A 443899-nucleotide genomic window follows, 5' to 3' on the forward strand; every position below is an offset into this window, starting at 1 on the left:
CTGGGCTTGCGTCATCCCAGTTTGATACTTCTGGAGGAAAGATCACAATTTCAACTCCATATAATAAATCCCAGGGGAGGACTCTAAGTGGCCTGGCTTGGGTCACATGCTCATCACTGGAGCAATGACTGCGACCAGAGCAAGATCTATGGTTAGAGGCACAGGATACTGTAGTTAGCAGTCCTGCCAGGACCTTGTGAGACTGGGAAGTGGAGGAGAGTTGCTGTACCCAAAGAAAGGGGAAAGGGATTCTGGAAAATCAAAACAACAGATGTTCAGTGCCCCAACAGTCCACGGAGTCAGCAGTTACAACGCTAGGAATTGGTATTGGAGATGTCCTCGCACCTCAGTTGTGTACAAATGTATTCTGTCCTAGTCACAGCACTCTGCAAGCATCATCTGGACCACACGTGGAAGAGGAATGCTAACAAATACAATGCTCCCAGAGGAGGGGTCCCCAGCAGGGAAGCTCCGAAAATTGAGTCATTTAAAGGAAGAACAAAGCAATAAGACTGTTTTGCCTGGAAAAGAGATGTAATAGAGAGATGGTTCAATTTAGAATATTTGGAGGAGTCTTAGGTAGAGAACTAAGATGATGAAGAAAAAAGGCAAACTAGGACCAGTGGGGGAAGTGTCCAGAGACTAATTCCTACTCTGTGCTGAGAACTTTTCTTTTTTTTGAGACAGGCTCTCACTATGTCATTCAGGTTGGCCTTGAACTCCCTGTGTAGCCCAGGCTGGCCTCAAACTCACGACAATCCTCCTGCCTCAGCCTCCTGAGTGCTGGGATTTTAGGCGTGCACCACCACCCCCAGCAAAGAGAACTTTCTAATAGCTGTACAACAGTGGGCTAATAGCTGTGCAACAGGGCTGCCATATAATGATTGTGAGTTCTCTTCATTGGAAGAGTTAAGCAGGTGTCATAGTTGTAAAGGGAATTCTTACATTAGGTAAAAGGTTGGATCAGGTTACGGCTCAGATCCTTTCCAGTTACAAAAGTTTGTGGTTTAAAAAGTGATCAAGATGTGTTATGTCCGTGTACCAACTTCCAACAAGGATAGTAAACATTATGGACCGCAAATATGTACTAATAAAAAAAAGATGCAGGCCGGGGATTTAGTTCAGTGGTTCTGCCACCTGCCTTGAAAGCTCAAGGTCCTGAGTTTGATCCCCGGTACCAAAAAAATAAAAAAAATTTTAAAAATAAAATAAAATTCACACAAAAAATGATGGGACTCAACAATTGCGAAGCTGAAACAGGAGAATCATCACCAGTTTGAGGCCAGCTAGGGCTACATGATGAGGCCAAGGTCAGCCCGAACTACACAGCGAGACCCTGTCTCCACCAACCCAAACAAACAAATAAAGGAAACATAAAAAGAGGATGGGGATAAAAGTCTGAGGTTGCCCGTGGAGACCTATGGAGGCTTGCTTCTAGGAAGAAGCACTGACTTGCCCAGTGTTTGGGAGGAGGGAGGTGGTGAGCATTCCTTTTCCTGCCTAGATGTTGATAACCTGTTCTCACAAACAAGGATCACTTCCAAACAGCAGGCAGGGCAGAGCCTCAAATGTCCTCAGTTCTGCGGGACAGACTTGGGGTGGGAAGATCCCAGAAAATCTCTTGTGCTGTTTTAGGATCTCTAAACGCATCCCGTGAGACAAGGGCTTGGACCTAGGCGGTTTATTTTAGCAGGTGGGCAGGTGTGAGGTAGTAAGGAGAATGAGAGTTGGACCCGCTGTGGGCAGTTAGAGCTCAGTCCCACTTGTATCACCCCGAGGCACCAACAGTGTCACAGCTGTCCAGAATTTCCCCAGTGAGTGACAAGAAACTCTACCTGTAATTCCCCCGATGGCCATCTTTCATTGGTCTAGGTCTATCCTCAGGAGGTGAAGCCCTTCCCACTTCCAGGGTGCCCTAGAGGGGATGGGAAAAAATTCAGTCTTAGACGAGGCAGAAAGCTGTGGGTGTGCCTAGGACGGTCCGCTGCAGCTGCAGGTGTGTGCAAAGGGATTCGGAGCATCAACAACATCCATCACAGTCCCTTCGCCACCCAGTCTAGGAGCCACCTTCCAAGACAGTGCGGGACCTTCCGTTTCCATGTTCCAGCCTCTGTGGCCCAGTGTGAGGAGAAGTCCTCCTGGCGGAGCCTACTCCGAATGCCCACCCATGGCTCTCTTAGGTTCAAGTCTCCCTTCTGGGCCCAGTTATCCAACTGAGCTGACTGGGTTGAGATTACCAGGGCAGTGGGCACTCCAGGCTGCCATGAGTTCAACTTAATGCCCACAATGTGACCTTGGTAAATTAGGGGCACTGACTCGATTGTGCCTTCTACGCTGTAGTCAGAGTCAAAATAGTTCAAGAGCTAAATGGGCCCCAGAGTTCCTGTGCTGATGGTCTGATTATTTTCTAAGAGGAAAACACAACCAAGAATTCAGGGACTCTGAGAGACCTGAGAAACATTTCAAAGACGAGAACTCATGGCACTCATGTTGGAGGCAGAAATTCTAGCCAGGTCTGAGGATTATCCAGCAGGTCCACCATGCCTGTTACTTCCGCTCTCGTCTGCCTTGGTCAGAGCTCTGCAAGCCCTCGTCCTCTCCCCCTCTAACCCCACACTCCTGACTGGTCCTTAACTACTTCCCCAGCTGCCTCTTCCTTTCATATTAATTACCTATAAGGCTTCCTGATGTTCACATTCTTTACTTCCTAAATTTTGTTTCTTTTTTAAAAATCATCCCAGCTCAGTATCCTGATGCCCATTTCATCTCCTGGGAAAAGTGAGACTGAGGGTGGGTATTTATGATAAACTTGGGGTAAAGGAGGGGTGTGTGTGTGTGTGTGTGTGTGTGTGTGGTTTCCCTCACACCCTCTGGCCTCTGTCCCTCCTCACTTTCTCCTTCATGGTCCTCCCTGTTATTCCTTCACTTAAGTTCTCTCTCCCTAGGTTGTCACAAATCCCCTGTGCCTCCCTTTATCCCCTTTTCTTATTTCCATCTCAGAGTCTGTTGTTCTGTTTGCCCCTCAGCCTCTGTCACTACCCACTTTCTTGCCTCTTCATCTTCTTGGTGCCTTTGAATATGCTCTCTCTTTGGGTATGCCTCTGAGTCTTTAGTTTTTCTTGTCTCTGTCTGTTTGAATTCCCAGAGGCCCTGTAACTCCAGTTCCCCTGGCAAGAATGGCTTTTCTGAGTGTGGAGCTTGGGACAGTCACCCACGGTGCAGGGCAGAAGTGGCTGAGGACATTTCCAGCACAGCAGTTGTCATGGTAACAGCCAGGAAGGGGTTGTGTTCCACCGCCTGGGCTTGACCTGCCTGTGGGTGTCGGGTTTGAGTAGGAGCTGGGCAGGGCTGAGGTAAGGGAGAGGTCTGGGAGCTGGGGCAGTTGTCAAGAGAGTGAAGAGGAGAGGCAGGTTTAGCCTCAGTTTGGGAGGCCCGTATGTATGTACTGCTCCTGCTCCCAGGTCTCAGCAGCAGACTCCCATTGCAAACTGACTGGAGGAGGGCAAGGGGCTTCCTTCTTGGGGGCTCAGCTCTTGCCTTGCCAGCTGCAGCTCTGGTGGGTGGGTATTAAAGGTCAGCTCCCCATACTCAGAGCTCCCCCAGACTCCTTCAGATCAAATGTCACTTTTTCCCTATTGCAAAAGCCTTTTATGGCTCTAAGGAAAGTATGCTAAAATAACAAGGACCAACCGATTCTTTTAAAAATAGAAGTATCATAAATGCAAAAGTCCAAAGAAAGACAATCAAAATAAAAAGCGTTCCAATGCTCCCCGACTGCCCCCAGCTCTGAAGTCTCCTCTCCAGTTGTTTCTCCCAGGTCAGGGAAGAGGGACAGGCCTGGGCCCAGTGGCCACTTCTCTGACAAGGACATAAGAAAGGAAGCCCAAGTGGCTATTAGCTGAGTGTGAACCGGCTGGATCTCCCAGGCCCTCCTCTGTACTCACCTGTGAGGGGGACTTGGTTCTCTCCACCATGCACCGGGGGGAGGTGCCCACTTGTACCCTGTGACTCCTTGAGGGAGAGAGAAAGGGTGCAGGTTGGCTCCACGGAGACCACAGCTCACCTATGAATCCATTTCCAGAGATCTCATGCTTTCTGGGACACATTGCTATGGAAATAAGACCACAGAATCAGAATAGAAAATAGGGTCTGGTGGGTTACTGAAAATCTACATTCAGGAAAGAAGTGAAGGGGACACTCGCCAGCCGAGGGGATGGGGGTGATACCACACCACCAGTACAGGCTTTTTTTTTTACAGGCTTTGTTTTGTACAGGAGAGCAACCCCTGGTCCCCTCGAGAACTGCCTTTGTGCATTCAGAAGGGGGAAGAGGATCATTGCGAGGGCAGGGTGGAACAGAGCCTGTGGGCCTGAGTGTGCACACTTCAAAAGAGCAGTATGAAACGGGAGTGCCATATAGGGTTGAAAGTGATCCCAGACTTACTGAAGACCCAGCCCTTTGGGGACTCTGGCCTTTCTTTCTCTGATTCACAAGTTACGTGCTGTGGGTCTTTGGGAGCTGATGGTTATCACTCTCTAGTTCTGCCCTTACAGAACCCTCCTGCCTCTTTCCTGGGTTCTGGGAACCTTCAGTTAGCTGTGCCCTGGGAAATGATGCACAGAGGAGGGAGGCTGTTGGTACTCTGACACCTCAACCCCTGGGCCTCAGGACACGTGGCCTATACCATTCATCTCTCCTAGCTGGTCACTTCCCTGCAGAAGTGGACTTGATCCAGTGCTTTGTCACCTCTGTTTTCGTTCTGCCTGAGCTCCTTCCCCAGACTCTGCCTTTTCTCTGTCAGGCCCTCGATTCAACTCTGCTCCCTCTTCCCAGCTCAGCACCTGAGACTGGAACAGCTCCCCAGAGATCCCAATGAAGGTGAGGAGCATTTTGGGGCACTTGATGGGGCGAGCGTTTGATGTGGGTTATCTTGGCAACTGCTCCTGTCAGGCCTGGACCTCTGATGGCTTCACTAGAATCCACCCCATCCCTCTCCAGCCATGCTCCAGGTCAGGCCCTGTCACATCTGTTGGCTGCCACCCACTGCTTTGTGCCCTTTGCCATTGCTCACTCTATTCTCTTTGTCCCAAACATTTTTTTTTTCAGTGACTCCTTCTTCTATTTCAAGCCTCAACTGAAATGCCACCATGCAAGTGAAGTGCTTTTCAGTGTACCCAAGGCAACTCTAGGGCTCCATGGGGCTTTTTCTTACCATTGTCACAGCAGTCGAATCTGACTCCTCACGGGACCATTCACTCTGGGGAAGGGACTGGGTCCTACTGACCTGAGGACCTCTAGAGCACAGCTTGGTGTCACTCAGTGAGTATTTGTTTTTTTCGTTTTTGTTTTTTTTTTTTGTACCAGGGATCGAACTCGGGTCCTTGCACTTGCTAGACAAGCGACGGAACCACTGAGCTAAATCCCTGGCGAGTGAGTATTTGTTAATTTTGTTGGCCCTTGCCAAAGAGGCCCTTGGTCTGCAGTGTGAAGTGAAAAGGGTCCCGATTCCTCAGGGACAGTGGGGTGTTGGCATGGCGGATGGTGTATGCTGTGCTCCCGTCCTTGCAAGATCACAGTTTCATCCTGTAGCCCCATCCAGCAGCAGGTGGGTTGCAAGGCAGGACAGCCCTCACCTCTGAGAGAACTGCTGGCGCCCCAGCAGGGACAAGCGGTGGAGCTGGCAGCTGTCTTCTGTGGTTGTTCCCTCTACCCTTGGCCTTTCCAACCACCTCACTGCACTGAGAGAGGCTGGAGAGTGGGTTCCGAGTGGAAAGGGAGGGCCAAGGGCATCTTTCCTGTCTTCCCGATCTTCTTCCCAGCCACTGCAGCTGTGCTGTGCTGTGGAGCTGAGCACAGACTTAATTACCACTCAGCCCTGCTCATTAGTGCCTGTGGAAGCCCCAGGTAGAAAAGAAGCCTTCATCACAGTGGAGCCACAGGCCTCCCAGGTGGGTCCAATAGCCCCAGGTCTGGGGCATGGGGGCTGTGTGACTTGGGGTCCCTGGGATGGGGGAGGGAAGGCAGTGCCCCCTACAGGCTCTCATTTGTGTGCACGGAGTGTCCTGGGGACAGCATATGGTAGGAGACGTGAAGCTCCACTGCTATCAGAGAAGATGAACAAATGTTTAAATAAACCAAATGCACTGAAACGCAGCACCTGGATGACTTACCTGCCTTGGGAGCGGGTTAAGAAAGGAGGAGGCTGGTGTGCTGTTCAGCCTGCTTTTTTGTTTGTTTCCTGCAGCGAAATGGACTGAAGAGCCATAAAGCATAGGAGAAAGAATGTAAGGGGGCTGAGGGGAGAAGGGAGCGGGGCTGGAAATGACAAACACATGGATCAGATTTCAGGATCTAAAAAACGTCCTTCACAAATACCACCTTATAAACGCCGTAGAACTTCAAATGAGACAATGCACACGAAGGCACCTTTTGAACTGTAAAGGGCTTTAGAAATATAAGGTGTTCTTCTGTAATATTTCTGCTCAGTGCAGACCATAAAACAGATGCTGTGGAGAGGCTGGAGATTTATGATAATGGCTCATCACCCATGAGGCACTCACACAATTTGAGCAGTCTCATTTAATTAACCATCTCCTCTCATGTCGACTCTGGGAAAGCTTTCTAAGTGGCCTCTCCACCTCCACCTTCTCCCCCTGTTCCATTCATCTGCATGGTGCTGCCCATTTCATCTTCCTGATGCGCTGCTCTGATCAGACACCTGTACTGTTTCCCTTGCTGACTGCAGAGAGCCTGGAGTTCTTGGCTTACCAGTCAAGATCCTCCACAGTCTGATCCCACAGGACTTTCCCAGCCTGATTTCCCTCTGTCCATCCTGGCAGATGTGGGCTCAGAAAGATTGAGTCCCTTACTTAGGACTGCAGAGACACGGAGTGACAGATAACAATCCCCCTTCATGCCTGGGCCTCTGATTCCAAGGCCATCGTTCCTTCTAGGCCATCACTTTTTCACATGATGTTGCAAAGAATTTGGATATTTGTGTCCTCCCAAAATTCATGTTGAGACACTAATCCCAACATGATGGTATTTAGAGGTAAATTACTTTGGGGAGGTAATGCACAAGAATGGATCCCTTCTGGGCCAGGGATTTAGCTCAGTGGTTCTGCCACCTGCCTTGAAAGCACAAGGTCCTGAGTTCCATCCCCGGTACCAAAAGAAAAAAAAAAAAAGAATGGATCCCTTCTGAAAGGATTAGTGCCCCTTTAAGAAGAGGCCAAAGAACCAGCCAGCTCTCTCTTGATTGTGTGAGGATATAATAGAAATTGACAGTGTGGAACCCACAGAGAGCCTTTCCCAGAACCTGATCTGCTGCCACCCTAATCTTGGATTTCCAGCCCCTAGGCCTGTAAGAAATAAATATTTATTGTTTAAACCACCAGTTTAAGGCATTTTGTTATGGTAACCTAAACGGACCAAGACAGATAGTTACATCTTAGACACAGATAAATAAGGCTTTTGTTTTTGTTTGAAGTTTTTTGACTATTGTGGTAGAATATTTTCCATGTGTCAATACACTTTGTATTTTGCCTTGTGTGAATTTTGTTTGTATCTTTAATAATTATTAAAGTATTCACATTTCAGAAGCTGCAAGTTTTTTAAAAATCAAAGAAAAGGCAATCTTGAAGAGCTGATAGGGTGGACTCCACGAAATCATAACAGAGACCCCTGTCTAGTTATATATAGAAATTCTATCTCAAGTCTTTAAAAAGAATGAGGGCAGCTGGGGGGTAGTAGAGGACTTGCTTAGCTTATGTGAGACCCTGGGTTCAATCCCAGCACCACAAAGATAAAATAAGAAAGAATGAGGTCAACTATGAGTTGTGACAAAAAAAATACAGTGAATGTTTAAATTTCTAAAAATGTATTACAGCTGAGTGTGATGGCACATGTCTATTATCCCAATACTTGGGAGGCTGAGGCAGGAGGGTCACTGCAGGTTCCAGGCCAGCCTGGCCTACATAGTGAGTTTAGGCCAGCCTGAACCACACAGCCAGACCCTATCTCAACAAAACAAAAGTATTACAGCAAAAGATACCCTGTCATGAATTCCCCTCAAAGTACTCCGCTTTGCTTTGAACACACTTATTCCCTCATTCTTTCTTGAAATTAAAAAAGTTTTTTTTATCCCCTCATTCTTGCCACTTTCTGAAGCAGCACTGGAAGTCTTTCAGAAGTTTCTTTCGTTGTGCTATTGTGGCTACCTCAATACAGGGAAGTGATTCAAAAATGTTTACTTTTCACGGTCATTTTGACTTTGGAGAAGACCCAGAAGTTGCAAGTTGTGTTGTCAGATCTGATGAATAAGGTGGATAAGGACACACTGTAATGTTTTTAGGAGCCTGCCTTTCTGTTAGGTGTATTCAGCAACAGCTTTTGCTGCTTTGGTCATACTTTATAAAGACACAAAAGGAGAGTTCTAGATCTGCTTCAGAAAGTGGCAGGAATGATGGGATAAATGTGTTCAAAGTGAGGGGGGGTATTCTAAGGGGCTTTAATGGCAATGTGTCTTTTACTGTAATAAAGTTTTTTAAATTTTTTAACTTTATATTTTTATTAATACATATTTGTCATACATATTATCACATTCATCATAGGGAATTTGTAGCTGTACATAATATATCTTGAGTGTTTTTTACCTGTCCCCTGCCACCACCTTCAACCCTTCTTCCCTTCCTTATTTACAAAAGCTTTGTTTCCATTATTTTCTTCTATTACAAATTTTTAAGTATTTGGGCCGGGGATTTAGCTCAGTGGTTCTGCCGCCTGCTTTGCAAGTGCAAGGTCCCGAGTTCAATCTCTGGTACCAAAAACAAAACAAAAAAATTTTTTTTAAGTATTCACCATATATTTTGATCATACCTGTAACTCAAAGTACTTTAACCCTAAACTTTAAAGGAAGAACTTAGAAAAGTTTCATTTTGGAATCAGAATACACTTCCCTGACCTTGTCAATGTACCCTAACATCATTCATTATTTAATTTCAGATTCACTTTGGAAACTATGTAATTGTACCAGAATACCAATGCTTTATGTTTTATGTTGTGTTTAAAAATATTTTATTTTTGTTGTTGTTTTGGTTTTTTTGGTACCGGGGATCGAACTTGGGTCCTTGTGCTTGCACAGCAAGCAGCAAAACCACTGAGCTAAATCCTGGCCTGAAAATATTTTATTTTTGATTAAACAATGTATACCAATGTTAACAAAAATCAGAAGACATAAAAGGGTATGTGGTGAGAAGAATGTCTCTCACTTTCCCTGTCTTCCAGTCCCTGGAGACACGAGGCCTTGCGTGTCCTTCCAGGGAAACTTTGTGTGTGTGTGAGACTCTACGTGTGTTTCTATTAGAAATACAGAGTATGACATGTGCTGATCCACACGTGGCTGTTTTGGAAAATATTACCATCAATACATCGAAAGCTTAAGTACATTTTAAAAACTGAAGTATCATATCATGGGTGTGTTTTTCTCCAGGAAAGCTGATTTTTAAAAAACCCAGTACACATGTACAATATAAATTTGTAAAAGGTATTTATTTCACAAACTGAGTCTGTTCCTGTAGAAAAAGGGTCCTCACTTCCCTTCCAGGTTGCCAGCATGAGAGGAAAGGCAGCTCCCAGACTCCTAGGTGGGGCAGAGCAAAAAGCGGCCTGTGGGGCCAGGCCAAGTGCAGAAGCTGAGGTCAGTGACAACTGGCCCAGGCTCTCAGAGGTAAGGCAGACACCAAGGGTCTTCTGCACTGCCCTGAGCGATCTCCTTCAGAAAGTGAAGGGACAGCAGGAATGCTGGCAGAGGGATAGCTTGGTAGGGATAGCTCGGTAGGGATAGCTCGGTAGGTTGGGTCAGGACGGTAGGGAGACTGGACACACCAGAATCCTGGCAGTCTCTGATTTACACACCAGAATCCCTTGTAAAGGCGATCAGAGCTGCACATGCACACATAGTGTCCCATGTAGCCTCACAACAGCTCTGAGGGGGGTATAGTATTTCACTGATCCATAAGTCCTTAGTTTCACCATGGAAACTCCATCTCTCACACTCAGCACAATTAATAAAGCACCTGATAAAAATGAGAGATAGGAATAGCTGATACACTTGCAGGAGAGATCTGGAGGGTGGACTCACTATTTTTAATCAGATTTACTGAGGTGTGATCGACACAGAAGGAAATGTACCCATTTTAAGTGCAGGTGTCCCTGACTTACAATGGTTTGACTGACAACTGTTCAACTTTTCAGTGGTGAGAAAGTGACGCTCATTCGGGGAAAGCATACTTTGAATTTTGAGTTTTGATTTTTTTTCCTGAGCTAGGGATGGATAGGGATGGATGCTGGGCAGCAGCAGCAAGCTCCAGCTACCAGTCAGCCCTGAGGTAACAAGGGTGAACAGCTGATGTTTTGTGGTGTGCTGTGCTGTTCAGGAGGTGAGGTACAATACATGTATGTGTGACCCACAATATTTTCAGTTTACCATGGGCTTTTCAGGTCATAACCCCGTCAATAGTCAAGGAGCATCAGTACATTAATCTTATCTTATGATGAATGTATCCAGTTTAAATACATTCAGGTTTAGGACTTTGCACTTGCCAGGCAGGCTCGGTGCCCCTGAGCTAAATCCCTAGCCCAATACATTCGTTTTAATGTACATCAAGTACATTAAGAGCATCTTGGTGAGATTTCCTGAGTATAACCACGTGTTACCACCACCCCAGTGAAGACAGAGCCTTTCCATCAACCCCTCAGTCCTGCTCATTCCAGCTCTGCACTCACTCTGGCCCCAGGCAAGCATGGATCTACTTATGCAAGTTGCTTTGATCTGTTCTAAAATTCCATATGAATGAAATCATATGTATCTGGCTTTCTTCACTCAGTGTAATATTTTTAAGATTCATGGATTTGTATTCATAATTTGTTCTTTTAAATAATTGACAAGTCTTTAATTGTATTGGCTATATTATGATTATTTATTTGTTTGTTCTCTTGTCAGTGGAGATTTGATTTATTTCCAGTTTTTGGCTGTTGTAAATGAAATTTCTTTTTTGTGTGTGTGAATAAAGTTTCTATAAACATTCATGTATACATCGTTCTGTAAATATATGTTTTAATTTCTCCTGAGTGAATACCAGAGTGGAATGACTGTCATGTTATGCATGTTAACTTTATAAAAAACTGCCAATCTAGGGCCGGGGATTTAGCTCAGTGGTTTCACTGCCTGCTGCACAAGCTCGAGGACACGAGCTCAATCCCTGGTACCAAAAAAAAAAAAATTGTCTATACCAGGAAGAAAGCTACATTTGGGCCGGGGATTTAGCTCAGTGGATCTGCTGTCTGCCTTGCAAGCAGAAGGACCCAAGTTCAATCCCCGGTACCAAAAAAAAAAACAAATTGCCAATCTGTTGTCCAAAGTGCTGGTCCTGTTTACCAATCCCACCCACACTGAGTGAGAGTTCCCATTGTTCCACAACTGCATGGTATTGTCAGTCTTTTTTATCTTAGCCATTCGTGTGGGTGTATATCTCACTGTGGTATTTGTATTTTTCATTTGGCTAATGATATTGAGCATATTTATTAAGCATTTTTCATTTGTTTATTGACCATATCTTTTTTTGTTTTGTTTTGTTTTGTTTTTGAGCAAGGTCTCTCTATGAAGTTCAGGCTGGCATTGAACTCACTATGTAGCCCAGGCTGGCCTCAAACTCACAGCAATTTCCCTGTCTCAGCCTTCTGAGTGCTGGAATTATGGGCATGGGCCACCACACCCAGCTGTATATTTTATTTAATGAATTTCTATTCAAATCTTTTGTGTATTTTTTTTCTTTCAGTGCTGGAGATTAAACTCAGGGGCTTACATATGGCTAGACAAGGCATGTACTCTAGTACTGAATTAATTCCCAGACCTTTTTATTTTATTTTGAGACAGAATCTTGCTAAATTGCTCAGGCTGGCCTTGAATTTACTATCTTCCTGCCTCAGCCTTCTGAGTAGCTGGGCTTTCAGGCATGTACCACCACATCTGGCTTGTATAGTCATTTTAAAATTTATTATTATTATTGATTGACTGATTTGTTTGTTTTTGTTTTGTTTTTTGTTTTTTTGAGTCAGTGTCTCACTATGTAGTCCAGGCTGGACTTGAACTTGTGGTTATCCTCCTGCCTCAGCCTCCCAAGGGCTGGGATTATAGGTGTGTGCCACTGGATCTGGCTTTATTCATTTTTTTATTAAAAATTTCATTCAACATTTTTGCTAAAATAATTGAGGCAAGGAAAGAAAAGAAAATCCAGAGGAAAATGTTTACCTAACTATTTTTTACTATAGAAAAACAACAGCTTGTGGCAACAATCCCAAGTTATTCTGAGCACCTGTCTATACTGCAAGGGATTGGGCGGTCACCCTCAAGCCATTCTGAGGGACATCTACATGCCACATAAACATTATTCAAGGTGCCCAGATGTTTGAGAACGAACCACAATTTTTTGATATTTTTCTTCCTGTCTAGTAAAAATAAAATTTAAAAAACAGAAATGCACCTAAATGAATGGAAATATGTCCCATGTTCATGGATCAGAAGACCTAATATGGTTAAGATGCCCTTGTTCCCCAAAGTTATCTATTGGTTCAATGCAGCACCTAGCAAACTCAAAGCTGGACTTTTGTGGTAGAGATTGACAAACTGATCTTAAAATTCATATAGAAATTTAGAGACCCAGAGTAGCCAAAACAATCTCAAAACAGAAGAGCAAAGCTTTCAATTCTAAATTTACTACAAATAGGGCTGGGGATTTAGCTTAATTGTTCCGCTGCCTGTTTTACAAGCACAAGGACCCGAGTTCAATCCCCGGTACAAATAAATAAATAAATAAATTTACTACAAATCCATAGTAATCAAGACAGTGTGGTGCTGGTATAAGGACCGACATAGAGCAATCAAATAGATTTGAGAGTCCAGATGTAAATCCTTATATGTATTTATGATCAATTGATTTTCTTTTTTGGGTGGGGATACCAGGATTGAACTCGGGACCTTGCACTTGCGAGGCAGGCAGCGGAACCACTGAGCTAAATCCCCAGCCCTGATCAATTGATTTTCAACAAAAGTGCCAAGACAATTCAATTGAGGAAAAAAATAGAATTTTCAACAAATGGTATTAAGACAACTGGTTATCCAGTTGCAAAGGAATGCAATTTGACACCTACCTCGTACCCTATACACCATAGATTTCTTAGAAGAAATCTAAGAAGAAAATACAGCAATAAATATCCACATAACCTGGGTGTGGGCAAAAGCATGATTGACAAAAGAAAAGGATGAACTGAACATCATTAGAATTAAAAACTCCTGTGACTCAAAGGACATCACTGGGAAAGTGAAAAGATAGTTCAAAGAGAGTTATAAAATATTTATGAATTACATATCTGTTAAGGAAATTCTATCTAGAATATATAAAAATGCTTATAACTCAGTAATAAAATAACAAACAACCCATTAAAAATAGGCAAAAGTAAGCACAAGAACCCGAGTTCGATCCCTGGTACCTACAAAAAAAATAGGCAAAAGTTCTGAGTAGACATCTCTCCAAAAAAGATATAAAAATGAGCGCTAGTCATCAGGAAAATGCAAATTAAAACTACAAGGGATTACCATTTCACACATATTAGGATGGTTGTGATAAAAAAGATACATAATAACAAGTGTTGGCTAGGCTTTGGAGAAATTGGAACCTTCCTATGCTGCTAATGAGAACGGATAATGGTACAGCTACTTTGGAAAACAACCTAGCATTTCCTCTAAAATACTAAACATAAAGTTACTGTGTGACTCAGCAGTTCTCCTCCTAGGTATGCATCCAATGAATCTGTCAGCTTTCCATCATTATAACAAAATACCGAAGGCAACTGACTTATAAAGAGAAAAGGTTTGTTTTGGCTTTAGTTTATTTTGGAGGCTTCGATCCATGATGAAGTGGCCCTGGTGCTTTGGCCTCTGGTGAGGCTGCATATCATGGTAAGACTGATCTGCTCACCTCATGAGCCAGAAAACAAGGAATGACAAGGAGCTAGGGTCCCACAGTGCCCTTCAAAGACACACCCCCAACAATCTAAGGACCTCCCATACAGCCCCTCCTGCTAAAGGCCCACAGCCCTCCCAATAAGGCCACCCTAAGGACCAAGCCTTTAATATGTGGACTTTTGAAGACCATTCAATATCTAAACTACACTACTCAAGAGAAATGAAAACATCCACATAAAAAATGTACACAAATGGGACCAGGGATTTAGCTCAGTGGTTTCACTACCTGCTGCGCAAGCACAAGGACTGGAGTTCGATCCCCGGTACCAAAAAAACAAAACAAACAAATGTACACAAATCTCCATCGCAACATTATTTGCAATAGCCCAAAGTGGAAACAACTCAAATATCTGTCAAAATACATACAATGAAGGCTGAGTGTGGTGGCACATGTCTGTAATCCCAGCACTCAGGAGGCTGAGCAGGAGGATTGCTGTGAGCTCTAAGCCAGCCTGGGTTACATAGTGAGTTCAAGGCCAGCTTGGATTACATAGGGAGACCCTGTCTCAAAAAATAAAAACAAACACAAACCAAATATAAAGGATTATTTTGCAATAAAAAAGAACAAACTACCAATACATCTTACAACATGGATCAACCTTGAAAACATCATGCTAGTGAAAGAAGCCAGTCACGAAAGACCACGTATTGTATAATTCCATTTATATGAAAGGTTCAGAATAGGCGAATGTATCAGACAGCAAATCTGTGCTTGCTTAGGTCTAGGAAGAAGGTTTGGGGGAAGTGAGGGGTGACCGCTGATGTATACAGGGATTCATTTGGGGGTTGATAAAAAATATTCTGTAATTAACAAGTTAAAATTTACACTTCAAAAATAGATGACTCATTTTTAAAAGATTGAATAAATGTCCATCTTTATAAATTATTACATTTTTTAATTTCAAAAAACTTTTGTAAATATAATTACTCTTTTGTGGTTTTGCATGTGTGTGTGTGTGTGTGTGTGTGTGTGTGTGTGTATATGTGTGTGTGGTACTGGAGACTGAATCTAGGGCCTTCACTCTGAGCTACATCCCAACCTTTTTAAAAAAAATTTATTTTGAATCAGGGTCTTGCTAAATTGCCCAGGTTAGACTTAAACTTGTGAATCTCTTATCTCTGCCTTCCAAAGTGCTGGGATTATAGGCCTGGGCCACTACATCCAGCTTATACTATTGTTTTTAGACAAGTGCATTTATTATCAGCCTACAGAACAGAAAACACAGTCATGTCATTTGTGTAACACACCTCACATTGGTTATTTGTTAAATTAAATCTGTGTGGTGCATTGATCCTGCTTCAAAGGCAGGTATAGAAAGGATTTCTAATGCATGAACTGAAAAACAGAAGAAAATATGGACAGAATTGAGTATGAAGTGAATGGTGTGTTTTCTTCAACATTCTGTACACATTGTTCTGAACAACAACAACAAAAAGAACATTCTAAACCTAAGGAAAATGATACAAGGAGTCAAACATGCAGAATGCATTTTGTGTGCACGGGTGGGGGACTGGGGTTTGAATTCCTGATCTTTTCACTGAGATACATACCTAGCCCTTTTAATTTTTTATTTCTTGAGACAAGGTTTAGAGTACTGAGATTGTGGACAGAATAGATTCTTTTTTTTTTTTTTTCAGAATACATTCTTAAAAACATCTAGCAAGGCATGGTGGTGCACACCTGTAATCCCACCACTCAAGAGGCTGAGGCAGGAGGATCACGGGGAGTTCGAGGCCTGCCTGAACTACATAGTGAGACCCTGTCTCAGCAAACAACACATCTGTGTACACACACACACACACACACACACACACACACTCTGGCAGCCAAGGCCGCCTATAGCCCTGCTGCTGCGTGGGGAGGGAGGAGCCTTCCCGCTTCATCCAAGGAAAGGGACATTTCTGGATGTGTCATCTCCCCTCCCCTGCACCATTCTCACGGTCCATCCAGGCTCAAAGGTCGGGGAAGGGAGCGGCCGTGCCTGTCACCTTGTCGCTCCTTTCAGGGTGACTCCCACCTGGCCAGAGGGCGGCCAGGAGGACCTTCTCAGGGGTGTGACAGAAGCGCTCAGCCCTAGGAGCGCGGCTTCCGAGCGCAGCACTGCCACCTGGTGGCCTGGGCTGGTCCCGCCTCTGTGGAAGGACCTGGGGACCCTCAGTGGGGTCCCTTCCATTCTCCAGAAGAGAACATTGATCATTCAGTAGCTTTCTTTCAAATATCATTTTAAATGTTTTCTTAATGGAAAAATAATTCATGTCCACTTCATAAACCTTAGAAAGTACAAACATGGAAAAAGAAAGTAATAAAAATTACTTGCAAGTCCAACTCCCAGAGACAATCAAGGTTAGGCACTTGAGTGTATTGTTTTCCAGTCTTTTATCTAAATGTTTTTTGAACAGAAGTTGAATTATACTATGCATATTGTTTTTCATAAACTTAATACATTACATAGCGCATGAGTAGCTCTTCTTGTTACACATTGTTCTGTAACATCTTTTTTTTAATTAAGGAAAATTTGAAAGATATGCAAAAGTAGAAAGTCTAGTAATGGGTTCTTGTATATAAATCACCTGGCCTCCCCTATTATTAGCATTCGCCTGATCCTACAACATCATTTTTGATAGTTACATTGTATTCCTTTCTTTGGGTGAATGAGTTAACAGTTTAATATTTAAATTATAGCTGTTGTAGCCAAGCATAGTGACACACCCATATAATCTCAGCACTCAGGTGGCTGAGACAGGAGGATCACCGCAAGTTCAAGACCAGCCTGGCCTACATAGTGAGTTCAAGGCTAGCCTGAACTGCACCATGGAACCCTGTCTGAAAAAAATTTTTTTAATTAAAAATATTAAATCAATCAATCAATCAATCCTGTTGTTTTTAACCAAGGCAAACAATGCTGGAATGAAGATCCTCATTTCTGAATCATGTAGAAATCCATAGTTATTTGCTTGGTCAAATTCCCAAGTCAGTGTGAGTATGAAGTTCGTAAGGTGTTGTATATATACTTTATTTTTATTTTTATTTTTTATTTATTTATTTTTTTTGGTATCAGGGATCGAACTCGGGTCCTTGCGCTTGCAAGGCAGGCGGCGGAACCACTGAGCTAAATCCCCGGCCCTATATATACTTTATTAACAGGACTTCCTGCTAGTAAAGAAACTCAACAATGATTTTAAAAAATTATAAATTCAGAAATGTTTAAAACTAACTTTTATTTTTATTAGTTACAGCTACACCTATACACTTTTAGTTCCAATTGTCTATTGTTAATTTTTTTTTTTTGTACTGGGAATTGAACCCAGGGCCTTCTCCCTGAGCTACATTCTTAGCCCTTTTAATTTGACAAAGGATCATGCTAAGTTGTCCAAGCAAGACTCAAACTTGAGATCCTCTTGCCTCAGCCTACCAAAATTTTGAGTTTATAAGTGTGTGCCATCGTACCTAGGTCAATTTTTTTTTTTTTTTTTGTATGGGGGATTAAACTTGGGTCCTTGTGCTTGCCCAGCAGGCGGCAAAACCACTGAGCTAAATCCCCGGCCCTCTAGCTCAATTTTTATTGTAAAAAATTCCACAGACAGGGCCAGGGATTTAGCTCAGTGGTGCTGCTGCCTGCCTCACAAGCACAAGGTCCCGAATTCGATCGCCAATATATAAAGAAGAAATTCCAAAGACAAAAAATTGAAAGAATAGTATATTAATGCCCCTGTATCCTCCACAAAGCTTCAACATTTATTTTTAACATTTTACTGCTATGCACATTTTTTAGAACCTTTTGAAAGTAAATTGCAAACATCATGTCATTTCACCTTTACATCTATTAGCATGAATCCCCTAAAAGAAGAACATTTTCCAACATGACTACAAATCATTATCACAACCAAGAAGATTAACAATAATGCTATAACATCGTCTAGTATTTAATATATATGAAAATTTCCCCCAATTGTAGTTTTTTTAAAAATCAGATTCAATCCAGGATCATGAATTTCTGTCCCATTGAATCTGGAATAGTCCCTTCCTTCTTTATCATGACATTATCTGTTTGAGACCTCCAGGCCAGCTTTCTCATAGCATGGCCCACAGGGTAGGTTTAGTGAGCCTTCACATGGTGCTCTGTAACTTGTTCCTCTGTGCGGTCTTTTCTGTAGGTGGAAGTGAGGTCCCAGGCCCTCTAGAAGAGTTTGTACCATAGTAGATGGGGTCATGGGTCCTGACTGCATTTTGTTCCTTCCTATCCAATGAGTATGTAGCCCTTCCCTGTGCTGTGTGACTTGCAGCCCCACTTTGAGGGGAATAGACTTGATTCCCCTGTTAGCACCAAGCACGCCTATGACTTCATGCGCTGGCCGCCACAATGTGGCTGGAGATTAAGGTTAGGGTTACAGTTACAGCTAACCCTAGCGAGGACTTCTGCCCTTGCTTGCAGAAGGCTTAAGAACTACAGCAGGCTTTGTCCTACCTCTTTTTACCTTTATTCTTTTTATTAGTAAATATTTGTCAGACCCCTTGATCACATTCATCGTAGGGATTTTGTACCTGTACGTAATATATCTTGATTCTTTTTTTCCCCATTCCTTTCAACCCTTCTTCCTCTCCTCTTTTACAAAAGCTTTGTTGCCATTTTTTTCCTTCCATTCTCTTTGTTTCCTTTTCCCTTCCTTCCTTTCCCCTCCCCCCTCCCTTGTTCCCCTTCCCACTTGAACATGTTCTTCCTACTTCCCATTTTCCATTATGCTCCTTATTTACCCTTTGGGTTCCTCACACGAGAGAAATGATGTAATATTTAAATTTGGATGTCTGATTTATTTCACTTAAGCTTAAGGCCTCAAAGTACATCCATTTACCTTAAAATGACTCAAGTTTAACTTTTTTTTTCTTTTGTACCGGGGACTGAACTCAGGACCTTTCAAGGCAGGCAGCTGCACCACTGAGCTAAATCCCTGGCCCAAGTTTAACTTTCTTTATGGCATAGTAGTACTTCATCATTCATATGTTAATGGGCAATATGGGCCGTTTCCAAGATTTAGCTGTTTTAAATTGTGCTGTTACAAACATGGGTGTGCATATATTGCCGTGCTATGATGCTTTTAACTCTTTCAGGAAGATACCTAGAAGAGGAGCACCTGGTTCAAATGGAACCTCTAGTTTTAGTTTTTGAGGAATCTGCACACTGATTTCCATAGTGATTTACACTCATACCAGTAATGGAGCAGAGTTCCTTTTCCCCTACAGCCTTGCCAGGATTTGTTATTGATTGATTGCTTGATGATAGCCATTCTTTCTGGAGTGAGATGAAATTTCAGTGTTGTTTTAATTTGCATTTCTTAAAAGACTAGTGATGTTGAGCATTTTCATATATTTATTTGCTGTTGGTACTTTTTAATCTGAGAAATGTATATTCATTTCAGATGCCCAGTTTTTGATTAGGTCTTTAAATTGGGGGATCTTTTATTGGTATCAGGGATCGAACTCGGGTCCTTGTGCTTGCGAGGCAGGCGGCGGAACCACTGAGCTAAATCCCCAGCCCTTCTTTAGTTCTTTATATATTCTAGGTGTTAGTCCTTTGTCTGAGGAAAGCTGGTAAAATATTTTCCCATTCTGTGGGTTGTCTCTTCACTCTGTTGGTGGTTTCTTTTGTGTACAAAAGCTTTTTCTTTTTGGCACCGGGGATCTCGGGACCTTGCACTTGCAAGGCAGGCAGCGGAACCACTGAGCTAAATCCCTGGCCCTTCCAAAGGCTTTTTAATAAGGTGAGGTCCCACTTGTTGATTCTTTGTACTATTTCCTGTGAAATCGAGGTTTTGTTCATAAAGTCTTTCCCTACACCTATGTCTTCAAGAGTTCTACCTATTCTATCTTCTAACAGATGAGTGTTTCTGTTTTTATGTTTAGATTCTTGATCCATTTCAATTTTAGTTTAGTGCCTGGTGGGATATATGGGTCTAGGTTCAATTGTCAACCTGTAGAAAGAGTTTTCCCAGTAACATTTATTAAAGAGGCTTTCTTCCAATGAAGATGTTTGGCCCCTTTGTCAAAGATAAGGTAGCTGAGTTCACTTGGCGTTGTTTCTGCATCTTCTGTTCTGTTCTGTTGATCATTGGGTCTGTTTTTTGTTTATTTGTTTTTGTCAGTACCACGCTGTTTTTATCATGGTAGCTTTGTAGTATAATTTCAAATCAGGGATTGTGTTACCCCCTGCCTTGCCCTTATTGTCCAGAATTGCTTTTGCTGCCAGGGATTTAGCTCAGTGGTTTTGCCGCCTGCTGCACAAGTGCAAGGACCCTAGTTTGATCCCCAGTACCAAAAAAAAAAAACCCTTAAAAACAGAATTGCTTTTGCTATTATTGGTCCTTTTTGGTTCCAAATGAATTTTAGTATTGTTTTTTCTAGTTCTGTAAGATATGCTATTGGTATTTTGATTGGACTTGCATTAAATCTGTATAACAATTTTGGAAGTATGGTCATTTTCACTATTTTGGTTCTTCTTACCCAAGAACAAGGGATATTTTCCATTTTCGGATATCTTCTTTATCTCTTTTTTCAGAGTACTGTAGTTTTCAATGTACAGGTCTTTTACTTCCTTCATTAGATTGATTCCTAAGTATTTCATTTTTTCTGATGCTATTGTGAAAGATAGTTTCCCTAATTTTTCTCTCAGTTTGTTATTTGTGTACAGGAATGCTATTGATTTTTGAGTGCTGACTTTGTATCCAGCTATGCTACTCAATTTGGTTCTTAAACTTAGAAGTCTTTTGCTGGAGTTTTTTGGGTCTTCTATGTAGAGTATCATGTCATCAGCAAATAATGATAATTTAACTTCTTCCTTTCCTATCCATATTCCTTTTATTTCTTTCTCTTGTCTAATTGCTTTGGCTAATGTTTCCAGAACTATATTGAATAGGAGTTGTGATAGTGGGCATTGTTATCTTGTTCCTGATTTTAGAGTGCAAATTTTCAGGTTTTGACCATTTAATATGATGTTGGCTGTTGGTTTGTCATAGATGGCTTTTATCACATTCAGATAATGACCTTCTATTCCAATTTTCTGTAGGGTTTTAAAATGAATGTGAGGGGCCAGGGATTTAGTTCAGTGGCATCACACCTGCCTCACAAGTACAAGGTCCTGAGTTTGATCCCTGGTACCAAAAAAAAAAGAATGTGTATTGGACTTCGTCAAATTTTTTTTTTGAACTGGATTTCAACCTGCCAAAGATTAAAACTAGACCCATACCTATCACCATGCACTAAACTAAGATCGAAGTGGATGAAAGATCTAAATATTAAGACAGAAACACTAAACTTGCTGGCAGATAAGTTAGGTAGAATTATTGAAGACATTGGCATAGGAAAAGACTTTATGAACAAAACCTCAGTAGCACGCGAACTAGCACAAAGAATCAACAACTGGGATCTCATCTTATTAAGAAGCCTCTGCACTTCAAGAGAAACCACCAAAAGAGCTAAGAGACAACCTACAATGTGGGAAAAAATTTTTACCAGCTGTACCTCAGACAAAGGACTACTATCTAGAATATATAAAAAACTGAAAAAAATCAGACTCCCCAAATTCAAAGACCCAATTCAAAAATGGGCATCTGAAATGAACAGACATTTCTCAGACAAAGAAGTAAAAGCGGCAAACAAATATATGAAAAAATGTTCAATATCACTGGTCATTTGAGAGATGCAGATGAAAACAACACGGAGATTCCACCTCACCCCACAAAGAATGGCTGCTATCAAGAAATCAACCAATAACAAATGCTGGTGGGGGTGTGAGGAGAAAGGAACCCTTCTCCATTGTTGATGGGAGTGCAGACTGGTGCAACCACTGTGGAAATCAGTGTGGAGATACCTCAAAGAACTAGGATGAGAGGTCCCATTTGACCCAGCTATTCCCCTGCTGGTATCTTCCCCAAAGAATTAAAAGAATCATAGCACAGTGATATATGTGCACCCATGTTCATAGCAGCACAGTTTGTAATAGCTAAAGCTTGGAAACAGCCCAAGTGCCCATCAACTGGAAACTGGATAAAGAAGATGTGGTTTCTTAATAAAATGGAGTACAACTCAGACATAAAGAATGAGAAACTAGAGACATTTATAGCTAAATGGATGCATATTGAGACGATCCTCTTAAGTGAAATAAATAGGACACATGTGTAAATACCGAATAGTTTCTCTGGTGTGAGAAACTGAAAGTGTAAATAAGGGTTAAAATGATTAAAATGAATAATTGATCATTTGAAATAGGAAGAAAAGGTCCAAAGGGGTAGGGGTGGTGGGAGGGGAAGGGGAAAGGAAAGAAGGGAAAGGAAAAATTATGAGAAAAGAAAAAAAAGAGGAAATGAAGTCTTCGTAAATAGGGAAGGGTGGAGGAGGTGAAGGGAGAACAGGGAATGGGAAAAAAATAAGAACCAGGATACATCATGTACAGGTACAAACACCCAATGATGAATGTAAATGTATTGTATACCTAAAATGTACCAATAAAAGAATTTAAGAAAAAAAATGTTTTCTCTGCATCTACTGAGATGATCATGTGGTTTTTGTCCTAGTTTTGGTTAATGTGCTGTACTACATTTACTGACTTGCATATGTTGAACCATCCCTACATCCCCGAGATGAATCCTACTTGGTCATGGACTATGATCTTGATTATTTGCTGCATTCTGTTTGCCAGTATCTTATTGAGGATTTTTGCATTCTGTGTTCATTAGGGAGATTGGCCTGTAGTTCTTTTTTTTTTTTTCTTTTTTCCCAGTACCAGGGATCAAACTCAGGAACTTGTGCTTGCAAAGCAGGTGTCATGCCACTGAACTAAATCCTCGGCCCTTGTAGTTCTCTTTTTTGATTGGATCCTTCTCTGGTTTTGGTATCAGGGTAATGCTTGCTTCCAGGAATGACTTTGGGAATATTGCTTCTCTTTCAATTTTATTATAGAGTTTGAGAAGTGGTAGCATTAGATCATCTCTGAAGTTCTTATAGAATTCAGCAGTGTATCTGTCAGGACCTGGGCTTTCATGCGTTGGTAGTTTTGTTTTGTTTTGTTTTTCAGTACCGGGGATTGAACTTGGGTCCTTCTGCTTACAAGGCAGGTGGCGGAACCACTGAGCTAAATCCCCGGCCCTGGTAGTTTTTATTTAAAAAAATTTTTTTTGGTAGCTGGAGTGGAACTCGGGCTTGCCAGGCAGGCACTGAACCACTGAGCACCACTCAGGCCCTTGTTGGTAGTTTTTAATTACTTTTTCAATTTCATTGACTGATATTAAGTTATTTAGAATTTTTCTCTTCTCTCTTTCTTTTCTTTTTCCTTCCTTCCTTCCTTCCTTCCACTTTCTCTCTCTCTCTCTCTCTCCCCTCTCCCTCCCTCTCTCTCTTTCTTTTTGTACCAGGGATTGAACTCAGGACCTTGCACCTGTCAGACAGGTGCTGTGTTGCTGAGCTATACCACTGGCCCCAGAATTTTTCTATCTTCTTGATTCAGCCTTGGTAATTCATATGTATCTAGGAATCTGTCCATTTCTTAGGAGTTTTCCATCTTATTAGAGTACAGATTCTCAAAGTAGATAATGATGATCTGGGTCTCTGCAGGATCTGTTGTGATTTTACCATTTTCATTCCTAATTGGATGGATTTGGGTCTTTCCTCTTTTTGATAAGGTTGGCTAGGGATTTGTCTATTTTATTTACGCTTTCAAAGAACAAACTCTCTTTTTTTTGGTACTGGAGATTGAACTCAGGACCTTGTGCTTGCAAGGCAGATGACGAAGAACCAACTCTTTGATTAATTCTTTGCACTATTTTCTTAGTCTCAATTGCATTAATTTCTGTTCTGATCTTCTTAATTTTCTCCCTTGTATGCAATTTGGGTTTAACTTGCTCTTCTTTTTCTAGAAACTTGAGGTTGAGGATTAGGGTATTTCTTTGCACCTACTCTGTTTTTCTGATGTGAGAATTCACTGTTACAAATTTGTCTCATAGGACTGCTTTCATTGCATCCCATATGTTCTGGTGTATTGTATTGATATTATCATCTAATTGTAGAAACTGTCTAATGTCTTTGTTAATTGCATCTATGATCAATCAGTTGTTCAGGAGGGTGTTAGTTTCCATATGTTTATGTAATTTTTGTGGTTTCTTTTGCTGTTGATTTTTCAATTTCATGGCACTACAATCTGATAATGAGTATAGGATAATTTCAATTCCTTTGCATTTACTTAAACAGGTTCTATGAGCGAGTATGTGATGTATTTTGGAGAGAGTATTGTGTGCTGCTGAGAAGAATGTATATTCTATTGTTGTGGGGTGGAACACTCTGTAGATAGCTACTAAGTCCGTCTGTTTAAAGGTTTGGCTCAGCTCTAATATTTCTTTGCTGATTTTTTTTGTTCAGTTGATCTATCTGTTTGTGATAGTGAGGTATTGAGGTCCCCCATTACACTTGTATTAGTGCTTATCTGATATTTCATATTTATTAGTATTTGTTTTATGTAGCTGAGTGTGCCAGTATCTGATGCATATATACTTATGGTTGTTATCTCTTTCTCTTGGATTGGTCCCTTAACAAGGATGTAGTGACCTTCTTTGTCTCTTCTGATCAGTCTTGGCTTGAAATCCACTTTGTCTGCAAGTAGAACAGCTACCCCTGCTCTTTTCCAGGTTCCTGTTGCATGGAATACTGTTTCCCATTCTTTGACTTTCAGTCTATGAATTTCTTTTTGAATTAAATGTGTTTCTTGTATACAGCATATTGTTAGATCTTGTTTCTTGATCTCTTCTACCAATCTGGGGTTTTTTTGGTACCGGGGATCGAACTTGGAACCCTGAGCTTGTGAGGCAGGCGCCAGAATCACTGAGCTAAATCCCCAGCCCTCAATCTGTTTCTTTTGATTGGTGAATTGAGACCATTTACATTAATGGTTGTAACTGATATGTGTTGACTTATCCTTGTCATCTTATTTTCCTGTTGTTGATTCCCTTTCTTTCTCTTCTGTTTAATTTTTGCCTTGCTGGTAGATTCAGCCTATTGGGGTTCTTGGAATTGTCTTTGTTGTCTTTTTTGAGACTAGCCTTCAGAACTTGTTTTGGAGTGCTGGTTTGATGGTCATGAATTTATTCAGGTGTTTGGGTTTTTTTTGGTACCGGGGATCAAACTTGGGACCTTGCACTTGCAAGGCAGGCAGTGGAACCACTGAGCTAAATCCCAGCCTTATTCAGGTGTTCTTTATTGTGGAAGAATTTTATTTCTCCATCAATTTTGAAAGATAATTTTGGAAGGTACATCAATCTGACTTGGGGCTTGTTTTCTTTAGGGCTTTAAATACTTCACTCTAAGCTCTCCTTGACTTAAGAGTTTATATTGAGAAGTCTGCTATGATTCCAATGGGTTTTCCTTTATAGGTGATTTGTTCCTTTTCTCTAACAGCTTTTAGTATTCTCCTCTTGTGCTGAATTTCTGGAATCTTAACTATCACATGCTGTCATGGCTTGTGTCTAGATGTCCCTCCAAAGCCTCATGTAGTCATTGGAGCTTTTTCAGAGGTGGCTGAATCTAGAGTGTGTGACTGATTCATGGTGCAATGCTAGGATTAACGCTGCTAGGATTAAGGGTGGGTGGTTACTAAATCAGTCCACTGATTGGTTTGGCACTGTCCTAATCTCGATAGCCTGGATACAATATAAGGGTCAGAAAGGGGCTTTTCTTGTTCCTTGTTTGCTTGCTTTGCTACCTTCTGCCCACCATGAACAGTTTCTCCTCTGTGCTGCCTGTCTGCCATGACACCCTGCCTTGGAGCCAGCCCATTATGTACTGAAACCTCTATAAACTGTAAGCTAAAGAAACTTTTCCTCCTGGGTATTGGATATTTTGTCTTAGGAACAAGAAAAGTAACTAAGACACATAGCTTGGTGTAGTTTTTTCTGATCATGACTATTTGGAATTCCATATGCCTCACTTACCTGTATCTCAAATTCTTTTTCCATGCTTGGAAAGTCTTCTGCTATTACTTCTGTGAACAGGTATTTTATGCCTTTGTGTTATCTTCTGATTTTTCACTGATTCCAATTAGTCTTCTTTGCATCATCTAATAGCTGTTGGATTGATTTTTTGTGGTCCATTGCTTTTTTTTTTTTTTGGTACCAGGGATTGAACTCGGGTCCTTGTGCTTGCACAGCAGGCGGCGAAACCATTGAGCTAAATCCCCGGCCCTCCATTGCTATTTTTAAGAGGTCTTTCATTTGATGATTGCTAACCACAACCCTGTCTTCTAGATCTTATATTCTACCTTCACATTGGTTGACTCTCCTGCATATACTTCCAGTAGAATTAATCTCCTGGATTTCTCTTTGAATCTGTTTTATGATATCCAGTTCTCTTCTATGTTGAGCATTCATGGTTGCCATGTCTTTCCTAAGCTCTTCTCTTTTTTTATTTCCTTCATTATGGTCAACATTTCTTTAATTATCTCCGTTTTGGTTTTGTCAAGAGACTTACTCTTCTGTTTTGTTACATCCACTGCTACCATTTCATAAAATTCAGCTGGATGGCTTTTGATTTCAACATTCCCTTGATTGTCTTGGGTGAGTTGGGGGTTATGGGTTGCATCTTGCTTCTGTGTTTTCTCATTTTCTATTTTTTTCTACATTGAGGCTTGTAAATTGCTTATGGTAGGTAGCTTTATTACTAATATCAAGCCCTTTTTAGGAAATGAGTACTTTTTAAAGATGTCTTCTAGGTATATCTGGCTTTTGGCTTTTGAGTCTGTCCCAGGATCCTGCCTCTTCAATTTATTAGGGATGAAAGATTGCTGCCTGTTTGGCCTAGCACTTAGTTCTTTGGCATTGGACTTTAAAGTAGTATGGCCCCCAGACAATCTAGGTATTGGCATATAAGGAAGATCAATTGGTCACAGCAACTATGTCACCTTAGCTAAAGTAGTACAATCAATAATAACAGCATCTAGCACAGACTGGAAAATAACAGACTGTGATAACTATTAATTTTCCACCTTTAACCTTAAGTACAAGACTTATATAACAAAATCTAAGACAAATCAGAAAATTATATACAGTAAATATCCACCTAATACAGCGATTTTACCCTAAGGGGAGACATTTTAAAAAGGGTGAAAGGAGCCAGGTATATAGCTCAGTGGTTCCGCTGCCTGCCTCGCAAGTGCAAGGTCCTGAGTTCAATCCCCAGCACAAAAAGAAAAAAGGATGAAAGGAAAAAAATAGAGAAAAAAAAGAAGAGAAAGAGATTAGAAGCAAAGCTGAAGGACAAAGGAAGATTACCAAAACCTCAGGAATCTGGTGAACAAGACAGAAGGGAAAAAATGAAAGAAAAAAACAGAAACAAGAGCAAAACAAAACAAAACAACAAACAAACAAACAAACAAACAATAAAAAACCCCAAAAGTTAAAGAAAAAAAGAAATAGCTCTGTGATTTCAAGTCTGTAGTCATCTTCTGAGGTCTACAGTTGTGTGGTAGTGTCTAATTTAGGGTGTGACTCTGCTTTTGCTGATAAAGGAGGCAGTTAGAGTCCAAATCCATGCTAGATAATCCCAGAAAGCCTGCAGTATGATTAGGGCAGAGTGCTGGTTCTGGTGCTTTTTTTGAGTCTTGCCAGGCTGGCTTTGAACTCGAAGTGATCCCCTTGCCTCAGCCTCCCAAGTGCTAGGCTCACAGGCATGAACCACCACACCTGGCATCTTATACTTTCAAATCCACAGAAGTTCAGGCTGATCCTGGCCTCTGGTCATGAGGTTGGGGCCTGAGTTGTTTAGCTTATAACATCCTGGGTGTCTCTTGTCAGCCTGATCATAGCTCCCTAACCCTGGATGTTCCCTGTAGTTTGTCCCTCATCCAGTCACTGTGGATTTTTAACACTGGGAGCCCTGAGATGAAGCCAACTCACAGCTGCTCTGAGTCCTGGGTTCAGTGGGCTCCTCCCTAAAATGGCATCTGACAAAGCTCAATCTCCAGGGGACACTGCAGTCACTTAGACTGGATTCGCTTACCAGCTGTTGTAATGCACAGCATCCACTGCTCCATTCCACTGATGCCTTCTCCCTGGAGGCCTCTGGAGTCACCTGCCCTCACTGTGTCTCTGTAGATTTGATCCTCTTCTCTCACACCAGGAGGCAGGAGCCAGGGGGAAAAGTGCAGTTTGCCTCCTCCTTTTTCTGTGTTGAGATCTGTCTCTTCACTTTCTCTATGGGCTCAAATTTTCCCTTCAGATCTTTCCTGGGTCCTGGGAATCCACCTCTCTCCTTCTTTTCTTCCCCAGATTGTTATTTTCCAGTGTCTGGATTCTGAATCTTGGAGAAGTTGATTTGTTGTTTCTTACCACTCCACCATCTTCCCAGAAGTCCTCTTCTACCTTCTTTTCCCCTCTGCCATGAGGTAGACATGTGTCAGATAGAGGCTATGCCTGCTGCCTGGATCCCAGAATGGAGATTATAACACAGTGGAACCACCAGTGACTACAGTTGGCAAAATGTGCATGAGGAAGAAATCTTTGGGTTCTTCATTGCTACAGTACAGTTTAGGGAAAGGTAATTAAAACAGAAACATGTGAGCACTGATATTTCATCACAGGAAATCCTTGCTGCATCCCTGGACTTGAGGACAGGATTTGTGACTCTGTATAACATCTGGGCCCTTAGGTTTCAGAACCATTGTGTCTCTGTATCAGATCCTGCTCTTGGGAAGCTCAAGAAATGGCTTCAGGGATTGTCCACGTTGACCAAAGAAAGGGTTCAATGGAGAAGTCGGGTTCTGAAACAGTGTGTATATAACATTCTTTTTTTTTTTTTTAATAAATGAGTGATTTGATTTGGGTTTTCAAGAGCCAGTCTATTGGTCATTGATGATCTTGAGGCCATTTTGACTAGGCAAGCAAAATAAGAAAAATAAGGGTTATGTAGTGAAATTTTCAGAGTCAATTTTATTTCATTTAAAAGATGTGTTAAAGGCCAGGGATTTAGCTCAGTGGTTCTGCCGCCTGCCTCATAAGTGCAAGGACCCGAGTTCTATCACTGATACCAGAAAAAAAACAAAAAAAAGATGTGTTAGTCGGATGTGGTGGTGCACAGCAGGGGGGAGGTTAGTCGGGAGGCTGAGGCAGGGGGATCACTGGGAGTTCAAAGCCAGCCTGGGCTATATAGTGAGACCCTGTCTCAAAAAAAATAATAAATGTGTTAATTTACTTGACAAATTATTTACCTGACTAGTTACAAAAATAATAATTTAACAGCGAAGAGACTTGGTAGCCAGAAGTTTAACCAAGTGGTCAGAATTAACATGTCCTTTTTTTTTGAGACAGGATCTCGCTATGCCATGAAGTTCAAGCTGGCCTTGAAATCATGGTGACACTCCTGCGTCAGCGTCAGCCCCGAGTGCTGGGATTCCAAGAGTGTGCCGCCACACCCAGCCTTAAAGTTAACATCTCTTAAAACGAGATGAATCACTGTCATGTGCCTTCTGACATCATGCCCTGAGAAAGGCCACATCATTTTTGTGGTTTTTTTGTTTGTTGTTGTTGCTTTTTGTCAAAAATGCATATGTGAGTATGTTTATGACCAAACATCAGAAAATTCCAGTGGAGGGACAGTCTACTGAGTAACTGGCCGGCACTTCACGCGCGCACACACACACACACACACACACGCAGGCACCCACACACACATGTGCGCGCACACACACACAATCAATGTCATGAAAGACAAAGACGGAGGAAGTAATTGAAGGATTAAAGTAATGAAAGCGACACATCTAAGAGCTATGTGTGAGCTGGAGTGGATCCTGGGCCAGAGAAAACAGCCAAAAAATGAAAAGAGAAGGCAAAAGGCAGAGGAGAAGGAGAAGAATGGAGGAGGAGGAGGAGCAGGAGGAATAAGAAGAGGAAGAGGGATGGGAGGGCAGCTCAGTGCTTAGTGCATCAGTGTACAACACCAGGCTCAGCCCCCAGAACAACAACAATAACAACAACAAAGCATGAGGAAAAGGAGAAAGGATGGGCAAATGAGCAGAGGAAGAAGGAACTGGGTGAAAAGGGAGTGGCAGTAGGCGGGTCAGGAGGGGACATTATGGGAATAATTGTTTTGGGGTTTTTTTTGGTACCAGGGATCAAACTCCTCCAGTAATTGCGCTTGCAAGGCAGGCAGCGGACCCACTTAGCTAAATCCCCAGCCCATTATGGGAATAATTGGCAAAATTTTAATTAACGTGGCACATAGATGAGAGCATTGCACCAACACATTAAACTTCCCGATTTTGATGATAGTTCTGTTTAGTATTTCAGGGTAAAGAACTGTGACATTTACAATTTAATCACAAGCACTTCAGTGCAGAAATGCCTTCAAGATGAGGCCTGCTGGTGTGCACCTATAGTCCCAGTAACGTGGGAGGTAGAGGCAGGGGATTGCATAAGCCTAAGTGTTTCGAGACCAGCTTGAGCAATACAGCAAGATTTGATCTCAAAAAACAACAGAAGTATGTGATCCCAGCACTCTGGGAGGCTGAGGCAGGAGGCTCACAAGTTCAAGACCATCCTGGGCAAGTTAATGACTTAGCAAGATTCTGTCTCAGAATTAAAAAATAAACAACTCCCAGTACCACAAAACAAACAAAAAGTGTATATACTTTCCTTTCACTTATGTTCTCTCCCATTCCTCTGTGTCTGTGTGTGTGTGTGTGTGTGTGTGTGTGTGTGTAGAAAGAGAAAAATCATTAACTAAATATGACAAAATACAGTCAGGTATGGTGACACACACCTATAATCCAAGCACTCTGGGTTTTTTGAGACAGGATCTCCATACATAGTTCAGGCTGGCTTTGAATTCACTATGTAATGCAGGCTGACCTTGAACTCATGGCAACCCTCCTGCCTTAACCTCCCGAGTGCTGGGATTACTGCCATGCTCCACCACACTGGACCCTGCACTCTGAGAGGCTGAGGCAGGAATCACAAGTTCAAGCCCAACATGGGCAGCTTAATGACTAAGTGAGAACCTGTCACAAAATAAAAATAAGAAAGGGTTGGGGATGAGGTTCAGTGTGAAGGCCCTGGTTTCAAACCCCAGTACTAAAAGAAAAAAAAGGCAAAATGATAATTACTGAATCTGGGAGAAGATTCAGTTTTATTCATTGTTTTATTCTCATGAATTTTCTGTAAATTTGAAATTATTCCAATATGTTTCTTTTTTTAAAAAAAAAAAGCAAAATTTCATCAATTCTGAAATGATATTATTCTTGGTTTTGTTTTGGGTTTTTTGGTAATTAAAAGGTCTGTTTATAAACAGAATGATGGTGATTATAAATGGCAATGGTTTTCAATGAACTCCCTTGACAAACTAAAAATATAGTCACCTCCATGGCCCCTCCCTCAATGTTTTTGCTTGTGTAAGAAACCCTAAGATGTGGCAGAACTATTTCAAGTATGGACCCCTGGAAGCATGGAACCTGAGTTCATCTAGGCCCAGGGCACAGTGTGTCCTCTGAGACCAGGGACAACAGCTCTGTGAAGGCCTCCAGGAGTAACAGGGCCCAGTGAACACACATTCAGCCCCGCCCTGGCACACAGCCCCAGTGCCCCTGGGAGGGCCTGGCCTTGGTGCTGTGATGGGCTGGCCGGCCTGAAGTGTAGTGGGTGCTGCAGAGGTAAACCAGAGGGACAGAGTTACATCCCCTGCCGGGGATTTAGCTCAGTGGTTCTGCTGCCTACCTCAAAAGCACAGTGTCCCAAGTTAGATCCCTGGTACCAAACAAACAAAAAAAAACCAAAAGAAACTTAGCAAGTCAGGGAAGAGGGTAATGATCCACCCTTCTGCAGTCCTCTTCTTACACTCAGCAAGCACCCAGAAAGTGGCAGTGTTGTCCCTCTCTACTTGGAGAAAAGGAGCAGCCATGAGCCCTTGTTTCCTTTACCAGTTCTCGGTGGGAATGTTCCAGTGACTCACCGGAAGAAATCCTGGGTGTGCCAGGGGAAGGGGGAGGCCAGGTCCCCTCCTTCGCCTTGAGACTCAGGTAGCCTCTACCTCAGGAGGATGCAGGACTCCACGGTGGCTGATCCTAAGGAACAGGGTCCAGTTCCTCCAGCAGAAAAAGCAGGGGGCCGAATCTGCTCTGCTGGACTCGAAGAGGACCCTGCCAACCTCAAGATCCCCCTATGGCTCTGTGAGCACACTCGTGGGTGGAGGCCCAGCTGGGGACTGCAGTCTCACAGGAGGACACTGCAGCCAAACAGACGCTATCAGGCCCCATCAGAAGGTGCTCCTGGGGATCCCGTATTCAAGGTTGGATGGGGCCTGAGCCAGGAACCATGACGACCACAAGGGAGACCAACGTGAGGGGAATGTTGGGGTGGAGAGTAGTGAGGTGGAGCCCAGAGAGCCAGAGAACTACAGAACTGGTTAGACTGGGAAGGAGTTGAAAATGGGGGTGAACAGTGACTACTACCAGGGTTAGAGCTGAAGGAGTCCGCACTTCCAGCAGCATCGTGCTTCGGCAGTGAGGCTGATGAGGGGCCTGGGGGACACTGGGTCACTGGGGAAGAAGAGATGGGAGGAGGAGGAGGAAGCAGCAGGACAAAGGCCAAGTTTGGCGACCGAAGGTAGAGGCCCGAAGAAAGAGGGCAACCTCAGGTCTGTGCAGACTGACATGCCGCAGGTGAAGGTGTCAGAGTCAGGAGCGTTCCTGGTTATTTCCAAAACAGAGGTTTGGGGCGCAATGGGTAGGGTGCCGTCGGGGGAGGGGTCAGAAACGAGCTGCTTCGTGGGTCCGCAGTGCTGCCCTGCAGGACAGCTTGGTTCTCATCAGTCCCTGCACCACCAGTTTAGATCCTGGGCCCTGACCCCGTTTTTCCACACGCCTGTCCCAACACAAGCAGCAGGCGAGAGTCAGAGTTAAACCCCATCTGGAGCAATCTGCTCTGATCAGGCTGAGCGCAGGCCCGGGCCGCGGCCTCTGCGCCTCCTGGCCCGAGGTCAGCGTGGTGCCCCGTCTGGCCGCGTTGGCGGCGGCTAAACCGGCTGCGCCAGATCCGTGCGGGGGCGGCCGCGCGTTTCCGCAGGCTCAACGCCAGGGGGCGGCGCCCGCGGATGGGCCGAGACCTTGACCCCGACCTGGCCCTGGGAAGCGCGCGCCGCTCCCGCCTCGCGCCCCTGAGCCTTGGGCGGCCGGGCTGGGAGCTGGAGTCACGCGCGCCGCCGAGCCCCGGCAGCCTACGCGCTCGGGTCAATGTCCCGCCGGCCACGCGGCCACAACCAGCGGGAAGCTGAGTGGGGAGCACGAGGGATCATCAGCGCCCCAAAAGGGGAGAGTTCGCCAGTCCACGGTGAGGCAGAACTGGAGCCTACTGGAGCCACGTCCTCACCGCACACCGCCCACCCAGACCAAGACTCCTTTGTTAGCGGAGAAGCGCTTGGGGTAGGGCCACTAACGTGAGCCCGGGGCTGGAGCGAGGCTGTTTCCTTTGCCAGACTGTACACAAACGTGACGACCTAAGATGTCTGTCACTTACTAGGCACAAACCCTGAGCCCAGAAGGCACGGAGTAAACCAGATGTGGGTGTTGCAACCTGCCTTCCTCCCTTGCCCGCACTTGGAGCACGGCTGAGCAATCGTCCCACTTATTCTTGGAGAGCCACTTACACCAGAGCTGTAGTACTCACGGGGATTTTATAGAAAAGCCCGAAGCGGGGATCTGACACCTCAGCACAGGGCCCAGCCTTTCATTCCCCTAGATACGGCCTTCCTTTCCGCCCTTTTGGCTGTTTCTCATAGACCCTTTCTCCGAGCACCCTCTGATCTTGCCCAGCCCTAGGTGCTCCCTCCTGATCCTCCGCGGGCTTCTCTCTCCCCTTTCTCCCGCAGAGAAGAGCCCTGGGTGCCGCCCCACTAGCAGTCACTCTGCCAGGGTGCTCAGAGCGCCTTTACTTCTCTCATTTATTTTACAGATGGAGAAATCGAGCCTGGGGGGATTCAATAACTTCCACAAGGTCACCTGTGATGTGACAGAACCAGTATTTAAACCCAGGTGGTCAAGCTCTTTTCCCTCCCCAAGGCGCCCCACAGAAAGAAGCGTCTGGTGTGGTGTCTTCCTTCCGGTGCAGCTGAGAGTTCCTCCCAGGAACTGCTGCCTATGTGGTCTCCAGGTCAGGAGAATCCAGTCTTTTGCATTCTGGGCTTCTTTGCCTTCTGGACTTGAAGCAGTGTTTCTCAGATATAGAGATTATGTCAGAAAGTTAAACTGAGTGACAGCCATCCACACTGGTGTTATGTTGTGTTAAATGCAAATTTGGCTGAGGTAATGATTGATCTTCACACCCGTTAGGAGGCTGGGGACAGTGGTAAAGAGATTCTTCCCTCTTACAAATGCCCTGTATGGAAAATTCTGACACATATTACTTTCAAATATAAGTCTTTCCACAGTGTCTCAGATTTTGGACCAATTTGTATCTGTGTGCCAGGCACCACTTCTAAACACTTTATGTGCTTGCTAACTTATTTAATAATTACAGCAACCTTATTATTTCAAAGATATTTTTCAAAGATTTTTTTTTTGGTACCGGGGATTGAACTTGGGTCCTTGTGCTTGCGCAGCAGGCGGTGAAACCACTGAGCTAAACCCCCAGCCCTCAAAGATATTTTAAATTGGAAAAAATGGAGGTTTAATGTACATACAATGAAGTGTACCAGTTTTAGAGTACAGTTCTACGAGTTTTGACAAATGTGCTTTTGAGATAGGTGGGTGCTATAGTGTGTATCCGCAGGTGTCCCCTCCACCCCATTGCTGAGTGAAGTGTAGGGCTCCAAGGTATCAGTGTATCACAATGTGTTATTGTATTGTTGATGGATCCAGTTGTTGTCTTTGGTTATTTTGCATAAAATTGCTATGAATACGGGCAAGTGCTTCCGTGGAGGTAGATTTTTAACTTTGCTTAGATACTCAAGAGTTAAATTGCTAGGCATAGAGTAAACGTAGATTTAACTTATAAAATACTACTAAGTAGTTTTCTAAAGGAGTTGTAAGTTTAGTCTTAATACAAAAGTGGAAAATGAGGCCCAGGAAGGTTAGCCACACTGGCCCAAGAATGTGTTCTGGAGTCTGTAGCTGGGAATGCACAAGAAAGGGGGAGCTAGGGCTTGGAGAAGAAAAGGCTATAGGGCAGTAGAGAAGAGATGCTAAACCCAGGGGAACCAGCCTTAAACTACCCTCCCTCAGTATGCGGTTCAGGGAACAGGGCTTCCCGGGCTAAAGCACCCCTGGCCAGTTTCTTGGGCCCTCTGGGCCATCACTGTTTGCGGCCCAGATCCCCCACCCCACCCCACCCCACCCCACCCCTTGCAGGAAACAGACGAATCCAACCGCGGCCATCGGCCATCATCCCTTTACAACCGGTCACCCAGAAAACACGCGGTGGGAGTGCTGTGTCTGGAGCAATTCTCCGAGTGTCCTGCAGGGGCACCACTCCCATCACCAGAAGCTGGCAGAGGGGGGGTTTCTACCTCTGGGAGGGGTTGCCGGGCTGGGGGTTCTGGCCTTGACGGGAGTGTTTCAGACGCCTGCTCCCTGTCACCCACCCCATCAGTCAGCACAGCACACGCTGGACTGTTACAGCCGCTCTGATTTCGCCTCCCAAGTGATTTTCTTTCCTTTGGAAGCTGCTCACATGGAGAAGTGAGATCACGTTTGTATCATAAAATCAAACCTCTCACCTGAATTATCCTTTGGCTGGAAAGGCATCAACTTGCAGATTCTAGCAATAGAGTTGTCGACATTGAACTGGGAATGGAGGAAATAGATTTTTAAATGTTGGTATTTTACACAGACAGCCATTTGAACCAGAAAATACCATCTAACACAATGGGTAATTGAGTAGAAAGCAAACACATTTTCATCAATAAGATGGAAACTGCCTTTTTTCTTTTAACCTGAAGATACACTCTTAGGAGATCCATTTTACCTGGCAACTAGGTGCCTTTCTGCCTTGTTCTACTACTCTAATATTTTGATTTCCTTGAAAGGAAGAAGTGGAAATAATAAGAGCTTGTGATGAAAGGAGATAAAGCCTGAGAGGCCTGATCAGTCCACCAGATGTCCTCAGGTATCCACTGGGTAGCCGGGTGAAACACCACCTAGGCCCAGAGGAAGCCAGGGCTGGTGGAACCGAGGGATGCTGCTCAGGGTAGAGGCCCTGCGCTGGACTCCACACCTAGCACCTCCCAGTGGTTCCCAGGGGAGGCAAGACTGAGGGACAGAAGTGACTGGGGAGCCCTGCAAGACTGTACCAAGCAACTGTGCCGCCTCATGAAAAATCACTCTTTCTTAATACCATCATCCTACCAAAGCTGAATTAAAAGCTTGGAAGTTTAACTTTTTTGAATAAGCTTCAAATGCAAAAAAAATTTGAAACATTTTCATAAAAGTCTCCCTCTTAAGGCAACTTTTGGCCACCGTCCCCTCTGCTCTCCCTCATTGTTTTTTTCCTTAAATTCTTTTATTGGTACATTTCAGGTATACAGTACGTTTACATTTATCACTGGGTACTTGTACCTGTACATGATGTATCTTGGTTCTTATTTTTTCCCCATTCCCTGTGCGCCCTTCCCTATTTACAAACACTTTGTTTCCTTTTTTTCCTTTTCTCATAGTTTTTCCTTTCCCTTCTTTCCTTTCCTCTTCCCCTCCCACTTCCCCTACCCCTTTGGGCCTTTTCTTTTTTTTTTGGTACCGGGGATCGAACTCAGGTCCTTGTGCTTATGCAGCAGGCAGCAAAACCACTGAGCAAAACCAAATCCCCGGCCCTTGGGACTTTTCTTCCTATTTCAAATTATAAGTTATTCATTTTAATAATTTTAATCCTTATTTACACTTTCAGTTTCTCAAACCAGATCTCCATTGTTTTCCTTATTCTTTTTTTTTTGGAACCAGGGATGGAACTCAGGACCTTGCACTTGCGAGGCAGGTGGTGGCACCACTGAGCTAAATCCCTGGCCCCTCTCCTTCATTGTTAATGGGCTGAGCCCAGAGGGGTTTTTTTGGTACCGGAGATCGAACTCGGATCCTTGCACTTGTACAGCAGGCGGCGAAACCACTCAGCTAAATCCCCAGCCCAAGCCCAGAGTTTTTTATGTGCCAAGAAGCACATAGGAATAACCTTTCCTCTTTTTTACCCAAAATACAGCACACTTACACACTGTTCTCTATCTTGCTTTTTCCTCTTAATACATGACTAGAAGATCTTTCATGTCAACTCACAGGGAACTTCCTCATTTAAAAAAATTTTTTTATAATATGATAGTATCCCCTACTATGAGTGAACCATAAATTAATTATCCAGTCCTCTTATCTATGGGTCATTTAGGTTGTTGCCAGTGTTTTTGCCATGACAAACAATAATGCAGTGAATAACCTATTGTACGTGTTGTTTTACATGTAAGTTATATCCTTAAGATAAATTTCCAGAAGTGGAATTCAGTGAGTCGAAGGACATGAATTTTCAGTTTTGAGAGATACTGTCAAATTACTTTCTGAAGTTTGTCTGACTTTATCTTACTTTTCCAACTCATACCCTTACCTAAGAAATGGAAGAAAGGGCCTGGGGATTTAGCTCAGTGGTTCTGGTGCCTGCCTGGCAAGCACAAGGTCCCAAGTTCAATCCCCCAGTACCAGAAAAAAAAAAAAGAAAGAAAGAAATGGAGGAAAGGATTGTTTTTGCTAAACTTTTAGTGAAATATGTTTTCAATGTAGTTTTCATTTTACTTTTATCTTAGAAATAAGGTTGGACATTTTTCCATATTTTCTTATTAGAAAAGGTCTTAAAAAATAAAAAAATAAAAGAAAAGGTCTTGCTGGGCCAGGGGTTTAGCTCAGTGGCACCACATCTGCCTGCTAAGCGCAAGGTCCTGAGTTCAATCCCTGGTACTAAAAAAAAAAAAGAAAAAAGAAAAAAAAAGGTCTTGCTATATAGTTCAGGCTGGCCTTGAACTCACTGTCCCAGGCTGGCATTGAACTCATGGTGAATCCTCTTTCCTCAGCCTCCTGAGTGCTAATATTACAGCCATGTGCCATCATGCCCAACTACTTTTAAAAATTTTTATTTCTGTGGTGCTGGGGATCAAAGCAAGGGCATGCTGTCACAACTACACCCCAGCCATTCATATATTTAAAGCTTATTGTGTTTCTTCTGTCTTTACTATCCTTGCTTATTTTTTATGGGGATTTTAGTTTTGGGTTTGGTTTTGTTTATTACTAAGAATTCTGTATATAACTGGTGAACTTTTTGTGATGCAAGTTAGAAATATTTCCTCAAAGTTACATTGTCTTTTGTCTTTTTGCCATGTAGAAGTGTTTTTCTTTGTAATGTGGTTAGGTATATCACTCTTTTCTTCTGGGACTGGTGAATTTAGTCATAGATAGAAAGGTCTCCTCATTTGAAGGGAGGGGCTAGAGCTTATAAAAATGGCAAAACCTGTATTTTTATAAGACAATATACAGTAAGGTATTCCATGGTGTTGCTCTCTTCTTCTGGCCCACATTAGTACGTAAAGGAATCAGCATGAAAAAAAAAAAATCAACAAGCATGTATGATAAAAATGATTCCTCTTTCATCAAACAAATGCCCCTATCGAAATATTTGTAGACATTTTTGTTTATTATATTCTTTTTTTTGCCATCCCGGGGATCGAACTCAGGACCTTGCGCTTTCAAGGCAGGCACAGCACCACTGAGCTAAATCCATGGCCCTTGTTTATTATATTCTAATTAACATAAAGAATAGAAATTTAGCTTAGCCATTTTCAGAGCTATATAGCAGATTCAGAACTGAAGACATGGGGAAAACCTCTGTTTAGGCTACATTTTTATAGAACGTACCCTTTTCACATCAGAGAAGGGATAGCCATGAAAAGGATTAATGGCCACAATATAGATAAAAAACTATTAAAATAAGTATTTTAGATCAGAATATTCAGGTAAGAATATTCAGGTAATCATAACAAACAATCTACGTTAATCCATCAGAAATCAGTACTGTACATATTCAGTGGCTATCTGCTGTGGCAAGGCACTGCTGAGAACTGGGTAACAGGGAAATTGATGGGTCATTGTTCATGTTTCTATTTAATATTCTACACTACCTTGAACATATTTATATGAGAATGCAGGCATTGAGCCATCTTTCCAAGGTATTTAGCTGGCAAGTTCTCTAGCAACTTTGGCCAAGAAAGAGCAAATATGAGTAAGCATGTAATCTTTACAGGTGACATTAAGAGAGAAAAACAGTTGATGCTGCAAGTGAAGAGAGGTGAGGCCTGACCAGGCTCTGCCCCATGCTGGGGTCCGCCTTGGCCGCTCTGCACCTGCCCCTTGATGAAGGGCTGGGTGGGTAGCAGTGGTCTGGCACGCCTCCCTTCAGCCCCTGTGCCCGACTCCACCCATCCTTGGGGGATTTCTCTGATCACTGCCTCTGGTAAAAAAAGTAATTACCCATCTTCTGTGCTCCTATTATTTTAGGCAATGCATTTTCAGAGCTATTCATTTACCTATTAGTTTGATTCTGGGAATTAAACCCAGGACCTCAGGCATGCTAATCACACTAGCTACCACTGATCCACACCCCAGCTTGAAGCACAAAAATATACTTCAGCATGTTACATGCATCCTTCTGGGGATACTTTCTGTTTCTAAGTTGCAGCAGAGGTAGAGATCAATCACCAGACCATATGCTCCCCTTTTGGAGCAATGCTAAGAGGGGCTCCCACCCCAAAGCTGCGATTTCAGCTTCCCTTGTCCACAGGTGTCCATGTGATAAGTTCATACGGATGGACCCGAGTGGGGGTAATTGCATCTTTCCTTGAGGCCAGGCTGAAGAAATGTGGGTGCCTTCTCCAAGGAGACTCTTTGCTGAGTGGCAGCAGAGGATAACCAGGTCTTAGGAGATGGCAGAGCCAAGTGATTGAAGAATTGCCTGGGCCTGAGTCACCTGAAGGAGGAAAAGAAATTTAGCAAGGAACTACTCTGGGCGGGAGCAATAAGCTTCTGTTGTGTGAAATCTCTGAAATGTCGGGGTTCATGCATTACAACACAGTGTTACCTTCACTAAAACAAAAATCCTTTCATGGCTTTTTGCACTTTTCTGGAATATAACTTTAATATGGAATATAGCTCAGTCCTCTAGTTTGGTCCCTCTATCCTTACAGAGGTTGTAATTTAGTTGACTGTTCCATTTTTAGCTGAGTCTTCTTTTGGTATCTGGTGACCTGAATGAACAATAGTCTGAAGTGAGATTTGCAGACAAAAAAAAGGGGGGGGGCGGCTGAAAGGGATGGCAGTGAGAAAAGTCAAGATCCAAAATTATCTGGGCTGTAATGACGGTCAGTAGCAACAAGGTGAAATTTAGGTATGGATTAAAATTCACAGACAGCTGTTTGAAACAATTGTCTTGATCTAGACATTATCATGAATTGGGATTTGTACCGTTTGATAAGTAATGGGGGAACAAACACATTTATTAGAAGAAGTGAGCACCACAGACTTCTCTCTAGTTACCTGAGTAAGGCATCTGGGTCAGGCTGGGGGTTGTAGCTCAGTGGTAGATCACTTACATAGCTTGTATGGAGCCTGAGTTTGATCCCCAACACTGCGAAGGAGAAAGAGAAAAGAAGAAGCCTGTGTGGTAGTGCATGCCTGTAATCCCAGCTACCTAGGAGGCTGAGGCAGGAGGATCCACTTGAGACCAGCCTGGGCAACGTAACAGGACTTTGTCAAAAAAAAAAAAAGCAGCAGGCTCAGAACACTTTAAATTGTGATGCATATTCTTTGAGTGGTAATTTCTCCAGACATAGAGACTTGCCTTTAGTTAAAACACCCTATTTATTTGAAAAACAACAACAAAATACAAATCAAATAGATTCAAAAGATGAAAATCTATAGTTTTTTATTCATTAAAGCTCACATTTATAGAAAAAGAGAGGACTCATTCTGTGTCAGACTCTGTCTAGGTGCTGACCTTAGTGGTGAAATGGAATATTTGCTTGAGTGAAATTAACATAACAATAAATCATATTTATAGGCCTCTAGAGCAGTGCTGTACAATAGAATGATTTCTGGTAGCCATGTTTTAAAAAGTAAAGAAGTGGCAAAATTAATTACAGTAATATATTTCACTAATATGTCAAAAACATTATCATTTCGGGCCGAGGATTTAGCTCAGTGGTTCTGCTGCCTGCCTCGCAAGCACAAGGACCCGAGTTTGATCCCTGGTACCAAAAAAAAAATTATCATTCCAGTATGTATAGTCAATATGAGAGATTATTGAGATATTTTGCATTCTTTTTCAGACTAAGCATTCAGAATCAGAATGTGTGTTGCACTTAAAACACATCTCAGTTCAGACTAGCTGCAGTTCAAGTGCAGTAGGTGTGTGTGGTAGTGGCTGCTGTATCAGCACGGTTCAGAAGAGTTCATTGGCATTGTTTTCTTGACTCTTCACAGAAACCTTGTGTCCTAATATTGTTATTCATATTTTACAGATAATAACATTATTATAGGAGTGACCCCAGGACTCATAGCTGTAATGGAGGAGCTGGGGCTCAAACCCAGCTTTCCCAGTGGCCAGTGTATCCCAGGGTTAAGTGGTTTGATGTGGAGTCAGCCAGAACTGGCCTCAAATCCTGCCTCTGGACTGGGTGGGATGGCGCACGCCTGTGTACCCAGTACTCAAGAGGCACAGACAGAAGGATCACAGCAAGTTTGAGGCCAGCCTGGGCTACATAGTTCGAGGCCAGCCTGGGCTACATAGTTCAAGGCCAGCCTAATAGCAAGACTCTGCCTCAAAAAACAAACAAAAAGCTGTTACCTCGGGCATTTTTTGTCACATGGACACTTGGTTTTATTATCTGAAAAGCGGCAATAATAAGAGCCTTCCTGAGAGATTTGGGATTAAGTGAGATAAGCCATGCAAAGGGCTCAGCATACAGCTCACCCACAGCAAGTGCTCCCGGAAGGGACTGGTTATCACCTTGACAGCCAGCTATGCTCTTTCTTACTGCTTCCCAGGAGCTTCTTTCATTGTACAAGCTCCAACTTATGAGCCTCCTGCCTCAGCCTCCTAGAGTGCTGGGATTACAAGCAAGCACCACCATGCCTGGCACAAGGTTCATTTTTTTATTTTTGGTACCAGGGATCGAACTCAGGACCTTGCACTTCCAAGGCAGGCAGTGGCACCACTGAACTAAATTTCCGGCCCTACAAGGTTCATTTTTGATGTGTTACTTTTACTAAAAACCAGTGACCTGGATGGTGATTTTGACTCTAAGTCCAGGCTCGTCTCTTTACATCACAGCTGCTGTGTTCTTTTTTTTTTTTGGTACCAGGGATTGAACTCAGGACCTTGCATTTTCGAGGCAGGTGTGGTACCACTGAGCTAAATCCCTGGCCCTGCTTGCTCTATCTTTCGGTCCCACACAGTGTCATCATCTTCCCCCAGCACAGGGTCTGCAAACGTGACAAACCATAGGCAAAAACAGTCACCTCTGAAGTCAGACCACATGGCACCATCCTGAGACACCTGCAAAGAACCACTTCATGGCCTCAAGGGTTGTAGGAGTCCCAACACTTTGTTCTGGGACTTTTCCAAGCACTTTGCTGTCTGAAAAGCTGAAGCTGAGGAGGAAGCCTGTCCCTTCACGGGAGCTGGCACGGATGTCCCCACTTATCTGTAGTATCGTAACATGACTCCTTCCCCCAGAGCCAGGTGTAACTGCCTGCAAGCCAGTGAGTGTGTTTTTTACCACCCTGAAAGAAATAACTGTAATAAAATGTGCAGTTAGATATTGAACCCATAGGTAGAAATATTGTGGTGCTCACATACCCAACATCCTGATGTTAGCCACTGTCTCCCAAAATGTTTTATTTGCCTACATAGGGAAATGGGTATGCTAAGACAGATTCTCCCATAATGAAGTGAGTTATAGTTTAGTTATTCATTCAACAACTATCAGGCTCCTACCACGAGTCAGATGTGCAGGGTGCTAGGGGAGCAAAAGTAGACAGAATTTCTGTCTTCCATGACCTTATCTTCTGGAGAAGATAGATATAAATCAAATATAGAATTACAAACTGTAGTAAGCATTAGGAAGGAGAGGGACCCAGTGATCTGGTAGCAAACCACAGAGAGACCTGATCCTCCGGCCTGCAGGTCTGAGGAGGCTGCCCTGAGGAAAAAGAAAGTGACAGAGAAGTCTGAGGAAAGGAACTGCAACAGGGTCACCTCAGGGTCTGGGATAATGATAGTTGGCTGTCAAGAATATCATCGTCTTCATCTTCTTCATCATCACCTTGCAGTGCTGGGGGCTGCACACAGGGTCTGTCACAGGCTAAGGAAGCTCTCTACCACTGAGCCGCGTCCTTCACCCAAGAACACTTTTTTTTTTTTGGTACCAGGGATTGAGCTCAGGGATTGTGCTTGCCAGGTAGGCACAGTGCCACTGAGCTACATCCCCAGCCCTTCAAGAACACTTTATTTTTGGTACTGGGGATTGAACTCAGGACTTTGCACTTTCAAGGCAGGCGGCAGAACCACTGAGCTAAATCCCTGGCCCTCGAGAACACTTTTTAAACAAAGAACCACTGCATGTCCTGTGGAGATGGTAGAGAGGGAGCTAGGATTCAAAACTGACTCTCCTAAATAAGAATGGTGGAAGAATGCTGCCCTGGACTAAGAGAAGTAAGCTGAGTGGCCCACAGCTCCCTGGAATGCTATCCAGGGCCACTAACTAGTTTCAAAAGACCTGGGCTTCGTGGCAGTGGAGGAGCCATCCCACAAGGGCCAGGATGGTGACCCCAGTCCCTTCTTGGCAGTGAGTGGCTAGAGCACACTCACAGGAGAAGAAAGGCAGGAGCAGGCATGGTGCAGCCTCTGCAGTGAGTGAACAAAGCCACTCAGCAGAGAGGGAGGAAGGGCGTGTGGGTGAGGTCACATCCCAGGACTCTGGTGTGGAGGCTTGTCATTAGAAATCACAGCACTCGAATTATGCCTGACGACTGACCTCCAAGTTGTCAGGTCTGAAAACATGATACTATAGCTTTAAAATGTCCAGCATTGGGAGGAATGTGTCCTCAACACGACTCTCAGTCCTTGAAACAAGGGCAGGTACCAGGGAAAATTTCCTGAAGTGATGATGAGTCATGGGCATAGCAGCCTCCTGGCACAGTCAAAGGTTAAATAAGACTTTACCATCAAAAACGTTGAGGGCCAGGGATTTAGCTCAGTGGTTCCTTCTCGCAAGCACAAGGTCCTGAGTTCGATTCCCAATACCAATAGAAAAAAAAAGCATTGTGGGGCTGGGGATTTGGCTCAGTGGTTCCGCTGCCTGCCTTGCAGGTGCTGGGTCCTGAGTTCGATCCCTGGTACCAAAGAAAACCAAACTAAAAGCGTTGCGTACTGTAGGCTCTGACTATTTGGGTGCTTGCCACTCCCTCTTGTTTATAGATGCACTCTTGATTGAGACACAGAATATGAGAGAAAGGAGACTTTACATTTATGGCCATTTAAGGAAATATAAATACAAACCCATGATAGTACTTTAAAGCTTGGGCACAGATCAGATCAGTGGTAGAGCACTTGGCTAGCATGTTTGAGGCCCAGGGTTTGATCCTTGGTACAAACAAAAAAACTTCTTTAATGAAAATTTAAGAGCCACTTTTATTGTTAAACAGGTAATATTTTTCATATTTGCAACTGCTAAGAATCCATTCTAAGCTAAAGGTACAAAGGTGGGTAGAATTAGACACTGTCCTCGTCAACTTATAGGAAAACAATTTTTCATTGCTTTGCTTTTGTTTTTGTTGTAGTAGGAATTGAACACATGCTAGGGAAAGGTTCTACCATTGAGCTACATCTTCAGTCCCCCCCCCCCCCCCCCCGCACCTACACACACACACTGGGGATCAAACTCAGGACCTTGCACTTGCTGAGCAGCCACAGCACCACTGAGCTACATTCCCAGCCCCTCGTCAACTCATAGGATAGTAGAGAGATAGTCATTAAATAATTGCACTATAGATATGCAATCATACTATAGAAATATAATAACAGACAGGGTGCCACAAAGTGCATCTCAACAGAGAGCTTATGACAGGTCAGAGTGACCTACAATAAAGGCTGGGGAGGCTCCCATGACAAGGTGGAGATGAAGAGATCAGAAAAGTCGGGAGTTAGCCAGGCACAGGGTGGTGGCCTGGGGAGGGGCAGTGTTTCAGGGAGAGGGAACCACAAGTGTGGGAGGCAGAGAAGCAGGGCTTGCTGAGGACCTGAGAGGCCCTGAAGCTGGAGGAAGTGTTCTAAAAGAGGGAGGCTAGGGCTGGGGATTTAGCTCAGTGGTTTCTGTGCCTGCCTTGCAAGCACAAGGTCCCAAGTTCAATCTCCGGTACCAAAAGAAAAAAAAAAAGGGAGGCTAGAGAGGAAGATGTGCTGGACCACACAGAGCTGTGGCTATGCGGGTGTCTCGGGTTTTCTCCTGAGAGCAGAAGGAAGCTATGGAAGGAGATAAACAGAATTGGGCCGGAATATAGACGATGGTGATTTGGGGAGATGAGGAGGAGGCTAGTGCCATGGTTCAGACACAGATGACATCAGTCATCACCTCAGTCGTGGCACAGGGAGAGGAGCAGAGACATGAAGGCATTTGGGGGGTGAAACAGAGAGGATTGATGATTGCCTGGAGAAGAAGATGTTTGGCAAGATTCTCAGTGTGTGGCCTGTGGAATAAGATGCATAGAGTCATGTTCATTGTGACGGACAGGGCACAAAAAGCAAGACTTGCTTGTTATTTTATTTGTTCCTTTCCTTTTCCTTTCTCCTCCTCTTCCCTTCTTTCTTCCCCTCCTTTCTCTCTTACCCTTCTCCTCTTCTTTCTTGGGAAAAAAAATCATGTATTTGGGACATGTCGATTTGGAAGTACCTCTGAGATAGCCAAGCGGTGATATTAATTGGCCTCTAGATATATGAATTTATAATTTAGAGAGGCAGGCCTGATCACTGGTCTGTATGGTACCGGCAACACTGGGCATGAACCAGATGGCTGGGGGAGAAAGCACAGAGTCACAAGAGAGAGGGGCCTAGGAAAGTTTGTGAGCCTCAACATTCTGATTTAAATGAGTCCCAAAAGGGCCAGATGAATGGGAATCAGAGAGAGGAGGAGCTCAGGAGAGGGAGTTGTCTGGAAAGCTGAGGGAGGGGGTATTTCACCAGAATGTGGTCTGCAGGGGGTTGTGCACTGCTGGAAAGTCAAGAATGAAGCCTGAATATGCCCTCTGGGTCTAGTCAGTCAAAGGTCCTTGGTGACCACAGGGAAAGATGTTTCTGTGGATTCATGGGGGCTTGGAATTGAAGAATGGATAGGAAGTTAGGAAATGGGGCCAGTGAGTACAAACAACTCTTTTCAGAAGCCTGCATATTGGGTTAGAGCATGCGATTGTTATGTGGAAATCTTTGCATTAGAATTCACCAAAGCAAGTGTCATATTTCAATGGAAAGAGAGCCACCCTTTGTCAACGGGAAACCCACAGACTGAAACAGAATTGGCACCCTCCCTTAATGAACCTGTGGTGCCCTAATTCTGATGGGACTGCTGCAGGTATCATGGCTGCAGCAAGACAGATGTTCTTCATTTGGGGTGTGCACCTGTAAACCTAAGCAGCAGGATCTGTGTGTGCAGATGGCGTGGTAGACGATTACTGATATGGAAACTTTTTTAGCCTGTTGAACTACTAGGAAAAGAAACTAATCATGCTGAAGTATGTGTGCATCAGAATTCCTGGCTCACAGCATGTATCAATGGTACCCATCATTGCCAGGGACCTTTCTTACAGCCCTGAGCCATCTTAAAACCAAGAGGTGGGTCGGCTATGGAGCACGGGCATGTGGTATTCATTCAGTTAGCAAATGAGAGCTACAGGGAATGGAGTTGTAGATCGAAACACACACTAAAACCCACAGCTTTGATACATGATGTTGGAACAGGAGATTGTTTCAGTCATTCTGGCCTTTGGGCTTCCGACATTCTGACCGAATTGCAGACATTCACTCAGTGCTAGTAGGATCATCATATTTTTCTGATCTTTGCTGTACAGTATATGCCCAAAAATCTAACCCTAATTTCTGACACCCGAAGTCGCCCCTCCTCTTCTTTTGTCTTTTTACCTGGAAGAAAGCAGATCCTGAGAAGTTGAAATACTTGTCAGGAGAATAGAGAGTGCTTGAAACTTTCAAACTGGTGTTCAGGAAGGCAAGAACCTCAGCGGGCCGCGAGTCCTGTCGACCACAGAGACGCCTGGCAACAGGAACATCAGTATGTACTTTAAAAACAGCCTGGGGCACACTTGAAATGCATTTATTCCTAGACTGCGTACATTAAAACAAAAGGTTCTCAGAGCCAGTTATTTGACAGTAACTGTTTTCTATGTTCAGACATCTGGTGCCTTCTCCTTCCCACTTGTGAGCTCTTTGTTGGGTTTAAGACAGGCACCAGGGCTGCCAAAATATCTGAGACCTGCCACAGATTCATCCTGGGGTTCCCTGGCAGAGCCTCTCGCTGCCTCCAGCCAGGGATGGACAGAGTCCAGCTCTGAGGATGCTCTGGCAGTGGGGTGGGCCAGTGACAAACTACCGTCACAGAACTCCCTGCCTGATGTAAGGCCCGAGTGCCTCTAACAGGAGTTAGAGTGCAATTGTCCTTCCCAGAGTAATCCAGAGATTTCAGTTCACTCTCAGGTGTAGAAATCTGACTGGGCCTGGAGGAGAGTGGGAGAAAGTCCACGAAGGGCAAAGGGTGCTGCAGCGGTAGGGGCTGCATAAGGGAGACAGAACGCACACGTTGCCTTTAGCTCAGGGATGAGTCAGAGAAGGAGGGTGAGACCATGTGGTGGGAGTGGGTTCTTCCTATACTTAGGAGCCCCAGAAAGGTGATGAGGCTTGGCTGGGTTGTTGGACAGCCAGCATGTCGCAAAGGTTTGGCCATCTGGCTGCCCTCTCGGCTAGCCTGGGCACTGGCTTTCACAAAGATCCTCTGCAGTCTTTGTAGCCACCTTGACAACTTTCATGAAACACAGGACCTTACAATTGAGAGAAAGATACCCTTTTCAGAGCATCTGCGGTGTGATCCAAATATAGAGTGAACATTTACATTTTTAAAAATTTATTATAATAAAAAACACATTGCCTTTAATACTCCTCAAGATAATCCCCCTTACTTTGAACACACCTATCCTACCCTTCTTGCCACTTGTTTTTTGTTTGTTTGGGATTTTTGTTGTTGTTTTTTGAGACAGGGTTTTGCTATATAGCCCAGGCTGCCCTTGAACTCACTGTGTAGCCTACGCTGGCCTCAAATCCATGGTGATCTTCCTGCCTCAGCCTCCTGAGTACTGGGATTACAAGCATGCACCACCACACCCAGCTTCTTGCCACTTTCTGAAGCAGTTCTAGATGTCCTCTTTCGTGAAAATCTTTCCGAGATATAGTTAAAACTAAAATAAATGCTGCTATCAGGTTCCATCCAGTGGAAAAGCAGGCTTGTAAAAACACTAACATGTGATCTCATCTACCTCATCCACCATTATCTGGCATTGTGCAGCTTCTGGCCTTTCCTTAAAGTCAAAATGACGATGAAAGGTGAAGGTTTGGAATCAATTCATGACATAGAGGCACCCATGACGATGCAACTAAAGACTCATGAGAGAGGACTTTCAGAACTTCTTCAGAAAGTGGTAAGAACTGGGCTGGGGATTTAGCTTAGTGGTTTCACCACCTGCTGTGCAAGCGCAAGGACCCCAGTTCGATCCCTGGTACCAAAAAAAAAAAAGAAAGTGGTAAGAAAAATGAGATAAGTGTGTTTGAAGTGAGGGGAGAATATTGAGGGAAAATAATAGCAATGTGGCTTTTACTGCAATATCTTTTTAAAATTTAACATTCACCATAGTTTTTGATCCTACCCCACGTGCTCAGGAGACTCAGACCTGTTCACCACTTTTACTTTCTGAAGGAAGTTGGGTGGGTAGTTGGTGGGGACCAAGCCAGACTTAGAGGCAAGAACCCACTGAACTCTTCTAACTTTAATATTACAGGCTTTGCATTTGGCCATATCTTCTTTTTTGGTTTTATGTATTTGGGGTTTTTTTGGTGCCGGGGATCGAACTCAGGTCCTTGCGCTTGCGCAGCAGTCAGCGAAACCGCTGAGCCAAATCCCCGGCCCCCTTGTTTGGTTTTTTGACACAGGGTCTTGCTATGTAGTTCAGTCTGGCCTTGAACTATGTAGCCCAGGCTGGCCTCGAATACAGTAATCCTCTTGTCTCAGCCTCCTGAGTGCTGGGATCACAGGTGTGTACTACTACTCCTGGCTCTGCACATATCTTCTTAAATAATGAAGCTTTTAAGAGTTTGTATGCCTGTGTATGCACACACTTACCATTACTATCTTAGAATGTTTGTTAATTTTAAAAAAAGACTTTAATGACAGACAATATAACCCAGTATTTAAGGGAGTAGGCCCAGGAGCCAGATGGCCAGAGTTTAAATTCCTGCCTATCTTTGCTAGCTCTGTGAACTCATTATGTAGCCCAGGCTGGCCTTGAACTCATGCCAATCCTCCTGTCTCAGCCTCCCTAGTGCTTGATGCTTATAATTTAAATTCTGAACTAAAAGAGGGGGGTGTGTTTGTGTACACACATGCGTGTTTGCCTGTTGTTACTATTATTTTTGGAAGTGTTTTGTGGTTGTTATTGCGTTGTCTTTGTGGTTCTGGGGAGAGTGAATCCAAAGCCCCATGCATGTTAAATTAGCACTGTACCCCTTCCTGAGCTTCACACCAGCCCAGGAAGTATTATTGGTCATGCATACTGGAGTTAAAATCAGTCAAGCGCTTTCTAAATACCTATGGTACAGCACTTGCCTGGCATGAGTGAGGCCTGGGTTCAATTCCCAGCACCTGACAAACAAGACAGCTGAGAATTGGGTCTTGTGCTAGTTAAGCGGGACAGGGAAACTCAGTGTGAGGGTACATAGAGCCCAAGCACAGAGCACAGCCGGGCCTCCAGAAAGCCATGGGTTAGGGTTAAGAAGGGGCTTGGGAATCAGTCTCTGCGGGACTGCTTCTTGCTTTGCCTTCTCCACACTCCTTCTGTGCTTTGTCATGCATGGGGTTAAGAAAAGGTGTCTGAACCCTTTGAACCAGTGGGCAGTTGCCTGTGTCATAACTGTGGCTATGGGGTTGGGAACTGGGGAGGGAGAGGCCAGGCGACAGGAATCTCAAGCTGAGCTGTGGACCACTGCATGCAAGCTGAGGCTTCCCAGGGAGTCGAGGGAGGGCAGCTGTGGTGTGTGCAGACCCTATCTCAGAATAAAAGGTGAGGAGGGCTGGGTATGAAGCCCACCAGTCAAGAGTCCCTGGGTTCATTCCCAGGGAAGAGAGAGAGGAGGGAGAGGAAGGAGTTGACACATTGACACAAGATGGTCAAATTTGCTTTTTTTTTTTTGGTACTGGGGATTGAACCTAGAGCCTTCACACTGAGCTATATCATTTCTTTCCCACTTTTTCTCTTTCTCTTCCTCCTTCTCCTTCTTCCTTTTTTTTTTTTTTTTGGTACTGGAGATCGAACTCTGGTCCTTGTGCTTGTGCAGCAGGTGACAAAACCACTGAGCTAAATCCCTGGCCCTGGGCTTGAACTTTTGGTCCTCCTGTCTCAGCTTCCCAGGGTGCTGGAATTATAGGTGTTCACCACTACATCTGGCTAGGGATATTATTTTAATGTTTGCAATCCAGGTAGTGATTTCCAGGAGGTAAGGGGTACATTCAGTTATGAAAAACAGAGTGTAAGATCTTGTTATTTGACTTGTAATTTTAATCAGTAAGATTTCATTAATGACAATTACACTAACTTTTCTTTTTTTTTTTTAGTACTGGGGATCAAACCCAGGGCCTCATTCATGTTAGGCCAGCAGTCTACCACTACACTACCTCCCCAGTCTCTCTATAAAATACGTTGCTGTCCCATTAGCAGCTTAACAATACATGATGCTAAGAAAAGTGTGTTAACAAATTGTGAAGCTGTCCGCAAACTATTTGGACACCACCAGGGAACACGCATGGGTGCAGTTTCACCACCCAAATCCCACACCTAACACCACGAAGACAGCAGCAGTTGAAAATGATGCTGGCCTGTCCTGTGGGACTCAGGGCCCAGGATGACCACCACCACCAGGGACTGGAGAGAAAATGGACAGGCTTGGGAAGAGCTGACGTCTATCCCAGGGTAAAACACGCCCACTGCCATAATCGGTCAAAGCTCCATGTGTAGCAAAGTCTCGTACAAAGTGCAGATTAAGACAGCAATATTTAAAAAAAAGACAGCATTATTTTCCCCAAGATGTCAATAATGCTGAGAATCCAACAGCAGCAACATGAAATACAGAGGGAGCTCTCATCTGAGATTCCCTGATCAGGACAAATCTGCTGTGCGTAGCTGTCACTCTCAGCTTTTGTGGAATGTGTGATTGGGAGCCTAATTTGCAGTCTCCTGAGAACCTTCCTGTGTCTAATCAGAGATCAAGGAAAAGAGCTCAGAGGCAGACACAGATTCAGGGTGCAGCACCCTGAATGCCACTGAGAGATTCTGAGACCATGGGGTAAGAAACCCTGATCCAGGGGCCAGGAATGTAGCTCAGTGGTGCTGTGCCTGCCTCCCAAGAGCAAGGTCCTGAGTTTGATTCCTGATACCGAAAAAAAAGAAACCCTGATCCGACAATGGCATTTTGCAGAAATAGAAAAACAAACCTAGGGGCCAGGGATTTAGCTCAGTGGCACTGCGCCTGCCTGGCAAGCACAAGGTCCTGAGTTCAATCCCTGGTACCCCCCCCCAAAAAAAACCCCTAAAATTCATATGGAACCTAGAAGGACCCTACATAACAAAAAACCACCTTGAGAAAGAATAAAGCTGGAGATTTCATACTGCCTCACTTCAAAACATATTACAAAGCATTAGTAATCAAAATAGCATGGTACTAGCATAAAGACAGAATTATAGACAACAAAACAATTCAGAAATCCTATAAATATGTCCCCACATATAGTCAAGTGGTCTTCAACAAAGATGCTGAGACTTCATAATGGCTTTTCAACAATTGCTGTTGGAAATCTACACGCAGAAGAATGAAGATACTTATACCATAGACAAAAACTAACTCCAAACAGATTTACATGTAAGACCTGAAACTATAAAGTTCCCAGAAGACAACACAGTAGGAAAGCTCCATGACATTGGATGGCCAGTGTTTCTGGGATCTAACGCCAAAAGCACTGGCAAAACAAAGATAAACAAATGAGACCACATCAGATTCAACAGTTACAGCACAGGAAAGGGAGCAAGGATGGGAGCAAAAGACAAGCTATGGGATGGGGAAAACATTTGCAAAGCATATGTCTGGTAAGGATTAATATCCAGAAGATATTTTGTTAGAACTCCTTGGTAAACACCTGTAACCCCAAGAGTCTGGGAGCCTGAGGCAGGAGCACCACAAATTTGACCCCAGCCTGGGCAATAGTGACTTAGCCAGACTCTGCCTCAAAATTAAATAAAATAAAGGGCTGGGATGTAGTCCAGTACAAAGGCCCTGCTACAACTCAATAGCAAAGCAACCAAATAATCTAACTGAAAAAGTGGGCAAGACACTTGAATGGACATTTTCCTGAAGAGATATTCAGATGTCCAATAAGCATACGAAGAGATGTTCACTAACATTTATCCTCATATGCACATCTTAGCCACAGTGACGCACCCCTTGACATCCGTTAGGATGGCCACTATCAAAAGAAACAAAAACCTTGTGGGCCTCCTTCTGCCACTCCTGGAGCTGCTTGTGTGCTCATTTGGTGTGGACCTGGTACCTCTTTTGTGAAGCGGCAGCTGAGAAGACTCGGGCGCTCTACATGGCCAACGAAAAGCCCAAGGAAGGAGTCAAGACTGAGAACAACAATCATATTAATTTGAAGGTGGCGGGGCAGGATGGTTCTGTGGTGCAGTTTAAGATTAAGAGGCATACACCACTTAGTAAACTAATGAAAACCTATTGTGAACAACAGGGTTTATCAATGAGGCAAATCAGATTCCGATTTGATGGACAGCCAATCAATGAAACAGACACACCTGCACAGTTGGAAATGGAGGACGAAGATACAATTGATGTGCTCCAGCAGCAGACAGGAGGTGTCTACTAAAAAGGGAACCTGCAACAACTCTACTCCAGAACTCTGTGCTTACAGACCAAGAATACATTCTCAATTAGAAAACTGCAATTTGGTTCCACCACATCCTGACTACTACAGTACAGTTTTCTCTATTTTTTCATTTACCCCTTCCCCATTCCTTTATTGTACATAAAGTCTCTGGTGTATGTGCACAAGCATATTGCCTTGTTTTTACTAAATGGCCAACAATATGTTTTGATTGACATCAGATGGAGACGGGATGGGGAGATACTGGTTCTGTGAAAATAATTCCCTCTCTCCATTAGTGGCATGCTCATCAGCTCTTATCTTTATATTCCAGTAAATTATTTTGCTCTCACTGTTTTAACAGAAAAGACATCAGAAAAGACAAAAACATAAAAATCCTTGCATACCTTGTTTGGAGAATTTTAATGTTTTTATCATTGTAAAACGAAGGACATTTCATAACTTTTTTGTACGTAGCTGTTACATGTAGGGCAATCTGTCTTTATGTAAGAGTAAATTACTCTTTAAAAGAAAAAGAATCCTAGTTTTCCCTTTAAGTCAAGTGTCTTGTCGTTTAAATAAACTTCTTGTTTAAAAACAAAACAAAACAAACCTTGTGGAAGGTGTGGAGAAATTGGAACCTTTGTACACTATTGGTGGGATTATAAAATGATGCAGCCACTATGGGGAACACTATGGAACTTCCTCAAAAAATTAAAAATAGAACCATCCTATTATCCAGTAACCCCACTGTTAGAAGAATTGAACTCAGGGCTTTAAAGAAGTATCTGTACACCCATATTGGTTGAGGAATTATTCACAATAGTCAAGATATGGAAATAAGCTAAGTGTCTACTGTTGGGTGAATGGATAAAGTAAATACAATATATATGACATATATGAAGATTATCCAGCCTGAAAATGCTACAACATAGATGAATCTTGAGGATATTCCGCTAAGCAAAATGAACCAGTTTCAAGAAGACAAATACTGTATGATTTCTCTTTCTTTTATGGGGTATCTAAAGTTTTCAAACTTACAAAAATAGAAAGTAGAATGGTGGTTGCCTGGGGTGGGGCAGGGAAGATGGGAAGATGTTCAATAGACGTAAGGCTTAAGTCATGCAAAACGAAAAGTTACAAAGCCAGGCATGGTGGTGCACAACTGTAATCCCAGGTGTGGTTTTGGCGGCTGAGGCAGGAGGATCACTGCAAATTCAAGGCCACCCTGGGCTACGTACTGAGTTCAAGGCCATTCTAAACCACACAAGTGAGACCTGTCTCAAAGAAAGAAAGAAAGAAAGAATTAAGGAAAGAAAGAGAGAGAGAGGCAGGGAGGGAGGGAGGGAGAGAGGGAGGGAGGAAGGGTTACAGGGATCTACAGAGCAACCATGTGTGCAGTTAGCAATACCATACCGAACATTTAAAACTTGTTAAGAGGGTAAATGTGTATGGTGTGCTTTTCGCTACAATTAAACATTTTTTAAAAAGGACTCTGCTTTAGAAACTGCCTCTGATATTGCTCTGGGTGATGTTCCTCAGATAGTTTTCTCCAGCCATGCCTGGGAAACTTATTTTCCAAGTTCCTTCTAGAAAAAGAATGTCAAACTAAAAGTTTTCTGGACTCTTCAGGAGCCAGAATGACAGAAGAGAGTCCACCCAAGTTCAAAGTCAGGGGTGGTGGCTCAGCAACTAGTATTCGCAAGGGAGGATACAAGAGCATGGGGAAGGTGGCAGAGGAGAAAGCAAACACCAGCGGGGTGTGGCAGAAGTCATGCCAGGAAAGGTACGGCCAGAACCCCAAAAGACACAAACAGCATGACCCCTGATGTTGAAATTGCAAAAGATCAAAATTCAAAATGTATAATTCTGGAAAAAGTAATTTTAGAAAATTCTTAGAAAACACATTTACATTTCAATAGATTTGTTCAAGAAACATATAAAACCACAAAAGAACACTTCATAGGGCACTTTACACAATAAAATTGGCAATAATAACATGCATATTTTTGCCAGTGTAAACACTCAGGTATACTAATGATGATTGTACTGGTATAACGGTTCTGTGCAGGCAGACCACATTTATAGACAAATAGCTTACAAAGCAAAATGTGTAAATGTATATCACTATGGTTGGTAATTGTGTGCACCTAGCTCTGCAACTGTGGCCCTCTGAAATCCTGGCAGACAACCTAACTCTTTTGATGAAGTCAGTCAAAATGTTACCTTTTACAAGTGCAGATGTACCAAAAGTACATCTTTTCATTTATTGAGGAAGCTTCCGTGTTTTACACACACACACACACACACACACACACACAGTGCTGACAGAGGCAACATGGTGATAATGCACTTTTCAAAAAAAATACATAAAATGAATTGCAGTGTTCTACTAGTCTTTACAGAATTTATACCCCCAATATTGGAAATGATGCAAAGATAAAATACACAGTGGAATGAGTTATAAAAATAATGCTGACAGAGCTAGGGATTTAGCTCAGTGGTTTTGCTGCCTGCTGCGCAAGCGCAAGGAGCTGAGTTCGATCCCTGGTACCAAAAAAAAATAATAATGCTGACATCATACCATATATGCACACCCATGTTTACAGCAGCACAGTTTGTAATATATCTTGGAAACAGTCCAAATGGCCAGCCATCAACTGATGAGTGGATAAAGAAGTTTTTTTAAAACAGTAGAGTACTACTCTGCCATAAAGAAGGATGAGCTTCAGACATTTATAGCTAAATGGGTGGACCTTGAGACCATACTCTTAAGTGAAATAAATCGGACACATGTTTAAATACTGCATTATTTCTCTGGTGTGAGAAACTGAAAGCGGAAATAAGGACTGAAATGTACAATGGATGTTGGGAAGTGGGAAGAAAGCATTCAAATGGGAAGGGGAACAAGGGAGGAGGGAGGGAGAAAGAAAGGGACAAGAAAAAAAGTGAAAATAGAAGGAAAAATAGAAACAAATCTTTTGTACATAGGGAGGGGAGAGGGCTTGGGGGGAAAGGGATAAAATAAAATAAAAATTGTAGGGAACAGGGAAAGGGGACGTTACAAGAACCTCTGGAGTAAGTCCTAGTCTCCTGGGAGCCACGGCAGCACAAGGCGAATTACAGGAAAGATAAAAAAAAATGAGACTGAGAAGAAGCTGAGCTTTGGGTCTGATTAGTGCTGCTCTGGGTGGCAAAGACAAAAGCCCCCAGCTTACCGCACCTTTTATTCAGTACATCGGGATAAACAAGATGTAACAGTCCAAGAACAATGAGGAACTGAGTAGATGTTTGTGCCTCCCAGGATGTTTTCAGCTCCCAAGATGTTTCTTGTCCTGGAGAATCACAGACAGCATCACCGGATCATTGAGGCCTCAACTGTGACCGGAGGCCAAAATGGAATTGTGTCTGGAAATTCCATAGCTAGTAGGCAGGAGAACTAGGCTAACCAAATGATTTTTCCCTAAAATTATGTAGCATTGCTCCTGACAAAAAATTATTTTTAAAAAATTTAAAAGCCACAATCACTGTGGAAAACAGAAAAGTAGAATAAAATTTAAACATAGGAAAAAAAAAATAATACTGGGCAGGGAATTGGGCTCAGTGGCACTGCACCTGCCTCGCAAGTGCAAGGTCCTGAGTTTGATTCCTGGTACCAAAAAATTAAATAAATAAAAATAATACTGACAATTTAAAATAGTCAGGGGGTAAAAAAGAAGAAAAAACTCAAAAAAACCTCTTCAACATACAAAAAGTATATTTTGGGGATAGATTATGGACAGGGGTAGTGTGCAAGAGCTGATTGAGATTTATGATCATTAACTGTATTTTGAAACCTGGCATTGACAATGAAATAGCTACTTTTTTCTCCCCCTTTGGAGCATCACTGTCTTCAGAGAATCTATTCACATTTGTTTTCTCCTTGAGTTGCTCTGATTTGTTACATGCCGACCTGAGCATTCCCCGTGAACAGCTTCGTCTTCTGTGCCATGCTTTGGTGTTCTCCGGAGACATGGAAATCCATTCTGCACACTCTCATAGACAGGCCCCAGACTTGGTGGAAACAGCGCTGGAGATGGAATTGCAACACCGCTGCTTTAATGTCTTCTCATCCTAGTGTGCACATAATTATTTTGGAATCATTCATTCAGTGACTTCACTGGCTTCTTCAGGCACATGTGGCTTTAATTCACTGGAAGCTCCTAGGGTTGGGGGTAGTACTCAATGTTAAAGTGCTTGCTTAGTGTGTGAAAGGACCTGGGTTCAAACCCAACGCCACAGCAACAAACAAATCGAAATCAGAGAAACTCCTATAATTCCATCAGCTGAGAGGAATACTAATGCACAATAGGATGCATCTGTATTTTAAATTTTTTTAATTTATCTATTATTTTTTTGTTTTCTTTTTGAGACAGGGTCTTCCTATGTAATTCAGGCTGGCCTTGAACTCACTATGTAGCACAGGCTGGCCTGAAACTTTCAGTGATCTTCCTGCCTCAGCCTCCTGAGTGCTGGGATTACAGGTGTGTGCCACCAACCCTGGCTAGAATAGGATGTATTCTTTTTTTTTTTTTTTTTTTTTTTTTGGTACTGGAGATCGAACTCAGGTCCTTGCACTTGTGAGGCAGGTGGCGGAACCACTGAGCTACATCCCCGGCGCTGCATTCTTAGAGCTTTTCTTGTCTTATCAGGTGGCCAATCCATTCATCTGAATTTCCCATCAATGCTTTGGGCTGTATGAAAAAAAAAAAAACTTTGCTGGTAAACACTTTGAAATTCACTTTCAGAAGCCTTAATTGCACCAAATTCCAAATCTGTCATTTTGATTTGAGAGTTCAATTTAAATCCATCTTCTTCTGTAAGATCCACTAAATTTTCAAATAAGCATTTATAAAATGCTTTGCTTTTTCCAATCATTAATATACAATGAGTAGATAAATGCTAGAATTTTCAGATCCAACAGGGGCCTGAAATGTATATATTTGATAAAAAGCAGAGGGGACAATTTAGAAAGTGTCATCCATTAGCCAATGGAAACATGTGCTATTTTTTCTGTATAAGATTTCATAGTAAACATAAAAGTCCTGTTTTTTTGACAGCCAAATCCCTAACCAAGAATCATCCACCATTTAATGTTCTTTGTCACACTGGAGAAGTCTGGGAATGACCTTGCATGCTGGATGGGGCTAAGCTCCCCGCAAGCTCTGCACATCATTTTAAAACTCCAGCATGGGTCCACTGCTTGATAGCCAGTCTTTGAAGGTGTCAAAGCTAATCGTTCATTACTTCTTTAAGACAGATGTTAGTCAGACCTCTGACACATTGTAGGTTTTCTAATTTTCATTATAGCAAGTACATTACCTGCTATAGATTTTTAAATTTATAAGTATAGAAAAACATGACTTAAATGCTTCCTAGAAATAGGTTAGGAAAGAGGAATATTTCACATACCCCACGTTCAGCCCCGGCTATCCCTTTGAATTCATGACGGGATGACCCCACTTATGGTTAGTGCTTACAGCACAAGGAAGCCACATCTTAAGAAAATGAAACAGCACTTCAACAACACCATCATAAAACCACCCACGTGCCTTAGTCCTAGAAATGTGCAAGAGCAACTTTGGACCACTAAGGAAATAACACAGAGATAACACACTTGACAATTCCAGAAATTACTGGGCAGTTTGCTCTTTAATTCCAAACCAGAGAAGCCTTGGAAATCAAGTTATTTAATGTTTGAGATCCTAACTCAGTTACTCTTCAAAAGATAATCCCAGCTACTTTGGAGGATGAAGCAGGAAAAAGGTTGCTTGAGCCTGGAGTTCAGGACCAACTTGAACAATACTGAAAGACCTTCTCTCTCTGTCTTTTTTTTTTTTGGTACCGGGGATCAAACTTGGGTCCTTGCAATTGCAGGGCGGGCAGAGGAACCACTGAGCTAAATCCCCAGCCCAGGACCCTATCTCTTAAAAGAACAAAAAACCAAAAATTAAGGCTGGGCATGGTTTTACATGTCTGTAATCCCAACACTCAAGAGGCTGAGGCAGGAGGATTGTCATGAGTTCAAGGCTAGCCTGGGCTACTTAGTGAGTTCATGGCCAGGCTGGACTACACAGTGAGACCCTGTCTTAAAAACAAACAAAACAAGGGCTGAGATGTAGCTCAGTGGCACCGCACCTGGCAAGTGCAAGGTCCTGAGTTCAATCCCCAGCGCAAAAAAACCCCAAACCAAAAGAAAGAAAGAAACAAAACAATAGCAACAAAAATCTTCCTTGGATATTTGACAAAAACTTTTATAGCCTAAACTTGAGGCTCTTAAGCTTTTTTGTACCATAGTCTTGGTACAGTCTGGTGAGGCCTCAGGCTAAAGTTTTGCATAAAAAGTACATGGGATTGCAAAGGAAATCAATTATATTTAAATTTAGTTTATAAAAATATTTCAAAAAACAGAAATATCAAATTCATCTGGATTCTTTAGGAGCACATTAAGATGTAGCAACAGGGCAGGAGGTTTAGCTCAGTGGTGCTGCCGCCTGCCTCACAAGTACAAGGTCCCGAGTTTGATCCCTGGTACCAAAAAAAAAAAAAACGATCTAGCAACAGATCTAGCAGCTCCTGTAACGTCTGGGCTGAGGGTCTAAGTAGAGTGCTTACCTAGAGTGTGCAAGGTTGAGGTCGATTGCTAGCACTACAAAAATAAAAATAATTTTTTAAATGATGATGGTGTAATTGATATTTCAACAGCTAATATAAAAGTTTGTAGTTTCTACAAACAAAAAGTCACATTTTACTAATATTTCATAAAACCATGGATTTGTTAATAGTTCATAAGTTTCAGAAATGATGTAAATTTTTCCCCAAGTTTACCAACTCCCTGAGTTCTGTCCACCGACTCCTAAGGGGTCTTGAGGGCCTCAGGTAAGGACCACTGACCTAAACCCAGCCCAAATGAAATGGTTCAAGTTATATACAGGCACTCAAGATTAATCACCTCTAAGCCACGGGGCTAAGATCAAACTTGGCATCTGTCTTATCAGTGTAGATGCATAGAACAGCAGGGTTGGCTATTAAAGATCTGACCAGGTCTTTTTTCTTCCCCTCCCCCTCCCCCTCCCCCCTCCCCCTCCCCCTCCCCCTCCCCCTTCCTTCTTCTCCTTCTTTCTTCTCCTTCCTTCTTCTTTTTTTGGTGCCAGGGATCGAACTCCGGTCCTTGCGCTTGCAAAGCAGGCAGCAGAACCATTGAGCTAAATCCCCGGCCCTGGACCAGGTCTTTTGTAGAGAAGCACGCTCGGCCAGAAGGTCTGCAAGGCTCAGCAGAACCGGCCTCCCTCTCCAGCCTTGAGGTTCTCATCCAATCTTCTCCTTTCACCCTTTACTCTTCACAGAGTTCACCACAGGGGCACTGTGACCCTGGCTTAGCACTACACAGGCGGAGCCGGTTGTTCCTTAGCATACTTGCGTGGTTCCCCAGGTCAAGAGGAAGGGCCCTGAAGAGACTGCTCATCCCCTGTGAGGAGGAGGGCAGCTCCCCATAGGACAAAGACCTCCTTGATTGGTAGGTCACTGGCCATGAGGAGACCCCCAGAGCAAGAAGGATCCAGCTCGTCTTGTGGTTGCCCCCTCCACCCACCCTCTGGCTGAAAAGGGCTGAAGTGTCCTAGAGTTGCTAGGCAACAGGACTTAATTCAGTGATGACTACCCAGAGGATTGTTACACCCTCAATAGTGTGCTGCGTGTGGTGTCTGTATGATGTGACGCATCGCTTCCCTTGGAGGTCTAGAAGAGGGCAGAAGAAAATAAAATTCCTACAGTGGCCTGAAGGAGTCGGACAGGGCTGACTATGGCTCACTGAAGAGAGAAGGCTGGAGGTGTCCTTTCCCCTACATACCCTATGTTTACCACACCAGGACCTGTCAAAATGTGCTTTTCATTTGTGCCCAGGGTGCTGTAAGGGGCTGATAAAAGAATCCTTCAGAAGAACCCAACTGATAAAGAGTCCACACTGCTCCTTGAAGCAGACAAGAACCATGGTCTCTGCCTCCAACCCCAGGTCAGCCTCCCTGTGGCGATGTGACAGCACTCTCTCCGCTCCACCCTCTACCTCCATAAAAATGAAGTAGTAAAACCCATCAGAGTCACTACAAGCATTAAATGTACAGGCCAGCCTGGGACTAGCATGAAACCAGCAGAAAAGAAAAACTGAGGGACATTCGGCAAAACAACTGACTTAAATACTTCAAAATGTCCACAGAATAGAACCACACCTCCTTCAAAAAGAAGTGGAGAACTGTTTTAAAGGAGACCGAGAAGCCATGACAACACAGTGTGGTGCACCAACCTTGATTAGATCTGGGATTTTAAAAAAAGTTATAAAAGACATTCAAACAACTGCAAAAATTCAAATGTGAATTTATATATACTTTTTTATCACATAAAATGTCTTAATTTTGAGGATGCCATTGGGTTATATAACAGAACATCCTTTTCTTTAGGAGATACATGGTGAAGTTTTAGGGGGTGAAGATCATGATGTCAGGAATCTATTCTGAAGTGGTTTAATAAAACATACATATTCAGGGAGACAAACAAAAGTGGCAAATATTAACTGAGGAATCTAGGTCATGGGTGTTCATGGTACTATTTTTATAGCTTTTTTGTAGGTTTGAACAATTTTCAAAATAGAAAAAATGGGAAAGGGGTGGGAGACATCTCTTAGCACAGGGCCAGGCACAAGAAAGCAGTCAGTAAATAGTAGCTCCTTGTTATAGTCGTTGACTTTTTTTTTGTACAGAGGATAAACTCAGGACCTTGGGCTTTCGAGGCAGGCATGGTGCCACTGAGCTAAATCCCCGGCTGTTCATTGACTTTTGCACTTACAAAGGAATAATTTCCTGAGCCACGAGAATGATCTGTAGAGTAGTGGAATGACAGGTTTCTGCCAAGAACTTGGGGTGCTGGAGCCCCTCCTTCTCTGCCTGGCCTTCAAGGACTCTAAACAGTGCTTCCAGACATAGAGAAAGATTCCTCTTGCTGATGCCAGCATCCTGCTCTTCACTTGTGTAAGGAAGATGTCTGGGCCCACTGGGGTCAGATCATCAGCCAAGTTCACAGCCTGGTCTTTAGACCTCTCCTCTGTGGAAAGTAAGAGGTTAAAGCTGGAAAGGAATGTTTTCTGTCCCAGGTTTGCTGGAGGGAGCCCTTTAGGTGCAGAACCTGGAGCAAATGGTCCTGTTACGGTTTAGATCTAAAATTCTCATGCTTTTGGAAGACGATTGGATCATGGGGGTGCCATACTCATCAGTGGATTCATCCATTGATGAGTTCATAGCTGAATGTGTTGTTAGGAGGTGGAGCCTTACTGAAAAAGGTAGGTCACTGGGGATGTGACTTGGTAAGGTGTACTCTTGTCCCAGCTCCTCCTCCCTTTTCTCCACTTCCTGTATCCCTTGGGTTGAGCAACTCTGTTCCAACAGACCCTTCTACCATGTTGTTTCTGCCTTGGAGCCAGCAACCCATGAACTGAACCCTCTGAAACTGTGAGCTGAAAACTCTGTCCTCTTTTAAATTGTACATGTCAGGTGTTTTGTACCAGTGACTAATACAGTACTTTTGTGACAGTAAGAAGAAAGTATTCTTTCCTCTGGGAGACCCAGCCTGCACCTGGCTGCCCACTGCCCAGCTGCAATGGCAGTCCAGATTAATCCCTTTTCTAGAATATTGCCCTCCATTTATTGAATGTTAGGAACTTTCAGTGACTTATTTTGAAATCTTACAACTCAAGATGTTATTTTCCCCATTTCACTTTTAGGGAAACAGGCTCAGAAAGGTGTAGGGACTTAGCGCCTGAGCAGTTGAGTAAGAATCTGCATCTAGGACTTTCTGACTCCTGAGCTGTCATAGCACAGCTATACTCAATCCTCCTGGTTGTCACAGTTTTATACTGTGCAAAACTCCCTCCCTATGTGATCTGTAAGACCCTTCAGGTAATGAAAGTGACAGGTTGCCTCCCGGAAGGCGGTTCGCGAGGCAGGCTCTGCGTGCGAGCGGTCTCCGTCTCCGAGGGTCTCCGTGGGGCGCGGGGGTCCCCCGTCCGTAACCCCGCGAGGCCCCGCGAGGCCCCGCGAGACCCAGGCCTGAGGGACCAGCGCAGCGCGGGCCGTGGAGCCGTGGCCGGGGCCGCAGGCGGGGGTTGCACGCGGACCCTCTCGAACCGCCCCCCTTAGCGTCATAAGGCTTGTGTGGTGGCTTTACTTATTTGCTCTAATTTTGCCTTTTCTGTCTCTTCGGGCTAAGATCAAGCGGCATGAGAGTAAGAGCTGATTTTGCTAACTCCTTCGTCCCCGCGCCCGCCCGAAGACCACCCACACCTAACCAGCGATCAATGAGTACTTGTTGAAAGAACAAATGAGCCGGGGATGTAGCTCAGTGGCGCCGCCTGCCTCGCAAGCACAAGGTCCCGAGTTCCATCCCCGCTACCAAAAACACCCAAAACCAAAAACCAAGAACAAATGAAGTAAGGTGGAGGAAAAGCGCGTGGCCTGTAACAGAGCCTCGCCGCCCTGCCTGACCCCGCTCTGGCCCGAGGCCTGAGAAGCATCCAGAGAGGCTGCTGAGTGGAACCTAGAAGGTGACAGACCCCGGGACACGTAAAAATAAACTGGACACTGGCAGATCATGGCTGCAATAGAGGAGGTTCGATGCCCCGATGGTCCTCTGATGCTGGGTCTGTGCACTGAGCCAGGGCCTGCAGGAATCACAGCCAGCCCCGTGAATCCAGCTGGGGCGCGTCAGGAATCGGCCTCACCTTGACTCACCATCATCACGGTCACCTGCCTGCCGTCTCCCTGCCGGCGTCCTGGGCCTGGAGGTGCTGTGGGAGGTCAGGTGAGGGAGGCCTGTTCAGCATGGTGCTGCTGCCGGGGACTGGAGGGCCGTCCTCAGGCAGGCCAGCCGCGGCGATGGCCCCTGGCGAGGAGAACGCAACGCGGAGCAATGGCAGAGAGGGTGGGCGCCCAGAAAGGGAGGAGGGCTCCGGGGGCGGGAGCGGCTGGCTGCTGCTGACGGGCGGCAGAAGAAAGGCCACGCGGAGGCCCAGCGAAGGGAGGGCTGGAGGGAGAGGTGGGTCCTCAGCAGCCCGAGCCCCTCGGACTCTCCCAGCACAGGGGCTCCAGCTGGACCCCGCCTCCCTTGGGGTGAGGCCTCGTGCGACCCCGCCCGCAGGGGCCCTGACCCTGCCGCTCACGGGCTCTCAGGCGCCTTCGCCGAACCCTGGGGAACTCGTGAAGGTGAACTCGCTTCCTCCTGCACGCGGGCTCTGTGGCTTCGGGCGTGCCCCTTTCTTCTTAACAGTGAAACCGAGGCTATTTTATTGAAAACGGGAGTGGAGGAAAAGTAATTTTTTTTTCTCGATAAAACTCTTTGGTCTATATAATTTCTCTGAGTTTGAAATAATGAGAACTCACTCCAACAAAAAAGTAAATATTATTTTTCTCCAAAAAATTTAATTGCAGAACTATTTACAGTGGCTAAATATCAGCAGTCCAGAAAGTGAAAAAGGATTATTATAGAAGAGATTAGGGAAATGGAAAATATTTTTCTTTCAATAACTGAGAATAGAAAAACGTCATGAGGTAAAAAACGTTGAAAAAACTTCTTAAATGACTTAAAATAATGACTGGCATTCTGATGAGAAGTTATTAACAAGACGCAAGAGACAACTGAGATGAAGACCACAGGGAACATCCGGATCGGCATCCTGCACACCACTACTCGGAATTTACCGAAAGAACCATAAAAGCACGAGAAAGAATCACACAAAGTGGTTTCATTTCTGTGACTGTAGAGATGGGGTATCGGGTGCTCTGTCCTTGCAGCTGATATGAGTTGCTGTGTATATTTATTTATAGATGTACTTAAATGCTTTTGTCTTGGAAAAAAAGAAAAAGAAAGTGAGAGGTGTGGAGAATGAGACTCAGAGAAGGGACTTGCTCAAGGTCGTGACAGGCTTGTGGAGGAGCCTGCAATGGAACCCAAGAATCTGTTCACTCTGTGTCCTTGATACACCAAGGGACTCCCTCTCTAACAACCCTCAGAGCTTTCCTCTAAAAATCCTGGATGGTTATGAACAAACAAAAATGGCCTCATACTTCTGCTTTAGAGAAGCTATTTGATTGCTGGAAATTGCTCCCTTTGGGGAATTCTTGTCATTATCCCTTGGTCCCTGGGCTCCTTCTGTGGTTCTACCTTTCATGACATCTGTCTCTCACCTGGCTTTCTTCCTGCAAATCCACTTGTCACTCTTCCCTCCTACATCTCAGCAAGTCCCAGTCCCAAGGCTGTCTGGGCAGCTTCTTCCATCTTGGACCCTAAACATGCTCTTGCTTCCTTAAGGAAACATCTATTCTTCCAGATGTCTCCCCTTTTTAAGACACAATATGCTAACTGCTAGATTTCATTGTGATTATTGATTTCTCTCTCTTTCTTTTTTCTGTACAGGGGATTGAACTCAGGACCTGCCTTTCAAGGCAGGCGGTAGCACCACTGAGCTAAATCCCTGGCCCTTGATTTCTCTTCTTGCAGATGTTCTTCCTCTATTCTACTTGCTGTCTACCCACCCACCCATCCATTCACTCATTCATATCCATCCATCCATCTATCCATTCACACACACACACACACACACACACCCTCCACACACATACACACTCATTCAGTCATCTGGTTTTCTATTGATTCAACTTTTATTGTGTACTTAGTATGTACCAAATATAAAGAGAAACAAGGCCTGCCTCTTGCCTTTTGGGAACCCTCAGTCTATGGGACAGAGTTGAAAGCTCTCCAGAAGAGCTCTCCACAAAGTAGGAACCACAGGACTTGAGAGGAAAGAAGGGTCAACTGGTCAGTGGCAGAGAAAGGCCGTGGGGAGTGCTGGCACTTGAGCTAAGAGGATGAGTCCTCTTTATTTCTCCTCTGAGGCATGCCTCCCCCAATCCTCTAGCTGGTCACTTTTTAACCTGTGGATACCTGGGCTGAGGGGAGTCTCTGACCAAAACTCAGAGACCCATTCCTCAAGATCCTGCAGGAACTGGGTTTCCTTCCCACTTAGACCAGCTCTTTCTCCTGTCAGAACAGCTCTCTATGTTACTGGGCACTTGCACCCAGGCTATAGGAGCTCTCCCAGGGGACTGGCCTGCCTCAGTGTCCAGCAGCTTCTGTACAAGAGGCTCATTACAGCTTCTCATCAGGGGCGGGTGAGCAGGGGAGCCCTGCAGCTCTCCTTAACCCCTCAACCAGAAAGCCTTCTGCCCCCCCTCCACCCACCACCAAACTCCTTGGGCTGGTCTACAGGCAACCCACATGGGCTGATCTCCAGCCGCCATGGACCCTTCTGCTCTGATGGCCCTCTGAAAACAGTGCTTGGATTTGCATTATGCCACTCTACCTAAGGCCCAGGGCTGAGAACAGAAATAATAAAGGGGAGGGTTGATGGCCTCCTGCCCCTGGACTATTGTGAGGTTAATGTCTGTTTCCCTCCATCTAGAAGCTGGCAGGGAAGCAGGAGCCCAGGGGGCCTTGGGAAAGCGCTAAGTCATTGGCAGAGATGACCTCACAGGAGCACCTCATCTCTTTCTGTCTCCCACAGCTCCAGCCCAAGACCAGGGCTAGCACAGCTCTCAGGCTGGAGGGCTGGAGGCAGTGGGCGACCAGGCCTGACCTTGGTCTTGCCCCCCTCACAGTGGCAAAATCAGACTGACTGTGATTTTCTGCCTCCATGGGGACCTCTCTGTAGGGTCAGGCAGTAGGCAGCTGTAGAGGGTACTATAGACAATTTAGCACTGGTGCAAGTGGATGCCTGGGAAGTTCTGTCTGGGCAACTTTCCCTCCGGGGCTGCCCTGGAGTTTCAGTCCCACTGGAGGCCACTGAGCTAAGTCCCCAGGGAGGTCCACAGCACAGTATCTAGACTCAACCTCTGGCTGAGTGTGTATCTTAAAAGGACCTCAGCCTCTGGGAGAGGAAAGCCAGCCAAAGGTCATCATCAGTGTCGACCTGATGAGAAAGGCACAGTCCAAACAAAACCTGCAGGGAATTGGGTAAACCACAGAGAAAACACCCTGAAATCACAGGGTGGGCATCTATCTGGGCACAAGGTCGACATGTTTTCTTTTTTCTTTTTTTTGGTTTATTTGAGGCAGGGTCTCCCTTTGTAGTTCAGGGTGGCCCTGAACTCACTATGTAGCCCAGGCTGGCCTCGAACTCACAGCGATCCTGATCCTTTTGCTTCAGCCTCCCAAGTGCTGGGATTACAGGCGTGCACCACCATGCCCGGCTTGACATGTTTTCCAGTACCTGCATGAAGGCCTGAGGCAGCAGTTCAGCTACAAGACCAGGGATTGCCCCAAAGAAGAGTTTAGTTCAGGACCCATGGACACCCAGAGGTTAAGAGGTCAGAAACTTTCCTGAGTGTTCAAAAGATCATTATGTCAACAGAAGCCACACGCTTGAAAGTTTGAGTGGCATGCTGGGTCTGTGGGGAGCCATGGAGGCACAATCTGCTGGGAGAATGGGTCTGGTGACAGCCCTGCCACTGTTCCTTTCTGCCTGCTGCTGCCTGGGCTGCTTCAAGCCCATCCCTGAGCTAGGCTGGGGATGTACATGGGGCATTTCTACTCACAGAGAAGGCCTTTGAATGGTTTTTCTTTTTAAAACTTCATTTATTTACTTATTTTGAGGGATTTTTTGGCACAAAGTCTTGCTATGTGGTCAGGTTGGCCTCAAACTCTTGACTCCCCCTCCCTCAGCTTCCCTACTGCTGGGATCACAGGTGTGCTCCAACACACCCTGCTTCAAATGGACTCTTTTCCCTGGCCTGGGACTCCCCGCCTGCCGCTGAGGGTTCTCTGAGCCCATTGAAATCCAATTCTTCCTTTCTGCTCTCTGTTTCCAGGCCTAAGCTTTCTGCTTCCCCTTGTTCCTTTCCCCTTTACCTTTTCCAAGTGTTTTCTCCAGTGCAGTGTTTGTCTAACTCTATGCACACCTGCTTCTCAGACGACCCGACTGACAGTCCAGTACATTTATGATCTGGGTTCCATAGTAGATTTTGGAAAAATTTCTTCATCTGTAAAATGGGAATAGAGACCATAATGTTAAGGGAAATAGGTCAGACACATAAGCTTAAATATCACATGGTTTCTCTTATGCGAGAAACCCAACATTTATTTACAATAAAGAGCAAAATCAAAGATAGTAGGAAATAGGGCCGGGGATTTAGCTGGAGTTCAATCCCTGGTACCAAAAAAAAAAAAAAAAAAAAAAAATAGGAAACAGGCAGGTAGATCTTTTGGAAAGGGGAAAGGGATCGAGAGATGTAGGGAGAGGAGAGGAGGAGAAAGGGAAGGGGATGAAAAACTAATTGAGATGTGTTATGTGCACGTAACAGTGCCTCCCAAGGAATGTGATCATTATATACTGTAAACACGCACTAATGTAAAATAAAAGCTGAAAAACAAGTAGAATGGATGTAGTTTTACTTACTGAGCTGGGTTGCTATAAGATCAGAGAGATATACTGTGTAATAGCACAGATGCTCCCAATTCAGAGCAACTACTGAGCTATTGTTAGGGTTGGTATTGTTGTTGGTGGTGTTTTTTGTTGTTGTTGCTTTTTGTTTTGTTTTTGTTTTTTTGGTACCAGGGATTGAACTCAGGACCTTGACCTTTCGAGACAGGCTGTGGCACCACTGAGCTAAATCCCCTGCCCTGTTTGTTTTGGTACAGGGGATCGAACTTGGGTCCTTGCGCTTGCGCAGCAGGCAGTGAAACCACTGAGCTAAATCCCCCGCCCTGTTTGTTTGTTTTTTGAGAGGGTCTTGTTATGTAGTTTAGGCTGGCCTTAAACTTATGGAAATTCTCTTGGCTCAGCCTCCTGAGAGCTGGGATTACAGGCATGCACCATCACGCCTGGCATGTTTTGTTTTGTTTGAGACAGCTTCTCTATATAGCCTAGGCTGGCCTTGAACTCATGATCTTCCTACCTCAGCTTCACAAGTGCTGGGAATATAGATGTGTACCAGCACACTCAGTTTAGCATCTTCTTTCTTTTTCTTTTTTTTCCAGTTTGGTTTTTTTTTTTTTTTTTGGTACCAGAGATCGAACTCGGGTCTTTGCGCTTGCATAGCAGGCGGTGAAACCACTGAGCTAAATCCATGGCCCTAGTTTGGTTTTTTGAGACAGAGTTTCACGGTGTAGCCCAGGCTGGCTTTGATCTCACTTTGTAGCCCAGGCTAGCCTTGAATTCTTGGCGATCCTCCTACCTCAGCCTCCCCATGCTGGGATTATAGGCATGTGCCAAAAAATCCGGCTAGTTTAGTGTTTTCTTTGAAGAACAGAAAGAAAGTCTTCCTCTTGCTTGAGGCCAGGCAGGGGCAGGTTTGAAAAGAAAGGCAAGGGATCCATCCTGGGAGTGGATGGGGGCCTGGCCCTTTCTGGTGATGGGCCCTTGGGAGCGGGGAGGGCTGTGCATTCGCTCAGGTGGTGGAGTTGCAGCTCCTCTGCTATTAGGGTTTCCTACTGGTACAGGTGTAGTGTCACCTCCTGGGGAGGAAAAAGGAAGAAAAAGAAGGAAAGGGAGGAGGGAAAGGACGTCAAAATATAAGGTGGTTTCTGTGCAGTATCTTCACACAGGCTGAGAAGCAGTAAGAGCCCAGGCCTTGAAGTCCAGACCCTTGGGGCTTCCTTTCCCTCTGTTCAAGGTCCTCAGCCTGAGAGAAGTTAGCAATGCCACCCCCACCTCCTGTGCCTGAGCTGATTGGAATGGGCATCTTCTAACAGAGCCCCTGTCCTCTTAGGAGCCAGCCTGAAGCACAGGGCTTGGCTTTGTGGGGATCAGAGCTGACCCAGAAAAAGGAGAATCTCAGAAGACAGGGTCCTGAGAAGCCATGTTCCCGGTGATCCAGAGCCTGCAGGACCCTACAGTTCTGGTCTGGCTGCCAGTCTAAGGCAAGTCCCACAAGCACTGGCTTGACCCCGTAGCTCCTTAGTAGCTTTTTTTTTGAGAACAAGTCTTACTAGATAGCCTAGGTTGGCCTCGAACTTGAAATCCTCTTGTTTCAGCCTCTGAGTATTGGAATTATAGGTGTGCACCACTATGCCTCCCTGGCACCACTACACCGTCTATGGAGTCCATTGCCCAGAATGGAAGGGTAGATGACAACTTGTTGCTAACTTGTTCTTCAGGGGCTGCTTCTAGGCAGCCTTGGTCTTGCTAATCCTCTCTTCCTCCTCCCCACAGGTACCCAGTTCTGGCCATCAGGACGCTCTGTGGTCCAGCATCCCTTTCCTACCTGGGGGAGAGTGGCCAATAAACTAAGCACATCAAGGAACTTCATTGTTTCCCACTCCTGCAGGGCAGGGACTGGTATGCCAGACTGGATTGGATTCTTTGCAAATGAAGAAGCGAGAAGGGAGAATTTTGGGAATATCCCTACCCACAAAACCATCTTCCCTTCACCTAAACTCGCTTCCTAGTTCCTCTTCTCTCTGCTCCCACCTTCCACGAACTAGCTCTCCCAGTGTGGATCCATCTGTCCCTGTCTCTCTCTTTCCCTATTTGGGAAGCACTCGATACCTTGGGCAGGTTACTTACCTTCTTTGTAAAACAGGGCAATACCTACAGCTGTTCTAGGATGAAGCTCAGCATTCCCTGGTTGGTCTGGATTCCCTCCTGAAGACCTCTGGGCGGGGGACCAACTGGCTCCTGTAGTCTAAAGTCCATAGGTCCCAGGCAAGGAGGAAAGAGCTGGGTGGAGGGATTCTGAGGGCCTGGCAGCTGGAAAAAGGACTGACTCATTGGGAGAGGAAGTGAACACAGGGTTCAAAGGGCCTCCACCCAGACCTTGTGACTCCAGCACTGGGCTAGAAAGTGTCCTGGCTTCTCCCTCATCCCCACAAGTCTCAGAGATCAGGTGCTCAACCAGTATCTCAAAGAATACCCAGAACTGGGCCTGGGGTGGGCTCTTTTGCTCATTTTGTCTTCATTAGTCAACACGAGATAGACGTTATTATTCCCATGCAGTGGGGAAATGGAGGTTCAAAAAGACAAGACAGTTGGTGAGTAGAGCTTGGGTTTGACCAGTGTCAGTGAAGTCCCCCGAGCTGAGAGGACCTTGACACCGACGGGGGTATCTGGTAAGGTCTGCGGTGAGTGAGAGCAGAGAACCATGAGTGCCCACAGAGGCCTCTCCCCCAAATCGGGGGAACAGAGACAGTGCTCCTCTGCAATGTCAGCCCAACAGCAAGGCTAGGTACAGATGGCACCTGCGAGGACCCCCTTCACCTCCCAGGGGCTCTACCTCTTACCACAGGATAGCAGTATAGCAGTATAGCAGTCCCCACCAGGGGCTAGGGAAGAGCCAGCTCTGGCTTTGCATCTCTCGCATGGGCACAGCAGGTGCAGCCTCTTGTTCCATCCCTCGGTGGGCCTGGGAGCTGTGCAGGGCAATGGGGTGACAGGCCACACTAGGTCCTATCTTCTGCTCTGACTGTATTCTTCCCACATTGTCCACAATGTCCTGAACCTAAGGCAACTCCTTGCCCCTTCTCTTGCAGTGCTGAGGATGGAACCCAGGGCCTCATGCAAACCAGGCAAGTGCTCCAGCCCTTTCCTTGAATTCTCAGTGCCAGGAAATAACCCTCCCCTTGCTCATTTGAAAATTCTCTGGGGGCACTCAAGAAGTATGCCTGAGCTGGGTGTGGTGGCACACAATGTAGTCCCAGGAGCTGGAGGGCCAAGGCAAGCCTGCCCAATCCCATCTCAGGAACAGAAAAGGATTGAAGTATTCCTGCCTAAGAAGAGGCAGAGCCTCCCACTTCCCCTTCCCCTTTGCTCCTTTCGGGGAAAGGAAAGAAGGGAATGGAATTAATATGAGAAAATGAAAAAATGGAAACAAGGTGTTTGTAAATAGGGAGGGATGGAGGGGTTGGAGGGAAGGCAGGGGAATGAGGAAAAATAAGAACCAAGAGAGATTATGTAAAGGTGCAAATTTCCAATGATGAATGTCATTATATTGCATACCTAAAATGTACCAATTAAATTAATGAAAAAAAAAAAAAGAGTCAGAGCCCATGTCTCCTTCATACTCACTTCTTCAGGAAATAACCCAGGTAGGTATGCTCTAGACCTGGGGCCTTTCCTAACCCAGACTGCACTTTGGTGGCATCTCAGATCCAGTATGTCCTATGAGAAGCCCCCAAGGGATCCATGGTTTAGCAGTGGCCCACTGAACCTGCCCAAGCAAGTTATACAGTTATACCTTGTTTTACTGTCTCTAGCTGCAAGCTGTCTTTTGACCTGGAGGGATAGACATCTAGGAGGCTTGCTCAACCCACAACAGTTCAGAGGAGCAATCACAGAGAAGCTCACTTTGTGTACAAACAGCTTTATTAAAAAATCAGCTACAGGGGGTAGGCTTATAAGGATTCTATCAAAAAGTACAAATTTTAAATAAATGCATCAGAAAAGTGGCAGCCAGAAATGTCAGCCACAGTTGTTTCCTTAAAGGCCTTGCAGGGAAGGGAGAGAGGACTACGGTGGACATTCCCAGAGCTCTAGGAAGAGGCTGGGTATTTGGATGACTGCAGGGCCAGGTCCTGGAGCTACCAGTCAAGGGCCTTGCTTCAGTTTTCCTTTCCTTGAAAAAAATGGACAAAATTCTGGCAAGTGTAGTGAATTTTGTCTGAAGCAGGAAGACACCAAAGTCATTTACAAGGCACAACTGCTCATTCCAGTCCTGAGGCACATGGGGTGGGTGAGTCAGGGGTCAGAGCCCAGGGTCAGCGCCCCTAGCTGGTGCCACCTCTGGGGTTGGCCACAGGTTAAACTAAGGTGGACCAGGTGGCACAATCTCTGCAGCCAGGAGCCCGAAGTGTCCCTGGAGTAGATGGGACAAAACAACCAACTCACACTTGCACTCAAGATCCCCCCAGTGGGGAGCAGCAGCCTCCTGTCTCCACCTGTCTCTGAGCCACTGTGGGTACCCAACTCGGCCTAGGAGCTCTTGGGATAGTCCCTGCCATCCTGGCTTCTGGAAAAGCCCCAACATCCAGAGCCAGAGTTTCTCTAGATGGTAGGTGGAAGCACAGGAAGCTGGCATACCAGTACCCAAAAGCTGCTGGCCTCACACCCATGGTCACTGGTGGCAGGCCTCCCTGGTGACATTGGGCAGTGGGTAGGCAAAGAGGGAGAAGTCCAGGATGTACTTGGGGAGCACGTCCTGCAGCAAGGCCCGTGGGACACTGCACAGGTGGTAGTGCAGGCTTTCGGGGCTGGCTGGACGGTACCAGGCCTGGCGAGCTGGGAACCGGACATGGGGTGGTGCCCCCACCCACTCCAGCACCTGGTTGGCATCAGCCTCCAGCCTCTCATAGGAGCCCACAAAGTTGTAGTGCACGGCACAGGGTTGGCACAGGTGGTACACAGGCATCCAATGTTCGTTCATGCGCTCTGGGTCCTCTTCCACCAGGTATCTCAGAAATTCCTCGAAGGTGACATCATCTCCTGCTGGGCTATGTCCGGCTCCAGGCCGGTACCGCCTCACAATCTCGGCCCCGTAGCGCTGCTGGTACTCGCGGATCTCGCCAAACTTGTTGCGATAAGCAGAGAGGAGGCGTTCCAAGGGGTCCCGCACAAACAGGAACTTGAAGTAGTGCTGCAAGCGGTATCGAATCTCCTCGGGCCGAAGGTCTGCCAGGAACACCAGGTCATTGCGGTGATCCATCTTGAGACGGACGTCCACGCTGTCCAGGACGCCCGCCAGTACCTTCAGCACCCGCTTCCAGTTAGAGCAGGCCACCTTAGGAACGTAGCAGTAAAGGAAGCGGTGGCGGTCACTCACGAGGATGTGGCGCAGCAGGGTGCGCCGCTGACCCACCGGCAGGTCCCAGGGGTCCCTTGGCATGCCTGGCTGCCGGCACACCCCCCGCAAAGTCCGGTTCCGGACGTCCTGCAGCACTCGCAGGTCCGAGTCCCGGGCCTCCGGGGATGGTGCCCCAGGCTTGGAGGATGCAGCTCGCCAGCCCTCGCGGCTGGGCGGGTGCAGGGGAAGGGGTTTCATCTCGGCCAGGATGCCCCGCTCGATCATGAGCAGCAGCCCGCTGGAGGCCACGATCACCGCGAACATCAGCATGGACGGCAGAAGCAGGGGCGGACCCCCCGGCCCGGTCCGGGCCCGCCCCAGCGGGGCGCGTCTCGGCGCCCGGCCCCGAGTCTCGGCGCCATTTGGGGCCGCCAGCGGGGTCAGCGGGCGGGGGAGCATGGTGATTAGGGCAGGGGCTGGTGCAGGCCGGGCCGGCCCGAGGGCTGCTGCGGTGGAGCGGCTCCGGCCGGGGTGGGGGGCGAGGGTCCTGGCTGGGCCCGCAGATGGTGAACCGCTCCGGACTCGGTACGAAGGGGTGGCCGGCTCCCGGGCCGCAGCGCCGGGGCGGGCAGCGGGCGGGCCCGGCAAGGGACCAGAGCCGGATGTCCCGCCCGGCCGCGCTCCACTCCCGGCCCCCGCCGTGACACAGGCGCGGGGGCGGGCCCACGCCGGGGCGGGGAGAAGGGCGGGCGTCCCTGCGGGAGGCGGGCTACACGGGGACCCCACCCCACCCCCCACCCCTGGAGAGGGCACCAGAGCCAGGGCCTCCCCGGACTTCAGGCTTGGGGACAAGAGCTTGGTGAGACTCCGAGGGCGGCGTGTGCCCCCTCAGGGCTATGGTCGAGGCCTTGCATCCACCACCCTGCCCCAGACTCCTGTCCAGTCCGGCCAGCCCTTCCTTCCACTGGGGTCTGGAGGCCGGGAGGCCGCAGGGTGAGAGAAAGACGCACCGACCGACAGGAAAGAGGCCCGTCTTTCTGGCTGGAAGCAGCGTTCCCCAGTATGCTTGCCCCAGGTGCCTTTATCTCCCTCAGTCCAGCAGGTCCTGAACCGAGACAGCCAAGCACTGGCCAGTGTCCATGCTGGCCCTGAAGCTTAGCAGTCCCTGAGGACTGTGATGCTTATCCCCTGGGTAATGCTGGAAACAGAACCTCTAAGCCCACATCAGTGGGGAAACCAGGACACTCTGGACAGGGGCTAATGACAAGCTGGTGCCTCAGGATCACTGGTGTCTGGGCCAGGGCACTTCTTGAAGGGTGAGCTGGGGGCTCAGAGCAGAAGGGAACAGCAAGCAGCCTCCTTGCCTCGTGCCAAGTGTGTGCTCATGGCTGGAGGCAGATCAGGAGTGTTCTGGATGTCTGCAGTCAGCCATCCCTATCGAACTGGGAACCCAACTAAGAAACTACACTTGACCATGCTGAGTGTAGGCAGCCCCGGTAAGGCGCCGAAGCAGAACAGCCGTAGGATTGAGGCAGGTGCCTGCCAAGTATTTTTTTATTGCCTTTTTCTCTTGTCACAGCCACCCTGGCTGGTAGGTACCATGGGCAATGTACAGCACAAGTAGCAAAGGGGCTCTGGGAAGCTGAGACTCAGTGCTAGTTGGTCTTATTCTAGAACCTTAATTCCCAGTTAGAATCCTTTAGAGATTAATGGAGCATGGGGAATGGATGGGAGGAAGTAGATGACCTCAGGATGAAAAAGAACAGAAGACACCATGGTAGGGAGAGATGGAGCTAACACTGATCAGATGGAGGGGATCTGGGGATGAGATGAAATTACAGGGTGCACAGACAGCTTCCTGGTCCCAGGAACATGGGAGCATGCAGGATAAGCGGGAGGAGAGAAGGGGATTCTGGAGGCCTTCTGCATCCCCCTCTGAAAGCTGGGGTACATCTCAGGCCTTTAGCCTTCACGGAGCCTGCTTCCAATAGCACTAGAGATCGATTTCTGGTGGCAGGATTAGTTTCTACTGCTATCATTTTTTCTCCTAACAATATGGAGAGGAGAAAAAAGACCTTTTATGCTGGGAGAGGAAAAAAAGAAAGGTGTTTTTTAAAGTTTTTGACAAGTTGACCTCGTGTGCACTTCTCTGTTGGAGTGCAGGTTTTATGTGCTAGCAGTCAGTGAGGCAGTCTTTCTCACTGAGGGGGAGGGGGGTGCCTGGGCAAGGTGTTTATCTGTGTGCCGGTTTCCTGTCTGTAAAAGGATAGGCCACCACCCAGGTCCAGGGACTCTTGCAGGCAGCACATGCTGGCAGTGCTTCGTCAGCTCCACAGTGGTGTCTGTGTCGCTGAAAACTTCAAGGAAACCGAGCTCCAGGGCTGAGGAGCCCTGCGTTGCCTTCCTGAACCCCCACAGCATTAGAATCAGCCCCCCTTCAGCCCTGTCAACACTGACGCTTTGGGGCTGGGTTGCACCAAGGGCCAGTCCCTCACAATATGGCCTCCACTTCCTTAGCAATTAAAAAGCACAAGCTACAAGGCAAAGGCCCTGGGACAGCTTCTGCTGGCCAGACCCAGAGCGTGACCATCTGACTTCACATATCCTTAAGGACAGGCTGCCAGGTCACTGGCCAGATGAGGGCTGCCAATCCCAGGATTTCACACACCCAGGCAGATGACTGTGACCACCATGCTGTCAAGAAGTCAACCTCAAGTTCCTCTTCTGTCTACCTAGTCTCACTCTCTTTTCCCCAGTTTTCCTACCCTCATTGTTGAGTGGCCTCCATGAGCACCTGTGCCACCAGAGTTGAGCAGGACCCATGCAGTAAGAGCAGGGAGTCCCTCCACATTTACATATCGAAAATGACAGGACACATAGGAAACAATCCTTTTCTAAATCAATACAATTTCTCAAATTTATTTTGTTTTCTTAAAGAAGTACTTCTAATCTCTGTCAAAAGGAAGGTGAGGAAAGGTCCCCCTCCCTTGTAAACACTGAAATACAGATCTGGGAAACCAGGGTCAACACACACAAAAAGTGCATTTTACAAAATATCAACTAAAATATATTTTACATGGATTATGCTTCCATTGAAATTCTACCAGCTGCATTTTCAGGTTCAAAAAATATTTCCACATCTAAGATTTCAAAAGCATTTAAGTCCTGGGCAGCAGACCCTGCCTTCTGGGAGGATGGGCCTTGATCTCCTCTCCTGTAGGGGAGGCTGAACTCCTTGGCAGCACCCTGGGGATCAGGAGGCTCTAAGGCTGGCTCTCCAGGGTCCCGACTGCAAGTCAGCCAACCTCTTTTACTGCCCTGCCCTCCCAGGCTCATGCCTTCTTCCAAACAGCTTATTCAATACAAGACCAGGTCCCTTCCCTGCAGGTGTGGGAAATGCAGCTGAGGCCTTTAGGCCCAACCCAGCCCAATGACCAATCAGGAGCAAGCCAACTGCTAAGATCAGGACAGGGTCCAGGGGTGCACTCAGGCTTCACTTCCACCTCCTTCTGTGGTCCCTGTGGACTGTCCTCACCCACTGCCGCCTCCGTAACCTGCTGGGCCTGTCTGTCCCTCCCTGGGGGAGGACCCAGTGCTACCTTCCTTGGCTCCCGCCCTGTGGAAGTTTTCAGCTAGCAGGTTCTCAGCACCTGGTCCAAGCCACAGTGCACCCACTCCTTTACCCCACCATGCTCCTCTTTGGTACAAACAGGGAAGAAACAGGCCTCTATCCCCCTACAGAGAGTCCAGGATCAGGGCCGGTCTAGTCCAGGACAGGACAACAGGGGGCTGAGCTGCCTCATCAGTCTACTCCAGGGAGCAGCTTGAGGTAAGAGCAGGGCTTCTGGGCACTGAACACACTGAAAATGCAGGTCTGCAGCGCCTCGAGTCAGTGGCTGCAGCTCAGCAGGTCTGTGGACTGGTACAGTGTTGATTCTGGCTGGGATGTAAATTAGTGCAATCTACAAAAGACTAGGGGAAGGGGTGGCAGGGCAAGGGGAGCCACAGCGCTCCTTTGGTTTGATTTCAGGTGGGTGTGGCTTGAAGAGTCACGTGTGAAGTTCTGCAAGAGGTTTCCCAGAACCTCCAAGTGTAAGGCAAGAGGAAAAATCTTCAACGAATCAGGTAGTCATTTTCCTTGTCCCCTGGGCCCCCCCCCCCCAGTACCCATCTGCCCTCTCAGACATGACCCATTCCACAATGATCCGTTAACTTTCTGGGAAGCCAGACCTTCTGGGTAGCCCTCAACAGGAGGTGGACAGGAAGCTGACTCCCGAAAGTGAGCCGCCTGTGACTGTTAAGGGCCACGTCAACTTGTCCCAGCCACCAGTGGCTACTGCAGGGGCAAAGGAGGAAAGCCAGGGAGAGGACCCAAGTCCAGAAAGAGGAAGTCAATGCTCTGGAAGCCAGCCCCTGGCTCTCTATGCCTCAAAGGAACAAGCTCAGAACTGTGCTAGAACCTGGGAGAGCCTGGTCCCAGGGTGACAAGGGAAGCAGCTGGTCACAGTGGGTGAGGTAAGCTGGCTCCTGCCCACCATGGAGGGCTCAGGGGAGGCTACAGAAGGGCCTGGTTCCTGGAGGATCTCACTCCTCCTCCTTGGACAGGCCCCTCCCTAGCCTGTGTCTCTCTGGCGTAACCCAGCCTCAGGGAAGACTGCTTCTTCAGGAGTCTCCTCCCAGGAAGCCACAGACAGGCACCTTGGGCCAAGCTGAGGCCCCTGATGCTTTTCTTATACCCTGACCTTCCCTTCCCTTTCAAGGGCCCAAAATCCATAGGGGCCCCTGCCCTCACCCCCCAAGAAAACCACAGGATAGCGACCTAGACACTGTGGCCCCTTATCCAAGTGCTGTGCTTCAAGCAGTGCCCCCTGCCCAGAACCCTACTTGCTCATGGGCAGCCCCAGTGTGGGCACAAGGAGGCTACTGGGGGTTCTTGAGGATGCGGCCATGGCGGAAGTCGTAGACATGGCGGCAAAGGAACACCAGCTCAGGGTCCGTGTCCTCCGGCACTGTGCGGTGTGGCGGGGTGGAGTAGTCTGCAGACGGGGGCACTAGTGCTGTCTTCCGGCTGGGAAGGCCCTCACCTCGGCGCTTGGCCATGGCACAGAATCTGTAGTAACAGACCACTTGCTGTCTTTACCAGAGCCACTTTTACAGGTAGAACAATTCCTTCCCCACCCTGCCCAGAGAGCTGATACAGCCCTTCCTGCTCCCAAGGGGGCCTCCTGCCTGTCTTGGGGGCTGGGATTGCTCTGCCAACCACCAGTTCATCTTCTTAGATGTGGGAGAGGTACACTGCCAGGGCCTCTCTTCCAGTCAACTGCCAGTTTTCCTAGATTTTCTACAAGAGGAGTACTGTCAGCCCCCAACTCTGCTCCAAACATGCTATCTCAGTGGGGCAACAGTTTTTCTTCTTCATTCTAAAACAATTAGATGATGGAGGCAGGTTGTAAGGAAGAAGTTCTGGGATATTAGGGCTGGTGAGTGAGACTGGGCCCAAGCAGAATGCCCTCTCCGTGGGGATCCCATGCTGCCCTCCCTACAGACCCATGGAGTCCCAGGAGAGAGGGTAGCCAGAGGCTGCAGGGCTCCACCCACCTGCAGTATTCGGCAAAGGTCAGCACGTAACATTTCTCCTCGATGCAGGCTACACTGTTCTGGTCCTGATGTCGAGATGCAAAAACTTCATTCTGCAAAGGCTCAAGGTAAGACAGGAAGAGGCTGGTTACCAGCACTGAAAGGCACCTGACTCCAGGAGATGCAGGCATTACCCTGCTGACCTAGGCTGACTCCAGCGAGCTTCTCACTAAGTGTGCCTCACTTACTGCCTCCAGGTACTCCTGCTGGGCTCCTCCCAGGTCCCATCCTACCCAGAAATAGTCCACTACCTGCTCTAGTTCCCAAGACCTTTAGATCCCTGACTGCCCACCACTGTCCACCCTCTGCCCACAGGAGGAAAGAATTGCTCCCCATCTTCCCCATTAGATAAAAATCAATGCAAAGGGAAAGGAAGTAAAAGGTGAGCCTGGACAACCGGCAGGTGGTAGGAAGAGTCTCATCTCCTGGCTTTCTCGTGCCGCAGGGAATACCAGGGCTAGGTGTGCAGCCCACCTCACCTGTTCTATGACGATGACACACCCTCACTCCCATGTGGCAAGCCCTGGCCTCAAGGGCTCCCTTTCTGCCCCCTTTAAAAGATAAAGGTTCCTTTGAAACATGAACAGGGCAGTGCTGGAAAAGGGCTGAACTCTGGTGGTTCCCCGGGTTTTCTGGAGTACCAGGTGGCAAGCCCAAGGACGTGGCCATGCATGGCTGCCTTCCCCCCGCCATGTCTCAGCACCATGATCTCATGCTCTGCCATGCGCCCTCCCTGCCCCTGCCAAGCAGCTCACCTCATGCATGCTGGGGCTCCGGCCTCCCTGTAAGTGCTCAGGTCTGTAATACCACAGGAGGCTCATCATCAGCTCTCCTGAGGGGATGACAGAAGGGATCACGCTGGAGGTGGCAACCAACCCGGCTTGCTCAGGCAGACAGGCCGGCCACCTGCTCTACAGGCTTGTCCAAGCTCGATGCCTGGCCCCGTCTTGAAGGCTCCAGGTATCATATCCCCTGCTCCAAGGCAAGCTTTCAGTGGCCGAAGGCTGTTAGGCATGGAGGAAGCCAGGGGGAGGCACTGACAGGTGAGTATGGGGGACAGGTGCTTCGCTGGCTGACAAACCAAGCCACCAGGTCATCACAGCCTTGGCACCAGGCAGACCCCAGCTGAGTGGAACACAGACTCTGTATGGGGACGGGAAGAGCTGTGGGCGGCCAAGGTCCAGGCAGGGGGTGCCCAGTGGCCTAAAGTTCTAGTGAAGGCAGCTGCCCCTGGGGTCTCCAGTACAAGGGATGTGTACCTGACTCCGGGTTCTCCCAGAGGGCAGAGATCTTGGCCACATACGGTGTGGATGTCTTTCTCGGGCCCGACTTGAGGAGAACAGTGTCCCGAACTCGGATTGTCTCTCCGTGCCGCTCTACTGCCTGGTAGCTCTTTCGGATGGCTGGTTCTGGCTCATCCTAGGCAACAAACCAGTGACATCGACAGGCTTTCAGAGCCGCGCACAGAGGGAAGACAGACGAGGGGAAGGAATGGCCTTCTCCCTAAAATCTCCTCAGGATGGTCTAATGACTAAGCACACTGGTACACTGGGCCTTTCTCTCCAAGCTTGGTTTTCAGTGATAGGGTGGGGTGGGAATTCTCATGCTAAGAGAAAGAAAGGGAAATGGACAAGGGTGGGAGACCAGACCAGTTTCTGGGCTGCTCTTACCCAGCTGGCTCTACAGAACCTCAGCAGAGGCACGTGACCTCACTCTCTCACAGGACCAGTGTCTGAGTTTAAACCCAAAGCCACTGCTTTAAATGGCACAGCCTTGGGCGAGTTCTTGAATCTACTGCTAAGCTTCAGGCTTGTCATCTGTAAAATGGGGATGATTACAGGACCATGGGGTCTACACCACAGAAGACAGAGGTGACACATGCCAAGTGCTTAGCTCAGCTGTGGCATCAAATTTAACAGGTATGCGAAGCATTTTAACTGACACTCTTCATTAGCACTGATATTCTCATACCACTAATTTTCTCTGCCCATTCCAACTTCCCCTATATATACTTGCCAAGAAAAATCTCCAGAAAGTCTTCCAATTTATAAATCGAAACTGAGTGATAGCTTAGGATGGAAGGGACAAGGTGAGCAAAGATGAGATGTGAAGAAACATCAGGGCTGCACCAGGAGTCAGCCAGATAGAAACCACCAGCCGTGAGCGGTGCAAGGCTCGGGCAGAGGCCTGGACCAGCAGAACTGGTTTCTGAGGTACAAGTGAGCTGCCAATCTTTGTCACCTGTGCGGAGCCAGAGCCATCTCACTACAGGTCCCATGTCCCTGTCCCTCCCCATCAGCTAAGAGCTGGCACTCACCAAGACATAAACGGCCTTCTCACAGGCAGCCCCCACAGGCACCCAGCCATTGGTGCGGCGGCGGCGGCGGCGGCGAGGGCGTGGACGCTGGGCACGTGGCTGCTTGGGGTGGCTGGGCCTGCGGGCAGCCTTGCTCCTGGCATTGTGCCTGCAGCCTGAGCCTGTGCGCAGACCTGACTTGGAGCCGCTGGGAGGCTTGGCGCTCTGAGGGCATGCACGGGCTACCGTCTGGGGCTCCGAAGTGGGGGTCTGAAGATGGGGAACGGGCTCCGCTGCAGGTGGCACGCTGGGCACAGGGCATCCCAGGAGGGGGTGGGCAGGTGAAGCTGGGTGGCCAGCTTCTGGGAGAGGAAATTCCAGCTGGCCCAGGGACCTGCAGCCTTCTAGAAAAAGGGGACAGTGGGTGAGGTAAGGACAAGCTGTAACCCTGCTTGCCCATCTTCTCTCAAAGCCTGCTCTTCTTTTAGTTCGAAGTGTGCACACAGAGGCCCCAAGGTGGCAGGCAAGACAAGGGTCGCTGCAGGGCTCGTCTGAGTGACTACCCAAGGCGGCAGATGTTCCGTCTCCCCTTCTAGGTGAAAGGAGAGGTAGAGGTGATCGTGTCATCAGTCTGACTTGAGCTCCTCCGGGGCTGCCACAGAGCTGAGAAGCAGGGGTCAGGCAGACAGGCTGAGGGATGAGTCCCACACCTGCATCTCACAGGTTGTGGGACTTCAGGTGAGCCTGTCTGCCCTCACTGTAAAGCCAATACTAGTATTATATAGCATTTCTTGCTTATTTTTCTTATAAACACATTAACTCATTTCACCCTTAAAACAGTCTTATGAGATAGGTCTGACTACTTTCACTTTACATGTCAACCAGTTAGTGACTTGTCTTAGGGTAATGTGGACAAGGAGCAGGGTGAACATTTCACTGCAAGCAGCCTGAAGCCAAACTAGGTGCCACACAGCCCTCCACATATAAAGCACTTAGAATGGTGCCTGCTACATGGTGTTTATTGGTGGGCTTGTTGTAAGGGTGAGCGAGAAGGGTCTAGACCTGGGGAGGGGCACAAAAGAGAAGGAAAACTCCAAGAAACAGCCTGCTCTCAGGTCTCAGTGCTCAGACTCGTGCCAAAACCTGATACAACAAGTCTGGCCAGAGCCAAGTGGTCTATAAAGTTGTTTTATAGACCCCTGCAAGAAAGGGTTGGGGGGGTGGAGCGCTGGGAAAGGCCTATCCCTTGCCTCCCAGGTAGCACAGACTTGCTGGCCAGGGCAGCTCCAGTCCCCTCACGTCCACCCAGAAGTCAGGGAGGCAACCTGGAGAGACAGGTGAGGAGACCCCTACCAGTCTAGGGGTGTTTCATCAGCTGGGTCACAGCCTCTCCAGTGTTTGGGTCTTGCTAGGAAAGCAGACACCATAGCTGTGGGCCTGGACACTACACCAGCCATGCCAGGGACTCTGCCTGTCTGTTCTTGGCATATGCTCACCTGTCCACGGCTAGCACGGTGATGCTATGTCTGGGCATCCCTTCTCTTTCAAGGCCTGTATGGCCAGGGCAAAGCTGCTCTACCACAGATGGCGAGACCTCCTGAGCCTGTAACGCACCAACCTTTGTGTGAATGCTGACCTTAGCCAGCATGCAGATGGTCTGGGCTTCTGGAAAGTAAGGAATCCTACCTTCCCTGGGTGGTAGGGTGGGGCAGAAGGCACATGGAAACAGCCTGGTTAAAGCCCTAATTTCTGTATCTAAGAGTCTACGAATGGAAATCCCAATGGGGAGGAAGAAGAGCCCTCCTGCACCCTCCACACTGCAATGCTACCTTGCTGCCAAGCCTTACAATCTCCACTGGTAGCCTGGGCAAAGCAACCCACAAGAGCTAAGCATGGAGCCCCTTTTCTGGAAATGCTCCTAAGCTTGGAGCACAGACTGGGTGCCTTCTCAAAGCCCCTACCTTCCAGGTAGTAGCTACATTCAAGGGACCCCTGCCGGGAACCACAGCTCAGCCCCCGGGGTACCAAGTCCCAGGAACTTTCCAGCACATCCCATCCTGCAGTACTTACCTGCTGCAAAAGGCATTTTGTAGAGGCAGCCATCACAGGTAGTGCCAATTCGGGTGAGAGACAGAGGCAACACTCCACATATACTATAGCCATTCACTCCGGTGTCCTCACCAGAGCAGTAGCGAGAAGAGCTCCAGGGAGGGTGCTGGAAAGGGCTGCCTGAGGGCACGGAGCTTGGGGCCAAGAGGAGCCCCTCCTTAGGGGCAGCCACTGGAGACAGCTTGCCTTCAGGGAGCATGGGACAGGGGGAGTAGCCCCCACACTGTAGCCCATCCTGGCCACAGTACAGGTAAAAGCTGCCGGGTGCAGTGAGCTCAGGCCCTCCACAGAGACCACTGTAGTCGGCAGGGTTGCCAGGCATTGGTAAGGGGGCCAGCTGCGGAGCAGGGAAAGAGGGCTGATGCAGTTCCTGCTTCGGGGCAGGTGACTCCTCGCCTGGGCGCCCAGGCTCTGGTTTCAGGGCTGCCTGACCTCCCATCAAGAGAGGCAGGTGGGGACGTAGCCCCAGTGGACTCTCCAGAGCTTTGCCCAGGGGCTCATAAGATGGCTGGATGGATGCCTCTCGAGGAGTGGCTGATGGCCTTGGCTCATTAGGGCGCCCTTGCCAGCCTGTAGCCTCCCCAGAGCCAGCCCCATGACGGGCTTTGGGATAGTTCTTGCCATTGATCTTGGCCCACTTTGGCCTCAGGACCTTGGGTGCTGGGGGCTCAACAGAGCGCACATCTGCTTCTGCATGGGCACGAGGAGGCCGAAGGGGCAGCTCTCGCTCCTGGCTCAGCTTTAGGAAGGCGGCTGCATTCAGGCTGGCCAGCCTCTTGGGAGCGGGGTCTCCATCTCGGCGGGCACTTTCATCAGGTGCTGGCTCTGGGGACAGGTCCCAGCTTCCTTCTCCAAGGTCCCCCAGCCGAGGCCGCTTCTTGGAGGAGGACCAGCTGCCAGTGGCCTGGTCTCGGTCTCGACTGCGGTGTGGGTCCCCCCCTCGATTGCGGCGGGTACCTGTCACACTGCTGGTGTCTTCCCGCTCCAGCAGCAGGTTGTTGAGGGCTTCAGCATTGAGGGAAGCCAGGCGCCGCTTTCGGGGCTGTACGAGGCCAGCGTCCTCACTAGATGGAGCAGGGCTGGGGGGCTTGGGCAGGTCAGGGGGCAGCTCGTCGGCCTCATCTGCACTCCGTGGACCAGCCACATTTTCTAGGCGAGTCAGCAGCACTTTGCAGGCCTTGGGTTTCTCTGGAACCAATGGGCGCTTACGCAGTGGGTAGTTCTTGCGGCGCCCAGAAAGGTGCCCGGGGCTCTCAGGAATACCTGGCTCCACACTCTCGGCCCCCTGCTCCATATTACTGTCTTCCATTTGCAGGGGCTCCTGGCGGCCAGTGGGGCCAGAACTCAGCATGGGAAGGGACTTCCTCCTAGTGTGTGTCATGGAGTCCCTCCAACCTGCAGGACACAAGTAAGGTGTGCAATGAGAGGAGGCTGCTCTGGCCCGCCCCTCCCTCCTTTCTCCCCCACTGCAATCCACCCAGCCTCACCTGCAGGAAGTCTAGCCATCCCTACTGTGTCCAGTCTGCATTTTCCTGAAACCCCCTTCCGGAGTGCAAAGGTCCAGAGAGATCAGGCTATCAGGAGCTGTACAGGAGTGATTCCTTCATTAGCCTTGCAGGCCAGGGTCCCTCTGAACGATGGCTCTGGAGAGCCTACAGAGCTGTATAGACCCCAGAGCCAGGGGACAGGAGGATCTCAAGGCAAAGCTCTGGCTTCCCTGCCTATTTTCCCACTAAAACAGCGATGGTGAACCTATGTCACACATGCTGCAGTGGGCTGTTTGTATCACTGAAAGCACTCAAAAGGTTCACCATCACTGCACTAGAAACTCACTGCAGGGCAAGAGGAGGCTCTGAAGACAAAACTAGGACAATGACTTGGGTATCAGAAGCCCATCTATTCCTTCAAAAGCATTTCCAACTCTTCCTGCAACTCCAGGCTTCTGAGACTAGCCAGCAGAGGGTAAGAACAGGGACAATGAGTTGAGATGGGGAGCCTTACTGCTGGGCCATAAAGAGGCTAAGTCTAGCCACTGAGGACCCTGCCTAGCACATCAGCCAGAAAATCCCTAACTAGGTCTTGCTGGAAAAGCTGAAAGGGTAAGGAGCCCATGGTCAGGGAGGTCTCCGCCAGCCCTAGGAGCCAGCTCCACTTCTGTTCAGATTCCAGGGAAGCACAGCCCAAACACTGCCTGTACTAGGAAAGGGCATCAGTAAAGTTAAGATCAGCACACTCCCGGGGAAAGGCTAACTCAGGAGACAAAGAGGGCTCCCTGTCAATCCAGTGCTGACCCTTGGTTCTCCTTCTTGGTAAGCAACAGGAAGGAAGGAGTCTCAGGAGGCCCAAAGCTCCTGAAAAGATGCCCACAACCAGGCATGATCTAGCTTAGCCTGGGGTGGCAATAAACACACCAGTAGTGATGGTAACAGCCAGAGCCCCAGTTCTGGGGTGAGGCAGGCCAGAGCCAGCTTTGCCTTGCCCAAGAAAGGCCAAAGCCAAGGCAATGCAGAACTGTATGAAGGAGGCAGGAAGGGGCTGGTGGTTAGAGACTTTGCAACTGTTCAATGCCTACCTATTCCCCAACCCAGAGCACAGGCACTGCAAGGTGAGGTGCCAGACAGGGCTGCCCTCACCAGTGGCCAGGTGACCATTCCCACCCAGCAGGCCAGGCTTTTCAGCTTAGTTTCTCCACTACTACTTATAGTCACACTCAACTCTTCTCAGAGCTGGAAGCAGCCCTTGCTGGGCCAGGATTTAACTAACCCTGGACGTCCCACGCCTGAGGACCCCCCAAGGGTTGCTGGATCCCTCCTAGCTAGCTAGCACCTGTGGCCTTGGGCCAGAGGGTGGGGTCACTGAGCACCTTTTCTCCAGAGATATGCAGTACTAGCTGAGAGGATAATCAGAAAACCTAGCTGAGGGCAGTGTGGGCAACTTTCACCCCGAGAAAGGATTCAGAAAAGAAAAGGGTAGACAGAACAGCATGCCAGGTTTTGCTCTGGCCACATGCAGGGACCTGCTACTATCCAGAGACCAGACCCCAGGCAAAACAGTCCCAGGAGGCAAATCCATTCATTCCTAGAGCATAGACAGAGCACTCCAAAAAATCCTAGGTATCTGCTAGTCTCCGTAAGACTCTTTTCTCTGAATCAGGGTGACTACTGTCCCTGACTGCCCAGCATGCTTACGAGTAATGCTTCTTTTCCCACTCAAAAGCATCCCAGCCTCTTCCAAGTCACAGGCCCTTGTCTCCAAACCAGGGCAACCCTTGCCCTAGGGAAAGGAACACACAGCAAACAGCAAAACCCATCCGAATTTCCTAGGAAAATCCAGGGGCCCGGAGATGGAAGCTGAGTGGACAGACCATGTCGCTGAGCACAAGCCCAAAGTTAGCAGAAGGGTTGGGCCTGGGAACGGCTGAGGGCCACGGCTGAGGTCACCTGGGCCTGTGGCCTTTGAGGACATGGACACCAAGTACCAAGCAGGGAGGGATTGGAGGGGAAAGCACCAGCTAGGCTCTTAAGAGGGCTCCGCAGGAGTGGGTGGGACTGGCCTATTTAGGGGCCACTAGGGTGGATGGTCCAGGGGTCCTGGCACATCTGGCCCCACTCAGTCTTTTTCTCTCACCACACAAAATGCCCTAAGCAGGGAGAGACGGGAAGGGAAGGCAGTGCCTTGACTAACTGCTCACTCTCAGGAGCCTGTGCCCAGAAGCTGAGAATGCGTTCCCTGTAGAGAACACTGCTCTTTATCCTCCCTCCGAATTCAGCACACCAGTCCCACAGGGATACCCACTGTGCCCAGGGGGTGGGCATCTGGAGAACCCTCTAAATCGCAGTGTGGGTCTCACTTCCAAATCAAGCACAGGAGCCTCCTTCTAGCCAGCCCTGAATCTACCCTGTCACCTGCTAAAACCACCCAAAGCCATCAAAGGACATTGCAAAACAACTCCCAGCTTTCATGTGACGCCTCAGGCGGCCACATCACTGTCCTAAGAAGCTGGGGTCTTTGCAGCCTGCCTCTGCTGCACTCCTAGACAGATGAGGAGGGCACATGTGAGTCATGCTTTGAAGCGCCTATGAGCCTGTGAGAACCTCGGCTGCAGCTTTTCCCTAGGCTGGGCCGGGTAGAGGGGCTCTGGGGCTGCCAAGGCCCCTCCAACCTGCAGGGGATGGGCCCAGCTGGGCTGGCTGGGGGAAGATGATCTTACAGTAGCTCAACCAGAAACTTTCTACCAAAGCCAAGGGATAAGGCAGGCTGGGTCTCCTCAGCACTGGTCTCCCATCTGGGAAGCCCTGTCCTCCCAGGTACCAGTAAGCCAGGCCCCTTTGAGAGAAGGCTCCCAGGAGGACTCCATGTAGATGGTGTCGAGCAAGGTCCCACTGGAGAAAACTAGTCTTAGTATCCCCAGCTCCAAAGAGCTGCCATGAAACACAGCGGCTGGCCAGTGTGCCTCCAGGCTGAACCCCAAATCCCCACAGTATACTCCAAGGTCAGCTAACAGACTGATCTACCATAGGCACACCATGGTTTCAAAATTAAGACAGAGATCAGCCCAGTTCCAGTGCCATGGTGGAGTGTGGGCCTTAGTGCCATCTAAGCCTGCTCAGGGCTGGAAGAAGTTGTTTCCACAGAGACCCAAAGGGTGACATGTCCTGTCTCTTACCATCAAGTTGCCAGGCTGAAGGTAAGAGCATGGAAGCCAGGCCTAGAAGGGCTGGGCAGTGGCACTGCTGAGAGGAAAACCAGGGTGGGGCCTGAAGGGCAGGGCACACCGCACAAACTACCCCCACCCCCACAAGCAGAGGCTGCCTCAGGGCAGAGGCCTTTGGCCTGGTCCCCTACTCCCTCACTCTCTCAGTTCTGGGTAGCACGCAGCCCCCCATTCTCTCTTGCCTGGGCACTGCTCTTCTCAAACTCTCTTACCTACTGTACTCAGAATTCTGCTTTATTTATTTTTATTTATTTTTATTTTTTTGGTACCAGGGATTGAACTCGGGTCCTTGTGCTTGCAAGGCAAGTGACGGAACCACTGAGCTAAATCCCCAGCCCTTCTGCTTTATTTTCGATGGCCGGGGAGTGTTTGGGGGTCTTGAATAAGGGCAGACATGTCACCTGGGTGAGGGCCAGAAAGGGTACTGCCCAGCCACCTGCCTCCAATCACAGTTCAAGCCATATGACTGGGCTGAGCTGAGCAGGGATAAGTTCTTCCCCCTGAAAGAAGTCATGTGTGTCAGAAGCACTAAGTTTCTTGAATCTTCTGTCAAAGAAAAGCACCAAGAGCACAAAGGGAGGCTCTTTCTTCTAAATTTACTTGCGCTTACTGCATGGAAAAACACGTGATGTTGCTGTAGTTCTTATGGTAAAGCCAGGTAAAGGCCCTGGCATCTCGTGAATCTCTTGAAAGTAAGAAAGGGAAAGAACCAAAACTCTGAGGCAGGCAGAGCTAGATTTAAATGTTAGCTCTGGGGTAGGGTGTAGCTCAGTGATGGAGCACTTGCCTAGCACATGCAACAACCTGGATTCAATCTCCTATATAGCAAAAAAATAAAAGTAACTGCTGGCTCTGCCCATTATGAGCAACTTACTTTACTTCTCTGAACTTTGGCTTTCTCCTCTAAAATGGATATACCAAAACAAACCTTAATTAAGGATGGTGGTAAGGAAGTCAAGTCATTGTGCCCAGCAGTGAGAGGGAGCCTGGGCAGCTTTAGCGGGGACGCCAGTCTTCTGCAGCTGTGAGAACCCTGAAAACCCAGGCTACACCTGAACTCTGCTCTCCTGCTGTGCCCCAAACACCCAACCATCCACCCTAAGGAAGGGTGACTACACTGCTCCTCTTCCTTGCAGAGCCAGTGTAGAGTGAGTGGTGGAGGCAGGCGCTGGGCTCAGTTTACAACACTGCCAAGAGGGCAGGGCAGATACTATATATCCCAGCAGACCCAGACAACAGTCCCATGCCTCAGAAGGTGAGTTCCTCAGAGGCCAACATCAGCATCAAATCCAGGATGAAGTGAGAGAGAGTACACTCTGCTGGTCAGGCATCTGACTGAAGTTTCACGGTTGACACCCACAGACAGCACAATTCTCAGTTCTGGCAGCACAGGGCTCCACCCCGGGCACTGCCTGTGAAGAGTAGTTGTCTGGACCACCAGCACTGCCCATAGGTTGTCATTCAGTCTTAACTGCTGCAGGCACCCAACTGTCCCTGCCACCAAGCTACGGCCTGGACACACCTGGGTGGAAGCACAGCATACAACCAAACAGAACTGGTCTGACCTATATGGACAAAGAGTTGAGTGCCCTTAGATCTGGTAGCCATCTGAAGATCCAGGCCCTTCCCCCGGAGGCATCAATCCTATCTATCTATGGCCTGTCATGCCATCTGCCCCTCACATGTCACAATGGGGCTCTGGGAGCCTAGAGGCAGGAGTAGCCATTCAGGGAAGGTTCACACCTATCCCATGCAGGTAGGCTCTGGTCTGCCATCCAGCTCAGCCCTGCGGCCAGGCCCTACCTGTGGGTCCTCCTGACCACTCTGGCCACTCCAATGTGAGAGTCCAGGCACACAGGACCTAAGCCCAGGGCTGCACCCAAGGATCCAGAACCACTGCTTCCTTCTAGCTTCGGGAACAAAGCTGGACATCCCCCTCCGTAATCATAAAGGCACACAGACCTGGTAGGGGTGAGGGGAGTTCTAACTTATGCAATAAACTCCTTCAGGTGTGTTAGAATTCAGGTTCAGCAGAGGCAGGTAGGAACCACCTAGCGGAGGCAGGGCCACTCCCATAGGTGGGGATGGGGTGGAAAGACAGGAAGGCTTTCCTCACATCTCCAAGTTGCCACACAACAAACAGCCACTGAGCAAGGGCAGTGGGCAGAGAGCACTATAACTCAGCTGTACTACAGTGTTCTGCTTTAAGAAACTATAATCCGCTGAACATGGCACCACATACCTACAATCCTAGCTACTTGGGAGGCCAAGGCAGGAGAATCACAAGTTTGAGCCTGGGCAACTGAGCACAACCTTGTCTCAAAACTTTAAAAAGAAAAATTTTTTAAAGGCTGGCGATATAGATCAGTGGTAAAATGCTGCTGAGTTCAATCCCCAGTACCACCAAAAAGGGAAACAAGAACAAAAAGAAAACCCTAAACTGACAAATTAGAGATAATCACATGCCAGGCACAGTGGCCCATGCCTGTAATTTCAGCTACTCCGAGGCTGAGGCAGGAGGATTGCCAAGCTCAAGGCCAGCCTGGGCAACTGTGACCTTGTCTCAAAAATAAAAGGGGCTGAGGGCTGGGGATTTAGCTCAGTGGTTCTGCTGCCTGCCTCACAAGCACAAGGACCCGAGTTCGATCCCCGGTGCCAAAAAAATAAAATAATAAAAGGGGCTGAGGCTGTAGCTCAGTGGCAGAGGGCTTGCCTAGCATGCACAAGGCCCTAGGTTCCATCCGCAGTACCCCCAACCCCCCAAAGGCAATCACACTCCCATGCAAAACTGGTGTTGAGGGCCTTTCCTTAAAGGCTGGACTACATTAGGTGGCCTGTCTTCCCGTTGCTCTTCCTGGTGCACAGCTACTGTGAGCATGAAGCAGACCTATATCCACAAGTGCAACTCCCGACATAAGCCAAGGCCCCCGCCACTTGTTCCCAGGCACAAGGCACCTCTTGTGACCTTTGCCCATTCAACCAACATGCACTCCCCGCACCCAAACAGCAGATGGGAGACCCGCCTGGGGCTGGAAGCTACTCAGGCTTGGTCAAGGGCTTGAACTCTGAGCTCCAGCTTTCCTGCCCACAGAGCACGTCCATGGTGAGGATTAAGTTAAAGAAGAATGTACATGCCTAGCAGAGGGCCTAGCATACAGCAGATGCTCAGTAGAAGTCAATCCTTTTTTTCTTTTCCCCCTCCATGTAACAGGCTGAGAAACTAGAGTGTGGACAGGCAGAACACAAGTCAAGACACCAACAAGGCCATGGTAAAGGGCTCAGACTTGGCTGAGAGCTTTCCAGATGGCACTTTGAGCTGGGTCTTCATTCAGAAGCTTAGGGAGGGCCTACTTCATGCCTGGTGGATTATGGAAACAAAAGTCAAGTGAGGAAGGTGGCGCTCTACTCACATCATTATTTTGGGATGTGGGAAGGAGCAACCAACAAAGGCCGAAGTCTCAAGGCAGCAGGCAAATGCCAATTTCCCTGGACTCAACCCTGTGGGCTCTGTGGATGATTATTTCAGGTTAGGGCACGAGGGCTTTAGGCTGAGGCACTCAGATCCTTCCACCCAGACACACACTGACCAGGATGGGCCAGAAGCAAACTTGCCTGGAGCAGGAGCCATTTGCTCTGGTCAGTTAACAGAGTAGGAGAAATAAAACAGAAATGAGGATCAGGCACCCCAATGTAAGCAGTGAGCCTGTAACAGACCTGAGGGAACTCTCTTACTACTGATGCAGCTTTGTCTGTGCGCATGTGCATATGTATGGTCCTGGGGATTGAACCAGGGGTGTTCTATTACTGAGCTACATTCCCTAGCACTTTTATGTTATTTTTTATTTTGAGATGGAATCTTGCTAAGTTGTCCAGGCTGGACTCAGATTTGTGATTTTCCCACCTCAGCCTTCTTTGTAGCTAGGATTACAAGTGGACCATTGTGCCTGGCTGATACATTCCTCAAAAACCATGCCAACCCACTTCATGCACCTGCCCAGGTGTGGCAAAAGATATGCACCCATTCAATCACCAGGATAGTGCTAGGGATGCAGCTTAGTAGTTGAGCGTTTGCCAAGTATGTGTGAGGCCCTATGTTCAACTCTTAGCATTATAAAAATAAAGTTTAACCTGGGTATGGTGGCCCAGGAGTCCAAAACCAGCCTGGGCAACACAGTGAGAGCCCATGTCAAAAAATGGCACAACCACAGGAACACTCCAGGAACCAACAGCTTACGTTCAGGCTTTTACAATGGCTTGCCAAGACTAGGGGTGCCATGTGCAGTAAACAGAACTGGCCACCCTGGCCAATATGGAGCTCTGCCCTAGACCTTTCCAACTCAGCAGAGACCTCCAGGACAAGCCAGGCATGAAGGACAAATGCTCAAGACTAGGCCTTCCTAACACTCCACTAGCAGAAGCAAGCCGAAAGCCAGACTCCACCAGAGTCAGGGGCACACAACAAGTTCACCTCTAAGTTAAGTGACCACTGCCACCCCCAACAGGACACAAGTTCTATGGGGATGGGTAGGTTCAGCCTTCTGTACTAAATCCACAGGGCTTATAAGAGTTTATTGAATGAATGAAGATCTGGCTGCCCACCTGCTCCACCCTACATTGGTCAAGAATCCCTTATCCAAAATGCTTAGAACTAGAAGTGGTTCAGATTTGATTTCAGAGTTTTTCGGATTTTAGAATTTAGTATATACACTTTACCAGTTGAGCATTCCTAATCTGGCAATCCAAAATCTATATCCCTAGCCCTTAAAACTTTAAAAAAAAATTTTAAGACAAAGTCTTGCTAATATGCTTAAATTGCCCAGGCTGTGCTCAAATTCACAATCCTCCTGCCTCAACTTACAGATGTGTACCACATTACCTGGCTTCAAATCCAAAACTTTTTGAGTGCCCTCGGAGTTTTGTTTTTGGATCAGGGACCTTCAATCTGTGTAACTTTTCCATCATAGACTAATGGCACCACTCGGAGCTCAGGACAAATACCCTGACCCCAAATTCTCCCCTATCCAGAGTTCACTGTGTTTCTTCAACTTAATTCAGTCAGCATATTTTCATATTTACATAGCACTACCGTCCTTTCTTCTTTCTCCCAATGTGCCCACTGTGTAACACCCAAACCACTGAATGAGTGGACTACTTTATTACTAGGCATCCTTGTGTCAAGACAAAGAATGGCAAAGACATGAAGGTGAAACGAGCAGCCAAGAACCAGAGTTAGCACTATCAAGCCCCAAAGTCCCCTAAGAACGTAGGTCAGGGAGCTCTTGACCACAGGAGCCTCTGTTATGACAGAACAGCTACCACGTGTCAGATATGCACTCACTCACTCCGAACTGAGCACCACCCCTTAGCACTGACACTTACCATCTCACTGTCCTCACAGAGCCCTGGGAAGTAGCTGCCAGCTTCTCACCAGGAGGCAGGAGGTGGAGCCAGATAATGGAATTAAAAGAACCTGCTGTGAAGGAAGGCAAGGGAGGTGCGGTGCACCAGGGGTCCATCCCAGAGCTCACATTCCCACATTCCCACCTCACCACCCACTGCTCCCTCTACCTCAGAGAACAGCTGCTGGGTGGCAGACCAACAAAAAGACAGTTCACTCATTTAACTTACTTTTTTTGTATTGTTTTAATTATTACCATTATAACATATTATTCATTCCCCCCCAATTTTTACCACAAAGGAATTGAAGATGACTTCCATTTAAATGGCATCTGTGGGCTGGCCAGGGAACATAAACAAAACTTTAAAAAGTGTTTCTATAGAAGTTTGCTCAGAGGGCCAGGGATTTAGCTCAGTGGTTCCACCACCTGCCTCAAAAGCAAAGCACAAGGTCCTAAATTCAATCCCAGGTACCAAAAAAAAGAAAAAAAGTTTGCTCAGGCTGGGCATGGTGGTACAAGCCTGTGATTCCAGCACTTGGGAGGCTGAGGCAGGAGGATTGCCATGAGTTCGAGGCCAGCAAGACTTGTCTCAAAAAAAAAGTTTGCTCAAAGTTCTCATTAAACTCTTACATGGACTTTTTTTTTTTTGGTACCGGGGATGAACTCGGGACCTTGTGCTTTTCAGGCAGGCAGCGGAACCACTGAGCTAAATCCCCGGCCCCTTACATGGACTTTTGAAACAAACCTATTTTTGTCCTAAAAAGTGCTGAGAGCTCCAAAGATATGTGGTTCTAATTTCACAGTATATCCAAAAAAGGTGTCTATAAACTTCCCCAAAGCAGCTATACACATCCTTTGCCCCAGCTGAAATCCTCTTCCTTCAGCACAGACTGAAATGAAGACTGACACTGGTCATCACAGTCCAGACAGTTACCTTAACAAGCAGAGACACAACTCCCACTAGCTACCTCTCTTTGGGGCAAATAAATCCCAGTACTTTCAGTTTTCTCTATAGATCATCTCTCATAATCATCTTGCATTTTTAGAATTCCTTTCTATATCCTGTCCAAACTGTGTGAACCGCTCTAGGCACAGAGCAGGGCACATCCTTCACTCCTGGGGAGAGTCCAGCCCACCCCTGCCACTCTTTCGGCAATTTGTCAGGATCTCCTGCACCAAGTGGCACCCTACTAACAATCTTCTCCCAATTTCCACAAAGAGGGGCTGGGGATTTAGCTCAGTGGTTTCACTGCCTGCTGCGCAAGAACAAGGACCCAAGTTCGATCCCCGGTACCAAAAAAAAAAAAAATTTCTACCAATTTCTACAAAGAGTCTCCTAAAAACAAGAATTCTTCTCTAAACCTCCCGGCCACATGGGAATGTGATAAACAAACCAAATTATCCCCACACATTTCAAATAGGTAGCTACAATTGAAGGAGGATAAAAGTCTGGGCCTCCCTCTCCTCTGTGGCAGGAACTAAAATGGCTTCTTCAGTGAGAAACAGGGAGTCCCTGAGATCTGCGGCGTTGTAAGAAAGGCAGAAGCACACCACATCCCATGCCCTTACCCACAGCCAGAAGGGCAATACACCTCTCCTTGCTAGAGCCACTGGAAAAGGAACTAGAGTAAGTTTCTGCCTGGCACTGATACTGCTCAGAACAGGCACACACTTTCTCATTCAGGTAACTCAGTCATGGTACCTTAGAAGTAAGTTCCCAATCCACACTGGCCAGGCTAAGAGACAAACCCATTTTCCCCCTGGTGGACCGGGCCTGCAGAGGATCTCAGGGACAATGCTATTGGAGCGTTCGGCTGGAGGCACTGAGCCCAGGGAATAACCATCCTGCAGGTACTTTCCCACTGGGGGAAGCAGAATCCAATGACCACCCCTAGGATGTAACACAAAATCCTGGATGCGACTGCATTCTGGGGCCTACTCACCAAATCCACAGGCCTCTGACCCCCAGCTTCCAGACCAGGTCACTGGGGGCAGGACATTCAATCGCCATTAGGACCCGGGGCCAGGCATTCAGTGGGAGGGAGGGTGCCTGTCAGACCCGCTGGCCCTGAGGAGGCCATCTGCAGCTGCTCTTCCTCCATCTCCCTTTTAGCCATTTTACTGCTCATTAGTGGCAGTACCAGGAGGTGGGCTGGGGAAACATAAAGGAGCTCAAATTCAAACCAGTCCGTTTTACTCTAGTTAGGTGCCTCCTATAAACCTAGGCAGGATTTCATCATCAGGACCTCCCCATACCCTGTCCTGGGGAGGTCTAAGCAGCCTGAGGGGTCTGGAACAGCAGAACGTCAGGACCCCAGGCATTAGGAGCTTAGCTTCTAATTTTCATCCGCTCTTGATCATACAGGGGATTTCTCATCTTTCCAGGGTTAAAAAGCACTTCAGTCCTGAGCTGGCCTATCAAGTCAAGGCTGAGAGACTTGCAGGGCGGGAGTGCTGAGGCTGCCCTCAGAACCCAAGCACACTCTCCTTGTCCCTCCAGAGTCCTCAGCACAATGGCAAGTTCACAAAGGAAGTGAGCCTTGCCAGACTGTGCTAGCAAATTCCCATAAATACTTGGGTCGGGGTAGCCCTGCTTATGTAAAATGTTTCCCCATTGAGAGATGCTGCTTTATTTACATTCTTCACAACCCATTCATAAAAAGGAGGCCCTTTAACGTAGGGGCTGTTCATATAATGCTCCATAAACTCGGCAGCTTCAGCTGGCAGCCGGAGTTTAGCACAGGCTACTTCTCAACTCCACTTTCTTCCTTAAGGGTTTTTCTCCTCAGTGATTCACCTTGTGATAGGGACACTGAGGCCAGATGTTGCCAGGTTAAGGTCAAAAGGAGTAAGAATAGATAAAATGAAAACATGAAATCCTTTTGGATGCTGGGACAGAGGTGGGGAAGAATGAAAATAAATAATTTGCAAATCCCCACAGAACTCCAATTTGAAGTATGCATGCGAGGAGTTTGAGTCTCTTCCAGGTCTACAAAAATTTCCTTTGTGGATGTCAAACACTCCTTACCTCATACCTCTAAATACCAGAGAAGGTGTGAAGGGCACTTTTTCTATCTCAAAAGGAAAAGAGAAAGGAAGCCTCTTTCCGGTTTTTAATATGCACTGTGGATGAATAAACAGCAATTTTCTCTCCTTCCAGGTAAAAGTGTTCCAGGGTCTGCTGGCTCCGAAAAGGGGAGCCCAATTTGCTCAGGGTAAAGAAACTCAAGCAATCCTCACGAAAAGAGGAAGGATCGTGTTCTAAGACACACAGCCAAACATCATGAGCAGCTGAAGACAGCGCCCAGGAGAGGCATTCTGAGATAGCTCTTCTCTTGCTACAGTAGAAGTAGTAGGGATTTTTTTTAATTGACAAGGGAGAGGTCTGCATTGCCATGACAACTGTGAGGGGTGGCCTTCCCCTAGAAAGGGAAATGCTGGTCCATTAATCAAACTGGGGCACAAAAGGAAGGTATGGGGGTAAGGGGTGGGTACTGAATATGTTTCTCACTGTCCAGCCTCACACCAGTCACCCCATCAGTCCTCTTTCCCGTGTGTCCCAAGGCTGATGGAGAAGTTCTGAGAGAGCTGGGACCACAGCTTTCCTTTCTGACAGGTCCAGTGTGGGGTGAATCATACGCCCAGTGTCTGTGATGCCCTCAAAAACACCTTCTACAGCCAGGGATTTAGCTCAGTGGTTCTGCCGTCTGCCTCGCAAGCACAAGGTCCGAAGTTCGATGCCCAGTACCAAAAAAAAAAAAAAAAGACACCTTGTAGAAAATGAACCCTAAACTCCCATCTATCCACAGGCCAGACCCAAGGGTTATTGTTCTTTTCTATTCTCAGAATGTTTTCTCCCTCATTTACACCCAATTTGAGAAAAGATAAAACATATGGACTCATTTAGCACAGACAAGGAAAACTGCCTAAGAACATGAACAGAGACCGGGCTGGTGGGGCAGGAGGAAACCAGGATTATAGTCTTCTTCCAATTCATGTCTACGTGGTATCCGGTGAGCAATTCACAGTGTACTGACTTCACCAGCAGCAGTATCAGAAATGGCAGCTAAATTCCCGTGTTAGAACACCCAAACATGCCCTGCCTATGTGCCTCTGACAGAAAAGGTCAGAAATCCCCAAGGACTCCACACTGAGCATTCATGGAGAAGCCAAAAGATTTTCCCTCTGTTCCCACCCAACCAGGCAGCCAACTGCATCTACTCATTCAGCAAAAACATGTCGGGACTGGGGGTATAACTCAGTGGTAGAGTACTTGCCTAGCACATGCAAAGCCCTGGGTTCAATCCCTAGCACCACACACACACACAAAAATACAAAACAATGTGCACAGCACTGTATGAGAAATATGGGAAGGTTCTCACACCCAAGTCCTGCACTCATATTGTCCCCCTTGTTATCTGCAAAACCACTCAAGATACCATGTTAGAAAAATCCCCAAGCTCAGAGGCAGATGACTATGTTGGCCTGGAGTAGCCTGAGCAACAGCAAGACTACAGATAAGTGGAAAGAAGAGAGGGTAGGAGCAGAAGGAGCAAAGGTACAGGGAGACAACGTGCATGGCAGGGCTAGGGAAGAGCCTCAAGGACACTGCCTGGGGTCAGACTGCAGGGAAGGGAAGGAAGCCATCACAGTTCTGTGGGTAAGGGACATGCAGAAGGGGTGCTTTAGGAAGAATGATCTGGTAGCTATGTACAGAAGGGCCAGAGGAAGCAGGAGGGAAAAGGAGGCTGTGATTACAACATAGGTCTGACAGGACAGTGGAGCAACAGAAAGGAAGAATGGGAGGGAGATATCAAGAGAGTGCCCATCACTGGTTCAGTTCCCCAGAGTCAGTCCACCTAAACACTGGTCTGACACGAAAGCGTCTCCAGCCAGGTTAAGAGCCCTACCTATCAAAAAAGGAAATGTTATTTTGGCAACTTCCCCTCACACAGGAGCTGGACCAGGTCACCCCTTTTGATGGCCACCAAAATAAATCACACATGGTGTAACCCCACAGAAAGCACAAAGGCTTTCTGCCTTCTCTGGATTTTAGGCATACAATTAAATTTTCTCAGAACAAACTTTTAAGTCTCCTGTGTGAAGTAATACTGCTCTTTCCTGCAAGCCTCAACTCCAGCCAAGCAGGGGTCTATACCCTTCTGGGAAGGGGTGTAAGGGTGACTATGAATTAATTCCACACCCTACGCCCTCTGGCACCACTTACAGGCAGCTTTGCCAGGGTGGGCTTACAGCCAACCACAGCTGAGAGCAGTTCCTCACCTGCCCTACTATGGTGTGACTTGAACCCAAATCCTCCACAAAAACACCCCTTGAACAGCCTGGGTTTTTCTGTTTTTATGATCCTGGGTCCTCCTTCAGGTGTGAGCTCACGTGAGGGGCACGAGAGCTGAGAGTGGTTTTTACAAACGAATAAACATCCAACTTAGACAGCTGATCATGGATAGGGTTAGAGGCACGCGTGGCTTAAGCTAGTGGTTCCCAAATGTGCTCCAGCTGGCCAAGGACAGTGGTATCCTTCTGAGACATGTGGTTCCTCTGAGGCCCTTTTCTGCTTTTCTGTGGAAGTTGTGGTGGTAAGGAGGGTAGTGGGGGGGATGTCTCAGGTGGCACAAAGGAAAAGGACTCTTGGAAACCTTGTTTTATTTTATCATTACATTTCTTCCTGGACTTACAAACTCATTTCCCTACCTGGGAGCCTTTTCAGCAAAGGCAAAGCACTGCCGGTAGTTGTGGAGGGATAGTCGGAGCACACTTAGGGGCTGTCTCTGGTACCACTCAAACTAGTCTTCTGCACCCTTAATTCCCACAATGGGTGACCAGGAGACATCTAAGTGGAGTTACACCTCTCCCTGTAGGCAGACTCAGCTTGCAGAAAACACCTCAAAGCCAGGCTCTAGAGCAGCTCACAGGACTGTCGCCTCGGGTGAGTTCAACAGCTCAGCTCGGTCGCCACCGGCCAGGGCGCACAGTATGCACACCCCCACCCTGCCCCTCCGCCTTGGCCAAGTCGACCCCACTCTTCCCAGAGCCTCGAGTCGATCAGAGCGGCTGGAACCTCCGGAGAGCCAGTGCCGCAGCTCCTCCCGGCGGGTGCCCGGGCCCCCGCAGTCTCGGACAGTCTGGCCATGTCGTCGCCTACTCCTCAGGGTGGGTGCCCCAGACCTGCTCCCCTCCCGGACACCACTACCTGCGCCCGCTTGGGCTCCGCCTTTGTCCAGCTCTTCAGCGCCAAGCGGGCCCCTCGGGCCCGACCTGACCCGGCCCCCCGCGGAGGAGAGGCGGCTGGGTGGTCAGAACAGGACTAGGCCGAACCGAGAGCACGGGGTCCCGCTGTCACTTGGAGGCGGTCTGACAACTTCGATTCCCCCCGCCCTACCTCGGACTCGGTAGCCGCCCCGCACGGTCCCCGCCCGGCCTCCCTCGGCCCACATTCGCTTTTCGTACCGGTCCCCTTCCGTCTTCGGCGCCTCCCTTCCTCACAGCCTGATTGGATCAGGTCTACACTACCCCCAGCCCTGGTGGCCCCCATCCCCGCCCCCCTTGCAATAAGCGGTCAGCTCGGAGCGTGGGGGGGTGCCCCCCACCCCGGGCGGGCGATCCCGCGTCGCTGGCCCTGGCCTCGGCCCCTTGCCTCGGGGACCGCGATGGGGGAGGGGGCGCGGCAGGGACCTCTCCGCCCGCGCACTCGGGAAGCCGGCTCCGTAGCGGCTAGGAAACGATCGGAGTCCTCCCGCCCTCTGCAGCCCGGGACGCCCGCGCCGCCGCCGCTGGCCGAGCTGCCACCGTGCGGCCGCCACCCACCCAGCCCCCGGCCTGCGAGGCGGGCAGCCCCCGGGGGCTGTCACCTCGACGCGCGCTGCGCTCCCCGATGGCGGGACGGTGGCGCTGGACCCGGGAGAGGGAGGCGGCGGAGCGGGCGGGCGGCCGCACCTGCTTCGCGTCGTCCGTCTGTCCCTTCCCGGGCTGGCGGGGGCGGCGGCGCGCTCGGTGGGGCGCGCTGACGGGCGGCGGGTCCTCTCCCCTTCGCTCGTCCGCCTACCTCGCTTGCTGGCTCCCGCCCGCTCGCCCCTTCCCCCTCCTCGATCTCGGCCCCTAGCTCACCAGGACGGGCGTCACGGACTGCACGGCTCTGGGCGCCCGCAGGCCCCGGCCGGGCTGGAATCCGGCGGCTGGAACCCCCCGGGGGCGCTCAATTCCCGGGCTCCACGCTGCTGCGTCAGCGCCTCCTCCTGGGGGCCGGGGCCGGGCGGGCGGAGCGGGGGCCGGAGCCGGGCGGGGCCGTCGGAGGGGCGGGCGCGCCTGGCCGGGGCAGGCGGCTGGCGGAGGCCGGACGGGCGGGGCAGGCAGCCGGACGGGCGGGCAGCGGGGGCTGAGCTCCGGGATCCGCTACGCCGCTCGCGGTTCCCCCACAAACTCCCCGAGAGCGGAGCCTCCGCCGCCCTCCTTCCTGCTTCCTCGTCCCCAGCCAATCGCGGCGCACCCCTCGGCCAGCTCCGCCAATCAGCCGCCCCGCCCTCCGCTGGCCCCGCCAGCCAATCCGCCCTCGGCTCCCCCTCCTGGTCTCCGACCAATCAGAGCCGTGGGTCGGTCGTCCCAACGCAGGGGGCAGCACGAGGCGGCCGGGGGAGGCGGTGCGCGGAGTGGTGGGGCCTTGGGGGAGGGGTACGGTGCCAAGGGTGGTGGCGGGAGGTGATTTTCTTTACCAGCTTCTTGCATTTTTCCCTTCGTCTCCTGAGCCCGTATCCCATGGTGACCCGACCCTGAAACCCCAAACCCCCGCTGCAGCTCCCCCTCCTCCGAGAAATCTCACCTCGTCCCCCGCCGTGACCGTCACCTCTCCCACATCCCCTTTTCCCCCTTATCCCTCACTCCCGCGCCCGCTGGAGAAAACTGCGGGCCAAGGGACGTCCCACCCTCACCGGAGGCTGCTGCCCCCAGGGCAAAGCTTCGGGAAGACTGGCCGAAAATAAGGCGAGAACAACCCCCCTTTCCTGCAGAAAGGGCCCCAGACTACAGCAAAAGGGCCCCCACTGCTGAGAAGCCCCTCCTGCCCTTGGCTCATCTTTCCGACTTCCCTGCCTGCCACGTCTCCTTTCCTTTCAAGCAAGGTCGGTCCTGGCTCGGTAGTCCTGCACCCGCATCTCTTTTTCCTCTTTCGGCCCTTCGCCCACCGCCCTCACCCCAGCTCCCAGTTCACCCTCTTCAGAAGCCGAGTGTGGAACGCTCTTCCATTTCCAGCTGACAGCAGAGCCTGGTCTGTGAGTCCTTGACACCCACACAACCTCTTTCACCACCTCGGGGAACATCAGAGCTCTCCGGGGGAGGGGAAGGGACGGGCAGCCTGACAGGCGCGGCTGGACTCCCTCCTTCGCGTCCCCAAGCCAGGATGGGACCAAATGGAGACACTCACCTGGCTTCCCCTAGTCGCTGACTGCTGTGGCTCTGTCTCACACCCACAGACGTGCCTTTCCAAGCGCAAGCACGCTCTCGGGGTCAGCAGGGTGGGTGGGCACCGCAGGCTCAGGTCACCCAGAGGCAGGGGAGGTCCCTACGAGGTGCGGAAGGGGCTGTGTCCTGGGCTCCTAGGAACGAGAGAGCCTGCGCAGGACTTCACTTCCACAAGCACAGGATGTGCACACAGTAGGTTCTTAAGAAATGCTGAGCCCACCCCTGAACAAAGCCTCATTCCCAATTCAGGCGGGGGAGGGGAGCTTTGGGAGGTGAAAGGACCGGCTGCGAAGGGTAGTGTCAAGTCCCCCGGCGCTGGGAGCAGCCGGGAGGGGCTGGGCCCAGGAGCGCCTTGGGCACCGAGGAGCTCCCTGAGTGCTGAGTGCCTGGACGAGCAGGACGAACCCGGCCTCCATGTGACAGGGGGCTTCTGAAGCCTCCAGTCCCCAGGCTTCCCCAGACCTTGGAAGTCAAGCCCTCACCCAGGCAGCCTGTTAGAATCAAGGCAGCCAGCCACTATGGTTAGGAAGGAACACCCCGAGTCAGCTCTCTGTCTGCCTCCGAAAGGTCAATGGGAGCCCATCCTGTCTTAGCTGTTCGGGGAGACATTTAAAGGAAGGGCCTAAAAAGACGTGTAGCCTGGAAGCTTTTAAGGGGCTAAGCTCTCCTGGGACAACTGCCTGTCCTTCTTCCAAGTCCCACCTTTGAGGAAAGCAAGATCCCCCGAATGTATAAAAGCAGGACATTAAAGGATTTCTCCTTTCCCTGAGCAGCCCAGGACAGATTCCTAGCAGCCGTGCTCCTCCTTCAGCACACACGAGGCAGCCCTTCTCCCCACCTCACAGCATCTCCCTCCCTGTCCTAGTCTGTCACCAAATCCACAGAAGCCCAAGCCCCTCAACAAAGACGAGTGGTGGAGGATAACGGCAGTGGTGGCCACTGGAGTTGAGCTAAGCCACAGGCTGAGGCAGAAGAGGGCACAGGGCTCCTGTCAGCAGACAAGCCTCGACCTTGGCGACTGCTTCTCCCTGGGTAATACACCGGGATTGAGGCTGAGGGTTAAAGAGAAGTGTACCTGGTCATAGGGAAGGGGACCCGAGTGGCAGGAGGGAAGTTCAGCCTTAGCCTGGGAAATAACAGAGTGAGGTTGCAGGAGTGGACTCTCGCTGGCATCTGAGGGTAAAGATCCAATGGTCTTGGGGTAGGGAGAAAAGAGAAGTCTTATCTGGGGTCTGGCTGGGAAGGAAGTCAGGGATCTTGACTGGAGAGGAGGCAGAGCCCACTTTAGCCACCCAGCCTGCCCAGCCTGCTTGGCAGCTAGAGGAACTCTGCCGAAGAGCCTTCCATGTGGGTGGCTGTCTCCTCTGCCCCAGGAGGCTCTGGCTCAGTGGGCTGTGGTTTGGGGACACGGGCTGGCTGAAGGCACTTAGGGTTCCTTCTGTGCTGCCCAGTGATCTACCCCTGCATGCCTGTTCCCCCACCATGCTGTAGGAGATGGTCAGCAAGTCAGTGAAGAGGGGCTCAGGGGAACACAGCCTGCCTGTTTCCCGAGGGGGACCCCTCCTATCCTTCACCCCATTTCCAGGGGACCTCTGCACCTGGGCCTCTTGCCTTCCACACCTGGAAACAGCTCCACCTCTTCCTGCTTCCCTCAGCTGCTCCATCCAGTTCCTGACTGCCCCAGCATGGGTTGGGCCCATTAGCTTTCCTCTCTGTCCCTGGTGGCCCAGCAGCCCAGAGGTCCCACACTGAAAAGGGTTTGCCACTTGGTCAGGAAAGTGGAATGGATCCATCAGGTCTCCAGGGCCACCCCTGCTGTGCACCCAGGCAGGGGTTCTCTCCACCTAAGCACCTCCATCGGGAAGGGTTAACTGCCTTGCAGCGGGAGAGTGGAGGGAGACGGGGAGAGGAAAACGTCCAGGGCCAGAGAACACGCTGCACACCCCTCCCCCACCGCACACCACCAGACCGACAGCTAGGACAGACCGGCTGCTCCGTCATTCCCAGTCCAGCCACCAGGCACCTCCCCCCACCGCCGCTGCAGTCCCTGCAGACCGCATGCCCTCTTATCCAGCCACCTGGCACCGAGTAGGGCACCCCAACGGGCAGCGAAGTCCCTGAGGTGGTGGCAGTGACCACCTCCTCTTCCCTCTATTCAATGCCCAGGTCCTGCTTTCTTTCCTGGGAGTAGAAAGAAAGGTTCCTAGGTTCCCACCCCACGCCATCCCTAGCACCTGAATCCTAGATCCCAGGGACTCTGCCCCACTGGACAAGGTAAAGGGCACGGTGCTCGAGGGAGGGACACCAGGGCAACAATTGAATTCGCGGCAGCACTCGCCCCCTCCCCCATCATAGGAAGCCCCCGGGGGTGGGGGAATAAAGAAAGCTGGACTTTTATAGTCCTTTTGCTGTGACCCACCGTCTCTTAAAGGGATTGGAACACCCCTCCTTAAAGGGATCTCCAGAAATTATTTTCCCCCAGGCAAAACCAAGTACCGCTGGAGGGCCCCCCCATGAGGCAAAAGTGCTCCTCCTGCGACTGAGCAGAGGGGCAAGGTCCTCTCTTGTCATCAAGGAGCCAGCTGTTGAATGCCTGGCAAAGAACAGACCTCTCCCTCCCCTAAGGGCACCCACTGCCACAGCCTGGGGTTAGATCAAGGTGAGGTAGGACCCAGTTTGTGGGACCCAGTTTCCACGGGAGAAGCTATAAGGGGCTACATGTCCTCAGACTTTGGGGACCACGTGCCGTGGTGCTGTGTCCAGAACCCCTATCTGTCCAGCGCTAGCCTACAGACTGCTGGCCAGGGTAAGTCTTTGCAGGCTGCTTCTCCCAGCAAGGGCTGTTTCTGCATTCTCCTCTCCTCTGTGACGCCCGCCCAACTCTTGGCCTCTTTGGGGCCCCAGGCCTTCCCCATGGGGTGCATTCTCTACCCCTCACGCAAGTTGCCTCCACTGCAGCCCCAACACCTGCCGACTACACCCCATTTCAGGTTCCTTCTTGCCCTAGTCGGCGTGTCCCTGGGGTCCATCTCACCCGCCCAGCTGCGAGCACACCACACACACACACACACACACACACACACACACACACACGTGTCAAGGGTGGGGGATGGGCACGCCTCGGCTCCCGGGAGCCCAGCAGAGCTGCATCCTCTCCCCGCCGCCTACTGGGCACCTAGCCTCACCCTGCCCTTGGGGCTGCAGGGTTCGAGGAAGGGTGGGTGTGGACAGCGGGGAGGGGTCCGAGGGCACACCAGCCTGAGAGGGGCACGGTAGGAAGCCACCCCATCTGCTCCCCGCCTGGCACCGAGGAGGATGAGGGTGGCGGGGGAGGGAGGGCGGCCCGGGAGCCCGCCGAGGCCCCGGCCCCCGCCACTCCCCGGAGGAGCACTCCCCCGAGGAAGGGAGCGGAGCCCTCCCCCGGCAGCTGCGGCAGCCTCCGGCGGAGGTCAGGCTCCACCCCTTTCTCCGGAGGGAGAGCGGGGAGGGTTGTTTGTTGTTGGGGTGTGAGAGGGAGAAGGTTCGCGATCACCTGGCTGGGTGGGCAAGAGTCGAGCATTGCGAGCGTGGCTGGGTGGGCCGGGTGCCGCAGGCGCCTGCGGCGGTGGGCGAAGAGCCGGCTCCCCAGCCCCCACCCGGAGGTTCTAGAAGCGCCCCCCATCCGCTGCCCAGTGGGTTCGGTCCCCCGACCGTGCCCTCGCCGGGCGCCCCGTCCCTGCCCGGCCCGAAGGTTACTACGAGGAGCCGGGCTTCCTACTTTCAAGACGCTTCCAGTCGGGACTGGCGTGGGGTGTGGGAAGAGGGGCAGGGAGACAGAAAACTGGGCGATAACTTTAGGACAGCACCCCAAAAAGGCTGCTGGGGAGGGGCGAGGCTGCCAAGGTCGCCTGCGGGGTGGGGTGGGGTGGGGTGGGGCGCGGTCTCTCGGGAAGGGGGTCCGAGCCGCACGCCGACTTCCGGAAGGAGCAGGCGCTCTCTGGTAGACCCTCCTAGCAGAAGCTCGGAGCTGGGAAACCAAGTGAGGCGGGGGATGCGGCTGGAGAGGGCCCTGGGCTACCCGAGCTTCCTGAGACCCACTGAGGAGCTCTGCGGCGGCACTGGGACACTTAGGATTTTGAAGGAAACTCCTGGTCTGAGATCCTGAAGGCCGGATTAGGAGAATAGTGGAATGTGTGAGCATGCGTACCTGGGGGCTGAGGGGAGGGGGCCGTGCCTCAGTTTCCCCCCTGGCTCAGTCCAGGAATGTTTAGCCCTAGAGCCCACACGCCCAGGTGAGGGTTGGGTGCAAAGGGTCCCTCTCGGGGCGGGGAGGAAAGAGCCCTCTCTCAGGACTGCTGCCAACCCCAACCGCACCTGTCCTGCCTAGCAAGGATTCTACCCTGCAACTCCAGGAGAAACCCTGCAACTCCAGCCTCCCAGCCGAGACTGGCATCCCTGCCCACCCCAAATCAGTGTTTCCTGGAGCAGCAGAAAGACTGGGAAACGGAGATCCGGGTCACCCTCCACGTGCTTTTTTCACACTCCACTTGAGAACAGAACTCTAGGAGTGGACATTGCTGATAAACCCACATAGGAATGGAGGTAAATGGCTTCAGGGGTTAGTTACTCATGCCCGAGCCCTGTTGGTATTCGAAATTACTGTCACTGTTTCACATATTAGAAAACTGAGGGTTAGAACAGTTCATGTTTATTCCTGCTCACATGAGGGAGCATACACCCAGCATGCCTGACCCCCATGTCCAGGCTGGGAGTCTGGCTGGAGTTGTCCCACTTCCCCCAGCCCACAACACTGCCTTCTTGAGATTGGAGGCCTTGAGCTGGACATCTACTGGCTTTCCCACTCTGAGATCAGTTTGGGATTGCTAGATCAGTGGGGAGCATGTCAGGGTGCCAGCGAAGCCTCATATTGTATCCCCACTCTCTGCAGGGAGTCTTCCCATGACACCTGGAAGCAGATTCTCTAGGTCTTTTCTTTAGGGTCTCTAGCACAGGTCATACCCATTCATCTTTGTTTGCAAAGTTCCCCAGACTCTGCCTCTGGAATTGCCATCCTCAGAATCAAGCCTGACTTCCTAGAAAGGCCTCCTGAAGCTCAGTTCTACCTTGTACAATGCTGCCAAGCTCTGGGAGTGCCCAAATGTCTTCTGTTCCTACCTTCCTGGCCACCTGTTGCTTTGCCTGAATCTCTGTATGGGACTATAAGCCTCCGGAGGGCAGTGCTATGGCTTCCACATCCTCTTTGTTGTTCCCTGTGAATCTAGTACAATCTTGGCCCCAAGAACAGATGCCATTCCAGGTCCCTTGGAACCTAATGCTGTGACACACATCCCTCCACATCTCTCTTTCCACAGATCCACTTAGGGGTCCCAAATCCACAGCCTCTGAGCAGAATTCAGCAGGCAGACAAGTTCTGTTTGGCCCTCGCAGGACTTTCAAAAAGGAGCCAATGCTGAAGTTTTTGGAGATTTAAAACAAATATCCAGTTGAGGATGGTGGTGCATGCCTGTAATCCCAGCGCTATGGGAGCCTGAGAGTTCCTGGCCAGCCTGAGGTACATAGTGAGTTCTAGGTCAGACTGGACTGCATAGCAAGAAGAAAGAAAAAAAAAGAAAATAGAGCTCCAGTTTCTTTTGAAGACTCAGCAGATCTGTTACCTTTAGCTCGCATTTCCTCTTGCAGTGATAGGGTGGTGCCCTGAAGCAATGCCACCTTTATGGGACAGGCATGGTGCAGTTTGGTATGGTCTCACTGTCCCCACTTGAGACACTTAGACCTGCCTGAGCTTTGAAGCTTTTCAGGTTCTCAATCCTGGACATGCACCGTGGCCACAGAGTCATGGTTGGATATCATGGGCCAGGTACTTGGAGGGTCCACCTCCCTTGGACCTACTTGGAGAGCCTTGTGGCATTCTCATTCACATCTCTAAAAGTACCTCATGATCACCCCAGGATCAGATACTTACTGAGCAAATTTCTTCCAAGATGCACAGACCATGCTGGAGATGAAAAGGGAAGTTTTTTTCTTTCTTTTTTTTTTTTTTTCGTACCTGGGATCGAACTTGGGACCTTGTGCTTGCAAGGCAGGCACCAGAACCACTGAGCTAAATCCCCGGCCTTAAAAAGGGAAGTTAAACAAGAGACAGTTTGTGGGTACTTCTAGATGACCAATCCCGAGAACATGGTGTACTACCTGGCAAATAGTACGTGCCTAAAAACATTAGGCGAACTGACTAGTGAATAACTGGTAAATAGCAATGGAGTGAACACGTGGCAAAGGGAAGTCCATCCCAAGAAGTGTAAGATGTCTGTGATGGTCTAGGTGTGGGTTGCTTGGGACCTCAGCTTCCTCGGGGTCAGGTCTTTGACTGTTACCAGAGTGGGACTTCCCCCCTGTGAAATCTGGAAGTCCTGTGGCCTGGTGAGTCCAGACCCGTGGCCCCCTGGATGATAAAGAAACCAGATCTGGAATGGGCAGGGTTTTGAAAACCCCCAAAGTTGGGGTTCTTATAGAAAGCAAGGGCAGGCACCCAAATTCCTTTATTTAATCCTCAGCAACTGTATTAGTTAGCTTTCTCATTGCTGAGACACTATACCCAACACTTACAACTTAACGGAGGAGAGGTTTCATTTGCTCTTGGCCAGCTTTTGCAGTGGGCTGGCTCTGAGGCAGAGACATGGCAGTAGCCATGGCAGAGCAAAGCTGCTTAGTTATGGTGGCAAGGGAGCAGAGCATGCCAGAGAGAAGGGGCCAGGGACCGGACAAAGACCCCAAGGCCACACCTCCTCGATCTATCCCAACACACCCAGAAGTGTGACTGCCAATCTCCAGGGCAGATTCAGAGCCAATCAGGTTGAAACTCCACCCTAATTCTACATCCCCGCGCCTTCGGCTTGCTAGTCAAACACATCTCATCCTCACTAATTGGTGGTTATTATTCTCCAGCTTACAAACGAATGAGACTGAGACCTAGAGGTCTAAGTGTCTGCTTGAGATCACACAGGCTTGGAGTGGTTCCAGCACCTTTGCTTTTTTGATTTGGCATTTAGCATAAAGGTTAAGCAGAGGTCTCACCCTTTGTAGGTCTAAAACCTTTATTCTTTATACATTTTACAGTGTAATGGTTAAAAGTACAAGCTCTGAAGCCAGACTTCCTGAGGAGGATTCCTGGCTCTTCAGCTTCTTAAAACATTTAGATTACTTAGAAGAGTCCCTAATCATAGCCAAGTGCTCCCAAAGTATTAGCATTTGCAATCTACTTCATCATGCCTGGGTCCAGCCCTGCCTGCAGCCAGCCCGCTTCCATGGAATCCATTCCTGTAATCCCTGTTTGCACGCCCTGGCTCCCATCTGGCCCTCGGCTCCCTGGTGCCTGTGGCTGCCTTCTGTCTACCTAGCTGCAGCATACCTCACTCTGTCCTCAGACAGGCTGGATGGCCCTGGCCTCTCTCTAAGGCTTCCCCACTCCAATGCAACATCGCGGCTGACTCCCTGGCCTCAGATATCTGCCTTCGGAGAGATTCTCCATGCACCCCTAACCATATTCCCCAAGGCAAGGTGGCTCCACCTCCTACAGGCTTCTTGGCAAGCCACCAACCTCTCTAATCTCCCCAAACCCAGAGCCACGTTTATTCAACTTCTGTGAATCTGCGCTGAGAGCCAGGACCAGTCCTTCCCAGTAGAGTCCACAGTGTAGGCCACAAGGATGATGCTCACCAACCTTGGTGCCGTGCGTGTCCAGCACTGTTCGGGGACCAAGGGCCCTAGGAGGTCATGCAGACAGTGTCGTTTCTAGTCCTGGGAAGCCTCACCCTGGAGAGAAGAGACTCTGAGAGTCAAGAGCTCATCTTCCTTTTTTTTTTTTTTTCAGTACCAAAGATTGAACTCAGGTCCTTGCATTTGCGGGGGCGGACCAAAGAACTAGTGAGCTAAATCCAGGGGCCTCAAGAGCTCATCAAAGAGCCATATTTTGGTACCGACTGCTGTGAAAATCCTCTTATTTGGTCCTTTATGCATTCTGATACAAAATTGGGTACCGATAGTCATCATTTGTTTGACACTTGGCATATAAGCTAGAACTTGTCAGTGTCACTTGCCTCCTGACTCACTAACCCTTTCCAGCCAAAACAGTTTGGTACTTGTCACTTTGGGTACCTGTCATGCCTCCCTGACCAATTAATGATGAGTATGAAAGTACCACTGTATATGACCCAGGCAAGATGGGGCAGGACAATTGGGCAGGACAGGTATCATAGACTTAAATACAAGATCTGACCAGCATGCTTCCTGACTTAGAAATATTATTCTTTTTATTTTATTTTTTTTAAGTATTTGTGAGCTGGGCGTAGTGGTGCATGCTTGTAATCCCAGGACTCAGGAGGCTGAAGCAGGAGGATTGCCTCGAGTTGGAGGTCAATCTGCATTACATAACAAGTTTAAGGCCAGCCTGAACTACGTAGTGTGACCCTGTCACAAAAAACAAAACAAAACCAAAAATAGTAGTAAATTTTTTAAAAAGTATTTGTGAAAAGCACAGTTACATATCAGGCATGGTGGTGCATGCCTGAAATTGTAGCACTCAGGAGGCTGAGGCAGGAAGATTACCATGAGTTCAAGGCCAGCCTGAACTATGTAGCAAGACCTTGTTTCAAAAAAAAAAAACCCAATTACATAGGCAATGACCCTCCCTCCCTCCCTCCCTCCCTCTCTCCCTTCCTTCCTTCTTTTCTTTCTTCCTCAGGCTGGGCTGAAGATTTAGCTCAGTAGTTGCACTGCCTGCTTCGCAAGCGCAAGGTCCCAAGTTTGATCCCCTGTACAAAAATATATATATATATATATATATATATATATTTGTCTGTCTTCCTTCCTGCTAAGGCTCAAACCCAAGGACCCTGAGAATGCTAGGCAAGCACTGTACCACTGAGCCACATCCCCAGCCCCAACTCTCCTTTTTTGAAAAGCATTGTGAGGCTGGGTATGGTAGCACATGCATGTAATCCAACATTCTAGGAGGCTGAGGCATGAAGATCACAAGTTCAAGCCCAGCCTGGGCAACTTAGTGACTTAGCAAGACCTTGTCTCAAAAAAAAAAAAGAACTGGGCTGGAGATACAGCTCAGTACAAGGGCCCTGAGTTTAATCCCCAGCACTGGAAAACAGACAAAAACAAAAAGAACAAGAAAGCATTGTGGGAAAGTTGGCAGTCTCCTGTGTGTCAAGATATATTTTGTAGTGATAGGTAACATTCCTGGAGAGAGTCCACGAGTAAGCTGTGTTAAGGTCTTTATACACTCTTTAGTCTTCAACCAGTCTTTTGAAATAGGTACCGTTATCATTTCCTCTTTACTGATGAGGTAACTGAGCTAGACAGAGGTTTGTAAACTGGCCCAAAGTCACACAAGTAGTAAGTAGTGGAGCCAGAGTTGAGATCTCAGTCTGGTTCTCCCCACCCCCTGTAACTGAGGATTGAATCCAGGTCTTTTGAACTGAGCTACATCTCCAGCCCTTTTTATTTTTTATTTTGAGACAGGGTCTCACTAAGTTGCTAAATTGCCCAGACTGGGCTTGAACTTGAGAGCCTCCCACCTCAGCCACCCAGAGTGCCAGCTACAGGTGTGTGCCAGCACACCTGACCACAGCTTGTCACTTTTAATCATTCCTCCATCACTCCTTGCCAAATGAGCTCCCCCCAACAATTCCCTATTTTTTATGTTTTCCAAATATCTGTTAGCAACTCATTTGAATTTTACACATGAAGTTGATGGGAGCAACATTTATCTTGCTATTCGATTAGGAGCAAAATGTTGCAAGTGGATCATCATATTTCTTTATGGAAAGAATATGCCTTGGGCAAAGCCTCCTGAAAAGCACCCTTTCCCCGCCCTGTGTGCTTGCTCTGACACTGAAATAACAATGTGGTCTTTCAGCAGCATCCGAGACACTTCAGCCGGCTTCCAACTGCTGGGAGCCAGTGCACTCCATCTCCATTTGGGGGAAGACATGCCCTCCCACCCAGTTTTTCTTTCTTTTTCTCTGAGCTGTGTTCCCAGCCCCTCCCACCCAGTCCTCCTCAGCACCTCCCTTTCCCTCCCCAGCCCTTGCCCACGTCTGCCATCACACAGAGGTCTGCTGCGTACCTGGAGGAAGCAATTGCACCCCTCCCCCACCCCCAGCGACCCAGCCCAGCGCTGGCGTCCTCCTGCCACCCCAGTCTTCTGGGCTCTTTCCAAAAGAGACTGCCTCATTCTGTTCTCTCTCTCTTTTTTTTTTTTTTTGTACTGGGGATCAAACTCAGGACCTTGCACTTGGCAGGCTCAGTGCCACTGAGCTACATCATCATCATTACCATTGTCATCGGCCCCCTCCCCGCCATTGTCCTGCTTACACCTTCCTTGGCCCAAGGAAGAATGACCACCGAGTTCCCAGCTGGGGGCTTTTCGGTCTCATCCCTGGGCTCAGCTGAGCTCCTAAATTCACCTGCAAGCCAGGCTGTGTGGCTTCTGGGTGCCGCCTCTCCTCCTGCCCAGGCTGGGCTGGCAACCACGTGCCTGGTGTCCTGCTGTGTCCTTCAGGCTGTGTGAGTTAACAGTTACTCAGTGCTGAATGAGTGGCCGAGAAGCCACATCTCTGCCTGTGCCGTGTAGTGGCCCTGAGTTAGCCTGCTTGTCCATACCAGCGTAAGCCAGGTGTGGTGGCACACACCTGTAGTCCCAGAACTCAGGAGACTGAGGCAGGAGGATCACAGGGAGTTAGTTTGGGCCAGCCTGGGCTACATAGTGAGTTCAAGGCCAGCCTGAACTACACAGTGAGACCCTGTCTCAAAAAAACAAACATTAGCTTAGTAACTACTTCATACAGACTTACTATGTGCAGGCCCTTCCACTACCTTTAGACTCACTCTTTCTCACCCAGCTTGCCTGTTTTCTGGAGTAATTGTGACATTACCTTGGCCTCTGAATCTCCAGCATTTGTACTTTTTGTGTTTTGTGCATTTTTATTTTATTTTATTTTGTGAGTGTGTGTGTGTGTGTGTTTTGTGCATTTTTGTTGTTAGTGTTTTTGTTTTTGGTACTGGGAATCAAACTCAGGGACTCATGCTTGCCAGGCAACTGTGCACATTTTTGCTATAAAATTAACTGATTTCTTAGTGCACACCTATAGTCCCAGCACTTGGGAGGCTGGGGCAGGAGAATCACTGCCAGCCTGGGCTACCTGGTGAGTTCAAGGCCAGCTTGAACTACACAGTGAAATCCTGTTTCAGAAAAAAAAAAGTTTACTGACTTGATTCATTTGGTGAGTGGATTATATGGGTTTGACAAGGCAACTCATTGAAACTATAAAAGTACCTAACCAGTCCTGGTGGTACATGCCTGTGATCCCAGGGAGGCTGAGGCAGGAGGATCGCTGTGAGTTTGAGGCCAGCCTGAACCACAAAGTGAGACCTTGTCTCAAAAAAAAAAAAAAAAAAAAAGAGTGTCTATGGTTGGGGGCTGGAGGTGTAGCTCAGTGGTGCAGTGTGAGCTGGAGGCCCTGGGTTCAATCCCCAGTACCACCACCACCCCACCACCCCGAAAAAAGGAAAGGAAGGGAGGGAGGGAGGAAGGAAGGAAGGAAGAAAGGAAGGAAGGAAGGAAAAGAGTAACAGAAGTCTGGGCCTTGTGGTCTGGACAGCTTCCCCAAGGAGCAAGGGACCAGAGGCTCCAGAACCCTACTCTTACAGCTACTGCTAAAAAGATGGGTGCATTTAGTTCAAGGCAGAGTCTTGAGATTTCCCCTGCCTGCCCTTCTCCCTCCTTGTTTTAAGGCTGCCCCAGATGTTTCAGTTAAATCGGATTTCATTTAGGTAAACTTGGTAGAGGGGAACAGAAAGAGAGGGGGTCACGCATTGTGCATTAAGCCAGGTCCCAGGTCCTAGGGGCACAGCAGCAAACCAGGCCTGTGGCTGGGTGGTGCTCATGCTGGGTCTTAATGAGTAACATAGTTGCTGTGGTGGTGCATACCTGTAATCCCAGCACTGCGGGAGGCTCGAGCAGCAAGACTGCACTGCTCATTCAAGTCCAACCTGAGCAATTTAGCGGCTTGGTGAGAACCTGTCTCAAAAAATAAAAGGGGCTGGGTGTGGTGTGGCACATGGCTGTAATCCCAGTACTTGGGAGGCTGAGGCAGGAGAATTGCTGTGAGTTCCAGGCCAGCCTGGGCTACATAGTGAGTTCAGAGCCAGCCTGCACTACGAAGCGAGACCCTGTCTCTAAATAAATAAATAAATAAAAATTTAAAAATAAAAAGGGGGTCCAGATATAGCTCAGTGTGAAGGCCCTGGGTTCAATCCCCAGTATGGGGGTAGGGGTGGAGATTGGATAACATTGAGCCAAACATGGTGGCCCATGCTTGTAATCCTAGTTCTCGAGGAGGATGAGGCAGGAAGATCACTAGTTCAAGGCTAGCCTGGGCAACATAGTTGGATTCTATCTTAAATAAATAAATGGATAACCCTAAAAATGGAGGGCTGGGGATGTAGCTCAGTGGTAGAATGCTTCCTAACATAACCATGGCCTGGAGTTTAATGCCCACCCCAGCAAATAATAAAATTGGAGTGACTGAAATGATCCATTCCCCGCTGAGACCCGACAGCTGTTATGGTCTTTGAATCCACAGCACCCCTAGCACTTAGTGGTACCCAGAAAACGACAGTTGTTCTTAACTGGGCAGAGGACTGGCAGGGTTGGGTTGCCAGGGGCCCAAGATGGGGGCTGGCCGAGCAGGTGCCTCTGTGGCAGGGGGGCAGGACGCTGTGGAGGCACAGGGGCTCCTGGCCAAGCTGCAGTGCAGACCGCTCAGGGCACAAGGGGAGTGAGCTGGCAGCAGCTCCCAGAGAGGCCAAACTTCTGGGCAGGGGCAGCTGAGCATGCTGAGCTCACATGGGGGACACTGGGGTTCTGAGTGTGAGATGCAGGACACACGAGCCCCTATTGGGGTGAGATGCCCATGCTGGAAGGAAATGTGGCTGGGACATGTAGGTTGTGAGTTCTGAGACAGCCAAAGATGTCCTAAGTAGAGGCAAGGAAGTCTGTGTGGGGTTTTTTGGTGGGAGGGGGTAACGGGATTGAACCCAGGGTCTTTGCACTGAGCTACATCCCGGCCCTTTTTATTTTGAGACAGGGTGTTACCAAATCCCTACATTGCCCAGACTGGACTTGAACTTGAGACCCTCTTACTTCCGCCTCCCAGAGCCCTGGGATTCCAGAGTGTACCACCACACCTGGCTCAAGAGCTTCTGCTCTTTGACCTTTCTCTGGGGAGGCCTAACAGCCTCTCTTACAGAGATGGTCCTGTCGCTGGTTGGTGACAGGCCCCACACTTTGAATTGTGTCCCAGAGAGACTCTTACCACACACCTTGCCTCCTCTTCCCAGACTCAGGAGTCCAGAACAGGAGGCTTGTGGGTGAGCAGATGGGGAAAGCAGGAAACAGCAGCAGCGTGAAGGTCTCCCAGAGCCCCGGGGCCCTGAACCGTGCCCCAGTTGTTCTGAAACACAGCTTTGCAGAAGATGCCTTCTGGGAGCGGGCGGATGCACAAGGTGACTCCAGGCGGGCGCCCATCCCCGGCTTATCACCCGCTGGCAGCTGCATGTTCATGCTCCCTGCCTGTGCTCCTGCAGCGTGTCTGACAGCCTCTCTTGGCATGTGCAGCGGTGTGCACATCCGTGTGTGTGCTCAGCCGTGTCTGCTCTTTCATGGGCACAAGGCGCAAAGCGTGCTTGGCTGGATCTGGAGTTGTGTCCACCTCTATCAGCACATCAGTGGGGCACAGACTTGGTTCTCTCTCTCTCTCTCTCTCTCTCTCTCTCTCTCTCTCTCTCTCTGTCTGTCTCTCTCGTTCTCTCTCTCTCTGGCTATCTTTGTCTTGTACTGGGATTGAACCCAGGGCTCAGGGACACTCTACCACTGAGCCACATCTCCCCCTGCCTACGTGCTCGTTTTCTTGACCGAGTCTCACTCTATATGTTGCCCAGGCTAGGCTCACACTTGAGATCCTCCTGCCTCAGTCTCCCTAGTAGCTGGGACGACAGGTGTAAACCAGGATGGCTGGCTAGTCTTCTTTTTTGCTCTTCCTTTCCTGCCTGCCAGGGCAGCCTTCTGTGCTTCATCCACTGATCCTCTGTCCTCCTATGCTGAGATATCCCTGGGCCTAGAATAGCTTTCTTCTTTTCAAGAAAATTTCTACTTACCCTTCTAGCTTTACTTTCCCCAAGGTCTTCAGGGCAAGGCAGAAGTGTCTGGCTGCCAGCTGAGTATGTGACACACCGAGTCCCTTGTGAGGTTGCTCTGTGCTGACTCAGCCCTGTCCTCCGGCCCCTGGCCCACACACAGCTCTCCACAACTTCTCTGTAAAGCTTTGTAGAACACATGGTCTAAGGGCCTGGCCAGGGAAGCAGCACTGGACATCCAGAAACCCCCAGGGCCGCCTCTGGGGCTGACATGCCACCTCTGGAAGCAGACACACCGCCACTTTGGAAGACAGTTTGCACTTCCTCAGGGAGTTGATCAGGCACTTGCACTACAACAGAGAGAGCCCATTCCAGAGAATGGGCCTAGAAATCACACACCTGCCCCTGCGTTAGAAGGCACCTGCAGGGAATCTCTGAACTGCCGCATGCTCACTAGCATGTGAAGAATTGATTATTATTTTTTTTCGGTATCGGGACTTGAATTCAGGACCTTGTGCTTGCTAGGCTGGTGTGGTGACACTCAGCTAAATCCCTAGCCCACCAGCAGAATTTAGATTGCAGTATTTCCACACAATGGATTACTATACAAAAACAAAAAACAAAGCTGAACAAATTATAGTTCTTCTCATTAACAAAGAAAACTATATAACAATGAGCCAAAGAAGCAAGAATATATATAATAGATACATACCCAACCATGGAGAGTTTAGAAAAAGTATTGTTAGGAACACATAGAGAGGTTGGAATCTGTGGAAAGGCAGGAAAATGCATTGGGGGTAGTGGTGCACCTGTAACCTCAGCTATTTGGGAGGCTGAATCAGGAAGATCACTTGAGTCCTCAAGTTGAATGCCAGCCTGGGCAGCACAGTGAGAGTACCTCTATCAACAAACAAACAAAAAACAAAACAGAGGGCTGGGATTTAGCTCAGTGGTTCCACCACCTGCCTTGCAAGCACAAGGTCCCGAGTTCGATCCTCATACCCCCAGAAAAAAAAACAGAAAGGAAAAAGGCAGCTATGGGTGTACTTCAGTGGCAAAGCTCTTGTCTAATATGCATGAGGCCCTGGGGCTCCATCCCCTGTACCAAAACACACAGTGGGACACGTGGGCTTTGGGGCACTTGGAATGTTCTCTTCGCGGACCTGGAATTCCAGGCCCATTCTCTGGAATGGGCTCTCTCTGTTGTAGTGCAAGTGCCCGATCAACTCCCTGAGGAAGTGCAAACTGTCTTCCAAAGTGGCGGTGTGTCTGCTTCCAGAGGTGGCATGTCAGCCCCAGAGACGGCCCTGGGGGTTTCTGGATGTCCAGTGCTGCTTCCCTGGCCAGGCCCTTAGACCATGCATTCTACAAAGCTTTACAGACAAGGTGTCGAGAGCTGTGTGTGGGCCAGTGGCCGGAGGACAGTATACTGGAGGTTTTGTTTTTTGCTTTTTTTTTTTTTTCTGAGATAGGGTTTCACTATGTAGCCTAGGTTGCCCTTGAACTCTCAATAATCCTCCTGCCTCAGCCTCCAGAGTGCAGGGATTACAGGTGTGCACCACCATGCCTGGAGTTTTATTACTTTCTACAGTGTACGTATGCACATTGCAAGCTCTTCCTTATATGTCACACATTTAACACACACACAAAAAGGATGGTGTGTGGCCCTGCTCTGCTTCCTTTTCTATCCAGCCTCATTCCATCTCCAGCTGCAGAGGAGAGGCCAGGTCCCCCAGAAGACTGCCTTTCTTCAGTTCAGAGCTGGTCAGAGCACAAGGAGCGCGAGGGCCTCCCTCTCACAGCGGGGCCTTGGCCACTCCAGGGTGGGAAGGCCTGGGAGTGCAGGGCCAGCCAAAGCTGGCTGCCCTGCTGCCTGTGCCAGCTCTGGGATTAGGCTGAGGCCCTGGACCACCTGTTGTTTCACTCATTCAGCATGAACAGAGCGGCTGAGCGCTCGCTTCGAGCTTTGGGTGTTGCTCCCCGGCTGAGAGATGGAGGAGATGGTTTTCAGCCTCAGAGATCTTAAGTACACTAGAGGTGACCGCACACACAAATAACTACGACGCCAGTAAAATGGGAGCCATAAACTGTCTCAACGGACGTGTGAAGGAGTTGAGCACCTACCATGTGCCAGGAATTGTGCCGGATTCTGATCATATAAAGATGGGGAAATCACACTGCCATGCCCCTCAAGTTCACGGCCTACTGAAGGGGAAACAGACACAGGTAAAATACGTGCACCTCTATGTAAACCCATGGTTGCAGGACATGGGGAGGGAGCAGGGGTGGCCCAGCATGGACAGGCTCAGGGACTGAGGGCCAGACAGAGGTGGGACAGGAAAGGCCTTCTTGAAGGGCGAGGCTTCAGGGCTGAGGAAGCAGGAGCACAGGGTGAAGGCTGGAAGGGCTTCCTGGGCACAGGGACCAGCCAGGGCAAAGGCTCCAGGGTGGGGGACCTGGCAGGGAGGGCAGCTTGTAGTGAGAGCCCAGGCTCAGCAGGAGAGGGTGAGCAGCCAGCAGGAGGTCAAGGTGCATCACAGTCTTATTTGCCTTGCAAAACCTTAGTTTGTTTCTTTTCTTTTTCCTTCCTTCCTCCCCCTTCCCTCCCTCTCTTTCTTCCTGATGGGTTCTTGCTATGTTGCCCAGATTATCCCTAATTTCTGGGCTCGAGCTCTCTTCCTGCTTTAGCTTCCTGAGTAGCCAAGGTTACAGGCTTGTGCTATGAAGCCCAACTACAACCTCTATTTTAGAGGTTCTGGGAGCCACTGAAGGGTTTTGGGGAGCTTGGTAACTCCCTCTGGGTTAGCATAAAGGTTGAGGGCATGGACTGGAAGAAGGGAGGCAAGTAGGCATGTTGTTGTGAGGAATAGTTAGGAGACACCAGGCTGAGCGAGGGCAGCACACAGGCAGAGGAGCACCCCCCCTACTAGTGTGGCCCTGGGCTCTGGACATGGCCAGAAGTGGGGCCAGCCAGGAATGTGGACAGAACTCTAGACCATCTAATCCCAGGGCTTCCAAAAGCTGGCAGGTGGGCAGGGCCAGTCTGAGGAAGAGAAAAAAATATGAGTGTGTAATGAGATTGCATAAAGCAAATGTGTGCACTTTAAAGAACTCTCCTTGGAAGTATCTACAATCAAATCTATCAAGAAGTAACCGCATCCCTTAGAGGATGCATTTCCCAAAGAAATCCCTTCAAGACTCAGAAGCGGCTTTGTCCTGAGAGTGGGAGGGAGAGCAGGAGGGAGGGACAGGGTACAGGATTTTTTGCTGTTGTTTATGTTTTTAAATAAGCCCTAGGGCTGGGGGTGCAGCTCCGTGGTAGAGCACTTCCCTAGCATATACAGGCCCTGGGTTCAATCCCGAGTATCAAAAAATCTTTTAAAATTATAATATTTTAAAAATGATATACAGAAACAAAAATACAGCACAGGTCTTTCTGGGGTATTTTTTTGGTACCGGGGATCGAACTCGGGTCCTTGCATTTGCGCTGGAGCAGCAGGCAGTGAAATCACTGAGCTAAATCCCCGGCCCAACAGGCCTTTGTTTTGAGCTTATGTCCTTTCTACTTTTAAATTGTTGAAGTGGCCTTTCTTGTATGTAATTATCATGGTAAAGACCGCAGCCCCATGACTTCAGTTAGTAAGTAAAATAAAACACGGTGGACCCCTGCGTGCGCTGAAACTCAGACGTGGAAGCAGCGCACCCAAAGCACCCTGGAAAGGCGGCGAGCGGCTGGCTCTGCACGCCTGCAACCCCGCAGCCAGCCGACAGGGGGCAGACGAGCTCCACGAAGCGCCGCGGCCACGCGGAGCCCCGGGGGAAGGGGACAGGAGGGCTCCGGACCAGCTCAAGGCTGCAGATCCTGACCGACGGCCACCGGGGTCTTGGGTCTCAGCTCCCGTCAGGCAGGCCGTGGGCTGGGTAACCTTCCCCAGCCTGAGTCCCTGGCGTCTGGGCGCAACGGCTCCCACCCAACCCACTTGCCTTGGTCCGGGAGACCCTTGGGCGGTTCACCTTGCCATCTTCACTTGATCTTAGCCAAAAGGCCGAGAAGCGATCACACCTTGCCATCTTAGGAAGGGTCCCCAAACTTGCCTCCTGCACCCAGTGGTAGCGAAGTTCCAGGAGCTAAAGTCTAAAAGGAAATGGAAGATGGGTACAGAGGTAAAGGAATTGCTATCCCCACACTAGAGGGTGAGAATTAGGACCGAGGCCAATGGGTTATCTGAGAAGGTCCAGTGTCACCCTGCAGAGATTAGGTCTGGGGCTGGGATCTAGGTTTCTCCATTTACAAGTTGCCTAATTCTGACCTGGGGCCTGCCCAGACCACACTTCAACATGCCCTTAGCTTCTCTTGTCCTGCCCCAGGACCAGCACTGTGGCCATCTGGAATCTGGAGTGGAAGCAGGCACAGCCTGGGAAGGAATGACATGGTGGTGGGAGGCTCCCATCACAGAGAAGCGACTCAAGCTGCACAGTTCAGGTTGAAGTTTTGGTTTTATTTTAAACACTCCTCTTATGCTTCACATAAAAGATCAGGAGAACAATCACATTCTTCCTTAGTCTGATTCCTGTTGCTGTAAATGAATACCACAGCCTAGTAGCTTGGAGAGGCTTTTCTGCTCTCAGTTCTGGAGGCTGGAAGCCCAAAAGAGGCACTGTGTCTGGTGAGGCCCCTGCTGCATAGTAACTGGGTGGAGGCCTTAAAGGACAAGCAAATGGGAGATCATGTTCATGCCACTGGGACCCCTCCTCCAAATACCAGTAACAAATAACTCAGGATTGAAGCTGCAACACATGCACTTCTAGGGGTCACACCCCAAACTGGCAAGGCTCCAGCAGCACTGACAGGACCACACCTTGCGTTCTAGCACATTTTGAGTGTCTGCAGGTGGCTTGTTCCAACTACTTGTTTGAAATGATCACCATTTCAGCTGCATTCAAACACAGCATGGGGTGGGACGGAGACATGAAATGGATCTTCCCCTTAAGATGGGACAAGACTGGGGTTGGTGAGGAGCTGACCCCACCTCTTGCAAACCTACGCTGCAAACAGCACTTGGCTGAAGGCCAGGACTAAAAGCTGGGAACAAGTGTCACTGGGCTGGGAGCCAAGAAAGCCAGTTCCTCCCTTGGGAGCTTAGTGGGTCCAACAACCCAGACCCAGGTCTCTCAGATAGTACCCGGTCTAGCGTGCTGTGCCCTGGAACCCAGGGCTGGTGTGGTCAGAACACTTCCATATGTGCCGTTAGCATCTGGATCCTGACTCTAATTCTGACTTTGAGACTCAAATTGTCTTTTACTGGGAGGGGGGTGTACCAGGGATTGAACCCAGAGCCTTCACACTGAGTTGGATCCCCAGCCCATTTTAATTTTTACAGACAGGGTCTCACTAAATTGTGAAGTTGCCTAGGGGTTGAACTTGTGCTCTTCCTGCTTCACTCTCCCAGAGTGCTGGTACTACAGGCGTGGACCACTAGCCCAGCTTGACTCAGTCTTTGAAAAACCTCAGGGATGCTATCAAGTATGGTAGCACATGCCTGTGGTCACAGCTACTCAGAAGCCTGAGGCAGAAGAATCACAAATTCAGGTCAGCCTGGGCAACTTGGCATGACCCTGTCTCAAAATAAAAAGGTCTGGGGATGTAGCTCAGCCCTCTGTGGTTCAATCGTCAACACAAAAAGAAAAGAAAAGAAAATCAGAGAGATTTGGGGCTGAGACTTCCTCTATCCCAAGGGCTGATTCTACCTTCTTCAGGTGTCTCATGACTGAAGAGCAAGCTGCCGCCCAGGAGCAGCACCTGGACCAGCCATTCTCCAAGATCGGATCTAGACAGGAGTCAGGAGCAAGTAGATTGTTTTTCCTCCAAACACTGGTTTAGGAGCAGAGAGGGGCTGGGCTGTCTCACAATGTTTAATACAAAATGGCAGCAGCCACTGGGCAGTGGTAAGACAGCCACAGGGCATCTAGAGAAATGCTCACAGGCAGCCTTGGCTGGAATTGGGCCGGGTGATTCAGGCCTCCTTGGTCAGGGCCTGTGCCTATTTCCCAGTCAGCTCTGGAAATCACCTGGCTGGGACCATCAGTGTGGTGAAGAAGGCTCCTGGGTGCTGCCCCTCCACACATCTGGCACAGGTGTCCTGAGCTGCTGGGAGTGGAGGCCTCAAGAAACTGGCAAACAGGTTAAGGGTTTGGGCTGCACTTGAGTGGGTGGGTCTGCCTGCCAGAGGTCCCCACAAGAGAAAGAGGTGGGCACCTGCGTGTCTATGGGTGCCACCCCTGAAGATGGGAAGTTGCAGAGCCAGGGCACGGTTACCAAAGCGCAGCCAACACTTGGGAAAAGACCTGCCAAGTCCGTGGGAAGCACTCCCGCTTGGCTGACCCAGCCGGGAGGCTGCAGTGTTGGCAGCCAGTGTGGAGAGCCCAGCCTCCTGCAGAGGCCAGCAGGCTGGTGGGCAAAGGCTGCAGGGCCTGCTTTGGTGTTCGGGAGAATGCCAGGTCTGCTTCTGAAGAAAGGCCTCTGGGTGCTGGGACGCGGGGCTCCTGGCCGCGGGGCTAGTGGAAATCTGTGTTGAAGGCTCTGCCGATGACCAGTCGTCTCACTTCGCTGGTCCCAGCCCCGATCTCATACAGCTTGGCATCTCGAAGAAAGCGGCCCATGGGAAAGTCATTGATGTAGCCATTGCCACCTGCAGTCAAAGTTTGGGCAGAGAAGAAAGGATAACACAAGCGGTGGGCGTGGGCAAAGGACAGCAAACAGAAGGCACAGTCCAGCTGTGTCTGTGGGGTCAGTCCCAGGAGCCCTGAGGACCCCAGCACCGCGCATGCTCACCTCCCTTCCGGCCTCACCCTCCCAGAGAGCTGGTATTGAAGGCGTGCACCGCCACACCCAGCTCATCTCAATCTTTTTTTTTTTTTTTCAGTACTGGAGATCGAACTCAGGACCTTGCGCTTGTGAGGCAGGTGTGGTGCTACTGAGCTAAATTTTCAGCCCTCAATATTTGAAAAACCTCAAGGATGGTGTCAGGTATGCCTGTGGTCCCAGTTACTCAGAAGGCTAAGGCAGAAGAATCACAAATTCAGGTCAGCCTGGGCAGCTTGGCGCGACCCTGTCCCAAAAGAAAAAGGTCTGGGGATGTATATAAAATGGTACCATGTCTCCACATGACCTACACACATGCACCCATGTTCTCTAAATCATCCATAGGGTACTTATTTAGATACTTGTATGTTTGGAGAATAATGACAAGAAAGGAAGGCTATGTGGGCTTGGAGAATATCGTGTTGGGGGTCAGGTGGGCAAGGGCTGGAGCTGAGGCTAGGAGGTCACCTGGGGTGGCAAGGACACCAGGCAAAGAAAGAGCCGAACTGCTGGCAGACACCGCAAAGCAGGAGGAGAAGAGACTGGCACAGGAGTCAGACCTGGGCTGCAAGGCTCCAGTCTGTGTCTTTACCCACTGGGCAGCAGGGAATCGAGGCAGTTCCACCCGAGGAATCTCTTTCCCCCACGTCCCCATGAGGCCAGGTGGGGAGGAGGAGAGTGTCACTGCTGAAGGTGGTTGCTGTAAACATAGTTTATAGCAGCATAACTCACAATTGGTAAGTTATGGAAGTGGCCTGTGTGCCTGTCAGCAGATGAATAGAGGAAGTAAATGTAGTATATACACAATGGAGTACTACTCAGCCATAAAGAAGGATAATTTTGGCCCAGGGATTTAGCTCAGTGGTTTCACCGCCTGCTGTGCAAGCGCAAGGACCTGAGTTCGATCCCTGGTACCAAAAAAGAAAGAAAGAAAGAAAGAAGGATAATTTTAAGTCATGTATAGGAAGATGGATGGGTCTTGGAACCATAATACTAAGTGAAATCAGACACAAGTTAAATAATACATGGTTGGTGTTCACAGCCGCCACCGTGCCGCTGCCGCTCTCCAATGCCAGCGCCGCCTCCGGCTCGCCGAGCTCCAGCTGAGGGAGAAAGGGGTTAAGGAGGTTCCTGTACCATGGCTCGTACAAAGCAGACTGCCCGCAAATCCACTGGTGGTAAAGCGCCCAGGAAACAACTGGCTACAAAAGCCGCTCGCAAGAGTGCGCCCTCTACTGGAGGGGTGAAGAAACCTCATCGTTACAGGCCTGGGACTGTGGTGCTCCGTGAAATTAGACGTTATCAGAAGTCCACTGAACTTCTGATTCGCAAACTCCCTTTCCAGCATCTGGTGCGAGAAATTGCTCAGGACTTCAAAACAGATCTGCGCTTCCAGAGTGCAGCTATTGGTGCTTTGCAGGAGGCAAGTGAGGCCTACCTGGTTAGCCTGTTTGAAGATACTAATCTGTGTGCCATCCATGCCAAACGTGTAACAATTATGCCAAAAGATATCCAGCTAGCACGCCGCATACGTGGAGAACGTGCCTAAGAGTCCATTATGGTGGGAAGCATTTCATTCTCAAAAAAGTTTTTTTCTCTTCTTCCTGTTATTGGTAGTTCTGAATGTTAGATATTTTTTTTCCTTGAGGTCAAAAGGTACCTAAGTACATGATTGCGAGTGGAAAATAGGGGACAGAAATCAGGTATTGGCAGTTTTTCCATTTTCATTTGTGTGTGAATTTTTAATATTAATGCGGGGATGTAAAGCATTAATGCAAGTCAAAATGTTTCAGTGAACAAGTTTCAGCAGTTCAACTTTATAACAATTATAAATAAACCTGTTAAATTTTTCTGGACAATGGCAGCATTTGGATTTTTTTTTAAACAAGTAAATTTCTTATTGACGGCAACTAAATGGTGTTTGTAGCATTTTTATCATACAGTAGATTCCATCTAGTCATTATACTTTTCTGAGTTGTCTTAAACATGCTAGTACATATTTTTAATGTTGTCTGTCTTTCTGTGCTGTTCCTGTAAGTTGGCTATTAAAATACATTAAACTGTAAAAAAAATAAAATAAAATAATAATAATACATGGTTTCTCTAATATAAGTAATTTAAAGAGCAAAATAAAAGAGATGGCAATAGGCCAGGAATTTAGCTCAGTGGTGCTGTTACCTGCCTTGCAAGCACAAGGTCCTGAGTTCGATCCCTGGTACCACAAAAAAAAAAAAGAGATGGCAGGAAATGAGGGGGACTCTGGAGATGGGAAGGGGACCTGTGGAAGGTGAGGAGGGTGTGGGGAGAGGCAATAAAAATGACCAAGATTCCATACGTATATGTACCAGTTCCCTAAGATGAATGGAATTATTATGTATCACAAACATATCATTTTTTTTAAAAAAAGGTAGTAGCTGCTTGTGTCCCCCAGAAGTTTTCTCAAAGTGCTTTTCCATTTCCTCCTAACTGGGGCACCAAAAGGCTGTGGCCAGCTCAGCCGGGGCTGGCACAGGTGGAGAGGCAGCTCCAGAGGGAGGGTGTAGGACACTCACCGAAGCACTGGATGCCATCCAGGGCCACCTGCGTGGCGCACTCGGCCGAGAAGAGAATCACCCCGGCACAGTCCTGGGGAGGAAGCCGGGTCAGCAGATCCCACCTGCATGTGGTGTAGTCCTGACCGCCCCCTCCGGCTGGCCCTCACCTTGGCCGTGCAGTGGCCCTCATCACAGGCCTTGGCCACGTTGTAGACGTACTGCCGACTCGCCGCAAGGCGGGTGTACATGTCCGCCATCTTCCCCTGCATCAACTGGGCCCAAAGGGAGGTAGAGTCAGAGGGCCAGGACACTTCCCCTGTCGCCAAAGCTAGTCAGCAGCAGTGGCAACCTGGCAGCCAGGAATGGGAATCGGAACACAGAGGAGAGAGGACTCGCCTAGGATGGCAGAAACGGGAACAGATCTTGGAGGAAGGCCAGAGCGCTGCTGCTCCCCTGGGGGAGCTGCACCCTGGAATGGCCCTTTCGGTGTCCCAAAGCCCTTGTCCCCAAGGCACTTCGGATCTGCCTCAACTTGCATCAACATCCTGCAGCTTCTTCAGACCAACAGGATCAGACTAGAAAGGCCACAGCCCTTCCCTTAAGCCCCCCACAGGCTGCACACGCCACCCCCAGCCTCCCTACGTCTAGTTCATACATCTCAACTAGAAATGGGGCAAGGCGGTGCACAGCCCGAACACTTTCAAAGCCAGGCTGTGTGTGCACGCAGCTGGTGCTCTCAGCATGTGAGGTCCCTGTGCTACACAAGGGCAGTCAGTGTCCACAGTGCAGGCCCTCCTTCCTTACCCATGACACCAAAGCCCATGCCAAGGAAAGAGGACTTCCCGGCAAAGTAGTCTGCTCACCTGGAAGTGCCCGATCTTCTGGCCAAAGGCCTCCCTCATGTGTAAGTAAGGAATGGTGTGGTCAAGGACAGCTTGCATCAACCTGCCAGGAAGGACAAGAATGTTGTGGAGGTGTGTCACCATCCCACCGGTGCCAATTGGGTCAGCAGCATGTCAGAGAAAGGCCTGGTAAGAGAGCTCAGCAAGATAAGGACCTGCGAAACTCCTTCTACCTTGCCTGTCACAGCACCAGCTGCCCACACTCTACCTGTTTTTCAAGGCTGGAGGGAGGTGGGAGAGGGCACCTCCCTATAGGGTGCCTAAGGCCAAGGCCTGGCCTGCCTCTCCTTTCACACCCACCTCAAGCAGAACTACTGCTCTGCTCTGTCACATGATGACATTTCTTTCCCTTCTGTGTAAAGAAATTCAACGTAGGGAGAGGGGTTTGTCTCCAAGACAGGCACAGCCAAAAGGTCGCTCCCTTTGTCTCTAAGGGGAAGGTTGCTACTGCTTCTGAGGCCTGCTCTTGCCAGAGAGGTTGAAGGACCTCAGTTCCCAGACACTTTGTGCTTACCCAGAGGGGCCCCAGCTACCCCTGTGCCCCCAGCCTCGCACTTACCCAAGGGGCCCACCTGCCAGCACCAGGCGCTCCAGGTCCAGCCCGCTCATCAGCACATAGACACCCTTACGCTCCTGGCCCAGGATGTTGGCAGCTGCCGGGATGAATGGTGATCAGAGAGGGCTGCTGGCAGCCTCTGCCCTTTTTTTGTTTTTATTTTTGCAGTCCTGGGGATTGAACCAAGGGCTTTGACACGGAGCTATATCCCCATTCTGGTTTAGATCTAGAATGTCCCCCCAAAGGTTCAGATGCTTGGAAGGTGATTGGATCTTGGGTACACTAGACCCACACCGGTGAATTAATCCACTGAAGATTCGATCTCCGGCACCAAAAAAAAAAAAAAAAAATCCACTGAAGAGTTCAGAGCTGTGTGTGCAGTTAGGAGGTGGGGTCTGCTTGGAAGAGGCAGGTCATTGGGGCATGATCTGAAAAGATTTGTCCACGTAGGCCCTTCTACCATCTCCTTTCTGCCTTGTTTGTATTGGGCATTTTGTTCCAGTGACAAGAAAGTGACTAAGACAATTCTCATCCCTTCTTTTAAATTTTTATTTTCAATTTTAAAAGATTTTTTTGTTGTTTTTTGAGCCAGAGTCTCGCTATGTCAGCCTGGCCTTGAATTCACGGCAGTTCTCCTGCCTTAGCCTCCCGAGTGCTGGGATTACAGGCATGTGCCACTATGCTCGGCTCTTAAATTTTATTTTGAAAGAAGGTCTCACTAGATTGCTAAATTGCCCAGGCTGGGCTTGAACTTACCACCCTCCTGCCTCAGCCACCCAGAGTGCTGTAATTTCAAGTGTGCAACACCACATCCCATTGCCTCTTCACATTTTACAAAAGGTACTGGGTTTAGCTCAGTGTGGTGCAGCACACCTGAAATCCCAGCACTCTGGGAGGCTCAGGCGTAAGGATCACAAGCTGGAGCCCAGCCCGGGCAACTTAGCGACTTAGTGAGACCCTGTCTGGAAATAAAAATAAAAAGGGCTGGAGATGTAGCTCAGTGTGAAGGCCTTGGGTTCAATTCTCAGTACTGAAAAAAGGGGGTGGTGTTGATAAATGCTTTTACCCAAGGCACGGAGATGTTACTTGACCTTCCACTAGGGTTCCGGTGAGAGCAAAGGACCCTTTTTGCCATTTCCAGTCTGAAATGGAGTTTCCAGGACCCCCACACCGTCCAGAACACAAGATACAAAGCCCTAAATTGTCAGATCTTTCCCTGCTCTCCCTGGGCTCCTTTGGATGGGAAAGTAGAAAAGCTAATTGGTCTCGGAGATCCCCCGTTCCTCTTAGGTTCTTTCTACACCTGGACCCACAGAGGAACCACAGAAGTGCTCTCCTCCAGCTGTTTGCTTTGGTCCAGGGTCGCCTCCCCACAGGGTGGCCTATGAAAGCTGCTTTGTCCAGGAGCCGGGCCATTCCATGCCAGTCACTGAAGCTGCCGAGCAAGCACCTGTCTTGCTAGAAAGCTAGGAGAATGGATGACCTTGGGAGGTGTGGGCAGGAAACTCAGAGTACAGAGATTCGACACCACTGACCTGCCTTTCATGCTACTGACTTGCACAGGTCCCCTCCCTAGACGTCCCTTCCAACTACAGCAGACTTTTTGGGGGTGGCAGGTTGTGGGGGTGGGGGGTAGTCTGTGGCTAAGGCATGAGCAGTCCTACTTGGTGACCAGAGCTATGCCCTTGGGTGTGCTGGCTCCCCATGGTGCTACATGGGGTCCTATTTCCAGCTAGAACTCAGGGGAGAACACCCGCCTACCACGACCACACTGCCTCTCGTGCCCTGAGCTTCTTCAGACGGCTTGTTAGTGTCACGAATGAGTAACACTGAGGCTGCACAGATAAAGGTACAGGAAGTCTGAAGGCTAGGAGCAGGCAGGGGTAGCTCTGACCTTTTGCCCCAGCTACTGAAACACAAACCCCAGTCGGTGCATAATTCACAGAGGAAACATCCCCTTCCTCCTCCCAGCCAGGCCAGCATTCCTGGTCCAGCCGTCCACATGCCTTGTCAGGGACCAGCTAATGAGTAAGCACAGGGGCTTTCTCTCAGCCTGAGAACAACCAGATGAGGTCGTGAAGGGGTCAAGGCGGAGGAGGGCTCCTCATTCTCAGAGACTCTTACCAGGAACTTTGCAGTCTTCGAAGATCAGCTCACAGGTGTTCGAGCCCCTCATTCCCAGCTTGTCCAGCTTCTCGGCGGTGCTGAAGCCTGGCATTCCCTTCACAGAAAACAAAAGGAGGCCCTGGCTAGGCTTTCCCAAGGGGGTCTGGTAAAGGAAAGGCCTTTTTCTTTTCCGCAGGTCCCCACACCTGCCCGGCACCCACGCCGGGGTGAGACTGCTCCAGTCCCAGGACCCCACCTCCTCTGCTGCTGCTTTGCCTTCTCCCCAGTTTTCATGGGAGCAGTTAGCTCCTCCCCAGTGAAACTCCCAACCCTGCCTGACTCTGCTTCCCTCCTCCAGGGGCTATTACTCCCAGGGCATTCACTTCCTCTGACCTTCTTGGTTTTCTGCCATCTGTTCCTAATGGAGTCCTGCCAGAGACGGATGCAGCCACTTGCATGCCTGTGTGCTGGCAGGTGCCCAGCAGGGCGCTGGCAATGGACTCTGGGCAGGTAAGGGCGGGTGGTGTTACCCCACAACCTGGAGGTTTCTAGTCACAGCCAGTCCCCTTCTGTGCCAGTCCTGGACAGCTGTTGTCCCCTCATCTAGGGAGGGTGCCTCAGACCTCTGCACACACATTCATCTGTCTCTCTACGGGGCCTGGGGCACAGCTCAGTGGCAGACTGGCTTATCTAGCCGGGATGAGCCTCTGGGTTCCATTCCCAGTACCCTTCCTTCTTCTTCCTCTTTACTAAAGCATTTGCTCCGGTTCCCATACTTTGAAAAACAGCCCAAACTCCCAAGTTTTAATTCTGAGGCCTGTTCTACCTTTCTCTTGCATTCACTGTCAAGACTGTCTCTCTCTTGCCCAGCTCACTAAGGACATCCTGGCTGTCAAAGCTAGTGGCCTTCTTTCAGTCCTCCTCTTCTTGGACCTCTTTGTACAATCCAGACGTGACCCATCCTCCCTGGATTTGACTTTGGTCACCCTCCTCTCAGTCTCCTTAGCTGTCCTCTCTGTCTCCCCATGCCACCGGAGCAGAACACACAACACTGACTGGCCAGACGGCGCTACCTCTGGTCTCTGCCAGGATGGAGAAGCCTCCTCGACCATGCATCCACCATCCTTACCTTCTCTACAATGAAGGCCGTGATGCCCCCGGAAGCTGGCACAGCAGCCACATCTGTCTTGGCGTAGACAATGAGGACGTCGGCATCGGGGCCATTGGTGATCCAGAACTTGTTGCCATTCAGGACATAGTGATCTCCTAAGGGCAGGACATGGGCTCCCTGCTCAAGCCAGCTTGGCCTGTGTGAGTCAGGTAGTCACAGAGCTTCCTATGAGGGAGAAGCTGCTCAGCTGAGAAGCATGCTGGAAACCCGGCAGGGGCCACCCCAACTACTCCCTCATTCTGCAAAAGTTTGTTCCTCTGCCTGTTTCAGCTCCGTAAGTTGACAGTGGCCTTACCTTTCTTTTCCGCTTTCAGCTTCATGGAGACAACATCAGAGCCAGCATTGGGCTCGCTCATGGCCAAGGCTCCAATGTACTCGCCACTGATCAGCTACAGGGAAAACCACAAGCTTGATTAGGGCCCTTGCAGCTTCTTCCAGCTGCTCTGCCATGGCCTCTTCCTGCTGGCACTGGGTCCCAGCACACTCTCAGGACAAGTTGTCCCCAGCATCCACAAGGCCAGTAGTGCTGCAGGTAGAACCTGTGACCTCATGCACAATAGGTGAGCTCTCCCTGAGCTGCACCACCAGTGCCCAATTCCACTGAATGCCTGGCCTTCTATTTCTCTTCAATTGTTGCCTATGTAGTGCCCAACTCAGGAGTTCTAGCCCTATTTTCAATTTGTTTTGTACATAAACTTTATATTTTTGCTGGGTATGGTGGTGCATGCCTATAATCCCAGCCCTGGGAGGCTGCAGCAGGTGGATCACAAGTTTGAAGCCAGCCTGGGCTACATAGTGGCTTCAGTTCAACACCAGCCTGAACTACATAGCAAGACCCTGTCTCAAAACAAACAAACCTAAAATTGTAGTCAAAGCAACTCTGGGCCCATGACCTCACCTTGGGAAGGTATTTCTCCTTCTGAGTCTCATTCCCGTTGCGCACAATCTGGTTGATGCAGAGGTTGGAGTGGGCGCCGTAGCTGAGGCCCACTGATCCAGAAGCTCTTGATATCTCCTCCATCACCAGCACGTGCTCCAGGTAGCCCAGGCCAGAGCCACCGTACTGAACTGGGAGGGATAGCGGAGGGGGCAGAAGGGCAGCTGGTTATACTGGAGCACAGCAGGAACCTCACGTTAATGGCTAACTCTTGCAGCACCTGTTCCAGTTCCCCAGCCAGGCCAACAGGCAGTTGCTGTAGGCTCTTCTAAGCCCACAGAACTGATCTGTTTTGGGGAGCTGGCCAAGCTACAGTTCAGAAGACAGTCATTGCCACTCCCAGCCTTACCCCATCTTACACAATGAGCAGCACTATTACAAAAGCTACAGAAGCAGAAGTAGATGAGTGAACAGAGAGTAACAGAAACACAAAGGTGGACCAGTAGGCTGCGTCCAAAGCACCAAGAACCAGAGATGAAGCCAAGAACATGTGCAAGGACCTTGGGAAGGCAAGACTTTTTTTTTTTTGGCAATACGGGGATCAAACCCAGGACCTTGCGCTTGCCAGGCAGGCACAGCACCACTGAGCTACATCCCCAGCCCAAGGCAAGACTTTTGTAGAACTGCTTTGGACCCAAAGTGGGACCAGTAACAGGTGAAGTGACAGATAACAGACAGATGAGTAACCACTGTCAAGTGGAAGCCTGGGACACATAGTGAGTTCAAGCCCAGCCTGTACTACATAGTGAGATTTTGTCTCTAAAAGAAAAAAAGCTCTCCCTTTAGATGGTTTTATCTGATTTTTCTTTTTCTTTTTTTTTTTTTTTTTTGGTACCGGGGATCGAACTCGGGTCCTTAGCTTGCGAGGCAGGCGGTGGAACCACTGAGCTAAATCCCTGGCCCTTTCTTTTCTTTTTTTAAACCTGATCCAGAGCTTTCTGTATGCTAAGCCCACATTCTACCACTGAGCTGCATGATTTCTTTCTTTCTTTTTTTTTTGGTACCAGGGATCAAACTCAGGACCTTACGCTTGCAAGGCAGGCAGCAGAACCACTGAGCTAAATCCCCGGCCCTACCAGCCACTTGTTGGACAGAGCTTAGGAATCATAGCGGTAAGTCTGAGTCCCTAGGACAACTGCTGTACACAGAGAATTTCCCAGGGCATATGAAGAAAGTGTTCTTTCGGGAAAGAAGCTATACTCACCCGGGGCTGTGATGCCCAATACCCCCAGGCTCCCGAGCTGTTTCCAAAACTCCTGTCAAGAGAATGGGGTGGACGGTGCTGTAAGAAGGCAGCCAGCCACATTTGGGTGGAAAACAGACCTGTGCTTCCACGGAAAGAGCTCCATCTTTCGGGAGGTTTCTGTTACCAGGAAATGATGTGAGCTCTTTCAGGCAACAGTGCAACTTAACCACCCGCCAACCCAACCCCACCCACCCCCCCACCCCACCCCACCCCACCCACCCCACCCCACCCCACCCCTGCCTTGGACTTAACTCACTCGAAGGTCCTTGAACTCGTTGCTCTGATCAATCTCCTGGGCCTTGGGAGCCAGGTGCTCCTGAAGAAACTTAGACATGGTCTGACGAAGCTAGAGGGAGAGAGGTGGGCAGATGGCACTGAAACCAAGCCACTGCAGCAGCATCTCCACTACTGAGGACAAAGTTAGGGAGCCAGGACACAAGTGACCACACCAAACGGCATAGATCAAAACTCGGGCTTCAATAGTTTATGCTTCCTCAGAATAAGATCACCTTTTAATTTTTGGTACCGGGATTGAACTTGGGACCTTGCGCTCTCGAGGCAGGCGGCGGCACCACTGAGCTAAATCCCCGGCCCAAGATCGCCCTTTAAAAAATCTCGGTTTAAATGGCTTGATGATTTAAAAAACGCCTAATGTTGATGGTTTTTCTAATTGCTACTCTCCTGTATAAAGCTAGCCCATCTCTTTCCTTCATACTTATAATGAAATACAGGCTCCTTACCCAGGCCTACAAAGCCTGCAGGAAGGGCCCCCCGGGGCCTTCCAGGTAGATTCCACCCCCCAACCCTCGAGGAGCTCTACCCACGCCTCCATCAGGTCTCGGTATGTGTCAGGCTCTTTACTAACACAGAGCTTTAGACTAAAAAACGTTGTGATTACAGAATCCCTTGGGTGGAAAGATAGAACTAGGATGCAAGCCTGAAATCTCTGCCAGCTACGACCCAGGTGCTTTGTCGTTTAGTAGACGCACAAGAGCACGCCTGACGCTACCAGATAATCAGACGGCTCTCAGGCAGCCCAACCAGGCCCGGGGCCAAGCTTCGTTCCGAAGGCCCCGTAAGCACCGGCGGGCTCTGCAGAGGCGACCTTGGGATCGGTCTCCCTACTTGCTTCTGCTCCTCGCTTAGCCGGTTGATCGCATCGTCCACGGGCAACACAGAATGGGCCCGCCGAGAAACCAGGTTGACGAGGGGCAGCAGCGGTGGCTGCAGCCTCCAGCTCGACACAGGCCGACAGAGGAGTCGGATCGCAGTCGCCATCTCTGCCTTGCTCCAGGAGCCAGATGTACCACTGAGCCAGCCAGCCCTTCCGACTGTACCAATCCGGGCTTCAGCGCTATGTCCAATCGGCGAGGGGGGTGGGTCTCCAGTGGCCATTCACCTTCGGCGATGTGCTGAAGGCCCGCCCTTGGCCTGAACCCGAGCCAATCAGCACGACCTCCCGTAGCCAGCTGCTCCAAGAGCCCGCAGGGGCAAGCCGGGGACTCTGGGTCAACTGGCGACCTCCCCCTGTTAGATTGGGGGGGGGGGGGCGTCTTTTCTCTTGATCGGTAATACAGTATTTCCTTGCGTTGAAAATAGCAGCTCCTAAATTGCAGAACTTGGAAAGCCAAGTGTTAAAACCGAGAACTAACTGCCCGAAGGTCCAGTGTTTGGGAATAAATTGGACAAGCAAATTTCCGATAGCTAAGTTTGGGGAAGTAGCGCTCGCTCGCTCTACTGTGCACACTGATGTAAGTAAAGTTTCCTCCATATAAGACAGGGTGTGTCGATTTTGATTCAGGTTTTATGGTAAAGAGGTCGTTAGGGAACAACTGCCTACATACAAAATATGTAATATACTGTAAGGATAGCCAGGTGTTGTGGCGCATGCTTGTAGTCCCAGGACTCAGGAGGCTGAGGCAGGAGGATCGCGCGAATTCGGGGTCAGCCTGGGCTACGCAGTTCAAGGCCAGCTGGAACTACATAAGGAGATCCTGTCTCAAGAAAAGAAAAGAGAGAGCGAGAAAAATTAACAGGCTGGAGCCTAGTGTAGTGGAACACATCTGTAATTCCAGTACTGTGGGAGGCTGTAGCAGAAGGATCACAAGTTTGAGCTATACTGAATTAGTGAGAGTCCGTCCCACAAAAAAAAAAAAAAAAAAAAATACAGGGGATTTAGCTGAGTGGTGCTGCCATCTGCCTCAAAAGCACAAGGTCCTGAGTTCGTTCCCCAGTACCAAAAAAATAAAAATAAATAAATAAAAAGGTCTGCAAATATAGCACAGTGTGAAGTTCGTGGATTCAACATCCAGTACTGAAAAAAAGAAAGTAAGTAACAGGCTGGAGGTGTAGCTTAGTGATAGAGTTCCTGTAGGAAAAGTTGCCACAAATATAACTGCTGAGACAGACTGGAGGGGCTGATTGGTGGTACAGCACACCTGTGACGAAGGGAAGTTCCCACCAGGGATGGGTGGGTGTGCAGGTTTCTAACTGTCATATCGGTGACTGCCCCTTCACAGAATCACACCAGCTCACACTCCCACCAGTGTTATCAGAGTGCCTGTATCTCCGCACCATGGCCAAGAGTGAATAAAATACTTCTGGAACTTTTACATACTGATAGGGGGAGACACAACGCCACAGGGTAGTTGTCATTTCCATTTCTCTCCTTACAAATGAGGTGGAGAATCTTCCTATCTCTGAAACCTCCTACTGTTCTGTGGCTCCTCAGATCACACCCTTTGGCTGTATTCGGGGCCTTGCACAAGTAGTAGGCAAGTGCTGTACTACCTGGACTACGGAACCACCTTCCCAGCCCTTTCTTCTTCCTTTTTTTTTTTGGTACTGGGGATCGTGCAGCAGGTGGTGAAACCGCTGAGCTAAATCCTCAGCCCTCTTTCTTCTTTCTTTCTCCACCCTCAACCCCCAATCCACTACTGGGGATTGAACCCAGGGCTTCACATTGAGCTACATCCCCAGCATCCCCAGCCTGTGTGTGTGTGCACGCGCGTGTGTGCACGCGCGTGTGTGCAAGCATGTGTGATTGGGCCTCCCTAACTTGCGCTGTTGCCTGGGCAGGGCTTGAACTTTCGATTCTCCTGACTCAACCTCCTAGAATGCTGGGATTACAGGCATGCCACCCACCCTCTGGCCCTTTTTTCAGACAGCCTCACTCTGGAGTCTAAGCTGGCCTTAAATTTATGACCTTCCTGCTTCAGCCTTCCAAGTGCTGAGATTAGAGGTGTGTGCCACCATACTTGGCTAGTCTACCTATTCTACCAAGTAGCCTGTGCATTAGTTTTTTGGGGTTTTTTGGTACCAGGGATCTAACTCAGGACCTTGCGCTTTCGAGGCAGGTGGCGGCACCGCTGAGCTAAACTTCCAGCAGCTGTGCGTTAGTTTTTGCACTTGAGTCTCCACGGTATCTGAGACTGAAGGTTCTTTTGTCCTATTCGGATGGCAAAGTGTTGCTCTGATGCAGTTAATGGCCCTGGCATCTGAGTGTCAGTGGCTCTTAGGCCTCAGTGCCACAACTCTGAGCCTTGAGTGTCAGCACCTGTTAGCTCTGAGAGTCCTTGGGGTTCCAGTCCCCCAGCTTCTCTGCTTCCCCTAGCAGTGCCATGGCAGCCGAGGCTTAGGGCCCCGTGGCAGTTCTCTAGAGGCCCACCACAGCTTCGGCTGCCTTTTGGGGGCACTTTGCTGCCAGCCTCTCTGGGCCTCCCCCTTCTCTCTCCTCCACTGCCACCCACGGCAGCCTTGGGCCTGGTACCTCTAGCCTCCACCTTCCCTGCTTCCCAGCCTCAGGATCAGCCTTAGCCCTTGGCATTTGGGCCTCTGCCACCACAGGTGTTTGTTCACCACCCCAAACCTCTCTCCGAGTGTGTGGGCACATCTAAAATCCTCAGGCTGATAGTGTATCTTAGTCATCTTCGTGTTTCGGGGACAAAATGTCCGACACCCATAAGTTAAAGGAGGAAAGGTTTACTTTGACTCCTGTTTTCAGCGCATGGTCAGCTGGCTCCCAGGCAGAAGCGGCTTGGTGGAAGGGCCTGAGCAGAAGAGAGCAGCTCCTCCCGTCTTGCTGGGGCTGAGGAGACCGCTCCCCTCTGCCCAGGACCATACCTACATAACTCCAGACCAAAGCACATACAGGCTTTTCCTTTTCTTCTCCTTTTGGACCCTGCCCCTCTCGTCCTGGCGGTGATCCTCAATAAATGTAGCGCTCTTCCTCCCCCACTGAGTAGAGTTGGCTTGCTGGACACCAGAGCTTGGAATCTGTATGTTGATCCACCACATGGTTACAATCCCAGGACAGCAGGAAGCAGAGAGAAGGGAGGAGCCAGGTAGGAGATCTGCCCTTCCAGGTCACCCCTTAGCAACTGCCTCCTCCAGCCAGACTGGCCTCCTAACTACACACCAGAAACTCATTAGCAGATGAATTTGCCAGTCACTTTCAAAAAGCCCGGAGGGGCCCATTCTAGATCTAAACCACAACTCAGTGTAATATCGGTGGTCTACAGTTTTCTTCCGAAATGGAATGATCTGTTTTTTCTGTGGCACTGAGGACTGACTCACTGCTGGCTACGCAAGTGCTCTACCACGGAACTACACCCCCAGTCCTAATTTTGAGATGGGGATCTTGCTAAATTACCCAGGTTGGCCTCAACTTGCCAGGCTTCTGCCTCAGCCTCCTAAGTAGTTGTGAGATAGGTTAGAAGAAATAAAAAATAGGTAAAAAGGAGATAAAATCATAATTAAAAATTGTACTTTGTAAGAAAGCTTGCAACTTTCAGGACATCCCTTGGCTAGATTTACTCCTCTTCCCTACCGGAGCCACCCCTAAAACCATAAATTGGCCCAATTAAGAAAGTAAACAACACGTTGAGGGAATTCAGGAATGTGAAAGAAACAAAACACAAACCACCCAAGTGTGGGGAAGGAGGAGGAGGAGCACTTCCTTCCGGGCTTTCCCGCCCACTCGCAGGAACAGCTGGAGTGTTGCTAGTTCCTCTGTAAAGCCAGCCTGTACTCTGCCTAATGATCTCTACTCCTGCCTCTTTCTGATGGATCCTGACCAGTTTTTCTGAGACTTGTAGTTGGCAAACCTGCTACAGCGGGGTGGGTTAAATTTGAGAGACTCGACCCACGCAGCCCAGGCACGGCCCACCAAGCCCCACCTATACAATCTTTTTCTTTTGCAACAGCACTAAGGATTGAACAAGCCTTTGCAATGAGCTGCCTCTTCCTAAAGTGCTGGGATCACAAGCGTGTGCCGTCATACATGGCTCTAATATTTGCCATTTTAACTTTTAAAAAGGATCACTGCCCAGGATCAAACCCAGGACCTCTGCTGTGCTATGTACTCTGCCACTGAGCCGCACCCCACAGTCTTGACAGTCTGAAGTGCTGTCCACAGTGCAGCCGAGCCATCGCTGTCGTCATTTCCAAAACTCTCCCATCATCCCACACAGAAACTTGGTGGTGCAACCCCCTCCCTCCTTTCCTTCAGCCTCCGCCAACTTCTATTTGTATGAATCTGCCTAATTTAGCAGCCTTACATTAGTTTTCCGTTTGCTGTTTTCAGACAGGGTTTCCCTATATGTAGCCCAGGCTGGCTTCAAAGAGAGGTGATCCTCCTGCCTCCGCCGCCTCCTAGAATTATAGGCATGGGCCACCACACTCAGCCTATTTGTGTTACTTTTATTTTTTTGAAGCCCAACTTTTTTTTTTTTTCCCCCAACTTGAGATTTTAAGGTCCACTGGAAGAGGAGGAAAACAATGAGCTAACACAAACCTTGAGGAATTTGATGGTGGATATAGGGAAGGAGTTTTGTTTGCAGAGGGAGGATCAACCCAGGGCCTTGAGCATGCTGAGCACAAGCTCTATCCTTGAGTCACAGCCTCAATCCCAAAGGTGTTTTTTGTGTTTTTGGTTTGGTTGTCTTAAAGATGGTTGTAATTTGAGCCTACAAGTCCAGGTTGAGTAACCAGTTCAGAGGGAACTGGAATGCTCACACAAGCGTTTTAAAATCAGGACACTTTGTGGTGTTTTGTTTTTGTTTTTTTTTTTGGTACTAGGGATCAAACTCGGGTCCTTGCGCTTGCATAGCCGGCGTCAAAACCACTGAGCTAAACCCCGGCCCCAGGACACTTTGTTTTGGGGTAGGGAGATCAACACAGGGCAAGCTGGGGGCAAGATTATAAAGGGACTCTTTGCCATGTTTACATTTTGAACTTTAATAATATTACCATCAAGATTTGAAGCCAGGCATTGAGGCACAAACCTGTAATCCTAGCATTCTGGGAGGCTGAGGCAGGAGGATTGTAAATTGAAGCCTAGCAGCCTGGGCAATTTAGCAAGACCCTGTATAAAAATAAAAATGGTTGGTGATGCAGCTCAGAGCAAGCCCTAGGTTCAACCCCTAGTACCAAAAGAAAAAAATATACATACACACACTGATCAAAATATAAGGCAAGAGCTGGGGATTTAGCTCAGTGGTGCCACACCTGCCTAATAAGCGCAAGGTCCTGAGTTCGATCCCCAGTACCAAAAAAAACCAAAACCAAAACAAAATATAAGGCAAATGTTTAAATTAAAAATATTACACCCAGGCGTGGTGGCAGACACTGTAATCCCAGCACTCTAGGGAAGCTGAGGCAGGAGGATTGCCACGAGTTCGAGGCCAGCCTGGGCTACAGAACAAGACCGTGTCACATAAAAACAAAACAAAAATTACAGTAAAAGAGGGCCAGGATTTAGCTCAGTGGTTCCAGTGCCTGCCTCGAAAGCAAAAGGTGCTGAGTTCCATCCCTGGTACAAAAAAAAAAAAAAAATTACAGTAAAAGACACACTGCCATTAGGATCCCTTGCTTCCAACATACTTGTCCCATTGTTCTCACTACAAAGCATTTCTGGAAGTCCTCTTTCATGGTGTTTTAAGGAGGAATGATCATAAATACAGTGAATACTGCTGCTGAGTGCCACTGAATGGAAAGGCTGGCTTGTAAAATCATGAAGACTTAGGGGCCAGGGATTTAACTCAGTGGTGGCGAACCTGCCTGGCAAGTGCAAGGTCCTGAGTTTGATCCCTGGTACTGGGGCAGGGAGGAACCCACAAAAAAACCCACAAAGGGATTTTCATCTGCTTGGTCACCAGTTCTGGTATTATGTGATGTCTGGCTCTTTCTCAAAGTCAAATAACCATGAAAGGTAAACATTTTTAATCAATTCAGGACACCGAGGCAGCCACAACGGTGCAGCTAAAGACACAAAAGGTGAACTGCTTCAGAAAGTGGGGAGGACATTGGATGTGTTCAAAGTGAGGGGGAGTATTTTGGGGGGGCATTAGTGGCAATGTATCTTTTTTACTATAATGATTTTTTTTTAATACCAGGGATCGAACTCAGGACCTTGCGCTTTTCTTTTTGGTACTGGGGATTGAAGTCGGATCCTTGCACTTGCAGGGCAGGCAGTGGAACCACTGAGCTAAATCCCTGGCCCTGGACCTTGCGTTTTTTTTTTCTTAAATTCTTTTATTGGTACGTTTTAGGTATACAATACATTTACATTTATCATTGGGTGTTTGTACCTGAACATGATGTATCTTGGTTCTTATTTTTTCCCCATTCCCTGTGCGCCCTTCACACCCTCCACCCGTCCCTATTTACATACTTTGTTTCCATTTTTTCTTTTCTCATAATTTTTCATTTCCACTCTTCTCTTTCCCCATCTCCTCCCACCACCCCTTTGGACCTTTTCCTATTTTAAAGTATCAATTGTTAGTTATTAATCCTTTTAATCCTTATTTACACTCTTTCTCACACTAGAGAAACTATTCTGTATTTACACGTGTGTCCTATTTATTTCACTTAAGAGGATGGCCTCGATATGCATCCATTTAGCTATAAATGACTCTAGTTTCTCATTCTTTATGGCTGAGTAGTACTCTATTTTATAAAAAAACCCACATCTTCTTTATCCAGTTTCCAGTTGATGGGCATGCGGGCTGTTTCCAAGCTTTAGCTATTACAAACTGTGCCGCTATAAACATGAGTACACATATATCTCTGTGGTATGATTCTTTTAATTCTTTTGGGAAGCTACCCAGCAGGGGAATAGCCCGGTCAAATGGGACCTCTAGCCCTAGTTCTTTGAGGTATCTCCATACTGATTTCCACAGTGGGTGCACCAGTCTGCACTCCCACCAGCAATGGAGAAGGGCTCCTTTCTCCCCACACCCCCACCAGCATTTGTTACTGGTTGATTTCATGACAGCAGCCATTCTTTCTGGGGTGAGGTGGAATCTCAGTGTTGTTTCCATCTGCATCTCTGGAATGACCAGGGATGTTGAACATTTTTTCATATGTTTATTTGCTTTTACTTCTTTGCCTGAGAAATGTCTGTTCATTTTAGATGTCCATTTTTGAATTGGGTCTTTGAATTTGGGGGGGGTCTGATTTTTTTCAGTTCTTTATATATTCTAGATAGTAGCCCTTTGTCTGAGTTACAGATGCTAAAAAATTTTTCCCACAACGTAGGTTGTCTGTTAGCTCTGTTGGTGGTTTCTCTTGAAGTGCAGAAGCTTTTTAATAAGATGAAATCTCAGTTGTTGATTCTTTCTGCTAGTTCCCATGCTACTGAGGTTTTGTTCATAAAGTCTTTTCAAACTATGCCAGTGTCAAGAGTTCTACCTAACATATCGTCCAGCAAGTTTAGTGTTTGTCTTAATATTTAGATCTTTAATCCACTTAGATCTTAGTTTAATGCACGGTGATAGTTATGGCTCTAGTTTTAATCTCTGACAGGTTGAAATCCAGTTTTTCCAACATCATTTACTAAATAGGCTATCTTTCCTCCAGTGAGGGTGGTTGGCTCCTTTGTCAAAGATGAGGTGACTGAGTATGTTTGAAGTTGTTTCTGTATCTTCTAATCTATTCCACTGATCCTCATGTCTGTTTCTTTGCCAGTACCATGCCGTTTTTATCACAGTAGCTTTGTAGTATAGCTTCAAGTTGGGTATTGTGATATCCCCAGCCATGTCTCTGTTGCCCAGAATTGCTTTTGCTATTCTAGGTCTCTTCTGGTTCCAAATGAATTTTTGGATTTTCTCTAGTTCTGTGAAGTATATTGTTGGAATTTCAATCGGGATTGCATTAAATCTATATAGCAGTTTTGGAAGTACGGCCATTTTCACTTTATTGGTTCTTCCTACCCAGGAACAAGGGATGTCTTTCCATTTTCTTATATCCTCCTCAATCTCCTTTTTCAGAGTGCTATAGTTTTCAGTGTAGAGGTCTTTTGCTTCGTCAGATTGATTCCTAGACATTTCATTTTTTTGGATGCTATTTTAAAAGGAATTGTTTCCCTAATTTCTCTCTCAGTGAGTCTATTTATGTATAAGAAGACTATTGTTTTTTGAGTGTTGACCTTATATCTAGCTACTCTTCTGAATCTGTCAATTAAGTCTAGAAGTCTTTTTGTAAAGTTTTTTGGGTCTTCTATGTAAAGTATCATATCATTAGCAAATTAACTTCTTCCTTTCCTATCTTTATTCCTTTTATTTCTTTCTCTTTTCTAATTTCTGTGGCTAATGTTTCCAGAACTTTATTGAACAGGAGTGGTGATAATGGGCATTCTTGTCTTGTTCCTGATTTTAGCATGAAAGTTTTCAGTTTTTGACCATTTAGTATGATGTTGGCTGTTGGTTTTTCATAGATAGCCTTAATCAGGGTGAGATAAAGACCTTCTATTCCAATTTTCTGTAGCATTTTTATCATGAATGGGTGTTAGATTTTGTCGAATGCCTTTTTTGCATCTATTGAAATGATCATATGGTTTTTGTCCTTGACTCTGTTAATATAGTGTATTACATTTATTTGATTTACGAATGTTGAACCATACTTGCATCCCTGGGAGACCTTGTACTTTCAAGGCAAGGTACGGCACCACTGAGGTAAATCCCCAGCCCTGAAATGCATTTTCCATAGTTTTCAATCATGTTTATATTTTAGACTTATATTATTTTTTTAAGTCTGCATACCTATTGCTTGGACCTAACCAGTTAACAGAATGGAACTGTTAGGAATTTCTTTTGATGTGTTATTAAAAAACACAGAAATAGCCAGATGTGGAGACACAATTCTGTAATCTCAGCACTTGGGAGGATGAGACAGGATTGTGAGTTCAAAGCCAATCTGGGCCATATAGTGAGTTTGAGCTTCATAGTGAGACTTTTATTTTTTGGTACTAGAGATTGAACTTGGGACCTTGTGCTTTCGAGGCAGGTGCCAGAACCACTGAGCTAAATCCCTGGCCCTTTTTTTTTTTCAGACAGAGTCTCACTATATAGTTCAGGCTGGCCTCAAACTCTGGACAATCCTCCTGCTTCAGCCTCTGGAGTGCTAGGATTAAGATGTGCAACACCATGTCCAGCAAGACCATTTTAAAAAATAAAAACTCACTGGGATTTAGCTGGGTCTGGGATTTACCTCAGTGCCACTGCAACTGCCTTGCAAGCACAAGGTCCTGAGTTCAATCCCCAGTAAGAGTAATCCCCCAAAATAAAACAACTCAGAGTCACCAATGGCACCGTGAAGAGAGAAGTTTGGAAACCTTTGGCCTAGATGATCAAAGTCCATAATCCTTAGCCTGGCATATCCCTGTACCTTCTATCCCTGTCATTCCTTGGCTAAAACCCTTTTCTGATGTTCGTTTGATCTCAGGCAATTAAACTTCTTTGGGCCTATTTCTTCAGCTGTAGAAGGTAGTAAATAGCACATAATTTGCTGCCTGTAATTCCAGCACTCAGGAGGCTGAGGCAAGAGGATTACCGTAAGTCTGAGGTCGGCCTGGGCTACAGAGCAAGAGCCTGTCTCAAAAAAAAAAAGAGGGCTGGGGATTTAGCTCAGTGGCACCACACCTGACTTGGAAGCACAAGGTCCTGAGTTTGATCCCTGGTACCGGAAAAAAAAAAAAAAAGTGCATGACTTGTATGATGTAATGCATGTTACATAGGGAGCATACATAGGCACCTCGGGTGGCATGTTAAAAGCACTGTTAGCTGGGCGTGGTGGCACATGCCTGTAATCCCACCATGAGTTTGAGGCCAGCCTGAACCACATAGCGAGACCCTGTCTCAAAACACCAAAAAAAAAAAAAAAAAAAAAAGACAGCTAGTCAAAGAAAGACTAAGAAAGAAAATTTGGCTGTGACTTTGGCAAACCTGAGGGGAAGCTGTTTAGACTTTGGGCCTACGGGACCCAACCCAAGATTGGCTGTCAAACTGCAGGCATCTAGGGAGAATATAGTGACTGGGCAAACCCGTGGGAGCCTGGCATCTGCTGCTACAAATGGGGACACCCAGTGACCCTGAAAAGCAAGGGTGGGTGGGGGTAGGGGTGTACTTAATGAGTGGAAGAAAACATTCTGGGTAAATCAGAATATAGAACATATCATAATATTTGGCTGACACACTTAGGTTAAAAGGCTATTTTCATTCCTCAATGTTACAGTCAAAATTTTATGGAGATATTTATTTTGAAAGTAATCCTTTTTTTTTGTTTGTTTTTTGAGACAGGGTCTGTGTAGCCCAGGCTGGCCTCAAACTCACAGTGAACCTCCTGCTTCAGCCTCCTGAGTGCTGGGATTACATGTGTGCGCCACCATGCCTGGCTATTATTTTTTTGTTTTTTTGGTACCAGGGATCAAACTCAGAACCTTGTGCTTGTGAGGCAGGTGTGGTGCTACTGAGCTAGATCCCCGGGCCTATTATTTTATTTTTTGAGCCAGGATCTCACCACGTAGTTCAGGGTGGCCTTGAAACCATGGCGACCCTCCTCCTGAGTGCTGGGACTGCAGGTGTGCACCACACAGGTAGCTTAAAATACTTTAAATAAAAAGCAAATGCCATTTAGAATAAAAGCTCCAGATGTATTTTTTCAGGCACTGTTATCAATACCTTCATCCCATTTATTAAGCCAAAAAACTTCATGCAACTTTAAGTTCATAACTTTCAATTAAATACAGAGCCCAGCCAGGACGGGACATAGCACATCACAAGTAAGAAGAGGACAGCATGGCTTCCCAGTGTGGTCTCCCGTGGAATTAAGGTGCTCCAACTGTAATCAAGGGCTTCTTTCTGCAAATCTGACCGTGACTGCCTAGGTCCTCCCACGTGGCTGGTTTAGTTTCCTGATTTGTTTGCTCAGTTGGTGTCTTGCTATGTTGCAAGGTTTACCTTGAACTCCTTAGCTCAAGTGATCCTCTCCCTGTCTCAGCCTCCCCAGTGCTTGGATTAGATGTGCGTCACTACGCCTGGCTCTCGTCTCTTGATCTAATGTGTGTTGTTGAGGTCCCCTTCTTGTGGCCTCCGTTATCCACTGTGAGGCTCAGAAGAGTCGACCAGTCTAAAGAAAAGGGAACTTGGGCTGGGGATTTAGCTCAGTGGTTTCGCCGTCTGCTGCACAAGCCAAGGACCAGAGTTCGATCCCTGGTACCAGAAAAAAAAAAGACAAGGGAACTTGCTTAACAGAGAAGCTGCCATTCCAGCAATAAACTGCCCTAATCTGATTCCACAAACTGTTTTCACTCTGAAGACGGTGAGTCCTAGAAGACCATGGCCAAGATGTCCTAAGTGGCTTCCTCAGAGTTCATCCCTGAGAAGGAGCCATCTGGCCACTCTCCTCTGATTACATTTCCAATAGCTGCTCCATTTCCTCCAGGGCTTTTGTAAAGTCGGTAACTTGCTGCTTATATAAGGTTCGCTGTTCTAGAAATTGGGCCCTCTCTTCTTCTTTCATCTTTAATTTTACTTTTAAGGTCTGCCAGGAAAGGTATTGCAAAAGAAAAAAACACAAATAAAACTCTTGAGTCACAGGAAGACAATACCCACACCAGAACAGTATGCTTCCATTCCACTGAGGAAGGTCACAAGAATACCGACAGACATGGGCTTTCTGTCTTGGACCCTGTGCTGCATTTAGGAGTTGTTTATGCTACAGACTCCTCCATCTAACTAGAGCAATGAATTCCTCTGTCTCACGCAATACCCCACGATTTGAAGAAGTCCATATGCAAGAATCGGGGTTTCTTACTACAGGTCTCTTCTTGAGACACAGCCTGGATCTCACACAAGCCCCCCCCCCCAACTCCCGTCACCTCAGAGCACCCTACAGAGTTGTACACTGTTCCCCCTCATCCCCTGGAGATGTAAACTTTTCTTCTTTGTGGTGTTGGGCATGGAACTCAGGGGCTTGAACACAACAGGCAACAGGCAAGTTCTCTGCCACTCAGCTGCATCCCCAACCCCTAGTGGGAACGTGTCTAAGAGACCTCAGGAACAGAAAAAGGAAATAAGGGAAAAAACTGGTGAAGTTCAAATGAAGTCTTGGAACATAGTTAATAATCCAACAATGTTTCTTAGCTTTGAAAGATATATAATGATAGTATAAGATGTTACTATTAGGGGGACTGCATTTTCCCTCTTTGCAACTTTTGTGTAAATCTACAATCATTTCAAATAGTTTATTGAACAGAAAATAGGAAAGAAAGACTCCACTCTAATCTACCCAGGGAGGTAGGAAATGCTAATCCTGCCTCAGAGTGATGTCTGCCCCTCACCTGTAACTCCTCCATCTGCTTCTTGGCAGTTTCATTAAATAGCTTCAGCTCATCTTGCAAAGTTTCTAACAGCAGCTAAGAGGAGAGTACAATGTAATGAGCAGAGATATTCATATAAGCCCAGTAAACTCCAATTAACATCCCACTTAACAGTCATCTCTCACTGAGGACTGACCACACCTGCAGGACTCTCTACTGGGTCCCTCAAGGACTGTTTGGTGACTGAAGTGACAAAGATGCAGACTGTCCCATTGCAACACACTCTGTGCTACACAGACCTTAGGAACAAAATGTGCCAGCCAGAGAAGGGGTGACTGACAACTTGAGGGAGCAGAGAAGGGCTTCCTGGGTAGTATTCTACGGCCTGAAATGAAACCTGATCTTCCTGAAGAGATCACACGAGTATGAGACTTTGGGGCCAAACATAGTATCTTCCTTCTTCAAAGAAGGAACAAAACAAACACTGCAAACTCAAACTCAACAGACTGGACCTTTGCATCATATAATTCTCAGCAAAGGAGGACAGGAGAAATGTGATAAAGTGCAGAATGGAGAAACCAGAAAGCTCTCTACACTCTATCATGTGATTTTGTTCTTTTAGAACTGGGGATTGAACTATACTAGGCAAGTGCTCTACTACTGAGCTACATCCCCAACCCTTGGTACATTTTTCTTTCGAGGCAGGGTTTTACCAAGTTGCCCAGGCTGGCCTCAAGGTTGTAATCCTTTGGTCTCAGCCTCCCAGGTAGCTGGGATTATAAGCCTATCATATGTTTTAAAGTAGTATATTTTCACTGGGTATAGTGGTACACGGCTGTAATCCTAGCATTTGGGAGGCTGAGGCAGGAGGGTTGTCATGAGTTTGAGGCCAGCTTGGGCTACATAGTGAGCTCAAGGCCAGCCTGGGCTACGAAGCGAGATTCTCCAAAAAAACCCCAAAACCAAACAAAACATAAATAAATATAGTACATTTTCAATTCAGAATATTTGTAAGCACAAAGCCATCTTTGAAGTAAAATATGCTACTGAGCACACAACAGAGGCCTTCTCAGGCCACCCGGCCCTGCCCCTTCCCGGCCAAGCCCTCACCACAGAGTCCATGCGGTCTGTAGTGGCTTCCTGCTGTAATGCCAGGGTGTTGCTGCCTAGAACAGATGGGTACAGCAAAGTCAGCCTCATCAGAACCACACTGCAAACAGAAGAAAGCAAAACCCCCTCGACAGACAAGTGCAGGAGTCTTCCTAGGGACACCTCTAAGTGCCTGGTCTTGGGCAGTCACCCACTCCTACCCTCCAGAACTCTATTTCACCTCCTTGCTCTTCAAGCTTTCATATGGTCAAAACTTATTCTGCTCTCCTTAGCTCAGTGGAAAATTTGTCCAGAGGAAACCTACAGGTTGAATTTTTAAATTTTGTTTACAATACATAAAACTATTCTTAAAAATCTTGATCCAACCAAAAAAAAAAAAAAATCAAATCTGGGCGTGGTGGTGCACACCTGTAATCCCAGCACTGGGAAAGCTGAGGCAGGAGGATCAAAAATTTGTCTCAAAAACAAACAAATGCAAAACCAAAAGAACAACAGTTCATATGCACACAGTAAAATCATACAAAATGCTTATGGCAACTATAGAGTATCTAAACTGGAGTTGAGGACATAGCTCAGTAGTAGGGCACATGCTTCAAATTCTTGTACCCCCCAAAACACACACACACACACACACACACACACTCTCTCTCTCTCATAAAAACTACAACCCATAGGCCAGCTGTTCCCACTGAAAGTCAGTATTCTTTAATTCCACTTTTCTGGACCCTCTGGTTCCTCACAGCTTCGGGCTGTGTCACAGTCGTCAGACAACTCCGCCTTCCACTCTCCTCTTTGCTACTGACTGCTCACAGGCAGTGTCTGAACCAGGGTCACTTCTTTTTGAGTATCCTAATCACACAGTCTACCGCTACACCTCTAGCCAGGAGTGACATTTTAGCCATTGTGATATTGCTGATTAGTTGGATTTAGGAACCCCTGAGATAACAGAAATCTATCTCTCATTCATTCATCCTTATTCATCTCATTCACTCTCTCCTCCCACACCTCCACATGGCTAAGTTACCAGTAAGCGTCACTTCCCTGTAGAGAGACAGTGTTCCTAGTCTATCTGCCAGGTCATATCTACCGGCCCCAGATGATGTCATAGAGGGCTCGGTAAGAGAGAGAAGCTTCCTTCTCTCTGCAATCCTCTGGGTTAGGCAGAAATCAACATCCCATAAGAACCAAGACAAGCTCCCACACCTCCACATGGCTAAGTTACCAGTAAGCGTCACTTCCCTGTAGAGAGACAGTGTTCCTAGTCTATCTGCCAGGTCATATCTACCGGCCCCAGATGATGTCATAGAGGGCTCGGTAAGAGAGAGAAGCTTCCTTCTCTCTGCAATCCTCTGGGTTAGGCAGAAATCAACATCCCATAAGAACCAAGACAAGCTCCCACAAACCTTTAGGGCTTTGCCAAGCAACTCTTGTACCCACTTGGCCAGCTCATGTGGTGCTATCAAAGGCCACCCAGGAAGGGCACCTGTGCTGCCCCCTCAAAAGTTGCCTACCTGTGTGGAGGTGGTCTCTCACCTGGGTTAAGACCTTTGCACTCCAAAATTGCTAAACAGTTGTCCTGAAACTTCTCCAGCAGCTCCACCTTCTGGGTTAGGTCCTTCAGCTCTCCCTGTTGGTGCATCACACAGAGACGTCAAAAACTGCCGGCCAGTGCTGGGTCTCCTAGCCTGTGCTCCCAGACAGGCACAGCTCAAGCCTGGCTGCCTCTCCTCTGCCTGTGCAGCTCACTCCACCCAAGCGATTCCAGGTGCTGAGGACAGAGGTCTGTCTGTTCCTTATTTTCTTTTTATTTGAGACAGGGTCTCAGTGTAAGTATGTAGACCAGGCTGGCCTAGAACTCATAATCCTTCCTCAGCCTCCTGGGATTACAGGTGTATACTACTGCATCAGGGTCTTACCTGAGTTTTAATCAACTTCTGGTGCAACTGCTTGTTGACAGTCTCTAAGAGCTCATTCTTATCCTTCAGCTCTTCCTCTGATTTTTGCTCCCTCGATGGCTTGCAGCTGTAACAACAGTTGTACTTACATGGAGAAGTAGAAGAGTCCAGAGTGCAGATTACAGACCTACTCTAACAGATCTGAATTATGGCTTTGTTACACAGTGATAACCTGTCTGAGGCTCTGTTTTCGAATTTCTAGAATTAAGATAATACCTCACATATCTTATAAAATATATATGGGATATATGAACTTCAGTGAGTTATATCACTTGACTGTTTCCTCATTTCAAGAATTAAGATAACAGGGCCGGGGATTTAGCTCAGTGGTTTCTCGCTGCGCAAGCCCAAGGACCCGAGTTCAATCCCCTGTACCAAAAAAAAAAAAGAATTAAGATAACATTTATATCTCATAATATTATCATGAAGAATAACAGAAAAAATCCATGCATAATGCTTAGCCCAGCTACTGACACATGGTAAACATATAGTAAATAGCCACTATTGCTGGTATGGAGGTATGCACCTACAATCCCAATGCTCAGGAGGCTGAGGCAAGAGGATCACAAGTTTGAGGCCAACTTGTGCTATGTAGTGAGTTCAAGGCCAGCCTGGACTATGTAGGCAAGGCCCTGTCTCAAAAAACCAAAAGAGCAAACAAAAAATAGCCATTGCCATCATCAATATTAAACTTCATTCTGAAGTTTCTGTCTGCTAGATTTTTTTTTTCTGCAAGATTTTTTTTTTTTTGAGACAGAGTTTAGCTATGTAGCCCAGGCTGGGCTTAAAGTCACAATCCTGCCTTAGTCTCCCGAGTGCTAGTATTAAAACTGCGTGCGTGTGTGGTGCTGGGAACTAAACTCAGGGCCTTGCATGTGCCAGACCAGCACTCTACCACTGAGCTACCTCCCCAGCCCCACCTGCCCCACAACATCTATCTCGCTGTCACTGACCACACACAGCACCCCATCCTAAAGGCTGATGACAGGCCAGCAGCAGCAATCTTGGCACAAAGGCGAAAAGGCATTGTCTGGGACCTAAGACAGTGGCATTACTGATTCTTGCCCTGCCAATGGCAACACCATACCCAGCTGAGCCTTGGCCCTGAAAACACGACACAGGTATCCGGGGGGAACTTGCACTGTGACACATGAAACACGCTCCATGAGAAGGGGACCAGAGTGGGGAAGAAGGTGGTGTAGAACGAATTGAGACGAGTCTGTACATGTACCAACTTCCCACAAGGACGGTAATCATGACTGCAGACATGTACTAAAGCATTTTTAAAAAGTGACTACAAAAAACAAACCAAAAAAACCCCACAGGTCCCATGAACAACTCTGACGTACACTGGGGCTGCAACCAGCCCTCTAACAGGGTGGCCCAGTTCATTTCTCTTATGCTCACCTCTTTCTGATGTTCCTCTTAACGGTGGGCTCTGCAGCTTTCATCTGCCTAGAGAAGCAAAACCAAAGAACCTAAGCAGTAGATCATATGCCGGTATACTGTGCTGTAGGGCAGAGCAAAGGGCTGAGTTTCTGAGGAAAGAATCAGTGATTACATATGAGGCACACAGCCCAGGCCTGAGAGACCATGGGCTCTGTACTTGGGTTTCAGCAGAGCATCCAAAAAGGCTGTTTTTTTTAAGACAGTGTCTCACTATGCGTAGTTCAGGCTGGCCTTGAACTGTGGAGCCCAGGCTGGCCTCAAACTCCTGGTGATACTCTTGCCTCAGCCTCTCAACAGATGCTCTTTTTTTTCTGTGATTTTTGCATTGTTGGGGATCAAACTCAGGGATATATACCTGCTAGGCAAGCATTCTACCACTGAGCTACACCCCAGGCTCTGCAGGGTATTCCAACTGGATACCAGCAATATGCTCTCACCTATTCTCTCGTTTTGGTTTGGTGATTTTTGTTATATCATTGTCTGAATGAAGATTTTTGGAAACATCGATGTCTTTGGACTTAACAGGTATCAGGCTCTTAGAAGTGGCTCGAGTTTTTGTATCTGCAAGGGAAAACAAGAGGGTGAATCCCTGAACATCATGATTTAACAGCCATAGTCCTGAAAAAAACAGCTGCATTCCAGGTCATATACCTTTATTTTCATGGGGGCCAATCTCAACTTAATCCAAAGAATAACACTTCTAGACTAAATGACAATAGAATTTTTTATTCCAGCCCAGCCTCTTTTTTATTTTTTTGAGACAGGGTCTTGCAAAATTGCTTCCGGCTGGGCTTAAGCTTACAATCCTGCGTCAGCCTCCCACAGTGCTGGGATGACAGGTGTGCCACCCAAGCCTGGCTTAGAAAGGAAGATTTTTTTCAAGGTGACAGTTCAGTGTTTCATGATCTATCCAACTGAATGGCTGGAGGAATAAACGTGGACATGGAAAGTGATACAAGAAAGAGCTAAATTCAAGTCTGAATGGAAGTAAACCCAGCCCACTCCTGAAACACCAACAGAACACCGTTCTGTTACTCCTGAAGCACTCTGCATTCTCCCGAATCACACTCTGCTTTTTCTTTTAACTGTTTCCTGTTTTCACCCAGTGTCTTCCTAACCACTTGGAGAGTATCCGTATCCTCTGCACCTACCAGAGTATCTGGCATATGACCGGAGGTACAAGAAGTGCTGTTAGAATGACTTCAGTTTCATAGACAGTTTCTAAACTACCTCCTCACATCTTCTGTTTCTCTTCCACACCAATTGCCTCTGACACTGGCCCCTTACTTTGTTGATAATTAAATTTACGTGTGTGTGTGTGTGTGTGTGTGTGTGTTACTGGAGATTGAACCCAGGGCCTCATACATTCAAGGCAAGCATTCTACCTACCATTGAGCAACATCCTCAGCCTTTATTTTATTTTGAGACAAAGTCTCACTAAGTTGCCCAGGCTGGCCTTGAACTTGTGATCTTCCTGCCTCAGCCTCCCATCTAGCTGGGATTACAAGACTGTATCACCAGGGCTGGGGATTTAGCTCAGTGGTTCTGCCGCCTGCCTCGAAAGCACAAGGTCCTGAGTTCCATCCCCAGTACCAAAGAAAAAAAAAAAAAAAAAAGATTGTATCACCACACTCAGCAACTTTAGAGGTTCCCTATTTGGCATTCTTTCTGGTGTCCTTGCTAGGGCAGGGCCAGATAACCATGAAATGGCCGTAAGACAATACACTTCTTCCCCCAAAAAAGCATTTTCTTTTGGTACCAAGGATTGAACTCAGGTTCTTGTGCTTATGAGGCAGGCGTGGTGCCACTGAGTTAAATCCCCAGCCAAAAAAGCATTTTCTTAGCTGAGTGTAGTGGTGCAGGTCTATAATCCCAGCACTCTGGGAGGCGGACCCATTTAAGTGAAGTAGCAAGACTCTGTCTCTTTAAGAAAAAAAAAAAAAAAAAAAAAACCAAGTCCCCCCCATCTTTCTGCCAGCCCCCACACATACTACCCGCCATTTAGGTGTACTGTAGTCCCTGGCAAATTTAGGTGTGTACCAAGGCAGGAATTAAGACTAACCCCCTCGACACACAGGGTTTGCTTTTTTGATCAAATCCAGAGCCTTGCTCATGCTGGACAAGTCCTCTGCCATTCAGTTATACCCCCGGTCCTAGTTTTCCTGGATTATATTCACTTCACTATGTTCACTGTAAAATGGCCCCTTTAAGCTTGGCTAAATGAAGAGCCATACATTAAATCAAGTTGAAAAAATAAGGTACAAAGTGCTAGATCATACAGATAGGAAATTTTGTATTTGTATTTATTTATTTATTTAGGCTTTTTAGGACAGGGTCTTGCTATTGTAGTTTAGGCTGGCCTCAAACTCACTATGTAGCCCAGGCTGGTCTCAAACTCACAGTGATCCTCCTGCCTCAGCCTCCTGAGTGCTGGGATTATAGACTGGGCCACCACACCTGGCTAATAGTAAATTTTTAAAAATTAACACTTCCAAATAAGAACTAAATGTATAATAGGTAATGTGAAATAGGAAGAAAAGGGGCAAAGGGGAAGGAAGTGGGAGGGCTAGGGGAAAGAATAGAAGGGAGTGGGATTAATATGAGAAAATGGAAAAAGAGGAACAAAATCTTTGTAAATAGGGAGGAATGGAGGGGTTGAAGGGAGGGCTGGGCAAGGGTGAAAAACAAGAACCAAGAGAGGCTATGTAAAGGTGCAAATTTCCAATGATGAATGTCATTATATTGTATACCTAAAATGTACCAATGATTAGAATGAATAATCGATAATGTAAAATAGGAAGAAAAGGTCCAAAGGGGTAGGGGTAGTGGGAGGGGCAGGGGAAAGGAAAGAAGGGAAAGGAAAAATGATGAGAAATGGAAAAAATGGAAATAAAGTCTTTGTAAATAGGGAAGGGTGGAGGGCGTGGAGGGAGGGCTAGGAATGGGGAAAAAATAAGAACCAAGATGCATCATGTAAAGGTACAATTCCCAATGAGAAATGTAACTGTGTTGTATACCTACAATGTACCAATAAAAGAATTTAATACAAAAAAAACACAAAAAACCTAACACTTCCTTGACTACAATTGGTTCCAACAATCCATGTTTGCTTGAACCTAAGGTTTACATTTTAGGAAAAATTTGGCAGGATTTAACAAAGACTCCTAAAAGTAGGAGACACAAAGGAGGGGAACTGGATGGCTGGTGTTGAGGAAGGGAAGGAAACTTACTTTTCACTGTATATTATTTTCTAACTTTTTTTTTTTTCTGGAGACAGGGTCTCACTATGTAGTTCAGGCTGGCTTGAGCTCACTATGGAGCCCAGGCTGGCCTCAGAATTCCCCACAACCATCCTGCTCAGCCTCCCAAGTGCTAGTATTACAGGCTTGTGCCAGATTTTGTTTGGGTCTCACTATATAGTCCAGGCTGGACTTGAACTCACAGCAATCCTCTTGCCTCAGCCTCTACTGAGATCACATATGCACAAGTACACCTGGCTTCATTTTCTTTTTTAAAAAACATATACATATATAGCCTATTCAAAAACCAAAACCAATCCATCCATGCTCCAAAATTAAAGCAGTATTTTGGCTAGCAGACAGTCCCAAAATGTAAAGTGTTGCAGTTACGTCATAAAGCTGGGTCAGGCATTGGAAAGCAGAGCTGAAACCAGCAAGTCGACTGGGACAGCCAGTCACAGTGGGCTCACCAGGGGTACTACAGAGGAGGGAAAGGCAACAGCTGCATGGGGAGACCCAGCTGCAGCCCTCCAGCAATGCCTGGTCCCTCCTGATGCCAGGATGCCATTCAGGTGTTTTGAAGCAACCTCCCTTGAAGCCTTGGGAGAAAAGACTGTTCATTTTAGAGATCAGTCCTGCCCCCTGCTCATCGAGGAGCTGCATGGAATCACCTGGGAAGGGATCATGAACAGCTGCCCCATAATCCCCCACAACAGTGTTCGGGTGACTGAGCGTATTCTACACTCTAATCTCTAGGTTAGGCAGCACAAGCACTGCAAACCCTAGGAGATGACTTCAGCCACAAGCAAAACATGAAGACTGGCGAAGCAATTAAAAATCAGGCTTTTGTCGAATTTCTCTCTTCTTCCAGGTTCTCAAAGGGTCTGGCTAGGCCTGACCCCTCTCCCACTTCCCTCAGCAGTTACTGAGAATGTAGAAGTAAGTCACTGCAGACACCAAGGTCAACAAGGCAACGTCACCACTTGCTCACATGTACCTCACTTGTCAAATGACTCTCCTTCTAGACAATAGACTCTGACCTGCAAGACAGCCAGAGTCCAGAAACAAAATGGCAACAGAATAAAAGGCAGTTCCTGGCTTAGTGAGAATACTATTGCACAACAACCGGTAACCTGAACCGAACCGGTGAGTGATCACAGGCGTGTGGAAGTGCCGTTCCACGGTCCAGCAGGTAGTCAGGGCAGAAGGAAACCCCAGCCTCGGGTAAAATGCCAGGCACGCGAGGCGGGTCCGAGGGCGAGGAGGAGACAGCGGAGGGGACTCTCACCTGTGGGCGGGCCGCTGCTGGGCGCAGCCGGCTGCTGCGCGCTGTCCACGGTCTTCGCCACACTAGTCATGGTGACGGGGCACGGCTGGGCCCTGGAGGATGCGAGATGTTACAGCGCGGGGCAGCGGGCTTCAGATGGAATAAAAGACTCCTTCGCTCCCAGCCAGGCCTCTCCCTGGGAGAGCCCAACCCAGGGACCTACCGCTCCGGTCCGCAATCCTTGTTGCTCAAATTCAAAACACTCTCGGCAACCGCCAAAGTACAAGTTAGCGCTGCCGCCTCGGTTTTAAATGGAAACTTCCGGTGGCCAGGCGGAAGGGGGCGTGACTCCCGCTCAGTAGGCGGCCCTGTTGTACGGAATACTTTGCCCCGCGCGGCGGACCCGGGAGCCGCCATACTGTATGGAAAGCTCGAGCAGCGGCTCCCAGCCCCCCAGCGGGGAGAGCCGCTCTTGGCTGGCCTGAATGGAGCTAATGAGCCTCAGTGTCAGGGTCCGGCCTGGAGGCGCAAACTTGGCGACGTTTAGAGTCCGTGTTACAATCCTCTTTATTTGATTTGTGCTTGTTACAGCTACTGCCATGTGCCGAGGTTTTTTTCTCTCTCTCTCTTTTTTTTTTTTTTTTTTTTTTTTTTTGGTACCAGGGCTTGAACTTGGGACCTTGCGCTTGCGAGGCAGGCTCCGGAACCACTGAGCTAAATCCCTGGCCCTTTTTTTCTCTTTTTAAAATTAGTGGGCCGGGGATTTAGCTCAGTGGTTCCGCTTCCTGCCCTGCAAGCAAAAAGACCCGAGTTCGATCCCCGGTACCAAAAAACCCAACAAAAACCCCCAATAAGATTAGTATATATTTGCAGTACATAATTACATTCATCTTGGACAATTGGAACATGTACATATCGTATTTTTTTTCCTAGTTCTTTCTACTTTTTTAGTACCTGGGATCAAACTCGAGACCTTGAGCTTGCCAGGCAGGTGCAGGAACCACTGAGCTAAATCCCGGGGCCCCCCCCCCCCCGCCTTTTTTGAGATGGGTCTCCCTATGTAGTTCAGCCTGGCCTTGAACTCGCAGTGATCACTCCTGCCTCAGGCTCCGTGGGATTACAGACTACCACTATGCTGGTTTACATATCAGATTTTAATCATTTTAACTTCCCCTTCCTCTCCCCACCTGCCCAGGTTATTTGGATGAAAATTATATTTACAAGGTAGAGGGTGGCGGGGAAGCTTGAAAAAGGCGTATGAGTTGAACTAAGGCACTTACCTGCTTGTCCTGATGTAGGTAAAGATTCAAGACTATCCTAAAAATAGGGCAGAGTTCTCCATCATTTAATGCACCCTTGTATTCATTTCTTCTATCAAATATTTACTGAGCAAGTGGTTCCACCGCCTGCCTCACAAGTGCAAAGTCCTGAGTTCAATCCCGGGTACCAAAAAAACCCAAACAACAACAACAACAACAAACAAACAAAGAAAAACATCTGGCTTCAAAAAAAAAAAAGAGAATAAATAAAATGAAAATTAAAAAAAAATATTTACTGAGCACCTGCTGGACACTTCTAAGTGGGTGGGTGTGGATGAGGGAGCAAATATCAGAACTGACCTTGGCTCTTCCCTCCTAGAATTTACAGTTGAGGAAACAGTAAATCATCAAATTAATGTATATTTACCAATAAAACTGAAGGAAAAGTACAAGTGTGCACCTGTAATCCCAGCTACTTGGGAGGCTGAGGCAGGAGGATCTCAAATTCAAGGCAAGCCTGTTCAACTTACTGAGATGCTAACTAAAAAAAGAAAGAAAGAAAGAAAGAGGGATGGGAGATGTACTCAATGGTAGAGCACACCATTATGATTTATATCTGGATATGTATTTTTCAAAGTTTACTTTGACTATATCATAGAGCCTGGACTGAAGACATTAGGAGGCTGGCCATGGTTCAGGTTGATACAGTAAGAAAAGGAGGAGCTGAGTGAGCCACTGCTGGCCCTTCACTCACCTGTGGGCATGGCAACCGCCCTGGTGATTATCCACGTTTAAGCTTGGGAAGCCGTGATGCCTGAGGGGGCAGATCATCAGTTCCAACTCCAGTGAAAGATGGATGGGAGGCCAGCCCTGACCTGAGTGTGCCCCCTTGCACACTGTCAACACCACCACCAGCTCCTTCGCTGAGAACTTCTCAAGGCAGGCGGTGGCACCACTGAGCCAAATCCCCAGCCCTGCTGAGAACTTCTCTACCGCCTCCAGCAGCAGCTTCGCCTACAACCGCAAGTTGCCCTTCCTCCTTTTCCACTTGCCCTTCTGCCAGTTCTTGCTGCCATCATCCCGTGATGTTCGGCAAACATAGCTACTTACTATGAGGTGTACACTTGGCAGTTCTTTCATTGTGTAGACAAGAACCTGGATTATTTTTGGCCCATTCAACTGTAACAAAATGAGAAATGGAAGCCAGGGGTGGTGGCACACCCCTGTAGTCCCAGTACTCAGGAGGCTGAGGCAGAAGGATCCCCGTGAGTTCAAGGCCAGCCTGAGCTACATAGTGAGATCAAGGCCAGCCTGAACTACATAGTGAAACCTTGTCTCAAAAACAAAAACACAAAAGGGAGAAATGGTGGTGGCTGAGCCATGATGATGATGGTGGTGGTGGAGGAAATGGAGAAGCAGACACATGGACAGCAGCTTTGGGAATAGAGTCTCAAGACCAGATTGGATGGAGTGGAAGTTATTAGAGACAGCTGAATTAGATAAAAATTAGTAGGCAGTCATCGAGAGATTGGGCCCTCAAAGGAGTTAGTGCAGAGGATGAGATAGCAAAATTGTGGCTGGAGGCTGTGTGTGGTGGTGCACGCCTGTAATCCTAGCACTCAGGAGGCTGAAGCAGGAGGATCACCATGAGTTGGAGGCCAGTCTGGGCTACATAATGAATCCAAATCCAGCCTGAACGACAAAGCAAGACCCTGTTTTAAAAAACAAAACAAAACAAACCCAAAAATTGTGACTGGAGGTAAACTTGAAGAGGGCCAGGCCTCACAATGGAGATGCCATAGCCAGACCTGTGAGCCTCTCTAGAAATAAACAGCAGCCTGAGATTGTACTGTAATCAGTACCACCTGGTCCAGTGGGCCCAGAGAGGTGCATAGATAGGGGACCAGAATACCCTGACCCATACTCCCATCCTTTCCAGCTGTGCCTTTGTTGTTTCTTTTTTTTTTTTTTTTTTGAGGCGGGGGGCAGGTTGCACTGTGTAGTTCAGGCTGGCCTTGAACTCACTATGCAGCCTAGGCTGGCCTCAAACTCATGGCAATCCTGCTGCTACCCTCAGGAGCACTCAGCCTCCTGAGTGCTGGGGTTGCAGCCCTGGGTTTACCACCACACCTGGCTGCCCTTCTTCTTTCTACCTTAGAAGTTATAGATAAGATCAGGTTAGTGATGCTCACCATATACCCTTGCTATGTGCCTTGCTTTTCTGTTGGATCAATATTAGCTAAGCGACTAATAATCTTACAGGTAGTTTGACCCATAGCTATCCAAGTTGCACCAACACTGTGATCTTGCTGTACGCCATAGCTTTGGACAAAGCCTCAGTGAGAAGACCCTTCCTGTCTCTCAGGAGCTTTCTCTCAGTAAACCTTTCTTGCTCTTAATGTCCTTTGTCCTGGCCTCCATTCTTCGGTATGAGCACATCTGACGTGGGACATTAATGGTACAGGTGGGGAGTTACTTCCCCATGCCAGAAGGAGGGGGGAGGGACATAGAGATGTTGAAGATGATTCTCAAGCTTGAGGAATTGTGTGGCTAGACACTATTTTATATAGGGTGGGAGGGGAAACTGACATGGTATTTGTACTTGAAATGCCTTTGAGATATTTCAGCGGATCGCTTAAGCAGGCAGTTGGAAATATAGGCTTGCACCTGGAGACATTCTGGGTTGGAGGTATACAGTTGGCCCTTCATATTTTTGGGTTCTATGTATGTGCATTCAGCCAACTGTAGACTTCAAATATTTAGGAAAAGCTTGTCTGTATACTGGACATGTACAGACCTTTTTCTTGTCATTATTTCCTAAACAGCCCAGTGTCAGAATGACTTCCATAGCGTTTACTTTATATTAGGTATTGTAATCTAGAAATGACTTAAAGTACGGGAGGATTTCCATAGGTTATACGAAAATAGTGTGTCATTTTACATCCGGGATGTGAGGTTTTGGTGTCCTGGAGAGAGGGGTCCCAGACCAACGCACCTATAGATCCCCAGAGACAGCTGTGCTCTTGAAGTTGTCAGTATATGGATGGAGTTAAAGCTATGATTCCCAACAATTTCCAGAGAGGTGTAGAGAGAGCCTCAGGCCAAGGATAGGAACCCCAGCACTTAGAAGTTGTGAAGAGGGTGGGGGATTTAGCTCAGTGGTGCCGCCACCTGCTTCCTGAGCGCAAGGTCCCAAGTTCAATCCCTGGTACAAAAAAAAAAAAGAAGTTGTAGTTGTGAAGATAAGAAGGTGCCTGCCAAGAAAGCTGATAAAGAGGTGCCAGCGAGGTGAGGACAAAGAGCAGGGTGGTTTCCCAGGATCAGGGAGCAGGGAGTGGTAAACCATGGCAGGAGGGAATGTACTCTATGGAAAACAGTTGAAAGTGCAACAAGATAGGAATGGAAAGGGTCCATGTGCAGCAAATCCCCAACTTATGAATGAGTTCCATTCTGGGAGAACGTTCAGAAGCCCAACAAAGTGAGTCTTATACACTTTTGACATGAATACACAATGTAAAGCATTAAAAAACCAAACACGAAAATATTGTGAATAAACTATTTCTACTCACAGTTGCCTCAAAATGCTGGCACCATACAGTACAACTGGCATATAGGGGATTGCATGGAGTGAACTGACAAAAAGAGAGTCACTCACTGGAGGAGGGAGGGAGGAGCTGAAAGATCTCCAGCAGCAGGAGATGGAGGGGAGGTGGAATTTGGCCCACACCTGATGTTGATGATGTTTTGGTTTTTTTTTTGGTACCAGGCATTGAACTCAGGACTTTGCGCTAGCAAGGCTGGTGTGGTGCCACTGAGCTAAATCCCCAGCCCGATGATGGGCTTTTTGATGGATTCGATTTAGGTTCTACCCTCTCTTGAAAAATGATCTAGTGATGTCTGAGTAGTAGCTCTTTTTTTCTGATCATAGATGACTCTGTAGCACTGGATGGCAGTCTGAATGGCTGATGCAACCTTTGTGTATTGTTCTGAGCTCGACCCTGTGCCTCAAAACTAACAGTGCCTCTTCAAGTAAAGAAGATCTTCTTGCCATTTCCTATGTGTTGAGTCTCTTTGGTTCTTGAGTTACATCTTCTTCTTGGCTCTCTTTGTCTACCATCTTTTCACCTTGGTCCAATCTCTCATTTGTTTTGTTTTTTTGGTTTTTTGGGTACTGGGGATCGAACTCGGATCCTTGTGCTTGTGCAGCAGGCAGTGAAACCACTGAACTAAATCCCTGGCCCTTAATCTCTCATTTGTTTTCACTTTTGTTTCCATGGTTGTTGCTTTGCTCTTCCTAGCAGTCCCCTCCACATCACACTGCTTTTCCCCTTGCTTCCAGACATCCCAGGCTCTGACTGAGCTGCTGTACACTATCACACTGTACAGCGAGCACACAGCAGCACAGCTGTAACAATGTCCGGCAGACACAGGAGCTACTTCTTCGATTTGTTTGCGTTTTTGTAATGCGAGGTCCGTTCATATCTGTGAAAGTATGCTACTTGAAAGTTTATAAGTCAGGGGCTTACTGTAGCTTAGCAACAAAGAAGTCATTGGCAAGTTTGGCAGAGAAATCCTGGTGGAGACTGGAGTGGAAGCTGCATTGGAAGGAGTTAAAGAAGAATGTGAGTGAAAGTAGATGGCAGGAGCAAACACCAGAGAGGCTGTGATTGGAACAGAGGAACTGGGAAGCAGCTGGAGATGGGTTGTGGATGGGATCAAAGAAGGGTTTTCTTGAAGATGCCGAGATCCATGGTGTGCTGGTGGGAACAAGTCAGCTGGAAGGAAAAGGGTACTTCAGGAGGGAGAGGGTCTGGTTAAGGATGTGGTGGACCTGGGAGTGTAACTCAGTAGTAGAGCATTTGTCCAACATGCACAAGGCCTGGGGTTCAACCCAGCACTGAAACATTAGGAAGGGACTAAGAAAGATGGGATTTTGCCAGGTGTGGTGTTGTATACCTGTAATCCCAGCACTAATGAGGCTGAGGCAGGAAGGAGGATCAGCATGGTTTGAGGTCAGCCTGGGCTATATAGTTCAAGTTCAGCCTGAACCACAAGGCAAGATCCTGCCTCAAAAACAAAACAAAAAAACCCCCAAGGTAGGTAATTTTAAAAAATATATCTTTTGAGTCTCTACTTAGAACATGTGGAAGATACGAGACAGAAGAGAAGGTCTGACACCCCTCAGAAGGAAATCTTATTCTTCAGCTGCCCCAACACCTTGCAGCCGGCACTGCTGCATGAGGGTCCCTTGGGGTCCTTGGGAGATACTTGCTTTGGCTGCAGCGGGCTTTAGTCACGAAGGACTCTACCCTGTAGCCTCTCTGGGTGACTCCTCCCCTCTGCAACCCTCCGCATTCAGATCTGGGAGAGGCCCCTCCCCACCCATGCCCAAACAGAAAGGCTAGCTCTGGGCGCACAGGAGCCTGCCTGTTTTGCAGGTTATAAGCAGCCTCCTCACATTCTTCATAGGCTTGGCCTGAGTGCTGTTCTTCCTTATGGTACAGCATGAGTTCTAATAGGCCTCTTCAGGATGGCATATTCTTGCATACCTGTGATTTCCATCTTGAGTAGAGCATGCTGAGCTAGCACACTCAGAGCTGGTAACACTGAGGGCAGCTAACGCTGAATGCTCCTGGCAGCAGGGCTGGTGACACGGAAGGTGGCTGACAGCCGAGGATGACGGACAGCAATGAAGAATAGCCAGGAGCCACCATCTGTGGGGGCCAGAAGGATTCCTGAGACATGGGCAGCTGCTGGCTCCAGGTACCAAGCAGGGCTGGTGACACTAGAAGAGCTGCGCTCTGCTGATTGGTGATTTCTATATGAATTCAGCAAGAACCCTCGGCTGATTGGTGACACCTTGGAAGCTGGAACAGGGACCCTTGGACAATGATCATCATCAGGCTCAGGAATGTTTTATTTCCATCTTACATGTGGCTAAAAACCTGCACTAACTGGTGAGAGTTCTGATAACTGTTTTAGTGTCTGTGTGTCATTCTCACATAGGTGGCCATTCTGGCTTGAGTTCAATTGATTTTTCTCTTCATTATGGGCCATATTTTTGCATGACTGGTAGTTGTCTTTTTTTGAGACAAGGTCTTGCTACATCTCTCTGGCTGGCCTTGAACTCACTGGGTAGCCCAGGCTGGCCTTGAACCTGTGGTCCTCCTGTGTCAGTCTCCCAAGAACCTAGATTACATTGTGTACCACCGTGCCTGGTTATGACTGGTTTTTTGTTTTGTTTTTGAGACAGTGTCTCCCTATGTAGTTCAGGCTGGCCTTGAACTCACTATGTAGCCCAGGCTGGCCTCAAACTCCCTGAAATCCTGCCTCAGCTTCCCAAGAGCTGGGATTACAGGCATGCGCCACCACGCCTGGTTTTGACTGGTAAATTTTTATTAAAGATGCCGGCTTTTGTGAATTTCTTGTGTTAGGGTAATGGCTATTTGTTGTTGCTTTTGGAGACAGGGCTTTGCATTATAGTTTAGATTGGCCTTGAAATCACTGTGTAACCCAGGCTGGCCTCAAATTTGTGGCAATCCCCCTGCCTTGGCCTCCTCAGTGCTGGGATGCGGCTGTTTGTCACCATGTCTAGCTATTTAGTACTGGCTATTTTTAGATTTCTGTAAATATTGGTTTGGGGTACAGTTACGTTACTTAGAGTTTGATCCCTTCCAGTCTTGCTTTTAAGATTTGTTACGGGTAAGGGGTTGGGGTATAGTTCAGCTCTAGAGCATGTACTCAGCATGTATGATGTCGTGGGTTTAATCTCCAGTACCCTCCAAAAAGATTTGCTAGGGGATCAGGTGGGGCAGGGTGGTGTTTAACTAGGGCTGATGGGTCCCCATCCTCGGGCTGACAGGGCATGCATTGCTCTTCTCATTGGCGGTTCATCCTTTCCTTGGCCTTGGGTAGTTTCCTTCCATGTAAATAAGGGGTTGTGCTCTGCTAAACACTCGAGGGGCCCTTTGCAGATCCCCAGAACTCTCTTTGCCTCGTGCTGTGTCCTGAGGAAGAGACACCTTGGTGGCCCCGACTCCCAGCTGTCACCTGGGCTGGGGAGTGCTCCTGGCTTGCCTGGGCTCTCCCTCCCTGCAGTGCATCCTGGAAACTCTGGCACAGTAACCATGGCAACTATGGGCCTTCCCAAACTTGTTTCTTTCTCTCAGGCTTCACTGTCCTTTGTCGCCTAAGGTCCAATATCTTGAAATCCATGTCTGTTTGGTCACTTGTTTCAGGCAAGAGGATAAATTTGGTCCCTGCTACTCCATCCTGCCTAGAAAGGGAAGTGGTATCTGAATTTTAAACATTTTTGTTTAAACCATGGAGCTTCAGATTAAAGTTATTCCATTTGGGAGTAAATGATCACCATTTGCAAAGCCAGTCTTTCCTTCCTTCCTTCCTTCCTTCCTTCCTTCCTTCCTTCCTTCCTTCCTTCCTTCTTTCTTTCCTTTAACCAAGTCTTACTATGTAGTTCAGGCTGGCCTTGAACTTGAGATCTTCCTGCCTCAGCCTCTTGATGGTGTTATTACAGGTGTTCACCTCCATTCCTGGCTCCAACTGTCTCATTCTAACCCATGAGCCAAATCATATTTTTCCTTTCCTTTTCTCTCTCTTTCTCTCTTTCTCTCTTTCTCTTCTTTCTTTGTTAGGGATTAAACCTTGTGCCTCACACGTACTCCCCAAGTGCTTCATCACTTAACTACCTCTCTAGTCCCATTTATATCTTCTTTGTTTTTTGTGGTTTTTTTTGGTACTGGGGATCGAACTTTGGATCTTGCACTTTTGAAGCAGGCAGTGGCACCACTGAGCTAAATCTCCGGCCCCCATTTAATTCTTTTTTTTTTTGGTACCCAGGATTGAACTCCGGTCCTTGTGCTTGGGAGGCAGGCAGCAGAACCACTGAACTAAATCCCTGGCCCTAATTCTTTTTTTGAAACAGGGACTTGCTAAGTCACCCAAGCTATGCTCAAAGTTGCAACCCTCCTGCCTCAGCCTCCCAAGGGTACAGGTGTGCACCGCCATGCTCTGCCAGACTTACTATCAGAACCTCATATTTTATGCCCACTCAAATAAATGTGACTAATATGCATCCTTTGTCAACTTTCTCACTTTTGAAATTGAATTTTTCTTTTTTTGGGGTGGTGCTCAGGATTGGAACCCAGGGCCTCACCCATGCTAAGCATATGTTCTACCACTGAGCTATACCCTCAACCCTGAAATTGATATGTATGAAATATATATATATATATATGATATTGCAGTGCTGAAGATTGAACGCAATGCCTTGCATGAGAATGGTTTAAAGCATATGTTCTCTCAGCTACACCCCTAGCCCCATGACACTAAAATTTCTTTTCTTTTCTTTATTTTAGGTACTGGGGATCGAACTTGGGTCCTTCCACTTGTGAGACAAGCAGCGGAACTACTGAGCTAAATCCCTGGTGACACTGAAATTTCTTTATGTGAGCAAAGTGCTCCCAAATTGAGCTACATCTCAGCCCTGAAATTGAATTTTTTGGTTTATTTTGAGACAGGGTGTCACTATATAGCCCAAGCCAGCCTTGAACTCGCTGAGTAATCCAGGGTTGCCTTGAATTTATAATCCTCCTGCCTCTGCCTCCAGGTGCTGAGATTTATAGGTATGGGCACCACACCTAGCTTGAAATTGAATTATTTTTTTTTTGGTACTGGGGATTGAAGTCAGAACCTTGTGCTTTCGGGGCAGGTGGCGGAACCACTGAGCTAAATCCCCAGCCCTGAAATTTAATTCTTTTTTTTTTTTTTTTTTGGTACCGGGGATCAAACTTGGGTCCTTGTGCTTGCGCAGCAGGCGGGGAAACCACTGAGCTAAATCCCCAGCTGAAATTTAATTCTTAAAAGGAGACGACGGTGTAGGAACTTCTAGAAGCTCTTCCAGGCTTTGCTCTCTCAAGGACTTCCTGACACAGAGGATTCTCAACTATTCCTGGTTGTCTTTACAGTGCAGAGGAAGGTTTCAGAGCAGGACTGAGAATTGGGAAAGGAGAGGCCAGGATGGAGAACTGCCAGGAGCCTCAGGGCCACCAAGATGAAATGGGAACACAGGTTGGAGCTGGCTCTGGATAGTGAATCCTTAAAACTATCTGCATCTAGGGCTGGGGATTTAGCACAGTGGTTCCGGGGCCTGCCTCGCAAGCATAAGGTCCTGAGTTCGATCCCCAGTACCAAAAACAAAAACAAAACTATCTGCGTCTGTTATGTTCGAGAAAGTCTCTTTTGTGGAGACAGTTCATGGAGAGAGAATTCTAGTTTAAAGGCCTTGGATTCAGTGTGTGAAGCCATTGACTGCTTCCTTTGTTGTAAGAGAAGGAATGGGAAGAGTAGCAGGTAGGGATATGGGTCAGTAAGTTGGAATTTGATATCTTTCTACCTGAAGGCTGGAGTTTTCTTTATGAAGAATGAAGTTTTTCTGTGCACTGGAAGCAGGTGTTGTGGTAGGGAGATGGAAGGCAGCAGACATCTGAGGAAGGTGGAGAAAACAGCAGATGGTCTCAACAAAGAATGGAAACCAGTACTGAGAATGGAAAGTAAGGCTTGGGATGTTGCTCTGTGGAAGAACACTTGAACACTTGCCTAGCATGGCCAAGTCCCTGGTTGGTTCAATTCCCAACACCAGGCCAGGGATTTAGCTCAGTGGTTTCGCTGCCTGCTGTGCAAGTGCAAGGACCCGAGTTCGATCCCCGGAACCAAAAAAACAAAAAACAAACAAACAAACAAAATAAAATAAACAAATCTACATCCATCTGCTCAGTGGCGTGATTTTCTTTGTCAGTACTGAAGCTTAGGTGTCTGTAAATTTGGTAAAATATAGATTTTGTCTCTTTGTTGAGACTTCATGGGAATAATCATACAGAGGCCTAATAATTATAAAAGAAATTTAGCAAAGTCTTTCCAGCTCTTCCTCACAGCCAGACAGACATTTACCAAGCACACAGTGGTTTTCTGTTTCACATCTTCCTGCGGATTGAGTTGGTTTCCTCCCCCAAGCATCAATACCTGCACACTTTGCGCTGCAGTTGTCAGTGTCAAAGGGTAAAGAATGCCTGGTTTTTCTGTTTTCAGGAAAATTAGATTGAAACTCGGGCATGAGTGCCACAGTGCTCATCTATGTTATCACAAATAAAACGAGGCTGCTGTGGCAGGAATGTCTGGCCTTCCTCTCTGTGTGACAGGCAAGGTGGGAAACAATGCGTCTCTGCCTCCCCTTTTTTGTGTTGGGGATTAAACCCTGGGCTTCCTGCACAGTAAGAAGCATTTACCACTGAACTATCCCCAACTGGTATCCTCTTTCCTGACAGCCTCACCTGTTTCTTTGTCCTCTCGTGCACTGGGGGAAGAATGGAATGAGTTGGAGGGAGGTGAAGAAGTTTGCCTTGTAAACCTCTTGTAAAATGTCTCTTTCCAAATCAGTTCAAGCTGAGATATGGCCTGAATATCATGGTAAAAGATGTGCCATAGGTCGTAAAATCTAAGAGTCTTTCAGTCCATTCAATCTGTGTCCAACATTGTCACTCTAAAGGCCCCAAAGCACCACAACCACGCAGGGGTAGAAGGGTTTTCTCAAAGTAACCAAGTTCCTAACTTGTTTTATTGTTTTTGAGACAGGGTATTGCTACGTAGTGCACGCTGCTCTCCACTCGCAGTCCTCCTTCCTTGGCCTCCCAACCAGTGTGATGATAGGCTCTGGACAAATCCAGGCCTGCACCACCATACCTGGCTATGCCAGGTTATATTTCAAGGTGCTCTTTGATGGTCTAGTGCTTATAATTTAGCGCTTTCACTGCTGTGGCCCAGGTTCGATTCCCAGTCAGGGAAGCCTTTCTTCTGGCTGTGGTTATAACTCAGTGGTAGAGCCGTGTCAAGGGTCTGTGGCACACAGAAATGGCCCCAGGTCCCAGTTGAGTGTCCATGTAGTCCTATTTTAAAGTGTCTCAGTGGAGAGAAACTATTTCTTGAATTTTTCAGGGCAGACATGGATGCTTTGAGTGGTTTTCATACACCTTACTCCATGCTTCTAAGCCACGTAAATCCAGGGCCACCCTCATAGTAACCACCGAAATAATAACTAAGAAAATAAATATGCTTAAACACAAAGCAAGTTGGAAATGCTTTAAATCCTATGTCCTGAAGTCAGGGCTGGAAAGGTAGGCTGGATTACCCACTAATGTGTGTTGCCTACTGTTGGCTTGGTTACTCTAGCTGTGAGGTAATATTTGTTTGTTTGCAGTACTCCAGGTCAAACTAAAAGCCTTTGGGCATGCTAGGCAAGCACTCCTCCTACCCAGCTACAAACCCAGCCCGAAAGAGATCATTTTAGATTACGGAAGGGTTCTTTCAGCCCTCTGGGCCCGGTGACATAAAGAACAAATCCAGTCAATGCATCAGCTGCTCTGGCTCATCTGCCTATCTGTAGGGTTATGTGGCCATGGCCTGTAAGACTGGGACCTAGAAATCCCCGAGAGGGCCCAGATTCCTGGTGCCCACCCATCCACCCACCTGCTAGACTCCCTAAGACTTTGTTTGAGTGTTTGAAGCCCCAGTCCCAGGCAGCAATAGCTCCTTTTGCAAGACACAAAAGAGGGAGCAGATTCTTTAGGCTTCATGTACCTCTTAGTCCCCCGCACGCAGTGCAAGAGCCTACGTGAGCTACTTGGGAGATGCTCCTTCCTCTTTCGAGTCAAGGCTGAACTCTTTTGTTTTCTTTTCTTTTCTTGTCCTCTTTTTTTTTTTTTCTAGTGCTGGAGGTGGACTCCAGGACCTGGTGCATACTAAGCACACAGTACCTCACCCCAGCCCAAGGCAGAATGGCTTAGGCTTAGGAAGATGGGTCACCTTGTCCTCCCCAAGACCCATTATCTGGTAAGATCAGGGGTCTCTAGCCTGGCTGTGTGATGAAAGAGGGACACAGTCCATGTCACAGAGAAGCTAGGACTCTGATGTAGGCCAGAGAGACTGAATACTACTTGGACATAAAGAAAGAGACCCAGTTGGATGTGGTGGCACATGCCTGTAACCTCAGTACCTCTGGGAGGCTGAGGCAGGAGGACTGCAAGTTCCAGTCTAGCCTAGGCAACTTAGTGAGACCCTGTCATAAAAAGAAAAACAATTTAAAAACGGGGGTGGGGGGAGAGGGAGAGGAAGAGGGAGACTGAAACTCTCAGAGAGACAGGTCCAAATTAGGTCCAAATTTGGTCCTAGTCACACCCTTGCTTTCCTGGTGTCAGGATTTTTTTTTTTTTTTTGGTACCAGGGATGGAACTCAGGACCTTGTGCATGCCAGGCAGGCACTGTGCCACTGAGATAAACCCTGGCCCAGGATTTTTTTTCCTGAGACAAGGTCTCCCAGTGTAGCTTAGTTCAGGCTGGCTTTGAACTCTTTATATAGTCCAGGCTGGCCTCGAACTTGTGATGATCCTCCTGCCTCTGCCACCAGAGTGGTGGGATTATAGGTGCACGCCACCATGCACAGCTGGTCAGGAGTTTTAGTTTTGTTTTTGGAACTGGAGTCTTGTCATGTTCAGGTTGGCCCCGAACTCCTGGGCTCAAGTGATCCTCCTGCCTGAGCCTCCTGAGTAGCTGGGATTATAGATGTGTGCTGCCTGCCTGGCCAGGAGTTACTTATCTTGCAAGAAGCCAACTTACATGGTCAACTCTCCATATCAATCATAGGTTCTGCATCTGTGGACTGAACCAATAGCAGATCAAAAATATTAGTGGAAAAAAGAATCACATCAGAACTCATCACACACAGACTTTTTTTTGGTCATAATTCCCTAAACAACACAGTACACTATAACAACAATTTACACAGCATATATATCATATTACATATAATAAGTAATCTAGAGACAGTTTAAATATGTGAGCGAATATGCGCAGGATATATGCAAATACACCATTGTACACAAGGGACTTGCGCATCCTTGGATTTCGGTGAAACCAGTTCTCCACGGATACTGAGGGACAGCTGCACTGACTGCTCTCTCTTCCATAATTCTTATCTCTCATTTGGGTCCTGCTCCATTTTTCATATACTATCTGGGATGGGAGGTAGGTCTCAAGAACACAGCAACACAATAGCACAGAACAAAAATGCCCTCTGATTTACCTCCAGCTTTACCACAGACTAACTCTGGAAAAATCCCTTCCCTTCTCAGATAAGCTGCAAAATGGTCTGGATCAGTGGTTTTCATGCTACATCCTGTGGGTTACCACAGCCTGAGGAGTTCTGCAGAGCCCCTGGAGAGCTGCAGTAGAAAGGGAGACTGGGCTGGCTGTCTCCCTCCCTGCACCCATCAGAGTAACTGCTGCATATCTGTTTTAATGAGGGTCTGTGAAGGAAGGGTCCTTAGGCTGTAACATGCACAAACCTCTGGAGCTGCTGACCAGAATGGTCCCTTCTAGTCTGAGATGCTTGGTCTTCCTTAGCCTAGCTCAAGTCATTCCTGCTTCAGGAAACCTTCTGTCACCTTTTCCTGGGTACTGAGCTCCAACAATAGTGCAGTGACCCATGCAATACCTGCCTGCGCGTGTAACCTGTTTCCCCAACCAGAAGGTGAGCTCATGAGGGTGGGTGTTTGATTCTCCTTCCACACTCAGGTTCCTTGTAAGACCATATGCTACTATTCAATGCTACCCAGTGTCATGAGCTCCTGCATGGGTAAAACCTCAAGACAGACTGTTGGGGAAGGAGAGCCAGGTTTCGGTCCACTGAGTGTCTCCCAGAGAGACCCATCCTTAAAAAACTGGGACCTGATTTGGGGAGCAGCTTCAGGCTCACTCCCCAAAAGGGCAGGTCTGGGCTGCTGCCTTCACTGGAGTCTGCTCAGCCTGTCCACCCTCAGGACCTCTCCACACTTCATTGCCACGGAAGAGGCACAGACCCTGGTACTGGAGAGTCAGACCAGCCCCGCTGCCCCATGGTGGGTAGGCATCTCTGAGGGTTCCAGAGGAAAGCACAGGGGAGACAGAAAGGAACTCTGGGATTGGCTCAGAGTACAGCTTTCTCTGGAGACAGAGGTTCAAAGGGGAGGCAGGATTTACAAAGAGACAACCAAGTAGGCAGGTTGGAGGAGGGTGCGAGAAGCAAAGGATCAAGGCAGCCAGGTCCCAGTGTTCCTGAAGCAGGTAGCCAGGAGAACTTGGAATGTTGGTGGCAGAATGAACCAGGAAACTGCTCTGCCTTTGACAGGCAACATGACTTTGGATATATCAACCAGTCTTAGTCTCAATGTCTTTACCTGCAAATTGGGGGTAAAAGAAACTGACCAACCGCAGGCCACCCTGTAGTGAAGTAGTGAGAGTCTGAGGAGACCAACAGGTGCATGGATGGAAAGGATGAGTACTGTTTAACAGGGGAGAGCACTGGAGCCTGCTTCCAAAGAGGGATCTTGCACTTTGGGGATGCTTTGAGGTTGACCATTCACCTTCTCCTGCTTCACTCCCAGCAGCCATCTCTGCCAGGCTTGAACACAGTGATCAGTGAGCCACTGATCTGACTCACTGGTCAGATCAGTGAGTGTGAGTGGAACAGGGCCATTCAGGACAGAGGCTCCAGCCCACTTCTGGCCCAGAGATCCTCCCTGAAGAGTGAGAAACCATCCTGATGAACTCATTGAGAGGGGTGACCTAGGAAGCTGTGGAGGTCCCAAGGGCTCTTCCGGTCAGTGAGGTACCCCAGCAGGGTCCCTCCACAGGGTACCTTACACTCACTGAACTCGCCAGGTGTGTGGGTGTCAGGTCAGCCTCCCTGATGCCTGGAGCTGCACATCTGGCCTTCCCCCTTTCCAGAGGAGGAGTCCTTGTAGGCACCGTGCGGGGAGTGAGCCCTGGTACTTCTTCCAAAGGCTCTCCCCACTGAATCCTCCAGATGTAGAGGGTAAGTAGCAGACAGATCAAGGCTGGAACTTTTGGCAGGGTTTTTAATTCACAGTTGGAAGGTGGGACTTCTCCATGTTGATTTGGGGAAATGCCTTCAGGCTCAGCCGGTGTTGCCCCTGCCTCATCATCACTGACAGGGTTCTGCACCCAGGTCTGGACTCCCTCAGCTACTGTAGCCTGAGGTGTGGGTGCTGGGCCTGCGGAGCCAAACATCAGGCAGATCTGGCTGGCTGTTGGGCAGTACCACGGGGCTACCATCTCCTGGGCCCCCGCGGCCCTTCCAGGAGGAGGTGCTCTGGTGGGAGTTGGGCAGTGTTGGGTCATACACGGTTTCCTTCAGTGCCAGCCATAGGGTGTCACGCTTCCCATTCAGCTGGCCCAGCTCAGGTGCTGGCTTCCTGATGTCATCCAGGTTTTCTGGGGAGGTGCCCATGGAATCTGGTACACGTGTGCTGGGCTCAGAGGTGCTTAGGGAGGTGTCATCGGAGATGCTGAGTCCCTCCAGGGTGCTGGCTGAGGGGCAGAGGCCATCAGGAAGCTCTTCAGCCTTGGGCTTGGGGGAGTGGGCTGGAGCTTCTGGCGAGGCCTGCAGGGGCTCGTCCTCCTGTCCTTGGGAGTTCTGCCTGACCCAGGTTTTGGGGCTGGGCCCAGCCTGCTTATAGGGGGAGGAGGTCTGCAGGGCTGGGCACTGGATGAAGACTGCCTGGTGATCCAGGAGCAGATCCTTTGGGGACGAAGGGGCAACTGGGGGCCGAGCACAGCAGTTACCATCATGCAGCTGCAGATCCTCCGAGAGGACTGAGGGCCGGTGGGACAGCTTGCTGGTGGCTGTGCTGGTGTCAAAGCTGGGGCTCCGGTGCCGTGCCAGAGGCTGAAGCTCGTAATGCTCTGAGCAGGACCCAGGAGCCACTGGCCCCGACCGTGCCTTCTCCTCCTCAGGGTCCTCAGTTCCAGCGTCCCATGGCAGGTGGGCACAGGGCCAGAGGATCTGTCCACAGTTCTTCTCTGGCCCAAAGAAACAGCACAGAGACTGGAAGAAGAAGCTGGCAAAGCCACAGCTGACGAACTTGACCATCATGAGTATGATGCCCAGCTTTCGATAGAGCAGCACCGTTGCTGGAAGCATGAGTACACCAGATGCAAACAGGGCTGCCGTCCCCACTGCTGTGGCACGGCTGGTCTGGCGCAGTGAGAAGGCCACACGGCTCAGGCGATCTGGGTGTGGGCACAGGTGGTAGGAGATGCAGTAATTGATGGTGAAGTCCACAGAGAGGCCCACTGAGGCAGAGAGAAAGAGGGCCTCGGCAGTGTTGAGCTGCCACTCAAGCAGAACAAGGAGTCCCGCGGTGAGCAGCACGGTGCCGGCCACAGCTGCCACGGAGAACAGGCTGAGGGGGACGTTCCAGGTGCCCAGAAGCAGTGTGGCAAAGGCCAGAGCCAGAGCCAGGCCCAGCACCACAGCAGGCTCAGTGCTCAGGCTGTGCTGCAGGCTGTACAGCTCCAGATGGCTGGTGAACCACCCGCGGCGAAGGCCTGGAGGTGCCCTGCCCAGCTCAGATGCCAGCCAGCGACTGACCTCGGTGTAGAAGTGGTGGACCTGGCCATAGTCAGGGCTGTAGGGGAAGTTGGTCTGGAACTGCAGGACCAGCGCGGCCAGGTTGCCGTGGGCATTAAAGCGGAGTCCCAGGTCACGGGTGCCATCAAGGCCTTGCTCCAGGGCCATCATCTTGAGGCAGTGTAGGAAAAGCTCTGGCGCCCAGGGGAAGTCGGGCTGGCCGCAGCACAGGTCAGGCCCTATGCGGGCGCAAGCTGGCCTCTCCATCCACTGCTGCAACGCCTCCACGAAGCACAGCGTGGGCCAGCCCTGCGGCTGCGAACCAAAGAAGCTCTGATTGCGGGCTCCGTGGCACAGGGACAGCAGCCACTGCTGGGCTTCGGGGCTGCTGGGCATGAAATCGGGGTCGCTCACCAGGGAGCTGTTGCTGCGCGGGTCCAGCGGGTCACTTGTGTCCACTGGCAGCACCCCCCACACCAGGACCACTGGCAACTGGCCGCCCTCGTCCGCAGGCAGCTGCTCGAACAGGAACTGCTGGCGGTACTCGGCATCGAAGCGCTCGAACGGGTGGCTGGGCCGGAAGACCTGGCCGCCGGCAGGGAGCAGGATGGGCAGCTGCAGGCGCGGGCTGACGCCGCCGATGTAGGCGCCCCCTGCCGCCAGCGCGGCGAACCAGCAGATCCAGATGTAGCGGAACTTGATGACGCCACAAGGCAGCAGGCGCTGGAAGAGCAAGCGCGAGAGGATGGCGGCAGCCCTGCGGAAGCCGCGCAGCCTCCGGTGCACCGCCAGCAGCAGCCGCCAGGGGTCGCTGCCACCGCGGGGGCCCTGAGCCAGGGGGACGCAGCCCCGCGCCAGGTAGCGCTCCTGCAGCACGGCAGAGGCAGGCAGCCAGGCCAGCGTGATCGCCATATGCACCAGCACGGCCGTGCCCATGAAGAGCGCGAAGCAGCGGACCGTGGGCAGGCGGCTCAGGTAGCTGCCATAGAAGGCGGCGCCAGTGGTGAGGCCGGATACCAGCACCAGGTAGCCGAAGTGGTGCATGGTGCGGGCCACGCGCTGTGCCAGCCCCCCGGAGGGCACCTGGCTCTTGCTGAGGCGCCACAGGTCAAAAAAGATGAGGGTGTGGTTGACGCAGACGCTGCTGAGCAGGACCACGGCTGCCAGGTTGACGAAGGGGAAGTAGGCCATGCGGAAGGCCACGTGGTAGAGAAAGAAGGCCACCAGGAGAGAGCCCAGCACGCCCACCAGCACCATAACGGTGATGAAGAGCGAGCGCAGATACAGAGTGATGCTGAAGAAGATGGCAGCCAGCGCCAGCAGTGGGTACATCGTGTCCAGGGCCAGGTAGTGCTTCAGCAGCTCCTGCTTGATGCCCAGGTCCATGCCGCTGATGGACGTGTAGTTGTCAGAGACCAGCTGGGGTTCAGCCAGGCCATCCAGGTAGATGTCCATCATAGAGGCCCCCTTCAGGGTGGGCAGGAAGAGCAGGCTGAACTTGAGGGAGGGCACCTGGTAGTCGGCAGTCTGGGGACTCAGAAAGTCCCTGTCTAGCATAAAATGCAGGAGTTGGTAGATGGCACTGCTCCGGGAGCACTTGGTGGGAACCTGGGCGCAGTGTGGAGACTTGTCCTGCCCGGATCCCAGACAAGAGGGCACCAGGACACCGCGATGGTAGTAGGGGGCACAGGCCCGCAGCAGGGCCAGCACGCGGGCTGCATCCCCGGGGGTGGTATCCAGGCAGGAGGAGCGGTTGGAGAGCACAGCCAGGTAGTTGCCCAGGGACCAGCTGGGGCAGCACTCGTTGGTTGCTGTACGCTGGCACAGAGTTCCAAAGTGGGCATGGGTGCGGATCTGTAGGGCACATGACAGGATAGAGCTCAGGGCCAGTCCAGAGGCCCAGGTATCTCCAGCCCTGTACTGGACCTGCTCACCTCCTTTTGGGCTGTGGGGCAAGGACTAAGAAGTATCTCGACAGCCCAATAGAACTGGCTGGTCTCAGCACTGGCCGTGGCTTCCAGTCCAGCTGCCAGCAGCTATATCATGGCTCTGCCAAAAAGGAGCCTCAGAAATACTGCCCAAGGTCTCAGCCTGAGAGGCCCTGGCCTAGGCCCCTATAGGTCATGCACCCTAGTTGTGCACTGCCTGAGATAGAAGTGGGAGTGGAAGTGGAGCTGACAGCCATGGAACAGTGCCAAGAGGCCGGGGAGCTGGAAGCAAGCGATGGAAAAAGGAGAGGCCAGAACACTCTAGGATCAGGGTCACTGCTGAACCTCAGGCCCCAACTCTCTTCTGGGCTGCTTAGAGCCTCTTAGGGCCAGGGCTGCTCCTTTCTCAGGCTTTCTAAGTCCTCTCCTCTCCCACCTTGCTGTTGACACCACAACTGCTGGTGCCTGGGAGTTGGAGGGCTTGCTCTGACTGTTGTGTGGTCTGAGATCATGGTGACAACAATGGTAATGTTTATTGAACAATCACTACCGTCAGTCAGTATACTGTATTTTCCAGTATTTTACCTTGTTTGATTGTCACAACATCCCTATGAAAGAGGTACTGTTATTATCCCTGTTGAACACATATGGGAGCTGGGAGTATAGCTCAGTGGTAGACTGCATGCTTAGCACAAATGAGGCCCTGAGTTTAATCTCCAGCACCATAAACACAAAACAATCATATCCGAATACTAAGGCACTGAGAGGTTAAGAAGTCACGCAGGAAGGAAACCTTAGAGCTAGTCTTGAATTCAGGCTTCTGACTCCAGAACACTTTTTTTTTTTGACATAAGGCTTTGCTATGTAGTCCAGGCTAAACTTGGCCTTGAACTCATTATGCAGCTGAGGCTGGCCTCGAACTCACAAGTCTTCTGCCTTAGCTTCCTGAGTGCTGGGATTACAGGTGTGCACCACCACACATGTTTCTCCAGAACACCTCTTCTTTTTCTTCTTCTTCCTCACCTCCTCCTCCTCCTTGTCCTCCTCCTCCTCCTCCTCCTCCTCCTCCTCCTCCTCCTCCTCCTCCTTCGGCACTGACGATTGAATCCAGGGCCTCTGCACTGAGCTACATGCCCAGCCCTTTTTGTCTTTTATTTTGAGAAAGGGTTTAAGTCTTTAGTCACCCAAGCTGGGTTTAAACTTTTGATCCTTCTGTGTGAGAGTGCTGGGATTACAGGATCTAGAACACATACTCAGATATCCTGGTGTACTGGGGAGGTAGGGTAGGATTGCAACTACTGAGTGTTTTTCATATTGTTTGTAGCACTAACCCTTTCTACAGATGTTATTGGAGATGGTTTTCCAGTTAGCACAATCGGAGGGTTGCTGAGGGCTGACCCTTGAAGCTCAGTTTTAGCTCCCAGGGCCAGGGCCTCCTCAACAGCTTTTGAGGCCCTTTATTCAGGAGCTTTTTTTTTTTTTTTTTTTTTTTTTAATAAACTGTTGGTACTGGAGATTGAATCCAGGGCATCACACATTCTTGGCAAGTACCCTAGCACTGAGCTACATCCCCAGCCTTCTCTATTTTTGTTTTGTAATTTTTATTTTGAGACAAGGTCTTGCTAAATTGCCCAGGCTGGCCTCAGATTTGCAATCCTGTCTCAGTCTCTGGAGTAAATGGAATTACCAATGTGCACCACCACACCCAGCTTCCAGGACCTTTTGAAAATCTCCAGATTCCGCTCCGGCTCTCTTATAGTCTAGCTTTTCTAAAAACAGCTGACTTTTCTCCTATCCTAACCTAGAGCCTCCTAGCAGGACTAGAATACTTTTCCAAGCAGGAATGGTCTTCCCTGGTCTACCCTGGAGTCCTGACTACCGCCAAGTAGCTGTGTGGCTTGGGACTATATTTCCTTGAGATCAGGTCCTGGGTGTCCTTGTTCCCCCCAGTCTTCCAGTACCTCCCCAGCCAGCTCACCTGCTCCTGTTCTATCCGGCACATGGAATGGATGGCATTCAGGTTCCATAGGCTGCCCCCCGAGGTGGACACGAACACCAGCTTTGCGTAGCTTTTCTCTGCAATACACCCCCTTGGAACTCAGCCTTTTGGCCTCAGGTCCTGGGCCCACCGAAGAGATGATGCTTACCTGGGATCTCTGAGAGTCAGATTCCCAGGAGCACGTTCCTGCCTCTGTGTCCCACCCGCTCCCAGCTTGACCTTGCCTGGCTAGACCCCTAAGCCCCGCTTCCTCCCCCAGCTGTGACCCAGCCTCCTTGGCTTGAATGTGGCTGGCTGGCTGCCTTCTCTTTCTGTCTGCCCATCCGATGTGTAGGGCGGGGACCATCGCGGAGGCCAGGACTGATCGGGGTGCAGCTTACCAGGGGCGCCACAGAGGAAGCTATCCTGCCTTTTGTCTTCCACGGGCTCCACCATCCTGCGTGCCCGGACCAGGCTGTCCTGGGCCCTGCCCCAGGCTGCGGGGCTCAGAGTGCCAAAGGAGTTCGAGCTGCGGTAGAGAGGGTATCAGTCCTGGGTACCCATAGGATGAGTCCTGCAGGCCCCTCTGACCTGCCTTTGGAGGTCACTCAACGCCCCCTCCCCCAGAAAGCTTGTTCTTTCTCCCTTTCCCACCCTCAGTAGAAAGATGGGAACCTGTTACCTGTTTGGCTCGAGGTCTGGGGAAAGGGAAAGCAGCTTCTTGGGGCCTGTGAGGGCCTGCAGTGCTTTCCAGACCTCTAGCTTCCGCCCGATGTCTGTGTCCCGAGGCTCAAAGCCCTGCGTGGAGGAGGGCAGAGAAGGCAGGTGGGAAGAGGAGGAGTTCTCCACTGGGGCCATGCCCAGTGCTGCCTCTTTGTCCCCTGCCTAAATTGTGGGTGTGGCCTCTAGACCATCTCTGCAACTCTTTGGAGGTCAGGAGCCCACTATTGCTACAGTACCCCAGGCTGGGCCAGCTCTGCCCCTGACTGAGCTGCAGTGGCCAGGCCTGGGGACCCCTCCTCCCCTCAGCCTCTTACCAGTAAAGGGTTGGAGAAGTCAGGCAGCTGGCTCCCCAGCAGTCCAGCCAGGGTGCAGAGGAGGAAGACAGCCAGACACACAAGCAGCACGGCCACCGGCCACTCAGCAATCAGCTGGGAGAAGCTGGGGAAGAAGAAGGGAGCTGTGAGTTGGTGTCAGTGTGCTGCGGGGGCTAGGGTGCTTGGGGGCCACCAAGAGGGGGGTAGATCAGAGACTACATGGAGCAGCCAGCTTAGGAGTCCTGCCGAGGCCCTGGCCTACCTCTTTGGCATCCGGAAGGCCCGTTCCTGCCTGTGGAAGAGAAGAAAAGACATCTGCTTGCCAGAGTCCTCTTGTGGGGTGCGTGCATGTGTGTGTGGACGTGGGGGCGGGGTGGGTGAGGGATAAAGGGTAAGAACACTTTTAGAGCTCCCTGCTCCCAAATTCCATCTCTCTTCTTAGCCTATGCAGAAGAGGCTCCTTGTCGTCTCCTCCAGAAGAGGCAGGGAACATCCATGCTGCCTCCTAAGAAAGGTGTTTGAAGCCCCAGGAGTCTGCCCGCTTTTAAACCCCATCCTACCTTCCAGGAGCAGCTGGCAGGAAGCAGACCACCTTACCTGACGCTGACCACATGACGCTGCATAGAAGGTGGCTTCCAGACCCCGTCATGCTGGGAGGAGGCCGGAGAAGGACTTCGATTGGAGCTGTGGGAGCACAAAGCTGCCTGGGCTCCAGTCCCTAGTAACGAGCTGCCTTCTTGGTATTCTTGCGGTGCTCCTCGAGGATAGGCAAAATGGCCTGGGGCTAAAGGCCCGGATGGATCTAGAGCCTGGAGCGTGGAAGTTGGTGCAGGTCCTGAAGAGCCAGAAGGGTCCTCCAGGGGGCAGCTGTGGAGGGAGCAGCTTCTTTCTGGGCTCGCCTCAGGGGCCATGGCCTTGGTCTGGGGCCTGGGAGAGAGCAGCAGGAAAGACAGTGGAGATGGTGTGGTCACATGACACAATTGTCCAGTAGGGCTGGAGAAGGAGGCAGGCCCTAGGACCATTTATTATGAGTCCTGGGGGAGAGGTGAGGCGGGGAGGGCCTGGATCTAAATCCCCAGCCTGCGTCTTGGGATTCATGCTCTTATCCACTGGTCCATCCATGTGCTCTGCAAATGTCGTTGGTAGCTGCCATGTGCTGGACACTGTGCCTGACAGCAAACGGGCTTTTACACACACAGTCTTATGCAACCCTTATAAAAACCCCACCAGGGAATTATTTCCTTGATTTATAGATGTGGAAACAGGTTGAGTGAGAGGGGAAGATCTGGACCTTGAACCCTGTACTTCTGACCTGTAGCTAAGCATTTTTTTCTGCTACAATTGGCTGTTCATTTTCTTATTTATTTATTTATTTATTTTTGGTACTGGGGATCGAACTTGGGACCTTGTGCTTGTGAGACAGGAGGCAGAACCACTGAGCTAAATCCCTGGCGCTGTTTTGTTTTATTTTTGCAGTACTGGGGATTGAACCCAGGGTCTTTGCACTGGGCTGTAGCCCCGATCCTTTTCATTTATTTTAAGACACAGTTTTACTAAGCTGCTAAACTGTCCAGGCTGGGCTTGAATTTGTCATCCTCCTGCCTCCGCCTGCCAGAGTACTGGGATTATAGGCAAGCACCACTGTGCATGGCCTGTTCGTTCTCTTAACAGACATCATTAAGCACCTGCTGCACTTTTGTTCCCATCCTAGAGCTTTTGGTTATTCTCTTCCCTCTGCCTGGTTGCTCCTCCCCCAGATAATTGCCTGGGCTATGTGACTGTGTTTGTGTGTGTGTGTGTGTGTGTGTGTGTGTGTTAATTTTTTTTAACTCTGATTTCCATTCAGCTATGACTTCTCAGAGAAGCCTTTCCTGACTCCAATCACCCACCAACTCTCTGTTCTGTTACCCTGCTTGATGTTCCTTCATAGCATTGCTACAACTGGATAATAAAGCATACAGCTGTGTTTCTTGCCTGTCTCTCCTGTAGAACGGGGTGGGGTGCCTGGGAAAGCAGAAGGGGCCTAGGTGTCTGCTGAGCAAATGCACAGTGCCAGGCTGCCACAAAGAGTGATCCCAGGGTGAGCAGACCCAGCACTTGCCCTGCAGCACTTGCTGTAGCTGGGAGATGTGGGTGATCTGAGATGTTGGTTTGTTGAGAAAGGAAAACCCTGTCATGGGCCATGTGTGGAGAAGATGTGCTTTGCAGGGGTGTGTGCAGGAAGGGGCCCAGATAGAGTGCTCTCCCAGAACTCCCTCTCAGGGCAACACCCTGCATGGTCCTAGACCTGATCTTGGGCCCAGTCCAGTCCCACCCCATGGGCAGGAAAAGATGACCAAGAACACTGCCAAGGCTGGTCACCTGGCAGAGCCCTGTCCTTGTGGCTCACCCAGCCCTTCAGAGCTGGCATGGCCCCTGTGGGAGACCCAGGTTGATGCAGAGCCAGCCCTGGCTCTGAGTCCTGCCTGCTGAACTCCAGAGGGCCATGGGCCACAGAGGCAGGCCGACATTATCCACAGAGGCTGTTTTGCCCTCAGAGGAGGTAGAGGAGCTGGCTAGAATAGGCAGACTCTGTGTCTTTTTCCAGATGGTGGCCAGCTGGCCCAGGCGTTTGGGAAAGAGTGACCTTCATGTTGAGAGTAAAATTGGGGAGCAGTAAGGGAGTTCCTGGCTCTGTCACCTTTTAGCACCTTTTAGACCTCAGGAAAGACTAATGATTTTGGATCAGTGGCATCCTTGTCTGTTGCAGATATGATGAAAATGTCCACCAATTGGAGTTTTGTTGTTGTTTGTTTTTAATTTTTTTTTTTTAAGACAGGGTCTCTTGGGCCAGGGATTTAGCTCAGTGGTTTTGCCGCTTGCTGCACAAGCGCAAGGACCTGAGTTTGATCCCAGTACCAAAAAAAAAAAAAAAAAAGACAAGGTCTCTTGCTATGCAGTTCAGGTTGACCTTAAACTCACTATGTAGCCCAGGCTGGCCTTGAACTCATGGGGATCCTCCTGCCTCAGCCTCCCAAGTGCTAGGATCATAGGGGTGTGCCACTGTTATTGGTTTTTGAGGCAGGATCTTGCTATGTAATCCAGGCTGGCCTTGAACTCACTATATAGCCCAGGCTGGCCTTGGACTTGCTGTGGTCCTCCTGCCTCAGGCTCCTGAGTGCTGAGATTACAGGTGTGCACCACTGCACCCTGGCCCACCTCTTAGTTTTTATTTGTTGTTTCTTCCCTCTCCCTCTCCCTCTATCTCTCTCTCTGTACTGGGAATTGAACTCAGGCAGTACTACATTCTCAACCCTCTATATTCTTTTAACTTTGAGATAGGATCTTGCTAAATTTTCCAGGCTGACCTTGAACTTGTGATCCTCCTGCCTCAGCCTCCTGAGAGCTGGGATCACAGGCATGTGGCATCAGGCCAGACTCACCTCTCGGTTTTGCTATGTGAATTAACTGATGTAACATATGTGAGGTGCCTGGCATGGGGCTTGCCATGTGGGAGACACATTTCCTTTCCTCTCTTATTTACACTCACTACTACAGGAAGCATGTGCTTTAAAAAGTGTATTTGTATTCACCGTTTGTCCTCTTCGGGGACCTCAGGTAATAGCTCCAAAACCTTCCACCTTGAGACTCTGACTACATAGTTATAAGTACTTTTGTCATCTAAAAGCTGCATTGAAATTTGATCTCATTTAAATACTTATTTTTTTTACTAACTGACCATTTAGAAAATTAGGAATTAGACCAAATTTGTTCTAAAGCCAGACCTCAGATAACTCCATAAAGTTAATGACCTAAGTGACCAGTGTTCTGACAGCTGAAAGACACTGCAGGCCACTTTCCATGGGCTGAAGAGAAGCTGGGCGAGGGGCCTGGTTATGTATAGAAGTGAGGATGTCTACTTCTTTAAGGGTGTTGATTCTGTAGCTCCTTTTCTGGAGCAGGTGTCATGTGCTAAGCACTGCGCTCAGTCTGAGTGGGTCCTGAAGGCATGACAAAGATCTATCAGCCATGGTTGGCTGGGGCAGCCTGGGTGGAGAGGAGGGGCCTACTGCAGCCATTCCATTGGAGTTCTTAGAGCACCAAGCACTGGGCTTAGGAGCCAGCTCTTAGGAGCCAGGCCCCTACTTGAGGTGTCAGTGGCATCAGGGGAGGCCAGCACACAAGGGGTGCCAGAGGAAAGTGGGAGCCCCTCCCTGCTAACCCTCCTGAGCTTCTGCCCTGCCTTAATTGGTTCCTGTTCAAAGGGCTTCGGCGAGCTGGGAGCTGGGCACGGTGGCACATGCCTATAATCCAGCACTCAGGAGGCTAAGGCAGGAGGATCAGCACAAATTCAAGGCCAGCCTGGGCTACAGAGTGAGGTCAAGGCCAGCCTGAACTACATAGCAAGACCCTGTCTCAGAAAACAAACAAACATAAATATATAAATAAAAGGATTTGGCTTCCCTCATTGGTTTGGTTCTGTCAGGGTCTCCCTGGCCTCACTCCTTCCCTTCAGCCCCTTCTGTTCCTCTCCAGGGACCCAGAACTGGATTTTCCCCAGCTCACCTTTCCTGCCTTTCCCAGTGTGGCAGAATTTGATGACTCCTCCCATCCTGACTGTTGTAAAGCTGGGCCTTTGTCTCAATTCTCCCAATGAAAAGAGCCAAACTGCACTTTTTTCAGAAATAAAATCTTTTTTTCTGCCAGTCCCATACTGCCCTCTGCTCTCAGGAGATCTGGTAATCACAGGAGTTAAGCTTTGCAGTCCTGGGTTCCCCAGGGGGTTTCGTTCTCTCGACTGCTCAGTTTTATGACCCTGCTGGGACGAGTGACTTCCTAGGATGCCTGACTGGCCTGCTGGCCTGTAAGTGACACAGGCAGGCAGGCAAGGAGGAGGATGGAAAGTGGTGACCCTAGGCTCACTTTGGAGGCCAACTCCCTGCAATCAGGGCCTGGCTGACAGGGTGGCAGACACAAAGCCCCAGCTTGGGACTCCCAGAGGGGGAGATGTGTATGTATATTAACCCTGTCTTCCCCAGCCCACAGATCACAGTCATCTGGACATTCGTGTGATCCCACAGAGTGGCCAGGACAGATGAGGGACAGCTCCCATCATTAGAAAAATAAAGAGGTAGTTTTAAAAACACAGAATTAACTGTTTTATCTGAGTGTGGTGGCACATGCCAATAATCCCAGCACTATGGGAGGGTGAGGCAGGAGGATCCCAAGTTTGAACCCAGTCTGGGCAATATAGTAGCTTAGTGAGACCCTGTTTTAAAGTTAAAAAAAAAAAAAGGGCCGGGGATGTAGCTCAGTGGCACAGTGCCTACCTGGCAAGTGGGAGGTCCTAAGTTTGATTCCCAGTACCAAAAAAATAGAAAAATAAAAAAAACTAGGACTAGAGGTCCCATTTGACCCAACTATTCCCCTGCTGGGTATCTTCTCAAAGGAATTAAAAGAATCATACCACAGCAATATATATGCACCCATGTTTATAATGGCTCAGTTTAGGGCCGGGGATTTAGCTCAGTGGTTCCGCTGCCATCCCAAGTTCGATCCCTGGTACCAAAAAAAAAAAAAAAGTTACTTGAAGTTATAATGGCTCAGTTTATAATAGCTAAAACATGGAAACAGCCCAATTACCCATCAACTGGAGACTAGATAAAGAAGATTTTTGGGTTTTTTAAAATATAAAATGGAGTACTACTAAGCCATAAAGAATGAGAAATTAGAGACATTTACAGCTAAATGGATGCACATTGAGCCGATACTCTTAAGTGAAATAAATAGGACACATGTGTAAATACCAAATAGTTTCTCTGGTGTGAGAAACTGAGAGTGTAAGTGAGGATCAAAATGTATAATAGGTAATGTGAAATAGGAAGAAGAGGTCCAAAGGGGAAGGGGAAGAAAAAATAAAAGGGCTGGGCTAGGGCTCAATACTGGAAAAAAAAAAGGATTAACCATTTCAAATTTTTCTCTAGTCAGTGCACTTGGACAGGATGGTGAAGTGGTTGGCTACGATGGTGTGTGCCTGTAATTCCAGCTACTTGGGAGGCTGAGACAAGAGTACTGTGTGATCTCAGGAGTTCCAGGCCAGCCTGGGCAACAAAGCAAGACTCTAACTCAAGAAATAAAATAAAATTGGGGTGGGAGTAGACTGGAGGTGTAGCTCTGTGGTAGACTTCATGTGCTTTATATGCAGGGGCCTGGATTCAATCCCCAGTACAAGAAAAAAAAAGACTGTTTCTCTTTTCTCCCTCCCCCCTTTCTCTCTCTGTTTCTGTTGCCTTATTTACTGGGTATATATTCCCAGAGTGCTGCTTAGCTCAGCAGGAGCATATCTGTAATTCTTTTTTTCTTTTTGTTTTTGGTACCGGGGATCGAACTCAGGACCTTGCACTTTTGAGGCAGGCACAGTGCCACTGAGCTAAATCCCTGGCCCATATCTGTATTTCTTGAATTGAACTGAACCATGTTGCTAAGCCTGCATAATATCTGTGGTCTTTGGAGGGAAGGGCAGAGAGAGGCCAGAGTTCCCCAGGGAATTGCTAGACCAGAACAAGTGGTTCCTGTGCCCAGGGGAAATGAGTAGACCAGACAGGGCTGATCCTTGGCAAGATACGCCAGACAGAAAATGACTCCCAGTTCCTTCTACAGATGCCCCTGACTCTGGGCCCCTACCGTGCCCTCTCTTTTTCTGGTTAGGCTGTAGTTTCAGTTTGGCACTTGGTGTGGGGAACATACCCATCATGTCTCTTACCCTCTTGAATAAGAAGGTTCTGTGCTTTTCAGACTGGTGTATTAACAATGGATGGAAGAAAACATTTGTTTGTACTTGTGGGTCTTTCTCTTCCCTCTGAGGTACAAAATGTACATTTTAATTGAGGAGATCTGGAGATAATGTGCCCATGTCTGCTTTTTTGCTCAAAAGAATGACTTTTCTTTCAGTTCAGTTTCAGAGAGGCAGTGTTGTGTCAGGGGAGAGATTCTAGGGGGAGTAGAGCCAGGCGCACACAGAAATTGCGCCATCTTGCTACCTGGCTGGGCTGTTCGTCACACATATGGTGGAAGGAGAGGACAGGCACCCAGATCTGGAGAGGGGCCCTCAGGAGGAAGGTGTCTTCCCTGTCCAACCAGCCTGAGGCTCTTTCAAGGGTCGTCCAGACCTCTGCCTGAGCCTCAGAGCCTGCCTACGACAGCAGCTCCAGTGAGTGCCAGTGGCTGCCACACTCAGGGACTCAAATCAATACATGCACACCCGGTACCATGCAGGGCAGGCAAGCAAACGATGGTGATGGGCAGGCAAGCAATGATAGTGATGGACAAAGACAGCCCTGATGTAGCTGCTGAATGTCTGCGCCTCCCCGCCCAGGACACCCGCCTTGGTCCGTGCACATCCCCGTGCACAGTGACACGCTGCTGGCCCAGACTGACGTCGCTGCAGTCTGGGGCCTTCTGCGAAGACGAAGAGGCAAGGCTTACAGAGAGGGGCTCGTGAGGTCCGGGGAAGGGGAAAACCGCAGTCTTAGAGGAAAGGTAGGAACAGGGGTGGGGCAGGTCCCCAGACCAGGAGGGCGACGGGGTGGGGGTGGGGGGCTGACACTAGGGGGTGTCAGGGAGCAAGAAAATTACCTTGGCAGGATGAGGGCGTACTGACCACCCCTGCCCCCCGCCCCGGGAAGGGGGTCTGGAAGAGGATGGGAATGAATGGGATGACAGATGGCGACCACTGAGGATACCTGGAGCAGGGGTGCTGAGAAGATCTTCGAACCGGCTCTGCGGTGAGGTCCTCCCTACCTGTCTGGGGAGCTGCTGTTTAGGCCTAAAAGATTACCCTTGGGCCGCAGCTCCCCTTTCGGACGTGGGCTAGAAGACGGATTGCTACAGCAGCTGCGGCTACTACCACCGTCCATCCCCGTGGGCGGCGCCGCTGTCCGAGCTCTAGTGCTGAAGCAGCGGCAGCGGCGAGCTCGTGCGCATGCGTCAGAGCCTGCCTCCTGTCGCTGGGCGGGGCCGACGGGAAGCTCAGCCAATGAGAGCGAGGCCGTCTTGGGCGGGGCCCAAAGCTTCCCGCGGCGCCGTCGCACTGGGCTGGGGGCTCGCTGTCTGTATGGCTGCGGGTGTGGGCCGCGGAGGGGGGGGAAAGCTGGGCGTTCTGGCTCCCGCAATTCTCTCGGCTTCTCTTGGCGTTCTCCTCTCCTCCTCAGGGGTGTTGGGCATCTGTTCCAGATGGGTCTTCCTGTCCGTTTGTCCTGGGTCTGCGCCGGTCCTTGGTGGAGCCGCCGTTCGGTTATTGAAGTGCGCAATAAGGGGAGGAGGGAGGGAGACTAGGACGCGCGGAGGAAGGCCCGGCCCACGTCCTCCTCCCACCCCAGCCTGGGCGGGACCTGCCTGCCACCACGCACTGCGGGACAGCTGCTGGCTCTCCCTTCAGCGAACAGCTGTGAGGGCGAGGCCAGCAGAGAGCTTCGGGAGGGACGGGCTCAGACAGGCTGGCTAGAGGGCTACAGGGAACTGGAATAAATATCAGCCTTGTGAGAAGCCTGGGGGCTGGGAGTGGAGTGTGCCAGATGAGAGATTTGGATGGGCAGAAAGCAGGCTTTTTGGACCTGGCTGCGCAGGCATGGAGGTGCCTTGGCTGAAAATATGTGATTGGGGAGTCAGAACCAAGAAGGTTTGGACTGTAGATATCCGTTCAGTGTATGGCAGTACCCGTCTATGCAAGGCGTAGTTCATAGGGATGAGGTCGGGAAACCCAGTGGCATAGAAGTGCGCTGAGTAGCTTACAGTTTGGTTTGAAAAGATAAAGAGCCAGGCTATAAACTGGTGCCACCTGGAGAGGGTGTGATCAGGCTCTTGAGATCTGTTGATACCATCTCTTAGGCGTAGCTTGTGGCAGACAAGGCGCAATGTTTTGAAGAGGAAAGACCACCCTTCCTAATAGGCTTCAGGGAAGGCTTCCTGGAGATGGCGGAGCTTCAGCAGGCTTGGAAGGCAAGGCTTTGAAAATGCAGAGGTAGGAGAGAGATGGGGTATTCCTGACCTGAGGTGGGAGACACTGCAACCTAAATTAAGGAGGTTGGAAAAATCAGTATATTTTCAGGGAATGGTTGAGAAATACACGTGGCAGTAGGGAGCCACTGACATCTTTGGATGTGTAGAATGAGGTGTGCCAACTGGAACCTCAGAAGGTCCACCAGATCTGAGGGTACACCGGATGGGGCAGAGGTGATAGAACCTCATTTGAGACCTTTTGATGGGAGAGGCAAAATTGAAAGAAAAGGAATATGGCCTTATCCAGCCCCATGCTGTGGGCATCACTGAGCCAAGCTTCTGAGAATGCCAGGCTGGATGCTTCATTTTCACAGGAGAGGAACTCAGAAGCAACAGGGTCCCTGAGTTGAGTGTGAAGGACGACAAGACTCTTTTAGACTAGAGCTCAGCTTCCAGTTTATTAAGAAGAAGATGCTGGTTCAGGTTCTGTGGCAGGTCAGCAGGGCAGCCCCCTCAGGGTTCTCATCCTGTGTTTTATTTTCTTCTTTTTCCTCAGTGATGTGGTCCAGGGGGGTGCCCACAGTGCCCTGGGCCATGGCCAGGAGGAGGCCCACAAGGTCCTGGTGGGTGGACTCCCCCAGGACAGTGCCCTGGGCCATGGCCATGGGGAGGCCCACCATGTCCTGGTGGGTGGATTCCTTCAGGACAGTGCCCTGGACCGTGACCATGGGGGTGCCCATGACCATGGGGGTGCCCATGACCAGGAGGGTGGCTTGGAGGAGGACCACCATGGCAGTGCCCCTGTGGAAAGCCAGATGAGCAATATCAAAGCTTGAAGTCAATGCCAGTTTTACCTGCAATCAACTCCTCTTCACCCCACCACCCCAGGGGATTAGGACTCCTGGACACCAGTGTAGGGTTGTAGTGGAGGGCTGGGGTAGAAAGTTACTGGGCTTTTTGCTTTGATGAAGCCACTTGAGCACTGAGCAGACAAAAGGGGAGGAACCTTGATTTATGTGTTCTGATTCCTTGAGCTAAGCCAGGACTCCTAGTCTCTGGATCTCAGTTTATTTTATCTGTAATTAAGAAGCAGAATTATCCCATCTTTCCCCTTTGTTCACCCAGGAACTCTTGCAGGGATTAGAAGTTTTGCCATGCTAGAACTGTAGACTCAACTGAGCTTAGGAGCAGGGATGTGGCTGGGAGAGGAGCTCCCCGTGGGTTGGGGCAGGGAGATGCTAGGCCAGACTGGAGGAGACCAAGGGTAGAAGGTGTGTTCTCTGCTATGTAGTGAATGCACACATTATTTGTGTGTGTCTACATACAAATGGCTCTGTTTGAGTACCTGTGCATAGGTGGGTGCATGTAAAGGCCTGTTGTGTACTCACATATGTGCATGCTTGTGTATATATGATGATGGGTGTGTGGTGAGCCCATGCCTCCCTCCAGCAGGGTCCAGACCAAAGGAATCAGGAAGAACAGAAAGTAAAGTCTCAGTTTTACCCCTCACTTAGAAGAGGCCTGGGAAATGTATGGTTTAACCTGCCTTGTCTGGAACCACTCCTGAAGCCCCAAGGGAGTGTCTTGTCTCTAGTTACAGGCCCAGGGAAATGGATACACCATCTTGCCTCTGACCTGGGGCCTGGGGCCCTATGGAGAAGGGGTGCAGTAGCTCCCCTCTAAGTCTCCATTAGGTCTTCATTAGGGCTCCAGACTGCCGGGTTCCTGTGACCATGAAAGAGCAGTCCCTGCCTCATCCGGCCACTTCCTTCCTCTCCTTCTATGGCTCTTTTTGTGGGGAGGCCCCAGAGCCAGGCCTGGGAGCCAGTCAGCTCTGGTAGCTAATGGGGAGGGGGACACCCATGGCAGAAGCCTGTCCTAGGGACCTGGCAGTGTGGCTGGGGCTTGGGAGCAAGCCAGACATCCAGCAAGGCTGTGGGGGTAGCAGCCAGGAAAGCAGAGGAACAGAACAGGAGGGGAAGCAGCAGGAGAGAGGATGGGCTGCTGGAGCAGGGAGGGGAAGTGAGGAAAGGAGAGAGACAGATGGGAAAACAGAGGAGAGAAGCCAAGGAGAGGGCTGCAGCCAACAGGGCCTGGATGAATGCCCCGCCTCACTTGGCTGCTGCCTAATCCTGCACTTGATTTTTTTTTTTTTTAAGGGAAGTGGGGGTCTAGGTAGGAGGTAGGAGATCTGGAGAACATGGCATTTGGGGGGAAGAAGGGGAGAGGGCTGGGGAACTTTCTTACCTTCCGACCTGTGGGAGAGAAAGAAGAAAGAAGTAGCTTTGGTCATTTGATCATATCGATTCTGTGTCCACACCCCCACCCATAGCAAGGCTCTTCAGAGTTGGTCACTTGCCTAAGAACCATTCCTTCATTTGTCACCCAACAACAGATTCATATTGAAAGTCAATATGAAATTCAGCATGCATCCCATGAGCTCAAGAGCTGGCAGAGCGCTCTGGGTGGTGTGGGGTGTGGCCCAAGGCTGGATGCTTGTCTGAGGCCTGGCAGCTGTCTGCTCACCTAACCAGTGCTGCAATCCCTGATCCTTCCTCTGCCACATGGTCTCTCCATTGGTCCCCTCATGTCCCCTATATCCAGCCCAGTCTTTCCTCAGCCCCTCAGAGCCACTTGTTGGCTCCTTGCTCACAACTCTGGTCTCACTGCTGCCTCTTGGCACTTAGTAATTTCTCCAGCTCCACTCTGCCTTGCTTCCTGCCAGAAATCCACTCGGCATGGCCGTGCAGCCTCCTAGCTGTGGGCCCAGTGGGCTGTTTCTGCAGTAGCCACCTGAGTGGTCTGAAGTATGGCTTCTTGGTGCGTTTTTTTCATGCTCTTGGAGGGTAGTCAACAGCATGGCTGCGAACAGCTGGATTCTGGGCTCCAGACCTGGCCCTGCTTCTGGGCCTCACCGCTAGCATGACCCCTGAGTTCCCTGGGCCTCCAGTACAAGGAGAGGAGCAGCTGCCTGTTTTCTTCTTGAGAGGGAAGATCTAGCCAATGAAGGCTGTGTGAACGTGTTTCTTAAGCTGTAAAGCATTGCGCCGAATGGAAGGGGCCATTTACATGGCAGAGCCCCACCACCACGTCTGCGTACCCACATACCCACAGGTCTTTGGCATCTGGTAGATATGGCTGGCTGCCAGCCCCAAGCCTTCAACACTGTTCTTCCTTCTCCCACCCCAGAGCCTCCCAGCCATGCTGCTTACCTGGATCCATCTTTGTGGGGCAGGAGCAGGAAGTGACACAGAAACACCTGGAATTCAACAGAGTTTTAGTTTCTGGTGATCTCAGTCTGTCTCCTTCCTTGTTCTCTTCCGGGGATATACACACACAGCCCCTTCAAAGCATGCGTGGGCTCAGACTGTTCCCTCTGGTCTAGCCTGGCACCTCGTGTGGAACTGGCACTCCAGGTGCTTCCATAGGTGTTAAATGGATGCAGAGGTTTCACCCACAAGGGGAGAGAAAAGAGACAAGAATTGCATTGGCCTCTGGGTCCCTTACAACTTCCCGACCCCAGATTCACCTGCAGACTCATGAGCATGTTAATTCATTTCCATTGGGGTCGATTTCAATCATATTCATTATTCATGTTTTTTTTTTTTTTTTTTGGTACCAGGGATAGAACTCCGGTCCTTGCTCCACTATTCATGCTGAGTGCCTGACATGTGCCAGGATGGTATCCCTTTCCCTACAGGTCCCTATGTAAATACCTGGCATAGGGGTGAGAGAAGGAGGCTTGGAGAAGGAAGTGTACTCAGAGCAGGGTGGAGCAGGATGGGCTGATGGGGAGACCCCATGTCTTTGGCCCTGCAGCAGAAGTGAACAGAAAGCCTTCCAGGGTCAGAGCTGTGGATTACTATCTCCTCCCACTAGGACCAGAAGAGGGTAAGTGTTGGTGGTCTGAGCCAACTTGTTATTCACCAGCATTCTCATCAGATACTGCTGCCAAGGCCCAGTCACTTCTTACTTGATGCTGGCATGCAAGTCATGACACAACCTCAAAATGATCGCAAAGCAACCCACAGAAGGACCAGACACTTGGCGTCAGGGCTGTCTGGTGCTCATATGGTAGCTGAACATGAGAATGCACGTGTGCACGCATGCACCCACACACATGCACACGCACACGCACCAATACTACGACAGCCCTGGTCCCTTCCAAGACCTGCATTTCCTGAGCCACTCTTTTTTTGGGTCCTGAGATGGGACACAGGGCTTTGCACACACAAACCAGGTGCTCTGCTCTGAGCTTCATCTCCAGCCCCACTGAACACTCCTTTATTAGCTTCTACTTGTGCCACAAACGTTCAGTTGAAGCTAGCCTCTGAACTAGGCCCATGGTGCTTCTTGCTCCTTTATTCTTTCTCTTAGTGATGCAGCTGGAAGAGACCATTGGGCATGGGGGATGGAGAGGTAAAGAAAAGCTTAGGGGGGCCGGGGATTTAGCTCAGTGGTTCCGTTGCCTGTCTCACAAGTGCAAAGTCCCAAGTTCGATCCCCAGTACCAAAAACAAAGCAAAACAAAACAAAAACACCTTAGGGCCAGTCAGGGTATAGATTAGAAGAAGTGCTTGGAATATGTCTTCCCAATTCAGACCCAACTCTTTAGAGGATGAAAGTTGGCAGCCCTGGAAGGGACAGAATACAATCCTGCATCCCTCTACCTTGCATGGCAAAGGCTGTAAGTTGCCTATAACCTAAGTAGAAAGTGGAGGTGCAGGGTCCCAGCACAGGAGGTAGGCAGGGCAGATGGGCAGACGTGAGTGCGGAAACACGGCCACGTGGCCCTGAGGGACAGACCCGCACAGGCACCAGTGCAGTGCACGTCACACACATTTAGAGACCACAAACCCCACCACACATGCTCACAGAGACCTTCCTGCCCCCACCCACAGCAAGCCAAGCCAGGACCTCACCTGAGAATGCAAGGCAGGGATGGGAAGTCTGAGGCTCTGGGTGTTCTCAGTTGTATTTGAATAGGATAGGGAGGGGCCAGGGTGGACCAGATGCACTGCCAGGGGGACAGAGGGTGCAGGGGAATGAGGAGAGATGGGCGTATCTGTATTATCTGGGCAAAGGTCAACTAGAAGCAGGACATGGTGTGTGTGTAGGGCAAGTAGAGGAGCAATCCATTACCACATTGGTCTGGTAATGAGATGCATGGAGCCAAAGCAGGGGCTCCCATCCCTGGCAGAGGTGTTCAGCACCCGGGGACTGGCTTTAGACATTTACAGAGCTCCCACTAAATGCCAGGCCCTACACAAATGCTTTATACACAATAGTTAACACAGTGATTCCTTCAGACAAGTCAGGATGGAGAAAATAGTGACCCTAGCAGAAAGCCTGGTGCAATCTTTGTCTTGATTCAGGCCCCCTCAGAAAGGGGGACTTGGGATGGGATCCTGACAACAATGGGGAAAGGACCCAGGATTTAGGATCCCAGACCAATAGCTTTCTTGGCCTTCTCAAGCCCTTGCTCAGTGTCCTCTAGCAGACAGACCAGAGGCCCCTGCGACAAGCTCACTGGCTCCCTGGCCCCTTTCTTCTAAACTCTCTTGCTCTCACTGGCGTCTGTGCTCCTTAAATGGAAGGACTGTGGTGGCTCTGTCGGCTCTCTCGCTGCATTCCCAGGGACTGGCCTTTGCAGTTCTTCTGACATTAGTAGCTATTTAAGAAATATTTGGTGAATGAATGAAGGGCTGGAATTAGGATGGTTGAGTAAAAACTGGCTTCCTTTTCTGTGGTTTATATTTGTGTTTATATTTTCTCTCGTTTACATATTTAGAAGGAAGTGGCCCTCCCTGATCCTACAATGCTATGCAAAACTGAAGATGTCAAAGATTCTGTCCTCAGTGAGGCAAAAGGGCTTGGTTGGCCCCCTGTTGATTAAAGAAGATGGGAACCATGTGAAAGCAGGAATAGAAAAGTTAAAGCAGTCGTTCTTTCCAGGTCTGCCTGTTAAGAGTTTCATGAGCTGACTGCACTTGAACTGTAGTTGATTCATTTCTTAAAAAGTAACAGAGCTGGCTGGGGATTTAGCTCAGTGGTTCCACCGCTTGCCTCAAAAGCGCAAGATCCTGAGTTCGATCCCTGGTTAAGAAAAAAAAAAAGTAACAGAGCTGGGGATGTAGCTCAGTGGTAGAGTGCTTTGCTAGCGTGTGCAAGGTCCTGGGTTTGACCCCCAGTGCTGCAAAAAAAACCAAAACCCCCAAAAACCCAAAGTAACACGTACTGCATAGTCAAGAGAAATGAAAACATAGGTCCTCATGAAGAATTGTACTGAATGCTCAGAGTATCTTTTGGAATAGCTCATTTCTCAAATGTTCATCTCTAAGTGAATGAACAAACACCACACACGTGTGATACGTGTATTCAATGGAATATTATCCAGTGATAGGAAAGAACAAACTGTGTGACAAATAAGCCAAACATAAAGAATATATACTGTGTACTTGCATCTATAAAATTCTAGAAAATGTAAACTCATTAATGCTGGGAGCACTGTGCTGTAGATCACTATGGCCAGGCCTAACTCGCTTCCTCCCCCAGATGAGTCAGGGCCCTGAGTGGAATGAGGAACACGCATCTTGTTTGCTTTCGAACAAGGCAGGGCCCGGCAGGAGGACAACAGAGGACAAGAGAGTGTGGTGGAGCAAGGCCTGGAGCAAGGCCTGTCTTCCTCCTGCCCATTTGCCAGAAAACTGTCACACATGATGTCCTGCAGACCTTAGCTACTCTCCTGGCTCCCGTTACAGACCAGCCCCTTTGACCTCCCCCTGCACTTCCGCTATCTCTACCACTATAAATGAATGTGCTAAAAGTGCCCGGTGGTCTTTTCTCCCATCAGGAGGTAGAGCTCCACCTGGCCCCACCCTTTGTATCTCTTTTTCTTTTCTTAATCTCCCATGTTATTTCTCACTCTGTGGATCCTTCAGCCACATGGGCTATGGCACATTAATTAACATTAATTAAGTTTAAACCAGTCTGTTCTTGGGAATAGGGTGGAAGGGGAGTGACTGGGAGAAGATACTAAAAAGGGACATGGAGACATTTTGGGGTTGAAGGTTACATCAATTATCTTGACTGGGATGATGGTTTTATGCAACATACATATGGCAAAAAAAATCAAAGTCCATATTTCGTTCATTTGTTTATTTTGTGGTACTGGGGACTGAGCCTAGGGCTTTCAGACTGAGCTATATCCTCAGACCTTTTTGTATTCTTTATCCTGAGACAGGGTTTCACTAAATTGCTGACTTGCCCAGATTGGTGTCAAACTCGTGATCCTCCTGCTCGAGGCTCCCAGAGTGCTGGGATTACCACTGTGTGTGCCACCATGCACGCCAGGCCTAACTGCACAATTTAAATATGCAGTTTATAGCAGATCAGTTCAACCTCAATTAGAGCTGTAAAATCAAAAACACCCTAACTGTGGTTAGAAAACAACTTGAACAGGGGAGAAGAGCAGAGTGCTTCTTCATCTCTGTGGTGCAGAAGAAAGCCTCTGTACGTCAGGCTCTTCCGCTGTATCACTGGCCTTGGTTCAGCTCTTGGAGGCACTATAATCTTCCCCTCTTTGGCAGATTACAAAAAACAACAGAGACTTTAGAAACTTGCCTGAAGCTGCCCAGCCAAGCAATCCCTTCTGAGCAGGGACTGTCTGGGTCCAGACCTTGGGCCCTCCCTCGTTCATGGTAGGTCTCTCCCCTTTTAGGAATGCTATGCTGAAAAACACCAGTCGCCTTGGTAACATCCTGGCAGAGGACTTTGGTTTATGACTAGGCAGGGGAGCTATTACTCTATTCTGTACACAGTTGTCACTGTAGGGCAGGAGTCAAGGTGGGGACGGTCAGGCTTCTGGGAGGGGCAGGTCTACAAAGATGTGGTGCTCCCAGGGTCCTGGCTCTAGCTCACAGTGGACAAGTGGCAGTTCCCATGTTCATCCACACCCTGACCTTACCAGCTCTCTTCTTGCAAGAATCCTTTTCCCTAGTGGCTCGATGTCCCCACCCCTACCCCCAACCCCAGCCTGGGCAGAAAACTGAAAAGAGAGGCCCATGTCCTGTGGATGCCCAAGGGGATGGGGGCAATGCCCTGGGTTCCAGCTGCAAAACCCAGCTTTTGTCTCGGAGTCAGAGTCTGAGCTGCTGGTCTGGGTCACTGCATGGAGCTACTAAGGCCTTCGGTGGAGGAGACAGGCCCTGCCTTGACTGGGTGGACGGAGAAGACAGGGCAGTCTGAGAGGCATGAAGAACTAGGGATCTTGCAGGATGGAAGGAGGATACCATAATAGTTCTGTGCTGCTTTTATATAGCACGTTCTGTGCTGTGCACTCAGAGCCTCTTTCTCCTCCCCAGCTCTGCCAGCAGAGCTCCAGCCATGTGTGTGTCCCCTCTACCTCCCAGTCCAGGGCCTTACACAGAGTAAGTGCTCCCTGAGTGCTTGGTCTTGGAGCTTGGCTGAGAGGTGGCACCTGGCTGCCTAAAAGCCACAGAGTTGAGAAGAAGGAGACTCAGGGGAGCCAGAGGAACCATTTCTAGGATGAGGAGCTGGGATTGAGGTGGTGGACAGGAACAGGCTGAAGGGAGCCTCTGGGGCAGGGAGGCCATAGGTAGGGGTCTTTGGGAGGGTGAGAACAAGCAGTGAAGGCCCCTCTTGTGACTCCCAGTGCTTTTCAGCAGAACCAGCAAGGCCACCGGCGGGGTGAGCAGGACGTGGGTATCTAGGAGGCTTGGCCTGGTTTGGTGGACAGGTTTCTCACTGCATGAGGGCACAGATGCCCACCCTGGCTGTGGCAGGAAGGAGTGCTGCAGAGTGGCTTCTGTGGTTTGGGTCAAGTGGCCAGGTCACTGGGCAGGTCACTGACCCCGATCTCCACCGAGGAGCCAACAGCACGTACCCTGGCTAAGTCACAGATTCCAGGGCCTCAAGAGATCGGAAGACCTCCCAGGAGTTATGGCCTGCAGGAGGCAGCGGTCAGGGCAGGCATCCTGCTGTCATGTGAGCATCGTGGGCTGTTTGCTCCCGGTCCCATCATTCCTTCCCATGCACCTGCCTCCTTGAAAGGGCACCAGCTTTGGCCTCTGCCGTTCCTCGGAGCACGTTGTGATGGCCCCTGAGAGGTGTTCTCCGCTCCTCAGCCTCCCAGAACACCCTCTGTCCCCAGGACCAAGAGGGACTCCCAGGGCTGGCCTGTCAGTGCTGACATGGGGACAGTCCATACCCACGAGGGCGATGAGTCACTCTACTTCCCTCCCTACCCTCAGGCTGCCTCCTGCATCCCATGGCCACCCTGGTGTTTGGCGTGCACTTTCTCTTGCCTAGACCCTCCAGGTCGGGGGAAAGCTCCCAACCGTAGCCACCCTGACCCCACTCTGCTCCACCCTCTCACACATCCGCAGCCCGCTGGTGGGTCTCCTTCCTTCTCACCCCTCAAAACTGCGCCAGACCTTGCCCTCCTGGACAAGCCTAGGTGAGGAGGTGGAGTCTGACCATCCTAGCTGGCCTTCCAGCCCCAGCCTGACTTGATGCCTCCCTTCCTCGAGGCCCAGAGGCAGGAGAGCCCCGGGGACATGCAGGCCAGCTCTACTGCCCCCTGCTTCCATGGAGGCCCCCAGGCCAAAGCCTTACTTCTCCTGTGGCTCTGCCCCCGTGCAGCCATGCTGAGGCTCTGAGGCCCCTGAAGGTTTCCTGCTCACTCCTCCCCTTGACCACCATTGCCTGCCTGGCCAGGAGACTCCTCCAGTATCCGTCCCCGCAACCAACCCAGTGGAACCCTTCTGGCTTCAGCTTCTGAACCTCCGTCAGCCCCCGGCTGATCATCCCGTGCCTGCCTCTTTACCCCTCAGTCTGTCTCCAGTGACTCCCTAGTCATGCCTGTACCTCTGGACCTGGTGTCCCTTGCGGGTCAAGCCACCATCGCTTCCCCACCTCTTCCCCCTCAGCTCTCTCACGCAGCCACAAGGCACGAAGCAGGCTTGCTAATGGCACTCGAGGACAAGTCCTGACGGGGCAGTACTCACTCTCTGCTTGGGGTGGCTCTGCGCTGGGGTCAGGGTCAGAGCTCTGGGCAAGCACTGTGAGGAGGCCTCTTTGCACCCACCTGGAGAATAGAGGCCTAAGCATGGAGACCCCAGGGGCTTGCTCCCACACTCGGTGGTCCTCCCCTTCCTGGGCCAGGCTAGAGAGGACACAATGGAGTGGGTCCCAGCAGGCCTGCCTCCCGGCCACAGATGCCACCCTGCTCTGGTGTGGAGGGCGGGGCCCAGACTTCATCCTGGCAGCTTGACCAGCCCCATCTCGTGTACTCTGAGATTTCCTCACTCAAGGCCAGGCCTGGCCTGACAGACTTCTCATCATAGAATTAAGAATCTTGTGAGGCTTGGTGGTGCAGCCCTCAGGAAGCTAAGGCAGAAAGGTCACTGCAAGTTCCAGGTCAACCCCATAAGTGAGTAGCCTACAAGTAAGTGGGCTACATAGTGAGTTCAAGCCAGCCTGAAGTACATAAGCAAGACTCTGTTGAGAAAAAAAAAAGAAAGAAAGAATATTCACGGCAGGGCATGGGGCGGGAGAGGGTATGTAGGAAAGGAGCCTGTGCATAAGCCACCCTCTTGCTTGTCTTGTCGGGGGTGGCAGCAGGTAGTCATGCAGCCAGCCTTGCCCACCTTCTTCCTCAGCACCCACCCACCTAGACCTGGCAAATGGCACCAGTGACCTCTAACACTTGGCCACTGGGACGTGGGCCTGGGACAGCTCGGTGAAGCCAGAGGCAGGTGAAGCACAGGACTACTTCTAGGAGAGCCAGAAAGGACAGGGCACAGGGAAGGGAGCAGACAGGGCTGCCTCGGATACCTGGCCCATAGGATTTGCCAGGACACATGAAGGGAGGCACAGAGAGCGTGCTGAGCTGTGCCTCACCAAGGGACGGATGGGCCCTGTAACCCAGAAGTCTCTAATGTGCTCAACCTGCTCCCCCCATCTTGAGGGCCCCTCAGAGGATGATCAGGAAGTGGCTACCATGAAGTTACCTGAGGCAAACACAAAAACAAAAACAAAAAACAACTGTTGAAAGCCTTAATCTGGGCCACACTTTGTTCTGGAGGCAAGGCCTTGTGTAGCCCAGGTTGGCCCCAAACTCATGATCCTTCTCCCTCAGCCTCCTGAGTTCTGGGATTACAGGCATGCACCAGCACTGGCCATCTTTTTTTAGTTCCAGGTATAAATGTTACCCATGTTATCGCCAAGGGACTCGGGTGGGGGTTGGGGGAGGTGTGTGCACCTCTCTCAGAGAGGACAATTAGAGAATTGAAGACCAGGACCAGTAAGGAGCGAAGGGTCTAGAGCCCACCTCCCACCCTTCTGCTTCCTTCTAGAACAAGGCTGAGGAGCAAGCAGGGCTTGGTCACACTGAGGTCTGAGGGTCACTGGCCCCGGTCAGAGCCTCTGCCTGGCCCCGGGGAACCTGGGCCTTTTCGAGCTTTCTCCTTTCCCTTTGCTGCTCAGAGAGAAGCTTATTTGAATCCACATTGTCCTCAAGCTTGGTTCCAGATCTGTTCTGAACACCACGAATGAGGTCCAGATACCTCCACCCTAGGGTGGGGCTGTTGCCTGAGCTGCCAGGTGGCCTGGGAGGGTGGGGACCGGCCAGGGAACAGCCTGACCCACACCCCTGCCTTGAGATGCTGGGACAAGGGGCCCAGCCCCAGCCTGGGAGAGGAGGGCCCAGAGTGAAGTCTGCATGGCAGTGGCAGGGAGCTGGGTGTCCTGGCTTCTAGTCTCATTTGTAACACACACAGGCTGTGCCTCCCAGGGAGAAGATGCCACCTCTCTGGGCCTGTTTCCTCATCAACTAAATAAGTCTTCTCCAGTCTAATGGAGTTGGAAGGTGAGGGTGACCTAAATTTGGGAGGTGCTAGAAGGGAAAAGGGTAGAAGAGACATCTACCAGACTCTGTAACGCTGCTGCCCTCTGGTGGTTGCACGCAGTAACAGCACTGCAGTCTCTTGGGAGCATCCCCCGGTCCCTCTCTCTGCCTCCCTCTGCTTCCTGCCGATTTTTACCCAGGGTAGGAGGAATGCACTCTTAGAGGCCTTTGTCAGGCGCCAGCTCTCTCGAGGCTTGGTGCATGCTGAGGTAGCGGGGAAGAAAGGCAGTCACAGGGTGCAGGCTTGGTGCATGCTGAGGTAGCGGGGAAGAAAGGCAATCACAGGGTGCGAGCAGGATTCCCACAGCAGTGCTCTGGATAACGTGGGTTCCAGATCCCTTCTGCACTCCCTGATGGAGAGGCTCCGCAGCCTACGTGGCTCACTGTGCCAGAGCCTGGGGATCCTGAGGTCCCTGATCCCTGCCTTCAGAAGCCTCTGCCCAACGGTGGGGCAGACAGGCAAACTGCAGGTTCTGCAGAAGGCGGCAGATGCGGGGGCTGCTCAGAGGCATAGTGTATCGTATGAGTAACACCTGGGACGTGCAGCTAGCCACTGCGGGCCCCTGTCTGACTGTGGGCCTGTCCTGGGCGCGTGGGCCTCCAGCCTGATGGACCAGAAAGCCTTTGCCTCTAGGTCAGGGGCCTCTCTCCTGGCAGGCAGGCAGGCAGGCACTTCTAGAAGAGCTGGCTCTCTTCCCTGCGGGATGCACGGCTTTCTGCAGGCACCTGCTGCTCCCTTGTCCCCACCCTGGCTGGGAATGGGACCGAAGGGACAAAAACCTTGCCTCTTCCCAGCAGCCTCCTCTGTCTACATCTCTCCTCCCTGGACTGGACCTGGGGCCTGAGTTCCAAAAGGAGTGGTGGACACTAGTTTCCCTCCCAGGCCAGACTCTGGGGTCCTCCCCATTCCAGTAGCAGCAGGGGGCAGGTGATGGGGAGCTGGAGGCTCCTGGAGACTTCTGAGGTTTCTGAGGGTGAAAGTCAGCAGCCTGTGTGGGGCAGGATGCTGAGAGGGTGGGAGAAGAAGCGTGCGCTTGTGTGTGTGTGTGTGTGTGTGTGTGTGTGTGTGTGAGAGAGAGAGAGAGAGAGAGAGAGAGAGAGAGAGAGAGAGAGAGAGAGAGAGAGAACGTGTGTGTGGGGCCCAGGATGAGAAGCCTGGGCGCGTCACTGTTTCTGGGAGAGGAGATTGCGTGTGACTCAGTGGGAACATCCGGCAGGAAAGGAGGAGAGAGCGCAGTGGCATTTGCAAGCAGGATGGGAACTCTGGCGCTGCAGAGATGGGGTGTGGGGCCGGGTGAAGTCCTGGGGAGGGAAAGGGCTAAGTGTGGTGGAGTGGGGGGGAGCAGGGGGAGGATGGGGAGGAAAAAGGGGAGCAGAGATTCTGCCTCTGGCTACCTGGGCTGGTTTGGGAAGACAGAGAAGCAGAGAGGCTTTCTGCTGCAGAAAGAGGGGACAGGGAAACTAGGCCCGGTCAGGCAGGAATGTAGAGCATGCCAGGGTCCTAACGGATCAGGGCCTGGAAGTCAGGGCCTTGTAACTACTGGAGCCAACCCCAGGTTCTCCTAATGGAGAGTGCACCACGCTCCCTGGTACCCCAAGCCTTTGGTTCCACAGGCTCCAGGATGGGACTGGCTGGGCAGGGCAAGGGCACCACCCTCAGCTGTGCAAGGATGATTTGGGAGAAGCTTTCCTGAGAAGGGCTGTGTCCTTCCCCTGGGTCAGAGGCCAGAAGGAAAGAGCAAAACCAGGAAGGGCCTGGCGTGAGGAGCCCAAGGGAGGATGGCTGTCAGTGCTCTGAGCTGATGCTAAGGGCCCTGGAGGGAGGCCTCATGCCCAGGGTCAGAAACCAGACGACAGGGCCCCTCCCAGGAGTGGCTGTGTTGGCCGGACTAACATGGTATTTCAGGTATGAGGTAGTGTGTGGTAGCTGGAGGTGAGCTTCTTGAAGCCTTGAATGCCTTAAACCAAGGCTGGAGAGGGAGGCCAACCCAAGTGGAGGCCTCAGATCTCAGGGCCCGGTGGGAGGGATAGAGGCCTGCCTCTGGCAGCCAGGCCCAGGCAGAGGTCCTGCCTCCTGTGTGGGCTCAACAGAAGTCCTGGAGGGTGCTGGGACGGTGCTGGGACAGGGCCGGGAGAGGTGCTGGGCACGACCGGCTGGCTGCCGGTGCCGGTGCCCTGGTCCTGCCCTCTGGGAGTGGAAGGGTGGGGGTGGTGGCTCAGCGTTCCTGGCTGGGAGCCCAGAGGAGTCTTTTGTAATCACAACATGATCTCGTGTGCTGAGCAGCGAAGCCGGCAGGGAGAGGCCCGGCTCCGGCGGCTCCGGCTTCCCTCCTGCTCTGGCTCCCCTGGGGCTGCTCTGGAACTCTCTCCGTGCCCGCTGTTGCCATGTACCCAGCTGTGAGTGGCACCTCGCCTTGGCGGGGGGCTTCTTGGGGCTGGGAGAGGGCTGAGATAGGGGTAGTCACAGTCCGGGAGCAGCTGGGCACCACTGGGCCTGGGAAGATGAAGTCTGTGAGGAGGCAGATGGAGGGTCAGAGGGACGCTGGCACGGCAGAGGCCCTGCAGCCAGACAGAGGGCCGGAGCTTCATGCTGAGACCCGTCCTGCCTAGGGCGGCTCCCCGTGTGACAGAGCTGCTTTTCCTGCCATCCGCCACTGGCGGCTTGGCCTGAAGGGCTGGCCCTTTCCTGCAGGTTGGACACAGGCCGTGCAGCCGGGTCTAGGCCTGAGAGCCCAAGACCAAGCTGAAGCCTCTCTTTTCTGTGGTCCTGGATTTGGGAGCTGAACAGCTCCCCCTTGACCTCCCGAATCCCCTGGCAGCTTCCCAGTCAGGGCAGGTTCTGCTGCCAGAGCCATTTATAACTCCATTCCAGGCTCTGCTCACAGTGGGGCTCCCTGGAGAGCTGGGGGAGGGGCAGCCTGCTGTTGGAGCGGTGGCCTGGGTCGTGGGCCCTGACCTGAACCCCCCAGGGGTGGGCGACAGAGACTGGCAGATAGGCTTACGGGTGACGGGCCAGAGGACTTCTACGGGCCATCTCCCAAGGAACTCCTTTCCCTCTCATGTAACCTTCCTGCGTGCCTGGGGCCAGTTCCTTGGGAGGCAAGAATAAGCCCGGGTGGGAAAGCTGGGGAACTAGGAAGCGGGTAGCAGTCAGGAGCTTGGGGTTCCTGCCCTCTGTAGGGGCCCCATAGAGCTGAGTCCCCGATGAGCAGGCAGCAGGAGAAGGATGCAGAGCTGGATCGCAGGATAATTGCCCTGCGAAAGAAGAACCAGGCCTTACTTCGCAGGTACCAGGTGAGTGGCTGGGCTCCGTGAGGTGTGGGCTGACCTGGCTGATGCCCTGGCTGACTTGAAGATGCCTCCCTGCATGGCAGGCAGGCTCTCCCTGTAGGCTCTGGAACTCATCTCTGGGACTGGGGCCAGGTTTGGGGTGGGCTTGACCACCCCCCGACCAGAGGTTTGCCCAGGGTCTTGGGGACTTGCCCTTGGGGTCTCCCACTGGGGTCTCACTGTGTGGGCCTGTCAGTGTCTATGTCTGTGTGTCTAGCGGGCCGTGGCCAGTGCTGACCCCAGGCCCTCCCACAGGAGATCCAGGAAGACCGTCGGCAGGCGGAACAGGGGGGCATGGCTGTGACCACACCAGGGCTCCTCCTACCAGACAGCCTCACCGTCACCATCAGCCAGGTTCCCGGTGTAAGCCTCACCCTGGAGACAGGGCAGGGTGTCAGGGTGGAGGCCCAGCTCGTGCCCAGGGAGGACAACTGCTCCTGTCTCTTCTCATTCTCTGCTCTGGGGTGCACCTGGAAGTCCCAGCCTCACATAGCACAGCCATTATTGTCCCCTCAAAGGGACACAGCTGAAAGGTCACTGAATAGAAGCCTCCTCATACCCTTTTCCAGCCTGGGAGCCTTGTACCTATGCCCTAAGGCATAGGCTGCTCCTAACTCCCGACCCCAGGACTAAAAACTCTGCAGAAAGTGGGGGACAGAGAAGCCAGGGCCGAAGGCCAGGAGCAGAGTCTGAGACAAAGCCCCACTGTCTGGGCACCCCAGAGTTCCCAGCTCAAGACGACAGGCCACTGTAGCATCTTGGGCCCCAAGAGGCCCTGGGCTCTGGATTACCTAATACCATTGGCATGTGAACTGCCAGCTTCCCTGAGGGCATCCCAGGGAGGGTCTAGACTGGAACCCAGGTCTGGGGATCCACCCAGAGGGACCGAACCCAGGTCTGTCCAGCACGGCCATGCAGCCTGAGGAAATGAATGGGTGTCTTGCATGGTAGGAGAAGCGAGTTGTCAGCAGGAACTGGGTGAGGAGCCCTCCTGGGCCTGGAGTGCCCAATGAGATGGTCGAGGGTGAGGATGCAGAGGACCATAGGGGCACTTTCTGCTTGGGGGAGCGAGTGGAATTGGCCGTGACCATGGAAAACAAAGCCAAGGTGAGCAGGGGTGGGGCATCCAGGTCCCGGTGGGCAGTCCCTTCTCCCCAGGCTCTGTCACGAAGCCCATCGTCACCCTCCCCAGGCTAAACGGATCGTGAGTGAGAAGTCCACTAGAGCACCGAGCCAGGGGCCAGGTGGGTTACCTGGAGGGGGCTGGGGCCGGAGCTCCCCCTCGCAGACGGCTGTCAGCTCGGATTCTGTGCGGAAGGTACATCTTCCAGAAAGGTGGGGACGTGAATGTGCCAGTCCTCGTTTCCGGAGGCAGAGAAGCTGACTGAGCTATGATCCTCATGTGCAGGGACAGGACGGAGGCATCCTCTGTGAGAATTCCTGCCCTCCTTCCTTTCCTTGCCAGGCTCCACTTTGGGTGGGCCTTGCTGTTAGGGACAGTTTAAGCCAGAGACGTGATTGGCCCCCTACCCTCCCGGCCCACCTGGTGGCAGGGGCGGGGGTGTAGGGGACTGGCCTTGTGCCAGCTGTGACCTCTAGGTGGCAGCAGCCCCTAGCCCTTGCTGTCGCTCTCAGCTCTGGGTGGCTTTCCCACCCGAGGCGGTCCTAAACACCCCAGCAGCAGCTCGGCGTGGGCGTGTCGTGTCGGTGTTGTTGTTAGCCTCAATCTACAGACGAGGAAATGATACCCAGAGAGGTATCAAGTTACTCGCCCCAAACACACAGTTAGTGAGTGACACAGCTGCCCATGGCAAGCAGAGAGACACTTAGAGAGGGACCAGATTGCATTTTCAGATGGGGACCTGGAAACCACAGGAGTGGAAGGGTTAGGAAGGAGGACCTCTGAGTCTCCAGTCCCTGTCCTGCCTTTGTCCCCATGGTGTTGAGTGTCTTCTTCTTGCAGGGTGCTTGGGAGCCCCGGAGTCCAGGCACTGTCCCAGGCCCAGCGCCCCGGCAGCCAGTGGGGCAGGCCCCAGAGACGCTGGGCTGGGACTATGCCCAGTGGAAGCAGGAGCGGGTGCAGATTGACCTGGCCCGCCTCGCACGACACAGAGATGCACAGGGTGACTGGCGCCGCCCGTGGGACCTGGACAAGGCCAAGCCCATGTGGGTGGCAGGGCTGAGAGGTTGCTGGGCCGACCTGCGCGTGGGACTGGTAGAGCTGAGTGTGGGTCCTGCTTAGAGGGCAGGGACCTTCCTGAGCCCTTTGGGTCAGGCCAGGCTCAGGGCTCTATTTGAGCAGGGGTCCCCCCTTTCTTGGGCCCGCTGTCTCCCTGCTGCCCTTAGCTCTGGGGCTGGGGAGGCAGTGTCAGTGTGGAGCCTGCTGTAACCTCTCTGCACCCTGCAACCCGCACCTGACTCCCCTCTCTGTCCACACAGGCTACAGGACAGCGGCGTGGCCCGGGACAAGGGTCCGGCCAGGGTGGGCAGCAGAAAGGGTGAGCCCACATCCACCTCACCCCTGTACCTTGAGTTCTTTCACCTCCACCCTCTTTCTGTCTTTTTTTTTTTTCTCTCTGTCTCTTGATTTCCTGCTTCTTTTCAGAGCTAAAAGGAACCCCGGGAAGACATCTTCCTTCCCTTCCTTTCCTGCACTGTCACACCTTCCCCCCATCCTCTGAGTCCACAACCCTTGCCAGGTTCTGGCCCCAGCAGACCGCAGCAAGCCAGCCCTGGGTCTTCCCAGGAGATATTCCCCATCAGGTTAAAGGCTGCATGGCCCCGGCCCGCTGCAGGAACAACCCTGTGGATTTCTGGCCCTCTCATTCTGCATATAAGAAAGCAGGGGGCTGTGTGGGTGGCTGGTCCATGTCACCCAGCCATGTTCTGGCAAACAAAGCATAGGTCTCCAGGCCAGAGCTCTTTTGGGGAGGCAGAAAACCCACAAGTGTATCAGGACTGGTAACTTCCTGGTGCCAGAAGAATGGGTGTTTCTGCTCTGGATCTTCTCTTACCACACCTTTCCCCCATTTCTTTTGTCCCCTGTTAGGTCTCAGGGCCCAGCGGAAGGTACAGCCCCCACTGTTTTCCCCTGTTGGGAAAGGTGAGTTGGAGGAGCAGGGTCCCGTCAACTGCTACACCCTCTTCTCCTTGATGGTGGACCCTGTCTTGCAGGTCGAGGTGAACAGCCTGGCAGACCTTCAGTTTTGCCAGCCACAAGCGGCAAACCCTGGGGGAAAGAGAGGCTGACTGGCAGGGCCCGAAGGTAACAGGTGGCAGGGGACAAAATCAAAGCAGGAACCTAGGCATCCTGCTCTCCCGCACGGCCCTGGTACAGATGCCTGCTCTATCCCCAGGGTCCACACCTTCTGGCTGGCTGCTGCCTGGCACAGGTTAATGAGATGCCAGGAGAGGCCAACAGAGGCGGCAGGCACAGAGCCTGGTGCCCAGGGAGGCCTTGTAATTACAGCAGCTCCCTTCCCCTGGGCGGTGAGGTGCTCCTTTCCCAGGCAGTGCAGGCAGAGACATGCCTAGAGTCCCTGTGGAGGTCAGGTGCAGCAGGCTTGACCATAAACAGCAGCTGAGGACCCAGGATGGAGCCAAGGTGGGCGGCATTCAGAAGAGATGGTTGGATTTGGGGAACAAGGTCAGGCTGGCAGAGAAGCATCCTGGAGCTTCACTCTGGTTCTGACGCTGCTCTGAGACCCTTAGGCCTTAGCTTCTTCTGCCATCAGCTATGGGGTGGGGAGTGATGCAAAGTGGGCCTTCATGTTCTGTGTTCTGCAGGTGGGAAGCGAAGGAAGAGGAGGAGGAGCTGCAGAGTCAGGAGGTGGGTTTTAGGGCGGAGGCTGGGGCAGGCTGGGGACCTGAGGCCTGAACTCACCAGCTAGCTGGGCTATTCTCTGGTTTCAGGGAAGCCAGAGCACCAGAAAGCCTTCCATGGCAGAGGAGGAGCATGCGCAGAAGCAGAGTGACACGGAGCTGGGCCGACTGGAGGGGAGCCTGGCAAGCGGCCCAGCCCCAGCCTCCCCAGAGGGGCCAAAAGGGGAGTTGGGAGCCTCGACAGCCAACTCGGCCCCTGGCTCTCCCCAAAATACTGACCTGGCTCCACTTGACCTCTCTCTAGGAGGACCCAGCAGCCCCAGGCCTGGAGAGAGTGCATGTGTGCTCAGCCCAGGGCCTGGGGCCCAGGAGAGCCCAGTGTCCCTGCCAGGTGGCTCTCAGCAACAGCCCCTGGGGTGTAATGACCACCAGTCCAGGCCAGAAGTCCAGACTTTCTCTGGACCAAAAAAAGGAGCAGGGGCCTTAGAGCCCAGAGAGGACAGGGCTGCCAAGGCTGGAGCCCAGCAGAGCTTGACTCCTACCAGCAGGGGCCCCAGAGGAACCAGCCAAAGAGTGAGAGGCACGGGTGTGAGGAGCAGGACAGGGGGTCCTGGCCCTTCGGGAAGATGCTGAGCATGGCTCCCAGGAGCCAGCAGCTGGGCTGGGGAGAAGAAGCAGAAACTCAGTCAGAAGTCTGGTTGCTGGTGGCTTGTGCTAGCCTGGCTGAGTAGTGTGGCAAACCCGTCAACAGGGCCGCCTCCTTAACCCTGCACCTCACCTTCGCGTCCCTGAGCACATGTGGGTCTTCCTAGGCAGGCTCGGGCCCCTGGCATATTCCTATGCTGGGACCAGGTATCCAAGGGTGGTTCCCTGACCTGTGCCCACCGCTCCCCAGGTCATGAGCCTTTTCTACCATGGTGACAGAGCAGGGCTTGGTAACCCCCAGCACCTGGTCTTCCTGGCTACCCATCATCTCTAGGGCTTCTGCTCAGCTGGCATGGTAAGCCCAAGCCCAGGTCCTTTTCATGCCCTGCCCCTCTCCCAGGTCACTCACAGTCCCAGACTCCCAGGATGGCCAAGCCCGGAGGATCTCAGCCATCACCTGTCAGCCTCCTGCTTCTCCTAAAGAGGACCCTGAGGTCCAGTTGGCAGAGACTGGGCTGGGAGCAGAATAGAAGAGTAGACAGTGCGAAAAGAAAGGTGTTTAGAAAGGCCTCCTCTCTGAAACAGGGCAGCCTGGGGAGGGGACACCTCCTGAACCCACAGCAGGGTGGGAGCGCTCACCAGCAGGCACCCCTCTCCCCGACACCGGATCAGACATCATGTGCACCCGGAGGGAGACAAGGGTAATTTCCTGCCCTCTCCTCCCCTACCTCCTGCACCAAGGCCATGCCGAAGGAAGGAATCAGAGACGGAGACTCAAGAGCCAGACGGACAGTGACTCCAGCTAAGTAGGACATCAGGTCTTGTCTCTCCTACTTAGTCTCCATTTCCTCCCTCTCCCCCAAGGCCCATGCCTGGTGAATTATCCAGACTCTGCACAAGCTGTGGCTTCCTTTCAATTCAACATTTCCTGAGCACCCTCTACCAGTAATCCAGCCGGTGGGCGATGGTGGCTTTGCCAGCAAGAGGGAGGGAAGAAACCCAGTCATCGGCAGCTCTAGGCTGAACAGCAGGTGCTGTTCTTGGCTATAGACGCCTGAAAGCACTGGGGGCAGGACAGTGGTAGGAGCCGGAGGGGAAACAGCCATCTCTGCTTGGTGGAGACAGAGGCTCTTGTTTTATGTGACCCATGCCCTCTGCACCCAAGCCTTTGCCTGGACCTCAGCATGTGGCCCCTTCTGCTCCCCTCCTCTCTGTGTGGGTCTTCCTGAGAGGCTGGTGGACCTCACAGGCCCTCTGAGGCTCTAGGGAGAATCCAGATCATCCTCCGGATGTCACTACCGTTACCTATGGGGTCAGAACTGTGGGGTGGCAGCTCATTCTTCCTCCCTGGCTCTTGGCTCCTCCCCCATCCTCTACTCAGGAAAGGGATCTATCTCTTCAGCAGACCAGATGGAGAACCCTTCTCACCCTTTCTGTGAAGAGTCAAGCAGGTTCTGGAGAGGGCCTGCAAGTGAGGCCTGCTGCTCCTGCTGGTTCCTAGATTCCACCTTTTGAACAGTAAGGGTCCGGATGAAAATTCGTGGAGGGCTGGGAGAGAAGGCAGATTCTAAAGGGCAGGTTGCTGGCTATGTAGGAGCAGGGAAGGGTTACCCCTGCCTGGAGCAACAAAGTATCTTGATTTCAGAGCGGAGTCAAAGCAGAGGTTCCTGGGAAAATCTCCAGGGATCAGTGAGGGGTGGTGCCAACTCCGTGCAGTGCACCAAGAAGCTGGTCAGGGATGTTAGGTGGCCAGTGGGTAAAAGCGGTGGGTGTGAGGTCAGCAGAAGCTGGGGAAGGCTTGGAAACATCTTTATGCACCCGGGAGACATCTAGACCAGAGCAAAGACGCCTAGCTCAAGCTTTCCTCTTGTCTTCTAGTCACAAGTTTATAGCTTTGTAGTATGGCACAGGTCCTGGAGCTCACAACTCCCAAAGGACAGGGCTGAGGGCCAGAGGAGGTTCAGGGAAGGCCCTTGAGTTCAGATGTCTCTGAAAATGATTTCAATAAAATATCTGAATTCTGAACTGGGGATGTAGTCCCCAGTGTAGTCTGTGGTGGAGCACATGCTTAGCATGAGAGAGGCCCTGGATTTGATCCCAGTAGCACATCAAAAACAAAAAAAGGAGAGAATTTGAATTCTAAAGTTCACAGCTGTATCCCATAGACCCCCAGGTGCCAGCTGTACAGTTGTACCTTCATTAAAGGGTGTAAGTTATGGCCCATTTGACCATGGAAGATAGAGAAATTGGGCAGAGCCCTGGTTCAGCCCTTGGGAAGGGACCAAAGCAGGAGGGAAATTTGGGTAGAAAGGCTTGGAGGACAGGGAGCTTCCCTTCATGAGGGAGCATCCAGAAGACTGTTAGGAGAAAGGGTTCCTGCAGTGGGGAGAAGGGAGAATAGCACAGGATGTCTTCATCGCAGGAAGACAAGATGGTAGAGCAGGGAAATAACCCTGAGCTTTTCCTGGGAAAGGAGAGCTCTTCTCCAAAATAAGGGAAAAAACAGCTATGGTGGCTGCCCTTGCTGCTCTAAGATGAAGCCAGCTATGGAAGAGGAAATACAGCTAGGCACCCTCCATAGACCTTGGGATCATGGCAAGCTGGCAGTATCTCTTCCTGGCTTCGAGCCTTCCTCTCAGATGCCCTTGCCTAATGACAGACAAGACCACTCTTCAAGGGACTTCATTAACCATGGCTATCAGGAACCTAGACATAAGACCAGAGGAGTTGAGCAAGAAGGTCGCACGGGAGTAGGAGAGAGCCAGCAGGAAAAGAACAGCTTTACCTGAAGCCTTGAGACAGGAGGGCTAAAAAGGCAGAGAGGCCTCTCTGTCCCAGGCCCATCTCACTTGGCAGAAAGAAAACCGAGTAGACCAGACACAAGAAAGTCACGTGTTTTGATGACAGGCAGCATGGTAGAGTGGAATGAGCACTGGCCTTGGCATCTAACAGACTGAATCTGAACTTTAGCCTGCCATCTGTCAGCTGAGTGACTCCGGGCTATTTTAACTTCTAAAGCCTCAGTCTCCTTATCTGCAAAGTGACCTTGAAGGATTGTTGAGAAAATGAAAAGAGTTTGCAAAAATATACCTGGCATACCGTAGACACTGTAGTGTGGTCTCCCTGGCACACAGCAGGGGCTTGGTGAATACCTGTTGAATAAACAAAGTGGCTATTTGGTGTGATCTCTGTCTACTTTGCTTTCTGTCACCTCCTTGTCACTCTCTTTCACCCTCATCTTCACTGGTGGTCAGTGTGCTCTCTAGGGAAGGAGAGATGGTTTGTAGGGTTATCTAACCTTCTAGGGACAGTTCGCTTCTTTTATGCCCCCTGGGTGTTCCAGTGGAGCAAACAGCTCACCAAGTGTCCCTGCTTTTTCAGGGACCTCCTTTGTGCTCACCCACTGGCTCTATCACTTCCCCTTAATTCTGCACACTGGCTCTCAAGCTCACAATGGTTACTCTTTTCTTCTATTTATATCTGGAACAATCTCAAATTCATAGCACAGTTTCTGTTGCTTTATCATTTCTCCCAGAAACCAACCCCTTTGTGGAGTTTGCTCTGTGCTTCCTAGGGTTAAATTTTGCCACCGGAAGAAGCATCATTTCCATATCTTCTTATGGTTAAGGGGCAGCTAACTGGGGATCCTTGGAAGCAGGGGATGCCCAGCTAATCTAACAAGACACAAGTTTGGAAGGACTGACCACCAATCAACTCTGGCCTGAAGCACAGGAATAACAGGAAAAGATGGCCATATCCTCCCACCCCCAAGGAAATGGCAAAAATCTCCATATGGCCATACTTCTTTGGTACATTAAATTGAGGAGGAAGGAGTCAATGGAAGAGAAAAATTGAAGACATATTTCACTTGTTTCTTGGGCCATTTATCAATGTCCACAGACCCCACCAACATCTTGTTCTGAGCTGGGGTTATTAGGGCTGATGAGGAGGGGCTGACAGGGTGCCCGTGACATCTCTGCAGGGGGAGTGCTCAGGGCTGGGCAAGAGTGGAGCTGGCAGAAAGGCTGTTTTGTCTCAGCAAGCCTGCTGGGGCCACGTCACCACTCACTCGGCATCCACTTGACGCCGGGGAGATGAAATAGCGCAGACCTGGCACCAGAGAGAACAAATGTGGCACCCACTGCTCCTTTTAAGGACTGGCTCGAGAAGCTGCAGGCCCTAGGACAGGAGGTGCGGCAGACACATCAGTACCTTTGAGGGAAAGGAGGGGGGAGCTCTCAGGCCTGCCTCCCTTAACAAGCTCTCCAGGGCAAGTTCTCCTGCCACTGTCAAAAGTAATGAACAATGTAGGCGTTTTTCCTTTTCTTACAGACTCGGGGGACACAGGCTCTTCTCCCAGCAGGGCAGCTGGCTTCAAGGAAGCAAAAGGATCATAAGTCACCTTGATAACCAGCTATCCAAACAGAAGTATCCTAATCCTACATCACAAAATCAGAGGAAAGCCTGGGTCAGTGGTTCCCCAAATTCAGTGTGCATCCAAATCACCTGGAAAACTGATTAAAATAGAAGGCTGGGTTCTACTTCCTGAGTTTTTCCTTCAGCTGGTCTGGGATTGGGCCTATGGTGACACAGTTCTATCAAATTTCCAGGTGAGGCTATGCTGTTGGCCTAGGTGCTGGTGTCATGCTTACTACCTGCCCCTTCGCCTTTCTTTCCATGCATTGTTCTTTCCCAAAGGTACAGACATGCCCTTGAAAATATAGTTTTGGGCTGGGGATTTAGCTCAGTGGTTCTGCCACCTGCCTCACAAGCGCAAGGTCCCGAGTTCGATCCCCGGTACCAAAAAAAAAAAAAAAAGAAAATATATTGTTTCACACGTATACACTGTGCTTTATTCCCAAGTTCTCAAGGCCCTTCACACGGTTACCTCCATTTTTTCTCATGCAGTCAGTCTCCCTGGTTGTTAGAAAAGGGAGAGGAGCGGGGCCTTAATCAATGCCACTGTTGAGATCCCTGGTGTTCAACCTTCCAGTTCAGGGGTCCTTTCTGAGGATGCACTGCCTCCTCAACAGGTCCTAGTGATGTCATGAGCTGTCCATAGCTCCAGGACAGGCTGCTGTGACTTGACACTGCCCAGGTAAAAGCAGGGAGTGGAGAGAGCTCAGGTGGCCTCTGGTATCCAAGTGCAGGAGACCTTCAGAGTGACCGTGAACACTGAGCGAGCAGAGAAGTATTTAAATGGAAATCACTGGTAATGAATACAATTGCTGTTGTTTGGGCAGTTTGTTTTGGGACTTCGGAGGCTCACTTGGCATACTGCCGGCAGTGAATAGTTTGAATGGTAAATATTCTTAAGGATATGAGTTAAATTCTTATTCCTCTTTAACTGAAAAGCTATTGTAAAAACATTACTGGAATTAAGAAAACAGAGCAGTTGAAGACTCTTGTGAACATGAGTATAAAGGGCAAGGATTGTTGGTCATTTTCTGGTCCTTTCCTGGTGGCTTAGTCAGTGTTTCTGGAACTGAATGGCACACTGGGAGACTGTCCGGGTCAGGGTGTCCCTCACTGACAGGTGGCTGATGGTGGACCACTGGGAGACAGCACTGTTTCTGACCAAGGATGGAGGGCCTGGTGGAGTCTGGGTGTGTGGCAGAGAAGCTTTTTTTGTTTAATTAGCTACTAGAGGGAAGAAAAAGCATAACCCAGGCTTTCTGGCAGCTCAAAACCACAGGCTATGTCAGCAAGTGAAACATATGTGACCAAAAACTGCCAAAAGAACAGCTATTTTTGTAGCTCCACATTAGGGCCGGGACAGAGGAAACAATAAGGGTCATACAGCCTGTGTCATGTCTATTAAGCACTGCAGGGAATATAGCTGTGGACTTCTAGCTCCTGGAAAGTACAGGCATACCCAATGTGAGCCTCTCCTCTCAGAAATACAGAAGCTGAGGCTAGAGGAGTTAGTGAGGCTACAATTTGTAGGGTCTTTTTGTACCAGATTATGGGGCAGGGTTTCAGGGAAACAAGTGGATTATGACAGGGACACCACAACAGCAGGGCCAATTCTACCAACAGCACAATTAACCAGGCGATCAGCAAACTGAGCACCTACTGCTCTGTGCCAGGCACTGAGCATGGATCATAAGAAATGGCAGAGCTACTGCAGCCCCTTCCTCCGCCGAGGGGGGCAAAAAGAAAAAAAAAGTAGAGCTGTGACTGTTTTGTTACTGAATTATAATTCCAGAAATATCTCCATTCTCTGCAGACAGGAAAGGAAGGCTAATTGTGACCCTTTTAAATGGCTGTGGTAGCCCTAAAGCTCGGGACCGACCTTTCAGTTCTCCTTAAAGAAACAGGTTAGAACAAGGAGATGCTCTGTACTCAGCATTTCAAAATAGGATATAAATACTCAACTAAAGAACACACTATCTTAGAATTCCCCAGTGAAATCTGAAAAACAAAGTAGACAGAAAAGCTAGAAAACTGTGGTCTCATACCATGTAGCAATCTACAACTGTCAGGAAGAGAAATATTTCAGAGAAACACTTCGCACCTGAGCACTGAGAAAGGACAGAAAAGATAGCCCCAGAAGTGCAGTTCAAAGGGCTCCCTGACCCCATTACCTTCTAAAACTTCACTTTGACAAAGGGATTCTCTCTTCTTCTGAATTCAGGCTGCTAGGGAAGAAATGTTTACAGGAACTTCTAAAGTAAGCAAACACCTAGAAACAGTCTGTAGTTCAGGTGCAAAGGAGCAGAAAGAAAGCAACGCCCGCCCTCCACACAGGCCTCTCTCCTAGCTTAAAACCTGACATGGGCCATTTGGCGGCTCATTTCTAATGCTTGCAGAGAAAGCCGTTCTGACCACTGCTCCCAACCTGGCCTTCTCATCAGCCAGCAGGCTCCTGCTGAACCTACTGCTGTCTGTGCCCAAAATGTGAAGTGTGTTCTGCCCCAAAAGCCACATGTCACCCTCTGCAGAAAGGAGGGGCTGACTCAGAGAGCCTGGAAACTTTCACTCCCCTCTGCTCTGCCTTACCAAGCCCTTTCACAGAAAGCCATTGTGTAGGCTGGAGGGAAACAAAGGAAGGGCGGACTTTTTCCGTGCCTCCCCTGCAGACTACAAGGTAATGTAAAAGCACAGTGGCTACCCCCCAACAGCTCTGGTGAAGTGCAGGCCTCAGGGGGCCCCACCAACCCTGGCTTCTCACTCCGGATTTGTACTGGGCGGCATTGTCTAATAATGAGCACAGCTCAATTGCTTACCACGCATTTTGCAGCATAACTAATCCCTTATATTTATGCTCTTCAACCATGCCTTTTTTTTTTGCTTTAAAGGGAGAAAAATCCTTCACCTTTGAAGCAACCTACACCTCTCATCTTCTTAGTTCTGTGGTAGACAAAGCTTTGACCAAGCAGTTGGCTGCACTTCCTGACTTATCTAGGGATAAAGGATTTAAAAGTAAGAAGAGGGCCAGGGATTTAGCTCAGTGGTGCCAAACCTGCCTCGAAAGCACAAGATCCTGAGTTCAATCCCCAGTACTGAGGGAAAAAAAAATGAGAAGAGCGATGCCTGCAGCGCTCAGCACACTAATGTTTGTGACAGAGTTTGACATTCATGCACACTGGCCCTTTAGCTTTGCCAGCCAGGCATCTGCCCAGTCTTGTAAAGCAAAAGTTTTTTCAGCCTTTTCAAGGATGGAAAAAGGTGGCTGAGCTAGGTATCATTGCTTTTTTCCAAGCTCATGACTGCTCCCTGACTGAGACAGATTCTACCACCCTTCACTAATCAGTTTAGTTGAGCCATTGGGCATTGAGAATAGCAGGGCAATTGCTTTTTCCTCCTAAACCTATTCATTACCACCCATCCACCAGATCTCAGAGCACCTCTACTCATTCCCCACAAAGCCAGTAAGAGAAATGATCAACTTACACAGGCTTAGGCAGAGTTCTTAGAATGTATTTTTGTTCACCTGAAAAATAAAACTTTTAAAAAATATACAGAACTTTTTGAGTACAGGTATATCTTGAATGGCTGAATTATAAATAACGTCTCTGGTCATGTTCACAGCTAGGGCTGGAGCAAATGTTCCAACTCCAGTGAAGGCTTTAGAGTCAGGAGGCCAGCTGGACCCATGAGTGGGCTCCCTGGGCTCTTTGATCCAATCCCAAAGTAGATTTAAACAGTCAAGAAAGCAGGGATCAGGGAGGGATGGGGGACTGGACTCCCAGATGTTCTCCTGCAAGTCCAAAGGATTCTTGGAATGAGAGATCAATTTACAAATTATTAAAATATAGGACTAAAAATTCACACATTAAATATAAATTACAAGCTATTATCGAAGTTATAAAGTAGCATTTTGTTTCTTCCTTTAGTCTCTCACCAAAAAGTTAAAAAGGCCTCATGGGCTTCCTGATGACTGAAGTCCTGGTCTAAGAAATGTCCAAGAAGTCCATGGACCTCAGGGTGTTATCAGCCTGCTGTAGGCTGTCACAGCTCAGTTGCTATGTTCTTGGCCACAACAGGACATGGCTTAAAGCAAGGCTGTTGTCCTGTAAACTTGGACCAGAGCTAACTAGAATGCAGGCCAGAAAACTGGAAAGACAAACTGTTTCAGGACTCAGGTGCATCCGTTTTCCTTTTATTTTTTTTTTAAGTGCCTCATTTCCCAAAAAGGAAACACTAAAGGGTTTGATATCTTGTCACTACCCACACTCAATTGCCTAAAAGCAAGTGGCAGAAGGAAATGCAACCCAAATTGAGGAAGTATAATTCTCGCTGCCCCAAAGATGTATGTATGTCATTTCCCTTGATGTTTTTCACCTCTTCTATACAATTACAGGCTGCATTTAAGGGAGGCTTATCAGCAAAGATAAAAGACAAACCATTTCACCATTCCCATGGCTGGTTTCTTAACTGGCTATCAGAGCACAATCCTTAAGAACAGTAAGTAATCACAATCCTGAGTTTGAAGCCAACGTGCCGGCCTTTCTGATTCTGTAGTACAACTCAAACCTGGAGCACACAAAGCTCGCTTCACAACAGATTTCACCCCAATAGCAGGGCAGCTGAGTGACTATGAGCTCAGGAAAGAAGGAAGGGAAAGGTGACAAGATCTTGAGAAGCAAGAAATAAATTAAGATCTGGAACCTGACAAGACCCTGAGGAGCAAGACAGAAAAGATAAAACACTTGCCACTCTACTTACAAAAGCTTGCCCTTCCTAAAAGAATTCTTCGAGAGGAAGGCCAAGTATTGAAGCACAGCGGCACTGCTCTTTCCCTTCCATCGTCCTTGGCCCATATCCAGACACTCAGGGCTACAACAGGAAGCCACTTTGGTTGGGGCATGAGGGGTGGGAAGAGGGGATCAGTACATTCCCCACCCTCCCTGAACTGTTTCTACTTCTACTGTCACGTCAGCAGTCTGAGAATGATTATACTCTTGTGTAAGAATGCCATAAACCTGTCTTTCTGAAATAGGAGGGGATGGGGAAAGAGTGGGTGATGAAAAAAGCCATGTTTGTGCCTTTCCAGCTAGGTACACTTTAGAGGCCAGCAAATAGCCCTGGCTAGACCCCATCAGTCAGTAGCTACCCAGGGTGTGGGAGGATACATAGAGTTCTGTGATTATAGCTGATAGTGCATATCTCAACAACTATATACAGGGATCTATAAATTAAATGCATTTCTGGCCACTGCAACTAGGTTGACGTACCTGAGCTCCACTACTTTTGGTGCTCTCTTCCTTTTGAGAGCTTCAGCTTATTAAAAAAGAGTCCCTACAGCTCCATCTTCCCCTGAGTCCTGGGGGGAAAGTCCCAGTCACCCCTGCATATGGGAAACACCACAGCTAGCGGCATAGAAGGGTTCGGTGCTAGGACCCCCACAACCCATCCCTCTCATGGCTCAGGGCCCTGGCACAGCAAGGTCCTGGGAAGACCAAACCCCAGTCCCCGGCGAATCGTGGTCCCTGAAGATCGGGCTGCGGGCCACTGTGTCGGGGTGAGCTGGCGATCTAGGGGTGTGTGTCTGGGGAGGCGTTCACTCCGGAGGGGTCACTCCCGCCACCTCCGGGCTTGGAGACGACAGTTCCCCGCCGCCCCCCGTGCGAGGACTCAGTGACTCCCGGGCGCGGCCAGCTCCTCCTCCTCCTCCTCCTCCTCCTCCTCGTCCGGGCCCAGCGGGCCCTCGAGCGGCCACGCCAGGGGGCTGTCCGCGGGGGGCTCCGGGGGCTCCGGCCGCGTCGCCTGCAGCGGGGGCTCGTCGCGCGGGGCCTCGCGGCGGGACGACCAGGTGGCGTTGGGCCCCGTGGCCGCTGCCCCCGAAGTCCCGGACGGGCCGGTGGCGTTGGAGCCGCCGGAAGGCGGGCCCGCAGCTCCCGCCGAGGTCCCGGCGCCCACCGGCTGCCAGATGAGGCTGTAGTAGACCGCCAGCACGATGGCGGCCAGCGACACGGAGAGCACGTAGGCGAACACGGTGGCGAGCCGGACCCACTTCTTGTTGGTCTTGGCCGCCATCTTCGCCTTCTTGTCCCCGGTGTAGGTGGCCGGCTTGCCCCGCTCGGCCGGGCCCACGTCGCGCTCCTTCATGGGGGGGCCCCGGCCTTTGCCCCGGTGCTCCACGGCCCCGGCTGGAGGGGGCCTGGCGGCCTGCGACGACTGGGCAGGGGGCGGCCCGGCGCCCTCGGTTCCCCGCGGCTTCGCGCTCCGCCGCCGCTCCTCACGCCGCCCGTCCGCCGCCCGCCACCGCGTCGCTGAGCTGCCGCCGGGGCCTGGGCTAGTCACCGCCGCCAGCGCCGCCGCCGCCGCCGGCCCGTCAGCTGCTTCCGCGCCGCCGCCACAGCTGCCACAGCCGCCCGGCTCCGCGTCCCCATCCGCTGTCGCCGCCGCCTGCCCGGCCACCGGCCGCCCGGTCTCCAGTGGCCGCGCGGACCGCGCGCTCGAGCCGCAGCAGCCCGGCTCCCCCGACGCGCGCGCTGGCCACGGGGGCGGGGCGGGCGCCGCTGGGGGCCGCCTCTTAAAAGGGCGACGTCGAGTCCGGAAGCGCCGCGCGGGAAGCCCCACCGCGACGCCCAGTTAAGAGAGAGTTAAGGGAGGCTGCTCTTAAAGGGGCCACGTCGCCGCGTCCCCGCACGAGCTTTCGTGGCGAAGGCAGCAGTCCGGGGCGCTTCTTTAAAAGGGGAACGGCGCTGTATTGGGCGGAGTGCAGAACCCAGGGGAGAGGGAGGGGCAGGAGGCGTGGAGCTGTCAACTCTGGCACCGCCCCACCCCGCCCCAGACTCCCGAGTGACAGATGGAATCGCAGCCCAGGCTTCGGCCCCCAGGCCTGTTTACCAACCAGCCCCGAAGTGAGGGTGACACCACGCTTGTGTCCTCGGTTCGCGCCCCGCCGTAGGCCCCTTCACACCCCTGGCTCGGGTCCGGGTGGTATTTGAGGTGCCTGGAGCGCACACTGAGGTCACACACAGCTGCTCCCCTTCTTCTGTGGGGGTGGGTAGGCTGGATTTAGGGACTCCCTGGCATCTTCCAAATCCCCAGTTGTCTTGGAGCCCCACAGGTGCAGGCTGTTCTTCAGGCGAAGTTCACAGCGGGTTCTAAGGCTCGCATTTTGTTCTTCCTACTCCCAGGTTTGGCCTTGATTTGGATCAAAGGGGCTGCATGGAACTGATGGAGTGCGGTTTCCGAGTTTTCGCTCCTTGATCCTTTCTGCCCGCCCCAGGGCCCGGGCAGTCGTCCTGCTTTTCCTCGTCCCCTTCCCACTCGAGGGTTGTCCTCCCTGGCTCCAGGCCAGGGTCCAGGCTGTTGGCTTTGCGCTCTCTTGTTAGACCCCTGGGTGCTGACAACCCCTCTCTCTGTGTTAGGACTCTAGGTAGCCGGCTTCCAGATGCATCCCGCTTCCTCCCACCCTTTTCTTTCCCTTTCCTTCTCTCCTCCCCAATCCCTATCTATAAAGCTTTCCAGAATTTCTAGTTCCCTCCGCCTTGAATCCTACTTCCTGTGTTCTCAGAACGGTCTGTGTGGATTGCCTGGTGTCTGTGGAAACAGGGATGGATCCAGTGCCTGTGTGAGTGAATGTGAGTGAGTGTGTGTGTGTGTGTGTGTGTGTGTGTAGGACTGTGGTCCTGACGGGGCGTCTGTGGGACCCTGCAAATATGAGCCCGACCTGGCTCTGATCTTGTGGTGAGTGACCTCCTCTACCCTTCCTCTTATCCCTTCTCCTCCAGGAACTTTTGACTCCCAGATGTCCCCTCCCTCAGGAAGTCCTGCACCAACACTACCGCCCTGCTGCACTACAAACAAAAGTGGAGTGGCTACCAGAGCAGTATGCCTGTGGGCTGCTGCGACCAAAGGCCTCTAACCTGGCCCTTCAGTCCCAGTCAGCTGGAGGCTCAGGTGTGGCTCTGCCACTACAAAGGACAGCTGGATGCTATTTCAAGGAAAAGCCTGCCTTTCCACTTTCTGAGAAATTTCAAGGAGGTTGGGAGTTTGGACTGTTTATTGCCTTCCAAGGGCTGATAGGGGGGAAAATGACTGACTCTTTCCCCAGCCTGCTTGTACATCAGCAAGAGCTGGTATAGAAGGCAGCCTGTCAAATGAAACTTTCTAAGTTAAAATCTCTGAATCATCTCTGGAAGTTGTACTCTCTTCTCTCCCCTGTTCTCTGGTCTTCCTGGCAGGACCAATCACACAACTATTGCAAGGTGAATTATTCTTAAAGATTCCAGGCAAGGACAATATAAAGCTTCCTTTGATTCCTTTTCTGAAATGCTTCTCTGTATTTCTCTTGTGAATTAAACTACTTTTTTCTTGCCTGGTTCCCAGCAGAATGGGAAAACAGCACGTCACTCTTTTCTAAACTAAAGAATAATATGGTTGGAGCTCTTATGCAATTCTTCTTGCCCTATTCTTCTCCAAACTAAACAGTGCCAGATTCTTTAACCTGTCATCAATAAGCCCTATTTATTATCTGGATTTACATAGTGTCTTTTACCCCTGGAACTCAAAATGCTTTCAGATATAATTGAGCCTGATCTCCCTGGTGCCTGAGCCATTAAGAAACCATTAGTGTATTCCTGTTGCAGGCTACTAAATGGCCCCCTAGTGGTCTGAACGTGAATATGCTTCTCTAATTGCTTCTCCCCACTAAGGGTAGCCAGGAATCAGAAGCAAGGCAGTTTACGGACACAACGGGCTTGAAAGGCCATCCCTTGTGAATACTCCCACCAACCTTAGTGGCTTCTCCACAACATCCCCATGGATCTTCAGCTAAATGACTGTTTATGATGGTTAACTTTGTTGTCTGCTGTCGGGAGCAATGCTGCATAATTTTAGGGTAAAATCATTCGGTTAGCCTAATTCTCCTGCCTACAGCCCAGCTATGGAATTCCGAGACATAATTCCATTTTGGCCTCCGGTCATAACTGAGACCTCAGTGATCCGGTGATGCTGTGATTCTCCAGGACAAGATTACACCAGCTGAAGACATCCTGGGAGGAACAAAATCTTCATCTACTCAGTTCCTCATTGTTCTTGTATTGTTACATCTTTGTTACGCGGATGTACTGAACTCTCTGCAAGTCATTTGTTACATTTGTTTCTCCTGACGTACCGAGCGAAAGGTACCTTAAGCTGGGGGCTTTCGTCTTTGCCGCCCAGAGCAGCACTGCTCAGAACCAAAGCTCAGCTTCTTCTCAGTCTCATTTTTCTACTTTCCTGTAATTCGCCTTGTGCTGCCGTGGCTTGAAGGAGACTAGGACTTACTGCAGAGGTCCTAGTAACGTCCCCTTTCCCTGTTCCCTAAAGTCTGCTTCCTGTGACAGCCCTTTCAGGCTTTGGAAAGTTCTGACCACTTGTAACAGGAGCAAGAACCATGCCCTTAGTATATGCTAGGCACTCTACCAAGACCTGCGTTCTTGTCTCATTGTCTCACAGCAACGTATCAGGTAATTACTACTGATCCTCATTGTGTAGCAGAAACTGATTCAAAAAGGTTAAGGAATTTACTTGAGGTTTCATAGAATTCAAACCTAAGTCTTTCTGACTCTAGGGCATTAGGGTTCCCCCCACCTCGGTACCTGAACTCTGGACCTTGTGCTTACAAGGCAGGGGCAGCACCACTGAGCTAAATCCCCTACCCTAGGACATTAGGTTCTTGATCCCCGCTCTGTTCTGGCTCACAGGTGCAGCTGAACTTTGCAGTGGGTGCATGGGGTACTCCCAGGTCACTTTCAGAATGGGGACACATTCCACCAGCTGTGGGAGTCTTGGCTACTCCTTGTTCACAGCCACACCTGTTCGTGGGAATTGCCCTCAGGAGCCAAAGGAAGCTGCCTTTTTCTCTGAATCTATAAGAACAATAGAGCCAAGTTGCACAAAGCCCTGCTGGAGATATGCAGGTCCTGCCCGGAAGGAAGAAGGCTATTTCCTGAAGGAACTGGAGAGGTAGTCATTGCGTACTGGCAGAGCCAGGAGCAGATATATAGGCAAAGGTGTAGGGGGAGAGGAGTGGGGAGCTGAACATCCTCCTGAGTTATGGAGACTTTATTGCAGATACCCTGATAAGGACCCTGGAAGACAGAGTGACTGGAAATTCCAGAACCACCATGGCAGAAGGTGGAAGAAATGTTCAAAATCTCAGAGAACTAGGTCTAGTGTCACACAGCTGTAATCCCAAGTACCAAGGCAGGAGAATTGAAAATTTAAACCCAGCTTGCGCGACCTAGCAATTTAGTGAGATCATGTCAATATAAAAAATAAAAAGGCCTGGGGATGTAGCTCAATGTGAAGGCTCTGGGTTCAATCTTCAGGACTACTAAAAATAAAAAGATCTCAGAGGGTGGGCATGCTATGGCAGCCGTTCTGTGTATGGCCAGAAACCAGTGTAAGTCCTGCAGGAATGCCCAAAGGCTACTCTAGGATTAAAGCAGTAAGGAATGACTGGCAGGAGGGGTACCGGCACCACAGAGTGGCTCAGTTTTGTTGTCCTCAGGAGGCCAGCAGGAGGCCCTCTTAGAACTGGCTTCCTGACAGCATGGAGAGAATGGGTCCACGAAAACATAGAAGGTGAATGTTGATGTAACTATTGTAATGAGCAGTAAGTTGGAGTGGTGGTCAGTAGGGGATCCTTAACAGGAGAGCTATGGAGTGGTTGATGTCACGGATTCCCTGGGACAAGCTGGCTGGGCAGCCAGTAGTGGTATTGCTCAATCTGTACCCATGATTCTTGACTTTCTTGGTTTTAGGGTCATTTTACACTCTTAAAAACTGAGGTTTGTAGGGCCAGGAATTTAGGTCAGTGGTGCCAAACCTGCCTGGCAACTGCAAGGTCCTGAGTTCGATCTCCGGTAGCCCCCCCCCCCCCCCATTGAGGCTTGTAGAGCCAGGTGCAGTGGCCCATGCCTGTAGTCCCAGCTACTTAGAGGCTGAAATGGGAGAGTCACTTGAGCTCACAAGTTTGAAACCAGCCTGGGCAACATAGTGGGACCCTTGTCTCAACAAACAAACAAACAAGCAAACCCCAAAATACAAAAAATCCTGAGATCTACCAAAAGCTTTTGTTTATGTTACATGTGCGTATTGATACTTGCCACATTAGAACAAAGATAAATTTGCAAAATATTTATTATTAATTTTTAAATAAGATCACTGTGTATCAAAAGCACATTTTTATGAAAAATAAAAACACTTTCTAAAATATATGCTTTCTAAAATGAGCAAAGAGTGGCTTAGGTTCACATTTTTGCAAATCTCTTGAATGTGGCTTTACGAAGACTTGGATTCTCATCTGCTTCTGTATTCAATTTATTGGCAATATATTCCTTTTTTTGGTAATATATTCTTTTGGTTAAAATATAGGCTACATATCTAGCCTCACTAGATTGTAGTTGGAAAAGTGAAGAGTATTTTAATAGCTTTTTTTTTTTTGGTAATTGTGGCTATTTTTTTGATACTACACCAAAACTCAACAAGTAGTACTTAATTTTCTTTTTTTTTGAGACAAAGTCTCACTATGTAGCCCAGGCTGGCTTTGAACTCAGGGCAATCCTCCTGTCTCAGCATCTCCAGTGCAGGGATTACAGGCATGTGCCACCACCATGCTTGGCAAATAGCACTTTCTTTTTTTTTTTTGGTACCAGGGATCGAACTCGGGACCTTGTGCTTTCAAGGCAGGCAGTGGAACCACTGAGCTAAATCCCTGCCCTCTATGTAGTATTTTCTTAAACAACAGTTGTATTGTAGATTATGAAATGACATTATTTCTGTATCAATAATTTTTTGTGTGTGTGGTCCTGGGAGTTGAACTCAGGGCCTTCACATTGAGCTACATCCTAGCCATTTTTATTGTTTGAGACAGGGTCTCACTAAGTTGCCCAGGCTGGTCTTAGACTTGTGATCCTCCTGCCTCAACCTCAAGCATAGTTTATATCAGTTATACTTACAAATTAGAATGGTGTTCCTTGGAAAATGTGGTTAGTTCTACTCATAACCCAATCCCACAAGTGATTTTCCCAAGAGAACTATTATACGCCTGTGTACAGTAGAGCACTTTCTATTTAATCATGCAGAGAGGTGTATTAGGGCCGGGGATTTAGCTCAGTGGTTGCATTGCCTGCTGTGCAAGCGCAAGGACCTGAGTTCGATCCCTGGTACCAAAAAAAAAATTAAAGGCATATTTAAGGGTCATAATTTAACAATCTTTATTGCTTTGTTCAGGATATTCTTTTTTTTTTTTTTGGTGATACAGTGCGTTATTTAGAAAAACACCACTGATTCTAAGATTTTTTTCTTTCAAATGCCACACTAAGTAGACATAAAGTAGTCCAGGATACATAGATGCATTTACACATTGAATACAAAATAAATATACAATATTTGGAAAACTTAGTTATCCATTGATTCATTTTGCATTTCCACTGTTCATCTTCTGTTTCAATTTTCTTTGCCTTTTGTAAATCCTTTTTTTTCCTTGCTTTCAAATCGACTTTTGGCTCTGGTTTTACCCACTGTATTTCTATTGGTTTTTCCTCAGTTGGTGTAAAAAAAACATCTTCAGTAGGATCCTGTGGAAGAACAGTCCTTGGCTCTTTCTCAGTTTCTGCACATCTTTTACTTGCTGTTTCTCTTCGTATTTTGCAGCTGTGATGGATCTTATGATACGCCGATGCATGTTTGGTGACTGGTAGTGAGGATTTTCATAAAACGTTGGTCCTCCAAAACTTCCCTGAAAAACCTTTATCAGATTTAAGACAAAACGAGGTCCTATTTCTGCAAGTTGAGCATCTTCATCTATGACCTGAAAGTTCCGAAACCATATCCTATTATCCAAAATGGTGAAAGTAAATACATGGTCCACAAGTGGCTGGCTTTTGCGATGATATCGTGGCATACGAAAAATCCGAATTAAGAGTCATTTTAACAAAGCATCATGTGGCACTTCATCAAAAGCAGGGTCAAAAGACAAAATCAGCCGAGAACTTTTCAAACAGTTTCCAGTCATCTTCAGTTCTGCTAGGGTATGAATATTTTGAACAAGGAATTTGGCAGAGAGCCCATGAGGTGAATTCGAAAGCCACATATAAAGATCTTCTTTTTTCTTAGCTTCAAAATAGATGCATTTATTGCAGTTTTTCATTTCACAGACCTCATTAATCACAAATAATTTATCTTTACGATCCATTTTAGTATCTGCTTTAGAGTGAGGCATCAACGTTCACAAGTCTTGCATTAAATGTCTTGTTCTGAAATTTATTCCTCTGGAAGAAAAGATGAGAATCCGTTCCTTATTTTTCCACCTGCCCTTGCAAACAGGGCCTGGGCTAAGGTCCTTCTCTGCTTCCTCCATCTCTTCTGGCACAGCCGAGGGCTTAGCTGGAGGCTCGGCATCTTTTTTTGTTTCTTTTTGGCTTCTTCACCGAGACCGAAACCGGCCAGTCCCCACGCCGCTTCCTCTGTACTGCCATCTTGCCTCACCCTGTTCAGGATATTCTTAAATGAAACTGGCTTTTCCTCTCTCCTTTTTCTTTTCCTCCTTCAAACTATTAGTTCAAGTGGGTGCCACAGCCTGTTTAAGATGTCATGGGTTTTACTCAACATTGCTTTTGCACCAGCAGGGCAAATGCCAATACAGTAAAAAGGCAAATATCAGTTTAGTGTTGTTAATAATAATAATTTTGACCTCGTGGTCACCCTAAAAGGTCTTGGGGACCCCTAGGGGTCTGTAGAGCACACACTGAGAATTGCTCAGCTGCAGTAAAAAGAAATGAAGGATGAAAGGCCAGGAGGTTGGTGGTAGTTGCTCCAATAAAAAGTCACAGTACCTTGTCTGGCTTTCAGATTCCACTCCTTTTCCAGGTTTCCAGACCAAGAGTCTGGTCCCTAGGAGGAAGCCTTCCTCAGTACCTTGGCAGTGCAGTAACGATCTCCCACCTCCCCCATTAAGACACTCCGTACTGGGTAACTGTGAGCTGAGGCATGCGGAGAGTTCGGTGCTTTACGATCTGCTGGCTGCAGTGTCTGAACACTCACTGATGCCTGGCTGGGGTATCATCTTCACGGCCTCTCAGTAGAATGGCCTGAGGTCATATGTACAGCAAATGGCTTGGAGAGCAACCAGAAAGAAATATTGGAAGAACTATTGGACAATGAGGAGCAAGAAGGCCTGGCAAAGAGGGAGGTGGATGTTTTTAAGAGTGGTCACAAAGGGTGAAGATCCATGTATTGCTTGTTCACGTCCATCAAAAGCATCCACCCCAGAGGAGTCACACAACAACTCAGTGGAAAGAATGACTGACTGAATGTTAGCCAGCCTCTGACCCCATGCTGGCACAATGGACACAAGAATAAAGTGGCCATAGTAGCACAGACATAGGCTACATGTAGACATGTATGTAGACTGATCTCACTGTTGTCACTGCTGGATGTTCAGCCAGCCACCAACTGATGGCCAGCCTGCCACCCAATAACCAGTTGACCACGCTGTATCCATTCTACTCTAGAGGGTCAGTAGCTCCTCTTGACTTGAAGTGGCCTGTATTGTGGCCATGGACTTCTCCCCTGCTCAAAGGCCACTCTCTGGGGGCTGGGGTGTTTGGCTCCCTGACACGGGGTCTCACTTTATAGGCAAGAATTCGTGCCCACAGTCATGGGACCTTCTGTACCTATTGCATACTTCACACTCACAAACTGCTGGCTTAGTATAGCTGACAGTGCATTCAGACAGTTGCTCTGAGGTGCCCCTGGGGCACCTTTCAGAGGAATAGGACCCACCCCAGGATGAAGTATGCACCCTAATCAGTAACTATGATGCCCTGGGCCAATGTGTGGAATATGGAGGATTAGGAAGCCAGAGGTAGAAGTAGGAATGACTCCACTTACCACAGCTTCCTGGTTCCTACAGTTCCAGGCTCTCCGGGTTCAGAGAATCGGGTTCCCAGAGGGAGAAAACTTCCACCAGGGAACAAAACAACAACCCTATAAACTTGAAGCATGGCTGCTTTCTGTCCTTCAGACTCCTTGTGCCAAGAAATCTGCAGGGAAGAAAAGGAATCACTTTCTGACAGGGGCAGTTGACCCTAATCCTTGGGAAGAGACAGGGCTGCTATTATATAATGGGGCCAGGAAAGACTATGTCTGGCAGCCCAGGTATCTACTAGGGTGTCTCTTGGTACTCCCTGCCTAATTTTTTTTTTTGGTACCAGGGATTGAACTCAGGACCTTTTGCTTGTGAGGCAGGCGCTGGAACCACTGAGCTAAATCCCCGGCGTCCCCCTGCCTAATTTTGATGGAAAGTAGACTCACTTAGCACGAGAGTCTGAAAGGGTGTGGGGATTAGGTGATTAGTCACCTCACCAGGTAAGCTACCTAGGGTCAAGAGGTGTAAGATGAAAGTAAAGAGCATCTTCAGCAGCCCGAGCCTGCTTTTACTGGCAGCTCTGCCATGTGACTCAGGCAGAGCTGGCTGTCAGTGAAAACTCTGTTTTATTCACACGTTTCTGCTAAAGCTGCCACTTCCCCCCTTGTCCTGCACAGTCCGTGCCTTGGAGTCAAGCCCAGATCTCTGAAGCTCTTTCATTTCACCCTAGGCGGTTTGGGCTGTGGCTCCTGCAGGTCAGGATGCTTTTGGTCCTGAGCCTGTCTCACAACATCTTCCTGTCCTCACTGGCTTGTTGCTGTTCAGAAAATCGAGGGGCGTGGGCTGGGGATTTAGCTCAGTGGTGCCGTGCCTGCCTCGAAAGCTCAGGGTCCTGAGTTCGATCTCTGGTACTGAAAAAAAAGAAAGAAAGAAAAGAAAAAAAGAAAAAAAAATCGAGGGGCTTGTCCTCCTGGACTCTGCCCACAGACTTCAAGTTCCTTATGTAAAAGGGTGTGGTGTTTGGATATCATCTACTACATGCTCCCATATCCTTAAATCGTCCCAGATTTACCTATAATACCAAACACAACGTACATGCCATGTAAAGAGTTATTATCCTGTGTTGTTTATGGAATAGTGACAAGGAAAACAGGTCTGTACATTTTCAGTACAGGTGAATCCCTGTATCCCACCCACCAATATTTTGTTTAATCTGTGGTTAGTTGGATCCACAGATGCAGAATCCACAGACCAGAAGAGCTAGCTGCGCTGAGGAAGAAGTAATAAGAAAATGCCTATCTCCTGTCAGTGTCTGTTAGCAAGTATATAAATAAACCAGGCATGGTGACACCGGATGCCTGTAATCCCAGCACTGTAGGAGGCTGAGACAGGAGGATCACAAGTTCGGTCTAGCTTCAGCAATTTAGCAACTTAGTGAGACTTATTTCAAAATAAATAAACTTGAAAAGGAGCTGGAATGTGGCTCAGTGGGAAGGCCCTGCATTCAATACCTAGTACTGGGGAAAAAAACTGTATAAATAAATACCCAAAATACTAACAATAATGTGCAGGTACTATATTAAGTGCTTTATAGTGTTATTACATTATTTAATCTTTACAACGGACTTGTAAATCATTAATATTCCTATTTTACAGGTAAGAAAGATGAGGCACAGAAAGATTAAGTGTCACAAGACAAACCAGCTGGTCAGTAGCTGGGTTTATAGAGTAGTGCAGGTGGCTTCCTGTGCCAGGCTGGGAAACACCCCAGATGCAGTGACCCAGACTTATCTACCCTCAGAATCAGCTGGCCGAGGGCTCAAGGAGCACAGCAGGCCTGGGCGCTCTGAACCACTGCTTCAGCAGGGCACTCAAGGCATCCGACCTGATGTGACTCCTTCTCTTGGCTAATAGCTGTGGGGCCTGGGATCTGAGTCCAACTCCCACCTCTAAACGCTGCTGAACAGGCTGGGAAAGGAAAGCATGGCACCTCTGAGACCTGTCCCTGGGAGGCCGCAGTCGAGTAGAAGCTCCCATCACCTGTGGCCCAAGGCTCCCACATGCCAAACTCCGCAGCACACAGTCCCTATGGGTCACAGATGGCACAGGTCCACCACCGCCTCCCTGAGAGGTGGCTTCCCTGGCTCTGGCGTGTCCCCAGGAGGCTTCGCTTTCCAGCAGGGGGCATCCTCGCTCTTTCACTTTGCACCCTGGGCGGCCAATGGGCCTGTTGCTTGTTCTGCCCTCTGCCCAGCTCAGCCCAGGAGCCCCAGGCCAGTTTCCCAAATTAGGTACCCAGTGATTTCCTTGATTTCCTCCATATCTACTGTACTATTATTTACATAACATTTTTCTTTGTCACTCACATTTTAAAAAACGGAATCGCCTTACTCCTCCAGGTGATTTGTTCTGTTTTGTTTTGGGTCGGAGGGAGGATCTTGCTATCTTGGCCAGGCTGGTCTTGAACTCCTAGGTTGAAATGATCCTTCCCCCCAGCCTCCCAGGTACTACGGGGGTGCACCACCATGCCCCAACCTAAATGTATATTACAAAGGAAAAAGCCCCTTTGGAGAAAGGTCTTCCCAGCTGGCTCTGCTGGCTGCCAGGATTCCCGCATTCACATTCACATTCGCAGGGCTGGCTTTACAGGAGGAGGTCAGGATGTAGACTGGAGAGCATAGATTCCTCCCTCCAAAGTGCCAATTGGGGTCTTAAGGTGACACGGCCATCTTTCACTCACTGCGTAAAGATGAGGCTTTGTTTTGTGGAGTCAGGACTTGAGACACACATGACAGAGTGAGTGCTGAAACCGTTGAAAGGAGTGGAAGAGCCTTCCTTCCTCCTCCCCAGGTGGCAGAGGAAGGGGCTGCTCAGGTCCAGTGACTGGAGGAAAGGTCTGGGTGGGTGGGGAGAACCAAATCACTGCAGGTGACAGGTGCAGGGCTTCGGGCAGGCACAGGGATTTCCCTTGCAAAATTCATTCCAACGGAGAGAGACTTTAGTCCTGAGAAGTGCCAGAGCTTCAGGGCCACCGGGAGGGCCCAACGCTGGAGGGCAGAGAGAGGACAGACCTGGAGGGAGGCGTCAGAGCGCCTGCCACTCCAGAGTTTCTGAGCTGTTTCCATTGTGGTTCCACACTGTATCCCTCCTCTGGTCTTAGAATTGCTTTTCTGGGGATTATCTCTGGGTTGGGAATCCCCTAGTGGGCTTTTTTTTTTTTTTTTTGAGACCAGGTCTCACTGTGTAGCTCAGGCTGGCCTCGAACTTGCAGTGATCCTCCTGCCTCAGGCTCCTGAGTGCTAGGATCACAGGCATGCGCCACCACACCTGGCCCCTTAGTGCTTTTTATTTTGGGTACTGGAGATTGACCCAGGGTCATCGTACTGAGCTACCTCCCTATCCCTTTTCATTTTTTGAGACAGTGCCTTGCTAAATTGCCCAGGTAGGATTTGAACTTGCAATCCTCCTGCCTCAACCACCCAAGAGTATGTGCCATCACACCCACAGCTTGCTGGGCACTGTTTACCATGTCTTCATTCTCCCTGAACTGTCTTCCTCGCTCTGTCCCCCCATCCTGCTGCTCCCTGACCTTCAGAGGCAGTTCCAGGGCAGGGTGAGGGTCTCATGGTTGTCAGGGGGTGGCACAGAGGTCCTTGCTGGGACCTAGGACCAAAAGCCAGGCCCTGAGAGGGGACGGAAGTCATGGGTAGAGCTTCCTGCCTCTCCGCTGGGCTAAGCAGGGCGATAAGAGGAGTAGGTTAGGTAAGAGGAAGTGGGCTGGGGCTGAGCAGGGCTGAGACTGAACTCCTGGGGACAGAGGCAGTGTGAGGGTCATGTACCCAGAGGGGCCTGGAGCATCTGGAGCAGCCTCCTGTGGTGTAGAGCACGGAGAGGGTGCCTGGGAGGAGTGCTCAGGTGGCCAGAGGGAACCGGGTGGGTGGTGCCTGGTCAGTGAAGTGAAGGTCCAGGCCTAGCGAGGCCCAGAGGCATGGTTGCCTCACCTGACCTTCATTTTCATGGGAAGGAAGCATTAAGAAAGAAGAACTGGCTGTTCTGTTAACTTTGCTTATTCAAAACACTCAATCCCATCTGGGCCCGGTCCCCAACCCCTACTCCTACCCCTGGGGTGGTCCCACCCTCTGGGGACAGAACCCCTGCCCTGGAGCCCACCTTGAGGACTCCTTTCCACTATGAGCTCCTTTTACTGGTCCTCAGTCTGAGCCCAAGCAACAGCATCCCCCAGGTCCCCAGATTGCCCTTCTTGGGGTCCCTGGGACCCAGAGGGCCTGGCTCCAAGCCCTCAACCTGCCTCTCAGCTCTGGGTCGAGTAGAGAAGGAAGCCTGAGCAGGAAGTGCTGGGGCACAGGGGGAGGGCGGGGTTCCAAGAGGGGAGCCGGTGCCCTGGCAGGAGTGGGGGCTGCAAGCAGGGCAGAAGGAGCTGATTTACAAGGCAGATGGGCCTCAGGCCAGAGCTCTGAGCACTGCACCCAGCCACTGCTACCCCGTGAGCTATAAGAGCACCCGGACTTCCGCACCAGCTCTGGGGGAGTGCCCTGTTAGCCCAGCCTGGCTCCCCTCCTATAACCCTCCTTCCTTCCCTCCTCCTGCCAGCCTGTGACTGCCCACCTTCTCCAAAGAGGGACGCTTGGCACCATGTCTCTGCTCAACCCTGTCCTGCAGCCCCCTGAGGTGAAGGCCTATCTGAGCCAAGGAGAGCGTTTCATCAAATGGGATGATGTGAGTAGGCAGGGCCCTCTGTCTGCTGGGGAGCTGGGTGGTGGGGACCAAGGGTTGGTTTATGTTTCCCAGGGCCCAGGCGCCTGTGTGGCTTGGCCAGGCGGCTGGCACTTGCTGGATAAATAAGCCTGGGGATGAGGTGTGTGTTCCTGGCTGCAATGGCCAAACTGTGTCTAAGGAGCAAGGCGGAGGTGGGCTGCCTGGGCAGTTCCAGGGAGATAGTTTCTTCAGATCTACATCTGTCCTCCCCACCCCTTGGCCACAAAAGAGCAGGGATTTTGCTCCTGGCTCAGCTTTGGTGGGAGGAAAGCACACACCAGAGGTGAGGCAGGGTCCCCTCCCAGCACTGATACTCTCCTTTTGCTCCAGCAGGGGGCTTGTCCCAGGGAAATCCTACTCTTTCCTGAATGCTTCCAGGGCAGCCTGGACCCAAGTGAGGCCCAAGAGGCCCCTGGACCCAAGTGAGAGCTGGAGACTGCTGCTCCAGGGGCCTGGGAAGGGCTGACCGACTTCTGCTTCCCCTTGTCGGCTAGGCCTGGCCCTGACTCCCACCAGCCTGACTGCAGGGGAAGGGGAAGGTGTTGCTTTGCCCTGCACCCTGTCTCCAATCTCTGCTCCTTCCTCGTCTGGAGCCTACTTTCCAGCCTCTGGTCCTCCTGGGCCCTGAAAACATGGCCATGGGTCAGGGATTCTTGTGGACCAGCAGGGTGAGCCCTTGGGGCACGGGGGCTGCTGGGCTGGCCCAGCCTGAGAGGGCTGAGCTAGTCCCAGGAAGACACAGAGGCTCTGCCAGGGAGGGGAGGGCCTTAAGGCTGCTTGTCTGGCTTAGGGGTAAGATTTGAGGGTCTGGGTCTGGGTCCCTTACTGTGGGGCTAGGCTGAGGAGTCTCAGCCATGACTATGGGGAAGGGCCCTGTGCTTAGCTGCTTTCTGTTTCCCTAGCATGGAGGTGGTTTGTCTCAGGGGCCCGAGGGATGAGGGAAGTGGCTCGGAATGAGAAGTGAAGTGGTCTCTCTCAGTTCCTCTGGGCAGTGTGCATGACCTGAGTGGACAGGGGCATGCTATGCGGACTTCCCCCCAACCTGTGTACCTGGCTGGTCTCTTCCCTTCCCCAAAGTGGGGCCCTGCATGTTCCCTGGATCCTGATTTGTAAGAGCAAGAATGTTGCAAGCGTTGTCACAGAGCACGAGCACCTCTGAGACAGGCTGTGCTCTCAGACTGCTGTCAGCTTGTGGTGCTGTCACACCACATCAAACAACCACACTGCATAGGACACAGTGAAACCATGGCTCCACAGTCCGTTCACAACATGTGTAGAGAGGGAAGCTCTTCTCCTACCATGAAAGGAAACTTAGCAAATCACCATTCATTCCCTTTGCCCTTGGGTAATTGTCCAGTGGTCATGGCAAAACCCACTCCTAGTTCAGAAACTACTTAGAATCAAAACTCTAACCTTGGCTTCGCCTCCTTGCATCTTCCCCTCATACCCTTGGGACTGGCTTCAGGGGGTGCAGGCCCTCTAGAATGAGGTGAGACACCCTTGTCCTCCAGGCCCCTCGAGGTGGGGTGCAGGTGGGGAAGAGATAACAAAGTTCGTTCTTGAATGGCTGCTGTCACAAACTGCCAGAAACCTAAAGCTTATTTCTTTCTCCAGTGGGCATTCTGACGATTCTTGGAAGACCTTCCTCCCCTGAACTTGAGTCACTCTCGAATCTCTATCTCAGGAGGTTACTTGTGATCACAGCACTTCTTCAGCCTTTTGTGACCACGTCTGTCTTCCATTGGCTTTGGACCCTGTGCTTCTCTTTCCCCTGTGGGGCTACTCTGGACTCTAGAAATCCTCATGTAGTTGCTGCCCCAACAGTGCTCTGGGAGTGTAGGCATCCCCAGCATGTCTCTGTTCTTCCAGGCTCTGTCTGATATGCCCCATGACTGCGGGGATCACACCAGCTCCCCAAGTAGGGCTGAAACCCCTCCCTGAGCCTTAGATCAGGGATCAAGCACCCTGGTACTCCCTTAGGAGGGAAGGGGTGGAATGCATAGCTTTCACCAAAATTGCTTTCTTCACAAAAAAATTTTTTTTTTTTTTGGTACTGGGGATCAAACTCAGGACCTTGAGCTTTCGAGGCAGGCGCCAGAACCGAGCTAAATCCCCAGCCCTCTACACAAAATCTTTCTCCCGTCCCCTAACAAACTTTGATCACCATTCTTTGATCATTTCCTTTACAGATTTTGTTTGGTCTGGTTTGGTATGCAGCAACTACCATGTTTTGTTGGAAACTTCAGTTGTAATACATATACACACATGTATACACATGTGTGTGTACGGGTGTGTGTGTGTGCGTGCTTGGTGTTACTGGGGATTGAGCCCAGGGCCTTCATATTGAGCTATATCCCCATCCCTTTTTTAAAATTTTGAGACAGTCTTGAGCTGGGGATTTAGCTCAGTGGTTTTGCCGCCTGCTGCGCAAGCGCAAGAACCCGAGTTTGATCCCGGTACCAAAAAAAAATTTTTGAGACAGTCTTGCTAATCCACTAAGTTGTCTAGGCTGGGCTCACACTTGCAGTGCCCCTACCTCAACCCTGCTGAGTGCTGGGTTTACATGTGTGCACCACCACACCCAGAGTCATCATTATTATTAAAATAAAAGGTAGCCTGTTTGCTCAGTGAGTGGAACAGGAATTTAGAAGGGGAAGTCATTCATTGATTCATTGGCTCTTTCAGTAAACCCCAGGCTCAACCAAGCACCAAGCACCAAGCACCAAGCTTGTGGTCCAGCTTACTGACCTTAGTCTGTCAGCTCCTGGGGATTTCCTGGATGTACTTCTAGCCTGTGACCCCGCCACATACAGACCTGAATTGGGACAGCACATTTCTGGGAAGTCTTTCCCAAAGTAGTGAGGCACCGGCTAGCCCATGTTTCAGGTCAAAAAAGTGCTTCAGTTTGGAGGTGGGAAGGCACTTGGTGACTCTGGGACAGTTGGACCTAAGGGCTAGGGGCAGTCATGGAGGGAGGACAGGTCCCAGCTGGATTGTGTAGGCCCTTGGCTCCACTCTTGGGTACAAGAGTTTGGGCTCCGGTTCTGGCTGTGTCAAGTTCTCTTAAGTGGTAGCAGGGGTTTGGGGGAGAGAAATTCCATCCCTTTAGAATTCCATCTCTTTGGAAGCCATGACCATCAAGCAGTTCTATTTGGGATTAGAGGGAATATTTCTCTTCCAGAGATGCCATCTCCAATCCTCAATCTAGTCCAGCTCTTATTCTAGAGAACAAAGGGAAATGTCTTCAGATTCCTGGGACAGGCGCCTCCTAAGTGAGGTGATGAGCTCTGAACCCCCTGGTGTGAGCCAGGGAAGCCCGGCCTGAGGTCTCAGAGCAGAGAGCTGACCCCTTTTCTCTTCAGGAAACTGCAATAGCCTCCCCGGTTATCCTCCGCGTGGACCCCAAGGGCTACTATTTATACTGGACGTATCAAAGCAAGGTGAGGTGGCAGCCCCTACCTACCACAGCCCTGAGCTCTTGCTTATCCAGTGAGCTCAGCCAAAGTACTAATGGGGAGAGATGTGGACTCTGGGGAGTGGAGAGTGGCCTGGAAGGGTGGCATCAGAGAGGAATAGACCGAGAAGAAGGGAGAAGTCCCTCCATGGGAGAATCTGACTGGTGGGAAGGGAAGGGTAGGCTCCAGGTGGCTCTAGGCAGTTCTGGCATCTAGAGAGAGCAGTTGGCCATGATGTGAAGGGGTGTGGAAGCTCCCTGCTCCCTGTGACCTAACCTTTTGCATCCTGGCAGGAGGTGGAGTTTCTGGATATCACTAGTATCCGGGACACCCGTTTTGGGAAGTTTGCCAAGATTCCCAAGGTAGGTGGGCCCAGAAGCAGCCTAAGTGCAGAGCAGCTACCAGCTGCCTGGATAAGGAGTTCTTGCAGGGGGCAAGAAGCCTGGTCTCTAAAACAGGGGCATGGTTCCTGGGCTGGGCAGCAGGGGTCCCAGCTTGAGCCAAGGAAGGGTTGTCCTGGGTTCCACCCTGGGCTCACCTGGCCTCTGAGATTTGGAACTGGGCACGATGAGCTGAATGGTAGTGTGTGGGAGGAGGGGCCACCTCCTGCCCTCAGAGCACCCCGCACCATCTGGATGGTATTGCTTATCCCCCTTCCCCAGCTGGTTTGACTATATTTGCCTATTGCTGGTAGGAAAATTGGAGGAAGGGATTGGTGGCAATCAGGGTTCCCTGAGCCTGGGAGCTAAGAATCCATCTTCAAACAAAAGTGGCAAATAAAATACACAGCCCGCTCCCCCAGGCCCCACGGCCTTAGCTCACCTCTTCCTGTGGGCCTCTCCTTCCTGCCTCTGTAGTGAGTCAGGGCTGGGGGCTGCTCAGGCCTGGTTCCCAGGACAGGGATGGGATTCTGCCCCAGGGGGGCATAGCTTGAGTGGCTGAGGGGAGGGGCAGGGAGGAGAACACCCCTGACCCTCACCATGTCACACATGCTGCAGAGCCAGAAGCTCCGCGAGGTCTTCAACATGGACTTTCCAGACAACCACTTCCTGCTGAAGGCACTCACAGTGGTGTCCGGGCCTGACATGGTGGACCTCACCTTCCACAACTTTGTCTCCTACAAGGAGAATGTGGGCAAGGTGCGTGGGGAGCCCCTGGCCTGGGTCTTGGCCCTGGCCTGGGATGGCCTGGACTTTCTGAGAGGCAGGAAGGGCACCCTTATAAGTCAGAGGCCTGGCCGCTGAGTTTTGTGCTCCTGCAGGACTGGGTTGAGGATGTGCTGGCCCTGGCCAAGCACCCGCTGATAGCCAACGCCCCCCGCAGCACCTTCCTGGACAAGATGTAAGTGCCTGCCCACCTGGTCTTAGCCTGCTGCTCTAGGAATCCAGCCCCTAGCCCTGACTCGGGGCTGCTTTTTGCCCCTGCAGCCTGGTAAAGCTCAAGAGGCACCTAAATCCTGAAGGGAAGATTCCTGTGAAGAAGTGAGTCTCCCCAACTCCCTCCTCGTATTGCCCCAAGCTCCCCAGCCCTTCTCTCCGCACCCATGGCTCTTCTCTGCTGGGTGCCTTTCTCTCTCCTTCAGTTTTTTCCAGATGTTTCCTGCTGACCGGAAGCGGGTGGAAGCTGCTCTCACTGCCTGCCACCTTCCAAAAGGAAAGGTGAGTGGTTCCCCAGCCCAGCCCAACCCTGGGGTTCTCACTCCCACCAGAGGGCAACTACTTGGCCAGGCTTGATGGTGGGTGGGGAAGGCAGGAATGCCATTGGTCCCATCCACAGCCCGCACAGCCACTGGTTCCTGATCCTGGCCCAGAGGTGGACTGGGGCAAGGGTTCGGAGCAGGTGGCAGCGTGGGGGAGGGCAGCCGTTGGCAGACTGCTCAGGGCCAGTCGCAAAAACAGCTCACATTCCCATTCGAGCCTTGGGGGTGAGTGAGAGGAACCGAACGACAGTGGAAGCTGCCAGGACACAGACTTCAGCTCAACACAGGAAAGCAGTTTCCTGTTTCTTTTTAATTAAGCAATTAATTTTTAATTACCAGTTGTCAGCAGGGTCACCCCATGAGGTGCCTTATGTGAATTACCAGAAAGGATCTCTCTGGGGTTGATAGGGCCCTGAGCCAGGGTCTAAGCTTGGCCAGAGGAGCAGATCTCAGGCTGGGGTCCCCCGGGCTAGTGCACTTGTATAGTCACGGCCTGCACCCCAGAGAATACGTTCTCCTGGCAAGAATTTAGAACATTGTAAATGAATAAAACTAAGGCCCCGCTGGTTACCTGTTCTTATGAATTCCAGGAGGAATGTTTTCCCCACAGGCACAGCTCCATGGGATTGGTGACCCCTGAGACAGTCAGTCAGCACTTCAAGCATAGGGTGGGGAGGAGTGGGGGAAGGGGCTCCTGCTGTGGTCCTCAGGTCCCCACCACTTGCTGGCTGTTATACACACCCACCTTCCTTTTCTACTGCTTCCTGGGCTGCATCCTCCCTATTTATCTGCTTTCCTTGAGTCCCAGAAGAGGCTGTTGATCTACCTTCACTTGCAGCTGCAGCTCCAGAGGCAGAGGTGGGCTTAGGGAGACCCAGCAAGACTCTTGCTCAGACCTATTGCAAGCTAAGACCATTGTTGGCCGGTGTAGGCCTTCCAGTATGATCCTGAGAGACATGTACTGGGAAGCACAAAGCAAAAGCACACTGTCCCTGGATACCACTAATCAACTTCCTGTTTCTATTTCTATAACTTGCCTACCCTGGACATTTCATGTAAATGGACTTATAATACATGTGCTTTTTCACGTCAGGCTTTATTCACTTAACATGCTGTTTTCCAGGTTCATCCATATTGTAGTATGTATCAGCACTTCATTCCTTTTTATCATGGAATCATATTTCATTGTGTAGATATAACATTTTGTTTTCCTATTACTAGTTGATGGATATTTGGATTTTCCCTTTTTGGCTATCATAAATAACACTGCTATCAACACTTGCATACATTATTTTGTGTGGATATGTTTTCAGTTCTCTTGGATATATACCAGTGAAATTGTTGGGTCATATGACTCTTTATTTAACCTTGTAAAGAGCTGCCTGAAGTTATCTAAAATGACTGCACCATTTTACAATCCCACCAGCATTGTATGAGGTTTCCAATTTGTCCACAGCCCACCCACGCTGTTACTATCTTTTAAACCATCCTAGTGGGAGTGGAGTAGTACCTCATGTGAGGTTTTTTGTTTGTTTGTTGTGGGGTTTTTTTGACCACTGCTCTATTTATGAGACTGTTGCTGGCTGATCTTGAACCTGTGGGTTCTGTGAGTGGCTAGGGCCCTAGCTCTGAGCCACCACCCCTGCTCTCATTATGGTTTTGATTTGCATTTCCCTAATGACTAATGATATTGAGCACCTCTTCATGTGCTTATTGATCACGTGTACATTTTCTTTGGGGAAATGACTATTCAAATCCATGCTCTATCTTCCAATGGGGTTGTGTTTTATTGTTGAGTTACCCCTTATCAGATACCTGATTTGTAAATATTTTATCCCATTCTATGAGGTTTTTTTCCCCCTTTCTTGATGGTGTCCTTAGCAGCACAAAAATTTTAAACTTTGATAAATTTCCTTTTCATTTCTTTCTTTCTCTCTTTTTTGTCCCTTATTCTTTGAGTGCTTCCTCTTATTATTGTGGCTATTATTTCAGTACTGGTGATCAAACTCAGGTGGCTCTCTCCAGCGAGCCATGCTCTGAGCCCCAATTGTCACTTTTTGCTTCTTGTATTTCAGGGTTCTGTTGTTAGGTGCGTGTATATTTATAGTCAAACAGCCTTTTTTGGGAAAATGTGTCCTTCCCTAAAAAAGAAACAAGGTAGCCCACTGCCTGGCAAGCTGCACCGCTAACTTCTGACATCTCTTCTTCCTTGTCCTGGTCCTTCTTAGTTCCAATCCTGTTCTTGCCAAGAGACACCCCACCATCAGGGCAACCAGCTCAGCATGTTCTCAATCAGCAGTCAGGGGTCTGAGAAGGTGGTGTCCAGGGTGTTCTCTATCTGCCCACCTCGAGCACTGTCTTTGATTGTCACATTGTCCAGAGCTGGGCCTGGGCTGTGGGTCTTAGCTCTGAGCAGGTGACAAGGTGACTGTTCCTGCAGAATGATACTATCAATCCAGAGGACCTCCCAGAATCTGTCTTCAAGAGCTTCCTCATGAGCCTCTGTCCTCGGCCAGAAATAGATGAGATCTTCACTTCCTAGTGAGCTTATTGGGCTGGGCTGGGCATGGGGAAGGGGTATTGGCTAGCAATCCCCTCTTCTTACTTGCCCTTCTAGAAATCTGGAGAAAAGGGTTGTCTAAGCCTCCAGGTCAAGAGATATGGACCTGTGCTCCTCTCTCTGGCCCACAGCCATGCTAAGGCCAAACCCTACATGACCAAGGAGCACCTGGCCAAATTCATCAACCAAAAGCAGCGAGACTCCCGACTTAACTCCTTGCTGTTTCCACCAGCACGGCCTGACCAGGTGCAGGGCCTCATTGACAAGTATGAGCCCAGCGTCATCAACATGCAGAGGGGTGAGGACTAAGGGAACGCTCAGTGTCCCAGTCCTGTTCCGTCTTGGCAGCTGGGGTGCAGCTCTGACAGCCATCCCTTGTCCCCCAGGCCAGCTGTCACCTGAGGGCATGGTCTGGTTTCTCTGTGGGCCAGAGAACAGCGTGCTGGCCCAGGACAAGCTGCTGCTCCACCATGACATGACCCAGCCACTCAATCACTACTTTATCAACTCCTCCCACAACACCTACCTGACAGGTGGGCCTGGCAGCCTCACTGCTGACCTCTCTGGACAGGGGGTGCTTCTGGTCTCCGGATCCCATGGGTGCTGCCTAGTGTTGCTAAGCCTGCAACAGGACAGACTGTGCTGGGGGAGGGGCTGGCCCTCCCTTGAGTGATGCCCCTGCCCCTTTCCTGTCCTGGTCCAGCCGGCCAGTTCTCAGGCCTGTCCTCGGCTGAGATGTACCGCCAGGTGCTGCTGTCCGGCTGCCGCTGTGTGGAGCTGGACTGCTGGAAGGGGAAGCCTCCTGACGAGGAGCCCATTATCACTCACGGCTTCACCATGACCACAGACATCTTGTTCAAAGTGAGGCTTGTGGGATGGGCTGAGGGGGTGGCAGCTGAAAAGGGGAGTAGGGAAAGCCCTGGGCCAAAAGCTTTTTGATTTGAGGGCATGAAGCTCCAGGGGAGGGATGACTGGAATGCCTCAGACCAGTGCAGGGACTAGAGGAGAGTAGGGTTGCCAACCAGGGCCACCCACGAATGCATTGAACCTGGGCTGTGGGGAAAGCACTTGCGGGAGGGGTGGGGCAACACTTTTCTTTCTACTGAGCCCCTTCTTTTCCAGGAAGCAATTGAAGCAATTGCAGAAAGTGCCTTTAAGACATCCCCCTATCCTGTCATCCTGTCATTTGAAAACCACGTGGACTCGTGCGTATCCAGGCCCATTTGGCCTAATTCCTTGTGAGGTCCCCACTCCTTCAAGCTGTCCCTGCCTTTAGCCATCGATCCATCCAACTCTCTCCCTGGTCTCAGTCCAGGCTCCTCGGACCTGTGTTCCTGCCTCCCTCACTTCTTGGGTCCCTGGTCTGGTCATCAGCACACAAAAGAATGGGCAAGAGGGCTGAGACTGAGCTGCAGAACCCCACCCTCACTTTGCTCCCCACAGAGCCCGCCAGCAGGCTAAGATGGCTGAGTACTGCCGGGTGATGTTTGGGGATACACTGCTCACAGAGCCCCTGGAAAGGTTCCCAGTGAGTAGGCTCTGCTGTGCGGTACTGGGCCCAGGGAGCTCAGGGCACACCCTGCAGGTGAGAGATGGTGCCCATCCCCTCCCCTCTCCCCTCTGCACAGCTGAAACCAGGCCTCCCTCTGCCCAGCCCAGAGGATCTGCGCGGCAAGATCCTCATCAAGAACAAAAAGAACCAATTTTCTGGTCCGGCAGCCCCCAGCAAGGAGCCTGGTGGAGAAGCTGAGGACAGCTGTCTCCCCAGAGCCCCCACTGGGGAAGGCACAGGTAAGTTCCGGGAAGAGTGGATGGGGCTGGAGACATCTGGATGAGGGGAGGCAAGGGCCGGAGGAACCCTTCGGGAGCCTGCCGAGGGCTGTGGGTGGCAGTGTGGACTGCTGAGGCAGGAGCCGAGCTGGAGGAGGAAGAAGAGGAAGAGGATGAGGAGTTGGGAACCCTGGATGAAGAGGAGATGAAGAAGATGCAGTCAGATGAGGTGCGTGGCGGCGGGTGGTGAGGGTGAGTCCTCCCGCTGAGGAGTGGCCCCCATCCGGGCTCTGCACGTCTCCCCCCAACCTCCCCTCTGTTCCCTAGGGCACAGCGGGCCTGGAGGTGACGGCTTACGAGGAAATGTCCAGCCTGGTCAATTACATCCAGCCCACCAAGTTCCTCTCCTTTGAGCTCTCTGCCCGTACGTTAGTGTGAGGTGGGGAGCCGAGGGTGGGCTCAGGAGCAGGGACCCTCACAACAGAGCAGGTTGATGGGTGGAGTAAGAGGAAGGGCAGCCTCCCCTCCCTGGACCTAGGGGCCCTATAAATACCCAGCTGAGGGGTCAGGAAAAGGGCTGTTTAAGTGGCAGTGGCTGCCAGTTTCCCAGCACTGTGCTGAGGAACCTGGCAACAAGCAGAACACTCTGGAGTGTGTCAGTGACAGGCAGGTGGTGACGACAGGCCACCTCAGCCCACCCTGCCTGGGGGTCCTGTGGTCTCCTATAGGTTCTGTGGCTTTGGGGACTGAGCTGCATGTACCCAGGGCCAGTGTGAGCCCTTCCCCTTTCATATGGCCCCATTTTCCTTGATATTAGGACACAGCGATACTAGTGCACAGTGTGTTCCTCTCCCCTCCATACACAGCCCTGATAAGACAGCTCTTTTTGAATACTCCTGTGCACAGCTGGGCCTCTGAGACACTGGCTTCTATCCATGAGCCCACAGCCTGCATCCCACCTGGGCACACCCACGATGTGTACACCTCTCCCTCCATGCACTCACACTCAGCCATCGCTTGCAAGCCCCATTCCCAGGCGCACCCCAGCATGTCCTCACACTCTGCACGTACACAGCATGTGCGTGCCCACAGTCTCCATGCCCATCCGGGGCAGGCGGCTCTCCCTCCCTGGACCACAGCCCACATCCCGTCCCTGGTGTGTCCCTGTTCCCACACACTGCTTCCAGAGGTTGGTGTCAGGGTTGGAGGCACCTCTGTACAGGATGGAGCTGCCCCAAAGCGGAGGGCAGGGCTGAAGGAGAGGTGACCAGGTTGAGACCTCCTTCTCCCCTGCACAGAGAAGAACCGAAGTTACGTCATCTCCTCCTTCACGGAGCTCAAGGCTTATGACCTTCTCTCCAAGGCCTCGGTGCAGTTCGTGGAGTATCCTTGAGGTTTTGATAGTGAGGTCCCTGGCTGGGGTGGGCACTGGGGGAAGGTCTGGGGACAGGGTCCCTGGGTAGTCTTTTGGGTCCTCCTGGTGAAGATGGCCCCGGCCAGGCTCCTATACTCAGTGACAGCTACAACAAGCGCCAGATGAGCCGCATTTACCCCAAGGGTACTCGCATGGACTCCTCCAACTACATGCCCCAGATGTTCTGGAATGCTGGATGCCAGATGGTTGCCCTCAACTTCCAGACGATGGGTGAGGACACTCCCAGGCCCTGAAATCCCTCCCCCAGGTCCTGCAGGTCCCACTGTCATCCTTCCCTGGGGGTTCTGAGAGCAGACTGGGTGTCCTAGTGTTTGTTTTGGCTCTGGAGCATTTGGGGAGGGGTGGGGCATTAGCTCATGCTTTCACAGTGGCTCATGCATGAACACCAAGGTGCAGAGCCGAGAGGCTGGCACAGGGCCTGGCCGCTCTGCTAGGATGTGTCTGTGGGAATCCCACTGTGAGCTGGCAGACTGCTCATGTCATGTCTCTTTTCTGACCGTTCCTGAGTGGTGAAGCTGCAGAACTAGGCTGGGACACGAGAAATCCTTGCCTCCAGGGTCCATGCCACTCCTCCATCCCCAGGACAAGGGAGGGTGGGATGTGTAGGAAGGAGAGGCTGGGGACAGACCCGGGCTAGGCCTCCCTCACTGTCTCCCTTTGCCCCCACCCCCAGACCTGCCCATGCAGCAGAACATGGCACTGTTTGAGTTCAACGGGCAGAGCGGCTACCTCCTCAAGCATGAGTTCATGCGCCGGCCAGACAAGCAGTTCAATCCCTTCTCCGTGGACCGAATTGATGTGGTGGTAGCCACCACCCTTTCCATTACGGCAAGGCCTGAGGAGGACAAGTGGGGAAGGTCGGGGGTCTTGAGGAGAAAGGTGCAGGAGACCACCCCGCTACCTCAACCCCCTCCCCTGCTAGTCCTACAACTTCAGCCCCAGCCGGCAGCTCTCAGGCAGTCACCAGTTGCCTTGGAAACTGCCTCCTCCTCAGCACTGGAGGCTGCTACTTGGTCCCCATGGAAACCAAGGGGAAGGGCTGTAGCTGGGTGGGGGAGGGGAGAGGGAGTGGGCAGAGCGGGGCAGCAGAAGCCCAGGCCCAGGGAAAGGTGCTGCTCCCTTCTTGGCTGGAGAGGGAAGTGGGGCCGCCCTCCTCTGGTCCTCAGAGCTGGGCTGTAGACCATGAGCCACGTAGCCTTCAGGTGGCGGCCAGAGCTGAATGGAGCTTTTCACAGTACTCATGGATGCTTCAGCTTAAGGGAGTCAGAGGCCCAGGTGCCTGGAGAAGAGCCTGGGTGGGGTCTGATGTTGGGCTCCCTGGTTCCCACCCCCAGGTTATCTCTGGGCAGTTCCTGTCTGAGCGAAGTGTGCGCACCTACGTGGAAGTGGAGCTGTTTGGCCTCCCAGGGGACCCCAAGAGGCGCTATCGCACCAAGCTGTCACCCAGCAGCAACTCCATCAACCCTGTCTGGAAGGAGGAGCCCTTTGTCTTTGAGAAGGTGGGGGGCGAGGGCAGGGCAGGGGCTGAGGTCTGTTTACAGGTGAGAGGAAACCAGTAAAGGGAGCTCTGTCATCTTCCTCCTCCCCCCAGTCCCTCACCCCATCCTCCTCAGTTTCCAGAGTCCCAAACTCAACTCTATAGACGTTTGCTTGGCGGGCAGTACGTGTGTCTGCGTGTACACGTGCGTGGGTCACGACTAGAGGCACAAATGGGAACTAATCCAGGGCTCAGGGTCCCGTGGGATTGAGAGGTCTTTCACCCCACTGGACCCTGTTTAGCAGAGTGGCCCAAGGCTGTGGGCACAGCCATCCCTTCTCCCCGTGAGATCAGCCAGAGCTGAGCTGTGAGGATGTCTTGTATGTATGTATGCCTTCTGCCCGTCTTCGCTAAGTCTAGTAACACAGGCCAAGTTCTCACCCTGACACTGACTTCCAGAGCCAGGCAGGGGGCTGCTTGGAGCCCTTCTCCCCTCAGCAGACCATGGTTTTCTAAACTCTCCCCAGATCTTGGTGCCTGAGCTGGCCTCCCTCAGGGTGGCTGTAATGGAAGAAGGCAACAAATTTCTGGGACACCGAATCATCCCCATCAATGCCCTAAATTCTGGTAAGGAAGGGGATCCTTCTTCACTGCACCCAAGGAGCCTGCACCCCAGACCAGCAGGGGGCCAGTCTAAAGCATGGGAGTCTGAGGGAGGGCCTCCATCACCACACTTGTGTTCTTGGCCTTAACATGAGGGCAGGGATAGAGTACCTCTCCAGGAACCTAACAGAGGCGGCAATTCTGCTCACCTACCACGGTGCCCGTGATTTCCTGGAGCACTGACTTCCTGTCCCACGAGCTGACACCTATGTATGAAGGGCTCATCAACGCCTTCTCACTGAATCCTTACCATAACCACCTAACCACCGGAGGCATACACTATCCCCATTTCACGGGTGAGGAGTTTCAAGAGCTAAAGTAACTGCCAGGCATGGTGGCAAAAGCCTGTAATCCCAGCACTTGGGAGGCTGAGGCAGGAGGCTCGTTATGAGCTCAAGACCAGCCTGGACTCCATAGTGAGACCCTGTCTCAAAAAACCAAAACAAAAATGAGTTAAAGTAACTGCCCAAGATCACACAGTCAGGAGGTACGGTACCAGACTCACACCCTGCTCTCTTGAACTCTAGAGCCAGATCTTGAGTGTGGGTGGTTGGTGTGCAGTGCTGGGTAGGAATGGGGTCTGGCTCAACACCCACACTCTCTTGTTCAACAGGATACCACCATCTGTGCCTGCACAATGAGAGCAACATGGCCCTCACCATGCCTGCACTCTTTGTCTTTCTGGAGATGAAGGACTACGTACCTGACACCTGGGCAGGTAGGGCCTGTGGCAGGCTAGAAGCCCAGGCTGTAGTTCCCCTTACACCCCATGTCCCAGGGTGGGCGAGGACAGGCCTTTGTGGTCTGTCTCCACACCTACCAGGCCGGTAATGCCCTGTGCTCCAGATCTCACTGTGGCCCTTGCCAACCCCATCAAATACTTCAGTGCTCATGACAAGAAATCCGTGAAGCTCAAGGAAGCTATGGGAGGTCTGCCTGAGGTTTGTGCTGCCTGGACCACTGCTGGGCACCCCTAGGAGCTTTGCCCTCTGTGTGGGAGGTTGGGGACCAGGGCAGAGCCCCAGTTCAGGGAGAGGGGCTGTTAGAGACACCTTCTGATGTGCTCTCCTTGCACAGAAGCCCTTCCCATTTGGTGGTCCAGTTGCCTGCCAGGTCAACGGGGCACCAGGGCCTGCAAGCAGTGGGTCTGAAGGTAGGCACTCTGGGGTCCACCGACCTGGGGGAGGGGCCTCCACCTCTACCACCACATCCCTAGGCCCAAAGGATGAAGACTTTCACCTGAGAAGGGAAGGGCTGTCCAAAGCTCAGGACTGGGAAAGTGCACTGCAGGGGTCCCATCTTGAGGCCCTCAGGGAGTGGGGAGCCCAACTGAGTCAGGGGTCCCAGAGTACCTGCCAGCCCGTCCTGTCCTCCTGCAGCAGCAGGGGCCAAGGCCAGGGAGGAAGCCATCAAAGAAGCTGCAGGTAAGACCAGCCTAGTGATCACGGGCATGAAGCCAGGGAGGGCCCATGAATAGGGTGGGGTGGCAGCACACCTCAGCCCAGCCTCCCCAGAGCCAAAGACGGCCAGCATGGAGGAACTGCGTGAGCTGAAAGGCCTCATGAAGCTGCAGCGGCGGCAGGAGAAGGAGCTTCGGGAGCTGGAGCGCCGAGGGGCACGGCGTCGAGAGGAGCTGCTGCAGCGCAGCACAGCTCAGCTGACAGAGCTGGGGACACCAGGCTGTAAGCTCCGCCCGGGGAAAGGCTCCCGAAAGAAGAGGTAAGGGCCACCGGGGCACCCTGCCTTCCAAGCATAGCAACCTCTGGCTCAGGGCCTGTCCCCATGCTGCTGCTGCAGGACCCTGCCCGCAGAGGACACTGCAGGGACCATGCCAGGCAAGGGCTTTGAAGGCACGGACCCACGAGTGCAGGAGCTCAAGGACAGGCTGGAGCAGGAGCTGCAGCAGCAGGGCGAGGAGCAGTACCGGAGCATCCTGAAGTGCAAGGAACAGCACGTGGCAGAGGTGCCCAGAGGAGACAGCACAACCTAACCAGCCCCACGCCCTCCACACAGCTGAGGGCATCTCACTGAACCCCTCTTCCTCCCCTCATGCAGCAAATCACCAAGATGATGGAGCTGGCCAGAGAGAAACAGGCCTCAGAGCTGAAGGCCCTCAAGGAGACCTCAGAGATGTAAGGGTGGCTCTCTGCACACCTCTCCCTGCTCCCCAGCAAGGGCCTGGTCCCTCAGGACAGCCAGCTCATGCCTGTGCTCCTGCAGTGACACCAAAGAGCTGAAGAAGAAGCTGGAGATCAAGAGGCAGGAGCGGATCCAGGCCGTGACCAAAACCACCACAGACAAGATGGCCCAGGAGAGGTGAGCCCTGGTGGGATGGCCCCATGCCCAGCAGGCCCAGAGGGGAAAGGGCCTCCCTACAAGTGGCTCCTGACTCACTTCCCAGAGATGCCGCTCCCTTGGCCCTTGAACAGCTAATCCTTCCTCTGTCACCCCTGATCAGAGAGCATCTTCCTGAGGCAAAACCCAGAAGCCAGGAGTCTTTGAGTGGAGAGGAGCAATGAAGGGAAGATGAGAGAGAGAGGGAGAGAGGGAGAGAGGGAGAGAGGGAGAGAGGGAGAGAGGGAGAGAGGGAGAGAGGGAGAGAGGGAGAGAGGGAGAGAGGGAGAGAGGGAGGGAGGGAGGGAGGGAGAGAGGGAGAGAGGGAGGGGAGGGAGGGAGGGAGAGAGGGAGGGAGGGAGAGGGGAGAGGGGAGAGAGGGAGAGAGGGAGAGAGGGAGAGAGGAGGGAGGGAGGGAGGGAGAGAGGGAGGGAGGGAGGGAGGGAGGGAGGGAGGGAGGGGGGAGGGGGGGGAGAGGGGGGAGGGAGAGGAGGGAGAGGGGGGGAGGGAGGGGGAGAGGGGAGAGAGGGGAGAGGGGGAGAGGGAGGAGAGGGGGAGGGAGGGAGGGAGGGAGGGAGGAGGGGAGGGAGGGAGAGGGGGAGAGGGGAGAGGGAGGGAGAGAGGGAGAGAGGGGAGAGGGGGGGGAGGGAGAGGAGAGAGAGAGAGAGGAGAGAGGGAGAGAGGGAGAGAGAGAGAGAGAGAGGGGGAGAGGGGGGGGGGAGGGGGGAGGGAGAGAGAGAGAGAGAGAGAGAGAGAGAGAGAGAGAGAGAGAGAGAGAGAGAGAGAGAGAGAGAGAGAGAGAGAGAGAGAGAGAGAGAGAGAGAGAGAGAGAGAAGCCAAGGGCCAGCAGCCCGTCCACTGTCCCTTCCCTGTGCTCCCATGGATACCTTGAAGGGCAGTGTGGTTTAGTGAGGGAGCTGTCTCCTCAGAAGGTCTCAGGACTCCCGAGGCCCCCTTCATCCTCCTTGGTATCCCATGCTGGCTGCCTCGAGTTCCCGGACCTATGATGCCGTTCCCATTTGTCAATGCCTGGAAGAGACTTCATCCCTTCCTTCTACGGGGGCCTCCTGCCCTTTCTAAAACTCTGATTATACTGACAGGTTGAAGAGAGAGATTAACAACTCCCACATCCAGGAAGTGGTGCAGGCCATCAAGCAGGTGTGTAAAGGCTATGTCCTCCCCAAACACCTAGGTGGGAAGGGTGGCCCTGGCCCTTCCTTTGTTCCAGCAACGTGCAGTGTGCAGAGCTGTCTGTGGAGCCTGGGCGGGTGGGGCACCCTGGGGTCCTGGGTGGAGATCAGGTGGGCCAGCTGGCTAGAGGAGGATGGGATTAGAGAGGGTGGGAGGGGAGATTCTCTGAGGGGCCAAGGAGTCAAAAGAGGTAGGCAATCCTTGCCAAGAATGGGCCTAATGCTCCCCCGGGATTAGTGACCACAGTGACACAGCTGCTATCTACTTCATCCTAACCTCACTCCGTGTATTTCATGCCAACTTCCCATGTCACCTTCCCGAGCCCATGAGCCAGGTGGTAGCATCTCATTTTATAAATTGAAAACATTGCCCAGCACTTGAGGATTTGGTCCCAAGTCTTCCAGCTGGTTGGCTACGCTACAGCTAGATTCCAACTCCAGTGGCGCAGTGTGGGACATGCCACCCTGATTCCCTGCCCCCACATCCACCCAGATGACAGACACCCTGGAGCGGCACCAGGAGAAACTGGAAGAGAAGCAGGCAGCCTGCCTGGAGCAGATCCAGGAGATGGAAAAGCAGGTAACAGGACAGCTGACCTGGCCCCAGTGGCTTTAGGATGAGACGGGGCTGCCAGTCAGGAAGTCATCGCTCACCAGTGGGTCACAGGCTGGTTGCTGTGGGGACCCAAGGGCCTTTCAGATGAGGCAGGTCTGCAGATCTCTGCTTGTCCCCAGAGATGCCCTAGTGGGCTCCACTACCCCTAGTTCCTAGTCTCCTGGGTGCTCTGAACAGACAGGCCATCTTCTTGTTCCACTCTCCAGGGAAGAGAGGGAGGGTGGGCGGGGGACCCTACCTGAGCTAGGTGTGCTCCTTGGTGTCCCCCTAGTTCCAACAGGAGGCTCTGGCAGAGTACAAGGCCAGGATGAAGGGCCTGGAGGCCGAGGTGAAGGAGTCAGTGAGGGGCTGCTTCCCCTCCAAGGCCGACGACAAGGCCCAGAGGGCTGGTGAGGCCTCCAGGGAGCCCTGTGACCAGGACCTACTCACAGACGAGGAAGACACTGAAGAGAGCCGCCTCTGATGCCCCAATCCCACTGGGGACACATAACAAGGAGACTCAGACCCTTCTCTAGGACATGGCTCTGTCCCCCAGGAGGAAAGGACTCCAACATACGAGGTGGCTGGAAGCTGGGCCTCCTTCAACACTGTGGCCCTCTCCTTAACAGTCTGGCCAGAGGTGAGGCAGGAATCAGATACAGCAGGCCTATAGCCTTCTCCATGCTGACGTTCTGATGCCCATTGTTCTCCCAACCTCTGAATAAGCATCTATTTGTTGAGGGCAAAAGAATATGGACTGGGAATAGGAAGGGGAGTCCTGGCCCTGCTCTACCTGTCCTAGTGTGCAACTAGCAATGCCCCTCCTGGAGCTCAGCTGCCTCACCTGGAGGATGGACCGACACCTGGAACCTCTCTACCTTTGCCCTGATGGTTCAAGTACAACCAAGCCTCAGGCCTTCCTGATCCAATCTGGCACCTCACCAGGCTTCCTGACCACATCTCCAGCCTGCCCTGAGCAGGGAGCATCGTCAGCTCCTTAGGCAGAGCCTAGCACTACCTCTGAGCTCCTAGGACAGCTGCCCCCAGGATGTCCAACTGAGGTCCCTGTTTTCTGCTCTGCCTGTGCAGGATGGAAGCTGATGTGGAAGAGCTCCTCAGCTGACGGGCCCAGGCCCTGGGGTGTAGGGCTGTAGCCGGTGGGGAGGAGAGGAGGCTGGCCTCTTGGGACCCTCCACTCTGAACCTGGCATACCCCTTTTCCTAGGCCTGGCTGGGGTACTTCCCAGCATGTACCCCACTACTCAGACTACCTGACAAGGCCAGCATCATTTTGTCTTCTGAATTTATGAGGTTTATTTATTTTTTCTCCTTTCTGCTCCTACTAAAGAAACTTGACCCAGTATTCCTGCCTAAACCTGGCCTCTGTTCGACAGCTAGGAAATGCGGACAGTGGAGGAGAGGCCCCAAAATGAAGCTGGCTGGGGAAAGACAGTGGGGCTGCACCAGGGCTAAGGTCCCTTTCAGAGCCCAGGGAAATGGCCCTGCCTCTGGGCTCGAAGAGAAATCACTTCCCCTTCTACTGGCCCTGATGCCACAGCCACTAAAAAATGTCACTCCCTCTTCTCTACTGCCCCCCCCCCATGTGGCCCTTCCTTGTTTCTGCCCTCAGGGCTGGAGCAAAAGAGCCTGGTGCTAAGGTGTCCCCACTGCTCACGGTACCATTTCCTGCCCCCTCACCACAGTCCCACATCTCACAAGGGCTGTGCACTGGCTTGGGAGAGGCAGGGTGGGGCCATTCTGGGAAGAGTTGTTTTCCTATCAGGTGGTTACAGCAGATGTTATTATCTGTGAGCACCTGTGCTTTCAGAAAATAGAGACCTCTAGAGTCCTACCAGTCCCTAGCTACAGAGTGAGGCTAGAGGCTGCTCATTCACAGGACTAAGGCCTGGCATGATCAGCCTGTTCCCACCCTCTGCACATACTGGGCACTGTTTGGGTGGGACACCTATACCCCAGAGCAGCAGCACATGCCTCGCCAGGCAGTCAGGTATCCCATCGCCCCTCCTCTCCCCGGGCCCTGGGGTAGAGTTCTGTAAGGATGATGGTCCATGCCCAACTCATGGAGACAGGAATATGGGCAAAGGCCAGAGCTGGAGCCAATGGAGTCCAGTGGGCAGCAGCCCCAGCTCTTGCCGATGACTGCCTTCCCTGCATTTCTGCCAGGGTGGATAGAGCCTGTGCTCCAGGCTGGTGCTAGGAGGCCAGATATGAGGGAGGGAACTGTGCACAAAATCCCATGAGCCCATCCTGCTTTCTTTCTTTCTTTTTTTTTTCCATCCTGCTTTCTATTCTCAGAGAAAAGGGCAAGGTGGGCCTTGAGTAAATGCCATCTCTGGGCCCAGGAAGTGAATTAATCTCTGGCCACAGGGGGAATGTACAAAGGAAGAGCAGATGCCCTCCCTCAGGCTCTGGTGCTGGGGAAAAGGCACCTGGGTTCCATCCCTGGTGTGCACCTACAGGATGGGACCAGGCTTCCTTTTTACCTTTTCCCAGAGAGAAGGGTCCCTACTCCTCTACTGATCCCATTGCTGACTCAATGCCAGGTCCCCCGCTGACTCACCCTAGTAGCTTTCTGGATCTCCCAGGCACGTGCCATCAGGCCCAACCCTGCCAAGTTGGTGCAACGTGACAGGGTGAGGAGGCTGGTGACACTTGAGAAGGAAAGAAGGGGGCCTGGCAGGGGGGGATCGGTGCAGACAGAGTGACAGACTTGCAGACTGAAGCGCCTCTGGCAGGAAGCCCTTTTGCCAGCCTGGAGCCTGCAGGGGAGAGGCTGGGCAGGTGGGAGGGGAGGAGGAGTATGGAATGCCTGCCTGCCCCCTGCCTGCCTCGGCTCCTTCTCCTGTCAGCCTTCAGCTCTGAAGCGACAGCTTCTAATTCCGGCTGTTGGTGCCTCTGTGCTCTGCAGTGAAGTCTCAGCTTTTTTCAGCTTTGCTATTTCTTTTTTGTTCAGAACACAGTGAGCCCTCTGGGGAGGGAGTCAGAGCAAAGGCTCCCGGGCTGAGACCTGGCCCCAGCACCCACCTCAATGGCTGTAGGCCTGGCTGGGTTGGCCCTACCAGCTGGGACAAACGGAAGCAGCTGTTCTTCCAAAGGGGATCTGGAACTGTCTCCATCACCACAGGGAACAGGGCTGTAAGTGAAGCTGGTTGACTCAAGGAGGCTCAGGAAAGAGGGACTTCTTAGGACTAAGGAGACTCCCACTCTGGGTTCCTGCTGCTTCGCTCCTCCACCTGGAGAGTGCACAGCCTGCACTGTCATACAGACTCTAGGAGCACCCCTACCCCAACCCTGAAAGGAGAAGGAGGAGAAGTAGCTCCTTTGTACCGAAAAAAGGAAAAATGGAAGCTGGGTGTGGTGGTGCACATTTATAATCCCAGATACTCAGGAGGCTGAGGCAGGAAGACCACAAATTTGGGGCCAGCCTAGGCAATCTAATTAGGCGCTGTCTCAAAATAAAATTTAAAAAAGGGTCTGTGGATGTAGCTCAGTAGTAGGGCACTTGGCTAGCAGGTGCAAGGCCCTGGGGTTAAATCCCAGCATCACACACACACACACACACGCACACACGCATGCACAATTGAATCCTAAAGGGAAAAACCTTTCTTCTGCTGAGTAAAGGAGAAAGGAACATTCTTGCCCTTGCTGGTGATAGAAAGAGTCTTGCTCCAGGCCTGGAGTGTGAGGGAGCTTTGAGGGCAATGCTCTAAATAGCATCACTGTGCTTTCCAGATCTTGCCAGTGGAATAGGCCAGGCTGGTGTTAGGGGCTTCCTCTTGAAGATAAGAATGGGCAGGCCTGGGGCCACACTGCCAGCGCGGCCCTCTAGGCTGGGACTTTACATACCATGCCCTTTCTAGACATCATGAAGACAAAAATCACAGAGGAAAAAGGGGCTTCACATTGTTGGTTTACATTGTATGGCCAGAGGTCACAGAGGAGTGGGAGCCCCTCTGCAACTCCCCCTATCCCTCAAAGATGGGCAACCCTGGAGCCAGGGGTGGGGTGGAGCAGCAAGCACTCTCCAAGCCCCAGACCTTTCCAAAGAGGTGTCTAGCAAACCATGTTGTTTTTGTTCTGCCCAAGCTGAGGCCACTTTGATTCTCTGAATTTCCTGTCTCTTATGGGAACACCTAAGCAGCCCTCCACGCTGTCCCCCACAGGCGATTTTCCTGCTGTCGAGGCTTTGCCTCCTCCTCAAGCCCCACCTGGAATGCCTTCCTCACTTCTTACTAGCTGATCTCACTCATCTTTAAAGGACCAACCCTGTCCTACCTTCAGAAGACCCTAGAGCCCTCCCCTCCCCACTTCCCTATCTTTCTTCCCCTCCTGGTTCTGTATGTAGCTGATGTCCTCAACCCTAGAGCAATAAGCCGAACTTGTGTCCTGGGCTAGGCCTGGTTTAGAGGGGAGGGCTCTGTCATCCAGAAGCCAGCTTCTACCTCTATTTCCCACGCCAGGACCTGATGCTTGCTTCAGTTCTTCACAAATATCCATTTGACCTTAATCACCCCTTCTCCACCTCCCGTGGCTCTTGTGGAGCCCTTACTCCCCTCACCCCGCCAGTGAGTATCCTCCCTCTCCAGGGCCATGCAGCCAGCAGTCTGAGAAGATGAGATGTGGTGGTTTTCTCACGTAGTTAATGGAAAATGGATCTCCTGCTCGACTCTCTCCAGGGGTCAGTCAGGGTCAGGGCCAGAGCCCTGTGGCCTCGAAGTGATTTGGGGCTTGAAACTGGCCAGCTCTTCGGGGAATTCTTGTTTTCCTCCCTGGCTCTTTCGGGATAGCGGCCTGTCCTGAGGAGCTGGGGAGCTGGGCTGGCGAGTCCCAGCGCCCAGCAGCGGTCCTAGGGTCCTAAGGCGCCCGCCCTGGGTCTCAGCGGCGGAAGCGTCTGCGCCTCGCCTGCTCCGCAGCCGCCCCCGGGAGCGGGCCGAGGGCTCATTGTCAGGGTTGGAGACGTCTGAAATTGGAGAGCGCACGCCCTTCCCGCTCCAAGCGAGCGTGTGCGGGGGGCACAGTTGTGTGTGACTGCGTGATGCGCGGCACTTCGGGTAGCAGCTCCCAGCCAGACCTAGCCCGCTCCCGCAGCACGTATGCCTACTCCCCCAAATTACTCCTCATCTGCTTTTCGATACCCCACCTCCCGGCTCGCTCCTGGTCCAGTTCTGCCCTCGTGAGGTCCCATTTCCTTTCACCCCGGACAGCGTGACGCAGCTCTCTGTTTTCCCAGACGAGCCTGCGGTCCCCCCAGTTTCTAAGGAGCCGAGGGCCCGGACTCAGGTGTGGGCGGAGGGCGGGGAGAGAAGACTGCGACCCTGGGATTGGCCCGGTCGGGTGCATGTGGCCCCCCCGCGAGCAGCCCCCGCCCCCGCCCCGCAACCGCCGCCGCAATCCCAGGGGAGCGCGGAGGAGGAGCTGCTCCCCAACTTCGTGGCCCACGGAGGGGTGGGGGTCAGAGGCGGGCTCCTCCGCCCCGAAGGTCTCTGCCCTGACGGCGCAGGCTGCTTCCAGGGGAGCCATTGCCATGGAGACCCCTGAGGCTATAAAGGCAGGTATTCAGGTGGACTGCAGCTCCCCCGCCGCTGAGTCCCCCAAGTAGGAAGCAAGCGCCCTGGCGGGGCCCGGCCCCCGCAGGAGAGAAGGAGGCGGAGGAACGGCGCCTGCAGCTTGAGGAGCGGCGCGCCCCGCCAAGGGCTAGAGGCTGGCGCGCGCTGCGGGCGCCACGGTCTCAGCAGGGAGCGGGGACTGCCCCGGGTGCGGGTGTGCGGAGCGGCTCCAAGCCCCGAGGGACGGAGGGGCGCTCGACCGGGGAAAACGTCCGGAGACTCAGGAGGAGGCCGAGCTGGGGCTCCCGTCGTCTCGTTGCGGGCCAGGAGCGGAGCCCGGAGTAGCAAGCAGCCCTCACTTCTAGCCGGGAGGCCCACGGAGGGAGCAGCAGGACGCCAGGCGTGCAGCCAGAGTGGCGCGGGAACAAGAGGCGCTGCGCGACCCGAGCAGCGACCTAGGGACCCTCGACCGCAGCGCCCACGCACAGAGGGAGCGGTTCCTGGGCGCGGGAGCCGGGGCGCCCCCCTGCGGAGCTGCCGGGCGGCCCGAGAGCGGCGGCAGGAGCCATGCTCAAGCCCAAGGACCTGTGCCCTCGAGCGGGTACCCGCACCTTCCTGGAGGCAATGCAGGCGGGCAAAGTGCACTTGGCCCGCTTCGTGCTGGACGCGCTGGACCGCAGCATCATCGACTGCCGTGCAGAGCAGGGCCGCACGCCGCTCATGGTGGCCGTGGGGCTGCCGGACCCCGCCATGCGCTCCCGCTTTGTGCGCCTGCTGCTGGAGCAGGGGGCGGCGGTGAACCTGCGGGACGAGCGCGGCCGCACCGCCCTGAGCCTGGCCTGCGAGCGAGGCCACCTGGACGCCGTGCAGCTTCTAGTGCAGTACAGCGGCGACCCCGAGGCCACCGACTCGGCTGGCAATAGCCCCGTGATGTGGGCGGCGGCGTGCGGCCACGGAGCAGTGCTCGAGTTTCTGGTGCGCTCCTTCCGCCGCCTGGGCCTGCGCCTGGACCGCACCAACCGCGCGGGCCTCACGGCGTTGCAGCTGGCCGCCGCGCGCGGCCACGGGACCTGCGTGCAGGCGCTCACGGGCCCCTGGGGCCGGGCCGCAGCTGCCGCGGCTGCCCGGGGTTCCAACTCCGACAGCCCCCCAGGCCGCCCGGCCCCCGCGCCGAGCCCAGAGCGTCGACGACCCAGCCCACGCCGCCTGCCGCGGCCTCTCCTGGCACGCTTTGCTCGAGCGGCGGGCGGACACGGCCACGGCCATGGCCACAGCGGCGAGCCCGGCCCAGCGGGCAAGGGCTCGGGCCGGCACCGGGCACCGGGCGGTGAGCGGCCGGAGCTGGGCCGCAGCATGAGCCTGGCTCTGGGAGCCATGACCGAGGAGGAGGCGGCACGCCTACGGGCGGGGGCCCTAATGCGACCAAACTCACCCCAGTCTGCGGGGACCGGGCGGTGGCGTTCGCAGGAGGTGCTGGAGGGAGCGCCCCCAACCTTAGTGCAAGTCCCCATCGGCCTTAGTCCCCACCCGGAGGGCGGACCTGGCTCTGGCCGCCTGGGTTTGCGCCGACGTTCCACAGCCCCAGACATCCCCAGCCTGGTCGGGGAGGGTTCGGGACCCGAGAGTGGCCCAGAGTTAGAGGCCAATGCTCTGCCCCTCTCGGTCCCCGGGCCCAAACCTTGGCAGGCGGGGACCGAGGCTGTAGTGCTGCAGGCCCAGCGGTAAGCGGCAAGGGCCGAGCTCCATTCATTTCCGTCCTGACTCCGCTGTAAGGGCCCTCACTTTCTCGCAGTCTACTCCCCCACCACACACACTTTGGAACCTGTCCCCACTACCAAAGCGAGACCTCCACCAGTCCTCCACCAGAAGTAAGAAAGGGACCCCACCTCCTCTGTGTTCTTTGCTCTAGCCGGTCTGGTCTAGATCCCTTACCCTCCCTAGGACTTGCCTTTCCCGTGCCTGGAAGGCTCCTCTGTTGGCTTCCACTTTCCATTAAGGAAGGTGAACTTGAGGCTCGTCTGCCTAGGTTACGGGAGGCTGCTATCTGGACCCCTTCCTCTTGCTGAGTTTCCCAGCACCTGGCAGCCAGGCAAACAGAAGAATTGCCTTTTCAAAGGCCAGGCCCCTAGGCTGGGGATAATGATGCTAATGCAACGAACTACCAGTCTCCCTCTGGCTAGGCTCAGTGCTCCTAGGAGAGGATCCAGGACCTCTCTGGATAGGAGGGGCTGATGGGGAAGGAATCTGGTAGTCAAGTTTTTCCAGGGTAGAAACTCCTGCTTCAAGACAAAACATTTTGGGGGTGGCAGAGCTTCTGGCGTCGGTCGCCAGTTGTCCCTTGCACCAGCTTCTGGGTAACAAGCTCCCTGTGACGATATGGGGTCATGGCTCCCCCAGACCCCTGACCAGCCGGCCTGTTCCTCAGCTCCGATGCATTTGAATTCCATCTTGGTGGGTCAGCCAGTCATTCCCTGCAGGCCCAGCCTTAATTCTACGCATTTCCTTCCCAGAGGCTCGAAATGGAAGGGACTTAACACCCCCCACCCCGCCTCCCAGCTCCCCCGATCCGCACGTGGGTGCTCGGGCAGGGTGGAACGGTTGCGAAGGCTTTTTACTTAATTGCATTTCTTCCAACCCTCAAAGAATTCGTGTTTCGAGGCTTTGTATATGAAGCTGAAAGCAGCGGGTCTGATCCGAGGCTTAAGAATCTGACAATGTCTCTTTAAATAGAAGCTCCACGAGGGGGATAATTGACTGAAGTGTTTGCGACGTTAACCGGCGGCGCGCGGGAGTCGCGAGCCCACACGAGCCGCAGTCTCGATTTAAATTACATCGGACTCCGGTGAGAGCTGACAGGGGGCTGTTCAGCGTCTCGTGCTCCTCGCTGGGCTGTTAATGGAGGGCAGGGCGGATGGGGGAGGCCGAGACCGAGGACCCCTGCCTCTGCCCGGCCGCGTGGGACGCAGGCCTGGCCCCGCTTCCAGCTTTTATTACCGGGCAGATTAGTGACTCAGAGGCACCTGCGGAGAGGCGGTTAATAGGCCTCTGCCGGCCGCGTCTTTGTCTCCTCCTCCCGCCCCCGCCCTCCCACTCTGTTCCCGCCTAGCGAGGGGGCGGGCGTAGGGGAGGTGACAGATCGCGTGCGCTAGGACCCCGCGGACGCTGCTCGGGTGTCTGCGCCCGGCCCACGGGGTGGCGGCAGGTGGGGGCGCTTTGTGAACCCCGAGCTTGGAGCGTGCAGCCCCCCTCGCCAGCCTGCGACGTCGTCGAGGTATTTGTCTGCAGAACGGAATGTTCTCGCCAGTAACTCCAGGGAGCGGCCCACAGCTGGAGTGACCCTGCCAAGTTAGGGCTCCGCCCAGAGCGGTCCCCGCGCCCGGTGCCCCTGCACCCTGGACGTGATTCTCCGTGCCCCCGGTGGCCGCCAGCGTTCTCTCTGCGCCCCGGCTCGGAGCCCAGCCTTCTGGTTTTTGGGGATCACTATTGTGTACTTCTCCCTCCGTGTGCATTTACCATGGACATTCCCCTTCCTCTTGTAGAACACTAAATCCAGATACTTGAAGTCACTTCACAGCAGAGAAGTGTGGGACAGCAAACCAAAAAACGCTCATTGAGTGAACCCCAAATTAACACTCAAGTTAAGGCTCCCTGTCCAGGGAGCTCCTTCTGTCTTCTGAAAAAGCTGGCGCTTCCAGTCCTTCCCGGTGGTTTCTGAACACTGAAACCTGCCAGTTACGCGCGGTTTTCTTATAATAACTTTTCTTTTCTGAAATGTTCTGCCCTTTTTCTCTTTGCCCCAAACATCTGCTTGTCCTCTGTCCCGAGTCTGGATGATGGGTGGCTGATATCAGAGCTCCTGAAAACCCTGACTGAGAGTCATGGGTAGGTGGGGGTAACTGGACACTCCACACCAAACTGCTTCTTTGCTTGCTCATTTACTGCCTTTTCAACTGTGCTTAATGAAGTTGTTAATAGTGTTAAAATACAGGTATTTTGGCTTGAAACAGCCCGAGGTCTGAGTCACACATTGCGTCAGAGGCTCCGTCAGTCTTTCCAGGGCCATGGACATTTCCGGTGAATGTCATCCTCAGCTCACTCTGTTGGAGAACCAGCTCTGTGGAGTGACCTAGAGCTTAGCGGTCGGGTTAAAATGTTTCTAAAAAAACTTCGGCTCTTTCCTGTCGGAACCAAGCTGTGTGTCTGACTGTCCTGCTGTCTTACAGACACCTTGTTATGGGCCCAGCTCGATGTAGAACTCCACTTCCTCACACTCCGCCGCCCTAAACCTCCTGTCACTGCCAGGCCTAGGGCACTGAGGCTGGAGTCCTCTCCAGGTAGAAGAGATTTGAAAGATTGCTAAGCAATTTGTTCTTCCTACTCATTGCTTTCATCATTGTGGAGAGAAGCTCAGCACTTGTCAGCGTGGGAGGCTGAGGGACATAGGCACACCCTTTTGGAGGGATACCGTGTGGTATAAGGACTAGTGGAACTCAAGAGAAGAGCTAATAAACCCAGTATTATTCCGTTGTGAGAACTGGCCTCTCTTTGCCTTATCACCCAGTCCCGCCTCGTGGCTCCCTTTGAGGGGATGGAAGGATGCTCTTGCTTTTTACTGTGCAAGTTGCTTGTCCTTGTCAGCCCCATCCCTGGCTCCTGAAGGCCGCAGGACCAGCACTGTTATCTGATGCAGTGATGTGGGGAGCAAGGGTGAGGTCTGCATGGCCCTCTGCTCCTGGCCGAAAGATGTCCATGAACCCTGGGCTGGGTGTAGGTCTCAGGAAGGGAGGTCTGGAGTCCAGGTCAGGGTAGAAGTTGAAAGGCAGCTTTCCCCACCTCCCAGCCCACCACTAGAAACCCACATTTCTTGGTTTCCAGCCATGTCTCTGTGTCATCCCCACGCTGTACTCATTCAGTTCTGAGAAATGGAATGGATTGCTTTCACTGGCACCCTGAGGTCTAGGGCACGAGAAGCCAGTGCGGAGGGGCTGATGCAGAGCACTTGAGGTCATCCCCTGAAGCTTTCCTGCTGGGCCCTTCTCCCTCCAGGAAGGAGCCCTGTTTCTCATCTGCTTCAGTCCCAAGGGCCTTTCACTTCCTGTTTCCCTCTTTCTCTGTCCTCATTTTAGGCCCACACTGTCAACGGAATGTGGGTGTTCTGAGGACTCCAGTGACCCAGGCTGGGCCTACTGGAGACCCACTCCAGGTGTCCAGGTCCAAGACAGTCCAGTTCCAATCCCAGAGATACCAGGAAGCCGAGATTTGAACACTCAGTTTAATTTAAAACAGGCACAAGTGCAAACAATTCACAAAAATTTCTAGGGAAGATGCTTTTGTTTTTAAAACTTTGACCTTTTAAAAAAAAGTCCTTGCAATTTCTTTGCCCTGAAGCAGGCCACAAGGGGACAGAGGAATCTAAAAATATGATCTGGATTGGGTACAGACACCTGGGTACTTCCCTCAAATTCCCTGTCCCACAACACAGCCTAAAGGCGGGGGGGGGGGGGGGACAAGGTGGCAGGTGTCTGCAGAGGCAGCTAGGACAGCTGGTTCACACAAATGGGGTGTTCATTCCTGCAGCGAGATGAAACCCCAGGCAGTGGTTCACCTTCTGCCCCAGGCTGGGATTCTAAAGAGAAGGACAGGCCCTTGATGACCTGGCTAAAAGATGAAGGTGACAGGTAAAGCAGAGTTTCTTTCTTTATCTCCCAGCTCTGGGTCTCAGACTCCATGGTATACAGAACCTCAGAAGCCTCACAAGTACCCAGCAAGAGTCAGACTCCATATAGACCCCTCTGCTGGCTGGGGAGAAGTATGGGACTTGAGCAGTGGGGAGCCAGGCCAAAAAGCAGGTCCTTCAGAGTGGAGTTTGGTGGGAGAGGGGACAAGGTAGCCCTCCTAAAGCTGGCTGTGGGTAACTGAAGGGACCGGGCTGTTGGGGTGACCTTCCTTCCCTTACATGGTGTTCTCTCCAGACTATAAAGTGAGGCCACTTGTACCACTAATCCCATTCTTTCTCTTTCACTCACAAAATGTCCCCACCTCTCCCACGGCCAAGGAGCAGGCCACCTGCAGATGGAAGCAGGCTGTGGAGGGAGGGTGGTTCAGGGGCACAGGAGCAGGTGTGGGGAAGGGGAATGCCTGCAGGAAGTCAGGCCAAAAGAGGAAGGAGGATTTGGGTAATAAAAACCTTCCCGGGGCCCTCTGGGATGCCAAGGTTTGAAGATGGAGCTGACAACAGCAAGTATTCATGTGAGGATGGGCAGCTGGCCCTCTGGGGAAGCCCAGAATGCTAGTGTACTACTACTCCCTTTAAAAAATCCACAGCAGCCTGTTCTGCTGTGCTAGCCATAGAGGCCAGGGTGCTGGTCTCTGAGTTTCTTAGAAATATCCCTGTGCAAATAACAAGGGGTCATCCTGCAGAAGGGGGTCTCTGTCATCCCGAAGGAAGCAGGGACTCTGGGGAGGAGAGAGGCCACGGGGGCAGGTCCGGCCTGGCCCAGTGGGCCGAGGGGTAGGGGAGTAGGGGTGGGCCTTCACATTCAATCTTTGGAGAGAATACTGAGAGAACGAGGCAGGCAGGCCCTGCCAGCAGGCTGGCTGCCCAGTGTCCCTGCCTGCGGGCACAGGCGGCAGGTGCACTTTGAGGGCGGGCTCAGCAGGTGGAGGTCTGCTTGCGGTAGAGCTGAATCAGCGGCACCAGGCACTCAGGCAGCCCCATCTGCAGCAGGAAGGGGTGATCCAGGAGCTCCTGGGCCGTGGCTCTCTCCTGGGGCTCCCGCACTAGCATCCGTTCCAGGAAGTCTCGAAGCACTGGAGAGACCTGTGGAGACAGAGCCGTAAGAGGAAGCCATGGCTTGCAGTCCCTTTAGGGGACCTCACTGGCCCCATCATTGAAAGTCTTGTATTCTCTGGTTTCTTCCAGTTCTTCCCAGGCTCATAGGACTTGCTGGATTATCAGGTAGGTAAAGGAGGGTGCACCAGCCCAGGAACAGTGGGCACCTCATTTGTACTAGCAGCTGCCAAGCAATGGAATTAAGATGTTTGGAAGTCTGAGGAGCTGGGTTCCACATACACCCCACTCCCCCCAGCCTGTCTCAGGGCTCTGGACTCCCCCTCATCTCAGGGCCAGTGGTGCAGGTGCCAGGGGTCAGTTGTCTTGGAAGACTGGTGTTGGGGCGAGGGTCAGGATTAGTGTTATAAGCTTTGGGGTACCCTGTTTTGGGGCTTCAGGTACCCTCACTTTTGGGTTGGGCTCCCCAACTCTGGTGTCAGGGTGATGGTTAGGGCACCCTGGTATTGGGGTTCTGGGTACCCTGTTTTGGCCTGTTTCCTGTTGGTCCTCCAAGCCAACTGTCTTGGGACCACAGAACTATTTTGCCACTCAGGCTAGGTCTCAACCCTCTGGGATATTTTGTGCACTGGCCACCAGGTGGCAGTGCTGTCTAGCAGTCTTACGCAGACCAACCGAGCACAGCAGGGGTGACCACAGATAAGGGCTTAGGGTTTCGAGTGGGGTTGGCAGAAGAGGGTTAAATGTCACACACACACACACACACACACACACACACACACACACACTCATCTTAAAGGAAATGCTGTCTTGGCCTTGTGGAGGAATGGTTTGTGCCCAACTGGGCTCCTCTGGGGTCCTCCCCAGAATAGCAGGGATCCCTGAGTCCTTGCTGTCCCCACTCGGGGACATCTCTAGTGTCCTGTCAAGTGCCTGCTGAGGAGTGACCCTAGCGCTGCAGCTGCAGGTGGGGTTCATGTGTAAATGTGGCTCTACACTCCAGGCAGAGTTTGTGTGCCGAAAGATGAGCCCAGACCTTCTCCGTTTGGCGGAGAGGAGCAGCTGGGCCTGGCTGGGGGTCTAGGCCCTTGTCCTGGAACCTCAGGAGAAATGGGGTCTGTGGGGTCACAAATTCTGCACTGCCTACCTTGTGAGAGTTTTTCAGCTTGGGTGGGGGGCTGTCCCGGAGCCTCTTCATGGCTTGCACAGGGGAGTCACTGAAGTAGGGGGGCTCCCCGTCCACCATCTCCATCACCATGATGCCCAGAGACCAGATATCCACCTGCAGGAGGACAATGTCCCCGACTGAGTCTGGACCCAGAATCTGGGCCTCGGTGGCAGCGTGCTGGCCCCTGCTCTCCTGGGTGAGCCTGTCTCCTTCCTCCCTGGCCAGAGGCCCCATGGTCAGTCACTTCCTGCCTGAGTGGCCAGTGACTGTGGGGACACACGTGAGTGGCTGTGGGAGGCCACCATGCATGGAGAAGCCTGTGCCCCTTGGCCTTGGTGGGGACTCACACTGGGCAACAAAGCACAGGTGAGAGCAGCCCCATCTGAGAGAGGGGTGATCCTAAGTGAGAACTTGAGAACCAGGGCTATTTGTGGCGGGGGCTGCCAAGGGGGCTAAAGGGGGAACCCTAAGGGTGGAAGGGATGGTTACCTCCGTGGCATATAGAGACCTGGAGATCACTTCAGGAGCCATCCAGTAGGGGGTTCCCACCAGGGACTTCCTTTTGGGGACATCTTTGCTGATCTGAGCACAGAATCCAAAGTCCGAGAGCTTCACCTGGGATTGGAAGGGAAGGAGGTGGGGGATCTGGAGGAGGAGGGCTCCTGGGGAACAGGAAGGGTGTGGTGGGGAAGGACAGCTGTGCCTACCCTCCCGTCGAGGGTCAGCAGGATGGAGTCACTCTTGATGTCCCTGTGGATCACACCCTGGCCGTGCAGGTACGCCAGGGCCTGCAGCACCGCTTCGCACACTGTGGCGATCTGCTCCTCATTCAGCCTGGACAGGGCAGGCAGGCCCACCCAGTGGGAGAGAAGGTCAGCACCGCAGGGTGGCTGGTGCTGGGCAGAGTGGAGGCCCACGGCACCCAGACAGTGCTGAGCAGCGCAGTCAGGCTGAAGCCCCAGGGTCCTCTTCTCTTCCCCGCTCCCCTGGAGCCCCTGGGTCTGTTACCCCCAGGTCTCCTCAGCCAAGCGCTGCCCGATCCGCCCGCCAAGGCCTCCGTGGGCGCGGGCTTGGGCTCCTAGCTACCCACCTGACTTGGGAGATGATGTCCGTGAGGGCCCCGCCCTGCAGGAACTCCATCAGCACCCACAGCTCCTCGGCCACCAGGTAGCTCTTGTACATCTCCACCACGTTGAGGTGCTGGTAGTCCCGCATGATCACCACCTAGGGCGGAGAGGCCTAATGAGGAGCACAGCACCCCGGGCACAGCACCTTACCATTGCTGCTCACTGATGTCCAGCCCGGCTGTGTGCTCAGCACCCTCCCCGGCGAACCCGCCCCTGCCCACCAAGTCTCCCACCTCATTAAAGAGCAGCTCCCTGCGCTGCTGCTTCCTGAGGTCCATCATCTTGACGGCCACCTGGCGGCCCGAGTGCTTTTCCCGGGCCAGGCACACGATGCCCGTGGAGCCCTCTCCAATCTTCACATAGCTGTCCAGCAGCAGCCGGGGGTCACCCTGGTCCACCACCATCCTGAGTGCGGCCTTGAACTGCTCGTGTGTCACAATGCCCGTGTCCTCGCCAGCCAGGGCACCCTTGGGCACGGCAGGATCTTGGGGCAGGTACAGGTTGCTGGTGCTGATCTGGGCTTGCCGGGTACGGGGAGAGCCTGCTGGGGAAGACCGGCCTGGAAGCGGGCCAGTGGCTGGGGCTGTGTGGAAGGACTTCTGGGGGCTGCTGGTGTCCGAGGCAGGCAGAGGACTGAAGGTCCCCATGGGCTGGTCTGAGGGCAAGGACTGCGCTTTGGTCACCAGGCTGGGTGGGGAGTCCTTCTGTGGTGGTCGGAAAGCAGAGTCGGGCTGCAGAGACAAGGCAAGTGACAGAGGGGTGTGGCTGAAGGAGGTCCGGAGCAAGCTCCCTCAAGCAGGGAGTGGCCACTGTGACATCTGGACACACTAGCGGCATCAAGCAGGGTTGCAGATCAAGCTGGGGAGGGGCTGTGGGCAGAGATTTTCAAGTGAAGCTGAACCCCAAACCCGGTCCCGATGGAAAGAGTCCCCAGGCTGAACAGCAACTTCTCACATCGCTCTGCTACTCCAAAGCAGACAGCCAGGTCCCTGGGGTGGCCTCAATCTGGGCATTTCTTCCTGGGCAAGTGGCAGCCAGGCCCTGCAGAGCCCACTGTGAGGCAGGGTCCTCCCTCTGTGCTGTGGGGCTCCCCATGTGGGCAGAGGTGGCACTGGGCAGGGAGCCGTGGAGAGGCTGCCACAGCTGGGGTCGGACAGCCTTTCCATGCCTGCAGCAGGAGTCTGCGTGTTGGTGCCAAGGGATTCTGACCCCTGCAGAGGCCTGCAGAGCTCTGTCTCCCGTCACGGGTTCTCAGGTGACCCCTCTGCGTTGGGATCTGGTGCCAGAGAGACCAGGATCAGGAGGGTAGGTCCAGACAAACCCAAGTCTTGAGGCCAGGGCTGGGGGGTGGTATCTTAAGGACTCCCCAGAGCATCCCCTCAGGTCCTCCAGGCAGGAAACTCCTGGCTGAGGAGGCCTGGGGAAGGGCAAGAAGGTGGAGTGCCAGTCCTTACAGCCCCTTGAAGGGAGGCTGCAGGGCAAGGGGAGGCATCCTGGTCCCCCAGGACGCCCCGTTCAGACCCAGCCCTGGGAGCCTTTCCTGGACCACACCCTGCTGCCCTGTGGTAGGAAAAGGACCCATCCTTCAGTTTTCCCCAAGGAGCTGGTGAAGTACAGGAAGACCCCTCCTGGGGATCATGGAATTTTAAAGGGTGCCAGGTGAGGGACACTGCAGGGACTATAGAGAGGCCTGTGTGCAACTTCTCTAAATTCAGCACACTGGCAGGCATCTTGTGCCTGTGCCTGCTGGGCCTGACTTGCAGGGAATCTCCTCAGTCACCTTGGGCTGGGCTGCTTGCCTGGGGTCCCCAAATCTAGGTCTCAGTCTCTGCTAGGACTGGCCACAGTTTTCTCAAGCTCTATTGCTGCATCAGGGGGCTGTCCCTGGCCTTGGGGTTGGGGTTAAATAGGTAGCAGTGGGGTGGGGGTGCTGCCAGCAGAAGGCCACAAACCTGCCTGCCCACAAAGGGGGCGTGGGCCTCTGGCAGGCTGTGCCTGGCTCAGCTTATCCTTTGCAGGGAAGAAGCCAGAAAGCCTCCCTGGACTGCCTGGCCTTCTTCATCCTCGGTAAGAGCATTGGAACAGCCAGCAGATTCTCCTGGGTCCCTGTCTCTCTGTTCCTCCACTGTGATGGCTGAACAGGACCTCTGGGCTCTGGGCAAGGCTTCAGGACCTGGTCGGCTCTGCCCTTCGATGAGTGTCTGAGCTGTCTCCTCCATAGAGGAGGGGGCTGTGTGCAGTGATCTGGGGACCTAGGTGAACCACAGATTTCTGGGCTTTAGAGTGTGACTCTGAAGGTCCCTAGAGATGCTGTATTTTCTCAAGGTCCCTAGGTTTGGATGTAGGTGTCCCCTGGCCCACACTTTGAGAAGCTTAGGAGGAATGAACTCTGTAATTCCATGGTCACAGGGAACTTCTGGGAAGGGCTGGGATGGAGGGTAGGGGAAGTGGGGGAGGGATGAAGGGGCCACCAAGTCTATGATGCCTGTCCTGGGAGTAGGGCCAGGCAGGCACCGGGAGGTGGGGTGGGACTCACTTTATCACTGTCACCCAGCAGGCCAAGGGTCTGTAAAAGGCTCAGGACTGAGGCAGTGCCTGCTTGTCAGCAAGACGTGGACCGAACTCAGAAAGCACGCCATCCTAGCATCATCTGGGGGCCACCTAAAGCTCCCTTGAAGGTCATTTTTTTTTTTTAGTACCGGGGACTGAACTCGGGTCCTTGCGCTTGTGCAGCAGGCGGCGAAACCACTGAGCTAAATCCCCGGCCCCCTGAAGGTCATTTTAATGGTCCCTTCTCTTCACCTGGAAGCCCCTAATGCAGACTTGGGGCGGGGGGACTTCCTTCCTTCACCTCTGGTCTCCAGGACTTCTATACAGATCCTCCCTGCTCTGTGGATGTGTGGGCTTGGGTGGAGAAGGGGATGAGCCATGGGGAGGGGCTGGGCTGGGGGTTCCCTTCCTTGTCCCTTGGTCAAGGCCCCTTTGGTGATGCTGCTGCAGATAGAGACAGAGCCTGTGTGCTGGGGCCTTGGACAGGAGCTCAGCACCAGTGTGCTTTGGGACATAAAGGGGAGGGACTGGCTCTGGTCCCAAGCATCCCCTGGTTGGCATTGCTCCTATTTCCAAAAGGAGGGAGGTTTCACTTAGTGTAACCAAAGGCAAAGACCCAATGAAACTCATTAAACCACAGCAGGAAAGGAAAAGGGGCCTGCCGTGATGGAAGGAATTAACTGTCACAGGCCATGAACTGAGTCTGGTTACTCGTATGGTGGAGACCTTGCGGAAAGGAGCCCGTTAGGGCCGGGGATTTAGCTCAGTGGTGCCGTCGCCTGCCTCACAAGCACAAGGTCCTGAGTTCGATCCCCAGTACCACCAAAAAGAAAAAAAAAAAAAAGGAAAGGAGGCCATGAGAGGAGCCGCACATTGAGTTACTGTGATGCCTTGTTTTCCCTGTTGGATCTGTGCCTGTCTAGCTGTGGGCTGAGGGGGCTGCACCCTAAGGGCCCTGAAGGCAGAGGCTAGGTTGTAACAGTTTTTAAAAAATAATAAAGCCATTCATTGAGGGCTTACCACCTTGACTGCCTTAAATGCATGATCTCATTTAATTTGCATGATTTGAGGGTTGTTTCGTTATCCCTTAGGTATGAGGACCACATGACCTCTATGACCACTATGCTGTGGTCCTGTTGGTGCTATGTGTCTCTGGCATATAATAGAATACAATGGTACACAGTAAGTGCTCAACCAATGTTTGCCTTCCCACTCTAAGTGGAACCACTTCTACCTCCATCCCCAGCTCTAACCATCTTGGGTCTACCTGCCCTTTTAGTTCTTCAGCTGTGCTGCCGGAGCACAGAACACCTGAGGCCTGTACTCAGACTTGCCTGAGCCATACCTGACACACAGACCTTGATGGCCTGAAGGTCTGGTAGAGCATGGCTGCCGGGTGGCAGCTGCCCCAAGTGTCCAGAGTTAGCTCCTGGCTTGTGTCTAGCAAGGAGGGCTGGCCTGGTCTGGGGTCCCGGGGTGGTAGAGCCTGAGGCTTCCCATCCGTGTTGGAATTTGCTTAAAGCAGTGGTTGTCATTGTCAACCAGGGTGTGTGTGTGTGTGTGTGCGTGTGTGTAGATTTTTCCCCTCCAGGGATGAAGAGATACTTGGCAGTATCTGAAGGTATATTTGGTTGTCCCTACTGGGAATGCCTCTAGCATCTAGTGGGTTCCAAGGTGCTGCTAAAAAGCACAGGACAGGCTCCACAACAAAAGATTAACGGACCTACATATCACCAACACAGTGGCACTGAAGCCTCTACCCTGCCTTTCAAAGGCCTGGCTAAAGAACACTTATCTAGAAAGGTGAGCCTGTGGGGCCTGTGGGGCCTAGAAAAGACCACTTCCTGGATCTGGGACTGTGGTCTCCACACCCAAGGTGACCCCACCCGCTTCCATGGTGGGGATACCCCGGCACACCCAGCAGCAGGGGCCTTGGTGGTTCTCAGGAAGTGGGAGATATGGACAGGTCTGTGTCTCCACTGTAAGGCGCTGGGAGCAGCCCAGACAGACGTGTGCCAGTGCCCAGCCCAGGGCCAACCCTTTCCCAAATCCCTGAAGCCAATCTACAGAACTGCTAAGGGGCCAGAGACCAAGCTCGGATTCTCACCTCCAGAATGGTGTGCACTGTCGCGCTATCACCTTAGTCTTCTGGGGGATGTCTCCCCAGTGACACAGCCTTCCAGAGACCCCTGAGCTCATGTTCCTTGCATGGATACATCAGGCCATGCCCTAGAGTAGTGACGGTGAACCTTTTAGAGACCAAGTGCCCAAACTGCAACCCAAAACCCACTTATTTATTGCAAAGTGCCAACACCTTGAGTTTAGAAAAAATAACATGGTGACTTGGCTCATGCGCCGACAAAGAGAACTCTGCATGCCCACTGTGGCATTCACAGGTTCACCATCATAGCACTAGGGGAAGCCCAGTCTTTTGCCCCAGTGAGGGGCTGGAGTGCACAAAACCCAAACCTTCCCTGGGGCCCTCAGCTGGCTGGAACCTAGAAAGCTTACAGGGCCAGGATGTCCCCACTTCCATCCAGGCGGGGCCTCACACTATCGCCAACAGGAGAGGCCCCCAAAGCCCTCCTGAGTGGGAGGGGAGGCTCCATCACTCATGGCACTGCTGGCAGCTGTCTCTCAGGCCTGACTTAGAACCCTCGTACCGTGGCTCAGGTTCACTGGTGCCGGTCTCTCAGAAGCTAGAGGACAGCTCGCTACCACAGCTGTAAAGCCTTTTAAGCAAAAACCAGGAGCCCCGAGGAGGTTCCAGAACAGGCTGGGTATCCCTGAGCAAGTACCTTCTCCCTGATGCCTTTTCTGATTCACTCTAAAAACCTGGGCACTGCCTCCCTGAGTCGGTCCTCTGGTGTGCCAAACAGGAAAGGGTGTAACTGTCACTGCAGGTAGCATGCTGCAGGACAGGTAAGAGGCAAAAGATGCTCTAGTCTGCCTGCCAAGAAATGTCACTTCACACTTTCCTCTCTCGCAAGAAAGAGATGCGTGGAGGCCGTCACATGGGCCGGAAGGCTGCTCTGTTGTGGTTCCTGACCTGGGCAAATTCAGTCCTCTGGCTCCTCATGTAGCACACTCACTGGAGAAGACACAACTATGGAAATGTGAAACAAAACAATAACACAAGTGGGAAAACACGGAAAGGAGGGAGCCAGGACAGAGGCAGGATTGTCACCCAGCGGCATCCAGGGAGCCCCTCTCTAGTCCTGGGTCAGGAGAGGGGAAGCGGAGTATCTGCTTTCCCAGGCTGGAGCACACACCTCCGCTGGGGTGGCTGCCCCCAGTGTGGTCCACCTAGTCCTTGGAGCACAGGTGTGTCAGCAGGGTGCCCCCACTAAATGATCTGGCTTACAGTCTCCGACTCACACATGCTAAGCCTTTGGAGGACATGGATTCAGTTGGCCCAGGATCCAAGCTCAGCTGAGGCTAAGCTAGCTCAGTGAGCATTCTGGTCCCACACCTTCTACCTGGCCCTGACCCAGCAGACTCACACCCTTGAGACCCATGCCCTTTAGACGCTTGCCCAGTCATGCCCGACGTCCCTGAGTGGCCCCAGTGTGACCTACCTTGCTCTGTGGCACAGGGCTTGGCTTGCTGCTGCTCAGGGGGGCCGTGGCAGGAGTGGACAGGAACATGCTTCGGAAGAGCCTGCGCTTGAGGCTGTTCTCCTGGGTCTTGGGGCTTGGGCTCCCTTCCCCACCTGGCCTGCCCAAGGCTGAGCCCACCAGGCAGGACTGTGGCCGGGCCTCCTCGGAGCTGTGCTTGGCAGCCTTCACTCCACGCCTCCCTGGGCCCATGGGGGGCGAGGAACCAGGAGGGGAACTCTGCAGGCAGGCACCCAGCTGCAGGCAGCGCTGTGAGGCACCCTGGAACTCAACAGGGCCCAGGGAGTGTGCCTTGGTGGCCAACCCATTGGGCAGGACCTGTGGGCTCTGTGGCTCGGGCCATGGCGTCTGCCTGTGACCTGCTGGTGTGGCCCCATTGCAGCTGAGGTAGAGACCGTGGGGGTCAGTGTGCTCAGACTGGGGGCTCTGGAGGTACATGTCTGGGTCAGCGGCCCAGAGCTCATCCCCTAGCAGCCCCAGGGACTGTGCCCGGCGTCGGCTGGTGGGGCTGCGGCCACGCAGGGTGTTGGAACTGATGACCGACAACTTCTGGATGTCATTGAGCAGCCCTGAGATATAGCCATCCATGGGCACGGAGCTGCCCCGCACCACTGTCTGCAGGGGAAAGAGAAGAGGCACAGGTAAGCAGCCCTTTGAGGTGGGGATGGTTAGGGTTAGGGTCCGGAGGGGAGCCTCCTAGGGACCCTGAGAGGAACACCTGTCGACCCACTCTGCGTTACCAAGCACTTTTTGATTTTCAGTCACTCCCAGGGCCCACAGTGGGTCAGGCCTAAGCTGGTGCAGCCCTCAGGGATACAGGGAGGAGCCCCCTTATTAGCAGGGCAGCAGGGGTTACACTCAAGCATGCCAAGTGGTGTAGCCAGCTGAGTCTCGGGAGCTGGGGAGAACAGGGAGAGAGGGCTGCATTCTCCAGCCCTTCCAGTGGCCTTTAGAGACTTGCAGAACCATCTGAGAAGTCCAGGGGCAGCCCCAACACACACTGGCTTTGTGGTCCACACACCTCGACAGGGCCCCTGACCCTAACTTCCACCAGGCTCTTCCAACTCCCATCTGGACCCCCACAGCTAAACTCCCCTGGTCTGGAAGAGCCCTGGCTCTTTTGGGGCCATGGGTCTAAATACTGCATAGGAGACACTTATACTAAAGAGTATTTGTGTTATCTGAAGTTCGAGTTTAATCAGGCATCATGGATTATTATTTGCTAAATCTGGCATCCCTTTCAGTGCCCAAAGATACTCCAGGCTCCTCTTCCTGGCTCCCCGGGGAGAGACTGATGAGCAGGGAATGGGAACAACTGGCTCCTCTACACTGTGAGCTGTGCTGCCTCTATACTGCTAGTGCCCCCGAGTGCCCAGGGGCTCTGCCAGTAGTTTCCTGTGGCGAGGCAGAGGACGAACCCCTTACCTTCATGGGCTGGAGCTGTACCCGGGTGATGTGAGAAGGGTCCACCACGGGCTTGGGTCGCCGCAGTGTGTCCAGGATGTTCTGCCATTGTGGTGGGAGGCCCACGAACTTGCCCTCTTTGGGGTCAAAGGAAGTGTGGACTCGGTGTTGGAAGTTCTGTGGGGCTGAGATCTCAGGACGTTTCTTCTTTTTCTTGCGGAACATGGTGCCTGCAAGGGGAGAGTCAAGCTGAGCTGTAGCACGGGGACCGTGGGGTGGCTGCAGTAGATGCTGGGAACTGGCTTGGGGCTCTCTTCCTCCCCGCTGCAGCACAACCCCTCTGTCCCTGGCCTTGGGCTTCCTGCTCACCCCCACTTCCTTAGGGAAGGGGCCAACTCCCAGCAGAAGCGTCTCAGAGACAACAAGCTGATACAGACTGTAAACAAGGAAAAGGGAAAAGGTGTCTCTCTTCTGTCTGTGCCACATCTGCCAAGGAGGCAGACTCTGGGGGTGTGTTTTTATAAAACCTAAAGCCCATTACAAATATCATTCACTGTCAAAGAAATTTTTAAAAGGGAAAGGAGGGAGGAGAGCTAGCAGGCTTATTTTATACAGCAAGTATGACCTTGATTCTCCAACCTGATAAGAGTACAAGGAGAGGAAAATTTGAACCAATTTCGCTTATGACTACAAACATGCAAATCTTAACAAAACTAGCAAATTGGCTCCAGTGGTGTATTAAAAGGGTTTTCTTTGTTTATCACTATCAGCTTGGGTTTGTCCCAGGATAATACAAGAGAAAACCTGTTAATATGATATGACATCAATAAAAAGCCAACCAGCTGATTCAGTCATGTTGCTCAGGCTGGGGCTGAGTATCCTAGGACCAGGGAGCCCCAAAAGGGCCCTCATGGCCAGCAGTACTTGGACTCAATTCCAGAAAGGGTCCAGGCCAAGGGACAGCCTGGGGTGGACCTGCAGTGGCCATCTTAAGGGCACAGCTCTCCAGAGAAGGCAGAGAACCCCACTCCTTTTGGGATTCCTCTCTGGTGTTAGAACTCTGCACAAAACATCACTGGTGGCCATGCCTGCTTGTCTCATTGACGGGAGTTTTTTTTTTTTTGGACCAGGGACCGAACTTGGGACCTTTTGCTTGTGAGGCAGGTCGTGGAACCACTGAGCTAAATCCCGGCCCAAGGTTTGCTTTTTAGGTCCTCCTGACCTCCAGGAACAGTTAGGAGTGATGTGGACTTGCAAAGGACAAAAGACTAGAGCTCTGTTCTCTCCCAACACAACCCTCTCCCCAGCTACCCCCTCTGAGCTGAGCCCTTGGCTCTTGTAGGAAGGCACGGAGAGCCATCTTTAGCAAATGGTCTAAGTGACTTGGGATCTCCCTCCTGAGCCCATCCTAATGGTGATTTCAGAACACGATCTTCCCAGAGCCAGCAGGAAAGGGCTAGCAGAAAGAACAGCCCAGAGTCCAGGGTCCAAGCTTCCAGTGGTGAGGGCGAGGAGCTGGCAGAATCCATCAAGTGAGCCCAATTTAAAAGGGAGGACTGCTGGGAGCATCTGACACATGGCAAGGCCAGCACTGTCTGGGATGGCACGGCTATGTAAACAAAAAATCCAGAAGATGCTTCATACACAATGTTATGGGGATTAAGTCAGTGAATTTAGAAGGTCCTCAATTCAAGGTCAACATTTTAAAAAGTTGAGCTGAGTGTGGTGGTGCACATGTGTAATCCCAGCACTTGGGAGCCTGAGGCAGGAGGACTGCTGCAAGTTTGAGGCCAGCCTGGGTTACATAGCAAGACTCTTGTCTCAAAAAAAAAAATGCTGAAGTTTCAAAAAAAAAGACAATTGAATTTTATGTACCTGTAACAAATCCAAAATGAAAAGATATCATTTACCAATTTGCATTAAAATATCAAATACATAGGAATAAATCTAAGGAAACCTGAGCAGGGTCTTCACATAGAAAAATATTAAACATTACTAAAGATACGAAAGAATGTTCACAGATTGGAAGATTTAATACTGTGAAGATGTCAATTACTCTCAAATTAACCTATGGATTTATTTCAGTCTCAGCATATTTCTTCTGGCAGAAATTGACACACTGATTCTAAAATGTACAGCGAAAACAGAGATCCAGGAATAGCCCAGGCAATCTTACAGAACGAATCTGGAGGATTATACTAAATATATATCAAGATGTATTATAAAGCTACCCTAATTAATACAGTATAGAACTGGCACAAGGGCTGCCAAACAGACCAATGGAACAGAAGAGAGAATCTAGAAATAGAACCACTCATCCGAGGTCACTTGATTTATGACAAAGGTGACACTGCACTGTGATGGAGAATGGATGATCTTTTCAACAAATGTCGCTGAAGTGATTACCTGTCCATGTGGCCAAAGATGAACCCGGAAAAATGAGTTCAGATCATGCTCCCAAATTAACAGGTGAAATGCTGCTGGTGGCGGGAGGGGAGGTGCTGTTTGGCTGTTTCTCTCCCCGTGTCTGGTGCCGCTGACCACCATGGTCCAAGTGTGCTGGGTCCTTCTGGTGGCCCTGAGCGGCTGGATCCAAACCTGTCCACATCCATGTGTCCCAGAAACAAATTAAATATCCAGGTTCTCTTTGCCTAAAGCAGAATTCTCGATGGTACAATGTAGGGGTAGGAAAATATTACCGAAGATATTACCTATACGAATGTGTCAGTGCAGTAGGAATACAATAAATATTTGGAGGAAATACATCAAAATAATTGCTACATGTTCAGCCAGTAGGGCTGCAGGTGACTGACTTTCTGCTACCTCATTCTCTACTCTTTTAGAGTTTCCTTAAAGATGATGGATTGCTTTTCTGAAGATAATAAGATACTTTTAAATCAAGAGAGCAGTGATTCCTGAAGACTGAGTCTAAGAGACACTCACCCACCCTAGTATCCAGAGGTGCCCAGCCACTGTCAATGTAAGACTTTGTCACAGATGTCCCCTGTTCGGGCACACTCAGCTGCTCACTCGGAAGCCCTCAACTTGCCATTTCCAAGGCTCCCTAGTTTCCAAGGCCCACGGTTACTTCATTTGCTCTGAGGCTGTTTCATTCCATCAAATCAGCCCATGCCAGCCTCCAAGCTGTCAAGCCCAAGATCTCCACCTCTGCATCCACACCCCATTCACAGAGCCAAGGAGCTGTCCGCAAAGACACAGAGAGGAGTGAGGGGGGAGTAGGGAGTGCCTGCATTTCCTGCCCGGAAAAATGAGGGCCTCAGACCTAAAGGAGTGAGGCAGAGCCAGACAAAGGGCAGGCTCCAGCGGCCCCAGCTCCTGTCTGACACTTAGCCTTCACCTGAGGAGGGAGGCTGAGGTTGGGCCTTGGGGTAAAAGCACACTGTTGTGTCTGAGAAGTGCTGTGAACTTTGCTTTTCTGTGTGATGGCAGACTTGACCTCTTGGTGGGTGGGTGCAGGACTGGGGCCAAGGGGGCACTTAGTTCTGGGAGGGAAGAGTCCACCCCAACCAGTTTGGCACAGATCCTGTGGCTGCTTCCTGGAGCCTGGCAGAGGGGAGCTGGGCAGTTCCTGGCAGAGGCTTTCTGGAGGAAATGCTGCCACACCTGCCAAGGCCAAGCTGGTGGGAGAGTTCAGGGAGCCACAGGCCTGGGGTCACTGAAGTGTGAGGAGACTCAGAGACAGGAAGGGCAGGAGCTTTTCTTGAACACCTGCTAATGGGCTAGGCCATCTCTAAGGACAGGCAGTCCTGAGAAGCAGGAGTTAGTATTATCCACATATCTGGACAAGGTCCAAAGAGGCTAAATAACTTGCTCTGGAACACAGAACCAGGAATGACGAAGTTGGAGCTTGAACCCAGATCTGATCCCAATACCCCCAATCCATCCTTCTGCCTACCTGACCATAGGAGCTAGGAGCAGTGGGGAGACAGGGCAGCTCCCGCCACCCCACTTGGCAAGTCCTTCCCTGGACTCATCAGTGAGGTGAAACCCCGGAGGACCCAGCTGCTCTGATTTGTAGGTTGGCCCTTACCCTGGTATGGAACCAGGGGTTGTTTGCCCTGCAAAGGGTGGGTAAAATATTGCAAAGAAGTCATGGTGCAGGGTGCGGGTGGGGGGCTTTGGTGGTCAAGGCCTGGCATATATGCAAAGCAGAGCCCCTCTGAAGGGAACCAGGCAACCCAGAGACTTGGCCCCAGGAGTGGTGGGCAGGGTCAGTGGCTGATGCTACTGCTCCCCTGTGACAAGGAGGAGCCTGGCTTGGCTCCTCTGGTGCCCACGTCAGGGATGAGGAAGCCTGAAGTGTGGGTGGGTCACCCTCTTCAACTGTTTCTCCTCTGGAGGGAGAAGATGTTTATGTGCTAGGGCCTGGGATGCCACCGCTAGATATGGGGCATCACAGAGCCAGGGCAGAGCTGTATACACTGAAGTCTGCATTTATACCTCAGAGCAGCTTGGACATTCAAATAAGCCTTGCCATTCTGGGCAACCCTCTGGGAATGCATCTGCCCCAAACATGCTCTGGGTTTGCAGAATTCCTCTTTGGGAATCACCTCTGGAAACTGCCTTGAACACTGGCACCCCAGCCCCTCTGCTTGGTCCCAGGAGTGACAGTGTTCAACGTGGTTGTCCCCTTCACCTTCCAGGCCCAGCTTTGAGTGAGTCTGGGTTGTTTTCAAACATTGAATCTCTTTCAAGGGTACACCCCAAGGTGGAAATGTGGCTACCAGAAAGTGAACCTGGGGCGTCTGCAGCTTCTCTCAAAGGGGCAGGATCTGGCCAGCTTCATAAGTTCTGAGGTGTTGGTAAAGTGTTTGTTAGGAATGAGGCTTGTGGGATTCCCCGCCATTTCCAGGCAACTGGGAAGTGAGGAGGCAGCTCTATCCTGGGCCAGCTCCCGGTTCCCAGGCAGCTCAAGGTGTCAGTGAGCCAGAGTAGGGGAGGCACAGCCTGGCTTCCTTCAAGGGAGGCTCCGGGCTTGTTTATCCACAGCCGTGAGGCTCAGCAAGACCTCAGGGCTTGTGACCTTGGCCTACTCTCCTTCTCTAGGCCTTAGCATTTCTGCTGGTGACAAGGGGCTGGCCGCATTCATGTCTGCCAGCCTTGGCAGGCACGGCAAGGGGGGTGACAGCATGCTCTACAGCATGTTCTTGCTCAGGGAGCAGTTCTAGGTATTTTTAATAATCATCCCCTGGGGAGCACCTAATATCAGTACCAGGCTCTGGACTGAGCATGTCACATACGTGATCTCCTGCCCACAAGTCTAGAGCCGAGCACAATTACTGTCGCCATCACACAGGCAAGGAACCTAGAGGCCACAGAGATTAAGTGACTTGCCCAAGACTCGAGGGTGAACTCGGCTGCAGTCAGCCATGAGCACACACCACCTCATTGTGTGTCATTCTCAGGCCCACCCAAGACACCCTGGGAAGGGCTTATCCTAGAATCACAGCCTGGAAAGAGGGAAGCTACAAAACTTAGACAAGGACACTGGTTACTGCCACCATCTGGCTCCAGAGTGGGCTGCAGGGGACTTGGTCCCCTCTACAGGGGGGCCTGACACCCCAAGATCTGCATCAGGGTTGCCTGGCCTCTCTGTAGCCCTCCTTAGGCTCTGTTACACATACACTTCTGTAAGGAGGGCTGGGTCCCTCGGCCCCCTGTAAGAATTTCTGTGAACAGAAGGCTAAATTTCATTGGAATAGTCTGGCTGGAAAGATTTTTCTCAACCTTTACTTCCTGGAGTTTGTTTGAATATAAAAATTACATTATTGATTCCTTTACTCAAAAATATTTATTATATACCTATTGTACTCGGGGCTCTAGGGACCATGGTATACAAGATGAGATCCTCTCCCTCACTCAGGTCAGTTTGTTTCTTCCAAGCAGGAGTTATGGCGGCCTGCACCATCCACGGAGATGGTGAGGTGCACTCCACACAAGCCCTGCCCTCTTCCCACCCCAATTTCTGTCCCTCTGCTGCACTTCTGAGAAGAGCCTTCACATGGCCAGCGGCGCTCTAGTGTGCTCAGCAACAGGGAGCTCCTGCCCCTTTCCCAGGGCCCTGCCTTCTGTCCCTTGGTCCTCTTGCTGCCGATCTTTGTGTGGAACTGAATTCTGCTTCCCCTCAGCCCTAACCAGGGTCCAGGTCTGCTCTCTGCTCCTCTGCATCTGATACAAGGGGCAAGAGAGGCAGCACCCCAGAACTCTATTATGGCCCCCTAAAATACATCAGGGTTAATGAAATTTCACCTGCTTTTCTGTCCAGTTACCACCCGCAGAGCAGGAGATCTTGGCCCCAGGCTGGTCCCTCTGCCCCGTGCCCACAGGTGTGTACACCAGGTCAGGAACCTGGCGCCAAGTGTGGTAAGTCCTCAGAGGCAGAGTTTACCCACAGGCTCTGCTGTCTGATTTCAGCGACCCAGGGAGATGTGGCATATGCCAGGGCAGACAGTACTGTGCAGGTAACAAGCCACATATCTGGTCCCCCGGCTCCTTGTCACCATCTCTACACCACGAGCCCCAGTGCATCCCCACGGGAGAGATAATGGGCTGTTATTTAAAAGAATCTAATCTCATTCAGTGGCTGTGTCAACACTCCAGCCGATGAGAAGATGAGAAGCTGGAGAGCCCGGGTGGCCAGACGAGTAGGTCAATATTGACTCAGGCCACCTATCGGCCCGTTCCAACCAGCTCGGACAATGCTGTATCTGAGTCAGACCAGCCCTCTGACCTCCCTTACTATATCCCCTTCCTCTCCCGGTGCATGGTACAGGACTTTGCCAGCCATGGGAAGACCTGAAGCACGACATTCCCTGGGCTGCAGGCCAGGGACCCTCTCCCTAACTCAGATTCCAACAGCCTCCACACACAGAAGCCTGAGACGTTTGCACAGAGTCCTGAATGCCAAGCCAGAAAGAATCTCTACAGTCTCTAATCACAAGAGGGCCCTGGGGCCAGGGATTTAGCTCAGTGGTTTTGCCACCTGCTGCCTAAGTGTAAGGACCCGAGTTCGATCTCTGGTACCAAAAAAAAAAAAGAGGGCCCTGTGCTTTTATAGTGCTTAACTCCTCATATCTCTATTTTGTTTACCTCCTTGCTTTAGGCTCAAAAAACCAGCACGAGATAAGCTAAGCCTACTGGCTCTATTTAAAAGGTGGCAGGCAGGAGACGGAGAGAAAGGGAAGATACGAATATAAAAAGCTTACCGCATACATGCTAGATACTGGGTGCTTTTTGTTAGTGCATCTAATGGTTAATAGTAGATATTACAAGCTTTGTTTTACAGACAAAGAAACCAAAGTTTTACAGATGAAGCAACCATCCAAGATGGTAAGTGTGGAGCTGGGATGCAAAGTCCCCAACTCCTAGCTCCAAGGTCATCCACCACCATGGCCAATGTCCAGAGAAGTCAAATGAAGAGCCCTAGATCACACAGCTACTTGGAGCAGAAACGAAACTGAGAGCCTCTATCCAAAGACCTCCTCTGCCCCAGGCAGCAGTGAGCTCAGGCTCTCCAGGGACATGTGTCCACATGTAACAGGTACACAGGATGCTGCTGTTTCTGCCACTAAATCTGGATCCATTTTAGAAATGGCCCCTTCCCTAGTCCTCAGACCCCCAAATTAGAGTCTCTTACCACAGGGCCTCCTTGGACCCTCTGCCTTTTACTTTATTTCTATTGTTTTGCTCTAACACCCTCCAACAGCATCTTACCAAACGGCTAGACCATTCTCAAAGTCCTCTAAGGGAGGAGGGCTCAGGGTAGCTTAACCTCTTCTAACCAGAGGCTGGTGAGGCTGCCCCTGGGGCTGCTGGACACTCAGTATACAGTAATTCCTCACATCTACGCTGTGGGGACAGCCTCACTATCCCTGGTTACAAACAACATTAAAAAGTTTGCAGAGAAGTAAAGCAACTTGCTTAAGGAGTCAAAAGCAAAGTCAGGATTCAAACCTAGCTCTTCCTGGTTGCAAATGTGTCCTTCGCCAACTGTCCTATACACGGCCCGAGGAGAACTCACAGCTTGCAGTATATGCTGCATCAACTACAAAAATGAGCACAGACATAGAAGGGAGCCCTCCCCCCGCAACCTCCACCTAGAAAAACAAGCCAGAGGAGCCTAGAATAAGGCAGGTTATGGAGAACGCAGCACACACCTGGGACCCCTCTGTGTCTCAGCCCTTGCTGCTCCTTGCACCTACACCACGCGTGGAATGCCACTCCCTGGGCGTATGAAGGTCTGGGGCAATGGTACAGGCTTGGGTGATACTGCCTTGCCACACACAGGCATCAAACCGGATGACAGTCAGAGGCTGGGCGCAGCACGGGTCAAGCTGTCTGAAGCTCTACTAACCTACCTTGGGGCTGAGGCGTCCAAGTGACTTCGAGAGCACCCACGAAGGATTGAGAAACACCACCGCGAGAGGGCATGCGGCTGCCTCACAATCCCAGGAGGAAGCCAACTCAGGAGGGCCACCTGCCTGCCTACTGTCCCTCGGCAAGCTCTGGAGGCCCCTCACTCACCTCTGGGCCGCTTTCTTTGCCTCCTCTTCCTCGAGTCTCCTCCCTTCAGCGGTCAGGTATCTTAGGCGCAGAGGAGCAGGAGGCAAGGAGTCTCCAGGGCCAGTCCTTCGCAGGCCTAGGCAGAAACACACCACAAATACATTGCTACAGATGTAGTAAGTGCCCTCATGGATTCTGCGACTGGCTGGAGTCCAGGGCGTTGGGAGCCGCCCCGCACCCGCCTCCGATTGAGCGACCCCGGGGCTGAGGCCGGGCGGCTGCCCCGGGGCGCACAGAAGGGGGCGGTGGGCGCAGAGCGCTTGGGTCGAAGCCTCCGCAGTCCGCCACGGCCCCCGCGCCCCTGCTGCCGGCGGCGCCACGCCGAGGTCGGTCGCGCTCCTAGGGCCCCAATCCAGCCATGCCCACGGCCGAACTTCGGGGACGCAGAGCCCCGAGAAGGGGGCGCGGGGGGAGAGCGGCCCGGCCATCGGCACCCACCTGCGGCGCGGGAAGCCCGGGAGCGCTCGCGAGGCCGTCCCGGCCCGCCCTCCGCGGGAAGGACCTCGCCGGGGAGCGCGGGAGGGGCTGCGCTGCATGTTTGCGCAGCGCCGCTGCACCTGGCCGCGAGTTTGATTTCAGGGTGTGGCCTCAGGTGGGACGCGGAGAGCGCCGGCCGGGGAAAGGGGGCGCGGGGAGGGGCCTCGGGGAGGGGCCTCTGCTGCGGGCCGGCCTGGCCAGCGCGTCGCCTGACTGCCGGGCTCCAGCCCCTCCACCTCCAGCCCAGATCCCACGGCCGCGCCTGCCGCGATCCGCCAGCCTGCGGCGCAAAGACCCGACCTGGATTATGCGCTGCGCGCTGGCTCTGCTCAATTAATTCTGTCTTTTGCCTTGCAGATGCGCGCGCTGAGGCCGGCCCACTCTCCAGCACCTGAGAAGTGTCGAGGGCGTCCACCCACGCATACCGTACAGCCTAAGCTGCAGTCCTAAACCTGGCACCTGAGCCTGCTTGTCCCATCCAGACAAGGACTGGCTCGGGGTAGCTTTCTTGTGCAGACTGGAGAGCAGGGTTTAAGGGACCCCAATTCCTGGGTCACGCCTTGCTTACTCCTGAGAACACTGACCTCAGGATTCCAGGGTAGGGGCCCTTGGGAGAGAGAACGCTTCCAAGAGCACCACACCCCGAAACAGAGAGGGTGGGGCCCACACAGGAGCCTTCTACTTAAGTCTCTGATCCAGAGTCAGCACCCCCTGGAATTGTCCCATCTGTCCCCGTCACTGCCCTAGCCAAAGGCGAGGATGACCGGTCCCAGCGTCTCACTGGAGCTTCCCCTTGGGCGCAGGTTGGGACAGGCTGCCTTGCTTCTATGGGAGACAGTGCAGTTCCTGTGTTGGGGGCAGAAGGGGCCACCTTCCCCTAAGAAGGGATCGAGAAGACCCTTGCTGTCCTGGACTGCACCTCTAGATGAGGCTGTGTGCTGGCTGAGGGCCGAGGTGATTCTGGCTTGGAAACTCGGTACATCTGGACCCCAAATGGGTGCCTTTAAGTAGTGGCTGGCCGATTGCCATGTCTCGGAGCAGAGACTGATTTTTTTTTTTTTTACCCTTGTTGAGTACCTAAAATTTCAGTTAGCAATTGAGGTCACTGTTGCCACTCATTTTTGTTCACTGATTCTTTAGCTGTGTCAATGCTGTTTATGGATAAACCATTTTCATTCTGAGTTCTATTGTATGCAGTTTTACTGTAAGTCTTTCGCCACAGAGAGCTAAGGTGACCCATGGGGACTTGCTGGCCCCATACCGGCCTGCACCCTGTGTCTGGCTGCGCCACAAGCCCTGATCCCCTGGCTGCCCCAGGGAAGGCATGGATGTGCTAGGCAGAGTCGTTGGCCCTGTTTACTTTGGGAGGGTGACATAGAAGCCAGGGCAGCTGACCACCAGCCCTCTGCCATCTCCCCAGTACACGTGTGTCTGTCCATAGCCTCCGTTCTCTTCTCCTTACTCCCCTCTGTGTCTTTCCTGAGTCGATTCTTTCTCTTTCCTCTGACTGGACACTGTAGGCTGACTCTGTGGGCCAAACCCCGACCTTTGTGGCCACCCAGAAAGCTGACTGCTGAGTTCCTTGAGGGGGCCAAGCGAGGCTTTGCTCACAGGCTAGTTAACCAGGGGCGTAGGTGCACTGGCCTGATGCTGGCTACAGGAAGAAGGTTGTGCTGTACAGAAGCCGGAGAGGGAGAGTGGCTGCTGAGGATTTGAAATGAACCAAAGTTAAAATGAAATGCATCATGTGGTTGAACCTAGAATCAACACCCTAAATTACTTTTTGCTGGCTCAAAATTGCATGTGTGAATTTTTTTTTTTCTAATATAAATGCCTTACATGCCAAAACCACAGCTCCAAGCAGTACTTTTGTGGCTTTTCTTTTTTTGGTACTGGGGATGGAACTCAGGTCGTTGCTCTTGTGGGGCAGGCGGCCGCACCACTGAGCTAAAGCCTGGCTCTCCAAGCAGTACTTTTGTACTATTGAACTATAAAAAAATGTGATATTAGAATATTATCAGAAATAAGCTGGTATTTAACTTGGTTTGAATCCAGGTTTGGGTATCCCAGAATGTCTACTAGCTAAATCCCATCTTCACTCTTAGGGAGTAAGTCTAGGAAACCCTGGATTCCTTCCACTCTTGGGAGCTTCAAGGGCCTGGGAGACTCAAGAGAGGCAGAGGCTTCCAAATAAGACTGACCAAGGAGACCATGTGAGCCCCATCACTGGAGGTGATTAAGACTAGCTAACATTTAAGTATGCCAGAGAAAAAGTTCCCATGCTGAATAAAAGATTAGGTGACCTTTTGGGACCACCCCAGCACCACCCTCTGTGTCTCCAGGCTTCTCTACACGTGGTTTGCTGCCTAGGGTGAATGAGCCCTGCACGCTGGGATGTCTGGGATCCACAGGATTCACAGCCAGGGTCCTGAGTAATTACTTCCTGTGTGTCACCTCCCGTCTCTGTCTCTGTTCTCTGACCCCTGCCCAACCAAGCACTGCCCAGGAGAGGGCAGAATGGCAGTGTGGGAAATGTCAGGACCAGTCTGGGAGACAGCTCGAGTCTCCCTCTGGCCGCCTTCCCTTCTCAGGTCGCTTTACCAAGCAGGGGAGTGGAGGACTGACACCCTCTCCTGAAGAGCCTTGGCTGCCGGCATAGGTCTCTGGCCGAAGGAGCTGTCTGGGCACCGCCCTTCTACAATTGGGTAGGAGCCCTGGAGAAAGACACCAAGAACAGACATTTCCTGGAGCAGCCCTGCCTGCTCTGGGAAAGGTTTGGGCTGCCAGGGCCTCGAGGCAGCACTTTCCAATCTTTCAGCCTGTGTCTGTCAGGCCTGTTGTAACATTGAGCACCAGCAGCCAGGGCAGAGATTCCAGGTTAGGGCCAAAGAGGGAAGATACGGATCGGCTTGTGGTTTAGAAATACAAACACATTATCCTTTCCCTGCACCTTTATATTGGTGACTTGAAAAGCTTCCTGAGGATCAGGAACCTATTAACAAGCTCTCTTACTCCTTGTTCAGCTCCTCACTTGGGATGGCTCTGCCCTCCTCTGATAATCGTAACAGTAATGCCTGCCAATTACTGGATGCTTCCGGTGGGCCAGGTCCCACACTAAGCTGCGTGTATTACCTCCCTAATCCCTCACCGTCCTGGAATGTAAGCACAGTGCTATTACCATTCTCATTGCACAGATGGGGACGCTGAGGTGAGGATTGGTTAAGGAACTAGCTTAAGGTCTTATAATTACTTCTACGTGCTGAATGTTGTGCCTCTCTCCAAATTCATATGTTGAAATCTAATCACCAGTGTGAGGGTATTAAGAGGTGAGGCCTTTGAGGGTGATTAGCTCATGAAAGCAGAGCCCTCGTGAATAGGATAAGTGCTTTTATAAATGAGCCATATGAGGTTCTAGTGAAAAGACAGAACCTGCTGCTCATCGTGGATTTCTCAGCTCCCAGAACTATGAGAAGCAAATTTCTATTGTTTACGATGTACCCAGTCAATGGCATTCTGTTACTGCAGCCTGCATGGAGTAAACCAGTTACTGAGCAGAGAACCAGAATCTGACTGTAAGTGTACTTGAGTCTGACCCCAAAGCCTGCCCTCCTAACTCCTGCCGCTCTGAAGGTCCTGGTGCCAAGGACTGTGAATAGCTGGGGAGAGGCCAATGCAGACCATTGCCTGGCAGCCTGAGACATGTGAGCTCCAGAACGATGGAGGGACATGCAGAGGGTCCCATAATATGGCACCAAATAGGAAGGGCACAAAGGTCACTGAGTCCCCCAGGTGCCGGATTCCCCTAGTCATGAGCCAGAACCCTGCCTGAAGTCCCCAGTCTGCCTCTCCCAAGCCTTCTGTCCTGCACAGATCCAAAATGAGCTCTACAACGTCGGGCCCACATTCAGAAACACTGATGGGGAGGAGGGGATGACACATCTGCTCGCTCTGTGGCAGGAGGAGCCCTATGGAGCCTGGCTCTGGGAGGGTGACTGCTCATTCACCCTGGGGACCCTAGCCTGAGAAGACCCTTTCCCCTCCTCGCTTCCAGAAGGCCCCAACCCTCATCCTTCCTGCTCTGGGGTTGACCTGGGTCAGGGCCCCCCACCCCATCTCTCTTTTGTGGTGCACTGAGAGGTACAAACCTCTGAGGACCTGGCAGCATGAACAGAGAGCTGATTCTGGCAAGCCCATGGGGCCTCAGATAGGAGGCAGATGGAGCCCTGCTGTGAGGTCACCGATTCCTGTGGGATTAGAGCCCTTTTGCCTCTCTAGCCTTATGTGTTTTCTTGGCCTCAGTTTCTTGATGTAGATCATGGGGGAAATGGTTGCTCACCTCCCTCAGGATGGTGGTGGATGATGAGGTCTAGAGCATTAGGATCCAGGGGTCCTGAGGACCAGTAGCTCTAAATAGCATGAGCACAAATGTTGAAGGAACAAGGAGAAAACTCGCCTCCCTTACACGGTGTGCATGAGTGGACTTGGATGGTTGCGCGCATGCGCGCGCACACACACACACACACACACACACACACACAGTCGCACACACTCACCTGTCATGGGGAGCAATGGAGCCCAGTTTGGTGTGGTACAAAGCAGAATCCCAGGATTCTTCCAGAAGGCTACCACTGTTAAACCAACCCAAAAGGTTTATCTACTTCAGATCCCAGAAAGTGACCCCAGCCCTGTCTAGGGACCACTTCCAAATTTGGGAAAAGTCCAGAGGGCCCCCAATGCTGCTGAATGGCTCTGTCCTGCTGATGCCCTGGGCCTCTGCAGAGGGAAGATGCCCCATCCAGAGCCTCCAGCCTTTCTCTGCTCCCTCTTCTTGAGTTCCAGTCTGTGCTGGCTGGCCTATGCCAATGGGACTGTATGGGACGGTCCCTCCAGCACAGACTGGCATGGGGGCTGACCCTGTCTGATGTCTCAAAGGGGCCTGGCAACTTGAGATAAGCTGCTCAGGCACAGAGACCACCGCAGGCTGTGGCACCCTTCCCAGGTCTTTGGAGGCAGGCACTGAGCTACCCTGGGAAGGGCTGAGAACAGAAAGTGCCACCTCTGCACTGAGGACACTCATTTTGGAGACATGATGAATTCATTTAATATCTTTGCGCTGCAATTGCTCTGCAGCCCCTGTTCTTAATGGTCCCCAAAGTTCCAGCCAAATGTCTTTTGCTGGCACTTTAGCTCTTTGACTGGCATTTTTGCAGGCAGAACTGACAGCCGGAAACCTCCTTCAGTGGAAACCTTTCCATGTCCTTTCTTCAGTGGCCTCCCTGGGTCTAAAGCTGGGGCAGGCCTGGGGCACAGAGCCCAACAGAGGACAGGTGAGCTTGGGGGGATCAGCCAGGCCTGTGCCTGACTAGGTGAGGCCCAAGGTCCACGCTCCAGGGCAGGAGAGTCTGAGTGCATGTGATGTTGGTTGCCCCTGCCCTGTGTGAGGTATTAGCTCTTTTTTTTTTTTTGGTACTGAGGTTGGAACTTGGGTCCTTGTGCTTTTGAGGCAGGTGGCAGAACCACTGAGCTAAATTCCCTGGCCCAATGAGTAAGGTATTAGGTCTTTTTTTTTTTTTTTTTCTGTGCAAGGAACACCTTAGCTTTAAATGCACACAGGCTCTGGGCTCTGTGGCCTCCTGGGAGCACCAACCACTGAGTCAGTGTCAGAAGGCAAGTCCTGCTTCTAGGCTCCTGGTCTGGGCAAGACTGCCACCCCCTCTCTGGGTCTTTCCTTTCCTAGCCCTGTGGCACACACCTAACAGCTCCCTACTGCTGCAGAGCTGGCTGCCTTTGGGGACATTCCTGTGAAATGACCTGATAGGTCTTGTCACACCATTGCCACAGCCTCATCAGTGGCCAGTACAACAGGCCCTGGGGGCTGGTGGCCAGCCTGGAGGCAGTCCTCCCCCACCCTGCCCTTTGCTCCTCTGCACATTCCTCCTTATCCTGGGCCTGGCTCCATCACTCCATCGCTCCTCAGGGCTGAGACCTCGCCTTTTCTGGATCCCAGATTAAACTTCCAGCAAGAGGAGCTCCAGTGGCACAATCACTTAGCAGGCAGTACTTATATAACTTCTAGCAAGATCTACTCTAGTGGAATATAAACGTCTGTTTTGGGCCTGGTGACTGCCCTCCATTTGGGTGTGACCTCTGATGATGGCTATTACACAGTTAAATTCCTTCCTAGAGTCAGAAGTATATATCGGTGGCTGCAATACAGAAAAGACCACCTGAAGTAGAGGGTGCCCCAGAACCCCACCCCACCCTCTGACCCTGTTCTCCCAATTCCGGGCACTTTTGTCATCACCTCCTTCTTTGGCTTAAGGCATTACCAGCCTATGTTTAAAATGTAAAGGGCTGGAGATGCCGGGACATGTAGCTCAGTGGCGCTGCGCCTGCCTGGCAAGCGCAAGGTCCTGAGTTTGATCCCTAGTACCAAAAAAAAGGGGGGAAAAAAAAAGTAAGATGCTACCTAGGACACGTGGAACTAGATTATTATGGTTTGGGTCTAGATGTCCCCCCAAAGCCTCATGCCATCATAGGTGGCTTTTTCAGAGGTGGCTGAATCTAGAGTGTGTGATGCTGGGATTAAGGCATGTGATTACCAATCCAGTACACTGGTTTGGTACTGCCCTAATCCCCGGTAGTCTGAACAAGATAAAAGCGGCATAAAGACATGGTTAAGGTCTTTTGTTGCTTTGCTACTGTCTGTCTGCCATGAACTGTTGCCCCTCTGCCATCCTGCCTTGGAGCCAGTGGATTATGGACTGAAACCTCTACGAACTGTAGGCTACATAAATATTTCCCCCTTTAACTTTGGGTGTTGGGTATTTTGTCTTAGCAATGAGAAAAGTAACTAAGACATAGACTAATCCATTCACAAATTAATTAGGTCTGTTTATCAGAGAGGTGTGGTGCCCAGGGGTAGCACAAGGCATATCTACCCTGGGGAGCATTTCATTAACAAGCACAGGCCAAACTGGAGCTCCATGTGGAGTAGGATGCAGGGTGGGGCAGCAGGACCCAGGCCCTTGTAAGAGTATTATAGGCAACTAAGTTAGACAGAAATTAATATACAGTCAGAGAGGGATGGCGCTCTCAAGAAAGTCAACAAAAACAACAAAATAAATATAAAGACATCAGACTTATGGCTAGAGGTGCATGTAAAGACCAGGCCTCAAGATACAGAGGCAATGCCCAGGGCTGCATGCCTCCCTAAGGGACAGGTAGTAACTTGGCATTATACTATAATTAGCACCATCTGGTCCAGGAAGTCCAGAGAGGCATCAGTGGCCCAAGTAGGTGACCAGAGCATCTGGACCCATCCCTTCCCCAAAATGCCTTTATTCTTTCCATGTACCCTTGCCACGTGACCTGCTTCCCTATTGGACCAATATTAGCTAAGCCGCTATACTTGTAATCCTATAGGTTGATTACAGTTTGACCTACACTGTACCCACATTGTGACTTGGCTGTCACCTCAGCCCCTGACAAAGGGCCTTGGTGGCAACCCCTCAGGATCCCGCCTGTCTCTCAGGAGCAGTCTGTCAACAAATCTTTCCTATTCTTTCCTCCATTGTTCCTTAAAATTCATCCTTCAATTTCAGGGGACACAAACTCGGCACATCTAACGTCTAAACAGGTTGGGAATTCTATTTTTCCTATATCAAAAGCAGGAGGTGGAGAGGAGGGATGGCCTCCTGGAGGTTCTCACCTGCTCCTATGTGGGGCCCCTTTGATGCTGCCGTGGATGGACAGGCAGCCTGGACAGCAAGAGTGCTGGACAGGGAGGCAGGCCCTGGGCCCAGGAAAGAGGCTTTGTTCCCATCAGCTGGGCAGTCTCAGGACCTGCTTTCCTTCCCTGGGCCTGTTTCCTGCTGTAAGATGATGGGCCGGGGGTGGGAGGGTGGTGGACTGGACCCACTCAGAGGACTCTCTTTGGTGAGAATGTGCTACAGTGATCTAAGATAGCCAACTCCCTTTGGGGCAGCCCTTGATCTTCCCGGCTGACCTGGGACTGTGCTCTGGCCTCTCAGGGAGGCTACGGCATAACTGGTGCCCTAGCTCTCTCTACCATGGGCCTTCTTGCCCAATTCCACATGGAACCTCATTTGAAGCTCAAAGAAAGAAAATGAAGCTGGAGGTGCTCTAGGCCAGGACTCTGAACCGCAGAACCAGTCCTTCTGGTTCTAACTCTGCAGCTGCTGCAGGCTTCAGGAGCCCTTTCCCCAGGCAGGCAGCTGCAGGAGGCCATGAGCAAGGTGACTGGTTTGCTGCTATTTGCCCTGGGGAGAGCAGGCTCGATCCTGCTGCTCTGGGCTCAGGGGCCAGAACAGGGTAGCAGCTGACCTGAGCTCTCCAAGCACCCAGAGGAGCCTTCCCTGGGCCTCGGGAGCCAGAGTGTGAATGAAGGACAGAGCCCTGCAGGCCTGGGGGTGGGGACAGAAGCCACAGAGGCTGTGGGCCACCCAAGCACGCGCAGATTGTCATGCCCAGATTTGCTAATCGAGGAGGCACTTAGGTTGCACAGGAAGCCATGAGTGGGCAAAACGGCCATCAGTGACCCTCTGTAAGTACTTAGTCTCTGTGGTGCGTCATGTGTCCTTCTGAGATTTACAGAGGATGTTGGCCAGCACCGGGTGCCCTCGCTGGAGGCGAGGCATTTGGCCTCTCATGTTGTTATGAGGAGACTTGCTTTTTTGCTTGTGACTTCCCCCAGAGTAGGAAAGCCTGTCATATTCTGAGTTTGCCTTGTTTTTGTTTTTAAATGGAATTTGGGATTATCTTTTCTAAGTTCATAGGACAGATATACCTTTGGTAGAAAAAGCAAAAGTCTGAGACAGAGCCCTCTGACGACCAGGCGTTTCCAAGTCACTTGCCAAGGTGGTCAAGGAGCCCACCGAGGTCTCAAGTCGTCCCCTTGCACCTTAGATGGGCTCATAAGAGCTCTGTTTCCCAGGGAATTGGGGCACCGTGTGCCCAGAGAGGGGTGTGATCAGAGCCATGCCTGACCCCTGTACCCTTGCACCAGGTGTAGCCCACCCCAAGTACCGAATTCTAGACCTGAGATGAAACTATGAATAGTTTCAAGCAATTCCTTAGAGAACCACAGAGGCCAAACAATCTGCTATTTGGGATAGGTCTGGTACTGTGAGTCCTCCTAGGCTTATTGAGCACAGATCTCCGGCATTCTGAGAGCCTTAGGGTCTCTTCTGGGAGGGCTCTTCCAGAGTCGCCTCCTCTGGAAGCCTTTCCCTCAGCAGTGTGGGCTCTTCCTCCCCGCCCTTTCTTTCTCTTACTAGGTCCCATATTGTCTTATTTATTCCCTTTGGGGGCCCTATCTCATGGGCACTGTAACTACCTTTGTGGGACAGGACAGGAAACAGACCCAGAGACATTACATGAAGTCACTGACTTGAGTCACCAGGAAGAGGCAGCAGGCCTGACCCTGCTGACTCTGCTTTGTTAATCTCCACCCCTCACTGTCTCCTGCTGTGCTTATGAAGCTTCCTGACTGCTTCTCTTCTGCCTGAACCTGAAGATAGAAGCTACATTCACCTGTTTCTCATGCTTGACTTAGTCTTTATTGTTCTTTTTTTTTTTTTTTTGAGACAGAGTCTTGCTGTGTAGCTTAGGCTGCTCTTGAACTCACTATGTAGTCCAGGCTGGCCTCAAACACACAGCAATCCTCCTGCCTCAGCCTCCCAAATTCTGGGATTATAGGCATGTGGTACCACGCCTGTTTTTTTGTCCATTTTTATAAAGTTCTGTTAGAAACCATATTCCTGAATTGGTTTTTCTTCTCTTTTTTTTTTGGTATTGGGGCTTGAACTCAGGACCTTGCACTTGTGAGGCCGGCAGTGGCACCACTGAGCTAAATCCCCGGCCCCCAAATTGGTTTAAATGTAGAAATTCCCTGGACCGGACCAGTCAGGGCTGACAGCCTCAGGGATGAGTCTGGGGCCCAGAGTGGGCAAAAGCACAAAGCCGCTGGGTAGCAGATGGTGGCTGAGCTTGTTTCTGGCAGGGTCAGGCCCACACTCATGTTGCTTTCCATTCCTGTGGCAGAGTCCCAGCTCTTTCCCAGGGTAAGTGCTCGGCCCTGTTTCTCGCCCGTTTCTCCACGAGCGCTTTCTCCCGCCCCTCCTCCAGCCACCCAGCCTTTGTCCTTAGAAGCCAGGTCCCCGTCTGTGGTCTGTATGTGGCCCTCCCAAAGTTCCCTGTGCTGGATATTTAATCCCTGGGGCAACAGTGCTGAGAGTGTTTGGGCCACGAGGGCTCTGCGCTCATAGATGAATTGATGTCCTTCTCACGAGAGTTTATTGGGAAAGTGAGTTCACTGTGCTCTTGTTCCCTAGCACTCTTGGATTTCCGCCTTCCGCCATGGTTTAATGAAGAAAGAAGACCCTTGCCAGGTGTGAGCCTTCAACCTCAGATTTCCCAGGCTCTAAAACTGTGGCCCAAATGAAGTTCTATGGTGCATAAATTGCCCAGTCTCATGTATTATGTTATAGTAACACAGAGCAGGCTAAGACGCCAGGAAACACAAGCTTCCCTGTAACCGTACCTCCCACTTCTCACCTTAGCCCTCCTGGGGCTGGGCTGAGCTCCGAGGAGGACAGAGCTGTCTCCTCTTTCAGAAGGGGCAGCTTCCCAGGACTGGGCAGACAGCCCACCCTGAACACAACTGCTGGCTGTGGCTTTGGAAGCTCCCATTCCCTGTGGTCTGCCCCAACCTGCTGACTGGCCCACTTTCCACCATGGAGATTCGCAAAAACAGCTCTCTCTGAAGCCCCTGGGGGCAGGCTGCCAAGTGCCTGTTTATAAGGTTTGCTGGCATCTTCCCCATGGCCCGAGTCTGACAAACCACTGGTGTGTGCTGGGCCTTCCCACTGATGGTCTGGAGGGCATCCTCCGGGAAGAGCACCTCAGACCAGTCCGTGCTGCCTTCTGCACCAGGATTCAGTGTCTGTGGGCTGAGTGTATGAGAAATGCAGTTTTTCAGAGCCTTGGGCTCTTCCCTGCCTGGCCCTGCCCAGGAGCCTGCACAGAGGGACACTCTGACAGAGGGGAGCAGGTGCAAGAAGCCAGCCGTCCAGTCCTCCTGGGCCCTCCTTACATCCCAGCAGCCTTTTCCTCTCCTGTCCCTGTGCCCAGGCCTCTGCTGCCTGCTCCCTCCTGGCCCCGCCAGTTCCACCCTGCTGCCCTGCTGCTTGGCTGGTGCCCACTAGCTCCTGCCACTGTCCCTCCTAGCTGGGCAACTCTGTATACCTGGAGACTCTCGAGCTTCCAGCCAACCTCTGAAGGGAAGCAAGAAGTAGTCCTCCTCGGCCTGGAGTCAGTGTGGGAGGCACGTATAGGCTCTATATGTGATAATGGTTCCACGTGCCCTGCCAGGGAAGGGGACATTGTTGCCATTCTTAGGGGTGGTACGCAGAGTGGGCTTTGCCTTGGCTGGAGAACCCCTGTCCTCTGCCTTCCTTTTGCCTGACCCATCCCAGATAGTGCAGACAGTTCACGAGAATCCGTCTGTCCCCAGAGGACTGGAAGGACCATGTGGGCCCCATACTCCCACGCTGCCACACTCTACGGGCATGCACTCCTGCCCAAATCAGTGCTTCCAGAAGGGCTGGCTCCTGGTGCCAACCTCCTCCTGGTTCTCTTGTCACTAGAGTTCCCAGGCGTGCCACCCGGAGCCTAACCCTATCACCATGACCGCTGCAGGGAAGCCTGTCTGCAAAGGGGGCCCTTGATCAGCCTAAAGGCTGCCATCCCCACTACTCAGTTCCCATGGGGCTGAGAACCAGGCCTGTCGGACCTGGGGGTCACACAGCCCTGCACTTGTCCTCTACTGCTAGAGCCTGATTCCCCACCCCCAACTCCAGAACCAGCTGAGGGAAAGACCCTGAGCAGAAGTGCAGAGACAGACCTCTGGCCTTGGTGTTCGATGCCCAGAAAAGAGCAAATGGGAGATCCCTCTCTGTGGGGCCCTTGCATTGTGGACGCGTGACCTCACTGTGCCTGCTGTCCCTTGGGCCCACCAGGTCGGAGAGCCTGCTGGGAAGCCTGAGGTATGTGAGACAGGATCGTGCTCAGCTAGGCGGCTCCTGACCTGGGTCTGACACTGAGTTTTAGAGCCAGAGTCTATGCCAAGTCAAGCACAGTGAAAGGGCATCACTTGGGCCTGGGACCCAGAGGACGCCCCATAAATACTTGTAGGATGAATACATGAGGGGTAGGTGAGGGGAGCCTCCTGTGGAGGATCCTGGTGGCACTGGTTTGGCCCAGCAACAGCAGGAAGTGAATGCAGGAACTGCAGAAACAAGCCTCATTCCCTGGCCAAGGACCCGGGTCCGGATTGGGCTGTTTCAAAATCCCCCGGGAGACGGGGTAGGTTGGGCGCGCATGGGAATGCAAGCTTCTTCAGGAACGTGGAGTTAGCTCTCTGTCCGGGGGCGGGGGGGGGGAACCTTGGCACCTTGGCACCCAGTCCCCACCCCGGGAAGCCAGAGTCTGTAGTGGCGGTGGGGACCTTACCTTGGCCACTCCTTCTGGGCAGCTGGGCCTCACGTCCTCCAGCTGCAGGTCGGTGCTTGTCTCCAGCCCAGGAAGTGGTGCTCCCTTTAGGCAAAAAAGAAAAAGAAAACCTCAGTACTTTCCTCGGCCAACCCCTTCTCCCAGAGGTTCCTGGTTGGTGTCGCCCTGCCTTGTGGGCACACAGCCACCCTCCCCCCGGCAGCTTACTCACCGGTGTGCCCAGAGTTGCCAGCTGTGTGGGGGACTCGAGGGCCCACACCTGTCTGCTAGGCACACGGAAGGCATGCCCTGTGGGGGCCAAGGGCTCGGGGGTGCCCCAGCCTGGCCTTGGCCAGCTCCCTCCTCACCAAAGGTGCTGGTGGGCTCAGCGTGGAATGCACATAGGTGCTGACCTGCCCTGCTTGGAAGGTGACAAGATTCTTGGTGGGAAGCTGCTTCTTTGGTGCCCAGGGGTGTCCAGCCCCTGGTAGCTTTGGCTCTCACCCTTGGGATCACTTCCTATCTTGGCATCTTGCTGTGTCTCTGTCCCGTGGACCCAGAGAGGGGCTGGGCCTCCCCCAGGCAGCAGCTGCCTCTCAACCTGCTTAGGCCATGTGCTCGGTGTCTCTTCTGCCCGCACCCAGCAGGGCCCGGGCCAACCCAGTATCAGTTCACCCTAACTGCTGTCAAGTTCTGCATGGGCTCTGTCCTGGCCCTGGCGACACACCCTCACTCTCTCACTGGCATGTGGGGCCACACCCCGCACAGAGCCACCTACCTGCACGGGCCTGCCTAAGCCAATCCAGCCTGGCTCTTCAAATGCCGCTCTGACCCTAGAAGCCACTCCTTTACAGAAACATTCCCGTGAGAGGCCCGTTCAAATTCAAAGCCAGCCCGGGGGAGGACTCCAGTCGGCAGGGAGGCAGGGACCGGGCTCCCCTTCTCTCCCGAGACCTCCGGAGGACACTGGGGCAGCCGGATCACCATGTCTGCTGTGGCACTCTGCAGGCTGCCGTCTCTCCCCAGGCACCTCCGGCCCCCTCCACCGTGCCTTCCATGTCCTCAGGGGGTGGTGGCAGATTCCTAGCAAGTCTCATCTTCCTCCACGCCAGCCAGCCGCCGCTGAGGTAGGGAGGGGAGAGCTAGAAGGGGCGGGACTCAGGTGCAGCTCCAAGTTTTCAGCTCCCAAAATAATCAGATGTAAAAGGGAAGGAAGAGGAGCTGTGGCGGGCGGTGACTCAGTGGCAGTGGGCCGGCTTAGTCACCTGGGTGGCTGCTTGCGGCTCCTGGCATGTCAGGAAGGGAGAGCGCCCTCCCCCATCCGCTCTCGGAGCCTCTCTGAGTCCAGGCTCCCCAGCAGGGAGGCGGCGGCCCCTCCTGCCTGGCCCTGGCCGACGGCCCCGAAGCCCGGCCTTGGCCGCCCTTCCTCCACCTGGACCACTGGCTCACTTTAGGATTTCTCCATTAAATCCTCAGGCAGCGACCTGCTCCTTTGGGGCGAGAGCTGCTCCAACGTTGCTTGGCAATTTTGATATCGTCGTGGGTTGCCATGGGGAGGAGGGTGATGTCATTGACACAGAAAAAAACCCACTGAATTTACAAATCAGCTGGGCTGGAGCTATTTATAAAAACACGTTTTTCCCTGCCTTCCCCTACTGAGGGGGAGGGAGAGGAAGGGCGGCCAGCCGAGCTCAGGGGGGTGAATTACGAGATACTCTTGTCTCCCCAGCAGGACCTCCGTGGCCCACCCCCAGGCCCCCCAGGTTTGAAGCTGCAGGACTCAGACTTGGCAGGTGCTGGCCACAGCTGGGCTGAGCTCCGCTTTCGGAGTCTCAGCTGGTTTTGCCGTGAAGGGCAAAGAGTAGCCTCTGGGGTTGGGGGAGGGGACGGTGCCAGGCAGGGCGGGTGACAGTGTTCTGGTTGGCAGGGACCAGGAGCCAGCCACTGTACAAGGCCCCTTTGTTTCCTGGCCATGATCAGAAACAGGGGCATTTGTTGGAAAGTAGTCTGAGCTCCTGGAAGTGCCCCCACCACCAGCTGCCTCCAGCGCACTCAGGGACGCCCCGCCTGGGAGTGTCCTCCCTGCCATGAGCCTCAGCTTTTCCCTCACTGCCTCCTGGTCTCCTCCCTGTGCCCGAACCCCAGTCTTGGGCCCCTTTGTGTTCCTGCCCTGCTTGTGCCCACCACTCCTGCTGACACACCTCCTGTTGGTGGCTCTGACCTGCAGCCTGGCTGGTGCCTGCCCAGGACCCGTGTCCTGGCTGCCCCGCTACAGGCCATCTGACTGGCCAGGCCTGCCCCTTGGCCCCTGCTTCCGACAGCCAGGTGGAGAACCTCCCACCTACCCCCAGCCAAGGTGGCACGAGGTGTTATTTTTGAAAATTCTTTCTTAATTTTTCCCACAGTGAAATAATGGGATGTTTGCTTACAAGCCCAGGCACTGAGTTTTCACAGAACTGAGTTCACAGCCCAGCCCCACCCTTCAACAGTCGAGAGACCTGTGGCTTAACAAACTGAACCTCGATTTCTTCATCCATACAATGGGAATGATTTTACGTGGCCCACCAGATTTGGGATTTTAATGAACAAAGCTCCTGGCACAGGAACTGCTAATCCCAAGAGCTCATAAACATTAATTTTCTTCTCTGCTGGCCGTATGACACCAGTTACTCCTCATTCTTATCCATCTACAAGTTAATCTCCCAAAACCATGAGCCCTGTCACTTCCTGTCCAAAGGTCTCAAACAGCACAATAGACATTTTGAACAGTATCGGTGTTCACTGTCATGGCAAGAAACAAAAACTTCAATTAAACATAAGCTATTTCCCTTTAACTTGGTTATCAGTTCCTTTTGGAGTTCTCTCTCTCTCTCTCTCCAGTATCAGGAATCGAGCTCAGGACCTTGAGCTTGCCAGGCAGGTATAGCACCACTGAGCTACAATCTCGGCTCTCTCTTTTTTGTATATGAACATAACTTTTGTGAGTAAACTTACTTGCAAATATCCACCTCTGCTCTGTCTTACTAATGATCCAGGAAATGCAAACTAAGACAGAATCAGGGAAAATATGGTAGGTGGGAGAGCAAATTGGTACAATCTACTTGGAGGACAATTTTGCAGTCTTGATCAAAATTTCTCAACGTGCCTCTATGTGATCCAGAAAATGCACTTCTAAAAATCCATGTTAAGACTTAATTGCACATGGGATCAAAGATACAATGGTACTTCAGATCACAAACTTAATTCGTTCCATGATTCTGGAAAAGATGGCCACATTCCTGTTCATGCAGGAAAGATGGCTGTGGTCATGTTTGTCATTTGATGCAGAATTTGTAAAAACAAAATTTTGCCAAATGCTTGTTTTCGAACCAAATTGTTTGCAAACAAAAGCATTTGTGAACTAAGGTACTACTATATTTGTATAAAGGTTTTTTTTATTGTTGGTGACTTCAGAAGAGCTGGAAGATAAGAAAGTGTCCACTGACAGGGGAATGGTAGTACCGGGGAGCTACTCCTGCATGCAGCAAGGTACACGAGCCTGAAAACCGCTCCTGCAGCGGTCTGTGTTGGTTGGCCAGTGTAATTGAGAAAATACCAAGTTGTTGGACAGTGTGACAGTATAATGGCATATTTGCTAAAAATAAATGATATTTATACATCTCTATGTTTAATAACAAACTCTTCATTGTATTGTAGTTGATGCTGGGATGGGAATGGAGAAAGGATCTTTCCCTTTTTGACTTCTTATACTTTTACATTGTTTGAAATTTTCAGTGAATGTTTTCTATTTAAAAAATATAAAATTAAAAATAAATAAGAGTTTAAAAATCCAAAATTAGAAACTTATACAGAAACTCAAAGCCAGGTGTGGTGGCCCATACCTGTAATCCCAGCACTTGGGAGGCTGAGACAGGAGGACTGCCCCAAGTTTGATGCCAGCCTAGGCTTATATAGTGAGTTCAAAACCAGCCTGAACTACCTAGCAAGACCTTTCTAAAAAATAAATAAATAAAACAAAAAATAGAAATAGAAGCCCAAGAGCTGTGAAGAATACTTTAAACTTGTTTGAACATTTTCTCCCATGAATTCCATTTTAAGGCAATATGGGGAAGTGAAAAATAGTTTTTTTCCCTTATATCTTCTAAATTTCCAGAAATGATGTGTTTTAGATGGAAAGGAAATATGAAGATGTGAAGAAACTACAGCAGCAGACAATTTATTATATTAAATTTGAAACAGAAATTTATTCAGATAATTGCCCTAATGACAGCCTTCCCTCCCTTCCCCCCCTCCCTTCCCCCCCCTTCCCCCTTCCCTCCCTCTCTCTGTGGAATCATATAGGGCCTCTGTCCTGCTAGACAAGCACTCCACACTGAGCCACATTACCAGACCAGATAATAATTACGATTGCTCTCTTTAACAAACATAACATCTCTAAGTTTCTGCCAGTTTATGAGAAGCAGCAGAAGTTCCTGAAGAAACAGTCAGCAGTCACAAATCAAGAAAAATCATGTTTTCCAGATTTTTGCTACATTGTCTAGCAGCTAGAGATAACAGCCAATGCATGAAAAGAACAGAGAACAAAACAAACCACCTCCCCCCGCTCTGAATCAGTCAGCTCCCTAGCTATCGTGCCAGCCTTGAAAATCAAGTCCAGCACTGATGCCAAGGTAGTCCTGGCGACTGTGAGCAGCAGAATCCGCTCTGGTCTCCATGCTTTCTGCAGGACTACAGGCGCTCCTGCCACCTCCACCCACCACATCCCTGCCTGAGGACCAGGAAGATTCTGATTGGCTGGCTCAGTCACGTGCCCCCTCTCACTTCTGCTCGGGGTGGGTGTGTCCTAGAGATGGTGCTTCTCATCACACATGACGGGTGCTGGGGGCCAAAAAGCAGCCAGGGTACCACAGCATCTATGCCACTTTTCCTAATCATCTTCAATTCCCGAGAATGGCAATCAGCAGTCACTGATTCTTTGATTCCTCTGGTTGTCAGGACTGCTGGAAACTGGTGACCTGTGCAGACTGACCCCAGTTCTCTACTCTGTCACGCTGCATGACTGCATGGTGTGGTGAGGGCATCTGCAAACAGACTTGTTTCTCTTCATGGGTTGTTCTGGGGGGGTCTGCCGGCCTGCAAACACTTGCCTGCTTGCTGCAGGGGCAGCCTCAGAAACTGGTAGTCCTGAGCCATGGTGTTCCCTGTGCCCCCTCCAATGGAGTAGCCTCTCTGCCAACCCTGCTCCCCAGCAGGAAACCCAGCACGGTGCTTTGTAAACTCTGTGGAATGAATGGATAATCATCTGAAGAGGTTCTGGGCTGCAGCCACCCTTGCTTATGAATCACAGAGGTGAGAGACTCTAAGATCATCTGCCCCACTTCTACTGATGCCAACTGCAGCATCAAGAGATAAAGTGACTCAGCGAAGCCACAGAGGAAACTGGAGGCAGTCAGGGCTGGAATTCAGCTGTCCCGGGTAGCTCCTTGCCTGCCAATCGGGCCCATTCTAGTAGCAAGCTGAGTGCCATGTGTCTGTAATTTGGTCAGCCAGTGGCTCCTGCAGACGTTTCTGGCTTTGAATCTTGGCTCCCAGGGAGCTGCAGCAGTGTGAGCCAGCCAAGCCACTGGCCTTATGATTTCTCTTTACTCTCTTCTGTTTTTGTGAATGAACATAAACTTGTAGACCCACAAGAAATTTGCCTTAGCTTTACCATTTCCATGAGTTGGGCTCAGCGAGACCAACTGCATACATCAAAACTGTCACTCTACATAGATTAGAAAAAATCACTTGGGGATGTTAATGATGAAATGCTAAAATTTTCATAAGCCAATGCTTCCCAACTTTTCCAAAGTAGAAATATTTAGAAACAAAGTCTAAGGTTCCAGTGTGTTGAAAACATTTGCTTTTACTGCCCAAATTTCCTAGATCTTTAGCTTTCCCCCACACCCCTTGCCCCCCTTCTTGTAGGTCTTTTGTGGCCACCAGGCCTGTCTCCACCTGCCTGTACTCCTCAGGGCAGGAAGGAGGAGCAGACACAGCCAGCCTCGCCCCAGTAGCCAAGCCAAGGCCAGCTCTGCAAGGAGGGGCTTGGGTAACAGGCAGGTGTTGCCTGGAGCCCTGCCTGTGTCACCCTGGAGCCAGCTTACCTGGCCTCCTGAGGGCCACCTGCCCCTGCTCCAAGGTCGGTCCTGGAGTCCTCAGAAGGAAGGAGGCTCCGGGCCTTGTCAGTGAGGGTGGACTGTGTTCCCTCCTCTGGCCCTGCTCCTGCTTCCTCTCTTTGGGGAAGGTGAGGCAGCCCGAAAGGTGTGGATGGCTGTGGCTGGGGCTGCTTCCACTGAGCCCCAAAGGAAGAGTGTCTCCAACTGTGGCACACCGGAGGAGTGCCCGGAGGGACCGCTTCAGCTGACCTGCAGGACCCGCTGCCTGGATCAGGAAGCCTGCTGCTGGCTTCTGTCCGGAAGCACAGAGGGGAAGGCGAGGGCTTCCCTTGTACCCGCTGGGGCTCAGCGCCTCTGCCTGCCACTGGGCAGGGGAAGGGAAGCCTTGAGGCAAAGACAGGGCTGTTCTCTAGAAGCCAGCTGCCATCCCGGTGTCCACCCCAACACCACACCCCCTGGGGCAAGAAGGGAGGGCAGCAGGGCATGGGCCTGAGGCGGCCACAGGTGGGCGCCATTCTGTGAGGATTTCCCTTCTTGTCCAGTCTCTAGTCAGGAAATGGGGGACACGTGCCAAAATCTTGCCAGGATTGAGTCCCCCTTTCAGGGGACCTTCCTGTGGACCTGCAGAAGGGTTTTCCCTCAGGAGAAATGAGATTTTTCACGTAAGTGAGTAAGAAATGAAATTCTTTTTTCTGGGACCAGGTGTGTGGAATTGTGGAAATATTTGCTTTCATTTGGTGTGGTGGCACATGCCTGTGACTGCAGCTACATGAGAGGCTGAGGCAGAAAAGTTCCCAATTGAGGCCAGCCTGGGCAACTTAGTGAGACACTGTTTCAAAATAAGAAGAGCTGGGGATGTAGCCTCGTGGTAGAGTGCTGCTTGTCTAGCATGTGTGAGGCCTTGGATTCAAAAGTACTGGGTTTCATGAGACAGAGATGGCAGCAGAGAAAACCCTTGGTGAAGTATCTCATTTACATCAAGCACAGTGTAGCCAGGCTCCTTCTACCTGTTATTTTGCCAAATCCTTGGCACACTGTGAGGTCATTATTATTATCCCAGGTGCACAAAGGAGGAGTCTCAGGCTCAGTGTCTGAAGAACTTGCCCCAAATGAGTTAGGAAGTGACAAAGCCAGGATTGGGGTGCAGAGCCCTGGTTTCCGTGATGATACTTCATGGTGGAAGCAGAAACTTACTGGGGAGCTGTGACTTTTCTGGGTGACGCTGCTCAAATGGCTCCAAGGGAGACACTCAGTCAGGGTCTGAGCACACCTGCTTCGATCAGGGTTGCTGGAAGGGAAGTGGCTGCCTCTGGGCTGGGCTGTTGTGTCTGGGGACAGCAAGGCTGGGACTGGGACCTCAGCAGTCACCTCTCTGTCCCGAGCACTCAGGCCCGCAGAGGCCCACCTAATGACTCCTGAGCAGCACGCCTGTCGGAGCAGGGAACAGGAGGCACCGCCAACACCTGGAGCTGAATGAAAAGGAAAAGCCTTTCCACAATGAGACGGGTGCCCCTCAGGTTCTTGCTGGCGGCCTTAGAAGTGAGTGAGGCAGCTCTATGGGGCCCAGGGGTTAACTCTCGGTAACAGACAGCCTCAAGGCCAGGGAGAGCAGAGGCATCAGCTGTGGAGCCCACGTGCTGACTTGCAAGTGTCCTCTTTGCAGCAGAGGAAGCGATGGGCCTGTGATTCCAACCCACTGCACCAGAGCACAGCCCTCTTGGCACGCCTCAGCTTGTGCACGGAGTAAGCACTGTGCAGCGCGGTGGTGGGTGGCCTTGCTGTGCTGCAGTCTGGCACAGCCTTGGTACCTGGCAGTGTGTGTGAGGAGAGGGCTGTGCACTATGAGACGGACTTACTTTGGGGTTTGGAGGACAACTCTCACTGCAACCACCTTTCTAAATCCCTGTCATCCCCCTCACTGGCTGAATGAAACCCAGTTTATTTGCACGTGCGCTTCTGCCTGTGTGCTCAGGGAAGAGCCCTTCTCCAGCCCCAACCCCTGGCATGAATCTTGATCAGTTTAAGGCAATCTCGGTAACTCCCTTCCCTTTGCCAGGGACTGGCTTAGGCCCCAAGTAGGTGACAATCTGGCCTTGAGACAGGAGGGTGTGTGTTGGCTGGGAGGGCTTATGACAAATGTTTTCTTCGTGCAGCTTCAAGTTGCCCTGAACCTGGTAGTCAGTGGGGTCCTCGACAGGGCCCAGTTTGAGGACAAAGGCCTGTGTGCTGAGGATGGCAGAGTAGAAGGGTGCAAAAAACCTGAGTCCTGCTTGAATTGCTGAGCTCCAGGCTTCTTGTCATGTGGGACAGCAAGCATCCTTATCCCTTGAGATTTTGGATCACCTTTCTGATTTTCACAGCTCCAACCCCTGCCATGTGCTTTGGGGACACCCCAACCACGCTGGCCCTTACTTTCTGAGTGTCCTGCCCCACACCCAGCCCCATTCCTTGGGTTCCTGTGCAGGGCTTTCCTTGAGGTGTCTGCTTGTAATGGACTTGTTTCTCTCACATATTCTCATAGCTTTAAAGCGATTGCATCCTGTTTCTCTAAATTATAAACTCCCTGAAGGGAGTAAGCATACCTCACATTTGTGGAGCCAGTAGTAGAGCTTCATAAATATTTATTGGCTAAGCTTTTTTTTTTTTTGCCACATTCCAAGATATTATTTACTGTCCTGGAGGGGATAAATGAACACATTTCAACAAAGAGCAAAGCAGGTGGCTACTGGTTGCAGCTAGAGGACAGAATAAGAATGTCAGGCATCTACCTCAATTGCTGGCTCCAACTGCCTTGGGCCTCTCCCTGGGCTGGGGGAGAGCTCAATCTGCTGCTTGCTATAAGGCAGGAACTTTCATGCCTGTCCTTTTGTTAACCCTTGTATCAGCCCTTTGAGACTGGAGGGCCACACTATGCAGAGGGAAAGCGAGGGCAGACTGAGCTGCTTTGGTAGGCAGCTGCTAACAGCAGATCTGGGTTCGCACCCAGACTCTCCAGTTCCTGAATTTGGGCTCATAGGTCTTCCTCCATTTCTCTTTTCCTTTTTCTGTCAAGTGAGTGGTTATCTTTTATTCATTGGCTCAAGAGAGGGACGTAGCAGACCCTAAAACAGAAATAGTTCTGAAAGCGTGAGTTCAAGCAGGCAGTTTCAGGAAAAGATGAAATGTCCTGGCCTTAAGCGAGGTCAGTTGGCCCTGCTCCCTAAGGCTGAAAGCCATTTCCCTTGGTGGGGAAGAGGAAAGGAAGTGGGGGAGAGGAGTGAGATGCATGTGGAGGTGTCTAGTGGGCAGCAAGAGCCTGCACATGCGTCAGAGCCTAGGGGACCTGAGAAGACCCCACACTCTGCAGAGGCAGTGCAGCTGCGAGGCAGAGGTGCTTCTGACTGAGCTGCCTTCTGGGCTGAAAACTGAGATGGATGCATCGTCCTGGCATGCTGCTATATGGCTGATCGTGAGACTGTTTTAAGGCTGTTATGGCATACAAAGTGCTGCCGAACTGGCTGATGGACAATGACTCCCAGCTCACGGCACAGACTGCTAGCCCTCTGTTCAGGCTCACTTCCGTCTTCTGCATTCTCGCAGAAACTGGCAGCATCTGGACCCACTTGCTCGGTTTTGTGCCATTTCTCTTTTCTGGGAATCCTGATCACCCTCACACCAAATGTGCACTTGATGGCCCCTCTGCAGAAGGCAGTTTTAGGGAGCAATGCTCTGCCTCAGCTTCTCCTGGCTCTTCCACGTTGTTGACTGTCATTCAGAGAAAGTCTCCCAGACTTTCCCCTAACTGGGCCATCTGAGGGTTGCTCTACTGATTATGTGGAGCTTGGGCTCCTGGCTCTATTGTTCCTGCTGCTCCCCCAACCTGGCCTGACAGACTTCTTGCTGGCTGTCCTGCAGAGCAGCACTCCTGGGATGGGGCCCGAGTTTGCTCACCATGCACTATCATCAGGGCCCACAGGGGGCCGTGGGGCTGGAGCTTCCAGGCTGTGGTGGACATGGCCAGGGGTGCTCTCCATGCTGCCCTAGGTCCTGAGCACGTTGTTCCTGGAAGATGTGACACAGCTCCAGTCTCATCAGATCGTCCACGGCCTGGTGGTGGCAGTGGTCTTTGCTCCATCTGTCAGGAATTCCCCTGTGACTGATGACCTCTTTCTCTGTGCTTTCCCAGCTGAGGGGTAGAGGAGCAGCTTCCCAAATGATTTTTTTTATTTTTTAAACTTGTGGTCCTGAAGATCAAGCCCAGGGCTTTGTTCATGCTAAGCAAGCACTGTACTCCACAGAGCTACATCCCTAGCACCCTTTCCCCCCCAGTATTTTGAATTAGAGTCTACTTCAGTTGCCTTGGCTAGCCTCGCACTTGAGATTTTCCTGCCTCAGCTTCCTGAGTAACTGGCATCACAGGCATGTGCCTCAGTGCTTGGCAGTGTGTGTCTGGTACCAGGAATTGAACCCAGGGCCTTTGCACTGAACCATATCCCAGCCCTTTTATTTTGAGATATGGTCTCAACTACTAAGTTACCCAGGCTGGGTTCGAACTTAGGATCATCCATCTTAGCCTCCCAGAGTGCTGGAATTATACTCCTGTGCCACCACACCTGGCTGGCTCCCAAGTGTTTTTTTTAAGGTGACTTTACTTCCATGACAGGAGCCTGAGTTGTGTTTCTAGAAGAAATCTCTTGGAGAATTAGTGGCAATCAAGCTTCAACTCTCTTTGACTACCAGGCAATAAACTCCACTTCTGTACACTGTCTGGAGCAGGGTGGTCAGCCTAACCAGGATGCTCCCCTTGCTTAGCCAGACAACTAGTAGCCCTCACAGAGACAGTCCTTTGGTGCCCGTGAGGTGATCATACCCCCTCCCCGACCATTCTGGGAATAAAAGGACTGGTACTCCTTGCAAGTTTTTTTCCCCCTCTTCAGTACTAGGGGTTGAAGCCAGGGCCTTCATATCGAGTTACATTCCCAGCCTCGGCCCCCCTTTTAGAGACAGGGTTCTTGCTATGTAGTTCATCCTGGGCTTGAACCCATTGTGTAGTGAAGGCTGGCCTTGAACTCACAGGGATCCTCCTGCCTCAGCCTTCTGAGTGCTGGGATTACAGGCAAGTGCCATGCCTAGCTTTTGAGATAAGATCTTGCTTAGTGGCCCAGGTTGGCCTTCCTTAAACTTGAGATCCTCTTATCTCAGCCTCTGGAGTAGCTGAGATTATAGGCATGTGCCACCACTCCCGGCTAGGCTATCTATTTTTTGTAGCGCACTTTTCAAAGCTAGTTACAATCTGATCCCATCTTTCTAGAACATGGATCTACTTACACAGCAGGCAGAATAAAGCCAACAACTTTTACATAGCCTAGTAAATCATTTAAGTGTGTTCAGGCTTCAACAAATGAGTTCCACCCTCCACTCCAGCAGAGTAATGTAAAATTAAAATGAGGGAAGACGTGATACTTACTGCTAAGCTTTAAAAAGAAACCTGCAATCACTGCTATGTATCTTGATGCAAAGACTATGACGATAATAAAGTGTAGAAGACACTTGACATTCGAAAAGAAAAAAAAGATATTAAAGTTCCAATCAATTAGCTGAGATCCCAGTCTCCCCAAGAGGTTTCCAGAGAACCTCAGACTACTACACCTCAGAGCAAAATCGATACCAGCATCTAAAGTATCTGTGCTTTTGTTCTCAACACTCTAAAGTGAGCACTTGGAGTATTATCATTTTATAGAGGTTGACATTGGCTCAGAGAGGTTAAGTAATTTGTTCAATGATACACAGTTAGGATTCAAGTCAAGGCGTTCTGGCTTCAAAGGTAGCATTTAGGGCCGGGAATTTAGTTCAGTGGTTCCACCGCCTGCCTTGCAAGTGCAAGGTCCTGAGTTCGATCCCCAGTACCAAAAAAAAAAAAAAGTAGCATTTATAACTGCCATTGTAGTGTCTGGTTTGGCACCAGAGGCAGGGAGCCACCCCCTAAGCAGGCCCTGGGGCTTTGAAGTATACACACCACTATCCAGGTATAAGAAAGCAGAGTCTGGGCCGGGGATTTAGAGCAATGGTGCCGCTGCCTGCCTTGCAAGCACAAGGTCCTGAGTTTGAACCCCAGTACCCCACCCCCCAAAAAAGAAGGCGGAGTCCCCCAGAGAGGTCACCTGATATATGGCTGGAGAGGTCAGGCACATACAAGAACAAGGCTGAACAAGTACAGGAATGGCATGAGGGGCTATGGGGGCCACTCCCAGGGGCCCACACTGTGGCACCTTGGCCACCAGTCCACGTTCGAGGAGACTGAAGGTGCCTGTCTCAGAAGCCCCAGCAATGCGTCTTATCTGCTAGATGATGGAGCCCTCTGGATCTGGACTCTTCTTCCTGGTAGCTAACTTGTGCTTCCTCTGCCTGCCTCATATTTCTGCAAACCTGACCTGTCTCCTTGCTGGATCTCCATGATTCACTGCACTACACACTCTCACCCTTAGCTGTCATCTTTTTTTTTTTGTACTGGGGATCAAACTTGGGTCCTTGCGCTTGCGCAGCAGGTGGTGAAACCACTGAGCTAAATCCCCGGCCCAGCTGTCATCTTCAATGAGCCAACTTCAGTAAAGCTTAGGTGGGTCACCCTTTTAAACTTTATTATAGCATCATCAGATTTCTTTCTTTTCTTCTGTTTGGTATTTGGAGACAAGGTCTCCTTGTGGTCTAGGCTGGGGAATCTTCCTGCCTCAGCCTCCTGAGTGTTGGGATTATATGTACGTGCCATCATGTGCAAATGAGATTTCTTTATAATTTTGTTTAAAATGCAGAAACAAGCAAATGTATATTCTTTTTTTTTTTTTCAGTGCTGAGGATGGAACTCAGGGCCTCACACTCGCTAGTCAAGTGCTCTACCACTGAGCTATACTCTCAGCCCTTTTTATTTTCAGACAGGACCTCGTCCAGGCTGGCCTTGAACTTTCAGTCCTCCTGGCTTACTCAGTCTCCTGAGTAGCTGAGATGCACATATGCTACCATGTCTAGCTTCTATAGCCATTTTTTCATCCATAGGTTTTAATTGATATTTATTTTTATGAAATGTCATCCTCATGTGACCAATTTCAGAACCAAAGCAATTAAATAAAATGTATCACATGGCCAGGCTAGTACAATGAAACTACTCTGAAATTCTAGCATACCTTAATCCACCTATTTCAACTGAATGTGAGCCGGAATGAAACACACAGGAAGCAAAGCACACACTGTGAGCTGAAAGCATGCTGCGCTGTAAAGTCTGAGGAAGCAGAGGGCAGGACATAGCTCGGTGGTAGAGCACTTGCTCCCTCATGCGAAGCCCCCTGTACTTCAACCCCAGCACCAACACTACAAGAAAAAGAAGTCTTTAAAGGGTGTGCAAACAATGAAAGCGAGACTGATTCCAGCCACATCTAGGGGCTGGGATAGACTTTTTTCCCCACCAAGACTCCAATGTAACTAGTCTCTCACCTTGTGGCTGCCTTTTTCAATACTTTAATTCACTTATTTTGGGGAACTATGTGCTAGTTTCTGGGAGTGCTGAATATAAAAACCAAGAGACACAGTCCCCTGCTCACAAGGGCTGAGCTGTCCTGGGAGAGGCTGAGGTGGCACAGGACCAGGGCTCAGCCCAGTGTCGTGCGCCCCCCCGGGCCTCTGGTTAGTATGTGCTGATGGGAAAACTGTTTATACAAGTTTAGCTTAAGTTCCTCTCTGTTCTTTTCTTAATCATATAAAGCCAGTTTATAGAAACCCAAGTTTTTATACTCCTTCTTTTTACTTCTAACACTGCTTTCATATTTAGATGCTCAAGTTCCCAAATCTCCCAGTCTTAAAACAAAACACACCAAACACAGATTAGGCTTTTCTACTTTTTGTTTTTTGTTTTTTTTTTTGGTACCAGGGATCAAATTTGGAACCTTGTGCTTTCGAGGCAGGCAGCAGAACCACTGAGCTAAATCCCCGGCCCTTTGTTAGTTTTTTGAGACAAGGTCTCACTATATAGCCTAGGCTGGCCTGGAACTGGTGGCAATACTTCCGCCTCTGCCTCTTCAGTGCTAGGATGACAGGCATGCGCCCCCACACCCAGATCAGGCTTTCTACTTTTTAAAACAGAGGGAAAACGATGACAAAAACATGGCCCAGGAGTTCAACCGCCAGTGGGGTGGGGTGGGGGGCAGAAGTTCTTAGCCTGTATCATCCCAGTACACATTAAAAAGAGAGAAAGAAAAAAAGGCAATACATGCACGTGGTCAAAGAATTCAAAATGTTCATTAACGTTCAAATTGAAAAGTAAAAGCCTTCACGTTTTCCTTCAGGTCTACTTTTATATCCAACCCCCACCCAGCTGTTAACTTTGAATGATAATTTCTGGTTTATTTTGCATTTTATTTAGAAATGGAGTTGAACATCTCATGTATATTGGTGGTTAAAATGTTTTAGTGGATTGGTCGAGTCCTTTGTCTATTTCTATTGGTTTTTAATTTTTAAAAAATGGTTTCTGTACTTAGGGTGAATAGTATTATTCACTCAGGCATCGTTCTAAGCACTGAGGTTAAAACAGGAAACAAAATAAACCTTAAGGAGCTTAATTTCTGGTAGTGGGATACAGAAAAAACAAGACATACATTCACGTGCACATGTGGGATGGTGGTAGGTGCTATGGAAAATATAAACGTTTAGGGTAAAAAGGGATTGAAAGTAACAGTGGGTATGTGGGGTATAGTGTTGAGGAGAATGGACTTTTCTGATAAAGTGTTGATCTGAGCAGGCACCTAACTAAAGGGAAGTAATTATCCATATGATTATCTGGGGAATAAAAACTTGGGCAGAACTGGCAAGCAAAAAGGCGACAAAGAGGGAAACAGGCTGGCCTGTTTGAGGAGCAAGGAAAGGGCAGCAAGGATCAGACTGGCCAGTGTTTTGTAGGCGATGCTAGTCTTTGGCCGCACGAGATGGGAAACCACTGAAAGGTTCTGATGTGGCTGGAGATGGTGGGTGAAGCAGCCATGAGACTTGAGATAATGCAGATGGAAGACAGCGCAAGTACAGTTGGCTCCATGTCTGTGGGCTTTCTATCCAGATTCAACAACTCTGGTTCAAAAAAATGTTTAAAAACTGCATCTGTATTAAACACATACAGTTTTTTTGGGTACTGGGGATTGAACTCAGGACTTTGCGCTTGTGAGGCAGGTGCGGTGCCACTGAACTAAATCCCTGGCTAAAACACATTTTTAAAATCACTATTATTTTAAGAATATAGTATGATGACTACATAGCATTGATATTTATTAGACATTGTAAGCATGTGGGATGATGTATCCAGGTTGTGTGCAAACACAGCCCCATTTATATAAGGGACTTGAGCATTTTCAGATGTGGGTATCCTGGGGGTCCTGAGGATCCCAAGGGAGGACTAACTTTTCCTAGGTGAAGTTTATGGTGCTTTTCATTGTGTGGAGGTGGCCCTGTTATTTAATTTTTTAAATTTATTATAATAGCAAACTTGCTTATATGTTTGCTTTGTATCTTGTCAAAAGTTTACAAAATCATCTATTTTTATATTTTTCTATTTAAATTTTTGAGCCATCCAAAGTGGTTTTCAGGAAAAGCATGAAACAGCTGTACAGGTAAAGGGTTGAAGCTCAGTCAAGCTCTGGGGCACTTGGAGGTACCGAACCCACTGGAGGAAGGGGTCTTTATCTAACTTGCACACAGATGCTCTGTGAATCAGTGGTGGCACCGGAGAGAGTTCAAGCTGTACTAATGCACTGCTTCAACACCAGTTATTGAATAATCCATGTCTTCCCATACTGATTTGAAATGCTACCTTTATCCTACTCAATATTCATAACTCTTTGTTCTTGGTGGAATAAAAGACCCCATTAAGGTTGAAGCTCACCATATGAAATTTTTTTTCAAATGCACCTTCCTCACTAGTGTTTAATTTTAGGAGCCTGATTAGAAGGAAATTATTGCAAAGGAAGGTCTTCACTGTCAAAGGCAATGGAAAAGCATCTCTTTGCTGTCTTTGCTTAAAGACTTCAGCCTAAAGACATCAATCAACAAGAGTTATTTCAAAGAGTCTTGTGCTAAATCCTCTAAAAGGCTTCCTACCTACCTTGAGATAAGCTCAACCAATAGTCCAAAGTCCTCCTGTTGCAGGAAAGCCTTTTGGTTTCCAGATTCAGGTCTGGCATCAGTTAAGAGTGCTCCGATTTGTGTGGAAGGTTTTCTATACAACTGTCCTAAGAGGATGAAGCTAACAGTGAGAGTGAATGGTGAGGTGCTATATAGTCCATGGTCTCTTTTCAAATGAAAGTGAAAAATCTAACCTTTTGCCTGTGTATCTTTTTTCTCTAGGTCCAAGGTTATGCTAATTTCTGCCTTACTGAGATAAGGAGTAAGAACCATTCAGATCTTCTGGGGGGACAAAAGCCTTTTTTTCCTCCCAAGATGGACAAGCATAAAATGCAGGGGAGTGTTGGCTTCAGCAGCACATATACTAAAATTGGAACGATACAGAGATTAGCATGGCCCCTGCGCAAGGATGACACGCAAATTCGTGAAGAGTTCCATATTAAAAAAAAAATGCAGGGGAAATGAAAAACCAAATTTTATGCTTTGGCAAAGAGAAACCCAAGACATCATAGTCCTAACTGGTCTGGAACCATTCTCTCCTCTCTATAAGGTTTGAGGTGTGAAGGGATGGGGAACGGAGGGAGCAGAGGCAAAACAGTTCCAAATTTTCTAACAGAGCAGCTTCTTTTGATTCTCCTCCCTTCCTGAGTGAACTTTTGGAAAGACAGCTTTGTTCAGCAGCCTTGCTGGAAGGTTGCTGAAGAAGTCACTAGATGGTAGCTAAGCTTATGGTAAGAAGAATCTGAATGTATTGCCTGGGCTGAGAGTAATGACGAAGTGTCAGCACAGAGGGGCTGGAAAATGAGGTGAGGAGAGCGGATAGGTGGAGGCCTTGATTACATGAGAGATGCAGGCCTGTCGTTCCCATCATTGTATGAGCAACAAATTGGGAGGATCTCAAAGAGCCGTCTTTTGGGTAAAAGCAAGTATTTCTAAGTTGATTACCTCTCAGGTCCAAATTATACTGCAGTGCTTCAAGTACACAGAGTATGCTAAAATATTTTTAGTTGAGACATACTTAGGAGTTCTGCTTTTTAGCAATCTTAGAGCACTAACAGTGGCAACAGGAATGAAAAACAAATCAGGCACCAGCATGAAGACACATTAGATAGCATTAGATATAAAATAGGTAATTAGATAATTCTCATTGCCCATTTCTATCAATTTCCTTCTGTATTTTGAAGGCCAAATGTAATTCATGTTTCCTTTTGGGTGTTCAATGCTTCATTTAGGTCTCTTCTCTCCTAAATTATTCCATGCTTTAAAGTTATCTTTTAATTCTGACCTCCCACTTCCTCAAATCTTTTAAACAAAGCCCCTTTTTATTTCTTCACTGATCCTTGCCTCCCCCAGTTCATTCTATATGTGATAATAGATTACTTCTTTTCTGAAAGGTTGCTAAATACCTTCCAAATATTTCTTTTCCTTCTAATTACCACATTCCTAATCAAGAGACGCAGTAACAGCAGCACTACTAGATCATATAAATAGACCAAGGGTTGGTGAATAAAAGTAAAAGCCATATATATATATATATTTACATATAAACCATGTATACAATTTTGTCACTGGGGTATATCATTTTATCTGCTTTTCAACCTAGACCACTTACTGGAAGGTTAGGAACACTTAAAGAAATGGATGGCTTGTTCTAATCCTATCATAACTGTTTAAAATGTAGGATACATACAAAGCTCATCTCTGCAAAATTAAGCCATTTATTACGGTAGTTTGAAAAAGGCAGATGAAATGGCAGAAACACAAGTTTAACAAACATTATTTTATTATTTACAAAACACACAGTAATAACCATAAGAGTACAAAAGTACAGGGGGTAGACAAAAGGGTTAAAGAACAAAGGAGTTAGGACAACACAGTACCCATCCTATGGAATCTATTTAGAACAGAACAGTTCTTTGTTACAGTTAGACAAGGCTGAGGATAGGTATACCACTGTTTAAACCCAGTTACTCAGAAATACATCTTTACTCAAAGTAGACAAGTGCTGGTAGTGTGTCTATATGTGCCCTAAGTTGAATTACAGCATATACAGATCAGGGTTCTACAATGCAGCCATTGGTTCTAGGAAGGAATCTGTGAGAGACTTGCTTGCTTATCTTGTTGAAAGAGTGAAGCCCTAGGACTAATTAGCTTCCCTACCTTCCACAAGGCTTTGTTCAGGTGACTTTGGAATGTGGGGTCAAAGACCCCATTCATTTCTGCTGCAAGCTCCCTCAGAACAGACACCGTGGACTCATCACTGGCATTCAAAATCCGCACAAAGAATTTATTCCACATTTCACCATCTTTTAGCCTAAAAATATACAAAAACCAGTTCCATCAAGATTAGGCATATGAAAAATTAGAATTCTCGTTGAACTTAGCAGTACATTTAAGGTAACACCTAGAACTCTTGGGTTAGGAATCAAACAGTCCTTTGAAAGCCCAGGAAACTCCAAAAGGAATCTGCTATAGCAGGAAAAACTGTAACTCAATGCACATAAAGAGAAGGAAATTCTCTTGCCTGCACCTGTAAATTTCCTCTGTTTACTAAGGGGTAGCACTTTTCAAGCATTTTTTTCTCTACAAATAGAAGAAAAAGAAATTTTATTTCCTCTAATTTTCCTAGAGCCTAGGTTCTTAAACCCCCACCCCTCCAAGTGGTTTATCATCTTCACAATTCTCTGAGAATCCTAAATCTGACAGAAGTAACCTGCTTAAATTTATGTTTGTATCTGCACTTTTATTTTCTTATTACCAGAGAACTTCTATCATTGTCCGTGGCAGGGGTGTTGAGAAACCACAACTGACCACACTCGTTTCTGCTGTTAGCCAGACCTGCATGGACCATGGCCAACCAGGGCTGACTGGCTGACTATCCTCTCTATCTTATGCTGTGTTTCAAGCCTGTTTAAATAGCACATGTAAGAGACAGGTTGGGGGCATATGCCTATAATCCCAGGTGCTCAGGAGGCTGTTACAGGAGGGTGGCAATTTCAAAGCCACCCTAGGCAACTCGGTGAGACCCTGTCCCAAAATAAAAAAACAAAAATGGCTCGGGATATTAACTCAGAAAGCTCTTGTCTAGCATGTGTGAGGCCCTGGGTTCAAACCTCAGCAGTTCAATGGTTTGGAGGGGAACGTGAAGAGGGGGCATTAAATCTTCAACATTGATTTTTTTTTTTAATGAAGAATGCTCCTGAAGTCATAACTGATAAGCTTATGATAGAAAGTTTTGGCTCAGAAAAGCTAAAGTGGAACATAAGATATTTAATAAATTTTATGAGCAGGCTTGAGTGAGTAGTAAGGTTCTGAGACCAAACAGCTCTTATTAAGAGATCATTTACTTTTTCACCAGGAGAGTCAGTTCACTGGTTTAGTTCTACCCATTCATTACATAAATAATAGTCTAAAATCAGTATATAATTTAGAAACTTAACTCTCTTCAAGAGATACTTATTAACTTTTGATAACACAGCTATTAGAAGAGTTTAAGACTAACACCAATTGGTAAGAAAATTATTCTCCTAAAATGTTTCTATTAACACTTTAAACTGAGAGGCTTCCACATTAGTTATTTGTATGGTATACCTAGGTTTAGAATGTTCTCAAGTCTCAATAGTTTATGTCTTATTTTTATTTATTTTTGTCTTATTTTTAATTAGCAGGAACTCTGCTGATATTCTAGTGAAAACAAATTACCAAAATCACAGTGTTTGGTTTTAGAAAACTAAGGTTACTAAAGCAGACAGATCACCTGAGAGAGAAAAAAACTGGATGGGCAAAGACCCTGAAATCACCAATACTTACTCAGAAGTATTTTGGCTAAGTTTCCAGAGGGACCCATCCCAGAAGACCTGTAGGTGCTCGTTGAACAATAATAAATGTGTTATATCTGCTATTCCAAACAGGTCTACCTGAAATCACAAAAAGCACCATCAGCTACCATGGCAGCTTATTTATATAGGAAGTCGAATGATATTACAGAGCTTAAAGTTCTTCTATGACACACATTTCAGTGGACTGCTCCTTTTCCTTACAGGAAAGGAAGAAGCTCCCTAAGAAATCATCAATAGAGCCAACTCTAGAGATTATCTTTACGAACAAAAGACAAGTAATCGTGTGGACATCAGATCAAATGTGCAGTCCAGTCCTACTCCTGAATTTGCAGGATCCCACCTGTGATCTAAATGAGGGCCACATGACTTTAGGTTTATCTACGTACGAAGATAGCAAAAGGCCTCGCTTGCATCTACAGCTCACCCACAAGAGATTTTTGCATATAATGCTACCATATAAAATACTTTACACTGTCTTAATATTCTTTTTAAAATATATTATTGCATTAAACCTAACATCAATTCTGATGCAAAGAATAGAGACTATTAAGCTCATAGAATGAGTTAGGAAGATTACATGGATGCTAAGTAGTGGAAATGCTCCTGGCACTTAGGTTACTGAATCACTCTGTGCTTGCATGTGTATGTGTATACCCTTCAGCACTGTGACAGAAAAATGGCATCTTTTGCTCAACTTGGTGACACAGTATCGGAAAACCAGGTCATCTATTCCAGGAGAGTCAACACCAGCAAACATTAGCTTTCACAGCTTATCTACGTAAGGAAGGGATTAAGAAACTCCCTCTAGGGCTGGGGATTTAGTTCAGTGGTTCCGCCGCCTGCCTTGCAAGTGCAAGGACCCAAGTTCGATCACCAGTACCAAAAAAAGGAAACTCCCTCTATATTTGCTCAGGCTTGTTTTACACCTACCTGGTAGGGAGAAGAACACTTAGCCAGGATCTTTTGTCCTTCCAGGATCTGTACTGTCCGAAAGCCACTGAGGGTAAAAACGTCTGGCTGGACCCTAAGGTCAACACTGTAGGAAAAGTCCACTATCTTCAAAGCTTGACTGTTATTATTACACTCATATGGATCGTGGATTCTGAGCCCAGATTTAAGAGAAAGAGATAATAAAAAGAGGTCATGAAAGAAGCTGCAATAGCTGGTCTTAAAAAAAAAAAAAGAAAAGAAAAAAACAAAACAAAACAAAAAAACCCCTTGCAGGAACAACTTAGCTATGCCAACAGCTCCCCCGAGTGGCTCATTACAAAAATGCACACATAGGAGCAGCAGCAGTGTTCACGCAAGTGGGCAATGTTAAGGACAGTTTGGAGACACTTGATCTATGTAAATCATAACACATGGCCACACCCGAACATTTACCAAATTTCCATATTATACAGTAAACACTGGAAATATGGTGTGGGTTTCCGCTCTAGATTGCACACATCAATACATAATAGCAATGATTTATATACTGACAGGGATTTTGATGGAGGAAATGAAGCTTTTGTAGATCCATAGCCTTTCTTGTTTACTATTAAGACAGGCTTTTCAGATATCATTGAGTCTTCCTTCCAGGGCTTAATGAAAAACAACAGAAGGTTGTTTTGGTAAAGTGCTACCTGTATTATAAAATTGCCTCTTTCTATTAAATTAACATCATAGCCTATCTTTTTTGTAATTACAGCTCTTATTTCTAAGAAAATATAACACAAATTCATGATCAATTAATTATATTTTGCATAATAAAGCTATTCTCTAAGGAGATAGAGAACTATTTGAGAGAAAGGATGGATTATTTTTTCTCTATTTTTCTCAGTTTGCTCAAACTCTTGATTGTATGGGTGCAGATCCTATGTCCTTAAATACAGGACATATCTCATCACTCACCTCTACAACACAGAACGATTTTACTTCAGAATTTACAACTGTTCCCATTTTCTCTTGGCACAAGATCCAACTTATTTTTGGCCACCATAAAAGTATGATCATTTAAAAATTATTAAAAAAAAAAGATACAGGGTCTTGGGGTGGGGATTTAGCTCAGTGGTTCCGTCGCCTGCCTTGCAAGCGCAAGGTCCTGAGTTCAATCCCCAGTACCAACTCTCCCCACCGCCCCCAAAACAGGGTCTCGCCAGTAGCTCAAGTTGGACTTGAATTCATGATCCTCCTGTGTAAGTTTCCAAGTACTGGGATTAAAGGCTTGTACCACTATGACTGGCAAAAAAATTTCTTTTTAAAACTTGGGAGAAGTAGAAAAAAATATTTCTTAGATTAATAAAAAGAAGCATGAAAGCTCACTAGCCTTCTTACCAGCTACTAACTTGTTGCTATGGGCAAAATTTCATTTTTTGGATCTCATTTTTCTTAAAAAAAAAAAAAAGTAGAAATCAAACTGGTTGACCTCAATGTTGCTTTTTGAATCCCAGTACTTGAGGCTGAGACAGATGGATTGTGAGTTCAAGGCCAGCCTGGGATATATAGTGAGACTGTTAAAAAAAAAAATTCTTTTTGGCTTTTAATTTCTTGTGACTCTACATGAAATTTCCTGTCATATTTGATTAAGTAAAAAAAGCAATGTCCTGGGGCTGGGGATTTAGCTCAGTGGTTCTGCTGCCTGCCTCGCAAGCGGAAGGACACAAATTCGATCCCCAGTACCAAAAAAAAAAAAAACAATGTCCATTTTTTGGTACCGGGGATTGAACTCAGGATCTTGAGCTTGCAAGGCAGGTACAGTGCCGCTGAGCTAAATCCCTGGCCCTAGTAATGTTTTTTATTTTTATTTTTTATTTTTGTATCAGGGATCGAACTTGGGACCTTGAGCTTGGGAGGCAGGCAGTGGCACCACTGAGCCAAATCCCCGGTCCTCTAGCAATGTCTTTTATGCTAAATGCTTTCCTGGGAGTTACCAGTCACCAGAGATGGACTATCTGAATACACAGACAACAAATGCCCCTTAAAACGGCTTAGACAATACCTGTGCTTCCAATTTCCACCACACTGAGAACTCTGAAACTGTCCTGTGCTGTGAAATAGGGTGAAAATAAAATCTATGCCCCCTGTTCTCACATTCAAAAACATGTGGGAGAATTTTTAGTGGCCACAGTAGCTGGGGGAACATTACTCACACTTAATTAGGTGAGTGGAGGAATTTTGAAGAGTATAAACTTTGTGCATTGCTTAGAACTGACCTGCACAAAGAACTGTCTCATCCAAGATACCTATGGGACTTTGTCTGTTACATTATGTCTGGGGAAGCCATTAAGATTGCTCTCTCAGGAAAGAAGATGTGATCTTCTCATTCTTTTGGTTATAATTGCAGAAATACATTAAGGATTCTTTTTCATTTCTATGATAACTATTCAGTTCTTTTCTTACAGGTTAAGTAATCAGAAAAAATGTAAAATAAAGGATTCCAGCTCCTCATTCATAGTAACGGCCTGAGAAAGTTAACTGCTTCCCTAGACACTGGTTGAGGCAGACATGACATCTTTAAATCTGGCCACTTTACTCAAATACCATTAGATCAGCAATCCCCGAAGGCAGGGAGAGGAGGGCTGGTCCGCTACCTCTTTTCATAAAACAAAAGTCTCGGATTGTCCTGCCTTGTTCATGCCTCAACATTTTCTACATTTTTTCAGTTATTATCTGAGCTTCATTCTTATTTCCAGCTCTGTGCCCGCCCTTTGAATTTGTGGATAAAATGGGTTTAATTTGAACTACTAAGCCCCCTTTCTTGGCATAGCTTGTATTTGTGCTCTGGTTCTACCAACTTTTCTTAGCTATTATCTTAATTTGAACTAACTTATGCTTTGGTCTTTGGAACTGAGCAGTGCCTCTATTTTGCTGGCATCCTTGCTAGATCTGCACTGGCCCCACTCAAATAACTAGACAATTTTCTTCACATGCTTAAAAATACTCATATTTACAGCTTAGTGGCGCAGTGCCTGCCTGCCAAGCGCAAGGTCCTGAGTTCGATTTCTGGTTCCAAAAAAACCCCAAACCTCACAAAAAAACCAAATCAAAACAAAAATATCCACACTTTATATCTTTGGGACAAGAATCATCACAATACTCAGGAGTGGTTGAATATCTTATATGAATTAGTGTATTTCTTCAAAGTGTTTTTTTCTTTGAATTCTTTTAAACTACTCTGAATGATTATTGACTTTTAGGTAGCAAATACAATGTACTCGATAATATAAGAACAATAGTAACAATAATGTGTATTTTAAGAGAAAACTGACAACTATAAGAGAATGTAAAGACCAACTTGTTTCTTAGAATCAGGCTTCTTGGACTCAAATCTCCATGGGCTATTTCTGCTTTGTGAAGCTTCTCCACTATTGTCAAAAGGTTATGAATAATCAATACTATTATTTCTCGGGTAATAAATTCACTGTGTTGGAGAAGATCCTGGAAACAGAAGGACAGAAAACCCATTATTTCTCAAGTTGGGACCAGACAGACGCTATTCTGGCCTCCTACTTGTTCTCTACTGGAATGTATGCTGGGCCGTACATCCCAGTTCTGACAACTCTATATTGAAAGGCTTTAATGAGATCGTGGATGAAGAGCATCAAGGATGAAGATGGCACCTAACAGGTACTGTACAAATAGTTTCAAACACTTGTACTTTGACCATTTTAGAGAATTTATGTTACTATCAAATCTGCAACAAAACTTTCTTAAAAACATACCAAGGAATGACATATTGTGTTTGGTTTTAAAAAATAATTTAGGGTAGGGGGTGAGGGTGGGGCACATGTAAAACAAGAGTGGTCATGAGCTAATGATTAATGTGTGATGGCGAACCTTTTAGAGCTTTCAATGATACAAATAGCCTTCTGTGGCACAGGTGCCATAGGCGTGCCACCACTCTACTTCGATAGATGACTAGTTCATGGGAGTTCACTGCATAATTGTCCCCTTTTTTTGTCAAAATAAAGTGTTAAAAAATACTAAAGAAGTCATTGGTCAAAATAATTTAGGTAAAGAAAAAATGTTTTAAATTTATAATTTAATTGGTCTATTTCTAGAAGATTGACAGGAATTTTGTATTAAATTTCTTTGCTAAATGGAGCATAAATCTTTTTCCTTGACTGTTTTAATTGTGTTTATTATTACACACCTGAAGGGTGCAGCAGTTTATATATTGGTGCCAAACAATATAGCCATCTTGGTACTGGTAACAGCTGTAAAACTTATCACACTCTTCATTTAAACGTTCCTTTAACTTGAGGTTGATATAAAAGTCCCATGGGACAGGCTGAGAAGACACCTGTAAGACATTGTATTTTAAAATTAAGAGTAATTAGAATCTGTGGTTATGGTTAGCAGATTGAAAACATATTCCTTCCAGTCTTCCGTACACCCCACAGAAAAAAGAATAAAAGCCCCCCCCCCCCCCCAATGTAGGGCATCAAACTAAGGGCCTTGCACATGCTGGGCAAGTGTTCTACCCCTGAGTTACACTTCCAGCCACAAAGAGACACTTTATAAGGCATAACTCAACAATAAAGAACCCAATGGCAACAAAATTCTGGAAGCTGGAAAGAGTAACGATCTACTTAGAAGACCCAAGAAAAACTGATTCTAACAGTGGAGAAAACTGAAGAGTAACCACATGTACTTTGCAAGATCACCTCCTTACAGTATGTAACTGGCAGAACCAACTGTCTATGGAAGAAGTAAGGCTAAGGTGGAGCTAAAATAGGAGCCACTGAACCCCAATTAAGGGGAAGTTAGACCACATATTCATCCTCCTGCTCCTGTAGTCTGGTCTAGCAACTGCCTTTCCCTCATTCCAGGAGATCAAAAGTTTATTCCCTAGAGCTCAAAAGAAAGGGCTCTGGACTAGAGGGCACTTGGTACCATTGAAGATGGGAATATGGGTACCAGGAAAGTTTATGTATCAAATGCTAAGAAGTGCTTCCTTGATCTTCCATTCTCTAGACTAATTTCCTCATTTAGCTTTCAGAAAGATGGCAGCCAAGCTTACATGCTCTAGGCAGGAAATTAAAAATCTTCTTTGGAGGATCTGATCAGTTCAAGGGAAAAGATTTAAAAATTCAGTTTTCCAATAAAATAACCAATCTACATCATCCTACTACAAGGTCGACCATTCTCAACATCCCTCTGTCTACACAGAGCTTTTAATCAGCTTGTAGTGTTCTACACATAAATATTAATAGGGACCCAAAGAAGCAAAGAAAGCCTCTAATATGAAAGAGATTTTTTTTTTGGTGCCTGGGATCGAACTCAGGACCTTGTGCTTGTGAGGCAGGCACGGTGGGCACTGAGCTAAATCCCGGACCTAAAGGTAACATCTTATGTACAAGCCTAGAATATAACTTGTCCAGAATGGAGTAGGTCACAAAATTTTAGGACAGATTTACTCAAAAAGATCAAATTAATAGAAATATACTATGTTTAATCACATTGAGAGGTTTACACAATGGTCTCTCCCTTCTGATATCTGATCCTGGCCTACAATGGTAACTGATTAAGGCTCGATGACTTACTTTCCCAAGAGGAAGCCAAGAGACTAACAGAAAGATTTCATGGTACGATTGGGATAGTTACTACTTTGATCCACTTTTTAAACAAAGTAATTGAAATTACGAAGAATCAGTTCTACCTTTATTATGGTTAACTCTGAAGAGTTTCTTGGTGCCACCCAGAATAACCTGTAATCTTCACATGTTAGGTATTCTTGTTTAATACAATAATCTTCATTACCTGTGGAGAAAATTTGATTCCATTTAAAAATCACTGAACAGATACAGCCTTCCAGACTTCACCATGTGGAATACTTTTCAAAATAATGTGTTAAAAATGGAACATGGGAGTGAGGATATGGCTCAGTGGTAAAAGCCCTTGCCTAGTACATTCAAGGTACTGGGTCTTGAAACCTAGCACCACACAAAAAGAAACAGCAGCAGCAAAAACATCAAGAGAGGCAAACACAGTTCCTACTGTTACTGGGACATGAAATTATCAATGGGCCAACCTCCATGGCGCTATTTCTCAGGAACATTATAAATATCTAGAAACATTTGTAGTGCTCAAGTGTCAAGCTCAACCACAAATAACCACTCTGTGTATACTGTCACGCCAAAAGGACACACATTCAATGATACTTACCTAATTCAATTTCCTTCTCCACCTCCAACTTAGGCATTGGTCTATCTTCTACAAAGAAGTCTACGGAAGCACTTAACTCTAGGAGGGATTTCAGCAGTTGTCTACGATACTGTGTACACCAGGGTGACTGAACAGGGCTTTCTGTGGAGGGAGAAGGTTGAAAAAACATCACCTAGGAAAAGTCAATGTTTAAAATTGATATAACAGAGGAAATGAGATGACAAAACAAACACTGCCAATCTGACTACTTTTATCTGCTGGAGATCTTCACTATATCCAGTTGATACTACTTCATTCTAGATAACAGTGCAATCTTGGCAACTTCTTTAGGGAACAGCATACAACTCAGTTTGCTGAGACAAACAGGCATTTGCTGGGCTGGATCTGGATGTTTGCTTGTTAGCTGCATGATCCCACCTGTGGTCTCATTGGTGAGCTCCAGTTTCTCAGGAATCTGAAGACTTTTGATGGAGGAGGTGCTTGTAACTGAGGCAGAAGACCCGAAGAAGCCAGAAGAGTGTGTAGCTTCACGACTATCTTCAATAATTGGGCTAAAAGAACAAAAATGAACCAATTTTCATAAGGATAATAAATATCAACTTACCTTGTTATAATTCTATGATTTTTAATTAACAAATTTTAAAATATTTTAAATAAAAATTTAAAATAATTTGTAATTTGTTATAATCTTGTTAGTTTCATTTCTGAAGTCCTTTATTTCCCAAAGCAGAAATAGATTCAAATCAAAATTGGAAGCTAGGTAACCTCCTCTATCTTGATTGATAAGAAAGGCCCAGAATTACATTTCTGGATTTATACTTTATTCACACAATTTATAGTAAATAACTATACTACATCTAAATCTATACTAACATTGACACTAACTTTTTCCCCTTCACCCCTTCTCTGCACTTTTCAGTCTTCAGTAAGAAAACATGAAGGAAAAGAGAAACCCAATTTATGCAGCATGAATGCATGCTAGGTAATAAAAAGTTTGTTAGAAAAAGTTTGAAAATGCTGTTTTAAAAGCACAGGTTGGCAAATTAAAGAATATTCCTAAAACTAGAATTAGTTTAAATTAGCTGACTAAATTTTAAAGATGAATGGACTTTGGCCAGACATGGTGGGGCACACCTGCAATCCCAGCACTTGGGAGGCTGCAGGAGGATCACTGTGTGTTTGAGGCCAGCCTGAATCACATAGCAAGATCCTGTCTCAAAAAACCAAACCAAACCAAACCAGAAGATGAGTGGATCACCAGGCTTAATCCCTGGCTTTCTATACCATTCTCTCATATCTATTCCTAAATCATTTCCATCTATTGAAGTATACTTTTTTTTTTGGCTTTTTGAGACAGGGCCTCGCTATGTAGTTCAGGCTGGCCTTGAACTTACTACGTGATCCAGGCTAGCCTCAAACTCAGAGCAATCATCCTGCCTCAGCCTCTCAAGTACTGGGAGTACAGGGGTGTACCACCACGCCCGGCTCAAAATATACTTTTAATATGTCTCTAGTTCACTATTTGAAATCAACATCAGCTATTCTACCATTATTTTAAACTCAAAATTAAGGAAAAATTAAAATTTTCTCTTTCCTAAACGAGTACACTTTTGCTGAGTATACCTCAAAGGTATCAAAATCCTCCTAGACCTCTTTTTTTTTGTACTGGGGATTGAACTCGGTTCCTTGTGCCTGCGCAGCAGGCGGCGAAACCACTGAGCTAAATCCTCGCCGACCACTTATTTTTATAACTATCCAAATGTACTTCTTTTAATACATCAAGCCAATCACTAAACACCATTGATATTTTATCTGGGGCAGCCCTCATTTTATATAAAGCATTTAGTAGGTCAGTTCCTAGCACATAGCAAGAGCCTGATAATCACTGTAATTTACAAAGCACATGCAGAATATGAGAGCTAACACTTTGGTCTGTAAAACCTGTAATCCTCAATCACCTTAGCTTCTTGATGCTGTGGGCTGGACTATACATAGTGCCACATGTAGTTTGTTGATCCTCAGAGGTCTTTGCATCCATATCCTCCTCCTGCAACAGCCTCTCGGGATCAGAAGAGAGCTCCTTCAAAGACATTATCTCATGAAAAGGAGTGGATGCAAAATGGGCTGCTCTAGTGAAGTCACAAGTGTCTTCAGGGTTAGGACAAATAGTTACATTCCGGAAACCTGTGATAATGGCATCCTCACTCAAAGGCTCAATTCCTGTAAGTTCATCCTGAAATAAAAACCATAAAAGCCCAGCTGAAATATTTCAGTGAACACACGAACAACCTGTTTTTAGAGATATGATGTCAGATTACTGACAGAGGATACTTAAGTAGCACATTAGGGTAAAGACAATTTTAAAGGGAACAGAGTAGTATTTGAGGAAAAATGGCTTTGTATATAAACTAGACTTCATGAAAAAATATACTGTGAAGATTCTCCACACAAGGAAATTTTGCCAACTCATTTCACCTGGTAACTAACAAACTAATATTATTTTTCTTCTGGCTTTCACCTGGAAAATATTCTGAGAATCTGTTATCCTAATTTTAAGTCTTCCTCTATGCCACATACTTAATTTTTATTTAATTTCTTAAATGTAACGGATGATGACAGAAAATATGGACAGCAAAGTAAAAAAAAAAAAAAAATCACCCAAAATACTATTACCCAATATAACATTTTTTTTTTTTTGGTACCAGGGATTGAACTCGGGTCCCTCTGCTTGCGAGGCAGGCGGCGGAACCACTGAGCTAAATCCCCAGCCCTCAATCCAACATTTTTATTACACCTTTAAAACATGATTTTGTCTTTAAAAGTTGCCGAGTTGATCCCCGGTACCAAAAAACAAAAACAAAAACAAACAAACAAACAAAAGTTAATACATATACATGGTTTTAATCAACTAGTTTAAAAATATATAATGAATATCTCTCTTCTACATGTAACCACCCATCTCTACCCTGTTCCTGCTCCCCCAAAGCAATCATTATTACCATATGTATCTAGTAGTATACATACACAAACATATTCTTTGCATTTTTAAAGGGAGTTTTGAAAAAAGTGAAATTTTAGCATAATGATATTTTATACTATTCCTTCTCATACATTTTTTCTATGATTAAAAATTATTTAATCGCTTCTTGGCCTTTTGGCTAAGATCAAGTGTAAAAATTATTTAAAGTCATAATGATCACATTGTGGGTCTATTAGAAATTAACCAAGTTAAATTGAAAGAAAGAAAAGAAAAGAAAAGAAAAGAAGAGAAAAGAAAAGAAGCAACCAATGATATGAAACTAGAATACAGACTCTTGGAGATAGGGAAGGAGATCAAAAGAGTGGGGAGGAAAGGGAGAGAGGGAGATAAAAGGAAGTGAAAATTAGCAAGATGTGTTATATGTGCCAATTTCCCAAAATGAGTATCACTATTCTGTAATATAATATTTACTGAACATAATTAAAAATTTTTAAATCAAAGAAGGTTATTCCCTGTTTCTTACTAGTATAAAATTATTTTAAAACAAATTTTTACAAACATTTTAATTTGTCTAGGATTAATTCCCAAAAGAATTATCTGGAGAAAAGAAAGGTTCTTTAAAGATAACTAAGATGCTTTATAGATCTTGTTTAGCTGTTCTGAGTTTATATCACTTTACTATACAGTTACCTGCAGCAGACAAAGTGTCTATTTCATTTATCTGTTGTGGATATAAGATTTTAATTTTCTAAATCATTATCAATTTGACATATACTTTCAATGTGACTCAAAATAGGGGTGGGAGTTACATTTTAAAACATCATAAGATTAAAATAAAATATTGATGTCTATAATCTAAGTATACATTTTATGCCCTGTAAGTTTAGATATTTTAAATATGATTTTTTAAGGGATAAAAATTCTGGAAGGTATCTTAATAAAATTCAAGTCAAAGTTTGTAAGAGAAAAAAGCAAGATGAAGACTGAGTCCTTTAATAATTCAGCCTACCCACGTGAACAGCAGAACCCAGAACCACTGCATCAAAAAATCAGCCTAAGCATCACGCTCTCTGGTGGTGTTCTCCAGAACACAGTATATAATTACTCGCGCTTTTGCATTACTGTGTTTTCATAGCACGCAGGGAATTAACTATGTCAGAATTATCTGGGAAGTATTTAAAACAAAGAAAAATCGTAGTTTAACTTCTTCCCTGGAAATTCTAATTCCAAATAGCTGGAATGGAGCCTGGCTACTGTTTGTTACACAAGTCTCTGTAGGCTCTTTTAAGTCACTGGAAATATTCCGTAGCTTGGGTATAAAACAGCACAAATATTCACAGATGTGAAAATTCAGCTATTTATACAATCAATATTTGTGCAGTTTACTGGATATAAAACATACCTCAATAAAGAAGTAAATAAAAAGAAAAATCATGTTTTAAAAATTTAGTCCAAATAATTCATTGCCTTGGACGTGCAGAACATACTGCTTTAAGTCAATAAAGCTACCGATCACATTACACAGTAAAAATCTTCTGTTTAACCTTATGACAAGTTTCCAGATGCTGGAAAAAAAGGGAAAGATGATTTTTCTTCCTTAAAATATCAATGAAATGCAACTGACAATGGTTATTTACTTTGACTTGAATGTTTATGCAGGGTCTCATTACCCTAAGTATCATCATGTCACCAGCCCAAAGTGAACGACATGAAACATAACAAAAGAAAAAAATGGTTAGCCCACATAACTTTTCTATTGCTATAAAACACATTTTATATGAAAAACAACAAGCATCATTTGTTATGTTGGTTAAAAAAAATCACAAGTGTTAAACTGGGTATGGTGGCACACACCCATAATCCCAATACCTTGGGAGTCCGAACCCTGGGTCACAGTGAGACACCATTTAAAGAAAGAGTATACATATAATATATTTTAAAAGGCTGTCAAAGTAGTAATATTCCCCACTCTAAAAAATTTGAGCCAGGCACGGTGATATATATCTGCAATCCAGCACCTGGGAGGCTGAGGCAGAAGACTGAAAGAGCTGCCAGCCTGAACTACTTAGCTAAACTATCTTAAAAAAAAAAAAAAAAAAAATTGAGCCAGGCGTGTGGTGCACACCTGTAATCCAGCAGTCCAGAGGCTGAGGCAGGAGAAATGCTGCACGTTCAAGGCCAGCCTAAGCTACATAGTGAGATCCTACCTCAAAAACAAAAGCAATAAACAAACAACATAAAAAGAGGTCTAATTCACATAACACAAAATGTATATGCATTTCAGTGGTTTTTAGTATATGTACATGTGCATACAACTATTACCCCTATCTAACATATCCATTAATCAAAACAAAAACAACAACAAAAACTAAGTCCATTAGTAGTCATTTTCCTTCACCCTCTCCCTAATCCTCTGGAAATCCCCAAACGACTTTTGCCTATTCCAGACACTTAATGTCAATGGAGCCATATAACATGCACTTTTTTGGTGCTGGTTTCTTTTACTTAGCATAGTGTTTTCAAGGTTCATCATGTTATATGTTGTAACATGTATCAATATTTTATTCCTTTTGGTTGGCAAATAATTTTCCACTATAGGGATATACAATATTTTGTTTATCTAGTCATCAGTTGTTTTTGTGTACTCCTGTGTATAACTTTTTTGGTGTGTGACTTTTTTGGTATGTTTTTAATTTTCTTGGGTGTATGTGGGAGAGTGCTGTTGGGTCTTATACCACTAAATTTAACATTTTGAGGAACTACCAAAGAGTTTTCCAAAGCAGCTACACTGCTTTATATTTCCATCAGCAATGCATAAATATTATAATCTCACTACAACCCTACCCCAAACACTTGGCATTGTCTGTCTTTGGTCACGGCCATCACAGTGAGTGTCAAGTGGTTACAGCACTGTGGTTCTGACTTCCTTGGTGACTAACAGTGCTGACATCTTTTCATGTGCTTAGTTCAAGTTAGTGACTTTAATTTTAACCCTTAACTTTGGAGAGATCTGAATGAAATGTTTACAGTACTTAGGGACACTGCTCCTTACACAAACATCTGGAGAGATGTCATTTGAGGTGATGCTTTCTGTAGTTCTCAGAACTGCAAGGGGTCTTCGTTGGGCTAGAACTTGTGGGTTATCTGCAGGACTGGAAAAAGACATACACCGTTTAGTAATTCTTTTTGTTTACACTGATAACAATTAACCCTTAATTCATTCTCACTTATAATAACAGAGAACTTAAAATACAAAAACAAAAACAAACCTTTCATTCTTCTTTTCTGAAAGAAGAAACTCATCAAAAATGGAGAAAGGTACACTGCAACCTACAGAGAGAGAGAGAGAGACTATATATATATATATATATATATATATATATATACACACATAGTTGACTCAAGACAACTAGATAAATTAATATTTTGTGCTGTTTGAAAGCAGAAAGCAATTTATTTTTTATAATAAAATATTTCAAATATATAAAAGTCAAGATCATTTAACAATTATCTAAACGTGGATGATCTCGCTCTACTCTACTTTCCCCACCAGTGCTACTATTCCCCAATCCAACAGGATGATTTTGAAATAAATTCAAGATACCGTATCATTTCATCTGTAAATATTTCAGTAATTTTTCTAAAAGAAGCTCTTTCAAAAAGTCTAATCTCAAGACATGACACCTAAATAAGTAATACATATTAATATCTAGTCATGTTTAAAATTTTACCAATTTTTGAAAACACTGTCCAATAGTTTGATTGAATTGGAAATGCAGAGTAAGATCCATATACTGTGACTAGTTCAAATGCCTCTTATTTTATAGGGCTTTTTTTGAGAAACTGGCTCATTAGCCATATAATACTGGCTGATGCCAATCTCATCTCTGTTGTTTAACGTGTTCCTCCACGCTTTGAGTTCCTATAAATCTGCAGTTAGAAATACGAGACTCAATTAGATTTATTTTTTGCAAAACTACTTACAAGTGTATATTCATGTTTCTACCACTTTTAACACATTTCTGAATAGAAAAGAAAACCAATTTGAATATAAAGTAGTTTTAAACTCTTTTTTCCCCTCTAAAAAAAAAAAAAGCACTTGCTTATAGTCTTGGCTGCTGGATTCTATATGCTTAGTATAGAGTTCAGTAATTAAAGTGAAGATTATTTGGTGGTTAGTATAAATTTATAATTAAAACAAATATTCAAAGCACTGAAAAATGTTATAAAAAATACCTTTTCAAATGTCTATGCTGTCTCAAATCATGTATACCAAATTCCATGATTCAAAGATCCAGTAATACCCTATTCCTCCTGCCTACCTTCTTTCAACCCCTTTACCATAATTAAGATAAATATTTACCATTTTAATCACGCATTTTATTTTTTGGTACAGGGGATCGAACTCGGGTCCTTGCACTTGCGCAGCAGGCAGCAAAACCACTGAGCTAAATCCCCGGCCCAAATCATGCATTTTTTTTATCAGCAAGTCCTTAGTGAGGCTGTCAAACACAACTCACCTTTGGAGTGAGAATCCTCTTGCCAAATGTCATCTGTGGGTGAAGTTTCCCTGTAATGAAATTTGTTTGAAAATGTGCTCAATACCCACAGAAAGAACTGTTTAATTTTTTAAAAGTCTAAGAGCCTTTGCCATTAAATATAATCTTTATTCTAAGATAATTACTTTACCACTGTCAATTCGAATTCTCTTGAAGATGGAACCTTCAGTTATTAAAAGTTCTGTTGAAATATACTTGACAATAGATGTTATATCATATTAACAGTTAAACACATTACAAAATGGTAAGCTGCCATTCTCATAAGACAAACAAAAATAGAATACAGGGCTAGGGATTTAGCTCAGTGGTGTGCCGCCAGCCTTGTAGGCACAAGGTCCTGAGTTTCATCCCCAGTACTGCAAGATGCACCAGTGTTAACAGTAGTTCTCTTTTAAAATATCATTTATTGGGTCGGGGATTTAGCTCAGTGGTTTTGCTGCCTGCCGCGCAAGCGCAAGGACCCGAGTTCGATCCCTGGTACCAAAAAAAAAAAAATCATTTCTATTTCTTTCTATAGGAGGATATGTATTTTTAATGGGAAAAGCCAACACTCCCCCTTTCCTCATCAGCATTAAAGCTTACAGAAATCATGACTAAATGCTGTGAAAGTCACAGAGACTTCCCTCAATTCTTTCCAAAAGTACAATCCCTTCCACCAATGTGCTCTTCTTACCCAAGACAAGAGCTCACTGGACAAACAGAACCAGATGGAGCCATTCCTGGTACTTTCTGAGATTCAGATGCAATCTGCAGTTCAGCTGTTTCCTTTGCAGGCACCCTTTCTTTTTGCTGTTGTATTAAAATAAACAAAATTAGTATCCTTCTCATCCAAAAACTGTTGCATTTTTTTTTTTTTTTTTTGACAGGGTTTTACTATGTAGTTCAGACTGGCTTTGAACTCACTACGTAGCCTAGGCTTCCCTTGAACTCCTGGCAATCCTCCTGCCTCAGCCTCCCAAGTGCTAGGATTTCAGGCATGCACCACCATGCCCAACATTGCTGCCTATTTTCAAGTGCTAGCTCCAATATTAGCTTTACCACTTTTCTAGATGCCCACATGAAATATCTGTATCACAAAAGTTCTATCTGATAATTTATGTTCCTACTGCATCCTGGCATTGCCGAACTGTACTCAATTGAGGATGGGCACATACTGAATTCTTTAGTTAACCTCATTTTAATGGAAAATGACCAGAATAAAAAGCTAAAATCAGAATTAACAAAATAATGAACTATAATTAAAAAGTTAATAAGCTGTCACTTATTTCACAAACCATATATCACCTGTTAAATTACATTTGAAGTCACCTATTACTTTCATGCTCAACTTTTCTACTAATAACTCATAAACTCCCCCAAACAGGATGGGGGTTGGGAGGACTTTAACTTTCCAGATTGAGGTTTGCTTTTTTTTTGGTACCAGGGATCAAACTTGGGTCCTTGCACTTGTGCAGCAGGTGGCGAAACCACTGAGCAAAATCCCCGGCCCTAGGGAGGACTTTAACTTTCTATACTTCTGTATTGTTTACATTTATTTCAAGTTGGGCATGTAGCTCAGTGGTACAGCATTTGCCTAGCACATCTGAGGACATGGGTGCACTGAACCACAAATTTTTAAAAACTGGCTAAATTTATTTCAATGAGCATTAGTTTTGTGTATTAGAAAAAGGAAAAAATTACCTGATCACCTGTTCTTTCTTCTTGAGTAATTTGGATTTCTTTCAGTTTCTTCTCCATCTCTTCAATCTGTTTCTTCATTTCTGCTATCTTCTGTTCACTGCTCAAGAGCTCAGCTAGAAACAGTGAAGTTGACACAGGTCTTACTCCCAACAGCAACTTATTCTGTCAAAAACTACCATTGGAGCTCATATCTTCAATATGTTATGTTAATACAGATGAAAATTATATAAGCAGAACAAAGTCCTTAATTTGAGATCTAGGTTTCTTTTTCAGTACTGGGGATTGAACTCAGGACCTTGTGTTTGTGAGGCAGGCAGCAGTACCACTGAGCTAAATCCCTGGCCCAATCTAGGTTTTTAAAATCTAGTTTAAAAAAAAAAAAAAAAAAAAAAAAAAAAAATATATATATATATATAAATATAAATAAATACCTATTATGTGCCAAATACAACTTGAAAACTTATGCTTCAGTGGTATGTAATATAAAGTCTCTGGTTCTGTGATATAAACATTCAAACTCGGAGAAAAGCACACAAATTTGTAAATTATTAAGAAAACCATTGTAGCTGGGTGATGAGGCACATGCCTGTAATCTCAGCACTCAGGAGGCTAAGGTAGGAGGATGCCAAGTTTGGGGACAGCCTGGATGACATATAAGACCATCTCAAACAAAACAAAATAGAATAAAAGAAAACCATTATTCAAAGAGCCAGCCTAAAATAGGTGATGTGACTGTGTGATTTGGTAAAGGTATGGAGGTCAATGGCTACTTAAGACCAGTAATCAGGAAAGCTTTTTCTGATAAAGTGATGATAAAATTGAAACTTAAATGACAAGGAGGTCAGTCATATAAAGATCTGGGGAGAGTTTCATAATGGAGGAGGAAGATTATTGTGTGTCAGAATCCAAAAGAAGGTCAGCCTGGTTGCAGCATACTATTAAAAACTGGGGTTGGAGAAGTAAGCATTAATATTGGATATCTTAGTCTGTTCAGGCTACTGTAACAAAACACAACTGGGTGGTTTATAAGAAAAAACTAGAAATGTATTTCTTCTGGAGGCTGAAGTCCAAATCAAGGTCCCAACAGATTCAGTGTCTTGTAAGGGACCACTGTCTAGATCACAGACAGTACCTTCTTGCTGTGTTCTCACATGGTAGAGGTGGCAAGGATCTCTGTGAAGTTTCTTTTATGAGAGCACTAATCTTATTCATAAGAATTCTGTACTCTTGAAATAATCACTTTCCAAAGGTCTCACCTTTAATACCAGTTCAACATATGAATGGGGGTGGGAGGTGAGGAAAGGACACAAATAGTGTGAATGGAGACAAAACAAAGATTTGGGAAGTATGTTGGTGGCAAAGTTGATAAATTTAATCATTAGATGTGGGGGAATGGTAAGGAAAGAGGAAATCAAAGACAACCAGATATTTTTTTATCTTATACAACCATGTGCACGATGATGCCTTTTATTGAAGTGAGGAAGCCTGGGTCTGGTATGTGGCAGAAATCAGTAATTCTATTTTGGCCATGTAGAATTTAAAGTACCTATTAGGAGCTGGTGTTGTAGCTTAGTGGTAGAGTATGTATTTAGTTAATGAGTGGAATTTAGGTGAAACATCAAGAATGAGGGTATAAATGAGAGTCCATGGCTGGTTTTCTGGTACTGGAAATTGAATTGATTGCCATACACGTTAGGCAAGTACTCTACCACTGAACTATATCCCTATCCCTTTTTACTTTGAGACAGGGTCTAAGTTGCCCAAGGCAGCCTGGAATTTGTGATCTTCCTGCCTCAGCCTCCTGAGTGGCTGGGATTATAGGTATGTGCTGCTGTACCTGGATGAAGCTAGAGCTATTTGAAGGAAGAGAGGGAAATGGTTGGAAATAGCCAATAGGAAGAACAAACTTGTCTCTAGGATCTGACCATGGTGTACTCCTTTTCCCCTCTTAAGGCTCTCTTAAGACTTGGCAACAGTCTTTGAAGTAGATGAGAAATTACAAATTCATGAATTAGATTCAGAGACCAGCTTATGAAACAGGAATTTAAAAACATTAATAAGTTGATATCTCTTTAATCTAGGTATCTAGTTCTTTCTCTGGATCATATTTGGCTATCCTTGTATTTTATTGGTGGAGTGTGTGAGTTGCTTGGGATTGAACACAGGGCCTTGTGCATGCTAGGCAGGCACTCTACCACTGAGCAATACCGCAGCTCGCTTCCTATTTTCAAAAGCTTTACTCAACTAGCCCTTGCTTTGCCCTTCTCTCCCCTCCCTACCTAGACACACAGATTCTATCTTTCAGTATACTATTTGAACCTAGAACATACATCAATCTTGGAAGAGCCTAGGTGATACAATAAATTAAGGCAATTCTAGTTTTCTAGCAGTTTGTTTTATGAAAGTTTATTTCTAACCTGAAACTCAGATTTTTTTCTCAAATTGTAAGTGATGCTTAAATTTTCCTAGTCTTGCAAATACCCACCAAGAGAACTGAGCTACAATAATAGGTATTTTGGCCGTTTGTGTATAAAGAAATACTACCTTCTTCTTCTCTGGTAACAGGCCTTAATCAGAATGTCTGAATGGATGAGATGCATTCCTGGCTCTCTCCTCACCTGTCTCACGCTCTGATGCCTAGAGCTTCTCAGGTTCACCTCCCCACTGTTCAGCCTATCTTCTCCGTCTCTGGTCTCCAAGTACTCCAAGCTGCAGAATAGGATTGCTTTCTACTTTCCAAACATTCCCAGTTTTTCAATTTATAGTAAAGCTGCTCTTAATTTAAAAAGAAGATAATGTCTTTAGAAATGATGCAAGTAGCCATCTTAAGTATCAACCTGGGTGTGACCGGAATGTATTCATCTACATGAAGCAGCTGGAGAAACTTCAGGTACTGTATCAAAGGTACAGAGAACTAGCTATTCCAGGCAACCTTACTCCTTGGAGGGGAGAGTGGGACGTGGAACTCACACACTGTATGTCAGGGAGCTTATTGTATTGGGAAATATGAACTGTTCCTGCACTTCAGAGCTGCTGCGCCTCCTTTATTCCTGAATACAGACTCAGTTTTCCTCACCGTAAGTTTTTGTGGGAGGCAGCAACAGGAATTCTGCCTATATACAAAGAGAACCAGTACAGTTGCAGAAACATCACATAATGGTATAAATAGTGGGGGCAATTTTCCTCAGACAGTGTAGCAGCTCAACTTTCTCACAAATAAGTTATGTCCACAAACTTGAGTTTTATCAATATACATTACCTTCTCTTTGTTCTTTCAATTTTTTCCGGAAAGCTTCAGCCCGAATTTCTTCAAAAGAAAACTCCTCGACTCCTGCATAGATCTTCTCCTTACAATACATCACCTTATCTTTCTTTTCTTCTGGTTCTTGTTGATGACTCTGAACCCTTTGCAGGGGATCCCCTTCTTCCTTTCCAGGCTTCCTGGTGCTTAGAACATGGTTTATACTGGGCTCAATCTTACATGGTGTCCTAAAAAAGCAAAATAATTATTCATCTCCATAAGGTCTAAATGAGTTATTTTTTACATATTTTGACCAAACATTTGAACAGTGTCAGTAGTAAAACTATATGTGATCCATTTCAAAAAGTAAAAAGTAAGAATGATTGAGAAAAGAGGATAAAAATAACTTAAGGGACTGTCGATAACTATGTTGTGGGACTGGGGATGTGGCTCAGTGGCACAAGACTTACTTGGCATGTGCAAGGCCCTGGGTTCAATCCCCAACACTGGGAGGGGGAAGATTATGTTCTAAGGACTACTTTGCTAGGAGGAAAGAAATTAGTATTAAGTTAGGTTTGTCAAGTAACTTATATTACTTGGTAAAAATAAATCTTAAAACCACATCTTATTGAAACCTAGTGGACAAAAGGAAGTTAACCTATGCAATGTTATCATTTTTCACTGTTTAGCACCCAAAATAATTAGGAATATAGTATTAGGAAACTGATGTGAAGTTCAAGGTTTCTAGCTGAGTGGCAAGAATGAAAGAGGCAGTATAGGTTTCCAAAATGAAGCCTAATATACCTTACTCAGGAGAAAGTAACCCTAGTGTGGGTCAGAATCACTTATACCTTATTTTCTAATATACTTTTTTACAACTAAAGATAATCTGGTCCTTGCCAGATCTGCCTAATCAGGGCCTGTAACAGTACAGCCTAAGCATGTACACATTTAAAGTTTCCCCAACTTGCTCAATCTGATAAAGGGCTTCTATAAAAAACTCCCATTAGATATCATACTTCACGGTTTAAACTTTTCCTCTAAGGACAGGAGAAAGACAAGAGTGTCCATTCTTGTCACTACTGTTCAATATTGTTCTAAAAGTTTTAGCCAGGGAAATTAGGCAGGGAGGAAAAAGTAAGGAGTCTAGATGGGAAAGGAAGAAGTTAAACTCTGTTTGCAGAGAACATGAACTTATATACAGAAAATCCTCAGGATCCACTAAAAATCTATTACATAATAAATGAGTTCATCAAAACCAGAGGATACAAGGTCCTGAAAAATAAATTTTACTGCTAGGTAAGATGGGGTATGCCTGTAGTCCCAGCTACTCCAGAGGCTGAATTCAGTTGTATTTTATATACTGGCAGTGAACAATCTGAAAATGAAATTTAAAAATAATTCTATTTACAATAGCTTCATAAATAATCTTATTTACAACAGCTTCATAAAGAATAAAATCCTCCGTACATGTCTTTGATCTATTGAGAAGGTTCTGTTCTACTTCTAGTCTCCTGATAGCTTTTACCATGAATAGCTGTAGAATTTAGTCCAATACTTTTTCGGCAACTACTGATGGGATCATATGGCTTTTTCCTTTCCTCTGTTAAAATGATGACTTATGTGGGTGGATCTTCCAATGCTGAACCAACACTGCCATCCCTATAATAAAACCACTTACTACATACTGCCAGATCGGACTTCTAATAGTTTCTTTTGTTAAACAATTTTTTATTTATGTTCATACTTTTCTATTATCTTTATCCAGTTTTTGTATTAGCACCATGTTGATTTCCTAAAATGAGGGGAGAAGTGTTCCTTCTTTTTTCTGCTTTAATTGTTTGATATAATTTATCAGTTAAAATGTATATGAGCCTGTTGTTGTCATATAAGTAGGTTTTTAAGCTAGGAATATATTTTCTTTAACAGGTGCTATTCAAATTTTATATTTCTTCCAGAGTCAGTTTCATTAATTTGTCTTCCAAGGTACTTCATAGAAGTTGTCAAATTTATTTCAAAAAAGATTTTTGTAATATGCTTTCTATATCCTTTTAAATTCTATAAAATCTGTGGTAATGTCTTCTAAATCTTGACATTGTAATTTAAAAAAATGTATAACTGATATTGTATAATAGGAAGAAAAGTTCTAAAGGAGTAGGGGAAGTGGGAGGGGTAGGGGAAGGAAAGAAGGGAAAAGAAAAAATATGAGAAAAGGAAAAAAATGGAAACAAAGTCTTTGTAAATAGGGAAGAGTGAAGGGAGGGCAGGGAAATGGGGGAAAAAATAAGAACCAAAATACGTCATGTAAAGGTACAAGATCTCAATGATGAATGTAACTGTATTTTATACCTAAAATATACCAATAAACTTAATGGAAGAAAAATGAATAAAATACTCTGGAATAAATTTAAAATATAGTATGTACAGACATTTCACCAAAGAAATATTGATGGCAAATATGAGAAGGTGCTCAATCAACATCCTAAGTCATTAAGTAACTGCAAATTAAGATAATAATGATACCACTCACAAACCTATTTGATGTTTAAAACCTAAAATACTAGCAATACTGAATACTGCTAACGATGTGGAGCAACAGGAACTGTCATTTATTACTAACAGGAATGCAAAATGGTAAACCACTTTGGAAGGGAGTTTGGCACTTTTTTACATGGCTAAATTTAGTCTTATACAATCTGGTCAAGTGAATTGAAAACCTAAATTCACACAAAAACTTGTACATGAAAATTTATAGTAACTTATTCATAACTGCTAAAATTTGGAAGCAACTAAGATGACCTCCAGTAGGTGAATGAGTAAAACTGGTACACTGGTTCACTGAAGCATCATTCAGCACATGAGCTTCTGAGCAACATATGACATGGAAGAAATGTAAGTTTATATTGCTACATGAAAGAAGCCAGTCTGAGAAGGGTACTGTATGATCCCAGCTATATTACTTTCTGGAAAAGGCAAAACTATAAAGACAACAGAAACATTAGCTGTTCTCAGTGATTTACAGGGAAGAAGATGAAGGTGGAGCTTGTGTGACACTGTAATGGATGATATATGACATAATTCATGTGTCAAAATTCACAGGCTGTGAAACAACGAATCCTAATGTAAATTACAGACTTTAGAGTCAATAATTATAACAAATATACCACACTATTGCACGATGTTAATAATAGAGAAAACTGTGGATAGGGTTGGGAGAGATGTATATGGGAATTCTCTGAATTTGCTACTCAATTTTTCTATAAACCTAAAACTGCTCTAAAAATAGTTTATTATTTTATGAAAAAAAGCTCAAGGGGATGTAGCTCAACATTTGCTTAGATGTGGATGCTGAATTACATCCCCAGCAGGGGAGAAAAAAAAAAGAGAAAAAGAAAAAGCTGAAAACTTGTATTCTGAAAATTATAAAACATTGTAGAAAGAAATCAAAGTATAAATAAATAAAAAGACAGCCTATGTTCATGGATCAGAAGACTTAATATTGTTAAGAAGTTAATATTCATTAAATTGATGTACAGATTCCTCAGAATCCCTATCAGAAATCCCACATGGCCTTTTTGCAAAAAACAAACAAGTTGATCCTAAAACTCATATGGAATTGCAAGGAGAGCAGAATAATCGAAACACTCTCCCCCCGCCACCCCAGTACGGGGGATCGAACTCAGGACCTTGTGCTTGTGAGGCAGGCGTGGAACCACTGAGCTAAATCCCTGGTCCTCAAAACAGTCTTTAAAAAGAAGAACAAAGTTGAAGGATTCCTATTTCTCAGTTTCAAAAGTTATTAAAAATCTACAGTAACCACGATTGTGTAGAAAAGAAAAAAAAAGACTGTGTGGCATTATTTGCCATACAGATAGATGTATACATGAATTGAATAGTACTAAGGGTCTAGAAATAAAGTCAACTGATTTTCAACAAGGCAGCCAAGATCATTCAGTGAGGAAAGAACAGTCTTTTCAACACTTTTGGTGCCACGAGAAGTGGCTATCCACATGGAGGGAATGAATCTAGACCTCTTCTTTTTACTATATATGAAAATCAGCTGAGGCTCATAGACCTAACTGTAAGAGCTAAAACTGAAAAGCTCTTAGAAGAAAATATAGTAGTAAATCTTCATGACCTTGGATTAGGCAATGCCATCCTAAATGTAATACCAAAAACACAAAGAGACAAATTACATTTCATCAAAATTAAAACAAATAAAACACTTTGAGGCTTCAAAAGATATTATCAAGAAAATGAAAAGACAACTCATAAAATGGGAGAAAATATTTGTAAATTATGTATCTGATAAGGAATTTATATCCAGAACATACAAAGAACACAACAATAAAAAGACAAATAACCCAATCAAGAAACTGCCAAAGAATCTGAACACACATTTCTTCAAAGATACACAAATGGCCAATGAGTCCAACAAAAGATGCTCAACATCATCTGTTGTTAGGAAAATTAAATTAAAACCATAATAAGATATAATGTCACACCAACTTGGATGGCAATAACCAAAGACAGATAATCATTGGGATTGATGTACAGAAACTAGAACACTCACATGATATGAGGTGAATATGTAAAATGCCATAGCCTCTTTGGAAAACAGCTTGAAATGCCTCAAAATATAAAACACAGAGTTACCATAGGACCCAGAAATTCCTATTTTACATATATAACCCCCAAAATGAAAACCTGTCCATACAAAAATGTATACATGAGTATTCGTAGCAAAAGTTTTGTTTGTTTGTTTTTGTTTTTTTGAGACAGGGTCTCCCTATGTAGTTCACGCTGGCCTTGAACTCACTATGTAGTCTAGGCTGGCCTCAAACTTGTGGCAATCCTCCTGCCTCAGCCTCCCCAGTGCTGAGATTACAGGCATGTGCACTATACCTGGCTGCAAAAATTATTGTTCTTTTTTTTTTTTGGTACCAGGGATCGGACCTTGTGCTTGCAAGGCAGGCAGCGGCACTACTGAGCTAAACCCTCAGCTGCAAAAATTATTCTTAACAGCCCCAAAGTAGAAACAACCCAAATTTCTACTAATTGATACCTGGATAAATAAAATGTTAAATATCCATACCAATGGAATATTACTTGTAAATAAAATGGAATGAATTTTTTTTTTTGGAATGAAATTCTGATACATGTTACAATATGGGTGGACCGTAACAACATATAAGACCAAGTGAAAAACAAAAGTTACAAGAGACCACATAGTGTATGATTTGATGGCAAATCTGCAGAAACAGAAAATAAAGTAGTGGTAAGGGTTAGAGGCAGGGAATGAGTAGGGTGGTGAATGGAATATGACTATAAATGTACAGGGTTCTTTTATGGAGTGATGGAAAAGCTCTAAAATGGATAGTGGTAAGAGCTCCACAACTCTAAATATACTAAAAGCCACTAAATCACATATTTCAAATGAGTAAATTGTATGGGAGGTAAATTATATCTCAATAAAGCTTTAAAAAAATCTTTAGTCACCCATAGTGGTACACACTTGTAATCCCAACACTCAGGAGGCTGAAGCAGGAGGATCATGAGTTTAAGGCCAACCTGATATCTATATATCTATATATCTATATCTATATTTATATCTATATCTATATCATTATTGAAACCCTGTCTCATGCCCCAAGCCTAGTCTCATAATTTAAAACAAATATTCCAGGTGATTCTGAATGTATAACAAAGGGTGCAAATCAATGGTGAAGAGAGGGGCATAGGGGAAATAAAAGGAAAATGAGAGGCCATTAAAAGGTCGGGTCATGGGGTATAGCTCAGTGGTGGAACACTCACCTATCAAGGTTAAAGCCCTGGGTTGACCAACAGAGCTAACAGACAACCTACAATGTGGGAAAAAATTTTTACCAGCTGTTCCTCAGACAAGGATCTACTATCTAGAATATATAAAGAACTGAAAAAAATCAGATCCCCCAAATTCAAAGACCCAGTTCAAAAATGGGCATCTGAAATGAACAGACATTTCTCAGACAAGGAAGTAAAAGCAGCAAATAAACATATGAAAAAATGTTCAACATCCCTGGTCATTCCAGAGATGCAGATGAAAACAGCACTGAGATTCCACCTCACCCCAGAAAGAATGGCTGCTATCAAGAAATCACCAATAACAAATGCTGGTGGGGGTGTGGGGAGAAAGGAACCCTTCTCCATTGTTGGTAGGAGTGTAGACTGGTGCAACCACTGTGGAAATCAGTATGGAGATACCTCAAAGAACTAGGACTGGAAGTCCCATTTGATCCAGCCATTCCCCTGCTGGGTAGCTTCCTAAAAGAATTAAAAGAATAATACCACAGTGATATATGTGCACCCATGTGTATAGCGGCACAGTTTGCAATAGCTAAAGTTTGGAAACAGTCTAAATGCCCATCAACCGGAAACTGGACAAAGAAGACGTTGTTTTTTTAATAAAATGGAGTACTACTCAGCCATAAAGAACAAGAAACTAGGGACATTTATAGCTAAATGGATGCATATGGAGGCCATACTCTTAAGTGAAAAATAAATAAGACACACATGTGTAAATACCAAACAGTTTCTCTAGTGTGAGAAACTGAAAGTGTAAATAAGGATTAAAATGATTAAAACAAATAATTGACAATTTCAAATAGGAAGAAAAGGTCCAAAGGGTTAAGAGAAGTGGGAGGGGAAGGGGAAAGGAAAGAAGGGAAGGGAAAAATTATAAGAAAAGGAAAAAATGGAAACAAAGTCTTTGTAAATAGGGAAGGGTGGAGGGAATGAAGGGAGGACAGGGAATGGGGAAAAAATAAGAACTAAGATACATCATGTACAGGTACAAGCACCCAATGATGAATGTAAATGTATTGTATACCTAAAATGTACCAATAAAAGAATTTAAGGAAAAAAAAATAAAGCCCTGGTTTGGATCCTCAACATCAAACAAAGAAAAAACAATAAAACAAAACAAAAATGGTAAAATGAAGTAACTAGATATCACAGGGATCCTTTTCATTATTTCATAGTCCCTCATGAGAATTTTGGTTTTCTCAAAAAAAAAAAGAAAAAAAAAAAAAGCACAAGATGGGAATTGCTGTATTGGGGCCAGGGGTTTAGCTCAGCGGTTCCGCCACCTGCCGGTTCTGCCACCTGCCTCGCAAGCGCAAGGTCCCGAGTTTGATCCCCAGTACCAAAAAAAAAAACAACACAAGATGAGAATTTGGTTTTCTGTATTTGTTACTCATACCACAAGTCTATTCACAAGATTGAAAGACAAGTGTCTGGAGGCTGAGTGTGTGCAAGCATACACAGACCCTGGGTTCAAATCCCATCACCGAAACAAAAAAATAAATTAGAATAGATTCAAAGCTAAGCATTAAAGTAACTTAAACTTGGATTCTAGACCTGGATCTGCAACTAAATAGCTGTGATTGAAAAACTTGTTATATGATTTACTAGTCTGAAAATCTCTTAGCTACCTCATAAATATTACAAACACCCTGCAATAGTTTTTGACAATAACTTAAAAGTGTTTTATGTTTTCTAAATTGAAAGAACTATACAAAATAAATTAACATTATATGAATTTTAAAACTTTGGAAAACTTTTAATTAAAAAAATTTTTTAAATTTAAAAATTAAAGAAATTTAAAACTTTAAACATTTTAATAATTTGGAAAACTTTAAAACAAGATTTGATTTTGGTTTGGAACAAATTATTTTTCAATTTATACTTTAAAAAATTACAAGGAATAATGCACAAAGAAAAGTCAGCTTTTAACTAAAAGCAATGAGAAATCCTGGATTGGTACCAGGAACAGAAAAAGGACATTAGTAGAAAAAAACTACTGAGATCCAAAGACTTCTCTAGTTTAGTTAGCAGTATTGTACCAATGTCAGTTTTCTTTGATTTTGTTTTGTTTTAACAAATTTATCATGGCTTTAGTAAAACGTTAACATTAGGGGAAACAGTGAAATGCAAATATGAATCTTCTCTTGTATTACCTTTGTACCTTTTGTGTAAATCTAAAAATAATTCCAAAATAAAAAGTTTATTAAAAGAAAAAAGCCAGCAGGAGAAATCAGTTAAAGTTAAGAAAAGAGGATCTTTGCTGGGCATGGTGGCACACAGCTGTCAACAGCAGCTCTTGGGAGGCAAAGAGAGGTGGGTCACAAGTTTGAGCCCAGTCTTTGCAACTTAGCAAGACTTTGTCTTAAAAATTAAAAAAGCAGGCCAGGATTTAGCTCAGTGCAAAGGTCCTGGGTCCAATTTACCAACCAACCAACAAACCCAAAAAGGCAAAAACAAAAGCAAAGAAAAATATTGTATTTAAATGATCTCTAGAGCTGAATTACACAAAATATATTTCCAGAAGTACTTATAACTCTATAATCCATTCAATTAACATTTTTTAATGCCTACGCTATGCCCGCTACTGGAGTTAGAGTTGGAATTCATAGTCCCTGATCAAAAGGAGGTGAAACTCCAATAGGCAGAAAGAAAAAGGGCAATGTTAGGAATGATACAGAACATATAGTAAAGCTAAGGCAGAATGCTGGAGGTGGGGGCAGTATGGATGAAATGGTTTCTTAGAGGGGATAACGTTTAAGCAGAGTCCTAAGAGAATTAAGAATTAGGCAGGTGGAAGAAGAGGGCTAAGAGTAGTTTTGAGACCATTCTAGACAAGTTCAGGAACTTACAGTACAGAGTAACCACAAAATCTGGAGATGTTAGAAGAGGTTTGAATCATGAAATTTTATAAGGGTTTTATAATTTTTAAGTATAAATTGAAAAAATAATTTGTTCCAAATCAAATTTGTTTTATCTAAAAAAATTTGCTGACTAGCTTTAAAATTTATACATCAATTAATTTTGTATAGCTAGTTCAGTTCAGAAAACATACGAAGTCCTTATATTAGAAGTTACAGTGGACCCTTGAGTTACGACCAGGCTGACATACAAACCACCAGGTTACGACCAGAATTTTAGTTTTTAACTTACAACCAGAGACTTCAGTTATGACCTGAATGCCAGTTGACTGTGCTTCCAGATGGAATCAGATACAGATTTAACCTTTAAAGAGTTCTGGAAGGAACATTTGCAACATCTTTTCCTGTGTGGGATTAATTGAGAAATCCTGAACCAATGTCTAAGAACACTGAGATCTGCCTAGGAGAAAGTATGGCCTAACATTATACAACAGAGAGACTTTGAAGGCAACTGACCAACTTCAGTTACAACCAGCCCTCATGAGGAAATTGAGTTCATAAGTCAAGGGTCCACTGTGTTACCAAAAAGAAAACTGTTGTAGGATTTTTGTTTGTAATTGTGCAATAAATGGTGAGTTTGGGTTTCATCTCTAGGTTATGAGGAGAGGTTATGAGCAAGAGATTTTGATGTAGGCACTGACATGACCAGATGTGTACTGTAGAAGTGTAACAGCACAGGGGATGTGTGAGGAAAAATAATACTGAAGACAGGGAGATTCGTTGGCATATAGTTTGAATAAATGGCCCCCAACAGTCTGCATGTTAAAAGCTTGTTCCCCAGCCCCAGTGCTGTTGGAAGGAGATGAGACCCTTAAGAGATGGAGCCTAGTGGAAGTTTCCAGATTCCATGAAGGACCCCTGGGCAAAACTTGTGAAGGGGCCAGCAGAGCCCCAGCACTATGTGCTGCACTGGCACAGGCCCAAAGCACCAGGACCAATCAATTATTGCCTGAAAGCTCTGAAACTGTAAGCCAAAATCAACCTTTTCTTTTTGAGACAGGGTCTTACTATGTAGTTCGGGCTGGCCTTGAACTAGTAGCGATCTCCCAAGTGCTGGGATTACAGGCATGTGCCACCATGCCCGGCTCACCTTTTTTTTTTTTTTCACAAGCTGATTATCTCAGTATTTGTTATAGTGATGGAAAGCTGACTAACACAGATTGCAGAAATCCCAGCAAAGAAGAATGGGGACCCAAAGTCATAGAGTGTTAAATTTATCTCTATAAGAATTAAAAATATATAGCTGTGACTGTTACATGAGACAAAAAGCAAAGTGACAAACTAGGGAAAAATATGTGCAACCATTAGTACAGATTTAGCCAATATCTCTCCCCTCTCTCCTGCTCTGCTGGAGATCAAATCTAGGACCTCATGCATGCTTGGGAAGGGTTCTACCACTGGGCCACAGCCCCAGCCCTTAAGCTTTAACCTCCCCGATCCCACTGGCACCTGCCAGGTTGAGAATCAAATCCAGGTCTCCTGAATGCTAGGCAAACATTCTACCAGTAAGCTACATCCCCAATTTTCTTATTAGATGAAGCACAACAACAAACTACTAAGAAAAACACAATCTGAAGAAAAATGTGTAGAGAGGTCAAATGAGGTACTCATGAAAAAGAATTTAAAAACAAAAAAGTTCAACATTTTCTATACCATATTAACTTTGAGATAATTTGTGTTTCTACAAAGTGACTTGAAATATTAGAAAATTTAAATATTCATAAATGTACACTATCAGTTTCTATAAATACTCGTGAATTTCTCAAAAATATTTTCCTTCTTTTGTGGTCTTATCAGACAGAATTTTTGCTCAAAAGCTGATTTTTGCATTCCTAGAGTACTTAGCATACAGTGGGAATTATAAATTAGTTATGAGAAAACTTGCACTGAGAACAGAATTAAACCTGGTATTAGAAATAGATAAGTAGGGCTGGGGATTTAGCTCAGTGGTTTTGCCACCTGCTGTGCAAGTGCAAGGACCTGAGTTCAATCCCCGGTACCAAAAACAAAACAAAACAACAACAACAAAAAAGAAATAGGTAAGTGTTAAACTAAATCTCAAAATGGCTCATTTACCCCATCACCTATCATACTTTTTCTTACAGAAATTCTAACAGAAAAAAGGAGAAAAAAGATCAGAAAGAAAAAGCAGGATGAGAAAAAATTATTGTAATTTCTAATTAGTACTGTTAGTAACAAAAGTAGAGTATCTCACATATCATGTGATCATCTGAGTTACAGCAATGCAAATATAAACCCAACTAATAAGCTTATTCCCTAACAAAATATTCCTAAATGAGCTTTTAGGGCTAATATGCTCAAAAGAATATAAGCATAAAGGACCCACAAAACTTAGGCTACTTTCATTCCCACAAAGAAGAAAATGCCCTTGGGAACTAAGGTGCTTCTGCAAGCCCATAGTAATCCCCACTTCAAAGAATCTGGAAACCAAACTCACATAACTGGCTGTTGTGCAGTCTCTTCCACATATGGAGTAAAACTGGGAAGCACAGGGGGTACAGCTGTCTCAGAAGTTGTGCTGCCATGAGGCTGGAGATAAAGAAGAAAAAGAAAATTGCCAGTTTTATATTTTGGCACAATAAGTGCAAACCAGGCCTAAATATTCAAGAAAAATTAAGATATGCTAAAAATACTCCTCTGCTCTGAACCTGAAGTTTTTGTTATTTTGGCAAACACATTCCACCTCTGAGTCCTCACCCTGGGATCTAAGGCTCTCTTGTTCCAAGGACCTGCTTGCAGCTCGTTCTCCTTGGCTCTGGGAACTGGGGGAGCCATCCATGGCTGGACTGTAGGCTTACACTGCTCTGCTCTGGAAGCCAGATCGGCATTTTCATCAAAGACAGTAATTCTGTAATTGCTTTGCATCTGCTGAGGAACTGGATTTTGAAGTCCTCTATTTTGGCTTGGAGCTAGGAGAAAAACATTAAAATTTTATGTAAAATAATTAGTTATCATCGTAGATGCCAGATAAGGTACACATATTCTTCCTCAAATCAAGGAGAATACATCTTCTACAATAAAATCGAAAGATTTTTTAAAACATAATATAAAAAAACCCATAATGAACCAAATTAGTAACATTTTAACCTAGTTTAACTTTGTTACTTATTCTTTCCTTCCTTCTTGCTCTTTCCCACTGCCTCTAATCTTTTATTCATGGATATCCAAGAAAGAAATTCTATACCTCTTTAGTTTTATCAGGAATTGACCTTAGACTACTTTTTAGGTTTAAATTTTCTCTCAATGGGAATCAGCTGAGAACACAAAATTAACCCATTTAATAGAGGTGCTCTCTGTTGTGAGGCTGGTTAGTACTTTAAGCTTCAACACAGTCTGGAGAAAATCTCTTTTGAGATTACATTCCATATATATTATATATAGAGAGAGAATTAGGAGAGATATATATCTCCTAATTCAACAATTTCCAGCCAATATTTTGATTATTGATCAACTGATGCCAGGAAAGGTATAAAAGATAAAATTACCAGTCTAGTCTAGATGTGTTATAAATTTAGTCAATAAAGTTTATTGTTTTTTATACTTTCTGGTCAACTTTGCTGTGAACCTGAAACTGTTTGAAAAAACATTCATTCTTAATTTAAAAACATGTAAGTCATTGTTGATCACTGTACACTGAGTGTACAGTGTCTAATTTCTAGCCCTAAAAGGTTAAAGACAGGATTCTTAACCATGTTAACACCATTCTGAGGCTTGGGCACAGGAAGCTTTAAATAATACCTGATATATTATTATGTATCTTCTTTAAACAACTTTTATTCAGAAAATAATGCTTCCTGAATATCAGGTCTTTCTGAAAGACACAAAATTGCTGATACTCTTTGGTTTTATTGCACAGTATGATATTAGCTTTCCTTTGACTTCCTTCTTCTTGTTACCCACTACTCAGAAAACTTGGACAGTGTCCACATGTATACTTATGCATTATCGTCTACATAATTTGCCTACCACAAGAGACTTAACTGTTTTCCAAATAACATGTAACAAACTTACCCTTGAGTGCACCTCCTACACGGCTGATTGGAGCTCTTGCTGTCTTTTTCCCTTTACTCTTTAGTTCCGCGAGTGTGCTTCTTTGTGACACAGAAGGTACAAAAACTTCCTCCTCTTCTTCTTTCTCAAGTGCCAAGAGAGATTGTCGAGACACTCGGGCTTGGAATTGTCTAAAGTAAAAGAACAATTAACTTTTGGTTGAGATAACTACCACTCAGCAGACTAAAAATTTCTAATTTATTAAACAAAGAAAAAATAGACTGAGGAAAGAAACACTGATATTGTCAAAAAAAGTATATATTCAGAATAAAGAGAACTACCTTGAGATCAGAAAAGGTTTTGACTAAAAACAATTTAGATTTCCCTTTAAATGTCCAAGAAAAATACCTATACTCTGAAAATCATCATTAAGTAGATTTGAGGATCAGATTAGGATGACTAAAATTATAAAATATATAGAAATCAGTTTTCCATTAACATTTTTTTCTTTTTTGGTACCAGGGATCGAACTCGGGTCCTTCTGCTTGCGCAGCAGGCGGCGAAACCACTGAGCTAAATCCCCGGCCCAGTTTTCCATTAACTTTTTAAAATTAAAACTTAAAATTACACTCTAGTTGAAAAAATAAATGAGCATCCACCTAGACCCAATTGTTAACATTCTGTCATGTCTATATTTTCTCACTCTCTTACTACAGACATACACATACACACATTTTTTTTTTCTCTGAGCCATATGAAATGAAGTTGAATACAACATAACATTTTACTTTAGTAGAGCTGGCAGAAGCTTGAAAACGAAACTTCTCGTGCTACTGCCAGTTTTGAGTACTGACAGAAAGGTTAAAAAAAAATTGTAAGTGCTTGCTAGAATGGAGGAAGCTAAGTCCACTGTACCCCCTCTAACACACTGATTAGAATTTAAAATTTTAGATACATACAAAAAGAGTGACTCACAGAGGACTCAGAAGTGAACAAAACCAAGTGGACTGTGGAGAGGAGTCAAAACTTAAACCTCCAAAAGGTTGTTTCCTGTTTCTTTTTCTTCTGTTTTCTCTCCTGGTATTGAACTGTTACAACAGTGATGTGGAAAATCTAAAACTCCTAAGAGAAAATCCATCTTTTTGGCCATAGGAATGGGAAAGGGGGATTTTGAGAGCCAAAAAGTATTGAAGGAACATTGGTGAGAAAGTAAGTTGAGGAAGAGGATCTCCTAACTGTGTACATGAATGGGCACAAGCCCTGGGGTCACTCCTGACCTATGCTCATACAGAAACGCTTTGAAAACAGAACTGTAAACCACTGCCCAAGCCTCACTGGAGCCCTGTACCAAACATGCACGGGACAGACCAAAGCAGCGTAACAAAGGTCTTGAAAACTGAACTGACCTTGGTGCCACCATGGACATTAGGTGGTATTTTAATAAACTTGTGGTATCTTAAGTTTGGTTGCCTACCAAGACAAAAACATCAACATTCTCCAGAGAACACCAACCAATAGGACTCAGTCTCAAAACATAGTAGAATAATTGTCCAGAACAAAATTCTTTAACACGCAGAGAACCAAGAAAAAGCAACCAATTCTCAAGGGAAAAAGTAACAAAAGCCAATATCAAGATGAATCAGAGCTGGACGTGGTGGCACATGCCTATAATCCCAGCACTCAGGAGGCTGAGGCAGGAGGATTGCCACAAGTTCAAGGCCAGCTTGGGCTACAGATTGAGTTCAGGACCAGCCTGAACTACATAGCAAGAACCTGTCTCAAAAAACAAAAACAAATTTCTCATGCTGAAAGGAAATGATAATAGAGGGGAACTTAGGCCTTTAGGAATAATGAAAGAGCAAAAGAAATGATAAATCCAAAAACTATTATTCTCTAAATTCTTTAAAATATGTATATGTGGTATGATACAAAATACAGTGAATGTTTAAAGTATATTAGGAAATTTTATTAAATAAAAGGCATATTGCCATTAACCCTCCCTCAAGATCTCCCCCTTGCTTTGAACACACTCATCCCATTATCCTCGCCACCCTCTGAAGCAGTTCTAGAAGTCTTCTTCCATGCCTTTAGTTGTGCTACTGTGGCTGCTTTAATATCCTGAATCAATTCAAAAATGTTTACCTTGCATAGTCATTTTGATTTTGAAGAGCCAGAAATCACATGGTGCCAGATCCAGTGAAGACACACCACAATATTTTTATGAATCTGCCTTTTCATTGGATAGCACTTGGCAGCAGCACTCACCGCATTTTTGACCATACCTTGTAAAGACAATCATGAAAAAGGACTTCCAGAACTGCTTCAGAAGGTGGCAAGAACTAGTCAATAAGTGTGCTGGGGGGCAGTATTTTGAGGGAGATTAATGACAATGTGTTATTTACTGTAATATTTTAAAATTTAAACAGTCATCATGTATGGTTAATTCAATCACACAGCATAGCTACTGAAAGCAAACACTGTAATACTGATGGGATTTTCAACATACATAGAAAAGACAGAGACACTTGTATAGCTATAAAGCTTCTAAATTTTACTTGAAGTGGTAAGATATTAACTCTAAGTAGACTGTGAATGTGTAGGATGTGTATTATGTACCCTAGAGCAGCCACTTACAAAGAAACACCAAGCTGAGCATGATGCTGAACACCTGTAATTCCAGCACTGACAGGTGAGGCAGAAAATCAAGAGTTTGAGCCCCACCTGAGCAATTTAGTGACTTGTGAGACCCTGTCTCCAAATACATAAAAGGTTTTTTAAAAAGGGTTGGAGATGTAGCTCAGTGTGAAGGGTCTGGGTTCAATCCCCAGTATGGCACCAAAAAAGAAAAAAGAAACAGACAAAAACCCAATAAAGTAAACAAAAATTAAATACTAAAAATATTCAAATGATCCAAAAGAATGTGAAAGGAAATATGAACCACAGAGAAAAAAAAGAATGAATAATAAAATCGTAGGCCTACATCCCAAAATATTAATTATTCTACTAAATGGTGTACAAACATTAAGAAACACAAACAAGACCATAAATAAGAAACCCATTTAAAATATAAAGACCTAGACAAAAAAGTAAAAGGAAAACAAGCCCAAAATGTATAATACAAATAGTCACAGCAGCATTATTTTACAATAGCCAAAAAGTGGAAATAATCTAAATGCCCATTAACTAAGAAGTGGATATTCAAAATGTGCTATAGCCACACAATGGAGTTTCACTCAGCGATCAAAAGGAATGAAAGAAGCACGGAAATGTGTCACAACTCTGTTCATCTATGAACCTTGAAAATAGTATGCTAAGTGAAAAAAGCCAGTCACAAAAGTCCATGTACTGTAGATTCCAATTTATATGCAAAGTCCAGAATAGGCAAGTCTATTGACAGAGGCAGATTAGGGTTACCTGGAACTGGGGAGAGTGTGGATGGGCAGTGACTACTAATTAGTATGGGGTTCATTTTGGGAAGTTAAAAATGTTCTAGGGATGGAGGGATGGGAGAAGGAAAGGAAGGGAAGTAAAAAGAATCAGGATATGGGGCTAGGGATTTAGCTCAGTGGTTCCATCACCTACCTTGCAAGTGCAAGGTTCTGAGTTCAATCCCAGGTACCAAAAAAAAAAAAGAATTAGGATGTGTACATGTACCACGTCCCTATCAGAAATGTAATCATTATGTATTGAAAATATGTACCGATAAACAAAAATGTTCTAGGCAGGGGGGCTGTAGTTCAGTGGTAGAGAAAGAGAATAGACAAAAATCACAATTAAAGAGTCTGTAGAACTCCTCTCAGTAATTATCAAAAAAGTGGAAAATGGGCAAAGATACAGATCAGAGCAGACCACCAGCTGGGAGAGGTGGTCCACCTGTAATCCCAGCATTCTGGGGAGGCCTTAATGAGTTAGTGAGACCTATTTCAAAACGAAAAACAAAAAAACCCCCAAAACTGAAGATACAACTCAGTGCAAAGCCCCTGGTTACATAAACACATAATAAACTAGGAACATTTATCACTATCATATTCTAGGTGACAAAACAAGCCATAATGAATGTAAAAGAACTGAAATAATATAAATTACGATGTTCTCTGATCACATGAAATTAAACTAAAAATCAACAAGGAGATAACTGAAAAATCAAAAAAATTTCCAAGCCAGGTGGAGTGGTGCTCACTTGTAATTCTAGCACTCTGGTAGGCTAAAGCAGCAGGGTCATAAATTGGAGCCCAGCTTAGGCAACTTAGTGAGTTAGAGAGACCTGGTCTTAAGGAAAGGCTAGAGATGTAGGTCAATGTGAAGGCCCTGAGTTCCATCGAATAAGTAAATATGTAATTAAATAATATAAAAGCACTTCCTAATTAAGTACTACACTTATATAAATTATTTATGGGTCAAAAAGCTAGGTGTGGTGGTGTATACCTGTGACCCACAGCACTCTGGAAGTTGTGGCAGGAAGATAGCTAAGAGTTCAAGGTCACCCTGGAATACATAGCGAGACCCTGTCTCAAACAAACAAACAAAACTATCCTGGGTCAAAAGGAAGACACAATTTGAATTAGAAAATATTTTAAACTGAATGAAAATCAAAGTACAGCATTATCAAAATTTGTGAGATGCAACTAAAGCAATGCTTTGAAGGAAAGTTAAGACTAGTAAGTGCTTATATAAGAAAAGGAGGACTGGCAGTTGGGTGTGGTGGCACCTGCCTGTGATCCCAGCACTCGGGAAGGCTGAGATGTAGCTCTGGGATTAATCCTCAGTACCACAAAAAGAAAAAGAAAAAAAAGAGGAAGGTTGGGGATCTAATTCAATGGTAGAATGCTTGCCTAACATGTGTAATACCCTGGGTTTGATCTCCAGGACTGCAAAGAAAAAAAAAGAAGAAGAAAAAGAAAAGAAGAGGCAAAAAAGAGGGCTAGGGATTCAGCTTAGTGGAAGAGTTCTTGTTCACTCATGAGCCCTGCATTCTATCCCTCAGAAAAAGAAAAGAAGGGTCTAGAATCAGTGATCTAACCTTTTAGCTCAAACCAGAGAATGTAAAGGCTAATAAGCAAAATCCATACTAGAAAAAAGTGATAAATTCAACCTCTTCAAAATTAAAAACTTTTATTCTATAAAATATAGTTAAAAGAATATTAAACCAGACTTAAGGTGGGAGAAAATATTTATAAATTACATAACTGACAAAAGGCTTTTATTTAAAACATATAAAGAACTCTTACAACTCAAAAGCAGTGTGATAAATCAGAGAGGCCAGACTCAGAAGCCTACATATTATGATTCCCCTTATACAACAGTCTGGAAAAAGCAAAACTACAGGACTGGACAATAGATCAGTGTTTGCCCGGGTGAATGTAGGTATTAATTATAAAAGGACAGCATGAGGGGATTCTTTAGGGGCTATGGAATATATCTTGATCATGGTGACAGTTACATGTCTATTCATTTGTGAAAACTCATAGAACAGTATACCCAGATTGGGTTTTACTATACAATAAACTGAAAATATGTTTAAAAAATGAGGGTCTAGGATTTAGTTTAGTGGCACTGCGCCTGCCTCACAAGTGGGGGGCGGGGGGTAACTAAGTAAATTTCACTAGCAAATACATCAGAGAGCATTTTATTCATATGCAAAAAGACCATTTAGTTCTTAGTTTAACTAAGAGTTAAGATAAACTCCAGAGAAGCAATTTACCTGTGCTGAGACTGCAGTCTTTCTAGTGGCTCAGCCTTCCGTTGAATCCCTTCCTGAAATATCATATCTGCTTTCTTAAAGTTTTCTCTAGCTTCATATTCTTCAGCCCATGAGATATAGAACTGAGCAAGTGAAACGCCAATCCCTTGGTTGTGTAAATAACTATACATATCCAAAGGCTCATTGCATAAATGCCCCTGTAACAAATTGAAAGTGTTTAACAGTTAATCAATTTTTTTCTATTTATCAAATGGCTGTTAATGGGCCAAACAATTCCTGAAGACTATATGCAATTCCTGCCTGGAAGAAAATATATCTATTACAATATATATGATAAGGACCATCTTGGAAGACAAATGTGAGAGATTAATTTGCTAGAAAAAGAGATGGGGATGAAAGGCTTTACAAGGGGTAATATTTGGGCTTGACTTTGAAGGAAAAATGGACTCTCATCAAGTGTTGAATGGGAAGGGAGGGGCACTCCAGCCAGGGAAAATACTGGCATAAGCAGGGAGGGAGACAGAGACAGTGAGACAGACAGACTGACAAAACACACGGATGCGCGCACACCTGTGCGCGTGCACACACCCACACCCACACCCACACACACACACAGGCAGACAAGACTAAAGTATGTAGGAGTCCAAGCAAAATAGGAGTTTGGAGAAAAAGGTGATTGGTCTTGAATGTCAAACTAATCAATTCTGAATTCACCTAGTAGTAAATCTACATGTGCTGGAATGGAAAGCTATTATAAACAAAGGAATGATTTGGTCAAATCTGCATTTAAGAAGGGATTCTATAAAACCAGATACAATGTCAATAATTCTAGTAGCAAAAGATGAACAAATAAAAATCACTAAAAATCCTACACTATAAACATTCTGATGTATTTTTTTTCATTTTGACACATCATAACAGCTTTGATTGTAATAAAGTGTGATTTTATTCTGTTTAACATTGCATCATTCTTCTTTCTCACAATTCAAATTTTTATTTGGCAATAAGTTCAATAGCACTTAACGTATAAGATCAGTATTTAGAATAAATAGCAAATGTACATTCAAAATAAATAGTAAACCTACCAAATTTGCATTTACTGTGCCTGGTCATATGGATACAATTTTGTCATTCAACTAAACAATCAGAAAACAGTCTTCTAAGTCACAGTTCAAGCCTACACTAGCAGAAATGTACAGAAGCATTGTTGTAAGTCAGGCTCCCTGAAACAAGAGGTCATCATGCAAGACTGTCACACACACAGGACCCTTTACTAAGGGGAAGCACTGCTGGACCAACACCTGGGAAGGGGAGAGAAACATCAGGACACAGGAGGTGCTGCATATATGGGCTTCACACACACAGTGGGGAGCAGCTGTTGAGCTAGGGAAGCTCTTTGGGGTTTTCTGGAGTTGGAGTAGGAGGCCAGACCTTTGTATCCCCACAGGGAGCAATCAAGGTTAACAGGCTCCAGGAAGGGGGCAGGACCTGGGATGGAGCAGAGCCCTTCAGCAAATGAAACTTCCCAGAGGGCTGACTGCTGCCAAAAGTCAGCCAGCAGTACTCACTGCAGGAGGAGGGGTAATTCCTGTGGTCCTAAAGGGTTAGCAGCTGGGCCCAGCACCCAGTACCAGCATAACTATGAGTGCAAGGGGAGGTATATTCATCTGGTACCAAGCCTGCAGCTCAAGGACATACAGAAATCTGGACATGCATCTTTCATTTTCTGTGCTCTTCTATTATTATTACTTTACTCGTATTATTTTTTAATGGATCCATAGTGTTCTACCCAGCAGACTCTCCATAATTTAATTGTTTCCCTATTTCAGGATGTTTAAACAACTTCTAACTTTGCCCAACTGTAAATAATTTTAAAATATTTATCTACATGCATATAATCTTTCACATTTTACATCACTCCTTTTAGATAAATTCCTAGAAGTAGATGTTAAAAGTAACAAGTTACTAACAAGGAACAAGTTCAAGAGAGTAGTACAAATTTAAAATGCAAAAATGTAGTAAGCCCCCAAAATATTAGTTTTGTTGGGCATGGTGGCACACACCTATAATCCAAGCTACTTGGGAACCTGAGCCAGGAGGATCCCAAGTTTGAGGTCAGATTGGGTATCTTAGTAAGACCCTGTCTCAAAACAAAAATAAAAAGGGCTGGTGGGCCGGGGATTTAGCTCAGTGGTTTCGCCGCCTGCTGTGCAAGCGCAAGGACACGAGTTCGATCCCTGGTACCAAAAAATAAATAAATAAAAAATAAAAAATAAAAAGGGCTGGACACATAACTCAAGGGTGGAATGCTTGCTTAGCACACATGAAGCCCTTCATTGAATCTCCAGCACTGAGGTAGGAGATAGGGCGTAGATTAGACTGACTGGAAAGAGAGGTATGGCAGGATCTTAGAGAATTTGCACAGCACTGCCTCTCAGGACCTGAATGTAAAAGTTCTGGTGGGCTCCCGGAAGGTGTGGATGATATAAAGGGTCACAGATGGCATGAAGAGTTCACTACCATGGCTTTTTCTCATGGTAGTCTCCCCTGTGTCCTCCAGGGTGTACTTTTATTTTTCCTTTCTTTTGCTCCCAAGTTTGCTCTCTAGAGCCAGTTTCTCCCTTACCCTTCACTTTCCATATAAACTTTGCCACTGTTTTTGGCTTGTTTTGTTCCATTCTTTGTATAAGTCAGACAACCTGGAAACCAAGAGGCAGGCTCCCCCAAAACCCAGTAATTTTATTTGGCAAGTTACTGTCACCAGTTCCTTTCCATCAGTGAAGATAGTTCTAATTTCATAGAAAGCAATGGCACCTCAGCATTCGAGTTAGGAGTTCTTTTACTACTACAGACGCTACCACTGGCTTGCTCTTTACTGAAGAAAGAGAAGTTTTTGCTCCCACAATCACCTGTCCCTGTTTTGCCAACCCCAGGCAATGTCTTCCTTGCACTGAAGGCCCACAGGACTCAGTTACTTTCCCTTTTCTCACACTTGGAATTAATTCACCTTCTCTAATAAACTAAGCTCCACAAAGGAGAAAACTTTGTTATTTACTGCATTCCAGTCCCTATCCAGTGTCCAGTACAACAAATTTCGACTAAATCAAAATTTCCATTTACAACTTTGACAAAAGCAATTAGTATTTCATAGCTTAATTTTGGAGTAATTCAGTAAGTGGGGTTTTCTTCTTATCCAAATTTGTATTTTGTCATATGTAGTGGCATTTTAGAGAACCCACAACCACATGCGTGTTAGGCCAGCACTCTATACCTGAGCTACACCCGCAGCCTAGACTACGCTTTTACTTATGTCATTGCTCTTCATTATGAGAACCAGGTAAATATAAGTGAGATTATCTTTACTTTTAATAGCTCTAATATAATCACAGAATCCCAGGATTAAAAGTCACTTCAGAGATTTATCTAGTCTAACCTTTTAATGAATCACATGTAAGATTATATAGGAGAGAAGAAGGGAAAAAAATCCATTGGCATGCCACCCAAGACCATAATTTCTGACCTAAAAAAATCTATTTAGCATTCTTTGGGTGCCATCCTTTGCTACAAATTCTTGTAACTAATATTCCTAAGGTAATTGCTCTAACCTGTTACTAGGATGTCAGATTATTTGTCAGTATCCTGCAGAAATCAAGATACACTATACCTGCAGGAGTCACCTAATTTCCTGTACTTGTACTTATTTGAGATTTAAATAAATTCTCTTCAAGAAATATATATTTTAGGAACAGGGATGCAGCTCAGTGGTGCCGCACCTGCCCAGTAGGCACAAAGTCCTGAGTTTGATCCCCAGAACCAAAAAAACAAAAAAAATAAAAAATATTATTAAAGAGATATATATTTTAGCCAGAAATTTTATCAGTTTCAAATGTTAATATTTTATTATATTATAATATTTGTAAACAACTGTAAGTATTGATTGCTTCCCTTTTTCTAATTTCCTTTAGGACAAAAATATAGGAGACTAGCTTAAAACTACACTGAGCTGGTCGAGCATTCACCCAACAAAAGCAGTGAATTAGTATCTAATAAACCTTTGCCTTTAGTTTATGAATTAAAAAAAATTTTTTTTGTCTTTTGAGACAAGGTTTTGCTATGTAGTTCAGGCCAGCCTTGAACTCACTATGTAGTTCAGGCTGGCCTCAAACTCACAGCAATCCTCCTGCCTCAGCCTCCTGAGTGCTGGGATTACAGGTGTTCATCATCACACCTGGCTTTATAAAAAATAAAAATATGCTATAAATGGAAGAACTACATGTCAAGTGAAAGGGTACAAAATGGTCAGGCAGACATATTTTGCTGTAGCAATATACTAGGTGAAAGTAGTCAAAGACCAATAAAAAACTAAAACATCACTATTTTATGATGATTCTCATAAAAGAGAAAAAAGGATACCAGAATCACTAAGAAATCATTTTTACCCAAACAACTGTACTGTTAGGGCTGCCTCCTGTATATCCTCCTTCAGTATAGATGCATGGCTCAGTTACGATCAGAATAAATAAGAGATCTACAAACTTTATGATCAGTCTCAAAGGAGTGCCAAACCTCATTACGCTATATTTAAATTCATCTTTAAGCATGACCAATTTTTTTTTTTTGGTACTGGGGATCAAACTCGGGACCTCGCACTTGCAAGGGAGGCGCCGGAACCACTGAGCTAAATCCGCAGCCCAGTATAACCAATTTTAAAAAGTACAAGTATGTAAGTTTATTATCTACTAAATGGGTCCAGTTTTCTCTTTTCTTTTTTTTTTTTGTATACTAAGACACCCCTAGAGAAAAATCTCTTGGTTTAATATTTTAAACTCAGATGGCGTTTAAGAAAGGCTTACCAATTTGAGCCAGAGGTTGAGAAATCGAGGATCACTGTAATAACGTTTTTCTCCCTGCAGTGCTTCTATAGCTCTTTCTAATAATGTTGACATGTTACTCTCCTTCCCACCTTGAGGATAGCTCTGCTCTGTCCAGTTAATATACCTGAACGAGAAAAAAAGAAAAAGAACATATTTTGAGTTGAATGTGTACTTTTGTTCTGGCTCCAAGACCAATTCTGGATTCTTTAACCAGAAATATTTAGTATGTAATAAAGTATGTTTCCTTAGAGATCTCAATGATATATCCTAAGCCTGTTTCTCAAACTTTTTCAAAGTAGCTCTAACACATGCTTCTGGGGAATACTGGGGAGAGGGATAAAAGAGTGTAGCTCAAAGTTTTATGCTACAAACTAAATTTCTTTGATCTTAACTATCTCAGGGGCCTGAGGGCATAGCTCAGTGGTAGAGCACATGATTAGCATGCATGAGGATCTGAGGTCCTGGTTTATATCCCCAGCACTGAAAAACAAATCCAAAAATGTCAAGAAGGCTATTCTGGATCTCTGTCTCAAGACACCACTTTCTACTCTGACATACCACTCCACACACTCAACTTGAGAAACAGCCATAAGGGCTCATCTGTTAAAGTTTCTGTTGGCCTTGTCAAATAAAATTACCCACCTATCCCAAACGTCCAGAAGGTCATTTCCAGCGTAAAATCGAATTTCAGATTCAAATGCCCTGAAATTTAAATGGAAAATGTAAGCATATGCAATACCGACAATAGCTAGTACCACTTTCATTGTTATTCATTTAGAAGTATTTAATATCAATCTATTTTTTTTTCTGGTACCAGAGACTGAACTCAGGACCTTGTGCTTGTGAGGCAGGCCACCAAGCTAAATCCCCAGCCCTAATATCAATCTAAACAACTGTACTAGCGTTTAAGGATTCGTTAAACAGAAAAACAATAGAAATCATTAAGATTCTGACTGATAACAGGAGGGACAAAATATGGAGAAATGAGAAATTTCCAGACAATATGTGGAAAAGCAGTATTACGCAGCAATCAAAAGCTCTGGAATATGACTCCAGATTCAAATCCAGCCCCATCAATCACTTGCTGAGGGACACTGGACAGCTACTTATATTCTTCAGTTTCCTCATCTGTAAAATGGGGATAACATTACTTATCTTATTAGGTTTGTTAGTCATAAATATATTTAGATATACTAAATATTCCATAAATGATAGCTTTTATTTTTTATGTAGAATAATGTTGAACTACATACACACACGCGCACACACACATATACAGAAATAATAAGAACTTTAAAGTTACAAAAAATTGCAGGCTGAGATACAGCTCAGTAGCAGAACACTTGCCAGTATGCATAGAGCCCTGGATTTGGTTCCTAGCACCAAACAAACAAACAAACAAACAAACAAAAAAGAAAAGAAAAATTCCATGGGTAACATTAGTCAAAAGAATAGTAGCATCTGTAATTTGAGGAGTACCTCAAAGAAAGTATAAAATATAACTGCAAAGAGCTGGGAAAGACAGAGCTAAGACTAAATTAAGGTTAACCAGTTAGAACAGAAGGGAAGTATTAATCATTTGGATAAATGATTAATAAAAACTATAAGGAGTTAGGATATAAAAAATAATAATAGCTCCTGATGCAAAGGAATTTATTTTCTAATAAGTGAAAGTATAAAAATGAAAAATTAACAGTACAAAGCAGGTAAGAATGATGAATAATAAAGTCTTTAAGAAGTTAAAAGAACCCAGGTGCATTGGAGTAAGCTGGTTATCCCAGCACTCAGGAAGCTGAGGAAGGACGATCTTGGTGAGTTCAAGGCCAGTCTGAACTATATAGTGAGACCCTGTCTCAAAAAACAAAAGTCAAAAGGAGGCATCAAAGACAGCTTCTGAAGGCAGAACTTGAGTTTTCCAGTATTGTGCTTGCCTAGCATTCTAGCATGCACATGGACCAAATTCAATCCCCAGCATGGATGAAAGCAGAAGGGGGTGATTTCTCAAGAGGGAGGGAAACCAATATTGAAAACAAGGGGGGAGATTTAGCTCAGTGGTGCCACCGCCTGCCTCGTAAATGCAAGGTCCTGAGTTCGATTCCCGGTACCAAAAAAAAAATGAAAACAGTTGTGAATGTGGCAGAGCTTAACCAAAGGAACCTAGGTAATAAATGGAATCATCTAGAGAGGTAAGAAAGACATACTTTAAATGTAAAGTTAAAAACTTTGAGTTGGGTATGTTTGCTGGGTAATCCCAGCACTCTGGGAGGAGGAGGCAGGCAGATTGCAAGTTGGAGCCTATCCTGGGCAACTTAGCAACTTAACAAAGACACTGTCTCAAAATAATAAAAAGGGACTGGAGATACAGCTCAGTTCAAAGGACCTGGGTTCAAACCTCAATACCACAAAAACAAAAGAAAACAAATTTTGGATTCTGTTATGGTTTAAATATGAAGTATCCCCAAAAGACATATGGATTGAAGGCTTAATCCCCAATGCAGGACTATTCAGAGGTGTGAGAGGTAAATGACCTTGAGAGACTAACCTCATCAGCAGATTACCTCACTGATGAGTTCACAGCTGAATGGGCTCTTGCGGGTGGAGCCCAACAGGAGGAGATAGTCACTGGAGGCTGCCTTTGAAGGATGAATCTTGTTCCTGGCCCCTTCCTCTCCAGCTCTTTCCAACTCTCTACTTCCTGGCTGCCATGAGGTGAGCAGCTTACCTCCAACATGCCCTTCTGCCATCATGTTTCTTTTTAAATAAAATTTAAACTGTAAAATTTTATATTTTTTAGTAAGCTGTTTCTTTCTAATGAATTGACCATTACATTTCCAAAGTTCTGAAATGGCCAACAGACCATAGAAAGACTTCACTTTAGGCTCCTGTTTGAAACCAGCAACTTCAGCAAACTGCTGGCCTTGATTCAGGGCCACCCACTGTGATGTTCTTGCCTTGGGAGTCAGCCGACCATGGACTGAAACCTCTGAAATTGTTGAGCCAAAATAAACCTTTCTTCATTTAAGCTGTGTATGTCACATGTTTTGTCCCAGTGATGAAAAGCTGACTAATACAGACTTCATCTGCTCAGGTCACTATTAGTTTTAATTGGGGAGTACCTTAAATATGGAGGACAAATATTTCAAAAAGATAAACAAAACAACATTGTAAGAATGCATAGAAAGCATAACAATTGTAAAGCTAATATGTCAATTTAAGTATGAGATAATGAGATTATCTGCAGAAATAATGAAAAAATAAAATCTAAAACATTACTGGTAAAAATCAGCAATCCTCCAAGTTGATCTATAGATTCAATGCAATCTGACCAAAATCTGAAGAAACTGTTAAATTTGTTTGGAAAAGCAAAGGACTAAGGAGAGTCAAAGCAATTCTGAAAAAGAATTCACCCTACATCCTACCTAACTTACTTTGTAAAGCTGAGTGAGACAACCAGTGTATCATTGGTGAAACAGACAATTACATCAATGAAACATAATATCCAGAAATAACCCACATACATGTAGTCAAAATTTTTTTAGTTTTTGCAGCACTAAGGATTGAACCTAGGGCCTTGTGCATGCTATGCAAGCACTACCTCTGGGGTAAATGATTTTTTTCCTCCTAGTACTAAGAATAATTGAACCTAGGCCTTTGCACTGAACTACATTTCCAGGCCATTCTTTATTTTTACACAGGGACTCATTAAGTTGCTCAGAATGGGCTGGAACTTATGATCCTCCTGCCTCAGCCTCCCAGAGTACTGGGATTACAAGGCATGTGCCACCACACCTGACTTCAAATGATTTTTGACAAGGCTCCAAATTCAATGGGTGAGGGAGCCCTTTCTTCAGTAAGCAGAGGCAGAACAACTCAATATCCATGTTGGAAAAAAAAGAACTTTTCCTACAATGTCACAGCATATACAAGGATAAATTTTACATGAATTATACACTAAGCAACTAAAAGCAAAGACAATCAAGGGAAGCTAGTATTTGTAATTTTGGAGAATGCAAAGATCTCTTGAAGACAGAAAAACTACTAACTATAAAAGAAACGCATGAATTAACTGAATGTTACTAGGATTAAAACCTTGGTGATTAAGAAAAAAAACACAAAAAGGGCTGGGGATGTCAGTCAATGGGAAAGCACTTGCATAGCATGTATGAACTTTGGATTCAATCCCTAGCACTACCAAAAGGAAAAAAAATGAAATAAAATCACCAAGAATGTAAATAGAAAACAAGTGGGAAAAAGTATATGCAACATATATGTTTGACAAAGGACTTGTACACAGAATAAAGAACTCCTGCATACCAATTTCAAACCTGGGCAAAATGTCAGAACAAATATACCACAAAAGATATCCAGAAGGCCGATAAGCATGTGGGAAAGTGCTCACCATCATTAATAATTACAGAAATACAAAGCAAGACCATCATGAGACACAACTATATAGCACTACAATGGCTAAAATGAAAAAGACAGATGATCCTAAATACTGGAGCAGATTTAGTGTAAATACATTGTCAAACATTACTGGTAGAAGTGTTAAATGTGATAATCACTCTGCAAACCAGCAGTTTCTTCAAAAGTTAAATATACATCCTATGTCCCAGAAATTCAATTCCAAAGGAAAAGAAAATCTGTTCACAAGGCACAAACTGAAAGAACTCAAGTGCCCATCAATTGGTGAATGGATAAACAAAAGAATACTACTCAGCAATAAAAAGGTAAATCTCCTGATCTATGTAATATAAGAAAGCCTCCAAAATATATAGAATATAAAAGAATTATACAATGCTATTAATATAATATTCTAGAGTAGGCAAAAGTAAGCTATGGTGCTGGGGATTTAGCTCAGTGGTTCCACCGCCTGCCACACAAGTGCAAGGACCCGAGAACAATCCCCAAATCCCCAGTACCAAAAAAAAAAAAAAGTAAGCTATGGTGACAAAATCTGATGAGCAGATGCTTCATGAAGGAAGGAATTTAGTGGGAAAGAACACTACAACTTTCTGAAGTAATGTTTTGTGTCTTGAAATACATGCAAAATTGATTATTAAATTGTACACTTAAAAATCTAAGCATTTCCTTGCATGTAAATTATGATTTAAAAAATCTCAAGCTTGCATGGTGGCACACACCTGTAATTCCAGCACTCTGGGAGGTGGAGCCAAGGAGGATCTGAAGTTCAAGTCCTTCCAGGGCAACTTTGCAAGACCCTAACTCAAAATTAAAAATTAAAAATGGGGCTGGGGATGTAGCTCAGTGAGAAGGCCTTGTGTTCAATCCCCAGTACAGAAAGAAAAGAGAAAGAAATCAATCAATTCCACAAACTACGGATGTGACTCAGTAGTAGAGTACATGCTCAGCATTATGATCCCCTGGGTTCAACCTCCAGCACCCAAACAGTAAAAAATCACCAGTCCTTATCAACCAACTAAATAAAATTAGAATAAAAGAACAATGAGAAAGATCATTCAGGTAAGCTTTACATTAACCAAAATAGGTAGAAAAAGGAGGTCATGTTTCAGAAGAGTTCAGTAGTTATATAAGAGGTGATCAAATTGGGCCAGGGATTTAGCTCAGTGGTTCCACTGCCTGCCTCGCAAGCGCAAGAACCCAAGTTCGATCCCTGGTTAAAAAAAAAAAAGTGGTGATCAAATTATATGGTAAATATTTAAGTTTTAAAAAATTTATGACAGTAAATCACACATTGCTACTGATCCCCCCTCAAAATCCTCCCACTCACTGAACACTCTTCTTCAACTCCTGCCATTTTCTGAAGCAGTTCTGGAAGTCCTTTTTCATGGGTGTGTCTTTACAAAATGTGATCAAAACTACAGTGAATGCTTCTGGCAAGTGCCATCCTACAGAAAAGCAGGCTCATAAAACATTATGATGTGTCCTTATCCACTCTGTTCGCCAGATCTGGCACCATCTAGCTTCTGGTTCTTCCCCAATGTCAAAATGACCATGAAAGGTAAATGTTTCGAAGAGATTAAGGAAATCAAAGTAGCCACATCAATGCAAATAAAACACTCATGAAAGAGTACTTCCAGAGATGACCAACATGTCTTTTATTGTAATAAATTTTTTAAAAATTTAAACATTTAGTACATTTCTATCATACTTTGTACATTAAGTGAAACATTAATCTAATTACAGATGGTGTTTGGCTTACAATAAGGTTATGACTTGACAAACCTGCTGTGAGTGGAAAATATCCTATGTTAAAAATGCATTTAATACACCTATCCTACCACACACCATAGCTTAGCAGCACAGCCTAAAGTATAGGGTGTTTACTCTCAAGATCAAAGCTGCAGCTCCCTACTGCTACCCTGCATCACAAGACAGTCCTACTGCATATCCCTAACCCGAAGAAAGACAAAAATTCGAAGTACAGTTTCTACTGAATTTGTATCACTTTCACATCCTCATAGACTTGAAAAATCTTAAGTCAAATCATCATAAATCAGGCACTGTCTTATGTTACAGGTAGGAAAAATGACATGTAGAAGTCAAGCAAGAGATGTCAATGGTAGGTGAACAATTAAGGAAATTTTGAATATGGAATGAGAACAGGTTAAACACAGTATGAAAGCAACAAGAAAAAGGGAAAGGAGAGAAGTAGAAAGACTAGTATGGTGCCACAGAAAACAGGAAGGAGTATTAATAGTAAAACATCACCATCTTTGAAGCAAAATCAAAACACGATGCTTTTAAAGATCCAATGACATAAAGATACTCATTACATTGTATCCCAAAATTCAGCTAGACATGGTGGCATGCGTCTGTAATCCCACCACTTGGGAGGCTTTGGCAGGGGGATTGCAAGTTCAAGGCTAGCTTGGGATACATGGAGACTGTGTCTCAAAAAACAAAAAAACCACCCAATACAAAACCAACAAAAAATCTCCAACAAAACCAATTCCCCATTTGGTCAGATTAAAGGTACAAATTGATACTTCTGTTTACCTTTTTAAAAAAGAGCATATTTCTCAAAATATGTATTAGTGGAGAACAAGAACCATAGGTCCATTTAAATAATGTAAGCTTTTATTTGTTCTGAGAGTTTAAGTAGGTCTTCAGAAACTTTCTAGTATAAATCCAATTTCTCCAAGGTGTGCATGGTCTTGAGATCACTATTTTTTCTTGCCACATTCTCAGTAGTCAGGTACAGTGGTGCATGACTATAATCCCAGCACTCAGGAGGCTGAGGCAGGAGAATCTGAAGTCCACACAGCTAGCCTGAACTACATAGCAAGTTCAAGGTCAGCTGGAGTACACAGTGAGATCCTGTTTAAAACAAAAAACAAAAAACCCCAAAAACCAGCAAAACCACAAAATACTTTCCTAGAAAGTAAATAAAATAGCAGACTCATGCATGCTTGTGTAGTATGCATGAGACCCAGGGTTGGATCTCCAGCACTGAAAAAAAAATAAATCATTCTCCCACAGTGGTCAGAATCCAAGCAGACAATCTCTAGTTGATGCTATCAAAGAAATAAATCTGGGGCTGGGGATTTAGCTTTGCGGCGCTGACACCTGCCTCACAAGCATAAGGTCCTGAGTTTGATCCCTGGTACCAAAACAAACAAACAAACAAACAAACAAATAAATAAATCTGCTTAGAAGTCCAGAATGACGTAACACTTTAGGGAAACACTGTAATATGATATTTACTTTACTATGTTTATCAATGTCCCGTGTAATTATATTTTTATTGATAAAAGTTTGGCTGTTCCACAATCAAATGAAATCCTACAGCCCTAGTTCTTACTAGTACTTAAAGAGCTCATAAGCTGTCTTATAATGAAAAAGCTGGGACAGGACAGGTTCGTATACTCTTGATTTTTGGAGAATACTCTTATGTCATCCTGCATGGATCACACCCATGTTAACTATCACATTAGGGGACAAACAAAACCAGGTTGAGCCCAAACCATTCTACACACCGTTTCTGCTGCTGAAGAGTGCTGCTACAGGCAGATTCCTGTTGTGCCAGAGCTCCCTGAAGTGTGGACATGATCCGCCCCTGCCTTAAAGGTTGTACATTTTCTTTACTCAGCTCCCATTCATCTCCCTCCAGGGACATAGCTTCACTGTGAAGGAACAAAAAGAAATGTGATACCAACATGAATTTACAATAGTAGGCTGTCATCTGGTTTCCAAGTTTATGGTTGTTAGTGTTATCTAGTGAAGGGAGAAGTTGACAAGGGTTTAGTGGACAGTACCATAAAAATGAAATTTAACACAAGAAAAAAAACCAAAACAAGAAAGTGTTTTAAATTTGGCAAAGTAGATAAAAGGACAGCAGTTCCATGCCTACCATTGAATGCATCACCTAGTTTAATTTAAAATTAGAAAAATGTTGGTCAGATTAACACCCCATTTTTCTTTTTTGGGAGACAGGGTTTCGCTATGCAGTTGAGGCTGGTCTTAAACTCACTATGTAGCTCAGGTTGGCCTCAAACTCATGGTGATCTTCCTGCCTCAGCCTCCCAAGTGCTGGGATTACAGACATGCACCACCACACCCAGTTTAACACTCCATATTTAACTGATGACTTCAAACTGAAGTTTGGCTGGATGTGATGGCTCACACCTATAATCCCAGTCACTCATCAGACTGAGGCAGGGGGATGGCAAGTTCGTGGCTGAGCAATTTAACAAGCCCTCGTCTCAAAATAAAATTTTAAAAAGGCCAAGGCATGTAGTTCAGTGGTAGAGCACTTGCCTAGTGTGCACAAGGCGACACAAAACACCTGAAGTTTGTATATACAGGCAGCCCAGACAAAAACACAGATAACTATGCAAAACCAGCTCTCCAAAGCCTCTACTAAGGGACTCCCGAAAACTTTTTGGAGGCAATCACAATTCAGGAGGATGTAACTGTACTCTGTACTTCAGAGCTCTGCAATGGTCAGACAGAAGCCTACTTCTAACATGTTATCTCTGGATGTTAAAAAAAAAAAAAAAAAAATAGGCACTCATTTTCAAATTAGAGTGAAAATTAGTGGGACATCAATCTAGACGATAGCTGAAAACTCTTCAAGAAAGTAAGTAGCAGGGCCCTGGTGGTGCAGATTTATAATCCTACCACTCTGTGGAGACTGAAGCAAGATTCTGAGTTCAAGACCAGCCTGGGCTACATAACAAGATCCTGTCTCAAAAAAAAAAAGAAAAAAGTAATGAAGTAACCAACAGTTTAGTTTAGAACCACTCATATCTTTTAAACCCTATTGTGTGTGTGCTCGCTTCGGCAACACATATACTAAAACCCTATTGTGTGAACCTTGTAAATGTCAGGGCCATGTCATTTCTTTTTGTATCCCTGGACTACATGATAACTGTACTCATAAGCACTGAGTGAATGTTGAATTCATCTGAATATCTTCTGTTGCTTTGTGTTTTGAGGCAGTCTCTCTGAATTTCCCAGGCTGGTCCCAAACTTTCAGTCCTCCTGCCTCAGCCTTCCCTGTCTTCTCTTGCTCTTCAAACAGTAAGTACACTAGCTCAATTAAATGTCCCAAACCAGGCTGGGATGGCTTCCTACTTCTCCCAGGTTTCACTCATTTCAAATAAATAGCAATTCCATTCTTCAAGCCAAAAATCTTACCACCAACTTTAATGCCCCTCTCTTCCTTGTCAGTCTGTCAGTCAGTCAATCTTGTTGGCTCTACCTTCAAAATATAGCCAGAAATCAATCTTTCTCTTTTTTTCAGCCTCTCTCAAGCCACCCTTTTCTCTTGCTTGGATTATTTCAATAAGGTCGTAACTGATCTCCCTGTTTTATTCCATTTCTCCCTTTAGTTTATTCAACACAGCAGCTCAAGTGACAAATTCAAGTCAGACACCTTTACTCTGCTCAAAATCTTCCAATGATTTTCAATTACAATCAGAGTAAAAGCCAAGTCCTCCCAATGCCTGCATATTCACCTTTCAAATTAACGTCTTTCCACTCCACTACACAAGTCTTGGACATGCCTGGGGTAGGTTCCTCACCTCCTTCCTGTTCTGTGCACTACCCTCAGATTTATGTATACCAGCTCTCGAGTTTCCTGCAAGTCTTGACCCAAATAACACCTTCTCCGTTCAAACCTATTTAAAACTGGATCAACACCCTCCCAAGGCTCCCTGTTCTCCCTTCTTTAGTTCTTTTAGTACCAAACACCACTTAATTTTTGCCTTGTTTATTCTATCTCCCCCACCTTCATCCCACCCCAATACTTGCCCTTCAGGAGGACTAGGATTTTTTTTTTTGTACCGGGGATCGAACTCGGGTTCTTGCGCTTGCGCAGCAGGCGCCAAAACCACTGAGCTAAATCCCCGGCCCAGGACTGGGATTTTTGTTTGTTTATTGACTGCAGCCAGTGCTTAGTAGGTGATCAATAATCATTTGTTGCACAAATGAAAGAGTTCCCGACACGGTATTTACCTCGGCATTACGGATTCCATACTTCGTTCCAACTATATATATATATATAATTTTTTAAAATAAGGAAAAGCAGCAAATGTTCAGAGAAGGGCTTTTTAGGCCTTTACCCTACTAGGGAAGTAAAACAAACCATAAGTTGAACACATATTTGGAAGCGGTTACTTTTAAAATATTTTCCCAGAACCCATGAAGGTAGCATTAATAGCAGCCTTTTTTTTTGATACTGGGGATCGAACTCAGGGCCTTGAGCTTGCAAGGCAGGCGCCGGAACCACGGAGCTAAATCCCCGGCAACAGCAGCCTTTTCCAAATAAGAGACCTGTCCAAGCTCAAACAGCTAGCGAACGGCTGCAAGCTCTTTGTATCCCTGGGCCCCAGCCTCCTCTGCTTTGGAGCTGGACGCAGGATTCTCACTTGCCCGGCTTCACCTACGCTGACCCCAGCAGGAAGGAGGCTTCGTCCTCCCCTCGTGGGCTCAGCGCAGAGCCTTTGCACCTGCTAGGCTCCTTGGATCTTGCAGACCCCGTTCCCAGCAGCTCTTCTTCCTCACCTACCTAAGAGCGACTCCTTCCTTCTTCGCCTCTGCCATCCTGCATTCCTTTTCCTCAGGGCTGCCGACAGTCTTAGCTTCCCTGCGCAACGTGCCCTCAAAGCCACCGAAGCAATCAGGGGGTGCTTCGAGACGAAAGCACCCACCAAACTCCCTCACAAACTGGCCACCTCACGCGCACATTGCGCGCCGCCGAGTTTCAAATTTAACGGTCCCCCGCGGCCGACGTGGCCACACCCTCCCTACGTGCGACTCTTGTCCGAGGCATTCTGGGATACGTAGTTTAGGTTTAAGGCCTTCTGGTCGTGATGCATAATGGGATTCGTAGTTCCGGGCGGGAGCAATCAGTGGCTACCCAGGTGCTGCGTGTTTAGACAGTAGGGAGTCTCCCTGTGTTCTGTGCATCCCAGCTCTAGGAGACGAGTCTCTGAACCAAGGGAGTGACACTTTCAGCACCAGAATTGCTTTGGTGTATTGAGCATAGGGACATGTCTGACTCATCTGGGGTACTGGCCCAGCCAGTTAAAACCCACCTGATAATCCAGGTTAACTTTTTCACCTCCTGCTCCTCAGCTTTAATCATATCTGCCAGGTCCTTTTTGCCACATAAAGTAATATTTTCACAGGTTCCATGGAGGAGCGCATGGACATCTTTGGGGACTATTAGTCTGCCTGTCACAGGATGACAAAGTATATTGGCATCTCCAAACTTATTTGACCCTAAAGAAACCTTTCCATGAGATGGGCACGGTGGCACATACCTGTAATCCCAGCTATTTAGGGGGTGGAAATAAGAGGATCACAAGTTGGAGGCCAGCCTGGGCAACTTAGTGAGATCTTGTCTCAAAGTAATGGGGATTGGGTATGTCCCTTAGTGTTAGGGCACTTACCTAGCATGTGTAAGGCCCTGGGTCTAATCCCCAGTACCAAAAAAGAAACCTTTGTGTGACCAGAGGAGAAATGAGGCCCTAATAGATCACAGAGGAGAAAGGCTGCACCCAGGGGTGATTGCATGTTGCACATTCTAGGGAAAACTTAAAACAGCTGAGGTTGAATTGTTTAGCAGACCATGTACTAATGGCTGTTGGAAAACAGATGAATCTTGTGTTACTTTGATTACTTGCGCCCATGTTTGGATGAATAAAAGCAAGGTGAGCCACAGGCTCAGGGCTCCTCTGCCTGCTAGAGGTGAGAGCTCTCTGGTTGCCTGCACGTTAAGCTGACTCCGTGATTCTTTGTCATTGGTCCTCATTCACCCCTGGGTCAGGAAAAACAGCATAGTGGGTCTAGGTCCGGTGGGGTCGGCGACAGGTGGCACCCCAGCGTGTGGGTCGGGACCAGGCTCACCTACATCTTGCCGTATATCATTTTTTAGACTAGATTTTGGGGTGTATTAAATATATTCCCCATCCAGGGCTTTTTTTTTTTTTTTTTTTTTTTTTTTGGCTCTTTGTATTTTAATGGGAGACTTCCAGAGAAGAAAATTTATAAAGGAACAAGACTTACTGGTAGAATTTCAGGCATAGTGGTGACTAGTAGCCGTCTGGGACTATGGTAGTAAGTCCTTCGGTTTTATGCTTTTATTTTATTCTAAGCCATACTTACATACATTGATGGCTCTTAGATGGATTTAGTTGTCAGAAAGTCCAAGATCTCTTGCTTGGTCTTGCAGAGATGTGTGTGCTCCTTCTTGTGCAAGGGCTGATTTCCCCAATTTTGCCTTGCCTTCACAGATTGTACAAAATCCAGCCTTAGGCTAAACACTAAAAATGAAAACCTCTGAGTCTCCAGAGTTGTTTATTGTGCAGCAACAGAATGCAGAGGACTCTCTAGGGCAGGAGAAAGGTCAAAAGATACAGAACTGGGGAACTGAGGGGACCAGAAGTATACCACATCTGGGAAAGCAGCATCCCCATGCTGGCCTTCACCCCAGCAACAGATTAGCCAATCAGAACATAACCACATGATGGATTTAACAGTGATCAGGTGTCTTGAGGTGGAAAAACCAATGAAGAGGAGGTATAATAAGATAAACCAACTGTGTTGCCAAGAGGAAGGAAACAGAGGGGGGATGGTGCACTGGCCAGGCCTGGAGGCTGCTGGGGGCTGCCCAAGTGTCTCACAGAATCTGTTACTGACAAGGAGCTAGAGAACTCGCCAAGGAGTTGGGTTCCTCTCTCTTCATTTCAGCAGAAACCCCTTTTTGGACTTTACTTCTGCTTTTCTACAGAAGTACCCTACTTTTCATGATCTTCTTAAAACATTGGAAATAGCCTGACCTGGAATTTCCACTCTGATATACACAATAAACATACATGCTAAATGGGGAGATACCAGTTATCAACTTTTCTGGATCTGGCAGAAAAGAAACAAAAGGTCAAATGAGACCACAGGCTGAAAGCATAAGCAGTCCTATGGCAGAGCTGTTAAGAAACAAGAAGCATAGTTAAATAAGTTATGTAGCTAGTAGGAAATATAAAATGAGGCTGTTTTGCCCAGCAATATGCTGGCCAGTTTTGTGCTTCAGGCAAATGTGGAGGATCTTACAATTGCCAGTGTTCATGATGATGCTCATTTTACACACGAGGTAATCCAAACTCAAAGCAGCAAAGTGGCAGAGAAAATCACCCATGGAGGAAGAGCAGAGCAGGGTCTGGATGCTTCTTGCTTCTAACCCAATGCTCTGGGTGAGAAATCTCAACTGGTTCTACTGTTTCATAAATTTTAGCTTCTGGATGTGACATCTCGAGGGAAGAGTATATTCAAGGTTTCAGCACCAGGTGTTATAAGAGCTTCCACTCACTCCTGTGTATAAGGTATAACCCACATACTGGTAGGTGGGGCCCCTGCAGGCAATTTTTAATATTTCTTTTTTGGTGTGGTACTAGGGATTGAACTCAGGGCCTTCACACTGAGCTATATCCCCAGAACTTTTTTTATTTTTTAATTTAAAACAGGGTCTCACTAAGTTGTCCAGGCTGGGCTTGAAGTAATGATCTTCCTGTCTCAGCTTCCCAGAGTGCTGGGATGACAGGCATGTGCTACCAGACCCGACTTTAGCAGACAATTTTGTTTGCCTTTGAGAAAGAGGGATGGTGAAAGTAGGGAGGTCTGTGCAGGTGTTTGGGGGAACTAGAATATGAGGGCCCCATAATCTCCAAGGACAGTGACTCTCTTTGACCTAGTCTCAAGGACTGACGGCTTTGTGGAGAGAGGGCTAAGGACAGCAGTGACAGGAGCAGGTTCTGTGGAATGTGGCTTCCAGGAGCACTGCTCTGGTGCCCAGATGCTGAGGACACACCCCCATGCATGCTCCTGAAGGACTGGGCATTCTGAGAGCAGCAGCAGGCCACCACTGGAGGAGGACATCAGCACCCCTGTGAAGGGAAGGACACAGGGAGATGTCCCCCAATGTCGTGGAGGCCATCAACTAGGGCCCTGGAGCAGGAAAGATGTTGGCTGGTGAGTGTGGGGCTGCACAGGAGCTCTGGAAAACACCTGGGCTCCTGAAGGAGGGTGACAAAGGGGATCTCACCAGGGTGGTGCATACCTGTAATCCTAGCACTCTGGAAGGCTGAGGCAAGAGGATTGCAAGTTTCAGCCTAGCCTGAGAAACTTAAGATCCTGTCTCAAATAATAAAAAAGGGCTGGGGTTGTAGCTCACTGAGAAAGCCCTGGGTTCAATCCCTGGTGTTGGCAAAGAAAAAGACAGGGGCGTGCAGAGGGGTCTCATTCAGGGCCACATGTGTAGTTTTACAAATTATACTGTGCCCAAGAGTGCCCAACCAGAGACACTTCTCTGCTTTGAGCACTCAGGGGCAGCATCTCTAAAAGTTCATCTGCCCAGAGGGGCCTCATTTTTACTAGATCACATAGACATTGTGTAGCATCTGTGGCCCTGGGGTTGGGTGTCCAGTGGAATTTTCATGACTGGTGTTTACATGACTCCATGGCTTTGAGGCCTAAGGAAAGCAGTTCTCTACTACTCAAGTCTGTGCTTGAGGAGCTGATGATCCTACGGTAGCTGAACAGTAGTGGCGATGGTCCCTGGCACAGCCAAGACAGGAGGCTGGAGCGCCTAGGGGTGGATATGATCAGGTTTCCACTGCATTTCTGCTGGGCAGGTCTCCTCACTCCTTGCTCCAACATTCTGCAGAGTTTACCTTGGATCTTCGGAGGGCCCAGGTATGGGAAGTGCTCCTGTAGATCCAGGGTGGGAGGGGGCCAGATGGTTGGAAACAACTCAGCTAAACTAGAGAGCAGATGATCCAGAGAAGAATTAAGTGAGGTGATAAAGCTGTTTGGCCCCTATTCCCACTTCCGGTTTCACGAAACAGGGTCTCCTATGTAGTTCAGACAGGTCTTGTATTCACTGTTTAGCCTAGGCTGGCCTCAAACTGACCATGATCCTCAACTTCCCAAGGGCTGGGGTTATAGGCCTATGCCCCCCAGCTGGCTAAGGTGGCCGTTTTCTTCTTTTTTTTAGCTTTGCCTGGAAATGTAGGTCTCAGAATAGGCCAACGTTCTTCCTTTCATAAAACAACTTTGGGAGGCCAAGGACCATTGAAAAAGCTGAACTGGGGACACTTTGACAGCAATTTAGGAGGAACACTTCATGTTTCAGAATCCCAGACGCAGCCCTGGGCTGAGCTAGGACAGAACTACATAGGCTTCCTCTCTCCACTTTGGAGGTCTCTGGTCATGCTGCCTCTGGGGATTTTCCATACCTTTCTTCCAACACGGGCTCCTAAGGCAGAGCTGGGGGGAAAGAACTCAGAGACAGGCAGAGTTAGAAAAACGTCATCTTCTAATGGCAAAGACAAAAGTTAGGTGGCAGGGCTCTCTGGATCAACCTGGGCCTGTTTCTGATTTTCTACCCAGCCCCGCTGGAAGGAGTTACCGAAGGTGGTGGGCATTTCAAGAGGGGAGATGTGAACTAATGCTCTCCCCACCACTGCGTTTCTAGCAGGGGAGCTGTGGGATTGCCAGGCTGGTTTCTGCCAGTGGTGAGATATGTGCCTATAGCAGACGACCTATGAGAATCTTGTACTGTCTGCTTGACCTGGCTGAATTTCTACCTCACCCTACTCTTGTTTATCTCTAAGGACAGAATGCCAGTATGTCAGAGGCTCCTCTCCCAGTGGGCTAGCCAAAATGGGTTGATCTGCAATGCCTGCTACAGTGACCACCAGACAAGCTCGATCTTCACTATTATTTATTTGTATGCTAAATGACACACCTTTTAGCACCATGACTATTGATGATTGCCATGATAATGGCCAGAAAGAACCATAAAAAGAACTGGGCATGGTGGCGAATGCACATCTGTAATCCCAGCACTCTGGGAGGCTGAGGCAGGAGGATTACAAGTTCAAGCCCAGCTTGGGCAATTGATCGACTTAGCAAGACCCTATCAAGAAAGGTGTTGAAGGGCTGGGGATTTAGCTCAGTGGTTTCACTGCCTCCCATGCAAGCACAAGGACCGGAGTTTGATCTCCGGTACCAAAAAAAAAAAAAAAAAGGTGTTGAAAATCCCCAGGTTAAAAAAATCCCATATTTAAAAAATGTAAAAAGGGCTGGGGATGTAGCTCAGTGTGAAGGCCCTGAGTTCTGTCACCTATAAAATAAAAAAAAAGAAAGAAAAGGAAAGGAAGTGGTGTTCAAATTTCTGGAGTAACTCTACCTACCCCCTGAAAAGACATGAATATTCCTTCCTCTCATTTCATTTACCCCTAAGTCTGTAACCCCCAACCTCTAATGAGTTGGGAACTTGATTGGTCCATTTAATCTCCCACTTCTAGTCTTGGGCAAGAATAAAAGTGTCCTTCACTACTCAATCAGTGCTTGGTCTTGTTAATGGCCCTACAATTTGGAGGGGAGAAAAAGAACCCAGTTTGGGGTCAAAAATTGATAACAAGCCACTATACAGAGAAGCACAAGAGGTCCATCCCTTCCATTCACTGGTGCTATTTCTTCCTCTTTGTAAACAAAGAAATTGGACTAGCTGACTCTCTATCAGTCAAAGGATCTGGGTCCCCCAGAGCAAGGGACAAGTTATGTCAATTGTGCTCTTCATCAAATTTCCAGCACCTGCCCAAAGCCAGGAGCTCAATAAATACTGGTTAACTGACTGACTAATGGAAATGAGCACCAAAGTATAGCTAGCATGTGACCTCCTTGTTAGACCAACTACTCAATAATGTCCTTCATTAGTTCAACATACACTTTCTTAAATATTGTATGTCAGGTGCTGTCCCTGGCACCAGGGACATATGTACAAAAAAGCACAAGTCCTTTGCTCAAGGAAAGCAATCTATAGCATAATGGCTATGAGCTATAACCCTCCAGTGTGCCTGGAGTTAGGAGAACTCAAAAGAGGATGCTGCCCTCCCTCAGCTGTGCAGGGGGCCAGAGAAAGAGAGGTCAGAAAGTGCTCAGAGGGTCTTGGAAAACAAGTAGGAGGTAGGACTACAAGGAGAGGAAGTGAGAGTGCTCTGAGTCCCAGGGGACCTGCTGCTCGGTAGTCCTGATGGTGGGAGTCTAGGGAAGGTGTGGGGACCTGGCCAGAGCTGCTCCTGGCTCACCACACCTGGGAGCATAAAGGAGCCAAACCCAGCACCTTCTGCTCCTGGGCCGGGAGGGAGTCCAGCTGCTTCACCTGCAGGCTGGAAGCCTGGATCCTCCTCTGGAGCTCCCTAGTTGCCCCGCTGTGAAGCCATCTACTCCTCCCAGTTCTGGGAAGAGCCTGCAGACCCCTCGGCCCTGCCCCAGGTGAGAAGGTGCTGGGGCACTGTTCCACCTGGATGCATGTCCTTCTTACCCTAGACACAGCTCTCCAATGCCAAATTGTTTTGATTTCTTTGCTTTATCCTGACTGGGCTATCAAGGCCTCAGGGACCAGGAAGAACTGGCCCAGCTGGTCTGACTGGTTGGGCTGTACCACACAGTTCCAGTCTCTCCTGGCCGGCTTGCTGCCCAGCTTGGACATTGGCTAGGGTTTACCAGGCTCCCAGTACTGGCTCCTGCTCGGCCAGTGCTCAACACTTGTCACCTAGCTGTGCACTGTGATGTTTTAGCTTCTGTGTCCTTCTTCATCTTCTAGACCCATCCGCAGCCACACAGCCCCACTGTCAGGCAGATCACATTCACCCAAAGTCATCTCACTGCAAAGAACACATCTCTTCAGGGAGCTGTACTCCAAGGCACCCCAAAATGTTTCTGCTCACCAGAGAGTGTTAGGGGGTGCTTCTGTTTGGGGCACTGAGGAACTCACAGGGATGGGACAGGATGTCCTGCAAAGTAGGGGACAGACCCACATAACAATAAGTCTCCCTGCCCAGCATGGCAGTACCTCTCACTGAGAAACTGAATCTGGGCCCACTTTATTCACTGAAGTGTAACTTGTGTAAATTCTATGAATGTGCTTCTCAAAACGTAGGCCTGGAGAATCTTGAAAATTCAGATCTTGATTCAGTAAGTCTGAGGAGAAGCAGACATCCTGAATTTCTAACAAGCTTGCAGGTATTGTTCGGGCTGCTAACTGGAGGACCACAATTTGCAGAGTAAGGCTCTACACACATAAATATGCATGTATTCCTCTTCCCACCACCTCTTTTCAGTATGAAGGATTGAAGCAGGGCCTTCACACTGAGTTATTTCCCTAGCCCTTTAAAAAAATTTTATTTTGATACAGGGTTTCACTAAATCACTACAACTGGGCTTGAATTTGAAATCCTTCTTCTGCCTCAGCCTTCCTGCTCCCAAAGCTGAAGAGTCTGTGCTGGAGCCCAGGAGGTGATGTCCAAGGTGAAGGCAAAGACTGGAACTCCACCAAAGAAACAGAAGCAGATCCATCCTTCTTCATTTCCCCTTTATACCATCCAGATGACAAATCACTCTAGGGTGGGTTTTCCACACCCTAGGGTGTAGAATTGCTGAGACAGTTTAGTTGAGCTTCTCTTACTCAAGTTGACACAATAAATCAACCATCACACCAGGCCTCCAGAAAAGGCATTGATTCCTCCTAATGGCCCAATTATCTTTTTTTTTTTTTTTTTTTTTTTGGTACTCGGGATCGAACTCCGGTCCTTGCGCTTGCGTAGCAGGCGGAGAAACCACTGAGCTAAATCCCCGGCCTGGCCCATTTATCTTTCCAGGTCCTGCTTCCCTACTTCCTAACACTGTCAAAATAGAAATCAAACTTCAGCATGAGTTTCAGAGGGGACAAACCATATATACATCATGGCAAAATGTAGTACTTCATATGCTTCCCAATTGGGGCCTCTCACATAATTTAAGAGCATATTACTTAGAAAAATTTATGTGGAACTGGGCACATCTGTAATCCCAGCTACTTGGGAGGCTGAGGCAGAAGGATCACAAGTTGGAGTCCAATCTGGGCAACTTAATGAGACTGTGCCTAAAGAATAAAAATGGCTGGGGACATAGGATGGAGAATATAGCTCAGAAGCAGAGCTTTGGTAGGTTCCATTCTTAGCACACAAATAATCTATGTGGGCAGCAGGGTAGCAGTGAGCCGGATAAAATGAAGGCGGAGGAGTCCGTAGATGGGGCTATGGTTGGTATTTTATTTAAGCACAAGATAATATTTCCTGGGTGTCGGAAGCAATGCTACATAATTTTAGGGTAAAATCATTTGGTTAGCCTAGTTCTCCTGCCTACAGCCCAGCTATGGAATTCCGAGACATAATTCCATTTTGGCCTCCGGTCACAACTGAGACCTCAATGATCCGGTGATGCTGTGATTCCCCAGGACAAGATTACACCAGTTGAAGACATCCTGGGAGGAACAAACATCTCCTCAGTTCCTCTTTGTTCTTGGATTGTTACATCTTGTTTACGCGGATGTACTGAACTCTCTGCAAGCCATTTGTTACCTTTGTTTCTCCCGATGTACTGAGTACTGAATAAAAGGTGCAGTACGCTGGGGGCTTTCGCCTTTGCCTCCCAGAGCAGCACTGATCAGACCCGAAGCTCAGCTTCTTCTCAGTCTCATTTTTCTACTTTTCCTGTAATTCGCCGTGTGCTGCTGTGGCTCGCCGGAGACTAGGACTTACTGCAGAGGTTCTAGTAACGTCCTCTTTCTCTGTTCCCTACACCTGGGTGTTTCTTTTATTGTTTTGAAATAAATGCAAAGATGGTCTACATCTCCATCGTTGAAAAGAGAGGTAAACAGACCAAAGATTGTGATTAATACAATATACTTGAAGTTTAAAAAAGGGTATTATTTAAGGTGAGTGACTAATAAATTAATACCATTATAGTGGTGGCAAAAATATCTGTGAGGGGGCGAGAAAATGACAAGTTACACAGAGATGAAAGTGTGAACTTTAGGAAGAATGCCACTTGCCCTGGGTATGACTTTTTCCCTCTGCATGCCATGGTAGAAGGGGAATCTGGAAGGCATGAGCACAGGCTCTTTTCTTCTCTGTTCAGTTTTTGCCACGCAGGGAGTCTGAGGACTGTCCCCTGGAGTATTGTTACCTCGTGATGAATTCAGCAAATCAATTTCAGGCTCTTGTGAACTGTGAGCAACGAATTGCAGGCGCATACCCAATGGCAAGTGAAAAGCAGCTACATTTATTGAAGATTAGTGGACTGTGTGCTTGAGACAAGCCTATGTCAGCAAAAATATGGCATGAACAGAAAAGTGGTACCAGAATGACAGGGAATCAAAAAGCACTGCACTGCACACAGGTAAGTCGGAGTTTTGGAATTTAAAGGATGTGCACCTCAGCCCAGGAGTCCCCCACTGAGTCTCTAGATATGATTGACAGGAATGATTGACAGGGTACTGAGTCATCTTAGGGGCTCTCACCACTCTTGTCCGGGAATCCACTCTGTTCTCAATTACATTTATGAGATGTGGTACATATTTGTTAACCTTTAATAAGGTTTGAGTATGGCAAAGGTGAGTGAAGGTCAGGCCAGGAGATTCAGTGTGCATGTGCTCTCTCTCTAAGATCTAGTGCGTCTGTTATACTATTTTCTACCTCTCTTAGGACAATGGAAGCCTTGGGGTGCTGTCCAAACTTAAATGGGTGGAAGGGAGTGGTTTCCTCAGCTCCATGTTCTAACTGCCCTAGTATCACAGTTGGAGGCCACATTCTGACACCTGCTACCTGGAGGGTCTCCCATCAGGTCCTCTGGCCATGCTACTTGGAGCAAGTCATCAATTCTTGTTTCATCCCTGCTTTATTGTTCCTCTGCAACACACAGTGTGGTTTACTCGTCCTCAGGGATTTTTCTACACAGGGACACGTTGATGGCATTTTCTTTAGTACTGTTCTGTGGGCTCACAATTGCCCACTACCCTTCTCCCATGTGTTCCAGTTACCCAGACTCTTTGCCTTCTCTCTGTTTGTAGCAGAATCTCATGCTGGGCAGCACCTTGTAATAATAGGGTAAAACCAGGAAAACCAAAGTCAATATGCTGGGACTGAGAATGTGACTCAGTAGTAGAGTGCTTGCCTAGCATGTGCAAAGCCATAGATTGGATGCCCAGCACACAAGAAAAAAATAAGGCTCAGATTTTAACAGGCATGGTGGTACACACTTGTCATCCCAGCTACTCTGGAGGGTGAGGCAGGATTGTGAGTTTGAGACCAGCCTGGGCAACACAGCAAGACTCTGTTTCAAAAAACAAACAAGCCAGTATGCTAAGGTAAAGCAGAGTCGAAAAGTAGAACCATCCTGGAACTGCTACCCCCTCCCCGACTTTTTGTTTTATGGGGAAAAATAGCCTATTTGAGCCAATGTTTGTAAGAATTTTTGTTATTGGAGCAAAGTTGTTCCTAATGGAGACACCATCTGCATCAGTCAGGGCCCCTGCAGGAAACCAGGGACACACTGTGAGACAAATGAAGGCTTGGTTTAGGACAGGATTAAAGGGAATAAACATGAATAGCAAGGTACTCAGGAACCAGTAATAGGAGGAAGCTATTCCCCCTAGTTCTGCTGGGACAGGAGGAGAGAGTTGTTCCTGGAACCCACTGAGAAACTGTATTCAAAGTAGAGGCTACCAGGAACTTTCAGGAGTGCAGCCATTGACAAATACGGCACTGTAAAAGGTCAACGTTCCAGCTGCTTTTTACTCCCAACTTCTGATTACTCACCAGGGCCTCCGACTGCCCAAACCAACTAGAAGTCAAAAGGCAAAAGAACTAGTTGACACAGTCCTCCCAAGAGGACACTGTTGGGAGAAGAGTAGAGTGAACCAGAGTGGGTAAGTGAGAGATCCAAGGCAAACCGTCCATACAAGGTTCTAACTTACTTCCTTGAAGTAGAAAACAAGTTTGCTTTGTAACATTCCAGGGGTCGTCCTGGGACTTGTTATTTGACCATGAGCACTGATAAGTTAGAAGTAATTAAGTGACTAGGTACCCCTCATTTGATTTGGATGGCAGGAAGGTAGATAGGAAATATTGTATGCAGTTACAATGCTTACCATAACTGACATCTTATGGAATAATGTCACCACATTTTTATTATATGCCTCTTATTTACTTATCTTTGTTTGAATGATTGTATCATGTATTTTTCATTTACTGTAAATTATTTCACAGTTTTTGAAATGAATGCGAACAATGAACATATTTCTTCTCTTTAATCAGTTGAGATTAGGTTTGGCTCTGAGTAACAGATTCACAAAATATCCCTGGTTTCAGTGATATAAATAATTAAATAAATATGTGCTGCAGATAGAAAGGCTGTGACAGTTACGCTTGATTGCGTTGAGTTGATTGCTCCAGTAGCCACATGGGATTGGTGAAACACATTTTTGAGTGTGTCTGGCTGAGTCATGGAGATGTGGCCTTGGGTACTCTATCTGGTCTCTCACTCCTTCTTTCTAGCACTGTTGTTCTGCTTCCTGGTGAACTAAGTAGTTTTGCTCTGCCATGCCCTTCTCCCATAATGTTTCTGTCTTGGAGCCAGCCATCCGTAGACTGAATCCACTGAAACCATGAGCCGAATTAAAACTCTCCTCCAGTAAGTTGTAGGTGCCAGGTATTGTGTCTTAGTAAAAACAAAGCTGATTAATACAGAAAATTGGTATCATAGAGGTGGGGCAGCTTGACTGTTCCTGACTGTGTGGTTCAGAAGCCTTTGGAACTGGTTTGCTGGAGGATTTTGGAAAGGTTTGGAGATGCAGGCTGGAGAAGCCTTAGAATGCTGCTGGATGTGGTAGTGCACACTTGTCATCCTAGCTAGTCTGGAGGCCTAGGCAGGAGGATTGCTGCAAGTTTGAGGCCAGCCTGGGCTACATAGTAAGTTCCAGGCCAGCCTAGGTCACATAGTGAGACCCTGTCTCAAAAAAAAAAAAAAGCCTTAGAATGCTGTAAACAGAGCTTGATGGGTGATTCTGGTCAGAGCTCAAAAGACCCAGAATGCTGATAAGAATGTGGACCGTAAAGGTGAGGCCCAGGAGGTTTCAGTTGGGAACAGGGGCTCTATTGGCAGTTGGGCTAAAGGTCATGGGTATTATACTCAGACAAAAGATTTGTCAATATTTTACCTATGTCCTGAGAATCTGTGGGAGGTTGGGATTAAGGGTGGTGGACTAATTGACCTGGTGAAGGAAATTTCAAAACAGCACATTCAGGGTGTGGCATGGGCATTATTGGCTGCTGTTAGTCATATTTATAGTGAGAATCTGAGGCAAAAGTAGAGCAGAATAGTTTGAAAAACTTAAATTTTGGCCCAAAAGGAACCATGTGTGAAGCTAGGGTCAAAGAAAGTGGGGCTGGTGAAGAGGTTAGTGTTACTAAAAAGGAGCCTGGTGCTTTGTACAGGGAAAAAAAAGAAAGATGCCTCAAGGGCATTTCAGAATCAGTAAGACCGCACCATCACAGGCTCAAGGGTGCAAAAGTATCAACCTTTCATTTGAGAAGAGAGTCCCTTAGACTCCTGCTCAAGAAGATCCTCCTAGGGAATTGATTCCCCAGGATTCATTTAACTGTGCTCAGCCATCCAGGCCCTCAGAACCACTGTAGCCTTGGACTGAGGGGGACCGGCTACTGCTCCCACTGAGAGCAGACCTTGGCATTGTCTGTGTGATGCTGATTTTACTAGAATGCAGAATACAGGAGTTGTGGAGTCAGGGAGGCTACCACCTAGAATTAGGAAGGCCTGGGAGTCCGGCAAGGAGTACCTGAGAGGACAGTGCTTGAAGCTGTGAAAATGCAGCCAAAGGTACAGTGGAAACTCCAAGAAGCTGAAGATGCCAGGAAGGTGGAATATCTGCTGAAGGAAGCTGCAGGCTTGAGCCAGCTCAAGAGAGAGAGAGGCCATGTGGACTGCAGCCATCAAGGTTATGGGGGGTGGGGCTGCTGGACATCTCATAGCCATGTGCCCTGGATGCCAAACATGGAGCTATAAGAGTTAACATTTGCCCTGCTAGGTTTCAGTCTTGCTTTGGTCCAATTCTTTTCTAGTCTCCTATTCTTCCCTTTTTATATGACAGTGTTTACTCTATGCCATTGCACCTTAGAATTATGTAACTTGTTTTTATTTTCACAGAAGTTCATAGCTAAGAGTTTGCTTTGAGTCTCAGAAGAGACTTGGACTTTTGAAAAATGCTGGAACTGTTGAGACTTTGGAGGAGGGATTATTGCATTTTCATTTGTATACAATATAGTTGGATCATTTTAGGCAAAATTATGAACTTGTGTTTATTTGGGGATTAAGTATGATTTAAGGAGGTGTGTTGGGTGTCAAAATGACAAGGGGTGTGATGTGATAGTTAATCTTGATTGTTTTAACTTGATTGGCATGGGAGCCACCCAGAGAGGTGGTGGAGGACACTTCCGGGTGTGTCTGGTATGGATCATGGAGGCTTGGGTTTGGACTCTGTGTCTAGCCTATTGGCCCTTCCTCCCTGGCACTGTTCCTCTGCTCTGTTTTCTGGCCACCACAAACTTAGCAGCTTTGCTCTGCTATGCCCTTCTGCTATTGGTGTTCCTGCCTTGGAGCCAGCTGACCATGGACTGAATCCCACAAAACCATGGCCCACATTAAACCTCTCCTCCTTTAAGTGATGGTTATCAGGTATTGTGTCTCAGCAGCAAGAAAGCTGATACACAGGCCATGCCTAATATGTTGGATTTGCTCTACAAAGTGCAATAGTGAACAATGGTGGGAAGAGACAGGTGAGCTGAGGCCCCAGTCAGCCTCCATGGAAGGGGGAAAATTCAGCTTCATTACGGGCTAAGATTAACATTAAGTTCTGTATCAGCCTGTTCTGTTGCCAGTAACACAACACTACAAACAGATGCGGTATAAAGCAGAGATTTTTTTTTTCTGGCCCACAGTTCTGGAGATACAACATTGAGGGGCTACATCTGGCAGGTTGAGGGGCCTTCTTGCTGGCAGAGTCCTGAGGTGGTGCAGGGCATTATATAGCAAGACACAGGGAGTGTGCTGTCTTCTTTCTCCCTCTTACAAAGCCACCAGAGTTCCATTTTTCCATTGATTGAATGATCTTATCTAATACCAATTGCCTCCCCAAAGCTCTACCTCTAAACACCATAATCTGGTTAATTTTTACCCTTCTAATACCTCAGAATGAGGGTTAAATTTTAATACGTGAACCCTTGGGAGACAGACTCAAACCATGCACATTCTGTAGCAGGACCACATGGAAAGATGAGTCTGGAATTACCTAAAAGACTTACATATAGTATAGAATTGGGTAGTCCTAGGCAAATTCAGTAATGTGGTCTTCCTAACTCCTAGGGTGGTACCCATTGAACCCACTCCTTCTGGCTCTCCATTTCTCTGGGGGTCATGGGGACATAGTTCAGGCTAATTTCACCATTCTCAGCAAACCAGTGGGCTGTTCTTCCTTCTAGGTCTGCTTCTTGAGCACTGAGTCACAAGGCCCACAGCCCTGCCTGCTTGACAATACTCCTTGTGCTGAAGGCTACTTTGATATTAATATGGTCACTTAAGCTTTCTCATGATTAGTATTTGTGCTATGTATATAGTTCCATCCTTTTACATCTTTGACTTTAATATTTAAGACCCATCTTCCTAAAGAGGTAAATCTTACTATTTGTTTGTTTGTTTGTTTTTGAGGTGTTGGGGATTGAATAAAGGGTCTCACACATGCTTGGCAAACACTCTACATCACTATTAGTTTTTTTTTTTTAACTGTATATCTTTATTTTGGTTTTAGTGATCACAGCATGCCTCTTTAATTTGCTACCATTTCTTTTGGATGTGCATTATACCACTTCACAGATAACATAAGAAGTGTATTATATTTTAATTTACTCCTTGGCATTCTTTGACTATTACTGTTATCTGTTTTACTTCTATATATGTCATATAGACCATAAAATATGATAGTTGTTTATGTTTTAAAAGGTCAGTCGTAAGCCAGGCATGGTGGCACACTCCTGTAATCCCAGCACTCTGGGATGTCGGGAGCAATGCTACATAATTTCAGGGAAAAATCATTTGGTTAGCCTAGTTCTCCTGCCTACAGCCCAGCTATGGAATTCCGAGACATAATTGCATTTTGGCCTCCGGTCACAACTGAGACCTCAATGATCCAGTGATGCTGTGATTCCTCAGGACAAGAAACATCCTGGGAGCTGAAAACACCCTGGGAGGAACAGAACATCCACTCAGTTCCTCAATGTTCTTGGACCTTTACCATCTTGTTTACGCGGATGCACTGAACTCTCTGCAAGCCATTTGTTACCTTTGTTTCTCCCGATGTACTGAGTACTGAATAAAAGGTGCAGTAAGCTGGGGGCTTTTGTCTTTGCTGCCCTGAGCAGCACTGATCAGACCCAAAGCTCAGCTTCTTCTCAGTCTCATTTGTCTACCTTTCCTGTAATTCGCCGTCTGCTGCCTTGGCTTGCAGGAGACCAGGACTCACTGCAGAGGTTCTGGTAACGTCCCCTTCCCCTGTTCCCTACACTGGGAGGCTGAGGCAGGAGGATTTTGAATTCAAGTACAGCCTGGGCAATTTAGCCAGACTCTGTGTCAAAATTTTTAAAAATAAAGAGGGTTGGGAATGTGGCTCAGTGCAAAGGCCTTGGGTCCAATCCTCAACCCTAAAAAACAAACAAGCAAAAACTAGATCTATGAAAAAAAAAGCCTTTTTCCCCCCAAGACAGAGCCTCACTGTATTGCCCAGGCTGCTCTCAAACCCCTGAGCTCAAGAGATCCTCCTGCATCAGCCTTCCAAGTAGACAGGACTACAGGCACACACCACTATGCCCGCCTGAAAGTAGTCTTTTTAATTTATTCACTATTCACTATTTCCACTGCTCCTTTTCTTCTGGTAGATCTGAGTTCCCAACTGGTATCCTTTCTCTTCAGCCTGAAGAACCCTCTTTAGTATTAATTATTATTATTGGTGTTGTTATTACTTGAGATAGGGTCCCTCTATGTTGTCCAGGCTACTTGGCCTTGAACTCCTCGGCTCAAGGAATCCTCCTGCCTCAGCCTCTGAGTAGCTGGGAGTAGAGGCCTGCTCCACCATGCCCCACCAGGCTCTTTTAGTATTCCTTGAAGTACAGATCTACTGAAAGTTACTTCTCTTAGCATTTGTTTATCTGAAAATATCTTCATTTCTTTTTCATTTAAAAAATCTATTCATGTACTACAAATATGTACTAATAAAAAGTAAAAATTGAACAAAAAATCTTTTTCTTTGACAGAGAATTTTGGGTTCTCTGTTTTGTTTTGTTTTCCTTATATATCCTCCCAAAGTCTTTTGCTTTGTATTGTTTTTATTTTTTTAATTTTATTTTTTATTTTTTTGGTACTGGGGATCGAACTTGGGTCCTTGTGCTTGCGCAGCAGGTGCTTTGTATTGTTTTTAAAAAGAGGTTGGTCATCCTTGTTATACTGTTCCTTTTCTTCCTCTCTGGCTGCCATTAACATTTTCTTTTTATTACCGGTTTTCAACAATTTGACTAACATATCCAGATGTGTTTTCCTTTGATTTACCCTTCTAGGGATTTAATGAACTTTCTGAATATGTAAGCTAATAATTTTCCTTACATTTTATTTTGGGGGCTCTTATTTTTCCAGAGAAACCGCTGGCACTTCATTCTCTTTGCTTTTTGGGACTCCAATTACACGTATGTTAGGCCCTTGCATATTGTTCCACACGTCATCCATGGTCTATTCATTCATTTTTTTTTCTGTCTTTTTTTCAGTTGGGATAATTTGATTAATAGGTCTTTAAATTCATTAATATTTTTTTCTTGTGGTAATGAGCAATGAACCAAGCCCCTGACACTGAGTTGCAGTCCCAGCCCTTTTTATTTTGAGACAGGGTCTTGCTAAGTTACCCAGGCTGGACGCAAACTTGTGATCCTCCTGCCTCAGCCTCCTGCAGTGATAGAACTACAGGTGTGTACCATCATGTTGGCCTCATTCAGATGCTTTCTTTCTGCTATCTAATCTACTATTAAGCTAATCAGTGAGTTTTTAATGTCATTTTTTTAGTTCTAGACTTTCCATTTGGTTCTTTTTAAAGTTGATGTTTCTCTACTGAAATAACCCTTCTAGTCAACTGTCATAGCCACCTTTCCTTGTGACTATTAACATATTTATATTAATACAATTTTAAAGTTCTTCCTATTAACTCCAATAACTGGATCATCTGTGGATCTGCTTCTCTGTTTTTTCTTGATAATGGGTGACATGTTCTTTAATCTTCATGTGCTTTTGTTTTTATAGTTATCCAGAAATTTTGAGTTGGATGTGGTAGTGTATGCCTATAATCCCAGCACCCTGAGAAGCTGAGCCAGGAAGATCACGAGTCTGAGCCAGCCTGGGCCACTTAGCAACCTAGCAAGATTTTGTCTCACAATAAAAGAATTTTAAAAGGGGGTGGGGAGGCTAAGGATGTAGCTCAGAGGAAAAGCCCAGGTTCACAAAAAAAATTTTTTATATAAAAGAATAGTAGAGATTAAAATATAAACTTTTGGGGCTTTTTTTCCCAGAAAGTTTAATTGTTTGTCTGGTACTTTGGTTGAGAAGCTAGTCATTCAGAGTGCTCTAATGTTCGAGCTTGGGGTGGACTACAGCTTTAATTAGGTTCTATTTATCTGTGGTTGCCCAAACTGCTGCCTCTTTATGTTGTATTTGAGGTGGGAGGGGATAGGACATAGATTTGGATCATATTAATTTATATTTGGACTAGTGCTCGCTTCAGCAGCACATACACTAAAATTTATATGTGGACTCAACTCCAGTTGGACACTAAGAACTATAAGAATGTGCAAAACTATGTCATTTATTCTCTGCTTTCTGGTTTCTTCTCCACAACTACTTCAGTGGCAAAATAAAGGAGTTGGGAGGGGCTGAGTATGGCCATGTTAGGCCAGTGCTCTGTTTTTATAGCAGGCTTCGTCCACATTCCAGTCTGTCTTGCCAGCCTGTGTCACGGCTCAGCTGATCTCTTCTCATCCTTACAAAGTCTGTCCATGGCATAACCTATACCTTCCTCTGCCATCTGCCAATAGCCAGGCCAGCCACACCCCCAGGTATAGCAGTTGCTGCCACCTTCTGCACATCTATAAAGAGCTTGCTTCTAGCTGGGTGTGGTGGCATATGCCTGTCATTTCATCACTCTGGGAGGCTGAGGCTGGAGAATTGTAAATTCCATCCCAATCTGGACAGTTTAGCAATTTAGCAAGACACTGTCTAAAAAGAAAGTTTATTTTTCCTGGAACTCATCAAGGCTCCCATGTATCCGCTGATCTTTTCTAGTCCAATAGGAAAGTTTGAATTTTATTTTGTCTAGATTGTTTTTTTTTTTTGGTTGTCACCATTGTAACAAAGGCTTCTCACAACTTTACACATCCTAGCCAGCAGCAGAACTCTCCCTGATGTTAGAAGAACAAGAAGGAGGCCACTGTGGCCAGAGCAGGATGAGTAAAAAGAGAAGGAAGAGATGAAGCCTAAGAGGTGACCAGGAGCCAGTTCATGCTCAACTGTGCAGGCCACTGGCAAAATTTGGGCTGTTACTTAGCATGAGGTAGGAAGTAAATGAATGGGTTGCAGTAGAGGGATGACACAATCTCATATGGATTTTAATGGGATCGGTCTGGCTGCTGGGACAAGAATAGACTGTGAGGGGCAAGGAGAGCAACAGGGAGGTTGGTACTGCAATAATCCAGGCAACAGATGAGGGTGGCTGGGACTAGCCTGGCCATAGTTGGGGGCCTGGGGGAGGAAGTGTCAAAGTCTGGATGCATTTTGAAGGCAGAGACAAAAGGGTTTGCTGACAAGGCTGGAAGATTGGCTTTGAAGCATGAAAGGAAGAGAAGAGTTGAAGATAACTTCAAAGCCTTGATCTGAGTAAGCAGAAGGTTGGAGTTTCCCGCTTGAAACAAAAAGATTGAGGAGGACCAGTAACTTGGACCACTGAGCCACAGCCGCACCTCTGAATTCGTCCTTTTAAAACCACCAATTCCACTCATCAGAGCCTAACCATCTCTTAAAGGTTCCACTTCTTAATACTGCTATCATGGCAATTAAATTTCAATGTGAGTTCTAAAGGGGACACGCATTCAACCATAGCAAGCAGGCTTGTGGGAAGTACTCTTTATTTATCCAAGTAGCCTGATTAGGCACTTGGTTGTATATATGAATCTGCAGTTCAGGAAAGAGAAATGGTCTAAGGACAGTGGTGGCGAACCTATGGCACGAAGCAGGCTGTTTATATCATTGAAAGCTCTAAAAGTTTGTCATCACTGGTCTAAGCTTATACATTTTTTGGTATGAAAAAGTCAATGAATGTGATACATCAATCTGGTTTTACATAATGATAGCTAACATTTCTTCACTGCTAACTCTATGCCAGGAATAATACTATATTCTTACACATGTGAACCTGTTCAAGCCTCACAATTCTAAGATTTATGTTCTATTACTGTTAGCCACAATAAGGACGTATATTGGTTTACTAGGACTGTTGTAACCAAATGTCACAGAATATATGGTTTAAACAACAGAGGTTTCTCTCTTTGGCTTGCAGCTGGCTGGCTGCAGGATATGTTCTCACCTGGCCTGTCCACATGCATCCTGGTGTCTCTCCATGTCTTAATCTTTTTGTTGTTATTTTGAGACAAGATCTTACCATGTTGCCTAATCCAGCCTCAAACTCCTGGGCTCAAGAGATTCTCTTGCCTCAGCCTCCTGAGTAGCTAGGTCTACGGGTGTGTGCTGCTGTACCCAACTTAATCTTCCTTTCCCAAACATACTAGTCAGCTTGGGTTAGGGCCCATCCATGTGGCCTCATGTTAATTTAATTATCTCTTTAATGGCCCATCTTCAAATACAGTCACATTCTGGTGTTCTAGGGGTTAGGACTTCAGTATGAATTTGGGGAGGGAGGGCTGTAGGACACACATCAATCTGTAATAGGACATGTAGAGAGATCAGGAAATGTTCATGAGGTCACATAGCAGTCAATGGTGGAACCAGGGTTTGAATTTAGCAGGCCTAATTCATAACCTACTTTCTTAACCATATTCTGTAGGGTGTCCTAAATAATGATACTTGGACTGGGGATTTATTTAGCTCAGTGGTGCCGCCGCCTGCCTTGCAAGTACAAGTTCCCGAGTTCCATCCCTGGTACCTAAAAACAAAACAAAACAAAACAAAAAATGTAGAACTAAATAATGATACTCACAGACAGCTTGGTAGGGCTAACCCTCACCTGTAACAGTGCCGATGCATGTTTACAATTTTTCATCTGAACTGTTGAGCTAGGTAATATGGTCCACAGGCCATGTGTTTTGCTACGACCTTCAGCAGGGTCTGGAGTAGCACTTCATAAATAAATATTAATTTGGCATAAAATGGAAGAGAAAATATTTATTAGACTAGAAAAATACTAATATATTCTATTAGAATAGAAAAATGGATAGGGATCACTTCCTTCAATGAGATAGAAACCATGAAGAGTTTTACTTATTCATTTATTTTTCATTTCACACCATTTTAAGTAGGCTTTAATGCCAAATGTGTTAAACATGTATGTATGTCATTTTCTTTCCAAAGCAGAGCAATTTCAGAATTGCAGATAAGGGATTGTGGACAGGAACTTGTAATTCTCCACCCCGTGTCTGCAACTGTCCTCCTTGGTAAGTTTTGTGCCCGACTTGATGATTCTACTTTACCACCAAGGAGTCACAGGTATAACAAGAGTTTGCCTACGATGTCCAACAAACCACGTACTGTGTGAAGCCCCTCCTATGGGACAGGAGAATGAAGAGAAGTAGAAGAGGAAAGTTTTGGTCTGTGGCTTTGACCACAGGGAGAAATAATCCCTGGATCTTTGCGGGAGGCTCTGGCTGAACGTGACCCAGACAAGCTGGAGCTGCAGGGGAGCCCCTTTCTCTAAGGCAACAGCTGTGTCTTTTATTTTTCCTCCTGGTACTGGGCATTGAACCCAGGGCCTCACACATGTTAGGCCAGTGATTTACCACTGAGCCACAACCCCAGACCTAAAGCTATGCCGTAAGAGGGCCTTCTGGGTATTCCACAGAAGGGACTCCAGTTGTGGGCTCTACAGGACTCAGTATGGGTGTGGGAGTGCAGGGGTTTGAGCCTCCTTTTCATGACATTCCAGTGGACAGCCCTATGAAGAGGAGCTGCTGTCGCCATGCCCATCGTAGTGTCTCTGGCCCGAGGATATCGCAGGACCCAAAGACCTTACCCACAGTTGGACTCTACCCTCAGGAGACCAGGTAACTCAAAGGCTAAAGAGTTTAGCTGAATCGGGACATGGTGGCATACGCTTGTAATTCCAGCACTCGAGAGGCCGACGCAGGAGGGTTGACATGAATTTGGAGCCAGCCTGGGCTACATAGTCAGTTCAAGGTCAGCCTGAATTACAGAGTGAGACCCTGTCTCAAAAAAAAGTTTAGCTGGGTGTGGTGGTGAACACTGTAATCCCACCACTCTGGGAGGCTGGGGCAGGAGGATTGCAAGTTTGAGCCCAGTCTGGAAAATTTAGCGACTTAGTGAGACCTTGTTTCAAGTTTAAAAGTAAAAAGATCTGGGCCAGGGATTTAGCTCAGTGGCACCGCACCTGCCTGGAAAGCACAAGGTCCTGAGTGCGATCTCTGGTACAAAAAAAAAGTAAAAAGATCTGAGGATGTAGTTCAACTTGAAGGCCCTGGGTTCAACTTCTAGTATCAAAAAACGAAACGGTTTAAAAGCTCCTTGAGAGTGAAATTTGAGGCCAGAGCTCAGGATAGTCCAGACTTCCCCTAACCCAGCAAGGCTCCGGCCCAGCTGTGAGTGCCACCGCACACTGTCCCCTCCTGTTTCCTCTAGGCACTGCCTTGCTTCTAGGGCAGAGCTCTGGATGTCAGCTCATTAGGTGAGGAGAGCCAGTGGGAATCCAAACTTCAGAACAAACTGTCTAGCTTTCTCCTGGACCCAGGCTGGCCAGCAATGGCCAGAGAACAAAAGACTCTGCAGACAGAGGAAGAAAACAGCATGGAACTTTAATAGTGTTGTTTAAAGCAGGTGGAATGGATCAGGGCCAAGATCTCCCCCCACTTCCAGGTCTGCCCCTCTGCCTGTCCTCTTGGAGATTTCCTTACAAGGCTTCACACTGGCTCACTCTTGCCTGTCTGCCCTGCCATAGCTGCTGTACAGATTCTCCTGGGTGGGTGGGCACTACCAAAGGTATGTGCGCCTAGCAATACTTTTTCTTCCCAGACTTAGGGAAGTCTCTGAAGTCTGAGGATCCTCTGGGGCTCAGGCAGGAAGCCATGAACCACAGCCTTCCCTGGATCTCAAAGGGGAGGAAGCAGGAGTTGAGAGTGCAGAGAGAGCAGAGGAGGACCTCAGGTCTCCGAGTTACTGGGTCTCTGGCCCTCACTTCAGGGAGGTCCCACAGCAGTGGCTGCTTCTACACTGCAGCCCTGCCCTGTGGTCCTGCCTTCTGCTTCCCATAGGCCAGCTGGTAATAAAGAATTGGGGTTGACTGCAATTATTATTGGGTGCCTTAATTAATTCATCGTTCAGGTTTGCTTCTATATGTATGCAAATAAGTGCACCATCTCTGGGTATCCCAAGAGGACTGGTGTTATTTTGATTCAGATTCCCAGGCTGGGAATGTAGGATTTGTATGGGCATTCCAGAGGATCAGGGGATTGAAAGGATGGGACTGTCTCCTTTTAAAGGTTTCCCTCTATTTTTCTTTTAGAAATTCAGCCCTCAATGCTGAGAGAAAATGAAGAAATGTAACGCTAAATCTTTGTGTTTGTTTTTTTTTTGGTACCAGGATCAAACTCAGGACCTTGTGCTTGTGAGGCAGGTGGTGGAACCACTGAACTAAATCCCTGGCCCTGTTTTTTTGTTTTTTGAGATAGTCTTGTTATATAGTCTAGTCCAGCCTTGAATTTTCTATGCAGCCCAGGCTGATCTTGAACTCTCAGTTCTCCTGCGTCAGCCTCCTAAATCCTGGGATTACAGGTATCCACCACCACACCCAGCTGAACTCAAGACTAAAAAATGAAAGCCTGGAAGAAAGACCAAGTCTTCAGGGGAACAGGTTCAGTCTGTGAGACAGGGCTCATAGATTGTCATATTAGTTTTTACAATAATGATTTTAGACTTAAAAACTGGGAGAAATAGGAGGTCATTGTTTTGGATGGAGCTGCTGTCTGAAGCCCCTACAGACTGAACAAAAGTAAAATGGAGTCACTTGTGCTAAATGCCACATCATCAAAATGAAACTCTGAGGGAGCAGACAGATCCCCAAAGAGGCCAGTATTCCCTGAAAACTGGAGGTTCTGGTCCATCTGCATCAGCTAGTAAGAAAGTCCCCTCTGCTCCCCTACTTCCCTTTAACCCTTGTAGTGAAAATAACCTGATGTTAACTAAGCAGGTTTTTCTTTTTTTAAATTCTGTTTCCTTGTTTCCACCTCACAAAACCCACTGTTGTAATATTGCCCAGTGGAGGCTCTCATTCTATTTTATATAATTCATGAATCACAAATAAAAGCCAACTACATCTATAACTAAATTTGCTGTAATTTTGTCTTTTGACAAGAATTAAATTTTATGTTCTGCTAGTTGAATTTCTAAATTAGGTACTGAAAGTGAATTAAAACATAAATTTACTGCAGCCCTGTCCAGGAAATTATCAGAGAAGTATTTAACATGTAAATACTCAATTATTTCAGAGACACTGAGACAAGGGAGGCTCAGCTCTGGGGGATCACAGCACAGACCGAGGCAGCTGACTAATCACAGCCCTGTTGGTCCTTCCCTTTTTGGGAGGGGGAAGGGAAACTAACATTTCTTAAGCAGCTACATGGTTATCATCAGGCTAAGGACTTAATGGTTTGTTTAATCTCCGTGTTTTTGTAGGCAGATGAAGAAACTAGGACTCGAAGAAGTTACATAACGTATAAGGTGCGCGGCAAGATCTCCCTCTGTGTCTGGGGATTCCAGACTCACCTTTGGGGCAAGACTGGCTACTTTCCTGTAATAGCCTGTAATAGAGAAATACTTCTGTTTTACCCACAGGCCAGTGGCTATTCCCACTAAAGGCAGGCAAGTCTGGGGTGAAAGTCCACAGCTCCCAGAGGCCAAATCTTGCTCAGTCACTTCTCTAGGACAGCACATGTGCTCTAGGTTATCCTAATCCATTTCCTTTTCATAGCTCTGCTCAACTCTGCCCAAGGTTCTCTTTCTATCTGAGAAACTGTTCCGGACTTTGGAGACACAAGAATATACCAAGTTGGGCAAGCTGTGTGTGTGTGTGTGTGTGTGTGTGTGTGTGTGTGTGTGTGTGTGTGTGTGTGTGTGTGTGTCTGGCTACCCAATCTGGTTCAGGCACCCGAGGTGCAGTTGGGGCTGATAATGGTTCTTCCTTGTTGAATGAAAAAGTAAAGGATTTGGGTGACACAAGACTTTCTTGACCCCAACACAGATGCCTCCTTGTCCTCCAGAGTGAATTATAAATGAACACTAGGCTTGAAATCTCAGCTTCTTTTTTCTCAGATGGCAGTCTGGCTAAGGGGCCAGAGCAGGATTCAGGCCAGAATGAGTAGGGCAGGTCTGGGACAAAGAGGGCATGATGGAAGAGTATTTTAGGATCTTTTCTGTAAACAACATTGGAAAATTTATTAATTTTAAAGTTTGAATCTTCTGTTTTTCTTCTAAAGCTTTTCCTAGAGGAATATTCCTAAACCCCAGATGAGAAACCTGAGGAGCCTTAAAAAATTCTACTGTACTGGGTGTGGTGGCACATGCCTGTAATCTTACCACTTGGAAGGCTGAGGCAGGAGGATCACCATGAGTTTGAGGCCAACCTAGGCTACATAGTGATTTCAAGGTCAGCCTGAACTGCATAATGAGAACTTGTCCCCACCCAAAAAATTCTATTGCTCAGATTTCATCTCCTGATATTCTAATTGGTCTAAGTGGAATAAATATGGGCATCAGGAATTTTTAAAGCTCCCCAGGTGTGACAGTTAGGGTGGAGTGCCAAGTTGATTGGCTTTGGATCCATTCCAGGGATCTATAGAGCATCCTTCTAGGTGTGTCAGGGTGGGTCATGGAGATGAGACCCTGGGGTCTATGTCTGGGTCTCTCACCCCTTCTGCTATGGCACTGTTCCCCTGTTCTGCTTCCTGGCCATGAATTAAGCAGCTTTGCTCTCCCATGCCTTTCTGCCATGTTATTCCTGCCCTGGATCCAGGCAATCATGGACTGAAACCCTGAAACTGTGAGCAAATTAAACCTCTCCTTCTTTAACTTGTGGGTGTTGGATATTGTGTCCCAGTGACAGGAAAGCTAATACAGAAAATTAGTAGGGTCATTGCTGTGACTGTACCTGACCATGTGGTTTAGAAGCCTTCATAACTGGTTTGTAGGAGTTTTTGGAAAGATTTGGAAATGCTGGCTACAGAAGACTTAGAAAGCTGTAAGCAGAGCTTGATGGGCAGTTCTGGTGGGAGCTCAGAAGACCAAAATGCTGATAGGAATGTGAACATCAAAGCCAGGCTCATGAGGTTTCAATAAGCAATGAAGACTCTATTGGACACTGGAGTAGGCCATGCATGATTCACTTTTGCAAAGAATTTTTACTTATGGTTTGCCCATATCCTAAGACTTTGTGAGAGGCTGAAATTAAAGGTGGTAAACTTATTGATCCGGTTAGGGAAAATCTCAGGACAACCTAACATTTAGGCTGTGACATGGGTACTACTGACTGCTTTTCCAGAATTATGGTGAGAATTGGGGGCAAAAAGTACAGCAGGAAGATTTGAAAAACTTAAATTTTGGCCCAGAAGGAACTATGAATAAAGTCTGGGCCAAAGGAGATGTGCCTGCTAAAGAGATTAGCATCATGAAAAAGAAACTACCTTATGCAGGGACAAGAAGAATATGCTTTGCGGGCACCTCAGAAATCAGCAAGATCCCACCATCTTAGCCTCAGGGGTACAAAAGTGTCAACATTTTTTTCCCTTCAGTACATCATAATTTTTGTCAGCATCAAATTTATTTATTTTTAAGTCTTTATCAAGTTAACTATCATAAATGCAGATTAACATCCAGACTAAAAGACTGAAAAACATACAAAACACATAAAACAACTATACTAAATCAAGGTCTCAAGTATCAGCTTTTCATTTGAGGAAAAATCCCCAGAGCGCCAGCTTGAGAAGGGCCTCCTAGGGAATTGGTTCCCCACGATTCATTTAACTGTGCTTATCTATCCAAGTACTCAGGGACTGCTACACCATGGTACAAGGGGGCCTGGCTACTGCTTCCACTGAGAGCAGCCCTTTACACTACCTGTGTGATGCTGATTTTACTGGCATGCAGAATACAGGAGTTGCGGAGTCAGGGTGGCTTCCACCCAGATTTCAAAGGAAGGCCTTAGAATCAGGCAAGGAGCCATGAAAGAACAGTGCATGAAGCTGTGAGAATGAAGCCAAAGGTACAGTAGAGACTGGCAGAAGTTGGAGATGCCAGGAAGGTGGGATATCTGATGAGGAAAGCTGCAAGCTGTGAGTAAAGCTACCCCAAGAAAGAGGTCAGGTGGGCCACAACCAACAAAGCTCTAAGGGTAGGGTCATCCACACCCTCTGGAGCTCACACCTCACAGCCATGTGTTCCAGATGCTGAACGTGGAGCTAGAGGTTTTAATGTTTGCTCTTCTGGGTTTCTGTCCTACTTTGGTCCAATTCTTTTCTATGTCCCTATTTTCCTTTTTGAAATGGAATGTTTACCCTGTGCCTTTGTATTTTAAGATTATATAACTTGTTTTTATTTTCACAGGTTCACAGCTAATAATTTGCTTGAAGTCTTAGAAAAGACTTAAATTTGTATTTTTGAAAAATGCTGAAACTGTTGAGATATTAGGGAAGGGATTATTGCATTCTGGGTTGTAAGCAGGATAGTTGTAACATGTTAGGCAAAATTATTAATTTGTTATTGTGTTTATTGGGAGAGTAAATGTGTATGATTTAAGGAGATGTTTTTGAGCTACAAATTGGCAAGAAGTGGGATGTGGCGGTTAGGGTAGAGTGGATCTGTCCCAGCGGTGTGTCTCGGTTGGTCATGGAGCTATGGGCTTGGGGTCTATAACTCGTCCCTAACCCTTTCTGCTCTGCTTCCTGTCCACCATGAACCAAGCTGCTTTGCTCCGTCTTATCCTTCTGCCATGCTGTCTTTGCCTTGGAGCCAGCTAACCATGGACTGAAACTGAACAAATGAAACTTCCCCTCCTTTAAATTGTGGATGTGGAGTATGGTGTCCCAAACAGGTAAGTGGACTAACACACCATTTAATTCTAATATGCAGCCAAGCTAAGATCTATAACATCCTAAACACCTGCAGGGTCTATTAAGACGCTGATTTCTGGACCCCCGCCCCCTCCTCTGGGCCTGTGAGTTAGTAGATTTCAGAGAAGGTACAGCTCAGTGGCAGTGTACCTGCCTGGCATGCACAAGGTCCTAGGTTCAATCCCTAGCACTGCAAAAAACAAAACAAAACAAAACAAACAAAACAACCCCAATAAAAACAAAACAAAACAAAAACCCAAACTATTACCAGTGATCAAATACTTATATTTCAGGTACTTTGGTGTCAAGAATTTTAGACATACAATCTCATTTATTCCTATAGTAATTATATCCTATAGTAACATATATTTTTTAACATGCCACAGTTTATTTGTATGCACTAGGTTTGACTACTCAACTAAAACACTTTGTGAAAACAGGGTCAATGTTTTTTTCAGTCTTCTGGACTTTCCTTATTCTATGGTTGTCACACAATGCTGAACACACAGTAATACCACTATTTGTTAAATACTAGATGCTTTGTGTAATTTATTATAATTTCTACTCCTCAACAATGACATAAGGAAGATACTATAATTATCTCTATCTGATGGATGATATAACCAAGTTCAGAGACATTGACTGCTATACCCAAATGATCAGCAGGTGTCCAGTGCTGGGATCTGAATCTTCATTTGTCTGACTCCAGAGCCTTGTCCTTATCTGTTTATACTGGCTTAACTGACTCATGGCCTTGTCTCGAAGTGTTATCTTTGGCCACCTAAGTAAATCCCCAAGGATTTAATGACCTCTGGACATGACTGGAGTGGAGGAGGGTGGGACAGGCCACTGGACGGTAGGCAGGAAAAGTCTTACACATACCTCACTAATCCTCTTTATGTGGTGTGAGGCATATAGCATGTGCTCCATAAATACTTAATATAAAGGAAAATTTCTTTTTAAACATCATATTTCAAAGATAGTGACAAAAACTTTAAGTACCAAGAAATGGAGCTGGGAGTGCAGATTGCCTCCCTACCATTTGCAAAGCCCTGGGTTTGATCCCCAGGACCACAAGAAAAAAAAATAGACAGGAAGTACAGAAACTTTCTACCCACAGAGAATATGTGAGCAATACACATTCAAGCAAAAACTTCCTTCCATTTAGACAAGGAAATTAGTAAACTCCAGGAATGTTTTTCCAAGGAACTAAATTCCACAGTGACATCAAGACTTCTCACCTCTGGGAGCTCACTTAGTCCAAAGCCATTGTAAAATGGGTTGTCTGTGACCCTGCCTTGGAGTTGGCATAAAGTGGAGAAATATTTTCTTCCTAAGGTCAATAAGAATTTTTGCTAAGAACTTATTCCAAGGTTCTCTTTGTGAGAAGGGTCAGGATTGAAAAAAAGTTATTCTACTCTAAAACATTTTTTTGACATTTTTTCTCCAGTTGTGAAATCCAGGATTGATCTTCCTATTTAGTGTTTTTTGTTTTTATCATGAGGTCACATACCCTCAGATAATACATAGCAGCCCATGAAACCTGGAATAGCTTCATCACCTGATCTGATCTAGGGGAAAATTTGGAATCCTTACGATTATCCCTTCTCTGGCTAGGGGTTTATCACAACAAGGACAGGCTTAGTGACATCAAAGCCTTAGGTGAAACCTAAAATGGCCTTATCATTACTTGGTTTCATATTGCAGCTTGACATTTCTTTAAATAAAGTAAACCAGTTGTTGTGGTTTGGATCTAGCATGTCCCCTAAAGCCTCATGTGTTCAGAGGTGGGGCTTTTGGAAGGTGATTGGATCATGGGGCCACTGTGTTCGTCAGTGGAATAATCCACTGATGAATCCATTATTGTATGTGCTGTTGGGAGGCGGGGCTTGGTTGGAGGAAGTGGGTCACTGAGTCTCTGACTTAGAAGGTTGTATCTTTCGCTCTCACTCTCTGCTTCCTGGTCACCATGAGGCGAGCAGCTTGCCTCCACCTAGACCCTTCACTATGCCATTTCTGCCTTGGAGCCAGATGACTATGGATTGAAACCTCTGGAAACCATGAGCCCAAAGAAGTCTCTCTTCCTTTAAGTTGTGGACGTCAGGTATTGTGTCTGAGTGGAGAGAAAGTGACTAAAGACACCAATGTTGGTAATCTAAGACTGGACACATCCCAAAGGAACAACTTGAAGCCAGGCACATAGGCACATGTCTGTAACCCCAGCACTTGGGAAACTGAGGTAGGAGTATCACAAGTTTGAGTCCCACCCAGGCAACTTAGTGAGATTCGGTCTCAAGACAAAAAAATTTTTTTTCAAGGGCTAGGGATGTGGTTCAGTGCAGAAGTTGTGGGTTCATTAAAATAAGAAAGAAAAAATTAACTTGATATTTATTCAAATCACTGGTCTAGGTGTCCTAACCCCTTCCAAGGAGTAAGTCAGGTTAGGTGTGCAGAGAGCTGGGAGAGATGGATATAGTGGGCCCCAGTTGTGGATGTATCCCTCCTGGGTGAACAGCAGTGATAATCCCACTCACACACCCATTTAAAATGTCACTTAGACTCAAGAAAACCATTTTCAAATGAAGATGATAACCTTTAGAAAAGTGGCCTCTGCTCCTGAGATGGCTTCCACTAAAATGTCAAGGGTTTTATGCATCGATAAAGGGTTGATTGTCCTTGCTGTGGCCCAAGGTGAGAAGAGAGAAGTGACAGATGCAGGAGGAAGCCAGGGTAGGGAGAGAGATTTCTCATTGTGAATGAATGAATTGGCATTCTGGGTCTTACATCTGGTTCTTGTGAGTTCTTTTTTTTTTTTTTTTTGGCACTGGGGATTGAGCTCAGGTCCTTGGGCTTGCATAGCAGGTGTTGAAACCACTGAGCTAAATCCCCAGCCAGGGAGAGAGATCAAGAGATAGAGAGTCCTAGGGACAGGGGAGCAGAGGAGTGGGGGGAGGAAGTTGGCAGAGAGAGAGAGAGAGAAAGTTCAGGATGGGTAGGGACAAACCACAGGGCCAAGGATTTATCCTCAGATCCAGAAGAACCCATGGCAATCTAAGGAGGGGAGCAAAGCTGGGGCCCAGACATCACACAGAACATGCTAGGCCACCTGCCAGCCAGGTATGAGGCAGGCAGGGGCACTGACCCTTGATGACCGTGGCTGCTGGGCCTCCCTTCCCTTGCTTGGCTCCTGAGCCCACAGGATCCCTGAATGGTCCTTAGCAAGGGAAGCCCCTTCAGCCAGGTCCCTCTCTACCCTCCTGGCAGTGGGGCTCTCTAGCTGACAGAGGGTAGTCCCTCCTCCCAGCATGCACAATAGCCTAAACCCACAGGGCCAGGGCAGAGACTGGAGCCACAGATAAAAGTAGGAACTGAAAATGTGTCCGGAGCTGATGCCAGCCCCTGGGCTTCTTCCTGCAGGTGATGCAATAACTTCAGCTGCAGGTGGTGGTGGCCTCGGCTGGGCTGGGCGGCAGCAGCCAGAGTGTTTGCAACTAAGAGAGGCTGGGATTTACCTCGCTGGGCTGTCTCAGGCTTGGCCTTCCTGTTTTGGGGACTGTGAGGACAGTGTGTTACCGATGGGGGAAGGGGAGCGGATCTCGGTGTGGGGTGGGACTGGGTGTGCCTTTAAGACAGCAGATACAGCAGATCTGGTTAGGTTGCTATTTGCCCATCCCTGGAAAAGTGTCCAGAGTTTCCCTAAGTATCAAACAGGACTGTGGTGGCAGCTCCATCGTGGGTTGTCACAAAATGGGATACCTTTTGTAACACTGAGCCTGACACCCAGTAGGTGCTCAACAGGTGGGCGTTGGTTTGATTGCAGCCCAGGACTGGGCAGGTGTACTAGAAGAGGTTCATGTCAGCCCCCAATCCTAAGCCCTGCTGAGCCAGACTGTTTATCCAAGTTATGCCACCCCTGAGTCCATAGGGCAAGGATGGAAGTGTGAGTGTTGGAAGGTCACCTGTTGGTGCCAGGGGCTGGGCACTGAGCCCAGATCTTCCAATGTGTAGCCTGGACCTCCTTCTACTTGGATGACAGGTAGGCCTTAAGAGCAGGGAAGTAGTGGGTGTCAACCATTTCCAGTTACCTCCACAGAAGGAAAGGCAAAAACCACCTTGGAAGAGGCTCAGGCTACCTGGAAAGGTTGTGATTCCTTTCCTTGTCTGATTGCAGCTCTTTCTGCAGTCCCCTCCTCCTGTCCCCAGTACCTCTTCAAGCTTGTGTGTAGTGTGTATGAGAGAGTTCATGTTTGGGAAGGGTGCTGGTTTGCTCAGGGGGTCCCACGAACTGTGCCTGTACCTCCATCCCTGACATGGAGCCTCACACAGGGCAGGGATCTGCACATGTTTAGTAAACTCACCATGGTGGCTGAGCCCCTCGGTCATTCCCAGAAAGAAATCCTCTCTACTCTTGGACAGTGGGGACCAACAAGTTTGCTGGCAAGCACTGATCTAACTTGCCTTCTCAGCTGTGATGCGCTTGAGTACCAGGTTCAGAGCCTGGAGAACTTTTAGCCCAGAAAGAACTGGTCCCCAGCTCTTCTGGGTGACAGGTTTCCTTGATAGCAATGGATTTCCCTGTTCTGTGGCCTCGGCTGGAAATTCCTGAGATTTCCTTACCAATCCTAAAGAAAAATATGTACTGACATACTGGTGTACCTTTGCCTGGGAAAGAAGCTACCATCCTGACAGAAGTAGAGTGAGAGGAAGTGTATTTTGACTGGATTTTCCCACTCTTTGCCAGGATAAAGTCAACTTCTTTTCTGTGGGCCAAGCAGCAGGTGGGAAGCAGAGGACACTGCTCTGACACCTGACTCACGGTTTTTCTGTAAATTTGTCCCCACACACTTAATGAGTGTCATTATGTGTGGAGCCTGGAGGAGTGGTCTGAGGGTACCACGAGTAGGTGGCATCACCTTTACCCGCTAGGAGGATCTTCTCCGCTGGTGAGAAGAAGTGGACGCAGGCCAGGGATCCCAAATGGTAGATACAATGTAGACAGGACACATTTTGGAAATCCACAACTGCAGCTTCCTTCCTACTTTCTCATACAGAAATATTTGCATGTTTTTGTGGTTTTATTTTGTGGTATTGGAGATTGAATCTAGAATCTTGTGCATGCTAGGCAAGCACTCCAGCCCTTTTTATTTTTATTTTGAGACAAGATCTTTCTAAGTTGCCCAGGCTGGTCTTGAACTTGTGGCCCTCTCTCCTCAGTCTCCTGAGTGGCTGGGATTATAGGCATGCACCACAGGGCCAGACCACACACCTATCTTTTAGGTTGTCTTGGGCTCTAGCAGGACACCTTTAGTCCTTAGTCTGAATCTCCTAATGCTTCTCCTTACCTGCCTTTTCTATTTGTATCCCACTTGAATCAGTGGTTGGCAGGTAGTGAACTCATTGAAGTGAAGTTCATTTTAGAAGATCAGGTCTCTCCACTTTCCCAGATAGCAGAAGACAATTTGTCTGTTCTGGTATATTCTTTCTGCCTGCCTGCCTGTCTGTCTGTCTCTCTCTCTCTCTCTCTCTCTCTCTCTCTCTCTCTCTCTCTCTCTCTCTCTCACACACACACACACACACACAGACACGCCCCTGCATCCACATGCTACAACTCTCTTTTGCAGACAGATGTATCAGTGCACCGAGAGGTGAATTCCCTGTGTCAGGGCAGGTCCAGTCAGGGAGGGAGCCCTTGAAGACTTTCTTCCATCCACGCTCCCTGCTGGAGAGAGTTAAGAGGTAAGGGGTCAGGCACCATGGGCTCCCACAGCTTACCCATAAATCAGTATCCCATCTAACTCCTCCCCGAGGGTTGAGTTACGAACCTCAGTAACCCCAGGGCAGCCGGCCTGGTAATTCCTATTATTCAGCTGTCAGCTGGCTTTTGAAAGCCACCATTCCCAATGATCCAGTTACGGGAGTTTCAGAGCCCGGGCCTAGTCTCAGCGAGAAACCCTATAGCCAGGTGGAACAATGGTGAGGGCTCCTGCTTGCTTTCCAAGGGAGCTGGGCTTTCTCTTCATTCTGGAGCAGCCTCCTCTTAACTCTTTGCATCCCTCCCGGGCTGTTGGGAAGCCCTGCCTCGCTCTCAGCCTTCACACTGATGCCTTTCAGAGCCACTTCGCCTTTCTTTGGGGACCCTCCCTGCAGGGCAGCATCCATCAGCAGAGAACAGAACAAGTTAAAGTGAGGGGTGGCAGCAGAAAGAGAACTGCTCCAAAATAGAGGCTGCTGTGACTGACATGTGCATTTGCTCAGGGGCCAGTCCCAAGGCAGGGTTTGTCATCTCTGGGGTGCTGCAGTTGTCGGGGACTCAGATCTCAGGTCCCCAGCCAGAAAGAAAGGCACCAAGAGGGAGGGGTCTGCTCTGACAGTGATGAGAGGGGGCAGTGATCCCTCTATCCCCGACAGCCTTCTCTGGGCCCTTCAGCGGGGCCTCCTGCTGCTTGACATTGGGGCTGAGAGCACCGGAGCCACGCTACAGGTGTCTTCAGGACAAGCCGGAGGGAGCAGGCTGGGAAGGGAAGGTCTTGGGGGTGAGCAACCCCCCAGGCCCACTAAGCACCGCTAAGATGCTTTTCCTGCTCCCTAGCCCCTACAATAGGGATTCCCTTCCTTCCTTCCTTCATTTTCTTTCCTTCTTTCTTTTTTTCTCTCTTTCTTTCTTTCTCTTCTCTTTCTTTCTTTCTTTCTCTCTTTCTTTCTCCTTCCTTCCTTCCTTCCCTCCTTCCTGTCTCTACTGAGGATTTGAACTGAGGGTCTCTGCACTGAGCTGTATCCCCAGCCCTTTTTTCATTTTCAGACAGGGCCTTGCTAAGTCACTAAGTTGGCCGCCTGGGTTTGAAGTTGCAAACCTCCTGCCTCAACCTCCCAGAGTGTTAGGATTACAGGTATGCCCCACTGTCCCCACCTCACAATGGTGATTTGTAACCTTTTATAAAGCCAAAGATCCCTTTGGGAAATTGTTATAAGCTATGAAGCCAACCCAAGCACAAAAATATTTGTATGTACCCACAAACACAGGTTAGCCATTTTTAGGGGTTCACAGTCCCTAGAGCTCAGGACTCTGGTGAGCCTGGGGATCCCAGGTAAAACTGTACTCTCTCAGCTTCTTTGCCTTGTGACCCAATTCTACCACCAGGGCCACGAGGAAGCCCATGGCTCAATGTGTCAGGTGGCTCGGGAGAACTAGGATGAGCCCCCTAGCCCCAGGGCCTGTACTGACCCAGAGGACAGCTCTGGAGTTGCTTTGTCCTTCAGTTTCACTCTTGGCCCCAAGGGGTGCCCATGGATACCACTGGCCAGCCTAAGGCACTGGGCTAGGTAGAAAGCCAATGAGAGGGTGGTAGGAAGGAGCCGAGGGGGTCCATGCATAGTGGCGGGCTGCCAGTGCCCTCCTCAGCAGTTGGGCTTGGTCCTCTCTTCTCCCCTGTGGTGTGTGTGCGAGTCACTCTGGCCAGCTCTGCCATGCCACCTGCTAAAATGCTGTACCTGCTTTTGGCCCCAGAACCTTCTTGCTGGTCATCTGTCAACTTCTGGGAGGACTGGATACTGGCCAACTGACTCTGTCCTTTCCCCTTACCCTTTGTCTCCATCCCTTGGAGACAGTATTTCCCTACTGTGCAGTCAGTCCTCAGTATGCCTGCTTCACCTTCCTGCAGGTGCACTCTGAGGGAGCCAGGGAAAGGTGGATGGGAGGAGGGTACAAGGAGACTTCAGTCTCCACAGTCTCCATTGGGCTGAGAGTTCCAGCTCCACCCAATAAAATCCATCTGAGTTCATAATGAGAGAGAGAGACAGAGAGAGAGAGAGAGAGAGAGAGAGAGAGAGAGAGAGAGAGAGAGAGAGAGAGAGAGAGAGAGAGAGAGAGGCTTGGCCACACTATTGGTCAGGTTCCTGTCAGGAAGCATCCAGGCTGTTGTAGGGCTGGTTCCCCTCACCGACTTCTGCTCTTCACTTATCTTTTTTAAAATTCAGGCTTGGTCAAGTGACTCATCTTCAATGAAATCCTTACTGCTTCCCCTTTAATAAAATACAGATTCCGGCCAGGGATTTAGCTCAGTGGTTTCCCTGCCTGTCTTGAAAGCAAGCGGAAGGACCCCAGTTGGATTCCCGGTACAAAAGAAAAAAAAACAACAAAAAAACCCAGATTCCTCAGCCTGGCATTCCAAGGACACCTCTGCAATCTGACCTGGACTTATCTGTCCTGCCCACCCTTCTACATCAGGGTGCAGCTGATGATCCAGTCCTCCGGCCTGGCCCTGGCCCTGCTTCTAGTCAGCACTTTATTCTGCTGCCTCCAGATCTGGGTTTTTTTTTTTCTGATTTTCCTGTATAGAAAAATTTCCCTATTTCTCAAGGCCCAACTCAAAAACTTCCCTGATGCCTTCCACAGTCCTTGCATTTTAATTTTTTTTCTCCAGTACTGGGGATTGAACCCAGGGTCTTCCCACAGAGCTACTTCTCCGGCCCTTTTAAATTTTTTTTTTTTTTTTTGAGACACAATCTTGCTAAATTGCTAAATTACCCAAGCTGGGCTCCTACTTGAAATCCTCCTGCCTCGGCCTCCTGGAGTGCTGGGATTACAGGCATGACCCACCTCGCTGGGCTGCATTCTGAATTTTTCTGTATCCCTCAACAGTCAGTATCCCCAGAATGAACACGATTCATGTAGTTTTTTATTATTTCCTGGCGAGCTGTCAGCTCCCTGAGGGCAGACATCAGATTTTCGACTCTTAGTCCAGTACCTGGGACAAGGCAGGTGCTCCGTGAATGTGCAGGAGTCCAGACACCCCCCTGCTAATAGGACCTTCGTTGCGGGGCGCTTTGCTCTCTTGGCAGCCACAGCACAGCCTTTAGATGCTGCCTTGAACGTGATGCGTGTCAGTTGCCTGAGGAGCCCTGGGTTCTGGATCCCTCCTCTCCGATGTTTATTTCCCCAGTGCTTGCTCCCAGTCGAGGACCTGTGGGCCCCTGTGGCTGGGCTTGATCCAAATGTCATTGAGGAACCGCCCCAGACACGCGTGTTCACAGGCTTCACTTTGACCCTGGAGCTTGCTTCTGCCCGACCCGTAGGCGGAATCCAGCCGAGATCCTCTGCGCCCTCAGCTTGCACCACTGGACGCAGCCAGTCCCCATCCCGCGGCGGACGCGCCTCAGTTTTTCAGCCCACTCCGGAGGAGCAGAGGAAAGTCACTTTGGCGCCCCGTCTCCCCACCGAATAGCGACCTCGGGGCGCTGGCCCGTCTGGCGCCTGCACTGGGAAAGCCAGCCAGGCGGGCCACGGCGTTCCAGCTGCGCTTCTGACGGCGGTCAGAAATGCGCGCGGCCCCTTACAGTGTTTCCGAGGGAAGGTTGGTACATTCGTGACCGTCCCTGGCAGCCGCCCGGCCCGGGACTTGGGCTGCACTCGCCATTGGCCCGCGGTCTGCGTGACGGTCAGGGGCGGGGCCTCGTCAGCTGTTTGCGGGATGCCCGGAGCGGGCGTATTTTGGAAACAATACCGCGCGGTGCGCCGTGGCCTCCTCCGCGCTCACCCGCGCCGCCGCCGCCGTAGCCCCAGCCCGCACCGCCCGCCTCCCGCAGCAGCCCGGTGAGCTCCCGGGCGGCCGGGGGCCGGGCGGGGTTGGATCGCACCTCCTCGGGGAAGTGGGGGGCGGCGTCGTGCTGCGCGAAGGGGTCGGGGAAGGGTTTGGGCTGCGGGCATCTTGGTGACCATGAGGCTCTGGGGCGCTGGGGTGCGAGGACAGGGTGCAGAACCCCTATCTGGGCGCGCTGCTCCAAGAGGGGGTAGCGTTTGGAGCCCGAAGGAGTCGTGTCTCCGTAGGCAGGGGTCCTGGGGTGCACTGCTGGACAGACCTAGGCACCCGAGATGGCCTCGCCTCTGGGTCTGACTTCAGGGTAGGGCGGTGAATTTGGGGCGTCCTGCCTCCCTGCGGAGCCTGAAACCCCCTCTCCTTAACAGCTGGGCTTTCCCCTCCTTCATCGACTCTGGGCGCCCAGCCCCCGAGTGCTGGTCACGCTGGACCCTGGCGCAGAGCCTTGGCGCCACGACTCGGAGGCCGATTCTCTCTCCTGGAGTCACCCAGGTCTGCGGGTGTGCGTGTATGTGTGTGTGTGTATGTGTGTATGCGTGTATGCGCGCGTGCGCCCGCCTGCTCTGAGGGTTTAGCCACTGCCTTCTAAGAGGAGGAGGAGGAGGAGTCTAACTTCAGCATCCCAGTTCTGTCCCTCCCGCGCTGGGTTGGTTCTACGGGCTTTCGTTCCCTTGCTGGGAATGAAGCATTCCCTGGCAGTGTCCTCAGGAAGTGCCCTCCTCCTGCTAGTGTGGGCATCATTACTTCAGCTCCTGGAAGAAGCAGGAGACAGTCTCTTACCGGACCGTGTCAGCACTCCTCCGAAGCTCCCACCTCCCACCGGTGGGAGAGCCACCTGCCGTTCACGTGGAGGGTGGAAGGGGGTCCCCGGAGCTGGCAGAGCCACGCCCTCCGGCTGCACCTCCCCCACCGTCCAGTCTAGGGGAGGGCTGGACTTTGGGGCTCTGCTGGGAGGGGGAGGGGAGGTGATAAGCTTCAAAGGAGACACCAAGACAATGACTCCTGCTTTTGATTGGCTGTAGAGCGCCCCTTCTTAGACTGGGGTTGCCAGCCTGCAGAGGTGGCTGAAGGGCAGGAGGGGAGCCCCTGCCAGGTGACAGCACTTGGTCCTCTCCGGGAGGCACTTTTTTCCTGTTGCTGATAAGCACCCCCTCACACACACACACACATTGGGAAACACTATCCAGAGCTGTGTGCTCTGTCGTCCTGTCGGGCGCAGCCTCCCTCTCCTGGGAAGAGCTCTGAGACAGGACAGGACCGTAGGTAGTCGGGGACTGGGTGGGGTGGAGGGAGGCTTGGAGCAAGCACTGCAGAGAACTTGCATGTGGGAAAGGCAGGGCTTGTGAATTTGACTGAGAATCCTTTGAGGACTTCACCAGCCCACAGACCACTTGGCTTAGGCTTCAAAGGCAAGACGCGGGGAAATGGAACTCTTGGGAATAGCTCATTGAGCCTGACAAGGACTAGCTTCGGCCATTTCCTTAACCATTCAGGTGGTCCCTGCTTCTAGTGGCCTCCAGGGTCCTAAGAGAGGGTGTGGGGGAGGGGCAGGGCTGGATGGGTCAGAGAGTGGACTTCCAAGAGCCATCAGGTGGAGCAAGAGGAACTTCTTTATCACCAAGAAACTCACATCAACAACCTGAGTAGTACAGGCAGTGAATGAGGTCAGCGAGAGGGCTGAATTTCACTTCCTTCTGTGAGGCACAGTGCTGCAATCTCAGGTCAGCACCGGCAGGAGCTGGAGGCTGGGGGCTGAGGAGGATTGGAGTCTAGTGAACAGATTGAGCTGGGGGAGGCTGGACACTTTGCAAAGACTGGACCTATCCCAAGGCCAACTTGTGGGTAGATGGCTCTGCTGTGCTCGAGGCGTGCTGAGGAGGCGGCTACAGTGACTAACTCAGGTCTTTATCCCCTCTCCCAGGACACACTCTCACTACACCGCAGAGCTGTTTGTTGTGTTGTGCAAGCAGGGGGTGGAGACCGGCGTGGATGGCGGTAGGGCGGGGCTTAGCAGGTTTGGAGGGAACCTAGCTGGCCCAGGATTGCTGCTTTTGTTTTTGCTGCTGAGCTTGGAGTTTAGCTCAGAATGAGATGAGAGCTTTGGAGAATTCTCCTTCAGGTGGTCCCCGTGTGTGTGTGTGTGTGTGTGTGTGTGTGTGTGTGTGTGTGTGTGTGTGTGTGACTTTCCCCTTCTGTGCTCCCATAGCCATTTACAGAGACTAGACTTGTGTCTGTTTTCCTAGGTACCCTGCGTGCTGGTAGCATCTGCTATCGCTCACAACCCTCAGACTCAAACCTTATGACCTGCCTAGGAGAGAAGAGGTCAGGGGAAGGGTGGCTGTGATAGGACCCAGGAAGAGGCATGGAGAGGTCCTTGACATGGAGGCGGCCGATTTAGGGACTAGGTGTCACCCGTCCCTCAGTGCCTCACTCAGCTCCCTCAGATAAGAAAGGGAAGCAGGAAAGCAAGAAGAGAGGGAGGACTTCTGGGTGTGGCCTGGGTGGGCAGCATCCCAGATGCCTGCATTGCTCCCTAACAGGGGAGATGGAGCCACCTCAATGTGTGGAGGAGCTGGAGGATGATGTGTTCCAACCCGAGGACGGGGAGCCGGGGACCCAGCCCGGGAGCCTGCTCTCTGCTGATCTCTTTGCCCAGAGCCAGCTGGATTGTCCCCTCGGTCGGCTGCACCTCTTCCCTCTCACCCACTGCTGTGGCCCTGGGCTTCGACCCACCAGCCAGGAAGACAAGGCCACTCAGACCCTCAGCCCATCCTCTCCAAGCCAGGGTGTCATGCTGCCTTGTGGGGTGACTGAGGAGCCCCAGCGACTCTTTTATGGTGAGTGCTGTTAGCCTTAGGACTCCTTCTATAGAGGTTGGGGCACAAGAGAATACTCTCCCTCCCCAAACCTGTCCTCTGCTATTTCCTTCTCGAAATAAGCAGCAGGGGCTGTCGTTCCCTCATCTTTCTGCCTTTGGCCTCTCTGCTTGTTACTGCTTCTCACCTGTGCTGAGTCCCAAACAAGATGCATTGCTTCCCCCCCCCCCGCCTTTTTTTCTTTTCTTCCTGCTCTGTTGTCCATTCTTGGAGGGATCCTGGGGCTCATGGTGTCGCCTGTGAAATCCTGGGCCCTGGAGTAGCTCAGCCTTTTGTGTCCTGATCCGTGGTTTGTCTTCCCTAAACTGGCTAAGGTTGCCCTAGAGAAAGCTGGGAGATCTGTGACTCGCTGTTGACTCTGGAAAAACCCAGCCAGTTCAGGTATGGAGGGTCCGTGAAGGCAGAAGGTGGCTGCAGTTGTCACTTGGGACTTGCTGTGCTTGGATCGGGAACTGGAGAAAGAAGTTGGGCCTGCCTAGGCCCAGTGCCAGCCGAAGGGCTCTTTCCAACGCTCAGTCAGATAAGACCCCTTCATTTGTGGGCGTGAATGGTTTGTTTTATGAGACATATGCCCTCCTTTGGCGAAAGGGCAGGGCTAGCCACTCGGCTGTTTTCTTCTTTTAGCACACTGGCTGGTGGAGGGAGGGCACGGGTTCACGGTCAGTCTGCAGAGTCTGCCTGCACAGAATGGGATACGCTGTTCCCCACGGGAACTGCTGCGCGGGGCACTGCTGGTGAAGCGAATTCTGGAGGGAGTCTGAGAAGTTGGACAAGGCTGGTGGCCTGGAAAGCAGGGCAAGGAGGGAGGAGGCAGGCGAGCTGCTGCCCCTAGCGGCCACTCTGGTGCCAGCACTTGCCGAGTACCCTGCGCGGTTGGGAGCGCTCTCCTGGGGGAGGTGGGGCGGTGCTCCAGAGAGGAACTTGGCTGCTCGGCCTCAGGAGTTTCCTCTCGCTTTTGTGCCGCTGCCCAGAGCTTCGGGTGCTGAGCCCATCTTTTTCTCTGCTGCACTAGATGAGTGAAGATGCTCCGTGTTTTGTTTCTCTTTGTGTCCTGCTTTGCTCACCCCAGGAACTCGAGGGTTGCTTGGTGCCAGTGGTTTTCCAAAGAGGAGCTGCAACCTCCTGCTACGTTAATAATAAACTGGTCAAGTGTGGTCAGGTGTGGCTTGAGAATTTAGGACGGAAGGTTGGCACACTCCCACACCTGGACCACCCTGTCCTATGCCATGGCACTGACAGTGAATGGAACACAGTAACAAGTGAAGAGAGGGCTTCGGCTCCTCCTTTCTTTTCCTGACAGCAACTGGTGTGTGTGTGTGTGTGTGTGTGTGTGTGTGTGTGTGCGCGCGTGCGCACAGGAGATCGAACCCAGGGCCTTGCACATGCTAAGAACCACTGAACCACACCCCAAGTCCTTCATCAGCTTTTTTTTTTCACACTTGGACAGCAGGCAAGGTAGACTGTCCAAGCTTGGCAGAGTGCCCTGATAAAGGAAGGCTGCGTCCTTTCCCTTCCCATCCTAGTGTTTACCCTCAGGCCTGGGTCATGGCCAGAAGGGCAGACAGGGAGAGGATGGGGCAGGAGTGGAGAAGACTGAAATGTGGGTCTTCTCTCTCTGCAGGCAATGCTGGCTACCGGCTTCCTCTCCCTGCCAGTTTCCCTGCAGGCTTGCCGCATGGGGAGCGGCCCCCAGAAGGTCAGTGGCAAGATCGAGCAGAGGTACAGATCGCCCGGAAGCTTCAGTGCATTGCAGACCAGTTCCACCGGCTTCACATGCAGCAAGTAGGCCTGAGGGCCGGGGAGAGGGGGTGTGTGCTGGGACTGGGGGCCAAGGCCTGCCTCCGTCCTCAGCAGCCGGTCCCTGCCAGCGATCCTGGCCTTGGCTTTGTCATTCCTGTGAAATGGGTGGGCCTGACTGGATGAGCACTCTTACCCTCATCTCTGAGCTCCACATTGGTTATCTGCTATCCTAAGAGCCAGACCTCCTTTCAGCAGCTCAGCTTGGCAGACTCTCTTCCAGGTCAGCGTTGGGGGCTTGTCTCTCACAGACAAGAGGGGAAGATTTTAGGGTGCTGCTGTGAGACAGGCAGTTGGGAGGTGCTGGGAGAGGTGCAGTGAGGAAGGGATAATCAGGCCAGGGGATGGGGCCTGAGTGGGGGAAAGTGGTGGAACCGGTTGAAACCCGACACTGTCTGTCTGGGAACCCCGGCCGCAGGCCTGGGACTCTGAGCGCACCTCAGAGAGTCTCCCCAGACCGGCGGCCAGCCAGGCGCTCTGCCGGGTGCTTGGCCGGCAGCCTGGCACCATCCCCGCCGGGGCGGAGCATCGCGTGTCAGCCGAGCATGTGGCCGAGGCCATCAACAAAGGCGGCGGCTGGCAGGCTCGTGCTGGAGGAGCCCTTGGTGCCATGGGCTGGAAGCTGCCCTGCTCCACAGCAGCCGCTGTCTGAGCCTGGCCCCAAGCACTTAACCCTTCCTCACCTGGCATGCTTTCTGGACGCCTGCCAAGGTGGGGAGAGGAACCTGCGGCTGGATTGTGCTGTTATAGCCACTGCTGAGGCAAAGCCATGCCACCTGGCAGGGAACACATTCCCTCCCCCTGGGACTGTGTCCTTGTCCTGGTGGTGGTGGTGGTGGTGTGTGTGTGTGTGTGTGTGTCTGTCTGTCTGTCTGTCTGGAAGTCAAGGGAATAAATAACTAGCATGATTTTGCAGACCCTGAGATTAGATGGGTAATTTCAGGTGACCAGAAGAGATTTATTGGTAGTAGTCAGTTTGACTTTGAGGTCAAACTGTTGCCAGCATTAGGAGGAAGAAAATTAGGGTTAGGGAGAGGATTTGACTTTGGGATTCCTGAGAACAGGCCTTTGGGGGTTACATGTGGTCATCCCTCAGGATGTCCCTCCTGAGGGAGATTTGGGGCTAGACCTAGCTCTTCCAGCTCTTGATGATCAGGAAGGGAGTGTGGCTCTGAGCTCAGGTTATAAGGCAGCCTAGCCACCTGCTCTGGTGCCCTCAGTCCTTGTTCTCCTCCTCGACTGTTTTGTGGAAACTTGGCTTAGAGTTTCCCTGCAGTCCATGTTGTGGATTCCTTCTGATTTCTGCTTTCAGTCTCCATTCACCCCACCCTAGTTGTGCCGGCCCATGGGTGAGCCTGCTGGTCCTGGTGCTGGGAAAAAGGGGGGATACAAAGGCTGTCAGTTCCTAGCTTCATCTGCAGGACATCTGGAAGGTGGCTTTCTCCATTCACAATAATCTGACCTGGGCCAACAATTGTTTCCCAGAATGTTCCCCATCTAAGGGGAGCCCTGATCAGCTTGGGAGCAGGCTGGGAGGCCTCCCTTGCCCAGCTGTACCCTGTCGCAGGAGGAGGCCCTTAGCCGGAGATCTGAGCCTCTTTGCTGACTGGCATTATTTCTCCCAGTTCAAGGCTGCCTGCTGGAAGGATCAGGTCAGTTCCAGACTCATCTCAGCCAGGGCCACCCGAGCTGGGGAGAAGCAACACGGATGGAGAAGTACATGAGTCTTCCCTACCTTGCACTTCATCCACACTGGTTCCCAAGCTCCTGTGCCTCTATCCTCCTGGCAGCCACCTGCTCTCCTACTTTGCAGGAACAGGATGCCGACCAGTAAGGCCTTTCTAGGCCAAAGAGTTGGTTTTGTCAGATTTTCCTTTACGAAGAGACAGGCCTTTTGTCTTCTCCTTGGAGAATTATCCCATCCTCCGGGTTTTATCCGCCTGTTCCCCACAAAGGGCCAGGGTGATAGTAGATGGAGCACCAGCATTCCTGGACCTTTGAAATCTGGCTTTAAAAAGTGAGTCACTTTGTGAACTTGATCCTTATGCAAACTATGATCTAATATTTCATATCTAGAAAGTATTGTTGTCACTCCTACATTTTTATCTTCTTTCCCCATTCCTTCCTCTTTTTTTTTTTTTTTTTTGTGCTACTGGGGATAGAACCCAGGGCCTAACTGGAGCTAGGGAAGCAATCTACCACTGAACTACATCCCCAGCCTCCTGCCATTCTTACAGGCAGAGAGACTGAGGCACTGGGAAGGAAGTTGTCAAGGATTTGGTCTTTCGGTTTTGGGTTCAGAGATCGAAGGTCCAGGTTTGAATAACAGCTCTGTCACCTTTAGCCATTGGGAAGTTATTTGACCTTGCTGAGCCTATTTCCCCTTCTGTACAGATCTAACACCCCAGAATTTTATTGTGAGGATTAAATGAGAAAACCTAAGAAATTTCAGGCACATAGTGATTTTTAAAATATAACTGACAAAATCATCTGTATTTAAAGTTTATAACATCATCCTTTGAGAGACATGTATATTGTAAAATGATTACTACAATCAAGCTAATTAATAGATCATCACCTTACATAGCTGTAGATGTTCTTGAACACTTGATTTCTTCTGCTTATAATCCTGATCACCTCTGCATTTGTTCTTGTTGGTTCACAGTTCATTTCTTTCTCTACTTGCCAAGTATCCAAGCTGCTCAGGACCTTGACCGTATCCATTTCTCCTCAGGGAGTGACAGTTGCTCCCCAGCATTGTGGGCTGTATTTAAAGACCCTCTGAGAGAGGCAACCCCAGAAGCAGTAAGGAAGTTTGGGAGGCCTGACCTCCTCCTTTCCTCCTAAATCTGAAACCATGTCCAGACAGTGGCCATTGGCCTTCATCTTGTAGGAATTGTGACCTCTCCCTTCTGTCCCTTGGTATAGACCTCATTATTCTTTTTTTTCTACACCAGAGAAATCTCTCTTGGAGGTATTAAATACAGAGGGGGGTGCACCATGCAACAGGTTCCCGATTCCCCTGGGTGTCACAGTATGCAGGCCATACGCCATCTCTGTGTTTCCTGAAGAGCGTGGCTAGGTTGAAGACTAACCTAGTTACCCAAGTGGTTGGTTCTGGATGGCCTCTCTGATCCACAGGTGAGATATAGAGGCAGAAGATCAGTCAGCCAGTGCTCTACATTAGCTCTTTGGGCTTCTGAACCAGTGAGAGTTGGAGGCCAAGTGAGTGAAGGTAAAACTCTTCCAAAACTCGCCACATCCCTCCCTCTGGCTGAGTCAGGTGAGAAAGTTCCCTCTCTGTGTTCCTCATAAGCCAAGGCTTCACCCTGACGGCCTGCTGACAGTGATGTACTCTGATTTGGGTTCTGTGAGGTTGGCTTCACACTGTTCCCTTGTCTGTTCAGTCTCTGAGCTCGCAGGCTGTCCTGGCCAGAAAGTCTGAGCATCAGCTTCTTTCCATTCCCAATGCTGTGGTCTCCTCCGGCAGGTGCCTTGGGAAGACAAGGAGGAACTGGTTCCCTCCCCTTGGAGAAGCCTCTTGTCCCATTGGTTCATCTTGAAATTTGTGGGTGTCTGGGTGATGTTAAGAAGCTAAAGATTCTCAAAAAGTAGGTGCAGTAGGCCATTGAGTAAGTCTAAAGCTGTAGGAGGGTTGGAATTCTTCCTGTTAGAAATGGCTCCTTTACTTGGACCAGGAGTGGCTCCATTCAGAAAAGTCAGATTTGGAAATTCCCTGAATAGTAATTAGACTTTTTGGAAAATGAAATCTAAGAAAACTTTCAGCCAGTCAGTTGAAACTGTCTTTAGTTGTGGTATCACAGGAAGGATCCTGGACTTGCAGGCAGATCTGGGCTAAAACTCCAGCTCTACCACTTAAGTGGTCTTTGTTCATGGACACATCACTTAACCCTTGCAAGCCTCAGGTTTCAATGCTTACTTTGCAGACTTGCCCGTGAAAGGCATCTGAGAAGTGTGATACAAGTAACTATTGGGTTGGAGATATAGCTCAATGGTCGAGTACTTGCCTAGCATGTGTAAGGCCCTGGGTTCAATCCCCAGCACTGCAAACAACAACAGTAACACACTTGGACACTTTTGGAAATATGTTAAAAGATGAGTTTGGGATTTCTCTTGAACCTGGCTTTACAGTTCTTGGGGTGCTCACTTGGAAGTTATGCTGAAGTTGGGTGATTACATTGTTCATTAACTAGCAGCTTCTCTGCCTGGCAGCCTGAATCCTTTGTTCAGGGAGGCCCTGACTGCTTCCTGACTCCTCAGGATGCTCTCCATGTTAGTGAGTGGTTTTTTGGGGCTCAGACCTTGGCCAGTGAGGTCACCTGGGTTCTATAGGGGACAGCCCTGGACAAGGGCCCCAGAGGTTTGCCCATGCGTAAAAGGTGCTCCTAGAAAGCCAGAGTCTGTCCCAGGAGTGGCAGGTCCACCCAGGACAGTGCCAGTGGAAAAGTGAGGCAGTGAGGCCAGGGGAGGGACTTTGGAGAGGTCGTGTGTGTGAGTGTGTGTATGAAAGCCAGTGCTGGGACTTGGGGGCCCTGTGTTTGCTCTGTGGCTGGCTCTGTTTATATCACTCGCTATATTTAGATTCTGAGTCATCAGCGTGGCAGACTAGAGGCCGAGTTCCCCACACACTCTGCACCTGACTGCTCTCTCTTTCAGGAGAAGGGGCTTGTAGTTCTGGACAGTTTGTTCCTCTCTGCCCACCAAGGCAGGCCATGGGGATGAGAATCGGCTTTGGGTTTTGGGAAGAGAGGGGGTTGATGGGGAGACAGGGTTGGGGGTGGCACAAGGAAGGATAAATAAAAATATCTGCTTTGTCTTTTGATCCATGCCTGGCAGCCAAGAGAGCATGGTCCATGGCCCAAACAAGAGCAACCAGCTCAGGGGATGCTTACCTTTGTCCTTGACAAGTTTGTTTTGTCCTGCCTGGCAAACTGGCCCCAGACAGGTCGAGAACAGCCCCTGTAAAGACCCCAAGTTGGGAGTCTGAGCCTTGGGGTTCCTTCTCCATTGCCATATCACTGGCAACGAGTCTGCCCCTCCTCCGCCCCCTTCCTGCCTCCGTCCTCTCTGACCAGGACACACACCGCTGTTCTCCCCGGAGAGCTTTAGAAGCTGCCCAGTAGTCTGATGGAGCCATTCTGAGCCGGAGGGAAACCGAAACACAAAGTGATCTCCAGAGTGGGCAGGAGGTGCTGGGTAGGGTTGCTGGAGCCAGTCCCTTCAGTTGGGGTGGAGGAGGCCTTGCTGCCCCCTGCTGCCCTTTCTTTCTTGGAGGAGTGATTGGGGTTGCCATGGTGGCTTCAACATCCTGTTGGCACTGCCGGCTGGACTGAGGAAGCTCTCGGCAAGTGTATTTTTTCCTTTTCCGTTTTGCAGTGTTGCTGGCTACTTGGGTGTCTGGATCAGAAGCAATCTGGGGCCCACTGGGCCCATGGGTTTCCCTGGGTGTCAGAATCCCTGGGTCAGCTTGGCAGGCTAGGATTTGGAGCCCGATTGCTTTTGGCTACGTGACCTAGAGAGAAAAACCCAGTGTCACTCCAAGACTTCATATACCACTCTGAAGGTGGGGTGACTCCCCGCGGAAGGGTGAGCTGTTCTCACTGGGCTGCCACAGTTTTCTCATTTAATCACCAGAGCAACCTTGTACTTCTAGACCTCCTGGTTCCCATTTTATAGGAAACGGGGGCTCAGAGAAGCCAGATAACGCACCTAAGTTACGGTGTGAGTGGCTGAGTTGAGGGTCACACACTTCTGATTGATTCTAAAACCATGATCTTCCCACCTCCCACACCTGCTTCTCAGCAGGCACATTCCAGAAAGCCAGAGTACAATGGAGCTCCCATTTATTGCCCTGGCCTGTTCTGCCTCATAAAATACTTAGTGCTGTGTTCTTGCTTTCTTCCTCATTACATTGTAAAATAATTGAGAACAAGGTTTCTATCTGAATCATCTTTGTATCCCTCCTAACTTTCAGCTCAATTGGGTGCTTGATAAAAGCTTGCTGAATTGACCAAAAACATCTTTCCAACAGCTTCAAACTGGAATTTTCTAAAGTTGCCCTTATCTCAATGTCCCTGTTCTCAGCTGGAAGACTCTTTCCCTCAGCCTTGGCCTGGGTCGCTTTAGAGTGTCCCAGGGGAAAGGGAAGAGGTAGGAAAACTTCACTTTACAGAGTGCAGAGCTCCCTGTGAAGTAGGGTATGTCCAGTTCTGCATTTTAAAGAAAATGAGGGGTGATTTCAGAGCATGGTCTGATGTTCTAATTTCACACCAGTCTTGACTTTACTTCTGTTTGATCTTCAGTTAGCTCTGCTTCAGAAAGGTTTATTCTATATGGTCCATAGCATCCTTTCTAAGTAGTTAATGGCCTGGAAACAATGTCTTTAAAACATTCTAGGGGAGCAGCTCCATGGCAATTCTCTTTGCAGTGGTACCACTGCTTTCATAATAAGGAAACACCCTGCAATATTTTAGTGAGAGGACATAGCTTTGGAGTCAGAAGCCAGGAATTTGAATCACCTACCTAACTTCTTGGATTTTTCAAGCCTTTGCCTCTTGTCTGTAAAATGGGATTGAAAATACCCATTCTTCTTGTGCCCCAAGTCTTTGTGGGGATCAAATGAGAAGATAAGAAAGTTCTCTGTCCCAAATTTGAGATGGTATCCATTGCCACCTGTTTGGTAAATTTGCACTTTGTGTGTTAGGGCCTCTTGGAGCCCTGTGGCTCTGCCTGCTCCTTTAATTCCCTGGGTGACTAAGCTCTGCTGCAGTGGCTGGAGTGCTGGCGAAACACAGAGCCCCCAGAGGGTGTGAGTTGCATCTGGACAGAGCGAGGCCAAGGGAGATTCTTATCCAGGCAAGACTGGGACACGCTTTGTGCTGATTACAGAGGCCGCGTGGGACAAAAGAGTTTGATTTGTGTAATCCAACCTTGTCGATACCACAGCCAGCTTTGTATTTATTTTTTTTCAAGCCTTTCACTAGTTGGCCTCTCTTAGGTGAGATTCAGGCTGTCACATAAAGGACATCTTTCAACCTGGCCAGACATCAGTTGTTCTCGGCCTCAGACAATTGGGTTATCGGTACTCACTCCAGCACATGCTTGTTGAGCACCTACTGTGTGCTCTGCACATTCCCCATTACGTAGGACATGAAACTGAGTGTCCACAATGCTTGCCTCTCCTGGCCACAGCAGGAAAGTGAGGCTGAGCCACAGAATATCTGTCGGTCTCTGTGAGACCCCAATTCATACCCTCTCAAATCAGAAGAGAACACTTTGATCCTCCTTGCTAGGGCTCTTTCCCTCCTGCATTCTCCCTTCTTTAATAAAAAGCTGGCCTCGGTCCTAGGCTCTGTGAATTTGGAGCTTCTACAGTAAGCTTTCCGTTTGCCGTCCCTAGCCCCCACCCTGGGGCTACTCCCCGGTGCATTCTGGGAGCCCCTGTTCTGTGAGTGGCGCCCATGCTGGTCTGGGAGAGCTGGGCCTTGCCCCTGGGGTTTGCCCTCATTGATCTCAGACTGTGCGCTGGGCCCCGTGCCAGGGGCTGAGAGTCAGAGGCCAGGCACACTCCTTCCTGGTTCCCCCTTCCTCTGCCTTCTCCTCCACACCCTCCTCTGGAAGGACCCAGGCTCTCTGGTGTTTTGGTGTCTTTGTGTCCTTCATCCTGTTCAGTAAAGTCTGGTTTCCTTCCTCCTTACTGTTTCTCTCTCTGATCTCCCTTCGAGTTCTTTTCCTTTCCTTTTTAGACAGACCCCTTTGTTTAACTTTTAGACAATATTTTATGTTCTGGCATCCCTTGGAATCAGGGTATTCTTTGATTCTCTTGGTTGAGGCAGCATGGTTTCCTTTGGGGGCTTCCCTATGGCAGGAGAGGGCCAGGTGCTGTTTGTGCAGCTCTGCTTGTACCAACGGAGGCTTCAGGGTGGCAGTGTGTAGCTGTTGGCGCCCTGCATTGTAATTGTGAAGGTAATTGTGCTAACAGACTCCTTGGGGCCCAAAAGCACTTCAGTGGTTTCCAGAAGCCTCTCTGTGCCCTGGCTACTGTGGTGCCACCTGGCAGGATCTACTTCTGGCTCACCCCCAGGGCAGGGCATTACTGAGGTTGAAAGGGACTGAAGAAGACACCAGAGTGTGAAGTGTTCTCTTTCAGGCTGTAGGATCATGAATGATTTTATCTTCTCCTCTGTCATTTCTTGAATTTTCCCATTTTTCTATAATTAACATGTATTGCTTTGAGGATGAAAATATGGTAAACCATAAATGTTACCTCTGATTTTTTTGTTTGTTTGTTTGTTTGTTGGTACTGGGGATCGAACTCAGGTCCTTGTGCTTGCGAGGCAGGCAGCAGGACCATTGAGCTAAATCCCTGGCCCTACCTCTGATTTTTAAAATGTGACCCAGGGAGCTTGTCTAATATACAGATTTCTGGGAACATCTGACTCTGCTGGCCTGTGTGGGGCTGAGGACACTTGCCAGCAGCTCTTCAGGGGCTGTGACATAGTCAGGTTTAAAGACAGAGGATCTAATGGTACCTGAATTTTCCTTCCAAATCAAGTGAGTGCATAAGCAGGTTAGGAAGAAATCTCAGCCTCAAGCCAGGCCTTCTTATTCCTAGTCTGGGAGTCCAGCCACCGTCCACAGTGCCTTCCTTCTGGTTCATGAGCCCTGGACAGTATAATGGGCAGAGGCACAGAACAGGATTCTTCCTGAAGGCTGGCCCATACACCACCCACACCTGCCTGGGCTCTCTGCAGACCTCCCACATTCTCGTCTGATAGCACTCACCGGCCCACAGCTGCTTCTGTGTCCCCAAACACCCTCCAAAGGATAAGGTAAAGGCATTGCCTTGCCTTATCCCCAGAGACTTCAGGGGCCAAGAATTTACCCAGGCATCAGGTGGGATTTGGGAGTGACTGAGGAGTACAGTGCTAGGATTGGCCCAGGCCCCAGAGCACAGAATTGCTATCTCTCTTCCCTAGCCACTGAGCTGTTTGGGATGATTCAGTGAAGGGAAGGAAAGGGGATCTGCTCTGGTATAAAGAGAGATGGACAGTGTCACTTGGAGTGAGGTGATGGAGATATTGCTTGAGGGCCAGATGGTCTGGGTTCAGTCCAGTCCCTGCCACTTACTGGCTGGGGGGGGGCTAAATTACCTAACTCTCTGGTTATCTGTACTGGGCATGGTGACATATGCATACTTCACTGGTTTTAAGAGGACCAGAGGAGTTGACAGTGTGCACAGAGAGGTATGTCCTCCAGCGCCCCTTGCAACACCTGAAGATCTGATTCTGGGCTTCCATCTGATGCCCTGGCTGCTGGCCCATGGACTGCACTTTGAGAATCGAAAGGGTGTAGAGCACTGTCTTGGTTACTTTTTTGTTGCTAGGACAAAATACCTGGCATCCATAATTTAAAGGAGGAGAGGTTTATTTTGGCTCACAGTTTTAGTCCATAGTCAGCTGGCTCCAAGACAGAAACAGAATGGCAGAGGGGTATTCATGGAAGCTAGGAAGCAGAGAGAGAAAGGAAGCTCTCCCTCCTGGGGGAGCGAGATGTGTCCTAGGTCACATCCCTAGTGACCCACCTCTCCTGACCAGACCCCACCTCCTAACTGCACGTTTAGCTATGTACAGTTCATCTCTGGACTAATCCTCTGATTAGTACCCTGCCACCATCCAGTCACCTTCCAAAAGCCCCACCTCTGAACACATGAGCCTTCTAGGGAACATTTTAGATTTAACCATAAGCAGTCAGCATGGAGCCTGGACCCCAGTGCATGCCATTACTGTTACAGCATTAGTGTTCTTGCCACTTGGCCTTTACAGACAGGCACCTGAGGAGGAGTCGGGGTGCCTGCAGATTGGCCTCTGCAGGGGTGCGTCCTTTCCTACATTCTCCTTGTGTTCCACCACATGACCTCTGCACCTGTCCTGGGCAGCAGCTGGGGAGGGGAGGCAGGAGGAAGGGTCCTCTGCTCAGCTGCTCCAGGCCGAATCCATTTTCACGCTGCTTTACTCTAACCAGATTTTGTTAAGCTGGGTGTGTTTCTTCTTTTTACTCATCTTTGTTTACAAAACACAAGAAAGCCATCAGTCTGCAGCGGTGCGGGCCAGGCCTCTGTGTGCACACTGGACATCCCTTGCCCTCCTAGCAGGGCCATGCCTCCAGCCTGCTTGGTTGTTTTCCAGTCTCTGTCCACAGGGAAAGAGCTGTCCCGTTGCCTTGGGCACAGGGCACCGTGCACCCACCTGGGTTGGCAGGCCTCTGAGGTCAGCCTCAGTGGGCACTGCTTCTCTTTTTGTGGCTGAGGATGGGGCAAGGGGAAGCCAGCAACCCACGTGGTTCCTGGGGAGAGGGCTGGATGGACCTTGGCAGCTCTGGAGTCCAGGAGGCCTGTGCTCATGCTCTGTCCAGTTGTCCCACTGACTTTATCCTTTGTCAGTCGGACTAGGAGTCACCTCCCAGGGGCCAATGGCCGAGGTTAAAGACTAAGAGAGGCCCCCAGCTCCCCAGGGCATTTCACATAAACCTGCCTGCTGACTGGGCCCCTGGAGGAATCCAAGTCCAGCCTGTGCTGGCCCCTTTCTGCACACTAGGTTTTTATTCCTCTGTCCACTGAGAACCCTGTGGAGGCCCCAGCCCAGTCCTCCTCCCCTGGCAGACAAGGAGAGAACAAAGACTGCCTCTTCAGCACCCCCTTGTCCCCTCCAGGCCTCTGCTGGCCCCTGGGAAATGGTACCTGGAGTGGGCCGGACACCAGCAATGACCCTGGGAGCAGCTGACCCCTGAACTTTGCTCCCCACTTCCCAGCCTGCAGTAGAACCTGGGATAACCTCCAGAGCGTGGTGTGCATTCCTTGTTTTTGTTTTGTTTTCAAGTATGTTCTTGCTTAACATTTAATGGGCTCCAGTCAGTAGGAAAGCGCTCCAAGAGGGGTTATTTATGGCTTACTGTCAAGAGCAGCTATAAAAAGGGCAGCGCAGAGCTGGAGATGCTGAGAAGGGGGAGTGGGCGGGTGCATGAGAGAGAGAGAGAGAGAGAGAGAGAGTTTGCACTGGATGAAATCAGGTTTTTGCTGCCTCAGCAGTGTGGTTTAAATTGAAGATTAACCCTTTGACCTTCACAGTGTCAAATCACTTGCAGATGGAGGCTCACCCCCCTCCCCTCAATGTTCTCTCTGTTACTTTGGAGTGGGGAGGGAGGGGGTGACTTCTTTCTTTCCCAAGCAAGTTCGTTGTTCCTGCAGTGGAGCTGGGGGGGCTTGGGAGCCAATCTGATTAAAAGCAGCACTGGGGTAAACTCTGGAAAATCCTGTGAGCAGAGGAAAACGTCTAACCCTCTTGTGCACAGTGCACACAGAGCCTGGCCCTGTCTTTTTCATGCCAAAACTTCAGTTGTTTGGGGAGATCCCAACCATCTCCTTATTCCCTTGTCTCTTGTCCTCACCCTTTGCTGGACTGATGGGATTGAAGTGTTGGGCTGGAGGCACAGAGATCTGAACTCTCACTAGGAATAATAAGTCAAGACGATCTTTTTCCTTTCCAGCACCAACAAAACCGGAATAGAGCGTGGTGGCAGGTCCTACTCTTCCTGCACAACCTCGGGCCGAACGGAGAAGAGAACAGGGAAGGGGCAGGTCCTAGGTGAGGCTGGGCTGCCCTCTTCGCATGGCCCATCAGGAACACACGCGATCTGGAACAGAAGGACTTCGGGGAGGACTGACACTGTCTTGTGAAGTTGTTTTTATTGTTATTTGTAACAGTTCTCTCTCTGTGTACATACAACATACCCCAGCGGGGACCTTCTTCCCGCTGTTCAGGGCCTCGACCAGAGACGGGGGCCTTTGTCAAACACTGTTGAAGGAGAGGCTGACGTGTCTGTCTGCGAGGGTGGAAACTCCCCAGGGCCCTGGCAAGTCAATTCTTCAGTCATCCAGTGTGGAAGATGACCAGTTACTTATGCTGTCCAGGAAGTGGACTAATGTTTTTCTGCAGGAACTCAGTGAAGAAATAGGAGACTGGATTAGACCCCCCAGTTCCATTAGACCTATCAGTCTTCCTGGTGCACTGGGGCTGTTGCCACCTAATGTCACCTGTTTTAACCTGCCCGGGTCTCAGCCTGGGCCTTCCCAGCTAAGGCTGGCAGTGTTGCCTGGCCAGCCAGCCAGTTCCACATCTGGGTTCTCGTGTGCCCCAGCCAGTGCCCGCCCCAAGGGCTCAGGGATTCTTGCCCAGACCCTGTCACCTCCAGCAGACCTCAGGGAGGGTTAAGTTTCTCCAGGAACCCCTCAAAAGTCCTGTTCATGAACCAAGCTTCTGGATTGGCCTCCCATCAGATCTGGTTCCACATAGAGGCTCCAGGATTAATCCTTAGCTGCAGAACCATTGCCACTTCTGCTGCCTGGCTGTCAGCCACAGATGAGCCAAAGCCAGTCACCGTACTGCACCCAGCAGCTTGTGCCTTTGTCAGCTCTGTTTCTAAAAATCTCAGCCACCTGGACTGTGTTCTACCCCCAGAATCACACTGAAGGACATAAAGGGGCAGGCTCACAGCAGGGCTGGGAACTGTGATGGCCACCTCACTGATGCAAGCCTGGCCACACAGGGCCCCAGACCCTTGGTCTCCTTGGAAAACATACCTCCTCCCCCTGAGCCCCCATGCCTTTTTTCACACCTACTGGGATACAGCAAGAAGCCAGGACAGTGGCTTTGTCAGTGGAAAAGTGACTTATAGAGTAATGGACAATGATTAGATCGTGGGACCATCAAAGCTAGGGACACGTTTCCTGTGTTCCTCTAGCTTCTAGCTAGGCCGGCAGGGCATGTTCTGGAGCTTGGTGAAGTCCCACCTGCCTCTGAACTTCACCCTTCTCTTTCTGCTGTGGCACTAATGGAGGGAATTTAAAGCAGCTGGTCTGGCAGCTCTGATAGCAGACACAAGGAATCTGTTAACCAGACACCTAGAAGTTAAATTACAATTTTTGCATATGTAAGAAAAGACAACATTGGTGCTAAAGTTGAAGCAAAGCCCAAAGAAAGGCAGAGAAGACCCTGGGTCTACTCAAGAAAATCCAGGAGGAGTCCAGAATAGACTTTCAAATCTGAACAAGTCCAAACTCCTCCAGTTATGCAGTCTTTAGTACTGTTGAAGGACAATTGATCTGGATGTACAGTTGGGCAGGTTGTTCACTGCATGAGGGGACCTGCAGAGGGAGCTAAAGGAGGCTGAAGCCCAGCCCGTTCTCTGCTCTAATCTGCATGCACTGAAGTGGGGCTGCACCTGCTCAGTTAGGGGTGCCTTTCCTTATTTGCACAGAGGTACCATATGTGCCCACAGTGTGGTTCTCAGAAGGACCTCACTTTGTGCGTAAGCCTTTGTTTTGTTCTGCTCAGATGATTGGAGTTATTACCTCTTCTCGGCCAGAATCATTTTCTCAGGGTGTGTACCGTGGTTTGCCTGCTAAGAAGCTGGGTTCCTGCTTAGAAGGAGGAGGGGCCCAGGGAATGATACAAAGAGTGGCTCTAGGACACACTGGCCCGTGAGACCCAGCCTTCCTAGTGGTCTCCGTACTGTGTGGTGACTGCGAAGACACACGTTGTCTTCCTCCTCTGATCCAGGCTGCGCAGGGTGTCCCCAAAACACAGAGGCAGGGTTGTTTACACCAGCCACTTTAGCCCCTCTCTGCAGGCTTCCCGCCTGAGCTGAGGGAGAAGATGGCCCAGACCTCGGTGCAGAGGCAAAGTCCTCAGCTTCCGAGCCCTTGTCAGGCCAGGCTGGATGTCCCACATCCTGTCCTGAGCCCAGCAGAAAATCCAGCCTGCGGCCAGCCGGAAGTCAGTCTCACGGCACTGTCTCCACAAAGTGCCAACCCGGGAAGAAATTCACTGTCTTAGGCGGGCCAGGGCAAAGCTTAAGCCCTCTCCTATTCCTACCTCCTAAAAATGCAATCCTCAAAGTGGGCTAGGGATAGTGGTAAAGGGCTGGCCCAGCATGTGAGGTGGGAGGTAACCGGCATACGAGCCCCAGGAGGGCACGTTCCCCCCCGCTGGCTGTTTAATTGGCCCCTTCCCCTTCCACTCCCCAAGTCCAGCCTCAGGAGATGCCTTCCCCCTGCTTCCCATCCCCCACCCGAGCCTGGCCGGGAGGTGGAGACTCAGGTTGAGAAGGAGGGAGTCTGACCTGGGTCCTGACCTCTAACCAGCCGAGGCAAGTGGGCTTTTGTAGAGTGCTAAGGGGTGAGGGAGGGAGAGAGCGAGAAACCTGGGCCTCAGTGCTGGGCTGCCCTGGAGGAAGAGGAGCTTCATATGCATGCTCCCTTTTACTTCAGAACTCCAGGGCTATCTAGGAATGACAGCTCTAACAGAGGGACACCAGGCCGACACTGGCTCCTGCTGGTGAGGCCAGAGCTGCCAGTCAGACCTCTGCCCCTGCCTTGACGGTTTCCGAGTCTGGCTGCTGGACAGCTACCTGTCTCTTCCCAGGCTCAGCCCCCAGAGAAGTGGGGCCATGTGCGGGGTCTGGCTGAGCCTGGGCAGGGCAGGAAAGGGCTTTGGGGGATGGTCCAGACAGGGCTCCTGTCCTGAAGCTTTCCAGGAAGGTGGCTGTGAGGCCAATGTGACCGTCCCGTTAGTAAGAAGCACACTGTCCAAGAAAGCTTGTCTTTCCTAGGGACTTGATGGGGAGGTGGGGGTCAGGAGATCCCAGAGCAGCAGAAGGCTCGAGTCTCGGGGTTCTGTAGGGTCTCTCTGTAAAGATGAGGACCCCTGGAGGCCACCCTGGCTGACCCAGCAGGAAGGGGTTAACGTGTGAGTCTCCCAAGCTTCCAGGAGGGAAGCTGTGGGCTGCACCCTGGAGGGACTAGCTTCCATAGCGGCCTAGCCTTGGCCGAGGTGCTCAGAGCTTGCAGGCCCCTCTGTGCGGGTGGCCAGTGCCTCTCCCTACCCCTCCTTGGGTCCACAGGGGCTGCTGGGGGAGACCCAGTGAGATGTAGCATTTCATTCATCCCCAGGTTAGCTGTCCTGGTGTCTGGGCACTCTGCCTCTGGGACAGGAGAGGAATGGGGACCCATTACTTTGTAATCTGTACAGAGTGTTTGGCTTTATGTTCTTCACACGCATATATGTGCGTGTGTGTATATATTTCCCCATCAACTGGTACAATTTTTAATAAAACCATTAAAAACAAAGCTCATCTTTCTCTTTTGAGGTATGATAAACTTATAAGTGATTCAGTTGGAGAATTAGATTTCTCACTTTTCTCTTAGCTGCCATTCCCCCCCCCCCCCTTCTCTGCACTACTAGAGATTGAACCCAGGGCCTTCACATTCAGCTACATCCAAGCCTTTTAAAAATGTATTTACCTATTGAGACAAAGTCTCACTAAGTTGCTAAATTGCCAGGCTGGGCTGGAGTTTGCACTCCCCTTCCTCAGCCTCGGAGGGCGCTGGCATTACAGGTGAGCGTCCGTGGGCGTCCCTGTGCCTGGCTTCCCTGCCATCCTCAGTTACCCCGAGGCTCTGAGCTTTTGTCAGGACTACTTTTCTGTCTTGAGGTTGAGAAGAACAGATCCTGAGGGCAGGGTGAGCACAGCAGAGGTGCCCTGGTTCTGGCTGCTGCACGATGTTGAGCGAATACATGACTGAGCCTTCAGTTCTTTCATGAGCAGCGTCCAGCTCTGTCTCTCCACAGGGTAAAGGGGAGAAGCCAGAGGACCTGCTGGGCCCCTCCCCCAGCACTCAGCTGTGGTGCTGGGCTTTGCTCCTTTTATCTAGGCAGAATCACAGGAGACACTCTAGGGCAGCGGTGTTGAAACTGTGGCACGTACCACATAGAGCCCTCTCTGTCAGCAGCCAGGGCAAGTCGCCCCAGCACCGCCCCTGCAGCCGAGCACCGGCTAACAAACAGCGCACCTAGGGGCCGTGTTGGCACTTTGCGATAAATAAGTGGGCTTGGGGCTGCAGTTTGGGCACTTGGTCTCTAATACAAGTTTCACCGTCACTGCTTTATGTGTAGGGGACTTCCCCGGCTCGTGTTTCTTTGTGGATTAACAATGTGTCTGACTTCAAAGGGTAAACTAACCTCTTGATGAACCCAGCATGGTGGTGCACACTTGTAATCCCAGCACTCTGGGAGGCAGAGACAGGAGGATCACAAATTAGACCCTAGCGTGAGCAATTTAGAGATTTAGCAAGATCCTGTCTCATAATTTTTTGAAAAACATTTTAAGAAGGACTGAAGATGTAGCTCGGTCCAAAGGCCCTGGGGTTCCCTTCCCAGCACTGGATAGATCAATTAATTAATTAAAATAAAATAAAGCTCTGGCCAGAGTTCTCTAAGCCTTTGGGAAAAACCACTCCTGGTCCTATTATCACTAAGATGTGAGCAAAAGGGCCAAGCAGGCTTAACAGTGCTGGGGCCTCTGTGCTTTGGGAAGCTGCCTGCGCTCCAGTGTCCAGCCGAGGACTCCAGTTCCTTCCCACCTCCGCTGACGGTTGCAGTTTGAATGATCTTGTCTGACAGATGCATGTGCTGAGGCCCAGTAATTTTCTATTTGGGCTCTTTAAATAGCTGAGTCAGGCTAAGGGGTCTCACCCCATCCATCTGTGTTTCCATTTGGAAATTGCCCAACTTTTGCCCAGCTCTTTGAGGCAGCCAAACTTGTCTATTTTTAATGCCAAGTAAGTGTCTGTGCTCCTGTAAAACACGGCACTCCGAACCACTCTGTGTTTGGACAGGGAGGTTTATTTTTACTGGCGTGTGGTAGAAGTGAGGCCCGGTGCCATGCCCGGATGTTATTGTACATTTCACGTGTGCACTGTAGCTGAGTATATGAAGCCGTTCCTACGGGGACCCAGGGGATCTGTGAGTGATTGGTGACAGTAACGTCTTTCTTGCAAGTCATCTGCCCCTACACTGGATAGCAACCTGAGACCTCACCCTTGTCCTACTCACCCTGTCCCCTGCCTCTCTGATCCCTCTAGAGAGCATGCAGTGCGGAGGTTAAGGGCACAGTGGCCCATAGTAGAACCGGGTATGTGGCAGGTTGCATAATCTTTCTATGCCTCCATTTCCTCTGCTGTAAGATGAGAGAGCAGTACCGACCCCTATGTTTGTTATGAGAGTTAAATCTGTGAATCAGTGTAAAGGTGCTTAGAAATAATGCTTGGCGCCAGGCATGATGGCACATATCTATGATTCAAGCTCTTTGACAGGCTGAGGTAGGAAGATTGCAAGTCTGAGGCCAGCCTAGGGAATGTAGTAAGACCCTGTCTCAAAATAAAGCCCAAAAGCCAGGGATTTAGCTCAGTGGTGCCACCTCTGCCTCGGAAGCACAAGGTCCTGAATTCGATCCCTGGAACCGAAAAAATTAAAATTAAAATAAAAAAAACACAAAAAAAGACTGAGGATGTAGCTCAGTGGTAGAGTGAGCAGGGTCCTTGGTTCAATCCCCAGTACCCACCCTGCACACACAAAACAAACAGTGCTTTGGGCCAGGGATTTAGCTCAGTGGTGCCCCCGCCTGCCTCGCAAGCGCAAGATTTCAGTAACTGTCAACTCTTGATGATATTACTTTTTATTATTTGTTGGCAGTGGGCTCCAGCTAGTCTTGCTTGGAAATATCTTCTCCATCTGCCTTCTATCCCTGCGTCATCATCTTAAGTCCTTGTGCCTGGGCTGCAGAGGGTTCTAATTGGTCCCTTGCCAGTCTTGCCCCTTCCACAGTGCCAGTGCGCATGTGTGTGTGTTTTGAGACAAAGTCTTACTAAGTAGTCCAGGCTGGCCTTGAACTTGCTACATAGTCCAGGCTAACCTCGAACTTATGATATCCTGCTTCAGTCTTGAGTGCTAGAGTCACAAGTCTGTGCCCTCATCCCCAGTTTGCCAGGGGCCTTTCTAAAGGCAACCACAATTCCTTTGCCCCCACTGAAAACTTGCTCTACAGGATTATTCCTCTCCAGATACCCTGCTGTATTAACATTTTGTGTGCATATTGTGCATAACAAATTACCCCTCAATTTAGCAGTTTAAAGCAACAGACATTTATGATCTCAGAGTTTCCATGGGTCAGGAATTCAGGAGCAGCAACCCAAGATAACAGCAAGAAAAGAGCTGGTATTAAGGTGATGATTCCTAGCCAGGCATGGTGGCACACACCTGTAATCCTGGCACTTGGGAGGCTGAGGGAGGAGTATCTCCTCGAGTTCGAGGACAGCCTGGGGTACATAGTGAGCTCAAGGCCAGTCTGAACTACAAAGCAAGACCCTGTCTCAAAACAACAACAGCAACAAAATAAATACAAGATGGTGATTCCTGAAGCACCCATATAACTTGCATGAAGTCAACTGTGCACATTTAGTTGAGAAAAGGGGTAGAGGAGCAAGAGGGAGGGAGAGAGACTGATGCAATGAAACTCAGTGGGAGAGTGCAGCACTTGTGCCCTGTCCTCCAGGAGCAGGCAGTGCGCGCCTCCAGGGAGGGCGTCATGGGAACATGCGTGAGAGCCCCTCCTTGGCCTCATGTCCCGCCAGCGTCTGATCACACTCAGAGAGAAGTTTCCCGGGTCCAGCTTGGCCTTGATGCCAGCCAACGTTTTCTTCCACTGCTGAACTGAGGCTGCAGAGGAGAGGTTTCCTGGCTGGGATTTCCTGAGACATGGTCGTGTCTGCTTGGTGAACTTCATGGCATCTAAAGGATTTTTCAAGGACAGTTTTCACTTTGTGTGATTACTGCTTTACAGGAGGTCTTGGAACCAATTCTGGTGTAAAATGAAACTCCTTTGGACCACTAAACCCAACCACTCTGCCTTCATCTTCCGCTTCCTAGGAGAAAGCTTTGCCCTCCTAACTGGCAAGGCTCAGCATGGAATTAAATTGGAAATAGACTTGCCCCACAGGGAGGGTGAGAGTAGGTGATATTAGTGATGGCCACTGCCCCTTTAATTTTTATTGTAGTTTTTGGTGGTATTGTGAGTTGAGCCCAGGGTTTCACACATGCTAGGCAAATGCTCTACCACTGAACTGCATTCCCAGCCCCTTTAAAAATTTTTTTATTTTGAGACAGGGTCTCACTCAATTGCCTAGGCTGGTCTCAAACTTGCAATCCTCCTGCCTCAGCCTCCCAAGTAGCTGGGATTATAGGCATGTGCCCCTGCACCCAGCCTGGCCACTGCCTTTTGGCTTGTCAAAGGTCCCCTGGCTCCATGCCATCTTGATGTGAATGATGCCAACCCTGTGTGAGAAGATGAAGCTGGCTCATGATCAGTGTCACCGGCTGAGCTCCAAGGTACCATCCTAGTCTAGTGCAAGGGGTCAAAAGACATAGGCCACATAGCCCCTGTCCTGAAAATTGTGTCCTGCAAGAAATCCAGGTTGTATGGAATAATGGGAAACCTGCCCAGCTAAGATGAGGTTTTTAAGCTGACTCTTACTAAGTGGCTGAATGACCTGAGGCAAGAAAGTGACTTCCCCTCTCTGGTGCTGGGGGTTCTCATCTGTGTATGTGGGGGGTAGTAGGACCAGGCTGCCTGTTTATCACCATTTTATCTAGAAGTTTGTTTTTGGTCTCTTGAGCTCTTGTTTGGGCTGCAAAAAATCTCTGATCCTGCCCTCAGGAAAAGGCACATAATATGCACGAGAATTTGTGCATAAGATTTCAGGCAATGAATTGAGTGTCTGATCTGCCCTAAGGCAACCAAGTTTAAGGACAAAGGTTTTATCCCAAAGCAGTAAGCAGAAGGACAAGCAGTGCAAATGCCTAGAGCCCTAAGCAAGCTCTTTCCTCATCCTGCTCTTGATTTGCTTGCTGCAAGAGGTCACCCCTGTGTCCTGCATGTTTCACCCATGTGCGCTGGGAAGGCAGATGGTGCAATCTCTGGAGGCTTGTGTTTACCATATTGCATTCCTGAGTTCAGAGACCCACACTTCCCGTCAGTGCATGCAGAGACTGAAGCCGACACAATGGGCTGGTTCTTTTGGAGGCCATGACCCCATCCTAGCCAGGGTGTTTGTGGCCACTTTTCTTAGTAGCCTTTCTCTTATCTAGCTTAAAGAGGGGCAGTGAACCTGAGGTGCCTTTCCACCAACTCCAAGGCTTCTGATTGAGGAGCCTCGAGGTTCATGCTGAATGTGCCGGCGGGCAGCAAACAGACCCTAGAAATAAGGAGAATGTGGCCTGTGGCAGTGGGAGACCCAGAGCTGACACAGAAGAGGCCCAGGAGCTCTGCAAACCCTGATAAGAGCTTCTTGTCTTTCACTTGACTGAGCCCAGGGCATGCTCTGTGACTCCCTCTTTGAAGGTAAGAGGATTTGGGGCCTGGTGGCACCTCACTTCTAACACGACATGCCAAGTGCCAAGTGCCCTGGGCCCCGGACACTGATTCCACAGGTATGGAAAGCATCTGGCTGCTCAGCTGGGCTGGGAACTGTTCTGAGCAGTGACCGCAGGCAAAGCCATCAACCTCTCGTCAGTGGGATCCAGGCTAGGAGCCCCTGGCCTGCGCATAAGGGGGCTTGGCCCTGCGTGGATGCTCTGAGGCTCATGGCCGTTCTGGGTGTGTAATTGCAGTGTTCACCCCTGGAAACACACACAAAAGCAGGAAGGAGCAATGAGTGCTGGGTGTGATGTCCAGCCAGGTACACTGCCTACCACCGCGTTTCTGTCACACTCCTCCCAAACACTCCCAGGGACCAGGCTTCGAGTGGCATAATAATCCTTATTTCCTTCCCTCTCCCCATCAAAGTCTGGAAGTCAGACTGTGCAGACTTTCAGGAAACATGACTCACTCTCTGCACTTCCACGAGGCTCCACATAGCAATTCAGGGCTGAGGAGGGCTTGGGGAAGGGCACACTGGCCGTGGGGCAGGTGGCCTTTGAGCAGTGGGGGATGTTGGGCCGGATTGAGGGCCACCTGCCTTTCATCAGAGCCCTAGCTCACCAACTGTCTGTGGGTCCCTGGCATGGTGGTAAAGGATGATGCAACGGGCGTGCTGGTGCCTCAGGGTGCAGCCAGGGCCAAATCTGCAGCCTGCCAGCTTCTTGCTGGCAATGCCTTGCAGCCACCATCCACTGCTCCCACTCCTGAGCCCGAGGAACAGGGGACACACGCTTCGGGCTGCTCTGCTCCCCTTTCCGACAGCCCTGCAGGAGGCGGCACACTGTCCCTCTGGTGTTCAGATTTGAGGACCCTAATGAAGTACCGTGGCTACTTGATCCCTTAGACACAGTTCTTGTTTCCAGTTGCTTTGTCTGCCTCTCAACGCTGGCTGCTGGAGTAGGTATGTCACTTTATAAGCTTTTTCTTCTTCTTTGTTTTTCTGTCTTCCTTTCAAAAAGTTCTTTGCTCTACTACAAGCCACAAAGAGAAGCTCTTCCCATGGAAACCCCAGAGCCTGAAACAAAGAGTTAACTTCTCTCTAGTGGAACCTCCCAGAACCTCAGAACCTGTGTCTTGCCACTCCTTTGCTGCCTACACACAAAAGCTTCTCTGTTTCTGATGGGGCTGAAGTCACATGCTTCACTCTTAACCCCAGAGCTCTAAAACAAAACACCCACCCCCTTTGGCCCCGGATGACCCTGTTTACGTCTGCAGAGCCAATTCCAAACAGCAATAGTAGTGAAAACTTCTGCCAGGAGAGACTTCTTGACTATTGGTGTAAAGAGAATAAATCTTCACTTGGCATAACATGAGGACTTTAAGAAGGTTTGGAAATGGCCTAGAGAGGAGAGAGAGAGAGAGAGAGAGAGAGAGAGAGAGAGAGAGAGAGAGAAGGAAGCCAGCAACCTGTCCTAACTGCTTTATTTTCTAAAGTATCTCTTACCAGAGACCCCAGGGGCTCAGGATAAAGCTTGCAAGAAACAGAAAATGGTGGTCAGAATTCTAATGGCCAAGAGCCAGATCATTCTGGATTTTCCTATTGAGATCTTACTTTGTTTAACCCTTAAAGGAAGAGATATTTTTCCTTCTTTCCTTTTTAAAGAAAAAGAGAGCTCTCCATCTCTCTTTGGTTGAGAAGCACTTGTGTGTTTCCATTTGTTTGTACCCTACAGATTTCTTTTCTTTCAGTTTATGAGTAGTAGCCTATGATAGCTGTTAAGGAAGTCAAGTTTCCTTTGATTGTTTTTACCCTGATCAAAGTGGTAGAAGCTGAAGGGAAAATACCAGAACCCAAAAATGCTAGTAACACTGGGCTCCCCAGATTAGAAACAGCTAGTGAACAATACAGGTAACAGAAACAATTAAGTGCCCTCCAGGCTCATGTCCACTAGGAGAAAATAGTGGAGTAATGGAGCTAGAACAAGAACCCAATTCCATGTCTTAGGGGCTGTGAAATTCCTTAGGCAGGGAATGGCAAATAAATTTCACTGTAGTAATGAAGCTGAGAATCTAGCAGCCACCTGTGTGAAGGATTCTGATGCTATATCTAGGTTTACAGAAGAGGGCCATGACCAGTGAAAAATGTATACTGCACATGGGAGGAGACAGGTCAGCAATATTTGTTATTCCTGTCCTTGTGCAGTCTCAGAAAGTTAAATTATCATACGTAAGAAGAAAACATGCAGTGCCAGAGAGAAAATGGCAGACAGGATGATTGAAGTAGTAGTAATTAAAGTAGAGACAGTGGTGCTTACTAAATATTGTAATCGTGCATATTAGATGAACCATGTGGCAAGTTGTAAGCAATGTAACCATCACCAGCACTAAAGAAGAAAAAAAGGATAATCTCTATCATTCTGGGTCCCTGATTATGTAGAGTTAAGACTGGCCAACCTAGTATGAACATTTGGCATAAGAGAAATACAAACATTTTTTCTTTGAGACTTACTTGATTATTGCAGCGTACCCTAGCCAATCCTGACTGACAGAGTAATGAAAGGGGAACAGGGGTTTGCTTTGTTTTACTTTTTTCTCTTTTCATTTTCTGCCCATATTTGTGATTGCTATTTCAAAAAATAAAATGATAGAATTTTGATATGTTGTGTACATGTACCAGTTCCCCACAATGAATCTAATCATTACGTACTGCAAACATGTACTAATACAAATTTTAAAAAAATAGCTGGAGATGGTGGCACACACTTGTAATGCCTGCGTCTGGGAAGCTGAGGCAGGAAGATCGCTCCAAGTTTGAGGCCAGCCTGGGCTACATAGTGTGTTCAAGGCCAGCCTGGACTGTATAGCGAGACTTTGTCTCAAATAAAGAAATAAATGAAGTAGGAATTACAATTATGCAAAATATTACAGCATATTTGAAAGTATAAGAAATATATAAGTATAATATACTTTTCACATAACTTCTGGTAGTGATACTTGCCCTACCAATAGTATCATCACTGCTGGGGCCACACAGAATCATGAGAAGTGTCAGTTACAAAGAAGAGAAGAAAAACCCTTTTAGTTATGAAGACCATAACCTTAAGGGATTCTGGTTGGAGAAATCTAGATATAAAAGGTAAGAGAAACCTTGGATATTTAGTCATTTAGTTATGTGTCAAAAGATTTCCAAGGGGAAAAAAAAGTACTGATTGCCCTCTGATCACAATTGACAAAATATTTCCATGGTAGGATCCATCATCACTCTGTTCCTGAATGTTTGTACAAATGGTTCGGCTTATACACTTGTTAAACACAGGGCTTGCTGACTAGTTTTTCTAATTTCTTCTCAACTGCTGTTCTTCCTTATTCCTATCACTGCTCTTAATATTTGTTCTACTGAGCAATTACCCAATTTATTTTCTGTCCTTGGCCAGTCACTACCCATTCCCATGTCTCAGAGCCCTGTGCAGTGTTCGCTGTGATTATAATCATTTAGGTTTTTCATTCATTGTTCCTGGAATCTATCAATCTTTGCGTCTCTGATTATTTCTTTAGGAAACATTCCTGTAAGTGCAGTTTCTGGGCAAGGGATGTAATAAATTCTAACTGCTATAATAGATAAAGCCCAGATATCAAAGGCTCAACACAGCACGATTTTACACTCACATAGCTGTCACATGTGAATGTGTGATATGTATGTGGCCTTCAATGTGGTCACTCAGGGACCAGGTTCCTTCTAGATTATTACTCTGCCTTCAGAGCCGCTACAGAGAGGAAAATAAAGGGTAGAGAAGGTACAGCTGCTACTTCTCCCCCTTTTTTTCAGCTTTTTTTTTTTTTTTTTTTTGGTACCGGGGATCGAACTCTGGTCCTTGTGCTTGCGCAGCAGGCGGCGAAACCACTGAGCTAAATCCCCGGCCCCTTGTTTTTTTTTTGAGGCAAGGTCTCACTGTGTAGTTCAGGCTGGCCTTCCTGCCTCAGCCTCCCAAGTGCTGGGATTACAGACATGTGCCACCATGCCCAGCTTTGTCTATTTATAAGAGTTCTTTATATGTTGTTATTTGTCTTACAATTTCATTTCTATTAGCCACTTTTTTTTTAAACGCAAGGCTTTACTATGTATCCCAAGCTTGATTTGAACTTGCTCTGCAGCCCACTGTGGGCTTGAATTCTTGATCCTCCTGCCCAACCCTCCCCAACCAGCACCTCCCTCCCCACCCTGGTCCTTATGGGCACCACCGTGCCTGGCATGTAATTTTTTTTTTTTCTGGTACCCGGGTTGGAACTCTGGTCCTTGTGTTTGCAAGGCAGGCAGCGGAACCACTGAGCTAAATCCCTGGCCCCTGGCATGTAATTTTTCTTTTTTTTTTTTTTTGTTTTTTTGGTACCGGGAATTGAACTCAGGACCTTTCTCGTGTGAGGCAGGCAGCAGAACCACTGAGCTAAATCCCCAGCCCCCCAAAATTCTTTTTTTTGGTACAGGGAATTGAACTTGGGTCCTTGCGCTTGCGCAGCAGGTGGTGAAACCACTGAGCTAAATCCCCGGCCCCCTGGCATGTAATTTTTTTAAAATAGCCAAATCAAGCCAAGGCTTTAGCTCAGTGGTGCCGTGCCTGCGTCGAGAGCACAGGGTCCTGAGTTCAATCTCCGGTACTGAGAAAAGAAAACAAAAGAGAAAAAAAATAGCCAAATCAATAAAGTTTTGTCTTTACGACTTCTGTTGCTTTTATACCTATAAAACTTTTTACATAGCTGAGTGTGGTAGTGCACACCTATAATTCCAGGCTGATGCAGAAAGATTATAAATTCAAGGTCAGCCTGGACAATTTAGCAAGACCCTCTCTCAAAATTAAAAAAAAAATTTTTTTAAAGGGATTGAGAATCTGGCTCAGTGGTAGAACACTTGCCTAACATGCATAAGACCCTGGGTTCAATTTTTTAAAAATCAAATGTTCACCTATTTATTCTTCTAGTTTTTCTTCTTTTTAAATTGTTTCCTTATAAATAATCTGTTGGCATTTATTATGGGATATGTGTGTTAGGCAACGAGCTAGCTCCCCTCCCCCCCCCCAAGCAGCCAGTTCCGTGCAACAACTGGTAGCTAACACTTAGTTGAAGATCCAGCATAGGGTTTCAAATAGGATAATAGGGTTTCAATAAATAGGATTTTGGGCTCCTCCAGCAGCCCTTTAGTCACACAAACACGAGGTCATTAACCATTTTCCTGCACTTTTGTCTTTTTCACTTGTGCTCCCCTCTGTGACAGCACATTTTTCTAAGCCCCTTTGTATTGATTCTTCAGGGAAGCCCAGCCAAAGGTGGAGCATTCGATGCGCTTGGATGGCTGAAATCCCCCCTTACTCAGTTCCCCTCCTCTTATCACTAGGCCTAAGGTGACTCACTTTGATTCTATGGTTGTTTTTTTTCCTGCCCTGTGTGCCTCTTTCCCTTTCAATTTTTACCGAGCATCCTGGAGTCTTTCTTGATGGAAATTCCCAAGCTCCTTCCTCTTCCGTTTAGGGGGTGAGAAGTAATTTTGTTGACTCATTTGGCCTCTGCCCTCCTACTACCCAGGGGAGCCCCCTTTCTCTGAGGCCTAAACAGATACTTCTCGGCTTCCTGAGTCTTGTCCACAAGGCCTGCTCTTGTGGCTTATCTGGGACCAACTACGTGGATGCACTTTGGGGATTTAGGCTTTCAGACTGTGTTCCGGCAGCCCTAGGACCACTCCTTACTTGATCTCCTGGCCAGCCTGTAGTCCGACTTACTTAGTCCCATCTCTTGAGTCTGATTGTCTGTCTGTCTCTCTTTTGGTACTGGTCATTGAACCCAGGCTTCACAATGCTTGGCAGATGCTCTATCCCTGAGTTACATCTCCAGCTTGAGTCCCATCTCTGGAAAGGGTGGACTTGGATCCTGCTTCTCCTGGGCCCTGGCACTTTCTCCACAGTGCTGGAAGCATGAAGCCCCTCTACTCTAGGTCCTGTGGACTCGTTTTAATAGTTAGAGGAGGGAGTACAGGGATTGAGGGTTAGTGTTACCTGAGCAAGCACACTTCCCGGAGTGCTATGCTAGGTTTCTGAGGTAGTAGGAGTTGACAGTACAGCACTGAGCAACACTCAATGCCTTGGGGGGAAAATTCCCAACCCACTAGCGGAAGGTCCTTGGCCTGGAGTGACTGCTACATACTCTTGGTTCTGAGGCCCCAGCTGAGAGGCCTGGGAACTAAGGCTCTTCTTCCCGGTGAATACTGCAGCACACTCTTGTCGGGCACTGGCTACTAGAAAGTGTGCCCTGGAGAAGCAGGTGGTGAACAACCATCAGCATCTTTCAGGGTTGTGTCTGAGGTGCTGTAAGGAGAGGCCGCCAGTACTTCTGCCCCCAGAGGCTGTCTCTCCCAGAGCCTCTGAGATGTCCAAACCCATGGAGGGCTCAGCAGCTTCCCACTCACCTGATGCTTCCCCCCACCCACTTTCAGGATGTTCCCAGGGGCAGACCTTTCTGGGAAGGGGGCTGGAGACCAGTTTCTTCTAGAGAGTGGGGGAGGGAGCCGCAGAGAAAGCTGCTTGTCTGGAGAGGAAGCTCGGGAGGAAGACTGGAGCTTTTGAACTTCTCCCATCAAACTGACGGGAAAATTGCAAAACACCATCAGACTGGGTCAGGAGGTGCAGAGAGTGGCCAGGAAGGAGTGGCAGCTTTAAGGCTTCCTGCTTTGCCTGAGGTATGGTGTGTGGCGGGCACAGCGAGTGGAGAGAGGAGAAAGCCTCCTTGCTAACACCACAGCCTCGATGGCCAAAGGCAGTTCTGTTGTGGTGGTTCTGACAGTCAACAGAGCCAGAGGAAAGGGAGGGATGTAATTCAATGTGAAGACCCTGGGTTCAATTCTCAGGAGGAGAGGGAAGAGGGGGAGGAGGAGCAGAGTTCTTTCGGACAAGGGAGGCCAGGGGAGGCTCCTGGGAGAGGCCTTCAGGGGCAGAAAAGAGGCAGGAGTTTCCCAAGGGCAAGGGCATCGAGGTCCTGGAGAGATGGCACTGTTGATGCACAGCCCAGCATGGCCCAGAGGGTGAGGAAGGGCTTGGGCAGAGCTCTGAGCGGAAGGGGCTTAGACCCAGTGCAAAATGGATATGTGGGAGGAAAGGAGGGCAGGGGACATGAAAAGAATTCAGATGTGCTCTGTGCAGGTACCAACTCCCTGCGATGGGAGTGATCACGTACTGCAAATGTGTACTAATATAAATAAAAATTTAAAAAAGAATGTGGGCACCATGTTTTCAAAAAATATGAAGAATTTTAAGATGGCAACAACAGAATATTAAGTCAAGGAAGGGCCCTCTGAGCACTGGCCTCAGCCGTGAGGTTATCCTGTGAGAGCAGTCGGATGCCAGGGGGTGAAACCAAATTATAAACGTGAAGGCCGGGGCAAAAATCAAAAATGAACAAAAATCAGACTCTCTGAGGAGTCTTTGGTATTTAAAAATATTGGTTAAAAGTGAAGACTCTGCATTAACAACAGGTTTGACTTTCAGACAGGCTTTCATAACTCTGTAACCCATATAACAAAGGTGATAATTTTATGAGCCAAGTTATGCATAGCACATTTTATGGTCCTAAACGACCTGAGTGATTTTTGTAGGTCCTTCAAGGACACTAAAAATATAAGCATTACGAGAGAAGAAAGAATTGCATGTATTTCTATTTCCCCACCAAGTGTCAGTATTTCTTTGATAGAAAATTCATCCCCCCTACCTGTTCAAAATGTGTGGACACTTCACACCCCTGGGCTCACCTGCCACTGTGCTGATTTTTGTAATGGAAGGAGACGTACCCTCCTTGCAGCTCTGAAGAGCAGGAGAGTTGGGAGTATCCCCTCCACCCATGGCCTTCACTCAGGAAGCAGAGGCTGGCTGGCACTCTGTGTGGATGCTCTCTCCCGGTAGCAGGTCTTCTGGGCCTCTCAGTGGACATTAGTGCTGGCCATCTCCCAGCGTACAATCTGCCCAGTGGGACGACCTGTCTCCCTGACATCAAGGCCTGCACTGCGAGACTGAGACCAGGGGTCTCCCCAGAATCTGATGAGTGGAGACACATGCACAGATGAAGAGCTGAGGAGTGTCCAAGCAGAGGCTGGGGCTGGCATTAACTCTAGCGGTGCCCTGGGCCCTGCCACCAGAGCCACTGCTTCACAGAGAGGCGGCGCCCTCCGCTGGCTCCCTGCCACCTCTCCCAAGTCCCTCTTCAAATGCGCTGCTGAGGAGGTGAAGAGCCTAGTGGCCAAGCAGGACTTCTGAGGGACATGAAAGACTGGTCCTCAATCTAGAGACTGGGGGAAGGCTGCTCCACCTGGTCTTCCTGCACAGACTCTGCAGGCCTTGAGCAGCTCCAGGCAGATGCAGACAGGAAGAGGCCTGACAAGGGACAAGCCAGGGCCCAGGGTCTGGGGGACGACAGGCGGCTCCTCCGCCCTGGCAGTGCTACCTGGTGGGAGAGAGTGCAGTCAGTGGGTGACTGGGTGCCCAGGGCAGGTCCCGTGCCCTCCTGCCGGGGTGATGGGATTTGCCAGCTGTGGGGACTGTCTGTGCCAAGTCTGCGCTGGCTCCGTCTAGTCGTAATCGATGCTGGCTCCGGGCCAGGCTCCCAGCTCTGGTCACACTCGGCTAACACGAGAGGCCCAGACTATTAACTCCTTGCCAAGGCCCATTGTCTGGGCCCCTGCTCGGTGGTTTGTTTACTCCAGGGCAGGACTGGCTGGGCTTGGGGTGGCGGCGGGCAGGCCAGAGGGGCAGTGGGGAGGAGGGGAAGGCTGAGGGCCAGAGAGCAGGCTGAGGTTTCCAGAGCCCCAGGGCAGGGCATGTTGCTGAGGGCTTTTTGTTTTTTGTTTTAGTCTCATCAAGGGCAGATGCAGCTGCAGACCCACCGTGCCTTAGGAGTCAGACATGCACTGTAGACAGGAGACCCTTAACTCCCCAACACTTTCAAATCCCCTTCAGAAGTTTTCACATTACACACCCTCTTGTGTATTTTGAGTTGGCATTTAAAGGTTTTTATCACAAGTGTAAATAGTTCCAGAGGATAGCTGTTTAGCAGTGTAGGAATGTGCTGTTAGGATTCTTTGGAGTCATTACAAAAATTCAAAGAAAAATTAATAGTGACATTTTAAATAAAATTTTTATATTTGTTTTTTAAATAGCCAATAATAGCTAAATACCAGAGGCATTCTATAGTTTTCATCATCTGTTTCAAAAAAATAGGGGAGCCAGGTGCAGTGGCACATGCCTGTAATCCTAGAGAATGTGGAGGCTGAGGCAGGAGGATTACAGGTTCAAGGCCAGCAATCAAAACTGAGCAACTTCTGTTCATTCACAGAAGATTTTAAGATCTGGTCCACGGTCTTCCTCCATCACTACTCTTTTATTATTTTTCAAGACCTTAACATTCATTCATTCGCACAGTTCTTAGAATTAAGGTTTAAGAAAAAAAATGGAGAGAGCATGTCCCGGCCCTCAGGGACTTACGTTGTGATGGGAGCACATGTCCTGTCTAAGGCAGTGTGAGGCGGAGAAGCTGTGGAAGGAAAGCAGGCAGGAGAGGGGCAGTGGCAGAGCGGGGAGCTATTTTAGAGATGGTGGTCAGGAAGGTCTCCTCTATGTCTGCGTCTACTCAACACCTGCCCCACTGTCACCCACTCCCTGGCCACTTGATGTTTCCAAACCTCCCATTCTGTGACCATCACTTCCTGTGTTTGGGCTCATTTACAGTCACTTCTGCCCTATTCGTGTCCCCTTTTGTTCCCCTGAACCTGCCCCTTTCTTTTGCCTTTTTTTTTTTGCAGTGCTAGGTAAGTGCTCTACCACTGAGCTACCCGCCCACCTGACAGCTCCCTTTCAGTGTCCATCAGCCCCTTCACACCTTCCCCAACTGGATCGTGCGGCCCAAGACTGTCACCACACACGGGCACTTGCCCTCTACTCTGCCCCTTGCTCCTAAGAGCCTGTGCCCAATGCAGAGCCTGCTCTGCACCTGCACCCAGTCATGGGACACCTTACCTTTCTAATCACAAACTGCAAGTGGGCACTCAGTTTGTCCTGGGACCCTACTATGTTTCTCTGCTAAGTCCACCATTCTGGCCTCTGATGATGTCTCATGCCTTCTCTACCCGTTATGATTAGATCTGCTCATCAGTGGATCAGTCTGCAGTGAAATGTGCTGTTCACGAGAGTGGCCTGCTCAGAAGAGGGCGGTCACTGGGGTGTGACCTGGAAGGGCACATTCTTGTCCCTGGCTCCTCCCTTGTCTCTCTGCTTCCTAGCTGCTATGGGTTGCGTATCTTTTTCCTCTGTCATACCGTTTCCTTCTTTTTTAGGGGGGGTGGGTACCAGGGATCGAACTCAGGACCTTGCCCTTGAAAGGCAGGCACAGTGCCACTGAGATACCTCCTTGGCCTGCCATCCCTTTCTGCCTTGGTGCCAGCTGACCATGGACTGAAACCATGAGCCAAAATAAACCTCTGCTCCTTCATATTGGGGATGTCAGGGATTTTGTCCCAGCAATGAGAAAGTGACGAAGACAACCTCCTTGAACGTCTCCCCATTGTTCCTTGCTGTCAGCTAAGTTTGCTTATTATTTTCTTGAGAAAATAGATGAAGAGCAGCTGCCTTCTTGCCCCCCACTCTCCCAGGTGCCTGCCTCTGTGCCCCACCTGCTGGCCTCCTGCCCTGTGATGGCAGGGAGCACGCGTGGCCTTTCCTCCCACCCCAGCCGACCCCTGCACATGTGCTCCCTGATCCAATCCCTTTTGCTTCTCCTTGTGTTGTGTACTAGGGATTGAACATGGAGCTGTGACCCCAGCCCCTTAAAAATCTTTAAATTTTAAGTCAAAGTCTTGCTAAATTGCCAAGGCTGGAGTAGAACTTGTGATCCTCCTGCCTCAGCTTCCCAGAGCACTGGGATTACAGGCATGTGCCACCACACCTGGCTCTCTCATCTTTTTTTTTTTTTTTTAATTTTCTTTTTCCGAGGCAGGGCTTTACTGGGGGAGAGAGCTGCTGGGCTGTGTCGAACAATGGCGGGGGGGGGGGGGGGGAAGGAGGGAGAGGGAGAGGGGGAGAGAGAGGGAGAGAGGGAGAGAGAGAGAGAGGGAGAGAGGGAGAGGGGGAGAGAGAGGGAGAGAGAGAGAGGCGCTAACTGGGTGAGGTTTATAAAGGGTTGTGTGGCGGGAGAGCATCGTGGGGGTTGAGGACTGGTCGTATTGCTGGGGCGGGTGATGGAGTTTAAACTTATTGGCAGGTGAAGAGTGGGGCGGGGTGGCGAGTTCAGCTCCACTTTCCCAGAGAGGAAACGACCCTTTAGGAGAAGGAGGCACCATGTTGAGTAACAGACCTCCCTGAAGCCATTTTGTCTGACATTCCAGACTTGTTATTATGGAATAGAGGCAAGGGTCTCGTCTTCTTCCTGCTGGCAAAGGGGCGTTGTTGGGTGAGGTCCTGGGGTGGCGAACTCGTATCAGTGGCGAGGGGCTGGTATCCGGCCATGACGAGCTCGCCCACCGTGTGGTTGGTGAAGGCTCTCATGCGTTCCTGCAAGAAATTTGGAAAACAACGGAACAGGCAGGGTCAAAGAAGCAGAATCATGCAGAGTATAGTGAGAGGTCCGAAGACAGGTAGGAGCCAAGGAACCCATTGGTTAAAATATCCTGACAAAGGAGGTTGGTTTTCTAGGTCTCCTCTGCACTTTTCCGTGCGTTCCCTCAGTGCTCTAACCTTGTCGCCTATGGTGCCTGACTGATTTACAAAGTAGCAGCGTTCTTCTCCCAGCAAGAGACAGGTCCCCCCTCTTTCTGCTGTGATTGTGTCCAGACCATGCGTGGGTTTTTTTGCTTAAATTCTTCCATTGGTACATTTTAGGTAGACAGTACATTTACACTCATCATTGGGTGCTTGTCCCTGTACATGATGTATCTTGGTTCTTATTTTTTTCCCCACTCCCTGCCCTCCCTTCACCCTCTCCACCCTTCCCTATTTACAAAGGCTTTGTTTCCATTTTTTTCTTTTCTCATAATTTTTCCTTGCCCTTGCTTCCTTTCCCCTTCCCCTCCCACTTCCCCTACCCCTTTGGACCTTTTTTTCCTATTATCAATCATTTGTTTTAATCATTTTAATCCTTATTTACACTTTCAGTTTCTCACACCAGAGAAACTATTCGGTATTTACACATGTGTGTCCTATTTATTTCACTTAAGAGTATCACCTCAGTGTGCATCTATTTAGTTATAAATGTCTCTAGTTTCTCATTCTTTACGGCTGAGTAGTACTCTATTTAAAAAAAAAACCTACATCTTCTTTATCCAGTTTCCAGTTGATGGGCACTTGGGCTATTTCCAAGCTTTGGCTATTACAAACCATGTCACTATAAACATGGGTGCACATATATCGCTGTGGTATGATTCTTTTTTTTTTTTTTTTTTTTTTTTGGTACCAGGGATCAAACTCAGGACCTTGCACTTGTGAGGCAGGCACTGGAACCACTGAGCTAAATCCCCAGTGCCCTTTTTTTTTTTTTGGTAATGGGGATCGAACTCAGGACCTTCTGCTTTCGAGGCAGGCAGCTGAACCACTGAGCTAAATTCCCGGCCCAATTCTTTTAATTCTTTTGGGAAGATACCCAAAGCAAGGGAATAGCTGGGTCAAATGGGACCTCTAGTCCTAGTTCTTTGGGGTATCTCCACACTGATTTCCACAGTGGTTGCACCAGTCTGCACTCCCACCAACAATGGAGAAGGGTTCCTCTTTCCCCACACCCCCACCAGCGTTTGTTATTGGTTGATTTCTTGATAGCAGCCATTCTTTCTGGGGTGAGGTGGAATCTCAGTGTTATTTTCATCTGCATCTCTGGAATGACCAGTGATGTTGAACATTTTTTCATATATTTATTTGCTGCTTTTACTTCTTTGTCTGAGAAATGTCTGTTCATTTCAGATGCCCATTTTTGAATTGGGTCTTCAAATTTGGAGGGTCTGATTTTTTTCAGTTCTTTATACATTCTAGATAGTAGGCCTTTGTCTGAGGTACATCTGCTAAAAATTTTTTCCCACATTGTAAGTTCTCTTAGCTCTGTTGGTGGTTTCTCTTGCAATGCAGCAGCTTTTTAATAAGATGAGATACCAGTTGTTGATTCATTGTGCTAGTTCCCATGCTACTGAGGTTTTGTTCATAAAGTCTTTTCCTATGCCAATGTCTTCAAGAGTTCTACCTAACTCATCTTCCAGCAAGTTTAGTGTTTCTGTTTTAATATTCAGATCTTTAATCTACTTTGATCTTAGTTTAGTGCATGGTGATAGGTATAGGTCTAGTTTTAATCTTTGGCAGGTTGAAATCCAGTTTTTCCAACACCATTTATTAAATAGGCTATCTTTCCTCCAATGAGGGTGGTTGGCTCCTTTGTCAAAGATGAGGTGTCTAAGTATGTCTGGAGTTGTTTCTGCATCTTCTCATCTGTTCCATTGATCCTCGAGTCTGTTTCTTTGCCAGTACCATGCTGTTTTTATTGCAGTAGTTTTGTAGTATAGTTTCAAGTTGAGGATTGTGATACCCCCTGCCTTGTCTTGGTTGCCTAGAATTGCTTTTGCTATTCTAAGTCTCTTCTGGTTCCAAATGAATTTTTGGGTTGTTTTCTCCAGCTCTGTAAAGTATATTGTTGGAATTTCAATTGGCATTGCATTAAATCTATATAGTAGTTTTGGGAGTACAGTCATTTTCACTATATTGGTTCTTCCTACCTGGAAACAAGGGATGACTTTCCATTTTCTTATATCCTCTTTGATCTCTTTTTTCAGAGTGCTGTAGTTTTCAATATAGAGGTCTTTTGCTTCCTTTGTTAGATTGATTCCTAGATATTTCATTTTTTTGGATGCTATTGTAAAAGGAATTATTTCCCTAATTTCTCTTTCAGTGAGTCTGTTATTTGTGTACAAGAAGGCTATTGTTTTTTGAGTGTTGACCTTGTATCCAGCTACTCTACTGAATCTGTCAATTAAGTCTAGAAGTCTTTTGGCAGAGATTTTTGGATCTTCTATGTAAAGAATCATATCGTCAGCAAATAATGACAGTTTAACTTCTTCCTTTCCTATCCTTATTCCTTTTATTTCTTTCTCTTTTCTAATTGCTGTGGCTAATGTTTCCAGAACTATATTGAACAGGAGTGGTGATAGTGGGCATCCTTGTCTTGTTTCTGATTTTAGAGTGAAAGTTTTCAGGTTTTGGCCATTTAGTATGATGTTGGCTGTTGGTTTTTCATGAATAGCCTTAATCAGGTTGAGATAAAGACCCTCTATTCCAATTTTCTGTAGGGTTTTTATTGATCTTTTTTTTTTTTTGTACTAGGGATCGAACTCTGGTCCTTGTGCTTGCACAGCAGGCAGCGAAACCACTGAGCTAAATCCCTGGCCCTCTGTAGGGTTTTTATCATGAATGGGTGTTGGATTTTGTCAAATGCTTTTTCTGCATCTATTGAAATGATCATGTGGCTTCTGTCCTTGGCTCTGTTAATATAGTGTATTACATTTATTGATTTACATATGTTGAATCATCCTTGCATCTCTGGGATAAATCCAACCTGGTCAGGGTGTATGATCTTCTTGATGACCCTCTGTATTCTGTTTGCCAGTATGTTGCTGAGGATTTTTGCAACTATGTTCATTAGGTCTATAGTTGTCTTTTTTGGTTAGGTCCTTCCCTGGTTTTGGAATGAAAGTAACACTTGCTTCCAGGAATGAATTTGGAAGTATTGCTTCCCTTTCAATTTCATTGATGAGTTTAAACAGTAATGGTGATAGTTCTTTAAATGTCTTGTAGAATGCAGCAGTGAAGCCATCAGGACCTGGGCTTTTCTTTGTTGGTAAATTTTTTATTACATTTTCAATTTCACTCATTGTAACTGGGGTATTTGGAATTTCTATATCTTCTTCATTTAACTTTGGCAATTCATATGTATCTA

The 443899-nt window shown here is 48.4% G+C and overlaps 13 protein-coding genes, 1 long non-coding RNA gene, 2 other non-coding genes and 2 pseudogenes across 58 annotated transcripts; 7 read left to right on the forward strand and 11 right to left on the reverse strand.

Moving 5' to 3' along the window:
• The first annotated feature begins 51009 nt into the window (after positions 1 to 51009).
• LOC101713191 (small ubiquitin-related modifier 2 pseudogene) lies at positions 51010 to 53874 on the forward strand (annotated as a pseudogene).
• An 18909-nt stretch (positions 53875 to 72783) lies between these two features.
• On the reverse strand, positions 72784 to 74910 carry Chst14 (carbohydrate sulfotransferase 14). Its single transcript, XM_004861563.3, has one exon. The coding sequence runs from the start codon at positions 74672 to 74674 to the stop codon at positions 73550 to 73552; it is 1125 nt and encodes a 374-aa protein (XP_004861620.1). The 5' UTR covers positions 74675 to 74910; the 3' UTR covers positions 72784 to 73549.
• A 2194-nt stretch (positions 74911 to 77104) lies between these two features.
• Bahd1 (bromo adjacent homology domain containing 1) lies at positions 77105 to 101852 on the reverse strand. Of its 3 annotated transcripts, none has more exons than XM_004861561.4 (8): positions 101496 to 101852; positions 85745 to 85841; positions 84219 to 85652; positions 82170 to 82552; positions 81112 to 81271; positions 80608 to 80684; positions 79814 to 79905; positions 77105 to 79325 (listed from the first exon to the last, which is right to left on the reverse strand). In XM_004861561.4, the coding sequence occupies exons 2-8, from the start codon at positions 85761 to 85763 to the stop codon at positions 79136 to 79138; spliced, it is 2355 nt and encodes a 784-aa protein (XP_004861618.1). In that variant the 5' UTR covers positions 85764 to 85841; positions 101496 to 101852; the 3' UTR covers positions 77105 to 79135. The 3 variants fall into 3 exon arrangements, with proteins under 3 accessions (XP_004861618.1, XP_021097337.1, XP_004861619.1); XM_021241678.2 differs by having other exon boundaries at positions 79814 to 79914; positions 101496 to 101851; XM_004861562.4 differs by lacking the exon at positions 85745 to 85841 and having other exon boundaries at positions 79814 to 79914.
• Positions 101853 to 121522: 19670 nt separating this feature from the next.
• Ivd (isovaleryl-CoA dehydrogenase) lies at positions 121523 to 134691 on the reverse strand. Of its 7 annotated transcripts, none has more exons than XM_087207504.1 (13): positions 134484 to 134691; positions 133615 to 133704; positions 133317 to 133368; positions 132074 to 132243; positions 131471 to 131564; positions 131134 to 131270; positions 130023 to 130119; positions 127902 to 127995; positions 127304 to 127385; positions 126608 to 126712; positions 126459 to 126531; positions 124932 to 125009; positions 121523 to 123733 (listed from the first exon to the last, which is right to left on the reverse strand). In XM_087207504.1, the coding sequence occupies exons 1-13, from the start codon at positions 134634 to 134636 to the stop codon at positions 123600 to 123602; spliced, it is 1359 nt and encodes a 452-aa protein (XP_087063630.1). In that variant the 5' UTR covers positions 134637 to 134691; the 3' UTR covers positions 121523 to 123599. The 7 variants fall into 7 exon arrangements, 6 of the variants coding, with proteins under 6 accessions (XP_087063630.1, XP_087063629.1, XP_087063632.1 ...); XM_087207503.1 differs by having other exon boundaries at positions 134442 to 134686; XM_087207506.1 differs by lacking the exon at positions 134484 to 134691 and adding an exon at positions 134368 to 134390.
• On the forward strand, positions 125001 to 125672 carry LOC101710522 (histone H3.3A-like). The gene has a single exon (XM_004861556.4). It carries the CDS (start codon positions 125045 to 125047, stop codon positions 125453 to 125455), a length of 411 nt encoding a protein of 136 aa, XP_004861613.1. The 5' UTR covers positions 125001 to 125044; the 3' UTR covers positions 125456 to 125672.
• A 122-nt stretch (positions 134692 to 134813) lies between the features above and the next one.
• Positions 134814 to 156407, reverse strand: Knstrn (kinetochore localized astrin (SPAG5) binding protein). Of its 2 annotated transcripts, none has more exons than XM_087207508.1 (9): positions 156199 to 156407; positions 155997 to 156088; positions 151907 to 152030; positions 151428 to 151475; positions 149982 to 150087; positions 149599 to 149692; positions 148066 to 148121; positions 146977 to 147051; positions 134814 to 135352 (listed from the first exon to the last, which is right to left on the reverse strand). In XM_087207508.1, exons 1-9 carry the CDS (start codon positions 156390 to 156392, stop codon positions 135338 to 135340), a joined length of 804 nt encoding a protein of 267 aa, XP_087063634.1. In that variant the 5' UTR covers positions 156393 to 156407; the 3' UTR covers positions 134814 to 135337. The 2 variants fall into 2 exon arrangements, with proteins under 2 accessions (XP_087063634.1, XP_012933827.1); XM_013078373.3 differs by lacking the exon at positions 134814 to 135352 and adding an exon at positions 141425 to 146177.
• A 13607-nt stretch (positions 156408 to 170014) lies between these two features.
• On the reverse strand, positions 170015 to 186974 carry Disp2 (dispatched RND transporter family member 2). 2 transcript variants are annotated; one of them, XM_004861552.4, is made up of 8 exons: positions 186376 to 186974; positions 179252 to 179581; positions 178917 to 178946; positions 178655 to 178778; positions 178300 to 178415; positions 178019 to 178146; positions 177618 to 177715; positions 170015 to 175565 (listed from the first exon to the last, which is right to left on the reverse strand). In XM_004861552.4, exons 2-8 carry the CDS (start codon positions 179563 to 179565, stop codon positions 172320 to 172322), a joined length of 4056 nt encoding a protein of 1351 aa, XP_004861609.2. In that variant the 5' UTR covers positions 179566 to 179581; positions 186376 to 186974; the 3' UTR covers positions 170015 to 172319. The 2 variants fall into 2 exon arrangements, with proteins under 2 accessions (XP_004861609.2, XP_004861610.2); XM_004861553.4 differs by lacking the exon at positions 178917 to 178946.
• Positions 184894 to 212178, forward strand: Ccdc9b (coiled-coil domain containing 9B). 16 transcript variants are annotated; one of them, XR_015449787.1, is made up of 13 exons: positions 184901 to 186172; positions 202739 to 202852; positions 203144 to 203251; positions 203840 to 203995; positions 204081 to 204206; positions 204852 to 205054; positions 205328 to 205386; positions 205938 to 205991; positions 206063 to 206153; positions 206675 to 206717; positions 206801 to 208386; positions 208737 to 208873; positions 211688 to 212178. XR_015449787.1 is itself a non-coding variant. In XM_087207509.1 (11 exons), exons 1-11 carry the CDS (start codon positions 185987 to 185989, stop codon positions 207341 to 207343), a joined length of 1683 nt encoding a protein of 560 aa, XP_087063635.1. In that variant the 5' UTR covers positions 184901 to 185986; the 3' UTR covers positions 207344 to 210540. The 16 variants fall into 16 exon arrangements, 5 of the variants coding, with proteins under 5 accessions (XP_087063637.1, XP_087063635.1, XP_087063636.1 ...); XR_015449788.1 differs by having other exon boundaries at positions 208761 to 208873; XR_015449790.1 differs by lacking the exon at positions 211688 to 212178 and adding an exon at positions 211338 to 211663 and having other exon boundaries at positions 208761 to 208873.
• Positions 212179 to 215262: 3084 nt separating this feature from the next.
• Inafm2 (InaF motif containing 2) lies at positions 215263 to 218293 on the reverse strand. Its single transcript, XM_013078372.3, has one exon. The coding sequence runs from the start codon at positions 217907 to 217909 to the stop codon at positions 217436 to 217438; it is 474 nt and encodes a 157-aa protein (XP_012933826.1). The 5' UTR covers positions 217910 to 218293; the 3' UTR covers positions 215263 to 217435.
• Positions 218294 to 223793: 5500 nt separating this feature from the next.
• Positions 223794 to 225913, reverse strand: LOC101714010 (ribosome biogenesis protein BRX1 homolog pseudogene; annotated as a pseudogene).
• Positions 225914 to 231058: 5145 nt separating this feature from the next.
• Positions 231059 to 249986, forward strand: Plcb2 (phospholipase C beta 2). 7 transcript variants are annotated; one of them, XR_015449794.1, is made up of 33 exons: positions 231059 to 231174; positions 231282 to 231407; positions 234809 to 234886; positions 235195 to 235263; positions 235900 to 236040; positions 236163 to 236242; positions 236329 to 236382; positions 236484 to 236559; positions 239041 to 239141; positions 239292 to 239458; positions 239547 to 239693; positions 239864 to 240021; positions 240283 to 240365; positions 240604 to 240688; positions 240789 to 240951; positions 241053 to 241159; positions 241258 to 241354; positions 242229 to 242313; positions 242451 to 242575; positions 243039 to 243193; positions 243700 to 243864; positions 244370 to 244469; positions 245119 to 245223; positions 245352 to 245446; positions 245583 to 245658; positions 245885 to 245929; positions 246011 to 246224; positions 246277 to 246468; positions 246561 to 246637; positions 246726 to 246821; positions 247940 to 247997; positions 248523 to 248609; positions 248917 to 249986. XR_015449794.1 is itself a non-coding variant. In XM_021241853.2 (33 exons), exons 2-33 carry the CDS (start codon positions 231324 to 231326, stop codon positions 249106 to 249108), a joined length of 3531 nt encoding a protein of 1176 aa, XP_021097512.1. In that variant the 5' UTR covers positions 231059 to 231174; positions 231282 to 231323; the 3' UTR covers positions 249109 to 249986. The 7 variants fall into 7 exon arrangements, 6 of the variants coding, with proteins under 6 accessions (XP_021097512.1, XP_021097510.1, XP_021097509.1 ...); XM_021241853.2 differs by having other exon boundaries at positions 246303 to 246468; XM_021241851.2 differs by having other exon boundaries at positions 246020 to 246224; positions 246303 to 246468.
• Positions 239044 to 243202, reverse strand: LOC110345187 (uncharacterized). Its single transcript, XR_002388343.1, has 3 exons — positions 243095 to 243202; positions 239687 to 239782; positions 239044 to 239221 (listed from the first exon to the last, which is right to left on the reverse strand). It is a non-coding gene; the product is annotated as an uncharacterized LOC110345187 (long non-coding RNA).
• A 4015-nt stretch (positions 249987 to 254001) lies between the features above and the next one.
• On the forward strand, positions 254002 to 260320 carry Ankrd63 (ankyrin repeat domain 63). The gene has a single exon (XM_004861548.3). It carries the CDS (start codon positions 254758 to 254760, stop codon positions 255913 to 255915), a length of 1158 nt encoding a protein of 385 aa, XP_004861605.1. The 5' UTR covers positions 254002 to 254757; the 3' UTR covers positions 255916 to 260320.
• A 212-nt stretch (positions 260321 to 260532) lies between these two features.
• Positions 260533 to 293994, reverse strand: Pak6 (p21 (RAC1) activated kinase 6). Of its 6 annotated transcripts, none has more exons than XM_004861541.4 (11): positions 293198 to 293994; positions 292441 to 292524; positions 279391 to 279505; positions 270868 to 271076; positions 269404 to 270057; positions 263509 to 264006; positions 263239 to 263372; positions 262856 to 262982; positions 262638 to 262763; positions 262128 to 262262; positions 260533 to 261010 (listed from the first exon to the last, which is right to left on the reverse strand). In XM_004861541.4, the coding sequence occupies exons 4-11, from the start codon at positions 271069 to 271071 to the stop codon at positions 260843 to 260845; spliced, it is 2046 nt and encodes a 681-aa protein (XP_004861598.1). In that variant the 5' UTR covers positions 271072 to 271076; positions 279391 to 279505; positions 292441 to 292524; positions 293198 to 293994; the 3' UTR covers positions 260533 to 260842. The 6 variants fall into 6 exon arrangements, with proteins under 6 accessions (XP_004861598.1, XP_004861601.1, XP_004861600.1 ...); XM_004861544.3 differs by lacking the exon at positions 293198 to 293994 and adding an exon at positions 292924 to 293088; XM_004861543.4 differs by lacking the exon at positions 293198 to 293994 and adding an exon at positions 292652 to 292892.
• Positions 293995 to 309051: 15057 nt separating this feature from the next.
• Positions 309052 to 309155, forward strand: LOC147829014 (U6 spliceosomal RNA). The gene has a single exon (XR_015449831.1). It is a non-coding gene; the product is annotated as a U6 spliceosomal RNA (small nuclear RNA).
• Positions 309156 to 310476: 1321 nt separating this feature from the next.
• Positions 310477 to 366734, reverse strand: Bub1b (BUB1 mitotic checkpoint serine/threonine kinase B). Of its 3 annotated transcripts, none has more exons than XM_004861540.3 (23): positions 366504 to 366734; positions 363469 to 363615; positions 356150 to 356209; positions 355487 to 355631; positions 350634 to 350830; positions 344954 to 345123; positions 343640 to 343851; positions 343380 to 343471; positions 332178 to 332407; positions 328919 to 329031; positions 327912 to 328027; positions 327200 to 327249; positions 325949 to 326009; positions 325732 to 325831; positions 321658 to 321932; positions 320117 to 320250; positions 319700 to 319840; positions 319194 to 319294; positions 317685 to 317834; positions 316827 to 316969; positions 313481 to 313652; positions 312522 to 312628; positions 310477 to 311025 (listed from the first exon to the last, which is right to left on the reverse strand). In XM_004861540.3, the coding sequence occupies exons 1-23, from the start codon at positions 366536 to 366538 to the stop codon at positions 310794 to 310796; spliced, it is 3183 nt and encodes a 1060-aa protein (XP_004861597.1). In that variant the 5' UTR covers positions 366539 to 366734; the 3' UTR covers positions 310477 to 310793. The 3 variants fall into 3 exon arrangements, with proteins under 3 accessions (XP_004861597.1, XP_087063640.1, XP_087063641.1); XM_087207514.1 differs by having other exon boundaries at positions 312522 to 312624; positions 313477 to 313652; positions 325949 to 326030; XM_087207515.1 differs by having other exon boundaries at positions 312522 to 312624; positions 313477 to 313652; positions 366504 to 366733.
• LOC147829015 (small nucleolar RNA SNORA2/SNORA34 family) lies at positions 358304 to 358440 on the reverse strand. Its single transcript, XR_015449825.1, has one exon. It is a non-coding gene; the product is annotated as a small nucleolar RNA SNORA2/SNORA34 family (small nucleolar RNA).
• A 37045-nt stretch (positions 366735 to 403779) lies between the features above and the next one.
• Positions 403780 to 423785, forward strand: Bmf (Bcl2 modifying factor). 5 transcript variants are annotated; one of them, XM_004861539.3, is made up of 5 exons: positions 403797 to 403903; positions 404276 to 404399; positions 406448 to 406744; positions 408405 to 408565; positions 420146 to 423785. In XM_004861539.3, the coding sequence occupies exons 3-5, from the start codon at positions 406453 to 406455 to the stop codon at positions 420245 to 420247; spliced, it is 555 nt and encodes a 184-aa protein (XP_004861596.1). In that variant the 5' UTR covers positions 403797 to 403903; positions 404276 to 404399; positions 406448 to 406452; the 3' UTR covers positions 420248 to 423785. The 5 variants fall into 5 exon arrangements, with proteins under 5 accessions (XP_021097484.1, XP_004861596.1, XP_087063643.1 ...); XM_021241825.2 differs by lacking the exon at positions 404276 to 404399 and having other exon boundaries at positions 403780 to 403903; XM_087207517.1 differs by lacking the exon at positions 403797 to 403903 and having other exon boundaries at positions 404023 to 404399.
• The last annotated feature ends 20114 nt before the right edge of the window (positions 423786 to 443899 follow it).

This window comes from Heterocephalus glaber, unplaced genomic scaffold (genome assembly GCF_053883595.1).
Source record: "Heterocephalus glaber isolate CG9 unplaced genomic scaffold, H.glaber_assembly_v1.0 deba00000809, whole genome shotgun sequence".
Classification (NCBI taxonomy): domain Eukaryota; kingdom Metazoa; phylum Chordata; class Mammalia; order Rodentia; family Bathyergidae; genus Heterocephalus; species Heterocephalus glaber.

Coding starts and splice junctions, on each gene's coding strand:
- Pak6 (XM_004861541.4), bottom strand. CDS start 271,071: ATGTTCCGCAAGAAAAAGAAGAAACGTCCTGAGATCTCAGCCCCACAG. Junction 264,007..269,403: donor GCCCTGTGCCACAGAGCAAG/GTAGGTCACACT, acceptor TTGTCTCTGCAG/CCCGACTCTGCTTTCCGACC. Junction 261,011..262,127: donor AGCTGAAAAACTCTCACAAG/GTAGGCAGTGCA, acceptor CTGTCTCCACAG/GTCTCTCCAGTGCTTCGAGA.
- LOC101710522 (XM_004861556.4), top strand. CDS start 125,045: ATGGCTCGTACAAAGCAGACTGCCCGCAAATCCACTGGTGGTAAAGCG.
- Disp2 (XM_004861552.4), bottom strand. CDS start 179,565: ATGGCCCCTGAGGCGAGCCCAGAAAGAAGCTGCTCCCTCCACAGCTGC. Junction 178,947..179,251: donor CGTCATGTGGTCAGCGTCAG/GTAAGGTGGTCT, acceptor TCTCTTCCACAG/GCAGGAACGGGCCTTCCGGA. Junction 175,566..177,617: donor GCCGGATAGAACAGGAGCAG/GTGAGCTGGCTG, acceptor TGTGCCCTACAG/ATCCGCACCCATGCCCACTT.
- Knstrn (XM_013078373.3), bottom strand. CDS start 156,392: ATGGCGGCTCCCGGGTCCGCCGCGCGGGGCAAAGTATTCCGTACAACA. Junction 149,693..149,981: donor AGAAGTTGATTAAAACTCAG/GTAAGACCCTGA, acceptor ATGCACCAACAG/GGAGAGCTGAAGGACCTAAC. Junction 147,052..148,065: donor CAGACCGCATGGACTCTGTG/GTGAGGGCTTGG, acceptor CTCTCCTCTTAG/CTGCTGTTAGAAACTTTGCA.
- Chst14 (XM_004861563.3), bottom strand. CDS start 74,674: ATGCTCCCCCGCCCGCTGACCCCGCTGGCGGCCCCAAATGGCGCCGAG.
- Ankrd63 (XM_004861548.3), top strand. CDS start 254,758: ATGCTCAAGCCCAAGGACCTGTGCCCTCGAGCGGGTACCCGCACCTTC.
- Bahd1 (XM_021241678.2), bottom strand. Junction 80,685..81,111: donor CTGGGAGAACCCGGAGTCAG/GTACACATCCCT, acceptor TCATCCCCTCAG/GAGAGCTGATGATGAGCCTC. Junction 79,326..79,813: donor ACCTTTGCCGAATACTGCAG/GTGGGTGGAGCC, acceptor CTGTTACTACAG/ATTCTGTGCCATGGCCAAGC.
- Bub1b (XM_087207514.1), bottom strand. CDS start 366,538: ATGGCAGAGGCGAAGAAGGAAGGAGTCGCTCTTAG. Junction 363,616..366,503: donor AAGGAAGGAGTCGCTCTTAG/GTAGGTGAGGAA, acceptor GTTCCTTCACAG/TGAAGCTATGTCCCTGGAGG. Junction 332,408..343,379: donor ACTGCACAACAGCCAGTTAT/GTGAGTTTGGTT, acceptor TTGCTTTTTTAG/GACACCATGTAAGATTGAGC.
- Plcb2 (XM_021241853.2), top strand. CDS start 231,324: ATGTCTCTGCTCAACCCTGTCCTGCAGCCCCCTGAGGTGAAGGCCTAT. Junction 239,142..239,291: donor GATGAGATCTTCACTTCCTA/GTGAGCTTATTG, acceptor TCTGGCCCACAG/CCATGCTAAGGCCAAACCCT. Junction 242,576..243,038: donor CCTCAACTTCCAGACGATGG/GTGAGGACACTC, acceptor CCCCACCCCCAG/ACCTGCCCATGCAGCAGAAC.
- Bmf (XM_087207516.1), top strand. CDS start 405,754: ATGGCTCTGCTGTGCTCGAGGCGTGCTGAGGAGGCGGCTACAGTGACT. Junction 406,745..408,404: donor GCCCCAGCGACTCTTTTATG/GTGAGTGCTGTT, acceptor CTCTCTCTGCAG/GCAATGCTGGCTACCGGCTT. Junction 408,566..420,145: donor ACCGGCTTCACATGCAGCAA/GTAGGCCTGAGG, acceptor TTTCCTTTCCAG/CACCAACAAAACCGGAATAG.
- Inafm2 (XM_013078372.3), bottom strand. CDS start 217,909: ATGAAGGAGCGCGACGTGGGCCCGGCCGAGCGGGGCAAGCCGGCCACC.
- Ivd (XM_087207503.1), bottom strand. CDS start 134,636: ATGGCGACTGCGATCCGACTCCTCTGTCGGCCTGTGTCGAGCTGGAGG. Junction 132,244..133,316: donor ATTGGGCATCACAGCCCCGG/GTGAGTATAGCT, acceptor TATCCCTCCCAG/TTCAGTACGGTGGCTCTGGC. Junction 130,120..131,133: donor CGGCCTTCATTGTAGAGAAG/GTAAGGATGGTG, acceptor TTTTCTGTGAAG/GGAATGCCAGGCTTCAGCAC.
- Ccdc9b (XM_087207509.1), top strand. CDS start 185,987: ATGTCTGCGCCTCCCCGCCCAGGACACCCGCCTTGGTCCGTGCACATC. Junction 205,992..206,062: donor GTTTTCCCCTGTTGGGAAAG/GTGAGTTGGAGG, acceptor CCTGTCTTGCAG/GTCGAGGTGAACAGCCTGGC. Junction 206,718..206,800: donor AGGAGCTGCAGAGTCAGGAG/GTGGGTTTTAGG, acceptor CTCTGGTTTCAG/GGAAGCCAGAGCACCAGAAA.